The sequence below is a fragment of the Rhinopithecus roxellana genome, chromosome 5, assembly GCF_007565055.1.
Source record: "Rhinopithecus roxellana isolate Shanxi Qingling chromosome 5, ASM756505v1, whole genome shotgun sequence".
Classification (NCBI taxonomy): Eukaryota; Metazoa; Chordata; class Mammalia; order Primates; family Cercopithecidae; genus Rhinopithecus; species Rhinopithecus roxellana.
In genome coordinates this window covers 175261648-175688623 of record NC_044553.1, presented here as the reverse complement: position 1 = coordinate 175688623, position 426976 = coordinate 175261648, and the positions used below count along the sequence as shown (strand labels likewise).

Below are 426976 nucleotides of genomic sequence, written 5' to 3'. Positions count from 1 at the left end.
AATATAAAGCGACAACGACAGGAACATCCCCTGTGTTTCCTTTGAGGATGTCTTGCTTAAAACGAAAGCAAACACCTTGTTGCCTGACGGAGAAGACTGAAAGAGTCTCAGAGAACCCAAACCTTAGCCACGACACCTTTGAGTCACTAAATTAACCAACCTTGAAGCTACTCTAATGCTAGCCTTTTTCTTTTTGAAATGACCTTAGTTGGGTTTTCTAGTACTTAGAATGTAAGCTGTTTATTCACTACTATCCTATTATCTATAACACCATCTGGTACATAGTAAGCCCACCATAAATATTTGTTGAAGGGATAAATGAATAAAAAGGAAGGAAAAAATGAATCCTTGCTGATATAGAAAGTTAAGTTTCTTGGTCATCTTGGTGTTAGATTTTTCTGTTTAATATTTTAAAAATATTCATTCAAAGCATTACGTGATGTTGACTAGGTGTATTAGTTCCAGGGAAATAGTGTTATGGGAAGTGGCAGAGAGACCTGGATTTCAGTCTGGATCTGCTACTTACCAGTCAAGGGCTTTTAGGCAAATAATTTATCTTCATTGAGCACACCTGTAAAATGAGGATTAAATTATACGGTCTCTGTGAGTCTTTTTTTTTTTTTTTTTTTTGAGATGAGTCTCGCTCTGTCATCGGGGCTGGAGTGCAGTGGCCGGATCTCAGCTCACTGCAAGCTCTGCCTCCCAGGTTTACACCATTTTCCACCTGCCTTGGCGTCCCAAAGTGCTGGGATTATAGATGTGAGTCACCGCGCCTGGCCGCCCCTACCTGTCTTTCTATGTACTGTATCTAGAATCATAATTTTACTTTTTCTGAACTGCTTGTGAGTTACTTTACAGACATTACTCCCCTCTACTCCTTTAGTGTATATGCTTTGTAAAACCAAGGACATTCTCTTAGATAAGTATAGGTAATCATCAAAATTAGGAAATTAACTTTGGTACCAACTATTGTATCTAATCCATAGATCTTATCTGATTTCACAAATTGTGAAATTTGTGTTGTACTAATTTGGCAGAACTATCCCAGAGGTAACGCTCTGTTCATCTCAGCTGTGTCATGTCAGGAGGTATGTGATGTCAATTTGTTTCATTTCCCGTGATGTTAACATGGGTCACGTGGCTGATTTGTTGATCTGTCTGAGTCCTTTCCTGGCCCATGAAACCCTTCTCAAGGTCAAAGAGAGACTCCATCTGATTCATCCTGGCATCATGGTAGCTGAGTACTTGGAATGTTGGGAGGTGAGGAATAAACACCTACAGAGCCCCTCCCACATGCCTAGCTCTGTGGTCACTTCTCATTTAAGACTCACAGAGGCCGGGCACGGTGGTTCAAGCCTGTAATCCCAGCACTTTGGGAGGCCGAGATGGGCAGATCACGAGGTCAGGAGATCGAGACCATCCTGGCTAACCCAGTGAAACCCCGTCTCTACTAAAAATACAAAAAACTAGCCGGGCGAGGGTGGCGGGCACCTGTAATCCCAGCTACTTGGGAGGCTGAGGGAGAGAACTGCTTGAACCCAGGAGGCAGAGGTTGCAGTGAGCCGAGATCCGGCCACTGCACTCCAGCCTGGGCAACAGAGTGAGACTCCATCAAAGAAAAAAGAAAAAGAAAAAAAGAGAAAGAAAGAAAGAGAAAGAGAGAGAGAAGGAAAGAAAAGAAAGGAAGGAAAGGAAGAAGGGAGGGGAGGGGAGGCGGAGGGGGAAGGGAGAGGGAGAAGGGGAAGGGGGAAGGGAAGGGGAAGGGAAGGGGAAGGGAGGGGAAGGGAAGGGGAAGGGAGGGGAAGGGAAGGGAGGGGAAGGGGAAGGGGAAGGGGAGGGGAGGGAAGGGAAGGGGAAGAGAAGGGAAGGGAAGGGAAGGAAGGGAAGCAGCGTGGTGGCTCATGCTTGTAATCCCAGCACTTTGGGAGGCTGAGGTAGGCAGATCACCTGAGGTCAAGAGTTTGAGACCAGCCTGGCCAACATGGCAGAACCCATCTCTACTAAAAATACAAAAATTAGCCAGGCATGGTGGCACATGCCTGTAATCCCAGCTACTTGGGAGACTGAGGCAGGAGGATTACTTGCAATTAGAAATTCTAGGCTTGCAGTGAGCTACGATCACACCTGTGAATAGCCACTGTATTCCAGCCTAACCAACACACCAAGGCCCTGTCTCTAAGCCACCAGGGGATGGTGGCCCATTTCACAGAAAGCTGCATTTGGGCAGGTTCTGGAAAGGTGCCACAATCCTCCAGGCAGACAACAGGAGGAAGGGCCTTTCATTCAGTGGCCAGTAAGTATGAGTGAGCAGGGCGCTAACAGGCAGGAGGCAGTTGTGGCTGAGGCACTGGATATGGGCAGTAAAGATGGATATGTAGGCTGTGGCAAAATTGCAAAGGACCTTGAATGCCCTGCCAAGGCATTGGGACTTCATCTTGTAAGCAGGGGGTGGGCATGATGGGCTAGATGTTGTAGAAAGTGAGGAGGATGAGTAGAGATGAGCAGGATAGGAGTCAGGGAGGCCCAGGAGACTATCGAGACATCTGGAGGTAAAAGAAGATGCTGAGGGCTTGAATTAATTAAGCCCATCGGGCCAGAACTGGAAGGGCAGTATGTACATTCACACCCCTAGAAGGCAAACTGGCAGGACATTTTTGGTGCACTGGTTCCAGTTTGCTCTGCATTGCAGAGGCCATGGGACCAAGTGACTGGTCAGCAAGGGCAAACCCCTAGCTGGTTTGGAAGGTGGGGGAAGTGGGCTGGGCGCAGTGGCTCATGCCTGTAATCCCAGCACTTCGGGAGGCCAAGGCGGGTGGATCACCTGAGGTCAGGAGTTCAAGACCAGCCTGGCCAACATGGTGAACCCCGTCTCTACTAAAAATACAAAAATTAGCCAAGTGTGGTGGCACATGCCTGTAGTCCAAGCTACTCGGGAGGCTGAGGTAGGAGAATCGTTTGAACCCGGGAGGCGGAGCTTGCAGTAAGCCGAGGTCGCACCACTGCACTCCAGCCTGGGTGACAGAGCGAGACTCCGTCTCAAATAATAATAATAATAAAAAGAAGGTGGGGAAGTGGACGTGTGTCCAGTGTCCACCTCTTTTGAACTTTATTGGAGCATGGGCCTTTATCAGGGACTAATGGCCATAGCTATCTCATTGTAAATTCAGACCATCACCTACATGACCTGTGCTGGCCAACTTGGTCTCATACAGCCCCCTCAGTGTCGGATTCCCCGAGATTTTTATGTGTTACCCACGTGGGTGCTGTGGTCAGTCCCATCATGTTTCCAGCTTAGGAGGCTAAAGGCCCAACCATGAATTTGGTTCTTCGTATTGCACAACAGCAGGGCATTTTAAAGTCAAATTGAGCCAATCCACTCATTTGACACTCAATAAATATTTGCCCATTGCTACTGTGTGCTTAAGAGATTTACCCAAAAGGAACAGGGAAAAGGGTAGGGTGAGAAAACACTGAGGTCATATTATAATGAGAGTGGTTTTCTAACTGGGGTTTCACTTGGTATGTCCAAATTAGATAGAGATGTGTTCCTCATCAAGTTTGAAAAGGAAGTATTATCTTTAAGTCTTTAGGTTCCTAGCTTCATGAAGATGGAGCCAGGTGATACATGGCATCAAATACCATTCTGAGCAACATGTTAAACACTCAGAAAGCAAGATGGGTCCCATGTGGCCTGGCAATTTTCCCTAAATGCATGCAGCTCTTACTCACCCGGGGGCTTGTCCACAGCTATCGTGGTTATGATGACGGTGGTGATGGAGAGCACCCACTTCGTGCCACGCACTCTGAAAAGTGCTTCCCTTACATTCTCTCTAAACCTAACCACACCTGCAAGGTAGACATCTTACACGTGAGGAAATCAGAGTGCAGGGAGGTGGATGGATTTGTCCAAGATCATACTGCCACGTAGGGGCAGAGCCAGGATCTGAATTTAGATCTTGTCTCTAAAGGTTATGACCATTCCATTGTCGTGCCATCTCCCACCACTTCAAAATAGGAAGGAAGTTTCCCATTTTTGAACGAAAGCATCTGGCCAATGGATCTCAAACTTTAGTGTGCATCAGAGTCTGTGTTAATAGAATGCAGGTTGCGGGGTCTGAGTCTCAGAGTTTCTGATTCATTAGGTCTAAGGCAGGGCCTGCTAATCTGCATTTCTGGCAACCCCAGATTTGCTTGTGTTGCAGCTAGCCCTGGGACCTTGCTCTGAGAACCACTGCTCTTAACAGAAGATGACACTACTGCCTCCTGCTCCTCCTCTTTCTGTTCATTTTGACATCTCCAAAATCGACCCATTTCACCTGCCTGAAGAAGAGGGCCGGGGTGAATGCTGCCCTCACCTCTGCCTATCTGTTTCCATGGGAGTCTGTGTGGGAGGCTGCAGGCTCCTCCCTGACCCAGCACAGAGGATTCCTGGCTAAGCCATTTGCTCCCAGTTGTTTACAGACACATCTACTCTCAGGTCACTGCTCTCTCTCTGAACCCCAGGGGGCATTCCCAGGCCTCTCTGGGCTTTCTGTTCACTCACAGCTTCTCTGCAGACTGAACCTGCTTTCATCTGCTTAGTCAAGTGTGGTTTATGAACTCTGATTGCCTACAACACCCTCTCTTCATTAGTTGGACTTTGGAGAGGGAATGAGAGATCTTTTCCAGGGTAATATGGGACACACAGGCTGCTTCTGTCACCTGGGATCCTTGCTGCTCTGGGAAAGATAAACTTTCTAGCAGCTTGTTGACCTTTCCAAGTTATAGTTTGACAAGGGAACATATGTTTCAAAGGCTCGTGGACTTTTAGACTTGGAAGAGATCTTGGTGGAAAAAAGGAAGGGAAAAGAACAAACACTTATTGAGAATCTGCCAAGTGTCGGGCACAAGGCCGGAGACTTAATGTGTGCCATAGTGTTTACCCTTCACAGTAACCCTATGAGATAGGGTTTGGGTTTTTTCATTTTAATACCCATATACAGATGAGAAGACTGAGATTTGAAGTTCAGCAACTGGTAAGGGTCACACAACTAGCTAGTGGCAGAACCAGGATTTGAACCCAGGTATCCCCATATTCTCTCTTCTACCGCTCGCCCAGCAGTCCATAGCATTGATGGTCTCCATAATGGGATATCCATTGATTGTCCTGGCTTGCTAAGACACCGTGTGTCAGTCATACAGCGATCAGTGCTGGGGAAGCAAGGACTAGTCCAGTTAGAGAAGCCGGTAGGGGGTGGTAGGAGGAACTGAGGAAACAGGTCATGCTTGAATGCTGGGTGAACAGATGGGAGGTGCCAGGAGTCTGTAGAGTTGGTAGCAAGAGCTGCTAGGAGCAGGTCAAAGCAAGCAGGACAACAGTCATCTACAAGGGAAGATGAGCAGCCAGCCAGGGGCCTTGACTCCAGCAAAGCTAGCCAAGGCTGCTCTAAAGAGCCAGGTGCCAGCCCTCCTGCCCAGGTGTGGGTCTGCATGAAGACAGTCCCCCCGCCCTCCGTGTCCGTCAGTGTGTGCTTTGTGCCCAGCATTGTGCTAGGTGTTGACGCTCCTTTTATTTTTTTTTTTGAGACAGAGTTTTGCTCTTGTCACCCAGGCTGGAGTGCAGTGGCACGATCTCGGCTCACTGCAACCTCTGCCTACCAGGTTTAAGTGATTCTCCTGCCTCAGCCTCCCGGGTAGCGTGAACCATCACGCCTGGCTAATTTTTGTATTTTTAGTAGAGATGGGGTTTCACCATGTTGGCCAGGATGGTCTCGATCTTCTGTCCTTGTGATCCGCCTGCCTCGGACTCCCAAAGTATTAGGATTACAGGTGTGAGCCACTGCGCCCAGCCTCCTTTTTTAAAAAAAAAAATAAACAAATATTCTTGTTTTCAAAGAGTTCACAGCTCAGGTATAGGTACAAGTAACTGACTACACACAGCCAGATGAGTATTATTTTTAACACGGTGTTTCATAGCTTAGACTGTCAATTCACATACCCGCATGATGTCCAGCGACCCTCATGGAAACATTTCCGCAGGGGAGAGAGGAAGGGCCCTGTGCGGAGCATTCTGCTCTTCCACACCTGACATCGCATGGAGCCTTGGCACAACCCCTTGAGGAGCACAAAGGAGGGAGTCCTAACATCTCCTCGTGGGGGATGGGCAAAGCTTCCCAGAAGCATGGGTAGAAGCTCTTCATGCCGAAACGAGGAAGGCAAGGTCACTGCCGTTTCTTCTGCTGTGCCATTTCCGCGTGATGGGCACTTTTAGCTTTAGGAGGAAGACAGGGGCTTGAGACTGGCCTCTTGGCCTTTTCCTTTTCCAACTGCAGTCTGAAAAGCCCTAACTTTTTTACATCTGTCTTCCTGCAATAGCTCCCTCCAGAAAAGCCAGATGTCTAAAGTGCTGGCAAGCAAAGGGCTACTGGGTGTGCTTTTAGCTGACATGGTCTGGCTTGGGAACAAATGTTAAGAAAGTCTCTTTTTCCTCGTTCTCTGCCATCCATTTTTCCTCAATGACTATTTTCCTAGAGTTCATCATGTGATAACCATGACAGACCAGGGATAGACGAGGGAGGAGCCATCAATGACAGATGTCATCTGTCCTCATGAGTCAGTGAAAGAAAATGTTAGCCTGGAATCAATGACATATTGAGCATGAGGTCGGGGGGAGGAGATTTACATGCATCTCTTAACTAGTGGTGAGTGAGAAAGCAAGTTCTGGATTGGAATTCAGCAGAATGGCTTCTCCCTAAGAGCTGGAAGACCAGGAGCAGGGAGGACATGGGGAGGGACCCTCAAAAGAAAGCAGAGGCATTAGCTGGGTGCTGGGGGTCTGGGGAGGCAAGAACCTTCAGGCAGCCTGGGTGGTCACTCGGCTGAGCCAGCACTGAAGGAGCTCTGGGAGGAGGGATTCTAGTCCTCCCGCCCACACCAGCACAGATGTGGCTTCCCCCTCTGGTGTCCTCTATGGTGGGAGCCAGGTTGAATGCTGCTCTAGGACACGTTGTACAGCACCCATGGGGATACTGTCTCTTCAGTGGAGACAGTCAGAGACTCTTGACTGAAGCAGGTGGAGACCCTCCCTCTTCTCACCGGCACTGGGATGAGGCTGTGGCCAGGAGCCAGATGGAAAGGCAGTTTCACATTTGCTCACATAAGAGTGACTATTCGGGGCCAGGCACGGCGGTACACGCCTGTAATCCCAGCACTTTGGGAGGCTGAGGCGAGCAAATCATGAGGTCAGGAGTTCGAGACCAGCCTGGCCAACATGGTGAAAACCCGTCTCTACTAAAAATACAAAAAATCAACTGGGCGTGGTGGCAGGCACCTATAATCCCAGCTACTCGGGAGGCTGAAGCAGGAGAATTGCTTGAACCTGAGAGGTGAAGGTTGCAGTGAGCCAAGAAGGCGCCATTGCACTCCAGCCTGGGCGACAGAGTGAGACTCTGTCAAAAAAAAAAAAAAAAAAAAAAAAAGAGTGATTATTCAGGCTAATTGCAGTGACTCACGCCTGTAATCCCAGCACTTTGGGAGGCCAAGGTGGACTGGTCACTTGAGGTCAGGAATTAGAGACCAACCTGGCCAACAAGGTGAAACCCCATCTCTACTAAAAACACCAAAATTGGCATGCATCTGTAATCCCAGTTATTTGGGAGGGTGAGGCAGGAGAATCACTAGAACCCAGGAGGCAGAGGTTGCTGTGAGCCTAGATCACACCACTGCACTCCAGCCTGGGCAACACAGCCAGACCCTGTCTCAAAAAAAAAAAAAAAAGGCCAGTCGCAGTGGTTCACACCTGTGATCCCAGCACTTTGGGAGGCCGCGGCTGGTGGATCACTTGAGGTTAGGAGTTCAAGACCAGCCTGGCCAACATGGTGAAACCCTGTCTCTACCAAAAATATAAAATTAGCCAGGCGTGGTGGCAGGCATCTGTAATCCTAGCTACTTGGGAGGCTGAGGCAGGAGAAGCACTTGAACCAGGGAGGTGGAGGTTGCAGTGAGCCAAGATTGCACCACTGCACTGCAGCCTGGACAGCAAGAGTGAAACTCTGTCTCAAAAAAAAAAAAAAAAGAAAGAAAGAAAGAAAAAGAGTGACTATTCAAACAAACCCACCAGATTCACTTAATCCTCACAACAACCCTACAGACTATTCTGTTTTTTAACTGAGGAGAAATCCACATAACATAGAATTAACCATTTTAAAGTATAAAATCCAGTGGCATTTAGTACATTCATAATATTGTACAACCACCACTTCTATCAAGTTGTGAAACATGTTCATACCTCGTTGAGGTTGTTTTCATGCCCATGTTACTGGTGAGCTATTAAGGCTCAGGAAAGTGAAGGGACTGATTCAAGTTCATCAGTGGGAGAGGTTGGACTTGAGCCCAGATTCTGTAACTCCTGTGGAAGGAGGAAATGTCTCTCTTCAGACTTTGATAACAGCCTCTGAACTGATTTCCTGCTCTCCTGTCTCCCTCCTTCCAGGTGTCTTACACACAGTGACATTCATCTCCTACCGCCAGGCTCTAAGAGAACTATCTCCCTCCTCAGCCTCCCAATGGACGCTCATTAGTATCAAAATAAAGTGCAAGCTCCGTTCTGCTGTAACCTTTATGTTGATCACCAAGCAACCCGTTTCCCTGGGCCTGTGGTCCTTGGGAAATGCTTGCAAATCCTGGGCTCTGGCAACCCTGGGAGTGGTGGCTGATCCCAGCACAGCTTCTGCCCTTTATCCTGTCCATCAGCTACCAGCCAGACTGCATGCCCTTGAGATTTCTTAAGCGGGATTCGACACCAGCGCAGGCTCTGCGCACCACAATGTGTGTTGCCGTCGGAACCCCGTCACTCGACTTGAGGGAAAGGACAGCAACCTCCCATCTCTCCACTTTGATTGGCTAAGTTATTTCAAGGTCAAATAATGGAAGCAGTGCAGATATTAAATATGTCGGCGCCAGTTGTATATATGTGTTCCTTGAAAATATACTTATGGTATATTTTTAGATGCCAAAAGGTAAAATGCTATATATAATATAATCTTGTTTCAGAAAAAATGTTTATATAGACAGAATAAATATATATTTTAACATATGCATCTATCTGCATAAGAAAACATTTGAAAAGATATACCTTTAATGGTAATATTAACATGTTAATGGTGGTTCTCTCTGGCTGATGCGATTTGGAGTGATTTTCATTTTTTCTGTTTGCTTATTTTCATCCTTGCTAAGTTTCTGTTTTTTGTTGTTGTTGTTGTTGTTTTTTGAGACGGAGTCTAGCTCTGTTGCCCAGGCTGGAGTGCAGTGGCTGGATCTCAGCTCACTGCAAGCTCCACCTCCTGGGTTTACGCCATTCTCCTGCCTCAGCCTCCCGAGTAGCTGGGACTACAGGCGCCTGCCACCTCACCCGGCTAGTTTTTTGTATTTTTTTTTTTAGTAGAGACGGGGTTTCACCGTGTTAGCCAGGATGGTTTTGATCTCCTGACCTCGTGATCCGCCCGTCTCGGCCTCCCAAAGTGCTGGGATTACAGGCTTGAGCCACCGCGCCCGGCCCATCCTTGCTAAGTTTCTTTCCATAAAAACACGACCTATATAAGAAAAAGAAGGCTGGGCACGATGGTTGTCTGTAATCTCCGCACTTTGTGGGGCTGAGGCGGGCGGATCGCTTGAGGTCAAGAGTTCAAGACCAGCCTGGCCAACACGGTGAAACCAAGTCTCTACTAAAAATACAAAAATCAGCCGGATGTGGTAGTGCACGCCTGTAATCCCAGCTACTCAGGAGGCTGAGGCAGTAGAATCATTTGAATGTAGGAGGCAGAGGTTGCAGTGAGCTGAGATCGCGTCACTGCACTCCAGCCTGGGCAACAGAGTGAGACTCCGTCTCAATATAATAATAATAATAATAATGAAGAGGAAAAGAGTTTCTGTAGGACTCTGTTTGCCCTCTCAACTCGGCCTTCTATCACAACTAATTGTATACATACACCTCTACTCTCTCTGCCCCTCAAGGACAGGGATCTCATCTTACTCATTTTACCTTCTCCATGACATGCTCAAGAATTAATTAGCTAGCCAAGGAGTGGACCTCAGGTTCTACTGTCTCTGACCCCTCCTGAGTGCAGGTCTCTGAGGCCAACCCCCTTGAGCAGGCCTCCAGGAGGTGACGCTCCTGAGACCTCCCAGGCCTGGGTTTCTGGGGTTTCCCGCTAGGTTCCTTGTCAGTGAGTAAAGCAGTGGTGGCTGCAGGCAGATGCAACATCAACAGCAAGTCTGCAGGCAAAGATGCTCTCTTGCGCTTGTGGGTTTCTTCTCAATATGATTTCATTACTGTAAGGCAGATGTTTCATTGCCAGGGCAACCAGGGGTGGAATATGCACAGAGCAGCCTCCACTTTGAACTTTATTTTGTTAAACTCCCACTGGGCTCTGAGCTCACTTCCTATTTGTGGTTGCAAGAATGTAAACCTTCAGATCTGCTGGGTTTTTTTGTCTTGATCTTGTTTTGTCTCTTTAGAGGTCTGGCTGACATGTACAGTGTCTCCTGCAATTTACTAGTTAGGGTAACTTGTTTCATTCTCACCCGCTCACTTTGATACCTCTTCCTACTGTCTTGTGATCAGACTTGCTCCCTCAAAATAGATGGAAATTTTTTCAATGTATTAGAAATGTACTGGAGGCCAGGCAAGAGGTGACTCACGCCTGTAATCCCAGTACTTTGGGAGGTCGAGGAGGGTGGATCACCTGAGGTCAGGAGTTTGAGACCAGCCTGACCAACATGGTGAGACCTCGTCTCTACTAAAAATACAAAAATTAGCCGGGCATGGTGGCACATGCCAGTAATCCCAGCTACTTGGGAGGCTGAGGCAGGAGAATCACTTGAACTGGGGAGACAGCAGTTGCAGTGAGCTGAGATCACGCCATTGCACACTCCAGCCTGGGCAACAAGAGCGAAACTGTCTCAAAAAAAAAAAAAAAAGAAGAAGAACTGGAACGTCAGAATTGGAATTTTCCAATAGGGAGGATACTAAAAGGGACAGCTTTAACTGTCTCTCCCCTCATGACGTGCTCTTTTTCCCTTGGTTTTCCTGCTCACGCTCCACAGCACACACAGGTTTCCAAGCTACACCGAGGGGCGACCAGCCCTCTGTGGCCTTGGCCTCTTTGATGCGAATCCCCCATCTCCCTGGTGAGGCTTGGAGGCCTCAGTGGGAGGAGCCGAGAACTTGATTCCTCAATCATGACAAAACCTACGTAGCCTGCAGTTCCCTCTCTTTCCATTCCTTGTCCCAGTTAAAATACCTTTGAATTAGACTCCACTTCTGGAATTGTCACTGACAAAGTTGTTTTCTGGGCCCAGAGGTTTAAACACACTGGCCTTGCCCAGCACCTGACACTTCATTGTTGAAAGGAATTAAATCTAATTGAATAGAATCAAAACCAAATTGAATGGGCAGGTTCTAAACCAGGCTTGCAGATCAGGGCCATCAGCCTCTTAAATGCAACCCAGCTGAGCCTACCTTTGTCTGGTGTCTGAGAGGAGGAGGGCACAGTGTGAGGGCCCATTCTGGTGGTTTGGGGGTGTTTCTCTTAGCTCGTTGCTTGGAGAGTCCACCTGGTTTCTCATAGCTGCTGCCTGGGGTAAATGACTGGCTTTGATTCAAGTCCCAGAGTGTGAGTCTCTGCAGGGAGCCTGCGAGTGACCCAGCATAAATGGAGGAAGGAAGGAGAGGGAGGGAGGGGAGTTCCCCTACAGTTTCTCAGTGAGGAGATAAGATGTAAGCACTGGAAACATGGGAGAATGAATGATGTGGAATGAGCTGTGTCGCTTGTGACATGAGTCATAGTATTGCCCTCTCTGGATAGATCCTGTCCCTGAAAGTGACTGAGAACAGTCAAACTCAGAGAGGTGGGTACAGTCATCCTAGGGGTGTAGCCTGAGCTTGCACTTGAAGGGAAGGAGGAAAGCCAACCCCTGTGCTAAGATATGCAGTTAGTGCTCATGACACATCTGTAATATGTGATTCCCTTTTTACAGAAGGGAAACTGAGGCCCAGAAGGGTCAGCCAAAGCCATCACCCTTGGAGGAGGATAGATCTGGGTTCTAATCTCACAGGTGCCATCCCCTAACGCCTGCATAACTTTGGGTCTCCTCCTCCACCAGACAGATCCTGCCACCTGGGGAGAGGTCAGCAGGGGACTCCCTGGTTTGCACAGGACCAACTGGATCAGGTAGGCAAGGAGGAGAAAACCACTGGCCTCTACATTCTCTAATCCAGCTTTGCAGATAACAGAGCCTGGACTTTCAGCTTATCTGATTCCTGGTCAGTTTCTCAATGAGCTGAAACTCAGAGGGAAGAGGAATGTGATTTCCACTCACAATCACCAGACAGGGAACCTCTTGTGGGCAGAAACTGTTTCTTTCTTATTTTTAGTAAATAAAACAGTACGTAGTATTGAACACATATGAAAGAAAATGCAGCATATCTGTAAGTTATAAAGCACAGTACTAAACGCTGTACCTAAGAACCAGTCCAATCTACCCCTTCTCCCTCCATCCCCCTGCCTCTCCATGAAAGGTAACCACTATCCTACATTTTGAGCTTAACCTTGCCTTCTATTTTTTTTTCAGTTTTAGTAAATATGCATGCATTTCTGAGCTGTATAAAGTTTAGTTGTGCTGTTTTGGGGGCTCTATATAAATGACGCCAAACTGAACTTAATCATCAGTGGTTATCAGAGTTACCATTTAAAGATGAATATGCCCCTACGTCATACGACTCCTGGTTATATACCCTAGGGCACTACTTCTCATATTTTTTGGTTTTAGGACTCTTATACCCTTAAAAACTATCAGGATGGGCACAGTGGCTCATGCCTGCAATCCTAGCACTTTGGGAGGATTGCTTGATTCCAGGAGGTGGAGACTGCAGTGAGCTGTGATCCTGCCACTGCACTGATAATAATTATCAAGGACCCCAAATAGCTTTTGTTCATGTGGGCTATATTTATTTATATTTACAGTATTAGAAATTCAAACTGAAAAAAGTTAAGATATTATTAATCACCTTTAAAATAAAAATAAACTCAATGGATGTTAACACATTTTATGAAAAAAAATCTATTTATGTTAAAATTTAGGGAGATGAGAGGCATTGTGAGAGGCATTGTTTCATATTTTACAGTCTCTTTATTGTCTGGCTTACTAAAAGATAGCTAGAATCTCTATTTGTATTCAAGTGTTGCAATATGTTGTTTTGGTTGAAGTATATGAGAAAATTCCAGCCTCACCCAGATACATAATTAGAAGAGGTAGGAGTATTTTAATAGCCTTTTTAGATAATTGTGGATGTGTCATACAGCCTCCAGAAAACTCCACAGCATACGCCTGACAGGATGAGAGTGAAAAGTATTATGAAAATAGTTTTGTGGCTGGGAGTGGTAGCTCGCACCTGTGATCCTAGCACTTTGGAAGGCCACGGAGGGTAGATCACCTGAGGTCAGGAGCTTGAGACCTGCTTGGCAAACATGGTGAAACACAGTCTCTACTAAAAATACAAAAATTAGCTGGGCATAGTGGCGTGCGCCCGTAATCCCAGCTACTCGGGAGGCTGAGGCAGGAGAATCGCTTGAACCCAGGATCTTGCAGTGAGTCCAGATTGTGCCACTGCACTCCAGCCTGGGCGACAGTAAGACTATGTCTCAAAAAAAAAAAAAAAAAAAAAAAAGAGAAAAAGAAAATAGTTTTGCTCATGTGGACCCTCTGAAAGGGCCTTGGGGACCCTTGAGGGTCCCTGGATCACATTTTGAGGACTGCTGCCTTAGTGAAACTCTTGTACATGTGCACCACGGGGTTGTGCAAGATTGTTCATTGCAGCATTGTCTGCGATAGAAAAGAACTGGAAACAACCCAAAATGTTGTCTATCATCAGGAGAATGAATACATGAATGATGGTTCATTTACACATCAGAATATTTGTATAACAGTGAAAATAATGCCTCTTTTCCCCACCTTTGTACATGAGGAGGCTGTGTATTAACAGAGTCCTTGCAGTTTGACTGGCGTACACTAGAGTATTAGATGAGGCCGAGCATAAAGTAGGTATTTAAGAGACGGGCAAAATGAATGAACATGCCCAAAAGTTGTGAATGGAGAGGCCAAGCCAGAGTCACCTAATTTCCTGTTGTGACTTTTGTCATGTTAAATTCTTCTCTGGCTGAAGCCTTTTCATTTCTTCTGAAACACTTGATTTCAGACTAATGACAAAAGCTAACTTCCTGTTTTAAAATGATATTTATGCCACCACAAAATACTTTGCAAATGGTGGGAATTAATAAACACAAACCCACAGAGAATCCAGCAAATTTATAAAAGATCTTCCCTTTGGAAGTTTGGGAGCACAGAGCTAAAACAAGTACATTTTGTGTTTAAAATTGTGCCTTCTTCCTGGAATAAAAACATTTCAAGGCAAAAGCATTCCACACTTCCGATCCCTGGTTAGAAAGAACAATGGAGAGCTGTGGCCGGGCATGGTGGCCCATGCCTGTAATCCCAGCACTTTTGGAGGCCGAGGCGGATCACCTGAGGTCAGGAGTTTGAGACCAGCCTGACCAACATGGAGAAACCCCATCTCTACTAAAAATACAAATTAGCCAGGCGTGGTAGCACATGCCTGTAATCCCAGCTACTCAGGAGGCTGAGGTAGGAGAATTGCATGAACCCAGAAGGAGGAGGTCGCGATGAGCCAAGACTACGCCATCGCACTCCAGCCTGGGCAATAAGAGCGAAACTCTGTCTCAAAAAAAAAAACAAAAAGAAGAAAGCAAAATATATTCAAGTTTCTATTGAGATAATCACTGATAAGACTGAAAGCCCTGAGCATTAGTATCCTAGCAGCTGCTAACCTTGTGTGAGGAAGACGCTGCATACCTAGAGAGAGTCCCTCAGGGTTGCAAGTTCCCGGTCTTGATAGTTTTGTAAATATATGACCTGTGAGAAATATAAGAAAATAAACAAGTTAAACATAAAGTCATAGTTTCAAACTTTGATGTTTTCATTCAGCCAAAAATCAACAGAACTAATGGTTAAAATCAGACATTTAATGTTTATTTGCCTTATCAACAAAAAATATTCAGGAAGCCTTGGTTTAAAAAATCAATTTTTTGATATTTCCTCCTGAATTAACATCTAGTTTCTCAGACATGAAGGGACTCTACCCTCCCTTTCCTGTGTTCTAACTTTCAAGAGTTACCTATGTCAAATTTAGTAGTATTTATATTGAAGACCCTATAAAATTGAATGCTGACTTCTGGTTAACAAAGCATCGTAGACTGAGAAATAGACACATAAACCAATATGAAAAAAAAATCCAGATATAGACCCAAGTATATGTGAATTAATACTTTTAAAGTTGGCATTTCAAATCAAAGAAGAAAAAAGCGCTGTTCAGTAAATAGTATCAAGACAACAGGCTACACATCATTTTCCATTTGGGAAAACCATTTATGTTATATTGCTACCTCACTCCTTATTCCAAAATCAATCCCAGATGAATAGAAACCTAAATGTCAAACATGAAATCCTAAAAGTAAAGGGGACGGCACAGTGGCTCACACCTGTAATCCCAATACTTTGGGAGGCCAAGGCGGGAGAATAGCTCAGGCCCAGGAGTTCAAGACCAATCCAGGCAACTTAGTGAGACCTCTTCTCCACTAAAAAAAATAATAAATTAATTAACTGAGTGTGGTGCTGTGTACCTGTAGTCCCAGCTACTTAGGAGGCTAAGGTGGGAGAATCTTGGTCCGGGAGAGGCTGCAGCGAGCTATGGTCACACAACTGCACTCCAGCTTATGCAACAGAAGAAGACCCTGTCTCAAAAAAAAAAGGTACAAGAAGAAAATATAGTTGAATATGTTTATAATCTTGGAATGAAGCTCTGTCTAAGCATGCCATGTAATACAGAAACCATAAAGGCAAACATTAACAAATTTGAGTATACAAAACTTTAGTCAGGCGTGGTGGCTCATGCCTATAATCCCAGCACTTTGGGAGGCCAAGGCAGGTGGATTACCTGAGGTCAGGAGTTCGAGACCAGCCTGGCCAACACGGCAGAACCCCATCTCTACTAAAAATACAAAAACCTAGCCAGGACATGGTAGAGGGCGCCTGTAATCCCAGCCTCTTGGGAAGCTGAGTCAGAATTGCTTGAACCCAGGATAGGGAGGTTGCAGTGAACTGAGATCGTGCCATTGTACTCCAGCCTGGGTGACAAGAGCAAAACTCCGTCTCAAAAAACAACAACAAAAAACTTTAAAATTTTCTGAAGAATAAACCTATAAACAAACAAAGGCAAAAAAACAACTAATAAAAATCATTACAGTCCAGTGCGCTGGCTCATGTCAGTAATCCCAATACTTTGGGAGGTCAAGGCAAGTGGATTTCATGAGGCCAAGAGTTCAAGACCAGCCTGGGCAATGTGGCAAAATCCCATCTCTACTAAAAAGACAAAATATTAGCTGGGCATGATGGCAGGCACTTGTAATCCCAGCTACTTGGAAGGCTGAGGCAGGAGAATTGCTTGAACCCAGGAGGCAGAGGTTGCAGTGAGCCGAGATTATGCCATTGTACTCCAGCCTAGGCGAGAAGCATGAGACTCTGTCTAAAAAACAAACAAACAAACAAACAAACCTAACCAACAACAAAAAAACTTTAAAATTTTCTGAAGAATAAACATATAAACAAACAAAGGCAAAAAACAAACTAATAAAAATTATTACAGTCCAGGTGTGGTGGCTCACGCCTATAATCCTAGCATTTTGGGAGGCCAAGGCTGATGGATCACCTGAGATTGGGAGTTCGAGACCAGCCTGACCAACATGGAAAAACCTTGTCTCTACTAAATATACAAAATTAGCCAGGCATGGTGGCACATGCCTGTAATCCCAGCTACTGGGGAGGCCGAGGCAGGAGAATCGCTTGAACCCAAGAGGCGGAGGTTGCAGTGAGCTGAGATCACACCATTGAACCCCACCCTGGGCAACAAGAGCAAAACTCTGTCTCAAAATAACAATAATCATCATCATCATTTCTGGAAAGATAGAGAAGAGTACTATTTGTTTTACTGTGGTATATACACATAACATAAAATGTATTATTTTAACTATTTTAAGGTGTATGATTCAGTACTTTCATAATGTCATGCAACCACCACCAGCATCCAGTTTCAGAACATTTCATCACCCAAAAGGAGACTCAATGCTCTTAGCACTTCCTATTCCTTCCTACCTCCGGCCCCAGCAACTACTCATGCTTTCTGTCTCTTCGGATTTGCCTATTCAAGATATTTCATACAAATGAAATGATATGTGGCCTTTTTTTGTGTGTGTCTTTTTTCAGTTAGCAAAATGCTTTCAACGTCCATCCATATTGTAGAACGTATCAGTACTTCTTTCCCTTTTATGGCTGAGTAATATTCCATTGTACAGAGAAACCACATTTTGTTCATTCATCAGTCGATGACATGTGGGTTGTTTCTGCCTTTTGGGTATCATGCAAAGTGCTGCTGTGAACATTTGTATACAAGTTTTTGTTTGAACACCTGTTTTTCAGTTATTTTGGGTATATCCCCAGGAGTGGAACTGCTGGGTCATATGATAATTACTGAAAACCTCTTAGTGATTTTTGGATATTGTGCCACATGCATATATTACCTAACAAAAATTGATTATTTTAATAAAAATAACCAAGTAGAGACAAATATATTGTTTTATAATCACATTTTGGCATCCCTGCAAAATCAGCATTGGATCAATCAGTAGTCTCACAGAACCTAAAAGAAACTGAGGTGTAGGATATAAACATATAATCCCATTTTTAAATATGACTCATAGAACCAGTAGGTCTTCAGGCTACAAATACTCCCTGTCATTAAATGTTTCAGCAGCATTGCCCTGGTGAATGTGGGAAGGGCTGGATATTTTCTAGATCCATGTTCTTTTTTTTTAAAGGTAAAGCAGCAATCGAAGTTGAATTCAAACCCATGATTGTATTGACTTGGTCTGACAATTGCATGGACTCTCACTGGGAGCCCGGGCTCCCGCAGCACCACCTGTGTCCCCTAGGGGGCGAGCTGGGGAGAGACCGGAGTCCCCAGGGGAGCTCTGCGCTGGCGGCAGAGAATTGGTCTGGCAGAGCTTTTAGAAACGCAAGAGGATCACCGAAAAGGGATCACAGTGGGGAAAAAGGCAAGAAGAGGAAACACTTTGACAAAGAACCCAGCGCTGGGACACTTGGGAAACGTATTTTCTCAAGCACTTTATTATTTTATTATTATTTTTTTTGAGATGGAGTCTCGATCTGTCGCCCAGGCTGGAGTGCAGTGGTGCAATCTCGGCTCACTGCCACCTCTGCCTCCCAGGTTCAAGCGATTCTCCTGCCTTGGCCTCCCAAGTAGCTGGGATTACAGGTGCCCGCCACCACACCTGGCTAATTTTTGTATTTTTAGTAGAGAGGGGGTTTCGCCATGTTGGCCAAGCTGGTCTCGAACTCCTGACCTCAAGTGATCCACCCGCCTTGGCCTCCCAAAGTGCTGGGACTACATGTGTGAGCCACTCAAGCACTTTGTTTTTATAAACGAGGAGATCGAGACCCAGAGTAGCTGCTGATGGTCACAAAGGCTGTAAGCATGAAGTCTGGATACCTCTGCTGTGGTGCAATGCGCAGTGTGGGAAGAGAGGCTTTCCACCGCTGAGAGGGCTGTGTTTGAGTCCCTCCTCCCTCCCTTTCCACCTCCCTCCCCACTACCACCACTTACTTAAATGAGTGATTCAGGGTCACTAACTTAATCTTTCCCAGCCTGTTTCATTATCTGTATAGTGGGTCTAATACCATCTTCATCAGGCTGATGCAAGGAAATGATATCATGTATGCACAGGACCTCCCTTATGCTTGGCATATAGTAGATTCTCAATAAACATTTGTTGTGTGAATGAATATTCTCTCCTCTAATCCTCTCAAAGGCAATCATTCTGCTGCCCCAACACATTTTTATTGATGACATTTCAGGCAGTACCTTATGAGCTCTCCATATCTAGAAGGCGGGAAGGGAAGGAAAGGAGAGGATGGGGTGTTCGTGCCGTTCCTGTTGTGGTGAAAAGCTTCTTTGTGAAATCTGAGCAGCAGCAGCTCCACTTGGAGGCTGCAAATCTGTCAGCTGGAGGTCCTCAGAGCTCCCAGGTCCTGGCCTTCTCTGCCAGCAAAGTGGCATACCTGGTTTATAGATCCAGAGGTCTTCTGAGGCCAACAGAGTCACACACACCCCATCCAGTTCCTGCCTCCCTTCCCCAAGCATCTGACAGAGGCCAGTTTGGCTGTTTCAAGAAATACCAATCAAAGTGTTTTATGAGAACTGTTGGTTATGCCCAGCTACACAATCCTCATGCATACTGTCAAACATGTCAGTGTGGTAAACTTTATTTCATTGCATTGTAAAAGTTCAGCTCATGGTTTCTCAGTCTTCATCATTTATACTTTACATGGCACAAGACTTTTAAAATATTAGGTTGTAAACTGTAATTCTCACAATTCCTTTTTTGGGAGGAAGGAAGGTGTGGAGGGGACTAAAATATACTTTATTCATTATTAAAAATGTTACTATAGTACACAAAATGGGAAAAATATAGAAAAGAAAAGAAAAAAGCCAGGTACAGTGGCTCATACCTGTAATCCCAGAACTTTGGGAGGCCAAGGCAGGTGGATCACTTGAGGTCAGGAGTTCAAGACCAGACTGGCCAACATGGCAAAACACCATCTCTACTGAAAATGGAAAAATTAGAAGGGCGTGGTGGCATGCACCTGGAATCCCAGCTACTAGGGAGGCTCAGGTGTGCTTGAGCCCAAGAGGCAGAGGTTGCAATGAGCCGATATCGCACTACTGCACTCCAGCCTGGGCGACAGCAAGACTCTGTCTCAAAAGAAAAAAAAAAAAAAAAGAGAGAGAGAAGGAAGGAAGGAAGGAAAGAAAAGAAACAAGAAAAGATTTCCCAGAACTCCACCATTCAACAGATGTTGGTATTTCTTTTTACAATTTTTTTTAAAGACAGGGTCTTGCTCTGTTGCCCAGGCTGGGGTGCAGTGGCACAATCACAGCTCACTGCAGCCTCGAACTCCTAAGCTGAAATTATCCTCTTTGCCTCAGCTTCCTGAGTAGTTGGGATTATGGACACACTACCATGTCCGGCTTACTGTTGGTGTTTATTAGAGGATTTTAAAAACATTTTTAAATGCACTTTTTACAAAGTTGTGATAATAACATCTACAATTTTTAAAATAGGTTTCCTCAGTGCTTAAAAATTGTATTCATTCATTCAACATTTCCTCAATGCTTACTATGTGCCTAGCGCTAGGGTACAATGATGAATGAGATAAACTGGACTTCGTGGCTCACACCTGTAATCCCAGCATTTTGGGAGGCTAAGGCGGGAGGATCACTTGAGGCTAGGAGTTCAAGGCCAGCCTGGGCAACATGGAGAGACCACATCTCTAAAAAATAATCATAACAAAAGTATAAAATAGCTGGGTGCGGTGGCTCACGCCTGTAATCCCAGCACTTTGGGAGGCCAAGGTGGGTGGATCACGAGGTCAGGAGATCGAGACCATCCTGGTTAACACAGTGAAACCCCGTCTCTACTAAAAAATACAAAAAATAAGCCGGGCGTGGTGGCGTGCGCCTGTAATCCCAGCTCCTCAGGAGGCTGAGGCAGGAGAATGGTGTGAACCCGGGAGGCGGAGCTTGCAGTGAGCCGAGATCGTGCCACTGCACTCCAGCCTGGGTGACAGAGCGAGACTCCATCTCAAAAAAAATAAATAAATAAAAAATAAAAGTAGAAAATAAAAACAAAGAAAAATGAGAGAGAGTGATGTGCCTTCTCTTGTCACCACAATTTCAGCTTGTTTATGCATTTGCTAAATGGTTGCTATGGCTTGAATATTTGTCCCCTCCAAAACTTATGTTGAAGTTTACTCCCCAATGTAGCAATATTCAGAGGTGGGGCCTTTAAGAGGTGACTGAGTCATGAGAGCTCTGCTCTCCTAAATGGATAAATCCATTCATGGATTCATGGGTTGATGGACTAATGGGTTACTACAGGAATGGAACTAGCAGCTTTATAAGATGAGGATGAGAGAACTGAGCTAGCACGCTCAGTCCCCTCGCCTTGTGGTGCTCTGCACCACCTGCGGACTCTTCAGAGAGTCCCCACCAGCAAAAAGGCCCTCACAAGATATGGACTTTACAGCCTCCAGAACTGTAAGAAATAAATTTCTTTTCTTTATAAATTACCCAATCTGTGGTATATGTTACAGCAACAGAAAATGACCTAAGACAATGGTGCTACTGAGTAGGGGGAAGCCCTAAAAAAAAAGGGGGAACTCTGGATGGGTGTGGTGGCTCACATTTGTAATCCTAGCATTTTGGGAGGCCAAGGCAGGAGGATGGCTGGAGTCCAGGAGATAGTGACCTCCTGGGCAACATGTGAGACCCCACCTATACCAAAAAAGAAAAAAAAAAGCCTGGCATGGTGGTGCAGGCCTGTAGTCCCAGCTACTGTGGGGGCTGAAGTGGGAGAATCGCTTGAGTCCAGGAGTTCAAGGTTACAATGAGCTATGATAGTGCCCCTGTAGATTAAAGGCAGAGTAGGGAAGCATGCCTGGTGAGGACAAGGAACAGCAGGGAGACAAGTGTGGCCAGAGAAACACAGGTGCTCAGATAGTGCTTGCTGAGTGATTGAATTACCCCAGCATGTGGTGCAAACACTTTAGTTGAGTCCCCAGAGTGCCACAGTAGCTCTCAAATTGTGTCTCCCTCTGACTCCGTTCTCCCAGGTTTTTAAAAAATATCATCTGTGCAGACGTTATCATCCCGAAATTGCTGATGGATTTTTCAAGATCTCATTCTTCCCACTGTCCTCCTTTAACTCTGATTTCCATTTAAATGGGAGTCTGCCCATGACTGAGTTTTCCTCTTCCCGGGTCACTTGCAATGGGTCTCTGCAGCCTTCTTGGTGTGATTTTTCCAGTGCCGACAACTGAACCTGGTACAGAGTAAGTTTCAGTTAAAGAACTCTTGACTAAGTGAATGAATTTCCCCTGAGAGTTTCATTAATCCTTTCTACATCCCCATTCTCTGAGCCTTTCCATTGGTCATACCCATGCCAGCTTTGCTTACTTCTGTTTTTTTTTTTTTTTTTTTTTTTTTTTTTAAACTCATGTGAGTTACCATCATCAGTTTTTCACTCTGTTCCTTTTCCTGGATGGGTGCTGGGCGCCACCTCTCAGTGGCATTCCCATTGCACACCAGCCTCCTCTGATCCTAAAGAGGCTACAGATCTTTTAGGGAAGGAGGAATGGAATGCCTGCTTACCTGCCCAGCACTCAAAAGAGCAGACCCATCAAGTCAAAACCCTCACACCTCACCTTGGACCTTTCCAACTCCACCCCAGGAGTCTATCAGAGAGGAAATCTAGACACTGTTTGCACCAGTCCTACCTCCCTCTGCCCACCCCTCACCACACCACAGGATGAGAAGCTACAAGTCAGGCGAGGAGCAAGTTGTGGCTCCAATGTGAGATTGAGCAAGCAGGACTCACACTTTCTAGTTAAATCCAGATTTGTCCTTTTCAACCATGTGACACCTGCATCATGTCACAGCAAAATTTCTTTATGGGACTGTCACAGAGAAACAGGACAAAAACCCTGGACTGGGGTGAGATTTAGGTTTTCCTCTTGGCTCGGGTTCTTTAGGTCCCAGTTTCCTTATCTGTAAAAGGGTAGATTGTAGTCCAAAAGTCATTCATGTGCCAACAGCCTAGCCCAGGATCTTGTCTCCAAGGGAAAGGCTGCCACACAGGACTCAAATCTTCCACAGCAACTGCTCTGTCCCCAGCCTCAATCCCCCCACCCCTCCTCCAATCCCACACCACCACTCCATCATAGGAACCTAGATGGTGGACAGGCCAGTGGGGATGGTGTGCAGAAGTATGTCGACTTATTCAAGGGAGCTTGGCCCTGAGAAAAGCTGGTGGTCTGCCAACATTCTCAGAGGCTGAAATTTATCAAAACACCCATTTAAGAATGTACACTGAGAACCACAGTTGCCAGACAGAGGGAGGATACTGCTCTGCTCCACCCACCCTTCCCTCCCCACCATACCTCACCCTCCACTGCCCCTGTCCAGGACCGCTGCTCCTGGAATCCAAGGAAAAGGCAGAAGTCCGTTTGGCCGGAGTGTGTGTCTCAATGACAGGAGGGGCTCCCTGGCTTTCCAGAGTACTACCCTCCTGGCCTCTGTTCCCCTCAACCTCAGTGCCAGAGACACAATGGCCAGGTTCCTTTGAAAATTCCCTTTCTCCATGCTCCAGATTGCCTTTCCTGTACTCCAATTATTCAGGCTCACATTCAAGTATGAAGATGGCTTTGGGGAGGGACTCTGGTAGGTGTTAACCTTTAGCGTAAGGAGATTAAAGGAGCTGGTTTTCTAGGTAGTGCCTGATTTCTTTAGTTGGGAAGAGAGAGGCCCCACCTTTTATAAGGGCCTGGGGCTGCCAGCTTTGTGCCCTTGATTTCTTTAGAATCCATTCAGACTTAACCATCCTTTCTGTAGCCAGGACCAGGCTGCATCGAGGTCATCTTTGTCTTTCAACATGAATATCCTAGTAACTTTCTCCCCAGTACCCACTCCAGAGGATCCAGGGCAAAAGTAAATCTCTCAAAGTATGTGTAGGATGAAGCTGGTGACTCATGCCTAGTTTATGAGTGGTAAGTGTGCATTACATGTTCTGCACATTATCTCATTTATCCCTCACCACTCTATGGAGTAGGCACTGTTTTAAGCCCCATTTTATAGGTTTTGGACCTAAGGGGTTTGGAGCGGGTAAGTCACTTGTCCGAGGTCACACATTAGGAGGTGTGCTGTCCATTGCTAAAGCCAAGGCTCACTCTGTCCCTCAAGCCACTGTACCAAGTGCCAAACATTTATTAGGAACCTCTTCCAGGTGCAAAACCCTGGGTGTGGCCAGCAGATGATCAATATGCACATGAATGAAGAATGGGTAGCTCTTGAATTCCAGGAGCACAATTTCTAACCTGGGAGGTGGTGTGAACATGAAGAACTCTACTCCAAAGCAGCCTGAAGTAAGTGCTGTCTCAGAGGTAAAAGGGGAGTCCCATAGGAATGTGGCTGAGGAGGGAGATCAATACACACTGAGAGAGAGAGAGAGAGAGAGAGAGAGAGAGAGAGAGAGAGAGAGAGAGAGAGAGAAACAGAGAGAGAGAGAGAGAGAGAGAGCTCCACAGAAAGAAGGGAGGAAGAGAGGAGGGAAGGAGGGAAGGAAAGGAGAGAGAACATGAGTAAGTGCTGAAGTTTTCTAGAAATGGGCTTCGTGCTAGGCCCTGGTAGATGGGTCAACTTCCCCAGGCTGGAGAGAAACAGGCAGAGGAAACAGCTTGAGCCAGGAGCCAGGGTGACAGCATTCAGGATCTGTTATGCAGTCAGGTCTGTGTCGGGGTGTGGAGAGAGGCAAGCCTGGCAGGTCAGTCAGAATCAAATGGAGGAGAGTCCAGATGCCAGGGAAAAGTCTGGGCTTGCTTCTGGGGGCAGTAAGGAGCTGCTGAAAGCTGCTTATCGATAAAGCATGACAGGCAGGAAAAGATGATGCAAGCTTGCAAAGAAAACTGGTGGTGGGAGGCAGGGATGAGGTCTTCACATGGTTCATCTCTTCTTTGGCCAAGGTCCACTGCCAGGCTGGACAATTGAGGGGCAGGAAGAGGAGGGATGGTCCCAGCGCTGGGAGTGCTCTGAGCATAGGCTGAGCCTAAAGCCCCTCCAAGGCCTGCGGAGGGGCTCAGAAGGGCGAGTGGCCTAATTCTGAGGGGCAAGGAAAGACCTAAAGGAAACACTGAGGGTCCTAGAGTAGGAGGGGTAGTGAGGATGCACAAGGGAAATTGGAAGGAAATGAACCATTCTGGGACATGGGGAGGAAGAATCTTCAATTCAGCCTAAGGAAAAAAAGTGTCCTTACCCCTTGCCCATTCAGGCTCATTTCTTTGAAACTCTTAAATAAATGCAGGAAAAAAACCCCTTTTTTTTCCAAGTATAGTAAAAAGTCAATGAAATTGAGAAACCAACTGCCTGGAACATTCAAGTCACTGGGAATTTTTTTTTTTTTTTTTTTTAAGAGACAACATCTTGCTCTGTTGCCCAGGCTGGAGTGCCTTAAACTTCTGGGCTCCAGAGATTCTCCTGCTTCAGCCTTGCAAGTAACTGGGACTACTACATACATGCATCACCATGCCCAGCTAATTTTTAAAAATTTTTTGTAGAGACAGGAACTCACTATATTGCCTAGGCTCATCTCAAATTCCTGGGCTCAAGTAATCCTCCCGCCCTGACCTCCCAAAATGCCGGGGTTACAGGCGTAAGCCACAGCGCCTGGCCCTGTGATTGTTTTTTGATTCAATCTTAGAAATAGAATAGGTAAATGACCACAGACAAGTTAGTATCAGGATGTCAACCACAAAAAGACCTACTATGGGTGACCACAGAGTCCGCAATATAAGCAGAAGGTGAGTCAGCCCAGGACCCATTTGAGGGGGGTCGAGGAGGCAACCCTGACTAAAAGTTTGCTCCACCCTTTAATGTTTTTGGAGGCCCTAAGTCCTGAAGACCTTATGGAATCCTCCTCTAATATATAATTAAACATTTTAAAATAAAATAAAACAAAATAAAAATAGGCTGGTGCAGTGGATCACACCTGTAATCCTAGCACTTTGGGAAGCCAGGGCAGGGGGATCACTTGAGCCCAGGAGTTTGTGACCATCCTGGGCAAAATAGAAGAAAAAAAAAATTGTTTAAAAAATTAGGCGGGTGTAGTAGCATACATCTGTAGTCCCAGCTACTTGGGAGGCTGAGGCAGGAGGACTGCTTGAGCCCAGAAGTTGAAGGTTATAGCGAGCTATGATGGTGCTATGCTACAATTAAATTACATTCTCTGATTGCAAAATTCTTAACTTCATTAGAGTTGAACTGCTCTCTCTCTCACCTGCTTTGCTAATTCCCTAATCAGCACTGCCCTCACTAGCCTGTGACCATATCCAACAGCCCATTATGAGAAAGACGTTTCTTTGGACCTTGAAAATGTCTGCATTTTTAAGAATTCCCAATTGAAAGGAAGAGGATGCTAACAGTTCGAGGCAGCAGTGTAGAGGTAGGAAGAGCTGGGCTTGGGAGGTAAACAGCCCGCCTAAAGAACTAAAGGACTAAAGCAAGTTCTTTAGTCTCTCTATGGCTCAGTTTCCTCATATGTAAAATGGGGAGGAAGAAAAGAATAATATCCCTCTTGTAGTGTCCTGATGATGAAATGAATCCACACACAGCCAGAAAGCGTTCAGAAGAGTGCCTGGCACACAGTGAATCTCCTAAGTGTTGCTGTTATCACTTTCACCTACATCACAATGCAGCAGAGGCTCATTCTCCCCATTATAGTTAAGTAGCATGAGGCTCTGAAAAGGTAAGTAACTTGTTTTCAGACACACAGATAGGAAGTAGTAGGATTAGCTGGGAGTCAAAACCCAAGTTAGTTTGACTCTAAAAACCCACTTTCTCCCTCCCATTGTCCTGCAAATTTCCCTGATTGGGGAATAACATTAGGCTTAAAATTTTAAAAATATTGCTTACTTTTTTGATAACCAATGGTACAAAATTCAAAAAGAATAATATGGTATATGGTGAGAGAGTAATTTTCCCCCTCCCTCTCTTCTCTCAGCCTCCCCACCCCCAGGCCAACAGCTGTTCCCAGTTCCTTGCAGAACTAGCTTTAGAGTAAGCTTTTCACTGCTAATGCACATTTATTTTCCAGATTAATGTAATTCCCTGAGTGCCTCATCTGTACCAGGCACTCTATCCTGGTGCTACCACTGCCTTCAGAGGGCTCCTGGGCATGAGTCTGGAGGTTGTTGATGGTGGGAACTACTATATTGACTGCTGCATTTGGTGTTTTTCCCTCTGCAGCCATCTTTTCCCCCAGTAAAATCAGCTTGCACCGTTTGCACACTGGAAAACGGCCAATTCAGAGCCCCAAAACCTCTTCTGTAGCTTGCTTTGCACAGAACCTGGCAAGCAAGGAGCATTATGCTATCAGAAGCTGACCAGAGGACTCTGTGATGCTGGATCTGGGATCAGCTTCCTCCTCTATGAAACTCCTGACCCTTCCAGTTCTCTAATTGCTCTGCCCCAGGGGCTTTTAGGAAGCATAATTTTCCATGAAGCCTTGCTGCTTTTGGGCTCCATTTCTAGCCGGAAGACTCCAGCTGTCCCACAGGTAACTGAGAAAGGCCAAAGAGCTCTAAGCCCCTTTCCTTACTTTCTCACCATTGTTCTTTGGACAGTAGTAATGTTAAATATACATATATTTTTCCCCCTGCTATTGCTGCCAGAAAATATTCATAACGGGGTCAGCACAGAGCTTTCTCAATGACTTCATTATAAAATATGCTTATAACCTGTGGTGTGATTACACAAATGCACAAAAGCAACTTCAGAAAATAGTGCTGATCATAACATAGAAATCCTTGCTGTCTCTTTCCAAACATTAAGTATCTGGCTGAGGGAGATAAAGTAGGGATGTCACCATTTTGGAAGCAGCTAATTCTCATTTAGAGATGGAGGCTCAGGAGAGGTCAGGCTCCTGGTCCAAGATCCGTGGCAGAAGCAGGACTCCAGCCTGCTTGATATTTGACTTTTGGCCCGCTTTTTTCCAATGCATCAAGCACCTCATTGAAAGGTCTGAGACTATGAAAATCTATGTTCTGTATGTTTGGGAAATTCATTTTCTGATCAGCTGAATATTCTGAATAGAAGAATGGAGACTTCAGATTAGGGTTAGGAAGGAAGAGGGGAACACAGAGGTGGAGGTTCCCTCAGCCTTGGATTCTTCTCCCCATCACAATTCACTTCTTAAAGTCTACGAGTCTCTCCTTCTCAGTGGGTTGTAAACTCCTCAGGGACATAGTCTGGGAGAGATCTGGTAATGATAAGGTATGTGTGAGGCTGAGAGTCACATCTGCATTCTAACCCCTGCCTATTTGTTTCTAGCTAGGTAGGCACTGTGGTTTTTATCTGCATTTCTCAGATGACTAATACAATCAAACTTTTTTTTTTTTTTTTTTTTTTTTTTTTAAGACAGGGTCTCACGCTGTCACCCAGCCTGGAGTGCAGCAGTACGATCACAGCTCACTGCAGCCTTGGCTTCCTGGGCTCAAGCGATCCTCCCATCTCAGCCTCCCAAGTAGCTGGGACTACAGGTGTACACCACCACACCTGACGACTTTTTGTATTCTTTGTAGAGACGGGTTTTGCCATGTTGCCCAGGCTATGAACATCTTGTAGATTTTTAGTAATTGTTAGTTTATTTCTTTACTCTGTCTCCCCTTTCTTTCTGTATCTTTGCCCCCTTATCCCCTCTCCCAGGACCTCACAAAATGCCACCCTGAAAGATGCCAGGGTCCTGGGATCCAGAATCCTCTACTCACAGTTCTGTGACAACCCTTCAGCAGCCCTTCATCATCTTACCTTGCCAGCCTCATCTCTCAGCCTTCCATCCCCTTGTACATGACTCTTTAGCCAGACTATCAGTTTCAATCCTCTCTGAGCCTTTGAGCTTTTGTAGAAACTGTTCCGTATGCCTGGGACACTATGCACCCTTCCCCACTCCTTCCCCATACTTCATCTTCCTAAAGCCTAGGTCTCCGTCAAGTCTCAGGTCATATGCTACTTCCTCCAGGAAGCCTTGCTTGATGCTTTCCCCACCCCCACGCACCAGCCTGGGTTAGTTGCCCCTTGTTTGTGGCTAAGAAACATCCTGTACTTCCCCTCCTAGCACTTATCACACTGTGTTGCAATTGCCTATTTGCTAGTCTGTTTGTCTTATACCTTGCCTCTTCCCTTTGAGGCTTAATCTGTGTGTTGCACACTCTTCTATCTCAAAGCCTAGTGCAACAGTGATTTTGTTGAATGAATGATCAAGCTCAGATCTCTCTAAAAGGACAAAAATCTAACCTTCTGTGCCACCTCCCACATCAATCCTCCTCTTTGTCAAGGTCTCAAGAAAACAGACATTTATGGGAGGTCTACTGTGTGCCAAGCACCAGGCCAGGCCCTTTACGATGATGTCATTTTCACAATTAAAAGGCTTAAAGCTCCGAATCTAGACAGCCCTTTGACTGAAACTCAGAGGTTCTGATGTCTAATCAGGCAACTAATGAGCAAGGGGAAATAAGTGATACCACAACTTTTTCCATCCTGATAGGGGCAAAGAGATGTCAACAGAATGGAAGACTGATGTAGCACTGAGCTGCTGAATCTTAAGTGCCTGGCACGTGGTAGGAACACAGACAAGATGTGCCAAGTAAATGAATTATTTGAAGAGAGAACACAAAAAGGGCAGACTACAAGCCTAGAAGGTCCGTGTTTCATTCTAGGCCTGGCCTAATGTATTTCTCCCATTTCCTCCATGTGTTATTGATAAACAAAACTGGACATGGAAGTATTTTTGTCATGGGCAGCTGTTCACAGCCCCAGCCAAGCTTTCCTTTTTTTTTTTTTTTTTTTTTTTTTTTTTTGAGATGGAGTCTCACTCTGTCACCCAGGCTGGAGTGCAGTGGTGCGATCTCGGTTCACTGCCACCTTTGCCTCCTGGGTTCAAGTCATTCTCCTGCCTCAGCCTACCGAGTAGCTGGGATTACAGGTACATGCCACCACACTCAGCTAATTTTTATATTTGTGGTAGAGACAGGGTTTCACCATGTTTTGGCAAGGATGGTCTCGATCTCCTGACTTTGCAATCCGCCTGCCTCGGCCTCCCAGAGTGCTGAGATTACAAATGTGAGCCACCACGCCCAGCCCCAGCCAAAGCTTTCTTGTGATTTCAGCTCAGACATCGTTGGCTAAAATGGCCACACCTAGCTACGAGGGAAGCTGAGAAATTACAAGTTTGGAAACCAAGAGGAAAAGAAAGCAGATTTGGTGTAAACAGCAGTCTCTCCCACAGCATACAAAGGCCGTCTTGCCTCTGCTGGTGTCACTGGACGACTGTGAACTATCACCGGATTGCTGGATTCTCTCTCTGGAAAGGCCCTCAATGGTCATTTAGTTCAATCCCCTGATTTTACAGATGGAAAGAAAGATTGGGGCCCAGAGAGAAGTGACTTATTCACTATCAAAGAGTTGTTTGGGGCCGGGCAAGGTGGCTCACGCTTGTAATCCCAGCAACTCAGGGGCCTGAGGCGGGCACCACTGGAGATCAGCCTGGGCAACATAGTGAGACCCTATCTCTACAAATTTTTTTTTTAAATTAGCCAGGTATGGTGGCACATGTCTGTGGTTCCAGCTGCTTGGGAGGCTGAGGCAGGAGGATAGCTTGAGCCCAGGAGTTCAAGGCTGCAGTGAGCTGTGATTGCACTCCAGCTGGGCAAAAAAGGTCCTGTCTCAAATAAACGAACAAACAAACAAACAAATAAGTTGTTTGGTGCTAGAGCCACACTGTTTTGCTTAATCTGTCAGTGCTTTATCTGCAAGGTGGGTCTTTAAACAAGAAAATCTCCTCATCTCCTTCATAAAAGGAGACTTCAATGATAAAGAGGAAAGCATTGAAAGCCGTTTATAATTACGGCAATGGCACCGAACACAAATCTTTCTTCAGTTACTCAGAGGCTTCTCTGTGTCCTGTGGTCACTAAGCGTCTCCATTATTCGGAACTTTGGCTTCTCCTGTGTTAATACTGCAAAATCACATACGTGACCATGTGCATGAGGGGTGAAACTTTACCTTTTTTGATAAAAGACCAGTTATTGATTGTGTAAATTTGTGCAATCATTTAACATTCTTTGAGCTTTAGTTCTCTCACCAGTAAAATGGAGATGATAATATCTATCTCCCAGGGTTTTTTGGGGGGTAGGGGCAGCAGAAAGATTAAAAAAGAAATAAAAAACATAGTATTTATTGGGTCCCAGCTAGGTGCCACAGTATCAGGCACCTAGCTGGGACCCAATAAAATATAGGTTTCTCTTCTCAAATACTTGAGGTCATTTCCCTGAATGCTTAGGCGACCATATCATACAATTATTGCTATAATCGCTTTAAAAAGGAGCACTTCCAACAACATTCAGTGGACAAATCGTTTTTTTTAAGATCTGCTTTTGCTGAACTAGGTGCTGAGAATTTTCAGATGGAAAAAAAAAAAAAAAAAAAAAAAAAAACCAAAAACACCTATTCCCAAGAGAGACTGAAATGTGAACAGAAAATAACAGCACCATGTGAGAAGTGTGCTTGGGTGAGTGACGGTGGGCTTCCCAGAAGAGGCTATGTGCTTCATGGGGAAGGACTAGGAGCAGACCAAGAAGAAAGGGACGAGACAGGGGAGGACACGGAGGTATGAGGAAGCACATTCTCTATGTGGGGACTATTTGAAGCACTTGTGTAACAGTAAAAAAGAAGAGCTATAATAAAAGGGAAGGGCCAGGTACCTGTGAGAGCAGTGGGTTTTGGATTTTATCCAAAAGATGGGGAACCACTGAAGAATTCCAGCAGGGAGACGATGTGAAAGGGCTGAATGGGAAGTAGTGGGGAGAATGACACCACCAGTATTCCTGAGTGGGGAAGGGAGAACTGGGTGGTTGGAGGCCACACCCACCCCTCTCCATTTATTTAGTCATTCAACAAATAGTTACTGAGGGCCTGCCAGGCTGTATTCCAGGGGCTGGAAATCAGGCAACCAACAGGACTAGCAAGATCTTTGTTCTCATGCAGACTGACAATAGATAAGCAAGTAAACATGCAAGGAAATATCAGATAGGTGCCACTAGGAAAATTAAACCAGGCAGCAGAAGAGTCTCTGAGTGGCAGTGGCCCATTCCCTGCCCCCAACACTTACCAAGACTCCTCTTGATATAACTTTGGCTTCCCAAGGAGGCGTTGCTCCTAGAAAAATCTCTACGGTAAATATTAATAATTAAGCCATCTCTCGGAATGTTGCCAATGAGCCTTCCCTGGGTGGGGACAGTCAAAGCTAGTTTTCCCCAGGGCCTGGTCTGCCTTGTAATTGTCGGTTAAAGACCATCAATTCCGCCAAAAGTCCTAAGTTTAAGGTTTTAGGAAAATCATGGCAACCTTGAGACCTTTCCTGAAGTGGTTCCCCTGCAACATATGACCTCGCCCTCCCCTCATTACCCATCCCACTTCCATGTATATATACAATTATCCTTTAAGAGAGAAACATTTCATAGTACGGTTGCAATTTTGCATTCCTCCCCTTTGAAAAATACAAACTTTTAAAACAGGCCCGCCGCTTCGGGCAGGTTTTGCCGCGGAAACCACCCTCCCTCCCCGCCCCCGGATGTCCAGAGGGCTGGGTGGGGAATCCCGGGAGCCGCGCACTCAAGAGCACAGGAGCTGGAGGCTGGAGGCTGGCTCGTCACCATCAGGGCTCCCTGGGATGTAAGTCAGAGCTCCTCAGTGCCAGAGGGATGCGGGCCAAGAATAAAAACGCGAATGTTGTATTAAATGCAGCTGAAGAAACTAGGGACTGAAAAGGCAGATTTCCCAGTGTGTATCATGGTCTTCCCCCATTTGACTCATTTACTCACTGCGGGTTTCTTTTTCTCCACTATTTTCTTATTATGAAAACTTTCAAAGACACAGGAAAGTTCGCTATTTTAGGGAAATCTAGCAAAAGCCCCAGGAGGGCCTCTCTGATTTTGCCCAACTTCTCTGGGCTGCCTGATAGAGCTTGCCCTCAGGGGACTATCACAATTGGGACTAATTTAGAGCCCCTGCTCCCAAGGGTTTTTAATTCTAGCTGGGGAGACCAGTCACTAATACAACTTTTTTTTTTTCCTTAAAATAGTTCACACCTTACACAAAGCACTTTCACATTCCTGATCCCATTAAAATTATAAAGCTAGAACTGAAAGGAAATTTAGAGATCATCTCTAGGGGTCAAATATTGGCAAATATTGGGCCACTTGCTAAGCTCCTGCCCATGGCAGACATGGCTAACACACCGCACACTCACTTGTTCATGTATTCCCTTATTTATTGGACATCCTCCATGTTCTACACAGCATGTTAGAAATAAAGCAGAAAACCAGACAGACTTGTTTGCTACCTTGTGGACCTCCAAGGGGAAGAGAGACATTAAACAAATAATTACATGCATTAAGAGTGTTTTTAGGCCGGACACGGTGACTCATGCCTGTAATCCTAGCACTTTGGGAGGCCTAGGCGGGAGGATCACTTGAGCCCAGGATTTTGAGACCAGCCTGGGTAATAAAGGAGACACTGTCTCTCTCTCTCTCTCTCTCTCTCTCTCTGTGTGTGCGTGTGTGTGTGTGTGTGTGTGTGTGTGAAGTGTTTTTAAAAGCTGGTTTTGGGGCAGACAAGGGCATCACGCACTGGGAGGTACCCTGGGGGTGGGACAGGGTCGGGAAAAGACTCCCTCAGGAAGTGATGTTTAAACTGAAGTCTAGGGGATTAGGAAATGGAGTCTCTGAGAGGGTGAAGAAATATTACATACCAGTATGAAGCATGGCCTGAGTGAGGTCATGCTCCAGGGCTGAACAAGGGGCTATGGATGCTAAGTGGGGGTGGGTGTCCAGAGGAAACAGAAGGTTGGTGGAGCAAGGCCTTAAAGACAAATTGGTTGACGTGGAGAGATGGGTGGAAGAACTTGAGCCAAGGGCAGATATTATTGTTTCTCCTCCTCCTGCTTCCCAGGAAAGCAGCTCTCATCTAGTGTCAGTAAAAACAAATACAAAGTTATAATTTATTGGCCACCTAGTATGTGGTGGCAATTGTCATGAATTCCAATATGTTCCTTGCGAGACAAGTATTCTTCTTCCAGTTTTACAGATCTAGAAAAGGCTTGGAACGGCTAGAGACACTTGCTAAGCCTGGCCATCAAGTAGGCAGCAGAGCTAAGATTTGAACACGTGCCGGCCTGCCTTCCTAGGCAGACGCACTTTCCACAATGCCTCACTGCCATAAAAATCCCAGGCCAAGGCTTGCTCTAACAGCAATCAAATACCACTTGGAAAAGGGCAGATCTTTGAAGAATCAGAAATACTTCTCGGGAAAGGATGAGCAGAGGTGCCCCCCGTGGGTGGATACCATTAGGCACCGGTCTATGCGGAAGAGGCTGACTTGTGGCGTGGGAGGTAGAGAGGAGTGAGAAGTGACTGACGGGGCGCCCTGGCTGCTCTAGGACTGCACTGCGGGGAGGTGCCCGGCTCTAACCACTGCCCTGCCCGGTTAATCATTTCCTGACCTTCCTTCCTCCTCTCGCCGTGGCCGCAGGATTGCCACATCAGTCTTCCCCCTCCCTCTGCTCGCCTTCTGGCCCCGAGGCTCCTTCGCCGGGTTTTACAAGGAGCCCCAACTTGGAAGCAATATTTGTAATAGCCCCGGACGTCCTCAAGTGCCCCAGTGAGATCGCAGGCTCCATCCAGGGTATGCCAGCCCTAGCGGCCCCTGGAGGCTTGCCCTCTTCCCTAATCCCTTACTAAAAAGAGGTCAGAGCGTCAGGGATCCAATCTCCATACAGATTAACAAGTTACAGACTCGGTTTCCCCCGCGGGAAAAAGGGGATGGTAACAGCTGGTTGGCTGTTACGAGGCTTAAATGCGGTATGTGAAGTGCCTGGCTGGGAGGCCTTAGGTGTCTAACAAATGCTAGATCCCTTCCCTTCTTATCTTAGTCTGGTAATGGGGAGTTTAGCTTGCCCAGCAATCCCAGGCTACGTTAATCTCACTTGAACTTCCACGCTTGTAAGTCCTACGATGTCCTGGAGGTAACGCAGATGGTGAGTCATAGTGACATGGTTTGAACGCGGGTTTGTGGGCGCCCCTGTGGGCCCAGCCCACGCAGCATGTAGGTGGCTGGCTAACACCACGTGTTCAGAACCTAGAAAGGGCTACGGATCGCACCTGCCGCAAGGAGCTGAACGCTAAGTCTGGACTGCCCTGGCACCCATGAAACTCGCTGCCCGCCTCCCCCGGGGCCAGGCCCTTGGCCTCCCCAGCTTGTTTCTTCGTGTACAAAATGAGGGCCGTAGCGCCTGTCTGCCCGAGAGGTTTTAATGTTCTTGGAGCGGCCGGATTTTTACCACGAAGCCACGAAGCCACGGAGTGGTCCGCACCACGTAGGTTCAGTCTCCTCCACCCACCGCAGGAAACGCCGCGGACGGCCCGGGGTGCCCTACTCGGCGCCCCACCCTTCCCGGGGCCGGGGAAGCGGAGTGACTAGGGAAGTCACTTCGGAGCACAGCCGGACTCTGCGCTACCAGCTGGAGCGCCCCTGGACCCCACCCCGCAGGGTGGACGGGGGCGGGCCCTGGGGCGGGGCTTGCCCGGGGGCGGGGCGGGGAGGGGCCGGCCTGGGAAGGCGGAAGCCTCCAGTCTAGCGGTGGCTGCAGAACCCGGATCTCGGAGTTACACGTTCTACGGAGCGGGGCGCCGGGAGACGGCGGGCGAGAAAACACGGCGCCCGGAAGCCCGTGCTTTCTTTGACGCAAGGGCTCGAGACGCAGCCGCCGTCGGCCGAGCGCCCGGCTAGGAGCGACCCCAGACGGAGCCTCCGGAGTTCCTCCGCCCCCACCTCGCCGGGTCTTGGAGCCGCGGTCCTCCCAGCCGCCCTCCTCGTGGCCATGGAGTGTCCACACCTGAGCTCCAGCGTCTGCATCGCTCCGGACGCAGCCAAGTTCCCCAACGGCTCCCCGTCGTCCTGGTGCTGCAGCGGTGAGTGCGGCCACGGGCCGGCCCCGCCGCACACCCGAGGCCCCGGCTCTGCCGGGCCTGCCGTCTAGGGGCCGCAGGCGGCCGGCGCGCAGACCCGGAGAGGGGCGAGGGCGAGCCGGGCCCGGCGGGCTGGGGAGGGTATGCGATGAGGCGGGCGCGGGCGGGAGCGGCGGCGGCTCCTTTGTTTCCCGAGGCCCGACGGCCGGGCCAGCGAAGGAGAGGGCCGCGAGGGGCGGGAGTCCGCGGAGGCCTGGAGCGCGTGGGGGCAGCGGCGGGCGGGGACCCTGGCCCGCTGCGCGCGCCCTTGCCCCGCCCTGCCGTGGCCGGGGGCTGTGCCCGTCCGTGTCGCGGGGTCGCCTGTGGGGCGGGTGTCCGGCCCCCGAGGGGCGGCCGCACGTGTGGCGGGGCCCGCACCGCGCTTCTCCGCGGACAGGACGGGAAGAGCGCCGCTCTCCGGGCGCAGCTTTGTCTGGGCTGCGGGACGCGCCGGGCCCCTCTCCGCCGCCGACCCCAGCCCGGGTTTCCTTTCCTTTCTCCGCAGGCTCGGGCACCTCGAAACCCCGAGAGGCGCTCGAAGCTCGGGCGGCGGAGGTCGGGGTCTTTCATCTGTCAGGAAGGGTGAAGTTTGAAAACAGGCTGCGGGCTGAGAAGCTCGGAGGCTGAGCCAACAGCTGCTTTGGAGGGGACGGCTCGAATTTGTTTTTCAGACCTTTTGGGTTGTCCGAAATTGCGTTGGGATTCCCGAGTTCCTGTGTTGTGAAACAGTTATTAGGTTTATATAAGGCTTTTGAGTAGCTTAAGCGTTTTAACTCCTCCTGCTGGCCCCCTTGGAAGCCTCAGTGCCCTCTCATTGTCTGCTGTGAGCGACTTCTTAGGATCGCACCGGCCACACGGCTTTGATTACTTCCTGGTAGGGCCCTGGTGCCACCGCTAGTCTTTGTTTATTACCTTTGAGATGATCACTGCTATCTGGGGTTGTATTAATAGTGTACAATTCGAACTGGGCACTTCAAAAATCTTAAGTTCATTTGAAGAAATATAGAAAAACGGCAATGGTATGATTGAGCTGTGACGTGTTCCATTGTGGGCCGGAGCTGGGAAGATAGTTTAGAGAATGCCTTAGCACTTTTGACAGCTTACTACTTGAATAGTGATTATGTCCTTGGAAAAAACATCGGTAGGTCCACAGAAAAATATACTCTGGGATAAGGAATAGAAATAACTGCGGTTTCCTGGCGTGCTCAGACATCTGATGCTTTGCTTGCCTTATGTAAAGTCAGATTTATTTTTCTGTATGAAGCCTTTAAAAATTAACGGTTAATTGGTTTCACGGAGCAATATTGCAGTTCTTTTGTGAGGATGCAGAAACTTATGTAAATTAGCTTTTACCTGTAAATCTGTCGGAATGTTGAGTATGGAACAACAAAAAAGGTGTATGGCACTGCTTTACAAATTGGTTGTGGTGGTACATTAGCTATAACTGTAGCTATTGCTGTGGTGCTATAATTATAACTTATTTTTTTCTCAAAAGAAATTTGAAGAAAAAAAAAAGACCAAAGTAAACACTAGGAAAAGCCTACCTCACAAGGAAAGGTGGGATTACTCTGGCTCATCTGTAGTAAACTACAGGAAGACAAAATGGACAATTAGCACACTTCGGCATTTTCTAGGTAAAATCTCATCAAACTTAAAAATGGCTTCACTGAGCACATACATACATCTAAAAAAAGGAAAAGAACAGTGGAAGTGGCAGATACCCTCTTGTGAGTCAGTCTTGCCTCTTATCAGTCAGGGAGTCCACTTGACTGTGAAAAAGAGATGCAGGAAATTGAGCATCTCTTGAGGAACTTAATAAGTTAAAATGGAGCATAACGAGATGTGCTGATAACAAGAATAAACTAGTGTGGGGTGATTTCTCTCCAAGGGGTAGGATGGCGTCTTTGCATCTTGCAACAAAGTGTGTCTGACATACAGCTTTGCAAGCCTGGTTCTAGTCACTTGCTTGAATTTGTAGAACCAATAAAGCGAGTTTTGCAACTTTGTGTGAGTCCACATTCTGAATTGAACCCATTTTATGTAGGCCTCCCGTCTTAACCTGTTGGCATCTATTTGTTGATATAATCTAGCGTTATTGTATTAAGCTTGATCTTGTTCTTGCGTGCCTGTTGTTTCAGTGATTAAATGATTAATCTGTGAGTCCTTAACTAACTCATTATCTTGGAGTGTTATATAGTCGTATTTTTTTTCTCCCACACTCTTGATTTTATTTTATTTTTGGTTTTTTGGTAGGGGACCAAAAGGGTAGCCGATGTGTTGAATAATACTGTGACTGGGTATTGAGTCTGATTACGTTCTTATTCAGGAGGGGAAAATCCCTGTTTTGGCACTGGGACAATAAAAGTAATGCCCTTGCCTTATTTTCTTTGGGAGTTTGCAATTATACCACAGCAAGACAGCCAAGCAAATTGCAAAATGCCACAACATTCTAGGTTCTACCAGTTAGCAGTACCTAATTGGACAAATAGTTCTATTTTCTTTGAGTATCAGTTTCCTGATATAATCTGTAAAAAAAAGGGGGGGGGTAATACTTTGTATTTACTTCACAGGTTGCTATTAGGATGAACAAGGTAATTTTTTTGTGTGAAAACTCTGAGAAACTTGTATACACTGTTCAAGAGGTCAGAACATCTTTATAAACAGGACTCTGAATAATTAAATATCCAAAGCCCGTTAAATGGGGACTAGAACAGACTGGCTTTATGCTGAATGATGCTTTACAGGGAGATACAGAACTCAACAAGATTACAAGAAGTAAGAAGTAATTAAAAATCAGAATTAACATGAGCTTCTTATCCATGGAAGGCACTGTGTGTTAGGTTATATAATTGTGTATTACAGCAGTTCTTACACTTTTTGTGCTAAGGACCCCTTTACATTCTTAAAAATCATTGAGCACCCAAAGAGCCTTTGTGTAGCTTGTATCTGTTGATGATATTTATTAGAAATTAAAACTGAGAAAAACTTAAAATACGTATTTATTAATATGCTCACAAATAATAGTAGACCCACTACCCGTAACATAAATTGAGAGTTTATATAAATGTTTTTCAAAACAAAAATTTAGTGGGAAGAGTGGCATCATTTTACATTTTTGTAACTCTTTGTTCAGCTTTATAGAAGACAGCTGGATTCTTATATTGCTTCTGCATTCAGTCTTTTGAGATGTCACATCATGTAGCCTCAGGAACACCCCCACTGCATACTTGTGAGAGAATGACTGTAAACAAAAGTAACATCTTAAATATTATGTATGAAAATTGTTTTGACCTTCTGGACCCCCTGAATGGGTTCTGGAAACTTTCAAAGGTCCAGGACCACACTTTGAGAACCCACTTGTGTAAGCTATAGTTAACAGTTAGACACCTGCTCATATCACAATAACTTTAAAAAGTTAGAGAAATCCTTAAGGCTAGCAACGTTTATGTTTCTGTAGAGACCTGAGGTTTTTGAAATGTATTAGCTGGGGAATAAACCATGGGGTCTAGTAGTCCTTTGCTCTCAAAAAAGGTAACAGTCTAATGTAGCTGGGGGAGAGACAGGAAGCTAACTAGTTAGAAGATACATCCATGTGGTTTAAGGTAAATGTTGAAAATAGCAATCTCCTAATAACGTAAAGGCTGATTTTTGTCTAATTGTTGCTTAAAGGATTCTAGTTTTAAATGAAAAAGTTTTAAATAAAAGCTAGGGCATTCTCTCAAGCTTTTTGTTATGTGCACATACCAGATTAGTTATTTTCAGAAGCTGGAGGCTTGAGCATTCCTTATTTTTGTGGAGTTTAACCAGTGGGAAAAAACACAAATTGTTTAAAAAGATGCCCTGAATACAAGTGTTTTCATAACTAAGGAAAGCCAAAGACCAAGCATTTGAACTTGAGGGTTTGGGTTAAACAGCCAGTTAAATTAGAGATATTTAGTAGGATAGGCATGCTGATTTTTCCCTGATTAATTCTTCAACGAGTTGAGAGTACCTCTTTAAGTTTTCAGTACACACTTGCCCTCATATTACTCTGCCCAAGAAAAGTAAGTGTAGATCAAGTAAATGTTCTGCAGTTTTGCACCCAAAATTGCAGATAATTCCACCCAAAATACTGGAGATAAACTCTTTTTTAAGAGATCCATTCAGTAGGATGAGGTGTTGATTATTGGTTGTCAGTGGTAATAAATTTGTAATGGACGGATCAGGTTGTGATAAAGGTAAGACATCAACCTTGATGGAGTGATGGGTTATTTTGTATCGTATTTCTCCACAACCTACATTTAACACTCTTGTTTGCCCAGTGGACTAAATTTTCTAAATACAGTCATTTGCTTGTCATTAGGTCAAATGCATTTACTACTTTTTAGTAACATTCTATGATGAATTTATTAAGTGCCTAACACTTAATAGAGCAATTAGTAAATATTTGCCTAATAAATAAAGGAACTTTCACTTAGATGTGTCTGGCAGGGTCTTTATGTTGAAAATAAATGCAGAGTGAGCTTTCCCCCAGAATGCTTTCACTAGCCCGCACTGCCAGTATTTTAGTCAGTAAATGTTGGCTGGATTGTGAGCAAGTGACCATCTGCAGTGTTGTTATCATAATGAATTTGTGTTCTTTTGGTAGTCTGTATTTATAGATGGGCAGGTGGACAATTTAGTTGTAAATGTGGATGGGGTAGTTAAAAATCAGTGGACAGGTGATACTTTTTTTTTCACATTAATTCTAAAAACTAGTATTTGAGTTTTATATATCCTTCTGAAGAATTTAAGTTTTTTTTGGTAATATTTATAAAGCTTAAGTCAAATGTCTTTCTAGTCTTTCTGCAGTATTCCTCCCCCACCTCATCCGCCAGAATCTTAAAGCAGGCTCAGCTTATTTCCAGAATCTCTAAATCATTGGTCATGGATGTGAAATGTGTGAAATTTAGAATGTGCTCCATGTATGTGTTTTGTTTAAAGAGGCTGCAGTATAGAGATTGAGCTTAACATTTCCTTGTTGTGAGGAAGTTTTGACACATTGATCAGAAGTTATTTCCCTAGTAATATGCTTAATAGTGTACAAAGAACATCCTTCATGGTCTAAGCAGAAGAAATGATGGAGTTGGGGGAAGAATTCGAACTCTGGTGTGGTTTCCTGTTATTTATCCTCAAAATAATTTCTTCTCCTCATTCTTTGCTTGTACACCATTAGCCTTAGACTCGTGTAACAGCCTACTTTGTCCTCACTGAAATTTATATAATTTCCTTCTCCACTGGAATATAAAAGATTGATTTTGGATCCTTCAAGCTAGATTTACAAATACTTATGTTTTTATAGTGTTTGCAGCTCAGTGAATAGACCAATGAGTAATTTAGTGTGTAGCTCAGTGAGCAATTTAAATTCCTGTTTTAAAATTTGAGTTCCTCTTCCATCAGGGACTAATTAACATGAACATTTCCCCTAACCTAACCTGCTCTTTTTTTTCCCCTTTTGAGCTTTTTCTGCATCTTGAGCTTGTTTGTTTTTAATATTTTTCCTTCTTTGGAAACAAAATGTTAGTCTCCTTTGATTAAGCTGCAGTCTCTGACCTATATAAATAGAGGTTTGTGTTCAACCAAGGCATTAAAATAAATAGATTTAGTTGGTAGATTATCAATGTTTGAAGTGGAAAAGATATGCTGTTTAACATGTTTTTATATTTTATGTTTATGCATTGCCTCTTTATACAGGAGAGCAATTGCATTCTAGGTGTGTTAATAGAGCTTTCCTGGACAGATGGCTTGGAAGGAAGTACTTTGATGGGTTCTCAGTAGGGGCTAGTACTTTTTGGAGGGTGTATTTGTGATTAAGCTTACTTTGATTGACAGTTTAGAATGCTGAGAATAGCATTAACAACAGTAACAGCTTGCTAATCTTACCTAGAATTGTCTTGTGCCAAGACCCGTCAAGATGCTCTGAGATTCCTGTGTAGTGGTTTGTTTTGAGAATGTAGGTAAGAATAGGTATCCTTGAGACTGAAAAGAAATTCACCTAAAATTATTCATTGCAGTTGTATCTTAAAATCTTTGGGGTTGTTCAATGAAGTTTGGCTTAGAAATTTGTAGAGATCATCTTTTTAACTGCTGTGAGTCTGCAGATGTGATTATCTGTAGTAATTCCAGATGTTTTCTCATCTATTGGTTTTACTGAGTAGGAGGAGAACTGAGAACAACATAAAGTAACTTCAAAGCAGTTTGCTAGCATTTAATGCTGACTAATTTAATTAATTATGCATTCTTATAGTTTTTCCTGTTTTATTGATTATGAAACTGAGACAAAGGTTACGAGTTGCTTAAGATGCTTGGGGGTATTAAAGATAGCCCAAAGCTTAAACTCTAATTTTGTTCAGACTTTTAGCTTGCTTTTTTTTTTTTTTTTTTTAAAAAAAGGAGTCTTCATTTTGTCTTTCAGTATCTTAATGCTTGACAATTTAACGAATATAAAATGTTTGGAGCACGTACTTTAATTCCTTTGAAGATTTTTGATATGAAAATATATTTTAAATTCCACATCTCAAAAATTACTTATTTTAAAATTATTGGTATTTTATTTGGTATTTATTGGTATTTTAAAATATTGGTGGTATTTTATTACCACCCTCACCCAATTTAATATTGAAAGTGCTGGCAAGTTAGAACAAGGAATTGGTGATATAGTTTGGAAGAAACAACTATTTTAAATGTCAACTTTGTTATACTCAGATCTAATATTTTGGTAAGCCGAAATTTATATTGCATTAGTTCGGACATAATAAACCAGCTTCCTCACTATAGCTATGGGTAAAGTGCAATTAGCTTTTGGTTATTTTAAAAATGGGTTTCAGTTATTGAAGTCTCTCCACCCCCCTTATTTTTTCATTTTGTTTCTGTTAGAGAAGATTCTTCTTGGAGGTGGTTTGTTGTAGGGTGGAGGAAGGAGAGAATTCTTAAGGTATAGAATTTTGCATTTGCTTCCAGTAGCTCAGAGGTTATTTGAAATCTTCAGTGTACTTTGTTGATTCCATTTAGTTATTCTAAGATTTTCCAATTGTATTTCCTGTAAAAGTTAGTTACAGTCTTTAGACCATAAAAACTAATAACTGCAGTTCTTTTTTTTTTTTTTTTTTTTTTTTTTTTTTTTTTTTTTTTTTTTGAGATGGAGCCTCACCCTGTTGCCCAGGCTATAGTGCAATGGCGTGATCTCATAATCTCTGCCTCTTGGGTTCAAGCAATTCTCTACCTCAGGTCCTGAGTGGCTGGGATTACAGGTACACACCACCATGCCCGGCTAATTTTTTGTATCTTTAGTAGAGACGGGGTTTCACTTGAACTCCTGACTTCGTGATCCTCCTGCCTTGGCCTCCCAGAGTGCTGGGATTACAGGTGTGAGCTGCTGCTCCTGGCCAATAACTGCAGATCTTAAAATAGATTTCCCCACTTCTTCTTCTTCATTTTTTTGAGATGACATCTCACTCTGTGGCCAGGCTGGAGTACAGTGGCATGGTCTCAGCTCACTGAAACCTCCACCTCCCAGGTTCAAGCAGTTCTCCTGCTTCAGCTTCCTGATTAATTGGAATTACAGGTGCCCACCACCACGCCTGGCTAATTTTTGTGTTTTTAGTAGAGACGGGGTTTCACTATGTTGGCCAGGCTGGTCTTGAACTCCTGACCTCGTGATCCACCCACCTCGGCCTCCCAAAGTACTGGGATCCCAGGTATGAGCCACTGCACCTGGCCTCCCCCTTTCTTAAGATACAAGGAAAAGTGTATCTTTTCAATGTGCTCTTTATGGCTATATACAATGCAGATGAATTTAGGAAGGCAATTTCAGATTTTGAAAACTGTTTAAATTAAACTTGGATATTGAAAAATCAAATTTGCAGTTGTCTTAAGTGTTTGCGTTAGCTAGATGCTTAAAAATTAATAAACGCTAGCTAATATAATTTTATAAGACATTTTGAAGAGGGAATTGAGAGTTTATTTTTAAGATAAGCCAGGTTATATCAAAGATATTGTAACCAACTAGATTTTATTTGGAGACTTTGTACTCTGCTTTATAATCCAGTAGCTCTATCAGTGTGAGCTGTTTCCATTTTTGAGTAGAAGTTTCTCCTGTTATTTTTTCTTTGCTCTAGCTGGGTTTAAGACAGCCTTTGTAGAAATTGCTTGCCTGTTTATCCTTCACCCACCCTGAAGACTCTTAATTTTATAAACTGTTCTTGTACTGCCTCATCACCAGAAAAAGCAGGCTGGAAATTAACCATCATATTCCTGCAGGTTTAATTTAACTGATTATAAGAAAGTACAGTTATTGTTTTAGCTTCTTTAAATCTTTGTCCTTGATGACCAAGGTCAGGTTTTATTTTTGCTTACTTATTTATTTTTTGGAAATGGAGTCTCACTCTGTCACCCAGTCTAGAGTGCAGTGGTACAGTCATAGCTCGTTACAGCCTGGAACTCCTGGGCTTCAGTGATCCTTTCACTTCAGCCTCCCAAGTAGCTGCGACTACAGGCACGTGCCACCATGCCCAGCTAATTTCTCAATTTTTTATAGAGATGGAGTCTCGATGTTGCCCAGGTCTTGAACTTCTGACTCTGAGTGATCTTTCCACCTCAGCCTCCCAAAGTGCTGGGATTACAGATGTGAGCCACCAGGCCGGGTGGGTTTTCTTTTTTAAATAATAGATTTAAAATTGTTCATTACTTTGTTTTGAACATTTGTTGCACAATGTTGGGGTACTATTTTGACTAAAGTTTTTGAAGATGAAGTTGAAATTTCTAGAAAACAAATTTCTGACTTGGAATGTTTCCCTGAGATAATTGATAGACAACATGTTAGAAAAATGTTCTACTATGATATTAGGCATTTAAAAAATAACTGTGTAATATAGAGACTGTGACACCAACAATTGTAAAAATTGCGGATTGAGCACATTTTAATTTTAGTTGCACACAGTAAAATGTTCTTTGGTTTAATTGAAATTAACTCTTATTTCCATGGGAATTATTTTGGATATTAATAATGAGATACTTTAGCATTGGAGAAGTTGCTTTCTAACAACTGAAGGATCAAACTTCACCTTAAGTATATGAAGTAGCTGCTAGACCTCAACATTGGTGCTCTGAGAATTTAATTCTGAGAGCTTAAATGCATTAGTTTCATTTTATGCACTTTGAATGTTTTGTTTATATGTAGTTTTTTTAGAGCCTCATTTAAAAATATATGTATTTCTAGTTTTTTCCTTTGAATATATAATACAGATTTTTGGGAAAATGTGGGTCATGTTTGAAAATTCTATCTATTGATTGTAAAAAAAATTCTGACTCTTGGTTTTGGTTAAATAATTAGAACAGCTATTTTAAAAAACTGGAATAGTTAATGGTTTTGGAGTTTGCAAGTGCCTATTTTCTGAAATATTGATTATCTAACCCTTGGGCAGAGTATAAGTGTTTGCCAAGTTTGTATTTCTTTTTTCTATTTCTTCAAAATAAGTCCCATTGATTTTAAAAGAATAAAGAGTTTCCCAGTAAGTACAAGTGCCGTACTTTTCCCCCTCCACTCTGCACTTTAGTGTTAACCTTTATTACATAACCATAGAGAATGAGGAAGAGAATTATACAATGCAGATATTAAGCCTACTGTTCTTCAAGGAAAGTATTTGATATTAAGAGGTCCCTAAACCTCTCAATTATTTTATTTACTTGTGAGAGGGGGTGCTTCCTTAAATATATATGAGTCTTTTCTTATATTGCATACACTTGCAACTATTATTTTGAAATAATAGTTGAGTGGTGTTTACATTTATGACCTGATTCATGTCTTTTGAAGTGCCACTACTGTTTCACCATGGACGTGCTTACTCAGGTTGTTGGCAACAGCATGGAATTGCATCAGATCTTGCTGTATTAAATAAATGAAGATATTAGAAGTCAGAATTTTTAAATAGTTCATGGCTTTTGTTTTTAATTTCTTTATGATCAGCTTCATAGGGAAAGAGGGAAAGTTATTTTTGAAACAATTTGAGCTCCTAATAATTTTTTGTAGATATTTGTGTCTGGTCTTCCAAAGGCAAAAATGGCCCATTTTAACTCTGATTTAGTAATCTGCTTTGGCTTGAGTGGTTTTTAATCCTTCCTCCCGCTGTCCTTTCCCCTCATTTAGAAGTAGGAGGAGCACAGTTCCAGTATTTAAAATGAAGATCAAGAGTAGCGTAATAGCTTCATTAGGTGTTTTTCACCAAAATAGGTCTGAATAAGTCTGAATTTGTGGTAGAAGGAATCATAACAAATTTGTTTACTGCATTACAGTTTTTGAGAATATGTTGTTTCACAATACATTGTTTCTATATGTTGTTTCCATTCATGGTGAAAACGTAAGGAATCCATTTAAAAATAGAATAAAATGCTAGAGCCAGTTGGGGGTTGGGGGCAGCCCCTTGGACAGAATTTGCCTCTGTGTGGGAAGTCAGCAGGACCAGATGCCCCTCTCTTCTTCAGCTCTGTAGGTGTCTGAATCTCTTAACATATAGATGACAAATTTTGGCCAGCTTTGAAATTACATTTGCTAGTGGAGGACACATATCATTAACTCTATAGTGGCAATAAGGAATTCAGTAGATGTCTGACCCTCAATGATAAACTGCTATTCTAATTTTTATGCTGTGTAATATATTTTAGACTGTTTTATAAAAAAGATAAAAATTGAGCAATTTCATGAATTGATATGAGTGTTACATCAATTTACTATTTGAAGATCAATGCATGTTTTCAGAACAGTAATACACATTTCTGAAATATAAAGAGACAGGTAATAGTATCAAAGGGCTTAAAATAGAATTGTAGTCTTCCTCGCCTCCACTCTCAGTCCTGCTGTCCACAGACAATCTCTGTAAGCTCTATTTAGCTTTCTGTCTCATATTTACCTGCATAATTCTAACCAATGCTCTGTTATTTCTTAATTTGCCATTTTTAGGTATTACTCCTTGATATCTTGCTGTGGTAAATGAAGACTTCAGTGTTTGCACTGCTTGCCCTTCGGTCTCTCCACTGCCCAATATAATTAGATTACATATTTTGGTTACTATAGTGATTAATTTTTCTTTCTTGTCCAACATTTCATTTTTTCATGAGTTAATAATTGCGTCTTTTAAAAATTACTTAGTTTACCTTACACACATTTTCTCTTAAATGTTCCTTTAAACCTGTCAGAGGTCTATGAATATTATTTCCAACCCGTTCAACAGATTAGATAATCTCCAAGCACTAACTCTTTTCTAAACATCTTTCCAGAGCCCTCTGACCTCTGCTCTCATTTGAAATAGTTGTTCTCCAGGCCTACTACTGGACGGTTTTTATCCTGTTTTTCCCTCTGTTGTTCTCTTATAATATTAGATCGCTTATTTCTTGGATCCCATGTCTTCTTTTTCTTGGTTTATTTCATTGTTTGCTGGAGTACATCAAGCTCCCTTCTCACAGGAGGTAAATTTTTTTTTTCTTTAATTCCATGGCACATTAAGGGAGGTAAATTTTTGACCCCTTGCAAGTCTGACATTTTTATTTTACTTTTATACTTGATTGCTTGGCTGAATAGAGAATATTAGTAAGAAAATAATTTTCCTTTAGAGTTTTAAAGGCATTGTTGGTTTGTTTCTAGGCTTCCAGTATTACTGTTGAGAAACCTGATGCCTTCCTGATTTCCTCCTTCATATACGTCCTTTTATTCTTTTTCCTAGAATTCTTTAGGGTATTCTTTTTATCCTCAGTATTCTGAAATTTCAAAATATGTCTGGTCATGGGTAGTTTTTCTTTTATTTTCTTTTATTTTTAATGGGAACTGAAGGGACTTTTTTTTTTTTTTTTTTTTTTTTTTTGAGACGGAGTCTCGCTCTGTCGCCCAGGCTGGAGTGCAGTGGCCCGATCTCAGCTCACTGCAAGCTCCGCCTCCCGGGTTCACGCCATTCTCCTGCCTCAGCCTCCGGAGTAGCTGGGACTACAGGCGCCCGCCACCTCGCCCGGCTAGTTTTTTGTATTTTTAGTAGAGACGGGGTTTCACCGGATTAGCCAGGATGGTCTTGATCTCCTGACCTCGTGATCCACCCGTCTCGGCCTCCCAAAGTGCTGGGATTACAGGCTTGAGCCACCGCGCCCGGCCTGAAGGGACTTTTTATGTAGAGGTTCACATCCTTGAGTTAAAAGACATTTTTTTGCATTATAAGTTTGATAGTGTGCTCCTCCCCGCATACATTTATATCCCCCAATTTGTTCTTTTTTTCTTTCTGGAACTCTTATTAGTTGGATGTTGGGTGTCCCGGGTGGAGTCTCTGATTTTCTTATTTCTTTGCCTTTTGGTTCTAGTTTCTGGTATATTTCCTTGATATTTTTTCTTACCTCCCTTCTGTTGAATTTTGATCATTGTAATTAAAATTTTTAAGAGCTCTTTCTCGTTTCCCGGTCATTCCTTTTTCACATATCCTCTTGCTATTGTTTTGCATTATCTACTCACCACTCCAGCAGTTCAGAGTGTGTTGGTTTTGAAGTTTTGCTGTGCTCCCTGTGTGGTTTCTATTTGTCCTGGGTTCATCTTTTTCTTTTTAAAATGATTCTTTCAGATTGGAGATTTTCTGTAAAGATCTGTTTTGTCTTTGTCTTTTCATATAACAGTGAACTTTTTCTTATAAAAAGCTTTGTAACTGGGTGGAGCTTGTCCACAGTCGGCTTCACTGTGAGGTGGGGAGCAAGTCACCTTCTTCATTGGAGGAAGACACTCATATCTGTGCTGAGAATTTTTTCTGGTACCATTGAGTTTTTCGGTCTTCCCTCTGGGAGGTGTGCACCTGGCCACTCATGTTCTGAGATCAGATTGCAGAAGTTCCATGACTCAGTTGTCCTTAGAGCCCCTAATCTCGTGTTCAGTCATGTCCTTACCTGCTGCCTGCTGTGTCCCTGTACCTAGAGCTCCTCCCATCTGCATTCTTCCTGGCTGACACTTAGGCTGTAGCTTCCTCTGCACTACTAAGATTGTTATTGCTCCCCTAACTTCTTTCTCACTTCCAAAAACCTGTTGAAATCTTTTGTCTGCTTTGGTTACCTCACATGTTCTTTTTATCTTTGTGGGTTTGTATCTATTTTTTTCCTTTATTGTCATTTAAGTGGGTCTTAGGTGGGAGAGGAGCTAAGTGAGAATTTGTCTGCCACGTTTAGTTTGGTGTCCATTTTTAAATGTATGTCATTTGTGATCCAGTTTTTAGGGCAAAATGTTTTGCCCTGTCAGAAATGCATCTTATTAGTTACTCAGAGTTAAATCACTGAACTGAAATTTTACATTATTTGAATAAAAGTTATATTCAGGTTTACCTTCTCTGATAAACAGAACAAAATATTTTTGCTATTATCAGAGTTAGCAGAGAAAATAGGCAAGCCAGGGGGTTCGACCTTTCTTGGAAAGCCCGACCACAGGCCAGACTTTGGATAGATGTATGCCTGCGAAAGAAAGTTGTAAGGTCATTGGGACTACTGCAGTTAATGCGTTTTAATACTTTTATTGGACTAGTTCATCGTTCGTTAATGAAGGGAAGTTAGTGCCAGGTTTATAAGATTTTTGGCTCTGTACATTGGTAATTTAACCTTCTCCCTTGTGTTTTAGTTTTTAAAAACTGTTAATTGGAAGTAAAGAACACAGATTTTTAATCTCAAAATTTAAAAAGACTTTTGATTTTGATATAACTTTATACTCAGAAGCACTGCTAAGAATAGTACGTAAAAAGAACTTCCGTGTACTTAGATTTGCCAGTCGTTCACATTTTGCCTCATTTGTTTTATCATGTATATATGTACCCTCTGTTTATATATTTCCCCTAATTAATTTACAGATATAACACTCCTTTATCCATAGTTATGTTTTTTCCCGAGAACAGGTCTTTCTTTTCTTTTCTTTTCTTTTTTTTTTTGAGAGGGTGTCTCACTCTGTCGCCCAGGCTGGACTGCAGTGGTGCGACCTCAGCTCACTGCAAGCTCCGCCTCCCGGGTTCACGCCATTCTCCTGCCTCAGCCTCCCGAGTAACTGACACTACAGGCGCCCGCCACCACACCCCACTAATTTTTTGTATTTTTAGTAGAGATGGGGTTTCACCGTGTTATAACCAGGATGGTCTCGATCTCCTGACCTCGTGATCCGCCCACCTCAGCCTCCCAAAGTGTTGGGATTACAGGCATGAGCCACCGCGCCTGGCCAGGTTTTTCTTTTCAATCAGCACAGAATATTGGTCAAGTCCGGACATTTGATACTGATAGAATGCTGTTACCTAATGCACGTTCCATGTTCAGGTTTCCTCAATTGTCCCAACAATGGCCTTCATAGCTATTACTCCTTTCTGTTTACTTCCCCAGCCACCCTGGATCTAATCAAGGATCACGTGTTATATTTAGTTGTCATAACTCTTGAGTTTTCTTTCATCTCCAGTAGTTCCTCAGCCTTCGTTTTTCATGTCTTGGCTTTTGGCTTTTTTTTTTTTTCCTTATTCTAAACCCACAGCCAACATCATAATGTCTTGGTATTTTTGAAGAGTTCATTTCAGTTATTTCATAAATCATGTTGTTCAGTTTGAGTTTTCAGAGGTTTCTTCATGATTAGATTCTGTTAATGCATTTTTGGTAGGAATACCGCAGAAGTAATGTTCTGTCTTCTCTGACATCATATCAAGAATTGGTCTGTCTTGTTTTTGGTGATACTAACTTTGATTAATTTATTAAGGTAATATTTGGTAGGTTAATTGGCTATAAAGTTACTATTTTCTCCTTTGTTATTAAGAAGTAATTTGTGGGGCCGGGCGCGGTGGCTCAAGCCCATAATCCCAGCACTTTGGGAGGCCGAGACGGGCGGATCATGAGGTCAGGAGTTCGAGACCATCCTGGCTAACATGGTGAAACCCCGTCTCTACTAAAAAATACAAAAAGCTAGCCGGGTGAGGTGGCGGGCGCCTGTAGTCCCAGCTACTTGGGAGGCTGAGGCAGGAGAATGGCGTAAACCCGGGAGGCGGAGCTTGCAGTAAGCTGAAATCCGGTCACTGCACTCCAGCCCAGGCGACAGAGCGAGATTCCGTCTCAAAAAAAAAAAAAAAAAAAAGAAGTAATTTGTGGGAAATGTTTTTAGATTATGTATATACCCTGTTTCTTACCAAAGTTTTATCCAATAGTTTCACATCCATTGATGGTTCTTGCGTGAATCAGTTATTAGTAGGATGATTGCAAGGTGATGATTTTCTGACTCATAATTCTTCTACACGTTAGTTTGCATTCTACTGTAAGAAAGAACTTTCTCTCCTGCTTACTATTAATTTGCTTACTTAATAAGGACTCATCGATTTTTTTTTTATTCTAAGGTACTCTTATTATTTATTTCGAGGCTCAAATTAGCTTATATTTGGCTGGTGGGAGCACCCTTAAGCTGTAATTTGTACACGCGCCATCATTCTTTGAGCCCTTTCTTACTTTCTGGCATAAGATGTTCCAGGCTCATCTTGTACTTAGCCTGTTCCAGCCTAGGAATTAGCCATTTCTCCAAGTAGCCCTCATTCTTTCTGGCTGGGAATAATGTTTATAAACTAAAATCTCTCAGCACAGTAGAGCTAAGGAATATAAGTAAATAAATAAACATATCTACATCTGTTTATGTCTGTGTGTATTTGTGTGTTTATCACCATGATTTTACATTGATACCTACAATTTCATTCAACACCACAGGCCTCGTCTTGCCCCCTTTCATATTTGTAACACCTTTCTCCAACAGTAAGAACCTGGTTCCCATTATCTACGAGTACGTACTCATTTGCTCAATTCTATAATCAGAGAATATAGTTCCAGAATTGTAAGAACCACACCATTGTAAAGAAAACCCCTTATAACTAGAGTTCAAACTTGTTTACAGTTCTTTTTGTCTGTATACTGACAACATAAAAAAGTACTATGTTAAAAAGTTACTTGGTTTAGTTTTAGTCTCCCTTTTAATACACTTATTTGACATAAAATTTGTTCATTTGTTTGTGTTTGATTTCCATTTTAGTTTTTTTTTGGTTTTTTTTGTTTTTGTTTTTGTTTTTTTTTGAGGTGGAGTTTTGCTCTTGTACCCAGGCTGGAATGCAGTGGCACAGTCGCGGCTCACTACTCCGCCTCCCGGGGTCAGTCAGTTCTCCTGCCTCAGCCTCCTGAGTGGCTGGGATTACAAGCGTGGGCCACCATGCCTGGCTAATTTTTGTATTTTTAGTAGAGACGGGGTTTCACCATGTTGGCAGGCTGGTCTCGAACCCCTGACCTCCAGTAATCTGCCCACCTTGGCCTCCCAAAGTGCTAGGATTGCAGGTGTGAGCCACCGTGCCTGGCCCCAGTTTAGATTTTTAAAATCTCATCCTTACTGATTTTATTTTGCTTTTTGAGTATATAAAACATTGTCATGGTTCCAAAAGTTAAAACTATACAAAAAGCTGTACTAAACAGTATGACTACTAATGCCTGCCACTCATTCCTACCCACCCCCTGTAGATAACCGATTTCATTAATTTCTGATTGATCTTTCCTGTGTTTCTTTTTGTAAAGAAAGCAGATGGGTATTTTCGCCCCCCCCCCCACAAAAGATAGCAAACTAAATACATCTTTTGGACTTCGTTTTTTTCATTTGGCTGTCTATCCTGGATGTCACTCCATGTTTGTAGGAATTTTCCTTATTCTCTTTCTTAAAACAGCTTCTAGTACTTCATTTGCAGGTGTGCCACAGTGAATTCAACCCGTCTCCTGTGTGTGGGCATTTAGGTTGTTTCCAATATTTGTAGTTACAAATAATGCAGCAGTTAATACCCTTGTACAAAGATATTTTTATATTATCAGGTATCTTCAGGGAAGAACATACAAAAAAATTAACTTTTTAATTGTGTGAGCAGTAATATATAAGATAATACTTCAAGCTATTTGTCTGCCTACTCCAAACTTCCCTTCCACTGCGGTATTACAAATGTATCCAAGGCTGTTGAAGTGTAATACTTATCTATCGTAATTATTTTTCTGTTGGGAAACCTTGAAATTAGAGAGCTGGAAGTAGCCTTGGGGACATTTTTCGTCAAGTAGAAGCTGATCATAGACCCTGGGTCAGGGTTCATTTTAAGCAGTTAACTGTTCCTTGTACACACTCATCAGTGCTCTTCTGCCACCTCAGCTCAGACCAGCTATTTCGGATACTTCTCGCTTACATTTAATTTAATTCACAGTAGGTTCCTTCATGCTGAACTGTTGACTGGTCACTCCCTGGAGTTATAGAATGGCAGTAGGACAAGATAATTCTACATGGGATAGAAATAAGGATTTCAGCATCTGTTTTCTCTAATAGGCCTCAGAGGATTGATGGTTATGAACTGTAGATCGTCAGAGGAATGGCATCTTGGATTCCCAGATGATGCTGCTGGTGATTTGTTTGTTTGAGACAGGATCTTGTTTTGTTGCCCAGACTGGAGTGCAGTGGCGCTATCTCAGCTCACAGCAACCCTTACCTTCCATGCTCAAGTTATTTTCCCATTGTAGAGATGAGGTCTCACTATGTTTCCCAGGCCGATCTAGAACTCCTGGTCTCAAGCAATCCTCCTGCCATGGCCTCCAAAGTATTGGGATTACAGGCATGAGCCACTGTGCCCAGCCCTCTCAGCGATTAATGATATCTAGTCTTTTGTTCCAGCTAGTGAACATTGGAGTAGACGGGAGACATCCTCCTGCATTGCTAGATAACCATGTAAAAGGTTGGCTAGCATAGCTTCCTGTCAGAGGGGCCACAAATGGATTACATATGTGTTGAAATAAATGATCCCCTCAGCCTAGAGGTGGCTGTGCTCCCAGACAAATCATTTCTGGCTGTGAGAAACCTCTTCAGTTAATGTGCATATGTCGTACAGATACTGTTTTCTGTGTGTGCCCTGATATGGGAAAGGTTGGGAAGGTAGGCCAGAGCACAGTCTCAAAATTAGCCTCTAAGAACCAAAGATATTGCTCCTTAAATAGAACCAGGTAATAGAGTGAAGAGGAATTGAATTATTTAGGGTAGAGGTTAAAACCTACTTGTCCATAAAAATAAGCTGATAACCGTATATTTAATCTGGTGTGATATGAAATTCTTACTCACCTCTTTGCTAAAACAAAAGTTAGAAATTAAAATATATTTCTAAGTGACTTGGCTTGTAACCCCATTTTATTGGATATTGGAATATGGGACAGTTCATCTTAATGGACTTAGCATCTTTGTTCGTTTGAATTTTGACATTTTATTCATTGCTATACTGATAATGTACTGGCAGTGAACTAAATGAAGTAGATACCCAGGGTATATTTTGGTTGATTAGATTAGTGAACCAGGATTTAATGTCTCTTCTGAATACTTCTGAGTTTGATGTATTCTAATAAAGTTTTGACACTTGAGTTGCTTCTGTACTTAAATGCCATTCTGTTATCTAAATCTTATCTCTTAAAATATGCTTCTTAAATGCATTTTTCCTGAAGTATTTTACACTGGATACATAAAATTCAATGATTCTGACATTTAAGGTGGTTATAATAGTTACATCAATTTTGAAATAAGCTTATTAAAATTGAGTATTTGATGTTTTGAATATAATTTAATTTTAGGTCTGGTATAGGAGGAGTTTGAGGGAGTGGAACTGACATTCACTGAGTGCTTTGCATTGATTAGGCCCTGTGCTGTGTGCACTTTATGTAGTTTGTCTCGTGAAATCCTTACCATAGCCATGTGAGGTAGAAGGTGGAATTTGACCCATTTTACAGAGAGGATGCAGGCTCTGAAACGAACTTAGCTTAAGGTCATAGACTAAAATGGTAGAGCTACAACTTTAAGACAGTTGGTTCTGAAGCCCGTGCTTGGTTCATTATGTCACATGACCTGTATCATATTTATTTTGAGTCTACGGAGGAACAAATTCCTACAAAGGCAACTCATTCTGTTTGGTACATTTTTGTGTAAAAGAGGGAAGGAATTCTTCTGGAAGGGTTCAAGGCCAGGTGATAAAGGAATTTGCCTGGTTCAACCAAAACAATGTGGGGCAGAGTTTCCTGGTCACTGTGCCCCTTCCTTTTTAGGTCAGTTGTGGAACAATTTGCTAGGAATTTTGTGAGAAAATTGGGAGTAGTTCCAGCTACAAAGGCCTGAGATCAGGCATTTCTGGGCATAATGGGGATCAAGTCATGCTGGCTGAGGAATATGTCAGAACTCTTGGGGTAAAGAGAAATATAAACAGAATTAGTAATGTTCTCAACTCTCATAATTGTTTAGAAGCATTTTTTCAAGTCAACCTTCAGTAAAACCTGGGGTTTCCTAGAATGCTCGTTAAGTAACATAATCCAAAGAAGCAAAAGGAATGAAAGATAAGGCTTTGTGCCTTTTAATGAAGAGAAAAGGGATTTCTGCCACTGTTTATGGCACTTTCTTAAGGGTCTTTACCTAGAATTTGGGATTTCTGTGGAAATAGTGCCTCTGACAATTTGAAGGTTTTAAACTTACTGAGTTATTGTTAGGAATGATGTTTGTGGTCGAGGATTAGGTTGTCCTGAGGTAGAGGTGGCACACCTAGATTTGAAGTATTAAAATATTGATGTGATACAGAAAGATTTAGTCCAAAGGACAATTACAGCTTAGTTGAAGATAAATATCAAGTCTTTACTGTCGCTACTTCTGTTGTAGAGAGAATAGTATAGTCGTTGGATAGCTTTGAATCCTACTGGACAAAACCTTTTGAAGTTTCTTTTCCATCCTCACTTTTCCTAAACAACAGGTCAGTCATTCCAGTGAGTTGTTTGGTGGTTGTGGATGGTGCTGCGTCACTGGTACTGCTCCCTCTGTAAGTGGTGGTCTGGTTATGTGTTGCTGCATAACAAATAGCCATACATCCTAGAAACCTAAAGCAACCATTTTATTTTGCTTATAATTTTGCGGGCCAAGAATTCAGGAAGAACTTGGCTGGGATTGCATCAGGTGGAGAACATGGGCTCACAGAGTTAACAGACTCTTTGCGTTAAGAAGACACTTTGGAAGATGATGTTCCAGAGTCTTCTTAACTTACCTGTCTGGTACCTCTATGCTCTGTGGTGCCTCTCTGTCCCCCAGTGGTGTCATAATCTCCCCAGTCTCCCTGCACATGGTTTGGGCTTCTCTCAGCATGTTGGTCTCTGGGTAATTAGACTTCTGACACAGCAACTGGCTTTCCCAAGAGCAAGCATTTCAAGCGATAGCAAGAGGGAGCTGTGCATTTCAGAAGGCCTGGAGTTGCAGGTTGACATAGAACCACTTCTGCCATATTCAGTGTGTCAGGACAGTCACAGAGCCTGCCCAGATTCAGAGAATGAGGATATAAACCTGTCTCTCCATGGGAAGAATGTCAAAGAATTTGTGGCCATCTTTAATCTACCATTAGCCATTAAGCAAAAAGGAGAGGATTGTTATGATAAATGCTGAACTGACTTTACCAGCAAATGTAAGTCTGCTTATCTAATGATTCAGAAGAGACTGGTTGTCAGAAATAAGACAGGGATAGAGGCAAAAGAGGAAAGTGGGAAATTTTTTTGTGGGAAAGTAGAAAGGCAACCAAGATAAGCTTTGCTTCATAATTTTATCTTTCCTGCCTTGGACCTGAAGTCTTGGTTCTGTGATCTTGGCCTTGAGTCCCAGGCTGCCACTTCTGACCACTTTGGATTTGGTGCTCATGCCTGGTCTCCTCCCCAGTATTGGGACCTCTGGTTGGCTTCCTGAGCTCTGCATTGGTCACCGCTTTGGCCCTGAGTACCTCCCGTTGCCCTTTATGAGAACTCTCTTGTTGCCCTGTTCCCTGGGAACCCTAACCATCCACTCTCAGAATAAGCAGCATTGTCGGGGCTGGGGAGACATCAGACACTGATTTTGGCTGCACTCGGGCTGCTTGGGCACCTTGGCAGTTGCTTCGTGTAGCTTGATTCCTTCTTTTCTGGATTACATTACGGCTCAGTTCTTGCTCTCTTTTTGTAACTTTACCAACTCCTCCCCCTAATAATTTCAAGGGATTCAAGTTATAGATAGAAGAGACTTCTCAACTTTTAGCATGGAATAGGCTTGTGAACATGCAGTTCAGAGAGGATTTACAGTGTACAGAAGATTTTGTCTTGCTCTTAAGTATCTAAAAATGTTTCATTTGGAAGGTAAGTTAGGTCTGTCTGGAATATATTTTTACTTACATGTACTGGAATATTTATAGAGTTTTTATGATGATGCCGGACTATCCTCCAGTTTTAAGAGGAATAACACTTTTACTATTGATACTTTCACGGTGTGTTTGTGTGTTTTAATAACTGCTGCAAAATTTCAAAATTTTTGTTGATTGTAGTTTTACAGATCCATAGAGTTATATCCCTGGATTTTGATTTAACTTTCCACTCACTCTTGAAAATTCAGAATAAGTTCATTTTATTAGGACAACTTTATAATACCAGTATATTTAAATTTAAAACACTTTAAATTTAATTATTATTATAAAAGAAATGACACTGTTTGAAAAACTTTAAACAGTATAGTGGCTCCCGTCCCCTTCTCATTCCTTTTACATAACTGATAACAGTTATTTCTAGTCTTTAAAAAACTTACAGGGGCGGAGCAAGATGGCCAAATAGGAACAGCTCCAGTCTCCAACTCCCAGCGCGAGCGACACAGAAGACCGGTGATTTCTGCATTTTCAACTGAGGATACTGGGGTCATCTCACTAGGGAGTGCCGGACAATCGGTGCTGGTCAGCTGCTGCAGCCCGACCAGCGAGAGCTGAAGCAGGGCGAGGCATCGCCTCACCTGGGAAGCGCAAGGGGGAAGGGAATCCCTTTTCCTAGCCAGGGGAACTGAGACACACAGCACCTGGAAAATCGGGTAACTCCCACCCCAATATTGCGCTTTAAGCAAACAGGCACACCAGGAGAATATATCCCACACCTGGCCAGGAGGGTCCCACGCCCACGGAGCCTCCCTCATTGCTAACACAGCAGTCTGCGATCTAACCGCAAGGCAGCAGCGAGGCTGGGGGAGGGGCGCCCGCCATTGCTGAGGCTTAAGTAGGTAAACAAAGCCGCTGGGAAGCTCGAACTGGGTGGAGCTCACAGCAGCTCAAGGAAACCTGCCTGTCTCTGTAGACTCCACCTCTGGGGACAGGGCACAGCTAAAAAAAAAAAAAAACAACAACAAAAAGGCAGCAGAACCTGTGCAGACGCAAACGACTCTGTCTGACAGCTTTGAAGAGAGCAGTGGATCTCCCAACACGGAGGTTGAGATCTGAGAACGGACAGACTGCCTGCTCAAGTGGGTCCCTGACCCCTGAGTAGCCTAACTGGGAGACATCCCCCACTAGGGGCAGTCTGACACCCCACACCTCACAGGGTGGAGTACACCCCTGAGAGGAAGCTTCCAAAGTAAGAATCAGACAGGTACACTCGCTGTTCAGCAATATTCTATCTTCGGCAACCTCTGCTGCTGATACCCAGGCAAACAGGGTCTGGAGTGGACCTCAAGCAATCTCCAACAGACCTACAGCTGAGGGTCCTGACTGCTAGAAGGAAAACTATCAAACAGGAAGGACACCTATACCAAAACCCCATCAGTACGTCACCATCATCAAAGACCAGAGACAGATAAAACCACAAAGATGGGGAAAAAGCAGGGCAGAAAAGCTGGAAATTCAAAAAATAAGAGTGCATCTCCCCCTGCAAAGGAGCGCAGCCCATCGCCAGCAACAGATCAAAGCTGATCAGAGAATGACTTTGACGAGATGAGAGAAGAAGGCTTCAGTCCATCAAACTTCTCAGAGCTAAAGGAGGGATTACGTACCCAGCGCAAAGAAACTAAAAATCTTGAAAAAAGAGTGGAAGAATTGACAGCGAGACTAATTAATGCAGAGAAGGTCATAAACGAAATGACAGAGATGAAAACCATGACACGAGAAATAACGTAACAAATGCACAAGCTTCAGTAACCGACTTGATCAACTGGAAGAAAGAGTATCAGCGATTGAGGATCAAATGAATGAAATGAAGTGAGAAGAGAGACCAAAAGAAAAGAAAGAAAAAGAAATGAACAAAGCCTGCAAGAAGTATGGGATTATGTAAAAAGACCAAATCTACATCTGATTGGGGTGCCTGAAAGTGAGGGGGAAAATGGAACCAAGTTGGAAAACACTCCTCAGGATATCATCCAGGAGAACTTCCCCAACCTAGTAGGGCAGGCCAACATTCAAATTCAGGAAATACAGAGAACGCCACAAAGATACTCCTCCAGAAGAGCAACTCCAAGACACATAATTGCCAGATTCACCAAAGTTGAAATGAAGGAAAAAATCTTAAGGGCAGCCAGAGAGAAAGGTCGGGTTACCCACAAAGGGAAGCCCATCAGACTAACAGCAGATCTCTCGGCAGAAACTCTGCAAGCCAGAAGAGAGTGGGGGCCAATATTCAACATTCTTAAAGAAAAGAATTTTAAACCCAGAATTTCATATCCAGCCAAACTAAGTTTCATAAGTGAAGGAGAAATAAAATCCTTTACAGATAAGCAAATGCTTAGAGATTTTGTCACCACCAGGCCTGCCTTACAAGAGACCCTGAAGGAAGCCCTAAACATGGAAAGGAACAACCGGTACCAGCCATTGCAAAAACATGCCAAAATGTAAAGACCATCGAGGCTAGGAAGAAACTGCATCAACTAACGAGCAAAATAACCAGTTAATATCATAATGGCAGGATCAAGTTCACACATAACAATATTAACCTTAAATGTTAATGGACTAAATGCTCCAATTAAAAGACACAGACTGGCAAACTGGATAAAGAGTCAAGACCCATCAGTCTGCTGTATTCAGGAGACCCATCTCACATGCAGAGACATACATAGGCTCAAAATAAAGGGATGGAGGAAGATCTACCAAGCAAATGGAGAACAAAAAAAAGCAGGGGTTGCAATCCTAGTCTCTGATAAAACAGACTTTAAACCATCAAAGATCAAAAGAGACAAAGAAGGCCATTACATAATGGTAAAGGGATCAATTCAACAGGAAGAGCTAACTCTCCTAAATATATATGCACCCAATACAGGAGCACCCAGATTCATAAAGCAAGTCCTTAGAAACTTACGAAGAGACTTAGACTCCCATACAATAATAATGGGAGACTTCAACACTCCACTGTCAACATTAGACAGATCAACGAGACAGAAAGTTAACAAGAATATCCAGGAATTGAACTCATCTCTGCACCAAGCGGACCTAATAGACATCTATAGAACTCTCCACCCCAAATCAACAGAATATACATTCTTCTCAGCACCACATCGCACTTATTCCAAAATTGACCACATAATTGGAAGTAAAGCACTCCTCAGCAAATGTAAAAGAACAGAAATTATAACAAACTGTCTCTCAGACCACAGTGCAATCAAACTAGAACTCAGGACTAAGAAACTCAATCAAAACCGCTCAACTACATGGAAACTGAACAACCTGCTCCTGAATGACTACTGGGTACATAACGAAATGAAGGCAGAAATAAAGATGTTCTTTGAAACCAATGAGAACAAAGATACAACATACCAGAATCTCTGGGACACATTTAAAGCAGTGTGTAGAGGGAAATTTATAGCACTAAATGCCCACAAGAGAAAGCAGGAAAGATCTAAAATTGACACTCTAACATCACAATTAAAAGAACTAGAGAGGCAAGAGCAAACACATTCAAAAGCTAGCAGAAGGCAAGAAATGACTAAGATCAGAGCAGAACTGAAGGAGATAGAGACACAAAAAACCCTCCAAAAAAATCAATGAATCCAGGAGTTGGTTTTTTGAAAAGATCAAGAAAATTGACAGACTGCTAGCAAGACTAATAAAGAAGAAAAGAGAGAGGAATCAAATAGACGCAATAAAAAATGGTAAAGGGGATATCACCACCGACCCCACAGAAATACAAACTACCATCAGAGAATACTATAAACACCTCTACGCAAATCAACTAGAAAATCTAGAAGAAATGGATAATTTCCTGGACACTTACACTCTTCCAAGACTAAACCAGGAAGAAGTTGAATCCCTGAATAGACCAATAGCAGGCTCTGAAATTGAGGCAATAATTAATAGCCTACTCACCAAAAAAAGTCCAGGACCAGATGGATTCACAGCTGAATTCTACCAGAGGTACAAGGAGGAGCTGGTACCATTCCTTCTGAAACTATTCCAATCAATAGAAAAAGAGGGAATCCTCCCTAACTCATTTTATGAGGCCAACATCATCCTGATACCAAAGCCTGGCAGAGACACAACAAAAAAAGAGAATTTTAGACCAATATCCCTGATGAACATTGATGCAAAAATCCTCAATAAAATACTGGCAAACCAGATTCAGCAGCACATCAAAAAGCTTATCCACCATGATCAAGTGGGCTTCATCCCTGGGATGCAAGGCTGGTTCAACATTCGCAAATCAATAAACGTAATCCAGCATATCAACAGAACCAAAGACAAGAACCACACGATTATCTCAATAGATGCAGAAAAGGCTTTTGACAAAATTCAACAGCCCTTCATGCTAAAAACGCTCAATAAATTTGGTATTGATGGAACGTACCTCAAAATAATAAGAGCCATTTATGACAAACCCACAGCTAATATCATACTGAATGGGCAAAAACTGGAAAAATTCCCTTTGAAAACTGGCACAAGACAGGGATGCCCTCTCTCACCACTCCTATTCAACATAGTGTTGGAAGTTCTGGCTAGGGCAATCAGGCAAGAGAAAGAAATCAAGGGTATCCAGTTAGGAAAAGAAGAAGTCAAATTGTCCCTGTTTGCAGATGACATGATTGTATATTTAGGAAACCCCATTGTCTCAGCCCAAAATCTCCTTAAGCTGATAAGCAACTTCAGCAAAGTCTCAGGATACAAAATTAATGTGCAAAAATCACAAGCATTCTTATACACCAGTAACAGACAAACAGAGAGCCAAATCATGAGTGAACTTCCATTCACAATTGCTTCAAAGAGAATAAAATACCTAGGAATCCAACTTACAAGGGATGTAAAGGACCTCTTCAAGGAGAACTACAAACCACTGCTCAGTGAAATCAAAGAGGACACAAACAAATGGAAGAACATACCATGCTCATGGATAGGAAGAATCAATATCGTGAAAATGGCCATACTGCCCAAGGTTATTTATAGATTCAATGCCATCCCCATCAAGCTACCAATGACTTTCTTCACAGAATTGGAAAAAACTGCTTTAAAGTTCATATGGAACCAAAAAAGAGCCCGCATTGCCAAGACAATCCTAAGTCAAAAGGACAAAGCTGGAGGCGTCAACGCTACCTGACTTCAAACTATACTACAAGGCTACAGTAACCAAAACAGCATGGTACTGGTACCAAAACAGAGATATAGACCAATGGAACAGAACAGAGTCCTCAGAAATAATACCACACATCTACAGCCATCTGATCTTTGACAAACCTGAGAGAAACAAGAAATGGGGAAAGGATTCCCTATTTAATAAATGGTACTGGGAAAATTGGCTAGCCATAAGTAGAAAGCTGAAACTGGATCCTTTCCTTACTCCTTATACGAAGATTAATTCAAGGTGGATTAGAGACTTAAATGTTAGACCTAATACCATAAAAACCCTAGAAGAAAATGTAGGTAGTACCATTCAGGACATAGGCATGGGCAAGGACTTCATGTCTAAAACACCAAAAGCAATGGCAGCAAAAGCCAAAATTGACAAATGGGATCTAATGAAACTAAAGAGCTTCTGCACAGCAAAAGAAACTACCATCAGAGTGAACAGGCAACCTACAGAATGGGAGAAAATTTTTGCAATCTACTCATCTGACAAAGGGCTAATATCCAGAATCTACAAAGAACTCAAACAAATATACAAGAAAAAAACAACCCCATCAAAAAGTGGGCAAAGGATATGAACAGACATTTCTCAAAAGAAGACATTCATACAGCCAACAGACACATGAAAAAATGCTCATCATCACTGGCCATCAGAGAAATGCAAATCAAAACCACAATGAGATACCATCTCACACCAGTTAGAATGGCAATCATTCAAAAGTCAGGAAACAACAGGTGTTGGAGAGGATGTGGAGAAATAGGAACACTTTTACACTGTTGGTGGGATTGTAAACTAGTTCAACCATTATGGAAAACAGGATGGCAATTCCTCAAGGATCTAGAACTAGATGTACCATATGACCCAGCCATCCCACTACTGGGTATATACCCAAAGGATTATAAATTATTCTACTGCAAAGACACATGCACACGTATGTTTATTGCGGCACTATTCACAATAGCAAAGACTTGGAATCAACCCAAATGTCCATCTGTGACAGACTGGATTAAGAAAATGTGGCACATATACACCATGGAATACTATGCAGCCATAAAAAAGGATGAGTTTGCGTCCTTTGTAGGGACATGGATGCAGCTGGAAACCATCATTGTTAGCAAACTATCACAAGAAGAGAAAACCAAACACCGCATGTTCTCACTCATAGGTGGGAACTGAACAATGAGATCACTTGGACTCGGGAAGGGGAACATCACACACTGGGGCCTATCATGGGGAGGGGGGAGGGATTGCATTGGGAGTTATACATGATATAAATGATGAATTGATGGGTGCTGACGAGTTGATGGGTGCAGCACACCAACATGGCACAAGTATACATATGTAACAAACCTGCACGTTATGCACATGTACCCTAGAACTTAAAGTATAAAAAAAAAAAAAAAAAAAGTTCGAGAGCAGCCTGGCCAACATGGTGAAACCAGGTCTCTACTAAAATAACATAACATAACATAACATAACATAACATAACATAACATAACATAACACAACATAAAATAAAATAAAGTAAAGTAAAATAAAATAAAAAAAAACTTACATGCAGATATGTAATACACATATAGACTCAGAAACACATAGCATGTTATCTTTTTAAAACAAAAGTTTCAGTCTCTTGGATGACTGCTTTGTAACAGTCAGTTCCTTGAAACACTCTGTGCGTTTAATTTGCAGCCTTATCACTTAGTAATGTAGCAAATTACATTACTTCTCTGTGCCTCAGTTTCCTCATCTGTAAAACAGGCCAAATAATGGTCTGTACCTCATTGGAGTGTAGAGGATTAAATAGCACCTGTTTATAGCACACAGGATGTACCATATAAATGTTAACTAAATGAAAATGAACTTGCTTAAAAAACATATCCTAGATGTTTCCTTATGGTTTGCTAATATTTTTAGAGTGTTGCACTTTAAAAATGGTATAGGGGGGTGGTTTCTGAGTTTCACTGTTGTGGCAGCATATTTGTCTGTAATGATCCTGAACGATGATTCCACGCACTTCCCACGCTCTTGTTGCAGTGAGTTGCTATTACTGATGGGCAATGTGGTAGGAATGTGTTTGTGTCTCAGGGATGATGGGAGGCAAGAAAAACTTGAAAACCATTGTTTTAGGAAATTATCCTACATTAGCAGTTAATATTTTTGTTAAGCCTTTTAAGAGACTTAGGTAGAAAGCAGAGTTGGAAGAATTTTATTTATGGAGGAGGATGATATGATTGTTTCATCTAACTTTTGCCAATCCTTATGTTCTCTAAATTATTTTATTTTGAGACAGGGTCTTGCTTTGTCACCCAGGCTGGAGTGTAGTGGTGTGATCTCAGCTCACTGGAGCCTTGACTTCCTGGGCTCACAGGATTCTCCCGCCTCAGCCTCTGGAGTAGCTGAGACCACAGGTGTGCACCACCATGCCCGCCTAATCTTTTTTTTATTTTTAGTAGATATGGGGTTTCCCTGTGTTGCCTAGGCTGGTCTCGAACTCCTGGGCTCAAGCAGTCCTCCCACCTTGACCTCCCAAAGTGCTGTGATTACAGGTGTGAGCCACTGTGCCCAGCATGTTCTTTGAATAATTTTGTAATTTAGAGGGAACGTGATCATCACCTACTCTTCATTTTACACTAAGGAAATAGACCCAGAATGGTAGTGATGTTCTCTCTTATGTAGCTAGTAATGGTAGAGCCAGTACTAGAATCTCGGTCATCTGATCCTCCTCTTCTTTCTGAATTCTCGAGAAGATAAAGCGCCTTCTCTCCCAATTGAAATAGCTGGTGAATAATGGATGCACTGTAAATGGCTTACCTGTCCGTGCTGTGTGCTTAAACTATTCTGTGTAGAGACAGTGATGAAGTTGTGCCATAAGCAGTCATGTATGACCTTTTGTCCAAAAATTTAGAATTCCAGACTTGTTGGTAGGCCTCGAATATCAAATATCCTCTATTATGAGATTCTCTATATGCATACTAAGAGGATATTGAAGATCAGTGGCTATGTAAAAATAACATATTCAGTGTGGATGTGCTTTTGTTCTAAGAGCTCCTTTTCTTGTGAACACAACCTGAAAAGATTCATGTGTAACTAGGCCTCTATAGGCACAGAACTCCCCGGTTTCTGCTCTGGTCTCTCTTGATAAAGGGCCATCCTGCCCTTCCTTTTGGAAGTATAGCATGGACTAAACCACTTTTGACCTCTAGGTCACTTAGATGCCTTTGTGCGCCTTCAGTTATCTGGTTTTCAGGAGAGTTAAATGTTTAGGTGGTTTTAGGAGAAAGACTTGAGTCTAAGGCATGTTTTAGAGGCTGGGGCTCTTCCCACCCTCCCCATGGCCCAGCATATGTGATAGCTCCTACCTTCTGGAGAATGGCTCTAGCTCAGGAGAGGATAGAGCTTCTTCATCTCCTCCATACAAAGGGGCCCTCCTGCCAACTTGAAGAGCTTGAGGCTGAGGTGAGAACAGGGATAGAGGAAGATTCTGAAGCTGTAGCTGAAAAGGAGGCAGTGAAAAGAGCCTAGTTAGTGCCACCCTCTGGGCCAAGAGGTGAGACACTGCGGTCAGGGTTGGAAGAATCCAAGCAAACCGAAGAAATTTGCTGGAGGACAGGATATCTTGGTTTCAGGAAATTTTACAATCTGAATAAAAGATGAGTTTCATTTATGAGACTCCCAATCACACTGCTATGGCCGAGTGTAACAGTGTGAGAAATAAATTGCGTGGCTTCCTTTTCCCTGACATCACCTTGAAGTGTGTTTGGGTATATTAAAGAGCCCTTATAAATTCCCAGATTTCACTTTTTGAGCCTTCACAAGTGTCTGTCCTTACCACCCTTTCTCTCAAGTACTAGCATTTAAGATTAAAAAAATAAACACTTTGGTTTAATATTTTTGTGTTTTGCTGAATAGATACTATATTCAGAGCCTAAAATATTTTTATTACTGTGTGGTTTTATTGCGTGGGTATATGTATAAGTATGTGCGTGTATATGAGTATTTCAGCTATATTATGTTTCATTTAGGGCTTTACAGACGACCCTGGAAACCTTTAATACTGTTTCCATGGGAGATGTGTTTATCCTGCAGGTAAACTTTTGAATCTCATCTATCTGTAAATTGAAACTACCTTCTATAATAAGATAGTCCCCCTAAAGGTGATTAAAATAAATGGTTTTAAGATTATCTGTAGTATTGTTTGATTTGTACAATTACCTGTTCTATTCTTAACAATAATTGAGCGTTTAATTGAAAGCCAGTGTTTTTCATTCTATTTTATATTTGTCCTGGGTACATTAAAGGTTCTTGATTTGGATGAAGTTTGTATAAACAGAGTGAATATTCCCCAAACAATGCCATCTATTGGCTTCAGAATCCCTCATAATACCCTATCCTCTGTATCTTTCTAGCCTTCAAATGTTTATCTGGTGTGACTGTATTATGCCCTCAGAGAGTACTGTATGTTGCCCAGGCTGTCCTCGAACTCTAGGCTCAAGTGATTCTTCTGCCTCAGCCTCCCAAGTAGCTGGGACTACAGATGCAATCACCACCACACTTGGCAGGTAGTAAAGTGGTTTTTTTTTTGTTTTGTTTTGTTTTGTTTTTGAGATATATTAAAAGGCACAGTCCACAGTCACTTATTTCCAGTGATTTTGGAAGTCAATACTTTATTCCCTTTTACTTTCTCTCAAGTATCTGTCTGTCTAATTGACGCACAATTCACATAACATAAAATTAACCATCTTAAAGTGAACAATTCAGTGGCATTTAGTATATCCACAATTGTTTTTACAACTACCATCTCTGTCTAGTTCCTAAACATTTTCATAACCCCAGAATAAACTCTATACCAATTAAACAGTTACTTCCCATTCTCTTGACCTCCTCAGTCTTAAGAGTTTTTTGGTTTTTTAAAATGTGTAGTTGAATTGAGAAATTAAAAAAAAATAAAACCTTGTGAGATAGTTGATATTATAAGACTAGCTTTATAATACCCTGTTATAAATGCAGTAACATGAAGAAATGTGTTCATGCACCTTAAGTGGGGAAAAGGAGATCATCAAATTGTGTGTACTGTGTGTAGGTTTACAACCCTAGAGTGAGGAAGAAAGGAACACTTGGTAGGAAACATACCCAAAACAAAGTCACGGGGATTCTGCTCTAGATTTCTTTTTCCTTGTACAAAGGAGGGGCAGAATCCTCCATAATTAAAAAAATATCTCTGGGTAGTTAAAAACTTGGGCCTAGGCCAGGTGCAGAGGCTCATACCTATAATCTGGGCACTTTGGGAGGCTGAGGCATGGAGGATTGCTTGAGCTAAGGGATTCAAAACCAGTCTAGGCAACATAGTGAGACCCTGTCTCTACCAAAAAAGAAAAACAGAAAATTAGCCAGGCGTGGTGGCAGATGCCTGTAGTCCCTGCTACTCCGGAGGCTGAGGTGGGAGGATCAGTTGAACCTGGGAGGCAGAGGTTGTAGTGACCTGTGATCATGCCACTGCACTCCAGCCTCTGCAACAGAGTGAGATCCTTTCTCAAAACAAAACAAAAACACAACCTTGTAATGTAATTATTTCAGGATAATAACCTATAGGAGTTTTTTTCTCCCAGATTTGAGTTACAGTCGTCCTTCCTTCCCTCCCTCCATCCCTCCCTGCTCCCTTCTTTCCTTCCATCCATCTTTTTTTTTGAGGCATGGTTTGCTCTTTCACCCAAACTAGAGTGCAGTAGTGCAATCATGGCTCACTGCAGCCTCACCTTCCTGGGCTCAATTGATCCTCCCACGTGGCTGAGACTGCAGGCATGCGCCACCACACCTGGCTAATTTTTGTATTTTTCGTAGAGATGGGGTTTCACCATTTTACCAAAGCTGGTCTCGAACTCCTGGACTCAAGCAATCTGCCTGCCTCAGCCTCCCTAAGTGTTGGGACTACAGGCATGTACCAGTGCACCTGGCCCCAAAGTTCTTAATATTTACTAAGAGAAAAAAGCTTTGCTGGAGAAACAAAATATTAATGTTCATAATATCTCAGTCCTCCAAATCATACCTCAAACCATGAATAGCTGTTCAAGTGAGCTGTTTACTAGTTTACTTTTTATTTTGTAAAATACATTTTATTGGGCTTTCTCCTCAAACTGTAAAAACATCATATTCTCATTGCTGTAAGGCAAACACCATAGGGGAGTACAAATAAAAAGCCAGCAGTCTCCCTCACAATAGTCTTCCCAAGTACCTGCCTAACAGAGTTGTTTTAGCAGTTTGGTAGGTACTCTTCCACACCTTTCTGTCATGTGGTTTACATGCACATGTAACAAAATTAGACCCAGTTGAGTAAAAAATGCCTTCAGTGCCTTCAAGGATGGCCCTGATAGTGAATATAAATATATGAATGCACTAAGAAAAGGGAAGGCCTGTGGCAAGTAGAAGGGGATTTCACCACTCAAAGCTTTCATGTTCAAAACTTAAGTTCTGCGCTGGCCAAACTGTAGAGTACCTCAGGCAGGAATCACTGTGCTCTTCTATTTTCACCTCCTGTCCCGTCCTCTCATACGAATATGGGATGAACATAGTCAAAGGTTTATTTAACTCATTAATGAGGGCACCAGTAGTAAGATGGTAAAGCTGGCTCCACGAGTATTTGGGAACTGAATGTGTGTAGACAGTGAAGATAAAAGCGTCGAAATAAAATTGCTAGGTTAGATGCAAAATTGGTTAATATCCTACAGGGTAGTATAACTATAACCTTTGGAGTCTGCTGGACAGAAATTATTAGAAAACTACATTACCTGTAACTTCGTGGAATCTGGGTCCTAGTCAAGTAGGTCAACTGGTCAGTGGTACTATAATTAACTATCTTTGGGAGGAGCTATTAAACAGTGTTTCAGTATACGTTGAAGGGGCTTACAGTTCTCCATTCACCTTATTTCCAGTTTTGGTTAATTTTTTTTTTTTAACAGTGAGAAAGGCCTGTTGTGATACAGAATTGGGCAAGAGAAATGTAGGTAGAGACCAGATCTTGGAAGAGATGGGTATCCTAAACTAAGAAATTTAAACTTTCTCTTCCACAAATATTTATTGAGCATCTACAACGTGCTAGGTGGTTACTGTGATCCTGTGTGGTTGTGCTGCAGTGCTCCTCCCGTGCCTCTAGGAGGCTGACTAGTGGTTCCCAAGGGGTTGTATTAGGAAGTCGCCTGGGAAGCTACTTTGCACAAAATATTCTTTGTACTTCTTTCCCCATCCCAATGTAGATATACTTGAGTAGAACATAGGTGTTTTCAAAAAGCTTTCCAGGTGATTTTGCTATCCCTCCCTTTTGAATATCATTGTTACTTACATAGGACTTATTAAAAAATGAATGAGTAAACAGCAAGCAAAATTTTAATCAATATTTTGTTTCCATACCTTCTTGCCTTCCGCACTGCTATAATACATCAACTAAAATAATTAATGCCTTGATTATACCATCAGCAAGAATTATGTGCAGTTGTCATATATTTTATGCAACTAAAAATTACTTTGGCAAAACTAGGCTTAGATTTCCTAATTGTAACCTTACATTGTGCCTCTTAGTAAATAAACCGAAAGAGTTGTCATTTATAGTGGTATATGACTTACGTGGCAGAGACATGTGATTAAATGGCTAGACTTAAAAAAATGTTTTTTAATAGGAAAATAGACTGTCGTTGACTGGTCAGAGACTGTGGCAAAAGGGAATAAGTAATAAAGGAGACAAGTGTATATGTGTTTAATGTGGTTAAGCTATTTGAGTTGAGTCAGCAATTAAAATGAGCCGCTGTTGTGGACATGCATTTAAATTCTTTTCAGTATAACTTAATTAGGCAGCCATTTTGTGTAAATGCATTCAAAAAGCACAGATTTGCAACTTCAGCATTCCTACATAGCCATGGAATTTATAACTTAATCACAGGAAAATGGGGAGAAATTGGGAAATAACATGATACAATTGGTATATTGTGTATTTTTCTTTTTATTAGTGTGCCGGTCCAACAAAAGCCCTTGGGTCTGTTTGACTTGTTCAAGTGTCCACTGTGGAAGGTAGGTGAAATACTTATTACTTCACTGCCCTATTTGCTTTTTAAAATTTGTCTTTATGTCAGAGTTTTATTGATTTGGATTTAGTACCATTGTTAATCATAATGCATAATTCTCTGTAGGGCTTCCTTCTCCAGTTGAATCCCTTTGTTCTGTGATACAACCGGGGAAAACATCTGGGAGAGAAAAACTCTTCATATTGATATTCAGAAGAATTAGTTTGATGACCAAGACAATTTGCTAGTAATATTTGAGTGGAAAGATGAGCTAAGGGAATTCTTGAAGTACAAGTTTACCTAATGGTTGTTTTTTAAACCTTTTATTAGGGTAAAATTTAAGCACACACAAACAGAGATGGTATAATTGAACCCCATGTTCCATTCACCCAGCAATTATCAACACGAGGCAATCTTTTTTCACCTATTACCTACCCCATCCCCACCTCTACTGACTTTTGAATCAAATCCCAGGTATGATATCATTCTTCTGGGAAAGAAAAAAAAACTTAAAATGTTTATGGATAAAGGAATTCCTTTTGAAAATGATCTCATTGTGGAGTTCATTATTAATTCCTAAGATATATCAAATGTTTCATTGTTCCATTAAAACACTACTTTCTATGGACAACATCTTCTACCTCACCCCACCCCAGTTTAAACCTGAGCATTTCTTCCCAGTTCTTGGCCTCAAAATAATATTATTTAAATAGTAACTCTTCTAGCACAAACTCAAGTAAATATTGTCTGTGGTTTTTCGCCTGGTAGCAGCACATTTATTTCCACTGCTCTTCTAGCTTAGAAAATCTACTTTGAATTTACTGTAGAAGTTAATAGCTTAGCAGTAAGGAAATGAGAAATCATACTGAGTTACATAGGCTGAAATATATATTGTATTTATCTGGAATATTTCCCCATTGTTATTTTTAAATCCTTATTGCATGAAGAGAGCATCTTTGTTTGTTCGGTGAAGTTTTGATTTTTCACATTTTGAGTCCTGGAATTATTTTTTCCATGTGCACTTAAGAGTACCTTTGGAATGTTAACTGCATTTCTTAATTGTGGCTGTTGTGGTTTTGAAATCTCTAGGATTTGGGGAACCTGAAAATACTTTGTACAGATAACTTTTTTTAAAAAAAGAAGAAAAGTAGAAGCACTTAAATTCTGCACTTGAAGAGACAGATTCCTCTCCTAGATTTTGAGAGGTGAGAATTATAATGCAATAAAATTTATGTAGTTCTGTTCTCCAGAAGTCTCATAGTGCTCTACAACCTAAATCTTGATGGTCGCATGCCAATCAAAAGACCTGACAAACTCAAAAATTAGAGATTAATGTTCCTAAACAACAAACTAAAATAGGTTTTGGAAAAATAAATGGAAAAATTTCTAGACTCTGCAGTTGCACTGTTGCCAATTGCAAGCAAGCTTAAATTTAGAAATTTGACATAGTTTTGGAGAAATGTGATGAAGTAAATTAAACAAAATTCAGAGTAGCCTGAATTTGCATCTCCATTTTACATAGCTGATTGGTTAATATTCTTCTATCATGCAATCCCAGGTGTTCATTGCCAAATTTATTGTTTTTTTTGTAATTTTAGACCGCTTGTCTTTAGGGAAATCATAAAGTGAATATTCTTCCCATTAGGAAACATAGTTTATCAATAGCATACATGGGTTATAAATTCTGCTGGTCTTCATGACCCCATCCCATTTAAGTTATTTTTCAAATTTTTGTGATTGTTACTGGAAATTTGTGACGTATGTAGTGAAATTTTTCCTCTTGTGCTGTAGACCAAAATGTCTAGTTAAAATCCAAAACTAGATGAGGGAAATATTTAATTTCCTGTTAGCTAGTTTATACAAAACTGTTCACCTCTTTGACTAATGTATTTAGGTATTAGGCAAAACATTGCTAATCTTAATATCAGTAATCATACTTCTTACTTTATCTCTGATATGTACCGGAACTATTTACATATCTAATACATTTAGAAACTACAGTGTTGTAGTTAAACGAACTATATGGACTATGTAAAGATGATGAGTTCTCAAAAATTTGCAAGTGGTAATGTGCTTATTCAGTATTATTACTGTGGCAATGAATTACTGTTGTTTTTCATGGTTGAGTACTATAAATATATGATAAGAACAGGCAGTTAAGATGATTAAGTATTGAACCCATATGATACCTTAGAGTTTATCGTTTATTTTTATTTATTTATTTATTGGACAGAGTCTCACTCTGTCACCCAGGCTGGAGTGGAGTGGGATGATCTCGGCTCATTGCAACCTCTGTCTCCTGGGTTCAAGTGAGTCTCATGCCTCAGCCTCCCGAGTAGTGGGATTACAGGCATGTGCCACCAACCGTGGCTAATTTTTGTATTTTTAGTAGAGATGGGGTTTCACCGTGTTGGCCAGGCAAGTTTCAAACTCCTGACCTCAAGTGATCTGCCTGCCTTAGCCTCCCAAAGTGTTGAGATTACAGGCGTGAGCCACTGCGCCCGGCCTTACCTTTTATTAAATAGTGTTTCTTGACCTATACAGTTACATGTTATCTTGAAATATGTTGTAAATGAGCCTGCCTTATAAGCAATTGTTGTTTGGATTCTGAATACATAGTAGTTAGGCATAGAAAGAAGAATGCTAATAAAATAATTGCTAACATTCATTTGTTATGAACTATGGATCATCTAATCACCTAAAAACCCATGACACACAAAGTACTATTGCGTCCATTTTACAAATGAGAAAACAAGTACAGAGAAGTTAAATAATTCATCCAAGCTCTCATGCCCAGGATGTGATAAAGCCTACTTTTGAACCCAGGCAGTCTAGTTTTTGAGCTTATCCTCTTAATCATTATTTGACTCTGAAATTCACTTTAGTACAGTTTTATAAACAGAGGACTCAGGTATATGCAAAAGTGTAAAGTACAGGGAAAAAATGGAGAAAGAACATGATCACGTTCTGAGTTGGGGTTAATAGTGCCTTGAGGCCGGGCGCGGTGGCTCAAGCCTGTAATCCCAGCACTTTGGGAGGCCGAGACGGGTGGATCATGAGGTCAGGAGATCGAGACCATCCTGGCTAACACCGTGAAACCCCGTCTCTACTAAAAAATACAAAAAACTAGCCGGGCGCAGTGGCGGGCGCCTGTAGTCCCAGCTACTCGGGAGGCTGAGGCAGGAGAATGGCGTAAACCCGGGAGGCGGAGCTTGCAGTGAGCTGAGATCTGGCCACTGCACTCCAGCCTGGGCGATAGAGCAAGACTCCGTCTCAAAAAAAAAAATAATGCCTTGAATGTGCCCAGTTTTCCTGGGTAGAGGGGCTAGGTTTGAAGTTGATCCTTCCCAGTTACCATAACTCTCCTACTTTCCCCAAGGTAAGTGTTCCTGGTGCAGTTAAGGTGCCTCATGATGAAAATGTCTTCTAAGTCTCTGCATCTGTTTATTTTGGTACCATTTAACCAACATTTGTTTTGACTGAGTTTTCGAGTGGGCCTTGCCTTCCACACATTGCCTGCTTTCTAGGAGCTGGGAAACGTTGCCTCTTCAGGGTCTTCATGCTGGTAGTCAGTGACAGAATTGTGCAGTCTCTAGATGAAGGCACAGATGAATTTGGATGTACACCATGTGCAGAGGGAGCCTTGTTTCAGTTTCATTATGCTTGCTGTAATATTAAATCTGAGTTGGAATGTGTTACATAATTTTTATGAACATAATCAACTTTTGATTATGTTTGTCCATGTAGAGAAATAGCAGTTTTTGTAAGCTTAAGGTGATTTGTGTTTTGTTTGGGTTATTTCTAAACAAACATGTTTCCATATGAGAGGAGCTGATTATTCAGGCATTTAAATATAAGACTGGAAGCTATATTGGTAAGAGTTGGAACATTGTCCTGTTTCTCTGACTCTAACACTTTATGTTAAACAGCAACTTGAGCAGAGTCTGTGGCCCTGTGGGAAGTGGCTGAGTAATTTACTTAACAGAGCTTGTCTTTGATAATAGCCCAAGTTGGGGGTTAGTGGTCTGAGAGAAAAAAAAGCTATAGTGAAAGCAGCAGCAAAGGAGTTTATAAATAATATCTATGGTGTTGAAACCGATTTGCATAGATTATGCCTTTCCTTGCCTGTGCCTACTCTTGTATATAATTAAAAGTTGACTGTAGTATTTGGTTGCAAAAAAAGGAGCTTAGGCGGGTCAGGAGATCGAGACAATCCTGGCTAACATGGTGAAACCCCGTGTCTACTAAAAATACAAAAAAAAAAAAAAAAAAAAAATTAGCTGGGCGTGGTGGCAGGCGCCTGTAGTCCCAGCTACTCGGGAGGCTGAGGCAGGAGAATGGCGTGAACCCGGGAGGCAGTAAGCCGAGATTGTGCCGCTGCACTCCTCCAGCTTGGGGGACAGAGTGAGACTCCGTCTCAAAAAAAAAAGAGCATATTTTAAGTATTCAATATAATAAATCACTACATGATTGACTGCTGTTACAGGATTTCTTTCTTATTTTGATTTCATTAATGCTTAATTTTATCATTTCTTACTCCTTTAATTTCCAAAGCAATATTTAAAGTAAATTTTCATTTGGTCTTTGTAAGGTATGTGAATGGCCATGCAAAAAAACATTATGAAGATGCACAAGTACCCTTAACCAACCATAAGAAATCAGAAAAGCAAGATAAAGCTCAGCACACAGTATGCATGGATTGCAGTAGCTACAGTACATACTGGTAAGTTAACATTTTCTGGAAATGGTATTTCTTACTATGTGTGTGCAAGTGTGCTCCCCTCCTCTCCCTTCCCTCAGTCTTTAAGCCAGCTATTACTGCCGTTACCTCCTTTTAGAACTGTTAGGATTCACAAAGGACTGGAGCCATCCGGAATGCCTGTCTTTATTCATTCAGATTTTACTTTGCACTGTTCCTTTCAACTTCTAGGCCTCCTCTTCTCAGCCTCCTCTTCTCTCCCACCTCCTGTTCCTCATCCATCCTAGCTTCAGGGAAATAGATCTACTTCTTCGTTGTTATTATAATTTCTTTTTCTTGTGTTATTTTAAATTGAAGGATAATGTAATAACCCATGTTCAAAAGAACTCAACAAACCACGTTCCTCCTGTCCACTGTCCAGTTAACATTTTTGTCATATAATCTTACAAATTTTAACTGCTTTGTTTAAAAAAAAAGATTGTTCTGACAGTCTCCCTTTTCCCAGTGTAGTTCCACGCTCCTCTTCTCCCCCAAAGGTGAACGTCAAGAATTTGGTACATAGCTTTCCAGGCTATTTTTTCTTTTTTTTTGAGACGGAGTTTCGCTCTTGCTCCCCAGGCTGGAGTGCCATGGCGCAATATTGGCTCACCGCAATCTGCCTCCCAGGTTCAAGCAATTCTCCTGCCTCAGCCTCCTGCTGGGATTACAGGCATGTGCCACCACGCCCAGCTAATTTTGCATTTTTAGTAGAGACAGGGTTTCACCATGTTGGTCAGACTGGTCTCGAACTCCTGAACTCAGGTGATCTGCCTGCCTTGGCCTCCCAAAGTGCTGGGATTACAGGCATGAGCCACCACACCTGGCGCTATTTTTTTTTTTTTTTTTTTTTTTTTAGTATCCTTTAAAAAGAGGTTGGCAACAGGTTCTATTCTCTCTTTATGATATAATATTCATGTCTATTTCATATAAATTACGAAGTAGGTATCTATTTTTGTGACTACTTAGAACTAGGTTATTTAGGTTGTCAGTGATGCTTAATGATCCATATCCATTTGGTTATGCTCAGAAAGTATATTTTGCAGTTTTAACTTTGGTGTGAGGCAGATTTCTTTCTGTGACTGGTAAATTATGATGAACAATTCTTGTTTTAATCGGTTTTCCCTGGATTCAAAAGGTTGTTGACATTAAAGCGGGGGGATATAAGCCATTTAAAGGATCGCTTTAGAGATATTTTTTATTGCCAGATAGCCCTTGAATGTTACATGAAGGCATTATTGGGTAGAGATGGGGATTTTAGATAAGTCCAGATAACACTTTTAATTCACTTTCTACTGAAATGATGTGAGAATCCTTTCCACATTGTCCTTAGTCGATAATTGTATCATAGGAAGGTACCCATCAAAAGGAAGAAGAAAGGGTCAGTGGTTTGCCAGGTCTTTTACTTTTTTTTTTCTTTTCTTTTTTTTTTTTTTTTTTGAGACAGAGTCTTGCTCTGTTGCCCAGGCTGGAGTGCAGTGACACGATCTCGGCTCACTGCACACTCCACCTCCCAGGTTCACGCCATTCTCCTGCCTTAGCCTCCTGAGTAGCTGGGACTACAGGCGCCTGCCATCACGCCCCGCTAATTTTTTTGTATTTTTAGTAGAGACAGGGTTTCACCATGTTAGCCAGGATGGTCTCGATCTCTTGACCTCGTGACTTGCCTGCCTCGGCCTCCCAAAGGGTCTTTTACATTTTTACAGGTTCAACACCGTTAAATTTTGGCTATTGAATAGACATCTTAAGGGTTATTCATTCAGATCACTACTGTTTTTAGTGATCATTTGTGTGGAAGGTGTCCAGACCTGGAGAGAGAGAAGCTAGAGGTAGGTGAAGATTTCAGTAAAAATGAAAATCCTCCCAAGATTTTCACACAAAGGTTAGTGCTCAGTTTATTGTTATTTGCTGTTGTGAAACACTCCTACCAAAGTTAAGCATTAGCCAGGCAGTTAAAGCAAACATTTGCATTCCCCTTTCCCTCAGGAAACTTCCGTACTAGAGTGATGTGGCTACCTAATTCGCAGAACTGTGTGTTTCTGTGTGCTTGTATTTCTGCTTTAGACAACAGAAATTAATATCATTCTTGAAGTATCTGTCTCACATTGTCATGGGCCACATCATCCTATAGTACCAGATACTGAGAACATTCATCCTTGATTTTCAGTTAGCAATGTGAACGAATTGCTTAATGGGGGACTTTGGAAGTACAATTAAATCGCTGTGTGCTATAACAAGTTTGTCGTTGTTTTCTTGCTATTGGTAAGATTCTGAGGAAACTAACTCTTTAAGAAAATTTTAATTATCTTGATGGAGTGAAATTATATTCAAGGCCCTTTAAAAATGTAGATTATATATTTTAGTATCTTTATCCATTGCATTTTAGGGGCATATTTTATTAACTAGAAATGGGAATTGAATTGGTTTTATATCGCTATAGTCTGCTAAAGTATATGTTGTTTCATGGTGGAATTGGAATTAAATGGAAAATCTTGAACCTTGGAGAGCGTATACTGTGATAGAGTCTTCTTGGCCGACTGCCAGGCTTTTGTGTGAAGTTGTACAGAGCTGCAAGTGTGTGGACACCCAGAGCTGCTGAATTCAGGAAGGGAGCTGCAGCTGGTCGCATTATCGACTCATTTGTGGGTTTTAGAACAAAATGCCAGGGAATCACCCTGTAGCATTACACTGAAGGCCTAAAAGGAATCCGTGATGGTTGTAAATTGATGAAGATGTAGTTTAACATTCCTCCCACACCTCACTGTGATGAAGAAACAAACAGATTTCCTATTTCTGTGTGGAGTGTGTACATGTGTTGTTTTCTAGTGCCCGTTAGTAATTTTACTTCAATTTATTAATTTTCCTTGTACACTAATTTCTTGTGGTTAGACTGAACAATTGATATCAGAGGTAAAACATTGGTGCATTAGGTTTAAGGTGTTTGATTATAAATATCTTGACTAAAGTCAAAGCCTTTTTTGCAGTGTGCTTTGTCCCTAGAGAAGTTACAACATATTCTGAGGCCTTCAGTTCTTCTTTCCCTACTTTCTCCTTGCCAAGACTCCCTGCCCTGTCCTATGTTTGCAATCCTTTATGAAGTTATCACTGAACTCTTCTCTTCCCCCAGTTCCAGTTGTAGCTGAATGTAATCTTTCCTGAACTCACAGCTCTTGGAATCCTTATAATTTCCTGCAGCACGTTAGTTAGTTGTAAATGTCCTTGGAGACTGCAGACACCATATCTCAGATCTTTGTATTCTTCCCAAGTATGCAGTGTCTGGTGCAGAGTAGGCGACATATGTTTGAAAGACTGAATTTTGTTAACTGTCTTTCATAAACGGGGAAGGTTATATCGGAGCTGTAATACTGTGTCCTCTGATCATCTTGAGGGACTAAAGAGCCATATAACATTTTTCCTGCAGAAGACTTAAATCATCATATAGGTGAACTACTTCATTTCCCTCCCAAGATGGACACCCTTGTAGAGCAGTGACCCTCCACCTTGATGTCAACAGGGGCCCAGAGAGGACGCATGCATTAACCAGGCAGAACCATATAAATCGGGTTACTGTTTCATAAGAGAGAAAGCAGTGCCAAAAGGAACGATTCTGATTTGACACAAACTCACTTCTTAAGGAGATAAGCAGATTAACTTGAAAATGAAAGGTAAATTAAGATTTCGATGAAAATAAAAATCTTCCTAAGATTTCACATAAGAGCTAGTGTTTAGTTTACTGTTTGTTAGGTAGTATTTCATTTGCTCCCATCCCGATTTCCTTCCCCTAAGCAATACAAATGGAATTTTATGTGCTGTACATTATTGTGATTGAGAAGAAACAAAGATTAAAATTAGGAACTTTAATTTTTTTTATGGAGGTAGACTTTGGAGTTAATAGATTTAAAATACTGAACCAATAAGTTTTGACATCTGACATAGTCTTGTCAACTTTAGTATCCTTATCAGTAATAGCTGAATTTTTGAGAATGAAGAATTATGAAAGGAATATTAAAAGTATATTCCTTTAGGGCAGGTAATGTTTTAAAGCATCCTTTCAAATGAAGAAATATTGTGAAATGTGAATCATTTGTCTAGAAAAGAGGCTTGAATTTCAGATTTTAAACACTTGTAATAAATAACAATTTTAATTAAAATGAACATAAAGCTTTATTTGTGAGTTTAAATAGATAATGAATCATTTCCTACAGCAGTTGTGATTAAAAATTTTTAAAAAGGAAAATATTTTGTTGACCGTTCTTATAAACTATTTGGATGCAGATTTTCAATGTAAAAAGTTAGACAACAGGGAGAGTTTTGTTTATTTAAAAGCAATATTTTGAAGTTCAAGAAGAAACTTTCTAATAGAGGTAATCTAAAAACATAAAAGGCTCTTCCTTAAGATATGCTGGTACTTGTTTGCTTTTTAACAAAGGATATGGGTTTGCTCTGCAGGTATTCTTCTAATTTTCCATAACTGGCTTCTTCGGTGGCAATACATCAGAGTTTAGTAAGAGAATTTAAAAATACTCTTGCTTCCTAAACAAATTATTTTAGATTTTAACCTTTCTCAGTTTGAAATAGATGAAATCACTAGAATATCAGCTTGCCTTTTTTTTTTTCAGTATTACTGTCATTTATAATAAAACCAGAGGTCAAATTTGCCTGTAAATATCAAAATGTCATAGAAATGAACGAAAAGGAGCTTGAAACTTAAGGATCTGTCATGTTTCAGGGGTATTCGTTGCATAAGAGGTTTTATTTATTTATTTATTTATTGGTATTAGTATTATGCATGGCTTACTGTATAAAGATAGCTTTGTAGCCAGTAAATTAAAAGACTTGTTTCTTTACTATTGCATAAAGAAGGTTTTATTTGCATGATTATTCCTCCTTGTTTCAGATGAGTGAAGAATGGTTTGCTTTGGGAATATTTTCTTAGTTCTTCAAGGACAGGATGTGGAAATCTTGAGTCTGGTTCTGTCGCTGGGGCTGGAGTGCAGTGGCGCCATCTCGGCTCACTACAAGCTCCACCTCCCGGGTTCACTCCATTCTCCTGCCTCAGCCTCCCGAGTAGCTGGGACTACAGGCGCCCGCCACCTCGCCTGGCTAATTTTTTGTATTTTCAGTAGAGACAGGGTTTCACCATGTTAGCCAGGATGGTCTTGATCTCCTGACCTCGTGATCCACCCGCCTCGGCCTCCCAAAGTGCTGGGATTACAGGCGTGAGCCACCGCGCCTGGCCAATGTGGAAATCTTGAGTTGGGTAACTTCAATAGCACTAACAACAGGAATTGAAAAAAACTGAGAATTTTAAAGCTGAGAAAGAGGTAGAGATTTTTCTCTGTCTTGGGTATGACATATATGTTATTCAGGATGGTAGCAATTGAGCAATTAAATGTGGCTAGTGTGAAGAATTAAGTGTTTTTTATTTTAATATTTAAATAGCCCCATGTAGCTACTAGCTACTATTGGACAGTGCAGCCTCCTTAAAATGTAACATTAAGTATATTAATGTTATAAACTTTCAAAACCCTTAGAAATCTAACAAACTCCAAAAAGAAAATAAGCCAATTTTACTAAATAAAATACTGTGGTTGCAAATAACTATGACTTAAAGCAAATCTAACCCAGTAAGCTATCAGAAAGAAAAATATATAATTACCAAGTAGAGTTAATTTCACCTGAGTTCTATGAACATATTCATTATTAAAAGAAACCTCAGATTATTGTCCCATTGGAAGCAAAATATACTTTATTTCCAAGAGCCATTTCTTGTTTTAAACAACTAATAACATTGAAATAAAAGGAAACTTAAGCCCTTATAGTTTGCCAAAAACCAGAAAGCAAATATCATATACTAAATGATGAAATGCTGAAGCCATTTCCATTATATCAGAAACAAGACTAATACTTCGTGAAATCATTTACATGATTGTCACTATTATTAAGCATTGTTTTAGTAGTTTTAACCATTGCAGTAAGACAGTAGACAGTAAGTCAAATAATTGGCATAAATATTGGAAGCAAAAAATTGTTTCTACTTTCAAATGATGCGATAGAATAGCTGGAAAGCCCAGGGGGACTCTAGTAGAAAACAGCAATGAGTATTAAATACAAGACACTTTGGAAAGCTGATGTATAAGAAATATAAACAAACTAATAGCTTTCTCCTTATTAGTAGTCATCAGTTGAAAATGGAAATGACCAGGCAAAAGTATTCAACAGAATGACAAAACTATCAGTTACACCTAGGAATAAATGTGTTAAAGAAAGGTACAAAGTGAAGGTAATGCCCCTTATGAAGAAAATTTGATATTATAATAAGTAGTCCTTTTCTCCCTCAGTTTTTGTCTTCAAAATGTTTACTTGGGACAGATTCTGGTTTACATGATGGTACTCAAACATATTGTGAACATTAAAAAACAAAACAAAAACACCTTTTTACTCAATAAATAACATTTGTTGAGAAGCTGCTATGTGCTAGGGACCTAGTTTCTAGTGCAGTGGTCTCCAAAATAATGCACTGGCAGTATGGGAAGAGCATTTAGAACTACTGCACCGTTTTATTTGGAAGGAGAGAAAAACCTTTGTCAAATGTTGAACACCTGCTGCCAGAGGTCTGTAGCTGTGATGATGGTTGTGCCGTGGGTTACACACAGTCTCCTAAATCAGTTTCACCTGTGATGTCCTCTGTTTACTTTGAGCATTTTGCATTATATATCTGCTTAGTTATATGGATTTATTCCTTCCATTTAACATGTTTAGCCAAATGGACACATGTTTTAAAAGGTCTTAAATTCTGCAAGGTAATGACGATGATGTAAACACAAGAAAAGGGCAAATGGACACATTTTCCTACTCCATGCTCATCAAACACATTACAGGATAAAATTGGCTATCTAATAAAAACACAGACTAATAAGACCTAATAAGTTGGACAAAATGTTTAAAAATGAACATGAAGATGATAGGAAGTATGAATCTATATTCACTCTCATTAATGTCAAACCTTTACCTTATGGTATATTGCACTTTGAGAAATTATGACCAGGCATGGTGGCTCACACCTATAATCCTAGCACTTTGGGAGGCTGAGACAGGAGGATCCCTTGAGCCCAGGAGTTCGAGACTAGCCTGGGCAACATAGGGAGACACTGCCTTTAAAAAAAAAAAGGAAATTAGTTTAATGATAGTATGAAGATATTGTGAATAGCAAGACATTTAAAATAGTTTATTTCATTTCTAGCTCACTTTAAAAATTACTTTTTTTGTAATATAATTTAGATTTACTTGTATATATAATTTATTAATACAAATGCATATGTATATACATATATATAGAATATAGTGGATACTCAGTTTTGTGGTTTATTTTTTAACTTGATTAGAAAGCTGATGAAAATAGCTTGAAGGCTTCTTTTGTAACTGAATGCAGGTCTGGATGCTCACTGCTTGTAAAGTCCAGTTAATACAAGTGAGGTCTGGTAGAAAGAAAGTAACTTTATTAACCAAAACTAGTAAAAGGGGAAGTAGCTGGATTTCTATCCAAAGTTATTGTTTTGACTTTAGTAGACTAGTATTTTTTCTTTTAGAATTAGAGGGGGCATATAGTGCAGGGAAAAAACAGGAAGGAAACGAGTGTTTCTAAAGTTAGAATTTTTTAAAGGAAGTAAACCTACATTAAATGTTAGGCCGAGAAAACGATTGAGCCATGCTGCGTGTTTTCATTTTTGGAGAATGGGAGAAGAATGTGAAGATGGAGATGACCGAATGAGGAATATTGTTTTGCCATTAAATAAGTGAATGGTGCGAAATGGAAAATATTGAGGGATAAGAGAGTTCGTGGTATATGGGATGAAAGCTTAACTCTAAAACTAGAGCAGGTAACACTGAAGTGAAAGGGAAGATTGGGAGGGAAGGGGTGGGAGATAAGAATATCTAAGCAAGGCTGACATTATGGAGACCATCAAATACTATACTTAGTTCAGTTACAGATAGCTATGGATTTGAACGTTTCTGAGGGAAAAGGGAAAAGTATGTACCAAAGGAAATAACCAAAGTATAGAAAAGAATATTGTTTGAAATGAAGAGAAAAAAGATGAGTTTTTGAGAGTTTATAGAAAGAAAAGTAGCAAGGTTTAGGCAAGGTTAAATACTATACATTAGAAATAAATCAAAATCTAAAAAGGCACATATAAAGTATAAATGTGATGAGAAAATTGAGCAGTGTCATTTTTGTTGTTTATTAGTGTCAATGGTATTTGAAATAACTTTCAAGCTCTGATTTTATTCATTGTTTACCTCCCTAATTATTTAATATAATGAATAGCTTGTGTTTCTTATGAAAATTTACCTGCTACTTGATGTATCTTTTTTCAGTGCACAGTAGTAAAATCAGTTGTATATATCCTGTCTAACAGCAGTATGCATATTATACTATACTGTACATTTAATTAGGAGTTTATTAGCTGTTGGCTTAAATAAGTTTAAAACTACTTTATGATCATATTTGGCTCAATGAATTTGGATTTGAGACTAATCTTTACATAGCCACGATGATAATGTTACTTGTCTCAGTCCTAGAAGTAAAGAAAGACACCAATCTCCTTCTTACCTTCCTTTTTTATATCCTATTTCCTTATCTAACATCTGTAATATATACCTGACTACAATTTTCAAGTATTTTTTTTAATGTTCAGTGTGCTCACTTTTTCTTAAATACTTCTTTCTTTCTATTAAATACAGTCCTTATCTGGCAAAAAGTCCATCAGAAGTAGAGCTTATCTTTAGGCCAAGCACGGTAGCTCACAACTGTAATCCCAGCACATTGGGAGACTAAGGCGGGTGGATAGCTTTGAGCCCAGGAGTTCGAGACCAGCCTGGGCAACATGGCAAAAACCCATCTCTACTAAAAATAAAAAAACTAGCTGGGCATGGTGGCACTTGTCTGTAGTCTCAGCTACTCGGGAGGCTGAGGTAGGAGGATGGCTTGAGCTCAGGAGATGGAGGTTGCAGTGAGCCGAGATCACACCATTGCACTCCAGCCTGGGTGACAGAGCCAGACCTTGTCTCAAAAAAAAAAAAAAAAAAAAATGTAGAACTCATCTTTTCTTGAAGAGCAATTTAAAATCAGTAAGTCAAAACTTGCTTAGGTATAAATTTTATAGCCTAAAAGTTGGTCATATAATGTAGGCAGTTCCTGACTTCTGTTTATCACATGAAGTTCTATGTATATGAAGATGCTGAGCCCGGACCTCCTCTCCTAGAGGCCAGTCAGGTTATCTGAATCCTGCCTAGGCCTCTCCTGTCAGTTTCTCAGCACCAGTAGTATATAAAGAAGAAAGGAGAAATCGAGTTTTTTCAAATACTATGGATTTCAGCTACATTTTGGGACACATATATTTCCACCTAGAACGCTTAACCGCATTTCATAGCATTTATTTCAAAATGAGATATGCATTCCAGGCTTCAGAGGACCAATCTACACGTTTTTGAAACACAACCTATGAGTTATGTACTTTTTTGTACCACTTATTCTGACATAATCTTCTTGAAGGGAAAATTAAGAAGAGTGGCTAAATTTTTTTCCCGGTGTCAGAGGTATGCATAATTCTGACCAAAAAGCTTCAATACAATTGTAGTGAATCAGGAAAAGATTTTTAGAACTTTCAAATCTGTCTGTTTGCCTTTTTAAACACCACTATTAGTGGGACAGTTTCTAGTTTGAAAGCAGTGTCTCATCTGAAGACTAAAGCAACCCGGCAACATTTACATTTTCATTTATTTCCCACCTTTGCTACTTACTTTCTTTTGACCTCTGATCACAGAGGAAAAAGAAATCAAACCAGGGGAATGTAGGCAGCTAGAGAGGAATGTGCTGTGAGGCTAGCAGTTACACAGAGTAAGGAAACTAACATTTACTAATCCTCTACCACGTGACAGGCACTCTCACCTTAGAAGTTTGGACCTGTGGAAGCGGCTGTTTTCCTTAAAGAATAGTGGTAACAACAATCATAGTAATATATACAACTTGTATAATATGAAATTGAAACAGTAGAAAAGTTATATTCTTAAAATAAATGTCCCTCTTAGTGACTATCAGAACACCTAGAATTGGCTCTTAAGAAATATAGTTGTAAAAACCTAAAAAAAAAAAAATTTTTAACCAGTGAAAAACAAATCCAGCCAAAATAAAGTTGAGTTATGGCCGGGCATAGTGGCTTAGTCTTATAATCCCAGCATTTTGGAAGGCTGAGGTAGGAGGATTGCTTGAGCTCAGGAATTTGAAACCAGCCAGGGCAACACAGTGGGACCCTGCCACTACAAAAGTAAAAGAATTAGCCAGGCATGGTTACTCATGCCTGTAGTCACAGCTACTCGGTAGGCTGAAGCGGGAGGATTGCTTGAGTCCAGGAGGTCAAGGCTGCTGTGAGCTGTGATAGCATCACTGCAGAGCAAGACCCTGTCTCAATAGAGAGAGAGTGCGTGAGCCAGAGATCCAGGCGTGTAGTGGCTCATGCCTGTAGGCCCAGCACTTTGGGAGGCAGAATTAAACAATTGGCCAGGCATGGTAGGGTGCCTGCAGTCCCAACTACTTGGGAGGCTGAGGTGGAAGGATCACTTGAGCCCTGGAGATGGAGGTTGCAGTGAGCTGAGATGGGGCCACTGCAGTCCAGCCTGGGTGACAGAATGAGACCCTGCCTCAAAAAAATAGAGTTACAAAAAACTTAAAAAAAAAAAAAATTTTAGAGAGTCACCCAGCTGGAGTGTAGTGACGTGATCACAGCTCGCTGCAGCCTCCAACTCCCAAGTTCAAGTGATCTTCCCACCTCAGCCTCCCAAGTAGCTGGGAGGGACTACAGGTACACACCATCATGCTTGGCTAGTTATTTATTTATTTATTATTTTATTTGTGCTTTGTCTTGCTTTTTTGGGACGGAGTCTCACTCTGTTGCCCAGGCTGGAGTGCAGTGGCACAATCTCGGCTCACCGCAAGCAACCTCCGCCTCCTGGGTTCAAGCGATTCTCTTGCCTTAGCTTCCTGAGTAGCTGGGATTACAGGTGCACACTACAACTCCTGGCTAATTTTTGTATTTTTTAGTAGAAACAGGATTTCATCATGTTGGCCAGGCTGGTCTTGAACTCCTGACCTCAGGTGATCCACCCACCTTGGCCTCCCAAAGTGCTGGAATTACAGGCGTGAGCCACCTTGCCCAGTGAATTTTTTATTTTTTAATTTTCATGGGGATGGAGTCTTGCTTTGTTGCCCCGACTGGCCTAAAATTGAGTTCTTTTTTCTTCCTTTCTTTTTCTGAGACAAGTCTGACGTCTGACTCTGTTGTCCAGTGTAGTGGCATGATCTCTGCTCACTGCAACATCTGTCTCCCGGGTTCAGGCAATTCTCATGCCTCAACCTCCTGAGTAGCTGGGATTATAGGCACATGCCACCATGCCTGACTATAAAATTGAGTTCTTATAGTTCAATAAAGTTAATTTCTTATCTCTTTATGCTAGTATTATAGAATTTTGGAGCAGGTAGTATCTTAGATTCCCTGCATTAGCAGTGCTATATAAAAGAGAACTAATGCAAGTCACATATGTAATTTTGAATTTTTTAGTAGCCATATTAAAAAAAAAGCAAAAAGAAACAGGTGAAATTATTTTTGATTGTATATTTTTTAACCTAGTATATCAGAAATACTATGTCAACATGTAATCAATATAAAATTATTAGAGATAGTTTGCACTTTTTTATGTGAAATCCTTTGTGTATTTTACATTTTAAGTACATCTCAACCCGTGAAATTTTCATAAAAAATACTTGATCTGTATTTAGATTCATAAAAATTGCAGTTAAAAAAGTAGATTCACACTGTTTCAAACATTGTTTTCCAATAAATGGAGTACCAAACAAATCATTTTTCTCCAACATTTGTATCTATATTGACAGAAATTACTCTTTAGAATAATTGATTTGACTCAGAAGAAGTGCAGCACTGTCAAAATATCCATGCAGGTTAAGTAAGTCCACTAACACTTGTGAAAACTTATTATTATCAACATGAAATTCAAAGGGGCATCATATAAATTGAAAATCAACTAAGTTTATGCATATCAACAAAGCATTTGTTATATTTTTTTTCCATAGGTTTTGCAGCCACTTCACACAGTGCTGTGCTGCTGCATGTTAATTCATGTCGAAAAATGTGTACAATCATTGATTTGTCTTATAAAAAGCTTCAGTTTTAACACAAATTCTTGTACTTGTCTAGCTAGGTCATAAATAAGCTTTTTCTCTCCTTGGGTCTTCAAATCTAGCTAGTTGATATGCATTGTGATACAGGGGTAACTGTAAATCACACTGAGATTTCTAAAAATCTATTCCTGGTTTACTCTTTGATTGTTGAATATTGACAAGCATTTCTTTTGTTTCAAGAAAATCTGAATTAGAGTTACCAGAATTGTAAATCTTTGCAAAACTCTTCCTTGACTCAAGCAACCAACAGTAGCTAATAATGTGGTCATTAAATTCATTGTCTTCTATTTCTTTTAACAGTTCCATAAACTGATGATGATTTAGAGCATTTGTGCATATGTACTGAACAATTTTGGGGTCTTTTTCAGACAGAGTCTAGCCCTTTCGCCAGACTGGAGTGCGCTGGAGTGCAGTGGCGCGATCTCAGCTCACTGCAACCTCCGCCTCCCGGGTTCAAGCCATTTTCCTGCCTCAGACTCCTGAGTAGCTGGAACTACAGGCATGTGCCACCACGCCTAGCTAATTTTTGTATTTTTACAAGAGATGGGGTTTCACCATGTTGGCCAGAATGGTCTTGATCTCTTGACCTTGTGATCCATCCGGCTCGGCCTCCCAAAGTCTTGGGATTACAGGCATAAGCCACCATGCCCGGTCTGAACAATTTTAATAGCTGCCTCCATGATACAATCTGCCTCAGGGCACAAATATTTGCATTGTGTTTCACACAGCAGAACAAAGTAATAAGAGAAATAAATCCAACAAATACAGATGTTTGAACATTGTGTTGCTAGAAACTGACTTTTTTATATCTAGCTGAAAGTTACAGATGTAGAGAATTCAAAAATATCTACAACATAAGATCAGTTTTTAAATTTAAGATTGCAAATAGATGAAGACATTTCTCTGTAAATTTGAAGGTCATTTGAGACAGATATACCTATAGTATTAATTGGGCATTATCTCTTCTAAAATTCATCTAAAGCTAAAAATACTTGTAACTTTTCAAATGCTGACTTAATTGATCTTTAATATTGTTAGAAGGGCCTTTTTATTCACTGACAGTTGCTTGATGTCTCAAAGATTTTTCACTTTCTGTAAAATACCTTTTTAGCTTTTTTCCTCATAATTTAAAAATACAATTTCCTTAACGGAAATAATTTAATTTTTCATCTCACCATCTTAAAATTGTTTTCTACATTGAACAAGAATCTGAACTAGTCAGGCGCGGTGGCTCACACCTGTAATCCCAGCACTGTGGGAGGCTGAGGTGGGAGGATTGCTTGAGGCCAGGAGTTTGAGACCAGCCTGGGAAACAGGATACCCCAGCTGTATTTTTAAAAAATAAAGAAAAAAAGAATCCAAGCTGTTTTATAGCTGGCCGCTTACAAGCTCAAGTTCTGTAAAATCTTCAGGAATTTTTTTGTTTTACATTTAATTCTGATTTCACTGATTGTGACTAATTTTATTGATTATGTTTTTAACTGAAGCCATTTTGTATTAAATTGAAATGCATTTGCTGAAAATATCTCTTAACTGTTGTCTGTTATCTTAAAACTTTTTACACAGCAGCTTTTTAATTTTGCTCTGCTGCAGCAAATTGCAATTGCCATTCTTTGTAAAATTTGTGACATACCTTGTGGAGTCTGTTTTCTTTTCATTTGATTCTTCCTCAGTGGTATGCCTTCACTTGAAAGTAAAAATTTTTCTATTTTTAAGCTAGAAAAATTTAATTATAAAATAATTAAAATAAGTATTTTAATTTAATTGCCAATTATGATTTACATAAGTGTCACTGGAACTTATGGTATCTGCATAAAATGTTCAAATAAACCCATTACAGTGCTACATTGTTGCATAGAAAAATCATTTGAACTGACTCATTCTGTCAGTTGTAGATTGGTGATATGCTTTTGTGTAATGCTAGAAATAACACATTTACCCAACTGTGCACTGCCATATATCTTGCACAATTTAATAATAAAAGCAGAATACAGTTCTACCAAACTATAACATTGTGCTTAACTGTAAAAGATATTACACTGCTTCAGTTAAGAATTTATATTAATTAAAAGTTTTAAAACTTAAAATTGTATTCCTCAGTTGCCGTAGCCACATTTGCACAGCTCTAGAGTATAGATCAGCTTACTTTGGTGATGAAAGGGTAGAGAGGCAAAGCAACTGGACCCAGTTGGCCTGGAGGAACAGAGCAAGTCCGTAAATGAGTCTGTACTTTAACAAATGTAATTTTATATCCAAGGCTGACTTCATGTTATACCAAAAAGGATTACTTTAATTTAAAGAAATAAATCAGTTATTTAATTTACTTTGAAATAATTTATTTGTTTAAACAACCACTTATTTGTGGCAGTTAGAGGTTCAGTTTTCAATTAGATATTAATGGCATCCTATAAATACATAAAAAGCGATCTGAGTTTGCTCTTAGACTTCACTTTCCAGATAAATGCTAGCATTTTGAGTTTTGGACACTGAGTGTTGTTTTATTCAAACTACATGCATGAATTTATACAAACATAAAATGAAAATGTAAGCAGAAATTCGAGTAGAGTAACGATACAATTTCCTTCTTCAGTGAATGCTTAAGGTTTATAGAGGTAGCAAATGTGTTAAGCCCAAATTTAACAGACAAAGTAGATCTTATCCTCTTAATATTTGTGCTGAGAGGGAGCAAAAAATTAAAACTTTGCACTAATTTAATTTCTTTATGTGGTTGGTATAAGACCAGTGAAGAATTTTTTTCTCCTGCTGGTAGTACTTTGATAATAGAAAATGGTCCAGGATATAAAAGACTGCTTTTAGCTATTTGTGGAATTGTTGGGAACTGACTTTAGACACTCAGAATATGTTAGAGAAATCTTGATTGACTGCCTGGGTGGTCAGTTAATGAGAGTATGTGTTAAATAATTACATCTATAACATTGTAGTGACAGTTTTCAAAGCATCCACTTAAAATTTTCATTTCTCTGAGTAAAAGACACAAGCATGCTTTTTTGTGTAATCTTTTAAAATTACTTTTCCCCACCTCTTTCTCTCTCTTTCTTTCTGTCTCTTTTTAATAAAATGGTTTTCAGATATAAAATGTTTTTGGGATTCTGCTAGAGATGACCTAATTTCTGCTAATTGCTGTGCTTTCACAGTTTTGTTTGCTGAGAACGGCAGTGTTATTTTTATTATTCTTTGGTAGTAATAACAAGTGGCTTCATGCAAAGCTGCATATTCAAAAGAATATCTTAGTGCCAGCTTGTCAGTTGTTTTTGTTAAAATTGGCCTTATCCCAGGAAAAAATTAAATGCTAATGTGTACAAGTTAAAGTTTATATTATGTGTGATTTGTTACATTATTTGCTTATTGTCTTGTAAAACACACAGAGTGTTGGTTTTTAAAAATAGCTTAAATATTTTTCTTCAAAGCACTTATCAATTGCCTGAATGATATAGCCACTGTTTTATACTTTTGTTTTGTAGTGCCTCAGAATGAAAGATCATTCTTCTCAACTCATCTGAATTCAATCTCTTTTAATTACATTCTGTTTAAAATTTGCAGCTTTAACTTTAGTTTTTCTATTCAGATATCCCTACAGGCTAATTACCTTTTCCCTGCTTTTCACTTAAATCTCTCCTCCCCCCAATTCCCCATTAATTTGGGTTGGGAAGTGTTACCTTAAAGCTTTAGGCTTAATGCTACATGGAAAGACTCGGTGCTTTTTATTTCATTTCCATGTATTAGGCACCACTAAAAAGAATGTAACACGTGTAGCAGCTTATTTCATTTTCAAAGGAGGAATTGAAGCGCTTTTGAGTAAAAAACGTGAAAAGAAGCTAATGTTCATTGCCTACGTGGCTTTTAAAAAGACTCTTGAAAAACATTCCATTGTGAATTCCAGGTCCTCTTTAAACTTACCACCAGCAGTAACTGCCTGCAGAGCCATGTGATCATCTTGGCAGCAGCCAGGCCTTTTAGTGATTTCATTACTGTGGTTTCCTCAAGCTCTTTACACACATTGATTAATATTTTCCTTGCAGTTATCGCTGTGATGATTTTGTGGTCAATGACACCAAGCTGGGACTGGTACAGAAAGTCAGAGAACACTTACAGAACTTGGAAAAGTAAGTAATAGGCCTTTGGAAAAAGAAGGGTCTAAGAATAGGGTTGAAGTATTTTTTAGAATTTTTGAGTGGGGTTTTTGTCGATGAGTGTTATAACTTCATGTTTATAATATGATTGAAATGTTGATAAAATAAACCTTGGCTTTGTATATCTAAAACTTGGCCCATAGTTAGTGGTCATAGCTCTGCATTTGTTTTATTTAATATTTGTCATAAACCATATCTAAGTTCTCAAGAACCTGTTGTAAAATTATTACCCAACAATTTATAAGCTACTCAATTTATTTGCAAGGGGAATTTTGAGGGTACAAGGAAAGGGCAGAAAAAGGTGTGAAATCATCATATAGTTACTTTTGATAATAGAAAACCCTTGTCAAATGTATTGTGAGGTCTACTAGGAAGCACTATGATTTATGCATCATTTTTAAGAGAAATTAGGTTTAATGAACATATTGTCCACTTTGCATCTGTGCAATAGCACAGGATCCTAGTTTCTTTTTCTTGCTTGTTAGGGACAGTTAAATATCACTTGACATTAACAAGGAGCTATGAATACTTTGTCATCATAAAGAAATGAAACTATATGTGAACAGACTTTTCTTGGAATAGTCAAATAGCTTAGTTAGAGAAAACTCACTGGACCCGAGATTGAAGTAATAAACAGAAACCCAGCTAGCCATGCCTTTGAAGCTACAGTGCATAGAAGCATGGCTGTGGAATGACTGCTGACTCAAGTGAAATCTGTGTACATCACACCAAATCATTAAGTGCCATCTAATTTATTTTGGCAGTTGCTGTGTAGAAGGTATTGTGAAAACATGCACAAAGCAGGAATGCCTTAGCAAACTTAAGTGTAAAGCCCATAGAATGTTTCAAAATTGCATACTGAAAGGAAATAACCTAACTTCTTTGAGGGCAATACTGCGTAGTGTTTGTTAAAACCAGACATGTATGTCTCATTGACTAACTAGATTATAAAGCCGATACTGGAAGAATAATGATTTCTTTAAACCAATTAAAGTACTTTAGGTTTAAGTACTTTTTGGTTTGTTGTCTTTTGGCCCTTTTTCAGAGTGCTTCTCTTCTAATTTGATGAGCCCTATCTAGGATTAGAGACAGATACACACAGATCCAAAATATTTAATTTTCTCTGAAATTGTTCACAATAAACATGAAGTCTGAGATTCCTGAAGGAATGTATGTGTAGTATCACTCTTTGGTGTGGTGATGTCATTGTAAAGGTCTTAGTAACTTGGTTATTTGTTATAGAAGTAGGTGGCTACCAGAATATTTTTTCTGCCACTTATGGTTTTCTCTAGGTAAAGACTACCCTCTCAGTCTGAAATAAATTAATCAGAACTAAGTCACAGGGAAAAGAGGGCATTTGGGAACCTGCATGCATTTATACAGTTAGGAAATCTTTTATTTCCATTGACCACTTCATCAGATGAAACGTGTCATAGACCACCTGTCTACACGTCTGCTTGACCCCAGTGAAAAGTCTACCTTACAGTCCATTTCCTATGTTGAAAAACATTACCTAGATTCATTTTTGTGTTTTGCAAACATTGGTTTAATCTGTAGTGGAATTTAGAAACTACGATCATATTTGTGTTTTACTTAACTTTTGACTATTCCACATGCCCTGTGGAGCAGCACTGTCCAGCAGAACTTTCTGCAGCGACAGAAGTGTTCTCTATCCACTCTAATATGGTAACACTAGCCATACTTGGAAAGTGGCTAGTGCAACTCAGACACTGAATTTTAAACTTCAAGTTTAATTAATTTAAATAGCCACATGGAGTGAGTGGCTACTATATTAGATAGCATGGATCTAGAAGATTCTGCATTTTGAGAGTCATTGAGGATAAAATGTAATAACTTACATTTTTAAAAGGCGAAATGCCTTATTGATATAGGTTACAACTGAAAATGAACTCTTAGGCATTATCATAAAGAGCATATATACTATGCTTGTGGTTTACCTTCCCCACTTCACAGAATTTGTGAAGGAATAATTGAACACTATAGCCTATAGAATTGGTCTCTTCATCTTGCAGTTACCAGTACTGTGAGAGAGAAACATACAGTTCTGAAGAATATTTTGAGGTTTGAAGCAACTGTCACTAGTTCTCATGTTTCAAAGACATAATTCATGTGGAAATTCTGTAAGAAAAAATAATTATGTATTTACTTTGGATTAACTTGGTACTTTTAGAAGGTGGGAAAGAATTGGCAGCCTTAAAAGTCTGTTGTTTAACCATAATTTTTACTTCCTTTAGATTAATATGCCTGAGATATAAAAATTTTAACGTGACCTTTTGAAAATAGAAATAACTTTCTGATAAATTTTAAGCAAAATATTTCTTACATCAAGAAAAATTTTGAGTGATTTTAATTCAGAATTTCTGCTCTGATGTGTTTTGGAATGTCCTTTGGTGCATAGCTGCATCTAATGAATGTACATGTGCCTATATTCCTGTAACTTATTTATCATTCCTCAAACTCAGATCATATCCTCATCTATTAAGACAAATGAGCAAAACATGACATCTTTATATCAAAATTAAGAAAGAAATAGCATATGGAGACTTACTGTTAAATTTCAGAACAGTCATGTCAGACCAGGGTTTTCCTTTTGTTGTGAGGAATGAGCCTTCTGCTCTGTGAAGCTTCGCAGTGGGTCAGACAGTGAGAGTGGTGGTGGGGAGTGTCCCACGGGCTGCATCTTCTGGCCAGCTTTGCCAGGAGCAGCATCCAGCCCACCTCTGCTGGAGGAGCGGTGTCTGGCCCACCTCTGCTGGAGGAGCAGTGGGGATTTCCAAGGAAATAGAGTTCCTCAGTTAACTTCAAATACGTGTGGGCCCCAGTGGGCCTGACGAAGCAGTCAGGGAGGTCTCCATGCCCTAGGTCTTGAGGGCAGCTGGAGTTTATTCTTTGACCTGTGGTGTAGCATGCATATATTAATAACTTTTTCACTATCTGCTTGTGTTTTAATAGCTCAGCTTTCACAGCTGACAGGCATAGGAAAAGAAAACTTTTGGAAAACTCAACACTAAACAGCAAGTTATTAAAAGTAAATGTAAGTAATTAAAATTTATTCAAAAATAAGAGTTAGTTGAGATTTAATCACTGTTTTGTTACAACTCTAACATGTAAAGTTACCTGTTACAGACTTTCTTATAAATGTGTCTTGGATTTGGAATATTTTACACAATGTTTGCCACTTGTACTGTCGATTATTGCTGTGACCCCAGTGAGTCCATCTGTCAGCACCTTCTTCCCATCAGCATTACTGCTGTGCTCCTCTGCCCTAGAAAACAGTTCACTCTTAATACCTGCTCATACTCCTTACTCATCAGAAAACCCAGCCTTCGTTTTTAAGACTAAGTCTTTAGGTTCAGGCAGCTTTTCCTTTTTTTGAGACAGAGTCCTGCTCTGTAGCCCAGGCTGGAGTACAGTGGCGCATTCTTGGCTCACTGGAACCTCCGCCTCCCAGGTTCAAGTGATTCTCCTGCCACAGCCTCTGCCTCCCAAGTAGGTGGGACTACAGGTGCATGCCACCGCGCCTGGCTAATTTTTGTATTTGTATTTTTATATATTCTTTTTTGAGACGGAGTCTCACTCTGTCACCCAGGCTAGAGTGCAGTGGCGTGATCTTGGCTCATTGCAACCTCAGCCTCCTGGGTTCAAGCAGTTCTCCTGCCTCAACCTCCCGAGTAGCTGGGATTATGGGTGCACGCCACGCCCGGCTAATTTTTTCTATTTTAGTAGAGACAGAGTTTCACCGTGTTGCCCAGGCTGGTCTCGAACTCCTGAGCTCAGGCAGTCCACCCACCTCAGCCTCCCACAGTGCTAGGATTACAGGCATGAGCCACCACACCCGGCCTTTTTGTATTTTTAGTAGAGACAGAGTTTCCCCATGTTGGCCACGCCGGTCTTGAACTTCTGACCTCAGGTGATCCGCCCACCTCAGCCTCCCAAAGTGATGGATCACAGGGGTGAGGTGCCTGGCCTCAGGCAGCTTTTTAAGATTAATATCCCATTGTTAAGAAAATGCGTATTGGCCATTTATATATGGCTTAGAGTTAAAAGTTTGGGGACAAAAATACTTGGGGCATATATATTTATATTTTTCCATTTCTCTTAGTTTTTATAGAATCTTAAAAAGGCATTAAGTCTTAAATGTTATTTTAAGGATTTCCTGGTTTTTGCATTGTGTACTCCATGGTACTCATTAATGGTGATTTCCTCATAAGCTTTCAATAAGATACTTCCATTTAGAACAACCCCAGGATCAGAAACAGCCTTCTAAAAATATCCAGACATTATACAGAGACTAGTTTGTTTCAAATATTCATTGGACAGAAAAGGACCAATTCCAAATTGGCTTGGTGCTAGAGTTTCAGAGGCCTTGCCTTAGCTTTGATGTTTGAAACAGTTGGCCTTCCCTTGGCATTACTGATGGCCTCTTCTTGCACCACTTACAGGGAAGCACCACTGCCATTTGTGCCACAGGCCTTCGGAATTTGGGGAACACGTGTTTCATGAACGCCATCCTTCAGTCACTCAGGTAACGCTGCAGTCAGAGCTTAAGCGTCTGACATTAAAGGTTAAGAGCTACAGCTCTGGCTTCCTATCTTGTCTGCCACTAACTCTAGTCATATGGTTTGGGGCAAGATACCTTAATTTCCTGTGCCTTCGTTTCCTCCTCAGTAAAAGTGGGGACAGTAGTTCCTACCTCATGGGGTAGTTGGGAAGATTAAATAATGTAATTTGTCTGACGTACTTAACAGCAGTGTCCAGCAGTGAATAGTTGTTTGCGGTTATTTCCAGTTGCTTCTTGAATAGGCTGGAACTGAGATCAGCAAACTTTTTCTGTGAAAGGCCTGATAGTAAACATTTTAGTATTTCAGGCTACAGTCTCTCTCACATATTCCCCCACCACCCTGCCCTTTATTAAAACAACACTTTAGGCCTGGATGCAGTGGCTCATGCCTGTAATCCCAGCACTTTTGGAGGCTGAGGCGGGCAGATCACCTGAAGTCAGGAGTTCTAGACCAGCCTGGCCAACATAGTGAAACCCCGTCTCTACTAAAAATACAAAAATTAGCTGGGCGTGGTGGCGTGTGCCTCTAGTCCCAGCTACTTGGGAGGCTGAGGCAGGAGAATCACTTGAACCCAGGAGGTGGAGGTTGCAGTGAGCCAAGATGGTGCCACTACACTCCAGCCTAGGTGACAAAGTGAGACTCTGCCTCCAAAATAAATAAATTAATTAAATAAAACAACACTTTAAAAATGTAAAACTCGCTTTAAGAGCTGCGTGGTGGAGGGCTAGATTTGGCCTGTGGGCCACAGTTTGCAGACCCTGGATTACAGAGAACCTTGTTCAAAGAGCTTATTTCAGTCATTAGTTGAGTCTTAACCCATTTATGCCAGAGGTTGCAATTTTTTTGTATGAAAAATCAGACCTTGGTGATGACCTTGAGCAGTAAGATATAAATAACTCCCAGAAGCTTAGCATTCCAATAATGGAACACTAGGCATAAATAGGTTAATCAAGGTCATAAGATGAGATGTCTTCAAAATATGAGACAAGTAGTAAAAATAAAATAGTCAACAAGGCTGATCTAAGTTTTGTAGAATAAATTATTTTGAAAGTTGCATACTTTTAGATTTTAATGAGACATCAAAGGCCAGAATAAATGATCTTCCCAAGGAAGGCATGTTTGCTGATAAGAAGCGGAAGGCATGTTTGATCTCTCTTGGAAGGCACTGCCTCTCAGCTTACCTCTTCTTGCTCAAAGAGGAAATTATAGTTACTACCGAATTCTCCTTATGATTCTGTACAGTGTATCAAAATAATATGGTCAGTTTCATGGTTTGTTTTTATTTGAGGAAATTATTGAATACCTGGAAACAAGCAACTGTAAAGAAAGAAATGGTGACCACCTATAACTGGAGGGAAAATTGGGGATTTTTTTGAAAAGGGATTTTGTTTTCAGTTCTTTGTTTTTTGTTTTTGTTTTTTACAAAGTCATCTGTCTATACTATTTTCTTAGAAGGAAGAATCATAATGAAGAAACTGAATGCAAGAGATTGCATTGAATACAATTTAAATGAGACAATTGAAAAATTGCAATTTCAAAATGTGTATGTAGGCTTCATCAACTTTCTTTACAGTCCTATTCTTTTCTTTTTAAAATATTTTTCCCTTCCTTTTAAAATAGTAACATTGAGCAGTTTTGCTGTTATTTCAAAGAACTGCCCGCTGTGGAGTTAAGGAATGGGAAAACAGCAGGAAGGCGGACATACCACACCAGGAGCCAAGGGGATAACAATGTGTGAGTTGCAAGAATATGTCCTTTTGGCTTTGAGTTACAAAACAAATTACTCTCACTGGTGATTTCCATTGTATTATGTGAGCTAACAGGCACATGCCTTAAAAAAAAAAAATCTTCTAAAAATTGTGTTTAAGTATCTAGCTGGCAGTCTTAATAACTGTTGGAATTCCGGCCCGGCATGGTGGCTCACACCTGTAATCCCAGCACTTTGGGAGGCTGAGGTGGGTGGATCACTTGAGGTCAGTCAAGACTAGCCTGGTCAACATGGTGAAACCCCATCTCTACTAAATATACAAAAATTAGCTGGGTTTGGTGGTGGGCGCCTGTAGTCCCAGCTACTCGGGAGGCTGAGGCGGGAGAATTGCTTGAACCCAAGAGGCAGAGCTTGCAGTGAGCCGAGATTGCGCCACTGCACTCCACCCTGGGTGACAGAGCGAGATGCCATCTCAAAAAAAAAAAAAAAAAAAAAAAAACTTGTTGGGATTCTTTTATTTACCATAACAGGAGGGATAAATTTAGCATTCTGCTTATTGACTACAGATTTGGGCATTGAAGAATTGGCATTTAGATGTGAAATGCAGTTCTACGTGTAGGCGACGATGAATCTCATTAGTCCCTGTGAACTGATTTGTCTCACAGTGTTAGGTAATCCTGTCTTGGATACTGAAATTAATTTGTAGTCAACAAATTAGTTGTGGGGGAATAAAGTCAATTTTTGGTTGATACAGAGAGGGGGAAAAAACGGACAAGTGCTCATTAAGAACAAGTCCTGTATCCTCATTTGGTGTAGACCTCCGTTATTTGTGGTTCAGAAGATCTATCATTATGACAATTGTAGGGGGCACATTTTTCGTGTCTTAACTTTACAGCTCTTTTTTCAGAAGGACTGTGGTTCATACTCCTTATGTATTTAATGTTTTCTCTGTCTGCCCCTCCACTTCCACACACTCCCATTCTCACTCATTCTGAAGGACCATCCTGTGATTTGACACTGTCCTGCCTTGGTGGCTGAGGGAGAGTAGGACTCAACATGTCAGAATGATGGGCAGTAGGGCCAGAGTCACAGTGCAGGGAAACTAGAAAGCCAAGCGTGGAGCAGGGCTGGAATGACATCACTGCAAGTGGTGTTTGAAGGGAGTTTCCTTCACAGCAGCATCTAGGATGAGTTGAAAGTGCCTGCTTTCAAGGAGGCTTTGCACTCTACAGTAATCAGGTCAGAGGGGACAGCAGTGAAACAGCAGAAAAAATACATGTGTATGAGTTAAGAGAAGAATTAGTAGTACTTGATATATTTGTGTCATGCAGGGTTGAGTTTCAGACTGCAGAAATTGCCTTTGGCTGATTTAGGCAGAAAAGGTATTTACTGCAGGGATATTGGTGAGCTAATCATAATGGGTGAGTGAAAAATCAGGTCTGGAGTCCGAGGCAGCAGCACCGCAGTCACAGTCACCCCACAGAACTGTCCTGTAAGGCCGCCACTGCCTCTGGTGCCCAGCACAGCAGCAGAGTTCCTGTTACCAGCACTGCTGGAGATGGGTGCTGGAGGACGTGGCCATGCTGCTGCCCTGCACTCCGGATGATGCTCTTTGCCCCCACTGCTACCAGAGAGGATTTGGTGCTGTCCCTTCTTCTTTGTGTCACTAACTCCTGCTTTGGATGGGCAGAGCCCAGGCTGTGTACCTGTGCTCTGACTGCAAGGGAGCCTGAGAAGGCAAGTGTCTGGCTGTTTAGCTTCAGAAGTGGGAGGCAAACTCTTAAAAGTGGGGATTCTCCAACATAGGAAGAGGGTTCAAGTACAAGTACTAGGAAGTCAAAAATATGATTTGTATTCCAGGGTCCTACGTGATCATGAGGGTTGAGAAAGAAGATACTGAGATTCTCTGAGATATCAATCAAGTATCCAAAAATATGGTGCTTATATTGACAGCTATGGAAGTTGAAGTTGAGTTGGATCAGTTTAGCCACAGGTGTAGAAAACCAGAGTTAAGTGACTTAAACATCCATGGTTTGTTTCCTCACATAAAAGTCAGAGGCTGTCTGTCCAGGGTAGTTTGACAAAGCCATCTGGCTCCTCCTGGCTTTCTGTTCCACCAACCTCCGGAAGCCCTATCCATCCACATAGTCCACCGTGGTGCTGGGACTCCCCAACTCCGTCCCCATCCCTAGCAGGAAGAAGGAAAGGATTAATATAGGACTACTCTTCTTTTTAAGACATTTCCCGGAATTTGGACACACTCAGTTTTTTATTTTGAGAGTTTATATGCCCAGGAAAAAAATGAGAGTTCTATTCCTATGCGAGAAGAAGAGTGTGGATATTGGGTGATAGGAGGGTGTACAGAGAGCAGTAGATGCTGGAGCAGGTCAGTGCACATAGAGGTGAAAGTGACAAGAGGACCTCCAGCAGAAAATTCTTGCTGGAAACTGGAGAAGTTTACATAAAAATAGTCATGAGAAAATCTGACTTTTGGAGTTGAGGGTCACTGGTGGAGAGCCAAGTGGTGAAGGTTTGTGACACAGGCTGGAGTCTGGGGGTGCTAGTGAGTAGCAAGAAGGACAAGGCAGGAGGGGAGAAAGAGAGCTGAATGCTTGCTTTGCATTTTGAAAATGTACATTCTTAAGTAATTTGGCCTATAACTCACCCAGTGCTGTATTGTTTGCTTGCATGTTTGACTCAGAGTGTAGAAATACGGCAGTGCATTGGCACACTCAGAGTTAACCATATGGTTACAAATTAGCTTTGTCAGAATTACTGCTACTTATATGGGTTTTTGAGATGCTCTTACTTATTTTTCAGACTTTCTTCAGAAAAGACCAAATCCTTTTTAAGTGTTCATTTTGTATGTATTATGCATTTTAGACGAGTGGACGCTGTGTTGAAATTGTAGCCTCTCACTAATCTGAGGGCACTGTCCTTTCCTCTTTTGCAGGTCTTTGGTAGAAGAGTTTAGAAAGACACTCTGTGCTTTATGGCAAGGCAGCCAGACTGCATTTAGCCCAGAGTCCTTATTTTATGTTGTTTGGAAGATTATGCCAAACTTTAGGTAAGTATTATTTAAAGAAAGGTATTTTAAACATTAATATTAGTGTCTATACTGTTCCTGAAACAATTCCTGATGAAGTGGTTGTATTCTAAATATTCTAAATATTCTAAATACTTAACACTGGTTTGGTGTTTTTTCTTTTTAAGAAGAGTAGAAATCGAATACATCTGACTAAACAAATGTGTTTATTTAAATAATAGACTGTAGAAAAGTCTTTAACAAGAGGTGGGTTATTTTGTTGCTATAAACATAAAGCCCTTATAAATAACTTATGTGCACTAGGAAAAGATACTGGACAAAATTTCCTCAATCCTTTCACAATGTAGAATAATTATAATCACACACTGTCTTGTTATTCCAGCTAAAAAAATTAATATGATCAGTAAAAGTGCGTGGTATTATATGAACTGTTCAGAGCTGAGTTTGGAAGCTCTGGGAAGGCTGTTGTCAAGGGCCTGGGACACACTCTCTAGAAGGCGGCTGTGCCACATCCTGGTGTGGCCAGAGAGCTGCTGTGGTGCCTGTGCTTTCTGTCTCGCCTCACTTGAGCAAAATACACCTCTGCTGTACACCTAGCTGTCAGAGGAGTCTCCTGCCTCTTCTCGTAGGCCTGTCATCCCTGTAGGGATTCGGATGATGGCAGCTTTGAGGCACTGCAGGTGTTTGACAGCAGCCTTGGCCACCTTCTGCCCGTTTTACCCTTCTGAAGCAAGTCATGGTTCTTACTAGTTACGATTTTGGCACCTAATGTACATCCTTTCTCCTTTTTTAAAAAAAAAAAACACCATGCTGTAGTAAACTTAGCGATCTTTCTTGCGCTATTGCCTAAAAAGATGTATTGTTAATATAGAGATATATTTAAAAGGTAATTAACTTCAAAGGACTTTAAATTGTTGCCTTGCTAAAAAGTCTAGCCTTAAGGATCTGACGTAACTAAAGTTAACCATAGTCTTTGTTTTGAAAGAAACTCCTTTTATGTATCATACCATTTAAATCTCCTCTCAGGAAAGACATAAGAATTTGAGAATGTCTTGACTCTTAAGTATGAAAGGTAGGAATGACAGTTAAGTTACCACTAGTCAGGTCTGGACCTAATAAAAAAAATTTTAACATAATCACCTGGTAGACTCTTGACAGAGGTTTAGTCTTTGTGTTTTATTATTACATAATAATAGTTTCCATTTATTGAATGCCTGCTGTGTGCCACCCACTGGGTGTTTTATATCTGGTCTCCATTAAAAAACAAGCAAGAACACAATTCCAGTCAAGGCAGGAAATATTGCCCCCATTTTAGAGGAGACAAAACTGAGACAGAGAGGAGAAGCAACTTGTTTAAGCTTATGCGTCTAGTAGGGTAATGACCAAAATTAGAGTCCAGGTGTTTGTGGAGTTGGCGAATAATAGACGTGTTGACAATGATTTGCCCACATACCTTGAACAAGTCCCATTAACTAATTTGATACTGTTTTCTTAATCCCCATGGTGACCAGGGTCCCTCATTCTTGAAAGCTTAGAAACATTATATTTTATACAGTAGAAATCTGCTTTTCCTGTACATCTTTCCACATCTCTGTCCTTTCTAGCTTATGTAGCCCAGCTGTGAGCATGATTTAGTTTTTAGCTGTTTCATTTTCATATTGGAATATTCCTACTGATGAAGGAATAAGGAAACCAGGCTGAGGAATTTAGCACGTGAGTCTCTGGGGAAGATTTCAGATATACATGAACTCTTCCATTTCTTTAATGGCTGATGAGAATAGGGTAATTTGGTATTCTTAGCTGGCTTGCTTTTAGTGCTGCAATAATTGAGATTGTTCCCCATTTTTATATAATCAAAGAACAGTTTTTCTCTTGGTCAGATCTAGATCTTGAGATTATATCATGGACAAAGCTTTAGTGCAGGGTCACTGCACAGTGCCCAGGTGTGAGGCAGGGAGATGGGGCTTGCTTTTTACAGCTCTTACTCTATGAGGTATGCAGGTAAGATTCTTATAACATGCCTGTGTGTAAGTGCATGAATCTTGATTTATGTTTATTTTTAATCCCAAAGGAATGTTTTTTAGGTTTAAAAAGCCCATTTTCCTTGGTTAACACATGACAGTGTCTAGCGAACTTGATCCTTTGGGATGAAATATGAGGACCCTGAAATACAAACATGCATGTAGAAGTAGAAACATCTTTCATCTATTAAATACACAAATATATATACATACACACACCCCCAAAACACACACCCTCAATGTAATCAGCAGCTTTGGATAGAGAAATCATTAAGCCTATTCTTTTTTCCCCACTGAAACTAAAAGCCAGTTACCTAGCAGGGAAAATTTTCTTGAAGTTTTGACCTTTTCCAACATACATATGTACTTACCACACTTCTTTTGATTTCTCAGTATGTTCAGCTCTTTCTGTCCTTTTGCTTTTCATAAAAATACTTTAAAGTGTATTTTTTTAAATAGGCAAAAACATGTGGTTCAGAATTCAAAAGGTAACAAAAGAATATGCAGTGAATGTTTTATTCTGTTCCCTAGCCATTCATTCTGTTTTCTGGAAGCAACCATAGTTACTAGAGTTTTCTGTATCCTTTCAGATGTTGTGTGTACATGTCCAGGCAAGTGTGTGTATGTGTGTTTATGGAATTTTTAACGTAATTGGTGATGTATCATGTTTGTCCCTCCTTTGAGATGATTCACATACTAGTATACAAACAGCTTCCTCAGACCATTTTCTAGTTCTATCATCATTTGTGTCCAAGTCCCTCCCAGTGGCTCTATGGACTGTTTCTAGTCTTTGCTGTTCTAAACAGTGCTACAGTGAGTAGTCTTTTACATACACGTGCAGGTATCTAAGAGAGAAAGTGCTGGGCTCAAGGAAATGTGCTTCTGTAATTTTGATAGTCTTTTTTGCTTGACTTTGTCACTCCTTGCTTTTCTTAACACAGCTCTGTCTTGCTGCTTTGTTGTCTCTGTATGTCATGTGCTTCTTCTGCCCACAGCATTTGCCTTGTGGTCCCTATCTCTTTGTCTAGGGTCCTGGTTAAAGCTAACACTCTTCAGGAAAGTCTCTTGATGATTCAAATCAGGTCTTTCTGTACAGTCTGATTTAATATATTTGCCTTGACTTCCCAAGATGAAACTTTATTTTTTTAATCAGTTATTGTTATAATTAATGTTTTAAAATGATGCGTAAGCATTGAAACATAATTCTTATGTTTGCTTGCTCTTCAGGTTTATAGACAATGTAAAGGATTTTTGTAGACAAAAAATAGATCTTTGCATGTGATGCTTTTTTTTTTTTTTTTTGAGTCCCTCTTTGTAGCCCAGACTGGAGTGCAGTGGCATGATCTGGGCTCACTGCAATCTCTGCCTCCTGGGTTCAAGTGATTCTCCTGCCTCAGCCTCCCAAGTAGCTGGGATTACAGGCATGCACCACCGTGCCTAGCTAATTTTTTTGTATTTTTAATAGAGATGGGGTTTCACTATGTTGGCCAGGCTGGTCTCGAACTCCTGACTTCGTGATCCACCTGCCTTGGCCTCCCAGAGTGCTGGGATTACTGTCATGACCCACAATGCCTGGCCACGTGTGATACTTTAACTAAAGTTTTATTTAACAATAGTCTTTTTGGGATATTTGTAAAAATTTTTTAAAATACTATTCTGCTGATATTTTATATCTAAACCATTTTCATTCTTGTAGTCAAGAATTTTGATATTGTATTAGTGTGTGTGTTTGTAAACACAAGTTCGTTTGTGTTCATTTTTGTCATTTTGTTTTCTGGTGTTTTTGTTTTGAGGAAACTCAGTCATGATTGCTGCCAAATACTGAGTAGGAATACGTTTAACTTACTTGCAGATATTTTGGCCAAAACAACAACTTTAGAATTCTTTTTTTAATGTCAACGATATTTTAAATATGAGCAGAACCTAAAATTCTAATGTATCTTAGGTATTTTAGATGATACATATGTATATGTCTTTCTACATACAATATATACAGATTATATACTGGTACTGCGGAGACACAGAATAGTCAGTAATGTGCAGGCATGTCACAGTTAAGTATGTGGTGGGATCACATGAGTCATTTTATGTGTCTATATTCTGAGATGTTAATTTATTTATTTGGAACATCTGCTTTTCACACTCAAGCAGGTGCAAAGTAACATTTTATTTAATTTTTTTGTTTGTTTTTGAGACAGTCTCACTCTGTTGCCTGGGCTGGAGTGCAGTGGCACAATCTCAGCTCACTGCAACCTCTGCCTCCCAGGTTCAAGTTATTCTTCTGCCTCAGCCTCCCGAGTAATTGGAATTACAGGTGTGCACCACCATGCCCGGGTAATTTGTGTTTTTTAGTAGACGGGGTTTCGCCATGTTGGCCAGGCTGGTCTCAAACTGCTGACCTTAGGTGATTCATCTGCCTCAGCCTAGCAAAGTGCTGGGATTACAGGCATGAGCCACCACACCCGGCTTAATCATTTTTTATTGGAACATTTATTTGTCTTTAAGATTTGGGGAAATCTGGTTTGTAGTCATTGTGCCAAAACCTTGTGAAGAGACAGTTGCTGTGTGTTCCTGTACACTGTGCTTCAGCAGTGTTCAGAATGGATGGTTCAAGACCTTTTAGGCTTTCTGTGTTTGCAGCGTGCTCTCTCCCCAAGTGATTTCTCACAGCATCCTCATGACAGATTTAGGAGAAGGGGGTAATCTTTGTCTGACGTGACAAATGAGAGAAGGGACAGTGTTAAAATTGGAGCCACAGTTGGCCGGGTGTGGTGGCTCACGCCTGTAATCCCAGCACTTTGGGAGGCCAAGGCAGGCGGATCACGAGGTCAGGAGATCGAGACCATCCTGGTCAACATGGTGAAACCCCGTCTCTACTAAAAATACAAAAATTAGCTGGGCGTGGTGGTGCGTGCCTGTAATCCCAGCTACTTGGGAGCTGAGTGAGGCAGGAGAATCCCTTGAACCAAGGCGTCGGAGGTTGCAGTGAGCCAAGATGGCGCCATTGCACTCCAGCCTGGCAACAGAGTGAGTCTCCATCTAAAAAACAAAAAAAATTGGAGCCACAGTTACTTGCGTCTGTTTTCTTTTCTCCTGTATTTCTGGTCTGTCACAGAGACACTAGTTGGTTCTTCATAAATGCATTTCCTCACTAATTCTCAAACAGCTGTTTGGGTGACATTGCTGAAAAACGTATATAAAACATAAACACAGCACCCAAATGTGAGGATGTTTCCTTTAACATGATTATAAAATAAGAGAAACTGAAGTTTTACCACAGAGTAAATTCTGAAGCCCAGTTGTACAATTAGGAAATGATTGACAAGATAATTAAAGTTTGTTGAATTTAACATACTAAATAAAATATTTATTAAGGCTTTCAGATAAGTCAGTGAAGTTATACATTTAAATGTTTAGAAAGAGAATTGTAAATGTCTCTTTAGAAATAATTAGAAAAAGTTCCAGTCTTAGCAGCAGGGAGTGTTCTCTGGTAAAATTCACAAGTTGAAATAGACTCACAACCTACCTGTATAGGATAGCTGAGTGTTTCATGATCTCATGTAAAGATGTGTTTGTAATGGTATAGAAAACACTAGAAAATAATGCATTTTGATATAAGAGAATCATGGTATGGTTGGACACATACATTAATGTACATGAGGCACATTGTTTTGTAAAATGGGATGCGCTTGTGTTCACTTGATGAAAATACAAATTGGTATAGCTATAAGGTGCTGGTTTTCATGATACATTTTAGGAAAATTATGACTTAGATATTAGGTTATTTTGGGGAGAGAAGGAAATTTTTTTGTAAGTGATAGAATTTCAGATATTATAACTTAAACTACTAATCTTTGAGTCATGAAAATAATGGATATTGTATTAAATAAGTTTAAGGCACCTCCTTAGATATACAAAGGAACTACCAACTTTGAATGCTTTTGGCTGAATTTTAACATTTTTATTGATAAGCCTTAGAAGAAGTACTTGAACATATATATTGATATTTAGTTGCCAGATAGTTTAGAAAAAGCTATAGTGAAATGCCAGAGTAACTTCTGACTTGAAGTTCCACAGTTCAATTTTTTTAGGGAGATTGTTTTCATAATTTATAATTTCCAGGAAAAGGGGAAAATATATATTGACAGAAACTCTGGTTGGAAGAAATTTTGTTTGTGGAACCACTGCCTGGAAGAGTAGTGGGAGTTGTGAATCTTCAGACCAGAAAAACTTAATGATTTAGATTAAAGAGAACCTTCCATGTTGGCAAAATGTAGACAGAAGTCTTTTTTATTTTAGTTTTATAAAAGTACTTTAGGCTGGGCACGGTGGCTCAAGCCTGTAATCCCAGCACTTTGGGAGGCCGAGACGGGCGGATCATGAGGTCAGGAGATCGAGACCATCCTGGCTAACCCGGTGAAACCCCGTCTCTACTAAAAAAAAAATACAAAAAACTAGCCGGGCGAGGTGGCGGGAGCCTGTAGTCCCAGCTACTCGGGAGGCTGAGGCAGGAGAATGGCGTGAACCCAGGAGGCGGAGCTTGCAGTGAGCTGAGATCTGGCCACTGCACTCCAGCCTGGGCGACAGAGCGAGACTCCGTCTCAAAAAAAAAAAAAAAAAAAAAGTACTTTATATAACAATGCTTTCTTTATTTTATTCAAGTAACTTCCCAGACCTTCCACCTGTACCAGTTTCATTTTGTCTGCCTTCATTCCTGTTCACTGTCATTGATCTATATTTGTATAAGAATTTCATGTAGTTTCCTGTCTGACTATACTGTAAGAAGTAACCTAAGAATATATTGTTATATAAATTCAAGTTTTAGGATAGAGCGTAACTATATATGAGCCAAGCATTTTTTAAAAGTATTTATTTATTTAAAAGATGTCTTAAGTCAGAAGTTAGGATACAGGTAGAGAAGGTTAGACATCTTTAACTCTTTCAGTAAAGTTTTTCTTCCTTTCAGCCAGTGTTTAAAAATTAGTATCTTTCAATCTAAGGAGTCATTAATAATTTTAAATCCCCCTTTCTTATAGTAGTGGTTCACACCTGATTTTCTAGTGAGGGTAAGAGGTGAAGGTATGACATTGGAGCATCTTCTAGAGAGGTTATGTGGGCAGGGAGAAGAGTCAGAGTCCACCAGGAAACACAGGTGTAGTACCATCTCTGTTACTCTCTTGCTGTAGGACTTTGGGGAAGTCACATACCGCCCCCTCCCCCGCCACCTCCACAATTTCCTCACCTCTGAAGTGAGGAGATCATTGCAAGTCCAATGAGTTCTAATATTTTTTGGTTTTCAAACCTATCTTTAAGCAGAATTCATTCTTGAAGAGAAATTCTGTTACCTGTAGAGCTTGCGGGCGTGAAGGTGAGGAGACCTCACTGTGCTTGTGAGCATGGGGCTGCCGACCTTTCCCACGCCTTGGCTTCTTGCTGGTGTGGCTGGGCACACAGAGCCCTTCCCCCCAGCCTTGTAAGTGACCGTTTCTGTTTGCTTTAGGGGCTATCAACAGCAGGACGCCCATGAATTCATGCGCTACCTTTTGGACCACCTACACTTGGAACTCCAGGGCGGTTTCAATGGTGTTTCCCGCTCAGCAATTCTGCAGGAGAATTCTACTCTGTCTGCAAGTAACAAGTGTTGCATGTAAGATTTCGTTTCCTTCTGTTTTTCAGGAGCGCCTCAGACATTTCTGTTGGTGTTAACTGTGTGTTGGATTTATAACAGAAGGTGGAGGGGTTTTTTAGACATTTGCTGGAACTTTTCGTGCTCTTGAACTTCGTGACCCAGTGAACTAGCACATGCCTCTTGCTTCCAGACCAGAGGCATCTTGTATTTGCATCCTGATTTAGTTCTGACTGTGATTACTTGGTATAGATTATTTTAAATCTTGAAAAAATAGAAAATATTTGTACAATATTTGTACAGTTTAGCATTTAAAACATTTCCTCCAAATATAATGAATGATGGGCAAGAGACTTAATTTTCATATACAAAAATAATATTTGTTCACTAAAAACAAAAGCTTAAAACATTTTGAATGTGAACTTTCCTAAAGCTTCATTATGGACTTGAACTTTCCTAAAGTTTATCTGTTCTTTAATGAAATCGAGGCATTTGTAAGTTCTCAGAAGTTTTTCTTGCTTCTCAATATGAATAAAACAAAGTTTTTTGGATTGCTTTCCCATGTACTAGTAGCCCACAAATATACACAGAACATTTATTTTGCTTGAAGAAGGGAAGATTTACTGTTATTTTAGCCTGGATTTTGGTCAGTTGTAGCCTCTTTTGTTCGAATGTTTTGAAAAGTTTCATCAGTATTGAGCTACATGGGAGAGATTTACAAGAAGACAAACTCCCCCCAAAAAGAAAGAAAAGAGTAAGTAACATATAGGTGTCATTGTAGTATTGTCTGGCAGTCCGTAAATTGGATGTAGTAGGACTACTTCTTTTTAATGGCAAAGCAGGCTTATAGCTAACCAAGCAGTGTTCAAAAAGGGCAACCAGTGTGAATTGCCATACTTCTCAAAATGATTGTCCCTCTAGGTCCTAGTAGCTGTGATTCCAATTAGAGTACAATATAGAAAGGGAAGGACCTGTGACCTGGGAGAATTGTTCTTCCTGCTAGCACCAAATTAAAAAGTATTAAATGAAATATTGTTTTGTATTTTATCATGGCATATTCATCCACAAAGGATACTGAACTGGGCTCTATCATGGATAGGCTGTGTGAGGTGAGAGAGGGTATATGTCTTTATGATTTTACATGATGCCCAGGGCACCCTGTGGAATCACACTGTGTAATACTCATAGAATGTTCTTTTAGTGCCTCATGAGTTTTCAGTATTAATCTATCCCTTTTCATGACATTTTAAAGATTAGGAATTGCAAGTTTCATTACTGAGTTAGGGACAGAAACCAAACATTATCAAATACTAAAAATTCAGATTTCCTTCGGTGCATTGGAGAAGCCATTTCAGGATCTAAGAATATTTGCTACAACTAGAAAAAGGTTCTCTAGTGCAATGTCTTTGTTGACTTGTGCACACACACACCTACCCCTACTGAAGGTGAAAGTGAGGATGGTGGCATGGAAGAAGTAAGTGGCAGATGTGATCTTTATGGTACATAGAAAATCATTCGTGCCAGTTAAAGGACCCTAGAATTATAAGAGCCTATCCAAGTATTCAATATTTAAACATTTGTGGTTATAATAAATGAAACTGATTTTGAATATTAAGTCATGGTATATATGAAACTTAATGTCAAACATGTCAGGCAGCTAAAAACTTGATTAGTATCCATTTCTCAGAGGAAGTGATTATAAGGAAGAACTACATTGAGTCTAAATGTAATTCTTAATGAAGCAGTTTCCATTTTAATTAAAGGCAACCTTGTAAGTGAACATCAGCATGAAAGGGTCAGTTAGAGTCCCTTCATTTTCAGCAGGATTTTTTTTTTTTTTTTTTTTGCTATGTCCTTTTTTAGTGACACAGATATTAAACCTAAACCTGAAATGGCCACTAGATCGTACAACTCCCAAATGCTGCTTCCCCAATGCCATCTTTAAAAAAAAAAAAACGTATTAAGACAGTATGTCTTACAAACAATACTTTAAAAAGTAATAATAAAGTTACAGCCTATTTATTTTGCCAGTAAAAGAACGAAGCCTTTTCCTAGAAAAGGAATCAGACTTTTCAAATACAATTGTTTGAGTAGGTTTTGTCATCATTGCAGTAGGTTTAACTTAAAGTGGCCTAGAAAATACAGTTCAGTGTTTTAGGAGTAATTGATTCAAGTGACAGAAACCACCTTATATTGCTGTTAGCAAAAAAGAGTATGTATTGGCTCAAGAAACTCCGTAAGTGCACGAAGGCTAATAGACATGTAGTACTATTAATGATAGCAAACAATTGAAACTACCTCAATACCCACTAATACTATATTGGTTAAATTAAGAGGAAGAGCTGTGTTAGAGCAGATATTCAGGCCAGGCCAGCTGTATGACCTTGGGCCAACTTAACCTCAGCGTCCTCATCTACAACATGGGGCTAACAGTAGCTACCTTACTGATGTGTTGTGAAGATTAATTGATTGAATAGATGGAAAGAATGTGCTTGGAATGGAGCCTGCATGTAGTAAGTGCTATAATAAGTGCCTCCTACTCCAGCTCTCACTGGTACACTTCCTCGGTGGTTCTTGCTTCCGTTGTATGTCCATGCTCTGACACGCCATGTAGCTGTCAGGAAGAATGAGGTACCTGTTTAAGATACACACTCAGGGAAAAACATAAAAGCAAAAACCAGGTGTAATCTGACTTCATACGAATAAAATAGTGGCAAACACTTTAAGTGCTTTATTTTTGGTAAGTGCTCTTCTAAAAACACTTCACATACACAACTCTCTCGTCTCCACACTGGGCCTCTGTGGTGGGTGCTCTTCTGTATTCCTGTTTTATATTTGATGGAGCAGAGGCATGAAAAGGTTAAGTAACATTAGGGCAGATGGTTTTGAAAATTGTTCTTAAAACAGTATATTCTTCATCTCCACAAGGAAATTATTTGCAGTATTGAGCTTTTTAAAAAGTGTTTTTGACAGTAATATCCAGCACTTTCAATTGTGAAGTCCTGCTTACAGCAGTTATTACTAAATCTGTATTAAATTCCTTTACTTCCTTTTCCCCAAATCTGACAGATGGCTGTATAAAAACTCTAAAACTATCTCAGATCAAGGATGTTCAAAGTCAAGTAATTGTGAGAGTTCCCTGTTAAATATGAAAGGCCTTGCAAAGATTCCAGTACAAGGCAGTTTCTTCCTTTTGAGGCCTAACTTGGGGAGGGAATGGAAGGAGTCATGTCGCCCTGTGCAGAGTCATGCATGTGATCTGTTATGATAGCAAATGGCCAGTGTTAGTTACTCTTGGGGAAAGTAGTGGGACTGGATGAAGGCATTGGGGGAGGTCAGTGGCTTAAACCTTTTATTTAGTATGTGTCTATGGTTTTGAAGTTTTTATATTAGTTTTTAACTTAGAAATAAATGATTTAAATATTCCCTCAAAGGGAGTCATCTGTAGGGCTTTAACAAATATTTGTAGTTTTTTAAGGTCAAAGAGATGGCTTCTTACTGAGATATTTTCCTATGTGGTGATTTTGTTTAGAAATGGAGCATCTACTGTTGTCACGGCTATATTCGGAGGCATTCTCCAAAATGAGGTTAACTGCCTCATATGTGGGACAGAATCTAGAAAGTTTGATCCATTCCTAGGTAAGATATTATGTGGCATGTGGATATATAATATTTTATTAAAATAATTTTAATGTTTCCTTCAAAAAATAAGTGTAAAGAGAAATCTAGAAATACATCAGTTTGCGAAATTATTTTTGAGTAGACATATATGCCTTTAACAGCTATTTACTTATCTCTCCTTTTAAGACCTTTCATTAGATATTCCAAGTCAGTTCAGAAGTAAGCGCTCTAAGAATCAAGAAAATGGACCAGTTTGTTCATTACGAGGTAAAGATACTTGAATGTTCTAAAATATTTTTTCTTTAAATAATGGAATACATTGATAAACTTCATCTATATGTGCTATGTGGTTAATATCCTTAATAAATCTGTGTTGTAACTTAAAAGGCAAACTTGAATGTCTTTTCCTACCCTTCAGAATGTTACTGAATAAGAATGTCTGCCATAAGATATTGTGTGAAGCATAAAATATTTCTCATTTTTTTCTTTTTAATACTGACTTTAAAATAGAAGGTCTATAGCAGAAGTTTTTCTGACCAAATGAAACAGAAGTTATTCTGTGGTTATCCCACTAGCATCTATAGGAAGAAAGAATACTCAGCAGAGTTTTATAAATTATGGTATTATGTATTGTTGTCAAGTAGTTTGAGAAATCTCTGGATGATATAACTGCTGCTTAAGCCTAAGGCCCTGCTTTTAAGACTGTTAAAATTCACATTTATTTAGGGAGATTTGAACTTATTTTTTCCTTGATGAGTACTAGCTACTGTAATCAAGGCAGAAGACCTTATTTAAAATTTTATCCTAGACCGTAAGTGTACACACAGGTCACAATTAAAATGGCTAATTGTTCTTGCTAGTTATATAAAGCAGCTAGGATAGACAAAAGAGGGCCGAGTCTGTATTTTATCAGAAACTCTACACTGAAGCTAACGGTTTCTACTCTGACTTGTATGTTCACTAAAAGTAATTCTCTTTTCTCTATTTTAGGGAGTGTTGTCATGATAGGTTTTTTTTTTTTTTTTTTTTTTTTTTACAAAACTGCACTGTCCAGTATGATAACCATGAGTCATGTAGCTATTAATTAAAATTTAAAATTCTGTTGCTTAATCACACTTGAACCACATGTGCTCAGAAACCACATGGGCTAGTAGGGGGCTCCTGCGTTAGACAGCACTACTCTAGAATCAGATTATCCTAGTAGAAATAAAACTCTCTGTTGGAGAAGGGCTAGGCTTCTCTGTGTTACTGGCATTCTGTGTAATGTGAGGCATTTGGCTTGTTAGAAGCAGCAGAGGTCTCAGACACTTGTAGCACTGTTGCTCAGGTAGTTTCTAGAAATCCATCAGATGATACATGGGATGACTAGACTACACTCCAGTAAGGAACCGGAGCAACTCTGTATATGAAACATTTTGTGGATGCTCTTAGTTTGTTCCTTACCTACACGACCAGTGTTGATTATCTCCTTAACAGGAATACAGAAGAAAAAGCCCCACTCCACTTCTCTGCAAAATATATGGCTATAGTATGTGGGTCCAAAACTGTTTTTGGCCTATTTAAGATTAAGAAAATTCACAGTATGCTTGATATTGTCAAATGTCACACATTTTCTCTTTATATCTAGGGCATGTGAATACAAGCTAACTTAATCATAAATACCTGGTTATTTACAGTGGAAGTCAGTGAGAATTAAAGGAATCAGCCTTAAACTATATCATTTTATAAACTCTTAAGAACAGTACTAATCACATTAGTTTAAAAACTGTTCCTCACTATAAATACATGGACATATATCTGAACAATACTTTTTGTTTTTTTGTGGTTTTTTCTTTTCAGACTGAGTCTTGCTCTGTCGCCCAGGCTGGAGTGCAGTGGCACGATCTTGGCTCACTGCAACCTCCACCTCCCAGGTTCAAACGATTCTCCTGGCTCAGCCTCCTGAGTAGTTGGGACTACAGGTGCATGCCACCACACCTGGCTAATTTTTGTATTTTTAGTAGAGACGAGGTTTTGCCATGTTGGCTAGGCTGGTCTTCAACTCCTAACCTCAAGTGATTCGCCCACCTTGGCTTCCTAAAGTGCTGGGATTACAGGCATGAGGCACTACACCCAGCCTGAACAGTACTTTCTGATATTTAACAAAACTCAGTAAATCCAGATGATCTTTGGCTAGAAGACTCAGAGACACTAGTTTGTTTAGGCTTCTTTCCTTCCTTCCTTCTGTGCTGTTTCCCTCATTCTGAGTTGGTTCTATATGTGGTTCTTACTGACATTGATAATATTTCAGTTATGACTTATCCCAGAATATTTGAATACCAAGCAGAGTCTCACTTCTTGAGCCCATCCAGGAGAGTGCATGACACAGCTTATAGATGGCCGATTATTCTCCAAACAAGAAAAGTGGCAAGTGGCATCCGCCTTGCATCCCAAGGAGTATTTTCCTTGGCACAGAATCCTTGAAATCTGATGTGATTGGTGTTAGCTTCAGGGGGCCCAGACCATCCTAAGTAGTTTAGGGTTTGGCCGGAAAAGCGTTTCCTGCATTCTCAGCTGGCTTTTGTTTGAATCCTCAGGCTTGATTTTTATTTAAGAGCTTACTGTTGGCTTTAAAAAGTCCATGACAGGGTCTGGTACCTCCTCATTGTGTTTTTGTTGACCACCCTTATCAATTAAGGACACTTCTCTTGGACATCCAGAATGTCATGGACTTCACTTGACTGATAGACCTTTCTTTATTTACTGGAGATGGAGACTTGTGATTACCTAGTAAGTCTTCTACATGTTTTGAGTCCACTTGACAAGAACTACTTGTGTACTTTTTGGATTTGTAATTGTTAAGCTTAGTTTTCCTTTAAAAAGGAAAAGTGATGGTGAGAAAGACCCATCTTAAATAACTTAAATAACTTGAAGTTAACTAAAAATATGCATATTGCAAAAGGCATTAAATAACCCCAGTTCTGAAACCTGACAAAGATACCATGAAAAAGAAAATATAGCTTGATCTCACTTATATTATAGATCGAAAAATCCTAAATAAAGTATTAGCAAATACAACTCAGTAGTGTACTAAAACAATAATATACAGAGATCAAATAGGACTGATTTAATACTAGAAATATAATTAGGTGAAAACAAATGAAAATGCTCTAATAGGCCAAATGCCTGGGCATAGTGGCTTATGCCTGTAATCCCAGCACTTTGGAAGGCTAAGATGGGAGCATTGCTTGACCCCAGGAGTTTGAGACCAGCCTGGGCAACATAGACCCTGTCTGTACAAAACAAAAATAAGAAGGCCAGGCATGGTGGCTCATGCCTATAATCCCCACACTTTGGGAGGCCGAGGCAGGCAGATCACAAGGTCAGGAGATCGAGACCAACCTGGCCAACATGGTGAAACCCTGTCTCTACTAAAAATACAAAAATTAGCTGGGCATGGTGGCAAGTGCCTGTAATCCCAGCTACTCCTTCAGGAGGCTGATGCAGCAGAATAGCTTGAACCAGGGAGTCAGAGCTTGCAGTGAGCTGAGATCGTGCCACCGCACTCCAGCCTGGTGACAAAGTGAGACTCTGTCTCTAAATATATAAATAAATAATATAATAAGAAGAAAAATTAATTGGGCATGGTGGTATATGCCTATATATATATAATCCCAGCATCTTGAGAGGCTTAGGCAAGGAGGATCACTTGAGCCCAGGAGTTGGAGGCTGCATTGGGCCTTTACTGCTCCTGTACTTTAGGCCTGGGTGAGAGAGTGAGACCCTGTCTCCAAAAAAAAAAAAAAAAAATGTCCAAATAAGATACCAATAAAACCCCAAATCCATTACTGATTAAAAGGAGAATACAGGGGTGGGCGCAGTGTAGTCCCAGCACTTTGGGAGGCCAAGGCGGGTGGATTACTTGAGGCTAGGAGTTTGAGACCAGCCCTGACCAACGTGGAGAAGCCCCATCTCTACTAAAAATACAAAAATTAGCCAGGTATGGTGGCATGTGCCTGTAGTCCCAGCTCCTCGGGAGGCGGAGGCAGAATAATGGCTTGAACCCAGGAGGCAGAGGTTGCAGAGAGCCGAGATCGTGCCACTGCACTCCAGCCTTGACAACACAGTGAGACTCTGTCTCAAAAACAAAGAGAAGAAAAAACTTTTATTAGGAATAGAAATGTTAACTTGATAACAATTATTAACAGCTATCAGTGATCATCACAGTTAATGGTGAAGCACTGATGATTTTCCATTAAGGCCGGAAATAAGCCAAGAGACCTACTGAAATATTGCTCAGACGTCTTCTGGAAAAACAAGGCAATAAACTAGGAAGAGAAATAAGAATAAATTATAGAAGAAGAATGACCAAATTATTAACATTTGCAGACAGATTGATTATATACCTAGAACATTTCAGGAGAATCAGTTGGAAAATTACAAGAAATATTAACTACTGTCATGGAGAGTTGAGACTGGGCAGGAGGACACCTGCTTTTCTAGAAGCCCTTAATTTAAAAAAAATCAAACACAAGTAATACCTTGATAAATATGTTCTAAACATGGAGCTAAAAAGTTTAGGCAAAAAGCCAGCTGATTTTCTGTACGTAGCAGAATAATCTATTCACAGTAGCAATAAAAACTCAAAAGTACTTAATAAATTTAATAAGGAATATGCAATACTTTAGTAAAACATTATAAAATGACACATAAAGCCTGAATAAAAAGAGCCACATCATATTCTTGGATGGGAAGACCCAATATTGTAGAAATGTCCATTTTCTCCCAAATTACTCCCTACATTTATTCTAATTTATTCAAAAATTCCTCTGTAAGCAGAAATTCTCAAGAGGAGTTAAAGAAGTTTTTTAAATGAAAGTAAGGTAGAAACATAGCAATGGGATAGGAAATGTCCTAGAACTACAAATATAGAGCAGGTGCTAATGTAAAATATTTATGGAAATTTACAATATGCCAAAGAATGTCAAATCAGTGGGACGAATAAGAAATTAGGCAATAAATGGTGTTAGTGTTAATGAAAATTAATTTGGGAAAACATTAATTTCCTCCCCGCCTCATATCCTTTCCCTAATTTGAGGTTTCAGTATTTAAATATGAAACATAAAACCACAGGACACTATAGGAAAGCATCTTTATGATCTTGTCATAGGGGAAATCTTTCTAAGCCAGAACCTATAATGGGAAACGTTTCATAAATTTAATTGAGCAATGGTAAAAGACCATAGACAAAGTGGAAAAGAGATGATAAACTTGAGACACATATTTGGACGTATATGAAAAAGGTGACTTGGGCAGAGTACATGAGTAAGATATAAATCATCATTATAACATCTAAAAAGTGTTAATCCTCATATTCAAGAAAATGTAAGTAAAACAAGATTGATGAAAAGGATAAAGATGGATGTCAGTGGAAGAGGACACTCGTGTTAGTGTTAGAAGTATAAATTGGCATGATTGATTCTGGAGGGTAGTGATCACCATTTTTAATAAGCATTTCCTTAGACATACTAATTTCACTTACAAGGGTGGACAATAATATGTGTAAAAGATTTTAATTGAAACACTCTTTGTTACTGAAAAAAATCAAACAATTTAAATGTTCACCAATAGGGCACTGGTTTAATAAACTGTATTATGTGACAATTAAGAAAGATGAAGTTGACCAATAACTACACCATAGAAACATAGCTACAAAATATTGTGTAGTAAAAAACTGTCCATGGAACTACGTGTGTGGAATAATTCCATTTGTGTAAGATAAAAAACATTTATATGGGTGTTAAAATTCTTAAACAGCATACACTGTGCTGTTCACAGTGATTATCTCAGGGAAGTGAGATTCAGGAGGGAAATGGAACTGAATTATTTTTTCATTTGTTTTAACCAGTCTGTATCACCTTTATAATACCTACTTGGGGGAGAGTAAAAAATGCATATTAACTTAATGTATGATTCCAAACTACTGCTTTGCTACATTAAATTTATATAGTATATAAAGTTGATCTAATAACTTCAACAAACTAGCTTTATTTCCTGCTTTCCATAGAGATGCTATTTTAACAGTTTATTCATGTGGAAGACTGACAGTTGTGAAATATATGCCCTGAAATCTTTAGAATCTTAAAAGTTTCAGAAACTGGTACGCATATATATATATGAATTATAATATATAAGCATACTTATATATTATTTTAATATTTATATAAATATATATTTATTTTTTCTATTAGGAAATGCAGTAAAGTACAAATGAAACATTAAGCAGCTTCCTCAGATCCTTACTGAAATGTGAACACTGGATAGCTAGTAGATTCTTTATTTACTAGCTAGTAGATTTTTTATTTATTTATGTTTTTGAGATGGAGTCTTGCTCTGTCATGCAGGCTAGAGTGCAGTGGTACGATCTTGGCTCACTGCAACCTCCAGGTTCAAGCAATTCTGCTATCTCAGCCTCCCGAGTAGCTGGGATTGCAGGCACATACCACCATGCCCAGCTAATTTTTGTACTTAGTAGAGATGGGATTCATCATGTTGGCCAGGCTGGGTCTTGGACTCCTGACCTCAAGTGATCTGCCTGCCTCGGCCTTCCAAAGTGCTGGGATGACAGGCGTAAGCCCCTATGCCTGGTTGCTAATAGACTCTTTACCGGACATATGATTCACTTCCACATGTGAGCTCTGAGGTGAAATTCACACTCATGCTGCTGCAAAATATTGAACTGAAGTGCATTTCAGGGTCATTCAGGCTTTTCAAATAGTTAAAATAGTTGCCAAATCTGTGAATGTTTAAGGGTATATCTAGATAATCTTCCTTTTAAAGAAATATGTGTTCATGCGTTTATGTTTGTGTTGGTTTTGTGTGTGTGTGTGTGGTTTTTTTTTTTAAGATGGAGTCTTGCTCTGTTGCCCAGGCTGGAGTGCAGTGGTGCAATCTTGGCTCACTGCAACCTCTACCTCTGGGTTCAAGCGATTCTTCTTCCTCAACCTCCTGAGTAGCTGGGACTACAGGTGCACACCACCACACCCGGCTAATTTTTTTTTTTTTTTTTTTTTTTTTTTGTATTTTTAGTAGAGACAGGGTTTCATCATATTGGTTTGGTCTCAAACTCCTGAACTCGTGATCCACCTGCCTCAGTCTCCCAAAGTGCTAGGGTTACAGGTGTGAGCCACTGTGCCTGGCCCATTTTTTTTTTTTTTTTTTTTTAAAGACAGGGTCTCACTCTGTCGCCCAGGCTAGAGTGCAGTGGCGGGATGATGGCTCACTGCAGCTTTAACCTCTTAGTCTGAGGTGATCCTCCCACCTCAGTCTCCTGAGTAGCTGGGACTACAGGCACATGCCACCATGCTTGCCAGTTTTTTGTATGTTTTGTAGACACAGGGTTTCGCCCTTTTGCCCAGGCTGGTCTTGAACTCCTAGGTTCAAATGGTCCCCCACCTCAGCCTCCCAAAGTGCTGGGATTACAGGCGTGAGCCACTACGCCTGGCCTGTATGTTTTAATAATGGTTTTCTTTATGCATATATTCATTGAAGAATTTGGAGAAAACTCAAAGTAAAAAGAGGAGCATACACATCCCTTATAAGCTTATCATCCAGACATACTGTAGTTCAGAAATTTTATGTTTAAAAACAGTGATTTAAAAGTTGTTTTTTAGGGCCGGGAATGGTGGCTCATGTCTGTAATCCCAGCACTGTGGGAGGCTGAGGATTACAAACAGGCATAGGTTTCCAGGGATGCTGAAGAAACTGTTTAAAACCCATGAAGAGATGACAGTGGTAGCGCAGATTGTTCTCTACTAATCCAGCTAGGGTTTACTATAATAGCACTTCCTTATGGAACTCCCCAGGAGGCACCCCTGGGCACAACAGTCTCCTTACCTTCTGCTTCAGCTGTGATCCTGAGGATGTCCCTACCTCTTGGCAGGCTGTAGCAGCACGGAGAACAGAGAGGGGTTCTCAAGGCAGTTAGGTGGCGCCACCATTTTTTAAACTGAGGGTTTGAAAAACCAGGCTCAGCTTATATTGCCTCTTTATGAATCATCTTATGGGCCTGACCTGACTGTGTCTATTCCTTTTTGGTATCTCACATGGCCTTAGATGAAAAGGACTAACTCTCCATTATCTTGTGCATCAATCAGCAGGGAGACCACTACATGGTCACCTTGTAAGTTTAAGCAGCTCAAAAAGGCAGGGAGGAAGAAAATGTTGGAAAGCAAGAAGATGCTGGGAGAAGCCATAAAGAACCTCCTTTGCATTGGAGAGAAGATGAGGACAGGAAGGGAGGCTGTGAGAGGCGCTTTGGTTTCAGAAAAGGAGCAGGGTGATGGCAGGGGCTTTGCCTGGCAGGGAGAAGGAACAAGAGAGCAGTCTAGTATTTATGTGCATTTCACATAAATGCAGATGAGTTACTGTGAAATGTTGATACGTTCTTTCAGTAATCTCAGTGCTCCTCAAAGTATCAAATTCCTGAAATTAAAGGTTCTAAATAGTTACTAAAGGAGATTTAGAATACCACCTGCCAACTCAGTAGTAGCCCTCTCTGAATGACCCCATGCTTCCACACATGGGGAGACCCCTTCAGAAAGTGGGTCTGTACAGGTTAAATATAGGGGAAAAAGGCTTCTCTGCTGTTGAGGCGTTTCTACTTCTCAGTGTTGTGTGGCTAGGTAGCATAGGCAACAATGTCTTGCTCGTGAATCTTACAACCATCTGGCTAATGGGATGGAGAGGCTGGGGTGACAGTATCTCGGAGTCATCATATTCTCCCTGCCCTCTTATTTGCCTGTGAAAGTTTCAAGCAGATATTGTCAATTATTAAAAAAAAAAAAATAGAGCCAGGCACAGTGGCTCATGCCTGTAATCTCAGCTACTGGGGAGGATTGCTTGAGCCTAGGAATTTGAGGCTGCAGTGAGCTATTTTACACTCCAGCTAGGTGACAGAGGAAGACCTTGTCTCTTGAAACAATTTTTTAAAAAATTGTGGTAAAGGCCGGGCGCAGTGGCTCAAGCCTGTAATCCCAGCACTTTGGGAGGCCGAGACGGGCGGATCACGAGGTCAGGAGATCGAGACCATCCTGGCTAACATGGTGAAACCCCGTCTCTACTAAAAACTACAAAAAAAAAAAAAAAAAACTAGCCGGGCGACGTGGCGGCGCCTGTAGTCCCAGCTACTCGGGAGGCTGAGGCAGGAGAATGACGTGAACCCGGGAGGCGGAGCTTGCAGTGAGCTGAGATCCGGCCACAGCACTCCAGCCTGGGTGACAGAGCGAGACTCCGTCTCAAAAAAATAAAAAAATTAAAAAAATAAATAAATAAATAAATTGTGGTAAAATATACATAGAATAAAATATAACATTTTAACTGTTTTAAGTGTGTAATTAAGTGGCATTAAGCATACCCAGAATATTATACAACCATTACTACTTCTAAAAATTTTTGTCATCCTAAACAGAAACTCTGTACCCATTAAACAGTAACTCATTATTTTTCCTCTCTTATTCTCAGTAACTCTTATTCTACACTCTATGAATTTGTCTATTCTAGGCACCTCATATAAGTGGAATCATACTGTATTTATCCTTTTGTGATTGACTTAGCATATTTTCAGGGTTCATCCATGTTGTAGCATGTCTCAGAATTTACTTCCTTTTTGAGGCTTAATATTCTCCTGTATGTATAGACTGCATTCTGTTCATTCATCTGTTTCATCTGTTGACACCTGGGTTGTTCTCACCTTTTGGCTATTATAAATAATGCTGCTATGAACACTGGTATACATGTATCTAAGTTCCTGCTTCCAGTTCTTTTGGGTATATACCTAAGAGTGGAATTGCAGGATCATAATTCTGTTTAACTTTTTGAGGTACTGCCAAATTTTTCCACAATGGCTATACCATTTTACATTCCCACCAGCAAGGTACAACAGTTTGTTTTTTGTTTGTTTTTTGTTTTTTCGAGATGGAGTCTTGCTCTGTCGCCCAGGCTGGAGTGCAGTTGCATGATCTCAGTTCACTGCAACCACTACCCTCCAGGTTCATCATGCCATTCTCCTGCCTCAGCCTCCCAAGTAGCTGGTACTACAGGCACCTGCCACCACGCCCGGCTAATTTTTTGTATTTTTAGTAGAGACGGAGTTTCACCGTGTTAGCCAGGATGGTCTCAATCTCCTGACCTCGTGATCTACCCGCCTCAGCCTCCCAAAGTGCTGGTATTACAGGCATGAGCCACCGTACCTGGCTGGTACAATGGTTTTAATTTCTCCACTTTCTAGCTAACACGTTCTTTTCTGCTTTTGTTTCTGTCTTTTAAATATCAGCCATCCTAGTAACTGTGAAGTAGTATGTCACTATGGTTTTGATTTGCATTTCCCTAGTAATTAGTGATGTCGAACATCTTTTTGTCTGTTGGTCATTTGTGCCTCTTTGTAGAAAAGTCTATTAAAGTCCTTTCCCCATTTTTGAATCAGTTTGTTGTTGTCGTTGAGTTTAGTAATTAGTGATGTTGAGCATCTTTTTATGTGTTTATTGGTCATTTGTGCTTCTTTGGAGATATGTCTATTAATGTCCTTTCCCCGTTTTTGAATCAGTTTGTTGTTGAGTTTTAGGAGTTCTTCATATATTGTGGCCATTAATCCCTTATCCAGATACATGATTTGCAAATATTTTTCTCCCATTCTGTGGTTTCTCTTTATAGTGTCCCTCAATACATAATTTTTTAATTTTGATAAAGTTCAGCTTATCTATTTTTTCTTTTGTTGGCCTGTGCTTTGGGTGTCATATCAAAATCATTGCCAAATCTGATGTCATGGAGCTTTTTCCCTATGTTTTCTTCTAAGAGTTTTATGTTTTAAGACTTACATTTCAGGCCGGGCGCGGTGGCTCAAGCCTGTAATCCCAGCACTTTGGGAGGCCGAGATGGGCAGATCACAAGGTCAGGAGATCGAGACCATCCTGGCTAACACGGTGAAACCCTGTCTCTACTAAAAAATACAAAAAACTAGCCGGGCGAGGTGGCGGGCGTCTGTAGTCCCAGCTACTCAGGAGGCTGAAGCAGGAGAATGGTGTAAACCCGGGAGGCGGAGCTTGCAGTGAACTGAGATCCGGCCACTGCACTCCAGCCTGGGCAACAGAGTGAGACTCCATCTCAAAAAAAAAAAAAAAAAAAGACTTACGTTTCAGACCTTTGATCTATTTTAATTTTTGTATATGGTGTAACTGTCCAACTTAATTCTTTTGCATGTTGATATCCAGTTTCCCCAGCACCATTTGTTGAAAAGATGGTCCTTTCCCCATTGAGTAGTCTTGTCATTCTTGTCAAAAATCAGTTGACTGTGTATGTAAGAGTTTATTTCATTGGTCTGTATGTCTGTCCTTATGTCAGTGCCATACTGTTTGATTACTGTACCTTTGTAGTAAGTTTTAAAATCAAAAGTGTCAGTCCTATAACTTTTTTGTTCTTTTTCAAAATTGTTTTGGCTATTCAGGATTCCTTAAGAGTCCATATGAGTTTTAGGATGGGTTTTCTATTTCTGCAAAAATTTCTATTGGGATTTTGATAAGAATTGCACTGAATCTGTGGACTGCTTTGGGTAGTAATAATCATGTTAACAACATCAAGTCTTCTAATCTATGAATGCAGGATGTCTTTAAAAATTTGTTTCAGCAATGTTTTGTAGTTTTCAGGTATAAGTCTTTTGTCTCCTTAAATGTATTCCTAAGTATTTTATTCTTTTTGATGCTACTATAAATGGAATTATCTTAATTTCCATTTTGGAAATACCTAACAAGGAATACATTGTCAGTGTGTAGCAATGCAACTAATTTTTGTGTGTTGATTTTGTATCCTGTCTTTTCATTCTCTTGACAGTATCTTTTACAGAGCAAAATTTTTTAATTGTAATGAAGTCTAACTTATAAATCCTTCTTTCATGGATTGTGCCTTTGGTGTTGCATCTAAAAAGCCATTGCCAAACTCAAGGTCATCTGGATTTTTTTCTATGTTCTGAAAGTTTTATACCTTTGATCTATTTTAATAGTTTTTGTGGAGGGAATAAAAGGTCTGTGTCTAGATTTTTTTTTTTTTCTTGGCATGTGAATGTCCAGTTCTAGTACCATTTGTTGAAAATACTATCCATTCTCCATTGTATTGTCTCTGCTCCTTTGTCATAGGTAGTTGACTACATTTGTATGAGTCTATTTCTGGGTGCTCTATTCTCTTCCACTGATCTGTTTTCTTTCTTTCACCAGCACATTGTCTTGGTACTATAGCTTTGTAATAAGTCTAAGTTGGGTAATATCAGTCTTTCAATTTTGTTCTTCTTCAATGTTGTATTTGCTATTCTTGGTCTTTTTTGCCTTTCCATAATAAACTTTAATTTTGTCACCATCCACAAAATAATTTGCTGGTTTGAGATTGCACTGAATCTATAGATGAAATTGGGAAGAACTGATATCAATAGTGAGTCTTCATATCCATGAACACAGGATGTCTTTATGTCTTTTAAAATTTCTTTCAGCAACATTTTATAGCTTTCAGGTACAGTTAATTTTTTTTTAACTGTAGGGTTTTTTACATGAGATCATGTGATCTGTCAACAGAGATAATTATACTTTTTCCTTTTCATTTTGGATGTTTTTTTTCTTACCTAGTTGCTTTAGCTAAAACTTCCAGTATTATGTTGAACAGAAGTGGCAAAAGTAAGCATCCTTGTTTTCCTGATCTTAGAGGAAAAGTTTTCAGTCTTTCCCCATTGAGTGTGATGTTCACTGTGGGTTTTCATATATGGCCTTTGTCATGTTGAAGTTCTCCTTTTTCTAGTTTGAGTGTTCAAATGATGATTTTAAATGTGGAAAATTGTTTCCTTTCCTCATTTCTTATTCTCCCTATGACCCGCCCTGTCCCCGCCAAGGCCATAGCTTTTTACATGATGTAATAAATACTTGCTGATGAAAGCGTCCATGACTTCAGCTGCAGAGCTCACAAGCACCATAGTGATCAGTCTGAAGGGATTATCAGTGCCGGCCAGCCAGTCTGCTGTGTAGTCAGTGCTCTTTGTAGCCAGAGATGTGGGACTTGGGAGGCTCCTGAGAACAACATCACTCCATTTGCTAGTTTGAGTGTAGAGTCTGAGACTTGCTTCAGGAAATGTAATGTCAAAATATAATACATCCTTTCCCAGGAACCATCCTTGACATAAAATAACAGGTTGACCAGGTTGGCAATTCTAGTATTTGTGAGAAATTGAGGAAAGAATGGTAACTGTCCACTGGAGGTTGAGAAAGGTTCAAAGAAAGAAGTGAGAATTGAGTTGTAGGGAGGCAGGCGTAGGATGTGCCTTCTAGGTACTGGGATCAGGCAACAAAGGCATATTCAAGACTTTTGTCTAGTCCTCTGCCACACCTTGCCTCCACTAACTTTCCCTGAAAGGGCGTTGTCTGCTACTGTCACAGACACAAAGGCTGACTATGGCTTGGAAACTTGAGTACAGAGACAAGAGTGCTTTTCTGTACACAGCTAGGTTTCTGCTTGCTACCCAACTTTAATACATTAAAGATACATACATGCTCTGTAAAGACAAATGATTAACATAAAAGTCAGGATAATGGCTACTTCTGGGCAGAGGAAGGGAAATTATTTTTGGTAAGAAGCACATGGCCGCACAGGTTGCCCACTGCACAACTCTAGGAGAGGCCGTGCACAGAGACCCTGGCTCCTTGAGTACTCAAGAAAATCCAAGTGTGGGGTCCATAGGCATTCATATTTTTTCTACAGAATAACGTGCGTTTTATATAGATCTGTGAATATCTGATTGCATCAGGAATTGGCAAAGGGGCCAGAGAGTAAATACAGTAAGTCGTCATTTAATGTCATCAGTAGTTTCTTGGAAACTGCAAGTTTAAAGCAAAATGACATACAGCAGGTCCTCCGGTAACAGTTTCCTTTAATGTTTAGTTATAACATTGATGAGAAAAAAATTGCTTCACATAGTCACATTTTTCAAGAACCTGCCATGACATGAAGTGAGGACTTGCTGTGTTTTAGGCTTTGCACAACGTAAGATCTCTGCCCCAGTGACTCAGTTTGGTGTAGTGTAAAAGCAGCCAGACAGTAATGTAAACAAATGGGCATGGCTGTGTTCCAGCGAAACTTTATTTACAAAACCAGGTGGCTGGCTGGATGTTTTAGGACTGTAGTTTACTAAACCCCAGGTTACATAATTACATCTTTAAACGAAAAAAAAATGTAGCTGTGATTTATCTAGGAACTGACAGTACAGAGTCTGGACAGAGAAGGTTGATAGCATAGACTTCTGTGATCTATGTTGATTTTTAAATGATCTAAATTTGACTTTTTTTATGAGCTTGGAACTTTGTCCTCTATCATGTAACATATTGACAGAAAACCACAATTGAAACTTTAAATTCATCAGGAAACCATTTTATCAGAATTATCCAGATGAATTTTCATTAATAGTAAAACCAACACAATTGATCACCAGATGTCAGGCATGATGCCAGGTGCTTTACACATGTTGTCTCCCTTACAATAGTTCTTCAAAGTAGGTATTATTTTTTGTCTCCAGTTTGCAACTGAGAAAGGTTAACTTTTCTAAGGTCGTATAGCTAATAAAGCTGAGATTTTAAACCTGGGTCATTCAGCTTCAAAGTTCAGTCTTTTTTCTATAGTACATTGGCTCTATAAAAGGTATCTTGTTTTAATGCTGCCAAAATCAATTTGTTTAGATTGTCTTCGCAGTTTTACTGACTTAGAAGAACTTGATGAGACAGAGTTATATATGTGCCATAAATGCAAAAAGAAACAAAAGTCCACAAAAAAGTTTTGGATTCAAAAACTACCCAAGGTGAGTGTTGAATTTTGAGTTATGAAGCAATTTCAAGGGGAAAATGCTTGACTGCTAAGACCATGTCTATAACTTTATACTATGTGAACTGTTCTGTATGTCTCTAGGGTTTTCAGTAAAAGCTAAACCCTTTACAGAATGAATGCATAAGGTATGCATGGAAGAATGATTGATAGGGCAGCTAAAATGTTATTTACTGAACTGATAGTAGTATCAAACTTTGAAAGGTAAATTAGGTGTTCACAATCTTTGACCTCATCTCTGTCCTCCAGGTGCTATGCTTACATTTGAAAAGATTTCATTGGACAGCATATTTAAGAAATAAAGTTGATACATATGTAGAATTTCCATTGAGAGGCCTAGACATGAAATGCTACTTACTAGAGGTAAGGTGGTTACCTTTTTAGCATGGTGAAAAAATGGCTCTTCAGTAAGATTGTCATCACACGGAGACCTTTTTAGCATGGTGAAAAAATGGCTCTTCAGTAAGATTGTCATCACACGGAGAGGTTAGAGGTCATCGAGATACTGATGTCATTGACCATTGCTCCTTCTTCCTTGTTCTGTAGCCTGAGAACAGTGGCCCGGAGAGCTGCCTGTATGACCTCGCCGCTGTGGTGGTGCACCATGGTTCTGGGTGAGTACAACAGCTAGCTTCTGGTGGGTGGGAATACCTGGTAGCCAGCCCAATGAGCTGCAGTTTTGAACCACTCTTGATAGTTCTCCCTAAAAATTGGATTCAGATAAAGTAGGTGAAATTTCCTTCAGTTTTGCTGTAGAAGAGTACTCTTGAGATGATGTTATGAAGCCTTAAGGGAAGGTAAATAAAAATGAAATGGAGAATGGTTCATTTGAACCCAGTATTTAGAACCCGGTCTGTTTGTCCACAGACTCCAAAGTTGCTTATTCCTTTACCAACTGAAATTTAAATGGGGCAAAAAGGGAAATTATTTGGAATAACTTACTCCATGTCATCTACTGTAAAGACTCATTTTAAGTCTTGTTAAATAATAACACTAATTTTTTTCCCTAAAAGTTTGTATTAGGGGTCTAACCTGGTTTTTGGTCTGAGAGTTGCTATTCTACCTTCAAACTTAAGACTACTATATGTAGGCAAACGACTCTCCATGTTGAAAATCCTTTTCCCGCACAGCTGTGAGGTCAATAAAGTAACATCTACACTCACATAGTGTTATGAAGGACAAGTCTGATTCTCACTACTTTATAGACGCCTGGCTTTTTTCCCCTTGGAAGTAGGTAGGGATCCTCTATCTTTGGACTTAAATATCATCAAATGTATTCTTGCTTGGTAGTTGGTAGGGACACTTTTAGTTTGGTGCCTTCAGCTCATGAAAATGTTTCTACTGTAGGTCTGAACCCATTCTTTGTTCTCTGTACCCCTATTATGTGCATAGTGAATTTCCTGGATCTCTCTTCCACATGTCTTAAATACTCTTTAATGATTTCTGTCTCTGTTTCTAAGGACTGTCAATGGCCTACTTTTCCAAATCACCAATTTGGGTTTCATCTGTATCCAAATAAAAGATTAGCTCCTCCATGAAATATTTATATTACATCAATCACATTTTTCTGACAACTTTTTCAATAACAGCCTATTCTTGTTTTATGATTGCACTATCTTTTTGAAACTATTAGCACTAGTTTAAAAATTTAAAGTTCCCCTAGGTTTTCTGCATTCAATTCCCCAGGGTTGATCACTTTACTTGTTCTTCCTGGTATTTCTTTCCTCTCAAAAATTTGATTTTGTAGGCATGCAAAAAGCTTAAATATCTTTAAAATTTGGTTTTGGTGGTTTATTCTGAATCATAGTAAACGCATAGTAAATGATGAGATGGATCTTTATTGTTTAAATAGGGTTTTCCTGGCAGTTACGAAGGTCTCTTCTACCTGCAGGCCTTCTGTCTTTCTTGGAGGGCTGACTCTAAGGTTCCGTGTGTGAGTGGGTGGGTCATGCTGAGAGGGGAGAGCCCCGATGACCACAGTGTCAGAGAAGGGTGCCCTTCTTTGTTAAGCTTAGTTTTTTCCTAAGATTCTGATGGGAAAACCTGGTACATAGTTTTCCATGTTTCCGTAGGCCTTGACCTGTGCTTGTTAGGTTGAGAGTTCCTCCCCTGTATTTTCTCCATTAGTCCAGGGCCATCTGCTTTGTATTCTGGCAAACCCTCGATTTCTGGTCAGTTTGGAGGAAGGTAAAAACATGAGTTTAGTAAGCATCTTAAAAGTCTAGGATGTATTCTTACTAAAATTTAAATCTAACATTATGTAGTTTACAGGTCTTTTTGTGATTTCTGAGGTCCTTTTTTCCTTTGGTCTTTTGCCTTTACAGGGTTGGTTCTGGACATTACACAGCATACGCAACTCATGAAGGCCGCTGGTTCCACTTCAATGACAGTACTGTAACACTGACTGACGAGGAGACTGTGGTGAAGGCAAAGGCCTACATCCTTTTCTACGTGGAACGCCAGGCCAAAGCTGGATCAGATAAACTTTAATACCTCCTCCAAATCATCATTCATCAACCATACCAGAGAAACATTTCCAGTTTTCCACAAATACTTGATCCAAGATTTAATTTCATTATGCACTTTTCAATTTCCTATTTTGGGTTTAGTTTTTTCAATGGTAGTGACTTACTGAACATGGGCACCAACTAATTTTGTTGTTGTTCTACCAGAAAACCTCAGCAGACGTTTTGATTTGCTGCTTTAGTTGTAATAATTCAATTTTTATATGTAGTTTTAAGAACTTAGTCTTATTTGACTTTTTTATTTTATGTTAATGTTTTCAGTTCTCACTATGAGGCACATTTACATCAATGCTTTTGTTCCTCTCACATACTGAAAGCAAGATATGTTCCTTATTGTGAAGAGTGACACAACTGCCTGCTGTCTTTTCACAGCTGTAATGGAGATCAGGTTGTCTCTAAATCAAGGATCATGTGTGCACACAACTTGTGGCCCACAAAATTTCACAGTGACTGCTGAGTAATCATTTTGCCTGTAAAAGATAACAAAGGGCATCATTAAGTAGACCAGGTAATTACTGCTTGTCTCTCAAGGCTGCTGTTTATCAGCACTAACTAAATAAATTTGTTGGTTCAGTTGTACTTGTCCTGCAAATACAAGAATTACTCTTTGTTGGTTTTATGGTTTTGGGGCATACTTGTTTGCAGGGAGGTAAGATGGGAGTAAAGACCAAATAGATGTAATGTTTAAAAAAATGTTGTGACTCACTGACATGGTATAGGTGTTACAGTGAGGTAAAGCCATGGCGTCTGCCTCCTTTTTGAATCAGTCTCTCATTCCCCCTTAGTTGTAGCACTGGAAGTGCTAAAATGGCATGTCCATTTTAGACTTAACTGCTTGTGTTTGGCACCTGAGTCAGAGGTGTGAGCCTCTGGGATTTACTTGGCTCATCACCTGCACTTCAGTTTGTCACTGGGGGGGTGCGCTTCCACAGGAGAAAATTTAGAATCTTAAATGCTGCTCTGGGTTTTAACACCTCTCATTGGCCTCTCCTGAGAGGAGAAGTTGAAAGTATTCTCATTTTGAGTAAGTAGAGTTTTCGTTTCGTTTTTTGGGGGTTTTTTTGGAGACAAGAATCTCGCTCTGTTGCCCAGGCTAGAGTGCAGTGGCATGATCTCAGCTCACTGCACCCTCAGCCTCCCGAGTAGCTGGGATTACAGGTGCCCACTACCACACCGGACTACTTTTTTTTTTTTTGATTTTTAGTAAAGACAGGGGTTTACCATGTTGGCTAGGATGGTCTCGAACTCCTGACCTCAGGTGATCTGCCCGCCTCACCACACCCAGCCAGTTTTGTTTTTAAAAAATAGATTTAACTCAAATTCAAATTTGGAACCAGAATCCCATTTAAAGAAAGCAGTTGTAGTTTCTACAAGTGTTCTAAGACAGTCCTTTGATTTTGAAAGCAGTTGTAGTTTCTACAAGTGTTCTCAGACAGTCCTTTGATTTTTTTTTTTTTTGGTTGGGGGGGCGTTGGTAGACGTAGCCTACCAATTCTCCACAAGGAACAAAATGTATTTTGTATTAAGCCAACAAAACTTTCAGACATTTTTTTTTCTTTTTTTAGATGGAGTCTTACTCTGTCCCTCAGGTTGGAGCACAGTGGCATGATCACAGCTCACTGTAGCCTCAACCTCCCAGACTCAAGCTATCCTCCCACTTTAGCCTCGAAGTAGCTGGCACCACCACACCCAGCTAATTTTTAATATTTTTACTGGAGATGGGGTTTCACCATGTTGCCCAGGCTGGTCTTGCACTCCTGGGCTCAAGTGATCCACCCGCCTTGGCTTCCCAAGGTGCTGGGATTACAGGCATGAGCCACCACACCCAGCCTGTTCTATTAAAAACATCTTGATCATTTTTTATTTTTAAGTTTATGAATGTAAGAACAGTCTGATGGCTTTCCCTCAGGTTGGATATCTGAAGTTGTGGGAGCAGATGTAGCTCCATTTCCATTTTAATATTAACTGGATAAATCCCACATCTTCCCAGAACACATCTGCTAAACACTTTAAGATGACAAGGAGCAAATTGCAATTATGTGTAAACTTATATCATCCAGTACAATGGCCCCTAGCCACATGTGATTGAAATTGAAATTAGAAACTCAGTGCCTTCAGTCACACTAGCCACATTTCAAGTGCTCAGCACCCACAGACAGCGTAGGACAGTGCTGCTCTAAATTTTCACTCCAAAGAATAAAGCTTTGCCATCATGTTTAGGTCTTACAACTTGGAGTCCTAAAAGATAATAGGGAAATGTGTGCTTAAGTTAATTTACAGTGCTAAATTACATTAGGTTAAACTGTATGAAACTCTGCTATTTGATGAGTTCTAATCTACAAAAATGACAGCTCCAACCTGATCTGATGTATCACACATTAACACCACATCTAATTGAACCTAAAATGTGTCTCCTGTGATCGTGCGAAGTATCTCCTATGAATCCGGGCTCTTTTGCTTAGAAGGTAGACAGCTGTAACCTCTAGCATTGATCCTTCAATCTTCAGTCTCTGAATGGGCAGCTGTTGAACAGTAAGGGCCTGGGCAGAGTTGATGGTGAAAAAAAGCTGTATTTTTATACCAAATGGAACTTTAGCAACATTGGACTACTTTGTCAGGCAGAGAGGTCTTCAGACAGGTGATACTGTTGGCTTAAGAGATGAACACATCTTCTCTCTGAATTTGTTTTTATTGGTTGGTTTTACTTGAACAGAAACGTTTGAATGGTATGAAGATTCTTTAGAAAAGTGATTGGATCCATTTGAATTGTGCACTTGAACACCAGTGATGTAAATGTGCCTGTTGTATTTCATTTTAACTGTGTAGCCTTACCACACCTATTTTGAAAGCTGATCTTTTGTGCTCTTCAGGGCTTTTCCCGTGTGCCATGTTGTCTCCAGCAATATATGTGGCTTCTCGCTCAGAGCTTCTGCTGAGGCAGGGCCTCGCACTGAGTCACATGGCTCCTTGGAACAAGAAAACTTTCTCAGAAGTCCTCCCACACAGGTGGGTGATAGAAACAGTTTGTGGCAACACAAATCTCTCTCCATGGTGGAGAAACCTTTGCTTATCCACTGTATTCTACTCAGTGTATAATGATGACAAATATGCTAGAATTAAACCAGTCAAGTATACTGGCCCAGAGTGAGTGTTAAATGTGTATCTCACCTGTGGAACCTACTCAGCAGCTTGGTTTCTGGGGTTGGGGACATATTTATTTCTTAAAGCCAAACCTCTCCTTTGGTTTAGTGTACGTAAGTCTATTTAGATACACTTATCCCACTTTAATCTCCACCAGCCCCTAAACTCTCTCCTGTACCCTCTGTTGCTGAAGTGGCCTCTTTACTTGGGCCCTGGAAAAGCCCATGGAAAAAGTGTTCCTGTAGCCAAGGCCTGGGTCCCAGGTGACTAGGAGTAGCCATAGGCAGGCGAGGAAGAAGTGGGCATGTGGTGTCGTCTGTAGTCCAAGGTCTCTGCGTCTCATCAGTGGGTGCAGTGCCTTCCCCTCAGGTGTGAGCGTGATGGACTCGACTGCCTTCCATGAGCGCTGGTCATGCTGTGATGTCATCATTTTCCATTAAAACCCAGTGTGTATGATGCCAAGAAGATTAATTGTGCAAGTAACTGATTCATTTAAATTGTAATCACATCCCTTTTCTGCTTCACCAACCTGAACTGTTTTAAAAAGTATCATTAAAAGTCTGTTCTCTTTCCTTTTGACTTATTTCTGAACACCTTTTTTCAGTGGAGCCACATAAATGATGATGTACTTACTCAACTTGTGGGCCTCCTCAGTCAACAGGTAGGAAGCTCTTACAGAATCCCCGCGATTTGGAGCTGCTGTACCCGGAACAGGATGAAGTGACCTGTACGGGCAAAGTGATGGCCGGGAGATTAGTGCCTGCAGTCAGGTGCCTGAGGTCCCACTCACCCTTGCTCAGTGAAATCACCCTCAGTCTCTTGTGACTACTGATCTTACAAAAATAAGGCCCCTTCCCTCCCCTTTAGAGCTAGACTGTACCCTGAGGCATGAGTTTTGGGGTTCTGAGCAAAGGATATTGGTCATCTTTTAAGGTAAAACAGGCAAATAACTGCTGTTAAACAAACATCCTGCTTACAGTTAAGTTCCTGTAGACTACCTCTCTGCCCCCATGCCGCCTGCAGACGGAACCCTGTTTCGACATTCGTCCTTTGCCTGTTCTTGTCTTCTAAAATTGAAGACACAGGTTCCTGCAGTTCAAACTGTCATGCATCCTTGTTCCCTGGGGCACATTCTCTTTTGGCAGCTGTGCTGGTCAGAGGCTGCGTGGTTGCTGTCACTGCTGCCAAACAGCCTAGCTCTGGACAAGGCCAAAGGGCAGAGCTTCGTCACCTCCTCTGGCTGTGCCTCAGACCCTCTGCAGCATGCAGGAGCATGTTCTCCCTGGCCCTGGTAGTCTAGGATGCTTCCTGCAGCCTACCTGGAGCAACAGCAGAGGGGCAAGGCTCTAAATGTGCTCCCTGCCAATCTTTTGCCATTCCAGCAGGGCTGCAGTAGTGCACCTTGGAAGCCACGCTGAAGCAGTGACTCTTACTCAGTGAAGGCACAAGTACCGCTCTGGCCTTGCAAGAAGTTGAAAGAACCACCTATTCCTAAGGGTCAACCCTCTGAAAAGCACTGGTTTGCAGAGGATTGGGGAGGGAAAGTGAAGATAATGCAGCTTTCTAATAACACCACCTGTGGTATTACAGCATCCATTTTAAGTGGAGAAGTACACCTAGACAGAGCCTAAATTAGGGTGTCAGCTATAATTGAGCACTACATCGATGAGCTTGAAATAGCAGCAGTAGCTGCCTCCCCTTCCTTGGGAAATGCTTCCTTTTGACTGTTCCTTGGTTTGTTTTTAAGAGAACCCCCCCTCCCCCGCTGCACTTCATCTTGGCACAGTGGAGTAACGGAGGCACAGGGGCACCAGCTGAGGCTGGCTTCTCAGGAAAGCCACTGACAATGGCTACTTTCTTCTTTGCTTGACTGCTTTCTGCCTTTAAAGGCAAAGCTGCACCAGCCCTGACCAAACCTTAGTTCCAGAAGTGGGTTCAGCATAGGCTGCTTCATTTGTGTCTATGGGAAAACAAAAAGATTCCCATTCCCTCTTGTTCCAAATGGGAGAACAAGCAAAAGTAACCACTGAGGTGGTAGTCCCTGGGCTGGCAGAGGAAAAACCGTTCTCTTCTCACTATTGCCTAGGCAGAACGTGGCCTATACAGCTGCACCATATCAGCATCCCCCAAGGAAACCAAAAAACAACGCCTGTGATTCAAAGAAGGGAGTTAAGTTTGGGTCCTGGGTTTGGGAGTGAAGCAGCATGAGGAAACGGTTCTGCCATATTGTGAGGCCTCGGGTACTCAGGAAGGGGGAGCTTCACAGATAGTACCTCCAGGCAACTTGGACTAGAGTTGAGTCAGAGGGCAGGGGTGGCCCCACTGGCTTCTCCAAGAGGGAACAGAGGGCACTCAGAGCGGATGGTGTGTGGTCAAAGGCAAAGATGGACTAAAATATTAAAATTGTTTCAAGCAGTTTCACATTAAGAGCTACCTCATCCATCCTGACATTTTGGGAAATACAGGTTATACATACATAGTAGAAGGCCTTACCAGTGAGAAAATGTAAAGCCAAGTAAATTTAAATTTGAAACACACACTCAGTACTGCTTGACCAAAACTACACAACCACAAAACACCAATAAAACACAGACACACAACTTTGGAAAGAAGCTACTTCAGTAAAATCTTTTATGAAACAACTCAGGGTAAAAATCTAGCTGCTGGGGAGGCCCAGGAAAATCCCCCTGCCTGGTGGCAAGCAGCAGGACTTGAAGGCCAACCAGCCTAGCCTGGAGACAATTACTGTATGGCACAAAAACAACAGGAATAAGGCAGCAGCCATGTAGTCTGCTCACAACTCACAACTGTCACCCTTAGCTCTTCACACACAACAGGTTTCTTTCTAGTAAGGGTGGAGCAAAAGATTCCACACTGATGTACTAGAAAATCAACACAGTTAACATTTACAATTAGACTCCTTCCCCGTGAGTAGAGACTGCAAAGCCAGACAGAGCTGGCCTGGCCACCGCCACTGCCACCGCCACCGCCAAAGAAAACGCCTCGGGAAAAGCCAAAAGTGCTTGCAGCTAAACACCATTGTCAGCTAAAGGGGAAAAAAATCCCTTTTAAGGAAAGTAACTTCAATAGACTCCTTTTCTGCCAGGACCTCCAATCCCTCTGAACAGAAGCCGAACCACAGACTGCCGCACGTATGTCTGGGTCCTGGCTTTTCTTCCCTCACCCCTCCGCAGAGCTGCAGCACCAGTTAGCCAAAAATAAACACCATTCCTCAACCATATATGTCCACCGGCCCAGGGCTGGGGAGGAGGAGAGCAGGCAGGTCAGCCCGTCCCCTGGCTGCAGCTGCACTCACATGTGGCCACTGCTCACCATGCACATAACCCAGCTCAACCGGGAGTGCCTGCTGCACCTCTTCTCCTTCCTAGACAAGGACAGCAGGAAGAGCCTCGCCAGGACCTGCTCCCAGCTCCACGACGTGTTTGAGGACCCCGCACTCTGGTCCCTGCTGCACTTCCGTTCCCTCACTGAACTCCAGAAGGACAACTTCCTCCTGGGCCCGGCACTCCGCAGTCTCTCCATCTGTTGGCACTCCAGCCGCGTGCAGGTGTGCAGCATCGAGGACTGGCTCAAGAGTGCCTTCCAGAGAAGCATCTGCAGCCGGCACGAGCGCCTGGTCAATGATTTCCTCCTCCAGGTGTGCGACAGGTAGGCCACCTTGCCTCCTGAGCAGTGCTGGCCCCGCTAGCTCTGGCTTCCCTCTTGGTGGGCAGGGAAGAGCAAATTACAAGACCAAGATGGCTCCACCTTCGAGGTGCCTCAGACGAGGCAGGCCCAAGGCAGACATCCAGACCCGCCCAAAGCATGGTCCCCAGGAGATGATAAAATCAAGAGGGAGGCCGGGCGCGGTGGCTCAAGCCTGTAATCCCAGCACTTTGGGAGGCCGAGACAGGCGGATCACGAGGTCAGGAGATCGAGACCATCCTGGCTAACACGGTGAAACCCCGTCTCTACTAAAAAAAAAAAAAATACAAAAAGCTAGCCGGGCGAGGTGGCGGGCGTCTGTAGTCCCAGCTACTCGGGAGGCTGAGGCAGGAGAATGGCGTAAACCCGGAAGGCGGAGCGTGCAGTGAGCTGAGATCCGGCCACTGCACTCCAGCCCGGGCGACAGAGCGAGACTCCGTCTCAAAAAAAAAAAAAAAAAAAAAAAAAAAAAAAAAAAATCAAGAGGGAAACAATTGCTAATCCTCCACTTAGCCTCACAGGTCCTGGAGCTGCTTCATGCAAACACCAGGAAGTGGGGCCTCCGTACTGGTAGTCATTAAGTGCTGGGTGGGTCCAGCTGGGCCTGGATTTTCAAGGTCAGGCTCTGGGAAAAGGCTTCCAGATGCATCAATCAGCTCACCCCTCCATTAGGCCTAGCAAGCAGCCCTCGAGGCCTGGGAAACGATGCGGAGGAAAGAGAGGTGGGGGAGCCAGCGTGCTGGGGTCAGCTAAGCCAAACCAGGCTCCAGGAGTAGATGAATTACTGATTTACACAGTACTCCTAAGGAGGGTGACTTTTTCAAATTAGCAAGCTGATGCTCCACGAGGTGGTATGATTTGCCCACAGTCTAGGGTTGCCAGATTTTAGCAAATATATAGGCTGCCCAGTTAAATAGGAATTTCAGATAAACAGTGAATAATATTTTAGTATAAGTATGTCCCAAGTACATCTTGTGTTTATCTGCTAACCCCACCCCAGACCCAGACATAGACGCTGAACCACCAGGCCAGGCTCCCTCCATGGCCCCAGCCTCATGGGTATAGTGACCCAGGCAAGAACACGGAGCTACTCAACCAGCCTCTCACTGAGCTTCTGCCAGTCCTGTGCTGCCTTTGAGGAAAAACACTCCCTTGATCAAACTGGGCCTGCTGTTCATGGAAAACTAGGCTCAGCCAGTTTACTGCCACCCAAGTTCATAGTTGCTATTTGCTGGCAGCACTACAGGAGTGGAAGGAAACAGCGAGTGACCCCACCTTTCTTTTGAGCTGGGAGAAAACAGAAGATGGGCTCGGGGCTGGGCCCTGACTGGACAAGGCCATTTTGATGGGCTTAACAAGGCCCAAGAATCAGACTAGAGAGTGATATGGCGAGGGGCGGGGCGCGAATGGCAGAACATGTCCTGAAATTGTTCCATTCTTACTGTAAGAGAACCGAGCTTAATGCTCCAAACCTGCAGGTGTGAAGTGGACCTCCCAGGCCACTGTACTGATCAAGCAAGGGGCCCTGCTGTCACATAAAAAGCAAAAGGCTTTGCTGTCAGGGCTCTGTTGGGTCACCCAGTTCGTCCAACCATGTGATCCCAGCTCAAATATTTAAACTCTTGCAACCTCATTTCTCCTTCTGTAAAATGTGCTAAATTTTTCTTATCCAATAAGAGAATGACACAGTGGCACCTGGCACACAGTAGGTACTGATGAACGTCTACCGAATCTGGTTCTTCTGGCACTCGGCTCAGGTCGGGAGGAATGGCTGAGGATGGCTGGGCAGGGAGACAGTCGCTCTTTGTTTCTTCCTTGTATCAGAATTATTCCAAAGATTCTTAGAGGAAAAGATCACCCAACACCTTTGAGGTTTAAACACCTAATCCTTATAACCACCTTGAAGGTAACAATTCCTCCCACTTGACAAATGAGAAAGTGGCGCTCAGCAAGGCTCAGACATCTGTCCTGGGTTTGACAGCAAGTCAGTCACCAGCCAGTCACTTGAGCTCCCTGGGCCAGTTTCTTCACTTACAAAACTAGGGGTGCAGAGGTTGACGGGGTGACTAACGAAGGCGCATGAACCTGAAGGAGGCCTGGGTTCGGTGTGACACCTGGCTGCGCCCAGCATATTTTAGTGCCTTACTTCCCACCCCAGGCACAAAGGAGCTGAGCTGGCCCAGCCAGGGGCAGTCACGGAGCTGCAGGGGAGGCTGACGGGGAAAGGGAAACGCTTCCCCAGCCCAGACTCTAGCTCCCTCTGGCTGCGGGGAGCCAAGGCCCTGGCCCATGAGTCGGTCCTTCTGGACTGGAAGCAGGTTGGTCCCGTTTGTTTCCAGGCAAAGCGGGTTATGACTGCCTGTGGAAGGCCCCGTTGCAGGCTCCTCCCAACCCCAGTGGTAGACATTATTCCCCCCACGCAGAGCAAACGAAGGCTCTGTGAGTGACTGACATGGTGATAAGCCAAGTCTAACTTGGCTCAAGATCTTTTTTTTGTTGGGAGGGGCTGGTGAGGCTGCAGCAGAGGGTTCCCCCAAGCTTTCTGGGCAAGCCACCTGGGTGGGTGTCCCTGATTGTACCTGCTCAGGGCCTGCGTCTAGCTGCCTCCAATCCCTGCCCTTTTCCAGGCTGGTGGCCCAGGGGATGCAGAAACAGCTCTAGTCAACTAAGGTGAACCCGGACTCAATGCTGACGCGTGCCCCCACCGCCTCGAGGGTTGGGATGGGCCTGTCACTAAGCCACCTCCAAGGAAACAAATCCCTCTTCCCACTCACGTCCCGCCGGGACATTCGGGGCCCTCAGGCTTGAAGCTAGACTGGAGCAGTCAGTCGCCACAAGGCAGCACATCCAGAGTGAAACAAAGAGACAAGGGCTGTGGCTCCTAGAACCGGCATTCCCTCTGTCCACAGCCGCCCAGAACTCTGCTGGGCCGGGCTCAGGGCTTTCCACTAGGGATCCCGAGGCTACGAGCCAAGAAGCCACGCAAATGACGGTACGGTGAGGTGCAGGGGCAGAAAGAACAGGGAAAATGGGTCGGCCAGAAAGTCGACGTGGAACCCTGCCGTGTCATCGCAGCCAAGTGTCTTCACCTCGCAGGGCCCGAGTCCTCCTCAGTAAACGAGTCCACCCAGTCCCCGGGGCGGTTGGGTGGCTTTAACAAGCCAGTGAGCCCCAGGTCACCGCACTCTCCTCACAGGTGCCCCAACCTGGCGTCTGTCACGCTGTCGGGCTGCGGCCACGTCACCGACGACTGCCTGGCCCGCCTCCTGCGCTGCTGCCCACGCCTGCGCGCACTGCGCCTGGAGAACTGCGCGCGCGTCACCAACCGCACGCTGGCGGCCGTGGCGGCGGACGGGCGCGCGCTGCAGACACTGCACGTGGACTTCTGCCGCAACGTGAGCGCGGCCGGCCTGCGCCACCTGCGCGCCGCGTGCCCGCGCCTGGCCCTGAGGGCAGAGCACAGCGCCGCCATGCTGCCCGACCAGCCCCCGCGCCCGCGCGCGCCCGCCGCGGCCCTCGGCAAGCTTCTGCCGCGCTAGACACCGCCCCGCGCAGTCCCCGGGGAAGGAGCGCAGCCTCAGACCGTCCTGGCTGCGAACCCAGCTCTGCCACCATGCAGACCACCACCGCATCTTCTGAGCCTCATTTTCCCTGTCTGCAAGTGGGGATAAGAAAGCCTACCTCACGTTAAGATTTTATATATAGTATAAACGCAAGATTAAATGGATGTTTGGAAAACACTCGGCTGGTTCTCACTCAACACCACCTCCTTTCCCCTCTTGCTTACGCCCCAGGCTTTCTGCTGTGCCCTCCGCACGGCGGCGGGAGGCGCCTGCACCTTTCTCGGGGACTCCGATCGCCGTTGAATCGAAATCACCTCGGTGGAGAGGACCTGAGCACTCGGAGTTCGCGGGCTTGCGCGCAGGGGTGACGGGGGCCAGGGCTGCCGCGGGCCAGGGCTGCCGCGCGCAGGGGTCTGGAGAGCCTCCGGGCGGAGCGACCCCGCGAGAACCGGCCGGCTCCCGGAGTGCTCTGGGGACCGCCGTCTCCAAGGCCCCCGGTAGTGATCTCGGTAAAGCAGGAGGAGGGGAAGCAGGGGCGCAGGGGCAGAAAGAGCCCCCGAGCCGCTCCTCTTTGAGGTTTTGCCCGCACGCGCGTCTGCCTGCCCACCTTTCTTGGGGCTGATGCGCTCCCAGAGTGACTGCACTCGCAATTGTAGAAAATTCGCTCCCAGTTGTTGAATGCTTACATAAACTGCATAGTTACCCATATTTTCTACTGTTCTCATATCGTAAGGGAAAAATAAATGATTTGGAAGGAAAAAAAAGCCTCAAACATTTAAAAACAAAACCAGCAGCCCTGGCTAAGCTTTTGAAAATGGAACCATTATAAGCTGATGACAAGCTAGATTTTTCACCTGTTGGATTTGCTGGACATGAACACAAGCCTGGGCTTCCAATTTCAATTTCAGGGCTGTAGTCACTGATGTGTCACATTTAGTGAAGGCTCTCGGCCCCCCTACAGCCGCCTGGTCCTGGGTCACTGGGGAGGATTCTGGGTTAGTGGAAGAGACGAGGAGCACTATGGGCGCTGCTCACACTCCTGCTCCACCCAGCGCCAGCTGCGATAAAGCCCTTCACCCATCCAAGGCCAGGTGTTTCTTCTGTGTTAAAGAGCAGCTTGATCCCTACTCACAGGTTCCTGAATTTATTGCTTAAATAGGGAAACAGCAAGGAAAAAGACAAATTCTGTTCTCATGAAGCTTACCTTCTAGTGGGGGAAGAGACAACAGGTAACTGGTATACACGAAGGTAGAAAGGGCCGGACGCGGTGGCTCAACGCCTGTAATCCCAGCACTTTGGGAGGCCGAGACGTGTGAATCACGAGGTCAGGAGATTGAGACCATCCTGGCTAACACGGTGAAACCCTGTCTCTACTAAAAAAAAGACAAAAAATTAGCAGGGCGTGGTGGCGGGCGTCTGTAGTCCTAGCTATTAGGGAGGCTGAGGCAGGAGAATGGAGTGAACCCGGGAGGCGGAGCTTGCAGTGAGCCGAGATCGCGCCACTGCACTCCAGCCTGGGCGACAGAGCGAGACTCCATCTCAAAAAAAAAGAAAAAAAAAAGAAGGTAGAAAGTATTTGGAAAAAAGTGTAGGCTGTAACAAGGGCTATTAGGGATTGCTGGCAAGAGATTGGGGGGTGGAGTGAAGCCTCTGAGAAAGGGTTGACCAATGTAAGCCTCACTGAGATGACATTTGAAGGTATGAAGTGAGCCAGGGGGCCAAGACACTCCTAGCAGAGGAACAGGCAGTGCAGAGGCCGCGGACTACAGGCATGGCTCGTGTGTTAGGGGAACAGCAAGGAGATCAGAGTGACTGGGGCAGAGTGAATGAGCAGGGAAGCTGAGTAGCAGATATCAGAGAAGCAATGTAGCCCGCAGCTTAACTTCATGCATTTTAAACCTTTTTCTCCCCATTCTCTTGGGTTTCAAAATGTAACCTTGAGGCAACTCAAAAGCCTTTCTCCTTAGCCTTAAAATCGACTCCACATCCCTCCCCTTTCTCACCGGATATGCTCCCTTTTCATTTATCTAACTGTATGCTACTATTTCATTGTGCGATGTCTTAGAAGTTTCAGGGGCTAGTCTTGAGACAGACCAAGTCTGGAGACCCAGCTGCAAACCTCCAAAAATTACTTCAAAATGGCTAATAACCTGGTCATTGTTAAAATAATGTCAATCCGAAATCCAGGTGGACTGAAACCCAAGCTAGCCACCAGGACAAAACACACAGACATCATACTCAGCCCAGTTCTTGCATGTCTTCCTTATCCAGTCTTCCCTTTAAAAACCCCTAAAAATTGCTTTCCCCACTAAAAATTGAAGCAGTTACTTTAAATAGCAATCTGGCTACTTCCCCCTTTACTAGTTTTGGGTAATAAATTTACTTTTTGTTATCAGACTTCGCTTTCGTTAATTCAAACATCTGCACCTGCTTTGTTTGGTTACGGTAAGGGATGGGGGTAGCAGTGGATGGACAGATTAATGTGAGGATGAAACAAGAGATGAACGTTCCCCCTCAGCCCAATGTACCCCCAGAAGGAACCAGGGCCCCATATACAGATGAGAGTCAGGTGAAGTCCCAGCGGCCCTGGATTTTGTTCCAAGCAGAACATGTGGACAGGCAAGCAGCACCCTGTCCCACCCCAGCCCCTCTGGGGACTGCCAAAGGGCTCCTGGCTGGGGCAGTGCTTACTCCAGAAACAGGGTAGCCACAGTAAGCCCTGGCCCAGCATAATCCCTTCTAATCCCTATGTCAGGAGAGCCAGCTCTGTCACACCACCAGGTGCGGTGGAGTGGCAGGACCCTGCTACTAGCCTGTGAGACCCAGGCTGCTTTTTGGTGATTTCCCTATTTGCCCACCATTGCTTTGCACTCTGGAGAGGCCTTGTTGGGAATTAATTTTTCTCCCATTACTCTGAACACTGTTGAAAGAAAGCTCAGGCTTCCAGGGGGTTCAATGTTTGTCTACAACAGAGCCACTTAAGCCTCAGGCCTTTGTTTTCATCATCTCCAATAAGCCCCAATTCCCGGCATGTTCTATTTGTCCTAAATTGGTGGCTTAGCCTGGAGAACAACAGGATCCTGGTTTCAGGATCTAATGGATCTGGGTTTCCATCCCATGTCCCTCACTTTCTAGCCCTGTGACCAAGGACAGATCGGCCCTCTGCAAACCTCAGTTTTCTGATCTGAGTACTAAAGATGACAAGGGAACTTTGCTTTTGGGGTGTTTGTAAGGATTGTGATTATGTAAAGCAGAGGTCACTGTAGGTTGAGCTAGAATGGGGCAACCTGCATTCCCCGATGACCCCCCTTTCCCATGGAAGCTCTTTCGTAGGGGGGGTTAAGTTCCCAGGTTAACCCTCCAATGCCTAGTAACTCCCCTGCATCCCAAGGCATAGTGATCACAGAACTCAAGCAGTGCTGCTGTGTCCAGTGCTGTTTCTAGGGACCCAAATTGGCCCCCACCTTAGCCAAAGGAGCTTTGGGTTCTGAAGCAAAGGGTCATTTTAGGTGCCCCCAGAGGGTGGGCACTGATGGAGACACATGGCTCTCCACTCTGCCTTCTCACAGACACTGTTCACCACCACCAGGCATGAGCAAAGCACTTAACAGAGCGCGACACTTCACTTAATCTACAAAACCACTTTTGAGCTTCCAGATAGCCACATGCATGGAGGTTCCTGGAGGGAGGGTGGCATGTCCAGGGAGGGCATGGAATCTCTGTGCCCCTTCACCCCTAAATTAAAAAGTAAAAAACAACCCTTTCAAACTCAGGTTAGCATAGAAAAAAGGGCCCCCTGCAGGCTTAATCCACCAACTAATTCATCTCACAAGCATTTACTGGGTATTGGCCATAGGCTGGGCCAGGCCCTACCTGGAGGGACTCAGCCCTAGTTGGGAGACATGCAGCTGAGGTTGAAGGGGTGTTCTTGAGTGATCTCCAAGCTTTGCCATCCATAGCTTTTGACAAGATACGACATCTCTGAGCCTCAGTTTATTTGTAAAATGGGACCATTACCCTCTCTGTGACATTGTTATAAGATTATGTCTAAATGTGCAGTGCCTGGAAGACAGGGATAGAGGGAGGTATCCTCATATCCTTGGGGGGCTAGAAAAGTTGAGTGCCTGGTACAACGCACAAATTCCAGGCACTGGGAAGAAGCAAGCCAGGTCTATCTGTGGGTAAGCCAGGCACCCTTTGTGGCAGTCGGAGCTTTTGAGTTGGGCCTGTGGGCTGACCCCAGCTCCCACAGGTTCCAACCGTAAGGAGGATATTCCCATTGGCAGGCATGGCACAGCAAAGGCAAAGGTCAAGAAGCCCTAGGCATTTCCAGGGAAGGGGTGAGCCAGGGCTGATGGGAGCCTGATTGTATTCCTGAGCCACCCAGAAATGGCTTGGGATTTTCTGTGCCCTCACAGCCTTTCCCTCAACTCCTGGAATGCTCTTTCTAAGGTTTGGCCAAGGCAGCGAATGGTCACATGCAGGATAAGGTGGTGGGAGAGAACAGGAAGAACCTCACCACTGGGGCAGGACACTGCTCCCTGGCTGGAGGCTGACCTGTGACCACTTTGCTGGTCTGCACAGGGGCCCCAGCGCCGGCAGAGAGACCAGAGCCACACACTCTTAGGTCAAGGGTTCCAGATCCTTCCCAGGAGGCAGCAGGCTGCTGGCAGGAGGTGGTGCTCTGAGGCTTGTCTTGCAGGGACACACTGGCCTGTTTCTACACAGGATGAGTGTTTGGAGGGGAAGTGACTGAGCCCCCCTGGCTCTACCACGGCACGCTGACAGGAAGCAAAGGCTCCCAGTTCTAGCCAGGGCACACCTATGATCCAGCTTTCCCTCTCCTGACTTTGGATTCTTGGTTTATAGAGGCAGAGATCATCAGACCCCTTAGAGACTTTCTCTCCAGCTCTAGGATTCAATGCCCAAGATCTGCTTCTGGCTAAAAACCAAACTCACCAGATGTAGGTTTCATCCGGCCAGAAGTCCTGGGCAAAGGCCACAAAGCTAGGAGGCCCAGAACAAAGCCGTACTTTGAAGGATGTCAGAAGAAATCTTAAATTTTATTTTATTTTTTGAGATGGAGTCTTGCTCTGTCACCCAGGCTGGAGTGCAGTGGTGCAATCTTGGCTCACTGCAAGCTCTGCCTCGCAGGTTCACACCATTCTCCCGCCTCAGCCTCCCGAGGAGCTGGAACTACAGGCACCCGCCACCTCGCCCGGCTCATTTTTTGTATTTTTAGTAGAGACGGGGTTTCACTGTGTTAGCCAAGATGGTCTTGATCTCCTGACCTCGTGATCCACCCACCTCGGCCTCCCAAAGTGCTGGGATTACAGGCGTGAGCCACCACGCCCGGCTAGAAATCTTAAATTTTAAAAACTGATGGTCAAAGTTTTCTTGAGACTGCTTAAGGGTCATAAAAACTGCCAAGTATTTGTTAAGTGAATGAGGCCAGCAAACAACTGCCTAAGCCTCTGTAAGAGCTGAAAGTGAACCAAGGGAAGCGCCTGACCAGGCTCACTTCAACTCCTCAGATCAGAGACTTGTGCTTCCCCCTCTTTCAGAATTTTCAAAAAGTCAAGAGAGGCCAGGCGCCGTGGCTCACGCCTATAATCCCAGCACTTTGGGAGGTCGAGGTGGAAGGACTGCTTGAGGCCAGGAGTTCCAGACCAGCCTGGGCAACTAGCAAAAATGAAAAAAGTCAAGACAATGAGGAAATAACAGGTTTCTGGCAAAGGAACAGTGTGCGTTATAAAACCATGGCACTGTGCAGATTCCCCTCACAGGGTCAAACTTGAGCAGCTGTCTGTTAGTCCTGAGCCCAGGACCTGCAACCATGAGTGCTGGTCTTCTGGGGGTGCTCCTGCCCCTCAGTCCAGAGCAAACTGTGGCAGCGGCACAGGGTGAGGCATTATTTTGAATTTAGAGACTGCAGATATATCCTTTGCTCTGCATGTCCTTAGCCCAGCTCAGCAAGAGGGACGTAGGAAGCGGCTCAGAAGACCCTAAGAGGCCTCTCCTGGCTTCGTTCAGGATCTTGGCAGCACAGGTGCCTTTCTTTTCTTAGAGAAATTCTCTCCTGGTCCAGAGGCCCAGGCAGGACCTTCCCACTCCCAACAGGAGGGCTTCAAGCCCAGAGCCCTTCAACGATGCTACTGACTACGCTCTTAGATAGGTATTAGAGGCTCATCTTTACCCAGACCTCCGGGGGTTCCCCCAAAAGCTGTAGTCCCTCCCTGAGACCCAAGTCTAGTTGAAGCCTTTTTTCAATAAAACAAAGATGTCACCATTCTAAATATTTAGATATCCTCACTAGGAAAGATCCATTTACCACATTATCTTAGCTGGCAAAACCTTATTTTTCTATTTCTCTTTGAAAATATACACCTTCTATCTTCCTTGTGGAAAAAAATAACTGCCTGCAGAGGGCTGGCTGGCTGGCTGGCACGTCATTTGAGCACATTGTCGGCAAAGACCTTGTCCACGAAGTACAGTGCAAGCAGCTTGTGGCATGAACTGGCTGTAGGTGAGGAAGACACGTTGTCCACGGGCCTGCCCGTCTTCCTGCACACACTCCAAGAAGCCAGAGCCCTCCCAACTGCTCTCAAGACGGCCCCTTCCCCCAGAAACACATGCTTACACACGCTCACCCTGATGCTGCTGAACACACACACAGCACTGAGGGCCCGCAGGGGTGGCTGAGTTTGAGCACCAAGAATGTAACCCCTTCCCCAGCCCTCTGCACAATTCCATCATGCAAGGATGTGAAAGCCACTCATCAGTTCTCACGCTAATTCACACATTCACCCACTCATTCACTCATTGATACACGCTTAAGTGCCTGTTAGTGGTAGCTGGCCTTTCTGTAACACCTTCCCCTTGGCTGCCCTCCCCACAGAGACACATTGTAAACTGCCCTGTTCTTTAATTCCATCGCGTGCTCATTTTGTCTTTGTAGGTTCTTCACAGGAAGGGCCAGACAACATTACTGTGGTCTTCTTCCTCCTTGTCTGGTAGAGTCGCCCTCCACATTAGCTAGTTGGGGCTGTCCAGAGAAGGATGGGTGGTGCTGAGAGGGGTGGAGCAGCTGAGGGAACAAAGTGAGAGAGACCCAGGGTGACAGAAGAACAATGGAAAATAGGGGCTTCCAACCCAGAGGGGTCTCCTAGAACCACATGGTTCCCTGCTATGTTATTTCCAAGTAAAGCCCACCCTCAGTGTAAAGGAATGTTTCTGAATGGGTCAAAAAGCCGTGAGAGCAAGACCAGCCTGGAAGCTCATCGTGTTCTGGGCTCATGTCTGCCTCAATGGTAGCCCCCAGTCAGAAGCTCCGCAGGAAGCAATACCAACAGCCACGCTCCAATTCCTGAATCTGCTTTATTTCTCTGCATAAGGAACCCTGAACAGGCAATTCAAATTAAAACAAAATAAATATATGAATATTCATGTAAAACTGTCCTTTCTAATGAACAATTATACACAATGTACAATTTCATGTTCACTGGGTGGGTTTACAAAAAGGTACCATTCCCAACTAAAAATGCACCAAAATGGTTTCATGCAAACTTATCAAAAGTGACCAAAAATATGGAGGGAAAAACCTGACTGAGAGCACTTTGTTTTTGCTGTTTTTGTACAATCACAGAAAAATAAAAACATCTAATTTCTTTGTTACATTTAGAATAACTAAATGTGGCCACTGTTTATAATGTTGGTTTATGTTCCTAAAACATCTACGTAGTTACCATAAAAGTATATCAACATCAAATCAGAAGTGAGCATTACTGAGGGACAGAAGGGAGGGTGAGAGCACCCGCGCGGTCAGTAGTCAGTGTCGGAGCCCTCGGCGTTGTCCACGTTTCTTGAGAGCATGTAGTTGTCCATGTCAATCGAGCGGCAGTTGTTGATGGCATAGCGCAGGCGCTCGGCCATGACCAGCTGGCTGGAGTATGGGGGCAGCCTCAGCTGGAAGAAGCAGGTCTGTGAGGTAGGCAGACTGTCGTAAGGCTGTGGAGAGAGACCCAGAGCTGTGACTGGGAACATCAGAGTGCCATAAGGGGGAGTGGAGCTGCCCATGACCTCTCCCTGCCTTCAAGATGGAATTAACATGGCCACATGGTTAAGTCAAGTGGACACAGAGACTGGGCCAGATAGAATGAGCCGAGGCCCCACTGCCCCGTGACCCTCAAGGCTCTGGGTGAAGATGTTCCTTCCTCTCCTCACCTCCTCCAGTGTCTGTGTGTGTAAAGTGAGGAGAAACTCTGACTGGCAGGATTGCTTAAGAGAATACACTACACACAGCGCCTGGCACAGGGTGAGAGTGTAGTAAGAAGGCACCTGTCCTTCGTACCCATCCATCAAGAGGGTACAGACTGGAAGCCAGCTGTAGGAATCCCCCAACAGAGCAGGTAGAATGGAAAGAACAACTGTGAGGTGCAGCCAGCTATGGGAGCCTCTTTGCCCCCTTCTCCTCTCCCTGTCCTCATGTGCATTCTGCCTCCTTTGCTGCGTCCTGGCTGCCTCGCACAGCTCACATAAGGAAGGGGCAGTCAATTAAACCCCAGTCCATCCATTTAACTGATGGTGATGCATCCTTTAAAATTATAATTATAGCTGGCAGCAAAACAGGTGTTCAGGATACATTAGGAGGTTAAAAAAAGGCAGAAAAAATTCCACATACATCATGTAAAAAATTGTACAATTGAGGCAAAGACTACGAAGAATTTCACAAAGGTAAAAATAGCTACTATTGGAGAGACAGGATTATATATGTTCCTTATCCCTCCTTGCAAATACAACTATTTTCTAAACAATTCATAATAAAAGTAATGACATTATACTGTTTTTATAAATTTTTAAAAGGTTTGCTTAAAAAAAAAAAAAAACCTGTCTTTTCTCACTCAACATCCTCTTGAAATCAGCCCTCCTCCGCAGAGCCCACACGTAGGTGAGCCGCATGTCCTGCTATGGGAGGTGGACGGCCCAGTAGCCCAAATGCACCAGAGCTCATCACCAGAGTGATGACAGAACTCAACACAGAAAAACTGAAAGCAGCAAGGAAGGGAGGTGCCACTAGGTGGCTCTGTGACCTAAATGTGAGTACTGTAGAAAAGATCTAAAAGCCACAGAAGAAACGACCACAGTAGTCAGTTACTGAGGCTGACAACCCTGAGGCCTCCTAAAATGGCAGGGGTAGCCCAGGACAGATACAAGGCAAGGCTTGTTTCCAGAGCTGAATAGAAATGAGCCATTTCCTCCTCCCTACTTCTCTCTGAAGCAAGAAAACAGATTTACAACTTACAGTTCTTGGCATGTCATGCAGAAAATTTATGGAAAGGCTTTTTATAACCCTTCCTGCACGTGGCTTCTCCAGCAAGCCTAGCCCAGGAGCAGAGCAGCGGCCTGCTGCCTCAGGAGGCAGCACGGGGAGGAGTAGCTTTGGTTACAGCAACTTCCAAGAGTAGCTACTGGAAAAACACCAGAAAGCCAGACACTTAAACTGGCAGGAAGGGCCTGTGTGTGAAGAGGCCCCACTTCCCTTACTGTTTTCTGAACAAACATCATGGGCCCTGCTCAGAGAATTGCCCAGCTCATATGGGAGAGGGGGCTTGTGAAGAGTGGGGATGGAGACAGAGGGAGGAGAGGCACTCCTAACTGAATGCAGTAAGTTCGGGGTTTGAGGGCTGTACCCAGTGTTCAGGAGGTGGAGAGAAGGAGTCTGGCTAGGTCTGCCTTCAGCAATGGTAGGGGCACTCCTGGAAAGCATCTAGGAGGGGTTCCTGGAGGAGTTGACTGGCATTGGGCTTATAGGATGAGTAAGTGCTTGCCAGAGATAGAAGGAAAGGGGTGCGAAGGAGGACTTACTAAAGCAGAGGGAACAGGTTACATAAAAGCACAGAGTTTTAAAAACAGCCTGGTCTACTGCGGAGAAAGGCAAGCAGCCCATTGTGACCAGAACATGAGAAGTGTCAAGATGTGAATCAGAAAGTGGGGCCGAGGCCAGACTGTGCAAGTGTTTAAGGCAGCCAAGGTCACTGGCATTTATTTCGGAGTCAACATAGGGTGCCTCTGAAAGGTCTAAAAGAAGGAGAATGACACGGTCAGATGGGTGCTTAAGAAAGATGACTCTGGCAGCAGTGTGCTTTTCAGACTCTAAGCCCTCTTATTCCTAAGCCATCTGTCAAAATGGCAGCTGGGCTGGGGCTCTGCAGCTGGGGCCTTTAGATGGCAGAGATGCAGCCCTGCCTGCCCCACAATGCATGCCACACAAGCGGGCACAGACTGTTATCGCTGCTCCCCGCATCTCTGGGTTCCTTCTGGGGCACACACCCACCAGTTAATGGTTAATATCTTCATGAAAACAAACAAGGCCATGGCTCAGCACAGGAACAGGCAGTATGATGATCCCTGTGCCAAATTCAGCTTTAACTCAGGAAGATGCTGGAAGATTTAGGGAAGGTTGCTGGTTGTAGTATGCTCTCTACATCCACTTAGGACTCTTCCCACTGAAGCTAAATGATATTTCTAAACAAATTTTACTGCTTGATTTTCTCATTAATATGGAAATTCCAAGTATTAAGCATGAATCGGCAGGCCTACTTGAAGGTCATAGTTTGGTTTCCCCAACATAAAAGCAACAAGGGGCAGAGGGCCAGGCATGTTGGCTCAGGCCTGTAATCCCAGCACTTTGGGAGGCCGAGGTGGGCAGATCTCCTTGGGTCAGGAGTTCAAGACCAGCCTGGCCAACATGGTGAAACCCTGTCTCTGCCAAAATATACAAAAATATTAGCTAGGCGTGGTGGCGTGCACCTGTAGTCCCAGCTATTGGGGAGGCTGAGGCAGAACTGCTTGAACCTAGGAAGTGGAGGTTGCAGTGAGCTGAAATCACACCACTGTGCTCCAGCCTGGGCTACAGAGTGAGACCCTGTCTCAACAACAACAAAGCAATAAGGCAGACATGACAAAGAAAGAACAGCTTACTTACCCTATCAACCTTCATGATTTGAAATCTCTGAGAAATGTCAGCAGTGTTGGCTGGCAGCCGAGATCTTCCCGACACAAACCTCATGAACAGCACCCGCTCTTCATTGGAGAACTCTTCCAGCGTATGCCAGAACCACTGCACCAGCTGATGCTGCTCATCCACCTCACGGTACCGCACCACTTTCTTCAAGACTTCCACAGAGATCTCGGGCATCCCACACACCATTTGCTCCAGCTGTTTTGCCGTGAGGAGGGAGAGCAGCGGCACAGGAACAATCCAGGACATCCCTTCTCGGACTGCAGCCACCTGTTCCCAGGAGAGGTTGCTCATTCAATGAGTGTGCGTGAACCTGGCATCTGCTATGGGCCCCGTGGGGCTAGGCGCCTCCTGCTGCCTGCTCATCTGCTCCCCAGACCCTCCACTTGTTTCTCAGACCACCAGGCTCTATGAGAGTCAGTCAAAAAGGCCCACCCTCCCTCCCTCTCAACCCTTCTTAGAGCCTGTCCCTGCTGTGGGATTCTTACACTTCTGGTTCCACTTCAAGTCCAATTCAGGAGCCTGCCTTCCCTCTACCACAAAATCCCAGCCCACTGGGGCCCTCCCTGATGTCAGCCCCGCTCACTCATATTCCTTTTTTTTTTTTTTTTTGAGACGGAGTCTGGCTCTGTCGCCCAGGCTGGAGTGCGGTGGCCGGATCTCAGCTCACTGCAAGCTCCGCCTCCCAGGTTCACGCCATTCTCCTGCCTCCGCCTCCCAAGTAGCTGGGACTACAGGCGCCCGCCTCGTCGCCCGGCTAGTTTTTTGTATTCTTTAGTAGAGACGGGGTTTCACCGTATTAGCCAGGATGGTCTCGATCTCCTGACCTTGTGATCCGCCCGTCTCAGCCTCCCAAAGTGCTGGGATTACAGGTTTGAGCCACCGCGCCCGGCCATATTCCTAATCATATGTGGCCATATGCTGTCAAACTATGCATGTGTGGACACTTCATCTCATAAAGGTAAGAAGTTCTTGGGAGACTCATCTAGTTGTCTACTGTTTTTTAAATTTATATTTGTCTTTTGAAAACAGTTATATCCTTTTTGTAAAAATTATTTATGCTCACTGTAAAAAAAAAATCTGAAAAGTACAAAGAAGAAAGTAAAAATGGGAAGTCCTTCTTTAGGAAGGCAATAGAAAAGGCAACAAATTTAGTCAAGAGACTTGGGTTCTAACTCCCAGCTCTACCGATAATTAACTCTCTTAATTTTTTCATCTGAAAAATGCAGACATTGCTGCTCTCAAGTGGCTCTGATGAGAACTATATATGAGTAACCACATGAAATTCTGTGTGACTGGGTAATTCTAGACTGTGCTATTCTCTTAGCATCATAGTGCTGGGCACAGACAAGGTGGGGAGTGCCAAGTGGGGTGCAACCAGGGGCTGCCTTGACAACTTGTTTAGAAAAATGTCTCCTCCAAGATTATACGGTAGTGCATACCCTACACACAGACTCACCATTGTTCAAGGTTTCATAAATACTTCTTTGCTCCTGGCCAACTCAAAACCATCTACCACCATTTAAAAAGTCTGAGAATCTGAATAGGGACAATTCCTTAAGGAAGTGAGTAACTATGTGAGGTGATGGATATGTTAATTTGCTTCACTATAATAACCTTTTTACTATCTATATGCATATCCTATATTATCGTATTGTACACCTTAAATATATATAGTAAAATTTATTATATTAAAAAAAACTGGGCAAAGTGCAATGGCTTGCCCTGTCATCCCAGCTACTTGGGAGGCTAAGGCAGGAGATCCCTTGAGCCCAAGAGTTCAAGGCTGCAGTGAGCTATCACTGTGCCACTGCACTCCAGCCTGGGTGACAGAGCAAGACCCTCTCTTAAAAAATAAATAGAAAACTGGCACTAAAGTTGGCCAGTAAGGATCAGAGACTGGCAGTAAAGGCAGGCTCTACTGTAAAGGTCAATACCCCACCAAAGTCTGCCAAACAAAAACAAAAACGAACAAACAAGCTGTTATGCTTGGTGGAACACAAAACAAAAGCTGTTTGGAAAAAAAATTAGGCTGAGGTATGGGACTGGCTCCTTGGAGATGGCAGGGGGACAACTGAGGACAGCTATGGGACAAACAGTTCTAAGAGATGAAGAAGAAGTGAAAGAGGAAGAAGGGCTTTTTACTGAGAACAGAACAAAGCCAGGGCAGAGCAGAGCACAGCTGTGGAAAGGGAGTGTCCATCCAACCCTCAGAAGGGTCATCAGAAGAGCCTGGACACCATCTTGGAGCCTGGTTTGGGGTCTTGGCTCTGCCGTGGGCACTCAGTGCTTTCTTCTGTGAAACAGTGCTGGCAATCCTAACCTCACAGAGTAACTATGGGAAAAATGGCAGGCAAGAGTGCCTGGCACCATGGCTGGCATGCAGGAGGTTATCAATACATTTCTAGTCAGTTATTTATTCTCTGGGGATTGGAAAATATTCATGAACTGGAGACAAACACTAATCCCTGGCTGTGTAAACAGCATCACTGACAAGACCCAACTTCATTAGGCTAAAGATATCATTTTTCTGACTGGACTTGGCCCAAAGCCAAAGCCTAAGAAGGAGCCGGGAGTGAGGGGCATGGAATATGTATACTTCAAATTACTAAACTTCTATAGCTTCACAGCCTGAGTCCAGCTCTTGAGAAGACCCCAACATATTCTGCAAATAAAGTATTGTTGAAATGCTATTAATGATTGTATTATCAAAAGAACCATTTTTGGACATGATATTTACTTCTGTGGTCACTCATTCACACTCCCATTATTTATTAAATGCTTACCTACCTGTCAGCACAGAACAAGGTAACTCAAATGAAATAGAAAATGCATTCTTCATTCAATTTCTTGCAAGCGAGGAAACAAGACCTAAATTCTGGGGCCTAATTCTTAGACCATAACATAGAAGTATGTGATATATCTTGAGGAACCTCAATGAACTTCAAAGTAAGGAAAAAGATCTCTACAGGTTGGTGACCTGGAGGAAAGCTTGTGTGTGCAGGAGATGCCCTCTTAGCTGAGGTTTAAAGAATAGCAGCAAGAGAGGGAAAGGGAAATGCATGTGAGGTCATATTTGGGGGTTCATTTACGTGGGCCCTGACTAACCCAACTAGAGTGGGGGGAAGCAGTAAGCAGTAAGCAGTAAGCAGCTGAGCTGGGAAGCAGTAACACATGAGGACAAACAGGACTAAGGAGGAGTAAGAAGGCAAGGTCTGAATGCCAGATGAAAACGGTCTCAATCCAACCAAAGACCAATTCAGAACCGATTTAAGGCACTGGATAAGGAGAAGGCCTGAAAAGTCTCTGAATAGGGTTTGAAATATAAATACAAAGGAATCACTGAGTGCGGTGGCTTATGCCTATAATCCCAACACTTTGGGAAGCTGAGGCAGGTGGATCACTTGAGGCCAGGAGTTCGAGACCAGCCTGGCTAACATGGCAAAACCCTGTCTCTACCAAAAAATAAAAAGATTAGCTAGGAGTGATGGCACGTGCCTGTAGTCCCAGCTACTGGGGAAGCTGAGGCCAGAGAATCACTTGAATCCAGGAGGCAGAGGCTGCAGTGAGCTGTGATTACACCACTGCACTCCAGCCTGGGTGACAGAGTGAGATGCTATCTCAAAAATAAATAAGTAAATTAAAATAAATAAATAAATACATACATACATACAGAGGAATTAACACAGTAAATACATATCAGATTTTGGCATAACCAGTCAGCTCTCATTTGGAGATAAACCCAAGCATTCATGTGTACCTCCTGTTAAGTTTCATCTTACCTGTCTGTCCATCTCATGAAGTCGATATTCAATGGCCCTCTCCACATATTCCTTCCTATTGGAAAATGTGAGTGGGATACTATTTCCGCCAGGGATTATAGGAACCATTTTGCCATCAGCACTTTGGCCAACAAAAGAATCAAGAGGAATCATCTAGGAACAGAAGAAAAAAGAATTTTTATTACATGGTAGAAATGACAGCAAAAAGCATTTTACATACAAATATGGCACAGCAATAACAAACTCACAATTTTTAAGGATAAAAACAAGGAAAACAAGACAGGTAGGACTGATCCGGCTACTTGATCAGCAGCAACGTGATCACTCAACCAGCTGTAGTTAAAAATGGGACCAAATCTCTCCGTTTCCAAACCAGGCCTGTTGAACTCTGGTGACCCCAGGCCTCCCTTTCCACCTTGGTTCTTCACTCTAACAGGCAGAAAAAAATTAAGGGCGAAGGAGCAGCTAAGGCCAGGAGCCTGCTCTATCTATCAGAAGCTGTTTAAACTGCTGGGGTTGAGCTGCTAAAGGCAGCAATGGCATAGATATGGCATGGTTCAGCCAGACAGCAAGTGGAAGACTATATCTCAATTTTACACAGAAAAATTCTAGTCTGTGCATATAGGAAGTCAACACCAGTAGAAACATAGACTGGCCAGGATTTACCTCATGGAAACTCTCCTCGGTAATCCCACTGTCTTCAATGTGAAGAATGCTGTTGAGAGTCTGCACGTAGAGCAGATCCACCTCCTCCAGGTCCTCTAGGGTGAGTGGGACACAGCACAGCTGCTTCCACACCAGAGGGGCCAAGTGAAGGTCCAGAGGCTTCTTTGTGCGAATGGCAACCCCCATTAAAATTCCTAAAAACTTAAACTGCATTAAGTGTTCATCGAGGCAGGCAGAAGGGTTAAAAAGGAACCTGCAAAATTAAAGGGAATATTTCAAACAATATTTTCCTCATTTCTGTTAGAAATAAGTTAGCAATGACAGCTACAGTGTTAGTCTATACCTGTACTGTTCAATATGGCATCCATTAGCCACATGAGGCTAAAGTAATTAAATAAAACTAAAAATTCAGTTCTTCAGCTTCCCTAATCACATGTTGAGTTCTCAAAAGCCACATGTGGACCACATGTAGTTACTGTTTCACACAGCACATGGACTGTATTCTGAACTATTTTTAGAAGAACTATGTAAGGATCTTAAAATTAAGCTACCTGCTCCAGAAAGCCCTGTTTTCTAAAATCATTGTTTTTAATTTACAAGTCCATGAAACAGGATCCAAAATTCAAAATTTTGCAAATATAAAGATAATATGTAATTGCAAATACTAACTTTTGTGACTTGCTAGCATAATAAAACTTTTAAACAAATTTTGGTGTAGAAAATTCATTATGGGGAGGCCATGTGGGCCTTCAGAAACATAAATCAGGTTTCATGATCAAGTCTGAGCTTCCTCTCCCCCTCTATATTATCATTGATTTGGTGTCAATAAATACCAAGTCTGGAAGGATGCGCCTGTTTCCCTTTTTTTTTGAGACGGGGTCTTGCTCTGTTGCCCAGGCCGGAGTGCAGTGGCATGACCTCAGCTCCCTGCAGCCTCCACTTCCTGGGTTCAAATCAAGTGATTCTCTTGCCTCAGCCTCCCGAGTAGCTGGGATTACAGGCATGTGCCACCATGCCCAGCTAATTTTTGTATTTTTTATAGAGATGGTGTTTCACCATGTTGGCCAGGCTGGTCTTAAACTCCTGACATCAGGTGATCCACCCGCCTCGGCCTCCCAAAGTGCTCGGATTATAGGCGTTAGCCACTGCGCCTGGTCTGTTTCCTCATCTTTGACAAGAGGATAACAATAGTATTTACTCCTTAGGGTTATAATGAGGACTGAAGGGGATAATAGGTGTAAAGCACTTAAAACAGTGCCTGGTACATAGTAAGTACTCAATAAACGTGAGCTATTATTATTATTTTAGACATATAATGAACATTGCTGACTGCATACCTGTCCCTATTGTAACCCACTTCTGCGGTGGCATTGGGAGAGGGTATAAGAAGGTCAACAATACCAGTTTCAAGTTCCTGTAGAAGAAAGAAAAAATTTTTTGAGAAATGACAAATGCATGAAGAGAACAAACCAATTACATTAAAGATCATACTAAAAAGAGTGTATTTTGAGGAATTTATAATGCCATGTGACAACTGATAATTTCATACTTCATTTTTGTGGTTTCAATTTAAAATGAGATTAGGAAATCCCCCTTATGGAAAGCACTCATGTATGAAGAACCAAAAGGAATGAGAAAGTCAATCTAGGGGGGGAGTAGTGGTGGCTATGAAGAGTGTAGTGATGTTTCAAATAGATTCAATAATGATAGTCAAGCATTATTTTAGTCACAGGGTTTACTGGAAAAATCCTGATACTAGGCAATGCTGGAAAGGACAGAGCTGATCTGGAAGCGAAGCTGCCAATGCAGATCTTAAAATTAGAACTGGTCTAATTTTAAGACCAGATCTTAACATTTATTTTTCTAACTCCCCTGGAATCTGGCAGTTCTACTTTGTTCTAAAAGCACCAGAATAAATCAGAGCACATGGGTGCTCCTGGATTTGTCTGTTACATAAATGTACATATATGCCATTGCTGTTTGTTCTGCCAATATTATAACACAACAGATGGTGAGTCACTGGTAGATGCCTAAGAACTGATATTTATGTAGTAAGGTATCTTGACAAAGCATTTCAGAAACTGTTGCTCTAATTTGCCTACGTATCACTTAACAGCATGACTTTATATGAGGCTCACAAATGCATCCTTGCTACATTTACGAAAACAAGCCTGGCAGAGTGATCACTGGAAACAGCAAAATGGCCACTAGCAGACTAGGTAACTCGGCAGGGGACACTGCAGGAATGTACCTGGCACATCTCTGTGATGGTATCATCAAACACTCCTCCAGCATCATCAGCCCCTTCTCCAACCAGCTTAACCTTCCACGCTCGGGAAGGCAGACGGAGGTCTGATGCATTCAGCTTAACTACTTGTCTCGCTATTTGGACAAAAATGGGCTTACACTTCCGTCCTCTTTAAAAGAAAGGGAGAAAGCAATGAAATACAACTCTTACCAATTTCCCCAAAATCACGACATCTTCCCATCAGTGAGTGAAAAAGCTAGTTTAACAGCCAAACACTGTGCTAGGCCCACTGTAACCACACCAGGTACTAATGTAAGTACTATATCTACCCTGCCTTAGAAGTGAGTAAACTAAGACTCACAGAAATTAGTAATAACATCCACCTGAAAAAATCCCAGCTCGTTAGTGAAACATACATACATATGCTAACCTGGTTGATATCCTTTTTACAGTTATCTGAGGTCCATAGTTTTTGCCTTGAACCATGGTTTTTCCTATGGAGCGCACCATTGGCAGAGTGTAGACTCTCGGGGCTAACAAAGGCCGAAGTTGTCCCTGTACAATGCCCCAAGTTCCAGCATTATAATGGGATGTGCTGTTCTGTAACAGAAGGTACAGTTATCAGAAATGGTATAATCTAGGCTTAAAAGAAATAACAATTTTCACTTGTAGAACATACATTATTTTGGCTGGGGGCAGCGGCTCCTGCCTGTAGTCCCAGCACTTTGGGAGGCTATGGTGGGCGGATCACTTGAGCCCAGGAGTTCAAGACTAGCCTGGGCAACACGGCAAAACCCATCTCTACAAAAACATAAAAATTAGCTGGGCATGGTGGCATGTGCCTGTACTCCCAGCTACTTGGGAGGCTGAGGTGGGTGGATCACCTGAGTCCAAGGAGATTGAGGCTGCAGTGAGCTGAGATCACACTACTGCACTCCAGCCTGGGCACACGGTGAGACCCTGTCTCAATATTATTTAAAAAATTGAAAAACAGAACATACATTCTTTTAAAAATGCACTTTAAGAGCATCAACTCAGGATTAGTAACTATTAGTAACCTGTAAAATTTTTTTTGATAAAATATATAATTACTATTTTTAAAAACCTTAGAAAATACAGAGAAGGATACACATATGTATACACAAATTAAGTGATTCCAAATCCCTACCATACAGAGATGCCCCACTGATAATTTCATCTATCTCCTTCCAGTTCTTTTCTGTGTATGTATACACAACGTTTTTCATACTGTTATCATTTTGAGCTGCCTTTCTCAATTCACTTTACATTATAAACATTTCTCCCACTAATTACAGTTTGCTAACACTCTGTTTAGTGCTGCACTGGACTCTGCTGCCTGGCTATCTATTTGTCAAATCACACACACACACACACATACCCACACACGATAGCTAGCCACTTTGTTACTGGACTAGTCCATAAATAGACAAATCAGCAAAACTTACTTTATTTCCCCGACCTCCCTTTCCCCAGGACCCAGAATGCTAATTTGTAAGAAGAGAAAAAAGTATCTGAAACTTCTCAGATTCATTTATGTAACTACCCTGACTGTGGTTCTAATAGCTTTGTGTGCTTACATTTTAAAATCATATTCTAGACTTTGCAGAAATGGCACGCTTAGTGGCTGAGTGTGGTGGCTCACACCTGTAATCCCAGCAATTTGAGAGATGGAGGTGGGGGGATCATTTGAAGTTAGGAGTTCGAGACCAGTCTGACTAATATGCTGAAACCTTGTCTCTACTAAAAATACAAAAATTAGCCAGGCATGGTGGCGCAGGCCTGTAATTCCAGCTACTCAGGAGGCCGAGGCAGGAGAATTACTTGAACCTGAGAGGCAGAGGTTGCAGTGAGCCGAGATTGTGCCACTGCACTCCAGCCTGGGCGACAGAGCGAGACGCCGTCTCAAAAAAAGAAATGGTATGCTTAGCCATTCATACTTGATTTTTGAACAAACCAAAACACAGAAGGAAGACCACTCTGTGTCTAGCACCATCATGACCAACCTCTAGACTGTCCCTAACACAGCAATAAAATGGAAATAGAATTGTTATCTTATTAGCCATGAAAGCATTTTCCAAAGGCAGAGGGAAAAGCCCTGGGGCCTGGTGAGCATGTCATGGGCACTGCTTACCACGCCAGTCTGTGCCTGGCTGCTTACCACGCCAGTCTGTTACCTGGTTGTTGGGGCTAAGGTTCAGCAGTCTCCAGGACGAGTACATGAGGTCAGAGAAGTGGTAAAGCAGCCGGAGCCTGGCCCGCACCGTGTGAATGCTGACTTCTCTCAGCGCACCGTACTGGGGGGGCAGTGTGTCAGGCAGGCCCAGCTGCAGAGGTACTGACACACCTGTCCAGAAAGCAAATGGGCACTTGTGAAGGAAACAGCATTGCTTTCACTTTCCACATTTTGAAAAATTTCAAGCATATAGAGAAGCTCATGGACACCCATTCCAACCTCTATCCATCGATTCATCTTAGTTTTGTGTGTGCATTTGTGTTGGTTTTTAAAATGTCTTTATCAGGGGGCAGAGAAAAAAATAAAATAAAATGTCTTTATCATTATGGAAATGAAACCTGGTATTTTCTCTTTTCATTTCCTATTTATTTAACAATAGAACTTAGGCAGTTCCTTCACAAAAATAAGTAAATAAAGCCAAGTTTTTCATTTCACATTTAATAATTACCATCTTCATAATACCGCAAATGTGGGCAAGGACTAGGTAGGCAGTTCTGGAAAATGGAAATGGGAAACTTAGCAGAGCCAACTCCATATTCGCTAGGGATCTGACACAAAGTATTAATGACAGAAACATACAGGTGCATGATTCATGAAGGCTTTTACTATAAGAATAAGAGTTCTGTAAGAAGCAAAGACTACAAGGCCTGCATCCACAGCTACCCTCCCACAAAAACACAGAGTGAAAATAAGATACAAACTCCCTCGAGTTTCCTGTAAATAAAGACTGGTACAGTGCAATTCCCAGAGGTATTATGCTTGTTCGTAGTAAAAACTAACATTTACTGAGTCCCTTCCATGTGCCTGGCACTATTCTAAGAGCTTTACATGAATGGGTCCAGTTACTTCTATAGCTCTTTGCAGTAGGTTAGTTATTATTATCCTCATTTTACAGACAAAACACTGAGTCTCAAAGTCACTCAGATCAGGAGGAGGAGCTGGGATTCAGCCCCAGCAAGGTGGCCCCAGAGCTTAAACCTTTACCTGTCACATTGGATAACTTCTGCCCTGAAGTGGAAGTGAAATCCCTCTGAAGCCACTGAGTACCTGAAATTGTCAGTGCATAGGCAGCTCTGCTCATTCTAGATTCCGTTAATAGAAACCATTTCCTGCTTGTTTGGAATCTACCTGGAATTCCCACTTTTCTCTCTTAGATATCTAAGAAAAAAAATCCCTATGGGGAACCTTAGGACCCCCTAAGAAATAGAGGGGTTAGCAAAACCGGAAGAGAATGCTGAGCTCTTAGACACAACTTTGCTTCAGGGAAATTCTTGTGCCTTAGACACCAGAAGATGGTAGAAAAACAAGGTTTGAGGGCCTTGTCCAATGGCTGGACACTGTGGCTCACACCTGTAATCCCAGCACTTTGGGAGGCCGAGATGGGTGGATCACTTGAGGTCAGGAATTCAAGACCAGCCTGGCCAATATGGCGAAACACCATCTCTACCAAAAATATAAAAATTAGTTGGGCGTGGTGGTGCATGCCTATAATCCCAGCTACTCAGGAGCTGAAGCAGGAGAACTGCTTTAACCTGGGAGGCAGAGGTTGCAATGAGCTGAGATGGCGCCATTACACTCCAGCCTGGGCAACAGAGTGAGACTCTGTCTCGGAAAAAAAAAAAAAAAAAAAAAAGAAATGCCCAAATATGAAGAAATGTGTAAGAATGACAAATGTCACAACATTAAGGTAATAGCTACATCTGAAATGAATGGAAGATAGATCAAATCAGAAAGGGCCCACAGTTGGGTGTTGAGCACACAAGTATGTGTTACAATTTTCTTTAAATCTTTGTGTTGCTATATAAAAATTTCACAATAAATTAAAAATAAAACAAACAACAAAAAGCTAGAAGTAGCCCACCAGTCTTGCCAAACATAAGAATAAAATGGCAGCAAGTTGACTGCTGTGCCAATGCACAGGCATCGTGTTTCTAATGGTTAACTAAGGTGAGGAATTTGACAAATGGTCTCAGGGCTTTTAATCTTTATTTCTAACAGTGGGCCTTAGAAAGCTATAATTTGTCATTTCTTTTATATATTAAAAATACTGGCCAGGTGCGGTGACTCATGCCTGTAATCCCAACACTTTGGGAGGCTGAGGCGGGCAGATCACTGGAGTTCAGGAATTTGAGACCAGACTGCCCAACATGGCGAAACCCCATTTCTACTAAAAATACAAAAATGAGCCAGGAATGGTAGTGCACGCCTGCAGTCCCAGCTACTTGGGAGGCTGAGGCAGGAGAATCACTTGAACCTGGGAGGCGGAGGTTGCAGTCAGCTGAGATCACACCACTGTACTCCAGCCTAGGTGACAGAGCGAGACTCCACTTCAAAAAAAAAAGAAAAAAAACTTAGTTGCTGCTAAAATTATAAATTTTTGCTTGCATAAGTAATATGTATTCTCTTTTGGGGGGTGCAGAAAGGACCTGGTTCATACTGATGTCAGCAGGACAAATGCCTGCTATGAAAACACTTCCAGTGCTGGTAACACAAATAATGCTTTGTGTGGCAAAAGGCTTGATGGTTTCACAACGATGCTGGATACAGTTTGGAACTGGCAAGCAGACAGTGCCATAGGGTACTGCTGAAAGAGAAGCTGCAAGAGCGTGAAGATTTCCTTTCTCACCTGGTGCTCTTGGTGGGACAGGTGGTGCTGTCCACGCAGCACTGTGGCAGCGGCCGGCCGAGATCTGCCGAACATTTTTCCCTTGCAGACCTGTTACCAGGGTTGGTTCTCGAACGTGGTTGGTGTGGCCTAGACCGAGCTGGGCATAAATCATAAATATGCAGAAATTCAATTAGAAAGAGGAAAAGAGGAAGTCAATATGAAATTTTTCTTAGAAAGTGGCAGATATAAATAAGTTAATAACTGTACCATGCATCAGCATCAATAAAACACATTCTTTTTTTTTTTTTGAGATGGAGTCTTGCTCTGTCACCTAGGCTAGAGTGCAGTGGCACAATCTCAGCTCACTGCAACCTCTGCCTCCCTGGTTCAAGCAATTTTCTGCCTCAGCCTCCCAAGTAGCTGGGATTACAGGCTCCCACCACCACACCCAGCTAATTTTTTTATTTTTAGTAGAGACAGGGATTCACTATCTTGGCCAGGCTGGTCTTGAACTCCTGACCTTGTGATCCACCTGCCTCGGCTTCCCAAAGTGCTGGGATTACAGGTGTGAGCACCACACCCAGTCCCCAATAATAAAATACATTCTGATTTTCTCTATCATAACAGTCCTCACAGTTCAAACTGCTAAAAACTAAGCTGCAACAAGGACATTCCAAATCTAGCAGATGAGTCTTAATGACTAAACACATCCTTGGATTTCACTTATGGAAAGGAAATGAATTCTTGGAAAGTTAAGTAATAACAGAATGATGTATGGAGCTTTTACTTAAAACACACTAATTTCTGTGTAACAATACATAAACATATATAAAAACATATATGGAAGCAAATTCTAATCTCCAAATCTCTATACTTAGGGTCTGACTGGGAGAGCCAGTGTTTCAGCAGCTAAGCAAATCAACATCATTAGGAAGGATCATGTCAAGCCACTGCCAGGAAACTCCCAAAGGGGCCTTCAACGTTAACTCTCCTCTCAGTAAGACTGCAACCACAATGATGAGCGGTTTCCCTGTCTGTTAATATAGGGATGAGGAAACCACAGGAGCCAAACTGAGGCTACTATGAATAATGCCAGACCTTGAACTTAAGGGTCCCTGGCACTAGGGGAAGCCAGACCCAGAGAGGATTTATGGAGGAAGGGGAGGTGGCTCTGCATGTGGAGCTCAAAGTCACCGTCACAGCACCTCAGGCATCTCACACCAAGGTCTCGCCCTACTTCATTAATAGAGGAGGGTGAACACATCCACCTTTTGAGTCTCTTATCAATATCTCAGAGGCTCAGTTTAATCCTATAAATAATGCGGGTGACAAGACTCCTGCATAAACCTAAAGATAGTTTGTATGCATGCCATCATATTATAAAATATAAAAATATTGTTTCATTCCTTTTTCCAGATCAACTGATATTCCCAGGACCTAACCTCACATCTTGCTGTAGTAATGATGATAATGTTGACAGTAGCAAATCCTTACATACTGCAGCTTACTACATGCCAGGCACTTAACAATGTGTGAGGACACACACATATATACTCAGTTAATCCCCTTAATCACTTTGCTGTACTGTCAGAATTGTTTTAAACCACGGTATAACACTTCTTTGGCCACAGTTGAGAGAGAAAGACATAACTAGACTTACAAAATAATCAGTCCCATGGCAAAGTGATGTGCTTGGAATATTTTAGTAGATTATTAATTTCCTAGCCTATCTCTTTCCCCAACTGAGGAACACTGTGAGATTTCTAGAATATGAGATATCAGCAAGCCATATAAATATTTACCTGCCCTTCTGAATTGCTCCCCCAGGCATACACATCTCCATTTGATGCCAAAGCAAGTGTGTGTTCAGCTCCAACTGCCACATCTTCAATGATCATTCCAGCCAGGACAGGGATTTGCTGCGGTCGATTGTGATTGCGAGCACGCCCCTCTGGCAAGCCTATCAGGCGATCTGAAAAAACAAAACAAAAACATGTGGAAATGTTTTGCACCACACACCACAGTGCTTTTATATTTTCTGATCCGTCATTTAGCTTCTTATGGTGGAATGGCAATGACACATAAAACTCAACTGAGGCTAAAGCTGCTATTCCGGAAAGGTACACCAGGTTCTGAATAAATAAAAAGTGTGAAGCTGTTTCTCTGCAAAACATCACAGGCTCTTTATTCATAAAAATTTTTTAAAAAGTTATATCTAAAATTGGTAACTTGTTTCAAAATAAGAGGCTTCTCCAATATCCACATCTTTGAAAAGATAGAGTCTGACTGACACAGTTCAGGCCCTCAAGTTTCTTAAGTTCGAGACAGGGTCTCGCTCTGTTGCTCAGACTGGAGTACACCGCAGTGGTGCGATCTCGGCTCACTGTAGCCTCAACCTCACCTCAGCCTCCTGAGTAGCTCGGACCACAGGCACATGCCACCATGCCTGGGTAATTTTAAGTTTCTTATATTCTAAAATGAGAGATCATTCAACTTGTCCTCTAACTTCCAATCAACCTCTCCCTTTACCTTGCCAAAATCTAGAGGGTGCTAGCCAGCCTTTGCTGCACAAAGCCTGCTAGGTCCATTTGGCTTGCCTACCTTCTGCAGCCTAACTTCCACTCTCTCCACTGCACTGAAATTCTATTCTCAAAAGCCATGAGTCAGCTCCTAATTGCCTACTGCAGTGGCTTCTTTTCAGGCTCCAGCCCGTGGGAACATCATGCAACCTTCTAATAATGTGGCCTCAGCTTTTCCTGCCTCTCAGAGACTGCACTGCCCTGGCTCACCAGTAACCTCTTCCCACTCCTTTCAAAGCCAGCTCTCCCAATTCTTCTTTTTAATCTTTTTTTTCTTTTTTGAGATGAAGTTTCGCTCTTGTTGCCCAGGCCTGAGTGCAATGGCACAATTTCGGCTCACTGCAACCTCTGCCTTCCGGCTTCAAGCAATTCTCCCTGCCTCAGCCTCCCCAGTAGCTGTGATTATAGGCGTCTGCCATCATGCTCAGCTAATTTTTGTATTTTTAGCAGAGACAGCAATTCGCCATGTTGGCCAGGCTGGTCTCGAACTCTTGACCTTAGGTGATCCACCCGCCTCGGCCTCCCAAAGTGCTGGGATTACAGGTGTGAACCACGGCACCCCGCCCTCGCAAGTCTTATTCTTTTGTGCCCACCTGCCCTTTACATCAAATGCCCCAGAGCTCTATTTTCTTCTTTTCTCATTCTATACTCTCATTCTGGGTTTTTTAGATGATACGAATAAGGATTTAACTACTACTATTATGCAGCTAATGTCCTAAACCTACATCTCCATAACCAATCCTTCTGGAGTTCAGTTCCAGATCCAAATTCTCAACAGCCTAAGTGGACATTTCCACACATTTATTTAGGGCAAATGGGTCCACTCAACATAACTAAAACTAAGCTCCTTACCCTTCCCCACAAAACAGCTCATGTCCTCAGTCAGAGACATCAATGTTCTCCCACAACTAGAAACTTCAGTCATGGTTTAATTCCTCTTCCTCACACCTGTCTCACATATCCCTCAAAAATGACCCTTGCCAAGAATCTCAGTCCCACTGTGAATGCCAGGCTTATGAACCGACTCAAGATTTGAACCCAGAGTGCCTATGAATTCCTCCAGTTCCTAAGATCTGCAGCCCCAATCCCTAGAAGGGATGAAGAATGAGGCAGGACACAGAGGAGCTCTGGTGGTCAAGGCAGTATTTGTGGCAGCATGTCGAGGGCAGCAGAAAAGAAGAGGGGACAGCCCTTGGCAGGGACTCTTCTAGCAAGAGTGCAGGCTCTGGCATAAGGGGTCTTAATGCGGAGGGGAGTTTGTCTTTATAATAAAGTACACGAAAGAGGAGTGGAAAATCATCTAGTGAAAGAAGGTCATAGTGACTACTCACCACCTAGAACAAAAAAAAGGACTCAATTTAGAGCACATTCTATAACACTGGAAGGCCAATGTTTATAATGATGTGTACCCAAGCAAATAAGCTGAAAAATGTCTTACCTTGACCAAAGGTATACACATGACCATCTTTGGTCAAAGCAACGGAAAACTGAGTTCCACAAGCAACCTTTTTTATTCCAATTCCACAAAGGACATCAATTTTCTGCAAAACAAAAGTGTAAGGCACACAACTTTAAGAAGAAGAAAAAAAATCACTCTTGAATTTGCCGAATGGCACGTATCAAGAACTATCTTCCAACAAAAATACTAATTGTCACTTACCTATTCGACCCAAATCCAAACCTGAAATGTTATTTTCTCCTACTGCTCTGCAAACTAACTGAATTTGGGGGAGGGAGTGTGCAGAGGCAGGGGCAGTTTGACGAAAGTCTCCAGGGCCTTATGTGAAGTAGAAGCATTCCTCTGGGTAATAGAGACCACAGGGAATTCCAGGACCTTTTAAAGAACACTAGAAGACCATTTTAGTTTAACATTTTAGCTTTCATGGGTGACAATAACTGCTGTATATGTTCTCCAGAGTGGGTTTTCCTGCCTCTCTACATACCTAACTGAATATTCACTAGACAGCTATCAGGATGTCACAGACTATAAATGGTGGTGAATCCAAATATAAGCTGAAGCTTTGTAAACCACACTGCTTGTAAAATGTGTCAGGAAAACCCACATAAAACAATCATATAGAAAGTCTTCTGTGGAGTCAAGAAATCTTCTATAGTGTGAATAACAGTTTCTAATTTCTTTCTTTATGGACTCAGATTTCCTTTGTATTGTTTTTTAAAAGGAGATGTGTACCTGTGTAATTCAGTGGTAATAATAAGCAAACATGGCAGCTGCATGCAGAGGGTTACAAAGGATTATTCATAGTTCCTTCCATGACACCCTGGAGATATGTTTCTAATTATTTCTTCTCTACATCAGAGGTCCTACAGTGTGAAACCTGTTTAGGGAGACAGAAGCTTATCCTTGCAGAATTTTAAATCCAGTTTATCTGGATTAATAGCTTATTTAAAATCAAGACCGAGCATGTGGGCATTCAAGAATGCACAACAGAAGCTTCTAAACTTCATTATGAATTACCAAAAGTACTAAAGGTAAATTATTTCCAAATAAAAATAACTACTGACATAGATGAAAACTATTTATGTTGTCTGAAAACCTAGATTCAAGGCAGTACTGACCTGAGGTGAAGATTTTGCAGTGGAATTTCCTAAGCCTAGTTTTCCATAGTCTCCATCTCCGAAAGCCCACACCATGGAACCATCTGCTGACACTGCCAAAGTGTGGTTTAATCCACAGGCCACCTGAGGAAATAACAGTACTCAGTAAGGCAAATCACAAGACCTAAAACACACTCCCCCGTTTCTGGGACCCTTTTTCTCTACTTCAGTGAAAAACTTGGTTATGTTTCCAAATATCTACAATGGTTTCAGAGCATACTACAAATGTTAACCAAAATAAGTCAACAAGAAATAATTCTTAATGTTTTTTCTTAAACTTTTTTCTTCAAAGTGAAATCCTTCAAATGTCTGTGGCTAAACCATAATCAGTACGAACGATAGGGGGAAAGTATACCTAACTCAAAAATACTCATTCATATCAAAAAGTATCTAAGGAATGATATAGAAAAAGCCAAAAATATTTCCTTGTTAAAGGACACTCTTGATGTATACAAAACAGAGATAATTACTACTTAGGAGCACTAGCTACCAGTGATGTTGCAATTCAGCCATTCAACTCAAGGCTACCAGACAAGAGCTATTAGTACCTGTACTTTTTAAAGGTTTTATAGCAAGTGGTATTAGTATGTTATGAAGGGGGGTTTAAAAATATTCACATCCTGAAATAAGGGTTACATTTGTTGGTTTGTCATACAAACAAATTTAAATTGACTTAAAACATGAATTTCACATTGGGAAACAGTTAAAATTATCAATTAGACCATAACAAAATGTACATGAGGTTAGGTACAACTGGCGATCCTGATCTTCCTGAGGGTGTCTAAGTGAACACAGAAGAACTGAGAAAAAATGATCAGCTAGAATATCTTGATTTATTCCATGCCTGTCCAATCTGATATCCCTCCAGTGCAGTCACTCTCTCTGGAAGTTTTTTGTTAGAGGTATTTCCAAGACCCAGACGACCATAGTCACCATTCCCAAAGGTAAACAGTTTGCCATCTGAAGTGACCACTGCTGAATGCTTGAAGCCACAAGACATCTAAGACAGAACCAAGGAGAAAAAATCTTTTAAGAAGGGAAACTAAGAAAAATGTAGATCTGCCATTTTGGGTATTAATGTAGCAATAAACTTTACATAAACTTCACTGAAAACTGAATCTTCAAAGCCCAATGTTTTAAAAAAATTATTTTTTAATTTTTTTTAATTTTAAAGAGACAATGTCTTGCTCTGTGACCTAGGCTGGAGTGCAGTGGTGTGATCACAGCTCACTGCAGCCCTGAACTCCTGGGCTCAAGCAATCCTCCCACCTCAGCCTCCCAAGTAGCTGGGACTACAGGCATGTGCTACCACATCTGGCTATTTATTTCTATTTTTATTTTTTTGTAGAGACAGGGTCTTGCTATGTTGTTTAGGCTGGTCTCAAACTCCTGGCCTCAAGCAATCCTCTTGCGTTGTACTCCCAAAGTGTTAGGATTACAGGCATAAGCCACTGCATCTGGTCAACTGGTACACTGATCTGCCCAAGTTGCTCTCCTGCTCTCCCAAGTCTGATCTGTCTCAACAGCCTCAGGAAGCCCAAGCTGAACAGCATACCCTGGAATAACTACTGCTACTCTTCAGCTGTGTACAGATGACCTAGACTAAATGAGATAATAAATGGGGAAATCATTTGTAAACTATAAGGTGCTATGCCATTTTACAATATTATTTTAGAACACTATTTTCCAGAAAATGCAAATGAACTTAGCTTTTGTAACAAAAATAATAGGTTAAAAGCAAAGTTTTCCATTTATCTGTGTATTAAGAACTGTGTGGCAGAAGTTAAACCACACAATATTCCTTCCAAGAGCCTGCAGCACCTCAGTCTGGACCAACCAGTTGGCTCAGGAAAAAGACCATTCTAACCCACACTAACAAGACCAATGCTAACACCAAAGCCCATTCAAACTTCTAACAAGCTCAAGAATGAATCTGAACAAAACCAATGGATCTCTTATAATGACAGTGTAACATATTTTTACTATACTTTCTGTTACCTAATTTTAAGAAACCTATTCAATAACTAGTATATTTACAATGAAAGGCAAACTTATCCATTTCCTGCCTGACCTGCACCACTTCTTCTCCTTGTAAGGCCTCGATCTGCCTGGGCCGCCGCTGCCTGTCGCTGTTCCCATGGCCAAGTTTACCATAGTCACCATCTCCCCAGCTAAAGACCTCACCACTTTCAGTTAGGGCCATAGAGTGCCCATCAGAACCACAGGAAGTCACCAGCTGGGTCACCACAAAGCCTGGAACAGAACAGAAACCCAATAGCAGTCACTGGATGTTAAAACTCTCTTTATTTGCAGCTGCTACTGAATGCCCTCAATCAAAAACCACTGAAATGGTACTATGAAAATAAGAATAATTTCATTAGTTTTTTTTTTTTTTTTTTTTAGATGGAGTCTTACTCTGTCACCCAGGCTGGAGTGCAATGGTGTGATCTCGGCTCACTGCAACCTCCACCTCCCGGGTTCAAGCAATTCTCTTGCCTCAGCCTCCTGAGTAGCTGGGATTACAGGCACGTGTCACCACACCTGGCTAATTTTTATATTTTTAGCAGAGACAGGGTTTCACCATGTTGGCCAGGCTGGTCATGAACTCCTGACATCAAGTGATCTGCCCGCCTCAGCCTCCCAAAGTGCTGGGTTTACAGGTGTGAGCCACAGTGCCTGACCCAATTTCTTTGGTTTTAAATTGAATTTGTAGCCATAACCTAGCAAAACTGGGAATAGTCACCTAAAATAATGACGATGACAAGGAAAAGGAGGATGACAGCAAAAGTTATAGTCATTAATGACTGGCTATGCTCTAGCCACTCCTATAAATGCTTTACATGGTTTATCTCATTTTCTACTTTCACATAAAACCTATAAAACAGACACTAACACCCCATTTTTACAATTGGGAAAACCAAGTCACAAAGAGGTCTTGTAGTTTGTGCAATGTCCCAGAGCCAAGGACCAGTAGAACCCACAGAAACCCAGCACACATTCTCATCTCTACTGCTGTGCTCTTCACACCCAGATCACAATAAAAAGAACTTGAACTTCCAGGAACTTGCTTTGAACTCAGTTACTTGTATGCTTTTACGTAAAAAACCGTCTGTGCTCTCTTTGTAGGCTTCAGAGTCACTATGAGTTCAGTTAATGAGCAAGCTGGGAGCGTGTACGGCGGTTTCTCCAAAGTGTTCTCTCTCCAAGTCACACAGAACTCTGATGAAGATGTCCTTGAAAGTCTTTAGCACATTTGCAGATTTCCATATAAACTGATTTTTAATTTTAATGAAACACATGCATGATTGCTACTGCTATTAACATCTGCCTACTTACACTTTTGCAATTTTTAAGCATTTGTTTACAATCTTCAGTGGGTCTCAAAAAGTGTTATTTATATTTCATTGAATTCTAGCATTGTATGATAAGTAACTTGCAATATAGCTTAAAATATGGAAATTGAGGCTGTACACATGCCTAAACAAGGATTTAAATATAAGTGAAAACCCGATATGATTTTATCTAGCAAAGGTTTGAGAAGAGCAAAGGTTTGTATGACCAAACCTACATTAGGCCATAGGTTCTAACCATCTTTTAACTAAGGACAATTTTACCTTGTAAGGCTGAAATAACTGTCAGTACATGAAGGTCATCTGAATTTCCTTGTCCTAATCTGCCATAACTTCCTTCCCCACAAGCCAACACTGTGCCATTGGCCTGGATGACAAAGGTACAATTCTGACCACAAATGACCTAGTATAAAAACACAGAATTAAATATTTTATTTTTTATTATATTATATTGCTTCAACATGCAACCATTTGAAATGATTCCACATATACATAGAATGCCTTTATAATTTTTTTATCCTTTTACCGAAAGAGAAGAGTTGATATAACTATGCAGTCCCTTAACTCCTTGATGACTACAAAACTGCTTATTTAACCAAGAGATGTATGAGATTCATCTATTTAAAAGAGTTTAGAACAACAAAATGGATGAAAGAAAAAGGAAGGGGTAATGGGGAAATATTAAAGACTGGGCTAGAAAGAAGCAGAAACTCATACATAAGAATGAGTCATGCAATCTGGGACTAGCTGAGGTAGAGAAGAGCAAAAGACAAAGCAGTGGCCTCAAGAAGGGTTTGGCGCTATGTGGTACCAGGATTATTAGAAAAGGGGAGTGGTCGATAATATCTGGCTAAAGATCCTAGGAAGTTTATAGCCCCAAAGAGAAAATCACTAATTAGGAGTATCTAAACTGCTAGAAATACATACTGGGTAGGCCTAACACATCATGATGTTAGTTCATTAAACTTAAAAGAAAAATTTAGAAATTTGTTAACTTCTGAAGTCTGATAAAAACCACAGCAAGTCTGTATTTGAAAGCTATATATCATGACTTTCTTTAATGATTCCTCACAATAGATTATGAAATGGACAAGCTTTATCCCACAATAAGACAAGCAAAAGAATTAGAATTTTCAGTTCCCATGTTTCTTTTCTATTTTTTACCCTGTTAGTTACCTGTTGGGCCTGTGAGAATGAGGGAGCTGCTGCAGGTACCATTACATTTCTTCCAGCTTCTGCCAGCTGTCCATGCCTACCAGCACCCCATAAGTAGACATCACATTTACCTCCCAGGTGCCAGTCCTAGAAAACCACAATCATCTCAAAATTAGAGTCATCCATTCACTAAAACAGCCATGTACTAAGTACCAAGTGTGTGCCAGCCTGTATGGGAGACACCAGGGTACAAAAGCACAAGTATTTAGAATCAAAACACTGACTGAGAATCATCATACAGTTATCTTCATCTTTACTGACCTCAGGTCTGGAAGTTGCCCAAGACATAATTTGTTCATCCATGCCATTAATCCATTTACTGTTATCCTGAAAAACGGGATACATAATGATCAATTCTGCTTAGGCAAGATTCAGCGGCTATTAACAACAAAGTGTTCTTCTAATCATTAAGTCTTATTTCCAAAAAAGAACATGGTAATATTATGAGAAATTAAGAGCAGTTTTATAATTACGTCAAACTTGATTTTATGCACTGTCAGTATTTCCCTTTATTATAAACACTTTCACTATCACTATCACTACAGTACTGGTGACTCAAAGCTAGCCATGTGTTTTCTGAACACCCAAAGGTACAAGGTCATGAGCAGGACCCCACACCCCTATAAACTTTTTGTGTAGCTGTGGGCAAATCACTTCATCTTTCTGGGCTTCAGCTTCCTCATCTACAAAATTACAGAGTTGGGCCAAATGGGCTTAGAAGAACATTTTCTGATTACAATATTCTATACTTTTGTGCCACATGACATTTCAGTCAACAACAAACTGCATGTGTGAAGATGGTTTCATAAGATTATAAAACCTTATTTTTATTATACCTTCTATGTTTACATACACAAATAATTACCATTGTGTTACAACTGCCTAGAGCACTGAATACAGTAACATTCCGTACAGGTTTGTAGCCTAGGAGTAATCAGACTATACCATACAGTCTTGTATAAGTAGGCTATATCACCTAGATTTGGGTAAGTACTATGTACTCTATGATACTCCCAGTGTCAAGATTGCCTAACAATGCATTTCTCAGAACATATCCCTGTCATTAAGTGATGCATGACTACAGTTACATAATTTTACTCAATTTATATTTGTCTGTTTCACATTGTGTTAACAGTTATCTATCCAAATGTTTGTATACATAAATCTTAAGTATACAAAGAGGTTGTTAGATCACGTGCTGGCCTGTAGTCTACACAGGTATTTTATCTATGTCACAGTTTCTACAGTATACACTCTCAAATACAATCAGAATGAAATGACAATCAGGATGCTCTTTTATATTTTATTTGATGCTAATTAAAGACTTGCTTGAAATGCCAAATAAATTAGAATCTATATGTGGCATATAACCCACAAGATGACCAGGAAAAGATGCTAAGATATTTACAAGTAAGGCACTAACAAAGTACCTATGGACAAAAGAAAGTGAGAAAATATGGGACTATGTCATTGAGAGCTGGCAGGTTTACAAGAGTTCAACAGTGCTTACATTACCAATTCCTGCCACTATAGAGGCCTCCCACCAGATTGAAAGTGACTATCTGAAAGAAAAATATTTTCCACTTCTCTTAACTTCTAGCCATTCATACTAGCAAAGACTTACTAGGGGTTTGCTATACACCAAATACCCATGATAAAATCTCAGCTGCAAATAATAGCAGCTCACAGTACATTTACCATTAGAAATACAAGTTCATCCTCTGGAACAGGTTCTAGATCTGGAACGGTAAAAGATTCTGGAAACTGGGCTCCATTGGTCAGGGCTTCGGCAGCCTTTATAGTGGTTGAGAAACATTCTAACCAGGCCCATTCATTTGGATTCCAGGATGCAGGGTCAGGGAGAGAGTTCTGGTGGTGTGGTGGCACTGGAGGGTTACACAACAGCTGATCCAGATGAAGTCCCACAGCAAGGGAAGCCAAGCATTGCATATAGGGGCTGTGAACAAGCTGGTCGCCACAAACCACATGAGGCTAAAAGAAAATACAAAGATGTTATGTCGAAGAGTTTGTGCCAAATATTCTAAATTAACCTACTGTAGTCTGAAAGTCTGGAGTCTTATTTTTGAAGTTTACTGTTTAAGCCTTTTGCTAGGAAATAAATTTAGATTTAGAATTGTACAGACAGTACCGAGAATTGCTGTATACCCTTCATCCAACTTTATCTAATGTTAACATCTTATACAACCCTGGCACATTTATCAAAACTAACAAACTAACATTGGTACAATACTAACTAAACCACAGAACTTTATTTGGTTTTCCTTAGTTTTCCCATTAATACTTGTTTTCTGCTCCAGGATCCAATCTAAGATATCACACTGCATATAGTACATTTTCATCATGGTTTTTTTGATTGGAAAAAAAAGCAGGTAACTATTAAACCACAGAGATCTGTTCTTCTCACTTTCCTCCTTTACAAAAGAATCCTGGTAGCTATCAAAGGAAAATCCTTTCTTCTTCCATGGCATTCCCTAGTTGTGGAGCCTGAGTGATTCAGAAAAGAAAACCTGAGCAAATACGTTAGTGAAATTAACTGGGTGTGGTAACAGCTGATTACATTAATGTAGTTTGGCACAAAAAGAAGAAGAAAAAAAAATCAAAGAGTTCTGCTGGGGTCAGTACACTGTGACTACTGAGGGCTGGAAGACAGGCTACTTTAGGATCACTGGCTGGACAAGTTCAAATGCTATAATTCCTCATTCCAGTATTCAATGGCCCTACTCAACTCAACATAGCTCTTACACTAAATTTTCCACAAAGATTTATCTCACAAGTGGAGACAATGTTCACTCTGATACCCGCATCCATCTCTATCCCTCAACTTTGGAATGGCCAAGCCATATAAAAATAGATACATGTGTGGGTCAGAAAAGGGAAGATGGAATTCTGCTGCATAGGTATTTTAAGAAGCTTTGGAGTGAATAAACAATCTGAACAACAGTAATACAAAGTTGGTGTTTGTTTGTTTCCTTATTTTACTCTGGTGAAAATAAACCAAGAATAGACTTAGGGTTGCTGAACAACTCTTTTAGGCATGACTTACCTTCATTTGATTCTGCCCAAATAGCCCCACTTATTTTCCTCAGACCTCATGCTCTTAAGGGATAAGTTCAAGGCTATAATCAAATTGAAAGCACTGGATATCTGTGGATCTCTAGGAGTGAGTGTAATGAGTTACCTTTTCATAGGCATACTGCTCCTGAAGCATCATGGGGAGCCGCTCCAGAAATGCTCTCATGCAGGGAGCCATGTTCAATCCCAGAACACCCTGCTGTTTCAGTGCTGTCCGACAGGTTGCCAAAACGTGATTGGCAGCTGCCCATTCTGCTGTACAATTCACGACCAAAACATCCTGGTTGAAAATAAATTATGTCACATGATAAATTTGTTTAAATAAAAAATAATGCTATCACCATTTCATCTGTGAAATTCCTTCTAGTAACTGGGACATCTTTGCTTTTTGGATATTGTATATCCAAAAAGGCTATACTTTTAATGCCTATGGAACTTCAAAATATCCTAAATTTTGTCTAAGTAAAAAATAATGAGATATAGCCGGGCGCGGTGGCTCAAGCCTGTAATCCCAGCACTTTGGGAGGCCGAGACGGGTGGATCACGAGGTCAGGAGATCGAGACCATCCTGGCGAACACAGTGAAACCCCGTCTCTACTAAAAATACAAAAAACTAGCCGGGTGACGAGGCGGGCGCCTGTAGTCCCAGCTACTTGGGAGGCTGAGGCAGGAGAATGGCGGGAACCCGGGAGGCGGAACTTGCAGTGAGCTGAGATCCGGCCACTGCTCTCCAGCCTGGGCGACAGAGCAAGACTCCGCCTCAAAAAAAAAAAAAAAAAAAAAAAAAAAAATAATAATGAGATATAATAAAATTTGTGAACTACCTCTGATTAGCTGGTACTTTAAAAGGAAATAACGTCAATTATTAACTATTTCTTCAGAACTTGCAGAATAAGGTATCTAGTATATTTCAAAAGTCATGTCTGACATGACTACAAGGATAGCTGCAAAAGAGGTAACACTGCTTTAACTCTGGCTCTATGGCTTATTCTACACAGGCCACTACTGCCTAGGGTCTGATTCTACACATTTTACTTTCAGTAGAACCTTTCATGAAGGTTTACAGCTTATTTTAACATCATTTAACCATATAAAATGTAAATTAAATCGGCACATTGGCTCTAATCTTTAAGGGTATGAAAAATAATACTGTAGGGAATAATGTTATATCATAGAATTACTTCACAGCAGGAGACCAGCATTTTTCCTAGAATATTAAATTTGAAAGCCAAGATATATTTTGTATACTTAGTTAAATGGCTTTGCAATGCTTCTTTCCAGGGAAAATTTGTTTGAGATAGTTTTTTTTTCCTTTGGGATGGGCTCTCGCTCTGTCGCCCAGGTTGGAGTACAATGGCGCAATCTTGGCTCACTGAAACCTCTGCCTCCTGAGTTCAAGTGATTCTCCTGCCTCAGCCTTCCAAGTAGCTGAGACTATAGGCATTTGCTACCACGCCTGGCTAATTTTTGTATTTTTAGTAGAGATGGGTTTCACTATGTTGGCCAGGCTGGTCTTGAACTCCTGACCTCAGGCAATCTGCCCACCCCAGCCTCCCCAAAGTGGTGGGATTACAGGCATGAGCCACTGTGCCCAGCCTTGAGATAGTTTAGTGCTATTGTCAAAAACCATGGCAGAAAGTCAAAATCTACTTCATCACTTCCAATGGAAATGAAATTGTTCCACATCTACGCACTGTCGCCCAAGTATGGGGTGTAGTAGAAAAAGTACTAGACTATAAAGCAGAAGACTTAAGTTCTAATTCTCCTTCTGCTACTGAATAGTTGGACTGTTTTGGATAAGTAGTAATCCCTCTGGATATCAGGTTTCTCCTCCATAAAGTGAGGTGGTTACACTATGATTTCTGAAGTTCCTTACAAGCTTACACCCCATCATTTGTTATAACTACAATATTACCTTTGATCTATTTGAGCAAGCAGCTACTCCAACTTCTGGAATCCATACTGTGGTCTGAATAGCTCCAGAGCCTATCACAACAGTTTGCAAGACAGAGCCATCCTAAAATGAGATATATTTACCAATACAGATCATTGAACTTTAGGTATAATTTACATTTAAGTTTATACTTCACATTGACAAAAAAATATCTAAAGTCTACATTTTAGCTAAATTCAGCAATGTCCAATCACTTACCTACTACCTCATTGTCTAGGACCCAGCTGATTTTAAAAATACTTATCATTAGTAAGAAAAATGTAAGGGCAGAGGATTCTGAAAGAAGTTTCCTCAGCATTCAAGAGATTACTATATAAAATGTTTCTAGGATTGGTTAATTTTTATCATATGTGTTTAAGTTAATGTCAAAATATTCCTTAACATAAAAATAAAATCTATGCTCTTACCCTTAAAGACCAAATGTTCATGAGCCCACCTAGTCCACCAGACACCAGGGCCAACCCATCAGAACTAAAGGCAACAGTCCGAACAGGAGTGATATGTCCCCGCAGCTGATAAACACACTTGGCTCCTGACGATTTCCTACATCCATCCTGAAATTCATTATTTTTAACATGCATTAAAATAAAGATAAATTATAAGTTCAAGATTTATCATTCACTCTTGGAAATTTTATATTTCAGAATAAAATTGGCAAGGGGGAGAGAATTTTCCTCATAAAGGATAGTTAGCTTGACTGAATCAATAACAAAATATCTGATTCTCCTTTGTTGAAGCTGACTTTCATCTTTTTTTAAAAAAATGTATTTCTAAACTAGTTTTCCAGTCTTCAAACTACAGAAATAACATCTCAAAGTTCTAATTATCCCTCAGAGACAGGAAAATTCTGACTACTTTGTAACCAGTGTTTTAATTTTTAAATTTTCACTTCATGTAATTTTCATTTTTATACCCTAACATTTGTGAACTGCACATGCTGACTCTATATAAATAGATTTGTCTTTTTGTCGGCTGATGGTTCTGTCTGTCACACATTTGTTCTGCAGGCTTTAGAAGTGACATAGGTAAGGCCTGTCTATAGGGTTACCCTCCAGCACAAAGAGTAAACCACACTTATCTGTAGTACTCCCACCTCCACTGCTGTGATATTCTGTGATATTCTCCTATTAGTGAGTTGGCTACTCCTTCCCTCCCTCTTCACCCTTTCTACCCACCCTTAAGCTCCTTCTTCCTTTCAGTTATGACAACATAATACTAGATGTATTCATTACCCAAAGATGATGTAAAGTGTATTTCTTCCAAGGGTATCATGAGCAAAAGGAAGGCAACAGAAGTTACAAACTGGTAGCTCAGAGATGCAATCTGACTGGCCACTCAGTGTTTTAAACAATTTTAAGTTAGGTGCCAATGTTCAATATTGGGAGATTTTACTTAAACGTGGATTCTTAGCATCTATAGAAAAAAAATAAAACAATCTGGTAACAACAGGCTCTTAATTCTGGAAATTGACAATCAGCTGTGTGCCTTTATATAAAGCATGCATGCTTCTTCGTTTTTTTTCTGTTTTTGTTTTTTTGCCCTCTCCAAACCTTCTGACCCTAGCTTCATGAATTTATGTTACTTGCCTAGAGGGCTCTCTAAATATATAAATTTGTAACTTCTGTTTAATGTAAACAAATCATTCTCCATAGCAAGGATTCTGGCATCAGCTGGAGATTCTTTGGATGGATGTGCTCCCATGGAGTTTCTGTTTTAATGTACTAACAACTTATGACTTCTCTATCTGTAGTATTAATTATATCCACTATCACAGTAACAGTCACCACTTAATATGTATGGAATATCTCATTTGACCAAGTAATTATGGTATCTCTGATTTATAAAAAATTAAGCTAATTCAGGATGACAATTACTTATATTTCCCAATGGATCTTGCCCTTTGGGATATGCTAATGACTTTTTTAGTAACCAAGGGAGAATTACTTTGATGTAATATACTTTCCATAGTTTCAGATAAAGTCTTCAAAAACACCAGAATGTTACCTGGCAATTTGATTCCTGGTCCCACCATCCTTCTGCACTAGTCACACTGGTCTGTGTAGTATCTTGCGGAATACGCCAAACACACACTAAACCACTCTGACAGCCACTTAAAAAAAATGATTACATAAAACCAAAACAAGTCAATATGCGTAAGTAAAAATATTTCCAAATTGCAATCAATTAAGATCTGACAGAACCACTACATTATTTTTTAAACTTATTTGTAGTACATACAATCTTTTACAAGAAATATAACCGAGGCCAATATTCTAACAACATCACACCCAGAGATAAGGAGATTACATACCAAGTTTCACACTGGACAATTACTGCTTTTTCTTTTCTCTGAGGTAATCTTTTTTTTTTTTTTTTTTTTGAGACGGAGTCTCGCTCTGTCACCCAGGCCGGAGTGCAGTGGCATTATCTCTGCTCACTGCAACCTCTACCTCCCAGGTTCACGCCATTCTCCTGCCTCAGCCTCCTGAGTAGCTGGGACTACAGGCGCCCGTCACCATTAGCCTGGCTAATTTTTTGTATTTTTAGTAGAGATGAGGTTTCACCGTGTTAGCCAGGATGGTCTTGATCTCCTGACTTCGTGATCCACCTGCCTCGGCCTCCCAAAGTGCTGGGATTACAGGTGTGAGCCACCATGCCCAGCGAGGTAATCTTATAATGTTACACATTATAAGAATAGTAACTGGCAATAAACTCTTTAAGACTACTGAGAAGCCACACTTAATGCAAGTAACAGTCTATACTAATATAAAAACTAAGATGCATAGATGCAAATTGACAACATACGTAGCCATCAGTAACTGCAACTTGGATCCTTTCCCTGGAAGGCGGCACCAAGCAATGCCATTTACAATAGAGGGATGGCAGAGTGAATGTAGACAGCGCCAGCATCCTGAAATAGAGCTCCAGAGTTTCACACTGTCTTCTTTGGCACATGTCATAAGAATATGACCTGTAGGGTCCCACTTCATGCTAATAAGAGTATCCTTAAAATGGAAGGAAGAGAAAAAAAAAATCAGAGTAACGTTTCCTTCACAGATACTTTAAATTCAGTAATATATAACCTATATTTCTTAGCATCTATATTTCTATAACTCAATTATTTTGAAATCAATATTTTATGCAAATCAGATGCTACCATATCATTCCCAATCACTAGACCAACTTACCCTTTAATACAGTCTGTGTCATATATATTTGCTGCAGTCAAAGCTCAACAAATATTAGTAGGATGAACGAATTATGAAATTCTGACTAAAAAGGGATATGTTATCTCTCATTAGCATGTGTATTTATTAAGAGTTATCCTTATTGACTGGTAATCATTACAGTATGAAAAAGAAGAGACTTAAAAAAAAAGCTCCCCTCACACCTCAACAGCAAACACTTATAAGAATCTGGGATATGTTTTGTGTTTATATGGCTGTGATCATTAGGCTCTTCTGATTTTATTTTTATTTTTCAATCCTCTTCCACACCTTCCAACTTTCTGGTTTCACGCATTTATGCTATTCGCCTAGATGGTCCTGTAAATATCTGAATTGGTAACTTCTGTTTAAGGTAAAAAAAATCATTCTTCATGAATGGAATTTCTGACATTACTGGGAGGTATTCCCAGGGTGTTCATAACTGTTTTGGCTTTACTCTTTCATGGCTTATTTATTTTTACATAGACTTATCCATGTATATCCACTGTCCAAAGATTTTGTGCAGTAATAGAACATTAAGTTATAGCTAACTGACATTAAAAAATTTTAAAAGAAACTAGTATTAAGCAATAGTAGAGTAAAAAAAAAAAAAAAAACAAGAAGGCTGGGTGCCGGAGCTCATGCCCGTAATCCCAGCACTTTGGGAGGCTGAGGTGGGCGGATCATGAAGTCAGGAATTCAAGACCAGCCTGGCCAGCATGGTGAAACCCTGTCTCTACTAAAAATACAAAAAAAAAAAAAATTAGCTGGGAGTAGTGGCAGGCACCTGTAATCCCAGCTACTCAGGAGGCTGAGGCAGGAAAATTGCTTGAACCCAGGAAGCGGAGGTTGTAGTGAGCCGAGATCGTGCCTGGGTGACAGAGCAAGACTCCGTCTCAGGAGGGGAAAATAAAAGCAAGAAAAAGCAACTATCTGTTAAAGATGCTTTTACCAGAATATATACAAATAGCCAACAGGCATATGAAAAAATGCTCAATATCACTCATCATCAAAGAAAAGCAAATTCAAACCACAATGAGCCGTGAAAGTTGGCTCACGCCTGTAATCCCAGCACTTTGGGAGGCTGAGGGGGGCAGATCACTTGAGGTCAGGAGCTCAAGACCAGCCTGACCAATATGGTGAAACTCTGTCTCCACTAAAAATATAAAAATTAGCCAGGAATGGTGGTGGGCACCTGTAATCCCAGCTACTCAGGAGACTGAGGCAGGAGAATTGCTTGAACCTGGGGGGTGGAAATTGCAGTGAGCCAAGATCACGCCACTGTACTCCAGCCTGGGCGACAAAGCTAGACTCTGCCTAAAAAAATAAAAATTTAAATTAAAAAAAATAAAAAAAAAAACTACAATGAGATATCATCTCACCCCAGTCAGGATGGCTATTATTAAAAAGACAAAAAACAACAGATGCTGGCAAGAAAGTGGCAAAAAGGGAGCTCTTAAACACTGTTGGTGGGTATGTAAATTAGTACAAACTCTATCAAAAACAGTATGGGGATTTCTCAATGAACAAAAAACGGAACTACCATTGGATCCAGCAATCCCACTACTGAGTTATCTACCCAAAGGAAAATAAATCATTTCCTCAAAGAGATACCTGCACTCATACGTTTATCACAGCACCATTCACAATAGCAAAGATACGGAATCAACCTAAGTGTCCATCAATGGATGACAGGATAATGAAAACGTGGTATACATAAACAATGGGATACTATGCAGCCATAAAAAGAATGAAATCAGGTATTTTACAGCAACATGGTTGGAACTGGACCCCATTATCTTAAGTGAAATAAGTCAGACACAGAAAGACAAATATTAGATTTTTTTCACTTTTAAGTGGTTATTATTAAAAAGACAAAAAACAACAGTTGTTGGCAAGAAAGTGGGAAAAGGGAACTCATGTGTATACACGGGCCTAGAGTGTGGAATGGTAGACAAGGAAGACTTGGAAGGGTGAGGGCTGGGAGGAGGGTAGATTATGAGAGATTACTTGATGGGTACAATGTATGTCATTTGGGTGATGGATATCCTAAAATCTCTGACTTTGCCACTGTGTAATCTATGCATATAACAAAATTACACTTGTATCCCATAAAATTATGTTTTTAAAAGATGCATTTACCTTATGTGCGTCAATTAGAACAATGCCTCCTTTCTCAAGTGGTTCCTTTGTTCCCAGTAACAATTTTCCATCAAAATATCCCACGGCAAATGGTCTGTCTTCACTGAACCATGCAATGCAAGTAACAGACACTAACATGATAAAAACAAAAGAAAAAGAATAAGAAAAAGAGAATTATCTGTCACTGTCTGACTTAAAAGACAGAGACTGAAACAAATAATGATAATGTAACCACTGCAAGTAAGTTTCCAAATAGCTCTTTAATGCATTCAGACAAAATGTAGGCGTACAGTGGGGATTCCATGTAACATACTTTTTAAAAGTGTCACTTAACTGTGACAAGGACTACCTAATTTATAATCTTTCATTCTTTTTCAGGTGGTTGTTGAAAAATAAAGACGAAAATTAAACTGCTTTGCTGATTTTAAGTCACCATAGGTTCTTTCCTTTTGGACCAGAATCTACCATGATACTAAGAAGTGAAATAATTCAAATCACAGAAAGAAAATTACATCTCTTTTTCTGCTGATTTAATATTCCCTATTCAGTATGTTTCCACATTCTATCAAAATGTTCTGTTCTAACAATCTGTATTTCTATTTGCTTCTTTAAGTATATGTAACACTGAAAGGCTACAAAAGAAGTAAAAACAGTATCTGCGAGGGTAGAGTGGGAGTGTGGGAACTGAGCAGATGGGAGAAAGACTTTTCACTGTATACGTTTTAAAACTTAAATTTTTCAACCGTATCAAAGTATTACCTATTTTCAAACAAACAAAATAAACCTCTTCTGTTAATGGAATACCATGCAAGCAGGCACTATGACCTTTGAATTACCCAACTTCCCCCAGACAACCAACAAAATCTAGTGAGATGCATTCATATTCAAAGGAACACCACAGTAAGAAGAAAGCGGACTTCCCACTCTCTTGTCAGACCAGGAATTCCCCTCTTCCCCCTTCCTCCATTACTTCAATTTTACTAATTTTTTTAAAGACAATTTCGTCTTGGCCAGGCGCCTTGACTCACGCCTATAATCCCAGCACTGTGGGAGGTCGAGGCAGGGGGATCACAAGGTCTGGAGATCAAGACCATCCTGGCCAACATGGTGAAACCCTGTCTCTACTAAAAATACAAAAATTAGCTGGGCGTGGTGGTGAATACCTGTAATCCCAGCTACTCGGAAGGCTGAGGCAGGAGAATAGCTTGAACCAGCGAGTCAGAGGTTGCAGTGAGCCAAGATCACACCACTGCACTCCAGCCTGGTGACAGAGTGAGACTCCTTCTCAAAAACACACACACACACACACACACACACACACACACACACACACACACACAATTTCATCTCCATCAATGATTATGATCTTTTTTTCTCTTGGACAGTCCTAACTTTCAAAGGAGACTTGGAATCTGCTATAAATATTAAGCCACACAAAAGATGAATGACTAATATGTTATAATACTATTAAATCTCATTTTGGCAGAGATGTGTGGTGGGGGCTGGGAGATAAATATCTTTCAATTCAGTAACTAAATAGAATTAAAACATGACTGGAAAATTTTGAAAACAAAGCAAAGATAATATTCACTTGGCATTTTTAAAAGTAAGTGTCAAAAAGCTAAGTCTAGAAAGGAAGTTGGAGACTCTACCAACTAGACATAAGTGCAGTCATTTACCATCCTTTCGATAGCAATGCTCCAATTCTCGACGGTGCATGGTGGACACATCAACAACTTCAATCAGTCCCAGAGATCCATCCATCCGTCCCACCAACAACAATTCTGGAGATTCTCCTGACCAGGCTGCAGCCGGACCCTCTTCTGGCCAAGCCAGGGCAGATACCCAGTGAGGCTGAATATCTACTAATCCTTTTCCTCCTAAAGAGGGAAAAAATGTTAACCAGCTGTTACTTAATTATTAAAAAGAAAAAAAGGAACAAAAATAAATACTACTTAATTCTAAAACACACTCAAAGCAGTTACGAATTTCATAATAGCCTGCTAATAAATAAGACTGTGAAGGCAGGATCCTTCATTTATATACTATATATGATCATAAAATTAAACTTTTTCAGCTGGGTGCAGTGGCTCATGCCTGTAATCCTAGCACTTTGGGAGGCCAAGGCAGGTCGATCACCTGAGGTCAGGAGTTCGAGACCAGCCTAGCAAACATGGTGAAATCTCGTCTCTACTAAAACTACAAAAAAAATTGGCCAGGCGTGGTAGCGCACGCCTGTAGTCCCGGCTATCTGGGAGGCGGAGGCTGCAGTGAGCGGAGATCACGCCACTGCACTCCAGCCTGAGTGACAGAGTGAGACTCCATCTCAAAATAAATAAATAAATAAAATTAATGTTTTTCTGTAACTGTTTTTTTGTTGTTGTTTTTTGATTTTTTTTTTTTGAGAGAGGGTCTTGCTCTGTTGCCCAAGTTGGAGTGAGTGCAGTGGCATGATCATGGCTCACTGCAGCCTCAAACTCCCAGGCCCAAGCAATCCTTGGACCTCAGCCTCCTGATTCCCTAAGGTTCCAGGCACACATCATCACGCCTGGCTATCTGTAACTATTAATAGGACAAAATGGTACCTTTATAGAAGAGAGTGTAAAGAAAAACACTGAATGTACAGATGTCAAGCACTTAAGTCCTTTCTCAACAATTACTGATAACCAGATTAGCGTAAGAAACTTACCTGCAGTTAAGGCTAGCTATTCCTCAAATATGTGACACAGACCAGCTCAAATATGTGACACAGAACAGCTATTCCTCAAATATGTAAAAAACAAAAATACTAAAAAGCTCAATATTACAATAATTATTTTTACTTTCCAGAGAGGAATAGTAAAAACTGACAAGAATTTATACCTACAAAATAAACATAATAGAAATATTTCAAGCAATTCAAAAGAATACAGAGCTTAAAATTCAGTGACGACTACATCTCCTCAAACCCTATTCTGAATACTTAGTAGTACATGAAAAAAAATTTAAGTTTATAACTACTAGGTTAGCTGACAGTCTCAGAAAGAAAAATCAATAAATGAGCACTTCCTCTCTAATTTGAAGCACACAGTGCATAGATTTTCAAAGTTGTTGAAAGGCTTGTTGAGTTTCAAGGTGAAGAGAAACCACTGTTTGGACTCAGAAGACTAAGAGGAAGGTTTTAAAAAACTAGTTTCAGCAGTGTACTAGTATTTACATGACTCTTACCATTAACTTGCCAGATATTCACCATCTTTTCCAAAGCGCCTGCTAGATATTTGCCACTGATACTCCAGGAAACTGGTGAGAAACTTGGATCGCTGGGTGATCCCAGGCTTTCCTCAGCATCCCCTTCCCTAGAATATAACAGATAAGTATGCAATTCTAATCCCCATCATTCAAAAGTAAATTAAACCCCAAACCTTAAAATAAAGGTTTCACATAGACTAGAGTGTGTAACTGATTCTTCTGTTTCAAATCCTTGGCTAGCAGTATTTAACAGTTACACATTCATTAATACTTGTCATCATGTGAAAAATGAATTACGAAAGAGTGATATTAGACTTTTCCTCATTTAATTAGTACACAACTTGCCAATAAACACATCTGAATTTTGTATGGGTTGTACAGATGGTTATTATTCAGAAGACATTGATTCTTATTTGCCTAATCTCTTGGGAGGTCTTCAGAAAAGAAATAGCTACAGCTGGCTATAAAATTATTAAAAATGTAGCCAGGCGCAGTGGCTCACATCTGTAATCCCAGCATTTTGGGAGGCTGAGGCGGGCAGATCATGAGGTCAGGAGTTTGAGACCAGCCTGGCCAACATAGTGAAATCCCATCTCTACTAAAATACAAAACTTAGCCAGGCATGATGGCGGGTGCCTGTAGTCCCAGCTACTTGGGAAGCTGAGGCAGGAGAATTGCTTGAACCCAGGAGGCAGAGGTTGTGGTGAGCCAAGATTGAGCCATTGCACTCTAGCCTAGGCAACAGAGTGAGACTCTGTCTCAAAACAAAACAAACAAAAAACAAACAAACAAAAAAAACTGTTAAAAATGCTACATTCTGATACAGAAGCAATATAATTACTCTAATTCCTAAACAACTCTTAAAGACCTATGGCAAATTAGCCTACTGTTTTACATAGCTGAATGTTTATTTACCAGTAGATCTTGATTTAATTCTAAGTCCAGATACAGATGGTTTAAAATTATGTTTTCTGAATTGTTATCCTGGAAAGCTAAAAATACACACTGAAGATACAGTAATACTAATCTAAAAGAAAATTTCAAAAACTTTTAGTGACAATATGATTACATTAACACAACCAAGATGAGGCATGTTTAGGATTCTCTTATTTTAAATGGTACACATGTGATGTTAGCACTCACAATCTGTTGAACACACAGGTCTGTTGCAGTGAATATTGCTTCTTGGTAACATTCCATACGCGGATGGTGCCATCATTGCCACTTGTAGCCAAAAGACCTTTTTTATTACACCAAACACATGTCATTACCTAGAAAAGTAGAAACGGGTAAGTCTAATAATATTTGATTCATATGATTTTATTATTTGAAAAAGTTGTATCAAATTTTTAAAAACCTACCATGAAATTAAAAGAAAAGCATCCATTCTTTTCTTTTCTTTTATTGAGATGAAGTCTTGCTCTGTTGCCCAGACTGGAGTGCAGTGGCTCAATCTCAGCTCACTGCAACCTCCACTTCCCATGTTCAAGCAGTTCTCGTGCCTCAGCCTCCAAGTAGCTGGATTACAGGTATGTGCCACCACGCCTGGCTAATTTTGTATTTTCAGTAGAGACAGGTTTCACCATGTTAGCCAGGCTGGTCTCGAATGCCTGGCCTCAAGTGATCTGCCCACTTCAGCCTCTCAAAGTTCTGGGATTATAGGCATGAGCCACCACACCCAGCCTCCATTCTTTTCTAAATGGCTTGCAAATATATTTGAGGCTATACTTATTTGACATATAGCTTTAAGGTACTATGCACTAACGCATTTGAATTATCTGAGACCTATTATAATCTTTACTAAATATATTTACTTAATAAGTACTTTAACATTTTATGTACTATAAAATAAATAACACAGACTAAGAAATAATTTTAAAAATTGTTTAAGTAGGCCGGGTGCAGTGGCTCACACCTGTAATCCCAGCACTTTGGGAGGCCAAGGCGGGCAGATCACCTGAGGTCAGGAGTTTGAAACCAGCATGGCCAACATGGAAAAACCCTGTTTCCACTAAAAATACAAAAAATTAGCTGGGTCTGGTGGTGCACACCTGTAATCCCAGCTACTCGGGAGGCTGAGGCAGGAGAATCACTTGAATCTGGGAGGCCGGGACTATAGTGAACTAAGATCTCGCCACTGTACTCCAGCCTGGGTGAGACTCCATCCAAAAAAAAAAAATTATTTAAGTAATACAATTCAACCTTCATTTCTTGTTATAGCTGAGAGACCCTGTGGGTTAGATTAAAATAGTGAGGCCAATTTCTTTTCCTCTTGCGTGTTGTCCTTCAGTATCTGTGGGTGATTGGTTCCATGATCCCCTGCCCTAAATTTGCAGACAGATTCCTTATAAAAATGGGGTAGTATCTGCATATAACATGTATATCTTCCCATGTAATTTAAATCATCTCAAGATTACTTTAAATACCTAATAGAATGTAAATACTATGCAACAAAAGTTATACTGTACTTTTTATTTGTATTATTTTTTAGTATTGGATCATTAATTTTTACCCCAATATTTTGCATTGGTAGTTGGTTGAATCAATGGATGTGGAACCCACAGATAACAGAGGGCCAAATGCAAAAGCCTTCATCTTTTGTGAAGCTATTCCTTTGGTTTTCTTCTCATCCCCCATCCAATTCTCCCATTTGTATACTATTATATCAAACCAGCATACAGAGAAAGCAGAGTTGGTAACTGCCAGGAACATTTTTGTAATTGTGTGCATGTGTGTGTATGTGTGCGTGTGCGAAAGAGAGTGACACAAAGAGAGAGACCTAAACTTTGAGCTCTTTGAGAAGGGCAGAGACTATTTCATCTTACATAAGGTGATTAACACACTTTACACTCAAAATACTTACTCTGTTCTGATGAGCCTCCAACTTGATAAAGGAGCATTTTCTAAGATCTCCTCCCATATCGGCGAGTGTTTGCAGAGTAGTTTGGTTGTCACGGTCGTGTGCAGCAAGAGTGCGCACGAGTTGCTGAGCCGCCCATTGCCGATGCTGTGAAGACAGCCTGGAGGAGAGGCAGCAGGCTGCCAGGGCATTAGCCAGCTCCAGAGGGCCTACAGCAGAAGGATCATAGGAAGGATGGGCATACAATTGGGCAATTAAACCTGCTTAAACAAAACATGAAATGATGCTCAGGTGAGATCTGGTGGTGGTGAACAAGCAAATGGGTTAACCCATATCTTAAGAATTAGCACTTTTCCCAGTAATTATTTCACTAAAATATGCACATAAGAAATAAAGCATTTATCTCACATCAAATTCTGTAAGAAATCTGATTCATTAAAAATATACATTTTAGGCCAAGTGTGGTGGCTCATGCCTGTAATCTCAGAACTTTGGGAGGCCGAGGTGGGAGGATCACCTGAGGTCAGGAGTTCGAGACCAGGCTGGCCAACATGGCAAAACCCCATCTCTACTGAAAATACAAAAAAAAAAAAAAAAAAAAATTAGCTGGGTGTGGTGGCATGCGCCTGTAATCCCAGCTACTCGGGAGGCTGAGGCAGGAGAATTGCTTCAACCTGGGAGACAGAGGCTGCGGTGAGCCGAGATCGCACCACTGCACTCCAGCCTGGGTGACAGAGCAAGACTCCATCTCAAAAACAAATAAATAAATAAATAAATAAATAAATAAATAAATTTTATTACACAACAATCAGTAGTCTTTTCTCCAAGGACTCAGTAGACTAAGAAAGCAGCAGGAATAATTTTAAAACCAGGACAGAGACAGCATGCCTTTAAGAAAAACAGCTTGGCTTTTGTTGCTCAAAAGCGATGGTGTGATTGTAGCCAGTCAAGGAACTGGGCTGATAGATCCAAAAGCCAGTACCCGCCAGGCGTGGTGGCTCATGCCTGTAATCTGAGCACTTTGGGAGGTCGAGGTGGGCGGACCACATGAGGCCAGGAGTTCAAGATCAGCCTGGCCAACATGCAAAACCCTGTTTCTACTAAAAATACAAAAATTAGCCAGGCGTGGTGGCATGTGCCTGTAATCCTAGCTACTTGGGAGGCTGAGGCAGGAGAATCACTTGAACCCAGGAGGTGGAGGTTGTACTGAGCCAAGATCATGCCACTGCACTCCAGTCTGGGCGACAGAGTGAGACTGTCTTGAAAAGCAACAAACAAAAAACAAAAGCCGTATCTCTTAGCTAAATGGTCCTGATGAAGAGAAAGGCAGATAGTAGTGATAAGTAGTGCCTTCAAAGTGTTATAATCTTAAAACAAAGAGAAAAATAACACTACCTTCATCTAAATTTTATTAAAGAAATCTACCAGGATTATTATCTATGGCAACTCAAATCATAATCTGTAACTAAAATAACATGGTACATTTTCTAATATTTGTTTCCATACACAGTGGAAAAAGTATCCATGCACTTCTTTTATGTTCTAAACTTAAGAAATTCACATGTCATAATTTATCATATACTAACAATGTAAAAACATTATTTAAAAATAAGAATAAAGTCGACTAGAAGACTGTATCTTTCAGTAGTATGAAACCTACCTTTCTTTTCAACTTCTGACTTATCATAGTTAGGTCTTAGTTTGGCCCCTTTATCTGCTAGCAATGCCACAAGGGCCTGTGTTACAACAAAGTTTGGGGAGGTCACAAGCTTGTTCTCTTCAGCAATTCCTCGGAGAAAGCTGGGTAGAAACTTTCGCTGAATTGAGTCATCAACTGTGGTTAGATTTACACCTGTTGCAGCAGAAATCAAATTCTGAAGAAGCAATTGGAAAAACAGGTTTAATTTTTACATGTAATTTTGGAACAAAAATATTTCATTTCAAAAGGCTCAAGAATCAGTCAGAAATAAGTAATGTAATGGGGAAAAGTTCTGAAACTAGCTTACCTGTGTACACAACTGTACCAGCAGTTTGGCAGCACTCGGAGCATTTGATGCCAGACATCCCACTGCTGTGCTCAGATAGGCCAGGCAAGAGATAGGCTTGTTAGCCTTGCTATGCCCACCTCGTGATCGTTCTGAGGTGCTAGCCATGGCAGAAGGGCTGGTGGAGAGGCCAGCTCTCCCTGCCGCTGCCAAGCACATTAATCGAACCAGTGTTCGGATATCTGTTAGCCCCAGAGACTCAAGACCAGCAGCCAGGCTACAACTGGAACCACTGCCAGTAAAGAAAAACATTTCAGATGGATAAAGAAAATGGATTTCTTAAGGGACCATTTGCAGTCCCACATATCATTCACAGCATCAACAACCATAATAAAATGTAAGCTGCACTATCAATAGCCATACATGTCCTAAGAGTTGCCAAAGATACCAAGCTGAAAACTGGCATCTAAACTTTCTCTCCTTTTAATAAATATTGGCATATACTTGAAGTACAATTGAACTGCCAAAGTAAAACAGGAATGTTCACAAAGCACAAATTTTCGTAAACTGAACAAACCCATGTCACCACCCTCCAGATCAAGAAACAGAACATTGCCAGTACCTCAGAAACCTGCTTTGGGCTTTTCTCAGTCACGATGCTCTCAAAAGCAACCACTATCCTGACTTCTAAAGCTACAAATTAGTTTTGCCTGCTTTTGAACTTTACATCAATTGAATAATAATGTATGTACTCTTTTGTGTCTGGCTTCTTCAATATTATGTTTGTAAGATTCATCCAAATCTTGTAGCATTGAGCAGTTCATTTTCATTGACATATACATGAAATCTGCCACAGTTCATTTATCCATACAGATGACAATCAGGTGGCTTCCAACATGGGGCTATTATGAATAGTACTACCAGGAATGATTGGAGATGTCTTTAGGGGGCACATATTTAAGTATTTCTGTTGGATATACACCCAGAAGTGGATCTCTGGGTCACAGAGTATATTCATATTCAGCTTTAGTTGATACTACTGAACAGTTTTCCAAAGTGGTTATACCAATTTATTTTCTCACTAACAATGTATGAGAGTTTTAGCTGTTTCAGTCACTTTTTTCTCCCTAGTGTTTTAAATGTTTGCCATTCTTGTGGGTGTGCAGTAGTATCTCATTGGTGGGGTTTTTGACTTAGGTGTTTTTTTTTTGTTTTGTTTTTTGAGACAGGGTCTCACTATGTTTCCCAGGACGGTCTCAAACTCCTGGGCTCAAGGGTTCTTCCCGTCTTGGCCTCCTAATCACATTGGGTTTTAATTTTCATTTCTCCGAAGACTCGATGAGGTTGAACATCTTTTCATGTTTATTGGCCATTTGGAGATCCTCTTCTGTGAAATACTTCTTAATATGTTTTGCCCACTTTCTTCTGGGTTGTTTTTTTCTTGTTAACTTATAGGAATTATTTACACATTCTGTTGGTTAGATGCATTACTAATATCTTCTCCCATTCTATGGCTTGCTTTTTTACTTTCTTACTTTTCAAATCACTTTGGTAAACAGAGGTTTTCTATTTTATTGTATTCCAATTTATCGATCTTTTATGGCAGATTCCTTTTGTGACTTGCTTGAGGAATTTTTGCTTGTCCCAAGATCAAGAAGAAATTCTTCTGTGTTACCTTCAATAAACTTTACTGATTTATTTTTCTTTCATATTTAAATCTAAGGGCCACATTATAACTATTTGCTTTATATAATATGAGGTTGGGACCAAGGCTTTTTTTTTTTTTCCTATGTGGATAAACCATCAGACCCTGCTTCAGTTATTGAAAAAAATATCCTTTCTCTATTGCTCTACAGTGTGAACCACTGTCATAAATCAAGTGTTTATTTATATGTGTGGGTCGGTTTCTGAACTCTCTTGTGTACTATCCTATTTGCCTATCCTTCAGCCAATAGCACACAGTCTTATGGAAATTTTGTTTTCCTTTCAGGATCCTTCTGCCTTCACTGATTTGCCATTAAATATTCCTGCTTCATCACTTCTTAAACGGCTATCTTTTAGGTATTTCTGGTTCTCATCCCCTTTTTACATTACAATCCACAGTATGAAAGCAGCAAGGATCCCCATGATGGTATCTGCAGGCTGACTTAGCTACACAGACGGTCAATACATTTTGACCTTTAGTTTTTAATCCAGCACCATTTGGATCCACAGCCTTAGTTTCCCATTTCAAGCAACAAAATAAAATGTATGCAGTTTACTCAGTTGTGATAATGGCATTATTTTCTACCTAAAAAGAGTCAAGTATTAACTGAAAGACCAATTGAGTGAATAACAATGATGACTATGTCTAACATCTTTCATTCAACAGTACATAGTCAAGCTTCTAAAATTCTATCTCACTCTCCCAAACATCACCAGACTCCCAGCTAACGTACATTAGAAGTTAACTTAGCATCATATGACATACAATAACACTTACCTGACTGAGAGAAGAGACAGTGCTCTCATGACCATGGTTCTGGCCAGAAGAACCTGAGCAGCAGCAGTCACTCTCCTTAAAGCCACCACACGGTCATGAGGGTTTGCTAGGGCAGCTGCCTGCTCTCCTAACGTTATTCTCCCAGAGGAACTCTTTTCTACGGAGCCATGGCAACCTGAAAAACATAATTTTGTTTCGTTTTCAACAAGGTAATAAAAAAAATACATCTGAACTACTAAAAAAATTTCCTGTTCTACAGAGGTTCCATAACAAACCAATGTCTTTTGCTCATCTGGAACTTGGTTATACAGAAAATTTCTTAGGAGAAACTCACATATTTCTAAGTTTAAACTTGGATATTTCTAACTTAGATATTTCTATGTTAACAATGTATTTACCATAGGACAAATTTTTCCATTAAGTATTGTTTTGTTCATTTTGTCCATGTATCACATCTACTGATAAGAAAGATATAAGATAGTTTTAAAAACATGCTTTGAGAATTTATAAAGGACCGAATTACCAATACCACCCAATTCTTTATTTTGTATTCCCTATACCAAAAATTTACCACACCCTCTCACCCAAATAAAAAGACTGCACAATAATTTTGAGTTGGTTACAGGATTCTCTTAACACCAAGTTTTTTTTTTTTTAAATAACAAGTCTTATAAATCTTTTTATTGCTTCGATATCATGAAAGACAAAAAAAAATTTTTAAGTTTATTTTTTCCTCTTGAGACAGGGTCTGGTTCTGTCACCCAGGCTGGAGTGCAGTGGCTCAATCATCGCTCACCATAACCTCAAACTCCTGGGCTTAAACGATTTTTCTGCCTCAGCCTCCTGAGTAGCTGGCACTAAAGGTGCACACCACCACACCCAGCTACTCTTCTTCTTTTTTTTTATAGAAATGGGTCTCACCATGTTGCCCAGGCTGGTCCTGAACTGTTGGCTTCAAGTGACCTTCTTTCTTCGGCCTTCCAAAGTGCTGGGATCACCAGCATAAGCCAACATGCCCAGCCAAAACTTAATATCACATTATACCTTCAAAATGTTAAAACAACTGGCTAAAGAGACTTGTTAGGGTGAGATAATGTTGAACCATTAGTCTTAATTACTTTTATTATTATTATTATTTACCTAAGAAACAAACTACAGTAGATGCTATAAAATCAATGCAAATCAGCATTTCAGTTTACCTATTTGCATTAGAGTCTCTTCCATACTGTTGGTGGCTGTGACCATTGCTACTGATGCTCCTAGTGGATCACTGTCAGGGAACTGAACTGGTTCTGGTACAATGCGCCGGTCATTTAAACCAAGCGGTCCAGCAAGCAATTCAAATTCTTCTTCACCAGTTAGCTTTTCATCTTCATCAACATCCAACATGTCCCAGTCTTCTGGAATTTAAATAAATAAATGTATAGTATGTGAGTATAAATATTACATAAATCTGCTGGCAATGGTTATTCTGAAAACACATCTAAAATGCAGATGAGCGGCGAGATGCGACGGCTCACGCCTGTAATCCCAGCACTCTGGGAGGCCGAGGTGGGTGGATTACCTGAGGTCAGGAATTTGAGACCAGCCTGGCCCACATGATGAAACCCCATCCCTACCAAAAAATACAAAAATTAGCCAGGCATGGTGGTGTGCACCTGTAATCCCAGCTACTCAGGAGGCTGAGACAGGAGAATCGCTTGAACCTGGGAGGCGGAGGCTGCAGTGAGCTGAGATCACGCCACAGCACTCCAGCCTGGGCAACAGAGTGAGACTCCATCTCAAAGAAATAAAAATAATAAATAAATAAATAAATAAATAAATAAAATGCAGATGGACTGAAAGTCCAGTGACCACACAATGAACTACGGCACCATCTCCTGCAAACTTAACCAAACTGCACTCCTGAAGCATAAGTGAGACTCTCAGGGAAAGGGAGTCAATGTAGTTAAATAAATTGACAGCAATAGCAAATGCTACAGCTGGTAATAGAGGTTTAAACTAATTAAAAATACTGTCATGGGTCTAACAAAGAGTTCTTAGCTGTCTGTAATCATTAGGGAATGAGTTATTTCAAGAAAATGAGTGCTCCAGAAAAATCAATGCTCATCTCTATTTATTTTTTACTTTCCACAATTAGGGTGGAAATGCAAAATATACCACATCCTTTCCCTACTTTGAAAAAAAATACACAAAATAGAAATTAATATTCTGTGGTAAAGCTGATGTTTGAAACCAGGTTCTCTTCCTATGACTTTTAAACCAGGGTTGTTGCTATTAAACTACCTTGAGTTTTTAAGGGAAAATTTAAGTTAACATGTACACAAATACAAACACACACACACGAAGGTGAATTTTAGTAACAGATGTTAAGCAGAGAGGATATATAAAAAAACATGTAAAATAAAGAGGCTCTCAAAACAAACTACCTTCATACACACTGTCTTGCTTGCCAATTAGATCTGGAGCTTGTCCCTTGTACCTGCACCAAACATGAAGAACATTGCATTTTTATATAAAACAGTTAGTACCCCAAAATGCAAATTAAGTCATTAGAACATTTTAAGAGGTCATTAATAAAGCAGCACAAAATAAAAAAGTATGTTTCATGTTACAGGCTAACATAATAAAAACTGCTGGTATGTAGGTACACACATGCTTACAACATCAATGATTATTTAACCAAACTACTGGGGAGATTTCTGGGTTACCTAAAACAACTCTTTTAACCAAATTCTATTCCATAAAGCCTTAAAGATTTTAATAGGTGACAATAAGGGCAACAAACCTACTCTCTAGGAATTAAGGATGTAAAGAGATAATATTTTTATGGAACTCATTTAATCAAAAGTCTGTTTTTTTAATCAGGAAAAAGATCTTAATTAAAATGCCAGAAATATGGTAGAAAACACCAATGAAAAGAATTGAGTAGAAGCCTCCTGAGGGTTAAGGAAAGGGTCCTGACCATTACTTGTCAACAAGTCAAAGGTTAACACAGTCAAACTCCAGGGAAGGATATGTTGCCATGCCACTATTCCTGAGAACATGAATTTCTGAAACCCCATCCATCCCTTCTGCCCAAAGTGTAGGAATCATGGGATTTCAGGGAAGGTTAAATGCAACTCCTCACATGAAAAATCTATAGTTCCCAAGACTTAAGGTATGAGGTATCTTTAGGAGGTCTGGATATTTAGACAATTTCAAGGTACCTTTCAGAACTTGTTGTCTTGGATTTGGTCTTCAGGGCTAAGTACTTCTCCCTGCAGGTGCCACATAACAGGTAGTATGGATTTCCACTCCCACATTCACCACCAAACCAGCCATCCACATAGGAACCATTGCTGCGATAGCCCTGGCGGTTTGCACTGCGCCCGCAGCCTGGGTGGTTTCTCTTCATGTGCTGATTGAAGCTGACGACACTGCATTCACACAGTTCACACACCACCACTTCTTCCCTGTCTTCAGACTCGCAAACATGCTGCACAAAAGGATTTCATACCAAATGATTACAGTCAATTTAACATAAAACCAAGAAGTGCCAAGTAGATTATTTATGATATTAAATTAACTACTTTATTACAGATGCTAGAATATTTCCATGTTCATTAATGCTACATAAATATTTCTTTCAAATCAGAATTCAGATAACACAATCTGAAGGTGTTCTTTGCCCTCTCTCACTCTAGTAAGTTATATCAATAATACAAGTAACTGAGTATCCTACTGAGAAAAGTTAATAAACATGACAATCTGTCCTATCTTGAAACGAGGTTTTTTTTTTAAAAAAAAAAAATAGTGAAAAGAATTAATTTTCATCTGGTCACAAAATGCATACCTATTTTATGAATTTTTGAGAAAAATCATTACGATTCACTTATTTATATAGCAGATTCTCTTTCCTGTAGGACTTACACCTATGAGCTTTTTGGTCTCCCTACTACAAAAATGTAATGCTAAACAATGTATACATACAAACCCACCATGTACCCTTCCCCCACATGGAAGTATTGACAAGATCTAGGTGAGCACTGGTTCCTAGAATTAGGCATTACATTGATTAAATGGAACCTATGAAGGAGAAGAACATGCATTCAGATAGCAATGTGAGCATAGCAGCCATGTTATATAACCTGTCAACATCTACTGGAACCTGATGCTTGTTTTGTAATCTATCTTTGACATCAGAATCAAATATTACCACAGTATGGCTCTATTCATCTTGTCTGGGGAGAGAAGCAATAAAATCCCACAGAGAAAGCAAGAGAGACTTTTCCTTATTAGTTTGTAGGTATCAAAGTAACCTCAGGCTTTAAATCCCCAAACATCAGGATGAGATATAAGATTTTTTAGAGTGTTTCAACTCTAGGCAAGGCTGCTGTTAGTAAGCTATATGAACAGGAGGGCAGGAAAATAAGTCACAGCAGCCCCCGCTGCAGTCACACACACCCAGGTAGGCCAATCCAGTACCTCTGGGATCCACATTCCCAGAATATCATTGTCACTGGTCAGGTCTTGTCCAAACATAGCTTCCATTGCTTCATCATCAAGATCAATTTCCAATTCCTCATCTAAATTAAAGTCATACAACGCCCCTGGGTCTTGCTGCAAAGATATTCCTTCTCTCCGACTTTGATTCCTGTGGGCCTGCACGGAGCGGTATAATCCCGCTCAGAACAAAACAAAAAAGGCATTTTATTTGAATGCATAAAATAATTCTGAGTATTTCGCCAGCTCCTAATTGCCATACATGTAGTAACAGCCAATATTTATTGAAGTTTTTCTTCTATATGATTATCATTATAGCAGTGGCTTATGCCTATAATCCCAGCACTTTGGGAGGTGGAGGCAGGAGAAATCACTTGAGGCTAGGAGTTTGAGACCAGCCTGGGCAACATAGTAAGACCCTGTCTTTACAAAAAAATTTTAAAAGTTAGCTGGGTATGGTGGCATGTGCCTGTACTCCTAGCTACTCAGGAGGCTGAGACAGGAGGATGTCTTGAGCCCAGGGGTTCAGGGTTACAGTGACCTAGGATTGTGCCATTGCACTCCAGCTTGGGTGACAGACCCAGATCCTATCTCTAAAAACAGCAACAAAAACATTATAAAGCATTGCATGTATTCTCTTACTTAAACCTCTCAATAACCCAGTGAGATATGAGTGCTATTACTATCCCCATTTGCAAGAGAGGAAACACGTGTGATAGGTATAATTTGATGTTTTATGGTCTGAGATCCAAGAAGCCAATTGAGACAGGTTCTCACCTACATGTATCAGTCACCTTAATTATATGAGAAATATACATCCTGTATTTTCTAGGATGGTCTCAAGTTCTCTCACTGTTCCCATAAATTACTGAATCATTACTTATGTTCTAGTATTTCAATGATCAAATTCTGTTTTGACAAATCACATATTCAAGTTTTTGATCTGGAAAATATATTCCTTATAATTTATATTTTACACGCCCAGAACATAATCCTAGACTTTACTAATGTAATGAGGGAATCTGGTCCTTACCTAGCAGTGAAGCCCTAACATCCACAGAGTAGTACATCTGAAAAGCCAGTGCCTACTTTTTTTTGGCACAGTGCCCTTTCCAGCTCCTTCTTACCACTGATGCTAAATATTAAACACACATCATCACTTCTTAAATTATAATTGACTGAGAGCAGAAGGAAGAGCATTTATATAATTTCTCAAAATCTACAAGTGGCCAATATAGACTTCTGCACCCGGGGGAACTTAAAATAAGCCTATGAATGTATGCTATGATTTAAATAAAATTATGTAAATGCATAGAAAATGATATCCAAATAGCTGTTCTGTTAATGTGGAGGGACTGAGCACTTAGTATCATTAGTTTGCATCTTCTTTAATGTGCCTTTATATTGCTTTCAAAGTAAGATCTTTCACAAAAAAAAGGTTATGAAACATACAATTACCTGCTCTTGCTAGCAATGTGCGAGCAGCTAAGTCAAACTTGTGCCTTCTCGTTACTGCTGAGCGACCTCTAGCTGATGGTCCACTTCCAGAAGCTGCATTCTCTGTATGATCCAAATTATCAGGGCTACAAGTGCAAGTAAGAAAGCAACACAAATTTTTAAAAACCATTATGAAAAGAAAGCATAGGTATAAGCTTACTTGTGGTGTTACTTTATTCTCACTGAGAATAAAATATGTTTATGATAAAATGTGAAACACATCTTTATCCCTGTACAGTTCAATTATACATATATCATTTCCTGTGACCTGAGCAATAACTTTATCTGATTTTGAATTCTGCCAACAACAAAATGATGTTTAATGCAGCTCAAATTTAAATGAGATCGGCCGGGCGCGGTGGCTCAAGCCTGTAATCCCAGCACTTTGGGAGGCCAAGACGGGCAGATCACGAGGTCAGGAGATCGAAACCATCCTGGCTAACACGGTGAAACCCCGTCTCTACTAAAAATACAAAAAATTAGCCGGGCGAGGTGGCGGGCGCCTGTAGTCCCAGCTACTCGGGAGGCTGAGGCAGGAGAATGGCGTGAACCCGGGAGGCGGAGCTTGCAGTGAGCTGAGATCCGGCCACTGCACTCCAGCCTGGGGGCAGAGCGAGACTCTGTCTCAAAAAAAAAAAAAAAAAAAAAAAAAATTTAAATGAGATCAAATATGACCGTAACTAAATTCTAAATGATTAAATACTTAAAATTTGAAATGACTGAGAATCCTTGCCTAGGAAAAACAGGTATTTCGAAATATGTTATGAAAATATTCACTGAGCTTGTTGGAAAAAGCTTGCATGCCACACAGGACACAAGCCTTGGTTACTATATGGCTCCATAGTTAAAATGAAAAATAAAGATCTAAAGTCATAAGAAGTGATGAAGGAAAAAAGATTTTTAGGGAGAATTTGTAAGATATTCTACTACATCTCATTTTAGGATAGGCATTATCACAGAAATCTTTTTACACTTAAAGAGGCATCTTCTACCAGATATTGAAAACTATACAAGAGATGAAAATATAAATATTACACAGAGAAGAGTTAAAAGTCCAATTCTACGACAGGCAGTGGCTCATGCCTGTAATCCCAGCACTTTGGGAGGCTGAGGCGGGTGGATCACGAGGGCTGGAGTTTGAGACCATCCTGGCCAACACGGTGAAACCCTGTCTCTACTAAAAACACAAAAAATGAGCTGGGCATGGTGGCAGGTGCCTATAGTCCCAGCTACTTGGGAGGCTGAGGCAGGAAATTGCTTGAACCGGGGAGGTGGAACTTGCAGTGAGCCAACATCGTGCCACAGCACTCCAGCCTGGCGACAGAGTGAGACTCCGTCTCAAAAAAAAAAAAAAAAAAAAAGAAAAGAAAAAAAAGTTCAATTCTATCAAATACATTAAATCAAGGTCCAATATTAAAATGAATGCTCGATTTAATATCACTTGTATGAGATAAAATTATTTTATTAGCATGTTTACTTCAAAATAAACTTGTTTCCTTTTTCAGTACAATTTTATACAAAAATTTTGAAATTCCTTCTGGCATGAAAACACCTGTTCAAATCAAAACTTGTCATATCACTTCTACCCTTCACAGAAATATAAACTTGTAACTAAAATGCCCATCTTTTCATATAACTATATTTATCAACTTTACATACAATTAGAAGCATTTATGAAGGGATATATAATAAATGGGGCTCTGAAATTTATAACACATGGAACAAAAGTACAGGAACTGGAATTTCACCTTTCACTAAAACCTTCCTCCATTTCAGCAGCATCAGCTGATGGTATGTCTCCAGGTGACTGCAAGTAACAGGGATCATTTGACTTCCCGCCACTGCCTAGAACGGCTGCTCCATGCCTGGAGTCTGCTGTGCTACCCGACTGGGGCTCCTCTTCATCCTCATGCCCAGGGTGCTCTATCATCCACATGGCAAGGACAGTGATATTCTGGGCATCAGCCTCTCCCCGAGCACCTATACAGGGGAAAAACAGTCTGATGCTGACTTTGAGCAAAGAATTAGGTCTTTATGTTACCAGTTTAAGAGTGTTTGCTATGATGCTCTTGTAACAAAATATAGTGTTAAAAATCTTACCAAGTTTCATAGCCTCTTAAAAATTATGTTGTCTTTAATAAGCTAGGACTTCTCATATCTGTATACACTGATACATAAAAACTTATCGTACCTGTAGCTTCCATGGCTTTGGCAATCTGCCGAAGAGAGAACCCCATTTCCAGCAAGGGAACTGCAATTGCTGGAGGAGGAGGAGAAGTTGAAAGTCTACTGCTTGGGTCTGACAACGCTGAGACAAAAGGAAGAGAAATAAGAACCTAAATATTACTAGATACCATGAGTAAAAAGTGTCTTCATAGTCCTCAATTTCCTAGTATTGTCCAAGTTTAATGAAATTTTCCTCTACTCAGAATATGTGGCTGGGCACTGTGGCTCACACCTGTAATCCCAGTTTTACTAACATCCATTTATGTTATACTTAGTAAAGATTTGTGTAGAGGTACTCTAAGAATATGTAAATATCCCACTCCTCATCTAAGTTCCATATTTGCAAATTTGTGTACTCAATAAAATTTATTTGTAATCTCAAAATCAATACTCATGTACTTTTGTAGTCATTTGTGACATATGCAGAGGGACTAAAAAGTTTAGTCCCTCAACACATGTGTTCACAGCTAAGGTCCAACAAGGTGATGCTCTGCCTTCATGTTTCAGCTCTTATGTGAAAAACAAGGGTCCTTTTCACAGTCTATTTAGTGCTACATTCTTTGCATTTTTGTGCTTTTGGTTGGTGATTTCCCTGATTAAAATGGCCCCAGGCATAGTGCTAAAGTGTTGTCTAGTGTTTCTAAGCACAAGGAAGCTGTAATGTGCCTTATGGAGAAAATATATATGTTAGATAACCTTCATTCATGATGAGCTATAGTGTTAGTGGCCATGAGCTCACTGTTAGTGAATAAACAGTATATGTTAATTGTGGTATCTTTAAATAGAAGGATGCATAAAACGAGATTATACAGTATACTGATCAGACGACAGAAATGTAACTAGGAGTTCACAGGAACTTAATCCTCTACTTCTCCTAGGAGCAACGGTTCAGTATTTGCTAATTCAGTGTCCATAATGACCTTTTAGAACATAACTATTGCTAATGAGAATCAACTATTATTCCACATATTCAGTAAGTCAGAGGAAAGACTGAACATGTGAAATAGACATGGAAGATGAGATTTAAAAACAAAACAAATCAAATGTCTACCGATGAAAACTACAGCGTCTGAACAGAAAAATACACTGGAGATTAACAGAACATTAGACACTGCAGAAGAAAAGATGAATGAATTAGAAGATATAGCTATAAAAACTATCCAAAACAAATAATAATTTATTATGGAGCTTATAACATGTGTAAAAGTGAAACGTATGATAACAAAAGTATAAATGATGAGAAAAGGAAAATAAAATCATCCTGTGGTAAAATTATTATTTTAACTATGTATGAAGTGATACAATACCACTTTAAGGTAGACTCTGATAATTAAAGATGTATACTATAAACCAGAAGGTAATCTCTAAAAATATAAAACAAAGTACAGTTGACCCTTGAACAACATGGGTTTGTGCTGCTTGGATCCACTTATACGTGGATTTTCTTCTGCCTCTGCCACTCCTGGGAGAGCAAGACTAGTCTCTCCTTTTCCCAGCCTACTCAATGGGAATATGATTATAATGAAGACTTTTATGAGGATCCACTTCCACTTAATGAATGGTAAATATATTTTCTCATCTTTATGGAGTCAAAAGTTATATAAAGATTTTCAACTGTTCAGGGGGTTGGTGCTCCAACCCCTGCAATGTTCAAGGGTCAACTGTATAGATAATAAGCCAACAAAGGAGATAAAATGGAATAATAAAACTCATTTAATTCAAAGAAAGTAGAAAAGAAAAAGAGAACAAAAAACAGGTGGAACAAAATAGAAAAAAGGTGGATTTAAATCCAACCATATCAACGATCACATTAAATGTAAAAGGCATAAACACTCCAATTAAAAGGTGGAGAACAGCAGACTGGATTAAAATAAGCAAGACTCCCTTGAGGCCAGGAGTTTGAGACCAGCCTGGGCAACATGGTAAGACCCCGTCTCTACAAAAAAAAAAAATACAGAAATTAGCTGGGTGTGGTGGCGTGCACCTGTAGTCCCAGCTACTTGGGAAGCTGAGGTGGGAGAATTGCTTGAGCCCAAGAGGTTGACGCTACAGTGACCCAAGATCAGTCTAGCCTGGGGGACAGAGCAAGAGGCTGCCTCCTAAAAAAAAAAAGAAAGCAAGACCTAACTAACACATGCTGACTTTACCCATTTTAAATATAAAGACACAAATGGATTAGAAGTAAAATGATGAGTAAAGATAAACCATCCTAACAATTTTTAAAAAGCATGAGTGGCTATAATAACATCAAACAAAGCAGATTTCAGGACAAAAAAATATCACCAAGGATAAAGGCATTTCATAATAACAAAAGGTCTATTCATTAAAAGTATATAAGAATCCTAAATGTTTATGAACCTACACACAGAGCTTTGAAATGTATGAAACAAGAACTGAAAAGAGGAAATAGAAAAATCCACTGCTATCATCACAGATTTCAACAACACTCTGTAAATAATTGACAGAACAAGTAGACAAAAAAATCAGTAACGATAAAGAAGACTTGGACAACACTATCAGCCAATTTGAGCCTGCTAAACAATTTTAGAACACTCAACAACAGCACAATACACATATTTTCAAAATGCACTTGGAATATTTACCAAAACAGATGATATTCTAGGCTATAAGACAAGTCTCAATAAATTTAAAGTGATTCAAATTATATAAGATATGTTCTCTGATGATAATAAAATTAGAAAGCAATAATAAAAAGATACCTAGAAAATCGCCCAAATATTTGAAAACTAAATAACATACTTTGAAATAGTCCAGAGGGCAAAGAAGACATCAAAGGCAAATTAGAAAGTACTTTAAATGAAAATGAAAACACAGCATTTCAAAATGTGTGGGTTGCAGTTAAAGCAGTACTTAGAGGGAAATTTACAACACTAAAAATGGCTAGATTGGGAAAAATGAGGAGTTGATATGACAAATGTACAGCACATCATCTCTCTCCCAAATGGCCATAATTCAATCCACAGCTTCAAAATGAAGATGATAGCTCAGTTTAAAGGGGCAGTTCCCCTTCATTAAAATCACTATTTTACCTTCTGTGAAGACAAAACAAAATGCCCACATAATGAAGTCCCACACATCTGGGATGCCAACTTTTGGATGTCATAATGCATATCAGCACACACACCTGTGCGGTTAGCTGGCCTTGCTGACTGGGAATCAGGAGAAGTTAAACTTTGCCTCCTTCCTACTTCATCAGAAGGAGAGGTGGGTAACGATGATATTGGAGGAGTCTGTGCCCGACGTGTGGGAAGTACAGTGGTAGTTGGGTAACTGGAGAACATTTGCCTTTAAGAAAATAACAGTGGTTAGCATAAAAATCCAATTTACAAAATAATACATATCACAATCTTCTTATAGAAGAATATGCAACCTGGAAGACTTAACAGGTCAGCTATAGTTTAATGAAGAATATGCAACCTGGAAGACTAAACAGGTTAGCTATAATTTAATGGAGGGTGGGGAGAAAAACTCCTCAATTTTAAAAACGATTATCTCATATGGCACTTTCAGTATAAATGTAATAAAACCTTATGATTCTTTCAGCAAAATGCCAGCAACACAGCAGATGGGGGAAATATAGCCATTAGCAAAATAGATGAAAAATGCCTGCCTTCACGGAGCTTTCCTTCGATTATAATACCAAGATGAGAGGGGTATTTTGGTATACATAGTTAGAGTGCAAAGAAGGCTTTTAAATATAGGTAACCTGCAGTTACTTTTAAATATTAATATAAACTCACAAGCTAGTCATGAAATTAGTCACGTGGATTGAAAGTAATGGTTTACAGGCAAGTTATGGAAAGAAAAGGTAACTGTTTAGTTACCTAGCACAACTGCAAAACAGTACATGAATGATATGCCAGCTGCAGAGTCAGGGACAAGTACAGCGGGGCAGCCCCTCTTCAGTTGAGAATGTGGAGCACAGTCGGGGAAAGGTATGGGGGGAGAACCCCTCTTCAGTTGAGAAATGTGGACAGTGGTTAGACAATAAAGTCCAGGAAGATCCACACTGACTGCTCCTCAGATTTGTCCAAAAGAACTAGGAACTTTCTAAGTATCAAAAATGTACTGTCTACCAAGTCAGTAATACAATGGTATACACACAGGAAGCAGCAGTTCCCTGGTTTTTCCTCTACTAAATGATGTCTGCCCAGTAAGAGCCAAGTACAACTCTAATGAAGTCCCAGCCAATAGCAGGGAAATTAAAACAGAAGAAATGAGAAGTCAAAAGTCCTGGTGAATGCCTATGGGAGCAAGGGGGCATGATTTTACCACTGAATCCCATGCCCACACTAGTAAGAGCTAAAAAGGTTACAAGAGTCATTGATGCTACTGATTTTGTGTGGACGCCTTGAATTCCGTAATTGCCAAAGGGATTAAAAACCATATTAGAATGTCCTATCAGGCAAGCATGGTGGCTCACACCTGTAATACCAGCATACTTTAGGTGGTTGAGGCCAGAGGATCACTTGAGGCCAGGAGTTCAAGACAAGCCTGGGCAACAAAGCAAGATCCCATCTCTACAAAAAAATTTTTAAAAATTAGCCAGGGGCCAGGCATGGTGGCTCACATCTGTAATTTCAGCACTTTGGGAAGCCAAGGTGGGTGGATCCCCTGAGGTTGGGAGTTCGAAACCAACCTGACCAACATGGAGAAACCCCATCTCTACTAAAAATACAAAAAGTTAGCCGGGCGTGGTGGCACAGGCCTATAATCCTAACTACTCAGGGGGCTGAGGCAAGAGAATTGCTTGAACCCAGGAGGCTGAGGTTGCTGTGAGCCGAGATCATGCCATTACACTCCAGCCTGGGCAACAAGAGCAAAACTTTGTCTCAAAAAAAAAAAAAAAAAAATTAGCCAGGTATGGTGGTACACTTGTAGTCCCAGCTCCTCAGGAGGCTGAGGCAGGAGGATGGCTTGAACCTAGAAGACTTTGAGGCTGCAATGAACTATGACTGTGCCACTGTAGTCCAATCTCAGTGACAGAGTGAGACGCTGTCTCTTTAAAAAAAAAAAAAAAGAGAGAGAGAGAGAAAAGAATGACCTATTATTCCTCTATCTTCCTTATTCCTTGAACAGACGCACCTCCTGAAACTGTTATTCCAGTGAGAGAGCTAAGAAGTAGGAGGTATGTGGGGACTGAAAATGGTACTAGGATTGTACTCCTGCACAAGACCACAGCAGTAATTCTCAAAGTGTACACTGAAGCCACTACATCAGAATCACTAGGGAAACTTAATTAAAATGTAAACTATGAGCCCCACCAGACCTACTGAATCAGACTTGCTAAGGGATACAGCCCTAGAGCTTTAAAAAGTTTCCTAGGTGGTTCTTGGGCACACCAAAAATTGAGAATCACTGTAATAGACATTACCCTGTTCCACTATTTAAGATGTCAGTCTACACAGTGGGAATCATAATGTTTTCTCAACTAAGGAAAGAGTGGAAAGAAAAAAAAGGGAGGCTAACCATTCTGCTTCCCTTATTTCACTTAAGTCATAGTTAAGAGAGCTCACAAAACAGTCTCTCCCTGAAGGTTCTTCTCTCAAAAGTTTTCATTTGTGTATACATCTGGCAAATTAAAGCAAAAATAAATTTAAGTAAGTAAGCATCACTTGAAATTTACAAACTTATTAAAATAGAGTTGGCTGAAGAAGCATCATAAGACATGCTCTTTTGTTTGAAAAGCAGAGTTGCTTGAAATTTTTTTAAGAATAAAAATACAGGCTGGGCATGGTGGCTCATGCCCGTAATCCCAGCACTTTGGGAGGCCGAGGCAGGTGGATCATGAGGTCAGGAGACCAAGACCAACCTGGCTAACACAGTGAAATCCCATCTCTACTAAAAATACAAAAAAATTAGCCGGGCATGGTGGATGGCGCCTGTAGTCCCAGCTACTTGGGAGGCTGAAGTGGGAGAATGGCGTGAACTTGGGAGGCAGAGCTTGCAGTGAGCCAAGATCGCGCCACTGCACTCCAGCCTGGACAACAGAGCAAGGCTCTGTCAAAAATAATAAATAAATAAAAATTTTTTTAAAAAAAGAATAAAATACAAGTATTTACTTTTTGAGGAAAAAAATACTCAAAAACTTAGGGGAAAAAAAAGATCATGGTAAGAGAGAGAATGTTAGAGTACTTGCTGGTCAGCACCACAGTTGATTAGACCTGGGATCACCACTAATTGGCTGTGAGATTTTGGGTAAGTTATTAAACTTCTGAGGGACATTTCCAACTTCAGTAAAATGAGCTTGACTATATGATCTCTTAGGTTCTTTCTAGCTCTAGAACACCAAGATTCAGCTGGGCATACTATTCGTAAGAGGACAACTGTGCCTTCAGAAACACAGGCATCAGTATGGCAGACATTAAAGGTCAACTTCTCTACCTGAGAAGACTAAGAGGCATCACTCCAGGGGACTCGGATGCAGGCACTGTTTCTGTGTCAGTGACTGGAGTGGTGGCAGTTGTGGTGTCCTCCAGAGAGCTGCTCATAAAGGAGGTCGTGCTTGAGGCTGATGGGCTAGTAGTAACCGGTGTCTGTGCCTGCTGGGCAGGGTCACTTTCTTCGGCTTGTTGATCAATCTCTAGAAACCAAAATAAAGGTTAAGAAAGTAGTAAGGATTTGTTTTTTCAAAAATAACAGTGGGAATAAAAAACTTCTACCTTTTTAATTTAAAAGTTTCTAAATATATTTCACAAGCATCAATTTCTATGAAAGATTGACAGAAAAAAATATTCTTACATATGTACATCTTTGTATTCACTATTGTACTCATTAGTTCCAGACTCTACAGGCAGTATTGTAATGAGCCCTTGTAATTATACATTTCTGTTTTTAGAGAAGTGGGTTCTCTTAAAAACAAAAAAAGTCTCACTTTTGGTTGTAAGATCTGACAAGAGGTTCTCTAAGGTATCCAATCATTAAAACTGTGTTTCCTTCACACTTTCATTTTGATGCCTATCTTTAATCTACAAATAGGCAAAGATAAAGGCATGTAAATACAAGAAGAGCAAAAACCTAGATAGAAACTTCACGATTTAAAAAGGACAATTTCATTAAAAAACCCACTTAGTTAACATGTCTAAAAGTTTACGAAGTATTTATACATATATACGTATATTTTAATCTGTTAAGGAAGCCTACAAATAAACATAACTAAAATATGAGTTGCTACAAAGACAAGTAATTCTATTAAGTTTGATAAAAAGCCACGCTACCTCATAATCATCATGATCTTAACATTCCTACTTACGTACACCATGTATCTCTCTCTCTCTCTCTCTCTCTCTCTCTCCTCTCTCTCTCTCTCTCTCTCTCTCCTTACTGTCTAAGCTAAGTCAAGAAGAAAAGGAATAAGCAAAAAGGGAAAGAAGAAGGGGGAGAAGGAAAAACAATATAAACTCCATGAAGGCAAGGGACTTTGTTTTAACTGCTGCCTCTCCAGAACCTAAGAAAGTACCCAACACATAGTAGGCACTCAATAAACATTTACTGAATGAATCTCATTTTTATTTCTCAATTCACATTCTCCCCAAATGTGAGGACACAAGATAAAACAGGGGCTCTTTTTTTTTTAACATGCAATATGCAGTCTATGAAAGTAGAGACTTTAATTAATTTCCTTTAAAATGTCTCTGAGAAGATACCAGAATACCATGTATTTTATTTCGCTTTTGTTTGTTTTTTTGAGACAGGGTCTCGCTCAGCCACCCAGGCTTGAATGCAATGGCACAATCTTGGCTCATTGTAACTCTGTCTCCCGGGTTCAAGAGATTCTACTATCTCAGCTTCCTGAGTAGCTGGGATTAAAGGCACGTGCCACTATGCCCAGTAAATTTTTGTATTTTTAGTAGAGACAGGGTTTCGCCATGTTGGCCAGGCACTCCTGGCCTCAAGTGATCTGTCTGCCTCGGCCTCCCAAAGTGCTGGGATTATAGGCGTGAGCCACTGCGCTTGCCAGAATACTATGTATTTTGAGTCAGATCAATAAATACATTTTTTGGTATGAATTAAGTTTTGTTTTACAAAATGTAGTAATAATTGCTGTGTCCTAACAGTGGTGCAGGTGTAAAATAGCAAAATTATAGACAGAAGATTACTAATACAAAAATAACAAAAAAGAACTGTTTTCCTTAAAGAAAAAGTGATGTGAAAATTGCTTTGACCAAAATTTTTTTTTACAAATCACTTACAGAATGTATCACTTCTAACAATTATGAACATAATCTCAACAGCACAATAGCAAAAAAAAAAAAAAAAAAAAAAAAATCAGATAACATACCTTGCTTAATTTTGCCCCCAAACTGGTCTTCCAAAAGCCCATGAACCACTAATTTATAGATCATGGCTTGAGCTCGTTCAAGATCAGCTAATCCCAATGCTCTCTTTATGGGTGACCGCATGACTGCTCGCTTCACCATGTGTCGCATCAAGAACTGCAGGGCTGCTCGCATCTCCACGTCTTCATGAACAACTGGAGAACTTGCACAGTCTGAGTTGTGGCCGTTTTCAGCCAGAACTTTTGGTATCAGCAACAGCTCAGCATATTTACTACAGCCAAGAAGGGCACTAAGTGATTTCATAGCACCGAGGTAAAGATAGGACAGCTGGACTGCTCTGATTTCTGACTGGGCTACGTCATGGTTTTTGGACACATGTTCATGATTTTTTCTTTTCCCTTCTGTTATTTGATGTTGGGATTCCACACTTGGCAGTGTTGAATCTAAAGAAAATGAAGCAATTTCATTTTCTGATTTGGAGCTTGTGGTACCCTGACTTTTGACATCATCAGATGTTAGGCCTGTTCTCATATCTAAAGCGGATTCACTCTCAGGTTTCTGCTCAACATCCCCTTTCTCCTCGGATTCATGTCGGTGTTTCTTCTCATGTCGCTTGGTGCTCTGTTTCCCCATGTCTTCGTGAATGCCAGTCAGATACGTTAGGTCCAGCAGCACAGAAGCCGTCAGGCCTCGGAATCGCGCCACATCAAACGGCAATGGTTCACAGGGTTCCAGATTATACAATGGAGTATCACTAGGCGACCAAAAAGTTGGGAAGCTTTAATAAAGATCAGAATGACACAGGAAGAAGCAAGTGAGGGAAAGACAGGAGGAAGGTACGGAAAATAATGCAGACAAAATAAGGTGCATCATGTACACAATACAGAGAATAATTTACACAAACTAATCATTACAAACACAGAGAAAAATGAGTCTACTATGAGAAAATGGGGAGATGTGATGCTAAGTGCAGAAGCAATGAAATGTGCATGTGCTTTCAAATAAGAATATTCACTAATATATAACGTATGTCAAGAGTTAGCAAACTTTCCATAAGGGGCCAGAGAGGAAATATTTTAGACTCTGCAGGGCACACGGTCTCAGCTACAACCACTCAACCCTGCCATCACAGTGCAAAAGCAGCCACTGATATAACTAAACAGATGGGTGTGGCTGTACACCTTTACTTACAAAAACAGGAGGTTTGTCAGATAGAATTTGATGTAAGCTAGTCAGAAATTTTGTATAATAAATCTAGTTTATAAATGGTTATTTGTAACTTATTTCAGAGAGGACTTCATTTCATAAAAAAGTTTACTTTGTAGTCTCAATTAATGCCTCTATAGTTTAAGCCAAAATATAATTACATATTTCCTGATATTGGCAAGAATTTTCTGAAGTTTAAGAATGATATAATTATACAAAATGTAATAAAAAGCTTTTGCTAGTATAAAGTTTTATTGTTCTAACCTAAAATCTTGGTTCTATACTACCTTCCTAATCATATTTTCCTCTAGGCTCATTTTTCTTGTTTTATTAATTTACTTATTTTGCTATATTGTATGCATCTGTTTTTTTTTTTTTTGGAGACGGAGTCTCGTTCTGTCACCCAGGCTGGAGTGCAATGGCATGATCTCAGCTCACTGCAACCTCTGTCTACTGAGTTCAAGAGATTCTCCTGCCTCAGCTTCCTGAGTAGCTGGGATTACAAGTGCGCACCACCAGGCCTGGCTAATTTTCTGTATTTTTAGCAGAAAGAAGGTTTCGCCACATTGGCCAGGCTGATCTCAAACTCCTGACCTCAGGTGATCCACCTGCCTCTGCCTCCCACAGTGCTGGGATTACAGGTGTGAGCCACCCAGCCCCGCCTACTGTATGCATCTTAACAAGGCATCATAAATCCTCTCTGAAACAAGGCAAAGAATGAGAGGAAAGGTAGACACTTCCATGCCACTCTGTAAAGTTGTCATTGGTTTCTTAGCTTGGTAGAATGGAGAGGAAGGTAGAGTCCATTAACCCCTGAAATTGTGTGTAAAGTTTATGTACATGTATTTTTTGGCTAAGATGATCCATAGCGTTCACTAAATTCTGAAACAGTACCACTCCCAAACCACAAAGAACCACTATTTTAGATATTGTTCTGGCCAGGCTCAGTGGTTCATGCCTATAATCTCAGCACTTTGGTAGGCCGGGGCAGATGGATCACTTGAGGTCAGGAGTTCAAGACCAACCTGGGCAACATGGTGAAACTCCATCTCTACAAAAATACAAAAATTAGCTGGGCGTGATGGTGGGTGCCTGTAATCCCAGCTACTCAGAAGACTGAGGTGGGAGAATTGCTTGAACCCGGGAGGCGGAAGTAGCACTGAGCCAAGATCGTGCCATTGCCCTCCAGCCTGGGCAACAGAGCGAGACTCCATCTCAAAAAAATAAATAATAAAATAAACTAAAATTTAAAAAGATATTGTTCTATGTCATATCAACATGTAACTTTACAGGAATCACACTGGGCAGTATAATGAACAATTATATAATATCACCAATAAATCCATATTTTCAAATGATATAATTATGTAGAATCATTAGATAAATGAGTCTCCTTATCAAAGAAGATACTTGACAAGATGAGTATCCGTTATCCAAAATGCATGGGATCAGAAGTGTTCCGGATTTCAGAATATTTTTCCCCAAATTTTGGAATATTTACATTGTACTTACCAGCTGAGCATCCCAAATCCAAAAATCCAAAATCTGAAATGCTTCAATGAGCATCTCCTTCGAGTGAAAACCCGAAACTTTCTGAGCACCAACATGATGCTCAATGGAAATACCCACTGGAGCATTTTGGATTTTGAATTTTTGGATTTGGGATGCTCACCCTGCATTTCCTTGTAAACATAGGAAATCTGTACTTTGCACAAATCCTCTCTGAATGCAAACACATCTAAATGCTTTTAAATACCCTGTTTGAGTCAAGTAAATGTAATTTTCACATATTCAAAATGTTTACATTAAGAGGACAGAAATAAGTGGTTTTATAAAAAGGAAGAATACTTAAAAATACTGATAATGCAAAGCCTAATTTCAGTCCATCAAACATTCATATCCAATATTCAGAGCCTTGCAACCATAAAATGCAATGAACAGATTAGCTGGCTGGCTTTTTACTATGCCAGTGTGTAACAGAAATGATCAAAATGCAAAAAGCCAAATGAAAAATTGGAAGAAGAATCCCACTTAAACATATAAACTAACGAGCTTACCATTTTTTCCCCAAAACAAAATGACTATGTATTTTTAAAACCCACTAGTATTTCAAAGAACATGAGTTTAGGAAATTATCCTTTAAGAAATTACAGTACGAACACCTAGTTGCACGAGAAATATTTTTAAAAGTTAACTGGCAGCTCACCTAAAATACGTCATTACTCACTGTCGACAGGCAATGGTCTATTTCACCATTATATACTCGTTTGCTAAAAGTGTAACTCAACAGATCATACCTGATGGTAATTTCTGCTTCATCCCATTGGACCTTGGCAGACGTGCTGCCCTCTTTGACCACTCCCAGCAGCGTGGCATGGCGCCCAGTTTGCTTGTGAACACACCGACCTCCAACTCTAAGACCAGCATCAACTCCTCCTATCACAGCCAGCACAGGCCACACCTCTATGCAAAGAGTCCTCAGCTGCAGCTCTGAGAGGTCAGCGAGGCCATGCCTAGTATGTTTACCTTTCTCTTCCTCTTTGCTCTCCTTCTCCTCTCTCATTTCATTTTCCTCTCGGCTCTGAACCGAGCGGCTTTTCTTTAGCTTCTGACCTGACTCTTTAATACATATCTTAATTTTGTGCAGCCTTTCCATCATTTTTTTGTTAATGCAGTAAGTCCAACGGTCTGTTCGGTGAAGGATACGGATGAGTTGAATAGTGGCCTCAGCCAGCACTGCTGCTACTGGACTACAAATAGGGTCTCCTGGAAGTAAGTCTCGGGGTGTGCCACGCATCTGCATATCACAAATTTTCACCTATATAAAAGTAAAGAGGGTGAAAAACATATGCTATTAATAGTTTTTCTTAGACACTATAAATTCTAACATGTAGAATCCCATGTTGAACTAGTATTTGGGTCTCTTCATAGTTGTGAATTATATACCAACTCACCCCCAAAGAGTAAGGAAATGTTACAGACACACTGAAGTTAGTAGTAGTATGGTCCACTGGAATAAGCTGCCCTGTTTAAATTTCCTATAACTCACGAATTCCAGAGATGCTAGGACAATTTGAAAGATGAATATAGAGACCAAGCCTTATGTGACTGACTCAATTTAGTCTAAAATAAGCCTTAAGGATATACTCTTTCTCGTCCTCAAGACTCTAGAATAATGAATCCTGGACATTTTACATTGTTCAAGGGGTGCAAAAGTAAAATCATACATCTGAACATTTGGAATAGTCACAATCTGGATACACATTGCAAATAAGACACAAAAGTTAAAAGAGCAGCAAAACTTGGCTTCAAGTAATAACTTTGTATAATCTTAGGAAATTATTTAATCATTCTAAGTCTTAGCTTTTCATTTAAAAACTGACACTAATAATAGCATCTGTCTCCTACAGTTAAAGATTAAATGAGATTATGCACATAAAGTGCTTATTAGTACAGTGCCAGTCACACTGTAAATGTCAAAAAAAAAGTTAACGACTATTAGTATTGTGTTTCTCAAAGGTTCTAAAATTTATCAAAAATGCCTTCTAGACAGAATAAATTGATTGATACATAGTCTAAGGCTGAATGAATCTCTTCAAGGTTCACAGATGGCAGAAAGCACCAGGCCATCATTGGTTAACTGCATTAACCAATACTGAGAATATGCTTATAAATAATACTAATGCATTTAAAGAAACATGTTCTTTTCAGCATAAGTAAAAATAACATGAAAATTTGAACCAGAACATGACAGAAACTACTTTGGGCTGCAAACCTACATAGGGCAAGGGATGATATCAGGCACTGGGCTGCATCTTTACTTCATCTCCAGTTCAGTTTTGGTTGCCTGACTGTCCAAGAAACAGTTCCCAGCTAGTCTTAAATTATAATTCCTTGACATTAAAAATATGTATTTTTAAAAACACAGAAAAGGTAATTTTCTTTGTTAGAATTTACCAGGTCCAGCAATTTCATTATGGAAATATTACACATGATATAACTTGAAAGCTTTCTACTACATAATGGTTAGAAATTCTCGAGACTTGACTTAAGCTGTACTATGCATTCGCAAGTGAAAGGATGGAGTAGGGGGGAAAAAAATCCACCCACCAGCACAGGGAGATCACAAAGTTTTTCTCTGCCTGGGTTTTAGATGAGGTGAAAAAGAAAGTTTACAATGGAGGGTATCCTATTAATACTGTTGTCATGAAGTTCAAATTCACACCATCTACAACACCTGAAAATTCCCCCAGCTGCATGAAAGGTAGTTCCTCATTATGACTAGAACTTCTATTATTCAGCTGATAGCATCTTATTACATTTAAGATTATGTCTAGATTTCTCTCTCATATCCATAATTGCCAATGAATTAGATTATCCCTAAACTAGTTCCTATAGTTCTTGTGACTGTACATATGTTTGAAAGTTGACTCACTGTATTCAAATTGCCAGAACATGAAATAGTGTCTTAATATTAATACATCATAAAGTCCATTTCTGAAAGTAACCTTCTTCTAGAAGAATGGATTACCTAAGTCAGGTACTTTTAATGGCAGAAGAAACAGCTTATTATATTTATAAACTCCATCTGATGCTAAACAATAAAGTAACAAATATTCTTAAATAAAGGTTTGAGACTTCATTACCTTTTCCCCTGGATTGCTACTATAGAACATCACACATGGGTACAACTCTGCTGCATCCACATCTTCAAAAGCTAATTTGGGTTCCTACAGTGTGGCAGTGGTGAGGAAAAGAAAAAGGAAACAGAAATTTTTTAAATTGACAATATCTAACCACATTAGAACTGAAAGCTTTTACGAGACAGGACAAAAGTTACCAGATCAAATTCTCAATTAACCTTGCTAACCAAGAAAATTCTACATATAATAAGTTATCATAATGTGTTCATCTGTTTCAAAAATCTTATTGGCATTTAACTATCTTCCTGTTTATTGTTAATAAATGTTTTAAGAACCAGAAAGTATTAGAGAGAAAGGAGAGACGAGTAGATAATCTATAAACTGAATAAATGGCACTTAAATAACCAAGTTGACTATAAATAGAAACAAGAAAAATGTAATGCTTGTGAATGGGTGTCAGTACCTCTCCATTTTTCCCAAAAGAAATGGTCCTGGCTTCCATGTCTAACACACAAGTAATGAAATCTCCTTGAGTAAAGCTGGACAATGTGAGAGTCTGTTCTCCATTGTGATAGAGGTTACCACTGTAGGCCCTATACAGCCACATATCCGAGGTAGTGCGGTGGTTAAAGTCATGTACTGGCCAGCGAGAAACTCCAACACATGTGCCTTCATTCCCTCTGTTTTCCTTCACAATATAAAACTAAAATAAAAGTGGGATATTCATTAATACTCAAAAAATATATTTATATACTATTAACTGCATTAACCAATACTGAGAATATGTTTATAAATAATACTAATGCATTTATGGAAACATGTTCTTTTCAGCATAAGTGAAAATAATATGAAAATAATCGCATCAATTTAGAAAGATTTTAAAACAAACTTATTCTTTATCTTGCAGAATATTTAGAATAACCTTTGAATATCTATAGTATTTAAAATAAGCAATTCTAACCTACAACTTAATAATGAAGCTGAGGAAGTATGTTTAGTCCAGAAATTAATGAAAAATTTTAACTCTTTACATATAGATTTTAACTACTCTCTTACATATACTTTGGTTTAGAAAAAGAGTTAATATGGCAAGCCTGAGACTAGGTGTTTTGTTTTGTTTGTAATTTTCTAAAGAGATGGGATCTCACTCTGTTTCCCAGGCTGGAGCATAGTAGCATGATCATGGCTCACTGAAGCTTCAAATTCCTGGACTCAAGCAATTCTCCTGCCTCAGTCTCCTGAGTAACTAGGACTACAGGTGTACACCATCATGCCTGGCTAGTTATTTTTTGTAAAGATGAGGTCTTGTTACACAGTCTGGTCTTGAACTCCTGGCCTCAAGCAATCCTCCCACCTCAGCCTCCCAAAGTGTTGGGTTTACAGGCATCAGCCACTAAACCTAGTGTGACTACTACTATTTTCAAAAAGGCATGCTTGCAACACTGGTCTTTGGCTAGTATCTGGGAATTTGACTAGTAAAGTTTCTTACACTGATTTAAAGAAAAAACAAAATCAAAAAACTTCCCTTAAGTGACAAACATGACTCACTGACCTAGAACATTTAAACAAACAATGTGGTCTATGCTGAATACTTGCTCTCCTTTTGGGAGTATGAAATTTTGGTACATGTCAGGTTGAAGGTGTCTATGTGACCAGCCCCCATTAAAAACCTTGGGTTCTCAATCTCTAATGGGGTTCTCTAGAAACATCACACACATGTTATTTTTCTTGCTGGGGAAAGCTTGTGCACTTGTGCTCATGGGAGGGAGAGAACAGAAGGAAATCTGTACATGGATTCTTCTATACCTCACCTGTGTCCTTCCCTTATTATCTGGGTATATCCTCACTGCAGCATTATAGTAAGTCTCCGTCATGAGTGTATCAACATGTGGAGTCTGACGAGTCCTTCTAGTGAATCTCTGAATGTGAGGGTGGTCTTGGGGACTCAAGATTTAGCAGTGGCAGCAATGAGATTCACTACAACAACCCTGATGCATTAGAATATAGTTAAATATTGCTGGGGAAAAAGAAAGAGACGAAAGGAAAAGATAAAACTCTGGTACCTAGGTGGCTGTGGAGTTACACATAGTGTGAAACAGAAGGTGAGCTGCTATCTGTTGTGAAGGGGAAAAGTTACCTATCAATTTTTAAGATAAATCCAACCACAAGAGAGTTGGTTTGCTACCCTGGATGCTCTTGGCCTTGCTAGCTAAAGTTAGGAAAAAAGAGCAGCTTAGGTAAAAACTATGCTGTTCTTTCTTCTAGGAACAACTTCTTTCCTGAAGAGAAAGGGCCCAAATATTCCCACAAGTGGGCTTTAGATGAACCAGAGTAGAAAAATTAGCTTGTAGTTGCTCTCTCCTCCAGTGGGAGGGGAAAGGGTTCAAAAATCCCTGATAGCTTTGAGTGTGGGTGTAGTGGCTCACACCTGCAATCTTAGCACTTTGGGAGGCTAAGGAGGGAGGACTACTTGAGGCCAGGAGTTTGAGACTACCTTGGGCAAGACAGCAAGAACCCCATCTCTACAAAATATACAAAAACAAACAAACAAACAAGAATAGCAAGGAACTACTCCAGCTATTTTCTTAAGCTGGGCTGCTGCTATTGCTACAGCAGGTTCTCCCCCTGCCACAATGGACCTTGTAAATGCTAAATTGATTGCTAGAGGTTTGAGTAAACTTAAGATGTGAGAAGAGAGGAAGAAAACTTTTAAAAACAGCTTTGTTTTGTGGCGACTACATCTGGAAGTATGATTTTAAAAAAAAGATGCAAAGGCTGGGCGCAGTGGCTCACGCCTGTTATCTCAGCACTTTGGGAAGCCGAGGCAGGCGGATCACTTGAGGTCAGGAGTTCGAGTCCAGCCTGGCCAACATGGTAAAACCTCATCTCTACTAAAAACACAAAAATTAGCGAGGCATGGTGATACGGGCCTCCAGTCTCACCTATTCGGGAGGCTGAGGCAGGAGAATCCCTTGAAACTGGGAGGTGGAGGTTGCAGGGAGCCGAGCTTGTGCCACTACACTCCAGCCTGGGTGACAGAGCTAGACTCTGTCTCCAAAAAAAAAAAAAAAAAAAAAAAATTAAGATGCAAAATGTTACAAACTTGTAACTTCATAAATGCTAAAGTATCATCCTGATCAGAGAAAGCTTCAAAAGAAAAACATATTAGTGGAACACAACTTACTTGCCTTTTTGTCACTGGTGGGTAGTTTAAATTGGAATTTAAACTCTATTTTAGAAACAAAACAAGTGTCTATAACTGGTGGGTTTTTGCTATGATTTTTTCCTATTGGAGCCTCTGGGAAAAAGGAGATAAAATAAAAGAGAGGCAAGCTGTAGATGGAGATATAGAGATGTGCTTTTAGTTTTAAAAAACATTCAGTGGCTAATGAGTTCTTATAAAATCATACGTCTAACACTTACAGGCTGATGACTTTCTAGCCTAAGTACATATTTTTGAGTGAGTCAATTTGGACTCCAAGATTGGCAAGCAAATAGAGCTTAGAAAAGCCTTGTTTTCAAGGCTGGACTTAAAACACTATAGTCAGGTCCTACACCATCCAGGGTTTGTTTTTGTTTTTAAGAGATGGGGTCTCCTTCTGTTACCCAGGCTGGCATGCAGTGGTGTAAACAAGAGCTCACGGTGACTTCAAACTCCTGGGCTCAAGCAATCCTCTAGCCTCTGCCTTCCAAGTACCGGTACTACAGGCACATGCCCCCATAACTGGCTCCGTCTAGATTTAACTGCTGCCCCAAAAAGCTCACAGCTTGGAATCCTGAACTCACACATTCTAATTGCCTGGACCTGACTCTAAGCTAAAACCTGACACTGTGTGCTCTAGGTTATTTCAACCCAAAGTGAGTTGTGCTCAGCTAAAAGCAGGCACGAGCTGAATGAACAAAACTCAAAATCTGGGACTGTTGTGGATTTGGAACACTCCCCCTCTGTGGGCCCACAAAGTCTGAAAAACATCTTGGATGCTGGCTGGACTGTCCAGGTCTCTTGCAGGTACCCATGAAAAGAGCTTGATTTCTGGGAGCAATATACTTCCATCCACTCTTTAAGAGATTGTACTTTCAACACCCCCAGGTGACATCCCAACATGTTAAGCTTTCTAGAATAGTTGCAGTTTGCAACAAGGGACTAATCATTTGACTCTGCATCCCTCACCTTTCTCCTGATAACACATACCAATAAGGCAGTTTATTAAATAAAACTGTTTCCAGAAAGAAACTCATCTTTTCCAGACTGCTCACTGGATAAATGATTAGGATGAAAGACGCAGAAGATTTTATAAACCTATTTTGAAAAAAATAAACTGTAACTGAAATTTTGTCCTGGCCAATTCCTAACCTTTCTGGTTAAGTTGTATATGCAAATGTCTTTGTACGAAAACTCTTCTTCTTGCATCCAATCCTTCTGGACAAAAGGTCTAAATAAAAATAAAAAATGATTTTTAAAAATTAAAAAATTTAAAGTTGGAATTACTAAATGGGACACTCAATTTCATACAGAGAAAAAACAAAAACTCAAGACTTGGGAAAATATGGAGTGGGGAGGGCATTAATGATCTGTTTTTCAGAACTGTTCCTAAAAGTTCTCTATCTTCTAGGGGGGAAAAATCTATTGGGCCAGGTGTGGTGGCTCACACCTGTAATCTCAGCACTTTCGGAAGCCAAGGTCAGGAGTTTGAGATCAGCCTGGCCAACATGGCAAAACCTTGTCTGTACTAAAAATACAAAAAATTAGCCAGGCGTGGTGGCAGGTGCCTGCAGTCCCAGCTACTTGGGACGCTGAGGCAGGAGAATCGCTTGAACCCGGGAGGCGGAGGTTGCAGTGAGCCAAGATCAGACCATCACTGCACTCCAGCCTGGACGACAGAACGAGACTCCATCTCAACAAAAACAAACAAAAGAAAACAAAACTATTTTGTCTTGAAAGCTGCTGTGAGCACTTTAAATTCAAACTGACTGCTGAGCCTCTCATCAAATTTGTCAAGTCTGTCAAAAGACAACAGTGGGTGGCTCCAGTTCCTGCAATTTCCACAGAACACCTCGAGATGTCATCCACACTCTTGAGATAGGAATGATGTCACAGAAAACAAAATCCTTTAAAACCGACTGCTTTCAGACGGTCCCTCTGAAACCAAGACTCAATTTAATTATTCACACTGAACTGGGAGCACAGAGTGGAAGGCCCCATGGGGGCAGGTGACATTGGTGTCATGTTAACCTGTGCTGCCTATTATATGTTCTGATTAGAGATGCCCTAATAATTATAAACTCTTTGTTTCCAAGGGCAACACATATGCCCTAAGGGATTATATTTCTTGTGTGTGCACCTTATCATGATAATACCTCAGTCCCGGACTGGCCAGAGTTGTCCTGTGCTAAAATGATGCCTAATCTACATTTTAAAAGTAAGACAAAAGCTTAAGAATGAAGCCACATGGCTTTTTCAGATAGACCTGTTGGTTAATGAGATCTGTTGTAACTGGCTAAGTCTAGGACCCCCAAAATGCACAAGTGAAGTGAATATTACTGGTCTATCTTATCCCGCTGCATGGGGTCCTATTGATAGTTTTACTGTATATACACCATGCCCAAGAGATAAAGGAGTAGACTGTGCAAAAGGAGGAGTTAACACAACACAGACTACTATCCTTAGAAATGCCTGCTTGCAATGTTGGCCCTTGGCTGGCATGGGAGAACTTGACTGGTAAACAGTCCCCTATACTGATAAAAATTTTACCCAACTGATATAGGCTGGCTTATTGTATCTAGATTGTACGAACAATATGGTTTATGCTAAATACTAGCTTTCCTTCTGGGAATCTAAAATTTTAGTACATGTCAGGCAGAGGGTACCAATATGAATAGTTCCCTATAAAACCTGTGGGCACTGAATCTCTAATGGGCTTTCCTAGACAAAAACATCACACACGTTGCTTCATTTTCATTGCTAGAGGAAAATGTTTTCTGTGTAACTCCTTATGGGAGGGCTATAGCATGATTTTAAACATCCATTAAAAAATTTTTTGAGATAACTTTAGAATTATAAGGGTTACGAAAATAGCACAGAGTTCCTGTATATCCTTCACTTGGTTTCCATTTATATTATCTTACATAATAATAGAACATTTACATATCATGATTTTTTTTTCAGTCTTTCTACACATTTATTATAAGAACTGGGGGGAAAAAAGGACTAAAAGACAAAATGCTAAAAACTACTTAGATTTTCTACATACCTTCCACTGATAGCACCCAGAAGTTACTCCTGTAGATGCCAATCCATATCCTTTCCCTCCACTGCCATGAGTTAAAATCTGTCCGTTCTCCACTAGGCAACACTGAGCTTTCTCTGGGTCAAAGGATACTTCTTGGATAGGAAGATTCTCATCTTCTTCTTCCAACTCGCCCTGCTTCTACCAGAAAAGAAGCTGGGTCAGTATTTTGGAGTAACCCACATCTCAGGTAAGATACATTCTGAGGCTCCTTGGTTTTATTCCACAAATATTTATTATGTATCTACTATGAATCAGTTACTGTGCAGGCCTACAGGAACACAATGATAAATAGAGCATGGTCTCTTCCCGTCATTAGTGGACAGAAGACAAATACATAATGCTAGTATTACAGTGGGAGAAAAACCAAAATTACATAATAGGTATAGTAGAAACATAAAAGTGTGTCTAACCATGCTTGAGAAGGACAAGGTAATGTCCAAAAGGAGGTGACTTCTAAGTTGAGTCCTGAATGATAAGGCAGTAAGCAGCTGGTCAAAGGAGAGAGGCATTTTAAGAGGCAGTGTGTACAGCATGTGCCAAGGCAGAGAGGTGCAACAGAGTTCAGTGATTTAAAGACAAGCAGTATGTAAAGACTGGAAGATGAAACTGGCAGAAAACAAGTCCAGAGAGAGAAGAAATCAAATCATGGAAAACCCTGTGTGTCCTATTGTTTGAATTTTACTCTACTGACATTAGGGAAGCCCACACAGAATGATGTATACAGCAGATCTCTGATCACATCTGTGCTTTATAAACATCATTTTACCAAGGGTATATAGGATGAAGGCAGAGAGACTGACTAATCAGCTACAAGTTCAGGTAAGAAATAGTAAGGAGGCCGGGTGTGGTGGCTCACGCCTGTAATCCCAGCACTTTGAGAGGCCAAAGTGGGAAGAGCACAAGGTCAGGAGTTTGAGATCAGTCTGGCCAATAAGGTGAAACCCTGTCTCTACTAAATATACAAAAATTAGTCAGGTATGGTGGTGGGTACCTGTAATCCTAGCTACTCAGGAGGCTGAGACAGAAGAATCACTTGAACCCAGAAGGCAGAGGTTGCAGTGAGCCGAGATTGTGCCACTGCACTCCAGCCTGGGTGACAGAGCAAAACTCTGTCTCAAAAAAAAAAAAAAAAAATTGTGAGGGCCTGAATTCATTCATTCAATGTGCATTTATTAAGCATCTATTCTCTGCCAGGTATCCTATCAGGTCCTCCATATTCAGCAGGGTATTAGGTCTCTGCTCTCATAGAACTTATTTTGGAAGAGAGAGAGAAAAAATAAATAAATAAGATAATACAAAGATTAAGTGATATGTTGAAATTAAAGCAGGTGACATGACAAAGAGTGTGTGGCAACTCTCTAGATTGATTAGGGAAGGACTCTCTGAAGATGAGATAATTGAGACCTGAATGACAAGAAATGTCTAAGAAACATATCTAGAGGTAATAGCCAGTTTAAAGCCCTAAGGAATGAGCAGGATTACTGTATTCAAGAAATACAAGAAGAAGAAGGCAAGTTGCTTAGACTATAGTGAGCAAAGGGGAGAGGATAAGGAACCCTAGATTTTATCCCAAGAATGATGAGAAAATTGGAGTATTTTAAGCAGGGGACCACCATGCTCTGATTTACAATTTTAAAAGTTCATTCTGGACCCTGTGCAGAGAATGGACTTTAGGGCATAACAATGGAAGCAGAGAGAACAGTTAGGAGGTTACTGCATAGTTCAGGCCAGAGATGATAATGGCTTGGAATAGAGTGATGACAGAAGAGATGAGGAGGTAGGCAAATTCAAGTTACATCTTAAAGACAAGCCAACAGAATCTAGAGATTGTATGGACGGAGAAATGGGGGTGAGGAATCAAGATGACTCCTAGGTTTTTCACTTGAGTAACTCACTAGCAGGCTGGGAAAGCCTGGGGGAAGAAACAGAATGTGATTAAACTAAGGGCGCTATTTTTGACATACTGAGTATGAGATGCCTATTAGACATTTAAGTGGTAAGACTAGTAGAAGATGGGGATATAAGTCTAGAATTCAGGAGAAATGCCAGAACTTGAATTTAAAACTTGGGAATCAAGTTTTAAATGAGTCTGAATAACATTTCTTTGAGAAGAAATGGGGATTAACGAGTCTGAATAAGAAATGGCCATATGAGTCTAAATAAGGTTTCTTTGAGAAGGAATGGGGATTAATCCAACACTTAGATTGAATAGAAGAAGAACTTACAAAGGAAAATGAGAACAGCTCATTCTATCAAAGCAGAAGGAGAACCAGGAAAAGTGTGGAATCATGAAAACCAAGATAGAAATTAAGTTAAATGGAGAGATGGATTCACAAGCTATAAATCAATGGAGGCTAGTGACTACATGCATGGGGACATCAGGATAATCTAAAATTCCCAGGAATTTGGGTTTGGGAAACTAGGTGAATGGTGGTGCTTTCAATCAGAAATGGGACAAAAAAAGGGGGGGTGCAGGGAAGGGTTTGAGGGGGAGACATCCAGGCTAGCATTTAAGTTTGGAAGACACTGCAGAGTGATCTTTTAAAACCATAAATCAAAGCATCAACATGCTTTGATTGGTCCCCTGCTTTGGGTATGGATGAGACTGCTGGAAAAGCTAAGGATCAAACTCTGTGGAACACCAACATTTCGGGATGAAGGTAAGGTAAAAGTGGCACCAAAAAAGAGTTGCTTTCAAAAGGAATCAGGATTGGCAGAGAATATAAGAAGATCCAGGAGAAAGCGTTTTGAAAATAACAGAAGGCTAGAGTTTCCAGAAGTAAAGTAAGAAGTGGAAAAAACAGGATACACTATATTTAGCAACAAACACTTATCTTTGTCCTTTAATTTTGCATTTTGATAGAAGATAAATGGTCGGGTTGAAGAAATAAGAAGAAGAAAGTGACCGAAACAAAGTGACTGAAACATGCAGATTACTCTTCTAAGAAGCTTAGTAGTGCAGGACAAGGGAGAAGACAGAGAAGGCTTCACAGATAAAAATGTGATTCAGGAGAGGAGAAATGAGTTAAGCATGGTTATAAGCTGAGGGGAGGGAATCAGTGGAGAGGGAGACAGAATGCTGAGAGAGGAGATGGAATAAATGATAGAACAAGGTGCCTTAGAGGAACAGGCATTCAGAGACAAGTGACAGAATATTCACTTATGCTGTTAAGAAACACCTTTTAGGAAAAACCAATTACCTGTAGTTTTATTTCTTGTTCTTTTTCCTTTATCTGAATAGCATGTTTGGCCTGAGCAATGGGTGTCTCCCACATACAATCGGATAGAAGGGAAAATAAGCGCTCAACAATCTGTTTTATTGAAGAAAAAAGGATAAAATTTGTAAAAAGTACTTTAAGTATTTTTAGAAAAGCTGTATCATGTTAACCGTAATATTAAGTCACAGGTGAAGTTTGATTATACCAGTGTTCAACAGCTACTTTTAGTGGTTATAAGTTAAATACCACTTTTCAGAAGTAGTAACCCATTAGAAGCCAGGCACAGTGGCTCACGCCTGTAATCCCAAGCACTTTGGGAGGCTGAGGCGGGTAGATCGCCTGAGGTCGGGAGTTTGAGACCAGCCAGGCCAACATGGTGAAATCCCGTCTCTACTAAAAATACAAAAATTAGCCTGGCATGGTAGCATGTGCCTGTAGTCCCAGCTACTTGGAGGCTGAGGCAGGAGAATCACTTGAACTCAGGAGGCGGAGGCTGCAGTGAGCTGAGATCGTGCCACTGCACCCACTCCAGGCTGGGCGATAGAGCGAGACTCCATCTCAAAAAAAAAGAAATATTAACTCATTAGAAAGCGGGTCCCATTTTGCCTTACTATTTAGACCTCTGGTTAGGACAAATACTCTCACATATTTCTTCCTATAGAGGTCCAAACCTAGTAAGAAATTCCAGATTTTTCTTTCCTTCTGACCTTGCAGAGTATTCTCTATCCCTCTACTTCTCACACCCCATAACTTATTTTTTACTCTCTCCTTGGGGGTGAAATAATAAAGAAAGCAGTCCTAAAAGTAAATGTTATGCTATTGAATAAAAGACACATTTACAACTGAAGAGACTGTTAAGTACAGATTTGGGTGAATCATTTTGCAAATACAGAAAACATCTTCTAATAACTTTAAAAATAAAAACCTGGGCCATTTGATCGTCTTCTACACCAGATTCACAAGCTGGCAGCACAGCTTCAAGGACATGAAGTGCAAGGAGCCTTGTTCTTAAGTTACCAACCAGAGGAATACCTGGAGGGGAAAAGACATTTTCTTATTATCAATGTGACTTAAATCCAAAGTTAAAATGAACTTCTGGGAAAAAAATTCCTGAGGCTGCTAAACATTTATGGGTGGAACAAACTTGATTTCAAACTATCATCACAAGAATTCTGGATCCATCCTGTACCCATGAATGTGTACGAATATATTCATGTTTATGTCTCAGTTTCTCTGTATACATAATGGAAAAAGCATTGTAAAAAAGTATCTGTGCCAGATACTATGCCATGCTACCCTTTTCACACACATATATTCTATTAATCTTCACAAACTGAACTATAGCCCCATTTTACTACTGAGAAAAATGAGGCTCAGAAAAGTTATGTAACTTGACCAAAGCCACCCAAGCTCATAGAGGTAGAGTTTTAAACAGGTCTGTTAATCTCCAAAGCTCATGATTATTATTCCTTCTCATTGCCTATCCCCGTCCATGCACTGACTGTCTCACAGGGATTGTTAGGGTTAACGGGCGGTAAAGAGACTGTACTTTTCTAAAGTAAGCCAAGGGCCGGGCATGGTGACCTATGCCTGTAATCCCAGCACTTTGGGAGGCTGAAGCGGGCAGATCACTTAAGGCCAGGAGTTCAAGACCAGCCTGGCCAACATGGCGAAACCCTGTCTTTACTAAAAATACAAAAATTAGCTGGGAGTGGTGGTGTACGCCTGTGATCCCAGCTACTTGGGAGGCTGAGGCGGGAGGATCACTTGAGCCCAGAAGTGAGAGGTTGCAGTGAGTTGAGATCACACCACTGCACACCAGCCTGGGCGACACAGAGAGCCTCTGTCTCAAAATAATAAAAAATAAATAAATAAATGAAGTAATCCAAGGTAGAAAATAGGATATTGATACATAAATATGTAATCAAAAATACATATAACTGTAATAAGATCAGTTGAAAATAAATGAATGTTTTTTCTTTATCCTCTTAAAACTTAATATAAGCCTTACCTTATTAAAGGAAAAAAAAAGGAGCAGTTGTAAGTTATACTAATTAAGAAAAAAAGTATATTGAGCATGTAAACATACAAAATACCATGTGCCATAGAAGATTTACGTTATGTTTTGGCATACTTAAAACAGACTAGAGATTATGAAAAGTTCTGGAAATGGATGGCAGTGTTGTTGTGTAATATTGTGAGTAAGCTTAATGTCACTAAATTGTACATTTAAATGATTAAAATGGTAAATTTTATGTTATGTACATTTTACCACAATTTTAGCAAAAGAGAACAAGAAAGGACTGAATGTAATCTATGTAAACAGACCTTTTAGGGTAAGGACCAGGAATTAAGCTTATTGTATAGAATTGTGATAAATATCAAACAATCAAAAGTCACAATCAAGGCAAAAGAAACCACAACATGTTAAGAGAGACTGTACAAATTCAGATCTGCATCCTGATAATCCAAGAAGCAAGGTCAGAATCTGTGCTAAAATATCATATTAAACAGGATGTTCTCTGCTTACTCTTAGTTTTGTAATCTGAACAAAGAGGATGAAGTTCTCTAGATAAATTCCATGATCTTCTCCAGAGCTACATTATTTATTTTCTACCAATTTTTACTTCTGAATTAGAGTTTTCTTTTGATCAAATAGGTACACAGAAAATAAGAAAGAAAAGTCTTCAAATCAAGGTCACTCATGAAGTGTTGCTAAAGTCTGGCATTATCTTAATAAAATACAAGTAATATCTACAAACACTCTAAGACAAAGGCAAAGGACATATACCTGAAGAACATTTCTGAGACGCTATATTTAGAAGCACTTCTGTCCACTTTGGGGAAGCCATTTTTGACTGAATCGCTTTTGAAGATACAACTCTGCGAAGAAAAACTAAAAAATCCCCTAGATGGAGTTCGGCTGCGTGTTGTTTCCTAAGAGCAGCTACAGTGAAGAGACAAGTTTAAGTTACAACCAAGAGCCAACAAGAAAGTCTTATATCATATAATTTACATTGAAACCACAGTAAGCACAAATCTAATTCAAAATCTTAGATTGTCAGCTACTGAATTCTGAAAACTTAAAGAACAGAATGGAGAAAGGTCAGAAAATAAAGCCTAAACCTGAAACATCTTTTACATCTCTGTAGAATGAAAATGAATATGTTATGATTATGATGACTAAGTAAAATAAAGAATTATTGGTGACTAGAGAACAGAACAGCCTAGGAAGAAGTCGAGCTCCTCCTAATTATAATCCAGTTCCCAAGTATCAGGCCAGTCGCAATGGCTCACAACTGTAATCCCAATACTTTGGGAGGTCGAGGCCGGTGGATCACTTGAGGTCAGGAGTTCAAGACCAGCCTGGCCAATATAGCAAAACCCCATCTCTAATAAAAATACAAAAATTAGCTGGGTGTGGTGGCACATGCTTGCAGCCCCAGCCACTCAGGTGGCTGAGGCAGGACAATCGCTTGAATCTGGGAGGCAGAGGCAGCAGTGAGCCCAGATCACGCCACTGCACTCCAGCCTGGGTGACAGGGTGAGACTGTCTCAAAAAAAAAAACAAACAAACAAACAAACAAAAAAAAAACAGAAAACAAACAGATATCAAAAGCCTTGGTGCTGGGGGAATTTTTTTTTTTTTTTTTTTGAGACAGGGTCCCGCTCTGTCATCCAGGCTAAAGTGCAGTGGTGTGGTATCGGCTCACTGCAACCTCCACCTCCTGGGTTCAAGCGATTCCCGTGCTTTAGCCTCCTGAGCAGCTGGCACTACAGGCATGGGTCACCATGCCAGGCTAATTTTTTTTTCTTTTTAAGTAGAGATGGGGTTCCACTATGTTGCCCAGGCTGATCTTGAACTCCTGGGCTCAAGCAATCCACCCGCCTCGGCCTCCCAAAATGTTGGGATTACGGGTATGAGCCAGTGCGCCTGGCCTGGAGGAAAATTTAGGTCAGGACTTAGGTTAGAGATGGCTTGTCAGGATCAAGGTTAGAGATGGCTTGTCAGGAACAAACGATAAGAAAATATCTGAGTTTCCCCCTAGGCAAAATACAACCTGGGGAAAATCAGTCATCTAAAATCTAGGTCTCAGAGCCCAGACAGCCAAGGAAAGGCTGAACCTAGAGAATGGGCAGTATGGTCACAACATCAGGGGTAACAGACTCTAAGGAGAGGATGTTTGGTCAGAAGCTCATCTAAACCACATATATGTGAAGAGAAAAGGCATTTGTAAATAAACAAATAAAAATCTCATCATAGTTCATAAGGAAGAGTAACTACATTCTAATCATATGCACACAATGGGGATTTAATAAATGCTTATAAGTAAAGACAGAAAAAGAGGCTTATATTACCTCTGAAATCTTTCTTCTCAGTTTCTCCACTGGAGTCAACTTTTTTTTCTTCTTCTTCACCCTCTTCTTGCTCCCCTTCTCCAAAAGAGGCCATATGAAGTACACCAGTTTGGGACAATAAATTCTTCAACTGACTACAGAGTAGATCCAACAAGGATTGAACTACTTTGGGACTCAGTTTATCCGCATAGGTCCTATGTGAAATAAAAGAAAAAAATAAGTGGCAAAAACACAGAAGGGCAAACATAGTGCTTAAACACATAAAGCAGAATAGAGGGAAAGGGGGGATTCTAAAATGGAGGAAGACCAGGCCTCATACAGTTCTACAAAGACATCTACCATACTTACCCAGTAGTGATGGCTAGAATCTGGAGCAACCTTGTACTGGCCACTTTCAAAGCTGTGCTGAGCTGGGAAACACCCGTCTTTGGCAACAACTGCAGGGGCTGTCCTAGCATGGTGTCTGTGCCACACAACTGTGACAATACGTTTAGCAGACCAGTGGAAATTGCCAAAGAAACATCTACTGGTTGATAATGAACACTTAGGGCAAAAACTGTAACCAGAAGGAGACGTTGCTGGGCTTCTAAAAGACAAAGAGACAGTTAAGAATCTTCCTTTCAGTAAACAAAATATTAAAATGAATCATTTTCTAAAATATTAATAATAACATGAAACACTATTTTTAATTATTTATTCTTTACCTATAAGATTATCTACTAATGTTAAACACAAAACATAGAACGTAACTAGTACCATAACCTCAGGGTAAAATGTAACCTATACTGCGTATTTGCATGGACAGTTTACTTACCAATGTGATGCTTGTTTGCTTGAAGGGCTCTTTCCAGGGTAGCAGACAACTGTTGATAAATTTTATGCACAGCTACCTGGATTTCAATCTGAATATTTCTTTTAGCTGCTCTGATCCCATCCTGAATTACACATAAAGATTTACTTTTTCTATTAGCAACAATAATACCTGCTTGCAAAAAGAAGTAATAACATTTTATTTCTAGTCTATGCTAGAGCCTTATGATGGTATTTAATTATTTACTATATTTCACTATCTAAAAGTTTATAATAATTTTTTTTTTCTTTTTTGAGGCAGGGTCTCACTGTATCACCCATGCTGGGGTGCAGTGGTGCAATCCTGGCTCACTGCAACTTCCACCTCCCAGGCTCAAGCAATCCTCCCATCTCAGCCTCCCAAGTAGCTGGGACTACAGGCACATACCACCACACTCAAGCTAATTTTTTGTATTTTCTGTAGAGACAGGGTTTAGCCACATTGTCCAGGCTGGTCTTAAACTCCTGAGCTCAAGCAATCCAACAGCCTCGGCCTCCCAAAGGGTTGGGATTACAGGTGTGAGCCACCATGCCCAGCCTCCAAATTTAACTTTCAATGCTTGATAATTCTTGAGTCTGCATAATCTTTTTTTTTTTTTTTTTTTTTTTTTGGAGATGGAGTCTCGCTCTGTTGCCCAGGCTGGAGTGTAGTGACGCGATCTCGGCTCACTGCAACCTCCACCTCGCAGGTTCAAGCAATTCTCCCTGCCTCAGCCTCCTGAGTAGCTCAGATTACAGGCACCTGCCACCACGCCCAGCTAATTTTTTGCATTTTTAGTAGAGACGAGGTTTCGCCATGTTGGCCAGGCTGGTCCTGAACTCCTGACCTCAGGTGATCCAACCACCTCAGCCTCCCAAAGTGCTAGGATTACAGGTGTGAGCCACTGCACCCAGCCGAGTCTGTATAATCTTTCTATATCCTCACAAAGCAGTTTTTCCTGCCTAAATATGAAAGACATAAAGATAACACTTTTTTTCCCTAAGTTATCAAAGGAATCACACAAACTAGGTAAATGATCAAATCTAAAATGTAAGCTCTTGAAACCCATCCTCCCAAACTCCAACCCCTATCCTAATTTGGATCTATTCCCATCCAAACTGGATAATAAAACTGAGCCAGCAAATAATCTACAATAGTACAATAGTACCATGGCTCACCTAATCTCAACCGCAATATTTAGGAAATGAAACCAATGAGCTATCTTAAAAAATTTAAAGTCTTTGTATTTTTAAACTGAATTATAAATACCAAAAAGCTTCACATTATTAAAGTGGCTTTGTAAAATGACAGTTAAAATCTGTATATACTGCAAGGTGTCACCTACCTGATAGTGATGCAATCGGCCACTCTCTCCCTTGGATCCTGTGTGTCCAACAGTGCCTAAACCAAAACACCCTGCTAGGAACTGCAGCCTCACAGACGTGAGTAGTGTGGATGACTGGAAGCCTGAACTCAACCTGCTTCCTGCCAGTGAGATGCTACCTTTTTCTTCCATCCCAGACAATAGAACGAGGATCTGATGAAGTGCCTCTAAACGAAGCTTGAGGAAAAAAACATATTTTAGAGTTCTTCACTGAACTCAGACACAAAGAAACTCTGGATGCCAAAGACAGTATTTTTAACACTTAGAAAATTCTGACATTTCATATGAATCTATTCTACGACACACATTTATTTTATTATTACTTTTTATGAAGATATTTCTAAAAATTCTATAAACATACTTCAGAATAAAAAAGGTTAGAGTACAATAGGAAAAGTAGTAGCTTTGGATGTAGGAGACACGGTTTCAGGGACAGACTCTTTTATCTTACTGTGTGGCCTTGAGAAATTCTCTTAACTTACTGAATTTGTTTCCTCATATATAAAATAAGACTAATAATACCTTATCTAATCTATTCACACAGCTACTGTGAAGCTCATAAGGAGATGTACGTGAAGGTTTCAAAACTATAAGGTAGCATTGCTATTGCTTTCTTTATTAAGCTTACATAGAATGAATACTCTTCAGCCTAGGAATGAGAAATACTTCTGAAGTATTTCTCTGTGGTTTTCTTGAACTTCTACCCCTATTTTCCCTAGGAAGACACTCCCCATCACTGTAGCTGATCAGCTTATCCTTCTTCTTCTAAAACATTATTTTGAAATAATTTTAAATATACAGAGAAGTTGTAAAGATGGTACAGAGAGTTCTTGTACACTCTTCCTTTAGCTTCCCCAAATGTTAACATCTTACATAACCATTGTACATTTATGAAAACTAAGACATTAACATTGGTATAATACTATTAACTAAACCTAAAGTAAAATAGTATTAGTTAAAATACTTTGTTTCGATTTTAGTTTTTCCATAATGTTCATTTCCTGTTCCAGGATCTAATCCTATATACTGCATTGCATTTAGTTGCCATGACTTTTCAGTCTCTCCTACCCTGTGACAGATTCTGTCTTTCCTTATTTTTCACGACCTTGACACTATGGAAGAGCTGTTCAGGTATTTTATAGATGTCCCTAAATTTTGGGTTGTCTGATTTTTTTTCTCATGATTACACTGGAATTATGGATTTGGGGGAAGAATACCACATAAAGTGTTCTCATCACACTATATCAAGGGTACATGATTTCAACATGTACCCATCACCAATACTGGTGATGCTAATCTTGATTTTTTATTTTTTATTTTTTTGAGATGGAGTTTCACTCTTGTTGTCCAGGCTGGAGTGCAGTGGCATGATCTCGGCTCATGGCAACCTCTGCCTCCTGGGTTCAAGTGATTCTCCCACCTCAGCCTCCCAAGTAGCTGGGATTACAAGTGTCTGCCACCACGCCCAGCTAATTTTTGTATTTTTAGTAGAGACAGGGTTTCACTATGTTGACCAGGCTGGTCTCAAACTCCTGACCTCAGGTGATCCACCCACCTCAGCCTCCCAAAGTGCTGGGATTACAGGCGTAAGCCATTGTGCCCAGCCAATCTTAATAATTTAGTTAAGGCGATACCTGCCAGGTTTCTGCAATGTAAAGTTACAATTTTATCTCCTTCCCATAGTCTATTTGTCAGAAGCAAGCCACTAAGTCCAGCCCACCTTCAAGGAGCGAAGAATTAATCTCCACTTCCTGCAGGGAGAACTATGAAAGAATTGTGGACATGTTAAAATCACAATAATTAATAAATATTTGGGGGGAGATACCTTAAGGCTATGCAAACATCTTATGTCTCTTTCAAGTTTTGCTCACTCATTTTAGCATTCATTAGTGGGTCTTGATTGCAGCAATTATTTCTGTGAGGTTCTAATCTGAAGCAGATGTCTAATTTAAACTGAGACAAATGGGTCAAAATTGAAGGCTCAGGGCCAGGAGTGGTGGCTCAGGAGGCCTGTAATCTCAGTACTTTGGGAGGCCAAGGCAAGTGGATCACCTGAGGTCAGGAGATCGAGACCAGTCTGGTCATCGTGGTGAAACTCTATCTCTACTAATAATACAAAAAAATTAGCCAAGCATGGTAGCGCACACCTATAATCTCTGCTACTCGGGAGGCTGAGGTAAGAGAATCGCTTGAACCCGGGAGGCAGAGGTTCCAGAGAGCCAAGATCTCGCCATTGCACTACAGCCTGGGCAACAAGAGCTAAACTCCATCTCCAAAAAAAAGAAAAAAAAAAAACAGCTCTGATGACCCCTATTGTCATCAACCAGTCTCACCCTAGTTTCTAGGAGACATGTGAAGACTTCTGAGTATACTGTTCTGAGAGATGACAATTTTAAAATGCACTTTTGTCTAGTTCAAACAAAATAATGTGCTGTTCTAGTTAAGAAAGTTATGTTTAGGCCGGGCGCGGTGGCTCAAGCCTGTAATCCCAGCACTTTGGGAGACCGAGGCGGGCGGATCACGAGGTCAGGAGATCGAGACCATCTTGGCTAACATGGTGAAACCCCTTTTCTACTAAAAATACAAAAAATTAGCCGGGCGTGGTGGCGGGCGCCTGTAGTCCCAGCTACTCGGAGGCTGAGGCGGGAGAATGGCATGAACCCGGGAGGCGGAGCTTGCAGTGAGCCGAGATCGCGCCACTGCACTCCAGCCTGGGTGACACAGCCAGACTCCGTCTCAAAAAAAAAAAAAAAAAAAAAAAAAAAAAAAAAGTTATGTTTAAAAGCTCAGATAGAGGAAAAGTGAAGGCAAGAAATAGAAGAAAAGGAAAGGTTTTCCCTAGAACTATACATTCAATGGTTCAGTTTAAGCTTCCAGAGCTCTCATAAGAAGTAAATATCAAAGACTTACTTCTGCCCTTAACTGCTGCTGTTCCATTGCAATGATGGAGGCCTGGGGACTTGTAGACATACTTTCCTCTGGCTCTTTAAAACCTGGGGCATTCCCCACATCTCCACTCACAAAGCTTACAACATTTTCAATCAAAGTGTGAACTCCCAAAGACTTGGTAAGATCAAAATCAGACTCAAAGGAATAGGAGGAGTTGCATAACCAGTCTCTGCTATGTTTCAGGCGAGCCCAAGAATCACTCAGGGATTCCAACTGACTGTGCATAGGACCTATATACAAACAAAATAAACATATATCAACAGCAATCAAGTGGAGCATACATTCTGAAACTAGATAAGGCTGAGTGCTGCTACCATAACCAACTGGTGAAAAATGGATACTCATGTTTGAATACACGCATGCATTAAGTGATTCTGAGCAAAATGCTTTGGTAAAAACAACAAACAAACAAAAATTAGAGCAATGTAAGAAAATAAAGGGAAAGCCCTGTTTGATGTACCAGTGTCTCTGTAAGCGCTTTAGCAACACGCTGCCACAAGAAAAAGAAAGGCAGAAGCTGTTATCAAAATGCTTAGCTTAAAATGCTCTGCAGTATTAAACCAGATCATCATTTACGAACAAAAAGGAACTAGGCACTTAAGACACTGCTGGTAAGACCTACTCAAAACAAAGATTTCATCTAATTCAACACTATGATTACAAAGAGCAAGTTAAGACTGAACAAAGTCTCTACATATCTGCAATGAAACATTACCAAAAAATGAATATAGAAGGGCAAGTAAACTTACACAAAAAGGAGACACAAACATCACCCTTTGGGTTTCATTAATATAAGGAACATTCTCACTGACTGTGTCATGTGCATATTTACTGCAGGTTGTGAAACTCCTATATAGAGGAAGCAAAGTTTCACAGACAAGAATATATGAGATTTACTGTAAAATGATACCTATATAAAATTATCAAGTGGCATCAAAATAGTTGCTAAATATAATACCATTAGATTTGCCAGTGGGTATTTTTTAAGCTAAAATATTTACGTTAGACAGCAAAATGTTAACATGTTTGAACACAAGGGCAACTGTCCAAGTCATATGTCAATATTAGCTTTAAATATATAAATGTCCAATTCTTACAAATCTTTATAATTTAACTGATCTCAGGTACATGAATTTGATTAACTACAATCCTTTTGTTCATGACATCCTCTCATCATTGGTCTATGCATGGCCCAATTTTGAAATTACATATTTATAATAAATATCTGTGAACACAAGAACTAGAAAACTAACAGTAACTTCTACCTATTTACTCCTCCTCCAGCCCATCTCTTGCTACCTAAAGTTTTATTATCCTAAAGCCTGGGTTTGTTATTTCCTTGTTTTTATTGTTTTAATGTATTCCTAAGATGAATAATGGTTTTAGTTGTCGTTGACTTTTAAAAGAGTATCATTTTATATCAACTTTTTGGACATACTCTTTTCATTCAATATAATATTGTTAACATTCATCCATATTACTATGTGTAACCATGGTTCATTTATTTGATTGCTGTATAATATCCTATTATGTGAATATACTAAATTTCTCAATTAGGAAAGCATCTTAAAGTACCCAATTAAATATGAATGATACAAATTATATCAGTTATATAACTAGACAGAAAAGTTTGGGAAGATAACTACTTAAACACAAATGCCCACAGAGAAAACAAACTAACACAATATTCAACGTATAATCTTATTTTTGAATTACTATACTGGTGTCAAACCCTAGGACTTCAAAATTCATAACAGGGAGCTAATATTATAAAGTAACTATGAAATAATTTATATTTATCCTAGTAAAATAATGTAGAATGGCAAAGAATATATGGTTTATCTGCCTTCTGTGTTTTAGTAAGAATTATTAATATTAAAAAAGGCTTAATTTTCACCACTGCACTCCAGTCTGGGTGACAGGGTGAGACCCTGCCTCCAAAGAAAAAAACCTTAATTTTCAGTCTTGCTGAACATGAAAAATAACAACCTAGCAAACAATTTTCCCAAATTGTAGAGCTGAATATTCTTTCATGTAACACAGAAAAGACTGAAAATCCAAAGAATAGTATCACAGATGCATGATGCATTAAGTTGAAAATATTTCAAGAATAAAGCGGAAGCTAATGCAAAAAATACATACATTCTTTTTTCATTTCCTTAAAGCACCTCAAATTCAGAATCTGTATTTAGCCTTAACTTACAAATAACAGCTTCTGATTCCTCACATTGAACTTGTTTTCTGGGGAGTGTTTTTTATTTTTAATAATAAAATTTCAGAAAAAAAGGTTCTTCTAGTTACTAATACTTATAAATTACTTTTCAAAATGAATACAAAATGTGGAAGGAACTAGTATCAGAACTGCAGAAGAAAAAGAGACCTTAAGGATTATTTAGCCCAATTTTCACAATTGAGGAAACAGAGGCACAAAAAAATTGGTTTGTCAAATAATGACATTAATTCCTTAATTTTATGGGAGGTAGTCTTACATATTCATTATTAACCAACTCACAAATCACTGAAGGAAATTTCAATTGCCTGCCTATATAAAGGTTCACTCATGAATCTACCAATATTGAACTGTCTTCATATAAACCAAAATATTCTATGGAATGGCTGACGAAGCCCAAAATTAAATCCTCTGCAATTTAAAGCAGAGGTCGGCAAACTTTTTCTGTAAATGGCCAGATAGTAAATATTTTTGGCTTTGCAGACCATAAGGTCTCTGTCACAATTACACAACTCTGCTGTTGTAGTATGAAAGCAACCACTTAAACAAATGAGTGTGGCTGTGTTCCAATAAAACCTGATAAACAAAAATAGATGCCAGGCCAGTCTTGGCCTCCCAGCTGTAGTCTGCTGAGCCCTAACAGATGAAATTAACCCAAATGTAACTTAGTATAAATAAAATATTAAGAACAGGAAACACACTATACAGAAGCATCAGGATAAATAATTTCCAACAAAATATTTAGTTTCACATGAAAAATACTTGAAACACAAAAACTTATAATTTGGAAATGGGAGATGAAAGAACTTAAATTTTTTTTAAAGCATAACAATCTGATAACTTTGGTTTGCTCTGTACTATCTGAATATAGGAAATATTATATCTGAAAGGGATATTAAAAGCTTCTACATAACAATTGAGACTAAGCCCAAATCTTGGTATTATTTCATAATCACCTATTATATAAAGAAAATGCAAAATCCAACAAAAAATTTTTGAGATTGTTTACTTGTCCTTACAAGTTTGGTTTTTAAATGGAATTTTCAAAATGAACATGGCAGAGCTGCAATACATACTTTATAAACCATAAAATATGTAGGCAAGCTAAAAGGGGAAAAAAATTAAACATGCCATCATGTACTTGCTTGAAGCTCTTCTTTTTTCTGGGGCTCAACTGGCCAAAAAGGAGTAAATACACTACCACACGAGAATCAGAAAACAAAAGGAGAAATTTGATACAGGAGAGAAACATTTACATTTAATTTTCTTTATATCATCTAATTTGAAATGCACAGACAAAACAGCATTTCGCCCATACATGTTATACCATGAAACACACATGTTGATAAATGTTTCCAGTATTATTTTAGCAATAAAACCCTAACAAAATATTTAAAGACCTAGGGGTGAAAATCAGACCACACAGTATTTTAACTAATAAGATTTCTGATGTTGCTTCTTAAGTTGCTGCTTTGATATCCCACAACTTTTCACTGTATCATCTTCAGCTTAAATATGAAAACTAAAATCAAGTATCTGCAAAAAGGTACTGTCTTTCTGTGAACAATCAGCTTAGTTTTGTACAACCACAGCAAATCTTTTAAGTTTTATCAAAGTACCAAATTACTAACATATTTTTACAGGTTTTGTCAAGAATTTTATCAGGCTGTTATGAAAATTAAATGAGTTATTATAATATTTGTGAAGGGCTTAGAACAATGCCCATATAGTAAGTAGTTTATAAATGTTTACTAAATACAAATTTCATATTGCCTCTGAGGTGCTAAGCAGAAGAAATGTTTCATCCACCTCTTTTGGAAGTAAATTTAGCTGGCCGGGCACGGTGGCTCACGCCTGTAATCCTAGCACTTCGGGAGACCAAGGCGGGGTGATCAAGACCAGTTGAACCAGAAGTTCAAGACCAGCCTGGCCAACATAGTGAAACCTCATCTCTACTAAAAATACAAAACTTAGCCGGGCATAGTGGCACGTGCCTGTAATCCCAGCTACTCAGGAGGCTGAGGCAGGAGAACTGCTTGAATGGGAACCTGGGAGGAGACTGCAGTAAGCCAAGATGACGCCACTGCACTCCAGCCTGGGCTACAGAGCGAGACTATCTCAAAAAAAAAAAATTTAGCTTTGAAGCCTCTGAAAAGCTGAGCACAGTGGCTGAACTAAATGTATAATACTGCCCACATTTCTCTGCCTCTTCCTACATATTCACTTTCTTAGACCAAGGACTTAGACCAATTGTGAAACATTAACTCAAGTGAGGGGAGAAAAAGGCGCAATCGTGGTTCAACAGTGTGAATCTTAGTATCCCCACTGTCAAATACTGAGATTACAGGTAATGGGCCCTCTCAAGGAGGAGCCTTTGCAGGCATGGAAAGAGCAGTTGAAAATGTATATAACCCCGTTGTCATTTACACATCCATTTAACTTCAGTAAACAGGATATAATCAACATCATTATCTCTCTCCTCTTCCTCTCATCAGACTTTTAGTAATTCAAGACCACTGAGACTAGTAACTGCAAATGCTGTTATGAGGGAAAAAATTTTACATTTCCTCCTCAAAATATTGGAAGGGGTAAACAAGCACACAGAATTCTTGGCCAGGCACGGTGGCTCATTTCTGTACTTCCAGCACTTTGGGAGGCCAAGGTGGGCGGATTGCTTGAGCCCAGTTCAAGACCAGCCTGAGCAACATGACGAAACCCCGTTTCTACAAAATAAAAAAATAAAATAAAATAAATAAATAAATAAATAAATAAAATTAGCCAGGCATAGTGGCATGTGCCTGTAGTCCCTCCCAGCTACTTGAGAGGCTGAGATGGGAGGGTCACTTGAGTCCAGGGAGGTTGAGCCTGCAGTGACCTGTGATCGCACCACTGTACTCCAGCCTGGGTGACAGAGCAAGACACTATCTCAAAAAAAAAAAGGAAAGGAAAACAAAGAGAATTCTCACTTGGCTGGACATTTTTTTGTCCTTCATGGCTCAAGTCAGAATCAGAACACTCAACAGTTTGAATGGCTCCCAAACAGTTCTCACACTTGGCAGGTTCAACTGCCTAATTGAAGATATTATGGCTTAAGGCATCTGGTCCATATTGATAGAAAAGAAAAAAAAAAAAACAGAGTCATTTATTTTACTATCATTTAAAAGCAAAACAAACAAAAAAACCCCACTGTGTCAAAGGGCAGTCACTAAATATACAATATTTTTGTAAAATCTCTTTGAAAATACAATCTCCTAAATATGTTATATCCATGCCTAAGTAATTCACATCCAAATTAGTTTTTTCTTAGTTCAAAGATGAAGATTCTACTTTTATTCCAAAGACATTATTTTGCCACACGCTGACCTGGTTAAGAAGAGACTGAATCTCAAATTACAGTTCCATAAGCATGACAGAGATTTGAGAGAAAAGAACAATTTTAACCAATGAACTATTACTTATAAATATAAACTTAAGTAATACAGTATAAACTATAAATTGGATCTCTTACGCTACTCTGTAAGTCTGGAGCCATTTTCTCTCTAGCACCAAATGATATACATTTATTAATATAACATACAACTTTTAACAACTATATTCACCTGAGCTAAACAAAATTAGGAAAGTAAATCTGTTCCAAAAATTTAATTCTTAAGTCAAAAGAACTACCAATTTTCAAAGAATTACCAAATAATAAAATGCATATTGCACATTATACTAAACATCACTTCATTTCTTTGGTATCACAAATACTCTGTAATTTTTTTTTTTAAAGAAACTCAGCAGCTTTGGTATGTTATAGCCTCAAAAGATTTTTCAGAAAGCAAGCTCTGGCTTTATTATTCCTAATATTTCAGAGAAATCGTTCTCTGTATTATTTTTTTTGAGACAGGGTCTCACTGTTGTCACATAGGCTGGAGTGCAGTGGCATGATCGCAGTACCCTGCATCTCAAATTCCTGGGCTCCTGTGATTTTCCCACCTCAGCCTCCTGAGTAGCTAGAAATACAGATGCATGCATCAATGCCTAGCTTTTTTTTTTCTTTTTGGTAGAGACAGGGGTCTCACTATGTTGCCCAGACTAGCCTTCCAAAGTGCTGGGATTACAGGTGTGAGCCACCACACCTGACCCATTCTTTCTATTCTAATTGTAATTAAGTAATTAGATATTGCCAAATTTTAAGTAACAACATTTATTCTTTTGAGCTATATACATGAAAATGAAAAAACTATGTGTGCATTTCTTTTCATTTCTCAGTTTTTTTTCTATGGATGAGAAACGTAACATTCTGCCAAGTAAGCTATTAAGAGAAGGGTTTCATTCTGAAATACAAAAGATTTAATATCATGAAAAAAAATTTTTTCACAGGCTTTCAGAAAACTGCCACTAGTGGCAGTTTTTAACACTTTACATTTTCACAACAACTTAATAAATGGTTTTAAACAAAAGTACCAGTTAGGGCAGGCATGGTGGCTCAAGCATACAATAATCCCAGCACCTTGGGAGGCCAAGGTGGGAGGACTGCTTGAGCCCAGGAGTTCGAGATCAGCCTGGGCAAACAGGGAACCTTATCTCTACAAAAATAATAAACTAGCTGAGCACGGTGGTGCACAACTGTAGTCCCAGCTACTCTGGAGTCTGGGGAAGGATGATCCGTTGAGCCCAGGAGGCCAAGGCTGCAGTGAGCTATGACGGTGTCACTACACTCCAGCCTGGACGAAAGAGCAAGATCCCGTCTCCAAAAAAAAAAAAAAAAAAAAAAAAAAAAAAAAAAAAAAGCAGTACCAGTTAATAGAGAAATATACTTAAGAGAGTTTTTAGTTATCCTTGGATTTATATTATCTAAAACTGCTTGTTTTTTCTCAATTTGTACACACAATCATGAGTTAATTATATTATTCATTAACAAAAGACCTTAACTCTCAATGACACTCTAAGTTGTTCCTCATGAAATTTTTTTTTTAGTTTTTTATGTAAGAGATATAGTATCTCTTCATGTAAGAGATATAGTATCTCTTCATGTAAGAGATAAAGCATCTCTTACATGCTTTATCTTAATAGGCCAAGAGGGAAAAAAAATAGAAACTTTCCATTTCACAGTGTGTGTACATGTATATGGGGTAAGAAGTTCTCCCTGTAACACCATTTAAACTATAGCAACTCTGTGAGCTAAAATATGGAAAATTATGTAAACAACCCCTTTCCACCATAATGGAATGTACTGTTTTTAGAATTCTATAGGACTTTTAAAAAGTCAAAATACATGACAAATGAGAAAATAACTGATCACTAACTCCTAAACATTCCCAGATTTTTAAAGGGTATGTATTTTAATGAAAATAGTCTTCCTTTTAACTCTTCTGATAAAATGATTCTGAATTTTTTTGCAATTACATTTCAAAGACAATCAGATCCAAATACATCAGATATAAAAACAGCTACTTGATTTAAGATATTTACTACGTTCTTTTTTTTTTTTTGAGACAGGGTCTCATTAAGATGTTTACTATGTTCTTAATACTTATACTTACCTCTCTTTCTTTGAGATGCTGCCAAATCCAAATCAACATTTCGTCTGCCACTCTATTCAAAGTAAAAAGTAAGTAAGTAAAATTTAGTCATGAAAAGTATTTTAAGATTAAGATTTAATAGAGTATTCGAATAGAAATTTACGTAATTACAGCAATGTCTTACTTATTCATCATTCAAGTCAAACTAATAACAACATGTCCCTAAAAACTCACTGAACATAGCTATAAGGAGGCTCAAGCACATATAACTGAAACACTAACTCAAAAAAGTCACATTAATTAACAGTGCAGAAGAGCAGTAGTTTTCGTTACCCTTTTTCCACTGGAATCTTTATCTTCCAGACACAGGATGATCTTATTAACACCTTCTGGATGCCTCAAGCCTTGAAGTAGTGCCCTATTTTCCAAAATTACTATTCCTTCCTCTAGCTTCACTCTCCTTTCTTTTCAAAACTTCCACTAGCCTTCGCTAGGTGTTTAGAGGAAGAAAATCTGATAGTCTCCATACTAACAGAAAAATAACAGTCCTAAACCTTCTGGTAGCATTTGAAAAGTTTTTAAATGTCTTTTTATGAAACCTACTAAAATAGACAAATCTCAAATTCATTGAACTACAGACAGTTTAATAAATCAGTGAAGGTTTACAAGAACAATGGAAGTATATTTCTGTGTGCTATCAGTGTATCTGGTTGGGGGTGGGGTGTAGACAACTGCCTACTTGGCCCATAAAACAAATCATATATGAGTTAAGCTTATGCATAGAATTGACATTATGGTATTAGCAGTTTCAATTGTACTCTATCATACAATCCAAAAAGTTTGTGTCAAAGAAGTAAGACTCAGAAGTGACAAAACAAGGCCGGGAGTGGTGGCTCACACCTGTAATCCCAGCACTTTGGAAAGCCGAGGCGGGTGGATCGCTTGAGGTCAGGAGTTTGAGACCAGCCTGGCCAACAAGGTGAAACCCCGTCTCCACTAAAAATACAAAAGTTAGCTGGGTGTGGTAGCACACACCTGTAATCCTAGCTGCTTGGGAGTCTGAGGCAGGAGAATCACTTGAACCTGGGAGGCGGAGGTTGCAGTGAGCTGAGACTGCGCCACTGCACTCCAGCCTGGGTGACAGAGCAAGACTCCATCTCAAAAAAAAAAAAAAAAGTGACAAAACAGATTCATTTGAAAAATGTTGTAGAAAATCTTTACCTAGTCACATATATAGATACATGTACCCATGTTGCAGATAAACACACTTTTTCTTATACTCACCTATCTATATATCAACAGAAATAAGTATTATATATTCTTGGACCATTTGGTGCTGGATAAAACACCAAACAGTCATCACAAAGCTCCTCAAGGCATCACTGTGTCAGGCAATAAAACATTTTCATTACATAGTACTTTTGCTATGAGGGCTCATGGAAGAAAACAATCTCAGGCCTCAGAACCAGAAATATCTGGTTCTCTTGAACAATTGTTTTTTATCTTTTAGACACTGTGAATTATGTAACTCATTATGCTTTTCCTGCGTGGTGATCAACCTCTAGCAGAACACCACACGATATGAGCCAAGATAAGAATATCTTACCCAGGGCTTTATTTTCCTCTCTCAGCCTTTTTCAGTCCTAATTCATTCATCTAAATTATCCTTTTGTAAAGTATCTGTTTTCACATGCTAAATCAAATCCTGCGAGAAACAAGGAAGCTAGGGAATAGACTAGAAGGGTGTAGCAAGAAATGTTGGTAAAAATGACACCTGTCAAACAGTTAAACTTAGGGTTGGTATATTCTCTGCTAAAACAGAGAAGTAGATAACACGTCATATAATACATTTTACGAAAGAAGGTTAAAACAAAGATTTGACATTAAAGTGGTTAACTTCAAACATTTTAAAAAAGCATTTCATTCACAAAAAATTCAGAGTAAATGAAGTATCAAAGATATCTTAAATAACCTCATATAGTATAGAAGGGTAACATATTTCAGCTGGAAAACCCAAACTGTCCCAAGTGCTTGCTCCTCTTCATCCACCCCAGGCTCTCTGAAGTTGAAGGCTTAGCCCAGATCTCCCTTCATCTGAAATGGAATCTGCTTTCTCTCTAGTTCTTGTCTTTTCCATCTTTTATGACACTGTCTTTCTAATATTCCATAAGGAAAGATAATCAAAAGTTAATCTGGTGTTTTTTGTTTCAGACAGTGTCTCACTATGTCACCCAGGCTGGAGCACAGTGGCGCAATCTCGGCTCACTATAACCTCTGCCTCCCAAGTAGCTGGGACAGGTGCTCACCACAACACCCAGCTAATTTTTTTTTTTTTTTTTTTTTTTTTTTTTTTTTTTTTTTGTATTTTTTTGTAAAGACAAGGTTTCACCATGTTCCCAGGCTGGTCTTAAACTACTGGGCTCGAACTCCTGGACTCAAGCAATCCTCCCACCTCAGCCTCCCAAACTGCTGGGGTTATAGGCGTAAGCCGCTGCGCCTGGCCCAGTCTTTTTTAAAAATGGACTTTTTTACTCTTTTTAAAAATCTTCTAAAAACTAAATGAACAACCAGAAAACCTAAATGAACAATCTTGACAATTAAATCTAAGCTCAATCCTCCTCCATTGATCTGTTGTTCCCATTTGTAATTTTCCAAATGTTTTAAATTGTATTACCAAATTTATTCTTCACAACACAGTTGAGGCAAGTACAACAGGCATTATTCTCCATTTCAAAGATAAAGAAACTGGAGCTCAGGAAGGTTAAATGTCTTGTATAGGTCTAAGTCCATATATAGTGAGTTTTAACCCTATTCTAAGTCACATTTCATTGCTAATTTCCCAAAAGTATGCCACTTTAATTTTACCCATCCTCCTTTTTATATTTTCATTTCAATTGAATTGAGTTATCAATCATTTACAATATATAATGATTGTAATATGTGTAGGAGATATCAGGGGCATTTAGGAAAAATAAAAACCAAAAAATCCTAGTTTTTCAGTGGGTTTACTGGGAAGACATACTAATAATACATAAATGAATCCAACATAAGACAAACAGTGAATTATTAGAGATCCTAACAAGTTGTTATGGGACAACTGGGAGAGTAAAGTAGCTGGGAAAGCTTTCTGGAAGAGGTAACATTTTAGACAGTCCTTCAGGGAAAGACAGGACATCAGCAAGGAAGGCTAGGAGAATTTTTAAGGCAAATAGTGCTTTCGCAAAGGCTCAAGAGGTATGTTTGGGGTCTGGAAGATGAACTACTATGGCAAAAATGCAGACCACTGCAGAAGAACACTGGTTCCAAAAGCAGGCAGGTGACACTTCCCAGAATCTTTGATTTCCGAGTAGGCAGTGCAGTCACTCCTACATTTGATCGGTCTGTAATTTGGACTTGCGTGGACTAGCCGGTTCTCTGCAGTAAGACAAGATGTTTGAGTAGGAAAGTAGCACAACCAGCAGGTAGGTGTTTTGTTGTTGTGTGTGTTTTCAAGAGTTCTAATTTGGAGAGAAGTAGCTAAGGAGCAAAACTGGAAAAAGTAGGGGGACCAATTTGAAAATACCTGCTCCATAAAAAGGTAATAGGGTGCTTTAATTAAAGAATGGAAAAAACCAAATACATGTGGAAATTTTGCCAAAATAGATTAGACAGTTATTTATAAATTAAAAAAAAAAATTCCTGACTACCTACCATGGGCCAGGCACTATTATAGGTGCTTGAGATACAGAAGTGAATAAAACAGCAAAAAATTCCTGTCCTTAAAGAGCTTATATTCTAATGTAGACTAAGACAAACTGATCAATGAATAACTACATTATACATTAAGTGATCGATGCCCCAGAAAAAAAACAGAGCAAGGCAAGGGGGACAGGGAGTGACTATTTGGAAAAGAAGGAAAACTGCCATTTTAAATAGGGTGGTCAGCATAGGCTTCACAAAAAAAGTAATATCAGAATGAAGACTTGAAGAAAGAGAGGGAGTTAGCCATGCAGGCAATACCATTCCAGTCCTAAGAAACAGCCAGTTAAAGCCCTAAAGGGAACTTGTGTTATAGATTCATGGAACAGCTAAGAGTCCAGTGTGGCAGAAGGAGAATCATTGAGGAGAATAATAGATCAGAGAGGCAGTGGGACCAGACCATGTAGAGCCTTACAGACCCCTGGAAGGACTTAGGCTTCTAGCCTGAGAAAAGGGAAGTCATTGCAGGACTTTGAGCAGAGAAATGACATGATCTATGTTTTAAAATTATCACAGGGTTGGGAGCTGGGTGCAGTGGCTCACACCTGTAATCCCAACACTTTGGGAGGCTGAAGCAGGAGGATCACTTGAGGCCAGGAGTTTAAGGCCAGCCTGGGCAATAGAGCAAGACATAGAAATTCAAAAAATTAGCCAGACATGGTGGCACATGCCTGTAATCTCAGCTACTCAGGAGGCTGAGGCAGGAGGATTGCTTAAGCTCAGGAGTTCGAGGCTGCAGTGAACCATGATCGCACCACTGTACTCCAGCCTGAGTGACACGGTAAGATCCTGTCTCAAAAAAAAGGTAAATTATCACAGAGTTAGGAGACTAGATAATGAGTCAGACTGATCAGATTTTAAAAATTAATTGACAGAAAAATAAATGAACACAGAGGAATCTCACTAGACTATAAGACTGGGAGTGTGAAGTGGAAGCACAGGGATATTAATGCAGATGAAGGAGAAAAGGAGGAAGTATAAACAAAATGTCATGATACAATGAAACATAAAGACACTGTTCAACTTTCCTTAGATGAGGAATCCTTCATGGAAGCTTTTTTTTAAACAGTAACTTATTCTTTATGTAGTACTTTATACTTTTTCAAAAATATTTTCATATCCCTTATCTCAGTTCACACAATAGAGGAATTTCAGAATTAAACATGGAGCTCATAGATAAGTTCATCTCAAATGCTAGCATTTCTCTATGAGCTGTCACATGATATGACCAATATCCCACAGCTCTTTAACAGTAGAATCGGGACCAGAAGCCAAGTCTGACACATCACCATATACGCAACAGGCACTACCATCTTTGTATTACACAACAGGACACTAAAGCCCAGGGAGGTCATAGCACATATAGAATCACACATAAGGCAGAGGAACAGCCAAATTGAAAACCTAGCTATCAATTAACTCCAAGTCCAAAGTTGCTCAAGTAGAAGCAATCTTCTAAATAGTTTTTGCTTTATATTTTACCAGTGACACTGTAGCATACCTTTACCTTACTTCCTTTTTATATAAATTAGCATCTTATTTATCTTTACCCTAAATGCCTGCAGTCCAAGTTCTGAGGCATTTTTGATAGTTAACAGAGCTGTTAAAAGATTATAAGTAGAGGAGGTATAAACAGATTTGTACTTTAGATATACTAGTCTAGTGAAATGTGGACGGTGGGCACAAGGCAAGAGGTGAGGCAACCAGTTTGAAGGCTTCTGCACATGTCCACTCAAAAGAGAAAGTTTAAAACAGAGCAGTGGCAGAAGGAAAGGGAGAGGAGAGGACATTGGAGACACACTAATGGTAAAATTTTTAAGACCTAACTGGATTGGGAAGGCGTGAAAGACAAAGGGATCAGGAGATAAGAAAAAGAAGAGTCAAAGATGATCCCAAGTTTCTTGCTTGGATAGTTAATGTACCATCGACTAAAACAGGGGATAGAAGAGAAACAGGTTTGGAGAGAGTTCACTTGTAGATAGGTTAAGATTGGGGTAATCTGACTTATTTGGGTGGAATGTCCATCAAAGAGTCAGATATATAAATTTAGAGTTTAGAAAGAAGTCAGAGCAAGAGATTGAAACCATTAACACCTATGTGGTAAACATCTATGCAATAAAGCTATTTCTCCTAAAGTTCTTTTTGAAAAAAGTTTTTATATGTCTAAAACAAACATATTACTTACTCTAACCAAAGCTTTACATATCTATACCTTGAAAACAAAAATCTTTCTTTACTGAATCTGGGTATACCTACCAGTGTGTAACCCTCTTCATCTGATTCAGGCTGAGACAAATCAGATTCACTCCTCGATTTGATCAGTCTATAATTTGGACTTGCATGGACTAGCCGGCTCTCTGCAGTAAGACTTTCACTCCTGTCTCACATGTACAAAAAAAAAAGTTTTTTGATATAGGACTGTTAGTGAAAATAAAATTGAATGGAATTGGAGCACAGAGATAATGTACACACAGTGAGGAGTAATGTCAGTTGATAGGAAATCCTGACTCTTGTCTAAGCACAAAGCCCTTCTCAAAATAATTTGCATGTCACTAAACTACAGAGAGATGCAAGTAACTTCACATGCTTTTTCACTGCTGTTGTCTGTATGTATGAAAACCTGTGCCTCATTTAATCAGAAATTTACAGTCCATGCTGAATCAGTATCAGTATTTACATTACTTTAAATTCATCCTACTCAATTTGCATTTCTTCTTTCATGTCTATGTTAACATCAGAACACTGTAACTTTGGAAACAAACCATTTCAGTGCATTAAGTAACACAGGGAAGTGAGTAGGTCATGTTTTCAGTGTCTAGTCAGTCCCACCTGGTCATAAGTCCACCCCCTTCAGAGGCACTTGTTGAAGGTTGCTGCAACTGTCCTTCTTCTCTTCGCTTCTGAAGCTCATCTATCACAGGACTTACTCCTAATATTAACAGGGCACACCGATGGATCACGGAGTTGCACGCCGCAGTGTACACATCCTGACCCTCAGGAAGGTCTGTGCTGACCCTTCGCTCTTGCTGAGACTGAGGAGGTGGATCATCAGCTCGAGCCCCAGACCCTGCCCCACTGTTCATTCTATCTCGGTCTCGGCTACGAGCTACTTCACGGGCTGAGAGGAAACACTGAAAGATTTCTGTAACATGCAACACAAAAACAAGGTCTTAACACATGGGGAGAGAAGAGCAAAGAAAATAACAATAAAAATAGTCAAAAAGTTTGGACCAAAAACTTACTGAAAGAGGGAAAAATTATTTTTTAGACATTATATACAACATAGTTAACTTAGTTAAAATTACATTTAAAATATATTACAATACTATATTTTCATTAAAAATTACATTAGGAAATACTAATCTGCCTTTATAGAATGTAAATGTGATCATATTTCAAATGTTAGTAATGAACTAGATCAGTTATTTTCAATGTATGGTCCCAGATCAGCAGCACCCACATCATCTGGGCACTTGTTAGAAATGCAAATTATCAGGCCCACCCCAGACCTTCTGAATCAGAACCTCTAGGAGGGGGGCTCAGCAATCTGTGTTTTAAAGGCCCTTCAGCTGATTTTGAACCCCACAAAAGCCTGTGAAGCACAAGGTTAGATAAAAATAACTGCTTATTTCTAAAACGTTCACAAGCTTGGTATGAAAAATTTGACGTTTCAAAAAAAAAAAAAGACAAAATTTAAGTTATATTAGTTACAACAAAAAGTTCCCTTTCCCTTTCCGAAGTCCATATAATCCCTAACATCTACACTTTACTGTATCTTAAACACATTAAATAAGCACTGCCACTAAAGGTCTTTGCTGAAACAGAATTTAGTTTTAATGTATGGGGTAAGATTGCCTCCAGAGTGAGATGGCATCACCATGAATACCCATCTGACTCCAGCCTTTCCCTATTTCAAAGTGTAAAATATCAGTGGAGTTAACAAGGTTCTGATGCAGTGGTAGATATTTCACACTAGAAATTTTTTGCACAAATTTAGAGTGAAGATAGTATTCTTCTTCTTCTTCTTTTTATTTTTTTTGGAGATGGAGTCTCACTCTGTTGCCCAGGCTGGAGTGCAGTGGCACAATCTCGGCTCACTGCAACCTCCGCCCCCAGGTTCAGTTCAAGCGATTCTCCTGCCTCAGCCTCCTGAGTAGCTGGTATTACAGATGCGCGCCACTAGGTCAGGCTAATTTTTTGTATCTTTAGTAGAGACAGGGTTTCACCATGTTGGCCAGCCTGGTCTCGAACTCCTGACCTCGTGATCCGCCTGCCTTGGCCTCCCAAAGTGCTGGGATTACAGGCGTGAGCCACTGCATGCGGCCCAAAGACAGTATTCTTAATGGGAAACCCAGGCCAAAAAAGTTGGTAAAATACTAAATTCATCAGTTAATATGGAAGTACAAACTTTAAAAATTGATCTGTATATTTTATAAAATTGTGACAATATTTTTGTTAGGCTATTAAAAGTCCCTTATTTCCACAAAAATCAAAGCAATAAGCCCTCTAAGAGTCCAGAACTAGAAATCAATTAACGGATTAAGAAAATGGTCATTGGTGTTTGGGGCAGACCTGGTTCTAATTCTAGCTGCTACTAACTGTGGCCCAAGTCATACAATTTCGCATCCTTAAACCTTAGTTCATCCATCTTTAGAATGAGGTAATACTAGAACTTTAGACAGCTGTGATAATGAGCTAATCTATGTAAAGAACTTGACCAGTGCCCAGCATATACAGATGCTCTAAAAGCACAGCTAGTTTAAAAAGTATTAGTTCCCAGATGACTATCATTCTTTACTGTAATTGAGGGTTATACTTTACTACATTTTCACCTTCAGTCTGCTTCCAGGAATTTCTAAACTAAGTTTATATTCAACTGCAAAAGTTCCCTCAGCCTAGGTTTGTAAAATACAATTATTTTCCTTCCCCATCTCCAACTCCCTTTACTCCATTTGGACCTTTTTCCTTTTGTTTAAATCATGTTTAGTCTTGTTTCAAGCCCCCTCAAAAATCATTTTTAGAAGTATGCAGAACACAAGTAAGCTGATAATAAAGTAAGTGCCAAGTTAATTCACAGATACAGACAATCTCAAAACCAAATGCATTGCTGACCATAATGTTTTAGGGTACAGATTGAATGCACACTTTAACTTGAAATAGCCAAATCACTCAAAAGATACTAATAAATGTTTTAAAAGCTTTGACACTTCTCTTTAAACATATAAATAATTACCTTTAAAAACTATCTGTAGCCATAAAGGTATAAAAAGTTTTATTCACCCAGTCAATAGCAGTCTCATGTATATTCCTGCTCCCTATCGAAAAAGCAGTGTAGTCAGCGGGTGAAATTTTTAATTTTAAAAGTTCCACACATGGAAAACAATATGGCTCTCCCAACAGGCATAGAAAGGGGCTCTCTTCCTCACTGCTCAGAGGTCTTCGAGGCTGATGGACAACTTGTTGCCTCAAAGGACATATTTTGAATGGCCCTATCCGATGACTCATGGGTTTCATTTTACGCATGAGGCTCAGTGAAGCAGGTACTGACATTCCTGCTTCCAGAGCTTCTCAGCCCTGAATATGTAATCCAAAAGCATCAGAATAGTACTAGCACAGTTGTAGGAGCCCCTGAAATGTCAGCTAATACAAATTGAGATCATCAGCAGAATATAAAGTCCTTTTAGCAAAACTATGGAGAAAGTTTGCCTTTCTCTTTCAAGTTAGTTCCCCTATCACAAAGCATGCCACAGTTTGTATCTAGAAAGTAAGAAGGGTATACTCACTGCCAGCTGTCATCACTTCATGTTCCCGTTCCTCCTCTTCATCCTCTGGCTCCGGATGCCCCTCTTCCCGGTCTCTCTCAGCCTGTTCTTCCATTTCAGCTTCTTCATCAATAGTTCGAGTAAATGAATGCTCCTGAGGATCAACATCTGCAGAGTCCTGGTTTTCTGATATCTTAAATAAATTATCAGAAACTACACTAAATACATTTTTTCCAAAATCTTTTTAAAACTTTAAAAAACCTTAAATTTTTTATCATGGAAAATACTGATATCAGTAATAACAATGAACTGTACTACAAAAACCCAAAATATACTCTCTTAAAGATTAGAAATAATGTATGTACACAAAATATATACAGACACATATACACTCCTCCTTCCTCATTATTTTGATTAAAATGTCATGCTGTAAATTTATTCATATCCATATTGCTATTCAGCTATAAATTCCTACAGAGCTGCAATTTAGTAAGTTGTGATGAACACAATATCAAACATAAAAGGTAATTAAAGCACAGAATTTCCATTCCATTCCATTCTCTTCAAGTTATGTTACTATTACTCTGCATACATGTTTAATATTAATAACTCTAAATTTAAAACAGTATTGGTTTTCATTTTTTTTCTTTAACTTTGCCCCTGAACAAACCAAAAAATAGAAATCCGCTAAGGACAATGTCGATTTTATTCCCCACAGTGGTTACTACCTAGCAGTCATCTAGACAAAGGAAAGAATCCTTAAAACAGATACTCAGTCATAAATACCATTCAATATAAAGCGCAAATGAAAAACTTTAATTATATCCTCAGATCCATCATAAAAGTTACCTGTGACTCATGACCATTAAATAACTTAAGAATTTTACAGAGATGGGGATACTGAGTAGTCAGACTCACACAGTACGTCATTTATCCCCATATACGAGTTTCAAATCTGAGCCTCAACAAAATGGCAAATTAATACATTTCATGGACTTTCAAGGTTACTAACAAACAGATCCACAAATATTAAGTCAGTACATGCCAAAAGTCTACAAATGGAGAGACAGAGCTTGGTTTTTTAAATCTAAGGACTAAATAATGGAGTGCAAAGCATTTGATTAGTTAAGTTTCAAAGTAAGCACTACGAAGATGTTTTATTATCCAGGCTTGCATTTATAATTTTATGATCATGTTATCAAGATTACCAAGCACTTCAGAAATTATCTCCTTTTTGTTGCAAGAATTACTTCTGGACTGCTCTTAACAAGTAGTTTCGGCCAGGTGAGGTGGCTCACGCCTATAATCCTAGCACTTTGGGAGGCCGAGGTGGGTGGATCACTTGAGGTGTTCACACTCCTCACTTAAGGAGTTCAAAACCAGACTGGTAAACATGGTGAAACCCTGTGTCTACTAAAAATACAAAAAATTAGCAGGGTGTGGCGGTGTATGCCTGTAATCCCAGCTACTCGGGAGGCTGAGGCAGGAGAATCACTTGAACCCGGGTGGTGGAGGTTGCAGTGAGCCAACATCGTGCCACTGCACTCCAGTCTGGGTGACAGAGCGAGACTCTGTCTCAAAAATAAAATAAAAAAATAAGTAGTTTCAATCTTCATTTCCAATGGTAGACAACTCTAATCATCAGAAGGCCTACTTCCCTTATATTCAGCTAACAATGACTCCCCATTTGATTGTTACCCTTTGGTCCTAGTTGTGTCCTCCGGAACAAGGAACACATTTATTTCCTCTCTTATAGAGAAGCTCTTCAAGTATTTTTAAGGCAGCTATTACGTCACATGCACACACACACACACACACACACACACACACACACACCCCTCCTTGGTTTTCACTTCTCTAAGATGAACATTTTTGATACTTTCTAGTCCTTATATGACATAATTTTTGGACTTTATCAATCCAAGGTATTTCTTAATGTCCCTCATAAATTATGGCACCCCAAATTAAACAGGGTAATTCAAATGTGGCCTGATCAGCACAAAGACAGGAATAATAATACCTATGATTTGAATCATTCAATTTGTTATTAATATTTATGCAGCCAACTAAACTTTCTTAGAATCCATATCACACTTGGTAAATGTGAGGTTAAGTAAATCTCACATCCTTTCCTTTTTTTTTTCTACTAGAAAAAGAACTACTTAACATGTATTGAACATATGCAATGACCAAGGCATATTTTTTTCTCACATAAACCAATTTAGCGCTAGCTCTCACAGCTTGCAGAAAAATATAGAAATTAATTGATTTCAAACTTTACCCATCTGTCCCGTGATGATGACCTGGTTTGAATAAGTTCAAGGTTCTTGCAAGCAAGTAAACGACTTCGAACTTTGTATACACAACGGTACACTTCTGATAAGTGTTTACCAGGTTGATATCTAAATGAAGAACCAAAATAGAAAAGTTACCTAATTTCTAACATCATGAGAGCAAATATTTGTCTGAGGATAGTTTTAAGTTACTTGCCGGCTTTCTCCACATGCTTGACTAAGTAAGTTTGTGTGTTTCAGAAGAGCTGCAAGAACAAATCTAGACACAGTGTCCAAGAGTGACTCATTACTTAAAGTTGCACTGTCCCAATCTGAAAATAAAAATGATGCATTGACATTTAAAAGGGCTCAGAAAACAGTCCAGAGGTAATTTTTATAGTTTTAGTCATCCAACACCTGAATTTTATCAGCCTTCTAAATAGTTACTTAACAAATGCACCTCATTAGATCCCACTTACTGTTCCAAGTGCTGCGGATATAGCAGTGAACAAAACTAAATCCCTGATCTAATAGAGCTTATATTCTTAGGAGGAGGGGGGCAGGAGAGAAAATTAAAAAGAAAACATTAATATGACAGGTAAGTGCTATGAGGAAAAATAAAGCAGGGTAAGGAGAACAGGCACTACTGTATATGTGGGATTACTATTTTATATAGGGTGGTCTGGGAAAGTTTCTGATAAGGTTACATTTGAACAGAGATCTAAATTAAGTGGGGGAAGAAGCCATGTGAAAATGGGTCCCCTCAGAAAAACCTAGTGCAGAGGATCTGGGATGGGTTCAAAGAGGCCAGTGTGGCTGGGGTAAACCGTGCATGCACGGAATGGGTAGAAGACATCAGAGAGCTGGCTGGGGACCAGATCCCAATGGCCTTGCAGGCCAGTACAAGTCCTCCAGGTTTTACTCTGAGAAAAATGAGAAGCAGCATTAGAAGGCTTTGAACAGAGATACAACATGATCTGACTTGTATTTCTGAAAGCTCGCTCTGCTGAGTGGAGAACTGACTTATAGGAACAGCAACAGCAGAAGTAATTATTGCAGCAATACAAGGGAGAAATGATAATGGCTCAGAAAAAGGTAAGAGCAGCAAAGGTAATGACAAGTGGCTGGAGAGTCCACATGTATTTTGAAGGCAGAATCGACAGGATTTGTTGATAGATCAGATGTGTGATGTGAGAATATGAGAGAAGTCAAAGGTGATTCCAAATACATTTAAAATGTAGTTGGCATTTACTGAGAAAGGAAGACCACAGGAGCAGTTTTGAGGGTAAGAAGCTGGAATCAGGAGTCTAGTTTTGAATACTTTCCATTAGACATTCTAGAGGAGATAGCGAGTAAACTAATCGCATATACACGTATCTGGTATTTGAAGCCATAAAAGTATATACTGTGAATACAAGTACATTTAAGTGGGTGAGAAATGAAACAACATTTCTTCAAATAGAAACAAAGACATCTAGTTGAAAACCCAAATCACAACATTAGATGATGAGGACTAGTCAGGTGCTTTTTCTTCCCATTCTTTTTTTTTTTTTTTTTTTTTTTTTAAGAGACGGTCTCACTCTGTGGTCCAGGCTGGAGTGCAGTGGTGACTGTATGGCTCACTACAGTCTCAAAATCCTGGGCTCAAATGATCCTCCTGCCTTAGCCTCCTAAGTAGCTGGAGCTACAGGTGTGAGCTACCACCCTTGGCCTCTTCCCATTCTTTAATTCTATGTTGGCACACTAGTATTGTACTTTAACAATGTAGTACATTTAACAATGTACATTTAACAATGTAGTACATTTCAAATGGGGGTGGGAGAGTTATTGTCCACTCTGTTCCCAGAGGGACTACTAGTCTCTGTTCGTTTGACAGATTTGCTAAATGTCTGGGCTACTTATAAACAAAACAAAACCAACAAAAAACACACTTGAAAAATTTTTAGCCTCAAATTAATTTTGGTTCTTAATTCCTTCTTAAAACTCTCATCTCTGGAGATAAAAATGTTATATGTTGGTTTTCATTTCAGTATGCCTAAGTCAGAAATTTAAGTTCAGACTTATCCTGCTTTATTGGTAAAAAAAAATTGACACGGACAAATATGCCAGATTTTAAGAAAATCTTACAGCCCACAGAGAATCTTAGAATGACAGTCTGTATTATGTACTAATTTTTTCTTCATCAGGCTCTTAAGAAATCATCTGTTCCGTGGAATTGCTTGCTATTCTGAGAACTGCTATGACTAAAAAATCCAACAAGACTCCATTTCAAGGAACCTAATATTCGATTTTAAAAGCACACTAAAATAACACTCTTTGTTGTGTTTTAAATTTAGCAGGTATTATTCTCCTACGCCATTTTAAAAATAATGGTTTCCTTTAAAACACCTTTATTAAAGTTATGCTCATTTCATACCAAAAAACAAAGAACGTTTCCACTATTTAGGAATAAAGCCTATGCTTGCAATGTAAAAGTAATACAACAAACGGACCCATACAACAAGTTTTTATTCACCTTATATCTAGATTTTTCTTTTAAGTTCTCACTGCAAGGTAATAAGTGATAACGTGGTATAGAAAATCTAACCGCATATCCCAAGCAAATGTTACAAATAAGAAATATCAGAAAATACACCTTAGAAAGTAAACTTTTTTCCTCCTCATTACTTTACTATTTAACCTCTGGTAGGAGTCACCATAACAGAATGAGTGAATAAATGATTAAGAAACAAAATGGGGCCAGGTGCTGTGGCTCACACCTGTAATCCCAGCACTTTGGGAGGCCGAGGCGGGTGGATCACCTGAGGTCACGAGTTCGAGACCAGCCAAGGCCAACATAGCATAAACCCCATCTCTACTAAAAATACAAAAATTAGCTGGGTGTGGTGGTGCACGCCTGTAATCCCAGCTACTTGGGAGGCTGAGGCAGGAGAATCGCTTGAACTGGGAAGGCAGAGGCTGCAGTGAGTTGGGATCACGCCACTGCGCTCCAGCCTGGGTGACAAAAGCGAGACTCTGTCTCAAAAAAAAAAAAAAAAAAAAGAAACAAAATGGATGAGATTAAACATTCAAAGGTGTCATCTTACTAGTAGATCTGAATAATGCGTATCTCATTGCATTTTCTTTATAAAAAATAAAGGCCAATAAAAAGTAAAAATGTATTTATTTTTGCCATTTTTATCACACAAGAAAGAAAATCCAAAAAAAGGGACAAAACTAATGACAGGATAAGAGAATGACACAGAGAAAGAAAACTAGAGACAGGCGATTCTGAACAATTCTGATCATTGTTAAAAAAAAAAAAAAAGGAGCTAAAAGCAAATCAGGTACATTCTTTGAAAATATGTACATAAAATTAATTTTCTTTGTTGTTGTTGTTTTTTGATACAGAGTCTCACTCTGTCACTCAGGTTGGAATGCAGTGGTACAATCTCGACTCACTGCAACCTCCGCCTCCTGGGTTCAAGTGACTGTTGTGCTTTAGCCTCCCGAGTAGCTGGGATTACAGGCACATGCCACCATGACCGGCTAATTTTTTTCCATTTTTAGTAGAGACAGGGTTTCGCCATGTTGGCCAGGCTGATCTCGAATTCCCGGCCTCAAGTGATATCTCCCACCTCAGCCTCCCGAAGTGCTGAGATTACAGGCGTGAGCCACTGTGCCCAGCCTATAAAATTAATTTTCTTAATCAAATAATATTAGAAACTGAAATACCACCACAAACTCGCATAGTACTTTACCATGGTGCTTAACAGTATATCTTATCTCAAACTGGTATCTTCACCAGCACTCTAGAGTAGGCAAAATGTTTTATAGATGAAGAAATACTGACCACACCTAGAGCTAAGACTTCTAAGTACACATCCTTTTAGTTATTATACCAGGGCTTGCAAAGAGAAGATAATCGTTAAACAGACTCTTAATCGTTAACAGATCCATTTACATAGCATGGAATACAACAGTCCTCCCTTATCCATGGTCTTGCTTTTCATGGTTTCAGTTACTTGTGGTCAACAACTGTGGTCCAAAAATATTAAATGGAAAATTCCAGAAATAAACAATTCTTAACTTTTAAATTGCATGCCCTTTTAAGTAGTATGATGAAATCTCACCAAGTCACTTAGTAACCCTCTTGGTTATACAATCTACTGCTGCAGTATCACAGTGCTTATGTTCAAGTAACCCTTATTTTACTTAATACTAGCCCCAAAATGCAAGAGTAGTAATTCAGTTAGCATATTATTGTAATTGTTCTATTTTATTATTGTTGTTGTTAATATCTTACAATGCCTAATTTATAAATTAAACTTTACCATGGGCAAGTATGTACACACAGGAAAAAAAGTAATGTATATAGAGTACGGTACTACCTGTGGTTTCAGGCAATCTACTGGGAGTCTTGGAACATGTCACCCACAGATATAGGGAGACTACTATACTTTAGTAAAATGATGACCTACAAATGTATTATATAAATCTCAATTTTCACACAGTAGGTTTAAGTGGAATACATGTATATAAAAGAACAGTTACACTATTTTCCACAAAGGGAAAAACAAATTGTTTAAAAGTGTTATTCATAAAATACCTTTTCCTATTTAAAAAAAAAAAGGGCGATCCCTATGAGTTTCACTTACGTATCTTGCAAATATATTTGTGAGCACTATGAGCTAACTACAAATTTACTCCCTTTAGCTTCTTTATCTTACCTTTACTAACAGCATAGTCCTGCATGCTGATCCAAAGGCTTCGGGCAGGCTCTTTAGAACAACCCAACGCCAAGTCTACATAGACAGCAATTTCAGGCCGCAATTTATAATCAAAAGGCTTCTGTTCTTCATTTCCAGAAAGTGCTACTTCTAACAGGCAACTCATACATTTATCTAAAAAAAATACTCACGTTACCAATTTTAACATCATAAATTTTGGTGCTACAAATAAAATCTTACCACATTTATTTAATGATTATGAAATGATAAACTTCAAACCATTTTTTTTTTTTTTTTTTTTTTTTGAGACGGAGTCTTGCTCTGTCGCCCAGGCTGGAGTGCAGTGGCCGGATCTCAGCTCACTGCAAGCTCCGCCTCCCGGGTTCACGCCATTCTCCTGCCTCAGCCTCCCGAGTAGCTGGGACTACAGGCGCCCACCAGGTCGCCCGGCTAGTTTTTTGTATTTTTAGTAGAGACGGGGTTTCACCATGTTAGCCAGGATGGTCTTGATCTCCTGACCTCGTGATCCGCCCGTCTCGGCCTCCCAAAGTGCTGGGATTACAGGCTTGAGCCACCGCGCCCGGCCAACTTCAAACCATTTTAAGTAAACATTACCAAGGTAAAGTCCTTTAAAGTTTTACAGTTGGAGGTAGTAACAACCCTCTTACATTCTCCAGAAGGATGTGACACTCTACCAACTGTGACACTCCAAAAAAAGACTCTGGCATTTTGCAGTCAAATGCTTTACCTCTGAGCTATACCCCCAAGCTCTGGCGTTTTGGCAGGCAGAGACCAAAGAAACTAAATGTCCTACACATGCAACAGTCTTGTGTAACAAAAAACCACCTTGTTCAAAACGGAATGATACCCTCTTTGAGAAATGGGGAAACACTGAAAAAGAGACTAGATCATTTTTTTTAAATAGATTTAAGTAAAAATAATCAGTTAAAAATGATCCATGTAAAAGATACCATGAACAATTTCTCAACTGATATTTGTATTTGTACAGGTGGTTCCTAACTTTCCAGTGGGACATTTGACATTCAGAATTCATTTCACATTTAAAAAACAAAGAAAACCATGTTCTAAGTGATGATGAGGTTCTTGGGCTAGTATCAAAAATCAATTTAACCCATAATATACTAAATTATTGTATTGTTATAATTTTACAAAGGATAATACCTTTTTCTAATACATACAAACAAAATTTTAATGGTTTCATGATTTTATAATTGAAAAAGTGAAAATAACATTAAAAAGAAATTGATTTTATTCATATTAAAGGCCAGTTTAATTGAGTAAATATAGAAGAAATATGAGGAGGGTAGAGACAGAGATACTTTTGCTCTCAGGAGGTCCTTTAGGACTGTCACAAGGTTAAACACTGACAGCAGTGGAACTATCTTTATCATGTTAAATACCCCTTGAAAAACCATGATTTTACTTTCTTTAACAAAATGTTTCATAAACACCAGTCCAACATCATCAGCCATGGCCAAAATCACTTTCTGGTTCATAAATGAAATGATGAATGTACATTCATATACATTCATATTTGGAAACGGAGGAAAATCCTCAACTGCTTCCCTCACTCCCACTCTCCAACCCTCCAAATCCCAAAGCATACTCTTTCTTTTTGTTTTTTCTTCTCTTTTCAGCTCTCCTTCTTTTCTCCTTTCCTCTCAATCTCTCTTAGACTTTCCTTCATGGACATATTGAGTCTCTTTCTCTTATCAGAGAAATAATAAATTTTAGATCTAATAATATCATGTAGCCTGTCTAATCCAAATCATTATTTTATAGAACCAAAATGAGAAGCCTAGAGAGATTAAAGGACCAATTCTAGATAAAACAACTGGATTACCAGATTAAGTCTTCATGTTCAGTCTAAGAACTAGTCTGCCAGCAATATATACAAATGGAAGATGATGCAGAAGGGAAATCTTAAAGGCACTTTAAGTGGCGAAGAAAAAATTAGGACATAATATAATGTCAGCATGAAAGCAAGACAGGCTGGGAGGAAAAGAGGCTGCCACTCACATCTGAGGGGTGCTGCACTGATAAGTCATGGTTAAGTGCTCTTACAGGGCTTTACATTCTGTGAAGCAGTTTCATAACCTCCAAGTCTTGGAAGATAAGTGATGAAGCATTGAGTTAGATGACTTGCTCAAAAGGAGTAATAAATATGACAAAGAGTAGGACCAGACCTACAATTTCTATTTCTTTTGGGGGCTCTTTTCACCATACTGTGCTGCAGGATTTAACCATTTTTCTTAGGGCTCCAAGTCATAGCCCCAGATTCCCTACACTGCTAATGTTGCAATTGGTGCCTGTCAGTTCTCTATTCAGCAAACTCAGAATAGAGAAATCTCCAACTAAGGTACAAACAGGCATGTATTTTAAATGTTGCAGAGAAGCACATTACCCAATTGAGGAGTGTCCATTTCTACACCATCACTGAACAGTGGCGTTTTCATCCAATATGCAGTGTCCTGTTCCTCTGGAGACACAGGGGAGCCCTGAAGCATGCCACCAAGACATCGCCCAATAAGGAGAGCAATTGTTCTTTCTAGATCCACAAGCCATACCCAGGACTGAGCTGGTTGAGGTAATGGCAGACCAGCAGGATCAATTAGTTCTGGCCCTCCTAAAGACAAAATCATTAGTTATTGTGTCTTTATCTGGTACTTTTAAGATTCAGAGTATTTCTTATGGTCACCTACTGTATTGCAGTAAGATACTGATGTAAAATACTTTACGATGAAAACACAAATTATAATACTTTCTGTATTTTTTCTCTTTACCAGACTGATTTAAAATAATATCCAGAGAAGTTATGCTATCAAACAAAATTTTCCTTGGTAAAGTTAATAATTTTAAGATAAACATTAAAACAACATATGACAACATTATTCCGATCAATTATATTCCTACTTTTCATTATCCAGACCAAAATTCACTATCTTTAGGGAGTACTCTGAGTTTATTCCTCCAAAATCAACACACAAATTTATCCATTAAAATGACATTCAAGATTGTTTAATGCTTTTTAAGGCTTGAATTCAGAATTGTCTTAATACTAAGCTCCAGACCCAGGCTTTCCTTTTTTTGGGGGGGTGGGCACAGAGTCTTGTTCTGTCACCCAGGCTGGAGTGCAGTGGCGTGAACTTGGCTCACTGAAACCCCTGCCTCCCAGGTTCAAGCGATTCTCCTGTCTCAGCCTCCCAAGTAGCTGGGAGTATAGGCATGCACCACCATACATGGCTAATTTCTTTATTTTTAGTAGAGGGGGGTTTCACCATGTTGGCCAGGCTGGTCTTGAATTCCTGACCTCAGGTGATCTGGCGGCCTCAGCCTCCCAAAGTGCTGGGATTACAGGTGTGAGCCATCACACCTGGCCCAGACCCATGCTTTCTTATTGTACATTTGTTTTTAGAAGTTCTTGACTTCACGAAATGACAGCAATAAGGAACCCATACCAATGAAATAAAAATAGAGATTAACAAATCCAAAAAGTAGTTATTTGAAATGATAATGGATAAGTTATCTAAAAGGAAAATGGATAAACGATTAATAAAATTACTCAAGAAAAAAAAGGCAAATTTGAAAAATAGGAATAAAGAGGATATAACCATAGATATACTAGAGATTTTTTAAAACCATTAATATTATAAACAACTTTATGCCAATAAATTTGAAACCAACAAAATAACATTCCTAGAAAAATATACATTTCCAAAATGGACTGGAGAAGAAACATAAGATGGAAGGGAACATTAACCACTAGAGAATGAAAATTGTCAGAGTCGGTCTACAAACAAAACACCAGGGCCAGATAGTTTCATAGATAAATTCTTCTAAAACTTCAGGAAGAGATAACCCCTACCTTACACAAATTATTTCAGTGAACAGGAATAAAAGGAAGTTCCACGTTCATGGTATGAGATTAGTGTAATTTTGATAGTAAACACCAAGAAAGGATAGCATGAAAAAATGAAATTATAGAAAAATATCAGTTATAAACACAGATGAAAAAAATAAAATAAAATGACACCTTACTCACCTGATAGAAATAGACCGAATCTTAGCAAGTTCTGAGACACTTTAAAAAAGAAGCAACTGGCTCACGCCTGTAATCCCAGCACTTTGGGAGGCTGAGGTGGGCGGATCATGAGGTCAGGAGTTCAAGAACAGCCTGGCCAACATGATGAAACCCTGTCTCTACTAAAAATACAAAAATTAGCCGGGCATAGTCGTGCACGCCTGTAAACCCAGCTACTCGGGAGGCTGAGGCAGGAGAACTGCTTGAACCCTGGAGGCAGAGGTTGCAGTGAGGCAAGATCGTGCCACTGCACTCCAGCCTAGGTGACACAGCGAGACTCCACCTCAAAAAAAAAAAAAAAAAAAAGAATAAACCTGGAAAAACTCCATATAAAGCCTAATCAACATCCTGATATGGCTGTAAACTTGACACTTGGACTAACTGACACTTGATCACTGAACTGTATAATGTTAAAATAAGATAGGCCCTCAAGGTCATCTTTCTAACCCCAACGCTTTTCCTTTTGTGCACCAGTCCAGGATTTTTTCCAATAAAATAAGAGGCCTTACTTAAACTTGAAAAGTTTTTAAGATTTCAGTGATGAAATTCCTTTGATAGCTTTGGGATAGACAGACTCCAGTGGAAAAACACAGTGATGTGTGCAACAGGAACAACTTTTGTCAAGGGCATTATTTGCTCTTTTATTGTCTTTACTTACCATGAAGAGGCCACTGTAACTCCTGGTCTTCTAAAAGATCAGCAGCTGGCAGGAGTCTATTAAGGCAATCAAGAGGTGGCAACAAGTCGAGGAGGTAACTCAATAAAGGCCGAGCCACTGACACAGGGAGTAACAGCAGGGAGTTAACAATTTGGCAGAGCATACTGCCAGCAGCTGAGACGTATATCACATCTATGAAGGGAAAGAAATTAAACATGGGACAATCGTTTCAAATGAACTTTAAAAAAGGAACCTAAGAAATATTATTTTAGCCTGGAACTAGAGTAGACTCATTCAATAATTCTTTGTTGAACACCTATCTGGTAGCTAATGTAGTATCAGTGTTTGTTCACTTTCAGAAAGTACACCAACAAACACTTTACAGCAAAGCATATGCATCCTCCATACCAACAAATTGAAAGGATTATAAATGTTTTCCTTAAAATGCATTATGAATTTCTCATTCGTTAATTTATCTTCATTTTATAATTTACTCAAGAAATATTTACTGACATACCAGGCACAGTTCTAGGTGAAAGGGACACAGCTACGAGCAAAGCAGTCAAAACTTCCTGTCTTCTTGGTGCTCACCTGCTAGTGAGGGAATGTTTTCATATTTTTTAAACTAAATTTACTTTTTTAAAAATCGAGATCACCTTAAAACATGTGTTTTTATAATCTATATTGGTTTTAAACCAATTTTGTTTCAATGTTTCATTGTATATCAGGGCAGAGAGGGCCATTCAGAAATGAGCTCAGTTTGAACATATTTTAGTTGCTGTGGAACAGCCAAATGGAGGTATCTAATGAGGAATGGTTTCAGTTTCACAGCTTGTTCCTTTCATTCTTTTTTTAGTGGGGGAACTTCAGAGGTGGCTGGTTTTAGATAAACATTAAATTTTGGTTGTCTTTTGAATAACAAAGAAAAGACACCCAGTATGCAATTAAAGAATGGCTCTAGGACTCAGGAAACGTGTTCTCAGCTAGATGGAAATACAGGAGTCATTAATATATACATGGCTGTTAAAGACATTGAGACTAGATAAGACCATTGGGGGAGGAAAGAGGATTGAAGGCAAAATTCAGAGGATCCTCAACATTAGAGGGCATGTCCAAGGAAGGGGAGCCTATAGGAAGCCACTGAAAAAGAGGAGTCAGAGGAAGGAGAAAAAAGGACTGTGACTACCCAGAAGCCCAAAGAATTTCAAGAAGGAAACTGAAAAAATGGTAAATGCTGAAGAGAAAGGTAAAGAAACAACAGGTTTAAAAAAAAAAAAAAAAAAGAGCAGATTAAAAAATCTTACTTTGTGCCATTTAAAATTAATCTTTTTGAGTTTATATCAACCAGTGCCTTTAAATTAGGCCTCTGTCATGCCAAGTAGACTCTTTTCAAGATCAGTCACTGCTAACACTACCCCCAAACCAAGACTAAAGGAATCTTCAATACAAAGGAGATTCAAGATCGTTCCTATTCCAGTCAGAGGCTTCTGGCCCTCTTAAGACTTTGGAAAGGCAAGTATTCTTGCTTCTTAATGACTGATTAAATTTGAAATGAAATACCAAACTCACCTCTTAATTTTTCTCCAACACTGCCATTCCAAGGACTTTCTTTGAGCAAATTTGCAGAACGTGAATAAATATCTGTGGCATGAGGCAACAAAAGCTGAAGATGTTTATGAAGCAATGCCACACTGCTTGAGTTCTAAGAAGAAAAAAAGTTCCTAAATTACTACTTTGAAAGATTCAACATACAAAAATATCATGGCCTATCCAAATATCTGAGTTTCAAGGTCCCTGATAGATCACCATAAAAGATAAATAATCACATACCTCACTAATGTTATTGATATGGCAAAATGCCAGCAGCTGTTTCTGTAGTGAACATAGCAGTTCATGAAGATGAGCAGGCTGGCTGTTTTCTGATGATGATGTTCCAAGTAGAAATTTATCACTATTCTTTTCTAGCTCTCCAAATGCTTGATCCTAAAATGACACACACAAAGGAAGTTTATATTTGAAGTGCTTGAAATTGAAAGTAACAACCTACCATAAATCTGATTTAAGCAGCATTATATGGGCCAGGTGCAGTGGCTCATGCCTGTAATCTAGCACTTTGGGAGTCTGAGGCAGGCAGATCACCTGTAGTCAGGAGGTTGAGACTAGCCTGGCCAACATGGTGAAACCCCGGTCTCTACTAAAAATACAAAAATCAGCTGGGCACGGTGGTGGGCGCAGGAGGCAGAGGTTGCAGTAAGCCAAGATCGCGCCATCGCACTCCAGCCTGGACGACAAGAGTGAAACTATGTCTCCGAAAAAAAAAAAGGGCCGGGCGCAGGAGCTCACAACTGTAATCCCAGCACTTTGGGAGGCCAAGGTGGGCAGATCACGAGGTCAGGAGATCGAGACCATGGTGAAACCCCGTCTCTACTAAAAATACAAAAAATTAGCCAGGCGTGGGTGGTGGCGGGCATCTGTAGTACCAGCTACTTGGGAGGTTGAGGCAGGAAGATGGCGTGAACCCGGGAGGCGGAGCTTGCAGTGAGCGGAGATCGTGCCACTGCATTCCAGCCTAGGTGACAGAATGAGACTCTGTCTCAAACAAAACAAAACAAAACAAAAGCATTATATCCTTTCTCCTATTACCAATTTTTAAATATTTGCCATAATCCTTATGATACTAGCTATTAGATGGTAAAATTCATCAAGCTACTTCTATTTTTTTCCATTAAAAAAAATAAAAGCAGCTGGGTACGGTAGCTCACACCTATAGTCCCAACACTTTGGGAGGCCGAGGTGGAAAGACTGCCTGAGGCCAGGAGTCAAGACCAGCGTGGGCAACACAGCAAGACTTCATCTCTACAAATTTTTTTGTTTGTTTGTTTTTAATTAGCGGAGCATGGTGGTGCACACCTCTAGTCCCAGCTACTTGAGAGGCTGAGGTGGGAGGACCACTTGAGCCCAGGAGTTCGAAGCTGTAGTGAGCTATGATGGTGCCACTGTACTCTAGCCTGGGCAACAGAAAGCCTGTCTCTAATAAAATTAAAATTAAAATAAAAAAAGAGATATGACAACTAAATATAATGTGAGATTCTGCACCAGATCATGAAGGGGAAGGGCTGGGGTCAGAAACTGCTATAAAGGGCATTATTGGGGCAACTGTAGAAATGTAAATGTAGACTATATATTAAATAACAGTTCTGTATCAATGTTAAATTTTCTAAATTCAATAATTATTCTGTTGTTACGTAAGAAAATGTCCTGGTTTTTTAAAAATACATACTTAATATATGCTTAAATACTTAGGGGCAGCCAGCCATCCGCAATTTACTCTCAAATGATTTAGAGAGAGAAAACAAATTTGGCTGAAGAGCATAGGGGAATTCTTTGAATGATTCCTGTAACTCCTCGTGAGTTTTAAATTACTTCAAGTTAAAAATATTTTTTAAAAAGAGATGCTTAGTATATTTAGAAAATATCAAAACTCTATTTTAAAAAGTTAAAAGAGGCCGGGTGCAGTGACTCACGCCTGTAATCCCAGCACTTTGGGAGGCCGAGGTGGGCAGATCACGAGGTCAGGAGATCGATACCATCCTGACTAATGCAGTTTTAGTCTCTACTAAAAACACAAAAAATTAGCCGGGCGTAGTGGCAGGTGCCTGTAGTCCCAGCTACTCCGGAGGCTGAGGTAGGAGACTGGTGTGAACCCGGGAGGTGGAGCTTGCAGTGAGCCGAGATGGCGCCACTGCACACTCCAGTCTGGGCGATAGAGCGAGACGCCATCTCAAAAAAAAAAAAAAGCGCCATTTAAACAACCACTCAAATAAAATGGCTGCTACTATAATATTTTTTGGTGTATTTCTTTCCTGATTTTGTCCTTTTAAAATATTTTTCATAATATTGTACTGCATATTCTATTTTTAATCTGCTCTTTTCCAATGGAATCATAACCCATTTTCATAAACCATGTATATATAAAATACAATATTCCATTGAACACATATACCATAAATTACTTAACCACTCCTCTATTTTTAGATATTTCTGCTATTTCCAACTTTATTTCCTGTAAATAATCATGTGCTGAATACCTTCAGGCAGAAAATTTGGTCTACGTATACAATATACAAGATAGAATATGGGAAAACTGTAGGGCCCTTGCTATAAGTTGTTAATTAGTACTGTTATTTTAAAATCTTAGAACAAATTTGGTTTAAATCACATCAGAAAGAGACATTAATTTATTATTTCAACCTAAAAGCAGTTAGTATTTTATTTCCATTTCCATATAATATATAAATCTGCCTCAGCCCTAATATTCCTTACAACTTTGTTGTAACATTCCCTGTAACTTTGGGAAAAAGTTTTGGTCATTAACAAACGGCTATATACACAACATTGTTCTTATCCATTTGTAGCCATTACTCCTTAACATCAGATTAAATTTACATTCTTAAACCTGAAAGAAAAGAATTTTGTAGGAAGAATTTTCACTCTGACTTAGGGATTAACCTTTTAATGTGGGTGGGACAGAGTGCTAAGACTTGTATTGGAAGAAAAAGAGTACATAGACCAAGCCCTGAAGAGGCACAGGAAACAATATGAATTGATACACAAACAATTCAAAGTTAAGTTGCACAGTACACTCTGATCCTGTAAGTGCTGATGAGTACAGAGATGTGTAGTTATACACATCTCTAGCTAGATGGGGTTATTTGGGCAAGGTTTCCTAGAATAGTCAAGTCTTACATCACAGATTGGTAGAGAAAAACAACAGGAAATAGGTGTACAATGTACAATTCTGGAAAAGGATGAGCTCAGATAAGAACGGTGTGTGAGCCAATGATGAAGGGTCTGAAGGGTGTTGCTGTTGTTGTTGTTGTTGTTGTTTTGAGACAGGGTCTCGCTCTGTCACCCAGGCTGGAGTGCAACGGCATGATCTCAGCTCACTGCAGCCTCTGCCTCCCGGGTTCAAGCAACTCTCCCACCTCAGCCTCCTGAGTGGCTGGGATTATAGGTGCCAGCTACCACGCCTGGCTAATTTTTGCATTTTTGGTAGAGACAGGGTTTCACCGTATTGGCCAGGCTGATCTCAAACTCCTGACCTCAGGTGGTCCACCCAATTCGGCCTCCCAAAGTGCTGAGATTACAGGCATAAGCCACCGCGCCTGGCCTGAAGGAGTTTTAATTTAATACAAAGAAGTTGTATTCTTTAATATAAAGAAGTTATTTAATACAAAGTTATTCCAGCAGTGAGATGCTGAGAAGAGACCAGCAATAGTGACAATAGCTGTAACACCATTAGCACTGAATCATAATGATCTGGCTTAGAACTCAAAGAAATGGCAGGGAAAAAAAGATGAATTTAAGAAACACTAGAGATTTAGAATTAATGGCATCCTAATATAGGGAAAGCTACAAGGTCCACTGTCCTCTATCCTACTGACCAACCTATTCTCATTCAGTACCAAGAACATTGTTTCCTTATAAGATTATGTCTGGCAAGGTTAATGCCTTGCTCATTATTCTTCTCTCTAAAAATGTTCTTGACTATTTTATTCTGTGTATTATTCTACAATATCAGAAAAATCTGGTAAAATTCTAAAATAAATCCCTTTGAACTTCTCAATTACATGTTATTTGGTCCCCACAATATTTCAGAAAACCTGACATGTTTTTCCCCTTAGGGGAGAGGGGTCTAGAGTTTAATTTCTATCAAAGGTGTTTAAATGTCAAATTACCTTGACTAAAGAGATCCCTACCCCTTTATTCTTCTTTTACTGCAATGAAAGAACAACTTACTGTATAAAATCCTAAATTTCTTAAGAGGGTCTTCATCAAAATTTCAGCCAGGTGGGTATCTGGATGGCAGCTCTGAGTGCCATAAGGTTGATCTGACAGATTTCCGTAGCCAGCACACACAGAAGACAGGTCAGTTGCATCAGAGGGTGAACTATAGCCAAGTAGGGAGGCTACGTGGGTATGATCTTGCAAACTTGTCAGAATGATATCCAGTTGCATTCTCTAAAGAACAATAAAATATGAACAAGTAACTAACATTTGTTTTAGAAAATAAAACAAAAGGATCCCAGAAAAAAACTACACTAATCCACTTAATATCTTATTAAACAATCATCTTCAGGAGGTATGTAATTATAAAAACTACCCAACTAATCCCATTTAGGAAATAGGATTTAGGAAAATACAACTTATAGGTTTTTCTTTCAGTCTTCATTATAATACCTAAATCTCTAAGCTAACAAAGCATACTATGCATAATATTTTAGTACTATAAGTAGAGAGGAGTACGAAATGGCAATAAATAGTATGACACACGATTCTACAGCATGACATTACCAATGACAACTACTTATTCTAACATTTAAAATAAATCACTTGAAATCTAAACTAACGCAAAATATTCGTTAAAAATCATCTGTAGGCTGGGCGCAGTGGCTCATGCCTGTAATCACAGCACTTTAGGAAGCCAAGGCAGGCGGATCCACTTGAGTCCAGGAATTCAAGATCAGCATGGGCAACATAGTGAAACCCCCTCTACAAAAAATACAAAAATTAGCTGAGCGTGGTGGTGCACACCTGTAGTTTCAGCTACTCAGAAGACTGAGGTGGGAGAATCGCTTGAGCCCAGGAGGTTGAGCCTACAGTAAGCCGTGATCATGCCACTGCACTCCAGCCTGGATGACAGAGCAAAAACCCTGTCTCAAAAAAAAAAAAAACAAAAAAAACATCTGTGGGCCAGGCACAGTGGTCTCATGCCTATAATCCCAGCACTTTGGGAGGCCAAAGCAGGAGGATCATTTGAGGCCAGGAGTTCAACAACAGCCTGGGAAATACAGCAAGACCCCACAGCTATAAAAATAAGAATTAAAAAATTAGCCAGGTGTGCTGGCACATGCCAGCAGTCTTAGCTACTCCAGAGGAAAAAGCAGTAGGATCCCTTGAGCTCCAGGAGTTCAAGGTTAGAGTGAGCCATGATTGCACCACCCTACTCCAGCGTGGGTGACAGAGCAAGACTGTCTCTAAAAAAGATTTAAAAAGAAGGAAAAGTATCAATAAATATTTTATTGCAAATAAGTACCAATTTTTTTTCCTAAAATCTGTATCTCTGAATCTGGTAACTTCTACTTGGTGGAGCAAAAGGTACTATTTTAAGGTACATAATATAAAAATGGAAAAAATAAGTATACTCATATCATCAAATACTTTTTCCTAATGGTCACCTATACTCTTTATACAAACAATTTCAGACAAAGTTCTCAGCATGGAACCAACAGCAGCACATGCACTTGATTTCAACTCAGCATACTACAAATAAACCACAGTGTCTGGCTTAGTACCATAAGAAACACTGGAAAAATTAGTCCTTATTCTAATAATTAGCCCCAAATAACTTAATAAATTATCACTTGCTTCATCTAAGGTTGTTAGACACCTGGGAATTCTTTCAGCATAAAACATTAAATAACCAGGATTTACTAGGCCCATCAAGTACTTATGCTCCATGAACACATGGCAATTGATTAGTTTTATTTTCTTCTCAGTCCAAATTTTTATGATACTGCTGGTTTACTTACATAGTAAGCAAAGGCCTACCTGTCCTTTAGATAAGCTTTCCCATCTATCAGGCCCTTGAGGTAAAAGAGAATGAAGTAATTCCATCCGTTCTCGTAATGGAGGTAACAGCATGGTTGCTCCCACTGACAAAGTTTCAATTACCACCTAAAATCAAGAGAGAAAAGTGTACTGATCGGCCTGGTTCTTAGTTTTTAATAAAAACACACTTAAAGTGAATTCACTATTAGGATCATGTTAAGTCTAAAAAAGATGGCATGATAAAAAAGAAAGCACATAAGTCCTCCTTCAGATGCCTTTAAGAAAGCTATGGGCCGGGCGCGGTGGCTCAAGCCTATAATCCCAGCACTTTGGGAGGCCGAGACGGGTGGATCACGAGGTCAGGAGATCGAGACCATCCTGGCTAAGACGGTGAAACCCCATCTCTACTAAAAAATACAAAAAACTAGCCGGCTGTGGCGGCGGGCTCCTGTAGTCCCAGCTACTCGGAGGCTGAGGCAGGAGAATGGCATAAACCCAGGAGGCAGAGTTTGCAGTGAGCTCAGAACTGGCCACTGCACTCCAGCCCAGGCGACAGAGCGAGACTCCGTCTCAAAAAAAAAAAAAAGAAAGCTATGAATAAATATTTTGGATTTGCCACTAAGTAACTAATCTTAATCAACCAACAAATATTTAGTGTTGATTCTATAGCATTCAGCCTGGTAAGGCTCCATGCAAAGTGATTCGGGTGCAGAAATGAGTAAGACAGACAACATCTCTGCTTTCATGAGCCTACAGTCTAATGGGAAAGAAAGACTCTGAGCAAGAAAGTGTAAATGTGAAAGGAGTCACACAGGGAAAGTAAAAGGGTGCAGGAACTTGCCTGAACACACAAACATGGCAATTCACATGGCCTGTGGGCTCATGGAAGATCTCCCTGAGGATTAGACATTTAAGAATTACAGAATTAGTAGGACCTGGCTAGACAAAGGTCCAGATAGTGGGAAGAGCATAAGGAATAGTAGCTGCATTATCTTAGGCCTCATAACTTCTTTGGGTCATGGCTTCTTTATCAGTAAAAACAGTGTTGAACTAGATAAAATCCATACTGCCTGTAAGTTTGAATACTCAATTTTTCTATAAGTCAATGTTCTATTAATAATTCTTTGAATTACTATAATGATTGAAAAATTCAAGTACACAAGAAGAATAACCCTTCCATCAAAAAGCATGTGTCCTCTAACACAGTCAAGAACAGAACAAATCTTTAATGACTTTCTCAGGTTACTCTACTCAAACTAAAATAAAGCTAAAATCAAAGTAAAATCAAATTTTAGCTGTGGAAATTCAACAAAGGTGACTAAGGATTAAGAACTGAGTGCACATATTCTGTTTCCAAAAGGCCATCTAAAACAATGGGCAAGGGTTGGGCAGATAATTCAAAAAGACTCCCCTCCCCAAAATGGAAAAGGAAAATCAGCATCAAAATTTTGGAAACAGAAAGGAACAGATTAAAGGTAACTGACTTAAAAGATCTGAAATGGCTACACCCTAAGTCAAAAATGAGAAAAACCAAACAACACTTTGATTTATACTGTAGAATTCCTAGAGGCTCATACACTTCTGCAAGAGGGAACAAAGAAAGAGCTCAAAACAGGATTGGTTGAAAACTGGTTAAGATAACAGGCACAGTTGAAGGTAGGAACACCAAACTAAAATTGGGTGATTTTAAGACAAAGTGTTCATTCTGAATATTGAGACTCCTAAACTCTTGTTCCCTACCAGATGATTGTCACTCAGGTTTATACCTTCTGGCAGTAGCTTAGAAGAGCCTTCCTTTGAAGAATCTCACTAGCCCAGTAGAAAAGACTTTAAGTGACAGGCATGAAATGTTGCCTTCCCCTAAAATACAGCCCAGCCATATCAATCTACAATAAATTTGATAAACCTCATCCCTGTGTAGAGAACTTTCAGCATCAATCAGCCTTTCAGCATCACACCTCTTTTTTTTTGAGATGGAGTCTTGCTCTTGCCACCCAGGCTGGAATGCAGTGGCACGATCTCGGCTCACCGCAACCTCCACCTCTGGGGTTCAAGCAATTTTCCTGCCTCAGCCTCCCAAGTAGTTGGGATTACAGACATGCGCCACCATGCCCAGGTAATTTTTGTAGTTTTAGTAGAGACGGGGTTTTACCATGCTGGCCAGGCTGGTCTCGAACTCTTGACCCCAGGTGATCTGCCCACCTCAGCCTGCCAAAGTGCTGGGATTACAGGCATGAGCCACCATGCCCAGCAACAGCATCACACTCTTACCCATTATTGGGAAGCCAAAGGTTATTAGAAATTTGAGGAAAGCCTTTATTATGAAAGAGACTAAAACTAACAGAAATGGTCTAATTAAACAAAGAAAGTACACAGGGAGAAACAAGAACAAAAATTAGTATCTTCAAAAAGTGTAAGTCAGAATGGAAGGCTATTAAGAAAGGAACACTTCGAGAATGAAGAGCTCTTATAAATTAAAAAGATAAAAGAAAGAGAAAAATCTCAATAGAAGGGCTAGAACACAGAATTAAATTTCTTATAAAATAGAGGGGGGGAAAAGATGGAAAACAGGAAGGAAAACACAAGAAAATTAAGAGGACTGGCTCAGGAGGTCAAGTATCCCAATAACAAGGAGTTCCAGAGAGAAAGAAAGAACACAGAAAACAATGAAGAGGCAATCAACAAAACATTTCCAGATTTTTTTTTTTTTTTGTATTTTTTAATAGAGAAGGGGTTTTGCATATTGGCCAGCTGATCTTCATTTCCTGACCTCAAGTGATCCGCCCACCTTGGCCGCCAAAAGTGCTGGGATTACAGGCATGAGCCACCATTCCTGGCCAAGATAATGTTTTAATATTGAAGGCTATGACTTTCCCCACATCAGTTCATATCATTTTGAAATGTGAGAACACAAAGGACAAGAAGAACTTGCTATATAGCATCTAGAGAGAAAAACAGATTTCCATACAAAGGATCAAAAATTTGAAGCTCACTGATTTTCTAAGTAATACCATTGAAAACTAGAAGACAATGAAGCAATGACTTCACAAGTCTTATGGAAAAATGATTTCCAATTTAGAATTTTATGCCTAAACCATTCATGAAGATATTCAATTGTCAAACTATTTAAGTGTGAGCATATTTTCATTTAATGTATTTTCTATCAATTCTCTCTCAGAAGCTACTGATGGATGAAGAAACCCAGCAGAAACCACCTTAACCATGTGATTGAGGCTGACATTGTCAGTAACAAGATTTATGGACATCATTAAACTCATGTAATAATATACCAAGGACACATTATTTCTGTGGTATCCTTGCCCAAAATACATAACTCAATCCAATCATGAAAAAATGACAGATATTCAATAAAATAATTAAATACTCATGAAATGTTAAGCTCATGAAAGACAAGGAAAGACTGAGGAATTGTTGCAGGACACTAAATTGTTACAGAAGAGAAGTAACAATTAAAAGCAATATGGGATCCCAAATAGGACCCTCCAACAAAACAAGGACATTAGTAGAAAATTGATAAAATCTGCAAGGCTGGTTCAACATTCGCAAATCAATAAACGTAATCCAGCATATAAACAGAACCAAAGACAAGAACCACATGATTGTCTCAATAGATGCAGAAAAGGCTTTTGACAAAATTCAACAGCCCTTCATGCTAAAAACGCTCAATAAATTCGGTATTGATGGAACGTACCTCAAAATAATAAGAGCTATTTATGACAAACCCACAGCTAATATCATACTGAATGGGCAAAAACTGGAAAAATTCCCTTTGAAAACTGGCACAAGACAGGGATGCCCTCTCTCACCACTCCTATTCAACATAGTGTTGGAAGTTCTGGCTAGGGCAATCAGGCAAGAGAAAGATGTTTACTTAATAGTATTAAACCAATACTAATTTCTTTGTTTTGATAATTATATAATGGTTATGTAAGACATTAACATAATGGGAAGCTGGGTGAGAGACATACGAAAACTATTATTTATGCAATATTTCCTTAAGTCTACAGGTAGTTCAAATGAAACATTTTTTAAAAAAAGAAAACTCAGGGTCAAAGGAAAATAGTGGGAAAGCATACAAGAAACAGCAGCAATGTGGTTACTGCAAATAGATAAATTACTAGAAGTTTTAGAAATAAGAAAAGAGGAACACAAATAGCTGTAAACAGAAACAGTCTGTGTATAACATCCTGGAAGACTCTATCTCCAAGTACTCTTCTAAGATGGAACAGCTGTCAAAAAGACCCAAAGAATAAAAAAGATAATCCAAAATATAATTTTTTAACTTTACTTTTCCTTATTTTATTCTAGTACTTTTATCCTTTTCAAAATCTTACACTACCCCATTTCTGATAAATATTAAATCACCACAGTTCCTACTCACCACCAGGATAATATTCCTCCAACCCCATTTCAGGGCATATGTCCCTCTACTTGAAAAGTCAGTTTATTGTTTTTTTTAAAATTGACATACAATCCACATGCCACAGAATTCACCTCTTAAAAGTATAAAATTCAATGGTTTTTAGTCTATTCAGAGTTGTGCAACCATCACCACTATTCCATTTTAGAATATCTTCATTACTACCAAAAAAAAAAAAAAAAAAAGCCCTGTGCCCATTACCAGTCATTCCCTATATCTGCTCAAGACCTCCAACAACCACTAACGTACTTTTTTTTTTTTGAGATGGAGTCTCTTTCTGTCACCCAGGCTGGAGTGCAATGGCGTGATCTCGGCTCACTGCAACCTCCACCTCAAAGGTTCAGGCGATTCTCCTGCCTCAGCCTCCCCAGTGGCTGGGACTACAAGCATGCACCACAAAGTTGGGCTAATTTTTGTATTTTTAGTAGAGATGGGTTTTACCACGTTGGCCAGGCTGGTCTCAAACTACTTATCTCAAGTGATCTACCCTCCTCGTCATCCCGAAGTGCTGGGATTACAGGCATGAGCCACTGCACCCAGCCCACTAACATATATTCTATTGCTATGGATTTGCTTATTCTGCACATTTCATATAAATGGAGTTATACAGGCCGGGCACGGTGGCTCATGCCTCTATTCCAAGCACTTTGGGAGACCAAGGCAGGCAGATCACCTGAGGTCAGGAGTTCAAGACCAGCCTGGTCAACATGGTGAAACCCTGTCTCTATTAAAAATACAAAAACTAGCTGGGCATGGTGCTGTGCACCTGAAGTCCCAGCTACTCAGGAGGTGAGGCAGGAGAATCGCTTGAACCCAGGAGGTAGAGGTTGCAGTGAGCTGAGATCAAGCCATTGCACTCCAGCTTGGGCGACAGAGCAAGACTCTGTCAAACACACAAACAAACAAATAAATAAATGGAGTTATACAATATATGGCCCTTTGTGTCTGGCTTCTTCACTTGGCAAAAAAAAAAATTTTTTTTTTTAATGAGAAAGTCTCACTCTGTTGCCCAGGATAGCGTGCAGTGGTGTGATCTCAGCTCACTGCAACCTCTGCCTCCTGGTTTCAAGCAATCCTCGTGCCTCAGCCTCCCAAGTATCTGGGACTATAGGTATGTGCCACCACACCCAACTAATTTTTGTATTTTTAGTAGAGATAGGGTTTCACCATGTTGGCCAGGCTGGTCTCGAACTCCCGGACTCGAGTGATCTGCCCGCCTTCGCCGCCCAAAGTGTGCAGATTACAGGCGTGGGCCACTGTGGCCAGCCACTTAGCATATTTAGAAGGTTTAGTTAGGTTGTAGTTTGTATCACTACTTCATTCATTTTTATGGCTGAATAATATTACATTGTATGAATATACCAAATTCTATTCATTTGTTTATCAGTTGACAGACATTTGTGTTGTTTTCACCTTTTGACTATTATAAATAATGCTGCTATGAACATTCATATACAAGTTTTTGTGTGGAGATATGTTTTCAATGTTTCTGGGTACAGACCTAGTAGTGGAGCTGCTGGATCATACCGCAACTCTATGTTTAACTAAGGAACTGCCTGTTTTCCAAAGCAGCAGTATCATTTTACATTCTCATGCAATGCATGAAGGCTCTAATTTCTCCACCTCCTCCAACGCTTGCTATTAGTCAGCCTTTTCGATTACTGTCACTTATTGGGTGTGAAGTGGTATCTCAATATGGGTTTGATTTGTATTTCCCTAATAATTAATGATGTTGAACATTTTTTCATGTGTTTACTGGCTATTTGTATCTCTTCTCTAGAGATATGTCTACTCAGATTCTTTGTTCATGTTTAAAACTGGGGTATCTGTCTTTTTTATTGTTGAGGTGTAACAATTCTTTATATATTCTAGAAACTAGAACCGCATCAGATATATGACTTACAAGTATCTCTCCCATTCTGTGTGCTATCTTTTCTTGAAAGTATCCTTTGAAGCACAAATGTTTTTAATTTTGATAACGTCCAATTTATTTTTCCTTTGGTTGTTTGTGCTTTTGATGTCACAGCTAAGAAACCATTGCCTAATCCAAGGTGATAAAGATTTACATCTATGTTTTTTATTTTTTTCTTTTTCTTTTTTTTTTTTTGTGAGATGGAGTCTTGCCCTGTCACCCAGGCTGGAGTGCAGTGGTGCAATCTCCACTCACAGCAACCTCAGCCTCCCAGGTTCAAGTGATTCTCCTGCCCCAGCCTCCCAAGTAGCTGGGATTACAGGCGCACCCCTCCATGCCCAGCTAACTTTTGTATTTTTAGTAGAGATGGGGTTTCACCACGTTGGTCAGGCTGGTCTCAAACTCCTGACCTCGTGATCTGCCCACTCAGCCTCCCAAAGTGTTAGGATTACAGGCGTGAGCCACCACACCCGGCCCATCTTTTTTTTTTTTTTTTTTTTTGAGACAGAGTTTCATTCTTGTCTCCCAGGCTGGAGTGCAATGGTGTGATCTCAGCTCACTGCAACCTCAACCTCCTGGGTTCAAGCAATTCTCCTGCCTCAGCTGGGATTACAGGCACCCTCCACTATGCCCGGCTAATTTTTTGTATTTAGTAGATACAGGGTTTCACCATGTTAGGCTGGTCTTGAACTCCTGACCTCAGGTGATCCACTTGCCTTGGCTTTCCAAAGTGCTGGGATTACAGGCGTGTGCCACTGAGCCTGGTCCTATGTTTTCTTTTGTAAGTTTTACAGTTGTAGCTTTTTTTTTTTTGAGACGGAGTCCACCTTGGCCTCCCAAAGTGCTGGGATTACAGGCGTGAGCCACCGCGCCCAGCCTGATTGTGTATTTTCAAATAGCCAGCTCTGTCGCCCAGGCTGGAGTGCAGTGGCCGGATCTCAGCTCACTGCAAGCTCCGTCTCCTGGGTTTACGCCATTCTCTCGCCTCAGCCTCCCGAGTAGCTGGGACTACAGGCGCCCGCCATCTCGCCCGGCTAATTTTTTGTATTTTTTTAGTAGAGACGGGGTTTCGCCGTGTTAGCCAGGATGGTCTCGATCTCCTGACCTCGTGATCCGCCCATCTCGGCCTCCCAAAGTGCTGGGATTACAGGCTTGAGCCACCGCGCCCAGCCTGTAGCTCTTATATTTAGGTCTTTAATCCATTTTGAGTTAATTTTTTTGTATGTGATGTAAGGGGCCAACTTCATTCTTTTACATGAGGGTATACAGTTGTCCGAGTACCATGAGACACTATTCTCTCATGAAATTGTTTTGGCACTGTTGTAGAAAATCAATAAGCCACAGATGTATGAGTTTATTTCTGGACTCTTAATTCTATTCCAGTGATCTATATATCTATCCTTCTGACACAGCCACTCTATTTTTATTACTATAACTATAAAGTAGTATGTTTTGAAGTTGGAAAGTGTGAGTCTTCTAACTTTACTCTTCTTTTTCAAGACTGTTTTGGCTACTCTGGATCCTTGAATTTCTGTATGATTTTAAGATCAGCTTATCAATTTCCGCCAAACAAAGCCAGCTGCAATTTTGAGAGTGATGGCACTGAATCTGTGAACCAATTGGCAAAGTATTGACATCTTCACAATATTGTCTTGCAATCCATAAATATGAGGTGTGTTACCATTTTTTTCGGTCTTCAATTTCTTTCAATAATGTTTCATTCTTTCAGTGTGTAAGTTTTACACTTCTTTTGTTAAATGTATTTCTAAGTATCCTATTCTTTTTGATGCTTTTGCACATAAACTTGTTTCCTTAATTTCATTTTTTGATTGTGCATTGTTGTATAGAAACAATTTTTGTAAATTTATCTTTTACCCTGAAGCTCTGCTGAACTCTTTTACTAGCCCTAATAGTTGTGTATGAGTGTGTGTGTGTGTTCCTTAGGATTTTCTACACACAAAATCACGTCATTTGCAAACAAAAACAGTTTTACAACTTCCTTTTCAATCTACATGACTTTTATTTCATTTTCTTATATAACTGTCCCAGCTAGATATCAACTATAACTTAGTGGAAATCTTTATTTTATTCCTGATCTTAGAGGGAAGGTTTTCAGTCTTTCTCCATTGAATATGATATCAACTATAACTTTTTCATAGATGCCCTTGATCAGGTTAAGAACGTTCCCTTCTATTCCTAGTTTGTTGAATATTTTTATCATGAAAGGATGTTGAATTTTGTCAGATGCTTTTTCAGCATCCAGATAATCACATTGTTTTTGTTCATTTTTCTATTAATATGGTGTATTATAGTGACTGATTTTCATACTCTGAAAATGGGATACATCCCATTTGGTCATGGTGTACAATCTTTTAGGTAAGTTGCTGGATTTGGTTTGTTAGTAGTTTGTCGAGAATGTTTACATATATCTTCAAAATGGATACTGAAGAATGCATCAGAGTCCTTTAATAGCAGGTCTATAGTTTTTCTTTTCTTGCAATGTCTTGGTCCACTATTAGGGTAATACTGGCCTCACAGAATATAGTTGGGAAGTATTAGCTCCTCTTCTACATTCTGGAAGAGTTTGTGAAGAACTAGTGTTAATTCTTCTTTGAACATTTTGTGAAATTCACAAGTGAACCCATTTGGTCCTGGGCTTTTCTTCATGAGACTTTTCTTTAAGGCCAACAACTCTTAGACTTGCCCTTTTGAGACTATTTTCTAGATCCTGTAGGTGTGCTTCATCCTTTTATATATATATATTTTTTTTTATCTCCTCTGTGTATTTTCTTTTTTTTTTTTTTTTTTGAGATGGAGTGTCAGACTGTAGCCAGGCTGGAGGGCAGTGGTACAATCTCGACTCACTGAAACCTCCACCTCCCAGGTTCAAGCGATTCTCCTGCCTCAGCCTCCCGAATAGCTGGGGCTCCAGGCACGCACCACCACATCCAGCTAATTTTCTTTTATTTTTAGTAGAGATGGGGTTTCACCATGTTGGCTAGGAAGATATCTATCTCTTGACCTTGTGATCTGCCCACCTTGGCCTCCCAAAGTGCTGGGATTACAGGCGTGAGCCACCGCGCCCAGCCTGATTGTGTATTTTCAAATAGCCTGTCTTCAAGCTCGCTAATTATTTCTTCTGCCATCAATTCCGGTATTAAAGGACTCTGAGGCATTCTTCGAAATGCCAACTGCATTTATCAGCTCCAGAATTTCTACTTGATTCTTTCAAATTATTTTAATCTCTGTTAAATTTATCTGATAGGATTCTGTATTCCTTCTCAGTGCTATCTTGAATTTCTTTGACTCTCCTCAACACAAATATTTTGAATTTTCTGTCTGAAAGGTCACAAATCTGTTTCTCCAGGATTGGTCCCTGGTGCCATATTTAGTTCATTTGGTTAGGTCATGGATGGTGTGGATGCTAGTAGATATTGAAGAGTTAGGTATTTATTGTAGTCTTCACTGTCTGGGCTTATCTGTACCCATCCTTCTTGGGCTTTCCAGATATATCTTGGGCTTTCCAGGTATTTTAAAGGACTGGGGTGTTGTGATCTAAACCGTACCTGCTTTAGTAACATTGTGGTTCTTGCAGCCTCATAGTGGTACCACCTTGATGGTCTTGGACAAGATCTGGGAGAATTCTCTGGATTATCAGGCAGAGACTCTTGTTCTCTTCCCTTACTTTCTCCCAAACAGTCTCAGTGTCTCTCTCTCTCTCTCCTCAGCCACCTAAAGCTGGGGGTGAAGTGACATAAGCACCCCTGCGGCTACCACCACTACGACTACACTGGGTCGGACCTGAATCCAGCAAAGCACCAGCACAGCACTGGGTCTCACCCAAGGCTTGCTGTAAGAACTCCCTGGCTATTGCCTATGTTCGCTCAAGGCTCTGTGGTTCCACAAACAGCCAGTGGCAAAGCCAGCGAGGCCGTGTCCTTTCCTTCAGGGGAGCGAGGTCTCCCAAGCCTCAGGTGGGTCTAGAGGTGCCATCTGGGAGTCAGGGACTAGAGTCAAAAACCTTAGAGGTCTACCCAGTATTCTATTGTACTATGGCTGAGCTGACACTCAAACCACAAAACACAGTCTTTTTCATTCGTGCCTCCCCTTTCCAAAGCTAGACGAGCCTCACCCCATAGTTACCACCACCCAAGGCCACAAGGAGTATTGCCAGACAAGCATCAATGTTCCCTTAAACTTAAGGCCCAGGGATTCTTAAGTTAGCTTATGGTGAATACTGCCTGGCCTGGGACTCACCTTTCAGGGCAGTGGGATCTCCTGTAGTCCAGGGCAGGTCTAGAAATGCCATCTAAGAATCAAGTCCTGGAATCAGGGATCCCAAGAGTGTATCTGGTACTCTATCCCTCCGTGCCTGTGCTGGTACCTGAAGCCAGAAAGTCTCAGAGCCTCACCCAAAGCCCTTGACGTAGTAGCTGGGTATCAATGCTGGTTATTCACAGCCCATGGGCTCTTAAGTTAGCAGGTGATGCATGTTGCCAGTACTGAGTCCTTTTCTTCAAGGCAGTGGGTTCCCTTCTGGCCCAGGGTATGCCTAGAAATGTCATCTGAGAGCTGGCACCTGGAACAGGGAGCCTTGTGACTCTGACTGGTCCCCTATCCTGCTGTGATCCAGTGGTATCTAAGACGCAAGACAAAGTCCTGCCCAGTCTTCCCTCTCAAGTGGAAGAAAGGGGTCTCTTTTGGAGCCATGAGCTGTGTAGCCTGGTGTTGGGGTCGGGGTGGTGGGGGGTGAGCCAGCATTCCCTTGGTTACCCCAGCTGGTGTCTCAGTATGTCACATGCCCCTCTGTCCACTGTCTCTGGTATCAGTTCAGCACTAGAACTCGCCTAAGAGTTGCAGTCCTTTTGGCCTAGGCTGCCTTTCAAGTTTACTTGGAGACGCATGGCATTATAGCCCTCAGTGGTGAATCTTGCAGGAATTAAAATTTAGACCACTGAGATCAGCGATTCCCCTCTGGCTAGGGTTGGTTTAAATGCTCCCTCTGTGGACCGGTGTCAGCTGAGTTTGGTCCAGTTTTCCTTTCTTCTCTAACAGGATAGCACTGAGTTCAATGTCTCACAATTGCTGTGTTCTCCCTCCCCCAGCACCCAGAGACACTCTCTGCACCATACTGCCACTGCTGCAGGTGGAGGAGTGGCACTGCCAATTCAGGACTGTTTTTTCTATCTCTTCAGTGCCTCTTTCAGCGATATGAAGTTAAAACTATGTAATGTAAGTGCTCACCTGATTTTTGGTTCTCATGAAGGTGCTTTTTTCTGTGTAGAGTTGTTAAACTGGTGCCCTTAGCAGGGGGAATGATCAGTGGAGTCTTCTATTCCACCATCTTGCTCTGCCTCTCAATTTCCCTTTTGATTTCTGTAAGGTCAGTAGTAATATCTCATCTTTCATTCCTGATTTGAGTAATTTAAGTCCCTGTTTTTTCTTGGTTAGTCCAGCCAGAGGTTTGTTGATTTTGTCTTTTCAAAGAACGAACATTTAGTCTCCTTGATCTCCTCAACTGTTTTTCTATTCTTTATTTTTTAAATTTCACTCTAATCTACATTAGTTCCTTCTTTCTACTTGCTTTGGGTTGAGTTGGCTCTTCTTTTTCTAATTTCTTAAGGTAGAAGGTTAAACTACTGATTCGATATATTTCTTTTTTTTTTAAATATAGATGTTTATAAGCTATAAATTTTCCTTCAAGGGCCGGGCGCGGTGGCTCAAGCCTGTAATCCCAGCACTTTGGGAGGCCGAGATGGGCGGATCACGAGGTCAGGAGATCGAAACCATCCTGGCTAACACGGTGAAACCCTGTCTCTACTAAAAATACAAAAAACTAGCCGGGCGAGGTGGCGGCGCCTGTAGTCCCAGCTACTCGGGAGGCTGAGGCAGGAGAATGGCGTGAACCCAGGAGGCGGAGCTTGCAGTGAGCTGAGATCTGGCCACTGCACTCCAGCCTGGGTGACAGAGCGAGACTCCGTCTCAAAAAAAAAAAAAAAAAATTTCCTTCAAGCACAGCTTTACCTGCATTTCATGAGTTTTGGTATGTTAAGTTTTTGTTTTCATTAATCTTAAGTATTTTAAAATTTATCTTGTAATTTCTTTATTTGATCCATTGATAATTTAGGAGTGCACTGGTTTAAAAATTACTGTACTTTCTATTATTACCTGCCAAAAGAGTTTATTTTCTGTATTTTGTATTACAAATATTTATTTTTAAGTTTCCCCAAAATTTAATATTGTATTATAATACTAAATATTCTTTTCCAAACTATACTCTCCTTATTTATAATCAGTATTCTATTCTAGGCCACTTCTTTCTCCTTAACCTGACCTTTCTCTCCTTAGCTCTGGTTACAGTTCTAGTAGATGACCCAGTCCACTTATTCAGTTACTACTACTGACCAAGCCATGCACTAGCTCCCTGCCCTCAGGAACTCATCTTCTGGTGAAAAAAGAGTGACATGTTTATAAATAAGCAACTAGAATACAATGTGATGTAATGAGAACATACACAAGAAAAACCAAATCTGGTGGGAGGGCAGGAATAAAAAGTTTCTTAGAGATGGCATCTGACCTTTGTCTCAAAGGATGAGTTAACCAAAAATACTCTCACCAAGAAAACAGGAGTAAGAGAAACAACATCCAATTGAAATTGTTCAATGTACAGTTGAATATATTGTATAGCTAAAATCTCAGAGAAAGATGTGATTTGAGATAGATTCACAAGTCCTATTCTCTTACCTCTTGGATTTCATCTGGGACAGTTGAGTCCATCAGTCTGAAGAGCAAATTTCGAAGTGGACCTGCCTGCCTCCCGAGAATGCTGGTAGCTACCCCTCCCGCAAGTGCAAGAGCAAGGTGATTTGAAAGTAGCTTCAGGCACAGCTTGAGAAAACTGTGGTGTTCTCTGAAACCAAATAAACTTCTATGAATTTTTGGAACATAAAAGTGCATGTGCTATCCAGTTTGGGTAACATTTTTTTCTCTTCAAAAATTTTGCTGGCCAGGTGCAGTGGCTCACGCCTGTAATCCCAGCACTTTGGGAGGCCGAGGTGGGTGAATCACCTGAGGTCAGGAGTTTGAGACCAGCCTGGCCAACATGGTGAAACCCCGTCTCTACTAAAAATACAAAAATTAGCTCGGCGTGATGGCAGGTGCCTGTAATCCCAGCTACTCAGGAGGCTGAGGAAAGAGAATCGCTTGAACCTGGGAGGCAAAGGTTGCAGTGAACTGAGATCATGCCGCTGCACTCCAGCCTGGGCGACAGAGCAAGACTCTGTCTCAAAAAAAAAAAAAAAAAAATTTGTCAAGTCACGAACAACAGTAATTTTTAAAACATGATTTGTGAAATTATGAGTAACTTTTTCCTAGAAGTTATTATCAATAAGTAACTAAGTTTAGCTCTTTTCTAGATTATAAAAAAGTTCCACATAATTTGGGAAAACAAACAAGAAAGAACAGTAAGTCAAAACTCAAAAGGAACAATTTATACACATGCACACACACATACAAAACATACATATAACATACCTTGATGAAGGGAAAGGGAGTGGGGGAATCTCACTGTTTATTTTATCACAGTATCTCTCAAGAAAAGAACGCAGGTGTGAGAAGGTACTCTCTTCAAGATCTACACAATAAGGTCGGTGCCATGCAACAACTTGTCTAGAAGGACACATAAGAAAATAATAAAAGTCTTAAAATGACATTTTTATCCATAATCAAAAACGAAAATTAAAACATATATTGGCCAGGCATGGTGGCTCATGCCTGTAATCTCAGCACTTTGGGAGGCCAAGGAATGCAGATCACCTGAGGTGAGGAGTTCAGGACCAGCCTGGCCAACATGGTGAAATCCCATCTCTACTAAAAATATAAAAATTAGTCGGGCATGGTGGTGTATGCCTGTAGTCCCAGCTACCTGGGAGGCTAAGACAGGGGAACTGCTTGAACTTGGGAGGCAAACAGTGCAGTGAGCAGAGATTATACCACTGCACTCCAGCCTGAGTGACAGAGTCAGAATCCATCTCAAAAAGTACATATATACGGCCGGGCGCGGTGGCTCAAGCCTGTAATCCCAGCACTTTGGGAGGCCAAGATAGGCAGATCATGAGGTCAGGAGATCGAGACCATCCTGGCTAACCCGGCGAAACCCCGTCTCTACTAAAAAATACAAAAAACTAGCCGGGCAAGGTGGCGGGCGCCTGAGGCAGGAGAATGGTGTAAACCCGGGAGGCGGAGCTTGCAGTGAGCTGAGATCCGGCCACTGCACTCCAGCCTGGGCGACAGAGCAAGACTCCGTCTCAAAAAAAAAAAAAAAAAAACCAAAAAGTACATATATACATTAAAGCTGAATGACTTCAACAAGATACAAAGAAGACATTATTGATTATGAAAGTGATACAACCTTTCATTTTAGTGACTAAGGAAAACCAAGAATTTGCCATCTTTAAGAGGAAAATATACAACCACCACCTGTTTTGGAAGGTTTGGATATCCACTCACCTGAAAGCAGAGGGCTGAGTCACATGATCTACTAAAGCCCATCTGGTTCTAAGCGTCCAAAAGATGTATACTTCATATTAAGAAAAATATCCTGACTCTATAGAGTGATATACTGAAATCTATTAAAAGACAAAATCCTGAAATTTCTTGTGAATACTTTTAAGATCTTGGGACCCAACTCTCTACATATGAAGTGGGAAGTTGGATATTTAATGCTAACAGCAAATTATTTATATTCAACTTATTTATTTTGACTTTTGCGTTAGAGGAATAACGATCGATAAATACTTTTAATTGGTTAGAATATCATTTAAAAACCCTTTGAGTCAAAGGCATAGAATGCAAATAAAATACATTCTAAGCTATAGATTAGCCCATGTGTATCTGAAAATATCTGAAATAACCCAAACATTCTTTAAAATTCAATCTCCTAATAGTGACTAAAACTTACCTACCTGATTGACTAAACACACACAGCACTTTAGGAAAAAGCTAAGGTTCTGCAAAAAGTAACCTCCTTGATTTAAAAGTATGACAATTTTTTTTTTCAAAAAAAAAAATTTCAAAAAGCAACCAGATAAAGAGCACTGTGGTTAAACATTAAATCAATAAAGCCTAGTTCTGATTTTGATTATTTTAAGTTCCTCTTGATATGCAGCCATTCAATTTTTTTAAATCAGCATGTAGAGATGAGAGAGAATTCAAAATGTTTAAAAGACAACAGTCTTCAATACTGGGTATGACTTCTTGTTTCTGAAACATGTCTAACCTCAACATTCAAATCAAAAGAAATCTAATGTCATTTCTATGATAGAGAAAAAGCAACACTATATATGTCTATAAGAGTATTTTATGAACAAAGCACAATTACTTCTGTTTTTATTAGTGTTTCTACTTTCTATTGGTGTCTCTTGTGTTAAAACACACAAGAATTTTTAAACAGAAGCACTCTTACCTGTCCCTAGGAAGAGCAGTCCAGGCTAGACTATGTGATGTTCCAGCTGAAATCTGCTGAATAGCTATGCCATCTAAGCCACTCACTTTCTTTGGTTTAGTAATAGGACCTGTGGAATTTCCCTGACCACATTGCCCCATTGAATTATTGCCCCAGGCATAAACTTCATTATCTAAAAACAAAATATAAAGTATTATATAAAAGAAAAGCCAAATTCAAATGTAATGTATTTCACAAGACAACAGTTAATTATTTCCTTAAAAACAAATGACTTTACCATGAGAAAGAGCCAAACAATGACTGTCTCCAATAGAAACATCAACTATTCTTGTGGCAGCCAGTTCTTCAATAAGCTTGGGTCTCAAAGCAGTAGCTTCTGAAGAACCACAACCTAGACAAGCTCCGCAGCCCCAAGCATAGACCTGAAAAAAACAGAAATACACTACACATAACTTCCTGAGATGATTAGATTGTTGGCTTGTTTAGGGATAAATAAAATCTATGAAACTAAAGCATGGTTTGATAGAACTTTCTGATATTAAAATCATTTTGATCATTTTAAAGATTGTTATAGCAATTTATCATGCTGCCTTTAGGTGTTCACTGTATAGGCAAACAGCTGATCTGAAAATAAAAATAACTGGTCATAGAAAAAACAGAAAGGTCTTCAGAGAGGGTCTGCTAAACTACTAATTGGCTTGCAATTTGTTATATTTGCCCCATCTTACCAGCTTTGAAAATACTGTCTAAAAACTTATCCTTTATGTGTTTCTCACTATTCTGGTGAGATTTAAGATCAGAACAAGGTATGATCACATAAAATGGATTATATAAATCACAAAACTGATGTTTATTATTTAGTTTTAGAAATACCTCACCTCATTGTTACAATAATTATCACTTACAAAGAGGGTCATGTGAAGCAGTAGCAAGATAGTTCCCCTTTATCATCTTCATTTTTGGCTAATCAATACCAAAATAAGCACTAACTGATTTAAGATGCTTGGGGAAAGGGTTAGGTGGGGGGAAAAATTTTGTCTTTGGCAAGACAAATAGGTGAGTGACTGCCAATCTGGCAACCCGAAATCAACAAAATCAAAACAATCAGCAATCTGAATGATTTTTTTTATCTTCAATAGATTCTGGTAAGATTATATAGACTGTTATCTTTATGCCATCAAATTTGAGAATTTGTCTTTGTCTTGCAATTATTTTAGGAAAGACTGCTGGTGAGAGATTAAACCACTTCAATTAAAAAATAAAGAGCACTGTACAGGTGTAGTGGCTCAAGCCTGTAATCCCAGCACTTTGGGAGGCTAAGGCAACAGGATCACCTGAGCTCAGGAGTTCAACACCAGCCTGGACAAGTGGCAAGACTCTACCTCCACAAAAATTTTACAAATTGCCCAAGCATTGTGGCACAGACCTGTGGTCCCTGCTACTCGGGAGCCTGGGCGGGGAGAATCTCTTGAGCCCAGGAGGTCAAGGCTGCAGTGAGCCATGTTTGTGCCACTGTACTCCAGCCTGAGCAACAGAGTGAGACCCTGACTTCAAAATAAAACAAAATAAGAACATATATTTGTACTTGTTTCCAGATAACTTACTTAAGTATAGAATACAATAAAATTCCAGTACATAAGGCATATTTTAGGAGATGTTAGGAACTAAAGGACAATGAAATAACGTATAGTCAAAATCATCACAGAAAATTTTCCTAAATTACTCATTAAGTATAATATACAGTCATGTACCATTTGGTCAACAACAGACCACATTATACAACAGTGGTCCCGTAATATCTAATGGAGCTTTGATGCCAGTATTTTTACTGTACCTTTTCTTTTTTTTTTTTTTTGAGACGGAGTCTCACTCTGTCACCCAGGCTGGAGTGCAGTGGCTAGATCTCAGCTCACTGCAAGCTCCACCTCCCAGGTTCACGTCATTCTCCTGTCTCAGCCTCCCGAGTAGCTGGGACTACAGGCACCCGCCACCTCGCCCGGCTAGTTTTTTGTATTTTTTAGTAGAGACGGGGTTTCACCGTGTTCACCAGGATGGTCTCGATCTCCTGACCTCGTGATCCACCCATCTCAGCCTCCCAAAGTGCTGGGATTACAGGCTTGAGCCACCACGCCAGGCCTACTGTACCTTTTCTATGTTTAGATACGTTTGGATACATACTTACCATTATATTACAATTTCTGAAGGTATTCAGTACAGTAACATGCAGTACAGCTTTATAGCCTAGGAGCAATAGGCTATACCATATAGTCTAGGAGCATAGTAGGCTACACCACCTAGGTTTATGTGGTACTCTCTACAATGTTCTCACAATAACAAAATGGCCTAATAACACATTTCTCAGAACATATCCCACTGAGTGACACATCACTGTAATACTGTCACTCAGTAAGGCCTACAAAGAGTTTTCTCTTGCAGTGTTCCTTCAGTTTGGCACCAGATGAGAAATACTTGGCTTGCCTTTAGAGACTGGGCCATACTGTATAGCATGGTAGGAAGTAAGTACAGAAGAGGCCTGAAAGGGCTGAGACAGACTGAGGGAAAAGCAAATGTTGATCGTCATTTCATGCTCAAGTTTAATGGTAAAGAGAACTACTCTTACCCTTTAAAAGTATTTCTGACTTTACTTTTTTCCATGCATATATATTTGATTTCATATAACTTAAGGTACTCATAATACAACTATTCTATACAGTAAACAATGTACAAGTTCTCTTGGAACTTGGAATTCAATGTAATGGATTTATTACTATTATTATTACTATCACCACCAATAGTTGAATAGTACTTGATACTCTACAAAACTCTCAATTCTAATGATTATCTTATATGATCATTTGTATGCAAAGCAGAAATTATTACTCCCTCATAACAAAAGAAGCACATGATGCTCAAGGGATGTGTTATTTGCCTGTGTGTATACATCAAATACATAAGCATCTTCTAACTTCAATTCATGGATTCTTACTACAAAACCAATAGTGAGAAATACATAGAAGAGATATTTTTAAGGCAGCAACTAGCTAATGTAATGATGAATAGCCTGAAGATTTTTAGGATACAAGGCATTCTAGTTTCTCAAAGAATAATCAAATTATATGCTAATTTCAGCTGTTCTGCTCATCTGCCTTGTGAATTAGTCATAAAACACTTTTATACCACTGCCTGACACAAGGTGGCCTCCTATACATGACAGAGTAAGTGGTCAGCTCACTTTTTTACTGCCATCACTGATGGATACACAGGGACAAATATTGTCAGTCTATAACTATACCTGGCTCCTCCCTATTCTCAACAAATAGGGTAAGAGTGAAAACACACATGTAAAAGTTCAAAGCTTAAAAGCTATTAAAGTGCAAAGCTTATGAGCCTTTATAAAGGCTCATAAAATTCTGATGATCCTAAGCTTGACTTTACGCTGTTTCTCAGAAACAACTAACTCTCTCAGATTACTGTCCATACCTAAGTGTTCTCTTTACCCTCCTTTTTGATCACCCTCTTGCCTTCTTAATTCATATCACTGGTTCCATCAAGATCTAGTTCAGCTTTCCCTCACTATCCATGATGTTTTGAAAAAGGTTTAAGGGAAGCTAAATGCTAAAACATTTTAGAAAATCAGTTTAATACAAAGAACAGAGGCTCCACCCACTAAGGTTTACCTGGGTCACACAGGCCAGGTTAGAAAATCTGGTTCCTTCTCAGATACTCTACTTCAAACAGAAGAAAATATTTCATTTCAGCATGTTCCCTAAAAATGTATTTATTTGAACTTTAAAATTTAAATACAATTATTACTTTTTAGTCACCTCATCCTTTGAAATACTCTAAGTCTTTTATACTCATCCCTTAGTCCTACCTGCCCTGTTGATGTCAAAGCAAGTGAAGACTGGCTCCCAGCACAAACTTTGCGAATGAACATTCCTTGTAAAGCTTCAATAACTTTAGGTTTATACACTCTGTTGGTATCACCATGACCAAGTTTACCTATAAAAACAAACACATTAAATAATTTACTTTTTTTAAAGAATCTCTACTCTTTTTAACACTACCAAAGTTGATAAAGAGCTCTAATGTTTCCATCACTAACCTGACAGATATGAAAAGCTATGTTTCTGATAGCTGAAGATGCTAACAAATGAGCATTTTTATTACAAGAAAGTTAACAAACATCCACAGATAGCCTTTTATATCTTAATTTCAAGCAACTAAAATGAAGCAATTTAAAATCACTTTAAAAGAAACAGAAAACTATTTTTCTGTCTTTCTCCCCCTTTAATGGCTATATTTCTAACTTTGAATTTGCTGACATAATATACAGGTATGATACAAGAATGTACATGCATATAATTTTTCATAAACTTTTAAAAAGAATCAATAGCTCATGAAATTGAAAATCTGACAAATCATTAAAGAAGAAAAACAAATGTCCAACAATCTACAAATCCAACCACACCAGGAATAAAAAAAGTATAAATTAAATATCATTTTCACTATTGAAATTATTTAACTAAATTCGATACATGCTGTTGTTGAAGACTTTGGAGAAGTAAGCATTCACATTGCTAGCAGGAGTGACTAAAGTAAACAAAGATTTAGTCATTCATTGTGTTGTTGTTAATACTGAAAAAAATTAAAACCATCTAGATACTCAACAATAAGAAACCGGTTTTATAAATTGTGCCACCATCAAATAAAAGAACACTTCGAGCCACTTAAAAGAATGATGCAGAGTCATGCTTGTTGATATAAAAAAGATACTCATGCCAGGCACGAGGGTTCACGACTGTAATACAAGCACTTTGGGAGACCAAATCTGGCAGATCACTTGAGCCCTGAAGTTCGAGGCCAGCCTGGGCAATAAAGCAAAATCCTGTCTCTAAAAAAAAATATAAAAACTAGTCAGGCGTGGTGGTGCATGCCTGTAGTCTCAGCTACTTGGGGGGCAGAGGCAGGAGGATCTCTTGAGCCCAGGAGGTTGAGGCTGCAGTGAGCCAGGTTTGTATTACTGCACTCTAGCCTGAGTAACAAAGCAAGACCCTGTCTCAAAAAAAAAAAAAAAAAACTATTAAAGTAAAACATGGCCGGGCGCAGTGGCTCAAGCCTGTAATCCCAGCACTTTGGGAGGCCGAGACGGGCGGATCACGAGGTCAGGAGATCGAGACCATTCTGGCTAATACGGTGAAACCCCGTCTCTACTAAAAAATACAAAAAAACTAGCCGGGCGAGGTGGCGGGCGCCTGTAGTCCCAGCTACTTGGGAGGCTGAGGCAGGAGAATGGCGTAAACCCGGGGGGCGGAGCTTGCAGTGAGCTGAGATCTGGCCACTGCACTCCAGCCTGGGCGACAGAGCGAGACTCCGTCTCAAAATAAAATAAAATAAAATAAAGTAAAACATATATATGTCAAAACGTATGTAAACTTATATAAAATATACACATATAACTATACTTTGGTTTTTTAAAAGACATCTAAGTAGAAATGTATGTAAATATTTGTATAAATGTATATTTATTTAGAAGTCTATTTCCAAAATGTTAACAATGGTTAAAGTAACATTTGTGAAAGCTCAGTTCATTTTTTAATTTCTACTCATCTGTATTTGAGTCTTTCTACACTAGGCATATATAACTGAAAAATAAATTTTTTAAAAACTCAAGAAAAAAGCCAAAGCTACTGATAAATAATTTTTTACATACCATTGTCTCCTCCTCCAAAAGACCATACAGTTCTCCCATCTTTAGACAGAGCAATAGTATGTGAACTGCCACAAGAAACCTCTCCTACATTGCTAATGTCTTTTACTAATGTTGGAATATTTCGACTATTGCTGTCACCATGACCTTGGATAAAACACACACAACAAAGAAACAATGTTAACTCTTTTTCTCTAGGCCTTGACTTCACAAGTAGAATAAATGTTATAACTTTAAAATAGAATTGAGATTTTTTAAAAATGCAATGCAATATGAAAAACAGAATCATTTCTAACATCTTCTCAATCTTCCAAGCTGCTCCTAAACTGGGTCATAGTCACTTCAGTGAACCATTAGAATATTCTTTTCATGCTCTCCTCACAGCCACTTACCTTATGTTGTCCTGTTTCATGCTCATGTTGACTTGTTTTCATTACCCACTAGATTATAAACTTCATTTTTATTATTGCTTTTATCCCAGAAACCCTACAGTATCTGGTCGTAATAGAGCACACTCAGTAAATGCTTGCTAGATTTAATTACAGCTTAAATATCAGCACTAAAATCTAGGTCTTAGTCTTACCTACATAAAATTATCTTCCTCTGAGCTTAAACTAACAAAACAAATGACAGTCTTTGGCCTAGTAAATCTACTCTCATGGCTTCTCAGTAACTTAATCATTTCTATTTTTCTGGAAGAATAACTTCCATTTTTAAAAAATCTTACCTAATCTTCCAAAGTCTCCTTCACCCCATGTGTATAATTCCCCATCCTCTGTGACGGCAGCACTATGTCTGTATCCAGCTGACACACAAACAACTACCTGCATTGCACACAAGTAAATACGATGAGCATGCACGTTAAAACATATAGTCCGTATTTGACCCTGTACACAGGGACTTCACAGATACTAATATTCAAACCCATCCAGGAATTTCCATGTACAGTTGTGGAGGCTATGCTCAGGACAAGGATGACTGGCTAAGGGTTCAAGTAAGTGCTGAAATACATGCCTGTAATCCCAGCACTTTGGGAGGCCAAGGCAGGCAGACTGCTTGAGCTCAGGAGTTCAAGTTCAGCCTGGGCAACATGGCAAAACCCCGTTTCTTTTAAAAAATACGAAAATTAGTCAGGCATGGTGGCGCATGTCTATAGTCCCAGCGACTCAGGAAGCTGAGTTGGGAGGACCACCTGAGCCCCAGGAAATCAAGGATGCAGTAGGCTGAGATAGCGCCACTGCACTCCAGCCTGAGTGACAAAGTGAGATCCTGTCAAAAAAAAAAAAAGAAAGAAAAGAAAGAGACGAGGGGAGGAGAGGGGAGATTAATAAAAAGAGAAGATATGGGCTCAGTTTCTAAGGGTTCCAATTATTTGTGTGGGTCCTTGGCAATTACTTAGCTACTCTAAATGCCTCACCATTCAAGTCTCTATTAAGATGCCACCTCTTCTAAGAGCACTCTCTGACCTACCTCATTACCTAATACCACACCCTGCCCAAGGTAATCTTTATTGCTCATTTTTTTCTTTAATATTATCTGAAATTATTTCATATGCTTGTTAACTTATTATCTCTATCCTGAAGACTAAAGGATTAAAGTAGAGACCTTACCTGTCTTGTTCACTGCTACACATCTAATGCCTAAAATACTGCCTGACACTTGAAAAGTGCTAAATGTTAAATGAATGACTCTTGGTTTGCTTATCTGTGAAACAGGGATAATAACTACCTTACAAGACTAATTATAAGAATATAAGAATTAAAATTCAATAATGTATATAAAAAGGTGTTCTGTAAACTATAAAGCAGATATACAAAAGATTAAGCCAAAGGGTTGAAGGGGCAACAGCAGAAAGACCACATCAAAATCTGAAAGATATTGTCAATTACAACACCAATGCATCTAATTATTTTTATAACCAAAAAGAAAGCACATACCTTTCCTTGTAGAGGTCCCTGAATAAGCTTGGGATATTTCTGTGTTGAACTATTTCCATGCCCCAGTTTCCCATAATCACCATCTCCCCAACTGAAGACTTCTCCTTCTGTCGTAAAAGCTAAAGTATGACCATCAGATCCTTTAGAAGATGAAACCTTTTTAATGGATCTGTGAGGCTCGAATGTTAACTTTTTTAAAGTTGACTGATTATTGGAGTCTCCAAGGCCCAGTCTCCCATAGCTGCCTTTCCCACAAGCTCTAACAGAGCCATCCGTAGAAATGACAAAAGTGCAGTACTGTCCAGCTTCAATCTATAAACAAAGAATCATAAATATAAAATACTTCTGTGAGTATCAAAGTATAATATTTAAGGCTGGTTTTATCAAAGAGCCTCAAAGGAAGTCTTACAGCAGAATATGGCCTGATTCTCCAGAGAATTAAGGAATATACAGAAATGTAAGAGAACACGAATGGCCTTTTCATGCTCATGACTTTGTTGCTGAGTTCAAATTCTTCATGTATATGTTATCTTTTCAAGTTATTGTCCAGATTATGATTGAATGAAACAACAAAGTAAAATGCTTAATATCCTCTTATAACCGAGAATGGCAAGACATAAAATTTTCCTTCCTATAAATTCCTTAGGGTACATTATGGCAAGAACCATATAAAATGTATTCTAAACCTATTTGAAAAAAATACATTTTAATGAAAGTAACAAATAGAAAGTTCTAGCTGGGCTATAAATGTAAAAAAAAGTGCTCATAAGAAAATGAAAGGCTAATCTAGCAAAAAGAAATTCCAGTTTTTATTTACTTTTTTTTTTTTGAGACTGAGTCTTGCTCTGTCACCTGGGCTGGAGTGCAGTGGTGCAATTTTGTTTCACTATAACCTCCATTTACCAGGTTCAAGCAATTCCTGCCTCAGCCCCGCCGAGTAGCTGGGATTACAGGCACAAGCCATCATGCCTGGCTAATTTTTGTTAAGTATTTTTAGTAGACAGGGTTTCGCCATGTTGGTCAAGCTAGTCTCAAACTCATGACCTCAAATGATCTACCCACCTCGGCCTCCCAAAGTGCTGGGATTACACGTGTGAGCCACCATATCTGGCCTTTATTTACTCTTATTTGCCATTTGTGGTGAACTTAACGGTAAAGTCTGTTGCTATTCTTAACACTTTTTAAAAATCGAGATCCCAATTTAGTTATTCAAAAGTTGGAAATGCTATCAGGGATACTGGGGACTAAAAATGTATATTTATTTATTTATTTTTTATTTTTTTATTTTTTTATTTTTGAGACGGAGGCTCACTCTGTCACCCAGGCTGGAGTGTAGTAGCGCGATCTCGGCTCACTGCAACCTCCACCTCCCAGGTTCAAGCTATTCTTCTGCCTCAGCCTCCCAATTAGCTGGGACTACAGGCATGCACCACCATGCCTGGCTAATTTTTGTATTTTCAGTAGAGATGAGGTTTCATCATATTGGCCAGGCTGGTCTCGAACTTCTGACCTCATGATCCACCTGCCTCAGCCTCCCAAAGTGCTGGGGTTACAGGCGTGAGCCACTGCGCCCAGCCAAAATGTATTGTTCTATTAAAATGAAAAAAACTAATGCAGTATATAGATCAGAAATAATCATCGATAATTTTCACTCATTTAAAAAATACTCAATATTATTTAATGCAAATAAACATGAATATACACTAGATTATCTACCAGTTTGTAAGCTATTTAGAAAACTTACGGTCTGTGCATCAGAGAAACTAGGAGCCAGTTTCGGTTGCAGTATTTTCTCCTGTGTACCTTCTACCAACTGATGGCTGCTATTGCTCCCCCAAACATAAACCTCACAGGTTTCGGAGACAATGGGAGCATCACCAGTCTGAATGCTATCTGGGCTAGCACATGTTCTCGAATAATCAGAAGCCATTCTGCAAACCTATTAAAAATTTAAAATATGCAACAAATAGTCAAGACAGTTTTAGTCTGGGCATTTTTAAATATATATCCTCTGAAATTACTGTTGCCTTTCCTTCTAACACTCTTAAATGCTCAAAGAACCTATTAAACAAAGATAACTAGACTATTTACTCACATGGAATAAACCACTAAAAGACACTAATAAAGTGGCAAAAGTGGGAATGGGGAGACACACAATCTTTTAGCTAAACATTTTATTATTGCATATAAAACACTGTAGAAAAACAAAGCTTAAGAAATAAAGTAGAAAAAATCAGAATGGATAATCTTAACACCCTAATACAATAAATTTTACGTTTTAAATATATGTCCTTCCAGAATTTTTCATATACAAATTCTTTAACACAGTCACCACATTGGATACATAAAAATGACAAATTGCACAAAAGAGTCATGCAAATCCATGTCTACCTAGTCTTCATGATTGAATAGATAATATTCCATCTAGTAAAAAACATCACAATGTACTCAACCACTTCCCCACCCCCAACTTTTTTTTTTAAATAGGTGGGGTCTCACTATCTTCCACAGACTAGACTCAAACTCCTGGGTTCAAGCAATCCTCCCACCTCAGCCCCCCAAGTAGCTGAGATTACAGGCACGCATAAAATCATACCTGGCTCCATTTTCCTTTAATAGGGCATTTACAGTCTATTTATTTGTTATATAGGCCATTTTTAAGGATATAGTTGTTACTATACTTTTTATTACTTCCCTAGTAGAGACCCTCAGAAATGGGACTCGATACTCAAAAAAAGACAAGAATCCTATGATTCTTGAAACATACTATATCAAATTGCATTCCAACATGGTGCTATAATACGTCACTAGTAATGTACAAAAGAAGGCTATTCTAAAAACAGCGAAGGCACAAAGCAATTAACATTCACACATATATCTGAATATATAAAATAAAAATCATGGCTTCTTCACCATTTCTGTAGAATATAATGGTAAAGTCTGTTGCCATTCATAAGCCTTTTTAAAAATCCAGGCTGCGTGCCAAAAGCATAGGACCCAGGGTGGCCATCCCAGTACCAATTTCACTGAATCCATACTCATTATGAGTATTATGTTTTTAAATTTTTTTGCAAATGTAAGTGAGGAAAAAGGAAAAGGCCCTTATCTTAATTTCACATTTCTTTACTGTTAGCAAAACTAAAGTTTTTTCATCTATTTGTTTACTACATTTTGTGACGCGAACTTCTGCTCACTTATTTATTAGAATTTAATAGATTTTTTAATTGACTGGTATGAACTCAATACAATAAAGATATTAACTCTGACTACAGTGACTATCAATTTGTTTTCTGCCTTTTAGGTTTTTTGATTTTGCTGAATCAAGCAAAACAATAAAAGAAACTTAAGAAGTTAACACATTAGTTTGCCAGCACATGAAATGGGGGATGATAGGGTCCTCTTGGTCAGATACTTTAAATAGTATCCAAAACAACAGAATAATATGTGTGTTAGACAAATATTTTCCAGTGAACATGAGGACAGTATCCGAGGACAGCTGCCAGTCCCTAATAAAAGGTCTGGAATTTTGCTGGAGACAAAGAAGGATAGTGGGGCCAAGAGGGTCAGAATTGTTCATCTAAAGGTCTATCATGGCCATTGTGTTGGCTCACGCCTCTTGATACTGGCCAACCAGGATTCCTTTCCAGGACAAAGACCCTACACTGAGAAAAACTACTGAGAGTAGAATAAAAATTGAACAATAGAATTGAAAAATAGGGACAACAGAAAGGAAAGATGGAAAGGAAAGAGAATACCAGGACAAAAGTTGGGAAGGGGAACAAACTGGAAAACCTTTTTTTTTTTTTAACATTACACACACACACACAAAAAAACAGAGGGAGGGAGTCTATGGAGTTTAAAAAGCCATCTTAAATCCCACCTCATTCTAAGAGTTCAGGAAAACTAATCCTACATAGAAATAAGCAACAAAAAAGTATTGAGGTCAAATCTCATATGAAGTTATTATAAAGTTGCAGTGAGCCAAGATCAAGTCACTGTACTCCAGCCTGGGTGGCAGAGGCACCATCTCAAAAAAAAAAAAAAAAAAAAAAAAAAGACACAAAGGAAAAACAGAAATCTGAATTACAAACCCTCAAAAATGAGGTAACATAACTCAAGAATTAGAAATAAAAGAAAAAAAATTTTTGGAACTGAAGACTAAACTAGAAGAAACCCAAAAGTAAATAAATACAGTAGATAATGCCCTAAGAGTAATGAAAGACAAAAGGCATTTTTAGAAATTAAAAAATTTAAAAAGACAAAGTATTCAAGAAAAACTGACAAGTATTAAAATCAGGCAAAGATCAACACGCACATAATAGAAATCCCTGAAGAACAGAACCCAATCAAAGGAATAAAAATAATATAACAAACTGCAAATTTGGAACATTTTCCTGAAATAAAAAAGATCTGAAAGTACATATTGAATTATCACATCTCTAGGAGTATCAACCCAGAATGAATAATATCAAGACATATTCTATAGTAAAATTAATGATCTTTAAAGGGGAAAAAAAATTCTTTGGGTTTCTCAGCAAATATGCATGGCTCACATAGGAAAGAAAATCAGATTACCTTTGGACTTTGACAGTAACAGTTTATGCCAGAAGAGAATGGATTAACATATTTAAGATATACAAGAAGAAAAGAAAATGTGAACTAAAGAAAAGATAAACTAAAGAATATTATCAACACTGACATTCAAGAATAAAGAGCACAGCAATTATCAACATGCAAAAACTCAGAAATCTTGTTCTGATGACTCTTTATTGAGAAATCTACTAGAGAATGACCCTCAAACTATCAAAAAGAATAGACATTGACACAGAAACTAGTATTCAGCATTAAAAATGTAATCATTTGTAGAACTAATACCAAATGAAGGTTAAAACACAGAGACAGGCTGGGTGCCATGGTTCACATCTGTAATACCAGTACTTTGGGAGCCCAAGGTAGAAGGATCTCTTGAGCTCAGGCGTTTAAGACCAGTCTGGGCAACCATAGCAAGACCTCATCTCTACTAAAAATTAAAAAAAAAAAAAAATTAGCTAGGTGTGATGGCACATGCCTGTAGTCCCAGCTACTTGGGAGGCTGAGGCCGGAAGATCACTTGAGCCCAGGAGATAGAAGCTGCAGGGCGCTATGATCACACCACTGCACACTCCAGCCTGAGCAACAGAGCAAGACTGTCTCAAAAAAAAAAAAAAAAAAAATGCAGAGAGTATGTAATAACTATATGCCCTATATAGATGTAATTCAATTACTAAAAAACAGGGAAAGCATACTTTAGAAATTAATTTTTTCAGTAACCATACAGCAGTAGTTATTTGTCTTATTTTAGGACTGCTGTTTACATGTATATGTATGTAACATGTAATTAAAACAAATGAGTAATAATGGCATTTTCTAATTCTCATCCTTGTATCTATGGGAATCAGCAATCTTAGTTTAAAAGGAAGAAGATATAACTGTAAAGGTTAAGTAAAAATTCTATAGCTGTGAATTTGAAAGTATCAGTATGAACTCATTAGGTATCTTAGCTTTAAATACACATGTATACACATCCTAGCTCTGTCCACTATGAATATAAAAGCCTAGAAATAAGATCAACTCAGTAGCAGTAAGCATTTCTAGCACGCTGATTGTGGTCTTGAAACATCATTTTCCAATAAAAGAAACCAGGACTGTTTTTCAGAAAACTAACTAGATGATTCAATTGGGGGCAAGAAATGTGTAAGATCAGCCAGAAACAACGAAACATATCAGAAAGCAAGGAGACTATAAAAGATTATTAGGCTTATGATAAAATAACTTAGGAACTACCCTGAAGAGACTAATAGCCAAAATTGAAACAATATGACCTTCACTGCAGATAATAATTCAGTGTGCTGAAACTCAAACAGGCTTAAATCTGTGGGTTCATAATGATTTATTTTATTTGTTTATTTTTTTTTGAGACACAGTTTCACTCTTGTTGCCCAGGCTGGAGCACAGTGGCATGATCTCGACTCCCTGCAACCTCCGCCTCCCGGGTTCAAGCAATTCTCCTGCCTCAGCCTCCTGAGTAGCTGGGATTATAGACGTCCGCCACCCCACCCGGCTAATTTTTTGTATTTTTAATAGAGACGAGGTTTCCTCATATTGGCCAGGCTGGTCTTGAACTCCTGATCTCAGGTAATCCACCCGTCTCGGCCTCCCAAAGTGCTGGGATTACAGGTGTGAGCCACTGCGCCCAGCCCATGGTATTTTTTAAACGAAGTTAATTGGCCAAGTTTGGAGGATGGTAGGAGGACAATTCATTAAATTGAAAACTGGTAAATAAAGAACAGATGAAAAGAATCAAGCATTTAGTCGGCTTTTCCTATATAAACCATAGCAGAGTAATCAGTCAATAAGGGAATCTCTTCATAAAAATATTGCAACTAATTGTTGGGAAAAAGCTGAGTGTTGGGAGGCAAACTGAGGCAGGGCTTGCATAATGTCCTCTCGAATGTGTCTAGACTTGCTGGCTCCTTGCTTCTAGCCCTCCTAGGCGCCTAAGCTCCTATTCCCATTATCTCAAGTAGCAGAACCATCACAGTTGTAGACCATGTGCCTGCCCTTTTGACCTCCACATTCTCACCACCTGTTTCTTTCTTTGATTACCAATAAATAGCGTGGGCTCCCAGCGCTCAGGGCCTTCACAGCCTCCACGATAGCAATAGCCCCTCGGTGTCCCACCTTTCTCTCTCAAACTGTCTTTTTTCCTCAATCCTTTGACTCCGCCAGATTTTGTCACCCCCACATTCCTGGCTGTCCAATGTGGGGTGACAAAGACCCCGGTGAAGGAACGCCAGAGCGTGTGAAAGCAGAGGATACAACATCAAAGGACACCCGAGGAAGTCTAAAAGCAGCTCAGGGGGAAAGCTGAGCACTTGGAAGAACCAGGGTAACAATGGAACAAAGTGAAAGCAGTCATTCTGCTTAAATTTCTTAAGGCATTTATTACAAAGAGGGGGAGTGAAAGTTCGTACTCAGAATTTGTTATCACTCTCTCTAGTGCAGTAGAGTAGTTTTGCTCATGGTTCCCGGAACAGAGGACTAGGGAGTTGGATGAATGGGAGAGAACTGGCAGAGACTAAAAAAAAAATGTATAAAGATGGAGCAAAAATTCCAATCTCGGTTTGGTCAATGTGGGCGCTAATAAAAGCAGCTCTTGAGCCATTTCAAACAGATGATGAGGCAGATTCAGATGAGGAAGAGGAAGAGGAGGACGAGTGTAAAGAACTAAATTCAGATTCTGAGTGTGAGGAACAGGAAACCAGAGGAAATAAAGGGAAACTGAAAAAAGTATGTTTTAGCCCATCAGCTCCACCTGCTGAATTAAGTGAAAGGCCACCTCCTCTTTCTCCTCTTAATGGGCGAGAAGATGAATTAGCTACAAAACTTTACTGCTCCTGTAGGTGCAACATTAAAACCTGGAGCAATTGGTGCTATACAAATTTCTATTCAAAAGGCTAGAGCCGAGGGAGACCTTGAAGCATGGCAATTTCCCCTAACTATCATCCAGCAGGGAGGACAGCAAACGTCCTTCCACTGTGTTTCCAAAATGCATCTACAAAGGAGAAAGATATATAAGTAAAGAAAAGTGTACTATTCCTTTAAAAGCCAGGGTAAACTTAAAACCTATAATTGACAATTGAAGGTCTTCTCCGGGACCCTATAACACTCCAATACTACCTTGTCAGTGTAAACAAGAGAGTAGCCGGAAAGCACTGAGACCACTAACAAACAGTAGCCTTCCTACCAAAAATCTTTAACCCAGTAACCCCTGATAGCCCAAATGCATTCGATCTGTAACAGCAATTGCTTTGCTAACAGAAGCAGAAAAATAACTTTTAGAAGAAACCTCACTGTGAGCACACCTCACCAGTTCAGAGCTATCAAAAAGCAAAAAGGTAGCTTATTAACTCAAAAATCTCAAAGGATGGGGCTATTCTGTTAGAAAAAGATTTTACATTAACCACTGAAAATTCCCTTAACCCAGCAGGTTTCCTAACGAGGTATTTAAATCTTAATTACCATACAAAGGTCCGACCAGACCTAGGAGAAACTCCCTTCAGGACAGGAGGATAGATGGTTCCTCCTGGGAGATTGAAGAGGGGGAGAGAGAGGGGGAAAACACACACACACACACACACACACACACACACACACACACACACACACACACACACACACACACACACACACACACACACACACACACACACACACACCACACAATGGGTATTCAGTAAGTGATAGGGAGACTCTTACAAAAGCAGAGTTAGGAAAATTGCTTAATAATTAGTCTGCTCGATCTCCTGACCTCGTGATCCGCCCGTCTCGGCCTCCCAAAGTGCTGGGATTACAGGCTTGAGCCACCGCGCCCGGCCTAATCCCAGCACTTTGGGAGGCCGAGGCGGGCGGATCACGAGGTCAGGAGATCGAGACCATCCTGGCTAACACGGTGAAACCCCGTCTCTACTAAAAAAATACAAAAAACTAGCCGGGCGAGGTGGCGGGCGCCTGTAGTCCCAGCTACTCGGGAGGCTGAGGCAGGAGAATGGCGTAAACCCGGGAGGCGGAGTTTGCAGTGAGCTGAGATCTGGCCACTGCACTCCAGCCTGGGTGACAGAGCGAGACTCCTTCTCAAAAAAAAAAAAAAAAAAAAAATTAGTCTGCTCAAACGTAGGAGCTGTTTGCACTCAGCCAAGTCTTACAGTACTCACAGAATCAAACTATCTCAATCCTGACTCAAAAGATTACCTACACCCTCTCTGAAACGAATTTGCATAAGAACTGTTTATGGGAATGCATCTTGATGGGGCAGCTGGGTTGTTATGAAATATTCAGGAACCCAGCCCACTCTAGAACTCACCTATAGCACAAAGACAATGTTGGGCATGCTGGTAGAGGACCACTAGAATCCAGCAGCCCGGACCCCTTTGTGGTCAAGAAAGGTGGGAAAATAGGTGCAGGACTGCTACATCGGTAAGCATAACTAATCGGATAAGCAGAGGTCCATGGGTGGTTATGCACCCTGGAAAGGAATAAGCATTAGGACCAAAGAGGATGCTCCAGGACTAATGCTCATTGGAAAATGACTAGGGGTGCTGGCATCCCTATGTTTTTTTCAGATGGGAAACGTTCCCCCCAAGGCAAACACACCCCTAAGATGTATTCTAGAGAATTTGGCCCAAGAGTGTATGTACCTTTTTCCCTCTCAGACTTGAAACAAATTAAAATAGACCTAGGTAAATTCTCAGATAGTTATATTGATGGTTATATTGATGTTTTACAAGGGTTAGGACAATCCTTTGATCTGACATGGAGAGATGTTACTGTTAGATCAGACACTAACCCCAAATGCCACCATAACTGCAGCCCAAGAGTTTGGCAATCTCTGGTATCTCAGTCAGGTCAATGATAGGATGACAACAGAAGAAAGAGAACGATTCCCCACAGGTCAGCAGGCAGTTCCCTGTGTAGACCCTCACTGGGATGCAGAATCAGAACACGGAGACTGGTACCGTAGACATTTGCTAACTTGCATGCTATAAGGACTAATGAAAGCTAGGAATAAGCCTATGAATTATTCAATGATATCCACCACAACACAGGGAAAGAAAATCCTACTGCCTTTCTGGGGAGACTAAGGGAGGCACTGAGGAAGCATATCTCTCTGTCACCTGACTCTATTGAAGGCCAGCCAATCTTAAAGGATAAGTCTATCACTCAGTCAGTTGCAGATATTAGAAAAAACTTAAGTCCACCTTAGGCCCGGAACAAAACTTAGAAACCCTGTTGAACTTGGCAACCTCAGTTTTTTTATAATAGCGATCAGGAGGAGCAGATAAAATGGGATAAAAAAAAAAAAAAAAGCCACCACTTTAGCCATGACCCTCAGGCAAGCGGACTTTGGAGGCTCTGGAAAAGGGAAAGGCTGGGAAAATCAAATGCCTAATAGGGCTTGTTTCCAGTGTGGTCTGCAAGGACACTTTAAAAAAGATTGTGCAAATAGAAATAATCCGTCCCCTCATCCATGCCCCTTATGTCAAGGGAATCACTGGAAGGCCCACTGCCCCAGAGGACAAAGGTCCTCTGAGTCAGAAGCCACTAACCAGATGATCCAGCAGCAGGACTGAGGGTGCCCAGGGCAAGTGCCAGCCCATGCCATCACCCTCCCCAGATATGCTTGACCATTGACAGCCAGGAGGTTAACTGTCTCCTGGACACTGGTGCAGCCTTCTCACTCTCCTGTCCCGGACAACTGTCCTCCAGATCTGTCACTATCCGAGGGGTCCTAGGACAGTCAGTCACTAGATACTTCTCCCTGCCACTAAATTGTGACTGGGGAACTTTACTCTTTCACATCCCTTTCTAATTATGCCTGAAAACCCCACTCCTTTGTTAGGGAGAGACATCCTAGCAAAAGCAGGGGCCATTATACACTAGAATCAGCAGAAGGAAAAAGGGTAAGTATATATACAGACTCTAAGTATGCTTACCTAGTCCTTCATGCCCACGCAGCAATATGGAGAGAAAGGGAATTCCTAACTTCCGAGGGAACACCTATCAAACATCAGGAAGTCATTAAGCCCCAAAATTCTCCTTACCTCTGAGTCTACTTCCTCCGATCCCTGCCTAAAGATAATTTTATGGGGAAGAAGATTTGCTTGTGTCTCTCCAGGTGACAATCAGGTGCCTATGTGGGTGCCCACCAAACATCTGAAGATCTATCATGAGCCACAGCACCAAGTGGACCCACCCGTACAGTGCAAATTGAAGGTTTAAGGATTGCTTTTAAGCCTTGATTTGCTTTCTCTATGCCTTCTGTTAATCAGAAAAGGCCTATTTCTCACTATCAGTGGCCTCCTGGCTACAGCCACAAAAGTTTTTGCTTCTGTTTCAGTAGATTTACTAATGTGGGGGTGAGGGTATGCTTGCATTTTTGCAGCAGATGAGCGAACCGTGTGGATGCCCTCACGATGTGTACAACCATGGAACGGGAGACTGGAGGGACCCATGAATCCCAACCATGGCCCGGGTTCCCCTAGTATGAGCCATGAGCCAGCTGAATCTGAATACGAAGATGGAACAAGGACTGACCAGAGTCACGATGCTTAATGGACCAGTGCTTTCTGACTCAGCTCCTCTCTACCCTGAATACAAGAGCCCCTAATAGTTAGGCAGGAGTATCATCACCCCTATTCAGCATGAAGAAGTTACAGAAGAAGGACCTTCATCCTTCTGCAACCCCTAGGATTAAGGGTCCTCTTGTAAAAGGGAAAGGGGAGGTATGTGGGAAACATTCAAACCAGAGTGACTCCAGTTTGAATAAGGGCTAAGAAAAATGAAGCTGGATCACCAACTGGCAATTAAAGGCTGCACAGCCTGCAACTGCCTTGCTCAATTAAAAGAGGCAACCTCTTGTAATAATGATAGCTAGTAATAATGATAGTAGTAATGATACCTTCTCTTTTACAAAAAGAGGGCATGTTGGGAAAAAGCTGAGTGTTGGGAGGGAAACTGAGACAGGGCTTGCATAATGTCCTCTCGAATGTGTCTAGACTTGCTGGCTCCTTGCTTCTAGCCTTCCAAGGCTCCTATTCCCATTATCTCAAGTAGCAGAACATGTTCCATATAAATGCTAAACCATCACAGCTGTAGACCATGCTTGTGCCCTTTTGATCTCCACATTCTCACCACCTATTTCTTTGTTAGATTACCAATAAATACCGTGGGCTCCCAGAGCTCAGGGCCTTCGTGGGCTCCACGATAGGGATGGCCCCCTGGTGTCCCACCTTTCTTAAACTGTCTTTTTCTCAATCCTTTGACTCCACCAGACTTTGCCACCCCCACAACCTGGTGTTGGGTCTGATCACCCCAACACTAATAAAAAGAAATGACAGAATTAGAATATCATATTTTGCAACCAAGCACAAATGAATTAATGTAGTCATTAAGCATCAACGGCTGCTAATACCACAAAGACAACCAGATGGAACCTAATGGAAGAACACAACATGTATACAGTCTTGCTAAAGACCTAACATCTGCGACCTGATCAAGCCTCTGGATCCAGCTGCCAATTTATAGGAAATACAGAGGATAAAAAAGCATACAGAACTGCATCATGAGTAATCTACTAGCAAAACCCAGACTGTGCGAAATGCTACAGCCCAAAAAGCCTAGGTTCCTGAACAAACATATTGAAGGAAAAGAAAAATGAAGGAGGGAACCTAAAGATTAAAAGATTTAAAAGACTTTCCTTTTTTTTTTAATGGGCACGACTATAGTGTTTAAGGATGCACATCTGGTTGACAGAAGTATAAAGAAATACAAGGAAGTGATCAAAGTCACAATAGTGGTTACTTTGGGGAGGACAAATAGGTTATGACAAGGCTGTGAAAGGGCTTCTGCAATGACTAAGAAAATTCTCTCTTTACCTAGGTACATATTAGAAGGGTATTTTATAATTAAGCTATATATGTGTACATTTTTCTATGTGTTTTACTTAATACAAAATTTTTTCAACTGAAGTTACCAGCACATAATTCAAAAATTAAAATAAATGAAAGGGTATACACATTGAAAAGCATGTCTCCTACTCACCCCTACCCCACCCTAGATACCCCAGTTCCACTCTCTAAAGGTAACAACTGGTGCCACCTCCTTTTGTAGCTTTTCCAGAGAAAATGGATTATTTTTAAGGGATAAATACATGCCATAGCATTTTAACACAAAGTTTTCAATACAAAGGCCATGATTGTTACGTACCTCTTCAAAGAGACATAACGCTGCCTCGTAAAGGGAGCACAAGCCATCCGATGTTCTGGTTGGTTCTCTCCACTGACTCCGATCAGCAGATGAACCCTATAATTGAAACATTGTGGGACACAGTGTAGGAAGGGGAGAGACATATGAATTAAAATTACTTAAACAGTCTACAAAAACACCTATTTGAAGACCTGTTTATATAATTATGTGCACTGAAACCAAATCCTAACATTAGGTCATGAAACTAACTTTTACAAGGAAGTTTTATTAAACGAGCTGGCTACTGCATCACATGATAAATTACATGCCAATCCCTCACTGATTACCTTATTAAAAAGTGATTTATTCCAAGGGACACAGGGCCCTAGAAACAATCAAGGAAGCAGAATTTTGCCAGTTACCCACTCTTTGGGTGACCAATATCCAGAAAACGTGGTCTCAGAAAATACTCCCAATGGGTATATTGCCCACCTGCCTCCCACCTGACAGAATATAGCCAGCTTTAGTAATGACTTGACCAAAGCAGCAGAAAGTCTGTACCTCCCTTCTTAGTTTCACCACAACCAAGGTCCCAGTATTACAGTAGGTAGCTAGTTAGACATTAGCAGGGCAGGAGAGGGCCACCCCCCAACCCCTACCACCAGGTATGTCAGGTGACCATCAAGTGATGGTCAGGCAGTGGTTAACTGTCCCTCTAAAACAATAATTGATTGCAGCCAGTACCAGGGAAAGGCAGTCTCCCAATAGACAGAAAAAAACCTGAAACTTGTGATCAGCAACTTGTTGATAAGATCTCAGAAGCTGGGTGAGTGGGATCAAGCATGCACATTAAGAGGTAAAATGGAGGAGTTCAACTGGTATATGACCTTCTAGGGACATTCAGTGGGTAAGGGAAGAACGCCTCAAGAGAGCATGCGTACAACGCTGGTAAACACACTGTGCATGCTCCCCTCTCAAAGGCTGGCAAACCACTGTGCATGTGAACAGCCTACCCCAAGGGAAGAAACACAGGACCCGGGAAGTATACTAACATATAAAAGCCTAAGTCAAAAGTCAACCTGGGCACTTGATCTCTCAAGTCACCTGCTTGGCCCTCTTCCAAGTGTACTTCACTTCTTTTCTTTCCTGCTCTAAAGCTTTTTAAATAAACTTACACTCCAGCTCTAAAATTTGCCTCAGTCTCTTTATGCCCCTCAGTCAAATTCTTTTTCTGAGGAGGCAAGAATTGAGGTTACTGCAGACTCATAAGGATTTGCCACTGCTAACACCAGGAAGTCAGTTCATCTTTTTCCTAGCACAGCTGAGGAATCACAGCACCTCTCTGAGACTTACTGCCTACTCTCCACAACAGGACCCAATGGGAGAAATCATTATCTCATTAAAAAATGATAGGACAGGCACGGTGGTTCACGTCTGTAATCCCAGCACTTTGGGAAGAGGAGACAGGCAGATCATTTGAGCTCAGGAGTTCAAGACCAGCCTGGCCGACATGGCAAAACCCCATCGTTGCTACTAAAAATACAAAAAAAAATTAGCCAGGTGTGGGGGCACATGCCTGTAATTCCAGCTACTCGAGAGGCTGAGGCAGGAGGATCACTTGAACCCAGGAGGCGGAGGTTGCAGTGAGCCAAAATCACGACACTGCATTCCAGCCTGGGCAACAGAGCAAGACTCTATCTCAAAAAAAAAAAAAAAAAAAAAGATAAATCAGAAAGTGAACTAAATATCCATTGTCCCTCAAATTTCCATATCCTTAAGTCTTTAGAGCACAAATGTCAAGTTCTTTCTATAATTTATCCATCATATAATTGTGAAATTTTCATCAGTGGCTTTATTTCAAAGGATACTATATTGTAAAAATAACTGTATTCTAAATTATCTCTTCACAGATACATCACAGAAAAGTATATCCTCTACAGGGGAAGAAAGACTGACTTAGATAACCCACAAGATCTCATCCAACTCTAAGATTCTGTGATTTTCAAATCAGGCTATTTTAAGTAACATGATTCCAAAATAATAATTTAAAAATGCATATTTTGGACCAAGTACAAAATTCCAACTAACGTCTTCAAATGTCCACAGTATTTACACCTAACTCTAAGGTGTTTTTTTTTTTTTTTTTTTTTTTTGAGACGGATTCTCACTCTGTCGCCCAGGCTAGAGTGCATTGGCACAACCTCAGCTCACTGCAACCTCCACCTCCCGGATTCAAGTGATTCTTGTGCCTCAGCCTCCCAAGTAGCTGGGATTACAAGCCTGCACAACCATGCCCAGCTAATTTTTGTATTTTTAGTAGAGACGGGTTTCACCATGTTGGCCAGGCTGGTCTCGAACCCCTGACCTCAGGTGATCTGCCCGCCTCAGCCTCCCAAAGTGCTGGGATTACAGGCATGAGCCACCATGCCCAGCGTAACCCTGTTTTTTTTTTTTTTTTTTTTTAATATTTATTTACGGATTTATTTATTTATTTTTGAAACAGGGTCTTGCTCTGTTGCCAAGGCTGGAATTCATGGCAAAGATTATTGCTGTGAAAAGGAAGTAAAAACCTGAGACTCCAATGCACCCTGACAAAAGAAAAAAATTAAGCTGAAGGCTGACTTATGCAAGAAGCTGCCTTTCCTTTTGTTCCAAAGCAGAGAGCTACTGATGAAAGGGTGAATATCCTCACTATGTTCACCTTATCTTATATAAAATGCCTATCTACTGAGCACCAGAGAAATACGTAATTCCACTATTCTGCTCCTTTTCTCTTGCAATTTGTGGATTCAGTAATGTGACCATACCCTCCTTTTTTCCCCTCCAGCCTGCTTCTCCCCTTTAAATAGTGAAGCCCTCAATATCACCTTTGTAGAAACGCACAGATCTCTGTAAACCAAAACTAAAATACAAAAGCCCCCAGCAACCATCTGAATGGACTCCCTCCTATGGGAGGGCACTCTAAACTTTTACCTGAAGAACTGTTTCAGGCCAGGACGGGAAGTGGGAGATTGGACACGCCTCATTATACCCATCCAGCATTACACCCATCAATACAGACCTTAAGTCTGAAAAAATCATTTACAGTCTATTCTAAGTCTGCTACTTGGAGGCTTGGAACTGCATGATAAAACCTACCTCTCCCCAACCCCTTATTGTAACCCACACATTCCTTTCTACTAACTCTTTCAACCAACTGCCAATCAGAATGTTTAAATCTACCAAAGACCTGGAAGCCCCCTGACCTCCCATCCTTTCAGATCAAACCAATAAGATCTTACATGTATTGACTGATATACTATGTCTCCCTAAAATGTATAAAGGCAAGCTGTACCCCAACCGCCTCGAGCACCTGCCACAAGGACCTCCTGAGGCTCTGTCACAGGCACGTCCTTAACCTTGGCAAAATAAAACTTTATTTATTTATTTATGAGACAGAGTTTCGCTCTTGTCGCCCAGGCTGGAGTGCAATGGCTTTCTAAACTGAGAAAGATCAATTTCTTGTCTCAGAAACTTCTTGGTTTACACTCATCTCCCAGGTATTGTCCTTAACCTTGACAAACCTAAATTGATTTGAGACCTGTCTCAGATACTTTTTGGTTTACATAACTCACTATAGCCTCGACCTCCCGGGCTCAAGTGATCCTCCCACCTCAGGATCTATTAATAAAGTTTATTATTATTAAGGCTTATTAACTATTAATAAATATTAAATTGTATTTATACTATTAATATAATTATATACGTCAAACAAACATTAACTTCATCAACATTAATCCGATTAATCTGATCGGTGCTGATTTATGTTAGTTATATATTATATATTAGTAATTAAAATTAATATCATTAAAAGCATATTGGCCAGGCGCAGTAGCTCACACCTGTAATCCCAGCATTTTGGAAGGCTGAGGCAGGCAGTTCACTTGAGGTCAGGAGTTTGAGACCAGCCTGGGCAACACGATAAAACCCTGTCTTTACTAAAAATACAAAAATTCTCAGGGCATGGTGGCTTGTGCCTGTAATCCCAGCTACTTGAGAGGCTGAGGCAGGAGAATAGCTTGAACCCAGGAGGCGGAGGTTGCAGATCGCACCCCTGCACTCCAGCCTAGGTGACAGAGTAAGACTCCATCTCAAAACAAAAAACAGCACATTACTAAAGCTTATTAACTATTAATGACACTTACTTAGAATTTTTTAAGTTTTGTAATACACTAAAGGTTGGTTTTTTTGTGTGTTTTTGTTTTGTTTTGTTTTTGAGATGGAGCTTCGCTCTTGTCGTCCAGGCTGGAGTGCAACTGCACGATCTCGGCTCACTATAACCTCCACCTCCCAGATGCAAGTGATTCTCCTGCCTCAGTCTCCTGAGTAGCTGGGATTACAGGCATTCATGCACCACCACGCCCAGCTAATTTTGTATTTTTAGCAGAGACAGGGTTTCTCCATGTTGGTTCAGACTGGTCTCCAACTCCCAACCTCAGGTGATCCGCCCACCTGGGCCTCCCAAAGTGCTGGAATTACAGGCATGAGCCACCGTGCCTGGCCTACACTGAAGTTTTATAGGTTTTTCATTTGTGTGTGTTTGTGTTTTGTTTTGTTTTGTTTTCTGAGACAGAGTCTTGCTCTGTTGCCCAGGCTAGAGTGCAGTGGTTCAGTCTTGGCTCACTGCAACCTCCACCTCCCGGGTTTAAGCAATTCCCCTGCCTCAGCCTCCCGAGTAGCTGGATTACAAGCGCACGCCACCATGCTCAGCTAATTTTTTTGTATTTTTAGTAGAGATGCGGTTTCACCATGTTGGCCACACTGGTTTCAAACTCCTGACCTCAGGCAATCTACCCACCTCGGCCTCCCAAAGTGCTGGGATTACAGGTGTGAGCCACTGCACCCAGCCTATAGGTTTTAAGTTGCTCTATATATTCATCTATCCTTTTTCTATTCCATCAGGTAAATAAAACAATGGTAAAATTTACATCAATCTGTATCTACTGGGCAGATAAACTATACATAATTGCAAATTATTAAAACAGCAAATATCCCCAGCACTTTGGGAGGCCGAGGCAGGTGAATCATCTGAGGTCAGGAGTTTGAGACCAGCCTGACCATAGTGAAACCCGTCTCTCCTAAAACTACAAAAAATTAGCTGGGCGTGGTGGTGTGTACCTGTAGTCCCAGCTACTGGGAAGGCTGGGGCAGGAGAATCACTTGAACCCAGGAGACAGAGGTTGCAGACAGCTGAGATCACGCCATTGCGACATTGAGACAAGAGCGAGGCTCCATCTCAAAAACAAAACAACACAGCAAATATCCTGCTACCCTCAAATCACTGAAATGTCAGTCACTTTGGAGAGTCCTCCCAAAAGCCGACTATTACGTGGCAGAACTTTTGTGTCATCTAACAAGTTCCCCCTCGGCCTTCAAAAGCTGCTATGATGAAGTCCATGCGAATGACTGACTTTCACACCACTCTCCTCACCCCAGCAAAGCTGCAGAGAAGTTTCATCTTCGGGCTCTTCGTATAGCTTCCTTTTCTCTAAGATCTTTATTTTTTTATTTTATTTATTTATTTATTTATTTATTTTTTGAGATGGAGTCTCGCTCTGTCACCCAGGCTGGAGTGCAGTGGCACGTTCTTGGCTCACTGCAAGCTCCGCCTCCTGGGTTCACGCTATTCTCCTGCCTCAGCCTCCGGAGTAGCTGGGACTACAGGTGCCTGCCACCACGGCCGGCTAATTTTTTTTTTTTTGTACTTTTTTTTTTTTAGTATAGACGGGGTTTCACCGTGTTAGCCAGGATGGTCTCGATCTCCTGACCTCATGATCCGCCCGTCTTGGTCTCCCAAAGTGCTGGGATTACAGGCGTGAGCCACCGTGCCTGGCCTAAGATATTTATAAATTTACTAGGTAAAGTTTCCTATTGTCATAATCTCTATTATCACCCCACCCCATTAATAATCATTATTCTTAATTATTCTCTTCAGCTGTCCCAAATCCCTCACTTCTCAGATAGCTTTCAATAACTATGCTAGCTAATCAGAGCCTTCCAATCCCAGCACATTGCTCATTGTCTTCAGATCTGTGATTCTATTTGACTGTTTCTCTTATTGTTGGGTCATCTGCTATTAACCTGCTGCTGCCAAGTCAGTTTTTCTTTTTAATTATTTAGGATAGTGCTTCTCAAATTTCAGTGTTGACACGAATTACCTGGTGATCTTGTTAAAATACAGATCCTAATCAGTTAAGTATAGAAGAAGCCTAAGATTCTGCATTTCTAACAAATGCAGGTGATGCCAATGCTATTGTCTGTGGCTCACACTTTGAGTAGTAAGGCTTCAGAGTCCAGACTCAGGTATGGAATCATACCAGAAGCTAAGTGTTTAAAAGTAACTAGTCCCTAGACATACAACATGTTGCTACACCAACAAATACTTGGTTGCAACCTCTCCAAATTCCCTAATTAGCTGTGAAGCATTTCTGAGAAAAAACGCAATTGTGATCTGTGGCTTCATTATCTAAAAGCCACCTCTAGTGATTACCAAAACGAAAACAGATAAGTAGACTGATGCACCTTTCTAGGAGCTGACACCAGGGCTATCATGATCCCTCTTTTATGCCTTTCTACAGTATGGAGAAAAATGCTGAAAATAGCATAAAGTTTTTAGTGGTAAACTTGGGTTTAAATCTAGGCTCCATCACTTACTGGCTCTGACTGAAAGGGTCTCATCTTGAGACGGGAATGATGCCCACAACATTTAGAGCTGTTACATAATTAACTGAAATTATGTGCAAAACATGCTTAGCACAGTTCTCACTACATAGTAAGATCTCCAAACGGATAGCAATAATTATTATTTTGCATTATGTATATATATTGAGAAAGAAGAGAAAATACTGGGAGCCTTTAATAAATGACTGCCAAATGTAACAACACCAAACCAACAAAATATCCTACCAACACTGTAATAACTGTTGTTAATTTCTTCCCAAAAAAGTCAGTATTTAAGGATAAGTCTACTCCAGCTTCAGTCAATTATGATTAAAGACACATCTAAAACTCATTCTACACAGGCCGGGCATCGTGGCTCACACTTGTAATCCCAGCACTTTGGGAGGTCTATGTGGTTGGATTACCTGAGGTCAGGAGTTCAAAACCAGCTGGACAACATGGTAAAACCCCGTCTCTACTAAAAAATATAAAAATCAGCCGGGTGTGGTACCGGGCGCCTGTATCCCAGCTACTTGTGAGGCTGAGGCAGGGAGAACTGCTTGAACCCGGGAGGCGGGAGGTGAGCCAAGATTTTGCCACTGCACTCCAGACTGGATGACAGAGTGAGACTGTTTCCAAAAAAAAAAAAAACACACACACACATTCTACACAGAATTCTTAGTGTATTTTGTAAATATACTGGGGGAAAAAAAACAGGGCTAAAGCTGGGCATTTTTAGAGAAAATAAATTTTGAAAAATATAGCCCATTAAATGTATAACTTCATTTGTTCACATTGTCAACAAGATAGAAAGTTAAATGGTCCAAAAATAAACTGGAAATTAAACTAAATTTGGGGGCCAGGTTGTGGTGGCTCACGCCTATAATCCCAGCACTTTGGGGGGCTGAGGTGAGCAGATCACCTGAGGTCAGGAGTTCGAGACCAGCCTGGACAATTTGGTGAAACCCCATCTCTACTAAAAATACAAAAATTAGATGGGCATGGTGGTACATATCTGTAGTCCCAGCTACTCAGGAGTCTGAGGCAGGAGGACTGCTTGAACCTGGGAGGCAGAGGTTGCACTGAGCCAAGATCACACCATTACACTCCAGCCTGGGCAACAAGAACTAAACTCCATCTCAAAAAAATAAGCCGGGCATGGTGGCTCACGCCTGTAATCTCAGCACTTTGGGAGGCTGAGGGAGGCAGATCACCTGAGGTCAGGAGAAGTTCGAGACCAGCCTAGCCAACATGGTGAAGCCCCATCTCTACTAAAAATACAAAAAAATTAGCCAGGCATGGTGGCAGGCACCTGTAATCCCAGCTACTTGGGAAGCTGAGGCAGGAGAATTGCTTGAACCCGGGAGGTGGAAGTTGCAGTGAGCCGAGATCATGCCACTGCAATCCAGCCTGGGCATCAGAGCAAGACTCTGTCTCAAAAAATAATAATAATAAAATAAAACAATTTTTTGGTTTCACAGGTCTTTAGTTACCTTCTTCTTATCTACTATACAAAATAACAATTTTTCCCCCACATTTGTCTCCTTAAGATATTCAAAGACATAAGACTAGATGGAGTACATTTCCTTCCATTCTGGTTGTTTGTACTCAGAATTGCTTCAGTAACTCCACATTGCATATGGATGGGATCAAGTCCCCAAAGCCTATAGCATGGGATACAGAGCCCTGCCTAGCTTGCAGCCTCAATCTCATCTCATTCCATTCCATACATCCTGGGGCTTTCTTTCCCACACCTCAACTGCTTTGTGAGCCTCTCATCTGAAAACTTCTCCAGCTCCCCTGACACACACGCCTCACAATTGCTGGCAAATTCCTCCTACTTTTCAACTAACTTCAGGGGTACCTCCTCCATAAGACATTTTCTGCCCCTTTGCCTCCCGCCCTCTTCTTTCATCCCATCATCTCCTCCCAGTACAGACTTCTACTATAGCCCATTATCATTAATTTAAAATGTCTGTTCATCCCTCTTTCATTACACTGTGGGCTGCCTAAAGAGATGGATGCTACAAAGTTTATTCATCTTTTTAACCCAGTACCTAGCAGTATCTGGCACCCCATGTGCAGTAAACACCTAGTGGCATCAAAGGCGAATGGCATACATGTGGTTATTTTTTATAATTTGAAGATGTACACTGAGATTACTTCCCTATTCTCATGTAAGTTAATGAATACATTGTGTGTTCCCACCAAACTCATTATATATGTGTGGGCAGCAGAGATTAAGAATCACACAAGTAAATATAATTTACAGATTGAATTTATTTTTGTTAGGTCTTGTACCAGATACTCAATAGATGGTTATGTGGCCGGGCGCGGTGGCTAATCCCAGCACTTTGGGAGGCCAAGATGGGCAGATCACGAGGTCAGGAGATCGAGACCATCCTGGCTAATACGGTGAAACCCCGTCTCTACTAAAAAAATACAAAAAACTAGCCGGGCGAGGTGGCGGGCGCCTGTAGTCCCAGCTACTCGGGAGGCTGAGGCAGGAGAATGGCGTAAACCTGGGAGGCGGAGCTTGCAGTGAGCTGAGATCAGGAGCTGAGATCTGAGTGCCACTGCACTCCAGCCCGGGCAACAGAGCGAGACTCCATCTCAAAAAAAAAAAAAAAAAAAAAAAAGATGGTTATGTGTCTCTCCCTCTAATTTATAGCTTGGAGATAAGTTCTGGACCAGTTACTCAAGGATAGAGAAATTCAAGACAGGGAGGATCAGGTCAGGTTGGGGTCTAGTGTAATCAGAAGAGGCTCTACAAATTTCCTAGTTCTCAGACAACAGTAAAGTATAAGAAACACGGGTTCTAGACTGGGCACGGTGGCTCACGCCTGTAATCCCAGCACTACGGGAGGCTGAGGCAGGTAGATCACCTGAGGTTAGGAGTTCGAGACCAGCCTGGCCAACATGGGGAAACCCCGTCTCTACTAAAAATACAAAAATTAGCCAGGCATGGTAGCAAGTGCCTGTAAACCCAGCTACTAAGGAGGCTGAGGCACAAGAATAGCTTGAACCCGGGAGACGGAGGTTGCAATGAGCCAAAGTTTACACCACTACATTCTAGCCTGGGTGACAGAGCAAGACTCTACCTCAAAAAAAAAAAAAAAGAAAAGAAAAGAAACATGGGTTCTGGAGACAAAAAGCATCAAATACTATCACTGACTGTGCAAGAAGAAATAACAAATACATAATTCAGTCTAATAACCATTCCTTTCCCTTAAAACCAATCTGAGATTTAATTAAAATTCAATCTAACGTAGGCCTGAGGTGGCTTTGAGAGAGCTAAATTAAGTCAAACATATATTCCTCCCCAGAGTAGATCTGGAATTCTGAGAAAAGCAATCTAGTTTTTTGTTTTGTTTTTGTTTTTTTATTGAGACAGTTTTGGTCTGTCACCCAGGCTGGAGTGCAATGGTGCAATCTCGGCTCACTGCAATCTCCGCCTCCCAGGTTCAAGCAATTCTCCCTGCCTCAGCCTCCCAGGTAGCTGGGATTACAGGCACCTGCCATCATGCCCGGCTAATTTTTTTATTTTTAGTAGAGACAGGGTTTCACCACGTTGGCCAGGCTTGTCTCAAAACTCCTGACCTCAGGTGATCTGCCTGCCTTGGCCTCTGAAAGTGCTGGGATTACAGGCGTGAGCCACCGCACCCGGCCAGCAATCTAGTTTTTTAGAGGCATGTCTGCCCCAATAAGGAGCTATATTATCGGGTATGGCCATAGAGGGGAAGGAGGGAGGCACCTCCCTGACTAGTGAATTTGCTATTTTGTCTGAGAATGAGAGGCTAGGGAGAAAGAAAACTGGAAATCCAGTAATTAAAAAAAAAAAATTACTTTAGATCTACTTTAAGGTAGGCCTTCATGGAAACTCCATCTCTACTAAAAATACAAAAACAAAATTAGCTGGGGTTGGTGGCAGGGGCCTCTAGTCCCAGTTACTCGGGAGGCTGAGGCAGGAGAATCGCTTGAACCCAGGAGGCGGAGGTTGCAGTGAGCCGAGATCACGCCACTGCACTCCAGCCTGGGCAACAAGAGCAAAACTCTATCTCAAAAAAAAAGGGGGGGGGGGGGAATATTTAAACTATCCAGTCAATTATCAAATATGCATACAAGCCTAGACAATGAGGCTAAATGGACACTGACAAAAGAAATCTAGTTTCCTGGGGTACCCTCTTCCCATTAAGGAGGAATATTGTAGAATAAGACCTTAGAAGGTAAAGTCCTTGAGGAAGAGGCTTCTGCCTCAAGGTAACTAGCATTTTGTTCAAACACACCATTGGCAACCATTTAATCATATAACTATATTGTGCAATGATTAATATCTTTTTTGTAACAAAGGTACTGCAAAATAAATAGCCCGTAAAATGAGGAATTAAGTGACTTCTTACAGAAATATTAACATGTGACCATGAATAGATACATTATTTTAGGTCATTAAATGGCTTGACAGACTTGAAAGGAGTATAACATAAGAGGATGTTACCAGAAAGCATTAAGAATCAGAAAACAAAGTTAGAAAAACATGTGCAAGTGAGAGGATTTGAATATTGAATAAGAAAACCCAAAGAGGCCTACGTGCCTCCCAGAGCTGGTCCCTAAAGCCTTTTTAATTACATCATTGCATCCCTGGGCACCTCAAGTGAAGAGTACAGAACCCATGTCAACATTCCATATCTCAAACAAAGCATGGCATGCTTTTCTTTATTTTTATGTAACAGTAAGAAATTCAAATTTTCATAGATCTTATGATCTAAAATCCCCAAGCACTTACCTATGATAAAATGGTAAAAAATGACCCAATATTTACCATTCAGTTCATAAATGCAAAAAACAAAGTAGGTGAAAACTTAAATGTCCCTGGTTTGAAAATAAATTCAATATAATTGGTTTTTATGAGACACTCCTGTCCAAAAGCTTTCTACTTGTTGGGAGTAGGGGGAGACTTGAAATACATATATATCATTTATAAGTGACATTTTTAGTTATTTTAACTAAATAGATTTGTTGGTTGATACCTGGTAACAAAGGATACCTTAAAGACTAATCAATGTAAGCCGGGTGTGGTGGCTCACACCTGTAATCCCAGCAGTTTGGGAGGCCAAGGTGGGCAGATCACCTGATGTCAGGAGTTCGAGACCAGCCAAGGCCAACATGGTGAAACCCCGTCTCTACTAAAAGTACAAAAATTAGCCGGGCATGGTAGTGCACGCCTGTAATCCGAGCTACTCGGGAGACTGAGGCAGGAGAATCGCTTCAACCTGGGAGGCAGAGGTTGCAGTGAGCTGAGATCACGCCATCGTACTCCAGCCTGGGCAACAAGAGTGAAACTCCATCTTGGGGGAAAACAAAAAAGACTGATCAATGTAACCTAATTAAAAATAAGTCAGCTTTTAAGTGTTTGAGTCTTAATATTTTAAATTTGTATTTTAATTTTTATTTTGTTTTTGAGACAGATTCTTGCTGTGTTGCCCAGGAATGCTGCAGCATGATCTCTGATCACTGTGACCTCCGTCTCCGGGGTTCAAGCGATTCTCCTGCCTCAGCCTCCCAAGTAGCTAGGATTATAGGCGCACAACACCACACCTGGCTAATCTTTGTATTTTTAGTAGAGACGGGGTTTCACCATGATGGCCAGGCTGGGTTTGAACTCCTGGCCTCAAGTGATCCACCCTCCTCAGCTTCCCAAAGTGCTGGGATTACAGGCATGAGCCACCGTACCCAGCCTAAATTTGTATTTTAACATTTGAATTTTTATTCTTAGTTTTTCAGTCTTACAAATTCTTGACATTGATTACACTCCACTATTTTATTATTTATTCTTTAATGTAGTATCCAAGGTTATGATAGTCAAATAATTTCCCCTGACAACACGCTCTTCACAGAGCTTTGCTTAGCTCATCACTTCCGTTCATTCAGGTCTCTACTCTAATGTCACAACTCAGTCATTCCCTGACCACATTAACTAAAACAGCAACTTTTCACCTCCCAACCTCTGTCCTAAGTCTACCAGTCTCTATTCCCTTTCCCTCTTTTATTTTTCTTAGAAATTTTCACTACCTGAAATTATGTATTTATTATCTGACTCCTCTACTAGGCTGTTAGCTCCATGGAGGCAGAAACCGTATCCCCAAGGCTGTAGCCCCAGGGCCTAGAATAGTACTTGGCATGTAGTAAATGTTTAATATAAATTGGGAAAGATGAAAATAAGGTTTTTTTACTAAAGACCTCCTAGCCAAAATATCTCATTTTTCATAAGTCTGCTAAAACATAAAGTTAGATGAATTTCCTAGTTCATATGAGAATTCAGAAAGCTAAAACTACAAACCTGACTCCTGATACAGTAGTCTCAACACTGTACCAACCACATATACTAACATGCATAAAAGTTTCTTCACTCCAAGTATATGAAATATTTAACTCAACAACCACCAAAGTCTCAAATCATTCACTGTTACCACCAATTCATTAAAAACTTCATTGACTTTTCCTAAAACTGTTATGAGCTTTAAAGTTGAGATTTATAGTACGTACCAAAGAACGCCTCATTTGCATTAATATGGTCATAAAGCAGTCAAAGCTGATCATTCCTTCCTGGCTTGAGAGTAGTTTGCTTTTCTCCATGGTATGTACAACCGCTGAGGCTCCCAAAGCCATTTCTATCCATTCAAGAAGATACCGTAATGAGCCTCGTTGAGCTGCCAAACCAAGCAGCAACTCAGAAGCTAATCTACGACCTAAAGTGTCTGCCCCAGAATTAGGAATAGTTACTCCTTTAAGAAACGTTGTTACTTGCGATAAGCAGTCCAAGCCCATAGGAGGAATCTTGCTTTCATTTGCTAATGATAATGGTGGTAAAGAGCTCACAACTTCAATTGCAGTATGAATAACATCGTTGCAAAGACTGAGACCAGGTCCTGACACAGGCATCATCCAACTTTGTCTTAGAAGTGCAAATAATAAACTTAGACCAGTTCGAACACCCATTTCTATAAGTGCATCAGTGCTTGACCGGGGGCGTTCACTAACAGAATGGACATCTGCTGACCCAGAACTGCTCTCTGGAGAATGCTGCTGCTGCTTCACCTTGCCTTTGTCATGGTATTTATTAGAAAGTGCATAAAAGACACGCTGGAGTACAAGCAGTCGTTTTCTAAGTGCCCCAGCAAATGGGGAATCCGAACACACCATCTTTGCCAATGCTAGCTGGCTGCTAAGAAGAGCATCCAAATAGTGGTCCTGCTCATCACTTGAAAGAGACTCACGTTCAAAGTCTGGCAACTGTGGTCCTTTGAGGCATAAAACTTGTTGGGGCAAAGGTACTACTTCCTTATTGCTAACCAGTTTAGAATACAGAACAGCAACTCCCTCTCTTGTAGCAATAGATTCACTGTCCTCTGTAATCCAGGAGCTGTTCAAGTGTTCAAGCCATTTCAGCTTCACTGGTGGAATCATAGTTGCCATGTTGATTTATCCTTCAGCCATTAGTCCTGCAAAGGGAGAAGAGAAAACAGTCAAAAACATACAGAGGATTCATAAAATGTTCTAAAATTTCATCTTACATTACAATTAATTATTTCAAACTGGTGAAATGCGACCGGATGCGGTGGCTCAAGCCTGTAATCCCAACACTTTGGGAGGCCGAAGCAGGCCAATCACTTGAGGCCAAGAGTTCAAGATGTTCCTAGCCAACATGATGAAACCCCATCTCTAAAAATACAAAAATTAGCCAGGCATGGTGGCACATACCTCTAGACCCAGCTACTTGGGAGGCTGAGGCAGGAGAATCGCTTGAACCTGGGAGGCGGAGGTTGCAGTGAGCCGAGATTGCACCACTGCACTCTAGCCTGGGCAACAGAGCAAGGCTCTCTCTCTCAAAAAAAAAAAAAAAAAAAAAAAAAGTCTGGAGGTTCATGGCACTGTACGAATGTTACTATTTTAGCTTTGATAAATGTACTATGGTTATCTACTAAGATATTAACATTAGGGATAAATGGGTGAAGGGTATATGGAAACCGTACCATCTTTGCAACTTTTCTGTAAATCTAAAATTCCAAAATACAAAGTTTATTTTAAAAAACAGTAATTTCTGGCCAGGCGCGGTGGCTCAAGCCTGTAATCCCAGCACTTTGGGAGGCCGAGACGGGCGGATCACTAGGTCAGGAGATCGAGACCATCCTGGCTAACACAGTGAAACCCCGTCTCTACTAAAAAATACAAAAAAAACTAGCCAGGCGAGGTGGCGGGCGCCTGTAGTCCCAGCTACTCGGGAGGCTGAGGCAGGAGAATGGCGTAAACCCAGGAGGCGGAGTTTGCAGTGAGCTGAGATCCGGCCACTGCACTCCAGCCTGGGCGACAGAGCGAGACTCCGTCTCAAAAAACAAACAAACAAACAAACAAACAAAAAAAAAAAAACAGTAATTTCTTTAGATGTACCTTTTCCATTCAGTTCTGATTCCACTGTCAGTGTAACAGTGGGTTCTACATGCTGATGACTCCCAAATTTTTATCTCCAACCCAGGCCTTCTCCCTAACTCCAAATTCATATACACAATTGCCTACTTGGCCCCTCCACATGGCTATCGAACAGTTTCGGTTATGGCTGGATATCTCAAAATTAACATATCCAAAACTGAGCTCCTAATCTACCACTACCACTACCCCACCCAAACCTGTCCCTCCTACAGACTTCTTCCTCTTAATAAATGGTAACTCCATCCTTCTACTTCCCTGGGCCAAAAACTTTGGGACTCATAATTGTGGAATGGAATACCCACTTTGGAAAGGTGTCTGGCAGTTTCTCATAAAACGAAACATATATCTAACCCTATGACCCAAAAATTCCTCTCCTAAAGATTTATCCAAAACAAAACATAAGTCCATAAAAATACTTCAATCAAAATAGTGGCTGCCTCTAGAGGGTGATGGCATGAACTGACTGTGAGGAGCTTGAGGACACTTCTTGAGGTAATATTCTATGTCTCAATACTGGTGTGGAATACACAGGTTGTACATTTGTTAAAACCTAGTGGGCTGGGCATGGTGGCTCACGTCTTTAATCCTAACACTGAGGGAGGCCAAGGCAGGAGGACTGCTTGAGCTCAGGAGTTCGAGACCAGCCTGGACAACACAGTGAGATCACGTCTCTACATAAGAAAACAAAAATTAAAAAACTCAGTGAAAGTGCACTTGAGATTTTTACATTGCATTGCATGTAAACTTTACCTCAACAAATACTGAATAGTTAATGATATGCAAGCTAAAGTATACTTGAGGGAAGTAAATAGACATCTGTAATTTATTTTGAAATGCATCAGAAATAAGATGCATTGATATATATTTTTTATATATACACAAAATTTTTAATTACAAAATATTGCAGGGAAGGTATCTCTCAAGCAAGTCCCCAGAATGTCACTTATGATAGCTGGTAATAGAGAAAGATCCTCAATCACCGAAGGGAATTTAGTTTTCATGATATAGGCAGATCATCAAGAAAGCACTCCAGTGATAAAGATTCCAGACTACAGTAATTAAAAGGAGTTTCTCATTTCTCAATATGCCCTGTTAAATTCTAAATATAAAATCTGATGACACTTGCCTTCACAAGTTTATGATTACTATGCTTAATTCATGTTCCTAAGATACTCAGAAAGTATGCACTGAGGAGGGGGAAATCATGATCCTCCACCCCACCCTGACTTCATTTGGTATTAAACACCAGCATTGTGCAGAGGACATAAAAGTGCCTTATTTACCTCCATCCCTTCCCACATAAGCCATATGTAATTGTGCTCTTTTAAATTTGGAAGGCTTAATAGCTGTACAGGGATACGTTGTTATTCTAATTTGTATTTCCCTGATTACTAATAAATCTGAACATCTTAAGTTTGTTGGTCATCTGGATACGCTCTTCTGGGAAATACTTACTCATGCATTTTCCTATTTTGTTATCTTGTCAACTTGTAAAAGTTTTTCGTATTTTATCACAGTCTGTCCTCAACACTGTAAATATTTCTTCTAAATCTATCTTTTACAAACACACACATCTTTTATTTTATAGCTTCTGTTTTCCATTCTTGGTCAAAAGAGTATCCCTGCCCCACTCTCACACCCAGATGCCACATGAATTCTAGATTATCAGCACCTGTATAAAAACCACCTTGATATTCTTGAGAGTTTTTTTTTAAGAAAACACCTGAGTCTTTAGTCCATCTGGAATTAAAATAAATTCTACATTCATCTGGAAGTTTAATACACTCTATATAGCACAGGTTGAGTCCAATTTTATTGTTTCCAGGTAGAAGGCTAGTTATGCCACCACCATTTATTAAGTAATCCAGGACTTCTACATAGTTGAAGGCAATGGCAGCTGCACAGCTATCTGCCCAAAATTTCATCCCCAAACAGTAAAAAAACAAGAAGGAAAAATTAAATTCTATACCAAACCACAACTGTAGCATAACTTGAAGACACAGAATACCAAATTGCAAATAATTGTAAATAAAAAGAGAAAAAGTCAACCAATTCAGGGTACATGCTTTCACCTCCATCCACCCACAAGGCTTTGTGGCAAGCAAAGGCAGACTAAGAAAAACTGCAGAAAAGACAGAGGAGAAAGGCTAGTGAAGGCGCCTAAAAATGATTTGTAGTGACTCCCAGAAAGATTAAATCCACACCGCATCTGAAAACACTGGAAAAGTATCTGGGCAGATCAGAGCACAGACTACGGGGAAGAGATTTCAAGTACCTTTAATTTAAAGCATAATGCATGGTTTAAAAGAGCAGGTGCAATTAAAAAAGACAAGTGTGAAATAAGCATTTGTTGAAATGCAGAGGAAAGAAAAAGCAAAAAGGAAGGGAGAAGCATATGCTTTCACAACTGAGCGGTGAAGGGTAAAAGAAGAAAAAGGGGAAATACTTAGTGTCCTGCAAGACAAAACAGACCCATAAAATTGAAGACAGAACAACCCTTTCCTCAAGTAAAACAAACAACATTTCTGCTATTGTATTTGGACTTTGCTATATTGACTGAAGATAATGCAATTAAGAATATTATAAAATATTCAATATCATAAAAATGAACATGAGAAAACTCAAGTGCATACAGAGCTATTGCAGAAAACAAAAAAAAATTAAATTTCACATTTATCAATTGAGGGAAATTCCCTGATAACAACAAAGCAAAAGAAAGTTTAACAATCCAAACAAAATTAAATAAACTGAAACATATGATGATATGAAAAACCCTGAATCAAAAATTCAAAAACTGAAAGCAGAAATAGACAAAAAGGAAGAAAAAGAAGAAAAGGAAAGGAAAGAAGAAAGGGAAAGAGGTAACTGAACTCAGAAAAGAAATATGAAGAAAAAGTCAAAATTATCTCAGCAATGAAGAATGAATTATAAAAGTGTTCAAGGAAGAGTAGACTCAATGACATAAAGAAAAATCAAAAGGGTCAGAGAGAAATAAGTGGAAAGAAAAAAAGAGTAATATTCACATTATTGGATAACGTGAGGAAGAAAAACACAAACCAAACCAAACAAAAACAGAGCTGGTTTTATAGCTGTAATGCAACAAAACTTTCTAAAACAGAAAAAAAATCTGAATCAATATACAAGGTACTTGGGAAAATTAACCCAGACAATCAACTCCAAGAAATAGCCTAGTAAAACTATTAGATTTCAAAGATAAAGATAAAATCCTAAAGACCTCCGAGCAAAGAGATGAAATGACTTTAAAAAGCAAAAGAATTAGCCAGGCATTATTCTAAAACAAAATAGCACAGCAACAGCTTTTATAAAGCAAAAACTACAGGAGATGCAAGGAAACATAAATAGAAATGCTAATAACATGAGACATGAATATACCACTCTCAGTACAACATGGATCAAGTGAACAAAAATAAGAAAATAGAAGACCTAAACAACAAAATAATTCACTTCACCACTAATAGGATCTATTTCTGGATTCTCTATTCCAGTCCACTTGTCTATTCTTACAACAAAAGCGACTTGATTAAAATAGCTTTATAAATGTATAAATGTTCTGATGACTGGTAAGGAAATTCTCAGAAGTTTAAGATTATTTTTTTCAGGCCAGGCGCGGTAGCTCACGCCTGTAATCCCAGCACTTTGGGAGGTCAAGGCGGGCGGATCACGAGGTCAAGAGATGGAGACCATCCTTGTCAACATGGTGAAACCCCGCCTCTACTAAATATACAAAAATTAGCTGGTTGTGGTGGTGCGCGCCTGTAGTCCCAGCTACTTGGGAGGCAGAGAGGCAGGAGAATTGCCTGAACCCAGAAGGTAGAGGTTGCAGTGAGCCGAGATCACGCCACTGCACTCCAGCCTGGTGACAGAGGGAGACTCCGTTTCAAACAAACAAACAAACAAAAGATTTTTATTCAATTATATGCCATCCCTTCCAACACACTACTGAGGTTCTAATCTGATTAGATTTATGTATTTTCAGAAAATAGACATTTTTATGAAATTTGTTCATCCAAGGACAAAGTGTGCCTTTCTATTTGTTCCTATCCTATTTTAGATTTTCTTCATATAAGTCCTGTGCTTTTCTGTTGATTCTTAAGTATTTCTGATTTTGTGATTACTATGAATGGAATTTCCTCATTTCCATTTCTGGTTAATTACTGCTATCTAGTCATCTGGGTAAATCCATATATTTTCCAAAATTATACAAAAATAGAACAGGAAATGAATCAAAGAAACAGACGCCATCTAACAACAGGAAACAAAGGAAGAAAACAAGCAAGTATTAAAATGGTAAAACAGACACTAAAGGTCAGCTATAAGACCAAGCACAGCTACTACATCAACATCTGTAAAATTCACCTATTAAAACCAAAAGACAAAGATTGATATGAAATGATAATAATCTATATGCTAACTGAACAAAACATACATGAAAGTAGTTATGACCCAAAATTTATAATCTGCTATAAATTAAATGTATATAACTATAAATCTAATAAGTAAATCATTTTTAAAATGTATACCCTGTCTATAAGCAATGGATCTAAACAAGTGATTTCAAAATGTTGAAGATAAAACGTAGGGTAATGATATAACAAACAAATGCAACCAAAAAGAGTATCATCTATTAGGTAATAAATAGGACAAAAAGGGTTACTTGGTAATGATGAACAGTATAATCACTAATAAGATAAAACTGTCACAAACCTTTATGTATAAGCAGAGTAATAAAACAAATGAAGAGGAAACCACAGAAAATACAGGAAAAATGGCAACCACAGTAATAGTCAGAGACTTAAATACAGCCATACCTCATTTATGGCACTTGACTTTACTGTGCTGTAGAGACACTACATTTTTTTACAAATTGAAGGTTTATAACAACCCTGATTTGAGCAAGTGTATTGGTGTCATTTTTCCAAAAGTATATGTTCACTTCATGTAACTGTGTCACATTTTGGTAATTCTTACAATATTTCAAAATTTTCATTATTATTACAACTGTTATAGTAACCTGTAATCAGTAAGCTTTGATTGTTACTATTGTAATTGTGTGGAGGTGCCACAAAGCACACCCATATAAGACGGCAAACTTAATCGACAAATTGTATGTGTTCTGACTGCCCCACCAACCAACCATTCCCCAGTCTCCCTACCCTTGGGAGTCCCTATTGCCTAAGACACAACAATATTGAAATTAGGCCAACTAATAACTCTACAATCGCCTCTAAGTGTTCAAGACAAAGGAAGACACCATGTCCCTTTAAATCAAAGGCCAGAAATGATTAAGTTTAGTGAGGAAGGCAGGCCAAAAGCTAAGCCTCTTGCGCCAGTTAGCCAAGTTGCAATGCAAAGGGAAAGTTCTTAAAGAAACCAGAAGAGCCACTCCAATGAATACATAAATGATAAAGAAGTGAAATCGCCTTTTTCCTGATACGGAGAAAGTTTAAGTGGTCTGGATAGAATATCAAACCAGCCACAACATGCCCTTAAACCAAAGCCCAAGCCAGAGCAAGGCCCTCTCTTCAACTCTATGAAGGCTGAGAGAGGTAAGGAAGATGCAGAATTGTTTGAAGTTAGCAGAGGTTCACTCATGAGGCTTAAGGAGAGAACCTGTCTCCACAACATAAAAGTGCAAGGTGAAGCAGCAAGTGCTGATGTAGAAGCTGCAGAAAGTTATCCAGAATATCTACCTAAGGTAATTGATGAAAGTAGTTACATTAAACAACAGATTTTCAATGTGGACAAAATAGCCTTCTATTGGAAGATGCCATCTAGGACTTTCACAGCTGGAAATAATTCAATACTGCCTTCAAAGGACAGGTTGAGTCTCTTGCTAAGGGCTAATGAAGCTAGTGGACTTAAAGTTGAAGCCAATGCTCTTTTACATTCTGAAAAACCTAGGGCACCTAAGAAGTATTATAAATCTACTCTCCCTGTGCTCTATAAATGCAACAACAAAGCCTGGATGACAGCACATCTGTTTACTATACAATTTACTAAATATTTTAAGCCCACTGTTCAGACCTACAGCTCAGAGAAAAGTTTCCTTTCAAAACACTGCTGTTCACTGACAATGCACCCAGTCACTCAAGAGCTCTACTGGAGATGTACAAGGAGATTCATGTTGTGTTCATACCTACTAAAAACAACATCCATTCTGCAGCACATGGATAAAGAAGTCATTTTGATTTTCAAGTCTTATTATTTAAGAAATACATCTTGTAAGGCTACAGCTGCCATAGATAGTGATTCCTCTGATATCTGGGTAAAGTCAATAGAAAATGTTCCGGGAAGGATTCACCATTGTAAATGCCATTAAGAGCATCCATGGTTCATGGGGAAAAGGCCAAAGTATCAATACTAACAAGAGTTTGGAAGAAGTTGATTCTAACCCCCACGGATGACTTTGAGAGGTTCAATACTTCAGTGGAGGAAGTAACGGCAGACGTCATGGAAATAGCAAGAGAAGTAGAATTAGAAGCGGAGCCCGAAGATGTGACTGAATGCAGCAATCTCATGATAAAACTTTAACGGATGAGGTGCTTCTTATGGATAAGCAAAGAAAGTAGTTTATTGAAATGAAAGATATTCCTGGTGAAGATGCTATGAATATTACTGAAATGACAACAAAGGAATAGAATATTACATAAATTTAATTGATAATGCAGTAGCAGAGTCAGAGAGGACTGACTCCTTTTGAATTTTGAAAGAAGTTCTACTGTGGGTAAAATGCTATCAAACAACATTGCATGCTACAAAGAAATCATTCATGAAAGGAGGAGCCAATCAATGCAGCAAACTTCACTGATGTCTTATTTTAAGAAATTGCCAAAGTAATCCCAACCTTTCAGCAACCACCATCCTGATCAGTCAGAAGCCATCAACATCAAGGCAAGATCCTCCATGAGCAAAATCATTACAACTCTTTGAAGGCTCAGAGGACTCTCAGCACTTTTTAGCCAAAAAAAAAAGGACTTTTTAATTTAGATACGTACATTTTTTAGACATAATGCTATTGTACACTTAACAGACTACAGTGTACGCTACACATAACCTTTATATACACTGAGAAACCAAAAAAACTGTGTGACTTGCTTTACTATGACATTGGCTTTACTGTGATTTATTTGCTATACTGTACTTTTCGTTTTATTGCAGTGGTCTGGAACTAAACCACAGTATCTCTAAGGCATATGCCAGTACTTGACAAATAAGGCAAAGTACAACAGTATATAAACCACCAGTCCTTAAATCTATTGGTAGACCATGAATTCCTTTGAGAATCTGATAAAAGTTGTGGACCCTGACTCCCCAAAGAATAAAACTCATGCTCATACTCATAAAAATATGAGCAAATTTCCAAAGGTTTCCTGGATGTCCTGAGGTAATCTATGTAATCCAAAATGATAAATCTAATCTAAAATATTATGCATATCCTAAAATATGTTCTTTTTAAGTACCAGTGGAAAATATTTTCAAATTGACCATTATACAACAAATAGTTCAAAAGTATACACATAATTTAGACCACAGTTCTAGCCAGAAAGTAGTGAAACCAAAAAGTATTTACAAAACTAAAATTAAGCAATCTTCAAGACACACTGTTAAAAAAAAAAATGCAGTTTCTGTATACTGTAATAGTTCCTATACAGTAACACACCTATATTAAAAAGGGTTTATATATTCATATATCATGTTCATAAATGCATGGAATAAACGCTGAAAACATTTTTTTAAAACCTAGGAACACTAGTTGCCTCTGGGGGAAGGAGAACTGGGTTACTGGGAGCTGGGGTAGGAAAGATATCTGCTCTTCACTGCAAAAACTTGAATTTCTTATATGTGCATGTATTATCAGTGCAAATTTTTTTTTTTTCTTTTTGAGATGGAGTCTCACTCTTGTCACCCAGGCTGGAGTGCAGTGGCGCAATCTCGGCTCACTACAACCTCCGCCTCCCGGGTTCAAGCGACTCTTGTGCCTCAGCCTCCCAAGTAGCTGGGACTACAAGTGCCTGTCACCAAGCCTAGCTAATTTTTTTTGTACTTTTAGGAGAGTCGGGGTTTCACTGTGTAGGCCAGGATGGTCTCGCTCTCCTGACCTCAGGTGATCCGCCCACCTTGGCTTCCCAAAGTGCTGGGATCACAGGCGTGAGCCACTGCGCCTGGCCTATCAGTGCAAATTTTTAAAAAACATTTTTAAAGAAATCCAAAACAAGGCAAAAGCTAAATTTTTGGAAACTAAGTTTCTTAAACAAAGAGAGGAAGGGGAAAGGAGTTACAAATTATCTAGAAAGTTACATAAAGGAAACATTTATCAAAATAAAGGGAATGTAGTCAAAGTTGACTCAAATAAATATATAAAGACTTAAATGCTCCATTCATAACTAAGAATTAAATGAAAGTCAGGTGTGGTGGCTCACGCCTACAATCCCAACATTTTAAGAGGCCTAGGTGGGAGGAAGCTTTAGGCCAGGAGTTCAAGACCAGACTGAGCAACATAGCAAGAGACTGTCTCGACAAAATGTTTAAAAATTATCTGGGCGTATGGTAGTACACGACTGTGGTCCCAGCAACTTAGGCCTGGGAGGGAGGATCGCTTGAGCTCCGAAGTTCAAAGCTGTGAGCTATGATTGCACCACTGCACTCCAGCCTGGGCAACAGGATAAAGCCAAGTCTCTTAAAAAAATTTTAAATATATTAATAATTCAATTCAAAAATAGAAAAACAAAATAAGAACATTAAGCTGGGCATGCTGGCTAACACCTGTAATCCCAACACTTTGGGAGGCCAAGGTGGACGGATCACTTGAGCTCAGGAGTTCAAGACCAGCCTGCACAATATGGAGAAACCCCATCTCTACAAAAAATACAAAAAATTAGTCAGGCATGGCAACGCATGATGTGGTCCCAACTACTTGGGAGGATGAGGTGGGATGATCCCTTGAGCTCAGGAGGTCAAGGCTGCAGTGAGTCAAGATCATGCCACTATACTCCAGCCTGGTCAACAGAGTGATACCCTGTCTCTAAATAAATAAATAGGGAAGCAGAAGGGGAAGAAAAGGGAAATTGGTAAATTAGAAAAATTCAAAAACAACAGGATTGATATCTCAGAGAGATGATTTTCCTTTTTCTTTTTTAGAGACTGGGGTCTCACTGTGTTGTCCAGGCTGGTCTTGAACTCCTGGACTTAGGCAATGTTCCCACTTTGGCCTCCCAAAGTACTGGGATTACAGGTGTGAGCCACCATGCCCAGCCCAAGAGATAATTCTTTAGTGGAAAAAATGAAAACAATTAGCTAACAAAATTAAGGGAAAAAAAAGACAAAACATAAGGTACTCAATATTATAAATAAGAATGGAAAGATAAGCTGGATGCACTGCAGAGTGCCTGTGGTCCCAGCTACTTAGCAGGTTAAAGTGGGAGGATTGCTGGAGGCCAGGAGTTCAAGGCTGCAGTATGCTATGATTGTGCCTGAGAACAGCCACTACACTCCAGGCTAGGCAACACAGCAAGATCCTGTTTCTTTTTTTTTTTTTTTTTTTTTTTTTTTTTGAGACGGAGTCTCGCTCTGTCGCCCAGGCTGGAGTGCAGTGGCCGGATCTCAGCTCACTGCAAGCTCCGCCTCCTGGGTTCACGCCATTCTCCTGCCTCAGCCTCCGGAGTAGCTGGGACTACAGGCGCCCGCCAGGTCGCCCGGCTAGCTTTTTGTATTTTTAGTAGAGACGGGGTTTCACCATGTTAGCCAGATGGTCTTGATCTCCTGACCTCGTGATCCGCCCGTCTCGGCCTCCCAAAGTGCTGGGATTACAGGCTTGAGCCACCGCGCCCGGCCTTTTTTTTTAATTTAAAAAAAAAGGAAGATTGGAAAGACAGCTGTGAAGAGCAGTTTGGTGGTGTTATCTCAAAAATTTCAAAACAGAGTTTCCATATGGCCCAACAATTCAACTCCCAGATCTATACCCAAGTGAACTGAAAACTTGTACACAAACAGTCATTGGAGCATTACTCGTAATAGTCAAAAAGTGGAAGCAACACAAATGACCTTCAAGATATGAATGAATAAACAAAATGTCGTATAATCTATACAGTGGAATATTAATCAGCCATAAACAGGAATGAAATACTGATACATGCTATACTTTGAGCCTTGTAAACATTCTGCCAATTGAAAGATGTCAGACATAAAATGCTACATACTGTATGATTCTATTTATAAGAAATGTACAGGATGGCCAAATGCATACAGATAGAAAGTAGAATAGTAGTTGCCAGAGGCTAGATAGGAAGGGAAAATGGAGAAACTGGTTAGTGAGTATTTTACTTTGGAATTATGAAAATGTTTTGGAACTAGATAGAGATGGTAGTTGCACAATACTGTGAAAGTACTAAATGCCACTAAATCGCTCGTTTTAAGATGGTTAATGGTACACGATGTGAATTTCAACTCGATTATTGACTGATTGATTGACTGACTGAGACAGTTTCACTCTTGTTGCCCAGTCTGGAGTGCAATGGCATGGTCTCAGCTCACTGCAAACCTCTGCCTCCCAGATTCAAGCAATTCTCCTGCCTCAGCCTCCCAAGTAGCTGGGATTACAGGCGCCCACCAACATGCCCGGCTAATTTTTGCATTTTTAGTAGAGACAGAGTTTCACCATGTTGGCCAGGCTGGTCTTAAAGTCCTGACCTCAAGTGATCCGTCCACCTCGGCCTCCCAAAGTGCTGGGATTACAGGCGTGAGCCACCATCCCCAGCCTCAATAAGTTATTATTATTATATTATTATTTTTGAGATGGAGTCTCACTCTGTCACCAAGGATGGAGTGCAGTGGCATGATCTTGGCTCACTGCAGCCTCCACCTCCAGGATTCAAGAGATTCTCCTGCCTCAGCCTCCTGAGGAGCTGGGACTACAGGCATGCACCACCACACCCGGCTAATTTTTGTATTTTTAGTAGAGAAGGGGGTTTCGCCATGTTGGCTAGGCTGGTCTCGAATGCCTGACCTCAGGTAATCCACCCACGTCAGCTCCCGAATTACAGACATAAGCCACGATGGCCGACCAATAAATCATTTAAATTAAAAATATATATATATGGCAGATTAATGCTTCCCCAAAATGAACTGAGGGTTATGTTACTAAAAGAAGAGAGATCAATGGTAGGTAAACAAATACTCAAAAAAAGTTGGTTACATCAAGAATGACTCTGATGAGTCAAAATACTACAGAGCCAGACTCTACAGACACAGAGTGTCTGTAGCCAGACATGTCTACAGTCCCAGCTACTTGGGAGGCTAAGGCAGGAGGATCACTTGAGTCCAGGAGTTCAAGGCTGTAGTGCACTATTATCACTCCTGGATAATACAGCAAGACTCCATCTCTTTAAAAAAAAAAAAAAAAAAAAATTACTAACCTGGACAATATGGCAAAATCCTCACTCTACAAATAATACAAAAAATTAACCAGGCGTGGTGGTGCATGCTTGTGGTCCCAGCTACTGGGGAGGCCATCTGAGCCCGGAAGGTCAAGGCTGCAGTGAGCCAGTATTGTGTCACTGCACTCCAGTCTTGGCGACAGAGTGAGATCCTGTCTCAAACACACACACACAAAAAAACTTACAAGCCAGTTTCATCAAATTGAATTCAAAGGAAAGAAAGTTCAAGTGCATTTAAAGAATAGGAAGTAGATCAGAATAGCTAGAATACATAAAGACACTAATATAAAATTGTAGGAAAATGAAAGCAGTTCAGAATGTGAAAAAGTTAACAAACAAATGAATTTTGATTTTTATTCTATAATCTATTACAAGTCAGACTGATTTGGGGAACAAAAGTGTTATCTGCACCTAACACAGCATCTGATACCTATGTGCCCTCAATGAAGGATGCATTTCAAAAAACCCCAATTTGACAGTTGTTTACTGTAAATTGGAGAGTGGGGATAATATAGTTGGAATACTACTGAAATAAATCAGTAATGAGATTTAAAGAAACTATACTTGCAATAAAACAAAGCTCTGATTGTTTTAAGGAAGAATTATATCTATTATGACTTCAACAGATAATTCCTAAGCTACTTTAAATGTTTTAGGGCATAGAGCAAAGAGTCTCAGTTCTTTTTAAGCAGTCAATAAAGTAACAACACCAAAACTCAACGAAGCACAAAAAGTACAACTGTAATACTACCACAATTGTGGATTTCATAATCTACAATTAATAAAAATCTGCAATTAAAAATATTAGCAGCTGGGCGCAGTGGTTCACGCCTGTAATCCCAGCACTTTGGGAGGTTGAGGCAGGTGGATCACCTGAGGTCAGGAGTTCGAGACCAGCCTGACCAACATGGTAAAACCCCATCTCTACTAAAAATACAAAAATGAGCTGGGTGTGGTGGCAAGTGCCTGTAATCCCAGCTACTTGGGAGGCTGAGGCAGGAGATCGTGCCACTGCACTCCAGCCTGGGCAACACAGCAAGACTCCGTCTCAAAAAAAAAAAAAAATTAGCAAGGAAAACGAGAAAGTACATTAATAGGGGTTCATTCCAGGAATATAATGATGGCTCAACATAGAAAAATCTATTAACATTAACCAATTTCATGTTATGTTGAGATGTGAAAAATACACTTGATAAACTGCAACATCCATTCCTAATAAAAAATCTACTAATAAAGCAGGAATAAAAGGTTTTTAAAAATGATTTAAAATTACATATCACAAAACAAAACCATCAGCAGCATTGACTCTAGAGTCAAGTAGAAGATAAGAGTGCCCACTTGTCACCACTATTATCAATAATGAAATTGAGGTCCAGCACGGTGGCTTACGCCTATAATCCCAGCACTTTGGGAGGCAGAGGTGGGCAGATCACCCAAGGTCAGGAGTTCGAGACCAGCCTGGCCAACATGGTGAAACCCATCTCTACTAAAAATACAAAAATTAGCCAGGTGTGGTGGCACATGCCTGTAATCCCAGCTACTTGGAAGGCTGAGGCAGGAGAATCGCTTGAACCCAGGAGGTGGAGGTTGCAGTAAGCCACGATGGTGCCACCCAGGTCGCTCCAGCCTGGGTGACCAAGCGAGCCCTGTTTCAAAAAAAAAAAAAAATGAAAGAAGAAAAGGAAGGCAGGGAGGGAGGGAGGGAGGGAACAAACAAACGAATGAACAAATGAAAGAGGGAGAGGAGGGGAGGGGAAGGGAGGGGAGAGGAGGGGAGAGGAGGGGAAGGGAGGGGAGGGGAGGGGAAGGGAGGGGAGGGGAGGGGAGGGGAAGGGAGGGGAGAGGAGGGGAAGGGAGGGGAGAGGAGGGGAAGGGAGGGGAGAGGAGGGGAAGGGAGGGGAAGGGAGGGGAGAGGAGGGGAAGGGAGGGGAGGGGAGGGGAGGGGAGGGGAGGGGAGAGGAGGGGAGGGGAGGGCAGAGGAGGGGAGGGGAGAGGAGGGGAGGGGAGAGGATGGGAGGGGAGGGGAGAGGAGAGGAGAGGAGAGGAGAGGAGAGGAGAGGAGAGGAGAGGAGAGGAGAGGAAAGAAAGAAATTGAACAACAAAGTGTTATGTATTCTAGACATTTTTATTATTTACACATGATACTGAACACCTCGAAAACCCATCAGAAGAATCCAGCTAAATACTAGAAAGAAGCACAGTAAGGTAGCTGATTACAAAAAAAAAAAAAAAAAATCAAGTTTCTATACACAACTATAATAACCAGGAATTATATACAAAGCCCCCAAAATTTCCATTTAGAGTTGCAACAAAGAACATAAAATACCTTAGAATAAACTGAACAAGAAATGTGCAGAAATTTTATTGGAAATAAAATCCTGCTAGAGAACAAAAGAAAATTTGTAATAAATGGAGAGCTAAACAATGCTCTTGTTGAAAAGAATCCACATTTTCAGGAGTTAGTTCTCCTTCAGTTAATGTATCAAATTAACTCAATATCAACCTGGATTTGATAAATTGTTTCTTAAGATTATCTATAAATACATAGAAATTGTGAGGAAAAAAAAATTTACAAACTGAGCACACGCCTGTAATCCCAGCACTTTGAGAGGCCAAGGCAGGCGGATCACTTGAGGCCAGGAGTTCAAGACCAGCCTAACCAACATGGTGAAACCCCATCTCTACCAAAAATACAAAAAAATTAGCTGGGCGTGGTGGTGTGCACCTGTAATCCCAACCATTCAGAAAGCTAAGGCAGGAGAATCACTTGAACCCGGGAGGCGGAGGATGCAGTGAGCCGAGATTGCGCCACTGCACTCCAGCCCGGGCAACAGAGTGAGACCCTATCTCAAAAAAAAAAAAAAAAAAAAAATTACAAACTGAGAAAAGTCCTAGCTTGACAGATATTAAAAAGTATAATGCCAGAATAAAACAATGTGATTCAGGCACAAGAAGAGGCAGCTTACATTACACAACATCAATAGAAAAAAACTAAGATTCCAGATGGAAATCTAAGTACACATAGGAAGTTAGTACATGATGAATGTCACATATCATAAAGGTACTATTCCAAATGAATGCGTATGTTCTACACGTTACACAGAAACCCAAACTGTACAAGAAGACTTGTTTACGGATGTTCACCGCATTTTCTCTATAATAGAAAAACAACCTATATATTCACCAATAGGTAAGAAATAACTAATGTGATATATTCACACGATACCAAAGTATATACTTTACACTATAAAGAAAACACACGCAAATCAACAAAAACAATGTGAATTTTTTTTTTTTAATAATTCCACAGCTCCATTTTTTTTCTTTTATTTTAGGTTCGGGGGTACTTGTGCAGGTTTGTTATATAGGTAAATTACATGTCACAGGGCTTCAGTGTACAGATTGTTTTGTCACCCAGGTAATAAGCATAGTACCCGATAGATAGTTTTTTGTGTTTCGGTTTTGTTTTGTTTTTTTGAGACAGTCTCACTCTGTCACCCAGGCTGGAGTGTAGTGGTGTGATCTCGGCTCACTGCAACTGGTTCAAGCAATTCTCCTGTCTCAGCCTCCAAAGTTGCTGGGATTACAGGCGCACACCACCACTTCTAGATAATTTATGTATTTTTAGTAGAGACGGGTTTCACCATGTTGGTCAGGCTGGTCTCGAACTCCTGACCTCAGGTGATTCGCCCACCTTGGCCTCCCAAAGTGCTGGGATTACAGGCATGAGCCACGTTCCCAGCCCCGATAGGTAGTTTTTTGATCCTCACCCTCCTCCCATTCTCAGACCTCAAGTAGGCCCTCGTGCCTGTTGTTTCCTTCTTTGTCTCCTTAAGTACTCAATGTTTAGTTTCCACTTATAAGTGAGAACATGCAGTATTTGGTTTTCTGCTCCTGTGTTAGTTTGCTTAGGATAATGGCCTCCAGCTCCATCTATGTGGCAGCAAATGATGTGATCCCATTAATTTTTATGGCTGCACTGTATTCCAAGATGTGTATGTACCACATTTTCTTTATCTCGTCTACCATTGATGAGCATTAAAGTTGATTCCATGTCTTTGCTAGTGTGCACAGTACTGTGATAAACATACACATGCATATATCTTTATGGTAGAATGATATATATTCCTTTGGGTATATACCCAATAATGGGATTGCTGAGTCAAATAATTCTGTTTCAAGTTCTTTGAGAAATCGTCAAAATGCTTTCCACAATGGCCGAACTAATTTACATTCCCACCAGCAGTGCATAAGCACTTCCTTTTCTCCACAACCTCATCTGGCATCTGTTATTTTTTGACTTTTAAATAATAGTCACTGATTGTTGTCAGATGGCTTCTCAATGTGATTTTGATTTATATTTCTCTAATGATTAATGATGCTGAGCATTTTTTCATATCCTTCTTGGCCACATGTATCTTTTTGTGAAAAGTGTCTGTTCATGTCCTTTGCCCACTTTTTGATGGGGTGTTTTTTGCTTATAAATTTAAGTTCCTTATAGAATCTGGATATTAGACTTTTGTCAGTTGCACAGTTTCCAACTATTTTCTCCCATTCTATGGGAGTTATCCCCAAACTGCAAATTTCTATATGTCCGAGGAAAGGACAAACCCATTAAATCTATAAACCTAAACTTTATTTTTTTTCAACTTTCTGTGTTCTAGTTAGAAGCGTGATAGATTCTATCAACCCTTTGAAAAACTTTTTTAGGATTTTTGGTTGTTAAAATGATGTTTGTAAAAACAAGCCTTCTATAAAGATATCTTTCAGTTTTGATATACCCGAACTAAAACAATAATAGGATTGTCTGTTTACTATTGGATTGTCTGTTTACTATTGAGTTTCTTTTGCTGTGCAGAAGCTCTTTAGTTTAATTAGGTCCCATTTATCAATTTTTGTTTTTGTTACAATGCTTTCGGTGTTTGTGTAATTTTTAAACGTTCAAAACAACACACACAAACAATATTAGAGGAACCAAACTACATAAGTTAAAAGGAAAACCCCAAAAGTCTGTCAAAACAGCTAGGTTTGAATCTAGGCTATACCATTTACTAGATGACTGGCGCAAGTTACTTAATTTCCCCAGGGCTCAATTTCCTTATCTGTAAAATTTCCTTATCTGTAACATAATGGATAATAAAAGAACCTCTATCATTGCCATGAGGGCTAAATGATACAACACATATAAAGTTCTTGGAATCAACGCCTGGAACTCAGTACATACTCAACAAACGTAAGCTGCTATTATGATCATTATTATTTTATTATTGCTATCTCTACCACTAATACTGGTTGTAGATATAAATGGAGATTTATATAAAAGTACTTTTTAGACCGGGTGCAGTGGCTCACACCTGTAATCCTAGCACTTTGGGAGGCCAAGGCAGGCGGATCACGAGGTCAGGAGATCAACACCATCCTGGCTAACACAGTGAAACCCTGTCTCTACTAAAAATACAAAAAATTAGCCGGGGGTGGTGGCGGGTGCCTGTAGTCCCAGCTACTCAGGGGTCTGAGGCAGGAGAATGGTGTGAACCCAGGAGGCGGAGCTTGCAATGCGCTGAGATCACGCCACTGCACTCCAGCCTGGGCGCCAGAGCGAGACTCTCAAAAAAAAAAAAAGTACTTTTTAAATACTAGAATGATAGACACCCAAACTCAGGATAGTGATTGCCCAGGGGGTTGGCAGGTATCAACTTTGTGTGTTATGTTTCCCTTTTTCTAATTTTAAAAATGACTGCACAAACACTTGCTAAATGCTGGCAGAAGAAACACAGGAGGGTTTTCTTTTTTTTAATTATCTGTATTTCTCTTCAGTCTTACATTTTTCTCAAGAAAAGGAAAAACAAAAAAAGTTTGTATGACCATATTGTTTTCAACTGCAATATAATCAAAAGTTATAATCTCTATCCTATTATTGTTTTAATTTGGGTATATAAAAACTGAAAGATATCTTTATAGAAGGCTTGTTTTTACAAACATCATTTTTCTCAAAAATTTTCAGATTTATATGTATATATGTACTGTACATATATATTACAAATATAAGCGTTATGTATATTCTGAAGATGCCTTGTACAAACAGAAAGACGAATCATCAATGCAGCAAGATTTGCCAAAGATAAAGGGATGATCCTTTTCAAAACAATATCAGCAGAGGGAAGTTTAAAGAACAAAATAGAACATCAAACTAGTAACATTTCCAATAAAACTTTTAGTTACTGGATAAATTCTGCCTAGTTCTTTCTTTAACACATTATGCTGTACGCAAGTGAAAGTAAAAAAACAATTCATCGAGGGAGTTCAAACTGCAAATCCAGGTTCCTTCAGTTCTAAAACACTTAAACTAAAATCAATTCGATGTTTAAATGTTTTAAGCTGTAAGCTCATTCACATGAACTATAATCAGCAGTCCCTCTCTAAATATGAAAATTTAGAATGAATTTTTTCCTTGCTAAGAATAAAGAAGTTGATATTTCTTCAAATATTTTTCAAAAACAAGTTTTCAAACCATTTATTTCAATGCTAAATAATTATCTGTTGGCAGTAGCATCTCCTATGTTGATGCCCCCACCCAATTGTTCAAAAACAAAATCACTGATTTAATCAACTACTTTCCAGTGTAATTCTTGTTCTCAGCAACTGTCTGAGTTGGGGCAAAGTGTAATAACTGGTAACTGACTTAATTTTTCATTTTCCCTAAAACTCTAATAAAATACATAGTAGGTTCACTGCCTGATAGCTTTATATTCAATTGACCAATATCCTCAAACCTTAATGTCTTAAACCAGTTTATAATCTCTTACCTTAGCTACAAAGAGATCAATGTGATTCAATAACATTAGATGGAATCAGGAAATTAAGGTTCTAATACCCAAGAAATGATCTTGGGCAAGAACACTTACCCTCTTCTCCAGGCCCATCTAAAAAATAAGGGATTTGAATAAAATAATCTCGAAAGTCCCTTCCATTTCTAAAATATGAAAATGAAACCCAAATGTTCAATACACAAAATTGGTTCTTACTACATTCTATCCACCTCTGGAAGGAATACAAAAAGAATATAAATAACTTCAAGTGCAGAAGATATTACCGACTTTTCAAAACCCTTTCCAGATATAACCCTATCAGCAAAGCAGAATGAATGCATGCTTCCAGGAGTTTGGAGTATCCCCAACTAATTGTTCCCTTTTAAGCAAGAAATTAAACTCCTACAATTTTGGCATTTTTCTTCATAATATATGGTGTGGTTTTAATGTAAAATAATATTTCACATTACCTTCTCTGATGATATAGAACAAAAGAACTCAGTTTCTTCCTATTACACTCTCACAACACAGAACACTTCTGTGACCAAATGTGTGGGAGATTTTCTCCACACACCAAGCAAGCAATCTTGCAGCAGACACCAGCTGGGTGTCTTCTAATTCAATTCAGTTATGACACTATCTACCAGGAGATAGCAACAGATCTCCCAGGTTGAAGGCTCAGTCCTAGAAAACTGTCTCCCACTTCTGATTCCAATTGCAAGCCCCAGGTTGTTTTATGTGTGCTTCTGACCAATTAGCTATAAAGCAGGGTTCCCACACCGCACTCCTTGGATTTAATTAATTTCTAGAGCAGTTCACAGAACTCAGAAAAATACTTATACATACATTTATGGGTTTATAATAAAGGCTATTACAAAGGGTATCAATGAACACCAGATGAAGAGAAGGATAGGGCAAGATATGGGGCAAGGGATCCAGGGCTTTCATGCCCTCTCTGGGGATGCCACCCTCCAGGAACTGCCAGAGGTGTCTGAACCAGAGCAACTCCATCTTGAATAGGGGCTGTGTAAAATAAGGCTGGGACCTACCAGGCTGAATTCCCAGGAGGTTAGGCATTCTAAATCACAGGATGAGACAGGAGGTCGGCACAAGACACAGGTCATAAAGACCATGCTGATAAAACTGGTTGCAGTAAAGAAGCTGGCCCAAACCCACCCAAACCAAGATGGCCACGAAAGTTGCCTCTTGTAGTCCATACTGCTCATTACACACTAATTATAATGCATTAGCATGCTAAAAGACACTCCCACCAGTGCCAGGACAGTTTACAAATGCCCTGGCAATGTCAGGAAGTTACCCTATATGGTCTAAAAGGGGAAGGAACCCTCAGTTTCAGGAATTGCCCACCCCTCTCCCAGAAAACTCATGAATAATTCACTGCTTGTTTAGTATATAATCAAGAAATAACTATAACTATCCTTAGCAGAGCAGCCCCTGCTGCTGCTCTGCCTATGGCGCAGACATTCTTTATTCCTTTACTTTCTTAATAAACTCGCTTTCACTTTACTCTGTGGACTCGCCCCGAATTCTTTCTTGCGTGAGATCCAAGAATCCTCTCTTGGGGTCTGGATAGGGACCCCTTTCCAGTATAGAACCTCTATGGGTTCAGCTATCTGGAAGTTTCCTATGTTAGAAGCGTGTGAACAAAAGCAACTCCACCTTGAGTAGGAGCTGGGTAAAATGAGGCTGAGACCTACTGGGCTGCATTCCCAGATGGTTAAGGCATTCTAAGTCACAGGATAAGACAGGAGGTCGGTACAAAATACAGGTCACAAAGACCTTTGGATAAAATAGGTTACAGTAAAGTAGCTGGCTAAAACTCATCAAAACCGCGATGGCCACGAGAGTGACCTCTGGTTGTCCTCACTGCTATACTCCCATCAGCGCCATGACAGTTTACAAATGCCATGGCAACGTCAAGAAGTCACCCTATATGTTCTAAAAAGGGGAGGCATGAAAAATCCACCCTTTGTTTAGCATATCACCAAGAAATAACCATAAAAATGAGCAACCAGGAGCCCTTGGGGCTGCTCTATCTATGGAGTAGCCATTCTTTTATTCTTTTACTTTCCTAACAAACTTGCTTTCACTTTGCTCTACAGACTCGCCCTGAAAATTCTTTCTTGCGTGAGATCCAAGAATCCTCTCTTGGGGTATCAGAACCCCCTTCCTGTAACACCTGAACCTGGTCTTTTTGTGGTTTTATGGAAGCTTCATTACTAGGTATTACTGGTCGAATCACTGAGTGATCAACTCAATCTTTGGTCCTTCTTTCCTCCCCTCCCCAGAGGTTGGGGATGGCACTGAAAGTACCAGCCTCTAATCATGTGTCAGTCTTTCCAGTGACCAGCCCCAATCCTGAATCTAACCAGAGGTGACCAGCCATCAGTCAATTCATTAGCATACAAAAGACACAGATCACTTTGGAGATTCCAAGGATTTTTGGAGTTACACTCCCGGAGACATGAGGAAGACCAAATATATATTTTACAATATCTCACCTACCATCCATTAAAACTGGGACTCTAGCAGGAGATGCTACTCTTTCATATTAGAACAGCTAAGATCCCTACTTTCCCACTCCCCGTACCGGAGCAGTTTAAGAAAAACACATAAAGGGTGCGATGGCTCACACCTGTAATCCCAGCACCTTGGGAGGCCAAGGAGGGCAGATAACCTGAGGTCAGGAGTTCAAGTCCATCCTAGCCAAAATGGCAAAATCTTATCTCTACTAAAAATACAAAAATTAGCCAGGCATGGTGGCGCGTACCTGTAGTCCCAGCTATTCGGGCTGCTGAGGCAGGAGAATTGCTTGAACCCGGGGGCGGGGGTTGCAGTGAGCCAAGATCGCGCCACTGCACTCCAGCATGGGTGACAGAGCAAGACTCTGTCTCAAAAAAAAAAAAAAAAAAAAAAAGGAATAATCATCCTTTTCCCTAACTGACCTAATTGAACATTTAAATGACATACAAATTATATCATTTTAAAATATAGCAATACAGTTTTCAAGCACAAGTTTCCGCTTTAAAGATCTTAAAATCTTGAGGAAGGAAAAGGTGGGTCAATTGTCTTAGTCACTAAAGCTTGCCTTTTACAATGGTTTCATTAAAATGTTCTGCTTGCATCTATCAATTGGAAATAAAAGTTCAAAGTAGATAAACAGTAATGATAATTTTAAAATAAAATAATAAAAACATATTTCAGAAATGTGAATGAGAGATGTTGATAGCACCTAAGATTACAGAAGTAGAGATAAAATTGAGAGAAAAAATATCAGTTTAATATAGGAAAATTAACATTTAATTGGAATTTAAAGTGGGTTGATTTTATTTTCAATCAAATAGAAAAGCTCTGATACAAAAGGTTCCTATTTTGAATTAATCTGAAGATATTTCATGTTTGCCATTTGAACCAGCAGTATGTTTGAAATGCTTGTTTCCTGGTGCCATAAAGAAACAGCACTTGAACATAAATTTAATTTACTCAGCAAGGCCATTTTTATACTTTCTGCAGAAAGGGTACACTCGCCAGCAGTTCTGGCACCAGAGTACACCAAACAAAGGAGACAGGGTCATTTATAACCTGACGTGTCCACCCTACTGCTGCATCCGGTTTCTGTTGGCTGGAACAGGACCTCACATTCTCTATTTGTCCCAACTGGCTAGCAACTCAGAACTTTTTAAAAGAGGTGGCCAGGTGCGGTAGCTCTACTTCTGTAATCTTAGGTGCTATCAACATCTCTCATTCACATTTCTGAAATATGTTTTTATTTTGTAATCCCAGCACTTTGGGAGGCCAAGACGGGCGGATCACGAGGTCAGGAGATCGAGATCATCCTGGCTAACACTGTGAAACCCCATCTCTACTAAAAATACAAAAAACTAGCCGGGCAAGGTGGCAGCCGCCTGTAGTCCCAGCTACTCAGGAGGCTGAGACAGGAGAATGGTGGGAACCCGGGAGGCGGAGCTTGCAGTGAGCCAAGATCACGCCACTCACTCCAGCCTGGGCGACAGAGCGAGACTCCGTCTCAAAAAAAAAAAAGAGAGACAAAGGTAGAGGACAATAAAGGAAGAGAAAGTCAACTTGCGAAAAGCTGAGAAAGGTAAAAACACCTTTAAATAAGGAAGAGGAACAGGCTATGACCTAATGCTTGTTTGGACCAGTATAAGCATGCCAGGGCAAATAGGCTAAATTGTGGGAGCTAAGAACATAAAGTACATTAATTTCTTTATCACAGCTAGCAGATTTTTAAGAATGTTAGCACAGGTCTTTAAATAAATTTTGCTTCTAAGAGAAGTTACTATTTATTCCTAGTTAAATGGGGAGGAAAATCTTTGAAGAGGAACCTTTATTTTTTACAAGTATAATAAATTAATTATATTTTTTAAACTAAATTTAGTCCACTACTAAGGGGTGTCACGAAGTCCACATGCCAACATATTTTCCAACAGTTACATCTTCTGCAACTTTTAATAAGTTTCTATTTCATTTAATATGTGGATAAGGGTACTGAAATGTGACTAAATTCAATAGTTTCTAATGTAAATTCTAAATTAAAACTTAAATTCACAAAACTGAAACCACCTTTGCAAAATTATGACAGTAAGAGAAATCTGACACAGTTAAGTCCATTTTCCTTCTAACTGCAAAGCTATCCTTGATCATTCCTGGGTGTAGACTGTAAACCAAAAGTAGCTGAGACAGGTCTCAATCAATTTAGAAAGTTTATTTTGCCAAGGTTAAGGACATGCCTGTGATCAGCCTCAGGAGGTCCTGATGACATGTACCCAAGGTGGTTGGGGACAGCTTGGTTTTATATATTTTAGGGAGACATGGGATATCAATCAATACTTGTAAAATGTCCATTAGTTCAGTCCAGAAAGGTGGGACAACTTGAAGCAGAGGCTTTCAGGTCATAGATACACTGAAAGATTTTCAGATTGGCAATTGGTTGAAAGAATTATTATCTAAAGAAAGAAATGTCTGTGTTACAATAAAGGGTTATGGAGACCAAGGTTTTATCATGCAGATGAGGCCTCCAGGTAGTAGGCTTCAGAGAATAGGTTTTAAATGTTTCTTTTTTTTTTTTTTTTTTTTTTTTTGAGACGGAGTCTCGCTCTGTCGCCCAAGCTGGAGTGCAGTGGCCGGATCTCAGCTCACTGCAATCTCCGCCTCCCGGGTTCACGCCATTCTCCTGCCTCAGCCTCCCGAGTAGCTGGGACTACAGGCGCCCGCCACCTCGCCCGGCTAGTTTTTTGTACTTTTTAGTAGAGACGGGGTTTCACCGTGTTAGCCAGGATGGTCTCGATCTCCTGACCTTGTGATCCGCCCGCCTCGGCCTCCCAAAGTGCTGGGATTACAGGCTTGAGCCACCGCGCCCGGCCTTAAATGTTTCTTATCAGACTTCAAGAGTCTTGTTCTATCAGTAATTCCAAAAGAGAGGAGGCTATTATGAGGCATATCTGACTCCCCCTTTCCATCATGACTGGAACTAGTTGATAAGGAATGCCCTTGCTGAGAGGAGGGGGGCATTCAGATGGTTGGAGAGCTTAGAATTTTATTTTTGGTTTACAAGACCAAGTTGATTTTCAGAGAAATTTGAAAATTGTTTCATGTTATTAATAACTATCTTAGGGATTTTTGTGATAATTCAGTTGAAGTTCTGAAATGTCATAGGTATACAGTAAAAGTTTTGTAATCTCCTGACAGGTTTTCTCTGCCTGCTGCACAGACAAACCTTAAAGCAAGGATGATAATAACCTTTCCCAAAATTAAACCACCTTCATAAAACTAAAGAAAGGCCACAAGGTTAGGATTATGAGAGGGGCCTGAATTCTGCTAAGATGTAGGCATAGTTTCTATCATCCCTTACTGCTCAGGAGTCATATGGCTAGAGGTCACGAGACAGGTATAGCTTCTACCATTCCTTACTGTTCAGGAGTCGTGTGGCCAGGGGTCACAATATTAGTGACTTCCTCAATTACTCCTATAGAGAAAATCATTATTATAGAACCTAAGATTGGTTCTTTTATGTTATCTTTCAGAATGACTCCACCTGGACTCCTGCCTCAAGACTTAACATCCTGTGGCCCCATCCAGAGGCAGACTCATCACATCAGGACTGTTTTTCACACTCCAGTCATTTTTTTTCTCTGACCAATCAACATTCCCCATTCCCTAGTCCCCCACCCACCAAATTATCCTTGAAAACCCTAAACTCCAAGCCTTTGGGGAAATACATCAATTTGAGTAAGAACTCTGTCTCATGCATGGCATGGCCAGCCTCCTGTCAATTAAACTCCTCCTTTACTGCAACGTAGTGGTCTCTTGTTAATTGATTTTGTCTGCGCAGCAGGCAGGGAAAACCTGTCAGGAGATTACAAAACTTTTACTGTATACCTACGACATTTCAGAACTTCAACTGAATTACCACAAAAATCCCTAAGATAGTTATTAATAACATGAAACAATTTTCAAAAAATTAAATAGTATGACAAGATTACACACAAGGTGAGTGGCAGAGTCAGGATTTGAATATAAGTTCCCAGATTCTGAAGTCCAGTGCTATTTTCACTGCCCCATAGTATCACTCCCTGGAAAAATTAACTCTAAATGTTGAGTTGATGTGAATGAGAATCAAGTGTTACAACTTCTCAAAACACACATGTCCAAGTCCCCAGCCCCACCCAACCTCACTAAAGCACTTACAGAAGTATGACACTACCATCTGCTACTTCTCCCTTCAACCCCAGAATCAGTGCTTTAGGATAAAATTTAATTGAAAATTCTCTCCTTGCTGTAGCTTCCTTATTCAGCTCCTTGACATAACAGCCACTTAAGAAAATCTTACAGGTTCTTAAAACCACCAAGTCATTCCAAGTCTTCAAACCACTGCTTCTATCTTCTTCTCCTTCACTTACTAAAGTCCTTCCTCTTCAATATTCAAACTTTACCCCCCCAAAAAGAAACTTTACAGGGCTTTTCAGAACTTGAAAACTAGTGCTTTCTGATTCTCTAACAGGATACCTCTGACTTTGAAATACAATTATTTAGGATTGTTACTCCCCTAATAGACAACACACTCCTCACTGTTAGGGATGGATTCCACCTTATTTTAATTCTCTGCCATACAAGCTAGACCATCATAGTGTTGGTTAAATTAACTAATTAATTACTACTACTTTCTACATTTAAATATTTTTGGCTACCAAAATGGTAACTCATAGATATATTAACGTCAGTTTTTTATAAGCCCTAAGCATTTAGTGGTTGCATACTATTTCTTACTTCAGTGGATTTATAAGTAAAATATTTTACCATCAGGTTTGGGGGGGGGGGGTCCCAATTCCAAACTCAAAGCAAAAAGGGCACAAATAATTTCTTTTTTAAAAAAGAAGACTTTTTTAAAACATCATCTCTGAGTTTACTTTTTAAGATACGTTTCAGAAATAGGTCATAATTGCACATTTAATTTTCAGACAAGTTAACTTCAAATCAGTCAATGACATGGAGTTGTTCAACAAAATTATAAACTCTGTAGCTTAGCAGAGACACCCTCGTCTGCCTATCTCTTTCCTCAGATCAGTTCTGATACTTAAGGCTTTAACAAAAAGTAGCTATTGGCCAGGCACAGTGGTTCACATCTGTAATCACAGCATTTTGGGAGGCTGAGATAGAAGTATCAGTTGAGCCCAGGACTTTGAGACCAGCCTGGGAAATATGGTAAAATCCTGTCTCTCCAAAAATTAAAAAATTAGCCAGCCATGGTGGCTTGCACCTGTAGTCTCAGCTACTCAGGAGGCTGAGGTGGGAGGATCACTTGAGCCCAGGAGGTCAAGGCTGCAGTGAGCTATGATCATGCCACTGCACTCTAGCCTGGGTGACAGAGCAAGACTCTGTCTCTGAAAAAAAAAATGAAAAACAAAAATACAAATATTGATCCTTTCTGCCAGTATCCAAAGGAGGCAATGATCTACAAAACTCTGGGAAGAAAATTATGATCTCCATGAGTAGTAGTGGAGATCAGTTATTAAGGAACTAGGCTTTGAAAGCAAAGAAAAATATGGAATTTGAGGAAAAGACAGAAGATGGAAGATAATGGGACAATAAAATCCCAAAAACTAATGGTAAACACTTAACAAGGATAGCTGCAAGCAAAACTAAAATTGCAGAGAACCCAGAAAGGGGTCAGAGAAATTCTGTGAGCAGGTTTCAGGAGCCATTCCTAAATCAGACTCAAGATACTCTAAAACATGGCCAGGTGCAGTGGCTACCATCCATAATCCCAGCATTCTGGGAGGATCATTTGAGGCTAGGAGTTTGAGACCAGCCTGAGCCCACACAACAGTGTGAAACTCCATCTCTACAGGAAAAAAAAATATTTTTAATTAGCCAGATGTGGTGGTATGGGCCTGCAGTCCTAGCTACTGGGGAGCTGAGGCAGGAGGATCCCTTAAGCCCCAGGAGGTCAAGGCTACAGTGAGCTATGATCGTGCCACTGCATTTCAGCCTGGGTGACAGTGAGACCTTGTCTCTTAAGAAAAAAAAGAAGAAGAAGAAAGAAACTGGGGTATGGGGAAATATTCTCTCCACTGATGCATTTGTTAATATTTTTCTGTAATAAAAAGTTATAAAGTCTATTTCAAAGGTGAAAAGAGTTCAAAATTTTTCTGAATAGGTTTACTCCAAAGAAAAAAATCTCTCCTCTGACAAGAAGGCTAAGAACTGACCTCTCCCCTTGCTCTCTCTTCTATAGACGCCTGAGATCCTTAACTCCTGGAAGGCACTATGCTCCTTTGTATTTCAGGAACTTTGCACAGGCAGTTCTCTCTATTTAGAGCCTGCCTTCTCCACTCCACCCTCTTTCACCCAGTTAATGTTTAGTCACAAGATATCAGTTTAAACAGTACCGTACTAGAGATATTAATTAGGTACTCAGTAACAGTATCACTAGTTGAATTAAATGTCACTTCCTCTGGGAAGGTATCCCTGGCTGTATCCATGTGAGATTAGGTCTCTCCCAAAATGTTCACACAGCATCCAGTACTTTACCTTTGTAGCACCTTGCATGGTTTGCAATTACATATAATTTGTGTGATTTATTTCATGTCCATTGGTGGCATAAGAAATACGTATTTGGTGTTTGTAATTTCCTTTGTGATAGGGGAACAGGAGCATCTTTTGTTATTCATAACAAGCCCCTTTCAACCATACCTGAGTTTACGCTAATGAGGTGACTCTTAGTGGGCCCCTAGATAGCTTCAGGATGAAGGCTGGTTGCCAGAGAAACCAACCAAGTGATAAAAGGGATGGAATTTTCAGTTCCACCACCAGACTTCAAGGGAGAGGAAAAGGGGTAGAGATCAAGTTAATCATCAATGGCCAGTGATTTAATCAATCAAGCCTATGTAATGGAGCTTCCGGAAAAACCCCTAGACAGGGTTTGGAAAGCTTTCAGGTTGATGAACACATCAAGAGGCTGGGAGGGTGACATGTCAGGAAAAGGCATAGAAACTCCATGTCTCTACCCTTGTATCTTGCCCTACGCATCTCTCCCATTTGGTTATTCCTGAGTCGTATCATTTATAATAAACCAGTCACTATAAATAGGATGTTTCCCTGCATTCTGTGAGCCATTATAGCAAATTACTCAAAGGTGAGGGGGTAGTCGTAGGAACTCCCCCATTTGTAGGCAAGTCAGAAGTGTGGGATTCAATACATGCAACTGGCATCTCAAGTACTGGTAGTCTTGTGGGACTGAGCCCTTTGTAGTCTTGTGGGACTGAGCCCTTAAACCTGTGGAGTCTGATGCTAACTCTGGATAGTTAGTGTCAGAATGGAAATGAACTGCAGGGACACCCAGTTGGTATCTGGAAAGTTGAAGAATTGATTGGTGTGAGTAAAAAACTCATGCACGTGTTGTCAGAAGTGCCGTGAGTAAAAACAGCAAAGACAATCTCTCACATTAGTCTATAAAGACTATGAGGGCAGAGGCAGTGTCGATCTTGCTTATATCCCTGGTGTTTATTAGCATAGGTAAAGCATAGAGGGAGCTCAATAAATATTTCCTGAATTAAGCTGAGCAATCTGAATCCAGGTAGTCCATTATGCATATTGAATATAAGTTAATCTCACATATTATCTTACTCTGAACTAACCTAATGTGAGCAAGTCCAAGTGTGGTGGTACCACAGGGGATATATCCTAGGGATTCTATCTGCAGTTCACTTCAGTCTCCTCCTCTTAATGTACATACATTTTTGGATCCCAGAAACTCCCAAGGCTTTTACCTATCTCATATGCTAATGACTCCAGTCAAAACCTCTCCTGAGCTCCAGACCTGGACATCCACTGCCAGCATGATACACCCATTCAGATGTACCAAAGGAATCTCAAACACATCATGTTTAAAACTGAACTCTTGACAACTACCATCTCATGCCTCCCCCCATACACAGTGCTCAGAGAATCATAAGAGAAAGTGTCAATAAAGACTTCTTAAGGGTATTTCTGAAAGTGCAGGAGGAAGAGCCCATTTGCAAAGTTCTATAACTGAAACTTAAATGTATACTGTGGTCCAGGTCTCCCCACTCCTGCCACATGTACTTCTAGAAGGCTTCATTAGGCTGAATGATTGATGTTGGCACTCTTATTCATTAAACCACACAAATTATCAATGGTTAGCTGTGCAAAATTAAACTCCTGATAAAAAAGAAAAAAACTTTTTCATTGTTATTATTGCTATTTAAGAAAGTACACTTAGAAAAGGAAAAGATTTAGTGAGTTCGCTGGCAAATTGTTTTTGCTACATCAATAATGAGAACTAGTCAAATAAATCTAGAAACAGACGTGCCTATTCAGTGAGTAAAGAACTACAGACAAAATCAAATCAAACTAATGGGTTTTCACTTGTATTCTAGAACCACCAGTTCACAATCCTGATGAACCAGCTAAATACTGGCAAAGGAAAACTGTAGTTTTGTTTTGTTTATTAATTTACAGTAAAAATTTATACCACTAAAAGCCAATTCTTTTTTCCACTCCTGTTGCAATGCACAAATCCAAACTGATATACATACATAAATTACCAAAATTTATCAATGAAAAGGTTAGAAAACTACTAAGGAACTAGGAAAAAAACCAATCAGCACTACAACTATCTTTCTAAAACTGAAATAAACAAGTTACTGCAATTAAGTTTAAGTTCCTATAAGTGAGTTTACCAAATTCTGAAGTTTTTAGCATTCTCTAGGTGAACAAAGCAATAACAGAAGTTAACATTCACTGAAGCACTTCCTATGTGGCAGAAAATACATGTATTATTTACTCTTCAGAGCAACACAATAAAATAGGGGCTGGGTGTGGTGGCTCATGCCTGTAATCCCAACACTTTGGGAGGCCAAGATGGGAGTCTCACTTGAGCCCAGGAGTTTGAGACTGGTCTGGGCGACACAATGAAACCCCATCTCTATAAAACATAATTAGCCAGGCATGGTGGTGCACCCCTATAGTCTCAGCTACTTGGGAGGCTGAGGTAGGAGGATTGCTTAAGCATAGGAGGTGGAGGCTGCAGTGAGCCATAATTGTGCCCCTGGGCAACAAAGTGAGCAACCCTGTCTCAAAAAATAAAATAAAATTTAACTTTAAAAAAACTAATAAAAAGAAAAAAGTAAGTACTTGTATTATCCCCATTTTCCAGGAAAGGAAATGGAGGTACACAGAGGCTAAATAGTTTGCCCAAGGTCACAGTGCCAGTAATTGATACAGTAAGGATTCAAACCAGACTAGTCTGCCAGGTGACCCCTTAACCACTAAATCATGCTGCTTCTTATCAACATCGTGGTGTGTATCATGCTTTTTTTTTTTTTTTTTTTGAGACAGGGTCTGCTTTTGACGCTCAGGCTGGAGTGGCAGTGACACAATCATAATTCACTGAAGCCTTGAACTGCTGGGCTCAAGCTGTCCTCCCATCTCTGCCTCCCAAAGTGCTAGGATTATAGGCATGAGCCAACACACCCAGCCCCACACTAACTTTTTAAAAATTAAAACCTCAGAAGGTTTTAATGAACCAACTGCCAATTCAGTTCCTTCTTAAAAGTCTTGTTGCTATGATAAAATACGTTCCTCCTAACCACTCTTTCAAGATTATTAAATGATCTCAATTGGGTAACAAAAAAACAAAGCAAAACACTTTTCACAGTCTTCATAGAAACTTGCAAGGCAGAAAGGCAATGGACTGAGAAGAGCAAAACAATTCTAATTGATAGAGAAAACATTAAAGATGCGTATTATCTGACTTTAAAGCTTATTATTAACATAAAACTAGTAACTAGTAATCAAGACACGGTATTGGCAACAAGATAGTGGTACTTTCATCAAGACAGATCAACAGAATAGAACTGAGGGTACAGAAATAGACCCACATATATATGGCCAACTGATGCTTACCTAAGGTGTCAAGGCAGTTTAATAGAGAAAGGATAATCTTTTCAACAAAAGGTGCTGGACCAACTGAATATGCAGATAGGAAAAATAAACCTTGACCCTAATTTCATACCATACACAAAAATCAACTCAAACTGATTCACAGACCTAAACTTAAGAACTAAAACTAAAAAATCTCTAGAAGAAAACATAGGAGAAAATCTTAGCCATCCTGGGTAAGATTTCTTAAATAGCATACAAAAAATTGATAAGCTAGACCTGATCTAAATTAAAAACTTTTGTCTTTCAAAAAGCACTGCTGGCCGGGCACAGTGGCTCATGCCTGTAATCCCAGCACTTTGGGAGGCTGAGGCAGGTGGATCACCTGAGGTCAGGAGTTCAAAACCAGGCTGGCCAACATGGTGAAACCCGTCTCTACCAAAAATACAAAAAATTAGCCGGGCATGGTGGTGGGCGCCTGTAATCCCAGCTACTCGGGAGGCTGAGGCAGGAGAATCACGTGAACCCAGAAGGTGGAAGTTGCAGTGAGTCGAGATTGTGCCATTGCACTCCAGCCTGGGCAACAAGAGCAAAACTCTGTCTCAAAAAAAAAAAAAAAAAAGGCACTGTTAAGAAAATGAAAAGGCTTAGCTATGATGAACACATACATAAATAAGAAAATGAAACGGCAAGCCCCAAGATGAAAGAAAATATTTTGTAAAACATATCCAATGAGACTTGTATCAAGAATACATAAAAACAACCCTTACAACTCAATAAGAAAACTCAATTTTTTAAATGAGCAAAATATCTGAACAGACACTTCACCAAAGATATATAAACAGCCAAATAAGCACATGAAAAGATGTTCAACGCCATTAGTCAGTAGGGAAATGGAAATTAAAACCACAACAAGATACTATTACAAATTCAATAAATGGCTCAATTTAAAGATACAGATAATATAGGTACTGGTGAGGATGTCACCACCAATGTGTAGAACTTTCATACACTGCTGGTAGAAACGTGACGTGGGAAACTGCTGTACCACATATGCAACAATTCTACTCCTTGGGTATTTGCCCAGAAAAATGAGAACACATGATTACATAAAGACCTGGTCATGAGTATTTATAGCATCTTTATTAATAATAGCCAAAAACTGGAAACTCAACTGTCCATTATCTGATTAATAGGTACACATCATAATATATGCATACGATGGCATACTACTCAGTAACAAAAAGGAATGAACTACTGACTTTGCTTATTCATTATAAGCAAAATGAATAAGCATTATTATTCATTATTTGGAGATTCAACATGGATGAATCTAAAAAGCATATGCTAAGCAAAGTAAGCCAGACACAAAGACTACATAACTATGGTTCTAATTACATGAAATTCTAGAGTAAAAACCACAGTGATAAAAAGCACATCAGTTATTGCTAGTGGCTAAGGAACAGGTGGAGAAGATTACAGCCAAGAGGTAAAAGGGAACTTTCTGGGTATGATGAAAAGAGACTATATCACGATTGTGGTGGTAGTTACATAATTGTATTAACATTCATCAAACTGTTGACTTAAAATGGTGAATTTACTGTGTGTTAACCATACCTCATCAAAGCTGACCAAAAACAAAAGATCAGACACTATGGCTGATGCCTGTAATCCCAGCACTTTTGGAGGCTAAGGCAGGAGGACTGCTTGAGGCCAGGAGTTCAAGACCACCCTGGGCAACACTGGGAGACCCCATTTCTACAAAAAATAAGTTAGCCATGTATAGTGGTATGCTTCTGTGGTCCTAGGTACTTGGGAAGCTGAGGCAGGAGGATTGCCTGAGCCTAGGAGGTCAAAGCTGCAGTGAGCCATGATCATGCCACTGCACTCCACACCCAGCCTAGGCAACAGAGCAAGACCCTGTCTCAAAACAAAAAAACAAACAAACAAAACCCAATTGCTTGTAGGCCCTGCCTCTTGTCCACCCAATGCTGGTATTCCCAAAAGTTCTAGAACCTCCTTTTTCTTCTCAATATATTTGTTTTCTTAACATCAACCACTTCCTGTTCATTGCTAAAGCTTAACTCATCATCACTACAGATACCTCCCAAATCACCTCTGATGAGCATTTCTGCAGAACACAAGCGGTTTTTTTTTTTTTTTTTTTTTTTTTTTGGCTTTGAGCTAGAGTCTTGCTCTGTTGCCCAGGCTGGAGTGCAGCTGCTATTCACGGGTGCAGTCATAGCTCAGTGCACCCTCAAGCTCCTAGGCTCAAGCAATCTTTCCATCTCACCTACGTAATCTTTACCTGTCAAAATCCACACTTCTCCTTCAAAGGCCTATCTCAAAGGTGACTTCTTCCATGAAGCTTTTCACGTTGAAATCACCCTACGCTCACCAACACAGATTTAATCACTTTCTCCTCTAATTCTCTTTTGCTTACACATATGTACATTTATCATACTCTGCCTGGTTTGTTATTATTCGTGTACCTGTCTTCATCACTACTGCTCCATCCACCCCACAACCAGACTCATGCTATGAAAGGCTGGTACTCTGCCCTACTCTTTTATCCCTTTCAGCCACTGGCACCCCAGCTTTCTCACTGCAAGGGCTCAGAACACTGTGGAAGAGGAATTAATTCTGATCTAACAAGTCTACGGAGAAATAACAAAATGAGCTGCGGTGGGGGCTATAAGGATAAATCAGATAATAGACTGTATTCTGCCTTTGTTGTTGTAAGTTGGAACTCTGCCCAGAGAGAGATTCCCCCCACCCCCTCCGAGACGGAGTCTTGCTCTGTCACCCAGGCTGGAGTGCAGTGGTGTGATCTCAGCTCACTCTTGGGTTCAAGCAATTCTCCTGCCTCAGCCTCCCTAACAGCTGGGATTACAGGCATACGCCACCGTGCCCAGGTAATTTTTACATTTTTAGTAGAGACAGGGTTTCACCATGTTGGCCAGACTGGTCTCAAACTCCTGACCTTGTGATCCACCCACCTCAGCCTCCCAAAGTGAGCCACCGAACCCAGCCCGAGTGATTTTTTTAAGGCTCAAAATCCACTAAACCAAATCTTCCTCCAAGAGCATTTTCACTATAACACTCCCCTACTTTATAAATTTGCAATAATTTAAAATGGGTGCCGGACTAGGCATTCTCTATTTGCCCCCAGCCTCCTCAAATTAAGCCTATTCTCTACCCTTCCAAGCTCTGCTTTGCACTCTTTGAGGCTGACCTCTGGGATTATACTGCCCAAGTTTTCTTCTTACTTCCAGTTGCACTGGGCCATTGAGAGGCACACATAGAGGAAATGGGAGGATGAGAATTAAAAGAAATTGGGGGTTTTATTTCTCTAGTGCCCTTCCCACCTCACAAAGCCATTTCCTCTAGGGCTACAGGTCCTGACCACTAGCTTGGCTTCCATTGCTCCAGCTCTCATCAGACTTAAAAGTATATTAACGACTTCCCAATAGTGTTAGGCCTTGGGAACATGACAATACTCTGTTGCTCTCCTTAACCCTACCCAAATCTCTACAACTAGTACATTTATTTCCTGGCAGGACCCTCACTGATATAGATAGCTCCCCAGGCTTAAAATCACTTAGTCTGCTTAAGGCTATCAACTATCCCCACCAACCTAATAAATTTTACCACCCCATGCTCCCCAATTGTCTCTGCTCTAGTCAGGTAGGAATTCCTACCAATCCCTACATCACTCAGTTGAGATATGTTCACTCCTACCTTTGTGCCTTTACTCATGCTGTTGTCCTCTGTAATGCCCACCCCTTCCTTTCCACTTATATTTTCTAGAGTTACTAATTCAAATCCTACCTCCCCTGCCCCCTGCCCAAATTAAACCTGCTTGAACAACCTTAACTCTCAATTATTTTTCTCATCTTGGAATTTCTGTATCTGTCACAAGGAACTACTTTGAAAACTATGAAAATAAATATTAGTTGTTACCCTATATGGTCTCTAATTGTTCATCATATATCCCCTAAAGGTAAGTAACATCAGCTATTTTAAGTTTCTTCTTTTGTATTCCTTTACAGAAGTTTAGCATAGCATTATAGTAACTCTAGTTGACCAAAAAAAAATACATCACTACAATGTTCTAGTACAAAAAGTTTGTGACAAGCAGCTATAAGCAAATTTATTATGTTTTTAAATGATTTTGTTTTCAATGTAATGATTCTGAATAATGGCTGCTATCAAACATGGGTGTTTCTTTTTTAGAACATCAATGTACTTTTTTTTTCCTCAAAGAAACAGGGTCTTGCTCTGTTGCCTAGATTAGACTGCAGTGGCACAATCATAGCTCACTGTAGCCTTGAACTCCTGGGTCCAAGTGATCCTCCTGCCTCAGCATCCTGAGTAACTAGGACTACAAGCACATGCTACCACTCAGCTAATTTTTTTCTTTTTTCCAGAGACAAGGTTGGCCTCAAGCAATCCTCCTGTCCCAGCTTCCCAAAGTGCTGGAATTACAGGCATGAGCCACTGTACACTGCTCATCAATGCACTTCTTAATGAAAGAATCTTTGGGGGAAAAAAAAAGAGTAAAGTAAGTTATCCATTTGTCAAGTTCAACAGTCTGTTATGGTAATAGATACAATTAATCCAGAAATGCAAACAGAAATGTCAGCACATGCAAATACCTTAATTTGCAGCTGACCAGTGGCCATGAAGCAGACACTACATGTCAACAGAAGTATACTTTCTAGAGCAGTGAAGATCCTAAGGGTCCTTACCATATTGTCTATAGAAAACAAATCACCTCCCACTTCTTTAGAACCATCAATCTGTTAGCAACTATAAAGGAAAGCCTACATCATGACAATCAACATTTTTAGTAAATTTATCCTCACAGAACTCCCAATGTTATATCCAATTGATACTTCAAGAACTCATTCTTACGCCCTCCCTAAATAAAAAATTAAGAAACAGCAAAAATATCAGAAGTAGGTACTCTGGCTAGCTCCTCAAATAGTCACAGAATACTTACATATGAGTATGATTTTAAGGAGAAAAAAATAAAATTAAAAAGATTATCTGAAAGAGTTAATGGTATCAAAAGAAATATGGAAGGAGGAGGAAGACACAATAGTATCAACCACTGACTGGCTTCAAAGTTACCTTTAACCTCTTTATCAAAAAATAAACAAAAATAAAGGCATGAACCCCCCAGTATATTCTAATGAACCAAGGGTCAGTCCTATTTGTGCATTTTTCTAAATCTGCAATTACGTGTTAATTTTAATAGAGGTATTCTGATTTACCACTACAAAGATCTTAACAAGAATGTGCAAAATTTATACACAGTAAATTCCACTGCATACAAAGCAGTGCTCCTAAAAGACTCAGAACCTCAAAGCATATAAAGATATTTAAGCAATCACAATACAACATGATAATGTTCCCATAACAAGGCTACACATGAGGAGCTGTCGATAACACTAAGACAATGAAGGGAAAGAATGGCCACCACACAACAGACCAATCCTGGGCCACTGCAAAAGTTGAGTTGAGAAATACAGGCCTAAAATAAAAGAGCAACAATATACTGAGCTTTTAAGGAGATGAATTTTAAGGACATTTAGAAGGTATACTCAGCGGGACTAGGCTCAGTCAACATTTTCATAGTGTAGTTTTAATAAAGAAACAAAGTACTGTTTAAACTAAGAAATATCCTATTCACTGCAGCCTTGTTCAGAATAGCAACAACAACAACAAAAAAAGTAATAAAAGCAATGAAAAGGGGAAATGATGTTTTTTGCTTTTTAAAAAAAGAGATAAGGTCTCATCACTATGTTGCCCAGACTGGTCTCGAACCCCTGGGTTCAAGCAGTCCTCCTGCCTCAGCCTCCCAAAATGCTGTGATTACAGGTGTGAGCTACTGCACCCAGCCAGGAAACGATCTAAAGTCCACAAACAATAAACTGATTAAATAAATTATACACATAAACTAGAATTCAAGGCAATCATTAAAATGAATGAGGAAGATCTACAATTATTTGGAATGTATTAAGTTGTAAAATGATAACTACGATATACTAAGTTAAAAATATATTAAGATGCAGACGAAGCACCCACATCAAGGCATATATACAAAAGAATTAAAAGTAGAGACTCAAACAGATATTTGTACACCAATGTTAATAGCAGCATTATTCACAATAATCAAAAGGCAGAAATAGACCAACTGTCCATTAACAGATGAATGGATAAACAAAATCTGGTATATATACATACACTGAAACAGTACTCAGCCATAAAAAGAAATGAAATTTTGATATACACTATGAGTAGATCTTTAAACTATTATGTTTCGTGAAATAAGCCATTTGTGTAAAAATAAGAAAAAGAAGGGCTATATATATGAATGCATTACTATAGTGGTTGAAAATCTCTGGAAGACACATAAGAAACCAATGACAGTTAACTCTGGGAAAAACTAGGAAAATGAAGACTCAGTATGAATGAATGAAAAGGAGATATATCTTTTGCTACAAACTTTTTTATACTACGTAAGTTTCTTATCATTTGTATATATTGCTTAATTTTTTTTTAATTTAAAAAAAAAGGGCAAGGATAGTTTTCCATGGATGCTAAAACCAGTGGAAAAGGGTTGTAGGAGAGACAATTTTCACATGATCTCAAAATACCACTGCCTATTTGCTTATTAATTACAAAGGGGAAAAAAGTGTACATTTGCAAAGAAATAATCTGGCAATAGTTACCACCTTAAACAAGCAATCAAATTTAGTGTCACCTATAAAAAAGGAAAATGGCATTAAGTGCCTCCTGAGGTGATTTAAGGAGTACATAACATCACCTACATAGTGTTAATGAAGTAAATGTTTAACTCAAATATATAATATTAAAGAACCAAGAGGCAAATTCACATGGTAGGACATTGTATAAGACAACTGGCCTAGATTCTTCAATAAAGTTAATGTCATTTGGGAAAAAAAAGGCTGAGGATTATTCTAGATTTAAAGAAACATAAACACCAAAAGCAGTATGTGAATGTGATTGGATCCTGGAACCGAAGGAAACAAAAAGCAACTATAAAATACATGTGGGAAATGAAAAATATTTAAACACATATGTTGCATATTACGTGATAATGAACTAATGTTATTTTCCTTTGGTGTGGTAAAAGTATTGCGGTTATGTTGGAGAATGTCCTTCTTAGGGGATACATGCCAATGTACTGAGAGAGGATGGGGAGTATAATGATGACCACAACTTATTCTCACTTAAAGCAAAATGTATGTATGTTTAGAGGAGAGGAAAAAAGCAGTTGTAGCAAAATGTCGCAATTTGTGAATCTAGCTGAAAAGCGCTATTATTCATTTTTTCTATAAATTTGAGAAATTTTCAAAATCAGAATTTGGGGAGAAGTATAGAAACAGCTGAATCAGGCACAGCTGAGCCCCCAAAACATAAAAGAGGAAAGGAAAAAACCAAAGGTTATCTTTTACAATAAAAGTATATTTAGGAATTAAATGATAAACATGGTTTTTCCATTATTAACCATGTTTTTCCTGATGGAGCATATGTAATAAACTCATTCATTCCCAGGAGTATCTGTATTAAACAAATTTCACTTTTAATTTCCTTACAACATAATCATTTTTCTTTAAGTAATTACATTGAATCCATCTCTATAAATTTAGAGCTAGATTTGTAACTCTCGCTCAAAAATGAGCTGGCAGAAAAACACTGTTCCCACAAACACAGACACTAAGTTGCCTACCCTTCCTACAAGTAAGAGAAAATCCAGACGGCAAGATGACAAGTTTACTTAGGCTTGTCCTTTGTACAAATTACACAGAAGGAAGCTAAAGGGCAGCGAATAGCCTGGTTCACCAAAAATTATAGGAAGACAGAACCTTCCATCTCTTAAATCTTCAACCCACATTTTCATTGTTTCAAAACAGTATGAATTCCTATATTAGAAAACATCTAGGCAAATCTGCATTGTAACATGACTGCAGATAAGTTTTAGTAAGGAAAATCTAAAAGGCCAAACTGATTTGGAAATGTGTATGTGCTTACTTTACTTTGAATACATCTATTGCCTTGAGAATTCACTTTCATACAACACACTGAAGTCACACTATAAAGATCTGATTCAAAAGAAAATGGGAAGTTTTTCTTGTTTCCTCATCTTGAACTGTATCTAACTCCCTCCTGAGAATCTCTCAGGTTGACAAAAAAATAAGCAGAATATGAAAATAAATCCAATGTGAGCTATGATTATGATCTTCCTAAAGGCATTTGTGATCTTCCAAAGTCCCTGTGGAACTTATGAAGCTGCACACTTTACTACACATACACTTCTATGAATGTATATCACACTTACTTAGCCTGTAAGTGTAATGCTTACAGGCTAAGATGGAACAATGAACTCACATTTGCCTCTGGCTTTTTCTCACTGAAAAATGTCCTATTATTTACCTATCAAAAGTTTCTCGACATCACTGTAGTGAAGGCAAACACACTCTTCATGGTTGGGTATTTTTTTTTACTCTGTTCAAATCCTCTAACATGTTAGTCCGGTCTCATGCTGCTACCAAGTAATACCCAAGACTGTGTAATTTATAAAGGAAAGAGGTTTAATTGCCTCACAGTTCCACAGGGCTGGGGAGACCTCAGAAAACTTATAATCATGGCGGAAGACGTTAGCAAACACATCCTTCTTCACATGGGGGCAAGAAGAAGAGTGCCTAGCAAAAGGAGGGAAAGCTCCTTTTAAAACCATCAGATCTCATGAGAAATCACTATCAGAACAGCATGACGGTAACCATCCCCATGATTAATTTACCTCCCACTGGGTCCCTCCCCTCACACGTAGGGATTATGGGAACTACAATTGAAGATGAGATTTGGGTGGGGACACAGCCAAACCATATCACCTAACATTTCCCAAAATTTGTTCCTCAGATCACTTAGTTCCTCAAGATGTTATGAGGAGGAAAAAAGGTTCAGAGATCAAATAAGTTTGGAAAATATTGAGTTTAATGTTAAACAGGCTTCTTTGCTGTAAGTCTTTTACATGTTAATATGTACTTGACATTCCAAGATAGAATAAAGTACACATTGTTATGCAAGTTTATTTGACTCCAGAACCCTTTTGTCAAGGAGCCACATTGGGAAATGCTGCTGTTCCAGTTGACAACTTTTAATAAAAATATGCTGTCTTACGTAAAGTCAATATTTTATTAATCTGATTCACACAACAGGTCTGTTCTCAAGTTCATGCTGAGAAATCTAGCTCAAGAAACTAATAACTACTGCCCTGCATAAATTACTTTTGAAATTTCTGAATATCAACATTGTCCTCTTAAAAAGAACAAACATCAGTGACCAATTCCACACTCTAAGTCACAAGCTATTTATTTCATAAGATTTTAACCTATTTATTTACCAACATCCTTTAAATAAAGTCTATTTATTCAACATTCCCAAATTTTCAATAATGAGGACCTGCACTCTTCCTTGAAAGGAATTCCACCACAGAACCTTGCCAATCAACCCAGTACCAGTGCTGGCATATAGTGTCCTAAACACACAACTTACAGTGTTGAAGAAATACTAAAAAAAGAAAACGCCGTCTAACACATGAATGAAGAAGGAACAATAGAATTTCACTATTTTGCAATCCCTGATGAATTACGAAGTCTAAGCAATTATCATCAATAGCTGCTAACATCACAAAGAGACATAAGACCTTACATATCTCCTGATGGAAACACAAATCACTCCTATGAAGTATTCTTACTGAGAGAAAAAAAATACAAACCAACCTATCAATTTACAGGAAATTCAGGAGACAGGAAGAACATGTTAAGTGACATTACAGAGATGCAATCAGCAAAATGAGACTAAGGGAAACTTATCAGGGCAAACAACCTGGTTTCTCTAATTTAAAAATTAAGAAAAAAAAAGAGACGAAGAGAGCCTAAGATTTTAAATGATGTAATAAACACGTCAAATTGTTGTAAAGTATGAACCCTATTTGGATGTCACTTCAAGCAAATAAACTATAGACCTATATTTATCTATAAATCAGAGAAATATGAAGCCTGATTCATATTTAATATTAAGAACTTGCTATACATTTTTTGGTATGATAATGTTATTATGGTTATGCTATAAAAAGAGAGACTCTATCTTTTAAAACTCAACATATTGAAATATCTGAAAGGTAAACATTATGTATGTCAAGGATTTTATTTAAAACAATCCAGGAGCCAGGTATGGTGGCTCATACCTGTAATCCAAACACTTTGGGTGGCTGAGGCAGACGGATCACCTGAGGCAAGGAGTTCAAGACCAACCTGGCCAACATGGCAAAACCCCATCTCTACTAAAAATACAAAAATTAGCCAGGTGTGGCAGCACATGCCTGTAATCCCAGCTACCTGGGAGGCTGAGGCACGAGAATCGCTTGAACCCAGGAGGCGGAGGTTGCAGTCAGCCAAGGTCGCGCCACTGCACTCCAGTGTGGGTGACGGAGTGAGACTCTGTCTCAAATAATAATAACAACAACAATCCAAGGATTGGGGATGAGGGGTGCTAGACAGAAATATAGATGAAAGAAGACTGCCTATGAGTTGACAATTCTTGAAGTTCAATACTGGGTACATGGGAGCTCTTTATACTATTCCCTCTACTTTTATGTTAATATATAATTAAAATATATTATAATAAAAAGATAAGAAAAAATGCTGTATGGGAATTGAATTATCATAGTATCTACCTATTCCCATAATATATTAATCCAGAGTCAGGCACAAGAGAGTATTAATTTACTAAGATCAAATTATATTTCTAGAGTACCATAAGCAATCATTTGATATGAACTTCACAAGCAATCAACATGCTAAGCTCTCCTATGTAATTACTCTTATTTGCAAGTCTGTTAACAGTATCTAACCAATTTATAGCTCTCTGTGAAAAAAGTGTTTAAGTATTATTTATTTTAAAAAAAAATTTTTATTAAATAAAGCAACAGTCACAGAAAAAAAACTGCAGACAATATTGCAGAGTCATTGCTGTCTTTCTAGCCCTACGGGCCTTTGGTACTTCTGGAATTTATTGTCAGCAGAGTTACTGCATAAGCACTCCAGCTCACTGAGCTCCCAAACAGGACTAGTTTTATCTTGTGTACAAAAACCCTTTCCTGCCTGCCTACTCTGAAATAAGGAGCCAAACCGACAGATGGCAGACGAAAAGGAAGAGGGAGGTGATAAGGAGGCAGTACAAGACAGCACCAGGAAAAAATAACAGAAAGAACTGAAAGACATCTTAAATACGAATATAACCATATAAAATTCACCAATTTCTTAGATTTTTGCAAAACAAAGTCACATTTTGTCACTAATCAATTACTTTAAAGCTAAGTGACTCTGTAAATTCGTATTGGATTTTACTCCTTTACATGGCATAGCTTTGAGAGTTTTGAAAAATCCTTCTTGGCCGGGCGCGGTGGCTCAAGCCTGTAATCCCAGCACTTTGGGAGGCCGAGACGGGCGGATCACGAGGTCAGGAGATCGAGACCATCCTGGCTAACATGGTGAAACCCCATCTCTACCAAAAATACAAAAACTAGCCGGGCGAGGTGGCGGGCGCCTATAGTCCCAGCTACTCAGGAGGCTGAGGCAGGAGAATGGCGTAAACCCAGGAGGCGGAGCTTGCAGTGAGCTGAGACCTGGCCACTGCACTCCAGTCCGGGCGACAGAGCGAGACTCCGCCTCAAAAAAAAAAAAAAAAAAAAAAATCCTTCTTAATATCTTAGACCAATTTAAATTAGCCAAAGTATTTCAAACTATTCTCAAAAGAACAAGAGAAATGGGACATACCAAACTTTTATCAACATTTCACCACTGCCACACTTCTGCCTTTTTAGAAGCTACCAGACTTTCTTTTTCAACTTCCGAAGAGTAAAGTGCCCCACCTCTATGCTAATCCATAGACACAATCAAAACCACTTCAGTATTACTGCAGCTAGTAGGTTTTAATTAAAATATTGGTTTAAAAGATACTATAGTGTTGCCATTAGAATTATAGTTTTAATCTAAATGACATTTATGTAAAACGCCTAGGCTTTTGGTATAACAAACATTATTTAAGAACATGTCAATTACCATAAGCCATCTTGATCCATTCCTAATGCCAAGTACCTCTTCTGCTTCCAGATTAAGTAGCTTTCCAATCACTTATTTTAGAGAACAAACCTGCAGCACCATACAATACAGAAGCCCACTACTCATACTCTGGCAATTTTTCAAAGAAATAGCAACTTCTAGGCTTTGGTCGCAGAACCAGAACCAGTTCATTTCTGCTCGCATCATAAAAAAGAACAACTAGAGGTTGAGATTATTCAGGGGCTCATTCCTAAGGCAGTTCCCTCTCTCTTCCATGGAAGTTTGTCAAATGGGAGGATAACATCTGCCTGCCTGTCTCACAGAGGTGTTATTTATATCAATTGAGAAAATGTTTACAGAAGTATTTTATAAACTAAAAAGCTATAAATAAATGTAAGTTGTTATTCTCTACTTGTTTGTACTCTAGACAGTTTGCTTAACTTTCCTCCTTAATATCATTGGGTTTCAAGGACTACCAAGAAAAACTTCATATTTCAAGGAATAAAGATTCACTGAGATTCACTTTTTAATAGCAAAGTCCAATCCTTACACCAATTACTGTTCTCTTCTAACACCTATTCTTCTCCTTGGCAAAACAGAACTAGAAACATGCTTTAAGAAATCAAAGCAATAGGTTCTCTAAAGTTCTGTCTCATTGTCACCATGAATTCCTGAACGCCCATATACCACAGTCTTGCCCACATGACACTACTTGGATGGGGTTTTACATCAGCCAAAACTATGTCATTGAGGCTGGCCATTTCTATGCTCTGCCCCCCACAGTCTCCACCAACACTTTTTCATTTCTGAATTCTCATCCAGTCTGCATCACTTCCTAGGTGAGTATGAGCTTAGGCAAGTTACTTAACCTCTCTGTGCTTTAAATTCCTTATCTGCAAATAAAGTTTTAGCTCATAAGTTTAAACGTGGGTTAAATAATACATGGAAAAACGCTAAGAGAGTGGATGTTAAGTGTTCTCACCACAAAAATGATGACTAAATGAAGTAATGTATATGTAAATTAGCTAGATTTAGTCATTCTGCAATGTATATATACTTCAAAACTTCATGCAGCACACAAGAAATACATACAATTTTATCTGCCAATTTAAAAATAAAAAATACATGAAACTGCTTAGAACAGTGACTGCACAGTAAATGTTCAGTATGTGCTAGTGTTATTTCTTTATATGTGCGTCTGTCTACTCTTCCACCACACCACCATCATTAAATTACATAAATCTTTCCATCATTCTCCATCCCTCATTCTTTCCAAAAGAACGAGCAAATTTTGAGAAAGCAGATACTATGATCATATTACTGACTAAATTTCATTATACATGACTGAATACTTGGTTATATATGAAAGTTCAATGATACCTCATAAATAAGATAATGGCCCATGATGCTTCTAAATTATATTAACACTGAAATATAATCTTCCTAGTTCTAAATTAGGTTAACTACTTATTTCCAATGCTATCAGTTATCAAGGCTGCTTACTTTGAATTATATCACATAAAAGTGGCCATGACTGAAGAGTTTTATGGTATAGTGACTAAAATACCGCAAAACTTTAAAAAGCTTTCCATAGGCCGGGCGCGGTGGCTCAAGCCTGTAATCCCAGCACTTTGGGAGGCCGAGACGGGCGGATCACAAGGTCAGGAGATCGAGACCATCCTGGCGAACACAGTGAAACCCCGTCTCTACTAAAAAAAAATACAAAAAACTAGCCGGGCGAGGTGGCGGGCGCCTGTAATCCCAGCTACTCGGGAGGCTGAGGCAGGAGAATGGTGTAAACCCGGCAAAGCTGAGATCCGGCCACTGCACTCCAGCCTGGGCGACAGAGCGAGACTCCGTCTCAAAAAAAAAAAAAAAAAAAGCTTTCCATAAATACTACCGCATTTTTAAAAAAACAACAATGTATCTCAAAAAAAAAATCAAAAGCAACAGAAACGTTATCCTTTTTTTTTGCTTTTGAGAGGTCTGGCTATGTTGCCTAGGCTAGTGTTGAACTCCTGTGCTCAAGCAAACCTCTGACCTTGGCCTCCCAAGAAGCTAGGACTATAGGCATGCCACCACGCCCAGCTTAACAGAGATTTAAATCAGGAGTTTAGAGTGAGGAAAAATAACTTACCAGAAACAAGAGAAAATATTACTATTATATTAACATTACTACCATTATCATTAGGGGACAACCAAATAGCTTAAACACTTGCAACCAGAACAAGAGCTAAAAATTCAAGTTTTTGGTTTTTTGGGTTTTTTTACATATTAGCACACTCTATGAACAATTATATGCTCTTGATAATGTTATAAATTCTAAATCCTAACATTTCACAATGTAAAGGGGAATCACTTGAACCAAGAAGACAGAGGTTGCAATAGGCCGAGATCATACCACTGCACTCCAGCCTCGCAACAGAGTGAGACTCCATCTAAAAAAAAAAAAAAAAAAAAAAAAAAAAAAAAAAAAAAATTCAGCAGGGTGTGGTTGTGCACGCCTGCAGTCACAGCTACCCGGGAGGCTGAGGTGGGAGGATCACCTGAGTCTTGGGAGGTCAGGGCTGCAATAAGCCATGATCCCACCACTGCACTCCAGCCTGGGAGACAGAATGATACCGTGTCTCACCAAAAAAAAAAAAAAAAAATCAGTTAATCTAATTTAGAGACAGTTTTACTCTGGAGTTGTACTCTTAGTTTACTACATGCTGGGGACTTTTCTAGGCAGTGAAATAAACAACATATCTAATATTCCTGTTTTCATGGAGTTTACATTCTAGTGAGGGAGACAAATAATAACCAGGTAGGCAAGTAATTCAGTATCAGGAAGCATAAGTGCCATCAAAAAAATAAAGCGAGAAAGATAGGGGATGTAGGGAGGGACCACTGTTTTATATTGCATTCACTGAAGATCTCTCTATAGGGGTGAAGTCTGAGGCACTCTCTTTAAACAGAGGCCTGAATTATGTGAGTGAACCAGCAGTGCAAAAACTTGAGGAAAGGGATGAACAAGTTTTAAAACCTGGGAGTGTGCCCGGCTCGGTCAAGGAATATGGATAGTTCAATGTAGGAGGAGTGGAATAAACAAGGAGAGGGAAGCAGGGACTACATCATGTAGGACCTTGCAGGCCATGGCTAGGAATTTGGCTGTTCTTTTAATTTAAAATAACTGTATTTTAAATTATTTTAAAATAGCCAGGCGCGGTGGCTCACGCCTGTAATCCCAACACTTTGGGAGGCCGAGGCAGGCAGATCACTCAAGGCCAGGAGTTCGAGACCAGCCTGACCAACATGGTGAAACTCCGTCTCTACTAAAAAGACAAAAATTAGCCAGGCGTGGTAGCGTGTGCCTGTAATCCCAGCTACTCAGGAGGCTGAGGCAGGATAATCACTTGAATCCGGGAGGCAGAGTTGCAGTGAGCTGAGATCATGCCACTGCACTCCAGCCTGGTCAACAGAGCAAGACTCTGTCTCAAAAAAAAAATTATTTTAAAATAATAATAATAATTTAATTTAGAAGTCATCTAAAGCATTAAGTAAAGGAGTGATTAACATTTGAAAAGGTCATTCTAGTTATGAAGTAGAAAATAGCCTATAAGAGGTCAAGTGAGAAAACAACGAAATCAGATAAGAGACTATTATAATTACCCACACAGGAGATGGTGGTGGTTTAAACCAGCATAACAAGGCAGAGATGACAAAATGTGGTCAGATTAGAAATGTATTCAGAAAATAGAGCCAAGACGATTTGTTAATAGACTGGTTAAAGGGTACAAAGAAAAAAGAAGAATCATAGATCACTTAGGATTCCGGCCTGAGCAACTAGTTGAATGGTCCTGCCATTTACTAATACCAAGAGCAGATTCAGAGGAAATAATGAGAATAGGAATCATACCTTCTGTGTTGTATAAATTTAGTTTGAGATGTCTATTAGACAGTTTGTTATATAAGTAAACTCATGTCATGGGTTTGTTGTACAGATTATTTCATCACCCAGGTATTAAGCCTAGTATCCATTAGTTATTTTTCCTGATCCCCTCCCTCCTCCCATTCTCCACTCTCCAACAGGCCCCAGTAACTGTTGCTCACCTCTATGTGTCCACATTTTCTCATCATTATCTCCCACTTATAAGTGAGAACAATCTGATGAACTATGACACTCAATATTGGGGAGGGGGGTTCAGGCTAAAGATATCAATGTGAGTCAATAGGCATACAGATAGTATTTAAAGCCATAGAACTAAATAAATATAGATGTAGAAGATTTTGTTTATTTCATCCTCACATCAGCCCTATGATGTAGCAACTATAATTATTACCATTTTATAGATCAGAAAACTGAAGTTAAGAGATTAAGACTTGCGCCAGGCGCGGTGGCTCAAGCCTGTAATCCCAGCACTTTGGGAGGCCGAGACGGGCGGATCACGAGGTCAGAAGATCGAGACCATCCTGGCTAATACGGTGAAACCCCATCTCTACTAAAAACTACAAAAAACTAGCCGGGCGACGAGGCGGGCGCCTGTAGTCCCAGCTACTTGGGAGGCTGAGGCAGGAGAATGGCATAAACCCGGGAGGTGGAGCTTGCAGTGAGCTGAGATCCGGCCACCGCACTCCAGCCTGGGCGACAGAGCCAGACTCTGTCTCAAAAAAAAAAAAAAAGAGATTAAGACTTGCCTAACATCATTCTGCTAACTGGCAGAAGAAAGAAGCAGGTAGGGGAAAGAACAGATCTAACTGACGACAATGCCCATGACCTTTCTCAACTGGGGTTTGTTATCTGAACCTCAGAACATTAACAATGGTCGGAGTGGATACTTTCTCAATTCTCACAAGGATGGTACATAACTAGTGCCATCCTACATTGGAGAGAAGATAATTCTTTACATATAACAAATGTCCAAATGTCTTTGGACATTTGGGTTTGATTCTGTTATGAAACACAGTTGAAAAAAACTATACTATACTACCATTAATCCATTATTATTATTCCATTACTACTATTAGGAATCATTTAAAATGAGAGAGATTTCTGCACAGCAAAAGAACAATTAACAAAATGAAAACGTAGCCTATGGATTTGGAGAAAGTATTTGCAAACTATGTATCTGATACAGGGTTAATATTCAAAATATGTAAGGAACTCACACAACTCAATAGCAAAAAACAAAAATGAATAACCTGCTTTTAAAATGGGCAAATGACTTGAATATATATTTCTCCAAATAGGACATAAAAATGGCTCAACATCACTAATCATCAGGGAAACACAAATCAAAACCACAATACGGTATCACCTCACACCTGTGAGGATGGCGATTATCAAAGAGACAAGAGGTAAGTGTTGATCAGGGAGTGGAGAAAAGGAAAAACTTGAACGCTGTTGGTGGAAATGTAAATTGGAACAGCCATTATGGAAAACAGTATGTAGGTTTCTCAAAAAATTAAAAAGGGCCGGGCGCAGTCGCTCACGCCTATAATCCCAGCACTTTGGGAGGCCGAGGCGGGCGGATCACAAGGTCAGCAGATAGAGACCATCCTGGCTAACACGGTAACCCCATCTCTACTAAAAATACCAAAAAATTAGCTAGGCGTGGTAGCAGGTGCCTGTAGTCCCAGCTACTCAGGAGGCCGAGGCAGGAGAATCACTTGAACACGGGAGGCAGAGGTTGCAGCGAGCTGAGATCATGCCACTGCACTCCAGTCTGGGCGGCACAGCGAGACTTCATCTCAAAACACAAAAAAAATTAAAAAGAAAACAACCATATGATCTAGCAATCTCTCTTCTGTGTTTTAACCCAAAAAAAATAAAAGCAGCACCTCAGAGAGAGATATGCACTCCCATGTTCACTGCAGCATTATTCACACTAGCTGAGATATGGAACCAACCTACACGTCTATCAGTGGATGGCTCGATAAAGAAATTGTGATACAAACACACTCTGGAATATTATTCAGCTTTCAAAAAGGAGATCTTGCCATTTACAACAAAACAAATGAACCTGGAGGACATTGTGTTAAGTGACATAAGCCAGACATAGGGGGGAAAAAAAACAAAAAAACTAAATCACCTTTTCTATACGTGGAATCTTAAAAAAAAAAAAAAAAAAAAAAAAAAACAAAGTCAATACACAGAAACAGAGACTAGAACTGTGGCTGGGAGAGTGGGGGAGAAGTAGGTCAAGGGAACAAAGTTGGAGTAATATAGGATGAATAAATCTAGAGATCTAAAGTATAGCATGAGGGCTGGGTGTGGTGGCTAAAGCCTGTAATCAATTCCAGCACTGTGGGAGGCTGTGGCAGGGAGATCACCTGAGGCTGGGAGTTCGAGAGCAGCCTGGCCAACCTGGCAAAACCCCGGCTCATTAAAAATACAAAAAATTAGCTAGGTGTGGCAGTGCACACCCAGCCACTCCTATGGCTGAGGCATGAGAATCACCTGAACCCAAGGTGGAGGTTACCGTGAACAAAGATCATGCCACTGCACCCCAGCCTGGGTGACAGAGCAAGACTTTGTCTCAAAAAAATAAATATACTATGAGCACTATAACTAATGTTAGCATATTATATACTAGAAATTTTCTAAAAGTAGATTTTAAATGTTCCTAGCATACAAAAAAAGTAACTATGTGAGATGATGGGTATGTTAAATTGTTTACATATAGCAATCATTTCACTATGGATATCAAAACATCATGTGTACACATTAAATTTATACAATAAATAAGTAAGTAAGCCTGAAATAAACAAACAAAATGAGAGAAAAGAGACTGGTGAACAATATGTTACCATCCTGTGACTTTTTGTGGGCTTATCTTGTAATCAGTAAAATGAAGTATTATTTGAAGTTTTTATAGCAGCAAAGGTGATTGTACTTTAAGACTATCCCAGGCCTTTACTGGTTCCATTCACAATCAGCACTCAGCATCTATTTTCCTGGGAACATCAGTTCATTAGAAAACCACTTTAAAAAAAAAAAGAAAAATAATATATATATATATATATATTTTTGAAACAGAGTCTCGCTCTTGTCGCCCAGGCTGAGTATAATGGGGCGTCTCAGCTCACTGCACCCTCTACCTCCTGGGTTCAAGTGATTCTCCTGCCTCAGCCTCTCAAATAGCTGGGATTACAGGCATCTGCCACCATGCTCGGTTAATTTTTGTTTTTTTTTAGTAGAGACAGGGTTTCACCACGTTGGCCAGGCTGGTCTTGAACTCCTGACCTCAGGTGATCCACCCACCTCAGCCTCCCAAAGTGCTGGGATTACAGGTGTGAGCCACCACGCCTGTAATAATTATTTATTTATTTATTTATTTTTTATTATGATTTTATGTATTTTAAAAAATTAAATTTTTTTTTTTTTTGAGATGGAGTCTGGCTGTGTTGCCCAGGCTGGAGTGCAGTGGCCATATCTCAACTCACTGCAAGCTCCGCCTCCCGGGTTTACGCCATTCTCCTGCCTCAGCCTCCAGAGTAGCTGGGACTACAGCTACCTCGCCCGGCTAGTTTTTTTTTTGTATTTTTTAGTAGAGACGGGGGTTTCACCGTGTTCGCCAGGATGGTCTCGATCTCCTGACCTCGTGATCAGCCCGTCTCGGCCTCCCAAAGTGCTGGGATTACAGGTTTGAGCCACCATGCCCGGCCTAAAAAAATAAATTTTTTATTTTTTATTTATTATTTTTAAAAAATAATTTTTTTAAAAGAAAATGAATGGAATATAAACTCGTCAAGTGCCAGAATCTTTGATTTTCAATTAATGTGTTCCAACCACCTGGAGCAGTGCTCTTTCTGGGAATGAACCTAAATTTCCAGTCTTGCTGGGCAGCACTTGTTACCCTAAAAGATGGGGATTTCTTCATGTTGTCTTAGTTTTTTGGCACCACTAAAATCTAATAGGATTGCCCTAACCCAGAACTTTAAACTTGCAGTTTAATTTTCATTACAACTGCCCTCCTTCCTTATGGAACTATGACAGGTTCCAAGATACTGCCATTAATGGTCCAAATAACTACCATACCATGGGTATCAATATGTACTGTATGCACTGTTCAAAATAACTATGTACAATGTGAACCAATAACTACCGTATCACATATTCTAGAGGAATAAATATTCTTAGAATTTCAGTTATCCTTTGTTAAACTCCACAAGTATTTTAGAGCACAGGTACTATGATTCAATGTAGCACTTCCATTAAATGCAAAATGTTAAGATGAGCAATCCTGACTAGGCCAGAACTAACGGACTTCACCTGCACATAATAAGCTACATGTATGAATGCAGTATTAGTGGACAATGTATTTCATTTTCAAGCTATAAGAACCAATCATCTACAAGCATTAAGCGCCCATCCACAAGGGGTCACCAGAATGACTACTATTTTTTGAATCACTTATCTCTGGTTAAACATATATATATATATATATATATATAGTATGACAACATATTCTGTTGGTGCTTTCACACATTACTGGTGAGAATGCAAATTGGTACACTTGTGAAGGAAAATTTGGGGATTTGGGACTATCTAACAAAACCACATGTGCACTTAACTTTTGAACCAGCAATCACACTTACAGAAATCTACCTTGAAGAAACAGTTCTAACAATACCAAAATACTATGTACAAGGCTATTTACATAAGAAACAACCAAAATGCCCATACATAAATGAATGGTTGAAGAGGTTAAGAAACATTTACACAGTCAAGTCACAGCTGTAAAAAAGAATAGGCTGGGTGCAGTGAGACCAGCCTGGGCAACACGACAAAACCCCATCTCAAAAAATCAACAAATTAGCCAGGTGTAGTGGTGCATACTTGTAGTCCCAGCTACTTGGGTGGCTGAGGCAGGAGGATCGCTTAAGCCCAGGGGATTAAGGCCGCAGTTTGAGCCATGATTGTACCACTGCACTTCAGCCTGGGCAACAGAGTGAGACTGTGTCAAAAAAAAAAAAATGCAAAGAAAATGAAAGGAATATCTCTTCAAAAGAATGAACTGATTTGGAGTAATTTCCAGGATATACTATTGAGTGAAAAAAGAAAAGTGCAAAAGAGTGTAATATACTCTTCGCATAAAAAAGAAGGGACTAGGAAAACAATCTAGCAGTTGCTCAAAAAGTTAAACATAGAGTAATCATATGACTCAGCAATTCCACTCCTAGGTATATATACCCTTGAGAATTAAAAATATATGTCCACACAAAAAATTGTACATGAATGTACAAAACAGCATTATTCATAACAGCTAATAAGTAGAAAACCAAATGTCCCGTAACAGCTAATAAGTAGAAAACATAATGTAGTACATTCATACAATGAAGTAACATTCAGTTATCAAAAGGAATGAAGTAATGATACATGCTACAACATTGACAAACCTTGACAAAATTATGCTAAGTGAAAGACGCCAGGCACAAAATGCCACATATTATATGATTCCATTAACACAAAACATTCAGAATAGGCAAACACACACAGACAGAATGTAGATTGGGAAGAGGACCTGGGAAGTGATTGCTAATGGATACAGAGTTTCTTTTGGGGGTGATGAAAGTGTTTCAGAATTACGTAGTTGTGATGGTTGCACGATCTTGTGAATATACTAGAAACCACTGAATTGTACACTTTAAAAGGGTGAGTTGTATGGTATGTCAATTGTACGGCAATAAGAAACTATATGAGAAGAAAACGAATATAAGAGAATACCCACATATATTTTCATTTGTGTAACAGAAATAAAGGAAGGGACAAACCAGAAATTAAATAGACTGTGTACCCACAGGGCATGGATAAGAGGTAGAAACAAAGATGGGGGGATGAAAAGAGATAGTAAAAACAAGGAGAGAGTGACATTTTTTAGTACAACACTTTTCTTTTTCTTTTTTTTTTTTTTTTTTTTTTTTTTGAGACAAAGTTTCGCCCTTGTTGCCCAGACTGGAGTGCAATGGCGAGATTTTGGCTCACCGCAACCTCTGCCTCCCAGGTTCAAGCGATTCTCCTGCCTCAGCCTCTCGGGTAGCTGGGATTACAGGCAAGCGCCACCACGCCCGGCTAATTTTGTATTTTTAGTAGAGATGGGGTTTCTCCATGTTGGCCAAGCTGGTCTCGAACTACCAACCTCAGGTGATCCGCCCGCCTCGGCCTCCCAAAGTGCTGGGATTACAGGCATGAGTCACTGCACCCAGCCCACCACACCTTTTTATATAGTAGTGTTTAGTAGTAGCAGTGTTTAGTAACCGTAATGTTTCGTATGCCAAAAAGTATTAATAATTAAAATCATCTAGGGTTGGAGGGAACCCAAAATGGAATAGTAACAATAACAAATGAACCTAATGCATTAGGGATGAATAAGATTAACTAAACTAAAGGGAATGGGAAAGAAAATAACTAATCTAAGTACCTTTGGAAAACTATTTTGACTAGACACTATAAGGCTAAAGACAAAAATAACTACATACAAATACTCTAATTAGTAAACATGTTTTTCACTAGGGTACAGGTTAGCAATCTGTAACCACTTCATGTGTATTCCAGAAGTCAACAAATTAGTGAGTCTACTCTAGATCATGAAAGCCAGTTTTGTGACAGAGACGGAAGTTACAAATAAGGAATGGGAGAAGGTTAGGATGAACTTTGTGGTATTGGATTAGAATAGGTGTCAATATGAACCCACGGTTTTAAACATATATAGAAATAAAGGCAGGGTACTGTGGCTCACTCATGGAATCCCAACACTCTGAGAGGCCAAGGCGGGAGGATCACTTGAAGTCAGGAGCTCAAGGCCAGCATAGGCAAAATAACAGGACCTCGTCTCCACTAAAAATTTTTAAAAAATAATCAGCGGGGCATGGTGGGGGCATGTCTGTAGTCCCAACTACTTGGGAGACTGAGGTGGAAGGACGGCGTAAGCCCAGGAGTTCAAGGCTGCAGTAAGCTATGATCACGCCACGGCACTCCAGCCTGGGTGACAGAGCGAGGCCCTGTCTCAAAAAGAAAGAAATATCATTATGTGTGTGTGTGCGCGCACATATATGTTTATACATATATACATAAAATATATGTATGCACATATTATATATATACAAAAATATATATAATATACTGATATATTTCCTAGTTCTGTCAATTGAAGTCCTAAGAGCAATAAAACTCCACTAAACATAATGAGTATACAGATTTTGATTTTAAATACTACTCCCCAATAAAAGGAACCAGAACTCCTTGGAGAAGTAGTCGACTCCAGGACTGGTACAAGGAAAAATAAAAAGAATAGCCTATGGCCCCAGAATATAAGGAAGTGCTTGAAAAAGGGTAGAGGCCAACCTGAAAGAGCTTCCAATGGCCAAAGCTGGAACAATTCGAACAACAAAATAAATAATGATAGTACTGGATTATAACCCACAGAAAATAGAGATCCATAAGAAGACACTAATATAAACAAATAATTGAATAAATAAGTGAGGGAAAGGGGACATCTCTCCCTTACAGAAGAATTCCAATTAATAAATGCAGAAGGAATGAGGGAAATACAAAATCATAATTAGCCAAACACCACAGTAATAACTGTTGCTGACAAGATCTACCAATGGATGTTAAAAATCAATGGGAGAAAGTTTGAGGAGAAACTGTATATCCACAGTCTCAAAGTATCTCCCCCAAGATATGTATGAACAATAAAGGGAAGAATAGTAACTTTACCATGAAGAATACCGCTAAGGGTTCAAAGTTAAAATATCACTAGCAAAAATACATGTCAACACCATGTACCCCCTAACACGATGCACTGAGGACACAACATCACTTCTGTAGTTTTCTTGCAAAACACGCTTAACCTCAATCAAATCATGAGAAAAAAACATCAGACAAACCCAAAATGAAAGAAGTTCTACAAAATAACAGTACTCATCAAAAATGTGAAGGTCGTGAAAAACAAAAACTGAGGAACTGTCAGAGACTGGAGAAGATGAAGACACAACAACTGAATGCAACGTGGGAACCTAGATTAGATCCTAGAACAACAACAACAAAAGGCATTAATGGGAAAAACCAGTGAAATTAAGTAAAATCTACAGTCTAGTTAATAGAATTACACCAATGCCAACTTCCTGGTTTTGATCATTGTACTATGGTTACATGTAAGTTGTTAACATTAGGGGGTGCTTGGTGAAGAGAATGTAAGAACTCTGTACTATCTCTGCAACTTTTCTGTAAGTCTAACATTATTTCTAAATAAACCATTAAAAATAAATAAAATCCATCAACCAGTCATCTGACACAACTGTCACATCTTCTTGCTCAAGGATCTCATCTGAAATTTAAGTCCCATTAATTTAGAGAGCCCAGTAGGAGACATCAGAACAAACTAAAATCGGCCGGGCGCGGTGGCTCAAGCCTGTAATCCCAGCACTTTGGGAGGCCGAGATGGGCGGATCACGAGGTCAGGAGATCGAGACCATCCTGGCTAATACTGTGAAACCCCGTCTCTACTAAAAATACAAAAAACTAGCCGGTTGAGGTGGTGGGCGCCTGTAGTCCCAGCTACTCCGGAGCCTGAGGCAGGAGAATGGCATAAACCCGGGAGACGGAGCTTGCAGTGAGCTGAGATCCGGCCACTGCACTCCAGCACGAGTGACAGAGCGAGACTCCGTCTCAAACAAAAAAAAAAAAAAAAAGAATAAACTAACATAAAAATCGGATCTGGCATCTAGTAAGTAAATAACTACTTTATGCTCTTTTTCACTTTTTGTAGTTAAAGAAAATGCTAACAGATGTGACTTTACTGGCTTTGCAAATTTCTTTGTAAATGATTTGACCAACTTTTTATGTTTTCAACATCATGATAATCTGCAATATGTGCTCATAACAATGTATTTTATGCGTATGTTAAGCTGAAGTTGTGTAGAGTTTTGTTGTTGGTTTTTTTGTTTGTTTCCTTGTTTGGTTGGGTTTTTTTTTTTTGAGATAGAGTCTCACTCTGTCTCCCAGGCTGGAGTACTGTGGTGCAATCACAGCTCACAGCAGCCTCAACCTCCCAGGCTCAATTGATCTTCCCATCTCAGCCTCCCTAATAGCGGGAACTGCAGGTATGCACCACCATGCCCAGCAAATTTTTGTATTTACCATAGAGACAGGGTTTCACCGGGTTGTCCAGACTGATCTTGATCTCCTGGGCTCAAGCCATCCTCCCACCACGGCCTCCCAAAGTGCTGGGATTACAGGCGTGAGCTACTTTGCCTGGCCAAAAGTTCTACTTACAGTTTTAAAAAACACCTTCAACAGATTATAGTATATTGTTATTATACAGTTATCCAACTATAACATTCAAGTTTTGTTTCACAAGTTTGTTTTTATCCTAACACAAACGTCTCACTCTCCAAGCCACAATGTCATCATTATCATCATTTTAAAATCTGAAAATCTGAATTTTAAAAGATCAGCTCCTTCAATACATCCAGCCCTTTTTTCTTTTTCTATTTCAAATATTAGTGAGTATTTAGTATGACTTTTTGGGGGGAAAAATGCTTGGGACATTGGAATTGTATTACTATTTATTATTTGCACCCTCTACTAACCAATCCAGTCCAATCAACAACACATCCTCCAAAATTCCTTTAAATTAAGTGAGATTTTCAAGAGATGTTTACATTAATAAGCAGATTAAGTGACGCATTTACATTTGCTTTCTCTTCCATGCACCATCAGGGTGCCTGCACTGGAAATGGAATACATGACCAGCAAATGAATGGATGTGTCACATGTAAACAGCATGACTGGAAATTTAAGAAGCAAAATGATAAGAACCTTCGGGAAAGCAAAATTCATAAAAGTTTAGAATTACAAGAGGCCTTAATAGGCCATTTAATCCATTCCAATAACAACAACCGGAGATGACTATCCTATTTTTAAAAGGCTCCAGATTTCCAACCTCCCTAGATATCTCATTCTGCCGTACAATCTTGTCATGTGATTTGGGGGAAATATTATGACTGTTCTTTGCCCTACCTAATGCTATCTTTTCTCAAATAATATAGCAATACATCTTAACTCACTTCCAAGATATATAAATGTGTATAGGTGCATAATACATATGTATATGTGTCTGTGTATGTGTATATATATGTATATGTACATTAATGCATAAGACAGGCACCTAGGACACTCAGTTTTGCTTGTATAAACACAGGCTTTGGAAACACATATATTAAAGGGACATACTCATCCCACATTAATCACAACAGGCACTATGAAACAAACAATGTCACAGAACAATTTTGGTCTAAAAATATCCAGTAGAAATCAATTTCATAAAACCTTGAGGTAAATAGATTTCTTCCCACTATGAATAATCATAGTTTCTTCGCCTTCTACAAATACTGCCCCATTTTGAGCAACCACCACTAGCAGCATTGTAAAAATATAATACATACATATGTACTAGATCCAAATAAACAATGTTTTAACGTTTGGTTTTTCAAACCACTTAGCTAACAATCATTTTGGAAAAGGGCCCAGTGAAAAAGATAGTGATGGCAGAGTTCAGCCAGTGATAATGAACAAGTAGCCAGTTTTAATCAAGCAGTCCAGAGAACTGATTCAAATAAAACAAATCATTTTTGGAACATATATAGAATGAGGAAGTCCCAAGCAAGGATTTAAAAAAAAAAAAAAAAAAGTGTCTGTTAGGAAATACACCAAAATGTTAACCATGAAATGCCACCTCTGGAGATGTAATTACAAACATGGGTTAGTTTGTCCAGATTTGTTATTCCTATCATTTGATTATCTCTATATTCTAAGTATTATAGACATTTCTTAAACTAAAACAAATCTGTCCCTGTGTTTCACAGCTCTCTAAGATAACATGTCTTTTACATAACCTCCTGGGAAAGGTGGTACAAGCTCCTGTTTTCCTCGTGTCTCCCAGTAACCTGCCTCCCATCACAGAACAGACTTCACCATGTTCCCCGAGGTAGCTCCTGTCATCACCATCATCATCCTCATCTCACGCTGAAGACTAAACAATGCGCCCCGCCTCGCCTCGCCTCCCGGTTGCAAAGGCTTTATAATTTGTTGTTTTATCGGGGCGGGAGATTTGGAGAAAGGTTTAGCAGATGATGAGCTGCCCCCACCCAAAGGCAGAGGAGAGGAGGAAGACACGTCGTCCCGGCCTCCACCCCGCTAAAGGCGGCCGGCGCCTGGGGACACCGGGGTCGCGGCTCTCCCCGGACCCTGAGAGGGAGTCGGCCGCCGCCCTCGGACCGAGCCCCAGCCGAAGCAGGGGAGCTGGTCAGCGGATAAAGGAATGAGGCAGAAAGAGACGCGACCACCGTGGGGCCAAAGCAAAGACACTGTAAGCTTCTGGAGGGGCGGGTCCCTCGGCCCTCTCCGCCGGCGCTTCGGCTTCTACGCTGCTCGGAGACGCCCGAGCGGCAGGAGGCCTCTAGAGCCGGTGACCCGGGAGGGCCGCGCCGCGCCGAGAGGGCTCCCCCAGCTCGCCTACCGTCCACCCGGGACCCCAGCAGCACCGCTCGGCGGCAGTACCGAAACGGCCCCGGCCGGCCCTGCGCGGCCGGCAAAGTACACACACATACACAGGACCAGGAGGACAGAAGATGATGCGTTACCGTATGCGGCTCTGGAGCTGGCGGGGTGGGGCGCGGCTCCGGCGACTCGAGCCCGGCTCGGCAGAAGCTGCGGCGGTCGCGTCCTTTATTTTTGCTGCTGCAGCAGCAGCGACTTGTCAAAGGGAAAGACGTAAGAGGCGGCAGCAGCAGCGGCAGCAGGCGAGTCTCGCGAGATTTGAGCGGAACTCTCGCGCAGCCGGGAGCCCTCGCCCCGCCCAGCAGGCCCAGCGCGGGAGGTGAAAGGGGAGCGGAGAGGAACGCTGCTCAGGTGGAGCTGGGTGTTGAGCGAAGAGGGAAGGGGATTTGGGCGCTAGGGGAGCCAAGCTAGGTGCTGGGGGCACTTTGCCACCGCGCGGCCCTCACCTTTCAGCCCTCGCGGAATCCGGGCAGCCCCGACTGCCTGCGGGGACCTGACTCCGCAGATGAAGCACAATTGGGGGCGTTTCACAAAGGGTGGTGAGGAGTGGGGGGGGCCATGCGGTGCGCCCCGTTTTCCTCGTGGTGGGCGGGGAAGACTCCCCCGCCGGGCGCGGCTCGGGAACACGTGGTACGGCCGGCGGCAGGGCCAGGGCCACACCCCTTTATCTCCGCCGCGCACCCCGGCCCCACGCTCTTTATCTCCCATCGCAGCGGAGGGCCGGCCAGCTTCAGTCACATAAAAGCGTTTCACTTGACCTACTCTTCCACTTTGTTCATGTCTTTGCGCCTTACGGGACTGCGAGAACCCTGCAGATGCCAGGACCTGGCTCCTAGGTTTTCTTTTCTGCTTGGGAACACTGAGTAAAGTGTCCTTTGGGTGACTTACATCCTTGATCATGACCTCGACCTCCACAGTGAAACCCCATGAGGGGAAGGACACGGACTGGCTGAGTCCTCACCGTATCGCCAGTGCCTAACGTAGGTCCAACTGGACATTAAATTGTTGAGTGAATACCCCATCTCCATCTTCCTCTTTCTACCTGGTTTTGCTCCTGGACTTCCGCCTTTCCAGCCACCTTCATGGTGTCTTTCCTTCCAAATATTCTAACGAGCACCAATTATGTGTAACTGACCGATGACGTGGGGACAAAAAATAGAGTTGGCCTGTGCCTTCCAGAAGTTTGCCATCTAATTGGAGGCGTAGAAGAATCACACAAACATACGAGCCATGATTGTGTCACTAATGTAAGAAATTACGGTATAGACAGACGAGGGAGTACTTGCCCATTGTTAAATTAGATACATGTTTGTGTGTCACATGAGGCAGTTTAGTCCAAGAGTTAGGAGCCATGTGCTTCACTGTCAGACACTGGTGGGAATTCTGGAATCCAACTTATCCCAGGTGTGTGACCTTGGGCAAGTTGCTTGACCTCTCTGAACCTCAGTTCCTTATGCGTCAATTTATTATACCAGTTCTTATAACAAACTTCCTCTGAGAAGTAAATATATGTAAAGCTCACATACGGCACATATTAAGTACTCATTAAATGGTGGGTCTTACGTGTGTAGCTTTTAAGTTTCTATGTATAAAATGTGCATCTATTTCTGGTAAACGATGTAAAGGAGTAGCTACATGAGGAGTGATGTCATTGTTGCTAGTGCTTTATAATCTGGGTATTGTGTGTGAAGCTCACTCAAAAGCAACAAGCTGGCCGGGCGCGGTGGCTCACGCCTGTAATCCCAGCACTTTGGGAGGCCGAGGCGGGCGGATCACGAGGTCAGGAGATCGAGACCATCCTGTCTAACACAGTGAAACCCCGTCTCTACTAAAAATGCAAAAAATTAGCCCAGCGTGGCGGCGGGCGCCTGTAGTCCCAGGTACTTGGGAGGCTGAGGCAGGAGAATGGCGTGAACCTGGAGGCGGAGCTTGCAGTGAACCGAGATCGCGCCACTGCACTCCTTGTCCTCCTTTTAACTCATTAATGTACTCATCTATGCCACTCACAGATATCATGACATTCTGTTTTTCTTGAATTTGTAAAACTCTACTGGTTTTGCCCATTCTTTTTTTTTTTTTTTTTTTTTTTTTTTTTTTTTTGAGACGGAGTTTTGCTCTTGTTGGCCAAGCTGGAGTGCAGTGGCACATCTTGGCTCACTGCAACCTCCGCCTCGCAGATTTAAGCGATTCTCCTGCCTCAGCCTCCCAAGTAGCTGGGATTACAGTCGTGTGTCACCATGCCCGGCTAATTTTTGCATTTTTAGTAGAGGCGGGGTTTCACCATGTTGGCCAGGCTGGTCTCGAACTCCTGAGCTCGTGACCCTCCCGCCTCGGCCTCCCAAAGTGCTGGGATTACAGGCGTGAGCCACCGTGCCTGGCCTGGTTTTGCCCATTCTATTTCAAGAAAAGGACTGCTTACTTTATAAGACCAATCAAGAGACTCCCTGTTTTACCCTCTCCTTAGCTTCCACCCTCAGAGCTGTGTGTAAAAGAGAATTGAATACAATTGTGTTCAGTTGCATACAATTAGCAAATACTGTTAGTGTCAGCAAGTGAGCCCTAACTACTAGCCACCATCACCTTGACCACACCACTTTTTCCCAAAACACTGTTTCTTTCTTTTTTCTTTTTGAGGCGGAGTCTCACTCTGCTGCTCAGGATGGAGTGCAGTGGCATGATCTTGGCTCACTGCAACCTCTGTCTCCCGGGTTCAAGCGATCCTCCTGCCTCAGTCTTCCAAGTAGCTGGGATTACAGGTGTGCTCCACCACGCCCGGCTAATTTTTTTGTATTTTTAGTAGAGACAGTGTTTCACCATGTTGCCCAGGCTGCTCTTGAACTCCTGACCTCAAATGATCTGCCTGCCTCAGCCTCCCAAAGTGCTGGGATTACAGGCATGAGCCACCACACTGTGCCAAAACACTGTTTCATACTCAAATCAGCATATCCTAGAACCTTGTTGTCAGCATTATTCTCCCAACTCCACCAGTTCATTTTATTCAGATTTCCCTAAAGAAAAATGTTGGATAGAGGGATTCAGAGCCACAGCCAAGTCCTCAGCATCACAAGCCCTTGGTCTGATAGCCTTCTGAGCAGCACACTTTGGCCATACCAGTCAGCCACATCTTCCTCCCCTCACACATTGTCACCCCCACTTCATGCCTCATATTTCACAGTGCCACACCACAGCTGGGAGGTCCCAGGCAAAGGAACTGGAGAATCAACGTAGAATACATAGTTTTCATCTTTCATCTGCATATGGGAAATGTGCAGCTCCTAAAGGGCTTAGTTGGAAGTGAAGAAATCCAGCAGAGCAGTGAAGTGTGGAGGCAGAGCAGCAGGGGTAAACGGACACTGGGAGTAAGTTTGTGTTGCCCTTGGCACTTGGCTCAGGAAACAAATCACTCTGAAAACAGAAAAGAACTCCAGAGCAGGAATCCATGGACATGAGTTCTGGTAGCTCCAGAAATTGCAGCCTAGTTGCCCTCTCATTACACACACAGTCTTTCTGAGCCTAGTCTCACATCTGTAAACAGCGGTGATAATAAAACCCACTGCCTGCCAGAGAGTATCATGGGAGTCAAATAACATAGGGAAGTACCTTATAACCATATTTGTAGCACTGTTTAACTGTGAGATATGATTATTCATTGATTCATTCATTTAACAGATCTTTGTGGAATGCCTATCATAAGTCAGGCATTGTGCAAGGCACTAAATATGCTATTGAACAAGCTTAAATACCTGCCCTCAAGGAGCTTATGGTCTAATGGGAGGAGAGAGGGAAGAAAATAGATCATTATAATATCACAAGAGGAGAGTGCAAGTGATAAAGGTACAGTGGGAGGGAGCAAGCAAACCAGAAGAAGTGCAAAACGAGCTGAAAGCTTTTTTGGAAGAGGTTTAGAAAACATACGTAATGGGCCAGGCTTGGTGGCTCACGCCTGTAATCCCAGCACTTTGGGAGGCTGAGGCGGGCAGATTACCTGAGATCAGGAGTTCAAGACCAGTCTGGCCAACAGGGCAAAACCCCATCTCTATTTTTAAAAATACAAAATTTAGCTGGGTGTGGTGGTGGGCACCTGTAATCCCAGGTACTCAGGAGGCTGAGGCAGGGAGAATCGCTTGAACCTGGGAGGCCAAGGTTGCAGTGAGCGGAAATCACACCACTGAACTCCAGCTTGGGTGACAGAGTGAGATTCTGTCTCAAAAAAAAAAAAAAAAGTATCCGTAATGAAGATTCGGCACATTTCATGAAGAGCGATTCCTAAATCAATTCCAAAATAACTTCAACAAATTGCTCTGTTGTGGGCTATGAATTCTCCTTAGGTTCTAATAAAACTCATATCTCCTAAACCATTTAGAAAAGAGTCTTTGATGTGGAGTCATTATATACATCCATTAGCTTTGAAGAAAGATGAAATTAATGGAGAGAAAAATCAGTGGTATCTTAATTAGAAATATTTTACTGTTACAGCTTGTGTTTAAACACCAGAAGAAGAATTCATTCCACCTCACATACTTGGTGCCCAATAGTTCCCTTCAGCCAGTCTTTCTGATCCAGGTAATATTGCAGATCAGAGCCTAAGAGGCATTTCCAAAATATGATAACACATACCTTATTTTCATTTATGGTTTATTTTTACAGATGGTCCCTGACTTCTGATTTTTCAGCCTTACGATGGTGTGAAAGCAATATGCATTCAGTAGAAACTGTACTTCAAATTTTGAATTTTTATCTTTTCCCGGGCAATATGGATATTCTCCTACAGTCTTGGGCAGTGGCAGCAAGCTGCAGCTCCCAGTCAGCCACACAGTCACCAACACTACAGTGTCCTCTTTTGCCAGATGATTTTGTCCAGCTATAGGCTAATGTAAGTGTTGTCAGCACTTTAAATTAGGGTGGGTTAAGCTATGATGTTCAATAGGTTAATTCTATTAAATGCATTTTTGACTTTTTTTGTTGTTGTTGAGACAGACTTTTGTTGTTATTGTTGTTGCACTCACAGCTCACTGAAGCCTTTACCTCCCAGGCTCAAGCAATCCTCCCACTCAGCCTCCCAAGTAGCTGGGACTACAGGCACATGCCATCACACCCAGCTAATTTTTTTCTTTCTTTTTTTTTTTTTTTTTAGTAGAGATGAGGTCTGCTATGTTGTCCAGGATGGTCTTGAATTCTTGAACTCAAGCAGTCCTCCCGCCTCAGCCTTCCAAAATGCTGGGATCACAAGCATGATCCACCACACCTGGCCTGACTTGACTTATGATGGATTTATTGGGACATAACCCCATGGTATGTGGAGGAGCATGTGTACTCTGCTTCTTTACAAAAGGCTTTGAGATAGCTATTAACACTTTATTCATAATCATATTCCCTACAAAGAAACTCCAAGAGAGTGCATCAGTCCATCATTTCTCACAATTATTGAGTGCCTACCATGTGTAAGACATTATGCTAGAACTATAAGCTGTATGAAGTATGTCCATACCCTTTAGGGGTCTGAAAACTATAGATGGAGATATATATCCATGAAAAGATAGCTAAATAATAAACAATTCTATCTTTTTATTCTTATAGTTGATTGTCTCTCTGTATTTCCTATTGGTTGTATGAGCAAAATTATAAAGTTAGGTGCCCAACTTCTGAAACTTGTTCACTGTACGCTGCTGCTTTTCCAGAGAAGCAGGATATCAAAGAAGGGCAAGATTTTAACTTGATAGTTATAGATCTATAATAGGTATTTTAGTAGGTCTTCTTGAATAACTCATCCTTTAAACAGAGCACAACCATGACAATTTTCTCGTGATATAGGTAAAATTTGAAATTGGCGAAACCTAAAGACTAAATTAATTCTGGAAGACAAAGACTTGCACAAAAAATAGCGTTTGATAAAAAGCAATATGATATAAAGTAAAAGAAAGTAAAGAAAAAAAATAAATATTCCCAGAACTCAAAAGAGACTCCTGGAGAGAATTTCATCCAGGTGGTAGAATTTGAGAGGGTAGCTGACAGCTAAATACAAAAAGTTACATATTCTGATAATAAGGTATTCTCAAAACGCCAACCTCCAAGCCACAAAAGTTGCCTAGAATTTTTGTTAAAATGTATCTACATATGAAAACACATTCATTGCCTCCTATCTCACTAACAGATAATTGATCTGCCGAAGAGGTTTGAAGGGAAGTAGGATACTAAAAATAGGATCATAAGATTGGCAGTTGGTTCTTTTGGAAACAGAGTTCTTTCTTGCTAAATGCAAACTTTCTAGGGTTTCTATTTGAAATCCATATCCTAAAATCAAATATTACATACACTAGGACAACCCGTCATCTAAACAGTATTAAAGACTTCCCTTTCTAGCTGTTTCTTAGACCTACAATGCAATAACCATTTTTAGATAAATTATTTTTACAACAGTTAGTGTTGTTTCATCAAAACACAATACCCTGGGGCGGACACAGGTGAACATTTTCTCACTCAGCAGCAGGGAATGGAATGTTGATGCTGGGGAAAGAAAATGAAGCTACAGGGAGAAAAGCCTACTACGTAGGGAGAAGGGTAAGAAGAAGGGCACTAACAGTTATAGAGTGCTATCCATGCCAGACACTGTGGTAGCACATTGAGAAGATGAACTAGGCACATCTTTGTTCTGGAAAGAAAATAATAAGAAGCATATATAAATGGTTTTACCTTTTTTCCACACTCTGTCAAGCCTCAGGATATGTAAATAATCATAACACAAGTTAGAAAGTTGTGAGCACAATAAGAGGTATGTATCCCTTTTTCTCCTTTCAAAAAAGGACTAGGAGGCTTAGACGAGGTATAGTTAAATTACAGCAGGTTGGATCAGGGACCCTCTGTTACCCAGCCTGGAGTGCAGTGGCGCGATCTTGACTCACTGCAACCTCCTCCTCCCAAGTTCAAGCGATTCTCCTGCCTCAGCCTCCCAAGGCAGGAGAATGCACCACCAGGCCCAGCTAATTTTTTTTGTATTTTTATTAGGGATGGGGTTTCACCACGTTGGCCAGCCTGGTCTTGAGCTCCTGATCTCAAATGATCCACTTGTCTCGGCCTCCTGGAGTGCTGGGATTACAGGTGTGAGCCACTGCACCCAGCTAGAAATGGGTTTTTAAGGGTTGAGTGGTTAAATTTGGACAGTGGGAACAGGGCACATTCTAGGCACAAGAAATAGGATAAGCAAAAGTGTTCTCAGGATCAACAGGCAGTCCAGTTTAGTTGTAGCTCTGTGATGCTTATGTTTTCCAAAACGCTTGGTTGCAAGTGACAGAAACCGAACCTGAACTTGCTTAGGCAAAAGTGAAGAAGAATTAGCTCAAGAGATCCAAAAAAGGGTTTAAATGTCAAGCTAGGATAGGGCAAAAAGCCAAGGCTTCAGGAACTTCTGGAGCCAGGAACTCTCTTGCTTCTTTGCTCACCTTGCTGTCTTGGCTTCAATTTACCTGAACATAGACCGGCTTCCTTCATATAGCTGGATATATGGCACCCCTTAGCTTTATGTCTTACCGTTTCCACCCCTAGAATGGGAATAACATTCTTAAGTTTGAAAAAAAATCCTGTGGGAAGAATGCTAATTGGCCAGGCTTGGATCAGTGCTCAGCCTTAGACCAATCCCAGGGGCCACAAGGGAGGGGCAGGGCATAGTAAAAGAGAAAATGGGTGATGGGGTCTGGAAAGCAGAGTCTTGTGAGGCTGTGTTCGGAGAATTGATAAGGACTGAAAGATTGCAACTTTACAAGAAGCATATCAACAGGTGAGGAAACATGTTGGCCCAAAATTATGGTAACATTTGCTGCACTACCAGGTTAAAATGAGGTTGAATATTTTATGGCATTGTTCAAATTATTAATGTTTTGTCGTTTCAGTCAAGATGTGAAACTAGGTGGATCTCTCACACTGGCTTAATGACAGTAGGACCTGGAATCCTTCATCACTTATCTAGCCAGATGACTTTAGGTGAACATCTTAACCAACCTGAGCCTTGATTTCCTCACTGAAAAATAATAGTAATAATTATAGCTAACATCTGTTGAGTCTTGGTGTTCTAAGCACTTTTCAAATATTTAATATTCAAAACAAACCTATAAGGCTCTATAAATCTGATACAATAATCCCCATTCACAAGGTTATTGTAAAGATTAAAACCCACGCAAGGCCTGGCTTGGTGACTCACGCCTGTAATCCCAAGACTCTGGGAGGCCGAGGCAGGTGGATCACGAGGTCAGGAGATCGAGACCATCCTGGCTAATATGGTGAAACCCCATCTCTACTAAAAATATAAAAAATCAGCCGGGCGTGGTGGCGGTCGCCTGTAGTCCCAGCTACTCGGGAGGCTGAGGCAGGAGAATGCCGTGAACCCAGGAGGCGGAGCTTGTAGTGAGCCGAGATCATGCCACTGCGCTCCAGCCTGGGCGACAGAGCGAGACTCCATCTCAAAAAACAAAATCACCATGTAAGATGCATGGCCTGGGCTGGGTGTGGTGGTTCACACCTGTAATCCCAGGACTTTGGGAAGCCAAGGCAGGCAGATCACTTGAGGTCAGGAGTTTGAGACCATCCTGGCCAACATGTTGAAACCCCGTCTCTACTAAAAATACAAAAAGCCAGGCATGGTGGCGGGCGCCTGTAATCCCAGCTCCTCAGGAGGCTGAGGCAAAAGAATCACTTGAACCCAGGAGGTGGAGGTTGCAGTTAGCTGAGCTCGTGCCATTGCACTCCAGGCTAGGCAGCAATAGTGAAACTCCATCTCAAAACAACAACAACAACAACAAAAACAGATGCATAGACCGATGCCTGGTGCACAGCCAGCCCTGAATACATCATAATTTTTAATGATCTGTTGTCCAAAAAAGGACACTCTCTGCATTTCCTGATTGCTTCGGGAACCAAAAGCTTTGAAAAAACAAAAACAACAAATGGAAGGAAAGGACTCTAGACTCTGTGACTCCTTATCTCTAACATAGAAGGGGGTAGATAGAGTAGGACTTATTAGGGACTAAAATAAGCCAGGAGGAGAGCTACTAAAAAATAAACAGAAAGTAGGAAATTGAGAAGTGTGGTAATGGAATGTCAAGCAAATGAGAGTGGCCTAGGTTTTTGGTTCTTTTTTCTTGCACGATAGAACTTTCCAAAAAATGCCCATCTATAAAGCTGAGCCATTTAAAGTTCTCATGTCTTTGACCTGAATGCTGTCAAACAACTCAGATTATTCAACCAAGGACAGGAACTAACACTCATTGGCAAAATCCATTGTGTTTGGGCTCAGTGCTGAGCCCTTTATACACAGTTGACCCTTAAACAATACAAGGGCTGGGGGACTAACCACACCCCACCCATGCAGTCAATAATTAATATATAACTTTTGATTCCCCCAGAACTTGACTACTGATAGCCTACTGTTGACCAGAAGCTCTACTAATAACATTAAACAGTCTATTAATATGTATTTTGTATGTTATGTGTATTATATACTGTATTCTTAAAATGAAGCAAGCTAGAGAAAAGAAATCATAATAAAGATAATCATAAGGAGGCTGGGCACAGTGGCTCACGCCTTTAATCCCAGCACTTTGTGGGGCTGGGACTGGGGATCACTTGAGGCCAAGAATTCAAGACCAGTCTAGGCAGCATAGCAAGACAATGACTTTACAAAAAATTTTAAAAATTAGCTGAGTGTGGTGGCACACACCTATAGTCCCAGCTACTCGGGAGGCTGAGGCGGGAGGATTGCTTGAGCCCAGGAGTTCGAGGCTGTAGTGAGCTATGATTGCACCACTGCACTCTAGCCTGGGTGACAGAGTGACACTTTGTCTCTAAAAAAAAAAAAAAGAAAATATAAATGACTTTCTGCAGGTCACCAGCTAGTAAGTAGCAAGACTGGGATTCAAACACAGGTCTGTCTCACTTCAAAGCCTAGACTAGAAAATAAGTCCTACTTCCTTACCAGGGTGAGATATTCAAGGCATGAGTACTGCCACAATCTGAGAAAACTGATGAAAGAATAGGCCCTTCTTAACCTGTCTTTCTCCTACCCTTTCTCCTGTGTTCATCCCCCTTACACAGCACCTCCTGGCTGCCCAGGTCTGGAGACTTTCCCCAAGGACTGTCTTCTCATCCAAATGTATCTGTCCTATTCTGCTCTTCACCATAGTGATATTGCACTGTAAAGAACTGATGTGCCTTTCTCTCTAGTTCACACATTTTTACATTCTAAGTTGGACTTCCTGGGAGTACTGAACAACATTAAGAAATAATTCAAAAGGGCCGGGCGCGGTGGCTCAAGCCTGTAATCCCAGCACTTTGGGAGGCCGAGACGGGCGGATCACGAGGTCAGGAGATCGAGACCATCCTGGCTAATATGGTGAAACCCCGTCTCTACTAAAAAATACAAAAAAAAAAAAAAACTAGCCGGGCGAGGTGGCAGGCGCCTGTAGTCCCAGCTACTCGGGAGGCTGAGGCAGGAGAATGGCGTGAACCCGGGAGGCGGAGCTTGCAGTGAGCTGAGATCCGGCCACTGCACTCCAGCCTGGGCAACAGTGCGAGACTCCGTCTCAAAAAAAAAAAAAAAAAAAAAAAAGAAATAATTCAAAAGATGGAAATTTAAGAACCTGGAAAAGGGACATGGATAAAACCAAAGCTGTTTACAGAGAAGTAGGCCTCTGAGAGTTCATCAGGTTGTACCATATAGATCTTCACAAACATATACACACACACCCCCTGCTGTGAGTTCCCTGAGAGCTGAAACTGGGGCTGTCTTGTTCAGTGCCTGGAAATTGATAAATATATTATGAATCAATGATATCTGAAATATACAGCTGCACTTTATTTTCCCTGGGCCTCACACTAACCCAGCACAGGGGCCAGTTGTTTCAGGTAACAGGATTTGTATTCATCTTGAGGAAAACACCTCTTCCTATCCCCTCTCTTAGTGAGCCCTGCTGACCCTCCAACAAGGTCAGAAAGAACCAAGCCTCAGTGAATGACAATGACCCCCATCATTGTGAAATATGGAATAAAGCTTTCAAGAGCACTGAGAGAATGAAGACAAACAGGTCTGCCTGTGTGTGGTGGTGAATGTGCGTTACTGCAGACAGTTAAAGCAATCACCAAAAACTCAGCAAAACCAGCAGTTCCTTGAGAAACATTCACTAGCCTTATGAGGATCTACAGATATGTAGATGGACTCTCTTGGTTGCAAAGGGGGAACATTACTGATTCACATCACTGGAAATTCCATGATATATCCAGCTTCAGAAATGGCTGGATGCAGATAACCAACAAGATCATCACAGCCTTTATGTATCATACTCTATCTCCAGGCACTGCATTCCTTTGGAATGGCTTCATTCCCTAGCAGCTCTCTCTCTGTCTGCATAGAGAAGGATCATGGCATCTAGCAGCTCTAGGCTTATGTTGTCATTAGAATTCTTTTTTTTGCCAGGCATGGTGGCTCACGCCTGTAATCCCAGCACTTTGGGAGGCTGAGGTGGGCAGATCACGAGGTCAGGAGATCAAGACCATCCTGGCTAACACAGTGAAACCCCATCTCTACTAAAAATACAAAAAATTAGCCGGGCGTGGTGGCAGGTACCTGTAGTCCCAGCTACTTGGGGAGGCTGAGGCAGGATAATGGTGTGAACCTGGGAGGCAGAACTTGCAGTGAGCCTCGGCCTCTGCACTCCTCTGCACTTGAGGTCACACTACTGCACTCCAGCTTGGGTGACAGAGCGAGACTCTGTCTCAAAAAAAAAAAAAAAAGAATTAAAAAAAACTATAAAACACAATTTCAAAAAACAAAACAAAACAAACAGGCTGGGCACAGTGCCGCATACCTGTAATCCCAGGACTTTAGGAGGTGGAGGTGGTAGGATTGCTTCAGCCCAGGAGTTTAAGACCACCCTGGGCAACATAGTGAGACCCTGTCTCTACAAAAAATAAAATATTAGCCAGGCATGGTGGCATGTGCCTCCAGTCCCAGCTACTTGGGAGGCTGAGGTGGAAGGATCGCTTGAGCCCAGTAGGTCAAGTTGCAGTGGGCCATGATTGTGCCACTGCACTCCAGCCTGGGAGACAGACCAAGCCCCTGTATCAAAAAATTAATTAACTAATTTTTTAAAAGCCCACCCAAAACAGGACCGTGGTAGCCCACGGATTACAGTGCCTGTAATCCCAGCACTTTGGGAGGCCGAGGTGGGCAGATTGCTTGAGGTCAGGAAGGAGTTCGAGACCAGCCTGGCCAACATGATGAAACCTTGACTGTACTAAATTACCACTTTACTGTATTAGTCTGTTTTCATGCTGCTGACAAATACAAACATTAGCCAGATGCGGTGGTGAGTGCCTGTAATCCCAGCTACTCGGGAGGCTGAGGCAGGAGAATCACTTGAACCCAGGAGGCAGAGGTTGCAATGAGCCGAGTTCATAGCACTGCACTCCAGCCTGCACAATAGAGTGAGACTCCATCTCAGGAATAAATAAATACACAAACAAACCCACCGAAAACAAATGCATAGCTCAATCTAAAGTGAAGATTCTTGTCAGCACCAAGTCAAGAAATAGAATATCTTGCCACCTACCCCAGAAGTTCCATCCATGAGCTCCTTCCCAATTGTAACCTTCCTCATATCCTGAGTTTTTTATTAATCACCCAAAGTGCATTATTAAACTAGGGTTCAGTCTTTCCCATTCTTCTCCAAGCTAATATGTCCCTAAGCTTCTTTCAACCCATATCTTCCTCTCTGATATGGTTTGGCTCTGTGTCCACACCCAAATCTCACCTCGAATTGTACTCCCATAATTCCCACTTGTTGTGGGAGGGACCTGGTGGAAGATAATTTGAATTGTGGGGGGTTTCCCCTATACTGTTCTCATAGTAGTGAATAAGTGTCACAAGATCTGATGGTTCTATAAGGAGTTTTTGCTTTTTCATCTTCCTCATTTTTTCTTGCCACTGCCATGTAAGAAGTGCCTTTAACCTCTCACCGTAATTCTGAGGCCTCCACAGCCACGTGGAACTGAAAGTCCAATTAAACCTCTTTTTCTTCCCAGACTTAGGTATGTCTTTATCAGCAGTGTGAAAACAGACTAATACAGCAAATTTGTATGAGTATAGGGGAGTGTTGCTGAAAAGATACCCAAAAATGTGGAAGTGACTTTGAAACTGGGTATCAGGCAGAGGTTGGAACAGTTTGGAGGCTCAGAAGAAGTCAGGAAAATGTGGGAAAGTTTGAAATCTCCTAAAGACTTGTTGAATGGCTTTGACAAAAATGCTGATAGTGATATGAACAATAAGGTCCAAGCTGAGGTGGTCTCAGATGGAGATGAGAAACTTGTTGGGAACTGAAGCAAAGATAACTCTTGTTACATTTTTAGCAAAGATACTGGCAGCATCTTGCCGCTGCCCTGGAGATTTGTGGAAATTTGAACTTGAGAGAGATGATTTAGGGTATCTGGCAGAAGAAATTTCTAAGCAGCAAAGCATTCAAGAGGTGACTTGGGTGCTGTTAAAGGCATTCAGTTTTATAAGGGAAACAGAATATAAGTTCATAAAATGTGCAGCCTGACAATGCAGTAGAAAAGGAAAACCCATTTTTTGAGGAGAAATTCAAGCTGGCTACAGAAATTTGCATAAAACAAGGAGCTGAATGTTAATCCCCAAGACAATGGATAAATGTCTCCATGGCATCTTCATGGCAGCCACTCCCATCACAGACTCAGAAGCCTAAGAGGAAAAAATGGTTTTGTGGGCCAGCCCCAAGGTCTCCATGCTGTATGCAGCCGAGGGACTTGGTGCCCTATGTCCCAGCCACTCTAGCTGTTGCTAAAAGGGGGTAGGATACAGCTTGGCCCATGGTTTCAGAGAGTGCAAGCCCCAAACCTTGGCAGCGTCAACATGATGCTGAGCCCACGAGTGCACAGAAGTCAAGAATTGAGGTTTGGGAACCTCCACCTAGATTTCAGAAGATGTATGGAAATGCCCAGATGCCCAGGCAGAGGTTTGCTGCAGGGGTGGGGCTCTCGTGGAGAACCTCTGCTAGGGCAGTGCACAAGGGAAATGTGGGGTCGGAGCTCCCACACAGAGTCCCTAATGGGACACTGCCTTGTGGAGCTGTGAGAAGAGGGCCAACATCCTCCAGACCCCAGAATGGTAGATCCACTGCTTGCACTGTGTACCTGGGAAAACTGCAGACACTCAACATCAGCCTGTGAAAGCAGCCAGGAGGGGAGCTATACCCTGCAAAGCCACAGGGGTAGAGCTGCCCAAGACTATGGGAATCTACCTCTTGCATCAGTGTGACCTGGATGTGAGACATGGAGTGAAAGGAGATCATTTTGGAGCTTTAGAATTTGACTGCCCTGATGGATTTTGGACTTGCATGGGCCCTGTAACCCCTTTGTTTTGGCCAGTTTCTCCATTTGGAATGACTGTGTTTACCTAACACCTGTACCCTCATTGTATCTAGGAAGTAACTAGCTTGCTTTTGATTTTACAGGCTCATAGGCAGAAGGGACTTACCTTGTCTCAGATGGACTTGGGAATGTGGACTTTTTGATTAATGCTGAAATGAGTTAAGAATTTAGGGGACTATTGGGAAGGTATGATTGGTTTTGAAATATGAAGACATGAAATTTGGAGGGGCCGGGGTGGAATGATATGGTTTGGTTCTGTGTCCCCACCCAAATCTCATCTTGAATTGTACTCCCATAATTTCCAGATGTTGTGGGAGGGACCCTGTGGGAAATAATTTGAATCATGGGGGCAGTTTCCCCCATACTGTTCTCATGGTAGTGAATAAGTCTCATGAGATCTGATGCTTTTATCAGGGGTTTCCGCTTTTGCATCTTTCTCATTCTCACTTGCCACCATGTAAGAAGTGCCTTTTGGCTGGGCACGGTGGCTCACACCTGTAATCCCAGCACTTTGGGAGGCCGAGGCAGGCAGATCACCTGAGGTCGGGAGTTCAAAACCAGCCTGGCCAACATGGTGAAACCCCGTCTCTACTAAAAATAAAAAAATTAGCTGGGTGTGATGGCACATGCCTGTAGTCCCAGCTACTCAGGAGGCTGAGACAGGAGAATCGCTTGAACCTGGGAGGTGGAGGTTGCAGTGAGCCAAGTTCGTGCCACTGCACTCCAGCCTGGTGACAGAGCGAGACTCCGTCTAAAAAAAAAAAAAAAAAAATGCCTTTTGCCTCCCGCCATGATTCTGAGGCCTCCCCAGCCATATGGAACTGTAAGTCTAATTAAACTTCTTTTTCTTTCCAGTCTCGAGTATGTCTTTATCAGCAGTGTGAAAATAGACTAACACACCCTCTATCCCTTTTCTTTACCCAATCTGTTAAAGAATCGTTTTGACCTGCACAGCTTCCCATGGTCTAGATTTTGCTGATTGCATATTCTTGGTGCAGTTCAACTGGTTTTTCTGTCCCCTGTGTTTCCTGCCATCTGCAGCTGTATCCAAGGACTGGATTAAACTCAGGTTTGGTCCTTTGACAACAGAGTAAGAGGTGTTAGGTAAGACCATAGCAAACACACATGCCTGGTTATCTCCCTTTTTATGTTGGTAACAGCCATGTTAACATGTTATAGTGCCTAATGCCCATATGTGTTAATTCACTGAGGGTTGTTAAATGATGATATTCTCATTCAAGGGTTGGCAAACTATGGCCTGCAGGCCAAATCTGTCAAAATTCTCCTGTTTCTATAAGTAAAATGTTGTGGTCAGGAAGCAACAGTCAGGCATGGAAAGTCAAGATCTAAGGCATAGTCTCTGGAAACACCAGGCTGCTGGTCCCCTCTGAGGTCATGTCATCTCCCTGGGACTAGTCAGGTTAGAGTACAGGACCCCAAAGTCACAGAATCTACAGACTTCTATCCCCTCTTGTCTCAAGGACTCTCCCCTCACTTTCATGGCTTGTGCCTACCCTATCTTAGAACATCTAACCTCTCCCCCTTCCCCCAGAATAATCCCCTCAAAGAGCTCAAACTTTTGGAAACCTAACCCAGGAGAGCAAACCACCTCAGGTGACCCCTTCTGTCAGCCCTACAGTTCAAACTTCCTCTGAGGCAGGAAACTTAAAAACTTGCATACCTTTTTGGAAAACAAGGGGGAAACCCCAAGAATAACTAACTAAACAAATGGCTGTTATCCTTTCTAATTCTTTTTTTTTTTTTCGTTTGAGACTGAGTCTTGCTCTATTGCCCAGGCTGGAATGCAGTGGCGTGATCTTGATTCACTGTAACCTCCGCCTCCTGGGTTCAAGTGATTCCCATGCCTCAGCCTCCCCAGTAGCTGGGATTACAGGCGCACACCACCACGCCCGGCTAATTTTTGTATTTTTAGTAAAGATGGTCCAGGCTGGTCTCAAACTCCTGACCTCAGTGATCCACCTGCCTCAGCCTCCCAAAGTGCTGGGATTACAGGCGTGAACCACTGTGCCCAGCCTTTTCTAATTCTTCCACAACAGCAAAGCAAACCACATCTCAGTTTCCTGCCACATTTTATTGGCTATCAAATACAGGAAAGAAAAAAAAAGGTTATTCTTGAGGGCTTTATCTTCATGAAGGCCACTTTTCTTGCACATGAAAGAAATATCATTTAAATTAGCTGAAGGAAAAATAGGACATCTATTAAAAGGACCAAAAAGGCAGGGCACTGTGGTTCTCGCCTGTAATCCCAGGACTTTGGCAGGCTGACATGGGAGAACTGCTTTCGTCCAGGAGTTCAAGACTAGGCTGGGAACATGGTGAGATTCTGTGTTTACCAAAAATTTTAAAATTAGCTGGTTGTGGTGGTACACGCCCAGGAGGCTGGAATGGGAAGATTGCTTGAGCCCAGGAGGTCGAGGCTACAGTGAGCTATGATTGTGCCACTGCATTCCAGCCTAAGCAACAGAAACTCTGTCTCAAAAACAATAAAATAAAATAAGGACACAAGGACAGGACTGGAATAGCTGCTCTGAGCACCCTGGGACCTTATGGGATCCCAGCCTCAATCCTTCTGTTTTGCATGCGCTCCATTCTCCTTTCTCTGCAAAACATTTCTTCTCACTTCTCTTTTCTCCTGGCAGAAAACAGCCATCCTGTAGCTCTCAATTCTGTCTTTCAGTTCAAGAGACAGCAGATATTCACTAGTATTTCTCAAGGCCAAAATTTCCAGATGGATAAATCTGATTGTTTCACCCCCAGAGGTTGCACATATCCCTTGCACTCAAGTCCTGTTGGCCAGTACTTATTCATGTGGCTACATCTAGCTGTAAGGGAGGCTGGGTTTCATGGCCTCTAACTGGATGATCACAGGTTCTGTGGCTCTTCCTAAAAGGAAGAAAGGTAAAATGGCTACTGGAGACAGCTGCCTGTGCCACAGTCCATATCAAATGCTTAGTTGTTTAAGACAAAGAATATGGCACCTCCTAGAGATAAGGCCAAAGACAGATGATAGCCTCAACTCAGGCTGGGAGCTGTAAGCTATAAAGAGAGAGAAAATGACACCAAAAAGAAACAGACCTGATACCTTCTTTTTATAGGTTAAATTCACAAAAAAGGGATTCCCAGGTCAAAGATTATATGTATTTTAAATTATAATTCATATGGCCAGATTATTTTCCCACAAGGTTGTGGTAATTTCCATTTCTATCACCTAAGTACAAGGGCATCTGTTTTACTTGGTGCAGTTCAACGGGTTTTTCTGTCCCCCATATTTCCTACAATCTGCAGCTGTATCCAAGGACTGTATTAAACTCAGGTTTGGTCCTTTGACAACAGAATGAGACAGAGCCCTCCAGAATAACCTTTTTTTGTGTATTTGGTAGCCAGTAAGATGTGGCATGTTTTCTCAGTCTTACAAGCATTGTATGTTATCTATTAGTCTTTTCAAGTTTTACCAATCTGAAAGATGAAAAAGGTATGCATTACCTAACTACAAGTCAGTTTGCAGGATAAACATGTTTCCTGTTTGTTGCTTTAGTCATGGCCTCAGGACACACCAATCTGTAATATGCTTTCAAGCCACCTCAGTTTGCAAAGCCTGACAGCACAATTCCAACTCTGCCTCAGCAGCTGCACCACTCTGTGCACTGATAAAGCCCTTCTGGAAAGCAGTTTGCCGAAATAAATCATTGTTCTCACCTTTAGTTCAGTGACCCCTCTTCTGGAAATCTATCTTACAGAAGTAATCTAACTTACAGAGAAAACTATATGCACAAAGATGTTCATTACAGCATTATTTATAACAGAAGAATTTTAAAAGCAATCTAAGTAGCCAACAATATTACACAAGGGATAGTCAAGCTATGGTATGATGCAATCCTAAATCCATTAAAATGGTAATTATGAAGACTATGGAGTGATATGCAAATTAATCATGATATAAAATATGGATAGATAAGGTATGCATATGTTAATTTGCTTGATTTACTTATATCACAATATATACATATTTTAAAACATCATGTTGTACCTCAAAATATTTATGACAAACCCACAGCCAACATCATGAACAGACAAAAGCTGGAAGCACGCCTTTTGAAAACAGAAACAAGGCCAGTGCTGTGGCTTATGCCTGTAATCCCAGCACTTTGGGAGGCTGAGGCAGGCAGATCACTTGAGGCCAGGAGTTTGAGACCGGCCTGGCCAACATGGCAAAACCCTGTCCCTACTACTAACAATTGGTCAGGTATTTTCGCACTTGCCTGTAATCCTTGCTACTCGGGAGGCTGACACATGAGAATCTCTTGCACTCTGGAGGCAGAGGTTGCAGTGAGCCTACCGTACCCCAGCCTGGGCAAAAAAACAAGACTCTGTCTCAAAAAAAAAAAAAAAAAAAAAAAAAAAAAAAAAAATTGGCCGGGCATGGTGGCTCATGCCTGTAATCCCAGCACTTTGGGAGACCGAGGCGGGCGGATCATCTGAGGTCAGGAGTTTGAGACCAACCTGGCCAACATGGTGAAACCACGTCTCTACTAAAAATACAAAATTCCCTGGGTGTGGTGGTGCATGCCTGTAGTCCCAGCTACTCAGGAGGCTGAGGCAGGATAATTGCTTGAACCCAGGAGGTGGAGGTTGCAGTGAGCCGAGATCATGCCATTGCACTCCAGCCTGGGTGACAAGAGCAAAACTCCATCTCAAAAAATAAAAAAAAATAATAAATTTAAAAAAAATAAAAATAAGAACAAGACAAGGATGCCCAATTTCATCATTGCTATTCAAAATAATACTGGAAGTCCTAGTCGGAGCAATCAGGCAAAAGAGAAATAAATAGCATCCAAATAAAAAAGAAGACAAATTACCTTTCTTTGCTGACAATGTCATTCTATACCTAGAAAACCTTAAAGACTCTGCCAAAAGGCTCCTAGATCTGATTCATAACTTCAGTAAAGTTACAGGATACAAAATTCATGTACAAAAATCATATCATTTTTATACATCAATAGCATTCACACTGAGAGCCAAATCAAGAATGCAATGCCATTTACAAGAGCCACAAAAACAAAAAGGACCCAGGAATACATCTAACCAAGGAGGTGAACGATCTCTACAAGGAGAACTACAAAACAGTTCTGAAAGAAATCAGAGATGACACAAACAAATGGAAAAACATTCAATACTCATGGACCAGAAGAGTTAATATCATTAAAATGGCCATACTGCCTAAAGCTATCTACAAATTCAACGCTATTCCTATCAAACTACCAATGTTGTTTTTCACAGAATTAGGAAAAACTCTTTTAAAATTCATATGGAACCAAAAAAAGAGCCTGAATAGCCAAAGCAATCCTAAGCAAAAAGAACAAAGCCAAAGGCATCACATTACCCAACTTCAAACTATAAAGCTACAATAATCAAAACAGCATGATACTGGTAGAAAAACAGACACATAGACCAAACAGAATAGAGAACCCAGAAATACACCCATACACTTAGAGCATCTGATCTTTGACAAAGTTGACAAAAACAAGCAATGGGAAAGGGATTCTCTATTTAATAAATGGTGCTGTGATAACTGGCTAGCCATATGCAGAAAAATGAAGCTGGACCCCTGCCTTTCACTGTATACAAAAATTAAATGAAGATGGATTAAATATTTAAATGTAAGATCTCAAACTACAAAAATCCTAGAAGAAAACCTAGGAAATACCATTCTGAACTTCAGCCTTGGCAAATAATTTATGGCTAAGTCCTCAAAAGCAATTGCAACAAAAACAAAAATTGACGAAATATTTGCAAAACTTGAGAAAATATTTGCAAACTATGCATCCAACAAAGGACTAATATCCAGATTATTCTACAAAAAAAATACATGCACTCATATATTCATCGCAGCACAATTGACAATAGTAGAGATATGGAATCAACCTAGGTGCCCATCAACAGTGGACTGGACAAAGAAAATGTGCAGGTAGGTGCACTGGTTCATGCCTGTACTCTCGGCTTTTGGGAGGTTGAGGTCGGTGGATTGCTTGAGCTCAGGAGTCCAAGACCAGCCTGGGCAAGGTGATGAGACCCTGTCTCTACCAAAAAAAAAAAATTGATTAGCCAGGTGTGGTGGCACACACCTGTAGTCCCAGCTACTTGAGAGGCCAAGGCCAAAGAATCCCTTGAGCCCAGGAGTTTCAGACTGCAGTGAGCTGCAATCAGGCCATTAACACTCCAACCTGGGTAACACAGCAAGACCCTGTCTCCAAAAAGGAAAGAAAATGTGGTACATATATACCATGGAATACTACACAGACATGAAAGAATGAAATCATGTCCTTTGCAGCAACATGGATGGGACTGGAGACCATTATCCTAAAGTAATTAATGCAGGAATGGAAAACTAAATATCACATGTTCTCACTTGTAAGTGGGAGCTAAACATTGGGTACATATGGACATAAAAATGGGAACAATAGACACTGGGGCTACTAGAGGCGGGAAAGGGGGAGGAACGAGGACTGAAAAACTACCTGTTGGGTACTATGCTGGCTACCTGGGTGATGAGATCATTCATATGCCTAATCTCAGCATCATGCAATATACCAGGTAACAAATCTGCACATGTACCCTGTAAATCTAAAATAAAAGTTGTGGGCATGGTGGCTTACGCCTGTAATCCCAGCACTTTAGGAGGCCAAAGTGGGTAGATCACTTGAGGTTAGGAGTTCGAGACCAGTCTGGCCAACATGGTGAAATCCCATTTCTGCTAAAAATACAAAAATTAGCTGGGTGTGGTGGCATGCACCTGTAATCCCAGCTACTCGGGAGGCAAGGTTGCAGTGAGCCAAGATTGTACCACTGCACTCCAGCCTGGATGACAGAGCAAGACTCCATCTCAAAAAATAAAATAAAATAAAATAGAATAGTTGAAATTATTTTTACAAAATTATATTTGTAAATACATATGACTTTTATTCAATTAAAACGTAATAAATGTTAAAGAAAATAAAAATGGAATGAGGATAGCTGCTGCTTTTGCATGCCTTTAAGGAATTGCCCTCTTTCTGGCTGTATGCACTATTCCTCCCAGTCCCTGGCTGCAGGAGTGGGCATGTGACACAGGCCTGGACAATCACAATACCCTGTCATAACAAACTTAATGGCTTAAAACAACAAACATTTTTTATCTTACATTTCTGGGAAGTTAGAAGTTTGAAATAGGTCTAAATGGACTAAAGTCAAGGTGTTGGCTGAGCTGTGTTCCTTCTGGAGGATCTAGGGGACACTGTTTTTTTCAGTTTCTGAAAGTTGCCTACATTTCTTGGCTCGTAGCCCCTTCCTCCATCTTCAAAGCCAGGAGCACAACATTTTCAAACTGCTCTCTCACCCTGACTCTCCCAAACTGCCTTTTATAAGGACCTTTGTGATTCTACTCAACCCACCTGGATAATCCAGAATGCTCTCCCCGTCTGAAAATCCTTAACTTAATCACATCTGCAAAGCCCTCTTTGCCATGCAAGGTAACATATTCACAGGGGCCAGGGATTAAGACAAGGCGATCTTTGAAAGGTCATCATTCTATCTCCCACACAAGTTATATAACTTGGAACATGTGCAAAAAAGTTACCCACAATTTCTCCATCACCCTAAACACAATCACTAATAATATCTTTCTTGAGTCTTTCCAATCTTTTTTTCTATTTACAGTTGTTCACATAGTTACAATTTCACCATTTTGTATTTAACTTTTTCACTTGATATATGCCACACACCATTTCCTATGCCTTTATGATACTCATTAGCAATGGCTGCATAATATGCCACTGAGTGGATATGTTCTCACTTATTTAACCAACTCCCTATTGTTAGACCTTTAGGTTCACGTGTAAGTTTCCATCTTTTCACTCTTATACATAACGAGCCAATGAACAAATATATGCATACAGCTCTTTCTAAATTTGTGGCTTATTTCTTTAGAATAGATTCTCAGAGGTGGGATTACCAAGCCTAAAGAAATAAACAGTTTGATGTGAACAGCCAAATTACATCCCCAAAGATTGCAGTGATTTCACTGCCATCTGTGATAAAGGAGAATGCCTAATTCACTACCCCCCACCGGTTGTTGTCACTCCAGGGAGTGAATTCAAAGCCCTTGCCAAATGTCATTTGACTCATTCTCTATATCCTGTTTGTACTCAGGCATCTTGTCCCGAGTTATGACATTTACAGTAAACCTGAAGTGTCAAGGTTTCTCAGGTATGTTTTCATCACTCAGAACTTAATTAGCCAGTCAGCTAAGTCAACATTTCACCCAAAGACATGTAAAGTTAGAAATCAACTTCCCAGCAATGATTTTGATTTCTTTTTTTTTTTTTTTTTTTAATTTTGAGACGGAGTCTCACTCTGTCGCCCGGGCTGGAGTGTAGTGGAGCAATCTCGGCCCACTGCAACATCCACCTCCCAGGTTCAAGCGATTCTCCTGCCTCAGCCTCTCCGAGCAGCTGGGATTACAGACGCACACCACCATGCCTAGCTAATTTTTGTATTTTTAGTAGAGATGGATTTCACTATGTTGGCCAGGCTGGTCTCAAACTCCTGACCTCGTGATCCGCCCACCTTGGCCTCCCAAAGTGTTGAAATGACAAGCATGAGCCACCACACCTGGCCTCTTTTATTTCTTTCACTTTAAAAAAATTTTTATTTATTTTTTGAGACAGAGTTTCGCTCTTGTTGCTCAGACTGGAGTGCAATGGTACAATCTCAGCTCCCTGCAACCTCTGCCTCCCGGGTTCAAGTGATTCTCCTGTCTCAGCCTCCCAGGTAGCTGAAATTACAGGTGCCCGCCACCACGTCTGGCTAATTTTTGTATTTTTAGTAGAGATGGGGTTTCACCATGTTGGCCAGGCTGGTGTTGAACTCCTGACCTCAGGTGATCTGCCTGCCTTGGCCTCCCAAAATGCTGGGTTTACAGGCGTGAGCCACTGTGTCCGGCCTCTTTTATGGTTTAGTATAATAAACAACACCAATCCCTGCCACAACAGCTGTGGAGCATCCCTGGAACATGTCAACATGTCTTCCTTGTTTGTAGAGCTGTGCCTGGCTGAACCCACCTGGTGGATCCTTAAGCTGCTCACCCTCCTGAACGCTGAAAGGGAAAGGGTCCTAACTTCCCAGACCTTGCCAAGCATGCAGCCTCAGGCCACTAGGACAACACAGAGAGGTAAAGCCATATTAGCATCTAGACTTGTGGCTGCCTCTGGTCCTGAGTTATGGCTATGCTCTGAAAGTGGTAACATCACAATAGCGCTAATAGCAATGACCCACATCTGCTGAGTAATGGCTAAAGTACAGGCACTGTGCTCAGTATGATTATATGAATCATCTCATTTCTCCTTCCAAGAACTCTAGAAGGTATCTACAATAAAACCATTATAAAATGAGGAAATTGAGCCTCAGAGAACTTAAAGAATTTGCCCAAGGCCACACAGTTAACAAGTAGCAAAGCCAGGATGTGAGGCCAGATGGTATCTGACTCCAGAGGAGAATTCTTAACAACATATTAGGTGGTATTGCTGCTAAAAATATCTGCAGCATACTGTCTTAGTGTGTTACTCATCAAAACCCAGAGTCTTAGGGAAAAGCAACCTGGTGCCTTTCTGTACATTCAAAGAAAAGCAGCGGGGTAGGCCCCTAAACAACAGTGAGGCGTTGGAAAAGAATCACAGAAATAATGAAGAGGCATTTGTACCTTGCCCACACATTCTTTTGCTGTCTGATTTGTCTTCTCAACTGGGAAATACAATGAGGAAATGGGTGTGTAACTGGGTTCAGGATCCTGGTTTGTCTCTAAGATCAAAAGGCCAGCACCTTGAATTCTGGCTATGTCACCTCTCTGCATTTCCACAGCATCCCGTAATTCCAGGCCTGGCCGAAGGGCACTGGGCCAGACAGAAGCACAGATGGAAGGCCTTGGTTGGTGATCCCGAGCCAGGGTCTCTTAGCCAGGAGGCTGCACCCCAGAAACAGACACTCCAGCAGTGATGAGTGGGTGGATGCAGATGTTAACCTCCTCAGCCTCAAGAGCCCTCAGACCAGGCTTCAGACTCAAAATTCAATCCCAAACAGCAGTGTGAGCTTGTGACTTCCAGACTCTGACCCCTTCTAAGCACATCCTCCCTTATTGTTGCCGCTGTCTCTATTCATCCTTTTTGTGACTTCACTCCTGATCTTCAGGCATAGATTTGTTTTGTTTAGAGACAGTGTCTCGCTCTGTCGTCCAGGCTGGAGTGCAGTGGCACGATCATAGCTCACAGCAACCTCAAACTCCTAGGCTCAAGCAGTCCTCCCACCTCAGCTTCTCAAGTAGCTAAGACTACAGATATGCGCTACTACGCCTGACTAATTTTTTCATTTTTATTTTTTGTAGAGATGGGGTCTTGCTGTGTCGCCTAGGTGGGTCTCAAATTCTTGTGCTCAAGCAATCTTCCTGCCTCAGCCTCCCAAAGTTCTGAGATTACAGGAGTGCTTCACTGTGTCTGGCCCCAGGCATAGATATTGTTGTTGTAAATAGCAATAGTAATATTAGCAGTAGTAGTAGTAGCAGCAGCAACTGCAGTAGTATTGGTAGTAGCAATGTAACAGTAGTAGCAATGGTGGAGATGGTGGTAGGAGTAATAATAGCTGCCACTACTATTTACCTGAGCCTTTCCTATGTTCCAGGCCCTATGCTGAGTGCTTTAACTGCATTATTTTATTTCATCTTCACAACCACCTTGGGCAAGGTGGCTGTAACATTCCCATTTTATAGATGAAGAAATGAAGCTCTGAACTATCACACAACCCAGCAGAGCTTGGATTTGAATCAGGTCTGTCTGCCTCCAAGGCCCAGGCTTTTAACTACCACGTTTGCTTCCTTCTTACGGAAAATGTTTCTTGTTTATTTTTTTGAGACAGGGTCTTGCTCTGTTGCCCAGGCTGGAGTGCAGTGGTGCAATCTCGACTCATCGCAACCTCTGCCTCCTGGGTTCAAATGATTCTCGTGCCTCAACTTCCTGAGTAGCTGGGACTACAGGTGCCTGCCACCATGACCGGTTAATTTTGTGTTTTTAGTAGGGATGGGGTTTCATCATATTGGCCAGGCTTGTCTTGAACTCCTGACCTCAAGTGACCCACCCTCCTTGGCCTCCCAAAGTGCTAGGATTACAGGTGTGAGCCACCATGCCTGGCCTTTTTTTTTTTTTTTGTCAACTACCAGGCTGTTGTGTTGATTGTCATGGGAATTGATCATAAGTCCTCTATATTAGTTTACTGTTTTGAAAATGAATTATGGGCCGGGCAGCGGTGGCTCAAGCCTGTAATCCCAGCACTTTGGGAGGCCGAGACGGGCGGATCACGAGGTCAGGAGATCGAGACCATCCTGGCGAACACAGTGAAACCCCGTCTCTACTAAAAAAGATACAAAAAACTAGCCGGGCGAGGTGGCGGGCGCCTGTAGTCCCAGCTACTCGGGAGGCTGAGGCAGGAGAATGGCGTAAACCCGGGAGGCGGAGCTTGCAGTGAGCTGAGATCTGGCCACTGTACTCCAGCCTGGGCAGCAGAGTGAGACTCCGTCTCAAAAAAAAAAAAAAAAAAAAAAAAGAAAATGAATTATGACCAATGTAGTAGCTTGAAACAATACAAGTTTATTATCTTGCAGTTCTGGAGGTCAGAAGCCTGAAAAAAAATGAGTCTCATGGGGCTAAAAGCAAGGTGTTAGCAGGGCTGCATTCTTTCTGGAGGCTCTAGGGGAGATCCATTCCCTTGCCTTTTCCAGCTTCTGATGTCACCTGCGTTATTTGGCTCATGGCTGCTTCCTCCATTTTTACAAAGAACATCACTCCAACCCCTGCTTCTTTTTTCCCTAGCCTGCCTTTCTTTTGTAAGGACTCTAGTGATTGCATTGGGCTTACCTGGCTAATCCGTGATCATCTCGCCATCCCATGATTTCTAATTTAATCACATCTGCAAGACCTCTTTTTGCTATGTAAAACAACGTAGGTTCAGGAATTAAGATGTGGACATCTTTGGGGGACTGTTATTTGCTCTACTACACTCAACAAGTGCCAGTTTCCACAACCCAAAAGCTAGACTATGAGTTGGTCATGGGAGTGAGAAGTGAGGCAGGAGGGAAGGCCCATTGAGTGGCACATGCCAACCCTGCCCTCAGATGCTCTCTCGCTGGGGTTATGAAACTTGCAGACATGGGGTTGGTCTGCAGAAGGATGTGTCAAGAATAGAGGGCTAGGCTGGGCATGGTGGCTCTTGCCTGTAATCTCAACATTTTGAGAGGCTGAGGCGGGCAGATCACTTGAGGTCAGGAGTTCGAGACCAGCCTGGCCAATATGGCGAAACGCCATCTCTACTAAAAATACCAAAAGAATGAGCCAGGTGTCATGGTGCATGCCTGTAATCCCAGCTACTCAGGAGCCTGAGGCAGGAGAATCACTTGAACCCAGGAAGTGGAGGTTGCAGTGAGCTGAGATGGCACCACTGCACTCCAGCCTGGGCGACACCAGTGATACGTCTCAAAAAAAAAAAAAAAAAAAAAAAAGAATTCAGAGTTGGACAAAGTTAGAAGCAATGGAGAAGGCATTCGGCAGGCTTTTGTAGGCTGCTGTAGGCTTTCCTCACTGCAAGATTTTTGACAGACCGCTAGAATACCTTCTGGAGCAGGAAGCTAACTCCTTCACAAGAGAGCCAAGGCCATTACTGGCAGCTGTGTTAAAAACTTCTTCCGGCCGGGCGCGGTGGCTCAAGCCTGTAATCCCAGCACTTTGGGAGGCCGAGACGGGCGGATCACGAGGTCAGGAGATCGAGACCATCCTGGCTAACACGGTGAAACCCCGTCTCTACTAAAAAATACAAAAAAAAAATTAGCCGGGCGAGGTGGCGGGCGCCTGTAGTCCCAGCTACTCGGGAGGCTGAGGCAGGAGAATGGCGTGAACCCGGGAGGCGGAGCTTGCAGTGAGCTGAGATCCAGCCACAGCACTCCAGCCTGGGCGGCAGAGCGAGACTCCGTCTCAAAAAAAAAAAAAAAAAAAAAAAACTTCTTCCTTAGTTGAAGCCTACTTCCTCAGAAATGCACCCATTGGTCCTATCTCTACTGCGGCTGAACAGCTACTCCCCCACCCACTGCCTTCCGGAGGTGAGGCTTTCAAGTGTAATGAGATCTTTGAAAGGTGCTTGTACTAAATTAAAGACACCAGCTGCACCCAGGGTGTGTCCTGTCATCCATCCTCCACTGCCACAGGAACAGTGGATCCTCTGGGTGCTATCAGAGTCCACGCACCAGTGGACAATACTAGTCTGGTACCTGTCATACACGAACAGGCTCTTTAAAGCAGTGCCCTGGATCAAAGAGCAGAACCAGATCATCCTTGGAAGAAAAGGGCAGAGCGGATTTGGAAACCCGGCCAGATGCCCCAGACTCCTCTCCTTACAGCAGCTGTCAGAATTATGAGAAAGTATCTGTTGGTGTCCCTGGTCCCTGTGCCCTGAATACCTTCCTTCTCACCCTCTGGCCTAGGAGAAATGGTTTCCTGCTGCTGCTGATCTGAGTTGCATCATCCTCTCCAGTGTTTTCTTGATTCTTCCATTGCTTGTGTGATGTCTATTAACATCTCTCTGTTTTAAATACTCAAGGCGGTATTCGTTTTCAGACTAGATATTACTCATGTAGGCTATGTTACCTGTATTATGGGTACAGTGGCTCAAGCCTGTAAACCCAGCACTCTGGGAGGCCGAGGTGGGTGGAACACCTGAGGTCAAGAGTTTGAGACCAGCCTGGCCAACATGGTGAAACCCCGTCTCTACTAAAAATACAAAAATTAGCCAGGAGCAGTGGCTCATGCCTGTAGTCCCAGATACTTGGGAGGCTCGGGCAGGAAAATCGCTTGAACCTGGGAGGCAGAGGTTGCAGTGAGCCAAGATTGAACCACTGCACTTCAGCTTGGGCACAGAGCAAGAGTCTGTCTCAAAGAAAAAGAAAAAAGAGTGGGATCCAGTTCCCCTCAATTCAACAAATATTCACTTGGTTCCCAGCATTCATTCAACAAATATCTATTGAGCACTGCTATTTTCCAAGCACTGTTGTAATTGGAGGGATACAGCAGTGAACAAGACAAAGTCTTTGCCTTAATGGAGTTTATATTTAAGTGGGAAGAGATGGACAATGAACAAATAAGCAAATAAATCTACAGTATATCAGACTGTGATAAGAGCTACAGAGAAAATACAAAGCTGGGTAAAGGAGTGAAGAGTGCCCGGGTAGACATTGCTGGGATTGCTTGAGGTCAGGAGTTCAAGACCAGCCTGGGCAACATAGTTAAACCCAGTCTCTACTAAAAATACAAAAATTAACTGGGCATGGTAGCATGTGCCTGTAGTCCCAGCTACTTGGGAGGCTGAGGCACGAGAATTGCTTGAACCCGGGAGGCAGAGGTTACAGGGAGCCGAGATTGGGCCGCTGTGCTCTAGCCTGGGTGACAGAGTGAGACCCTGTCTCAAAAAAAAAAAAAAAAAGGAGTATAAACAAGTGGGGAGGTTTGAGGACTGAACCCTGAACATTCCTGTGTTCAGAGGTTAGGAAAATATGGAAGAACCAGGAGAGGGGACTGAAAAGACGGGGTGTATGTGTGGAGAGAGGACAGACTGTGAATGATCCCTGGGTGACTGCTGTCCATGTCCGTGTCTGTCTGTAGGTCTTATACGTCTGAGTTTGTGTAGCAGAGGGCAGCCACGTGGACTCTGAGTCTGCAAGCAAAGTTCCAGGCATGCAGTGAGAGTTCAGTGACCTCCCCAAAAAGTGTCCATAAACTCAGTTCATGGGTCTCTCCAAGAAGCCCCTACAACTTGAGTTCAATGCAGTCCTCAAGAATGTCCTGTTGGACATGAGTTTATCAGCCTCCCTAGACAGCCTCACAGTTAGAGTCAGCACATTTCCTAAGAACCCCCTGCCTGAATTCAGTAAGCCCCTGCAGCCTCAATTTAGTGCATTTCCCAAAAAGGTCCCACAGCCTCGGTTCAGTCACTTCGCTAGGGTGTCCTTAGAATCTGAGTTGTGAGCACTTCTCAAAGATTCCTGTAGCCTGAGTTCAAAGCATTTTGACCTCCCTGCAGGCAGAATCCCTTTGTGTCCTACCCCCAGGAAACCCCTGTGCCTCCAGTCCCCATCACTCCAGGCTCAACCTCAGGCTCTAAGTTTCCAAGACCCAAGGCCAGGAAGGCACGTGAAGCCAGGAGTCTTTTCCTTCAGGGAAGACAGGACACTAGGTCTCTCTCGGTCTCTCTCTCTCTCTCTCTCTCTCTCTCTCTCTCTCTCTCTCTCTCCTGCTTACTCTGACAAAGGCCTCTGCCCCTTTGGCAGCCTAGTGTCCCCATCTGCCAAGCCCCTAGGAGACCCTCAGTGATGACCACATGTAGATCAGGGTGCAGACTCAGGATGGTGAGAAAGAAGGATCCCAGGAGAGAAGGGGCTGAGTCTCCCTGGCAGCTCACTTTCTCTCGTTCTTCTCTTTCTCTCACCTCTGCTAGTAGCAACACCCAGGTCATGCGCCCTGAATGGACTCTACAGTGAGTGGGAGGAGCAAAGGGAAAGGGAGGGCATAGAAGGCCAAGGGAGCCCTAAACTAGGCCAGCATCTTGGCAAGGAGCTGGCAGAGCTCCCCGATGTCAGAGAGCTCGACACCACTCCCCTTGGGAGAGTCTCTGATTTTAGAGGGCTCTTCGACACCCGCCAACCATCAGGAAAAAAGTTTTGGGCTGGGCGTGCCAAGGGCTCTGGTCCTCAGTCTGCTGCAGGGAGTAGAAAAACATTTATTTGAAACTATTCTCTAACCCCCTCAATGCCAAAACAGTTTGTCCTCATATCAACAGGGACTCTTTGCAGGGTTTTAAGCAGGTGAGGGCAAGGTCATGCTGGGGCTGTAGAAAGCATCCGCCAGCTGGTGCCCCAGGGAATGGGAGAGCAAAAGCAGAAAGACCAGGGAGGAGTTTGTTGCACTTGTCCTAGCAAGAGATGCAGGGGACTTAGGATAGGGGAGCAGCAGCGTTGTTGGAGGATGCAGAAGTATGTGAGAGAATGTTTGCATTTTATTCTTTTTTTAGGATGGGTCTCGCTATGTTCTGTAGGCCAGCCTTGAACTCCTGGAATTAAGTAATCCTCTTACCTCAGCCTCTGGAGTAGCTGGGACTACAAGTGTGCATCACCACACCAGGAAAGAGAATGTTTAAGGGGCAAAATGAACAGGTCTTGGAGATGGTTTTGGTACATGGGAGAAAGCAAGAATTCATTCAATGCCAGGTGTGGTTGCCCAGGCCTGTAATCCCAGCACTCTGGGAGGCTGAGGTGGGAGGATCAATTGAGGCCGGGAGTTCAAGACCAGCCTGGGCAACATAGTGAGACCCCCATCTCTATTAAAAAAATAAAAAGGAATTCATTCAACAAATACTTATTAGGCACCTGCTAAGCCAGTTCCGGGTGCTTGGAATATAGGCTTTAAACAAGTAAGAAAAAAATCCTGCCCTATGAGTTCACATTCCGGAGAGTGACTCCCAGGTTTCCGCTTCTGGTGACTGGGTAGATGATGGGGCGTGTCACTGAGATAGGGACATGGAGAGAGAAGCTGCTTTGGAAGGGGGAGAAGTGCTGAGGTCCATTAGACATGGTTCGCTTGAGGTGCCTGTGGGATGACCAGGGAGGGTGGCCAGGCAGGATTTGAGGCTGGAGCTCAGATGAGAGGTCTGCCCTGGCAGGAGGTAGAGATTTGGTAGTGGCCACACATGGATGGTTCTGAATCTAAGGGAGATGGGAGAATGACAAGGCAAGCAAGTGCAGTCCAAAGAGAGACCGGACTCTGAGGAAACACAGCATCTTAGGGAAGGACAGAGTGAGGGAAGCAGAGGAGTGGTGAGAGTTGGGAGAACCAGGAGAGTGGGGTGCCACTGAGCCACTGGAAAAGCCAGTACAGCCCCGAGAGAGGGATCCATTAGATTTGGTCACCAGGCCACTCAGTGACACCGATGGGGGCAGGTAGTATCAGAGGAATGACGGGATTGGATCTCAGTGGACTGAGGAATAACAAGGAACAAGGAATCAGAGAGAGCTGTGGGTCCTTCTTTCAAAAAGTTTGGCCAGGAGGAGGAGGAGGTAGCCCATCTGTGCCCTCTAGGGAGAACAGGTGACAGGGCACAAAAGAGAGTACATGTCACTGTGGTTCAAAGTCAAGTTAAGTGGGTCAGTGAGGAGCCATGAGGGACCAAAGCATGCTGTGAGGTTTCCCCTGGCTCCTTTAGGCAACGACAAGCCCACCTTCCAGCTACTCTGGACGGCTGATGTGCCAGGAGCCTCTCTACCTTATAGAAGGCAACCTGGCCTGCTGGGAAACACCCAGCCTTCAGCTTGACATTGAGTTTGCAACTCTACTTGGCCGCTTCCTAGTTGAGTAGCTATAGGTAAATTCATTAACTTAGCCTCAGTTTTCTCATCTGTAAAATGGCATCTTCACAGGGATAAAAGAACATTGTGAATATAATCAACTATGGACTTAAAAACGGTTACAATGGCAAATTTTAGGTTGTATTTTCTCACAATGTTAAGATTAATAAATTAATGTGCCAAAAGCCATTGAATTGTATAGTTTTTTGTTTTGTTTTGTTTTGTTTTTTTGAGGCGGAATCTCACTCTGTCACCCAGGCTAGAGTACAGTAGCGTGATCCTGGCTCACTGCAGCCTCCATCTCCCAGGTTCCAGAGATTCTCCTGCCTCAGCCTCCAAGGTAGCTGGGATTACGGGCCCTCCCCATCACGCCTGGCTAATTTTTAAAAAATATTTTTAGTAGAGACGGGTTTCACCATGTTGGACAGGCTGGTCTCAAACTCCTGACCTCAAATGATCCGCCCACTTTGGCCTCCCAAAGTGCTGGGATTACAGGCGTGAGCCACTGTGCCTGGCTGAATTGTACACTTTAAATTGGTATATTGTATGGTATGTGAATTATATCTCCCTAAAGCTGTTAAAAAACATGAATGGGCATATTAATTTGCTTATTTAATTATTTCCTATAAAGTGTTGTTTATAGGAATTGTGCCAATTTACTGCCCAAGTTAAGTTTTGTTTGTTGGTATGTATTAACCCATATACACACAGTTTATAATTTAATTTTCACCCTAAGTGGTGTACAGTCATTAAAGGGGCCGAGACCTCCAGGCTGCTCCAGGATAAGCACCTTGTCCACGTATCCTAGACCCTGAGTCCGGTCTTCGTCTCGGAGGTTGTCAAACTCCACCTGCAAAGCCCACTCTGGGGTAACTAAGCTCTGGAGAACCCAGGCCTCTGATGCAGATGCTTGAGAGGCTGATAAACAGGAAATCCAATGGATCCTTTTACCAGTGGGGACACACCGAGCAGTCCTGGGGCAGGGCCCTCCCGTCGCTGCCCGCCCAGCAGAAAGGAGGAACATGGGATGCTCAGTGTTCTTCAGCACCCTCTTCCTGGCAATAACAACCATGGTTTTCATTGGCTGGTTCAAGTTTATTGTGGGATAAAAGTCGATGATCAGAACAGATAGCAAATGAAGAGCATTAGAAAATAATGAATCAGGAACATTTGAAGTTTTTTTGAGAGTCCAGTTGTTCTACAAACCTGTTAGGAAAAACATCAGTCCCTACCACTCCCATTTCCCACTTTCCAGGGAAATCACATTCAGCTCTTTCAGTGTCTTAAAAAAGAAAAAATCTATGCCTTCCTGCTATTTTTCAGATCGGAAAACAGTTTGTAGAAGTCCTGGATGAGGGTCTTAATTTTGACAGTTGCTCTAAGAGAACCTGTAGAGCAATATGAAATCTTGTAGAGCAATAATAATTAGCTGTGGTAGAGGGTAGTTACAATAATGTAACTATTGCCTCCTAACCCCTCTACCACAGCTAATTATTTCACATTGCTGTACACATTGCAAAGGACTCTCCTCTACAGTAGATTTTTTTTTTTTTTTTTTTTTTTTTGAGATGGATTCTCACTCTGTCTCCCATGCTGGAATGCAGTGGCGCGATCTCAGCTCACTGCAACCTCTGCCTCCCGGATTCACGCCATTCTCCTGCCTCAGCCTCCTGAGTACAGGCGCCTGCCACCACACCCGGCGAATTGTATTTTTAGTAGAAACAGGGTTTCGCCGTGTTAGCCAGGATGGTCTCGATCTCCTGACCTCGTGATCTGCCCGCCTCGCCCTCCCACAGTGCTGGGATTACAGGCGTGAGCCACTGCTCCCGGCCTATATCTTTCTTTTTTTGAAAAGGTCATTTTTATTGTGTTAAAATATACAAAATATAAAATTTATCTTTTTTACCTTTTTTTTTTCTTTGAGACAAGGTCTCACTCTGTCACCCAGGCTGGAGTGCAGTGGCACAATCATAGCTCACTTCAGCCTTGAACTCCTGGACTCGAGCGGTCTTCCTGCCTTAGCCTCCAGAGTAGCTGGGCATTTTAAAAATTTTTGACTGTAAAATTCTTTGGCATTAAGTATACTTATGTTGTGTAACCATCACCACCATCCATCTTAAAACTTTTTCACCATCTTAAACGGAAACTCTGTATCCATTAAACAGTAACTCCTCATTGCTTCCTCCTCCAGTTCCTGAAATGACTATTCTACTTTCTTTCTCTATGAGTTTGACTATTTTAGATATCTCATCTACCTGGAATCATACATTTGTCCTCCTTTTGTGTCTGGCTTCTTTCACTTAACATAGTGTTTTCCAGGATCATGTTGAAGCATGTATCGGAATTACATTCCTTCTTCAGACTACATGGTATTCCATTGTGCATGTATCATATTTTGCTTATCCATTCATCCATTAATGGACACGTGGGTTGTTTCCACTGTTAGGCTCTTGTGAATAACGCTGTTATGAACATGAGGGTACAAATATCTGTTCAAGTTCCTGCTTTCAATTATTTTATTTATTTATTGAGACAGGATCTCACTTTATCAGTCAGGCTGGAATGCAGTGTGGTGGGATCACAGCTCACTGCAGCCTCAACCTTCCAGGCTCAAACCATCCTCCCACCTCAGCCCCCTGAGTAGCCAGGATCAGAGGTGCATGCCACCTGGCCCAGCTAATTAAAAAAAATTTTTTTTTTGTAGAGACAGGGGTATCACTATATTTCCCAGGCTGGTCTTGAACTCCTGCCTCAAGCAGTCCTCCCCCTTCAGCCTCCCAAAGTTCTAGGATTACAAGTGTGAGCCACTGAGCCCAGCCTCAATTCTTTTATATACCTAGAAGTGAAATTGCTGGATCATCTAGTAATTTTATGTTTAATTTTTTGAGGGACCTGCTTTGTTTTTCTGACAATTTTATGACCAAGGTAAGGCAGACACTAAGACAACTGTTCTCATAAACAAGACAGGACACTTGGTGGCTTGCCCAGGGTCTCAAAGCCTATTGGAAAGTAGAGCTGGGACTTGAACCTGGCTCTTCTGGCTTTAAGTTCAGCTTCTTTCTCTCTACCATGCTGTCTCCCCTATTGCATTGGCCTTCTTAAGCCTATAGTCCCCAACCAGGGGTCTCAGATAGATGTTCCCATTCCTCCAGAGCATGTAGAGGACCCTTCATTTATGCACGCCATCCTCCTTTGTTTGCAATCATTGTTAGCATCTGTCAATGGCATATGGTTGGTCTATTACAGTTCCTGGACTAGAGCCCACCTCTCTTCCATTTAGACTAACTCCTTGATAGGATGTAGAAGTCTCACTGGCATGTTGGGAAGAAGGGTGTGCCTTTGCAACAATTCATGTCTATCTTATATGAACACTTAATCCCTAAGGGAGGGGGGACTGTACTTTGATCCAAATTTTGGTCCCCCTCTATTCTGGACCAACTGCTCCACACATAACTCATGGCATTGAAATAACAATTTCAAAGTAGCTGCCACATTTCAGGAATGGAGGGCTTTGCACGTATTAGCTCATTTACTCATCTCATCCCAAGAGACAGAAAGCATCTTTCTGTTTTACAGATAAAGAAGCATAGGCCAGAGAGATCAAGCCACTTAATGGAGAGACGGCCCCAGATTTTCTGGGTGCCAACATTGGTGCCTCTATTTCCCCACCTCACAACACCTCCTTCCCAGGGATATCTCGCCACTATGTAAGACATTGTAATCTAAAGCTTATGCTCTTAACAGGAACAGAGGGATTTTTGAGTTGATGGGTTTTTTTTTTTTTTTCTTTCTTTTATCCTGCCTGGAGTTCAGACTTGATTTCTAATTGGTAGGGTTTTGTCCTCACTTCTTTGGACCCTCTCCTACAAGACCAGTCACCCCCTGTCTGGGTCCTAATTGTTTATGACTCTTTTTTCCGGGTGGGAGCAGGGTGGTTATGGAGTGCCCATGGGTCCTGGTAGGTAATAGGTGGCCATGACCTGTAGGTCTCTGGGCTAACACCAAGTGTCCCTGTTTAGCCAGCTCTCATTGAAATGTATTGAATGAATAAATAAGCTCATGAAAAAAAATCAACCTAGACAATATTCTTCTCATCAAGAATTAAAAAAAAAATCAACCTGGACAACATTCTTCTCATCAAACAAAAACAAACAAACAAAAAACTCATAATTCTCCCCAGTGTTCTCTGCTTCAAAATAGTGGGGAGGTACTCGGGAGGCTGAGGTGGGAGGATCCCCTGAGGCCAGGAGTTTGAGACCAGCCTGGGCAATAGAGCAAGACCCCATCTCTAAAAAAATTTTTTTTTTTAAATTAGCCAGGTGTGGTGGTATGTGCCTATAGTCCCAGCTACTTGAGAGGCTAGGGTAGGAGGGTCATTTGAGCCCAGGAGTTTGAGGCTGCAGTGAGCTATAATCTCACCACTGCACTCCAGCCTGAGTAACAGAGCAAGACCTTGTGTCTAAAACACACACACACACACACACACACACACACACACACACACACAATAGTGAGGACAACTTGAATGCTCTGAGAAGTGGAGAGCTTAGGAGGTGAGAGGAGGCCAATTTGCTATGATGAAAAGTATAGTGCCCTACGTTGAAATTCTGATTTCAGTCGCTTACTGTGTTCTGTGGCCCTGGGCACATCACTTAACTTCTCTGAGTCATATTTTTCTCATTTTTGAAAAGGGGATAATAATTCTTGCCTGGCTAAGACGGTTGTGAGGATTAAATAAAATGAGGGGTGTGAAGGTGAGAGCACAGCCTCCAGCACACAGGGGAAATGAGGAAGCAGAGAGGATACTGGATGGATGAGTGACCTAGCAAACAGTGCAATATAGAATCTGTTTAAAGAAGGGCAGCTTAAAAAATCTTCATATGATGTGTGTTATCTTTTGGGGCTATAAATGGCATTAGGCAATGAGGTATGTCAACGAACAATGATGACTCACCATGGAAATACCAAGTCTTTAAAACCTAAGAACCAATTACCAAATCCAGCATCAAAGACACACTGAAGCACTTAAAAAAAAAATTCCTATAGTCTAGGATGTGACAAAATTGCTATGTGTGGGATAGAGCCCTTGATTGCTAAGAAGATTCTGAACATTCACAGTGGAAAATTTTTATCTTCCGTAGGATCAAGTGAGAATCCTATATTCTATATGTGGATTAGAACCAATTAGGATGTCAGGGTCTAAATGATTTTGGTGATCTTGGCCCTAAAGATTGCAGGCAAAACCCAAAAGTCACAGTCTCTGAGCTCCTCCACTAAGGATGTACCCAACCCCCTCCTGCTTCCCCTCTGAAGCACTGGAGCTCCTCGCTGCCGGTACCAACCTCCTCTTCCAGGAGGGAGCTCCCCACTCTCCCACACCTCACTCTGGAGCTCTGGGTCTGATGTGTGCCTGGGCTTCCATGCTCCTGGCCTGAGGTGCTGTCCAGATGCTGAGAGTTGGGAGCCTTTGCTGTCTTCAGGAATATTAATAGCACGGGAGCTGTCCAGCTTAGGGAGCCAGCACTGAGAACAGGAGCTGGGCAGGGAGGGCCTCAGCTCAGGCAATGCCTGCAGAGCCCAGGACCCAGAGCTTCTGAGCCAAGCTAGGATAGCCAGGAGGGCTCCTGGAGGCCATGCGCAAATGTACAAAGGAGGAAACTGAGGCCCAGGGAGGACAAGGCTTGGCTCAGGGACACAGAGGCCATCTGCAGCAGGGAGACTCAGGCCTTCTGACCCTGAGTCCAGTGCTTCTCTCATGTCCTCACATCGTAGGCTTCCCCCAGCAACATACAGTATTATATGCTCACCAATGAGGTATGCATCTGTTGACACATACCTACCACTGACCGTGACACTCACTGATACAGCCCCCTCACAAGGTGCTTTTATCATCTCATTTAATTTTTACCACTACCCTGTGATTAGCTATAGTAGTACTATCATCATCACCCTATTTTCCTGCTACAGAAACTGAGGCACAGAGAGGTGGGGTGCCAGGCCTAGGGACTGGAGTCAGTTGTGAGAACATTGTGTCACGGAAGGCTGCCCAGAAGAAGGGACATCTGAGCTAGATAGAGAAGCAGGTGTTCACTAGGAGGGGAAAGACATTGTAAGGAGAGGGACCAGCAGGAACAAAGCCTAGATTTATGAGGTTGGGGAGAGAGAGACAGAGAGAGAAGAGCACTGCAGGAGCATGAGGCAGGCGGAGGATGATAGAGGGTGCGGTGGAGACAGCGGGCAGAGTGGGGCTGGGGACTGCCTTACACAGCCATCCCTAAAGGCTCTCTCTGAGGGAACATGTGCATTAGTCCCAGGGCAGCAGATCCTCTGGACCCCAGCCTGAAAATTTTTGGAGCAGAGCTTCCCTAAGTGTCCTCCCTGAGGGTATTCCCAAGGGGTGTGGCTCATCCTTCCAACTACATAGTAACCTCTCCCAAGTAAGAATAGTATCTGGCCAGATGCAGTGAGTCATGTCTGTAATCCCAGCATTTTGGGAGGCTGAGGCAGGCAGATCACTTGAAGCCAGGAGTTCAAGACCAGACTGGCCAACATGGCAAAACCCCATATCTACTAAAAATATAAAAATTAGCTGGGTGTGGTGGTGCACTTCTGTAAACCCAGCTACTCGGGAGGCCAAGGCATGAGAATTGCTTGAACCTAGGAGGTGGAGGTTACAGTGAGCCGATATCACACCACTGTACTCCAGTCTGGGTGACAGAAAGAGACTATCGCTCTCTCAAAAAAAAAAAAAAAAATGGTATCTCTCCTTCTGCGGTCTCCCTTCTCCACCCTAGCCTAGCCGAAGCCCCATGTCATCTAGGATAAAGGCTCAAGGCCTGGCTACCAAAACACAAAAACACAAGCACTGAGGCCCTGGCCTTTAGGGCCACATACTTGCCTCCTGTGTGTCTGGCTGGGGAGAGGGAGGAAGGATGACTGAAGGAAGGGCTGGGGAGAGGAGTCGTATTGCTGTGCCAAACTTGCCTCAAGATAGGTACAAGAAGACAAGGAAGGGAATTTATGTTCATTGAACATTTGTTAGGCAGTTGATTCCATTCTAAACACTTTTTTTTTTTTTTTGAGACAAAGTCTCTGTCACCCAGGCTGGAGTGCAGTGGGGCAATCTAGGCTCACTGCAAGCTCTGCCTCCCGGGTTCACACCATTCTCCTGCCTCAGCCTCTCGAGTAGCTGGGACTACAGGCACCTGCCAGCATGCCTGGCTAATTTTTTTGTATTTTTAGTAGAGATGGGGTTTCACTGTGTTAGCCAGGATGGTCTCGATCTCCTGACCTCGTGATCTGCCTGCCTTAGCCTCCCAAAGTGCTGGGGTTACAGGCATGAGCCACAGCACCCCGGCCATAAACACTTTAATTTAAATATGCCATTTTATATAATCCTCTCAAAAACCTTCACTTTATAATTGAGGAAACCAAAACTCAGATAAGTTGCCTGAGGTGTTTGCCCTGAGGCCATACTTCCCACTAGTATCCACCTATGGGGATACTAAGGCAGACCTGGAAGTTGAGATTGAGGGCACTGCTCTGAAGGAAATCTTTAGCTCAAGGACCCCCCTCATCCACTGGCCTTGTTTTGACCTTTCTTAGAACTGCACCACAGTGTAAGATACTTTGATGTAAACTTCCTTCCTTCCCCTTCTCCATCACATGGGTCAGACCCGCATTGAAGTCTGATGGCTCTCTCAGCCTTGCCAGCTCCCTCTCTAGTTTTGCACACTTACCGAATAATCTCCTGCAGTCTAACCCTATCTTGGTGTCTGCTACTTGGAAGACCTGGGCTAACACAGCCACACGGCTAGTGGTAGCTGACTGGGCTTCTTCTGCACCATGTGCCACCTGCCGTGACATGGAAACGTCAGGGACTAATGTGAGCTGCTGTCTGGTTTTCTTTAAACAGCACAGGACAGAACTCCTTAGCCCTCCCTCCTCACACCTCCCTTGCTTCCTTCCAGAGGGAGTAACCAGCTGCCTCTGGAATCTCAGGGATCTCTTTGTGCATGCCTGGCTGCTTCTCACTTTTCCCTGGGACTCCAGTGGGGAAGAAAGTCTGCGTAGGTTTATTTATATCTTGAAATGAATCCTCAAGCCTGTTTTACACCTGCCTCTCAGTTTTAGGTTTTTTTTTGTTTAGACAGAGTCTCACTCTGTTGCCCAGGCTGGAATGCAGTGGCGTGATCTCCGCTCACTGCAACCTCCGCCTCCTGGGTTCAAGCGATCCTCCTGCCTCACCCTCCTGAGTAGTTGGGATTACAGGCACATACCACTATGCCTGGTTAATTTTTGTATTTTTAGTAGAGGTGGGGTTTCATGTAGGCCAGGCTGGTCTTGAACTGACCTCAAGTGATCCACCCACCTTGGCCTCCCAAAGTGCTGGGATTACAGGCATGAGCCACCACACCTGGCCTTCACTTTCAGTTTTTATTTTGCCTCAGGTCTGAACAATTCCCTCCACAATGACAATGTTCCAAGCTTCCTGAGTGCTGCGCAGACTTTGTGACCTGAAAATAAATGAAATAGAAAGTAACCCTACAGATGGTACAGACACCCCCAACTAGGAGCAGGAGCAAGCTTCCTGAAAAGCTGTATAAACAGCTCTTTCCTCAAATCGAATTAAGCTTTATAGTCAAGGGATAGAGGGACTCCCTATCTCAAAAACTCCTGAATCTATGGCTTATTCCCTTTTTTCCCCCAGACCCAGACTATACAGAGTGTTACTGGATAAATATTTTTAGTGTGAAAAAATGATTATCCTTAATGAAGTCATTTTACAAGTTCAGATTTTCTCATGACCGGTTTCTGGAAAGCAGAAAATCTGAACTTATAACGTGGTTAATAATATGAATATTATTAATCATCAAAGCAATAAAATAATGATATAAAATTATTCCTGCTTTCAAAAATATATAAAGAGGCCACTGAGTCCATATCTTGAATCTATGAATTCTAAATAGCCCAGGCTGCAGTCTCAAGGATCCAGGCTGAAGAAATGAACATGAGTGTTTTGTTTTTTTGTTTTGTTTTGTTTTGTTTTGTTTTGTTTTGTTTTGTTTTGAGATGGAGGCTCATTCTATCACCCAGGCTGGAATGCAGTGGAGCAATTTCGGCTCACTGCAACCTCTGCCTCCTGGGTTCAAGCGATTCTCCTGCCTCAGCTTCCCAAGTAGCTGGGACTACAGGCTTGTGCCACCATGCCTGGCTACTTTTTTATATTTTTAGTAGAGATGGGGTTTCTCCATGTTGGCCAGGCTGGTCTCGAACTCCTAACCTCAGGTGATCCACCCACCTCGGCCTCCCAAAGTGCTGGGATTACAGGCATGAGCCATCACGCCCGGCCAAACGTGAGTGTTTTTAAGGACTCCTGGGAGGAGAGGCGAGAACACCTGGACTAAAAAACACACTGCACTTGGATATCCTGAGGCCAACCTTCATGGTTTTTATGCCCTTATCCACTTAGAGCATCACAAACACCTTTCTGCAAGGCAGCCTATTCTGACATTAGCCAGATTATGTCAGCCCTGGATTGTTCAGGCAAATTGTGACTGCCAAGGAATCCAGCCATGGCCTAGAAGAAAGGGGTCATAGCGTAACTGGCTGTTACAGGAATGCTGACAAACCAGAAAGGAGAGGACAGCAGGCCCAAATGATGACTGCTCAGAATTCTATCCGAGGGTTCCAAAGCACAACTGCCCCCAGGTCTGGGCCATGCTACCCTAGTCCCTATTTTTCTTTTCTTTTCTTTTTTTTTAAGACGGGGTCTTACTCTGTTGCCCAGGCTGGAGTGCAGTGGTGCAAACATGGCTCACTGTAACCAAAGCACAACTGCCCCCAGGTCTGGGCCATGCTACCCTAGTCCCTATTTTTCTTTTCTTTTCTTTTCTTTTTAAAACGAGGTCTTACTCTGTTGCCCAGGCTGGAGTGCAGTGGTGCAAACATGGCTCACTGTAACCTCAGTCTCCTGAGCTCAGGTGATCCTCCCAACTGAACCTCCTGAGTAGTTGGGATTACAGGCACATGTCACCACACCTGGCTAATTTGTGTAGTTTTTGTAGAAACGGGGTCTCGCCATGTTGCCCAGGCTGGTTTCAAACTCCTGGGCTCAAGTGATCTCCCTGCCTCAGCCTCCCAAAGTGCTGGGATTACAGGAGTGAGCCACTGTGGCCCGCCCCTATTTTTCTTTTCTATCTAAATCCTATCCATCCCTTAAAGCCCAGTTCAATTTTCACCTCCTCCATGAAGCCGTCTGTGGCTACCCCATTCCACAATGGCCTCTAGGCTGTCTCTAGCTTCCCGGGACGCTGTTCTGTACAACATGGCACTTATAGTGACAAGTCCTGCCTTTTATAGCTAGAGGTCTGCATTTGTGTAACATTTGCCTTCACAACTTGATTGCAAGTTTCTAGAGAGCAATAGATTTGTGTTCTCAGTTCCAGGAACACAGTAAATCAACACTTGTTGGTTTGGATATGCAGTAAGCACTCAATAAATGACTGTTGATCTGGCATCCAATAGATGCTCAATAAATACCTATTGGTTTGGTTTACAGAAAGTTCTCAATAAATGCCTACTAGCTTGGTACACAATAGGAGTGCAGTAAGTGATTGGCTTGATCTAATAGGGTTTTTTGAGTCTTCTCTTTGTTGAGGACTGGCTAAGCCAGTTGGGCACCAGGCAGCCAGCGGAAAGCTGGTTGGAAGATAGCTAGGACAGGAGAGCTCTCCATAGCAGGCCAAAGTGGAGAGCGAACAGTAGGGAAAACCCAAGCCAAATTCTTTAGAGGGACTAAGAGTCAAGGTCTGGAAAGCCCAGACATAAACATCAGTTCCTAAGAAGCATCTTCCAATAACTTCCAACAGCACTTCTTCAGTGAAGCCTTTCCTGACCTCACCATCCACAGTAGCCATCCCTCGCCCTATCACTCTGTTGCACTCTCCCATCTTACTTGCTTCTTAGCATTCACACTACTTGATATTAGCATTTCTCCCCTACAGGGCACCCACCTCGCTTCCCCACTAGAATGTAATCCCTGTGAGGAAAGACTTCCTTGTTCATCAACACTTGCCTTGTTCACCAACATAACCCCAGGGCTACAAGAGTGCCAGCACATAGTAGATGCTGAATAAATAGAACTTGAATGAATGACTGGATGAACTGAGAGAAGTCAAGAGAAAGGAAGTCAGCAGGAAGTGAATTCAGATGGATCTGGATGGGAACTAGCAAGGTCCTAGGCCTCTGGCGAGAATGGCCCATGAGCTTGTGTGGGTGTTTTCCAACTTCCTTTATGAGCCTGTAGGTGCCATAAATGGTCGTATCTGGTTATCTTAAAGCAACGGAGAAGAAGGAAGAGAGGGTCAGCCTACCCCTTTCACATTATTTCTAGCCTCAGGGCTGGGTGCAGTGGCTCATGCCTATAATCCCAGCACTTTGGGAGGCCGAGGTGGGTGGAGCTCTGAGCTCAGGATTTCCAGACCAGCCTGGGCATCATGGCAAAACCCAATCTCTACCAACAACACAAAAACTTAGCTGGGTGTGGGGGTGCACACCTGTAGTCCCAGTTACTTGGGAGGCTAAGATGGGAGGATCATTTGAGCCTGGGAAGTAGAGGTTGTGGTGAGCCAGGATTGTGCCACTGCACTCCAGCCTGGGTGATAGAGTGAGACCCTGTTTCAAACAAATAAACAAACAAACAAAACACATTAATTCTATCCTCTAACTATAAAATTCTACAATGGCCCCACTTTCTTAACCTTGGGGAGCCCCGTAGGATACTCTCTAGTGGGGAACATAAAAACATAAAGCACATCATGTTTGCTTTATTATACAAGTAATAACAACAAACTGGGTTAGTACTCAGCATATACTCACTCCCCTCCCACTCCCACTGTGGGTGGCATATACTTCCCTGCCCCATTGGTGTTGGGCTTGGCCATAGGACTTGCTTTAGCCAATGAAATGTTAGGAAATGAGGTAAACAGAGGCTTTATATGTGCTTGTGCATTTTGGCTTGTCTCTTGGACTCTGACAAGCTAGAAGGCGAAGCGAAGCAAGCTTTTATAGCTGTTGCCCCTTCAGCCAGAGCCCCAGAATGAAGGCACGTGGGGCATACAGCCTGACCTGTACTGAGAAGCCAGGCTGAGACAGAGCAGCTCTTCCATGCCCAACCTAAGTCAGTCAAATTGCAGTTGATCTGCAGACCTGTGAGCTTGAAAATAAATCCTTGTGTTGTAATCTACTAAGACTTGGGGCTGGTCTGTTATGCATTATTACTGTAGCAGTAGCTAATAATTATATAATATATATTTACTGTAGAAAAAATTAAAAATATAGATAAGTGAAGAGGGAAAAACAATACACTCATGATCCTATCACCCAGAATAAGTGCTGTTAGCATAGTAGTATACGGCTCTTGGCTATTTTTCTATATTTCACAGCAACGGGGGCCTTTTTTGTAATCTGCTTTTTCATACCAACATATTGTGAGCATCTTTCTAAGGCCAAAAGCATTGCAGCATTGCCTCGTCACCCCTCCCAGCAACTTACAAGACAGGCGCAGTGGCAACCGTATTTGCCCAAGTTCACTCCTCTAGAAATGAGCAGAGCGCACTGTGACTCCAAGCTCAGTACCCTTTCTACCAGGCAGGTGTTCTCTTGGGGCCTCATTAGCATTTTTGTCACCTGGCAAGGTCAGCTCTTTCCCCAGCGAGGAGAAAGTGAAACCTTTATCTTATCTGGAAGTGGAACAGAAGAGTTTGACTCCCTTGATTCACCTGGTCCCAGGGGCTGCAACAGGCCCCAGTTCCAGGGACCTACTGCCAACCTCCCACCACAAGCATCCCGGGGAACACTTGTTTCTGCCTTAGGGTATAGTGGGGCATGAGCAAGTGGTTGGTAAGTAATTTCTGACACCCACAGGTTTCTAGTTGCAGCTGAGGCTTTTTTTTTTTTTTTTTTTTGAGATGGAGTCTTGCTCTGTTGCCCAGGCTGGAGTACAGTGGCACAATCCCCGCTTACTGCAACCTCCACCTCCTGGGTTCAAGCGATTCTCCTGCCTCAGCCTCCCGAGTAGGTGGGATTACAAGTGCATGCGCCACCACGCCCAGCTAAGTTTTGTATTTTTAGTAGAGACAGGGTTTCGCCATGTTGGCCAGGCTGGTCTCAAACTCCTGACCTCAAGTGATCTGCCCTCCTCTGCCTCCCAAAGTGCTGGGATTATAGTCATGAGCCACTGTGCCCAACCTATCTGAGGCATTCTTGTTAGCAGAAATGGAGCAGAGGGGAGCTCCCATTCCTGCAGTAAAGCTAGCCTGGGTGCTTCTGGCAGGAACCTAGGAAGCCCATGACGCCAGGCTGCATTCCCAATTCAGACAGCTTCAGCAGCAGAACCTCAGGGAGGTTGAAGAGAGAGGCACAGAATGACCAGATCAATGGCTGAAGTTACTCACCTAAGCAAAGTGCCAGGACTCAGAGATGGAAGGCCTGTCTCTTAGTAGCTGTGTGACCTCAGTTTTCTCATCGGTCAAATGGTCATGGAACTGTGTGCCATTGAACCCTCTCTGCCGACACAGGGTTGTTGTGAGGATGGTGAAGTAATAAACAGGAAAGAGTGATGGCCCTACAGGGAGTGCTCACCCTCAGAATCCCAAGAGGCTGTGTCCTCCTGATCAAGCGGAGGAGGCAGGACTTGCAGGTCCCCACTCTCCAAGCCAAAGGGCAGCGGCAGGGAGAAGGAGCCTGGCTTTGGGGAGCTCCCGGCTGGGAGAGGCCAATCTTACAGAATCCCTGACAGCCGGCAGAAAACAGGCTCCAGGCACAGAGTCTCCTGTGATCAGGGTTTTCCCTGAGGAAGGCCCTTTATTTGTATTTTCCTCCTTAAGTTGATTTTCTAGCCCCAGCTGGTGAAAGGGAAAGAGAGAGAAAGACAGGAAAAAAGAGAGAGGAAGGGAGGGGAGAAGATGAGAGGAGAGGAGAGCAGGAAAGAATAAAAACAGCCTACAGTATGTGGACTGGGGCCATTGCAGGTGGGTGGGAGGGGGCATCTGAGAGCATCCAATGGGGCAACTCTGCAGCCAGA

At 40.8% G+C, this 426976-nt stretch overlaps 3 protein-coding genes and 1 long non-coding RNA gene across 16 annotated transcripts; 2 read left to right on the top strand and 2 right to left on the bottom strand.

Moving 5' to 3' along the window:
• The first annotated feature begins 35503 nt into the window (after positions 1–35503).
• On the top strand, positions 35504–130074 carry USP3 (ubiquitin specific peptidase 3). Of its 4 annotated transcripts, XM_030929958.1 has the most exons (17): positions 35583–35817; positions 66684–66836; positions 70272–70332; positions 71415–71530; positions 74917–75048; positions 91354–91437; positions 94438–94519; positions 95928–96010; positions 97668–97781; positions 100709–100822; positions 108323–108469; positions 111981–112087; positions 112256–112336; positions 126808–126926; positions 127199–127312; positions 127496–127563; positions 129274–130074. In XM_030929958.1, the coding sequence occupies exons 5-17, from the start codon at positions 75020–75022 to the stop codon at positions 129437–129439; spliced, it is 1308 nt and encodes a 435-aa protein (XP_030785818.1). In that variant the 5' UTR covers positions 35583–35817; positions 66684–66836; positions 70272–70332; positions 71415–71530; positions 74917–75019; the 3' UTR covers positions 129440–130074. The 4 variants fall into 4 exon arrangements, with proteins under 4 accessions (XP_030785815.1, XP_030785816.1, XP_030785817.1 ...); XM_030929956.1 differs by lacking the exon at positions 71415–71530 and having other exon boundaries at positions 35521–35817; XM_030929957.1 differs by lacking the exon at positions 66684–66836 and having other exon boundaries at positions 35577–35817.
• Positions 127381–139647, bottom strand: LOC104655913. Of its 2 annotated transcripts, none has more exons than XR_004057216.1 (3): positions 139410–139647; positions 133249–133340; positions 127381–127652 (listed from the first exon to the last, which is right to left on the bottom strand). It is a non-coding gene; the product is annotated as an uncharacterized LOC104655913 (long non-coding RNA). The 2 variants fall into 2 exon arrangements; XR_004057217.1 differs by having other exon boundaries at positions 138016–139520.
• Positions 134031–140609, top strand: FBXL22 (F-box and leucine rich repeat protein 22). 2 transcript variants are annotated; one of them, XM_010355456.2, is made up of 2 exons: positions 134031–136284; positions 140115–140609. In XM_010355456.2, exons 1-2 carry the CDS (start codon positions 135770–135772, stop codon positions 140503–140505), a joined length of 906 nt encoding a protein of 301 aa, XP_010353758.2. In that variant the 5' UTR covers positions 134031–135769; the 3' UTR covers positions 140506–140609. The 2 variants fall into 2 exon arrangements, with proteins under 2 accessions (XP_010353758.2, XP_030785819.1); XM_030929959.1 differs by lacking the exon at positions 140115–140609 and adding an exon at positions 139517–140057.
• A 6632-nt stretch (positions 140610–147241) lies between these two features.
• On the bottom strand, positions 147242–381207 carry HERC1 (HECT and RLD domain containing E3 ubiquitin protein ligase family member 1). Of its 8 annotated transcripts, none has more exons than XM_030930058.1 (78): positions 381068–381207; positions 320636–321591; positions 307415–307510; positions 296355–296549; positions 294611–294922; positions 293401–293497; positions 292677–292820; positions 290838–290965; positions 287241–287385; positions 286964–287135; positions 285034–285168; positions 284245–284410; positions 271148–271273; positions 269336–269557; positions 265367–265519; positions 265106–265238; positions 263537–263728; positions 261202–261423; positions 258777–258950; positions 254285–254399; positions 254076–254196; positions 251816–251987; positions 248862–249201; positions 248289–248409; positions 242316–242367; positions 234519–234787; positions 231570–231785; positions 230210–230330; positions 229744–229981; positions 229396–229589; positions 227828–227983; positions 225962–226068; positions 225019–225129; positions 221780–221956; positions 215992–216231; positions 215532–215615; positions 213183–213703; positions 209682–210457; positions 207785–207983; positions 204525–204685; positions 201345–201461; positions 200902–201133; positions 199115–199239; positions 197618–197838; positions 196381–196649; positions 195601–195653; positions 194371–194571; positions 193172–193346; positions 190711–190981; positions 190365–190578; positions 188708–188964; positions 186988–187115; positions 185824–185951; positions 184296–184496; positions 182617–182747; positions 180074–180273; positions 179273–179378; positions 177676–177822; positions 177230–177331; positions 175421–175594; positions 173920–174213; positions 172483–172548; positions 172183–172308; positions 171271–171409; positions 169728–169909; positions 168501–168656; positions 167618–167740; positions 166479–166581; positions 164264–164433; positions 162480–162618; positions 159795–159964; positions 158030–158199; positions 157603–157768; positions 156689–156765; positions 155352–155604; positions 154686–154838; positions 150868–151173; positions 147242–147890 (listed from the first exon to the last, which is right to left on the bottom strand). In XM_030930058.1, the coding sequence occupies exons 2-78, from the start codon at positions 321563–321565 to the stop codon at positions 147705–147707; spliced, it is 14664 nt and encodes a 4887-aa protein (XP_030785918.1). In that variant the 5' UTR covers positions 321566–321591; positions 381068–381207; the 3' UTR covers positions 147242–147704. The 8 variants fall into 8 exon arrangements, with proteins under 8 accessions (XP_030785918.1, XP_030785923.1, XP_030785920.1 ...); XM_030930063.1 differs by having other exon boundaries at positions 188708–188913; XM_030930060.1 differs by having other exon boundaries at positions 197639–197838.
• Positions 381208–426976: the final 45769 nt, after the last annotated feature.

Coding starts and splice junctions, on each gene's coding strand:
- USP3 (XM_030929955.1), top strand. CDS start 35,727: ATGGAGTGTCCACACCTGAGCTCCAGCGTCTGCATCGCTCCGGACGCA. Junction 70,333..74,916: donor TCAAGTGTCCACTGTGGAAG/GTAGGTGAAATA, acceptor GGTCTTTGTAAG/GTATGTGAATGGCCATGCAA. Junction 100,823..108,322: donor AAGATTATGCCAAACTTTAG/GTAAGTATTATT, acceptor TGTTTGCTTTAG/GGGCTATCAACAGCAGGACG.
- HERC1 (XM_030930058.1), bottom strand. CDS start 321,565: ATGGCAACTATGATTCCACCAGTGAAGCTGAAATGGCTTGAACACTTG. Junction 188,965..190,364: donor GTCAGAAGTTGAAAAGAAAG/GTAGGTTTCATA, acceptor TTGTTTAAGCAG/GTTTAATTGCCCAATTGTAT. Junction 157,769..158,029: donor GTAAAAAGGATATCAACCAG/GTTAGCATATGT, acceptor TTTCTTTTAAAG/AGGACGGAAGTGTAAGCCCA.
- FBXL22 (XM_010355456.2), top strand. CDS start 135,770: ATGTCTGGGTCCTGGCTTTTCTTCCCTCACCCCTCCGCAGAGCTGCAG. Junction 136,285..140,114: donor CTCCTCCAGGTGTGCGACAG/GTAGGCCACCTT, acceptor CTTACGCCCCAG/GCTTTCTGCTGTGCCCTCCG.